General features: G+C 41.5%; 8 protein-coding genes across 22 annotated transcripts in view; 6 read left to right on the forward strand and 2 right to left on the reverse strand.

Moving 5' to 3' along the window:
* LOC127382866 (1-phosphatidylinositol 4,5-bisphosphate phosphodiesterase beta-4-like) overlaps positions 1–68795 on the forward strand; it is a 290239-nt gene extending 221444 nt beyond the window's left edge. Inside the window, 30 exon segments of the mRNA XM_051615011.1 lie at positions 1598–1706; positions 5096–5306; positions 5837–5930; positions 6560–6639; positions 7073–7157; positions 9630–9675; positions 9678–9719; positions 10621–10716; positions 13813–13912; positions 14969–14999; positions 15582–15617; positions 18305–18446; positions 19085–19169; positions 19388–19512; positions 20469–20520; positions 22796–22898; positions 24680–24844; positions 27461–27665; positions 32174–32262; positions 32696–32846; positions 35672–35721; positions 35838–35903; positions 42177–42292; positions 46628–46703; positions 51952–52127; positions 56782–56883; positions 58649–58706; positions 59127–59213; positions 61326–61362; positions 67013–68795. Of these exon segments, the coding sequence (XP_051470971.1) occupies positions 1598–1706; positions 5096–5306; positions 5837–5930; positions 6560–6639; positions 7073–7157; positions 9630–9675; positions 9678–9719; positions 10621–10716; positions 13813–13912; positions 14969–14999; positions 15582–15617; positions 18305–18446; positions 19085–19169; positions 19388–19512; positions 20469–20520; positions 22796–22898; positions 24680–24844; positions 27461–27665; positions 32174–32262; positions 32696–32846; positions 35672–35721; positions 35838–35903; positions 42177–42292; positions 46628–46703; positions 51952–52127; positions 56782–56883; positions 58649–58706; positions 59127–59213; positions 61326–61362; positions 67013–67101 (2904 nt within the window). The 3' untranslated portion in view covers positions 67102–68795.
* Positions 68796–73166: 4371 nt separating this feature from the next.
* Positions 73167–82769, forward strand: LAMP5 (lysosomal associated membrane protein family member 5). The gene is made up of 6 exons (XM_051615632.1): positions 73167–73325; positions 73576–73748; positions 73969–74100; positions 74187–74292; positions 75781–75969; positions 81856–82769. Exons 1-6 carry the CDS (start codon positions 73286–73288, stop codon positions 82032–82034), a joined length of 819 nt encoding a protein of 272 aa, XP_051471592.1. The 5' UTR covers positions 73167–73285; the 3' UTR covers positions 82035–82769.
* Positions 82770–88541: 5772 nt separating this feature from the next.
* Positions 88542–298556, reverse strand: PAK5 (p21 (RAC1) activated kinase 5). 9 transcript variants are annotated; one of them, XM_051614187.1, is made up of 9 exons: positions 298509–298556; positions 132202–132416; positions 109162–109959; positions 100841–101332; positions 98534–98667; positions 96445–96571; positions 93199–93324; positions 91028–91162; positions 88542–90410 (listed from the first exon to the last, which is right to left on the reverse strand). In XM_051614187.1, the coding sequence occupies exons 2-9, from the start codon at positions 132403–132405 to the stop codon at positions 90255–90257; spliced, it is 2172 nt and encodes a 723-aa protein (XP_051470147.1). In that variant the 5' UTR covers positions 132406–132416; positions 298509–298556; the 3' UTR covers positions 88542–90254. The 9 variants fall into 9 exon arrangements, with proteins under 9 accessions (XP_051470147.1, XP_051470146.1, XP_051470151.1 ...); XM_051614186.1 differs by lacking the exon at positions 298509–298556 and adding an exon at positions 212512–212634; XM_051614191.1 differs by lacking the exon at positions 298509–298556 and adding an exon at positions 203653–203662.
* Positions 243164–257784, forward strand: LOC127382868 (D-beta-hydroxybutyrate dehydrogenase, mitochondrial-like). Its single transcript, XM_051615012.1, has 4 exons — positions 243164–243494; positions 250796–250948; positions 253725–253855; positions 256933–257784. Exons 1-4 carry the CDS (start codon positions 243164–243166, stop codon positions 257278–257280), a joined length of 963 nt encoding a protein of 320 aa, XP_051470972.1. The 3' UTR covers positions 257281–257784.
* On the forward strand, positions 265880–332527 carry ANKEF1 (ankyrin repeat and EF-hand domain containing 1). 4 transcript variants are annotated; one of them, XM_051614180.1, is made up of 10 exons: positions 265880–265902; positions 270616–271003; positions 271449–271648; positions 273166–273315; positions 273988–274111; positions 275005–275818; positions 278621–278847; positions 280119–280285; positions 281480–281614; positions 332456–332527. In XM_051614180.1, the coding sequence occupies exons 2-10, from the start codon at positions 270658–270660 to the stop codon at positions 332516–332518; spliced, it is 2226 nt and encodes a 741-aa protein (XP_051470140.1). In that variant the 5' UTR covers positions 265880–265902; positions 270616–270657; the 3' UTR covers positions 332519–332527. The 4 variants fall into 4 exon arrangements, with proteins under 4 accessions (XP_051470140.1, XP_051470138.1, XP_051470139.1 ...); XM_051614178.1 differs by lacking the exon at positions 332456–332527 and adding an exon at positions 298517–298740; XM_051614179.1 differs by lacking the exon at positions 332456–332527 and adding an exon at positions 282639–283308.
* Positions 332528–334306: 1779 nt separating this feature from the next.
* On the forward strand, positions 334307–400289 carry SNAP25 (synaptosome associated protein 25). Its single transcript, XM_051614855.1, has 8 exons — positions 334307–334446; positions 367872–368006; positions 368681–368722; positions 376909–376957; positions 388580–388697; positions 392712–392837; positions 394975–395119; positions 398962–400289. Exons 2-8 carry the CDS (start codon positions 367935–367937, stop codon positions 399028–399030), a joined length of 621 nt encoding a protein of 206 aa, XP_051470815.1. The 5' UTR covers positions 334307–334446; positions 367872–367934; the 3' UTR covers positions 399031–400289.
* A 30372-nt stretch (positions 400290–430661) lies between these two features.
* On the reverse strand, positions 430662–435755 carry MKKS (MKKS centrosomal shuttling protein). The gene is made up of 4 exons (XM_051614843.1): positions 434764–435755; positions 434075–434250; positions 433305–433415; positions 430662–432849 (listed from the first exon to the last, which is right to left on the reverse strand). The coding sequence occupies exons 1-4, from the start codon at positions 435752–435754 to the stop codon at positions 432409–432411; spliced, it is 1719 nt and encodes a 572-aa protein (XP_051470803.1). The 5' UTR covers position 435755; the 3' UTR covers positions 430662–432408.
* Positions 435756–438719: 2964 nt separating this feature from the next.
* Positions 438720–519020, forward strand: SLX4IP (SLX4 interacting protein). Of its 4 annotated transcripts, none has more exons than XM_051614852.1 (10): positions 438720–438798; positions 441745–441925; positions 442736–442845; positions 446445–446488; positions 480358–480447; positions 483766–483889; positions 500765–500842; positions 503456–503544; positions 516173–516282; positions 517229–519020. In XM_051614852.1, the coding sequence occupies exons 2-10, from the start codon at positions 441846–441848 to the stop codon at positions 518046–518048; spliced, it is 1545 nt and encodes a 514-aa protein (XP_051470812.1). In that variant the 5' UTR covers positions 438720–438798; positions 441745–441845; the 3' UTR covers positions 518049–519020. The 4 variants fall into 4 exon arrangements, with proteins under 4 accessions (XP_051470812.1, XP_051470813.1, XP_051470810.1 ...); XM_051614853.1 differs by lacking the exon at positions 438720–438798 and adding an exon at positions 438807–438862; XM_051614850.1 differs by lacking the exon at positions 438720–438798 and adding an exon at positions 439049–439306.
* The last annotated feature ends 4892 nt before the right edge of the window (positions 519021–523912 follow it).

Raw genomic sequence — 523912 nt, forward strand, 5'->3', positions numbered from 1 at the left:
CTTCTGTTTGATAAAGACTAACTGTAGAAGAAAGAGAGTGAGGAAGAGCACTTTTCTTGAGTCAAGAACCTTCCCTATAATTTCTTAAAATTTTTTGAAGTGGTGTATTGTCACTGATGATATAAAGCTTGTCATTTGCCACAAGTAGACTGTACTGTTGCATGCCAGTGTTGTGTTACTGTTGTGTGCTGCTTAGCAAGTTGTCCTGCATCCATCTGCTCTCATATCATATTTCATCTGAGTTTTACTTAGATATCCAGACAGCCAATCTGTAGTGAATGAAACTGCTGTATTTTAGATGCTGCAGACTGTCAGTAGCATTACTTGAAAGATCCCTCCTGAATTGCATGACTAAATTGGCATTGGTTGTAATTTCTTGAAATTAATTAAGCACATGCACCAGTGTACTGATTGTAAGAAAAGAGAGCAAGTGATTATTTTTGATTGGACATTCCTTTTTTTTTTTTCATGAAAAAAAATGTCAAAAAGTTTATACATAAGGAATTACAGCAAATGCTGATAATGCTGTGCCAAGCCATATCAACACCATCCTTCCCACTCCAAATTATTCACCACCAATATGGGGGATGGCCTGTTGCATTTCTAAATTCTGCTTCAACTAAAGCTTGAAAACTGTGCACCTAGTGGGGTAAAAGAGTGTTTTCACAGTCATGTTTATTTATTTGTTTTATTACATCTGCTTACATGCCACTACTCTGTTCAATTCTGTTTTAAATTTTCTTTTAATGGAGAATCAGGCACACAGTGTGCAGCTCTAATCCAGTATGGAGAAAAATGAAAGTTATGTAGCACACTACATAAGTGTAGTGAGTACTACACTTAGTACTAAGTGAAAACTTAAAAACTCAGAGTTTTAATAGTGTATTAGAAATCACTGCTAAATTGTATCCAAATATCTTGTGAAATCCTAATATTGTAAATTATGGTGAATTGAGAAGATGATACTGAAGCTCTTTGAAGTTTTACATATTTCTTCTAAGAACCTATGCTGGTTTTTTTGGGTAGTTATAAAACGATGTTTCTACAATTTTACAAATAACCATCAGTAGTTGCATGTTTTTAAATTTAAGTTTCAAATTCTGTATCTATAGTATAGCTTTATCATACTTCTAATTTTTACTTTACCTGTAGGTATTGCTGAAGACATGCATTTTTGCAGAGGTGATTACAGTGCCATCAAGTCTGTCAGTTTACATGGCCTATAAAAATAGGAAGAGAGAGAATTTACAAATAAGAGTTAGCTATTTATTTTCAACATTTCATTTGCATGTATGCCACATGTAGTCACTCTTTTCTTGAATAAGCAAGAGTAAGACTAGTTATACAATTTCACTGAACTGTTTTTTTGGAATATTTTTATAATCCAAACCACCTAGGTTTCTTATGAAAGATAAGGTTCATTTTCTGTCTAAAGCTAAAGTTACTGTTGAATAGTCTGTAAGTTGTAGGGCTCTTTTTTTTTTTTTTTTTTTTTAAATGTCCACTTCTTTCTTTCTCATCTGCAGTAATGAAATGCTTTTGGATGATAGCCATGCACTATATTGTTTTGCTGAATTCCATTGTTTTCTAACCTTAGCATCAACGAGATCCTCGCCTCAATGAAATTTTATTTCCCTTTTATGACACAAAAAGAGCAATGCAGATAATTGAGACCTATGAGCCAGATGAAGACTTGAAGAGTAAAGGTAAACGTGGGAGGGAATTCAGTATTCACTGGTTTTAGGCATTTGGGGAATTTGTTCCAAAGTATCCAAACTTTTTTAAAGGGAGCTTGCAGTCCTTGTGGTCAAGGGGCAAGCATTTGTGTGGCCACCCAGTGAGCTAGATGAGGAAACTGATCTGCTGAAAAATATCTCCCTCTCAAAATCAGTGATTTTTATAAGGATTATTTTGTTGACCCAGGTTACAGTGCGGCTACAAAGGCAGACATCCTGATACAAAATGGGAGAGGGTAGGATGGAGTATGTAGGGAACAACATGGAGGTTCCTTCTAGAAACAAGACAACAGGCTTGTGGCTATGGCCAAGGTCTCAAGAGAGACTGCAAAGCTGAACAGATGTTGTGTAAAAATAAAACATTTTTTAAAATTAACATGTATACTGTATGCATCCACCTTCTTGTAATATAATGTCTGGTGCTTGAGGGCAGCAGCCTAGCTTAGAACAGGGTGTTCTGTGTGAGTGCATTGAGAACTGTTCTCTCTGAGCAAGACAATTGCAGGAAGTGTCTCCCAGTCATTCTAGGACTGCTCATTTCCTGAGCTCCTGTGGTGTGTTGGAGGTGTCAGTGGTTAAACTTATCTTTGTGGGATCACCCACAGCAATTAAAAATGTTGCTTTCTTCATCTGTCCTCCCTGCCCTTTTTCTGGAAGATACCATCAGCGGTAGCACACAGAGGAAAGCCCACAGACCTTCAGGAACTGATAGGTAGCCACTTTGACTAAACATTTAGGTTAATGTATCAAGCTAGCACTGAAGAAGCTGAGTAGCTTTTCCGTATCCACTAGTGCTGCCCCTGCTGATGAAAGATGTTCAAAGCAGACAACAGGAGGAGGCAGGTATATGTAACTGCTTTAGAGCTGTAAGCTTGTTGGGTTCCCTTTGTGCCTGAAAGGGGCATGTGCTGACAGCACTGATGCCTGCCTCAGCAACACCTGCCCCTTTCACTTTCTCTGAACCTATGTTTGAGTAGAGTTAACAGTTGTCCTTCTCAGTCATTAACTTAAGGAATCCTTCTGTAGCTGGATGATGGCTTTCACTATCCCTTATCATAGTTTAGTCCTTGTCACCAGACTGCTAGAGGCAGAACTTGTGCTGTATGTTCTACTCCAGACACTGCGTTGTACCCTGGGTTAGTAGATTGCTTTTACTTCTGTGAAAACATGGACTTTGCAGCAATAACCTGGGAGAAAGGGAGATATTTCTCTTGTCTAGGAGTAATTTGTAAACATTACGAAGCTTTGCCACTCACAAGCAGTGTAGCTTATTTCTCTTCCTCTCTACATTAATTAGAATTCTTCCAGTATTAATGACTTGGTTATACTCAACTCTATCCTTTTTTTTTTTTAAGGCATTAAAAAATTCCTCTTGATGCCAGTGGATTTTACATATTTTCCAATTATATTGGCTTGTTGTTTTAGCTAATAGTTGGATATCGGCTAATTATTTAAATTTTTTCTCTTGGATTTATTTTTCTAACAGGACTTAAATAAATAAGGTAAACCTCCTGTAAGGATGGGGTTATGGAGAGTAACAACAGAACAAAACCAGTGTCCTCTTGCAGTGTTCCTCCATTGATTGTATTCACCAATGGAGATTTTATCCCAATGCAATCAGGACAGAGAGATGGTTTCAATTAACATATTAAACGTCATCATGTAAAGAAAGGAAGAATTTATCTCAGCAGTGGCTATTGTCTTCAGTCTCTTTTCCCTTCTTAGATATATGTAACTGCTGTTGAGCAAAATAATTAAGGTCAACACCCTTTTGTGCTAGTTTATTTTAAGAAACCAGGCTGATGTACAGCAAGGCAGTAGCAATAAGCAATGGACTATTCCTTAATGCTGTGCAGTTTAGTAACCAGAATCTTCTCAACAACACTGCAAGAGCAGATTCTTCCACCTGATCAGCACATGTCAAAAATTGAAAGACCAGTCTGTTGAGCACCTAGAGCTCTGTTAAGGCTGGACCAGATGATCCTTGAGGTCCTTTCCAACCTGGCTTTCTATGATTCTGTGAAGTTGCTGATGACTCAACCATTGTTCGTCTAGAAAGCCTGGTCAGCTGTGACTTTTTTCCACCAGATAATGCACTGGAAGTGTATGTCATCTGAGATATTTTATGCTGCTGCTTAAAAGTTCTCACTGATGAAAAAAAAATAATAATTCTTGAAGTTGAATATTCCATTTTGTCTCCTTTTTTTCCCTTCCAAAACACAGAATCAGCTGAGAGGGTTTGAATCAGATGTTCCAGAACAGTTCACCTCTGGCTGACACCAAGCACAAAAAATTAAAGCTCCAGTAGAGGTTTTTTCCAGAAAGCTAGGTGCAGAATGAAAAGCAGAATGTTGGAGTTGTTTAAGAGAAAAGTTGTCTTAAAATAAAAATGGGACTGCTGCAACCTGGTGTTTAACAATAGCTGAGTGTTCATACATGACTTTAGGGAATGTGATCTCCAAATTAACGCCAGATAACTATTTTCTGCAATGGACTCCTTGTGAGTTATTCCTTCTTGCCTACCCCAGATCATTTTTCAGTCTCTTGGCCACGTTAAAACTGTTAACGCAATGCTGATTATTCTTACCTTATTTTCATTAAAATTTATCCCTTGATGTATGTTTTTATACTCTATGAAGCATGTAACAACAGAGAAATGCAACAAAAGTATTATTAATTCTGTCCTCTGATCTACTATATATCCCGTGTTCATTGTAGAAAATGGCTTGCTTTTCATTCTACAGGATAAACCCCTGTATCAGTAAACCTGTATATCGGTAAACTTGAAGGTATCTTAGATTTTCCTAATGCTTTGCAAGTGAACACATGCAGATGTTTATCAGGTACACCTCCACTTGTTTTTTGTTAGCAGACAACAGCCTCTGCACATGCTGTAGGCTTATTTACAGTGATGTAGCATGATCAGGCCCGGACTAAATACAAAAGGGGAAGAAAAGGACCATAGAAGACTGGCACATGCAAACTCATAATTTCTGGCTCTTAAAGTCCCAGACCTCAACATTGTTGGGAGAGTTCTGAGGATGTGTCACTACTTATTTACCTTCTTCACATACCCTTGGTGCCTTAGGTCTACTGTGGTGAGTGCTGGCCATAGCATAGTGAGCTAGATGGACACCTGATTTTTTCTGTTACCACCTGGGGACACAGTAGCAGATTTTGTACCAGGAACACAGTTGCTAGTCAGTGTAGAGCACTGGAAGGAGAAGAGCTTCTGTTTGCTTGCAGAGGCCTGTATAAACATAACTTTTGTGCTTGGGTTCTTGCTCTGTGAGACAGTTTGATTCCTGCCCACTATCAATTTCTAGTAGTAATTTGCCATGCTTTCTTCTTCCTTCTAGGTGTCATATCAAGTGATGGGTTTTGCAGATACTTGATGTCAGATGAAAATGCCCCAGTTTTCCTAGACCGTTTGGAATTGTATCAAGAAATGGACCATCCTTTGGCTCATTATTTCATCAGTTCCTCTCACAATACATATTTAACAGGCAGGCAGTTTGGTGGCAAGTCTTCGGTGGAGATGTACAGACAAGTGCTTTTGGCTGGATGCAGGTCGGAAGCAGGACATAACAGCCTTTAATATTTGTGAATCTAATACTTTAAACCTACATAATATACTTTGGTGGTGCAGTCAATGTTGGAATTGATGTCAGGAGACAGATTGTGAAAAAGATAACCTAAGTTTGATCTCAGAAGGGCAACTGAAGAATTCAGAGGGCTGTCTGCTTTGTAATAAATAAGTTTGTATGTAAATGAGAATCAGTTTATGATTTGCTGCTTAAGTTCTTGACTCATTGGAATGTGCCACTGTTAACTAAGAAGAAATTTGAACTGTGTTACAATGCTGAACACGTAATTGTTCAGGTGTAAATATATTGACCCACACATTCTATATTTAAGGTAATATACCAAGAGTTATAAAAGCAGTCTGATTACAGATATGCAGCTTAAAAGGAATTTTATAATGCCCAAAACTGCTTTGTCACTTACAGCTCTAAACATCACTGCTCTGAACTTGTCCCAAGTAGCTCACCTGTACTGAACCACTGCAGAAGCTGACTTTGTTTTTCTTGGGTCCTTAGGTGTGTTGAGCTGGACTGTTGGGATGGCAAAGGTGAAGACCAAGAACCAATTATAACACATGGAAAAGCAATGTGTACAGACATTCTTTTCAAGGTAAATGTCTGACCTTTACACCTGGCAGAAAGCCCCAGTAAAACCCCAGGAAAAGAATCTGTGCAGGGCACCCGTCCCCTCCTCAGCACCCTAAATGCTGCTCCCTGGTGACAGACTAACAAATTGCATAGGCAGTTTCTTGTCCCCAGTCCTCAGGGCTCATTACTGATTTACATCATATACCCCTGTGTTACATCTGCCTTTCCACGGAAACTGCAAGTGGCAAGGTTACTGGTTTTGCCCCATGTTTTCACATCCTGTGGCTCTTTGCCCTGCAACATAAATAACTTCTCAGTTGTCTGAGAAGTTCCTTAGCTGTAGAAACAGCCTGAAGATGCAGAGCTTATTGTGGAAGTTAAAGATGGCAGTAGATCTAGGGGTAGCATTGATGGGTTCGGGGTGAAGGTGCCATCACTGCTACAGGTGCAGTGAGGTGCCTTGTTGGGTGCTGAGTCTGAGTTGCTGCAGAGAAACAGAGAACGAACCCAGTTTGTCCTAGCACTGCCTTCACATGACACATTTGAGACTCAGCTCTGTGTTTCACAAGGTGGGGTGGAAAACAAAATTCTCTTTCATCATTATTGTAATTTGATCTGTTCTAATTTAAATCCTATTATTGTATTTTAAAGGATGTAATTCAAGCCATTAAGGAAACAGCATTTGTTACATCAGAGTATCCTGTCATTCTTTCATTTGAAAATCACTGCAGGTATATAGTGCCCTTCTTGGGTTTTTTATAATGCAATATATGATAGAGATGCTCAAAAATACTATAATTTAACTGTACTTGAAAATTGTGTAGAGATATGCAGGTAAACTGAATGTCACTTGGAAGAAACAATACTTTAATACCATAGTCAGTGTTTATCTAGCTTAATAATGGCAATATTTTTAACTGTGGTAAAAAAATCTATTTGGATGTTCCATTAGTTGTGTGGGATTCAGTTAATCTACTTCTTTTGGTCTTAGTAAATTCATCTATGTCAGTTAATAGACTTTTATTGACACTTTAATTATAACAAAGTAATACTTCTCAGTTGGAAGCATATAATTTGGGATGTCTACATTAGTATTATTCTGTTTTGCTGAGTAATAATGATTTTTTGTTTTCATATTTTAAAATTAACCAACATCTTTTCCAGCAAGTATCAACAGTACAAGATGTCAAAATACTGTGAAGACCTTTTTGGAGATCTCCTGTTGAAGCAGCCACTAGAAACACATCCAGTATGTTATATTCTTCCAGTTTTTGTTGTGGTTTTTTTTTAATATTAGCTGTATTTAATAGAGATTATAAACTGAGATTGTATCACCTATGGTGCTGTTCACTGCCAGTCCTGTGCTTTCAAAATGACTAGTGATTTTGGTTGTCTACTCTTTTTAGTACAAACTTGTCTTTATCTGATTTGTTTAATCTCTTCTGTACAGGGCTCTGGCAAGCAGCTGGGGGAAATCCATCCCCCTTGATGTGTGACGTAATATCAGCACCTACATAAAACATACCACATACATTGTATTTTGCAGGTCATACATAACTCTGAAATTGCCAGGCACTGTTGAAAACAAATCAATTTTAAATTGCATGGTCTCATCTGACAAAGCCTCTTCTTTTCAGCTGCACTTTGCATTGTTTCATGCTTCAGATCAGGTCCTGCAGTCTAGGTGGCCCCCACTACTGCATTAAGAATTAAATTAAGCACGAATTGTTCCCTGCTGTTTTGTTTGGACCAACAATGTGCACAGTAATCTGCATGTGCTTCACTCTCCTTGTGTGACAGGAGATAGTAACAGCCACTTCTTCACAAACACACTATTTGAGACTTTAATAGCTTTTTTGCCCAGTGCTTGCAGCTAGTCCTCCAGGTGTTCCTTACTCTCCTGAGCCACATGCTCTCCATTTGCCAGCCACCACTCAAAACCTGCAGATGTTATTTAGTGCTGTGTGGGACCATGGCAGAGGACTCTGCCTTACCTTCCAGCTCCTGTCCTGGCAATATCATCTGTGAAGCTGTGCTTTCTTAGCTTTCCTTGCATGGTGCAGGGACAGCAACACACAAGGTTCAGCGAATATCAGGTAGTTTGCCGTGAAAAGTGCATTCACAGAACTAAATCTGAAGTGTAGGATAGCACCTTTCCACTTTCCTCACAATGGGCAGCTTCCAGCAGCTTTCAGGCAAGACTAAAGCAGAGCTGGCCAAAGGCTGCCATGCTGCTGCCCCAGGGCCCAGTATTAAGCTTCAGGTGCCTGCTGCATTTTGTGTCCATTCCCTCTTGTGGATTAATTCAGTCCCCAGCTGCTCACAAAGCAAATGTTGCAGAGATTGCAGGAGAGCTTGAAATGTGTACTTTGAGTGCTTGGTTTCTGATGCCTCGACAGATGGAGGAGGGCAGCCTTAAGAGAGACATGGCACTGCCTGAAGCAGGTTTGGTTTTAAGTAAAAGGAAGTATTTGTCCATATGGGCCCCCAGCTATGCCCTGTGCTTGGGGATGCAGACTGGGATCCTGGAAGCCTTGGAACAAATGAGCTCTGCGGCACTGACATCTAGTGGAATTACAACCCCAAGTGTTCTCAGGAACATTGTTTTTTCTTCATTCAACATGTTGAAACTCCCACGACTGAGCTAGCCTGGTGGTTGTGGATAATTACCCTCCATGCAAGGAGGTTTGAACCTGTTCTTGTCAGGTTGGATTGATTTGGGGTTTTTTTGCTGGGTTGTTACTTGTCACCTCTGCTGCTTTTATGTGTTTCAAGTCATAGTGTTTTGTTCTGTTTCTCCATCTAGCAAGCTGCTTCTGCATAGCTCAGGGTTGGATTTAAGATTAAGAATGTCTGAATATTTCCTCCAGTAATTTTTACTAGTCCTGAAATACCTCTACTTCTAGATCACTTACGGGCTCACTGGAAAATCACAGTCGATTATAGCAGCAACTCCCTGCATATATTCTTAGCAAGCCTTAGGTGGAGGGCATGCTCATTACCATACCAAATCTCTGTTTCTTAGTCTCAGTGAAGTGATGGAGCTTAAATCAGAGGTTTTTGTACTCTTTCTCTCAATAATGTTTTTTTCTCCTTCTCCAAACTGGAACAAACCCTTAGTAGTGTTTCTTTGTGTATGTGGAAATTGCCATTAGCTTTTCACAAATACTGAAGATGTGACTCTGTAGCCCTACTATGTAAAAATATTCCTCATTAACTAGCTAAGAATAGGGTAGTTTTCCATTCACCAGTTCCAGCCCATTTCTACTCCGTAAGTGCGTGTGGGCTGCCTCACTTGCGCTATTACAGCTTGAAGGGACCATAAAGGGTGACTTATTGAGAGAAAAATGATAATAGGCTAAACTGTGTCTTGAACTGTGTGTGAACCACGGGGAGAGAGGGAAGCCCTGTGATGAAGAGTTGCAGGTTACATCCATGCCCAGTGCTAGGCAGGAGAGAGCAGGAGCTGTTTTGATCAGTGCAGCTGAGGATGGCAAGGTTGGAGAGCAGTGTGCTGGCTTGAGCCAGCATCATTTACCTGAGTACAGCTTTGCCATGGGGTAGGGAAGAAGCAGAGAAGACAGTCACGGTACCTCCCAGGGCTGTGCCTGAGGTGGCACTGCTTTTTCACTGCCCCTTACCATTGACTAAGTCAGATCCTTAGCAGGAATATAAGAGGCCAAGTAGCTGTATTAAGGCTTTTCTTTAAATTATTTTACAGCTTGATCAAGGTAAAGCTTTACCTTCTCCTAATGACCTCAAAAGAAAATTCTCATAAAGAATAAAAGACTGAAACCTGAAGTAGAAAAAAGTAAGTAAAAAGCTTGTCAAGTGTTAAATTAAACAGAAGTCCAGATAGATACAAATAGGCTTTGTTACTAAGGTTTCCAAATTGCTTTTACTTCAGTGTTGGTAGATTATAAATTATATGTAAATGACACTTTGTTTGCCCTTGTGTGTCACATAAGTGCCAGAGTGTAGGACTTGATACCAGCATAGGCATAGATAGGCCTAGGAATGTAATCCTGGAAACTTCCATCAGATTGCTGGTTGAGCTAAAATATAACACAGATAAAATCTCTTGTAAATTCTGCCTTTACTGGTGTGTTTGCATTTCTGTGTTTTTCCGTGATAACCATAAAACTAAATGGAATTTAAACTACTCATCTTGCTGTTATTGCCCATTCTGATATTTATCTTCTTTCAGTAAGAATAATAATTAGTATATTCATTTCCAGTATAGCTGTAGTGATAAACCTGGTCCTTCTCCATTCAAACATAAGCATGCAGACCTCCCACTGGCTTAGTCATACATGATTGTGTACATACCTGTGTTAACTGAAATGCACATGGGAACGTAACCAAAAATCAAGCACTTTGCCTCTATTTGCAAAGATCAAGCACCAAAGACATAGCAATCTAGTTATTCTTTGAAGAAGTAATATGCTTGCTCCAAAGACCTCTTAAGTCTTTGGAAGTATTTTTGTTAACTTCAGTGAGCTTTAGACACAGCCCCCACTTTTCAGATCTAGCAACAGTATATGTCTATTGATGCACTTACTCTGTAAAGTTTTATTGCTAACTGCAGTAATAGAGAACCTATTAAATGAAAGTAGCTCTCAGGATCAGTGAGTAATTTATTATTGTTCTAATGTATTTATTTGTGCTACAAACTGTTTGTGTAGTGACTAATTTATTTTTATTTTTAACAGAACAGCTTGATGCTCTGAAAAAGATGATGGAGGCTGGGGAAACTGCTGCTCCTGTAAATATCCTGGAGGATGATAATGAAGAAGAAATAGAAAGTGGTGAGGATTTCATAGAGAAGGGCTCTCAAACATTGCCTGTAGTAAATCAGTAGTTCTTCATGAGCAGCTAGTATGCATGTTACCCACATGTCCACAGCCTGTGGCAGCAGCATTAAGTCTGAGCTCAGTGCAGGACCATTTATACTCATCTCCAGCCTTACCCTGTCATCTCAGATACATACCACAGCTGCTGCTGGCTCCTTGGTGGGCTGTGATAAGAATAGGAGCTCTGTTGGTGGTACTGGTAGTGATTTTTAACTTCCACTTACTGTTCAGAAGTTGTATTGGAGCAGCAACCAAGTCTGATTTTCACCGTGTGTGTATGTGTCTGTGTGAGAGAGACTGAGAAGCTGTCATCTTTGCTTTAAAACAGATTTGTCCAGATTAAAACCAGTTTGTTTTTAATACTTATGTTAGCATCAGATTGGATTATTACATTATGCTTTATAAGGATAACACGAGGGTAAGATTTTCGTGCCAAACTTCAGATGTCTTCAGTGTAATGTCTAGATCTGAGCCAGTGATGTGGAATGTGTTTATGGCCAACAGAGAAAAAGACGTATCTAGGGTGTGATTCACCTTTTCTGTTTGTCATGGTTTAACACCAGCCAGCAATTAGCCCCACACGGCCGCTTGCTCCTCCCCTCTGTGGGGTGGGGGGAGGAGAATCAAAAGAGTAAAAGTGATAAAACTTGTGGGTTGAGATAAAGACAGTTTTAACAGGCAAAGCAAAAGCCACATGCAACAAGCAAAGCAAAACAAGAAATTAGTTTGCTACTTCCCATCAGTAGGCGGGTGTTCAGCTGTCTCCAAGCAAGCAGCATCATGCAGAATGGTTACTTAGGCAGACAAACACTGTCACTGCAAATGTCCTCCCCTTTCTTCTCCTTCCCCCAGATTTATAGGCTGAGCATGACATCGCTGTGGTGTGGAATGTACCTCCTTCTCAGTGAGGTCAGCTGTCCCAGCTGTGTCCCACAACTTCTTCTGCACCCCTAGCCTACTGCTGGTGGGGTGAGAAGCAGAAAGGCCTTGGACTGTGTGTATAACCTGCTCAGCAGTAACAAAAGCATCTCTGTTATCAGCACTGTTTCCAACACAAATACAAACCATAGCCCATACTAGCTGCTATAAAGAAAATTATCTCCATCCCAGTCAAAACCAGCACACTGATGTAAATGGCCACCTTCATAAGAGGTAGATCATGCACTGCTGCAAGTGTCTGTACCAAGGTACTGGCTTGTTACACCTGTCATACTGAATGTCCAGCTTTAGCCTACCCCTCGCTCCTCTCCTTGACTTTTTATTATTTTTTTTTTTTTACTAGCACAAAGCCACTTCTATTGCAGGTCAGTAGAGCTGCTCATGTAAGATATTCTTTGTGATCTAGATCTGGTGCCTGTGGTTTGCCATACTGAAAAAGACAGAAGTACAGCAAATTTTTTGAGGTCTCTCAGTATCTTTCTTCAGGTGATTCAAGGAATACGGAGGAGATTCTGTTGTTTTGCAGGGCTCATTTTCATTGGAATGCTCATTTCTAATAGTGCTCCTACTGTGCTGTGATATTATGTGCTAGACTGCCAAGAGGCTTACATAAGTATTTTCTAAAATATTGCTTAAGCCATATGAATAATACGATTAACAATCTTGTCTTGTAAGAGAACTTTTTTAGATTCTTTGACTACACTAATGGAAAATCACCTTTAGAAGCAAATGAAAATTATTCCTATTATAGGTATGACTGTAAGGAGACTAATGGTGAGCATGAGAAGCTTGTACACCAGCAACTCTTCACATCTTTATTTAAAGAAATGTCTTCATTTATTGATATTTCCCAAAACCTCTTCTTTCTTTCTTTCTTTCTTTCTTTCTTCTTTCTTTCTTTTCTTTTCTTTCTTTCTTTCTTTCTTTCTTTCTTTCTTTCTTTCTTTTCTTTCTTTCTTTCTTCTTCTTTTTCTCTTTTTCTTTCTTTCTTTCTTTCTTCTTTCTTTCTTTCTTTCTTTTTTCTTTCTTTCTTCTTTCTTTCTTTTCTTTCTTTCTTCTTTCTTTTCTCTTCTCTCTTCTCTCCTCTCTTTCTCTCTCTCTTTCTCTCTCTTTCTCTCTCTTTCTCTCTCTCTTTCTCTCTCTCTTCTCTTTCTCTCTCTTTCTCTCTCTCTCTCTTTCTCTCTCTCTTTCTCTCTCTCTCTTTCTCTCTTTCTCTTTCTCTCTTTCTCTTTCTCTCTTTCTTTCTCTCTTTCTTTCTCTCTTTCTCTCTTTCTCTCTTTCTCTCTTTCTCTCTTTCTTTCTTTCTTTCTTTCTTTCTTTCTTTCTTTCTTTCTTCTTTCTCTCTTTCTTTCTCTCTCTTCTTTCTCTCTTTCTTCTTTCTTTCTCTCTTTCTCTTCTTTTCTTTTCTCTCTTTCTTCTTTCTTCTCTCTTTCCTCTTTCTCTCTCTCTTTCTCTCTCTTTTCTCTCTTTCTTTTCTCTCTTTCTCTCTCTTCTTTCTCTCTTTCTCTTTCTTTCTCTCTTTCTTTCTCTCTTTCTCTCTTCTCTCTCTTTTCTCTCTTTCTCTCTTTCTCTCTTTCTCTCTTTCTTTCTTTCTTTCTTTCTTTCTTTCTTTCTTTCTTTCTTTCTTTCTTCTTTCTTTCTTCTTTCTTTCTTTCTTCTTCCTTCCTTCCTTCTTCCTTCCTCCTTCCTTCCTCCTCCTTCCTTCCTTCCTTCCTTCTTCCTTCCTTCCTTCCTTCCTTCCTTCCTTCCTTCCTTCCTTCCTTCCTTCCTTCCTTCCTTCCTTCCTTCCTTCCTTCCTTCCTTCCTTCCTTCCTTCCTTCTTCCTTCCTTCCTTCCTTCCTTCCTCCTTCTTCCTTTTTTCAATTTTACTAAACAAATTACTGATTCCTTCAAAAATACACTAAACAGAATTTATCTTTCTAGCTGTGTCAAAGCTGGAAAAATCTTGTGCCTTAACTGTAATTTATTACTAATGCTTAGAAGTCTAAAGCCCTGGATTTTATTTCTGTTTTTAGAAAATAACCAAACCTATAGTCAGCTGTCATTTGTTTTACCTCTCACAAAACACAGTTGCTGTGTTTATTGCACTGATCCTTTTTCTTTTCTGTGCAGCTGACCAGGAAGAAGAAGCTCACCCAGAGTACAAATTTGGAAGTGACCTTACTGTAGATGACTACAGTCAAAAAGAAGCAGTTGCCATCAGTGTCAAAAGGTGGGATTGCTTCTTACATTTCTTTGGAAGTGTGTGGAAAAGACACACTGTTTTGTGGAAGCATCATGGCACATGTTGTCAGAAGAGTCAAACCTGAGATCTTCACCAGATTCCTAACCTTTAGGTTCATGAGAAGACAAAATTCTGTAGCCAAAAATGCTCTCTGCTTGTTCAGGTAGAATACTCATTGAGGAAACAGTATCAGTATTTAGGGTAATGTGTGGAGGATTTGATAAAAAATATTAATTAAAGGCGGCAGTTTCCTGCCTCTGATATTTTACTTTGCACCTCACTTATGGTGCCCTAATATCAGGTGGAGCATCAGCTTCCTCACTCAGCCTTCTGCAAGACTGCATCCTGTGTCTTCATCATAGGGATTCCAAGGGTCATTTTTATTGTTAACTCTTAGGGTTAGATTCTCCCTTCTACCTGCAGCAGTGAAGGCAAAATAGGACGCTCAGTTCCACAGTGGGATGGTAGGACAGTAGGGCTGCACAGAGACCCAGTTGGCAAATAGGGTAAGAGCCCACTTTATTCCACTAATACCTGATTAATACAGTTTATCAGTCTGTGCTCAGTAACTTGAATATTACTTGACAGTGCTTAGATACAGAATATTGGAATTAAAAACTAAGGCTTCTTTAGCACTGAACATGTTATTGCTGCTGGCTGCAGGAAAAAAAACAACAACCAACAAAAACACGTGAGTGCTAAGGTACCTTATCAGATTGTGCTCCTCTCACTCAAGTATTTTGGCCACTTCTGCTCTCATGCCTTGCTGCCTTTGGATCTTACTCCAGATAGAACTATAGGTATGGAGAATCTTTCATAGCACAGAGTGCCCTTGGCAGTATGTCTCTAGCAGTATCACTGAGACCTCTGACCTGCCTTCTTAGTATCTCTGAAAGTCACTATCTTTGCTTCTTTAGGACTTTTATGAATCCTCCCACTGAAGTATTTTTTAAGTTATTTGCTCTAGGGTGGGTTTTACTTACTAAGTCAGCTGGTCCTTAACTACCTGAATGTTTTGAGGTTTGTTTTTGTTTTGTTTTTTAGATTAGTCACTCATCTTCATGAGTGCCCTTGGGTAACTTCTCTCCTTCTTTGCGGATCAGTGACTCGATCCTTATTCTTGAGGAATGTAGATTCAGTGCCAAATCAACATTTATCTGTCTAAGATTCTTGGTAGTGGCAGCTTGTAATTGAAGATAGACAGCAGACTGTCCCAGCGTAAATTATGTCTATAGATAGTCCTTTTTTAAATTGTGGGCGTTTAAAGCACAGTTTACAGCAGTCTTAACTCCTAAGTTTTCAGAGCCTGGACAGTTTGCATATCCAGATCAGATGATCTTTTGTGTTGTCTGGGTGTGTCATTCTTTCGTTCTTCTCTGAAACTTCCTGTCCCCAGCATCTAATGGTAGCACTGGTTTGGGCTTCAGTGTCTGGCACCCTCCTTTCTATTCCCGTTGCTAGCCAGCTGATGGATTTCCTATCTTCTATATCCAGATTTGAAAGAAACCAAAAATTTTTCTACCTTCTGCACAGAAAGGTGGAAAAGGGTTTGCTGTTTGCTAAATGCGTTAACTTTTTGAAGATTTTTTTTTTTCTTACTTTGAGTGTTTCCAATTGCTTTTTCTTTGGGTAATGTATATATATTTTTTTCCCATAGGCTGTTGAAGATTCTGAGCAAGAAAACAATAAAAAGGTGACACATAGGATGTGATGTAGTTTGTTTTACTGCTTTATATATAACATACATTTTACTTACCATGCATTTTTAGTGATTTAACAATTTCATGCACAGTTTTCACTGCACTACAGAGTAGTTTTGAAAGTGACTATACCTTCATTTCTCCTCTAGGGTTTCTTCTGCTGTACTTTTATATTGGGGTCAGGGCTGTCAGAAAATTTCGGGGCAGACAGGAGTGCATGACATATACCTGCTTAGAAATGTGACCTTGGTCTCAAATGTCATGCACTGGGAAACTGCAGTTCTTTGAATGGTGTTGAGATGTATCATCCCTGCTTCTTCTTTTTCCTCTTCCCTTACCCTGACCGCACTTTTTTCCCCTCTCTCTTTTACCTCCTTTTGCTTTCCCTTGGGACTTCTACATTTATCTTCTCCCAGGAATCCCTTCTGTAAGACTCTTCCCACCTCCTTCTGCTCTTCTCCTTTCTTCTCATCTCTCATTAAAGCTGCTCCTTTTCCTAACCACACTTTGTTTCAACCTGTATTGATTTCTAAGTGGGTTCTTCATCTTTTCTTGAGGGGTAGGGAGAAGTAACTACCCTAGAGAGATCAACTTTTCTCCAGTGTGCTCTCAAGCCCCTGAAAGGGTCATGTGCTGTTGTAACCATTTCTTTATTCCCGTAGGCTTTAAGAAACGTTCCATCCTTAGTCTTTACTATTTTTCATAGTTTTAAAGTTATGAACACTGCAAAGAATATAGCCCATTTTCTTGAAAAATTATGCATCTGCAAGTAAATAACATAAAATCAATGACCACTAGATTGTCTTAGAACATTATCTTAGAGCTAGTGTCAGCAATGTAGTCATACAGCTATCATCTGCAAGGAACTATTGCCTTGGCACTAAGGTGTGCAGAATCCCCTTTGACTACCTTTTCACTGTGTTTCATTACTTAGCTGTTTGTGGAGCAAGATAGTAAAATATAACTAACAATTCTGAGCAATCAGCAAAAGGCACATAGAAGGAGCATGATTTATAGAAGATGGGTGGTCAGTTCTTCCTCAGTTAGGACTAGTTCCTTAGAAGAAATTTGACCTTAATTTGATCTAAGCTCTATTAACAAATACTGATGCAGTGACAAAAAAATGCCTGTTTTCTACTAATAAAGGGATGTACCACTTGGCATATTTAGGGAACAGAGCTGTGAAGCCTCAACATGTGTATTCCTCAAAAGCAGTTGGGTTGAGCCCTTGTGATCAGCATTAAAATATGGTATCATTTTGATTTCATGGGCTACTGCAAGTTTAATTCAGTCTAAAATGCTCATAAAAAGATGTGCACTTGGACTCATTCTGATAACTCAGCTATTCTATGCAGTCAAAAAAGGATGCTCCTTGTGGCTGTAATTGTCTTAAATCACGGCCTAGATTGTTTCATTTCACATGGAGTTCATTTTTTGAAATGTGTCTGCACTAAATAGCAGGTACAGGTACATGCCTATGATACTGGCAAATAATTTTGTATTTCTACTCTCCCATCTCCTAAATAAATGAGTTGCAGTAATGTAGGCACTGTAAACTGCATTCTCCTTCCATGATCTGGTACTGATAGACATGCTGAGACTTAGTGCTCGAGAAAGGACTTTGCAGCCCTTCCTGTTATTCATTATATTCTGATACAGAATTGGAGGAGAACTTTCTGAGAAACATGGGTTGCATTCTGAAAATAAAAAGCTGTACTGTAAGAATTTTTTAATATACTTAGTACTTCCCTGCAGAACTTCACTGTCAGCCTCTACAGTAAGTTAGATTATTTTTTTTTTTGGTAACTAGTTCACTGGTAGGAGAACAAACAAAAATGTTTTGGGGAAAAATGCCATGAATGGGAAGCCTTGGGGAGTTTTCTTAGATAGACAGCGGTCTACCTTATTCTTTCCTTTCTTTCAGGGAAAACAATGTGTTTCAAACTAGTTTAGGGGAAGGAGAAAGTTGGACAAGTAGAGCCACATGTGAAGCGCTTCCTATTGTGGTTTTCTAGCAGATAATGGTAGAAAACTTCTGAAGTTCTGTTATAAATGTAGTGCACCTTTATGTGACTGTTGGATTCAGAATTTTATAATGTTAAGTGACATAGGATATGAGTTCTGTCTGTCTTGTTGGTTTTGTGACATCTGCTTGTCCAATGAAGGTTGGAATCGCTATATTTTGGTCTGCTTTTATTAGGATTAGTAATTGAACCTATTTGTGTTTTGATGTTGAGAAAGTTCTACTCAGTACCAAGTATACGGAGTACACCAAGTACAACCCCACCATCCTTGCCATGAGAAAATGTATATTAAATCAGAATTCTTAGGAATTCATTTGACAAATATCATTATCTCCCACCATTGTTCAGTCTGTTGTAATATTTCTCTTTTATGCCAAAGTTATCTTACTAACATCATACAATATTTGCCTGCTGGTTAGGAGCTTTCTATCATCAGTCCTCTTGCATGCATCTGTAACGTTGGCAGTGTTTGATGCATATATCAGTAAGAAAAAAAATCTGAATTTGTCACATTAAATTCCCACTTTTATTGTATTAATTTGCACTTTCTTTAACTTTCTGCAGATTTGGTTATAATTTTGTATCACATTTGAAAATTCCAACGATAGTGTTTGTTCACACACGAGTAGTGATTATTCTTTTTAATGTGTTTTCAGGGTTTAGTAACTGTGGAAGATGAACAAGCATGGATGGCATCTTACAAATATGTAGGTGCCACAACCAATATACATCCATATTTATCAACAATGGTCAACTATGCTCAACCTGTAAAATTTCAAGGTTTCGATGTAGCAGAAGGTAACATAAAAGGTTGAATGAAATAAAAGTATTTGTCTGCTTATTCTAGGTACTTTTTAAATCTCTACAATTCCTGAGTTTAGAAACAGAGTAAGACACAATTTAATTATGTTCATCAGTATATTTTTAGATCTTTGTCTGTAGATCTCTCAAATGTAAAGTTAGCATGTTATTCCATTGGTCATCCACACGGAGTCACTAAATTACTGGGAGAATAGGAAGTTGTTGAGGTTGAGAGTATTCTATAGGCCTTTCCAACTAAACAGCCTTTTTTAGTTCATCTTTCAGTCAAGTAAGGTGGGCATGATTCTCACAGTGGTCAGCAGTTAACTGATGCTTTTTGTTTTACACACTAGACTATCGTGTTGTTTTGCCTTAACTAGCCACACAGCACAGGCCCTGAATAACAATTTTGTTGTAATCAAAAAGAGTTTTGTTGACTTCCCAATAAGTAAAAGAAAATGGGAAGTCAGTATTATTATGAAATTTCTCTTCAGATTATTTTGGTTCTATGAGTTACAAAGAGTGGGAAAACAGACCAGAATTTGCTGTATCCTGATACTACATAAAGGGCATGATTTTGAATTGTAATTGATCGTTACAGAGGTGTTTTTAAATGTCTTGTCTTTTCTTTCTAGAACGCAATATTCATCATAATATGTCCTCTTTCAATGAATCAGTCGGACTAGGGTATTTGAAGACCCATGCCATTGAGTTTGTGAAGTATCCTTTCACCTCCTTATACCACTTCTCTACTAGTGCTACATATAAACAAGTGTACCTTTCTAGATTTACAGTGTTTCTTGTCTTTAAAGGAAAATGGAAAGTAGCTCATAGAATGAGGAATAGTAAGATTAATGTATGACAAATTTGAAGATACCAGGATATGACCATACATTTCTATGATATTTTTATTTCATTTTCCTTGATGAATTATACAGTTATAATAAACGACAAATGAGTCGGATATACCCAAAGGGAGGCCGAGTGGATTCCAGTAATTACATGCCTCAAATTTTCTGGAACGCTGGCTGCCAGATGGTCTCACTGAACTATCAGACCCCAGGTAGACAACAACGACCAGTGAACCTCAATCCTAAAGAATGGCCTGGGCAGTAACTCTCAAACAGATGCCATGGATTTGCTTCTGGCATTTTTGGAGGAAATAGACATATGGCTAAATAAAATGGTGGGGTGGAATTACGGAAGCGTAAGAAAAGGAGCAATACAAAAGTCCTACATAGAAGGAAAATTCAGTGGCCTTTCATGGAAAAATAATAGAGTATTGTAACTTCTCACATAAATTACAATGTTTTACTAATAAAAAGTATTAATTACAGGGAGATTATTTTTTCACAGCACACAGCTTTTGCACAGTTGGGTGCATGTCTCCAGAGTATAGATGAAGGAGCATACGAATTAAGATGGTAAAAAGTAGTGACTACTTGCCAAATGCATTTCTAGACCAGTCAAAAGAGTTGTGTTCAGCATCAGAGAATGGGGTCTGAGATCCCAGCTGAGAGAATGATGCCAGGGAATCTAAATGCCTCTCCATAGACTAAACTCAGAAGAGACGTATTGTTCCTGTTCAGTAAAGTTGTGAGTATAACTAATAGAGTAGGATTTTTTGTTGTTTTGTGGTTTGTTTGTTTTTTTTTAATTCATCTAGTAATGTCTTCAGGCAGATACATATACCAAATCCCATTCCAGGTGCTTAACATGTCCACAGTTTGATGCTTCTCTGCCTACTGTTTACATTTTAATTCAAAGAGAGACTGTTTTCTAAGCACAGCAAAGACTTCAACTTGGTTGACAAGAGTTGTCACTGCTGTGAAGAAATTTGAAGTTTTCCTATTGCTTTAGTTTGTTTCTTAGCTGTGTGCATTTTATATGCATTAAATTAAATTTTCATTTAAACTAGTTATTGTGGACAAACAGTCTTTTGTTTTTAATAAAAAGAATTGTTCATGATCTGTATTATTCAGAAGGAAGGGCAGTAGTAATTCTTTTCTCTCCTGGCAGATTTAGCAATGCAGTTGAATCAAGGAAAATTTGAATATAACGGATCGTGCGGGTGAGTGATGGGATTTAAACTGTTGTCAGTGTGTATCAGAATCCTTTACTATGGTTTTAATAAAATTTTGTTGCTATTAATTATGTGTTACAAAAGAAAAATAGGGTACTAGGTGAAGAGTAGAGATTAGTATAATTCAGGGAGAATTATTCCCTGCAAGGAGGTATTGTGATGAGTATCTGTTTTAATTATGCCCAGTTTTTAAAGATGAGATAGAAGACGCTTTGTGTGCAAATTATGAAGATCATGAACACCATACACAGTTATTTAAATACATCTTCAGTCTCTGTTCTCTATCTTTCTTTGAAAATATGCCTCAGAATGGAGATTCATTGCATAGTTCACAGAATTGCCACATTTACCTGGACAGGTTGAGTCTTAATACATAGGAAACATTTTTTTAATCTGTGTACTTTAGTTGCAGAGCAGATTTCACAGAGAACACTGAAGTATTTAAGTTTTTGCTAATGACTTTTGCATGAAAAAAGATCCTCAAGTGATGTTGATAATTTTTTCTCAAATGCTGAGTTTATACCTTATTAGGATACGCTGATCATTAACATCAAGAGAAAGGAGAAGTTTGATGAATTATAGGAAATGACAGTCCAGAAACACATTAAAATCTGCAAACTCATCCTGGGAAGAAACAACTCTTTTACTAATGCAAATCTTATTCAGAATCTGAGTAGATGAAGCTTGGAGAAATTTCTCATCTGCAGAAAAGGCAACATTGCACTTTGCCACTCCATGCCTTAATTTCCGTTTTGAACTGTCTGGATAGAGACGTTGGGTTTGACAAAGGTGCAGTCTCTGGTCCCTTCAGTCAGAATAACAAAAACAGAAGAAAACCAAAGCTGGTTTTATGGCAGAGTATGATTCCTTTGTTGTTTGACCCAGGAGCCTAGTAAAAGAGCACATAGTCACTCTTGCCAAATGCTCTGAAGGACAGGCATAATTGTCAGCTAAATTACATTATTCTTATGTCAGTCTTCTGGTATTGCAGTAACACAGTGGAATATTTTCATATGAATTACAAATGTGGTGCTGTCTCAGTCACAGAAAACATGCAGGACAATGAAAATTTAAAAATACATTTCCTTCTGTCTGTACTCATTTTTCTCTGATTTAAAGTTTTTATGCTGGTGAAACAAGATTGAGTCTCTCTCCACTTCCGGCATTTTTATTTCAGCAGGCCTGAAACAGAGGCGAAGGATGTTTCTGATAGTTCCCTTCTGCCCATACCTACGTTAAATTAAAAAAGTATTATGAAATCACACACATTTATAATGTAAGAAAAATAGGGAATATTACTTTCCTAAGCAGAAGTCCTGTTATGAAAAAAAATGGGACAAAAGATTGACATTATTTCCACTGGAATTTTTCCAGCATTTTTTAATTATTTCTGAATTTTCTGTAGGTCTTTATAACATTATGTGCTAGTGATTCACTATAGAGACTAAGGGAGGATAAAAAATCATCTTCTAGCATCTGTTATGTGTCAGGGCTGCAGAATTAACAAGATGACTCCACTTACAAATTTCTTTCCACTAATGGAAGAGACCCCCTGTCATGTATAGCACAGTATTTCTGTGATCAACTGCTATTTCATTTTGATGGCAGAATCTTTGAATTTTGATTCATCAGAGCACGTATTGGCTTCATTGATATGTTGATTGCGTGTATAGTCCTCAGGGATGTATTGTAAGTGTTATTATGGTAGTGCCTTTCATGCTACTATAATTAACAAGCTGTCAGTATTGACATTATCAGCCATTTCCCCCAAAGTTTTATTACCAAGATGGAAAAATTAGCTTCCAGCTGAAATTTGTTGTATGAGTCTTGACTCTATGGAACTGCTTCATTTAAAAAAATAAAATTTAATATGTCCTGTGTATTTCTCCAAAGTGTTAAAGAATTAGAACAAATGAGAGCAACTAGTTTTTATTATATGATAACTTAATGAATTTTTAAGGTTTTTAAGTATTTTGAAATGTCCTTGATTATATAATTTTTATTTTATTCTTGAAATCCAGATTTTATTTCATCTCTCAGTAGCTGGTAATTCAAAATTAAGATTAACATTTATCTGTGTTCTAGACAAGCGTAATATTTCCTTTTACTTCCTCACACCTGCAGGTAGAATGGGAGTCTGTATTTTACAGTGCTGAAGGAGAGTTCATTGTTTAAAGCTAGAAACATCCATTTTATTTGTATTTCACAAAGTTTTATTTTCCACACAAAATAATTTTCTTCTTCTGTTTTTTTTTGAAATAAGGTATCTACTTAAACCAGATTTCATGCGAAGACCAGATCGAACATTTGACCCTTTCTCTGAAACTCCTGTAGATGGTGTAATTGCTGCGACATGTTCTGTACAGGTAAAACAGCAATAGACAATCTTCTGTCATTTTATCACATCCAAAATTGCATTTAAACATCAACAGAACTAGGATATCTACAGAAAACGTGTTGGGATTTCGTAGGTATCCTCAAATTGTTTCTCTGTTTTTTGTTTTTCTTACTGCTGTCTAAGACATCTATGTTTACTTGAGCTGAGTGGAACACAGAATAATGTAATTAATTAAAAAAACATAATTAATAGAATTAGAAATGGTTTGTTATTATACATTATCACTGAATTTTAAAACCCCTCATGCTCTTTTTGAATTACATCAGCCCACACAAATAATTTCTGTGGACAGTATGAAGTTATGCAAACATCACTTGTCACCACAAAGCAAGGAGGAATATAGGCACACATGACAAGATCTTTTCAAAATAAGTAGAGAAAAATAGTTTCTGTGTTGAAGGTCTTACTTTGGAATTACCTATGAGTGACAAAGTCCATAAAACTTCTGTTGCAGTTCTAAGGCATCGGTAGGTACCATGTTTTGGAAGGAGGGCTGACAATTGTGAAACCTGCTTTATGACTTAACACTACTCTCCTTGCTCAAATACCCAACATGCAGCTTAATAAGACTTAAACTTTCAGTTACCATTTTCTATGTGCAGCATGGAAATTTCAAACCCTCTCCAACCAAGGGTTCATTGTTTGTTCTAGACATTTAATTGAGTTTCATTTACACCCCCAGAAGAACAAGAACTTTTTAGTAATGTTGTTTTTCTTTAATCTCAATGACAGCACAATCCCTCCAAGAATAAAGAGGGATCTGGTGGTAAGAACATAAGTTCTAAGCATCACAAGATCATGTATTTCGCACTTGCACTTCTTGTGTGACTAAAACCAGTATAAAATTGCATATAAATTCTGTTAATAAGGAGTTGAGTGGACTGAAGCCAGTGATGGCACAGGGGTACCCTCAGACACATTACTTCTCAGATTTGTTATCTGGAGTATTCCCTGGAAGAATGTGAGATGGTGAAACAGGCGTGAAATGAGCTTAGCTCTCTGAAGACATGTTTCAGGTTTTTTGCTTCCTTTGTTGATCACAGTAGTGAAAATATTAGCTGTATTTTTAAATAGTAGATCATCTTTGTTGAATAAAAATTTTCCCTGAAGTAATCACCTGCTGTGGCTAGATTAATCTTGGAGTAAAATTGCAATAAATCTTCCTATACATAACATAACCATCTAGAGGAGTTGTGAGGGGTTTTTGTTTGTTTGCTTTTTAATCATCCTGCCATCCAGACACATAATATGGAGTTAGACTGGTGTATGATTAGTTTGAAACCTTTACCTAAGTGAAAGCAGAGCAATAGTTTTCCTTTCACCTCTTTGTAGTCAAGACATACGACAGATGGCAGTGCTTCTGAACAGAAAGTTTGAAGTTGCAGAATAGCAGTGCCCCATCAGGTTGCTTTGTTCAGTGTCCTTCAGTAACATAGTGAACACATCACTGAGACCTCAGCTAATTGAGCTGACTGACTTACAACTGTTAATACCATAGCACAATGAGCACAGTCATTTCAAATTAAGGATATATTTAAGGTCTTATTGCAAAAGCATTTCCAAAGCAATACAAATGAGCAATGCAAATTTAGAACTAAATATACCATTTTCAAGAGATAATAAATATATCTGTTCTGTATAAAGCATTTTTCAGGCTGCTGTCAATAGAAAAATACTGATATGTGCAGTATTTATAAAAAGCTGTGTATTTGTATTGCTTTTCCTCACTGCTGTGTTGCTGTGTTGCAGGTAATATCTGGTCAGTTCTTATCAGACAAAAAAATTGGTACGTATGTAGAAGTGGATATGTATGGTTTACCCACGGACACGATACGTAAAGAGTTTCGGACACGCATGGTGATGAACAATGGTCTGAACCCTGTTTACAATGAAGAATCATTTGTATTTCGAAAGGTAGGATATTTGGAAAGCACAGTTTGTGGTTGCCTCCTCTTTTGCATATGAGCATCCTTGCTCACTTGATCCTGCCTGCTTCAGTCTGACTGCTCACATGAATAAATACTGCTCCCATGAAAAAGGGTTTGTAGGATTCCTGTTTACTACGGTAAACAATCTGAAGCTGAAATAAGCTTTCGAGAGGTTGTTAGTGTTTTGGTTTAGTTTCTTTTTATTTTGCTTTGTTTTATTTTTGTAACTGATAACCTCTGTAGCTATCACATGATTTTTTTTGTTTGTTTGTTTCTGTTTGGCTTTTCCTTCCCCTTTGCTTCCTCCTCCCACTGGGAGGTAGCCACCTCCTCCGTGGCCATGCCAGTGTTCAAGGTATGCAGTCTGCTCAGAATGAGCCCCCGCTGGTGGACACCATCATTCCTTGGAGATTTCTTCCCTGCCCTGGCAGTGGCTGCTATCTTGCACTGTTCCTTCAGCCCAGAGGGCAGGTGAGATGCTGCATCCAAAGCTAAGGTCAATGTTATTACATGGAAAAGTTGGAAGGGTGCTGTGTTCCTCAGACGTGTTGCCAGCTCCCTCCTTCAGTAGTCCATGTGCATCATGTACCTTTTTCTTTATTTTTTTCTTTTAATAACAAAGAAAAACTTTTTTTCTTGGTATGGGGGATTTAAAGAGAGAGAGCAATCATCTGTGTTCAGTTTTTATCTCTCAGTCTTTATAGATATGATACACACTTTTTTTTTCTTTTTTTTTTTCTGTTGACTGGAATTTCATCCAGACTACATGTGTTAGCAGTGCTGTCTTTGATGACATCTGTTTTGCTTACACCTGTTTTGTTGTCGTGCAAAATTGTTGCTCTTTTATTCCAAAGTGACTGACTTTGCCAAGTGGTGATATAACGCTTCACACTGGGACATACTACACACATAATCTGTTTTTTAATAGTATAACCAGTTTTTAATAGAAATACGGTTAATGCAGGAGTTTTTTCTGGATTCGTATATATTCTGGAATGAATATGACTTCAAGGGCTTTTCTCTGTATATGAGGAAGCACAAGGAAGATGCTTGGGTGCAATGACAGGCTATCATGCTGCCCATGGCTTGCTGGCCATATGGCCAGTATCTGCTGCATTCTGATTTCTTAAATCAGAAGTCCCATAAACGACAGGGTGCACACAGCTTCGGTCTAAAAGGTGGTACCTGTGTATCATGGCATGGGTACAGTGGTTGAGGCCAGTGCTCCAATGAATTATTACACAGTTGTACATTCTCTTTAATATCTCATACTGTAAGTCAACCAAGGTCCTTATCATATCAGGCTTAGCATTGTAATCAAGACATGCATTGATGACCAAGCAGATGAATGACATAAACGCTGCAGGAGCAATTCCTCTAGTTGGAGGAAATCAGGGTGTGTGTTGCATAGTGCTAGAATGTCAAGAGGGTGAAAGTGCCTACCAGGATACCATAGAACAAATTAATGGAGAGGGAATTATAAACTTATTGGTCCCTGTTCCTGCTCCCTAGCAAATCTGGATCTGAGCACATCAGGTAATTAAAGATGTGCTGATTTGTGGCCTGTAGAGGAGAGATCTTACCTGTGCTATTTGGGTTACAGTGTTCTCTTCAATCTGATGTTTATCCCTACACATTGCTCTCAGGTAGTGTGTTTGATTGTTCTTCTGTCATGTTTTCTTGTTTTTATTTTAATTAAAATGAAGCTTCAGCCATTCTAACCCAAGTTCTGTGTTGTCACTCTGTTGTGTGAGGGGGAGGATGGGATGAGTGCTGGTGGTAACCTGTGCTGGGACTGTTAAGTTATAATCAAGTAGAGCAGCATATCAGTGAACGGCTTTGGTGGTTTCAGAAGCTAAAATCTTACTTTATTTTGTGCCCCCCAACAGTGGAAATGTGGGAGGAAAGTCTAAGTGAGAAAGTAGAAGCAGTTTTACTGAGTTCTTTCCTTTTGTCCTTTAAGCATCAATGAGTAGAGGGAAGTAGAGAAGTAATGGGAAGGCTTTCCCAAGCTGGCAGAAAGGGTGCACCTCTCGGTTAGGCTGTCTCTTCCTCCCTGTGCTGTGCACATGGGCAGCACCTTTGTTCAGGGAAGACAGGGTGGTTTTTTGCTTATTGTTTTGGTAAGTCCAGATGGGGGCTGACAGCTGCAGCTAGCTGGCAGCATCCCTGCCCACCATGTGTACCATGTACCCTCTGCTCTTTCTGTTCCTCATTGCCCTTCTGGATGCATCCCAAAATCCATCTTTCTGTCATAGTTCCTCCTGATTCAGCACTGCCTACCTTTCAAGTGTGACTGTATCTGTCACTTCCCAGGCAGTACTTACCTGCCTTACCCATGTCACATTTCAGCAATGAAAAAGAAATCTGCAAAATATTTAGTTAGTGTAAGTCTAAGCTTCAGGATTTGAAGGGTGAATTTAGGATTTAGGGTGAAAAAAGCTTTTCTAGGAAAGATTAATCTTAAAGTGTCCAGTTTGTAGGGAATGTTATTTTATGGTGATGATAGCCGGTTTCTGTGAGTGAATGGTTCTAACCCGGGAGGAGGAGAGGGTGCTATTGTATTTGAGTAATTAATTTTCTTCATTTTATGACTTCCTAGGTTATTCTTCCTGATCTTGCTGTCCTGCGAATAGCAGTGTATGATGACAATAATAAGTTGATTGGTCAAAGGATCCTGCCTCTGGATGGTCTGCAAGCAGGTTACAGACACATTTCCCTTCGGAATGAGGGCAATAAACCACTCTCTCTTCCAACGGTTTTCTGCAACATTGTGCTTAAAACATATGTGCCTGATGGTTTTGGAGGTGAGCTAAACCTGGTTCTCAGTTTGCTGTAGGTCTTTAGTGTTGGTGTGGAACTGGCAGGGGTTGTCTAGGGAGGTTGTGGATGCCTCATCCCTGGAAGTATTCAAGGCCAGGTTGGATGGGGCTTTTAGCAACCCTATTTAGCAGGAGGGTTGGAACCAGATGATCTTTAAGATCCCTTCCAACCCAAACTATTCTGTGATTCTGTGATTTTGAATTTTTTTTTTGTGACATAAGTATTTCTAAGGTTTTATTTTAGCTATATTGTTTGGCCTATAGGCGTAAACACTTGCTGCAGAATTTACGTGTGTTTTCAGTCAAAATTACTTTTGTATTGTTAAGAATATTGGCATATTGTTAAAAATGTGAAAGAAGTTAGCATTCAGAACCTTTCTGCATTTTTCTCTCCCAATTTTACTTAGGTTTGGTGTGTTTTTATTATTTTGGGGTTTTCAGGGAAGTTGTTGTAATGTGAGCCATGTCCATGATTGGGTTGGCAGGGCAATGGTCATTTATTCTGAGTGGTGGCAAATTGCCACATGTGGATAGGAAGAAACAGCTGAGAATAATCATTACACCACTTAAACCAGTGTGATGTGTAGGTTCACCCTGAGGGTGTACCCTTGGGAAATGTTTTCTTCACTGCAGAAGAAATTCACTCATACATTAGACAATACATAAACCATTTAAAACTCTAAAATAGAAATTGAGTTAAGTGTTAGTGCCCTGACTCTGCAGCAAAATGAAATTCAACTTATAGTTGATTGGTGAAGCATTGATAAAAATGTTTGGTCTTTGCAAAAAGTAATTTCAAACCTGGTGCCTAGGCACAGAATTCCTACAACTTCTCTGACTGTAATTTCCATAGTACAAACTGGAGAAAGAAAACTTTCTTAAATCTTAGATAATATATCTTCAAGACTCAGTTTGATGGTATTTATCCATACTTAAAAAAAAAAAAACAACAAACAGGCCTAGACTTCAGCAACAATATACCATGGAAAAGTTAAGCATTTGCAGAAACATCGGTGTTGTTCAGATTTGAAATCCTGATTGCTGGCAAGTCAGATGGAGTTTCATCACAGCACTACCATGCATCATGTTTCATCTGCAGTATTTAACTTTGTCTCTAGGCAAATGTAAACTTATGCTTAAGCTTGAGATTCTCGAGGCATTAATTGAACCATGAATCTAAGGGACACATTTCAGCATGTGCTTTAATTTTTTATTGCACTTAAGTTTTTCACTGTAAGTGACTCAGTTAATATATTTTTTTTAAACTAGAGGCATACTTCTGATTTGGGATTGATGTTTTTCTGAATGATAGTCCACTTTTTCTAACAGTAGAATTTAAACTTAGGTCAAGCTGCTGAATGCACTGGCCACATAGACAGAAAATATTTTTTATTTTCTTTTTTAAACTGCAGTATATAAATTCAGAACTGAAAGACTTGTTTTTCAAAGAGAATTTGAACACCAGTTTAGAATTTGCAAACTGTGTGCAGTTCAGTACTGTTTGATCTACTGCATTGTCAGCATTGGTAGAGATGGTTTATCTAGTAGAGGTGAGGACCTAGAAAAACATTACTACCCCTAAGTAACAGTATCATTACAGAAAATGCTACTACAATGAGAGAACTGATTGTCATAGTTTACTGCCAGTGTTGGGAAAAACAGACTCCATATTAACCTGAAATAAATAAGCTCAATTATTAGTTCTCTCCCTTCCAGATAGTTTTGATGTGTCTCCTATGTCTTCGATGTAGAACAACAGAATGATGAACAACTGGGGAATAACTTTTGACACTCAGGTGGAATCATTAGTATTCTCTTGGCATGTGTTTTTAAATTACTTACCATCTTCAGTGAACCTCTCACAGTTTTATGAGCTATCATTAGGATCTCCGTGGTTGTTTTAGCAAACCTGTGGGAAGGTATAGCTCAGTTCAGTAGTTGTGTATAGGTATAGCTCAATTGTAACCTGTATGAGTAAGATTTAAAAACTTGCACTGAATAATAACCAGAATGGGTGATGCATTGTAGGCCTGAAAATATGCATGATTTTATTTTTCATATAACTTAGTAATTTCTTATAGTTAATTTGCATCAGCCATGTTGCCCCAAATGCAACACAATACTGGCAGAAGTTAATGCCAATGAAATCACATTCTCCAAAGAGTAGCTTCTATTACAGAAGTCTTACGTAAGCAAGCGTAGCTACTTAGGTTAGTGGTTAGAGTCCTAAGTAATGTACTTGTCCAGTGATTTTCCTCATTTTATATTTAATTGCAGTTCTTCTACTAAATGCTATTCTTCACTCCCACCTTACCTCACTGGGGAGAAAGAAAAACGAAAGCAGAGCACAAATAACAATGTGAGAAGCAGTGATGAGTCACATCCCCCTTGTAGAATTGTTGAGCCTTTGGTGATGTGCCTGCATGATTAGTAATGCAGTTTACAAAGGTCTCACTCTCCCAAATATGTTAGTCATTTTTAGCTTGAAGCTCATGATAATCAGGTTCCATTTTCAAATGACACATCACATTAGCAGGGTAGTCCTGGATTGTCATTGATGAGAGCATGCCAAGGACAAAAAGACATGCTGCTGTGCACCCTCCTCGCTGCACTAAGGGTCTTGAATTAGTATTAGGAAGAAATTCTTTGCTGTCAGGGTGATGAAACACTGGAACAGGTTTTCCAGAGAAACTGTGGATGTCCTTTCCATGGAAGTGTTCAAGACCAGTCTGGATAGGGCTTGTAGCAACCTGGTCTAGTGGGAAGTGTCCCTGCCCATGTGAGAGGGGTTGGAACTAGATGAGCTTTAACGTCCCTTCCAACCCAAACCATTCTGTGATTCTATGATTACTAATTTAGGGAAAGAGAAAGGAGTCAGTGCTGAGATACAAGGCCATAATTAGGGCTGAAAATAAATTCTACATGTTTTTGTGTATATGAAGTAAGTTTCAGAATATGTCATTGAGTCACGACAGAGACAACCTATTTGTGTGGATAAAGAGAGCTGACAAGGGTAATGCCATGTATTTAATACAGCTTTTTTTAAATGGGAGCCCAGTCTGTGCTTTTTGTGTGAGAAGTGCCCTCAATGACTTTGGAGGAACATTTCATAGAACATCTTAAGTTGGAAAGGAGATTATATAGTCCAGCCTCTAGTTTGCACAAGGAGGATTGCAAGTTTCTTTCCAAGACTTTGATGGGATGGATATTTTTACAGACCTGATTCTCTGTCTTGCATCATTGTAACCTGACTTGGAAAATGGCTGAAGAGATTACATGAAATGTGGGCAAAATTCAAATGACAATGAAAACCATGAGTGTCAGGACTGTCATTGTAGAAGTAATGACCTTTTATGCCAGTAAGGCCATCTAGAATATAAGGGTACAAAAGCATTTATCTGCTACTCATAAGCAGCCAAAAATAAGGCTTTGCGGTATTCTGTAAAGAAACATCTTCCTTGTAAGTGAAGGCCTGTCTGTGGCCTTCCTAACAGTCTTGACAAAAAAACTCAGTAAATTACATGACAATATTTTGGAGTGAATTAGAAGTCAGTCAGACCCCAGTGTTCAAACTTCCTTTCTTAAGTTCCTGCTCTGACAAGAAAGACTTAATCACTGCAACCATTGACCGTTTTACCCGTAATACAGAAGTTACAGTTTCGGAGGGATCATCAGAACCTATCACTGCTCCTCTCTCTGAATGCATTATTATTGTAGACACTGAATCAGTTTAATTTGTAAAATAGTTTCGTGCTGTGGAGGGCCACCTGTGCCATTTGTGAATTCTTTGACTGTTGAAGTTAAGCATGGAAAGGAATTCTTCAATATAGAGGTAAAGACTCGTGTCTTTTTCTGTAAACCTGTGCTTGCACATTTATCACTGCATATGGAAAACAGATTCAATAGTCTATACAGTATCCAGTGCCACTAGTATTACTATGTCATGTGCAAGATTCAAATATTGGTCATTATGGTTCATAGAAAAGCTGTTTCACAGCCTGCCATGTTGCAGACATGGAGCATCACAAAGGCTAGTTAGGAACAGATTTTCCCCATCACTTTGATCACCCATCTGAAAGTCCTCTTTATCTAGGAAATACAACAGCATTTAATTCAGTTTCCTGCACCCCCTAAATAACCAAGAGACAAAGTTGTTAGTTCTTTGTGGCTCAAGAGATCCCATTCTGGTTTCAATTCTGGTGTCACCAACTGGAAGTAAGTTAAGGTAACTTCAATCTGACGGAGTCAGTTTTTCCCTAAATAAGGTACCTAGATTAGAATGACTCCCTTGGTGCATTATAAACTGATTCATGTTCCTAATGTGTAGGAGCCCTGTGGTGATGGGCACATTCAGTATTGCCAGTTCACTATGGATGGTTGGACTATGGTTGCAAGCCGTGGCTCATAACAAGGGTAGAATAAAGCTCTTGTACAAGAATCATTTCCAAATGCCTCTGAAGTTCATAACAAGTTGATTATGTTTTTTCTTATAGATATTGTGGATGCTTTATCAGATCCAAAGAAATTTTTGTCTATTACAGAAAAAAGAGCAGACCAAATGAGAGCTATGGGTATTGAAACTGTAAGTAGAACTTAACTGGCAAACACAGCCGCTTGATGTTAATTTTATGTTCTTTTTTTAAAGTAAACTGGTCTTGCTCCAGTTGATACTTGTTTACTTAAAATTTCTCAAATATAGGCCTCTTTGTCCTACTCTGAAATACATTGGCTTATGTTAGTTAACGTGCTGAAACACCACTCACTAACTGACTTTTCACAGATGATACCAACACTCCTTTAGAAGCAGACATTTTGGGCAATGAGGAAGAAGCCATGTTTTAGTAGGTAGCCATTTAAAATAGGTTACAAATACTTCACTGAGTATAGTGTTGTTTGAAAGTATATTGTAGCTTTCTTAACTATGTTTAAGGTAAGCAAGTTCAGAAATTTCCCATACCCTGACTTTTACACTACGGATAAAGTAACTGTTACCACAATATGAATGTTTCTTTCAGAGTGATATAGCTGATGTACCAAATGACATGTCAAAGAATGATAAAAAAGGAAAAGCCAATAATGCCAAAGCCAACGTAACACCCCAGAGTAGCTCTGAACTTCGACCAAGTACCACTGCAGGTTTTGGATCTGGGACCGACGCCAAGAAAGGTAGACAGACACTCCACAGTTCTGAAGTGATTCAGAAAGTTACAGAGAAGTACTCGTTACTCAGTTTTAGTTTTGTAGTTCTATTAATTCTTTACCTTTTCAGTACGTAACTTCTTTTGCCATTGAAAGTGGTCTTTAACTGAAAATAAATGTTGTGTATTACGAAAACAGCTGTATAAAGCCAACACAGCTTTGTTTTGCTATGTGACCTTTCATAGCTGTATACCTACTGCCAGTAGTAGTAACCTGCATTACTTTAGGAGTAGTTTACTAATGCTGGGGGAAGGCCAGCAGAAATTCCTGTATTCTGGTATACTCCACAAGAACTCTTCTGCTTTTTTTTCCTCTCTCCACAAATCCCTTCACGGCACTGCAGATTTAAGTAATTAAAGGTATTTAGGATTCATTGGATTTTGTAGAGATTTCCCAACAATTAGAAACGTTTTCAATGTGTGATTTTACTCAGAATAGTGATTATGTTAATGATATGTTTATTGTAAAAAATACCCATATCAAATGTGTTTGTAAGTTATTAAGTGTTTTTACCTCATTATTCACCGGTCACTCTGCAAAACTATCTTATGGAGTCAAGTGGTATTATTTGTTTCTCACATATCATTAACACCTAATGAAGATTAAGTGAGAAAACAAATTTGTACTGCTGAATTAAATACAATAAATATTTCTGTTAATGGGCCGCCAGAATTAAAATCTGGTTTGCTCTCTTTTCATCCATCTTGGCCCAAAGGGATAGTTTGATAGGAGTGAAAAGGAGCACTGACTGCTCTTGTTCTTAAACTTAAGCAGACATAGCTGAATACACACATGTGAAGGGATCTCCTGAGAAACAAGATGCCATTTGGAGTCACTTTTGGCAATAGAACAGGTTGTCTCTGGCACCTGAACTCTTTCAAGGCCAGGTAACATAGGGCTCTAAGCAAGCTGATATAGTGGGACATGTCCCTGCTGGTGCAGGAGGGTTGGATCTGCATGATCTCTAAGATCCCTACCAATCCTAACCTTTCTGTGAGTCTATGAAAGTTCTTACCTGGTGTAAAGCCCATATTATTTTACACAGTGAGATGCTTTATTTTATGAGGTGCTTTCATATTTCATGTATCATCACCAAGATACAAGTATTAGTTTTACTGTGCATTATTTAAGCATGAAATTTGCTGGGATGGGCAACTAATTCCTAGTTGCCATGGAGTCAGGTTGGTGAACAAAGTAAATGAGTCTGACTTTTAAAATAAATTCCTGAGGAAGTTTATTTAGAACACAGCATGCCTGATGCAACCCTGATCTTAAACTGAAATTTCAGTAGTTATATACTCTTCTGCAAATCTTCTGCATTCTTCTTCTGCAACCATTTTTATCCATATTCTTGCATTTTAAAATAGGGCTGTTGATTTTTATATCCCATGTAACGATGCCTATTTTGTGTTACTTATCTCTGTGATCTAAGATCTGAATAATTCTGCCATTGTTACAATATACAACTCACCTTACTATTAAAAATTATGTATCCAGCAAGCTAGGGTGTCTGGGGAAGGTTTTCAAATGCACAAAAATGTTGGGGGTTTTGATCTCTCAGTAATACCCAAGTGATTTGTGTATTGGAAAACTTCAGCCTAAATCTGTTCCAGTCTCATTTATTAAACAAATGTTAATACCATATAATTTAACTGAGCAGAATCTTATGAAAATAGAAAATGTATGTTCCCTAAGGAGATTGCCTACATTCCCTCCCCCCCCCCTTTATTTTTTTTTATAGCCTCTGAATATTTTCCAGTTAAATTCACCTTAAGAGGCAGAAAGTCCTTTTCAAGGCAGGGGGAATCTTACAGTCCACAGACACTATTCACAGCAGTTAACTAAATATATGTGCAGCGTATTTATGAACAGGCAAATATTTTTGTGTAAAAACTCAGAAAAAATATACACATTACAACTGTCATGGCATTGTATTGACATTTCAATTCATGACTACATGTAGGAGGTATTAAGCAGTTGAAAAAAATGGTGTCACAAAACATATCAAATCATAAACATGAAATGACATTGGCTTTTGTTTGCATTGCAGTTAACGTGATCAAAAATGTTTTCATTAATCCAGATAGTACTCTTAGCCTTCTGTGATAGATTTGCTTGTATTGAATTTTCATTAGATTTTTCACTTTTTACGGTTTTCTGTTTCTCCTCCATTTTTAATTCTTCTTTAGTCTTGGTGCATACTGTAGCTTCTTTTCTTATAACGTGATATTAAGCAAAATTCACATTTTACCTTCATTAACATACAGACTGCAGGTAAATTTTCACTCCTGTGATTTTAGTGTTTTAAACTGGGAGGAGTAGTATATCTAATCTCAGTTAACCCTTGCTGTAGTCACATAGAACCTTACCCAAGAAGCCTCTCCCATGAAGCCTTTGGTGCCAGAGCAATCTCCAGCTACGAACCAAAATTCAAAAGTTTGCCTGATTCAGTTTTAATGTACTTAAATGGTGTGCTGTGTTTGCAGAAAAGGAGCTTTTTTCAAGTTTTGACACTTCAGGATTGTAAGAGATGAAAATATGCTCATTAACCTGCAGTTTCTTTTGTCACAAGGCGGTTGATTGAGCAGTGCATTTGAAAAGCAAACTATATATCTTAGCTGTATCCTGATGAATAATTTTCTCATTAACCTGCAATTATTTTTAATGTGGTGAAAAGCATTAATTAATTGCTAACTTACATGTAGGTTTCTGTGGTAAAACTCAGATTTAAAAGTATGAGTATATACTAGGATGTATGAAAGTTTAGCTAAACTGTATCAATACCTTTCTAGGTATAGACCTTATTCCTCAAGTGAAGATAGAAGATTTAAAACAAATGAAGGTAAGTACGGACACAAGCTTTTCAATATGTGTTCCTGATTATTCAGGTAGCCAGGATTTTATCTGGTTACAGTCAATATGACCACAGAAAAATTGATCCAGATTCTTTTTTTGCAGGCTTATATAAAGCATTTAAAGAAACAGCAGAAAGAGCTGAATGCCTTAAAGAAGAAACATGCAAAGGTATGATCATTAAGAGCCCTCTGAGCAACACATTCAAACTGAAAAAAGTTGCAGCACCAACTAGCTCAGGCTGTTCCTACTTAAATTGTAGGAAAAAAAATAGGGAACAGTAGTGGGACCACCAAGAGAGGCATATGTGTTTTAAATGTACTGAAGCTCCAGTGAGTGAATTTTCCCTTTAGCAACCCTTTATATGTCTCCCTGAGTCTCAGTGAATGTTATTTTGACCCATATATGCATCCAAAGCTCACCTTTTTCAGGTAATGATTTTATCTAGCTCCCTCGTGCGTGACATATTGACAGACAGCTTGGAAAAAAAAGGCAGTAATGATGTGAAAGGGTGCTGCATTGAAGGTGGGCAGTGGAGAGACTGCAGAATTACCAGAATGAAAATGCATAACTGAAAAAATAAATGCCCTATTCCTCCTCACTTACATCTGTGTTAACCACTTTATCGTATGATTCTATGATTTATAGTCAGTTTTTTGCTTGGTACTGCTGGCAGTGATGTCCCAAATACATACAACACCATCAGAAATATACTTTACATTAGAAAAATCACAGCAAATTTTCTCTTGCCTTTTATAATTAGAAAACCATTATTCTTGTTACAGAAATAGGCATAAGTGAATATGGTGTCTTAAGTTCTGGATTTTGGCAATACAGACAAACTCATTCTGGGTTTTTGGGGCAGTTATTCTCTTGCTGTCTTTGATTGTAGATTTCATTGCTGATCTGGTGTAATGTAGTTCCATCGGCATTTTTAGTATCAGTCTTTGTGTTTATTTTCATGACTGTTGTTTGGGTATGGGACTCTATGTCTGCATAATGAAGTATGAAGAAATTACTTTCAATAATTGGGACTTTTGTGATGTTCTTAGTATAAGAAGTTTAAGAAAATTGAGTAGTTACATTTCAGGCTCCTTGCTGACTCAATGCCAAAGGGAAATGTGGAATTTCTCCATTTAAGTGTTGTATGCCAAGCCCGTGCTCAAGAAAAAGTGTGTCACCCACACTTCTGGACATGGACAGTTTCTAGACCTTCACAAGGTTCATCTTTTAGGGGACTTCATATTTTTAGACACTACTTTCTCATTCATTTGGACTACATCCAGCAGTTTGCTATAGCAGCTTTTTGCAAATGAAAATGGTACCATGGTTATGTAGAAAACAGCCATACTCAATGATACCTGATATATGTGACCCACATTAGTGTAAGGATATCTTAGCCAAGACTGCACTTGCTAATGTTAGAAGATTGATCTATCTGTTCAGGCTTGCACTTGCTTCCTCTAATGAGAGGAAAAAATTGTCAGCCACAATCTGAAAATGCTGTGCACTCAGAAGGGCTTTCAGTGTTAACTCAAGCACAACTATTTTAGGGCCGAGCCAGCCTGTGTCCTGCTGGTCTGAAGTACAGAGTGCAAGTCTGTCCTAGCAAGAAAGTGCCTGTCTTGAGTGTGCCTTGCTAAAGGTTCCAGGAAGGACAACTTCAGCTTGAAGAGGAGCAGAAAAGTGTGGCCATATTAGCTCACAGATGATGTTAGGGAGGTGCTTGGTGTACTCATCACTGGTTTTAATGCATTTTGTCAGCTGGGATGCAGCAGGAGAGCTCTGTGGTTAGTTATTTGTGATCAACGTGAGAAAACCTGTGTATTAAGCAGAGTGAACAGAAATAGGTTGGCTCTCATTTAGCCGGAGACACTCCAGAGATCTGGAGGAATAAGTAAATGAAAGATGATTGTTCATGTTGTTTAAGGAAAGAGGGGCACATACAAAGCTCTGCAAAGACAGAACAAGGCTTTTAAGGAAATCCTGAAGGACTGCAAGGGTATAATACAGCAAGTAGAAATCAAAAGCAGGACAAACTGTATTAAATACTGGAGAGTGTCAGTATTTCATGGCAAGTTCAGGTTCAGAGTCAGTGTGCAAGAATAGTTCTTCCACTCCTGAAGAACCTGTTCAGTTCTGCAACAGCTGTTGCCTCTATTTTTTGAACCAAACCTTATACTGAGTTTCTGGCCTGGCTAGGAAGGGAAGAGAGAGTTTAAAGGGAAGAGTGAATATTCTCGAGGTTGATTTAGTCTTTCAAAAGCTAAGTCTACAGGTGTGTGACTGAGGTAGCATTGTGCTGATGTTGGGATTGCTAAAGAGCAGATGATTGCTCTTATGGGCGAAGAACATGATTGTGAATTTGGAAAGAGACAGATCATTGTGAGAAAAAAGTGAAGCTAACACAGATTTCTTTGATGATGCCATGAGAAATACAGTATTTTTATGGGGGAACGTGTTGCAAAGATTATATGTCGGTGTTTGTAGTTAACTCCTAGGTCAAATTCTTTGTCAGCTGTTGGACAATAAGCAAAGCTAGTCCTATAGGATAGGTCAGGAAGTAAGTGTCCCTGTCAAGAAAAGGGTGAGCTTTCTTGAGAATCCTCACCTTAACAAATGGACTTTGGAAAAAAACATTACTTATATAGGATCAACTCTCAGCATTATCTTATTGCATGAGATTATTGAGGTGCCACAAGGACCAGTGGGATCTGAAGAGCTGATATCAGAAAGGCCAGGCCCCTGGGGTTCTGTCTCTGTGAAAAATGTCATCACAGGCATGTTCTGTCACTTTAAAGTAGATTAGCAGCTGCTGCAAGGAGTTTGAAACTGTTGGCCCATCTATGGATTGTGTTCTTTTATGTAATCGATAATACTGCCATTATTTAAGGGACAGTGTGCAGTAGTGGCAAGATCTTCAAAAGTACAGAAAACAACATCCTTCATGTGTCTGTTTAAAAACCAGGCATGTGAAATGCACCCTTTTGATACCAGTACACAGAAATGCCATCAAGCAAAACAGAATACTTTTGTAGTGGCAATTTTTTTTGCAAGTTATCAACCTTTCATGCCACAGTATTCCTTCTGCTTTTACTTTTGAAAAAGAGTGGGAAATTAATGAAATTATCACAATTAAAAAAAAAAAAAAGAATGTTAGGAATAACTTTCTCTTGAATCTTAGGTCTGGGAACCTGTGCTTTTGATGATTTGAAAATAATATGTCCAGCTACTTCTCTATATTGCTGAAATGTTTTTCTTTAAACAATGTATTAATAAAAACACCTACACTAGGCAGCTTTTGAAATAAAGTAATCCCTGCCCACATTCCCTGAAGTAACTTTAATTTGCCAGTATGAATATTAATGTGCAACTGCAGAATGGCTGATGTGTCTCAGTAACAAGCATTGATTTCTATCTTTTTTATCAAGTTAAATCTTGAGTACTGTTTAGGTAAAATATCTGTGTTTTGGACTTTTTTAATATTTTGCAGGGATGTCACATAGTTTTTGTGCTTCTTGGGTTACACACAAGAGGAAGCATAGTGAAGGATTATCTTGATATATTCTCTAACAGTAAACAGTACAACGGATGATTGTGGAATACATTTCTAGAGGTTTCAAGCAAGACAGTGGTAGCCACAGGTTGCCCTCTTAAGGAATTTAATATGTCTGTAGATAGTAACCAGAAATGTGTAATTACCACCCAAAATATGAGTCCCAGAATTCATCTCCTGCACATTTATATCAACATTGAATATATATACTGTTTGAATTAAAGCCTAATAAAAAAACTATATAATAAAGATCTCCATTTCACAATGCAAAAGTGACAGTACAAAAGACCATAGGACTCTAGATTAATAAAATCCTGAAAAAAATGTATTGTTGATTTGGAAATGCTAATTTCTTTTTTCTTATTGTCTCGTTTTTGTAATCTGTAGTGAGAGTCCTCCAGACATCAGTTTACAGTTATACACAGGATTATTTGTGTTGTTTTAGGAAGATACCAGGCAGGAATAACAGTTTGTGTCATAGGAACTCACTTCCTCTTCAATAGAATGAATTGTGATTTCTACCCCTCTGCCCCTATCCTCTCTGTAGCTTCAGTTTATAATGTAATAATTAAATTTAATTCCTTAATATTTTCATGTAAAAGGCGTGTGAATTCAAAATCTCTATTCAGCGGAATTGAGGAAATCATGAGAGAGTGTTTCAACTTGCTATGAAACCAGTCATATTACTTAGAATCTTGGCAGAATTTTGGGATGCAAAAGTTTGTGATTAGTTTTCCTTGGAGCATAGACAGAAAATCAAACTCACATCAACTAACTCATTTTAAATAGTATTAGATCATATAGTTCAAGGGACCTCTGGTAAGGAGTTGATTCCTAGTACTCCTTGTGCTCCAACCTCCTTGTGGAGGTTGTTAGTAGCACCTCTTCCTCTTCCAGCTCTTTTTCTATTGGGCAGAAACAAATGCATGTTCCATTATCTGGCTGGGAAGAAGGACCAAGGAAGGAAATTAGGGGTTATGGTCCACAATATATCTGTTTAAGATACAAGGTAAGAGTTGTGTTTGAGCAGTAAGTAACAGTAGAGGGGAGTCTGCAGAAGATTACAGTGCGTTTGTGATAAAGAGAGAGGGTTTAAACCATGGGTGTCCAGAGGGAAAAACAGGGGGTTTATTTCTATGCGATGTGTCCTCCCAGGTCATGTCTCAGGCTTTGCAGTGTTTGCACTTGGTCTTTTATAGGAAGAATTGTTCTGTTCATCTAGGGGAAGGTGGGTAGTTAGAGCAGTCAGATGCTGTCAGTCACTTCACCTGTGCCTGGCTGGTGCTGTCAAGCTTACCTCATTCTTCTCACTGCCCAGATTTTTTCCTGGTTAGTTAGTGTAAATTCTCTGGGGTTAAGTTGGCATGTTTTCATGTTGATGGAGTCTTATTTGTTTCCATTTAAATTTCTGTAAAACAGAAATTTCTGTAGAACAGAAATTTCAGTTCCCTGCTCTAAATACAAAATTTGGAAGCCATATGGGTTCCGCTGGGAAGTGCTTGGCAGATGTTGGAGTGGTAAGGTACAGCCCAGGGCTAGATTTCAAACGCACCACAGCATTTGTATTAATGTTTTGGTAAGAGCAAATGTAAAAGTATTTAATTCATATTTTTAGAGGAAGAAAAAGTGATAATGCAAACACAGATGTATAGAAAATAATAACAAGGAGCAGTAGAATAGCAATGTTAGAATAAATGCAAAATTAGCTATAAAACAAAATAGAGATCAAGTTGGGGAAGAGGCCATATTAATTAATGCAAGGCTTTTTGTCACAATTAGGTAAAATGTGGAGCAATTGGATATTAGTAGAATAACATAAATAAGGAAACAACAGTTTTTCCTATTGTAATGTACATTCAATATGCAGTGCTCTCCATGGAAGTTAAATATTTGCATCAATATGAGCAGCTGTTCTGATAAAAGAGAATAAGAAGGCAGGTTCAATAATGAAGCCTATGTCTAAGTACGAAGTGAAGTGTGCTGTTTCTGGTACAGTCATGTAATGGGAAGGAACTGGGAAGGAACTGTCTGTGTGGTAGGCCCGAGTCTGTAACATGCATTTAGTGATTCAGCTTTTCATCCTAGGAACAATTTTTTCATCCCCTTCCATAGGTAACTTCCTCTGCCACTTCACCAATGCAAGTCACATAACTACAGTAGTAACAGCAGGTTAGCACTGATGTGTCATACTTCACAGGTAGCCCTAAATGTGCTGCCCTGCTTGGGACCAGGGTGGGAAGCAGGCAGTGGTTATTAGCAGCAGTCTGCACGTGTAGCTGAAAGTCGTATTGCACAGCTTACTGTCATTTGCCAAGGGAAATGCTCTGCAACAAGATGGAATTTCTTAATTATAAGATTGCTGTGGTAATGAGGGGTCATGGGCCAGATCTTCAGAATGTCAGTTGTTAATAATTTGATTTTTAGCTATTGTTTGGACTTAGAGCTATTTGATTTGCAGTGGCCAAGGGGCTAGCACTGTATTCTGTGTGAGATATGAGAGGAAGAGGGGGCTGGGCTAAGTCTTGTTCTCCTCTGCTTTCAGAAACTTTGAATGATATGATTAGAGCTTTTAAATATGTTTTTTTTACATTGCATTTAAATGGACATTTATTTTAAAAGATTATGTATTTTCCTGTTGTTCTTTGGTTAATACGGTCACCATATACCATATTTTTAAGGTCTGCTATAGATTCTCATTTTTCAAGCAAAGAATAAATGTTTTAACGCTTACTGTAGAATATCTGGAACCTTTGATACCAAATGTCTAAACCAGATTAAATTCCATGTCTAAGTTATCTGTTTGTACACTGCGCTGATATTTTTACACTATAAGAAAGCTAAACATTAAACATCCAGCAACCTGATTGTAAGGTCCTACTGTTTTCCAGGAGCACAGCGCTATGCAGAAGTTGCACTGCACACAAATTGACAAAATAGTGGCACAATATGATAAAGAAAAGGGTTCATATGAGAAAATGTTAGAGAAGGCAATCAAGAAGAAAGGGTAAGATACTATTTTAAATACTTTTTTTTTTAGACTTAAATGTTATGCTTTTGTGGTCTGGAATAAAACATTTGCAAAAAGGTCATTCGTATGAATGAATTGCAGCTTGAACCAGTGTCCTACATCAAACTGACTATGAGCTGCTTGAAGGCTCTAACAATGGGCCATAATATTGTACTTATTGGCCTTTGTCTATTCTTCTACTACCAGAGTTTGAAAAGTAAAAGCAAAGAAGTTGTGTCAAATTTTTATTTCTGTGGTCTGATCTGGTCTCACTGCATTCCCCAGGAAATGTCACTGGGAAATGTTCAGTGAGAGCAGTCCAAGGACCTCGTTAGCTCTACTGACAAAATAGGAGCAATGAATTGACTTTGGGGAAAAGGGTGGCTTCTAAATCCTGTTTTAGAACAATGGGAGTTTTGCTGTGCTGTCAAGTTTAAGTTTCTTTTTACCAAAGACCCTTCAGAGTCTCAACTGGGATAAATCAGCATTCCTCCTTTGACTTGAGTGAAGCTGTTTTGGATTGCAGTAGTTGAGGGCTTGGGACATTATCTGTGTGAACCTCTTAATTGTACTTGAAAAGTTCCTGGAGTGTAGCGGTGACTTTAATAAAATCTCCCTCTTGTAGTCCCAGCTGCGATAAAGTAGCAGAAGCTGTCATTGCCTTGCTGCTTTTCTGTAATCTGGCAGCAGTTTCTTCTCTCCACCTTTCACCCTATGCTTGAGGTTTATTGTCTAACACTGACCTACAGCAGGAATTACTTTATTGAGTTCTGTATAAAGCTATGCTAATAGTTAGCCTAAATTTCCTATTGTTGTCATCTGGCAACAACAACTGGCAGCCAGCTCACTGAATGCTGAACACAGATGCCTGTTCGGCATTGGATTCTTCCACAAACACTTTTTGTTTTATAAATTATTTGAAATGGCAGTGGGTTTTGAGTGCGCATGTTACAAACTTGAAACAGAACAGACCTAGATCTGTCAAAAGTAAATAAGGTAAGGATAATTCTCCTCACTACATTATGAAGAGCTCAGAAACTCTTTCAAAAGCTCATGTTGGTTTCTTTTGTCCAAGAAAGAACTAAAAGCACCCAAATACTTTTAGTCAAAGTAATTCCTTCAAAAAAATCACTACTTCTCCAAACAGAGAGGAAACAATGACAGGACTAATTAATTAAGTGTGGGTTTGATTCCATTTCCATTGAATATAACACAGAAGAAGGTTATTGATGTAGCTGGATTAGTAAGTACAGTCAGGGCAGTACTGGACATTGCACCATAATTATCTCAAGGGGGGAAAGGCTTCCCAGTGTCCTGGTATTGATGAATCTCAAGAAGAGTCACGTATCAGTATGTTGTCCCGAGAAGAAGCCAGTGGCAAAAGAGCAAATGAAGGTATGTCAGAGAGTTAAATGTGGTGATGGCTGTCTGTGCAGTAAATAGTGGAAAATCCTGGGTAACAGTGGTGCCTGAGTAACCCAAATAGGACAAGTATAAAAGTAGTTGATAATTTGATGGCCAGTTTGACATAATTTCATTGGCTATTTGCAGTGTCTTTTCCTAATTCTATAAGACTTCTCCAACGGACATCAAAACCTTTATGATAGTTTTAAATTATCTGAAAAATTTTACATTAAAAAAAAAGAGTAAAAAATTACTATTCCAGAAGCAGATCCGATGCACAGCTAAACATTCCTTGCCATGACTCCATACTTCCCATGGACTCCAGAGTTCTCAGTCATCTGATGGCTTTTCAGTGTTACAAGAATAACTGTTGGTGTCTACTACACAGCTTAATAACATCTAACATCAGCACTGACTTTCTGTGAAAACAATGTTCTGTATTAAAGTATTTGAAGGACTTCCTTCAGGGTCATTGTGTATGCAGCCCTGAAAGCCCATTCAGCAAGGTACTTATGCACACACTTCTCTTCACCCCAGCTGTACATAGTATTTAATGACTTTTTTAGAAGTGAACACATTGGTTAAGACTTACAGACTTCATTTAACTGAAATGACCTGATGAATAAGGGGTCCTGGGCTCAGTGAGTACAGGACATGTTCCATTTCCATGGCTGTCTTTTTGAAACTTTTTACAAGCAATAAAAATTATAAAATAACATGGAAAATCTGTTTTCAAGGCATTAATATTGAAACTGTCAGATACTTCCTGAAAAAAAAGGCTTCTTGATGGGTGTATAGAAGACTTACTCTTCTGATTTTGTTGTGCAGTTTTTCATGGTCTGTTTCTGTCACATGTTGTGACAAATGTCAACTGCATACTGTTCAGCAAAGTAGAATCTTTTAATCACATGCTAATTCACAGACAGATGGACAGGATTTTTTGCTCCCTGTGCTACTTCTGTCATACACTTCAAATCTCGGAGAGGCTTATGGGGATACTTATGCTCATGTTCCCACTCTGAAATGGAGTTGAGGGCACATAACAACCCTTCTGATTTATTAGGACTGTCCAGAAATTCAAGTGTATGTGTGTGCCTGAGCACAGACAGGTGACATTGGGTTGGGCTGTCCTTGGGTATTTGTTCCCAACTATGACTTGATGGTTGAACCTTGGACTATGACACTGCAGCTGGGGACAATTCTTATTACATCCAGCCAGACTGGAAGTGGCCTTGAGATGTAATGAAAGCTACATTTTCAGATAAAGGATCAGTCAGTGGTTTTGATGACTGAAATTTTGAAAAGTCTAGTAATTGAACCAATAAGACTAATCTGAGATAAAATATGTTTGATTCACCTAAGGAACAATCTCTTCCATAGAGTATGACAAATAATCTGTGAATTATAGACAGTCTCTGATTACGGCTACCCACATAGATCATCAAAGACACTTTCTTTGCAGCTTTTTTTTTTTTTTTTTTCTGGCAGTGGTCAGAACATGTCTCTGTGGATTTTTTTACTTCCAACATGTCACACAAGTGTTACAAATCTCTGCAGAAAAGATTCTGTAGAGATTCTTCTGGTGGCCCTTGGGAACACAAGAAACGTCACACTACTGTTTTCAGTAAGGGCTTTCCTGGTGCTGTTTGATTAAGTTTTCTGCTCATTTCCATAAGTTTTGCAGTACTTTGATATTAAAATAGGATTTTAACTTGTTAAGAGTTTAAAACATCTTTTCTAGAGCACACATGGATTAATGTTACTGCAGTCAAGCAAAAGTCATTCTTATTATGGACAGCTTCAGATGATAAAATGAATGGCTCCATCCACTCAGTGCATGATCCCACACAGAAATATTGCAGTGATGTTACAATAGACTCCTCTCAATATATTGTATTATTCCAAACCAAAAAAACAGAGACTTCCAATGTGTGAATTTGTATTCTGTATTAAAAGCTCCTTGCTATAAAAAAGGAAACAATATTGGTAAAGGTGGAGCCTGGCAGCCTTCAAAAATGTATTGACGTTGGTGAGACAGTAATTGAAATTCCTCTTGCAACTGCAAAGGAATAGTTTTTCTGTGCATCAGTAGCCCAAGTTGTTTAACTTAGTGAAGGAAATTCTGTGGATGAGAGGTAGAAGTTATCCATCTCCTAACCCACAGGCAAATCAGGAACGCTTCAGCATGGCATTTTACCAGCCTGTTCCTTAGAATCATGGACTCCACCTGCATTAAATAAGTTTAGCAGCTTGCATTCAACCCCATTCAACACAAAGTCCAGGCTGTATTCAACTTGTTGCAGGAGTGAATCTTCAAGATTTTTTGCTTTCCAAGTTATGTAAGGACTGTCATGGCTTGCATTCATCTGTGTGGGTTGGTGTGGTCTGCAAGGGTGAAGATCCCCCCTTTGCAACTGTCTTTGCAACCCCCTCACAGGGAGCAATTAGACTTTCAATAGACCTTCAAATTCAGTATGCAGAAACTGTCCTTTAAGGTAGTTATTCAAATGACTTCTTTCTTTCTGCCTCAAATTAAAAAAAAATAGCAAAAATTACTTTTAAAACAGAGGATAGAATCATGCCAAAGCAATGAATGTGCCTGTAAATTTTCAGACAGAAGCTGCTTTCTCTTGGCAAGGTATTTTAAGCCTGGAAAAGGAACCAAGTGCCATAAAAGGAGATGCTTGACACATCCTCAGCAACAGATAATTGCAGGGCAAATCTAGAATTAATCATGTGGTGTTTGAATTGAATGATCATTAATCCAACAATATTTTGTAAGTTGTGAATAAATTGCCAGAAGAAGTAATTTCATTCCAATACGCCACAGCACTTCAACTTTGATTAACATTTTAATTAGTAAGAGCTGAATGAATGGGAAGATGTTTAACTTGTGGCACACATTTGCAATTTTCCTTCTTTTTTTAGAGGAAGTAATTGTCTTGAATTGAAGAAAGAAACAGAAATTAAAATTCAGACACTAACATCGGATCACAAATCTAAGGTAAGCAAACAGCCAATTTTAACATATGCAACATCTGAAAGGGAGATTTTGAGACCCATGTGGCAGTTAATTTTCTTGGAAGCATATAAATGATTTTTAGCAGTAATAACAAGTTGAAAAGAATGAGACTAATTGAGTGTCTAAAAGTATTCTTAAAAAAAATAGTAAAAGCAACATTAATTTCCTGCCATTTTAGAGATATTGAAGACAGTGCCATATTTTTTCCTCATGGAACTAAATTGGTCATTTTTGTCACTTCTAGCTAAAAAAAAAAAAAAGAGATTAATATATTCTGCATGAAATTTGGATGCTAAATACTTTCCCAAAATATATACATGAAGAAGTTTATTTTTCATTTTCCCTCATTGTCACCATGGACAACACTTACTAGTCTGTCTCAAACAGAAGAAGTCCAGGTTGCTCTTGAACCAAGTTCTTTCTTATTTCCAATATATTTTTTCTCCATTGCTTATTTGCATTTTCTTCTCCAAGGTGCTGGAGAATAAAAGTGCTCTGAGACTCAACCTCAATACATGTGAACAGGCTGTTCTCAAGCTGTGATTCATGGCTCACATTGAGTTGCTTAGAACTGCTTCCTCTATGCTTCCATACCACTACTTCCTGTTTCCTTTGAAAGTTTTGTCTACCACTTGTTGACATGCTTCCAAGTTTCTGAAAGATATCCAAACTAGAGGGTGACAGGTACACTAGAAAACACATCCATGTACAAAATTATCTGGATGGAGAGGAGTACAGGAGACTGACTGCAGTACAGGGGAGTTACTGTAAAAGCTGAAACCTGTGAAAAGAATCAAACAAGCACAGAAAAATGAAAACAAAAGCAGCCACATCTTTGAGACTAGAATAAGGTAATTTTCATCTTTTCTTCTCCTAATTTTATTATTTGGTATTACTGTTTCATGTGGAGAAGAGCCTGGTTTTCTAAACAAGGTTTCTTTCTTGTTGCTTCCTGCTCAGCCAAAGATGTAGGAAAATCCCCAGGAATCAAACCTAGTGTATTGTCTTGTTTCCCTCTCTCCTTCTCCTATGAGAAGTCCAGAACCTTTTTCTTTAACAAAAATGAAAACAAGTTCACAACTTAAAAAAACCCAACAGATAAATAGTGCATTTCTTATTCAAATAAACTCTCTGAGGAGCACTGTCTCCCTATCATCCAGAGCTGAGCTTCAAAATTAATTTGAAGTTACATTGTGTAGAAAATTCTTTGCTATGATGTCTGCTTCTCACCTGTGCCATTCACAGTCTGGAGTTAAGAGGTGTGATTCATACACAAGGGAAATCCGAGTTTTCATCAATCTTCCAAATCCAATGAATGTGACTCATGTTTTCACTTCCCAGAAGTGTGTGCAGTTTCTGAGCTCTATTCCTTTTAAGATTCTACTTTCAAGCTGGTTCCTGTCAATTTAATCTGTACCTGGAAAAGAGATTGCTTTTTGTCCACACCCACATAAGGTTTTAGGATGACATTGTCAAAGGAGACTTAAATGTAAGCTCCTTTGATATGTTAAACCTCTGTGTGTTGGCTAATTCCTGAAGAACTCCTCTGCAAGTCATCTGCCTCAGTGATTTGTTTTCTCTACGTTAGTCATTTCCAGTATCTTGCTCACTGTAGTTCCATCAAAATTGTCCACTTTTAACATTCTCACAGACTTCTTTTGCTTCGGTTGCTGTGTGTGAGCCCTTGAATTATTCCTGGAGATAATTCAAAGGTTTGCAACCAACAGGTTGGAAAACAGTGCTCAAGACCATAGGGAAATTAACTTTTATCCTAGACAAAGGTAGGTGCAATTAAATTAGATTAAATTCTGAGATGCTGAATGCATTACACTGATACAGTGGGAGTTTGATTAATTAACAGTTGTTCAGCATTTCTCAGCATTTGGCCCAGTAATTTTGATATTGAATAGTACCATAATTCAGCTTTAATTACAGCTCATGTCCTCCAGTGGAGCTCCATGTCACAATGGACATGTACACTTTTAGCACCGAAGAGACCTTTTCACCTAGAAAAGTCTTCCTGTCATGAGGAGACATCCAGCCCAAGTTTGGCATAAAATATTTAAATTAGATCTGAATGTCCCAGTGTGTACTTCACAATTAACCTAGCAGATGTAAATTACTCCTCTGCATTAGAAAAGTAGGTCCCAATATCAAGCAGGCAGAGGATGAAAAGAAAAAAAGGAAAGATTACTTCAAAGATTCCTCCTGCTTGAACTTAGTGACTCAATAAACATCTCGCATATATGCTGTGCAAAAGAAAGTCCCTTATCGAGATTTTAATTAGTCTCTTAGGCCCAACACAGGAACAGATGAAAGGACAGGATTGCAAACCCAGGCTGTGTAACAGGAAAGAGAGAAGTAGTTAATGGATATTTTTCCCATCCTTTTGGATAAGCAACAGTACCTTAATAGTGGAAAGTAGGGCAAGAGCACAGCCCTGTACAATGAAATGGTCTTTTTCACTATGATCTTAATAAATTGGAGAAAAGCAGGGATGTAGACTGAATTTACTGCATCGGAACTTTGAAGTGTATCACAGATCTGCAGCAAAATTGGGTTTCAGATTATTTAATGGTCTCGAGTTCTAAGGTCATCTGAATCTGAGTCAAACTGGGTATTTCAAGTCTTGTTCCTGTTATTTGATAAATCCCTTACATCCTTCTCCTCAGGTTGTATCTTGCTCTACCTGAAATGAGCTTTCTAGCTTGCATGATATTTAAGAAAAGGAATCTTCCCTTTCTCTCCCACCCTTAGATAAAAACTTGTTTTATGAGAAGCTGTGCCAGCTTATTAGACTGCATGCTGATTTTGAAATTAATAGCACATCACTAGCACATCTGTCCATGACAGAAGCAGTTTTTTTAATTATTCTTGTTTCCTATCTTCTTGGATTAAATGCTTAAAGAACTGCCACGTGTAAGTCTCCTCGCAGGTTTCTTCATGATCCTTATTTGTTCCTTCCAACTCTGAGTATTCTCTGGTTCTGTTGTTCCTTGGTATCAGTGTACTGGAGATACAGGGTTCCTGCCTTTTTGTTTCTCTGTAGTGTATTAAATTAGCCATTTAAAAACAATTACCACGTTACTCATTTGCAATGGGCCTATGAGTCTTTGTTTCTCTTCATTTGTTTCACTAAGTCATGACTCTTTGCTTATGCTTCCTGGGTCACATAATAGCATTTATCTTTTTATAATATAAATACTTTCTAACATTCTGATCATGGAAGTTTTCTGAGTGTGTGGACCCCTAATGCTGTGGTCCCAACCACACCCAGATACTCTGGACTTCAGATCTACACATATCTTTTTTTCTCCAACTCGTGGATGGAGGTGACTCCACCTGGAAATTCTACATTGAATATAAATAAATAAGGAATGGGTTTTCCCAAGAACTCCAGCCATGACTTAGTTTTAGCTCCCCTGAAGTCCACTCTTAAGTCTCCCTAAGGGTTGATGAGGGGTTGATAAGGGGTTGATGACACTATTGAGAGGAGATTCATTCAATCTTACTGAAGTGTCTGGTTGCTTGAGACCCTGCACATGTGAGAGGCATCTCCAGACAGTGTTTAGGTGTGATAAATCCTGCTTTGAAAGTGTTCACCTATTCTCATCAGTAGTACAAGGAGCTTGGACTGAACTTGGTCTTAAGTGTGTTAGGTGTGTGCCAGAGGTGAGCTTGAGTGTGCCACTCAACCTTGCAAAAATTCCATCTGAAAATTGAGTGTCTCCTTCTCATCAAGATCCACACGTTTATTCTGAGCCATTTGAAAACTGAATCATCATGTTTTTCTGGCTCTCAAGGCAGTACTGCCTTATGAACATCTTATTAAAGAGACTACTCACACTAACTGCTTTGCATCCTTCAATGTCTTTATCACTTCATAGTTGATAGGCTCTGCCTTAGTAGCACATTTACCCATGTGCACGAAAGAGGCATGGCTCATTTTCCTGGAGGTACACTCACTCTTAAGCACCCTAATGAATTAGGCCTACATTAGTCATCTGGATCTCCTGCCTCAAAATGCTTTTTTTTTTTTTCCTGACAGCTGCAGAAAACTCCAGGTAGCTCTCTGTCAGCACTTTCTGCCTCCGATCCTATCTGGTTTGATATGGGACCAGTATTTTAACTATACTTAAATGCAACTCTGACTTTCAGGTAGTGGTAGTCACCCTGATCTGTTACAAAATTACTGTTTCTGAAGGGAGACTGGGGTCTTTAAGGTCCCCTCTCCTTTCACCATCATCAGTGTGTGCAGGAGAGTCTGTTCTGCGTTGCACAGAGCCCTCGACATCTAAAATGCTAGCATGAGTTTCTGACTTTCTGAGGAATATGGTGGCAATTTTTTATTTGAAGAAAAACATTTCATTTTCATAGATGACCTAATTGCTATTAGTTACCATAGTAGCAGTTGAAATGACTACCTGAAAATAGGTTTATTGTGAGGCTTATTTTGTGTACCATTTACGGAAAAGACGGATAGCTTGTCAAAATACCAAAGATAATTACTAAATATAATAAAATATATATTTCTATTAGTTTCTCTTCTAAATCATTGAGTGCAATATATTATTATAATAATAAATTTGGTGGTTTAGACTTCTTCATATTGTTTCTTGGGAACTTTCCAAAACTTTAATCTCATTATCCTTGTGAGTCTTAGGAGATAAGTAAGAGAAGAATACTTGTCAGATTCCCAGCTGACTTAGTGAATATAAACCAAAGATACGTAGCTCATCTTCAGATACAGGTTGTCTTAAATACAGGATTCCTCTGTAAACTGACTGCGTCTTTAAAATTGCCCCCACAAAATCAAAGACTGTATTTAAGCCCTCAGTGAAATCCAGCTCACTAGATATTTTTTTCCACTGTTGATTTCAGTACTTTTAATTTATTTTTTTTCTTGGCAACTGAAACTGTAAAACTGTTTTATTATTAACTCACTGTTAGGGAAGGTTTTAAAATAACAGTAGTACAGTCAAGAGCATAAATGCAGCCAGTTTGTTCAGGGCATTTTAGATAACGGAATCCTAATAGTAAGGTTTTGGTTTACACCTGTTTTTATAATGCATGGTAGTGTCCTGAAGCAGCTTCATTTGTGTAACTTCATTTTTTGCATTCCTTATAGTGCTTTTGTGTGGTTGTCTTTATATCATCTTCAATAGCAGTAGTAGTTGATCTCCTAGCCTAGCTGAAAACCTCTTGCAAAGCTGCTGCTCCTTCTCTACAGGTCAAAGAGATTGTGGCACAGCACACTAAGGAGTGGTCTGAGATGATCAATACGCACAGTGCGGAAGAGCAGGAAATCCGGGATTTACACTTGAACCAACAGTGTGAACTACTGAAGAAACTGCTGATAAACGCTCACGAACAACAAACCCAGCAGCTAAAATTTTCACATGACAGGTGAGCAGGGCAGTGCTACCTGATAATGAGGTCTTGGTTTGTGTCTGCTTTGTAGAATGTTTTAGTTTCTTGTGTTAGTAGCTCTCAAGTGCTGTCAAAGGTGCTGGGCTGTTTGCATGATGGAAGTAAAAGAAGTGATAATACAAGGTTGAGATAGATGCAGGAATGGACTTCCTAGCTGGGTTAGAGTATATGAACTCCTTCAAGGCAGCAGATGTGATGAACCAGTGGTAGTTTTTATCGACTGTGGATGCTTAGACTTTACCCAGGAACTTCAATTCCTAAGTTGAAAACTGAGAAGTGTTGAATATAGAAATACTGTTTGTAGTTGATGACAGTTGCAGATGTGTGGGTGTCTAGCACTGGTGATTATAAGAAAGATCTATGAAAAGTATGATCATAAAAACAACGGGTAGCAGGATAAGCTACATTAGACTGATGCATTGTCTTTATACGATATCCTGTTGTAATCACTGAGAATACAGAAGACATTGCGTGACACCACTGTCTTGTTGCTTTTGCAATTAACCATCCTGACTATCCGAAAAAATAAAATTAAATATACATTGTATCCACAGTGGTAAAAATGCAGTAAGGAGAGGAATAATTTTTTATGCTATGATATATTATGGAAACAGCCTATAAGCGTATGAATGGAAAATGTGTATGTACATACATTCATATGTAATTGTCTTCAGCATGTTTCACATAAAAAGCATGGTGGATAAATAAATCACATTTGAAGAAGGAATTGAAATGATTTTTTAAATTCCTGAGTGAAAAAACAGCTTATCTTTGCATCAGACAGAACACATGCTGGGACCTGCAAGCTTTCCATCCAACAGAGAATTGTCCCAGCAAAAGGCTTTTAGTGAGCTCATCTTTATGTTAATCTCTGTGTTAACCCTTCTATTCGAGCTGTCCTGTAATACATACCTCATCAGAAATGAAGTCCAAAAATGGTTAAATTGTACTACAAATGCATCATTCAAAAGATAGTAGCTAGAGGAAGGTGCAGTCCTTGGTACTGTATCTCTAAATTGTACCTGGCTTCATCAGCCCAGAGAAATCTCATATTTTATTTTATTTTTTTAAGAGTCTTGCTTTCTGTCCTATTTGAAATTCACTACAATGCTTAGAAGATGATTTACTAATATATAACTTGTGAAAGAAAAGTTTTGGTTTCTGTACACATTTCATTATTCTAGCTTCAATAAAGGCTATTGTAGCCAGCTATTCTATCTACACTAGGGCAAGGTTTACATTTTTTAAAGCTTTTTTATCATAATTTTTGGCTTTAGCATTTCTGTATTTCTATGTTGTTTTAACAGCCCTATATTGTTTCTTGTAAACGGCTCTTATATTCTTAGTAATGGCTCTTGCTCTCTTACTAGAAGTCATTTGTGTTCAGTCCATGTATTGTTCTGCTTTCAGAGCTACTAAGAACCAGACCTCAAAATCTACATCCTGATAAAACACTGAGAAATTTTTCTTCACAGCTGTCCGAGGAGTCACAACCTTCAATTTTTTTTCTGCTTTATTCATTGCAAATCGTGTGTGTTTCTGCTTATTTGGGAATTTGTGTGTAATCCCTATATGTGCAGGCTGGGGACTTTCCTGTTTAAAACAAATTTAAGACTGTGGGAATCTATGAATGTTTCAGAAGAATTTGGAATGTGAAATACTGAAATGTTTATAATAATGCCCCGAAGAGACTTTGCACTTAACCATTTGTAAGATTCTGTAGGCATTTGTGTGTAGGCATACGTTTGCATGTATTTGTGTGGGTGTAGGCAATAATCAAGAGACAACTTGAGTAACTGTAGGGGAAAAAAGGCTGTATCTGTGAGCGGGGTGGGAGGTGGACCATGGTCTCAGCATGCTTGTTCTCTGTGAGCAGAGGTAATGAGTTAGCTGTCACAGCAGAGGACACAAGCTTAGTAGGAAAGATCAGGAATCTGAAATGATGTCGTTATCTGCTGTAGGGTAGATACTTTTCCCTCCATGTGCAGTACAAAAAGCAATTACAGTTTGTGCTTTGAACTAATTTAAAAACAAAGCAGAAGACAGCAGATACTACTAAAAATCTGAAGGTTATTCAACTCCAGGGTGCTGTGCCTCCTGCATTCCCAGACTGGGTTAGCTTGACTGACTGGGATGTAGTGAGCTTGCAGCAGTTCAGAAGTTGGGGACATGAAGCTGTTATTCACAAGTCTTATATACTCCAGATAAAATAACATAAGTTAGATGCATTTGTGGCTTGTTAGGGTTTTTTTGGGGGGGTTATTTCTTTATTTTATTGGGGTTTCTTTTTTTTGGTGGGGTTGTTGTTTGGGGGGTTTTGTGGGGTTTTTTTAATAGATGAGTTTTCTAGTCATTCAAACAATACTGGTGACATAAAATAACATGTTAATGCACTTTAATGTCATCTAAGTATATGCATAAATTCCAAGGATAGACTTACATGTTTAATGTATCCCTTTAAAAGGCATGTTTGTAGAGAATTCCAGAGTTGCAGTCAGTATGATACAGCAGGAATTCAGTAGTTAAATCTTGCTGTTCATATGCCATGTTTTTCAGAATCCTTGTTTTCTTTACCATCCTGGCTTATCTCCTTCGTCCAGTTATCTCAGGTGACAGGTGTCACCACCCCTGCTGGGTAGGAGGGAGTTCTCTGGTGGTGGTGGAGCACTGCCAAGCCACCACGGGCTAAACTTGAGACCCAGTGTGAAGCCCCCACACCAGGCAGTTGGGCAGTGAACTGGCACAAGAACTTTAGCCCCATCTTTGGGAAGCTCTGTTTTGAAGCAGGGAGTGCTGCCTGCAAGTGCTTCATTGTGATTTAAAAGGATGATAAGATATTTTCATTTCTTCTGTTAATAATACTTTTTAACCTCTTGTAAAAAGTGAAAACCTAACACACCCAAAAAGACCCAACAGAGCAACTCAGAGCTAGGTTATAGTTTGCAGAATGGAGACACAGTTGCATACAGATGTGTTGGCTCTTTCAGTCATATCCATGGCCAAAGCCTCATTTTGAAATCACCAGTGATGCACAGTAGTCCTCTAATCCTCTTAACTTCGTTCACTCTAAAATTGTATCTGATGCAAATAGGCTAAATCAATTTGAACACCTACACTCCACTTTTTTCATGCCTTTGAGCACAGTAATAAAATAAATAATTTCAGTACTGCTCTTAAGAGAGTGTCCCTGAAAATTACTTTAAATCCAGTATAGAAAATAGAAGATTTTATTTGGAGAAAGGAATGTTGGAATTAATTGTGATTTTGCCACAACATTTTTTTAGAACACAGTCTAATTTTTGCTGTGATACTATTGCTTTTAAATCTGTATTCAGGAAATGTTTCTCACCTTATGCATTCTTGGAGGAAAAAAAAATACACTGCATTTCTCAAATAAAAACATTAAGCTGTGGAAAATGTAAGTTGTGGAACAAAGTTTACTCATGCTACTTAATTATTAATGTAGTTTAGAGATGAAAGAAAGCTAAATAAGATTCAGTGACATTTCATTAATTTAAGCACTGTTCTGTGCCACACTCCTCCTATTCTGTGCATATAAAATACTTAGAATTTTGGCTTAATAAGCACAATGATTGTTTAACGCTCGACTTAAGATCATGGCCAGAAAAAGACACTAAGGCACTGCTTTGGTTTACAGCGTGTAACTTTTAGATGTTTATGCACTACTGGGGACTTGACAATTCATTATTTGCTGCCTGATTTCCATATATCATTCCTGTTTAAATAAGCGCTTGAGACCAGGAGCTGCAAATACTGGAATGCTAAGCAGGCAGAAAGCAAGAGCTGGCCTTTTGGGACAGCACTTTTGGAGTCTGACTGGCTTACCCTGAGTGACAAAAAGCCTTCTGCTCACCCACAGCTCATAAGCCATTTCTGTAAGTCATCATCTGTGGCATTGCTCCCAACAAAAAATCACAATCCCCTTTTCTTTTTAAAACAACAGGATATTTATTCACTTATTTTCTGTTTTCCTACTACACTGAAGAGGTTTTCCACCTCCTGAGTCAAACCCCAGCACTCAGGACATTACACCTGAAAAGTGATTGCCACCCTCCTGTTAAAGCTGTCTTGTGTCACACAAAAGGCTACAAGGTTCATGGGGCCAGAAGGAGAAACCAAACACAAGGCTGGCCATGCTTTTAATCACAGGGTTCTATTCAGGCCCAAAGCAGAAGTCTTAACAGGAAGTTGGGCAGTTCGTACCACAGCTAGCAAATATTCTGGGTACTCACATTGCAATCATGTTCTGAGTGCAGGATTTGTAAATTTTGTAGGCAGTTTTAAAAGACAAATTGCCTTTTCTTAATAGCTGATAGTACCTCAGACTTGGACAACTCATATGCTAGGGAGAAAATGAGTATTTTATACCCTTTTGTAAGATTCAAAGTATAAAAATGCTTCAAACTGATCTTTCAGATTATGTGCTCTGCAACAAATGCAGATTTCTGAATGCTTGCTCAAATTGTATACCATCTACCCAGAGGATTTGTTCTTTCCTCTTCCTTAATGCTTCAAGGACTAAATTAACCACAGTGTAGAGTAGTATTAGGAAGCCAACCTCAACAACAGTTGCATCTAGGCATTAATTACTTTGTTTGGTTTTACCTAGGGAAAGCAAGGAAATGCGTGCTAACCAGGCTAAAATATCTATGGAGAATAGCAAAGCCATAAGCCAAGACAAATCTATCAAAAATAAAGCTGAAAGAGAGAGGTAAGTACCAGATCTCCCTTCTTGAGATGGGAAGAATGCCATCAAAGGCTGACAGGTGAAGTCGTGGATTAATTCTATTAAAACCATGGTTTTATCTGTGGAAACAATGTTTAATGTTTGTGCTGAATGTATTTTTAGATGACCATTTTAGGAAAAATGTTGCTTGTCTTGTATTTAGCCATTTCATAAAAGTAATGCCGTGATCAGGGGAACAAAAAGGTTCTTCATACTCATCAGCTGTGACTGGCAGGTGTAGATCTACTCACACTATTAAATTGAAACACATGTAAGAGTTTTAATGATTGCAGTTAAAATGCTCTTGCTTTTTAAATGAAATGGGGGCCTTTTCGGACTCAGATGGAGTCTAAGGTTTGGTTCCAGTTGGAGTGAGAATAAATGGAGAGGCAGTATCACACACAATGTGGTGCCAAAGAAAGGCTTTCTCCCTCATCAGTTGCTAACATGGAGAGGTGGAACAGAGGAAGGATTGCTAAAAGTGATGATAGTCAGCAGAGAAGGGGGGTAGAAAATAGGAGTGAAGGAGCAGGAGATGTACTCCACAACATTGAGCACACATGTTGCTTCTCCACTCTTGAGCAGAACTGCAGCTCTGTCCCTTGTTTTGTGCTGTCATTGGAGGCCTGGCCAGCATCCAGGCTCTGCAAACCAAGGGCACCACTGCATTTGGGAAACTGGGTTATTCACAGCACGTTTGGGACTAACAGCATTAATTGACTTAGGAGACTAGAGAGACACTTGCCAGTACCAGCTACTGTGACTTTTTGGAGGATTGAGCTGCATTCTAAGTTTCTTCTATTTATCCTAAAACTCTCCAAATAGATAAAAGCAGACACTCCATGATGATGTCTCATAAGCCTTCTGGATTTCCACTTCACTTTGGGCTTGCCATCTGGCTCATTCTTTCCTCTTTTACATTCCTTCCTTGGCGCTGGGCTGTTTTGATCAAAAGGCTTGAACTTGTTCCTGCTGAACAAAGTCTCTTGAGTGTTACAGATTCCTGGCACATCAGGAAGATGAGTTATTGGAGCTATCGGAAACTGTGTGCTTAGTTAATGTTAATACCTCCACTAATGCCTCTGAGATAAATCTGTTCCCAGATTTGAAAGCAGGCTGAATGCAGTTCCGGTTTTCAGGCTTTGCAGCTGGTTGATTTGGCTCTTTGAACTGTTTTGGTGTATTTCATGACAGCAATTTTGGGAATAGACACTTTTCACTTAGGTATTTTATGTCAATTTTAATTGTATACTTAACCTTTTTGCTTAAATAACAGCTTTAAGAACCTTACAGCATTGGTAAGCTGTAACTTATGATCATCAGATGATATTTCTATTACCACTGTTAAGAGATGTCACACTTTTTGATATACCGAAATAAATTGAGAGCAGAGTGCAGTAGAGGATACACAAATTAATTAATTAATGTTCTACACAAATTAATTAATTAATGTTCTGTCCACCACTCTTGAGTAAGGGAAAAAGCAAACTTTCTTCATAACTTCATTTGCTGAACATCTAGTCATGGTCCTTTTTTTCAGGTCTTTGATTGTACTGTCAATGTACTTGGAAACCTTTAAGTGTAAAAGTGCATAGCCAGAGGAGTGTACAATTTGCCATTAGTCCCACATGGTACAGATAATCAGATACCAAAATATACCTTACAAGTTTGTGATGATTCTTTCTGTTCTTGCTTTTGAGTTTCTTTTTTTTCCAATGAGTCTTCATGGACAACGTTTGCATTTTTTTAGGCGAGTCAGAGAACTGAACAGCAGCAACACAAAAAAGTTCCTGGAAGAGAGAAAAAGGGTAACTATAACCTTGACAAAGTCACTGGGCACTGTTTCTGGATATTCCTTTTAATTTCCCTGTGTTGAGAATCCATCTCTAGTAAAGAAACATGTTTGTCCTTTCTTTGTTCCACATAATTGTAGTGTGAAAAATCTAACATCTACATAAAAGGAAGCTATTTAAAATTCACACTATTACTATTCATTGTTGTGTTTGCTGCTTTTATGTAATAAATATTTTATATGCAATGTATATAACAGAAATATATTATTAATAGCTCTTCTTAAGATTGGGTAATAAAATAGGCCTCCTGTTGATGTTTTGAACCATGAAATGGGGCAAGACTGTATGTATGTATGTAGATGTTTCAAAAAAATTTTTATTTTGCTTGTTAATAATATATTACATTTCCCCCCAATTATTTTCTCATGCTTGCAGCTGGCAATGAAGCAGTCAAAAGAAATGGATCAGTTGAAAAAAGTTCAGCTTGAGCATTTAGAAGTCTTGGAGAAACAAAATGAGCAGGTATCTTACTTTAAAGGCTTTAAAGAAAAGCAAGCTAGTGAAAACAGTAACCAAAATCAGGCTGAGTAGAATGCTGCTGGATGTAAGTCATTACCAGACTTGGGAAAATGACCTTGTTTGGGTCACTTACCTACTTTGGGAGTTAAAATGAAGAGGTGAGGTGACTTAAATAATGATACAGAACCAGATTTGTTTCAGATAAGCATGTGAAAGCTTGACTGCTTAGGCAGAGTCCATTCTTTCAGCTGTTCAGCCACACTGATACTCATTAGTCAGATATGACAGTCATAAAAGGCCCAGCATATCCATTTTAATTACTTCCAAAACGTACCTCAAGTAAATATCTTTCCTTCATTTGGGGACTTAAATTTATAGTGCTGATGGGAAAATAGAGGTGAAACGTGCACAGAGCATTTCAGAACTGAGACAGTATAGACTGAATTTTAGAGATGTAGTAGCATGGGGAGTTTTATCGGTACTAGTACACCCTTTCCTAATTAAAATACTTTATTATTTTCTGCTAGTTTATAAGCTTTTTTTTTTTTTTTTTTTAATTGAAAAACTACTTGGCAAGGAAGGGAGAATCCTCATCTTATTTCTGGTAGAAGCAATGCTGTGTTCTGCAGTTCCCTTCCTCAAAGCTTGAGCCAGCAGAGCTGTAATAATTGCAGAGACTTGGAATACTGCACTCACACAAATATAAACTGCAAGGGGAATATACCCAGCAGTTCAGTGAGCTGAGAGAGAAAGGGGTGCATTTCATACCCCTTGCTGTCAAGGGCAATGTACTTCTTTTTTAGCAAATGTTCAGAACTTGAACTCTCTGGCAGACATTACAATACAAATTGAAGCCATCTTGCAGGGCAAGAGGGAACAGTACACACAAGTCAAGTACTTCCACTGTCAGGAAAGAGTCCTGCAGCCCCAAAAGCTGCAGCCTGGGGAGCTTCTAGGGGAGTGACAGCATGTAGGATCCCAGGCAGCTGCTAGCACTGAGCCCCAGCCACCACACCTCTGTCTTCTGATGGCTCCACCTCCCTTCTAGACAACAGCTAAGGTTCCTGGTCTGTTCCCTCACAGGGTTTCTGTAGATGCCATCCCCAAGAATCAGCACAAATGGATGTGTTAGTCAGTCTGCTTCAAGCCTGACCTGCACCTAACCAAAAGGCAGGAGGGGCCAGTAACTGCGGGAGGCCGCTGGGCTGCTGCTGATCTGCAGAGAACAGGATGGAGAAATCCCTGTAAACTGTGCTAAATGAGAACAAATTATGGGTTTGATCCAGAGAGAGGTGTTATCAGCAGTTTCTTTTCATCGGCTTCAGAGGGCTTTGGATTCATTTAATAAAACACATAAGGACAAGAGGGAATGATTATAGTTGTGCTTTTTACTACAGCGCAATAAACAAGTTGTGCATGAGGGAGGGAGGTTGCTGGAAACTACATGTGAGTCAATTAAAGGAGTCACCTCTTTCAGCCATTAGAAAATTCCCTCACCTGGGGTTACAGCTGTCGCTGCTGAGAAATAGTAACAGCCTACATGAGCTTGCTCATACTCCGTTTCAGGCAGAGATGGAGGCAGCTTAAATAATCCGTGATTACATGGAATAAGGTCATCAGGAAGCTATCGCTTCTGTGTGAGCACATGGCAGCCTCCACCACAGGGGTAGTCCTTAACAGCTTTATAACTCAGTCTGATTTGATCCATCAGAGCATACATTTTCATACCTGCTGTTTTGACCACCTTCTTTTAGCCCCAGAAGTGCACTAGTGCAAACCCCCAGCTGGGTCTGGTTTTGTTGTTACACACATTGGTGTTTGAAAGCTGGTTGGATCAAAACAAAGGTGGTATTTGTTTAATGAGCATTTCAAAACATGATTATTTTTTTTCCTGATCAAACAGAAGAAAAAAATTTTTCATACAAATATACAGTGTGGAAAAGTAGAATTATGGGTGGAAACAGCCTTCAGTACAAACTGTTATGTATTTAAATTTGTTTTGTTTTATGTATGTTTTTCTTGCATTAATTTTTCAGTCTCACTTCAGTTTTCATTCATTTAATTTGCTTCTTGTTGTATTACTCAATTTTGACATTATTATTTTTGTACAAACAGCTTTTGAAATCCTGTCATGCAGTGTCTCAAACACAAGGTAGGATGGACGTATAATAAGCAAACTATTATTTCAGTGTGTTTTCCTTCTAAATTAAATCATTATCATTGGAGCCTTCCTTGTAAATGCAACCATTGGGAAGTACCATTGACATAGTGAACACAGTGTTAATCTTGTTTGCACACAGATATTTGAGCCTGACACAATATTAGCAGTATTTTGTGCTGTAGCATCTCAAATGCAGATGCATACGAACATTGATGCACAGAGGAGGTACTTAGAGATGAATTTGTATTGTACATTACCTGTCCTTACTGAAAGTTATGATTACAGTTCTAAACTGTGTCTGGGAGAAGGCCTATTGATCATAAAAAAACTATTTTAGTGTTAATATACCTATGATTAAGTGCTGATGCTGATAGTCAGACAAAGGGTATCCACATATATTAGTATGGTAATAAAATAAGTAATTCCACACTAAGAATAGCAAAATGTAGAGTAGATGGCTAGAAATAGCTTTATAGTGTCAAAAGAGGAGAGGCTTCCAGTGCTTTAAAATTCACTTAAAAATCCAACACACATTACTGCTGTATGGGCTGCTATATGAGACACCTGACCTGATGGTGGCAGGTGAGATGCACCTGTCACAGAGGGGGAAAAGGCTTTTGGGGCAGGACTTAGCAGGGCTCATTGAGAGAGCTTGAAACTAGATGTGAAGGGGGAAGGGGAGAAAACTGGGTCTGTTAGGGACAAGCCCAAGAGGAACATACCAGGGCCTGAAGGAGGTGGTCTAAGAAGGATTTGGTCCCACCAGTGTGCTCTGCTTGTTTCCTGAAATGCCTGTACACCGATGCACACAGCATGGGGAATAAACAGGAAGAGTTAGAGGTCTGTGTGCGGTCTAAGGATTATGATCTGGTAGCAATAACAGAGACATGGTGGGACAGCTCACACGACTGGAATGTGGCCATGGACGGCTATGGGCTTTTCAGGAAAGATTGGTCGGTGAAGCGAGGTGGTGGAGTTGCTCTTTATGTGAGAGAGCAACTAGAATGTATTGAGTTTTGTACAGGGGCTGATGAGGGGCAAGTTGAAAGTCTGTGGGTAAGAATTAAAGGGCAGGGTGGTATGGGTGATACAGTTGTGGGAGTCTACTACAGACCTCCTGATCAAGATGAGGAAATTGATGAGGCTTTCTACAGGCAGCTGAAAGCAGCCTCACAACTACAGTCCTTGGTCCTCATGGGAGATTTTAATTATCCCAATATCTGCTGGAAGACTTACACAGCCAGCCTTTCACAGTCTAGGAGGTTCCTCCAATGCATTGATGACAACTTCTTAATGCAAATGGTGGACAAGCCGACTAGAAGAGGAGCGCTGCTGGATCTTGTGCTCACCAACAAGGAGGGCCTTGTTGAAGCAGTGGTGGTCAATGGCAGACTTGGCTGCAGTGACCACGAGATGGTGGAGTTCAGGATCCTGTGTGGGAGGAACAGAATACCCAGCAGGACCAGAACCCTGGACTTCCACAGAGCAAACTTCGGCCTCCTCAATCAATTGTTAAGGGAAGTCCCATGGGACAGGGTGCTAGAAGGTAAAGGGGCTCAAGATAGCTGGTCAACATTCAAGGACCACTTCTTGCAAGCACAGGATCAGTGTGTCCCAATGGGTAGAAAATCTAGTAAGGGAGCTAGGAGACCAGCGTGGTTAAAAAAGGAACTGCTGGGCAAACTCAAGTGGAAAAGGAAAATCTATAGATTATGGAAGGAGGGGCTGGTTACTTGGGAGGAATATAGGACTGTTGTCAGAGAATGTAGGGAGGCAACTAGGAAAGCTAAGGCCTCCTTGGAACTTAACCTTGCAAGTCGGGTTAAGGACAATAGAAAGGGCTTTTTCAAATACATAGCCAACAAAACTAACACCAGAGGCAATATAGGCCCACTGCTGAATGAGGTGGGTGCCCTGGTGACAGAGGATTTAAAGAAGGCAGAGGTGCTGAATGCCTTCTTTGCCTCTGTCTTTACTCCTGCAGGCTTTCCCCATGAGCCCCAGTTTCATATAGCCCCAGTAGAAGTCAAGATAAAGGAGGAGTTTGCCCAGGTAGATGAGGATTGGGTTAGGGATCAGTTGCGTAATCTGGACATCCATAAATCGATGGGTCCGGGTGAAATGCATCCAAGGGTGCTGAGGGAGCTGGCGGAGGTCATTGCTAGGCCACTCTCCATCATCTTCGGTAAGTCATGGGTAACAGGAGAGGTGCCTGAGGACTGGAGGATAGCAAATGTCACTCCAGTCTACAAGAAGGGCAAGAAGGAGGACCCGGGTAACTATAGACCGGTCAGCCTCACCTCCATCCCTGGAAAGGTGATGGAACAACTTGTCCTTGGCACTATCTCTAGGCATATCAAGGACATGGGGGTCATCAAGAGCGGTCAACATGGTTTTACCAAGGGTAAGTCATGTTTGACTAACCTTATAGCCTTCTATGAGGAAATTACTAGGTGGATAGATGATGGTAGAGCGGTAGATGTGGTCTATCTTGATTTCAGTAAAGCATTTGACACCGTCTCCCACAGCATCCTTGTAGATAAGTTGATCAAGTATGGGTTTGATGATCAGGCAGTGAGGTGGATCAAGAACTGGTTGAAAGGTAGAAGTCAGAGAGTTGTAGTCAATGGGGCAGAATCTAGTTGGAGGCCTGTGACTAGTGGAGTCCCTCAGGGGTCAGTACTGGGACCGGTGTTGTTCAACATCTTCATCACCGACCTGGATGAGGGTACAGAATGTACCCTCAGCAAGTTTGCTGATGACACCAAGCTAGGAGGAGTGGCTGACACACCAGAAGGCTGTGCTGCCATTCAGAGAGACCTAGACAGGCTGGAGACTTGGGCGGGGAAAAACCTGATGAAGTTCAACAAGGGCAAGTGTAGAGTTTTGCCCCTCAGTTCAGGAAGGACAGGGAACTGCTTGAAAGAGTCCAACGCAGAGCCAGAAAGATGATTAAGGGAGTGGAACATCTCCCTTATGAGGAAAGGCTGAGAGAGCTGGGTCTCTTTAGTTTGGAGAAAAGGAGACTGAGGGGTGACCTCATCAATGTTTACAAATACGTAAAGGGTGAGTGTCAAGAAGATGGAGTTAAGCTTTTTTCAGTGATGACCCATGATAGGACAAGGAGTAATGGATACAAATTGGAGTATAGGAGGTTTAAGGTGAATATCAGAAAAAAATTTTTACTGTGAGAGTGACAGAGCACTGGAACAGGCTGGCCAGAGAGGTTGTGGAGTCTTCTTCACTGGAGACATTCAAGACCCGTCTGGACGCCTTCCTGTGTGATGTACTCTAGGTGACCCTGCTCTGGCAGGGGGGTTGGACTAGATGATCTTTCAAGGTCCCTTCCAACCCCTATGATTCTATGATTCTATGATTACAAGCTATGGAAATTATGTGGCTCTGCTTCTGAGACTTCCTAAATAATTGTTACCCACAAGAAATCTATTAACACCTGTCTTACCAAGGGAAATAGTTGTATTAGGCTTAAACATCCCAGTTGTACAGTATTGCCTGATCTGAATTATTTTCTTGAATTGATACCATGCTTGTATCTTACACCACCAAGTCTGACAGCACCTGCATTAACAACATTTATTTATAGACATATAATGAGGGAAAAAAAGCATTCATTAGGTTAGGAAAAAGGTTTTTTCTGCTTCTTTAACTGTATATGTTTGTTAGCCTGTCTTAGATCTCACTAGAGAGCAAGCATATTGACAGCAGGCTCCATGAGCTGCCACTCCATTAATTCACTGCAGCTTCAATGCTGCTCTCCAGAAGGCTCATCTTCAAGTATGGTGCTTGTGTGTTCAGGTCAGAATGCATTGGCTGAGCCAGCCTCAGAGTAGCAAAAAACCAGCACCCTGCTATTATGCTAATGTGTTTTTTGAAACCAAGTTATATATAATACAATTCCGTACACCATATATTGGCATGCAGAGTATTTCTTGGACACTCTGTGCCAGTTGTTAAGTCACAAGCTTAAAACATGAAAGGCATGAGTCACTAAGAAAGGAGCACAGGGTTTTGTTTTATCTGGAATTTCACTTCACATAATTTCAGAAGAGGTTGTACATATTGATTTATTTATTACGTTTCCATATTTTCATATTAAAATTATTTCTTCATTACTTTCAAGGTTTTAACTCATTTAAATTGAGAGTGTTGATTAATTTTTAATCATATTTATGACAGTTGCTTTGCTATTATCATAATTACTTTTTTCCCCCAAGATGATTATGATGATGATGATTATGAAAGTACAGGGCTAGACTTTTTCAAGGAGGAACATATATCACATCTGCACAAACCCACAGTTACCTTGCAATATAAATAGCCACATATCTCATTATTTAGATCTACATCTGCCTGTTTTTGCATATGCAAATATGTGTTTGCACATCCAGAATAGGTAACTCCTGAAGTAGGAGCTTCTGTAACAAAGTTCCCTGTCTAAGCAACATTTACAGCCCTTTGGGGAACATAGCTCACGTAACTCAAGTCCAGTAACCATTCTTCCCTGTGTGACAGACACAAAGCAGTCACACCAAAGAAAATATTAGCTTGCTTTGCCTCTTCCTAAACCTGTCCTAATCCCCAGGAGCTTGATTGTAAAGATGGATGGGTTAGCTTACTCAGAGTCCCTTGTGTTATCTGTTTAAATAACTTCCCAGCTTGAGAGCTCTCAGATAAAATGAAGAGGTGGCGACTCCCAGTTCTTTTAAACTGCAGAGTTTCAAACCAAAGGGCAACTTCTGATCTATAACTGAAACGCAGGAGAAGCAAGAATGTCTGTGAGTATGTGTCTGTGTGAGAGAGAGGGAGGGAATTAAAAAGGAGCTCTCTAAGTAGGGGATTCCCAGGCCAGTTACAATTCCCATACAGTGCTTTCCCTCTGCTTGCAAAGCCCAAGGCATTCTGAGTTTATAACGAGCTCTGGCACACGTTCATTACTGTGTTCTGCACAATGCATCTGGATACAGTGTCAAGTTGATTCAGTGTGTGTAATCCCATGGAGCAAATAGCAGGAGTGAGGTGAAACAATTCATCTGCAATCATAAGGATCTCCAGGCCAGATGGAGGGTGTTTTAAAATAAATATTATTTAGATTATTTTTTTAAATTCTTATTAAAAAATTATTACTTAAAAAAATTTCCCTACTGCAAGGAAGATGTTACACTGCCTAATTTTTGCCATTCATTGTCTTTATGAAAGAAACTAGCGTAGATCACAGATGAACTCTAAACATTTCAGGAAGTAGCACATTGCAGTACTCACCCAACAGTGGAGGAGAAACATACATTCCCAGAGACATTTCCTGCATATCCTATCAGTAGAAACAGTCAGATTGGCATATGCCTAATATCCTCAAAACTGAAGCTTCTTCATTGTAACATTGACTTCTTTAGAAAGTCAAGCCAGGAGTCTTGAAATAGGAGCAGAAATATTTCCCAAGAATTACATCTGATTTTGAAAACAGAATTACATGGGCAGGGAGGGGTGGGGGTAGACTTAGTGTTATTACGTGTATCTTCAGTGTGTTTTGCCTGTATTTCACTCAGACACTATCATATAAAATGTGCTTCATTTTGAACAAAAGGCCTAATGCAGTGCTTCATGCAGTTATTTTGGATTGCAGGCAAAGGAGATGCAGCAGATGGTGAAGCTGGAAGCAGAGATGGATCGCAGGCCAGCAACAGTGGTCTAAAGCCTCAACAAGCAAATTGAAGTTGGAGAAGGCAGCATCCTTAAAATGAGAGCAAAATTCAAAATAACATTGCTGAGGTTGAAAAGTGGGCTTTTTAATTTTGTTTGTTTGCAACATATTAAGTATAGCTACAGACCACCAAGTCTTAAGGTTTGCATTATTCCTTTTTTAACACTGGGCACTGAATTTCCTTTGTTGGGTTTCCATGATGAGATTCTCCTTTGTTGAGAAAAACACTACTCAGAAGATGAAGACAGTTTTTAAACCTAGTCCTGTATTCTTTTCTGTATCTCGCCAGGCAGCTTGCCTGCATCAGAATTACACAATCAGAGCCTTGAAACACAACAGATATTTTTAACATCATCTCAAATGGCAACAAAGCTGTAGTCCTGTTATTTACCGTTTGTGTTCTCACGTGTGATGTATCGTGTAGAAACCCCATGCTGCCAGATCCCAGCAAGCAGCAACTCCTCAGATGCTCAGCACCTGATGTCATCGAGCCCACTGAACTGCACCTGCTGCTGAGGCACCGTCATGATCAGTATAGTAAGGAGCTGAGTTGGGGCAATTTTAAATTATATTTCAGAGTATTTTTTGGGCAGCAGACGGTAGGCAGTTGAAAGCTAACTGCATTTACTCAAAAAGGACAATATGTACAAAGTCATCGGCCAAATTCATCAACTGTAACAGTAACTTGACAGGATATTTCTGCAGTCCAATGATGTCGTTCACAAGTGCCATATCAACTCTATCATGTCTGAAAGAAGCCGGTATCCTGTAATAGTTACTGCAATGGTTAACGTGAGGGAAATACAGTGTATTTGTGCCAAAACTGATCAGTGCTCTAAGGAATGTCGTATTAGGCACTTTAAGAAAAGTTTACATCCTACATTGCTTGTATAGAAATTGCATTTTGATCCTGTTGCTGCAGATCCCAGATACTACAGTTCATTGTAACTTAAAGATTGTTTAAATGGCTTTTGGCAAAAAGTTTGTTACTGTGAAAATGTAAAAAGTATTTATACACTTCAGAATCACAACATTGTAGAAAATCATATCCATGTTGCCACGTGATAAAATTAGTGAACAGAAATGCTAAGAGTATGTTTGCATGTGATACAAATGCTACTAAGACTGTAATGCCTACTATATGACCACAGTCATTCTACTAGCTGGTAAATACTGAATAAGTGTATGGCACAGAATATTGTTTGATTAATTACAAAGACTTTTAGCATAACAAGGTCTCTCTATATATATGTGTGTATATTAATTACGTGGGCATTCTTGATACTTGTAGTAAAATAAAAGTACATAACTAATTTAATTTTACACAAAATATTTATGCAGATTTTCAGAATTTCATATCAGGAATAACCTTTTTATGTCCATTAGGTATAAAACCAATTTGCTAATGTGATAATTTGCATGTTTCCAGTGCTTGCTGTAGTTATATTGCAAAACAATGCATGTAAGCCTTCCACTTGGAATTTGTCCATGCTGCCAATTCAAAGATGACTGCATGGAAAACTGGTAGTTTAGAACAAATCAGATTCCTGATTTCAATGTACTAAGCACCAATTACTTTGTTGTATATGCTTGTACAAACAAATTCTACATATTCCTATAAACAAAATAAAAAGAGATAATTATGTTATTGTCAGTCCTGAGATGAAACTTTCAACTTCTCTAATAAAAACCTTAAAAATTCAAAGCCTTAGTTTTGACTGTAGTGAATTTCAGGGTGGTGGTGGTGGTATTGCTGGCACATTTTTAGTAAGTTGTATTTCCTGTAAAAATGTGCGTAGTGTAAATATATTTATATCACAGCTTATTTAATCAAAGGACTCTTAAGTTATAGAAGAGTTGTGCAGCATTGGCCCTCGCATCACTACAGAACTACCTGAGTACAGTGGAGCAGAGAATGCAACTGAGACAGAGATCAGTGAAGTCTTTAGGTGATTAAGGCAGGATTTTAACTAACTTGAGATGCCTATTCGGAATTCCCATTCTGATGCCACTTAACCTACTGAGGCACCTCCTACTCCTTATGTTCCTAAATTTTTAAAAGACAAGTTCTCAACTGGGAGCAGCTCTTCCTGCTCTCTAAGTGTGCCTCAAAGTGCTAGAAGGAGGTGGGAGCAGCCGTCTTCAGAGCATGCTGGACAGGATTCTGCATTTCCAAAAAAAGCAGATTATTTATTTATTGGTTAAATTAGAAATATCTTCTGAAACACAGCTGGTGGCGACAGTGCTGTGAGCTGGGATTTTACACTGTTACCTGCTGCAATGGTTTTTAGCCAGTAAGGAGAAGCAAATGACAGACTAGGTATGAAGGGAAGTGGATGGTGAAGCGCTAAATGTTGTAAGTTTTCTTAGGCTCACTGGAAACCACTGCCCTACATGTTAACATATTAACTGGAAATGAGGGACTTGGGGTCAGCTCATGTCCCTCTCCAAAGAAAATCAAACCTGCTTGTCATAAGTCCCCGGTGAGTATCCTAGACATCAGGGAATACGTTGGTTTTGGAGGGCTAGAAGATGCTGTCCCCAGCCTCCTTTTGAGCCTGTGCCCACCGCTCAGCCAGTAGCGAGACATTGATGAAGCCAGAGAGAAAACGTGCTGCTGTGAAACAGCCAAGCTGGGTAGCCTCAGCTTCCAGGCTCAGCTGCCAGAACTGTTAACAGATTTCATCCACTGGCAATTTAGCATAAAATGCAGACAGTAATTTGAAATTAAGTGATTAATTTTGTCACCTAGGTATTTTGAAATACTGCTTAAGTAGTATTTGATTCAAAAATTATTTGAAGTTTGGCCGCTAATGTAATGAGGTGAGAATTTCCATTGAGATGAAATAGGCCAATCAATTTGAACATTGATACTGAGTTAAAGCAGTTTAAAATGTCATTCTCTGCTGGGGTGATGGATTCCACTTCACTGAAATTTCATCAGAGGAAGCAGGAGATTCTCCCTCTCTGAATCTCTTCAGATAAATTCAGCACAGCTGCAGTGGGGAGGGTCAGGACACCCTGGCCTCACACACAGCCTTATATTCTTTCACTTCCAGTAATTTGAGGGTTGGTCCTTAACTTGACTCTTTCCAAGTGAGGGTCTGTTTAACCCCCACCCCACTCAAGTACAGTCAAACTGTGTTGCTGGAGACCCAAAATAGCCCTCCAGGGGATTATTTCATTGCTAACTCCACATGCCATTGCCCACAGGCTGTCTGTGAAACCAGTTTTCAGTGGCAGACACATCCCAGAGCCTCTTGGCTGGAAAACCCTGCTGTCAGGGATGCACCGGCCGTGATCCCAGCACTGCAGGCTTGCTCTCACTGCCCTGTGTGCTCCCTGAGAGGAGGCTGGTAAGAATTATTTCTGTTTGGTAGTCTGGGGGTAGCAAGGGGGAGTCAGCCTGCAGAGATACACAGGCAATGTCCACAGCTGGGAATAAGGGTGGGTTGCAATGCTGGATCCAGGTATTCAAATCTGCAGCCATAAATTGGCCCTGGTCACAGTAGTTCAGATCTGCTAATGCTGTAGTAGCTTTCTCAGGTGAGACCTTTCTGCCCTGGTGATTTGTTGGGGGTTACTTGGTGTTAGGAAATCTTAGGCCTTTCCCTTTTTTCTTGTTGTGGAGAGCAGGATAAGCATGGCTCTGCTGGCAGCGAGTGAGGATTGCCACTGAAGACGAAGGGGTTTTGCTGTGCTGTGCAGCTGGTGGGTGCCAGGAGAGCACGGCTGTGTGCCGTGGGGCTCAGGGATGTGGGTCAGCCTTGCCTGAGTGTCTAACACGGCCACTCTCTCCCAGCTGCTCCCTTTAGTACCCTCCTACACAAGCTGGATGCAGGGCCAGCTGCTCAGGATTGTGTATTTATCTGGAGGCTGAGAAGCTACCTGGAAACCTAAAAAAGTTGGAGATTAAATAGAGGGCTAGAGAAGGAAATAGAGACTAGTTAAATACTGAGGTCATGAGTGAAATAGCTCAGGAAACCAGGCATTGAAACCACCACAGAAATAGTTTGTTGCTGTCAAAGAGCCTCATATAGAATTAGAATTATTATTTTTTTCTCTTATATAGTCCTCTGAAATTATCTGCAGGTTAATCCTGTATCACAACTGATGCAGATCTGGCTCTCTTTTGGGGGGCAGGAATGACTCTTTATCATGAAACAGGAGAGAGAGAAAATGAAACAGGAGAGAGAGAAAATGCCAAAAATACATTTAATATAAGAAGGAGAAAAATAATTCCAACTGAATAGTTACAAAAATCAGTATGTTCCTTCAGTATCTGCTTTTATTTTTAAAGAGCTATTTCCTGGCAAGAAACCCCCTCTCTGCGGGTGAGCCCTGAGAGAAAGGGCAATCTAAACTCACCTTGTAATTCCTTGCTTTGACAACCCTGGACAGCTTCCTCCAGTCCTTTTCCTGAGCTAGAAATGCGAATTGCTAGTGAATCGGTGAAATGCCACACGCGCCAGTTAGTTGCTGTTCCTTTGGCTTATTTACGAAGTAAATAAATAACTTAAAACTTGAACCGAACGTCTGTGACAGGAGGTTCCTGTTCCCCGCTGCTCCTGGGACTCGTGGCTCTGAACGGTGCAAATATTCGGATGTGCTCTTCGCCCGGGTCGAGATGGGCTGCGCATTAAAGGACCGTAAAAACTCCTGATGGGAAGCGTAGAAAAAACTTAAGTAATATTTAAGGTCTCATCTGCTGGTAAAAGGGGAAGATGAAAGCCTGGAGCGGCGAGGGCCGAGGCGGAGCTCGGCGGGGGTGGCGGTGGGACCAGAGCCTTCTGCCCCACACGCCCGGGAGGGCTGGCAGCTTCCCCGGGCTGGGAACTCGCCTCCTCCTCCCCGAGACCCCCCGCTGCCCACAAGCCGGGGGGGCCCGTCTCACCCCCTCCGCTCCCAGGTTGAGAGGGAGGAAAAGCAGGCGCCGGTTTCAGCGGGGATGAAGGGGGTTGCCCAGCCCGGGGCGGGCAGGGTGCCGGCAGCCTTCCTTGCCTGCAGGGATGGGGTGTACCTTTCTCCCTGCCTTGCAGCCGCTTCTTTCCTCAAGGCCTAGCCGCAATTCCTGAGCTCCCCAGACCCTGGAGCCGGTCAGGACAAACTCTTCTCTGCTCCCCGGCACAGCTTGCCCGTTTCGCACCTCCGAGACGCACCCCGGCGTGTGCCCGCACCTCCCCCTCCCCAGTAACGCTCCCACAGACACGGCCCGAGTTGTTTTACCACACCTTCTGGGGGCTGTCGGGACCTTGCTACGTGTTGGTGTGTTTTTTTGTTTTATGGTATATCACAACATCTCGAGTGTGTTGAGGGCCGTTTACAAAAAGGTGCCGAGTTTGCTTCTGACCTTGCCACACAAAAACAGCTGCACGTTTCTTTCTAAATTAAAACACGAAGCAGCTGTTCGCCTTCACCGAAATTACTGACGCTCCGTGAGCAGCCGGCGCCGGACTAGATAACCAACCCCTCCTCCAGCTTCTCCGCTGTCCCGGTTTAGCCATACCTTTGCTAGCCCGGCCACAGCAGCTATCCTCCGGGGCCCCGACGCCTGGCGCAGCACCGAAAGGGAAGGGACAGTGGCAGGACTCCGGGGGAAGGGTAGACGTGGGACCCGAGACCCCCCGCCGTGCCCTGGGCCGGTGTAGGGTCCCCCCGGGGTGCGGCCCCGCTCCCACCCCCTGCCCTGCCCTGCCCTGCCCGGGGAGCGGCGCGGCTCAGCCCGGCCCCGGCAGCGCGTCCGGGTGGCACGGCTGGCCGGGGTCCCCCGGCTCCCTCCTCCCAGGTCTCTGCTCTTCGCCGGTATCCCCGAGAACCCCGCCACGGGTTTCGGCGGGGCTCCCAACGCCCGAGGAGGCCGGGGGGATGGGGTGTGGGGGGAATCCCCCCTCTCTGCGTACGCCCTGTCCCTCGGTGCGGGCTCCCCCAGCAGCTCCGCCGGCATCTTCCCTCCTCCTCTTCTCCTCCTCCCCACACACCCACACACTCTTCCCCGTCCCTCCTCCCCGCCACTCCGCAGCAGAGTGCTTTTGCAGTCTGTGCAGCTCCTGAGAAAGAAGATGTTCCAGCCTTTTTTTTTTTTGTCCTCCTTTTAAAACAAACAGCCTTTTTTATTTCCCCCCTCTTTTCTTCCCTCCGGAGCGGACCCTTTGGGAGGAGCGGCGGCGGCAGGCACACCGGGGGCGAGCAGGGAGGATGGCCGGGGGGCTCCTCCCGGGGCTGCTCTTCCTCTTGCGTGAGTAGCCACGGCGGTGAGTCGCGAGACGGAACCCTGTCGCGATGAGGCAGCTGAGACAGACCAGGCGCTGCTATAGCACCGGTCCTGCTTCACCACCACCCGCTGTCCCGTCTCCACTGCCCTATCGCGACAGGGAGCCACCGGGGAGCTTACTCCAGCGGGCTTGGGGGGGTGTGGAGGGTGTTCAGGTGAGCAGGCAGAGGTTTAGGCAAGAGGCCCCGGGCGCTCAGCGCTTCTCTGCCCGCAGACGCCGCGGCTCGCCTGGCTGCCGAGCAAGAAGTTGAAAATCTCTCTGGACTCTCCCCTAACCCCGAAAAGGACATTTTCGTGGTGCGGGAAAACCGGACGACATGTCTGATGGCAGAATTCGCGGCTAAGTTAATCGTCCCCTACGACGTGTGGGCCAGCAACTACGTGGATGTGAGTGGGGGCCGGGGGGCGGCCGGGGCTCGGGTTTGCAGCGCTGCAGCCGCGGAGCCGCCGCACGTTGTCGTGACGGGACCGCTGGTGGCGGGGGGGTGGGATAAATGGATAAACCCGGTGGTAGTTTTGCGAAGTCTTTTATTCCCTCTGAAGATACTCACCCGGGGCTGGGAGGGAATGTTGTGCAGCCCTCCTGAGCCCTACTCCCCGCTTGCAGATGATCACGGAGCAAGCCGACATCCCGCTGTCGCGGGGCGCCGAGGTGACGGGCAAGTGCGGTACCAACGAGTCGGAGCTGGAGATCTCCTGGCTGAAGCGAGCGTACACCCTCAAACTCTTCTTCCTGAAGGTACGGGGCTGCCCCCTCTCTCCCAGGAGCTGGGGAGGGGGTGCCTGGCGGTATTGCCGGGCTCCTGAGCGGCCGTGTCTCGGCAGGAGGGGCACAACACGTCCCGGGGGCAGGAGGCTTTCTGGAGGCTCAGCCAGGTCCAGTTCACCTACAACACCGCCGAGCCCACCTACTTCAAGGAGGCCGTCAACCGTAAGTGTCCCGGGGGGACGGGACTTGAAGGGGATCCCCCAGGTCTGGCGAGCTCCGAGCCGGGGCCTGCGGGCTATTCGGGTCAATGCAGTTTAACAGGGAAAAAAAAACAACATAACAAAGCCGGGAGCAGATGCCAGTTTTAAACCGTGTATTATTTCTCCCCAGCCCACCCTCCCCCCGCTCCCCCCCCCCCCCCCCCCTTTTTTTTTTTTTTTTTTTTTTAATTTTTGTTTCTTGTTTTTCATCACCGCAGTTGCCACGGGAGGGAGAGCCCAACCTGTAGCCAATTGTTGTGCTGTCCCAGGCCCTCCCGGGGGGACGTAGGGGCTTGAGGGGGTGGGCAGCAGGGCAGGTCCACCCGTCTGGAAAAAATCGTCTATTTTCCTGCGGGAGGTATTTTTAAAGGTTAATTATCTCCTCGGTTCTGATGATGGTTGAATAGGTGGGAAAGTGGTGGTTTCCCAAGATAATAATGGACACCAATATCCATTCCCCTCCCTACATGCCTCTGCAGCAGCTTCCTCTTTGCTTCCTGAGTTTCCTTTCTTTTGGCTCTCTCTTTGGTTTTATTTTGGTTCTACTCAGAAATGAGTTGTATTGCATTAAAAACTGAAATACTGTCATCTGCATATTGTTTTCCTGTGAGATTTTTCCAAGTCCAATGAATGATGTGTTAAGAGTTCATGGCGCAAGATGCACTGGACATGGAGCTATTTTTTCCACTGGTGTTTCTGCTGTTTGTGTCCCCACAGCACAGTGGTGGCCATGCCTCATCACTCTCTGCAAATGAGAAGCACTGATTTGCTTTCTGTGCTGCTGGAGGGGAACAAAGGGCTGCAGGAGAGTGGGAGGTGGAAGGCAGCCCTCATTCCACCTTGCTGAGCTGTATTCGGCCTTGGTTTATAAAACGGGAGTGATGTGATGGGAAACTATTTTCTCACGATCTATACTTGTATGAAACGATCAGGTTGTATTTTCAGGAGAGGTGATATGTCCCGTTGTGCTTTGTGGTGAGGTCCCTAAATTGCCTTGCTCCTTTCCACCTGAATTCAGAGCCCAAGTGCAGCTGCAGGAATTACTGTTTCCCAAGTGTAGGGAGTACAAGCACAGTTCAAGGCTGAAACCTGCAGATATACGAATAGAAACTGTTACTGTGACTTCAAGGACCTGTGAGATGAGCACGGCTGGTGGTGGCAGAGCCGGCTCTCCCCTTTGTGCCAGCAGGACCATGCGCTGCAGCCATCCATTCCCTCCCGTGGGCAGGCAGCCCTGGTGTGGAAGCTGCTCTGGCTGTGTAGGGGTATCATGCTGAAGGCACAGTCCCTCCCCAGGAGAAAATGCTGCTTTAAGAGCAGTGGAGTGTGTGGCCGCTGCATTGCACACCACCTGCATCCCTTTGGGTTCAGTTCATTAGCTTTGTTAATAAAGTCACATTGGTCCTTCAGAGACAGGACCTGACCTTTGCTGTCTCTGCCCCTTGGCCAGCTGCGAGGCACACGGTCACTTCGCATGAGCTCTCTGCCCTGGTCACCCCAGCTGGGAAGTCCTATGAGTGCCAGGCACAGCAGACCATCTCCCTCACCTCCAAATACCGCCAGAAGCCTGTGCAGCTCCTGCTGTCTGAAGTGCGTGTCCAACCCTTCGACATCGCCTCGGATTTTGTCTTCAGTGAAGGTAAGGTGTGGGGTGAAGGCATGGCCTACACCCTAGGGTGCTGATGCTGCCGTGGCCTTTGGGGGTGGTGTAGTGTACTTAAGGAATTTTGGTCACATCTTTCTCCAAATACCTTCCCCTGCTCCCTCCGGTGGGTTGCCAGTGTTCTCTGCAGTCCCTGCAACCCGTTCCCTGCCTCCGTGGCCCCCACCAAAGCCTGTACAAATTCAGCCCAGCTGCTATTTGGTCAAAACATGGCCTATTGTTGCATGTAGATTGGCTTGTGTAAGGACTTAGCTGGGTTGCCAGCAAGCTCCAGAATTTCCTGGTCACTGGGAAGCCCAGCAAGGCTTGCGTGTCTCCTTTGCAGCACAGAAGGCGCATTGGTAGAGCTCCAGGAGCTTTTTAGGGCCACTGCACATTGAGGGAAGCTTGCGGCTGTGGTGGAAGGAAATACTTGCAATGCACCTTGCTGGCTTGAATTTGAGGAATGTTCATTGCAAGAGTGAAGGAGGCACAACAGAGACTTCAGTCAGGCACCTTGTGCACCAAATACAGGGGGATGCTGTTCCTCTTCATAGGTTTCCTTAATGTTAATTAAAACATTAATTAAAAGAAAATGTGAGTTAGCGTGTGCTGTTCATATCAAAGGGTTGTACTAGTCGGCAGCAATACTCTACGGGGAAGAATTCATCCAGATTTTGCCTTCCTTTAACCTGAGGACCCCTGTAGTGCTCCTTCTTGATTTCCCCCTGCCTTTTCCATCAGGTTGAACAATGGAGTGTAAACGTGCTCACCTGAATTAGGGCTCATTCCCTCTTTTTACAGTGCCATCTTAGCAAATTGTTTAACTCCGTTATTGTAACAAGACACAAGTAAAATCTGTAGTAGCCAAACCTTTTTAAGAACAACCTAGAAAATGGTGGTGTCATTTTCAAGCCTAGCATTAAAAATGTGGGGCTTTAGTATTTTGCATGTGGGAAGTATTTTAGAACACAATAAAAAACCAGCACTGACTACAGAGCCGAGCACTTATGCTTGTGACTCACATTCCTCTAACAGCTGTAGTAAATACGTTCTATTATGTGTGCTGGCTCTGCATGACTGAATTACTCATGGCAGGGCCAGTGTAGTATGGAGTAGACTTTGCATTTTTATTTTTTTTTTTTGTCGAAGTAACACCATATTTTGCATAGGTGACGGGGAGAAAAGGGTAGGATTTAATAGTTTCCTATCATTTTTTGTTGGCATGTCTTCATCCTCTCCCTCCTTCTGTGGATCCACGCTTCCTGCATTCAGGGTTTGGCTGGGCAGACCCTGGAGGTTGAGAAAAGCAAATTTAAAATATGTAACTCCGGACTCGGTTTTAGCTGCCATGTCTCTGTGATGTCAAACTTGTCCAGTTTGAGAGCTCACAGTTAAAAGGGGCTACTTGCCTTTTTTTTCTTTTTTTTGTTATAAACTCTGTTATAGAGTAGTAAATGTGTTTTGTTTTCCTTTGTTGTAGTTTAGGTGTGTTTTTCTCCAGGACACAGAGAGGCCTTGGCTGGTTTAGCAATAAACACGTGTGGGGAATTCCTCCTCCTGAGGAAATAATGGGTTCTCTCTTTGTCAAGCTTTTTTGTTTTCAGTTGTTGCTCTCCTTAGTCAATGACGCTTCCTTTTGTTGAATTCCACTGGAAGTTAAATAGCAAAGAGCACCTGGAGAGGATGGCTGGAAATGCCTGGGAACTCATTTATCAATTAAGCTTCACATGAGGCTCTGCCGCTTCTCCCAGCGGCATGTCCCCACCAACCCTGCAGACTGGCGTGTCCTCGGCACATGCATGGCAAAACATGGTCCTTTGTGGGGTCCCAGAATCGCTGCCAAACTTAAATTACAGTCATTAGCCCTCTCCTTTTTGGTTCATTAATTTCCCATTAGGTAAAATTCCTATTAATTATGAACAAGCTACAGACCATTTTAGAATATTTTAGAATAGAGAAGGAGACCTGCTGGAGCAGAAGAGTTGTTGAGATGCAGGAGGGTCAGGGCTGTTTTACCACAAACAAGTGGGGGGAAAGGTTTTGTCATTAGTCCTGACAATGTGCTGTCTGGAATAGATTAAAAAGCTTGTAGGGAGTGATTGAATTATTTTTTGAACTCATGTGCTGGAACACTTTTTTTTTTTAGGACACTGCTTTCAACTCTTACAAATACCTACATATATATATAACTGTTCATAAATGTATTTACCTTTTTTGTTTGTTTCTCCATTCAGAGCCAGTTAAAAGAGAGCCAGAGCAAGAGGGTGTGAGGGGAATGTTAACATCGGCAAAAGAACCCCACAGAAATTCTCAGCTTTTTAATTATAATAATAATAATAATAATACAAATAAAGCAAAATACTAATAAAAAGGTCGAGAATGAGAGGCTGGGATGCTGGGGGGCCTCTTCTCCCTTTGAGCCACCCCAAGCAAGGGCCATATTTTCTGAAGGGTCCCTGGCACCTCTTTGCAAGGTATGGGACTGCATTTTAAAGAAGCACCCAGTCTGTCTTGTTGTTGTTTTTTTAACCTGATCTCTTATAAACACCCATCTCAAAAAAACCATCCCATAATGTCAGACACAACTGGGCTGTTTGCCCATCCCTTCCAACAGTCCCTGCACCATTCCTTGGTGGTGTCTGCGGGAAAGGGCCGATTTTCCTGCCGTGCTGCTGTTGGTTGTGCAGCAGGATGCTGACACAAGAAAAAAAGGGCCTGTCGGGTGGTTTCGCAGCCTAGTGCTGAAATTGGAGGAGCACTCGCCATAGAAACCGCGGCGGTAGGTGAGCCGGGGCGCCGCGATGCCGGAGGCGGCTCAGCGCGAAGGAACAATGAGGAAGGTGCTGAAATGCCTCCTTTGTATCCGCCCACCGGCTTTGTTCGACGGGGCCGGGTCTGTGGGGTGGCACAAGCCGCTCTCGGTTCCACTCCGGCACAGGGATAGCACCGCGGGGATCGGGATGCAGAATAACTACCGCCGTCACCCGAAGTTTTCCCATAGCTGAAACTTGCCAGGGACCTTTTTGCTTTCCTGGACTGAGAGTAGAACCCAGCCATCTGGTCAAATACTGAGATCCTTGTGTGCTGAAGCAAAATACTTGGGAAAAATCTGATGGGAAGGGCTGCTATCCTGCAGAAGGTGTCTGTTTGAAATATAGAGCACGTCTCTATGTGACAGTGTGTTGTGTCCATGCATCAAGCAGCTCACCTGCCCACACTGTGCTTGATAGGGTTGAGTGTCTCGGTTTGCATCTGCCTTGATGCAAACCCTTCTCCCCTCTTGCTCCCCCTTTGTATTCCTCTGGCTGATAGACCGGGAATGGTACTTGTTACCTGCTTCCCCGTGGGGCTGTGGACCTCCACACCTATGGAGTGCTTTGAGGTCTTGGGGAGAAAAATACCATATGAACGTTTAAGTACACTGTTTAAATGTGCGAATACTTCTACTTCTTGTAAAGTAATGTTTTTAACATATTAATGTTAAAATACAAAGTTCATCCCCCTAGCAGTCAGCGTCTGGAGAGCTTTAGTTCTGCTGCAAGTGTGTTTGTGCTCAGCACTTGCCCGTGCCTCTGTGCTGGGTCCCCCCAGCCCTGTTCCTGTTCTCCCTATGCTCTCCAAAGAGCCCAAACTTTGGCTATCTGTTCCAGAAAGAGAACATGGATGTGTCTAGCGGGTAGATGGTGTTGGTGAGCCAGGAGATGGCTGTCTGTAAGGCTGCAGAGTGCTGTCTGCCCCAGGAAGCGCGGCAGGGGAGAGCAGCATGGTTTGTGGATCTGCTGCTGGAGGCTGTGAGCTTTGCTGTAGGGGTTTCTTTTAATATTTTTTCTTTGTTATTTTTTTATTTTCCCCTTTTTAATCCTCTTTACAAAGTGTCAGGATAAAGACCTATCTTCCTTGGATGCTTGCATGAATTGACACCTTTTTGAGTTGTGACTCAGACACTTAAAATACAGCCATGGCTTTCCACGGCTGCTAGAGCTTTGGCCGTGTCCTCTGGCACATTCTGTGCTCTGCAGCCAGTTTGCTTTGGCAAATATGGGAATTTGAATATTACAAGGAGGTGTGTTAGAGTTGGGTTAGTCCTCTGCATCACAGCACTGGTGTTCTTGGCTTTTACTTCTTTAGTGCCTGAAGACCCCCATGTTCACCCCATTATTTCTGCAGTCAGGTTCTGGGGATGCCAGCCTGCTGCTCCATCTCTGCCTTGGCAAGTCTGGTCAGGCCTTAGCATACTAAACCAGGAAGAATTCAATAAAGTTCTAGAAACCCAGTTTTGGGAGCTAAATAATAATCAGAAATTTTTTCCCGTTCTCCTTAATACAAACAAACCAAACCCCTGCATTGCAGCAATTGCTGAATCGCCTGGAACACACAGTCCTGGTGATTAATCACTCCTCTGGTGAAGCAGTGAGCAACTGGAACCAAAAAGGACATACTTTATTTTGTGTGTGTGTATGTTAGGATGCATTTCATTTTTGCTTTTTTGTTTCAGCTAATTTGCAGCTCAAAATGTTTCCCGATGGCATCACTGGGAGCCTGGTGCTGGGAGGAGGACTCCGCACCGGGAGGCGACGGAGCTCCTGGAGGTGCTGGCACTGCTGGAGATGTGTCACTGCTGTCACCTCCTGCCTGGGCCTGGGGGGTCTTTCCTGCTCTTTGCCAAATGCAGTTAGATTTGCAGAGTGTTTGCTGTTCATGGTTATCACAGATCTCTGTGTCTAGCAATCAGCTGCCTGGGGAACCCATCTGGATGGTCTTTAGCGATGGGAGGAATTAGTGGTGCCCTTTGTATCTGCTCATCTAACATGCAGCAGTGGATTTTTTTTAACTAATAGCTGGTTTTACTGTTTTCATCACAGAGCACTGTCCCTCCTATACCCCATATCCTTTTTTTTTTTTTCTTTGGAGAGTTAACATTTTTCTTCTTTTTGGTCTGGCAGCCCCATCTCAGCAGCGTTGGCTGTGCCCATCCATCGACACGGATAAGCAAGAGTCCTACAGGGAAAAAAGTCAATTGTGATCTGTCATTCAGGCCTGCAGTAGATTGGAAGTGTAAGGGAGCTGAACTAGGATTACCAGCATAAATTGTTTCCTAACCTCGGTGGCTGTGCCTTTGCAAGCTGAATATAAGTGTTTTCTCACTGTAGCTGAGATTATTACTAATTTCTAGCAGTTTGTTAGACTATGATGGGGACTCGCAGGCCAGAGAGAAAATCACTGGGAAGGCTCAAGTTGCTTCTGCTCATATGTGACGAAAATGTGGGGTGCTAGGATGCTGTTTGACCACAAACACACTTGTGTTCTGCCAGTGCAGGTAAACTCCCCATGCAGAGCTGATGTATCGCTAGGATTGATCCTGTTAGATTACTGTCAGCTTGCAGATAGAGGGGGAAACCTTTTAATGAGCAGGGTAAGTCTGGTGCAGGAATAAGGACTTACTGATGCTGAGGTCTCGTGATACCGTATTTATAGACTCCATAACTGAGTAAACAAACCAGATCTTCAGCCACAGTCAGGAAACTTGTACTTTTGCTGTGCCATTCCCAGCAAGACTATTGCTGTACTGGTGTGACAGAGACCTGTAGAGGAGCTTATCAGCATGAAAGTGTTTCTTCCCAGTGTCAGCTGTTTTGATAGGTGTCCTTCCAGACCTTGTGTTGTGACACTTATTTCACTTTCCTCCAAAGCAAGTGATTTTTGCCCCGGGACTCCGGTGGTGGTTCCTGTCTCTTCTTGCTGCTGTAGCTGTTTTTTGCTGCACAGGGACCCCCAGTGTGGAGCCATGACTCTGGGGAAGGCGGTTTGCTACTGCAGCAGGAGTTCAGGTTTTCAATGTCTCATTCATTTCTCTCTTTCCTTTTCTTTCCTTCCCTGCAGAACACAAGTGCCCAGTGGACCAGAGGGAGCAATTAGAAGAAACCCTGCCTCTGATTTTGGGCCTGATCCTGGGGTTGGTTATCGTGATAACCCTCTGTGTTTACCATATCCATCACAAGCTGACAGCCAACCAAGTGCAAATTCCTCGGGACAGATCTCAGTACAAACACATGGGATAGGAGACAGGATCGAGCAGCCCACATATTTATCAGGTAGAAAAAGCAAAAGCACTTTTTTTTTGAGAGTGAGGAAAGGTTATGGGGAAGGGGCGAGAGCGGGTATTCACAACACCTAATCCTGGGTATGTCCTGGGGGTGCACACATTAATGTTGGGCTTTAATATAGTGGGTGCAGGTAATATTATAATATTAAAGACTGTCTCTGCAAGGAGACTCAGAGCATCTGATCTTAGGAGTCTGTCTGTGGCAGTAGGTGATATGAATACCTTCTTAAGAGGCTGGGCTGATCATTTGGAAACAGAAATGCTTCACATGTCAAAGTTTAACACCTGGGGCAAACCCAGCTTTTTTCCTTTCTGTTGTTTTTTATTTCCACCCCTCCCTTTTTTCTCTCTTTAAGGGACTCCTCCCTCGTCAGTGCCCTGCTCTGGGCAGCATTCAGCCCTTTCTGTTCCCATCTGTGCAGGGAGCAGGGCTGTGGGCACAGAGCCAGCACACATTAAGATCCTCTAATGAAGGGGCTATGACCATGTTCCTGGGGGTTGCACTCATGTTAAGGCAAGCATGAAGGCAATAGAGGTGTGTTTTGAAATAAATAAATAAAGGCCATTACTTCAAGCTGGTATAAACTGGAGTAACTTCAGTGCAGCAGATCACAGCCAGCTGAGGTGACCCCACACTTGAGGCTGAGCAAGAAAAGTTTGTTTTTGCTTCTTGAGCCACATCTGAATTAAACTTAAAGAAAAAAAAAAAGTATTGATACATAAATTATAAAGTGCCATGCTACTGCAAGTCAACTGAGAAATGCTTCTGGCTGGACATCCTGCACGTATTGTGATTGTCGTTGAGATGTTACATTGCTGCCTGCAACTGGTATTTTCACAATGAAACAAGCAAACAAAAAGAGAACAGAAATGTTAAGGTTACTATGCAGATTATTCAGGTGTAATCTAATGTAACAGAACAACAATATAAGGAAATTATTGAAATCTATCCTTAAATGTAGACCATTTTTAAAATTAATTAAAACATGTACATATATAATACATTATTTGCCTTCTTATTTTGAAATGATATAGTGCTTTCTACTAACCCCATGATATCTAATGGACTCAGTGCAAAAATACCCAGTCAGAATGGATGTCAAAGGTAGGAATTCTTCTAGCAGTATTTTGGTGCAGGTGGTTTGGTGAAGACATGGTGGTGGCTCAGTATTCTGTGATTTTTTTTTTCTTATTTATAATCTTCTAATCTCTTGGTTGTTTCTTTCTTACTGTATTGTGGGCAATGGGGAGTTTCACACTGATCCCATCCAGTTTGCACTGAAACTTTTGGCTTCTCTTGGCTTTGTTATTACTGTAGCAAGAGTTAGTCTAGATCTTGTGTTAGTTTAGGGTATGGAAAATCCTTTGCTGTTCTAAAACTGATTTGATCCAAATAAGAACTCATACAAACTGTCCTACTTCAGTTTAAAACTGAGTAAGAGGCCAAGGAAAATATGAATTTTAATGCTGAGAAGTGCAAGAAGAGGAATTTAACTGCTTTTTAATGCTTTAGCCTCCTCTAAAACTTACGAGATGCTTTTTTGTTGAAAGCAAAACCAAAGGGAGATGCAGCAAGAGCCTTCCTTTAGTTCTGTCTTATTCCTGGACTCATTTCTATGTTATGCTCACCTTTTTATTTTCTCATTTGGATGTAAGGAGCAAAATTATGGCACTAATGATGCTTGTGACTTTGCCCTTTTCTTTTAAAATGCCAGTGAAAGTGTTCTGGGTGAGCTTAGGCTGGCAAAGGGCCACTGTCTACAATGAATTGATTATTATTAAAAAAAAAAATAATAAAATTCTTTTAGAGGTAGCCAGAAAAAGCCATAGGTAGCAGGAGGGTGAATAAAAGGATTAAAGGCTTCTCCTTAATGGAGAGGGGCTGTAGTTATCAGCTTTGTCCTGCCTTGCTCTTTGTCTGCCCTCCAGCCAGGAAGACTCTCCCAGCCAGCTCCCTCCATCAGTCTGGAGCATCTGCTCCTGAATTTGACATCCAAAAATAGAGGGGGAAAAAAAGGAAGGTAACAGCTGCGCCACAGATGTCAGAGGAGCCCCTCTGTTGTCATTTGTTGTCTCCCTAAGCACGTTTCAGCACGGGGGCTGCAGGAACGAGCTGTTGGGATGGCAGGGTTATGTTGGTGAGCGACAGTGGGGGGGCAGGACATGGTGGCAGAATGGGGATGGGAATTGCACCAAACTGGAGAAATCCCAGGCAATAAGAAGCAGCTCCCCACCCAGCTGGTTTCCTCCCAAGGAGCTGCAGGTCTTTGGTGTCAGCAGGAGTGATTTCTGCTGGTTGAGCATAGAGATACAAAAGAGTTAGGATGTTTTCTATGAAAAATGGGGGAAGAGAAGGACTTGGTGACTGGAAACCAAAATTTCAAATGGGTGACCTAAAAAAACTCCGTCCTTTCCACTTGCCTTTAGAAGGAGCTTTACAGGGATAAGGAAATCCACATCACAGCATTTTTGTGTTTGATTTCAGATCTTCCCAAAATTTTTAACCCAGTGAAGGCGGATGACTATACCGTTAGCAGCTGGTGATGGAGCTGTTGGCTGAACATATGTCCAAGCTGGTTTTTAGAGCAGCTGGGTTTTGTTGTGTCTTGTTCAAATAAAGCTGCTGACAGGTTTTGGCCCCTTTTAGGTCATGTTGTTGCTTCCCTATTTTCAGAAAGTGAGCAAGACCCTCCTGGTATAACAGGGAGACTCTCTTCAACATCTAGACATATTTGAGATGGAAAAAAAATGTTAATTTATGGTTGACTTTGCAAACTAGTTTTGCTTCAACCTGTAGTGGCCCTACATGGGCAGTCATAGCAGAGCAGCCCTAGGAAAATGCTGTCTTCCCCACTCATAGGAAACCATCCTTGACTGATCCCACTGCCTGAGCATTGGCCGGTGCATCAAAGTGGTGGCATTAGCCACCTGATTAGAGGACAACCCTTAAAAGCTGATGCAGCTTTTTCAGCCCTGTGCTCATCTACCTTAAGAATTTTGCTGCTTTTCATGTCAGGTGATAGAGGTTTTCCTTAGCTAGTGCTCGGCATCACTGTCAGGTTTGAAGTGTCTGTAAGCTATCAGGTTGCATGAATACAGCCATTAATTTCTTGGTTTTATAAATTAAGATAGAAAATAATTTCTTTTTGGACTGCAGTGGCTTTCCTCTTTTTTTTAGGAAGAAAGGAAATAGAAGCAATAATTTCAGCTCTGTGACAGTTTGCATTCTGCCCCAGTTGGACACATCTTGTTTAAAAATTAAATGTTGATTTAAATAAAATTTTAAATTTAAAATTAAAGTTTTATTTAAGATGTTGAAGGAAAACCCTTTGAATCTTTTAATTCTTTCCATCCTTTTGCTAGCAATGACTTACTGAATTTTACCTGAATTTTCCATTGATTTAAGCTTTCTAAGCCTGTTTTTGAAAAATGATTTATGAGAGAGGTGAAAAAAGCCACCGAACTTCCCTCCTACCTGTCAAACCACAGCAGCATGGATGGTGGCATTTTTTTTGGTGGTCTCATTTTATATTTAGGTTTCACTCAGTGGTGGCTTATTGTGAAGTAGCAGCAACGTTGAACATTTTGTTTTAGAGATGTTTATGGACACACTAGTAGAAGGTGGATAAATAAGACTTATCACTCTACTGAGCTCTACAAGGACCTGGAATAATTAAGCGCTTACTAAAGCAGCCGTAAATGACTTACAAAGTACTTATGATTAGAACTTTAATTATAAGTTATTGATGTCTTGCTGAGGAGGGGAGTTACCTAGCCAGTAAATGCCCTCGCCTCTCCTACCAAAATTATGAGTGTTTGTGAAAACTTTTAGAACTGGTGAGCTCAGAAAAAGCCATCGTTCCTTAGTGACAGAGGATAAATACATTGGAGTAACTGGCCATACATGGAGGTTACCCTCAGCTGGTGCAGCAGCTGAAGACATCTTCTGGGTGAATGGATGCTCCCAGCATCTGGTATCTAAAAAACCCCAAACAACTAGAGAGCCTGTTATTTTGCTGAGACACCCAACATGGGCAAGAGTGTGCAGCTCACAAGGTGATGTGATGGAGGAGATGGCTTCTGCAGCATAGACACTGCAGGGACCAGGATAAGGGCTTGAGAGCCATTGGATTGCTGGAGATGGGACCTGGGAATGATCCTACTGAGGTTACCTAAGGAATGAATTTGGAGAATGGGTGATGAGCATAGCTCAGGCAACTGGGTAGCCCAAGGTAACAGGCCATGGTTACTCCTTGCCTTTTTGCCTGGCTTTGGGTCCATTTGAAGTGCTGTGGTTGAAATAGCCAAAACCAAGCAAGTTAAGAATTTAATTATTTAGAGTGATGGCAAATGCATTTTGAAACATTTACTTGACGTCAGCAACCAGAAGTAATAGAAAACCCAATTTATAGGACCTGAAGATGCTCAGGAGAACAAATACTATTGTAGCTTCATTTTAGCTGATAGATGCTAGTGCAGAGTGTGGGAGGAACAGCTTCAGTAGGTATGGGAGCATTGTCATGAGCCACAAACTAAGGATGTCTGAGGGGAAAAAAAAAAGAAGTATTATTTAGGGGACAAGGAAAGGAAGGTAGAAATGTCTGAAGAGATATGGGCTTTCTGGAGTACTTACTTTGTGGAGCTGTATGGGTGTGCTAATAGCTTCTGAAAATTACCTGTACTCTATGAGTGACTACAACGGGATGCCTGGGTGTTTCTTCATTGCTGACTCATGCTGAGCCATTAAATTTTTCTGTGTGTGGAGAAGCTGTGTGTGTGTTTGTGCATGGGTATGTGACTGGGGGGGGGGGGTGGGGAGGAGGTCTCTCAGAATGGTTAAATCATGGTATCTTGACTTGACATGAATATTTCTTCTATGATCCTCTGCATCATTTGTGCCAGCCTGACAAACCCACTGGTGAGTCCTGTCCTGGGAAAGCTTCTTTCTGTGCAAGAAGGGGGAGGCTGGTGTGTGACAAACCAGTGCTCCGGGTCTGAGCAGGACTGGCCTCTCTGGGGGAGGGTGGGAAGGTCCCAGGGGGAAACACAGTATGGCTTCCTCATCTAAGTTTTTGCATAGGCTGATGAGCCAGGTTTAAACTATTATTTACCCCTCCCTCCACCCATTTTGGATTGTGGTGTTTTGTTTTTTTTTTTTTTTTTTGTGTGTGTGTGACATAGTGTATTTAGCTCACAGGCTGCATTGTGTTGCCACACCCTGTTGTGCTACAAACCAAGTGCACGAGCCGTTGCCAAGCCTTGGCATTTTGCTCCTTATGACAAATTAAAGATGGATTTTATTGTAGTTTATTGTTTCAGCCATACGGAGGTTCATTTGCCTCTTCTAACCTTCTGGTCTTTGTTAAGTCTGATATGCTTGGGACCATGGTGAAATTCCCTCCTTCCCCTTATTTTGGGTAGAGGCACAGTCAGAATCTCAATAATCCTTACGTCCTGTAATACATCATAGGTGTTTATGTAGTGATAGTGCCATCAATCAGCAACCAAAAAATTTGACACTGAGCTGTTCTTTCTTTTTTGGAGTCTTATTCCTACCTTTTTAATTTGGAAAGTTACAGCCAGACAGCACCATTTCACTCTTCAAGTATCTTAAACGAATAAATATAATTAAAACCCCCTACAAACTGAACTATTTTTTTTCAGCCACTGACCCGACTGTCAGACTGTGGCTGGTGGGTACAGGTTTTCTTTTTGATCCAGTGACTTTCCTAACCCTGAGTCCTCATGGAACTTGAGCTCAACCCCAGTGACCTTCACTAAGGGTGGGCTTTCCCAGCAACTCCCCATGCAGGAGTCAGGATGTGGCTCCAGTGAGAAACAAGGGCCTAAGGCTAAGCAGCTGCTTTCAACACAGACACAGCCACTGCTGCTTTAAAGTTATGGGGGGGCAGCTCTATAAATCACTATATATTTGTGTGTGTGTGTGTACATCTCACATATATCTAGTTCAGGACCCTCTCTATTTTTTTTCTTGTTATCTGGTTGGTCCAGTGACTGAGTGAAATTTAGGCAACAGAAACACAAGGTATGGGGAAAGAAAGCACACTGGAAATGAAAGTGTTTATCAATTAATTTATTTAACTTGCATGTGCATTTGTCTCACCAGTAGTTGGTGTTGACAAAAAACCCAAAACAACCACTTTTGAAAAACGACAAAACTTCAGTAAACTTGATGAATACTGTTAAAGTATCTAATAATAAGAAAGTTGCAGAAAATTCTTTACTCGTACAGCCTAAAATGTGCTGAATGTTGAAGAAAACCCCCCAACAACCCCTTTTTTTTTTTTTAATTCAAAGATGGTTAAAAAACATTGACTTTTGTGGCTAGTAGCTGTAGTACAGGTTTGCCTGTATGTTGTTGCCTTCCCTGGTGCAGTCTGTTTTCCTGAGTTGTCAAGACTACAAAAGAGAACCACCTTGGCATGCCGTGGGTGTCTGCAGGTGGGTCCTGGAGTGTCTCTGCGGTGGGGTGGCCTGAGCCAAACACATTGTCTTGAGTGTCTTCTTCAAATGTGCAAACAGGGATAAGAAGAGAGAGACAGCAGTGGGGCATAAGACACGCATCTATCTGTAAGAACATTTATTCAATGTTCAAGTTCATGTTTAGCTCCTTTTATTGTTTTGTTGTTGTTTGTTTTTTTGTTTTTGTTTCTTTTTTTAAAAATGTTTCTCTCCCTTCAAATATTTTTTAACTTTTTAAGGGCAGTATTCAAGGAGCTTCTTCACTTTTGGCAACTCTTAATCCTGGAGGAAGACTTTTAATAAACAGCTCCTGCCAGGTTTAGATGTTTGGTTATACTTTACTACAATAAATAACAGTTAATTTATTCACTATGAAATTCCCTAATAAGAAAGAAACTGTGTTTTCACAAAATTGGCTTTGTGTTCTGTAATGATATCATAAAATGAGGTCAGTAAGAAAAAAAAAACCAAACAAACCCTTGAAAAAACATGGCTTTTGTATTATACATAATTAAAAAGAACTAATCATTAATAAATAAAAGTCATTTATCATTGAAAGAATTATGAAGCACTTCTAAAAATTTTAAAGGCAAATCTATTTAGGCCTACAGTTAACATGCAAAGTCATCCAACAAATAACACAAAATTGTACTGTAGTAGTCAACTGGTTGCATCAACATTCAAAAAGGTCTAGACAGCAGCACAACTTCTATATGGCAAACATCTCGTAACGCATCACAAGGGTCTGGCTGCGCTCTGGAGGACGCCCAGAGAACGGACTCCTGCCCTTTCTGTCCACCTCCAGAGCGCCACAGAAGCAACAGATTTTTGTGATAACAAAACTGGCCTCGTGGTGATAGATGATGAAGGGATGGCCCCAGCGTGAGAAGATGACCCTCCAGTAAAGGTAGGCCAGGTGCCTTAGCTCCCCCTGAGAGAAGCAGGGAAGGAGAGCACCCAAAGGGGCAGCTGGCTCTTCAGGCTGCCAGGATGAGTGCTCTCCTCACCCTGATGCAAAAATCTGCAAGACCTTCTACCTTCCCGAAGGTGGTTGGGTGGTGTGTGTGTTTTTTGTGTGTTGTTTTTTTTTTTCCCTGTTTTCAAAAGGGTTAAAAAAGTAGGAAAACTTTATCTTCTCAAATTCTTGCTAAGTTACACTTAAGACTTCAACTCACACAACAGTTACGTGACAAAGTACTGCAAATTATCAAAATGTACTGTACAGAAAATTACAAAGTTGTTGCAAAATACATTGCGCTGCTGTGTCTGAGAGAAAAAGTGCTTTTATTTTTTTGTTTTATTTTTTTGTCAGAAAAAAAGTTCTTCTCAAATAGAAGGGCCGGAGCCTGCAATAAAACTCTGGTGTTTCACTCTGGTTGTGCTATCCTCTACTAATTATCTTCCCGGCCTTGTTTGCACTTGGTGCCTTCTGCCAAGATGGCTGAGGAGATACCAGTACTGGGGAGCGACGGTCCATGGTGGAGTGGCCACCTAGCTGGGGGCCAGGATGGCTTCCCGGTCTCTCACAGCCCCACAGAGCACCTCCTCAGGTTCTTGTACACCACGTTACTGCAGGGCTAGTGTTCCTCTGCCAGGCTTCCCTCATCCCTGCCTGCGGTTCCCGCGCAACTGCTGGAATTCCCGTGTGGCTGCTATCCGGGCTCTCCACCGACCTCCGGAAGGGTTGCCAGCTTCAGCGATGCCTGTGCTGCCTCATGAGAGGCACAATGCATGACGGGGGGCCAGCCAGTTTGAGAAAGGGGTGTCTCAGCAGTTCCTGGGCTGTGGCTCTCTGCGAGGGCTCCCGCACCAGCATTGTGTCCAAGAAGCCCCGGAGGACTGAGGAGACCTGCAAGATCACACAGGTGTTAGGGGTAGACAGACACTGCTTTTCTTGGGAAGACAAGGGACACAATGAGCTTCCCTATGGAAACAGATGCACTGAGCTGAGGGGCCGTGCATCTATGTGCTGTTAATGTTGGGCAGATTTGGGTATCAGTGGGGCACAGAACTGCACGCACTGGAGAGCTTTGTGTGTGGTGGGTGAGAAAAGCATCACCCTACACTGAAGGCTCAGGTCTGACCTCTAGCAGCAAACCCAAAATGGGTTGGTACCCAAAGGCCTTGGTACAGGGCATGCATGCATCAGCCTACCTGCAGCAGGGCTGATGTGCCACCTTGCAGAGTGGTGGGGTGGGAAGCTCAGGGAGTATGAGGCTCTGCCCAGCTCCCTTCACTGGCACTTGCTGCAAAAGCAAAGCCAGAGCCTGGCACAAAATGTCCATGGGCTGCTGATGGCTTTGGCCTCACATCCTCCCCATGAGAACTATGCAGGACCCACTTCTCCAGGTGGTACATTAAAGAGGCAATTTATTCTTCAGGCATGGAAGTGTGTGGCTATGGTCTTGTTAAATGTTTATATATGCAGGACTTAAGGGAAGTCTTATCACCTATGGGATGTCTGACCTTGTGCATGTCCTTCACCCGGGGTGGTAAGTTATCCCGGATGCGGCGCATGGCCTGCAGTGGTGGCTCATTGAAGTAGGGAGGTTCTCCATCTATCATCTCGATCACCATGATGCCCAGGGACCAGATGTCCACCTGCAACACACAGAGCTGGGCTGTAAATCCTGCAGGCAGTGCAGAGAAGGGGTAACAGGCTCATGCACACCTCTGAGCTGGCTCCTGCTCTTGTACGCGCTGTCTGCAGCCAGGCTGACCCACCAGTCTGGTGAGCCGTCACCAAACATCTTTCTTTTTTAACCAGCCCACAGGATTTTTTTCTCTTGAGCAGCAAGTGCATTGAAAAAAAAACCAGATCAGAAATAGATTACAAACCTGATGTCCACTGGAAGCAGTGCTAAGGCAGGATCATGTGGGAAGCTGGCTGCACTCTCCTGCACTGCATTTCAGGCACTGATTTGCACCCACTGAATATTGTTTCCCTCAGTGGGCTCTGCAACACTGCAGGAAGGTGCAGCTGGCAGAGAGCAGCTCACAGCTCAGCTGCTGTAAACTCAGTTACGCTCTTTCCCTGAATCCTAAAGGCTACAGGAACTGTCTGAGACCCCAGAGAAAACACAAGCTCTTACTACACCTGGGCCCATTTCCAGTGAGCACAGGGTCTACGGTATATAAAACACAGTCTATAATCCCTTCGGGCAGTGATTCAGCTCCAGATTAATTTTTTTTTTTTTGGTCCTGGCCTGCTGCAGAGCTGCTCCAGAGCTGCTCCAGAATCCCATCCTCTGATAACTGACATTCCTGTCATTTGCCAGCCCAAATACCACCAAGGCCTTTTCATACTGATTTTTGTTCTTTTACCAACACTACCCTTCAGCTTAAACTTTTTTTTTTTTCCCCCCTTCTAGTGAGGAAACCTAATGTATCTGTAACTTCAGCTCCCTTCAGTGTAATTAATGGACTAACAATAGCTGATGTTATTATCCCTGAAATGTCTTCTACAATGCCAGGCATCCTGGGTGAAAGGCAGTTCCCACAGGGTGCTCTCACTATGGGGTGTGTTCTCTCCCAGATCAATCTCTGCTGAGCAATGTGATGTTACAGCAACACCCATCTCAGGTCTCAGATAATCCCCCCCCACCCCCCGTGTGTGTGTGTGCATGTGTGTATCGTTGTGTAAATATATCTATATGTATTCTTCTGGTAGGTTTTCTCTCTGCAGCTGTTCCTACAGGCCCTATCAAGCAGAAGATGCCTCCCCTCACCAGGCAGAGGAGCAAACACAGCCACGTCCCTTGCTGGGAGGGGTGAGTCACTGTCACGGCTGAGCGCAGGATTGAGGATTGCTCTTCCCAGGCTGGCACTGCAGAACTGCTGTGACTCAGAGTTTCCTAACGGATGGGGTATGGCACTGCAGAGCTGCCAGGTCCCCACCTTTCTGGGCTCATCTGAAGGGCTCCAATAAAACGTCAGAATTGCCTTTCTGAGACCATTTGGCAGTGCTTAAAATAGCTCCCACAGGTAGGCTCTTCCCCCTCCCCGCCTCTGTCTCTCAACTAATGATAGCAATGACTGCAAGGAATAAGCTGATGTGGAGACGAATGCCACAACAGAGGGTGGCAAGTCACACAGCTGGCTCCTGTGTTTGGGCCCCTACACACCTGTGCCTTTGCTGGCACTCCTCCCTGGAGGCAGGGGATACTGGGCTTTAGCTGGATGAAAACAGAGTGGATCTCTGCCTGCAGGTCTCTGCAAATACTGCTGTGACCTGGCTGTGCAGCACAGGCATGTGATTTGCCTGCTGGTTTGGCATATGCAGGTGTAGACACCTGTAACTGCAGCTCCACCTTGCAGGCTTGACATTAGAGATGATCAAAGGGTCTTCTGTGATATGAAAATGATGGCAGCTCCTTGTACTGCAGCACCTCAAGCTAAGCTATGTAAAGGCATTACATTGCTTAGTGCACTAAATGGAGTTGTTATTGAATGACTTTGTCTTGGAGAAATACTTCAGAATAAGGAACCACATAGCACTCTGGGGCAAACATAATTGCGGCTGTTTAGCATATCTGCCTAAGTGCATTAGAGCTGCAAGGTTCAGACAGGGCTCAGGCAGGGGAGTGGCCAAGAGAAAGGAGCTGCTCTGGGTGGGTGCTGTGCCCCACTGTACTCACCTCAGTTCCATAGGGCAGGCGGGATATCACCTCTGGAGCCATCCAGTACGGTGTCCCAACCAGAGACTTCCTCCTGGGGACCTCCTTGGACACTTGGGCACAGAACCCAAAGTCAGACAGTTTTATCTGAGAAGCAGATGAAAAGTTCCTCTTCAATAACCAGGCAGATTCCTCCAAGACATACATGCCTCTGACAGACATATCTCCAGCTGCAGCTTGGGAGGACAGGGACAGGGCTGCAACATTTGCCTGGGATATGACAGCAGTACTATTTTGGAAGCGTGGCTGGAGACAGCAATACAGACTGGGAAACACACGGCTAATCAAAACCAAGGAAGACGTAGGAGACAGTGTCAGTGGTGCTCATTACTAAGATGGCCTGTCATGCCTCATTACCTTGCCACCAGGAAAAGATGTGGAGGTGATAAGAAGTTTCTTACAATATTTTAAAAATAGGCAAGCAAAAAACTCTGAAGTAACATTTATGATAATGAATGCATTATCACATATATATATAACCCATGTTTGTAGTCTATGCATGTATACTGATATTCAATAATATATACTGTAAGTGCTACACATCACTCCTACTTTTTATATCAGTATAGGATTGGTGGGTTTGCCAGAAAACAGATGAAACAAGTGTTATTCACCCCTTTTTCTTTTACCATACAGAGCATGATCACAGAAAGCAATACCCCCTGCCAAGGAGTTTTCAAGGCAAAGACCTCCTACTGTGAACTAGCACTAAAGAAACAATCTCCTTTATGTAGCAGGGGAGCTAATTTGGGGAGAGGCAGGAAAGACTCTTCCAAAATGGTTTTAAGAGATAAAGGGACCTGCTCCCTTTGGCTGGGAACTCAGGAAGTAAAGACGGTACTGTCCTTGAGTGGCTGTGGCAGTGACCTGGAATAGAAATAATGGGATACGCAAGCACTCCAGAGAGCAGCTCTTCCTGCGTCATGTGCCTGCTCATACTTTTATGCCAGGTCTCTTTTTTTCTTTCCTTTTCTTTTTTTTTTTTTTCAACAACAAAAATTACGGAAAATTATTGCCTTTCCCCTCCCCTTTGCTGTACAATGCCAAGGTGCAAAGTCCTCCAGCCTCCAACCAAAACAAGCTGGTCTGAGTGTTGCTGGCATCACCCTCTTCCAGAAACAGCTTGTTCCTCAAGGCTGGAATTTTTTTTTTTAAATTTATTTTCCCCCCAACTATTTATTTGGAGGCCTGGAAGCTACTGTAAGGGTTTCCCCGGACACTAGGCTAACCCCCTTCACCCTCAGCTATACACCCCACAGTGCAACAGGGACACAAGCTCAATGTCCATAAGCTGTGTATCCAATGATGTACTTGGTGCCTGGGGATATGAAATGAGCCCAAACAGCCCCAGCACAACGAAAGTGGCAAGTTTCATAAATCCCTGCATTGTGTAGAGCAGCATTTTATGATCAGCACTGATTTGTTTTCTTTTGGATTCAGTACAGACACTACTTTTTTAAAAACTGAGGGTATTATTTTTAACAGAATTGCAAAATGATTGTTGGTATTCCTAAAACAAAGCCAATAATAGCCAAGTTTTCTGTGCTAAATTTATTTTTCCAGTTTACAGGCTGAAGAATGGAAGAAATAATGTATATTTTGGAAGCAGAGCCCAATCTTCTTTTGTAGGAGCACAAGAGATTTTGCATATCTATTGCTCATTTGAGTACATAAAAGAAGACGATTTTCTAAAAAAAGATAATTGCACAACACAGCCATGAAGAAATCTGCAATGCAGATAATAAGTACTGGAGTAATGAGTATAATGAGGCACTGTATGCAGATCCTGAGAGTAGATCAGATGCTATTTCAGCAACAGGGATTAAAAAAACTCCTACACACGTGGAATTTTCTTTCCCTGACAGGATTAACGGGAGCAGCCTACGACTGCTGCGGGAAGAAGATTCCTCTCCCTTGGTGACATGGGAATCAAATTATAAAGTTGAGCCTTTGCTTAGGGAATTAGCCCAGGCCTGGGCAGCCAGGAGTTTTACCTTGTGGAGGAGAAGATTGAGGTGTGACTCCAGACCAACCTGCTATGTCTTGCTTTGACCAGGTGTGTAAGGCCAGTGGAGCAACCGCTAAAGCCCTGCTTACATGCCTCACTGGCCAGGAGTGCATTAATTTCTACTCAAATTATCCCAATGGGGGCTACAGGAGGAGATCAAAGTAGTGCCTAACTCTAGCAGAAATCAGGGTCTTCTACTGAGTGACGTGCCTCCCTCCACCCAAGCCTTTGGGTGTCTCAAGCTTTAGGTGTCTCATGTTTTACTGCTGTGTATGCCCAGAAATCCCACTGCCCAAACCTGCTGTTCTCCTTGCAAGGAAATAATAGTTTCTTTAGGTCCAAACACTGCTGACACAATATTCTTTCTGTGTGCAAACTTTACTTTGCTTACTGAGCAGGTCATGCCCAGCATTTTCTCTCCCTCTCCCCCCACTCACTGACAACACAAAGAAAGACCAATTCACTCTCATCAGCATCCCATCCAATTAAATGGAAGTGTAGGACAGGTATTACTGAGCATCTTGTAAGTGTACCTATGGTTAAAAAAAAGCTACTCTCACCATCAGAGAAGGTTTTCAGCAGTAATGCAAAATATTTTCTAGCCGCATAGATGGATGTTGCTTGGGAAAAAAGAGCAAATGTCTAGAAGCTTGCTGACTAAGGGATAACTAAATAAATATAGTAAAAATAAAATTTCTTTGATAGGCAACAGAGTAGGAGTGGTGCAGCAAAAAGGTCTCCTGTCACCCAACCAACACCCACATGGCACAGTTTCTTCTGCCACTGCCTTTTAGAATCATAGGGGTTGGAAGGGACCTCGAAAGATCATCTAGTCCAACCCCCCTGCCAGAGCAGGGTCACCTAGAGTACATCACACAGGAAGGCGTCCAGGTGGGTTTTGAATGTCTCCAGAGAAGGAGACTCCACAACCTCTCTGGGCAGCCTGTTCCAGTTTTTGACAGCTTCCATTCCCCCAGTGAACTCTGCATGCAATGCAGATGTCAATCACCAGCCAGCCCAGGCCAGTGTTCTTCTGATTGAGCTCTCTAACAAGTTACTCACAGGTCATATCCCTTGGTGTCACACAACTGGCTTATTATTATTTTTTTTATTTTTTCTTCTAAGTTACTGTCACTTCAGATGTACACACCTATTTTCATGCCTGCCCCAAGAGAAGCAGGGAAACTTTGTGTGCTCACCCTGCCGTCGCTCGTGAGAAGGATGGAGTCACTTTTGATGTCGCGGTGGATGACACCTTGGTTGTGCAGGTAGGAGAGGGCTCTCAGGACAGACAGACAGACGGTTGCTATCTGCTCCTCGTTCATCCTGAAAGAGCAAGGTGGAAAAACGAGCTAAGCATTAACAAAGACGGCGGGCAAGGGGAGCGAGGAGGCACAAGTGCCCCTTCACCCCAGTACACAGAGAGCCCTGAGATCTTTTAAGCAACAGCTCTGTGGAGTGACTCTCTGGTCATATTTCTGTTGAAAAAATGGGAGATGAGGTGTGAGGAATAACTCTGCAATGAGGTCTGGATAAGCCTTCCTGCAGCACTAAAAAAGCAGAGTACGCTGTGTGATGTGGTGTGTTACAGTGAGCCTGTTTCCTTCTGGGAAAATACTGAAATGCCTATTTACAGTAAACTTACTGCTTGCCAAAGAGGGTAAATCACCACTGGGATAGAAACAGGCTTGGAATAAATATAAGGAAAAATACTCTTAATTGTGCAGACAAAACATCAGGCCCTGGGTGTAGCTGTTGAAGACCGTTTCCTTTGCTTTTATGCTGTATATAGGAAACATCCAGGGTATTGCAGTAGAAAAATAAATAGCAGGAATCCTAATTTGTCCATCCTGGAGATGGCTGGGATGGGTGACGTATCCTGACCCATTGCTGGATGTCCCCAGCATCTTTATTATGTGAGCAGAAAAACACCTGTGGAGATTTCTGCTTGAATTTCGTGTGCAATATTTTAGCAAAGCATTAGAGGAAAGGTCATGCACTATAAAAACAACACAACCCAGAAGATTTAGGCAAGACTATACAGAGTAAAAAAAAAATAGATGACAGCCCTTAAGAAGTGGTGTTGTGGGAACCTCTGTTTGCCATTAAATGCCTGTCTATCCAAGACAGAGCGTTTAATGTTTTGGGGAGTTAACAAACAACTTGCGATGTTGTGATTTATTTCAGCACATCAGCTAAGGCAATATTAAAAAATAAAATATTTGTGTTACAACTCTGCTTTTGTTAAGATCTAAGAGTATCATTAAACGGTGAGAGAAGATAACTATTCTAATCTACTATTCCTTGCTTTTCTTCTTGCTCACCTAAATAAACCCTCACTGGAATGGTGTGGGAAATGATTTTTTTTTTCATTCAAGAGGAAGAAATTAAATAAAGACTTCCTCTTGTCTATCTCATTTTATCCTGCTAATCAGGAAAAGATGAGCGAAGAGCAGATGTGAAGAGGGTTGTAAAATCCAATGTCTCTACTCAGAAAAGGAAGAGCAGTTCCATACACTGTGATGTTTATGCTGAAATATGGGAACAAGCTCAACCATAAGCACAAATATTCTGATACAAAAATATTTTCCCCATTTTGCCTTTGGCTTGGTTTGCAGTTAACAACACAGTTACATGGGTTATGAGTGTGGACAGTAAGTACTTTTAAAACTGATGAAGTTACGACAGCAAAAACAAAATATGGATCACCTAACAGAGAAAAGTGATTTTTTAAATTTTTTTTATTTTTTTTTGCCATTTGAGGAATTGATGGATAAAAGCAATCTCACTCCTAAATTGTCTTTTAAAGCACTGGCAAATACCCATCTACCAGCAAGGCCTTTCAGATATTTCTTTTCCCTTTTATTTAAAAAAATCCAGTACTGACAGGCATTCACCTGCAGTGGCTTATTTATGCTGATAAAGTGAGCATGCTACAGTATATTTTTAAGTGTGTGTGTATATATATAAAATTATATGCATACACATACACACATGCATATACATAGCTATATACACATGCATGCATATTTATATTTATGTCTATATTTCTTCCATAAGGGTATATTCTATGCATGTATGTGTTTTAATGTCTGTATATATGTACTTTGTCTGTATATACAAATATACAGTAATAAATATTTATAAAAATAGGTATATAGAGCCTGGAGGTACCCAGACTCCCTCAGGAGAAAGTGAGGCATGGTCCGAATGTATCTGTGAAGAAAAGCTGCAGCATCTCCCTCCTCCCTGGCTCATGCTGTGGGGGCTCAGCACCCCTGAACCCACCTCGTGTGAGTCACAATATCGGTCAAAGCACCGCCCTCCAGAAACTCCATCACTACCCAGAGCTCATCGCCAACCAGGTAACTGTTGTACATGTCAACCACGTTCTCATGATGGTAATCTCTCATGATTACAACCTGTGAGGAAGAAAGAGACGATATGTGAACTGCTACAAGCCGTATCTGACACTTGTTTTGACCTTCCCTTTCACTGTACTCTTCTTTTTGCGATTAGTAAAGGTTCTGCTATGAATCACACCCTCCCTAATACTTATGCCAAGCCATAAACAAAATCAATATATTTACATAAAAATAACAGTCATCATAAACGCATTAAGAAGAAGGAAGAATCTTTAGTTGCTGTAAGTGGTGGATAACTGGGATGTTTTTCAGACTGCAGGAACAGGCTTGTTTATTTAATTGCTTTTTTTTGTTGCCAGTTGCTTTCAGCACAACAGAGATTTATTTTCTTTTTGACCTGACCAATTGATCAACCTGTCAAAGTCTTCTTCATCACATATCAAATGGTACTTTGCACACAATTTTCACAGAATACAGGAAAAGTAGGGGATATTCCGAAGAAAACTCAAATCCCACAGCTCAATGGGGCTATAAAGAATTGGGACCACAGCAACAGCCCAGCCAAGGTGGAAACTATGACCACATGTTACTGAGGGACATTGGAGAGGTGACCAGGAGAGAAAACAACAGTCAGAGAAGGCTTCATTATAGACAGAGGAATTTCAGCACTGCTGAAAAGAAATTCTGGGATGATACGAGTGACTGGAGCGTGTCAGGGAAGCAGCTTGGTCCTGCACAGCATGCAGGACCTGCTTCAAGATGTTGCCATTCAAGAGATGCTTGGTTAGCGTGACCACAACACAGTTCAGTGCAGTCTTCCAGCACAGCCAAAACAAAGCCACAATATCCAGTACAGTCACAGACTGTGCAAAGGAGAACTGTGTGAAGTTTCTTAAAAACTAATATTTTAGTTTAAAACGTTACATTTTTAAGGCTTTAAAGAAACCAGTCTGTCATGTGCTGAGGAAGACCCTCTTAAAATACAGGAAACAAATGACAGAAGCAAACTGTTTTTTCTCACAAGAGGTCTCCCTGGGAATCTGCCATGTTTTTGGCATTAATCAGCATATTCACGTAGTGATCTCAAAAAGGGAGTGGAGAACACACACCACTGGCTTCTTTAAGGGAAGAAAAAATGGAGAAACTCTTTGAGTTGCAGAAGGAAGAGAAAGCACCAAAAACAACTGGGTGAAAAAATGGCAAATGAGAACCAGTGTTCTTAAATCTAAAATTACGTACACGGGGAAAGCATCCATAAGCAGTTGTGGGCTCTGAACTGGCTGCAGTCACTCAGGAAAGGAGATATGGGAATTAGCACAGACGGTCTCATGGAAAAGGGACCATCAGCTCTTTGCTAGGTAACCATCAAGAAAGCAAAGGGACTGCTAATGGTTAGGAGAGGAAGGAGCGGGGAAACAAAAAGCATGGATATGCCAGATTATGGTGCATGTGCTTCTTGAATAGTCAGGTGAGTTTGGATCCTCCATCTCAGAAGAATGAACTATACAATAAAACAGTAAGAAAAAGGCAGCTGGGCTATGTCTGTGCACCTGACAACCTGCATGGACCAGCCAATAGATATCACAGCTGTTTACTCTAACTTTTGATTGTGTTATAGGTTTAAAGTCAGGAGGAGACATATTCCATTTGAAACTGGTCTGGTTATACAATATTTATACAGCATAGATGTGCACGGGACTCATCAGCTCTTTTAGAAAAACACTAATTTGGCTCTTCAGGTTGCCATTTGACCCACATGTCCTGTTGAGCCTACTGCCTGCAAAACCCATCGCACCATCCAAAACAATGTACCTATGAAAACAGGCTAAGAGAGTTGGGGCTGTTCAGCCTGGAGAAGTGAAGGCTCTGGTGAGACCTTACAGTGTTCTTCCAGTACCTGAAGGGGCTACAGGAAAGATGGGGAGTGACTTTTTGTAAGGGCATGGAGTGACGGGACAAGGGCAATGGCTTTAAAATGGAAGAGGGAAGATATATACTAGACATTAGGAAGAAATTATTTACTGGGAGAGTGGTAAGACACTAGCTCAGGTTGCTCAGGGAAGCTGTGGATGTCCCATCCCTGGAAATGTTCAAGGCCAGCTTGGATGAGGCTTGGAGCAACCCGGTCTAGTGTGAGGTGTCCCTGCCCATGCAGGGGGGCTTGGAACTAGATGATCTTTAAGGTCCCTTCCAATCCAAACCTTTCTGTGATTCTAAGATTCCATGGTACCTCATTAAAGAGCAGCTCCCTCCTCTGCTGTTTCCTGAGATCCATCTTCTTCACAGCAACTTGCTTTCCCGTGTGCTTCTCAGTGGCGATGCAGACAATCCCTGTGGAGCCCTCCCCAATCTTGATGAAGTTGTCCAAGTACTCCCGGGGGTCTCCAGGGCTGACCACAAGTTGCAGAGCAGCTCTGAACTGTTCGTGAGACACCCTGGAAGGCTGCTGGTCTGAAGAGGATCCCCAGCTAGGTGGAGGATAAGCACCTGACGTGATACTTGGGGAGCTGGGGTAGGAGGCGGTGGAAATATAGGGAGAGCTGGGCTGGAGAGATGGCTGGTGATAGTGGGATGCTTTGTGATAGACCAGTGGGTAGTGGTAGCTGCTGCTTGAATAGCTGACTTTGCTCTGACTTTGAGGTAGCTTCACTGGGCCCCTAGGGTACGTGTCCGAGCCAGAGAGTGGAGGGCTCACGACCAGCTGTGCTCGTTCATAATCCACCTGCAACACAAAAGCAGAGGAGTGAATGTGGGTGAACAGACAGATTTCATGCTGGCCATCCAGCCCCCACCACTCGGCTCAGCTTGTGTGCCCCTGGAGTTCCTCAGCACAGTGCCAGCACAACATGTACCTGTTCTTCTCAATGCGATGCTGCTGCCCTGCATCTGAAAAGAGATTTTTAGACCATTGAGTTTTGTGCTCTCGTCAGCACTAAAAGGAGGCCAGGAAAGACCATGAAATCTTTTATGCATCTCAGGTCCGTTTTCCTGCCCAGGTACCTGTTTGTAGATACAATAACCTTTGTTTAATGGAAATACATGATCCAAGAAGCACACATGATCTGTACCTCCATTGCCCTCTCTGGGCCATTTCCTCCAAGAATTCATCCCTTCCACAACCAGCAGCCCTTTGGCAAATTCCAGTCAGTGTCTTCCTTTCAAATACCAGTTCCTGGGTTTTGACTCTCAGCCCTTAATCCCTCCTTATGCTTTTCACCAGTGATTAAAAAATGACCCAACCTCTTCTTGCAGAGGTGGTGGTACCCTGAAGTCTCCATCATCTCCTGACTTGTTCTGCTATTGGCTGCTGAGTGATTGCATACATGAGCATAACGAGGAGCCTAATTCAATTTACCATTTCTTAAATTATTTTCCAGGGTGACACGCTGCTTAACTGCAGTGTCACAAAACCCACTCATCTGAAATTAGAGACAATCACAGATAAAATTATGCCAACGAGAGGCCTTGTTCATTTGCAGGTTCCTTTCTTCCTTTTTCTTTTCCAGGCTTTTCCAAGCTTCTTGAACTGAAAGCAAACAAATCCTTCACATTTGCAAATGTAAATTTGCTTCTTTCCAAACTAAAAAAAAAAAAAAGGAAGAAGAAAAAAAAAAAAAGAAAGAAAAAAAGGCAAGACAAAAAACCCGACCCAAATAAAAAATACCTTTTTTTTTTCCCCTCCAGAAAAGAGCATCTCCATCTCCACATACAATACAACATATGTGACTCCTGACGACGCACAGAGCACCTCGGGGCAGGGGGGTGGTTTGACACAGGCTCATGATGTAGCACAATTACAAATAATTATGGCAATGAATTCATTTAATCAATCAATTTTGGTGGCAGTGCACAGGGGTGGACAGAGCAGCAAACTCGACACAGCTCAGGGTTGCTACTATTACTGCTGGCTGCTGGCCAGGAGTCCCTGATCCATGTTAGTTAAATGCACATTAATCTGAATTTGGCAGTGTAATCAAGGACCCAACTGAACTGTGAAATTGAATTCTGCGGTGGAACATCATTTGACCGTTTTATGCTAAGACTGCAAAAAAAAAAAAAAAAAGAGGAAAAAAAAAAAGGAGGAAAAAAAAAATCTGCCGCAGCATCAATTTATCACTGTAGGCGGCTGCACAGTGAGGAGGAGTTTCCAGCTGGAGTCACAGGGAGAAAAGCCTCCGAGTGCAATATTATATCAGTGCTTTTCCCACCTCATGCGTGAGCGAGATGTGCTCATTGTTACATCTGGCGTGAGGTCTCGCAGGGGAAGACGGGATGCCTCTCCAGAGGGGCTGCTTTGAGATTTCCCTGGGAAAAGTGAAGCTGGAATCTGCATGCATCTGAGACAGCCTCCATCGAGCATGTAACTGTGTTATACAGCCACATCTGAGGATGGTGGTTTTGTTTAAGCAAAACTGCTGGATCTTGTGCTCACCAACAAGGAGGGCCTTGCTGAAGCAGTGGTGGTCAATGGCAGACTTGGCTGCAGTGACCACGAGATGGTGGAGTTCAGGATCCTGTGTGGGAGGAACAGAATACCCAGCAGGACCAGAACCCTGGACTTCCACAGAGCAAACTTCAGCCTCCTCCATCAATTGTTAAGGGAAGTCCCATGGGACAGGGTGCTAGAAGGTAAAGGGGCTCAAGATAGCTGGACAACATTCAAGGACCACTTCTTGCAAGCACAGGATCAGTGTGTCCCAATGGGTAGAAAATCTAGTAAGGGAGCTAGGAGACCAGCGTGGTTAAAAAAGGAACTGCTGGGCAAACTCAAATGGAAAAGGAAAATCTATAGATCATGGAAGGAGGGGCTGGTTACTTGGGAGGAATATAGGACTGTTGTTAGAGAATGTAGGGAGGCAACTAGGAAAGCTAAGGCCTCCTTGGAACTTAACCTTGCAAGTCGGGTTAAGGACAATAGAAAGGGCTTTTTCAAATACATAGCCAACAAAACTAATACCAGAGGCAATATAGGCCCACTGCTGAATGAGGTGGGTGCCCTGGTGACAGAGGATATGAAGAAGGCAGAGGTGCTGAACGCCTTCTTTGCCTCTGTCTTTACTCCTGCAGGCTTTCCCCATGAGCCCCAGTTTCATATAGCCCCAGTAGAAGTCAAGATAAAGGAGGAGTTTGCCCAGGTAGATGAGGATTGGGTTAGGGATCAGTTGCGTAATCTGGACATCCATAAATCGATGGGTCCGGATGAAATGCATCCAAGGGTGCTGAGGGAGCTGGCGGAGGTCATTGCTAGGCCACTCTCCATCATCTTTGGTAAGTCATGGGTAACAGGAGAGGTGCCTGAGGACTGGAGGATAGCAAATGTCACTCCAGTCTACAAGAAGGGCAAGAAGGAGGACCCGGGTAACTATAGACCGGTCAGCCTCACCTCCATCCCTGGAAAGGTAATGGAACAACTTGTCCTTGGCACTATCTCTAGACATATCAAGGAGATGGGGGTCATCAAGAGCAGTCAACATGGTTTTACCAAGGGTAAGTCATGTTTGACTAACCTCATAGCCTTCTATGAGGAAATTACTAGGTGGATAGATGATGGTAGAGCGGTGGATGTGGTCTATCTTGATTTCAGTAAAGCATTTGACACCGTCTCCCACAGCATCCTTGTAGATAAGTTGATCAAGTATGGGTTTGATGATCAGGCAGTGAGGTGGATCAAGAACTGGTTGAAAGGTAGAAGTCAGAGAGTTGTAGTCAATGGGGCAGAATCTAGTTGGAGGCCTGTGACTAGTGGAGTCCCTCAGGGGTCGGTACTGGGACCGGTGTTGTTCAACATCTTCATCACCGACCTGGATGAGGGTACAGAATGTACCCTCAGCAAGTTTGTTGATGACACCAAGCTGGGAGGAGTGGCTGACACACCAGAAGGCTGTGCTGCCATTCATAGAGACTTAGACAGGCTGGAGACTTGGGCGGGGAAAAACCTGATGAAGTTTAACAAGAGCAAGTGTGGGTGAAAGGGATCTGGGGGTCCTGGTAGACAAGAGGATGACCATGAGCCAGCAATGTGCCCTTGTGGCTAAGAAGGCCAATGGCATCCTGGGGTGTATTAGAAAGGGTGTGGTTAGTAGGTCAAGAGAGGTTCTCCTCCCCCTCTATTCTGCCCTGGTGAGGCCGCATCTGGAGTATTGTGTCCAGTTCTGGGCCCCTCAGTTCAGGAAGGACAGGGAACTGCTGGAAAGAGTCCAGCGCAGAGCCACAAGGATAATTAAGGGAGTGGAACATCTCCCTTACGAGGAAAGGCTGAGGGAGCTGGGTCTCTTTAGTTTGGAGAAAAGGAGACTGAGGGGTGACCTCATCAATGTTTACAAATACGTAAAGGGTGAGTGTCAAGAAGATGGAGTTAAGCTTTTTTCAGTGATGACCAGTGATAGGACAAGGAGTAATGGATACAAATTGGAGTATAGGAGGTTTAAGGTGAATATCAGAAAAAACTTTTTACTGTGAGAGTGACAGAGCACTGGAACAGGCTGCCCAGAGAGGTTGTGGAGTCTCCTTCTCTGGAGACATTCAAAACCCGCCTGGACGCCTTCCTGTGTGATGTACTCTAGGTGACCCTGCTCTGCGGGGGAGTTGGACTAGATGATCTTTCGAGGTCCCTTCCAACCCCTAGGATTCTATGATTCTATGAAAACATACTCATGATTAAACCATAAATTCTCTTACTCTGTTAGGCAGGGGGTAGCCATAAAACAGAAAAGGGTCAGAGACACCATGAATTTTGTGAAGGACATTACATCTGCCAAACTAATTAACACAGAGAAGTGCTCAGATGGTTTGGTAGAGGGAGGGGAACTCAAGCTAGCCCTGTCCTATATATCTGTGTATGCAGGGACATAAATTATTGCTTTTTCTGTAAATACACTTTTTTTAAAGTACTGAGATGGGGAAAGCCTTGTGCAGAGATTTAGGTTGGATAAATCTACATTAATGAATTAATTGAGGCTTCACCCATGCCTGTTATTTCTAAGTACATCCTAAACTTGAGACACTGGCAAAAGCAAATTCCCCGGTGAAATTTTAAAATGAAAATTCAGGGGTTTGGTGTGCTTGCTACGGATTTTTAAAAGCCTTTTTAAGTTAGCATTGCAGTACAATGTAAACCCATTCAGGTTCTGAATCCCGTGACTTCTTACAAAAATCCAGGAGCTAAAAGGAGTAAATCAGCTCAATGTCTCCTCCAAGGCTGTGTCCTGACGCAGTGCTTCCCATCATGGCAAAATCGAACCCACTTTATTTCACTAATAATTCTATTCCTGCTTCTGAATGCAATTACCTCCCAAAAGGAAACTATTTAAAATTACAAAGGAAAGAATAAACCATCCCTGCTCTCATTCAGGATCAGGTCAAAGGAGCAGCCAGAGCTCTGACATGACATCCATCAGGGTGCAGCGGAGAGAGGAGACATCCGCTGCTGCTGCTGCCGGGCTCCGCTTCCTGGCTCCCAGCACCCTGCATCCGCACGCAGCCACATCAGCAGTTGGCTCTGCTCATTTTTAAAAGGTGGCCCTAACTCCGTGTCTAGACTAATTTAAACTCTGCTCTCTGGAGACCTCACCTGGAGTACTGTATCCAACTCTGGAGTCCCCAGCACAGGAATGACATGGAGGTGTTGGAGCAAGTCCAGAGGAAAGCTATGAAGGGATGCCACATCCCTGGAAGTGTTCAAGGCCAGGCTGGATGGGTCTTGGAGTGACCTGGTCTAGGTGTCCCTGCCCATGCAGGGGGGTTGGAACTAGATGATCTTTAAGGTCCCTTCCAACTCAAACCACTCTGTGATGATTCTATGATTTCGGTTTCCACTCTGATGACTGCAATGCCCAGTTTGTATCACAGGCAGTGGCAACACCTGTGTGCTGGTCAGGGGGATGTACCCTCCTGGCCAGGTGAGCTGCTGGGCAGCCCTTCAACCTCTGCAGTCGGAATGTGGCAGGGATGGCAGCTGCAGCCCAGACCCTCCTGGGGGACTGGGAAGCCCCTGGTGAGCCCAGCTCGCCTTTCAGCATAGGTAAAACACATTTGGGTTTGATTAGGTTTCAGTTTCATGGGGTCATGGAGAAACACTACTGAAAAACAACAAGGAAAGGAGCTTTGGAATAACAGGATTTGCTGCAAAAAGTGACAAGGGCTGACTGGGATGAAAAGGAGAGTGAAAGGAAAAGATGCAGTATCAAAAGCATCCAAAAATAGGATAAAACCTTTATATAATAAGCAGACTTGGTGAGATGGGTTTGATGTTGTGTGACACTATTCAGAAGACTCTGCTGAACAAAGTGGGACGCTATCTCTGTCAAGAGGCTGTCACAGCAAATGCTGTGACCCAATGCAAGTGCTACTGCAGTTATTCTGGAGGAACAGGAGAGCAGGCAGGTAATAGAGGCGGTGGATTGGAGGGAACCAAATCTGAGCCTCTGGTTTGCTACACCTCCATGGTCCCATGCACGGCAATCAGAAGTCACTGAAATCACTGATGAAATCACAGGGCAGGCAGTTGATTTATCTGGCACCCATCGCAGGCAAATGATGCTGAAGTAAGTCTGCTTTTCATATTTACAAGCCAAAATGAACATCTTTACAAAATACACTTTGAAGCCATACATTTGTGCCTGCTGAGTTTTTTACTGCCTAGTTTTTTCTCCCTTTTTAATTATACTTCAAAAGCCAATCTCATTTGTAAAATATCTGTTTCGAGACCTGGTTCTCATTTAGTAAATCCATTTGATGAACCATTATCTTACTAATAACTCCTTGAAAAGAAGGCTCCTCAGCAATCATCCAAGACAAGAAACTGCTATTCACTTTCAGGAGCTGGGGATGGGTTTGGGAATTGAAACTGCTGCATTTAACAGTGAATCATCAAGTTTCAATACACCAAGGCTGTAGAAGTGTTTTTGATGCTTTGAGAAGAGGAACAGCTCACAATGAATCTTGCATGGAGGCTTTAAAAAAAAAATAAAAAAATTGTTACTGCATTTTAATGGGATATTTTTCAAACTGTCTGAAGAGCTTTGAGTCCTGTAAAACATACCTCTGTCTTCTGTCCTACTGAATGCTGTAAAGCTGACAGCAGCAGGTGCAAGAGAGTCTATGAATTAATGGATTTGTCCTCCTCCTTTCTAAACTCTGATAAAATGATTGTTTGAAATGAAAGAAATGGCAGGTAGCCTATTCCAGGCTTTCCTCACAACTTCCAGAATCCATATTTAATGCCACATTTCACTACTCACATACATCCCTTCCACCACAGCCCCAGCTAAGGAAAACCATGCAAAGAGACCTGGTAACTTTTCCACTCCCCCTCCATTTATCCTCAACTCTCAAAGCCCAGCCCTGTGCTTTAATGCAATGTGGAATAAAAATGCATTGCCCTCCCCATACCGTGGTTATAAATCTGCACCCCAGGATCAGCAAATCAGCCCAAACCTGAGCAAGCAAGACACAGGCATGGAGCTATTGTGGATTTGCAGAAACCTGGGATGTCTTCAGGGTCTGCAGATGGAGAGGATCATGTTCTCAGCAAAAAATGCACCATTCAGATCATTACTGAAGAGCAGAGTGGATCTCAGCAACTAACAAGCTACCTACCTCAGCACATTTGGTAAGCCACAGCAACCCAAGTCTGTTTCAGCCCTGGAAAAATGAGCAATCATCTCGGCACCCCCTGGTAGGGGAACTTTGTAATGTTCAATGCAATCTATACTGAAGGAAAAATACCTCTTGCAGAATATTAGATGTTTAAGCAAGCCACCATCATAAGCTATGTGACTACACATGTAAGAAAAGCATTATTCTCTTAAGTGAATAAACAGTTACAGCAAACTGTTGCACATCGGGTAGGGTAGCTTGTATGGGTCATATTCCTCATATGACTTAAAAAAGGCAGAGCAGGTTCAGATTTTTGCAAAGGAGCTGCCTGTAGATATCATGATTGAAATGCTTTTTTGTACCTTAACCCTTCTTTTTTTTAACTACATCTAAAACATCTTGGGAGAGAGAGAAGCTGCTTTGGTTTAATTTCAGTGCTTAAAAACAAAGGTGAGAGGGGTAAACCCTTACTCACATTAGCACAAAGGGTTGATAAATCTTGTAATGTAAGTACAGCATAAATGTAATATAAATATTAAAACACAGAGGTTTGAGCCTTGCACAGTAACAATTCAAACACATAAGTATCTGATAACAAACCAGACCAGCTCCTCACCTCCAGCTGACACCTGCACAGGCGTACAACCTCCTAACACTACATTAACTGCCAAAGAACTTGAGGGTTATTGGAGACCCCAAGTAAAAACCCCAGAAACAGGACAGCTCCAAACCTGCCTTGTAATAAGTATCTTCAACCCAATGGTCCCTGACATCCATTTTCAAACATCTGAGTAAAGCGGGTGGGTTTTCAACACCTGCTGAGCAGCAGCCACACAGCTCCCAGGACAATACCATCCACTTTTGGCATTGCCTGCCCTTAATTTTTTGTATGCACTTAATTTTTCACACTCCCATTTTAGGTAGGTAGCAGTGTCACCAGGGATGCCACGTTACCTTGGGAATGCCTGCTGCTGTTTCGGACAAGCGGGGATAGGTGTAGGAGCTGTAGGAATGTCCTTGCTGGTGTGCTTTAAAAGCACTTGCTCCATAGGGCATGGCTGGTTCCTGCAGACCAGAGCCTGACCTGGACCTCTGCCTCATTGCTGGCTGAGGGCTCGCTGGATCCACGTAGGATGACTTTGGCCTCTTGTCATAATCATCCTTGCCCAGGCCATGTCCCCAGTCACTGACACTGTACTCCAGTCTCTCCTTGGGGCACTCACTCTGCACTGATGCTCGGGATGACATGTGAGGAAAGGGATCTCGATAGTCCAGGGAGGATCCGCTGGGGATCCGCTGATACTCCAGCTTTAGGCCACCGTATTCCAGTGGTTTGGGCTTTGTCTCCAGGTGAGGGTGGTAATCTGGGAGAAACCTGGAGAGGTCTGACTGCAGGGGCATCACTTCTGAGTAATAGATGTCCCGAGAAGCCACCTTCATCATGTGCCCGTTCTGCTTGGGGGCATAGCTCCCTTTGTAGTACCTGTCGAACTCTTCCCCGTAGGGAGTCTTGTCCCGATACTTTTCCACGACATAGTCTGTTGTAGTGTCTGACTCGCTGGAGTACTGGGAATACGTGATATAACCATTTTCCTCCTGGTGCCTCGGCACATGGTTTGCATTTCCTTGGTGGTGGGTGGGAGGACTTTCCTTCCGCAGGGAATTGGATCGTGTCACTGAGATATTGTCGAACTCTTCTAGAAGGCCGTTGATTGAAGTATCCTTTCGAGGCTTATTTCCTCTAACAATAGTCTAGGAATAAAAAATTGCTTTGATTAAATACTGATTTTTGTTTCATATCTGACCAAGAAACCCACCAAAAATACAAAAAAGTCCACAATCCACCCAAAAATGCTGGTAATGATGTCACATCAGAATAATCCATTGCTAAAAAAAATTTCTCAATAAATTCTTAAAATAGGACATGCAGAAATTAATAAAGAGGGGTTAAATTCAGTGTACATCATATGCTGAGATTTGGCGTGCAACTCCAAGACACTCTTAAAAAGCCCGATTTAAGAGGTGGGTGCTCAGCAGCCAACAGCAAAAGCATTTAAAATCACTCATTTTTTATTTGTTATTATTCAGTTATTTATATCAAGCCAAACTGGTGGGTTGCATCTGACTTACAGGAAGGATAAGCTAAATTAAAATTGTTCAGCAGTCACTTCTATGTGCGATTTTAACAAACTGTTGGAATGGAAGGTAGCACATAGTTTAGTAGGTATTGGATTTTTTCACAAAACAGTATGTTCCTGGGTAGCAGAGTTATCACTGGGTATCACCTCTTGGTTGCCTTAGCATTAGAGACATTTGGGGAAGAGGGAAAAATAATATTTGACTACATCTCCTTCTTACAATACACAGCATCCAGCAAACCACTGTACACAAGCATGGCTTTCGGACACAGATGCCAGTGGTGGTGGCCCTGTTTGAGTCCTTATGTTGCAAAGTCCTCTAGAGATCCACCAGCCATAGACGCTGAGCATGCAGAAGCTTTGCAGACATGAACTTGCTCTCACTGACTGCCCACAATCCCCTGCCCATCCCTACTCCATTCCGCCTGCAACTCCGGTGCTCCTGGTAGGATGGGAGGTAAGCAGAGCTTCATTACAGCTCTACTTCCAGAAAGACTATTTTTAGCTAGTTCCATCTGAAGGCTGTAAGCCATGGCTGCATCCATTTTTCAGCAGTTGACTCCCATTGAGCTCCACTTCACATTTATAAACATACCACAATACTAAGATGTTGAGATTAAGGGCCAGGGCCATAAATCAGCACGGCTCTACTGGAAACACATTTGCTTCAGCTCAGTATCTATGGCTGTATCTTATTTACCTTGCTGAGTTTTTCAACAGTCCCTGCAGTCACCCCAAGGAGATGTCCTTCTGCATGCTGTGGCCTATGTTGCATGCTGACCATGGCATCCAAATGCCAACTGTGGCAAACTGAACACTGACCGTGGCATATCAGATGCTGACTGTGCCTCACTGGACACCAAACATGGCATACTGGACACTAACCATGGCATTATCAGGCACCAAGCACAACATATCGGACAACGAACATGGCATATTGAACTCAAACTGTGGTGCATGGGATACCAGCCATGGTGTATCAGGAACCAACCATGGCATATCGGATGCTGACCATGGTGTCTAGCCTGGCCCCTGGCCCTCCCTTCATTGCAACACTGACAGAGGAGGCACAGTGAGGCTGCTCAACCACCGCTCGCAAGCACGCAGGGGCTCAAACTTCACCAAAATATGCATTTCATCACTAACAAACACCCCTTTTCACAAGATGAAAGCAATGTGCTCCTCTTGTTATTCAGCAAACGGCAGCTGGGTTACAAGCAAAGTAGCCCTGACCTCACACTGATCCCTGCTCTGATTTATGTCTGTAATTACTTGCCTACTTTGCTATGTTTAAACTAGTAGGGATGCCAAAACAATAGGACAGCAAAAAAAACAAAAGGGAGAGCAAATAGATCACTCCTTTCACCTCTGAAACCATGCAGCAAGAATGGAATTGGTTTCAACTGGCTACAGCCGCTTTGGCAGGATGACTGGCTGATCACTCGTATTTAATTATCACATAATAAACCAATAACATTTGACAATGAAATGCTTGTAATTGAAAACAAGATTGAAATACCCAACTGCCACCCTGCTTCCTCAGCACAAATGGATGCCAAGGAGTACAATGCCAATTTAATCCTCTCAGCAGGACTGGCCTTCACAAAGGAGAGGTTTCCTGGAGCAATCCTGCACAAAAGGACCTCAGAGCCGGAGGGAGCCCTGAGCACAGAGGGGCCTCTTCAGTTACAGGAATGAGGAGTTTTCCCTCTGTTCCTCCAAGCAGATACTCTCTGGAAGTAGGATTTTTAGCTACCTTCAGAAGGAAGATTTAGAAGAATGTGGCTGAGTTTAAGTGTTAGGGAATTCACTGATGACAAACCCCTGCAGTTCAGGGATTTTCTAAACACACATGCATGCCTGGGAGCCACCTTTTTGATTATGAGGATTTAAAAAAAGTACCATTCATAAAATGGTCTTGGGGGAAACTCTGGATTTTCCAAGAAAAGCACTTGCCACTGAAGCCTCAGTCTGATGAAGCAGTGTTGGTCAGCTCTGGGACCTCAGTGCTGTCTCATCCTGATGAAGTTAAGGGGATTAAGTACTAGAGCCCTTTTCTCCCAGCACTATAAGGATGACCACTGGCAAACACCAACTTGCAGGGGAGGTGGCTGAAATTCCTGTTATGTTCAGGCTCCTATCTATGAGTAAATTAAGAGGGGCAGTGCAAAGAGATGGTAAAACTTTCCTATCCTAGAGGCACATTTTCTACAGAATAGTAAGTGCCTTATTACTATTAATAAAAATTATTAATATTATAAATTCTATTATGTCACTTTTACTATTAATATGATAATTACTTAGTGCGAACGACAACCATATTTCTATTTGCTTTTTAAAATGTAGCACTTCTCTTATGTGGAAGGACATACATCTTGTGAGATGCCCCTCTGGCTAAATCAGACAGCCTACACAAGATTGATTTTTTTTTTCCAATGAAACATCTAGCATTATTCCTATCAAGAGATAGGAATAATGCCCCATAGTAGTGTCCATAGAGTGTATAAATTAGGAAGTGTTCCATGGAGACCCTGTGAAATACACTATATTGTCAAGTGTTTTGCTATCTGAATAGAACTGAAGATGTTTATACATAAATCTGAAATACAGTGGGTGCCTCCTTGGTGGGCAGAACAATTTACCAGGCTTAAAAATCAAATTAATATCCCAAAGCAGGTATCATTTTATATGAGTAATAAAAGTAATTGCTCTGTCAGGATGCCCACAGAGCATAAAAAATAAAATAGGATGTTATAAAGACTGAAATGTACGTTGTGCCATGTTAACCCAACCTAAAGTTATTTACTACAAAGAAAAGGTATGCCGGGGGCTTCCACAGCATCTGCAGGAAGAAGCCAAAGATTGAGAACTGCCACAGCCATGGCCCAAATTCAAAGGCCAAATATTAGCAGCAGGGCCAAAAGTATTCAGGTTCAAAGGTATGATTTCACTTTCAGGTTGGAAATCTGCATCACCAGGCTGTGTGCTGCATCAGCAGGAACCCGATGAATCCCAGATCCACCTGAGACTGAAATACACAGGCAGGAATCACAAGAGATGGTAAACTCTAGCTCTAACTTCGAAAGCAAAACAAAAACCTTGAAAAGAAAATGTAACAGAAAAAGGCTACATTGAATGTGATATAAACACAGTTATCCTGGTAATTAGTTTCACAGGAACTAGACGAGTTCTTGCAATTTTAAAAGCTTTATAAAATGAAAAAAAACACCCAACTTGTGCTTCTAAATAAGGAGGAATTCTATTTTTATACATATTCTATATCTACTTTTTTTTTCTTTTCTGATTTTTTTTAACGACTTACTGGTCTCAACATTTTTCAACAAAGGATTTTCAAAGTTGATGCAGGTAAAGCAGATAGTTAAAAGCAAAATAAGATTATTATAAGCAAAGCATTATTTGTGAAGGTTGATGAACTAAGATTTATGAGGGTTATGTTTCTGTCTATTGAGGTCACGTAAGGGAAACCTGTACAACATCCCAGCACACATGAAAACCAGAGACCGAGCCCCACTGCAGGAACAGCTTGTAATGCGTTGACCAGGGAAAGATGGGATTTGCTACAGTCGATACCCCATCTTTATTAAACAACGTTTTTTCAGAACATTGTGCAATTTAGGAGGGATCAATGTTACAAGAGATGAAGGAGCGCTGGAGAATTTTATGCTGCCATTAGCAGCATACATTAAAATCGATGGTGCGCAATCTCTGCGCATTCAAGCGGGGTCCTCTGAAGCTGCAGCTCTCCCTTCATTTCCAATGCTCTCTGGACAGGCTGGCGTTTGCTCTGGAGCCTGGTGACAGTAGCCATCCTTCATGGTGCTTCTGCAGCGGTCTGTCCTCTGGTGATAAGCTATAATGGATCTGTCTGTAAGAAACGCTGTCCTGTCTTGTTTCCAAAAGGAGATGAAAAACAGCTTCTATGCTCAGATACTGTATTAACCTTGACAATAATGAAGTGGGTAATTAACTGTTTTGCCCTAATACGACCTTGCATTTATTGTCTTTTAAACTACTATACTTTACACACTCGTTCAGAATATATCATCCTTTGTCCTCTGGGAGCTGTGTTTTCAGAAGTCGATGAGGATTTAAAATCTCAGTAATGTACAGTGTGAAAAAAAAAAAAAAAGTAGTCTTCTAAGGAAATGTCACCTTATAAACAGCCAATCTAAACCCTGATTTTCCTTCTATCTTGCTTATTCCGTCATTTGCACTATGAATAAACTAAAAGCACAACCTATGCCTATCTGAAAATCAATTTTGTCTTAAGAAACAGGACATAAAGTACAGCTGGTCAAAGTAATCTAAGTATAAGCGATGAAGTGTCAGTAATTTATCTTCTCGTGTTGCAAGACATTCAAGTATTTGAAGCTGTGTTCATGACATCCCATCTTACTCCTGGACCATGGAAGCCAGTGTGAACAGCTTTACCGTGGGGAGAAAAACTGATCCTTGTAATTACATCAGAAGGAAAACTGGCTTTCTCTGGAAGTAACAAAGTTTTATAGCTGCAGCCAAGGATCTAAGATGTGTCAGGGGTCTGCATTTCCTCTATTCTCACCAGGAAAAAGGCTGTAGAATCTCAGACCAAGCACAGTCCTTAGAGGAGCTCAAAATAGCTGGAGACCCTCAAAACTCCTGTAGATGAACACAAGCATGCAGCAAAAACCTGCTCTTTCCAGCAGCCTGGGGCCAACATGAGGTGGGCTCTTTTCTGTTATTCGTGAGGCCAAATTTTAAGTAGCTGCCATCCTGAGGGCTCACCCAAGGACCAAGGGGACAATGGGAGCTGAGAAACAAAGACCTGCCCACAGTTTCTAACGGGTAAACAACATGCTGCCAGGGAAAAAAAGCAACAGCGTCTGAAAGCCCATTGACCAGGGAGCTCAGGTGGAATCCAGGACAGCTGTTTTCAAGCAAGCCACCCCACTGTTCTACTTAAGGTTTTTCTCCATTCAATATTTACTTGAGGATGAGTTCTAACCTCTAAAGTCACCTTTCCAAATGATGGTGTTGGAGCCATCCTTGTGATCCTACTATGCTCCAGTGAATGCTTAATTAGACCGTAATGGGGAAACTTCATGAGAAAGACTGAAAAACATTTCTGTACTTCCAACACCTCCTCCCTCACCTGATGGTGGCATCATGGCAGGTTGTGCTTGCCATGCTCGTGGTAGTGCTAGACGAATGCTGCATTGCCACCTGCAGGAGATGAGCTTGCATGTCAGCCTTGAGCATTTCATCAAAGGTTTTGTGTAAAAGAAAATGCACAAGTCCTGCCTATTTTTTGGACAAAAGGGGTTTGCAAACAGAATTAAGGATTTGGTCTGTGCTGAAGTCACATTTCTCTCCTCTGCATTTACACCCACCTAATTTATGTGCAAGTGTCCTGAGGAACTCAGTCATACACCACATTTGCCAGAAGTCCCAGGGTTAGGAAGTTGGTGACTTGTCTCCTAGGCTGTGGCACAGTGGCCTTAGCACTGGGAGACCTCTCCAAGCAGCTGGCAGACCTACTCCTCACCGGTGGCCACCCAAGGGCTCTCTCCCACCACTGGTGCAGGGTCCTCTTCATATGCCTCTGCCATGCCTTTATAGTCATACCAAGAGGCAGGTAACTGCATGTATTGGCTGCTTTGAACTCTTGAGACCTGACTCGTGCCAAAACCCACCTTCTGGCTGTGGGACCACCCAACTTCATCCTGAGTTAGAACTGGAGATGGCATGAATTACAGGAGTGAAAAACAAGTCCTGTAATTGAACAGCTGCCTCCTGACCTCAGCAGGCAATGAGCAGATACAGACAGACAAATGGACAAGCCAGCGTGACATCCACACCAACCAAATAACTCATTTCCCCCAGAAATACAACACTTCAGCCGAAGTGGGAAATCTAGGGTTCTTGAGCCATACAGCATTACCTTGGTAACATGACTTTTGCCGCAAAAGCTCATCAGACACGTGGTGAGAAACAGTGCTGAATGGGAAGAGATGTCACTTTTCCCTCTGCACCCTTCAGTAGTGTTCTATGGCATCTGCTCCAATTTTGATCTACAGCCTGTCTACAAAACGGCAGTTACTCGAAGTTAGTTTCCTGTCCGTTGTATACTCTTTGTGACTATGTCAGAACAATTCTTCCTGAAGCCTGTGATTTAGAGCTTAGTCTACACCTGAAAGCCTCAGAGTTTATAATAAATTCTGTTATTAATTCCTTCCCAATTAATCCTCATCCTCCCCACAAATATCAATTAAAAAAACCCAAAAACAACCAACAAAAGAACAAGTTCCTGATACTCCACAGATCCCTCCTGGGAGGAGTTCTGCAAGTTTCACCATTGTTGGATGACTCAGCTGGGAGAGGAGGAGCAGGTCTCTTCTCCCTGGATCAAACATGATCTTTACACCATTGAGTCATCCAGCAAAACCAGGAGCAGAAGACCACGTCACCTTCCCCTCACCATTATATACCTAAGCACAGGAGCCATAGAATCACAGAATCACCAAGGCTGGAAAAGATCTTTAAGATCATCAAGTCCAGCCTAAGACCAGCATCACCACATCAACTAGACCATGGCGCTAAGTGCCACATCCAGCCTTCCCTCTAACACATCCAAGGACAGTGCCTCCACCACTTCTCTGGGAAGTCCATTCCAATGTCTAATCACCCTCCCTGTGAGGAAGTACTTCCTAATATCCAACCTAAACCTCCCCTGGAGCAGCTTGAGGCCATGCCCTCTTGTCTTGTTGCTAGTTGCCTGGAAAAAAAGCCCAGCCCCCACCTGACTGCAACCTCCCTTCAGGTAGTTGAAGAGAGTGATAAGGTCCCCCCTGAGTCTCCTCTTCTCCAGGCTAAACAACCCTAGCTCCCTCAGCCTATCCCTGTAAAACTTTCCCTCTAGTCCCTTCACCAGCCTTGTTGCTCTCCTCTGGACCTGCTCCAGCACCTCAATATCCTTCTTGAAGTGAGGGGCCCAGAGCTGCTCACAGTACTCCAGGTGAGGCCTCACCAGTGCTGTGTACAGGGGGAGAATTACATCCCTACTCCTGCTGGCCACACTATTCCAGGTACAAGCCAGAGTGCCACTGGCCTTCCAGGCCACCTGGGCACACTGCTGGCTCATGCTCAACCAGTTGTCAACCAGCACTCCCAGGTGCCTCCCTGCTGGGCAGCTCTCCAGCCACTCCTCCCCCAGCCTGTAGCGCTGCCTGGGGTTATTGTGGCCAAAGTGCAGGACCCTGCACTTGATATTGCTGAATTTCATGCCCTTGGCCTCAGCCCATCTGTCCAGGTCCTCTTGCAGTTTCTTCCTACCCTCTGGCAGATCAACCCTCCACCCCAGCACGGTGTCATCTGCAAACTTACTGAGGGTGGACTCCATCCCCACATTCAGGTCATCAATAAAGATGTTGAATAGGACTGGGCCCAGTACTGATCCCTGGGAGACACCGCTGGTCACCAGACACCAGCTGAACACAGCTCCATTCACCATCACTCTGGGCCTGGTCATCCAACCAGTTTTCAACCCAGCGAAGGGTGCACCTGTCAAAGCCATGGATTGCTGGCTTCTCCAGGAGGATGCTGTGGGAGACTGTGTCAAAGGCCTTGCTGAAGTTGAGGTAGACCACATCCACAGTTTTCCTCTCATCCACTAGGCAAGTCACGCAGTCACAGAAGGAGATAAGATTGGCCAGGCAGGACCATGATCCTGTCTCATTAATTTCTCTAATCCTGTTCTAGGAGATGTAGAAATTCCCATGCACAGGAGAATATAAATGAAAATCCCCAAAGGAAAATTCAGCCAAATCCAGCTTTGTGATTTCAGCAGATGGGAGGGCAAAAGTCCCCAAACAAGAGCCCAGGGATTCTGCAGGATATGCCGTGTCTAGAATGTGCTTGTAACCAGAGCTGACTCAACATCATTGGATATGGAAAAGCAGGTTTTACTCTGTCCAATACCACTCTTTCGCTGGTGGGGAAATGCTGGCATGGACACATGTTAATTTTTAAAAATGTAGATTAGTATGTTCATCTATTATTGATGATGTGGAAATGAAATTTACTCAGCCTGAAAAATATATATTACTCAATGGATCAAAGTAGATAAAGGTATAGCTAAGGGTTTGAGAGGAGTGTAATATGCTTAACAACAATACTAGTGTCAGCTGCTTAAAATTCTTCAAAAGTAAAACAATGGAAAACTACAAAAAAGGGCATTGTATAACTTGTCACCCTTCAAAGCAGTTTTAAAAGTTAGTTGCCATAACAACAAAAGCAACATTTCATTATAATCACACTCAGCAGTAATTCAACTGACAATTTAAAAATATAGTAACCTTAACAAAACATTTAGTTTTAAATTTCTACTGAAATATCTACATTCTAGTAACTTTTCCTTCTTCTTATTATTATTTTTTTAATACACAAACATGGTTTTTATATGTAATTTGAAATGTTATTAAGAGAATATTAAACGTAAAAAAAAATAATTCTGGGTCTACTTAAACACCATCAGGTACTTGTGATTGTTTAAGTTAATATGTATACACAACTCTCTCAGACACAAAACAAGTGAGAGAGAAATGTAACTTAGAAGCTTCAGTTTAGTAAGAAAGTTAGTGTGCTTCTTACAGATGAGTTATACAAGCACTTCACAGAGAGAGGAATGGAGACATCCCAAAATCACAGATTTTCTATTTCATAGGACTTAGGACTATTCAATATTTTCTTTTATCCCAAGACAGAATGAAAAAGCAAAATGTCCCACAAGACAGAATTCCTCAAAACTATGAACTGCAGGAACTTTAACTGCCCTCCTAGTGGTGCTGCACTTCCCTAAGGCTGATGGCAACCGCTGCAGCACAACAGCGCACAGAGTGCACCAGCAAAAAGCCACATCAAAACACACCAAATACTCGATTTTTGGCCACGTTTTATATAAAAACCACCCATGAATGTCAAACTTCCCTGTTTTGCCAGAAAAAGATCACTGACTCAGAAAGCCCATGGCCGGCTCTGCTGATGAAAACCAGCAGGATCAGGTATCTCATTCTCTGCTTTTCAAAACTGCATCATCTGCCAGTGGAATTTCCCCCTACCTCCAGAGGAAGTTGTAAAGCAAACTCAGTAAGATTTCCTGAGGTAAAGCTGTGGTCCAGTGACCACTGGTGTGGTTTCTGCACCAGGCAGCTTCCCGGGGAAGCTCTGGGGGACTCTGCAGTGGTGGCATCCCAAAGCTTTCCAACAGGGCTGACTTCAGAGGCACCTAAAACCACAAAACAAAGTTGGGGATGTTCGGGCCAGATGATAGAAATCATTCCTCCCAAGAAACACAAATCCAGTTTTTTAGTCTTATAACACCAAGACAGGAGCAGACTGGAAACTCATGATATGTCACAGCTCCAGGACCAACATTTGCTGCAGGAAGGGCTGTGTGTGACCTGAACAGGTTTACGTTCAAATAAAAAATGACAGAATTAAGGTAATTAATATAAAGCAATAAAGCACCAGTGTCTCTAACTGCTACATCAGAAATCTGGGCTTGCAAGCTGGTTTGTGCCTGGAATATTTATGTGCCATGGGACAGAGGTGGGAATGATGTCTTCTACACTGCAGCTCTTTTTCCTCAGCCACATTTGTGGCTGAGGTTCAGGGAAGAGGAAATGAAGAAAGAAGTGGCAGCAATCCTGATGCCTCTTTCCATTCTGTCATCAATACTTTCTAAGCAAAAGCCTTGCAAAAATGCACCCTAAATCAGGTGTGAACTGACCTCCCCCCAACTGCACTAACTCTGCTGCCCATTGCTTTGAGCCTGGTGCAACCATCTACATCAGGATAGAAGCTGAAGGGAGGTGAGGTAACAAAAGTACCCTGGAGGGGTTTGGGGTTAGCCCAATGGCTGCACAGTTTTCTGAAGCCTCCTCTGCAGTCACAAAGTAATAATCACCATCCTTAACACTGTACCTGCCAGTTGTCCTTAAATCTAATATTTGCAGCCTAGACTGTTATTCTTCCAGGTTTTTATGTGCGGGAGGTGAGGAGAAAATGAAACCTGCTTTTACCAAGAAAGGCACAATGAATGGCAAGAATTAAGTAAACACTCAACCCCCACCTCCCCAGATGCTTCAGCTTTGATAACCCACCATTATGTTTCAGAGGAGCTGTGAAAGCACGCAGGCATCCACTGACACCCCTTCCATGATACAGGGTCAGTATTTATCATGGATATGTGATCAGGGCTGGGAACTGGAGGGCTCAAAACTGTCCGAGTCTTCCCAGGGCTGATAGGCATTTAAAAAAAAGCCAAACCTTTCTACAATCAAGGTGCGTGACACCATGGCAGATTTTATCCTAGGGGCCAGAAAGGTGTTGGTATGGGATTTCACTGGGGAGAGGAGCCCTGCAGCAGGATGGGGGGTGCAAAAGACAGTGCCCCATCATTTTGGTCTTGCTCACCACCCCATACATGTATTGTAACAACCAACACTGTGATTGTCACCATGGAGAAAGCAGTTAAATGTAACTTAAAAAAGCCTGAAGAGAGGTACCCCACTGCAGCATAAACCATAAACCAGCTCAGGTGACACTTCCCTGGGTCAGGTTCCCCTCATGCCCTAAACATGCCCATTAACAAACGCAAGGTTGATGGAGCATTAACCCAATTAATGATCCCAGCACTTTTTTCTGCGAAAGATTTCTGGCCGCAGTTTGATGGAGCTTTCTGAAATATTTAAGTAAATTCCACTGTGATAAAATGTTACTCTGGGGAAGTAATTGCCTTCATCTGACAGCACTGGCAGGCGGGACCTTGCTCAGGAGGGCAGAAGCTCTTCAGTCACCCTGCTATGGTCACGGTCGTCTCCCTGCTTTTAATTACAATGAGGATTTTGACAGTCTGATAATTTAGAAGCAGCAATTTAAATTGTAACTACTTTTTATTGTGATTTACCACACAAAGGAGGCTCTATGTGCAGCAGATGGTTGAAGAAAAAGTCAACATTTCTGTTTCAGTGCTCAGGGAGGTCAGCTCCAGCAGCTCCACAAGCCATGGTGCAGGGCTGGGAATTGCCTTCCCACTTCATACACCATCATCTCCCATTCAGGGTCAAGACAGTCACTGCAATCACAACCTGGCAGGTTTGAGATGAAGGCATTGAGGAAGGGTAGGATGATGTGTGAAGTGTAAATGAGAACTGCAAATCACACACCTTCTTGATGGGAACAAACCAAGGCAGAAGATGTCAGAGGATGCTTGGCAGCAGAGGAACTTGCAGGGGTGATGCCTGGCACAGCACCACTATAACTCATTTACAAGAAACCGCTGAAACATTTTGAGGGTAATCTCAAGTTGATTCCATTTGCTAGGTTGCACTGCTGCCAAGTGCACTCTGTCCCCAACGGCAGATTGGTCCTGACATGCTTAATAAATTAATCTGCCTGACATAGTGCTGCTCCCTCCCACCCCTCCCAGGCAGCATGGAAAATCAGGAAGGAGGACCCTGTAGCCACTGCTGATGAGAGAAAAATGGGGCTGCTACCCCCGCCCTAGGGTGTGGGATGGGACTCAGACCAGATCTCCTGGCCCAGAGTGGTTCATAAAAGCCAGTATGTATAAACCTGTTTTCTATGACTACATATTCCAGTGCTCCTAGAAAGTGCTACTTCATACAGAAGCATAAGTCTCCGCAGTAGGCATCTTCACTTGCACTGTGCTTGGTGGAAATTATGAAATGCAAGCTAGGCCACAGACAGCAATTACTGCTCTGCTCAAACTACAAAACTGTAAAATTCAATCTCTTGCTATTCTTTTAACCATGTGATCCTCAAAGCTAAGTAAAGCTCATTGGATCCAATCTTGGCAACTAAAAAGCAGAAATGCTCATCCTAAATACTTCTCTCTTTTCAAAGTCCTCTATCTGAAATGCCTTTTTGGTTTTTTTCCTGGCCTGCACAGTTCCATCCCACAGACAACAGAAGAGGCATTTAAAAGTCTCTGCAGGCAAGTCAGTGTTGTTCTCCTCTAATACACAGCACTTGTCTAGTGTAATTGAATTCTGCGTGAAGGGGAAGAGAAGAAAGAGTGAGCAGCAAAGCACTTTCAAATTCCTAGAGAGCCACCAAAGCCCAGATCTAATCATGAAAGAGAAGGTGATAGAAAAAAACCACATTTACACCTGGATCTGTGGCTCCACAGGAAAGTGAGCTGCTGGGCAACGTTATTTCCCCCCTGATCCTGCTACTCTTTTTGAGGTAAACTGCTGGGATTGAGTAAATTTTGGTTACAGCACATAATTTAATGGGATTATAACCAGTACAGTTTCTGTTCTGGATTACAATGGACCAAAACAAGTTAATTAGTTAACCTAGGAAAAATATATTATGGAGATGAACAGAATGAGTAGTTACTGAATTATTATGGTCACTGCATGGTTAAATAGAAATGGTAGCAAACACTGCCCTAGTGCTGACGTGGAGTGCAAATGCTGTGTGACCAATTTTATACGGAAATCCTCTCCACAGACCTGTTATGAAGTGGGCTAAAATGTCTACCTTAAACAAACGCCATCAGAATGCCCAAGAAGATTTCTTCTTACTTCTGCTGTCTGGGTCCGCTTTTGACAGATGAATTTCCAGAGATTTCTTGCTGCCACCTAGTGTATCCCACAGCCAGCCACCAATGAAATTCCAACATCAATGCAACTTGGTATCTGAGGGACTTCAGCAGCACTATTACAGGTTTGGCCAGTCCATGGAAATAACCCCTGGGTGTTTTATTCCATCAGCTTCCTCAGCTGAGGCCAGCAAGAGCTCTCTGGACTATCTGACTGAAGCTTGGTAAAACACAATCAGCCTCTCCACAGGCTTAATGGGGAAAGCATTCGCTCCTTACACCTCACCGTTAATTTTCCATGCTTTTCTCTGGGGAATCACTGTCATGGTACAGGATCCACCAGAGCAGCTGCCCCAAAGCACCATCTTCACCTGTCCAAAGTCCTGCTTCTGGCCTCAGAGAACTTACAGGTCAGTGCATGGAAAGTCTGAGAGGCAAAAAGTTTGGCTAAAGAAATAGGAAGGAGACAACATCCATTTTAGATGCAATCTATCCATAGCCCTCCACCTCCCAGCAGCAAGCTGGAAATGTAGCTCATTTATCAGGGCAGGCCAGAAACCAAGAGGAGCTACTGGAACCTGTTTCCTACACATTTGCCTTCAAGGAATAACTTCCACATTAAAAAAAGAACCTGATTACCAGTGTCCTTGCTCAGGATCTAATTCCTGGCTCACTTCAGGTTATACAGAGCTACCTGGAAAGTAGTCCCAGGGTGGTATTCCCAGAGGAGACCAGATAAAATTTCTGAAATGCTGGCACTGAGTTTGCCCTTTTTATGTGTAGACCTACAGGTTAACATGTTTCTTGAGCTCTAAAACAGATGCAGACTATGAACTTTACATCCACTTTCAATCTTTACTTAGCGTATTGCAAAGTTCTGCTCGCCCATATAAGCTCTCATTAATGAAACGAACGCTTGTCATTAACACTAATATTACTCCAACACTACTATTACTTAATATCACAATGCAAACAGCATTTAAAAACATTCTTTTACTAATTACATTACAGAAAACTGCTTTTACCCACAGAAGTCTGTAATCTATATTATTGCCTATTATTGCTGCAGGCTCAGGTGAAGTAAATCCTCTCTCATGGGAGCAGACCAATTCAAATCAAAGTCAACTGTTGCACAAACAAAGCTTACTCGGATGCCAAAGGATTTCTGAAAAACACCCTTAAATCTCCACCCTGCAAGCTCCCAACACTACTCTAGGGAAGAGCTCCATGAACTCAGCAGGACTGTGCAGGTGCAAGCCCACCTCCAAGTATCTGCAGGACTAGAGTATTGGTAGCACAAGCTCCTTTGGGATGTCAAGGACCTTTTAAATGAGGGACACGATCAGCAGGTAACTGATTACCACCCCTCCAAGGCAGAGAAGGAAATTGATGCACTTAAAGCCTTAGCACACAGCTGAACTTGTCTACATGGTCCAACATGGACCAAAACATCATTCCCTACCCAGTGCTACTTGTGTTACCTAAAGGGACCACCTCTGAAAACCACATTTCTGCAGGCATTACTCCATTACATTTTGTTTTTTGAGTCAATCTGAAATGATGATGCTGGGTTTTCTTCTCTGAATGAGGCTCCAGAAAAAAAATTTCAAGTCAGGCTGGATGAAGTGCTTCAATAGGGTGAAACACAGTGGTAGGAAAATGAAGGAGCTTCTGCTAAAAAGCTGATCAGGAACTTTGCTGTTCAGAAAGCCAGAAACTCAAACTATAAAGAAGAACTGAGAATGCATCAGTTAAAAGCACCATGGGAAGAGGTTTTAGAATAGAATAGAATAGAATAGAACTATTTCAGTTGAAAGGGACCTACAACGATCATCTAGTCCAACTACCTGACCAGTTCAGGGCTGACCAAGTCAAAGCATGTCATTAAGGACATTGTCCAAATGTCTCTTCAATACTGGTAAGCTTGGCTTAATTTTATGATGACTCTAGGTTGCCAGTGTGACACTTCAGTAAAAATAAAACAACTGTGCATCAATTAATATACTTTTGACAGAAATCAAGACATATTAACGTCACTGAAAGTATTAGGATATGGGTATAGAGAAGACCTAAGGAGGGTGAAAGGAAAGAAGAAACTAGTATTACTGGAGCAACAGTACTCCCCTCTCTTAAATTTGTCTTCACCTGGCCTTGTTATATGGACCTCACCTGACCTCCCTGCCCAGAGTCCATCAATGGAGAGGGACAGGCAGCTCCCACCACAGTGGCATCAGAAGACAAGTCACTGTAACAACCCTGCTCCGGGCTGCTTCCCAGGGCACTTCACATCTAATATTCTTTTGATCTTTGAAACAAAATATTCCAATATTTTCACAGAACACCCCAAAACAATTCTTGATCTGCAAAATACATCCTCTTCCAGCAGACTTCTTTGAAGTGAAACTGTACTTTCCATAAAACGAACTCCTCATCTGAAACATTTCTTCCTATTTTTTTATTCAGGTATTTTCTCTCTTGTTGAACTCAACTTCACAGGCAGCAGTAATCAATACTCTTCTAAAGGACTTATGTAAAAACCTATAATTTTCTGAAATCAGAAATAAAAGCAAAAGTTTCCTCTGTACAATGGAGTACATATGAGAACATCTTAACCCAGTGATATAGATTGTAAAAGACTTCTGAGCTGTGTAGTTCTTGCATTTATTCATACTGTGGCTGAATTTTACTTGTACAGTGATAGATTTCCTGCAAGACTACATAAATTTGGCAACTTGGCTCTTCTCACACCAAGCAAATGTCACAGTAACACACATACAAGGACACTAGGTGGCATATTAGTATTATGTCTGTAAGGGGGGTACTGAGATTAACTGAAGTACTGTTGTCACTTAAAAATGTGGTAAATCAAATAGCCTTCAAAAGAGAAGCATTATCTCTTTGAAAGAAAAAGCTTCTACTTAAATACGTTGCCATAGTTTCTTCTGGTACTGTGTAGCACCAAACACATTCCCGTTTGTTGATCAAAATAAGCTGAAAGTGGGTTTGTCTTACAGGACAATAATCACTGGTAGATTAAGATAATACTGGAAGGACTGAGGCTGGGAGGGACCTCAGAGGGTGTCATCCAGTTCAACCTCCTGCTCAGAGCAGGGCTAATGTAAAGTCCAGTCAGGCTGTTTAGGGCACTGTCCATCACATTTTGCCCTCTCCAAAGGCTGAGAGATCCCAAAGCTCCTCTGAGCTGCTGCCCCACGCTTGCTGGCAAAACATTCTCCTTTCATCCAGAATTTCCTATGCTCCTGTCCTTTTTGGAAATGCCCCCTCCACCTTCTCTCCTCCCAGCTGAGCATGTCCCAGGCCCAAGGAGCAATTGCAAAGCATGTAGTTAGGAAATGTGAGTTATTAAGGATGAATTTTCATGATGTGGTTACAAGGAAGGCCACAAGATGTCAGCAGCCTTCCGGGTCCTGTCCCAGCAAGTACTGTGGGTCCATAGCATCCTGGTGGCACAGAAGTCAACATTCTTCAAGCAAGAACTTCAGATAGTCCCATCTAAAGTGTTACCACAGGAGGAATAAACAAAAAAGGAGTGGTAAAAATTTGGGAGGGTGAGGAACAGACATCAGGACAAGAACCGCTCTATCCATCTGCCCCCAAGTAGTGGGCAAAGCCTTTTACAGCTCTTTATTTCTAAATCCCCCTTTTCTTGGTCAGGTATTTCCCCTGTGCAATTCCAGTGAGAGGAGAGGGCTGGGAGCTATCTAATGAGACATGTATATTTCTGACTGCTCAAGCCCAGACAAGGACCCTGGGGCTCACCTCCCCTCCTCTGGCCACTCAGCAGTGCTGTGCAAACACTCCATGTGCTCCATCTAAGCAAGGAAAGCATGTAAATGTAAGGGAAAAAAACAAACCTTACATGAGGCTTGAATTTCATTGCTGGAAATACTTCAAGAGGCCAGACAGGATGGGGAAAAGAAAGATCTGCTTTTCTTTCTGTCACCAGACAGTAAACAGAAGCTTTAATTTTCATGTCACAGCTATTAAAAGGGCCATGATCAGTAACTCATTTTCTGATTATTTTTTACCTGTGTAGTAAAGAGGCTGAAATACAGCAGTAGAAATTTGGAAAAGTTTTAAAAATTACAGTTAACTTGCCAGGATTGGGATCAAGGTCTGAGAGGCAGAAACAAGACAAATAAACAAAACTAGTAAGACAAACCATACAGATCAGACCACTGAAACATGAGGATGAAAGAGAGAGAGAAAAGGCAGCGAGCCAGTGGTCAGTCCCTGACAGAAAGGCTCTACCCTGCAACACCCACACACTGTAGGACACCAAGTAAATTACACAATTAATATGCATCTCAAATTATGAGCATCTCAGCCCAGCTGTGGGGCATTTCAGTGCATTTTGGTGAAGTGATGGAAAGGATGATGTTTTCTCTACTCTTAAGGCAGCTCAATCCACATGTCACAGCAGACATTCCTGTCATTTTGCTGACAATACAGCACTGATGTCAAGCTGAGGATCTCGTTTGCCTTTGCTGGCTGAACCGCTCTGCATGGCCAAACTGTGCTAATGCTCATTTCAGAGCATGTCAAATATCACAGCGCTACAGAAGTTCTCATCCCCTTACAACCTGTGTTTTCAAGGGAAGAAAACAGGGGAGAAAATTCAGGAAACATGGAATTCCACCAGATGGGAATGGCTGGATTTACTGTAGTGTGCTCAGGGGAGAAGGACATGTGGCAGTCCCAGAAGGAAGGTTTCAGTCCTCTTGATGTCTCTGTGTTTGGCCACCCAAAAACTCACAGTCACCTCCCTCTTACTCAAGGAAAAGCCCACCTCCAGCTGGGCACCTTGATCTTGCTGCTGATGTGGATGGGTGAGATTACCTATCACAGAATCATAGAATCATAGAATAATAGGGGTTGGAAGGGACCTCAAAAGATCATCTAGTCCAAACCCCTGCCAGAGCAGGGTCATCTAGAGCACATCACACAGGAATGCGTCCAGGTGGGTTTTGAATGTCTCAGAGAAGGAGACTCCACAACCTCTCTGGGCAGCCTGTTCCAGTGCTCTGTCACTCTCACAGTAAAAAAATTTTTCCGAATATTCACCTTGAACCTCCTATGGTCCAATTTGATCCCATTACCCCTTGTCCTATCACTGGTCAACACTGAGAAAAGCCGAACTCCATCTCCCTGACACTCACCCCTTACATATTTGTAAACATTGATGAGGTCACCCCTCAGTCTCCTTTTCTCCAATCTAAAGAGACCCAGCTCCCTCAACCTTTCCTCATAAGGGAGATGATCCACTCCCTTAATCATCTTTGTAGCTCTGCGCTGGACTCTTTCAAGCAGTTCCCTGTCCTTCTTGAACTGAGGGGCCAAACCTAAACTATCAAGAAAAGCAAAGTGATGGAGGCTTCACCCATGTACCAGCACAGACAACTGAAGAATAACCCGTGTACTGTTTTTTTCAGAAACAAATGGCATCTTTTCCTCCAGTAACTTGACAGAAGTGAGGACACTCAGTTGTTCACAGTCCAGGGAAACACAAAGAGGGATTTTAACAAGCCTTCAGACCCATCCTGCTCCCACTGACAGCAGCAGACATCCAAGCATCTTAACAGACCACCTTTAAAAAGCCACTGCTAATCTCTTTTGGCAAAAATCCCCCAAATTAAGGGCTCTGGTGTTTGTTTTCGTAATGTTTTGAGAAGAGTGGAGAAACCATGAAGTGTGAGCTTTGCTGCCTCAGGATAATGCATCTGCTTACTTATCGATTCTGAAGCTTTCAAAAAATCAAAGGGTGGCAACAAACTGAAGCTCCAGTGTAGCATAACGGTGATGACAGGCCAAGCACGTTGTTTGCTGAGGGCAAACACGCAAACCATGAGGTCCAGGTACACACGGGACACCTATAAAGTCCTCAAGCAAAAGGAATGAGAAGCCTGGCATCAGGATCTCAGACTTCATAAAGCCTATTTTAAGTACAGGAAGACACAGACAGTTCACATTTTTCATGCAGAGATGTTTTCAGTGAAAAATCAGCCTTTTTTCAACCCCCTTTGTCTCCACACCCCAAACCGATCAAGATCACCATCACCTTCTATTTTTCATGACATTTTCTGCTGCATTTTACTGACTGCTGTTAGCATCTGAAACACACAATACTCAGCTGGTATCTGGGTCACTCACACCGAGACGGGGAATCCCATTATTGTCTCTTCCCACACTTGAAATGAATGAATTTGCACCGTCAGCTCAGGTCTGGATTCCAACGCTGATATCACCATGGTAAGCCACTGTCACCCTTGTACAAAAGCACCAGGAGCCTTTCATGCCAGCCAAGGGAGAGGCAGGGCACTAACATCCCCCCGGATATTTTGGAGCCCAGGGCGCTGCCTTTTCATCATCACTGCTGTTGCCTTTGAATATAGATGGAGCAGTGACAATATTTTTCATTTATTGTTTCTTCCCAAAGGGATACACTACACATCATCAGATCCTGTCTGCTTTGTAGACTCGAGAAACAAGCAAACGCCACTAAACAAGAAAGCTACAAAACTTAAAGGAGTCAAGAACAAAATCTTTCTTTTCCTCTCCTTCAGCTTGAGTGAAGCCCAAAGCAAGCAAACACCAGCTCTGCCTCAAAAACAATAACTTGTGCTCTCAAAGTCTATCTCTACTATCTGTGCTACTCTTTAGTCACCAAGGAGCACCTATTAGCAGGAACACTTCTGCCTCACACCGTACAGGTAGTAAATACTGCAGTAATTAAACAGAGAATACATACAGGAGTGCAGGAGCAGAGCTGCTGTTAAGACCTGAAACCACAGCATGAACTAACTGGCCAAATGCCTCAGCCCAACTTAATACTGTGACTCAGGACAGAATTACAAATCTTCTGCTACACCTCAGAGCATTCACAGGTGTATTAATTAAACTATCAATTGTTGGGTGCAAAAGAGAAAAGTTGTAAACAATACTGAAATCCCAGAGTCTTTGGTTCCTATCTTCATGAAATGCAAGCATACTTCCAATCTATAATACTCACTCTGTGCCTATATAACCTTTCAACATAACCAAAAGTGCTGCATGTGCACACGTAAAAAATTTGTCGAAATGAAATGACTATGCTGAATTAGTTTAGCAACATGAAATATTCTTAGTTTTAAAGTGCCCAAAACTCAGTTTCTCTTCAGTTACATCAAAACAAGGCATGTTAATTCTTATTAAATGTACAATAAAATGGTATCTTGCAATAGAGTCAAAAGCAAATTCTCAAGATGACAGTCAATGCCTCCTAACTGCTACTAAAATTAACCTGTTTTCTCTAGAACTGTTACGGAGGATGATTTCAATAGGCTGTAATTTAGTGTCTAATAGGGAAAGAAACTGAAGGGTGAAGGGGCAACTTCTTGAACCCTTCAGTCTTAATCCCATTTCCAACTACCCCTTTGGAGTGGTGGCATGCAATTAACTGCAGTTTGGGTAATCTGCTTCCAAATTCACATCCTCCCCTCAAGCAGAAAACCTTCTCTGCAGATCCCTCTGCAGATGGGCTTGTTCCTGCTCAGTCCCATGGCCACTGATGAAATGAGGACCTGGTTGAAGACACCCTGTCCCCAGGACACACATCCTGGGAAGGTGCTGTGGAACACACCGCTGCATCAAGGACCACCAAAGCTACACTGGAAGAATGAGCTCAGCTTGGGAGCTGCATTTTGGCTCCTGGCCCCAGCCTTTTCCTGGCACATGATGTTTTAGTTCAAAAGTGCATCCCTGGTATATGCACATATAGACCTCTGATACATAGATATATGCAGACTTCTGATACATGAATAGAAAAGCAAGAATTGACAATTTCTTGGAAACAACTGATAGTGATTTTCTCCACTTCAAAATGAGGCAATTGCTCATTTGGGGACTGATCCTTTACCCTCTGAAGTATGTATTGCTCCAATGGGAGTCTGCACATGAACCAAGCTATGCTCATGTCCATCTGCAGACTTAGAACTTTTTAGGCTTATAGATTTATGACTCCAGAACTGCAGAAAAGAGATGGCACTGCTGTAAGACAGGAAGCAGATTTTTCTTTTTAAAACATCTTTATGCATACATGTCAAAACATCCAGGGATATTTTTGGTGTTAAGAAGGGCTGTTGAACAAAGCTGATCTCCTCCCCTAGCAGGAAACAGCTTGCCTACTTTTTTCCCTCATTATTCTGGGCCTCTGCTATACACAAACATATTTTATTACAGCAAAAAATCAAGACTTTTGTTTTACCCTCCTTGTCCTGTAGCAACACCCAGCAATCCTGATCAACAAGCAACGAGTGTCCTTCAGGAGCAGGCGGTAAATGTATATTTAGCAAAGAGCACTTATCAAATATAAATACAGGGCCTGTGCTCTCTGGATTATCTGATTTTCTTTTGCTGCAGAAAAATCCACATGAAAATGAAATTCTAAATTCACTTTGTAGCTGCAAGATATACATGGCAAGCGGGGTATAGGCTACCACCAGCACACAGGTGCTGTTTGCTGGGTGAAAGGATGTGCAATCCCAGAAATGCTGCTAAATCAGGGAAAATCTGTCTGCTGGAATCCTGAGCCTCCAAGGATGGGGATGCCAGAACTGCTGTGGTGCCTTGTCCAGTGCTGCTCTACCCTCTGAGCCAAGTTTTCTCCCCAGCTGTCCAGCCTGAACCTTCCAGGACAACTTGGGGCTGTTTCGCCACCTGGTGAGAAGCTCAGCTCCATCACCTGTGTTGTCCCCTCCAGGCAGTGGTGGGTGGCAATGAGATCCCTCCCTGTGCTCCTTGCTCAGCTGAACAAGCAATTTAATTTTCTTCCTTTGATGTACTTTTCCCTCTCTCCCTTGCTCCTAACTGCCTTTGCCTAAAGCAACATTCTTAAATTAATTATCGAGGAGCTTTATGCTGCAGAAGAGCATCATTTTGTGCCTCCACTGGGACTTGTGGCTTTTTCTTCTGCAGCCCGGGAGCCTCAAGGTACGGTCCCTGCAAGACCTGTGACTCACACTCTTCTGGGACATTCATCCAAGTTTTATACATACAACTCTTTTTCCTTGCAGCTTGACTATTAAATATTTGGATTTTCAGCTCCTTCTGCACTTGCACGCTCCCCAGCCATGCCGGTCTCCCGGGACAGCCACTTACTGGTACTACTTCATTAACATTACACACAATTAATGGCAGGTGAGGAAATTCCAAGGTGACTCTGCACGATACCTTCATAGGCGCCAGCTGGATAGGAGTGATGCATGAGGGATCCACCATAGGCTTTGGCCTGTTTGCTGTGTCTGCAAGCAAGCTGTGCCACTGCTGAGGCAGTCCCGTGAACTTCTGCTCCCGGTGGTCAAAGCCAGTGTGAACCCGATGCTCGAAGTTCGAGGGCCCAGAAATTTCAAGCCTTTTCTTCTTCTTTCCGAACATGGTGAAAAAATCTGGAGAAGTCACAGGGAAACAAAAGAGGAAAAATTAAATCCTTACGCTTTGTTGCAACCTGCAGCTATTGTTTCTGCTGCATAATTTTTTATCTTAGTAGCCAAATACCTGTTTGAACTTCACACATACTGCCTTTGAGATCTATGCAAGGAAAGCATTTATCTGACCTTCTCTCACAGGATCTGAGATTTAAGAAATCAACCCAGTCTCTAATCTATACATGTCCATAATACTTTAAGAAACAAGGAAATGCTTGTAGTCCCAGGACAGAAAGCCCCAGGTCCTACTTCCTGCTCCTCTTTCTGCCATCTGCTTGTGCTGCAAGCTGCATCCCATGGAAGCTCCCAGCCCTGAGCAGCACCAGGGGGATTTATTCCCATGCTATTTCAGTCATGCAAATAGACAGAGAGCTCAGATCTAATTCCAATCTGGTCTAAAGGCCTTCATCGGCATTCCTAATTCCAACCTGGTCTAAGGGCCTTCATCTGCATTCCTAAAGGGTCCTGCTTAAAACCAGTATCAGGTAGCAGCTTCTATAATCCCCCTATTTACATGGTGTGACTTCTCCCTCAAAGAGCAATGTTTTGCTGTGAAAGCCACATGCCCAAAGAAGATGGGTTATGGCTGGATGGGTGCTGTTTGCTGGCTCCCAGACAGCAGACTCAGGTGGGATTCATGACACCTGCTCCTTTAAAGGTCCAGGAGGAAGGATCAGCTCCTTCAGTCTTTGTGCAGGCAGTGTGCAGAAGACAGAGGAGTCCCTCCAACACTGTACAAGCAAGGAACCGGAGGCTGGTAGAGGAAACCTGAACTTCCCAGCAAATGTATCACTGGAGAGACCTGCGTTGTCCTGGCTGGTAATGCTAATTGTTACAGCACTTACTCTACAGAAAGTGAGCATTTGTATTAACTATTTAGTTATTCTTTCCTGACAAGAGTGGGTTTGTTTGCCTTCCTCCCATCTGCTTTGCCTCTCCTGAGGAGCCTGGAGAAGGCAGCAGGAGGGTTTGTAGGGCACACAGGGAGCACAGGCAGATAGCTGGGGCAAGAAAGGTTTCAGAGACAAAGTGGAAGGAGGCATGAAATGCAAACCAGAAGAAATGAAGGTATTTGCTCACTCTGTTGGCATAGGAAATAGCCAATGCACTCACAATCTGGATTAATTCTTGGGTTTGGTTGGTCCCATCTTACAACAAAGTGGAGCCTAATGGTTCTACTAAGGCCAGTTCAGAACTGACTTTCTGAAGGACTCCAGAAACCTGCTGCATAAGGCAAGGAGAAATTCCTGGCCCCACAGAAAGAGACACTGGTCCTGTTGTTTTTCACTGAAATACTGTCCTGTCCCAATAAAGTCCTCTGCCTGCTATCTGCTGTCTCAAAATAGCCCTCAGCCTTGATCTCGTGGCCATTTCAAGCAGGGATTGGTAAGTCCTTGAGCAGCATTTGCCTTCTACAGCAGCTGGGTGAGGAGGCCTACAGCTCTACAAAATCTCTTGTATCATGGGGGAGTCTCAGCTGTAAATGTGCTGCCCTGACTTTCTGATTCAGGAGGTGGAGGGGCAAAGTTCAGGGAAGAAAAATACAGCTGCATTGCTGCTGCTGCAGAAAAAGATGGGATGATAAATCTGGTATTTATTCCACCCTCATTCCGTTTTACTAGTTTATTTAAAGATCAGGTCCATTATTTGAAAATTGATTGCTGGCTGCTTTGTAAGTCCCTCCTGTGTGTTTGTAGGTGATTATGTCTCCCTTGTGTGTATTTTCTTTAGATGGAGCAGACATGCTCCTGCTGGCCTTTCTTCACAGGTCTCATCTTCCACATCTCCCTCTGACTTTGCTCCCATTCTCTGAACTCCTTTCAAATCTCCTGCCTTTTGACAGCCTCTCCCACCTCTGTTAACTCTGGGATTTTACTCTCCTGAAACCTCTTACCATCGCCTTGCCATCTAGCCCTTTTCCCACTCACAACAGTGTGAGCTTTTTAATGTCAGTGGCATGTCGGGTACCTTGTGACGCTTGTCAAGGTGTTTCCAGCCTGACCCAATGCCCTCGACGTTGGTCTCTGGGCAAAGATTATTTAATTTCAAGCCTCAAACAGAAACAACCAACAGCTCAGGTAGTGTCTCATATTCACTGCTCATCCGCAGGACTCCACAAATCGCAGCAGGCTGCAGATCAATGGCACGGGATTGATTTCACTCACCCTCTGGGATGTGAATCTATGAGGCCTGTTTGAGCCACATTTTAAACTGTCAGCTCTAGACATGTACTTCTTCATCTGATCAATGCCAGTACTTGCAGGGTTTCCCACAGGACTTGCACCCTAATGCAGCTGTTGGAGGCTTGAAGTCCTCTGGAGTCCCCACCAACATCAGACAAACCAAAGCACATGATCCAGAATACTGTATAGTGCCTTTGTAAAAACACACAGGAGATTCAGTCAACATATTATTATTCTTTTGGTTTTAAATTGCTCCCTGATACATTGCACTTTCTTGTTTTAATATGAATGCAGCTAGAAGTAAATGTGAAATTTGGCCCAAGGGACCTTCCCAGGAGAATGTTTTAATCTCAAGCCTGGTGCCAAGGCCACGTTTTCGCATGGGGATGGTGTCTGAGGCCTGGGCAGTGGCACTTGCTCCCCTCTTTTGACTGCAGCTCATGCTTAGATCAGCTTAAATCGACCGTGAAGGTATAGCAGGAGAGACAGGGAGTAATACTGGCAGCTCACACAGCAAAGGTTGGATGGGTTCAGCCATGCGGGCAAATGCACAAATGCTACACATCTTGGTGGCTGGAGAACATCCCTTGTGGGGCTGTGCCTGTGAAAGGTGAGTAAGAAACCTGGCTGATGGTGACAGTCCCATGGGAGTGGGGCAGGACTCGCCCCATGGCCACCTGGCTCAGGCTCTGCAAACAGCTTCTTGGTGCTACCAAAAAGAGAAAAGCCTTGACCAGCCCTTAGGGGTATTAAGAACAAATGCTGTGCACTGCTGCTTTATTTCATCAGCCAACTATGTCTCCATTTCACTGCAAAGCAAAGCTGACCTCTCTCCCTGTTGTGGTCCCTCAAAATAACTGTAATTAGTATGCACAGCAACCACAAGGAAACTTCATTTTCCCTGATGTCTCCCAAAGAATGGGAATGATACTACTTGTTTTTCATAGCTGCCTGAGGATGTGGGCTTAGGGCCACCAAGTCATGAAACCACCTGCTCCTGGCTTCTAAAGAGCCCTGGTTCAGTCCCTAAAAAGGTGCTGCTCCCTAGACTTCAAGAAAGAGACTATTTAATCTCTGTGCCATAACTTTATTGATAAGATTAAAAAAAAAAAAAAAAAAGCTCATAAAAAGCTCATTTAATCAGGTGTGGAAGTAGAAAATATCCTAGACAAATCAATAAATGAGAAAGGTAGCTCTTATTCCTGAAACAAATTGATAAGCCTTGGAGAGCTAAGCCTTTTGAAAGAGAAAGGCTGGACCTCTCTGGTTCCCCAGGACACCAGCTGGTCTGTATACAATATGGAGGTTAGGAAATTTCTAACAAGAGCACAAAATGCATTTTACTAAAAAAAAAAAAAAAAAAAAAGTTCATTCAGGCACCTGTCCATTCTCTGTCATGCAGAACAGCAAGCCTCCTGATGTCATTAAGGAATCATAATTTCCTAATGGGATTAATTAGAAACACATCCTACAGACAAATGGGGAATTGCTTGCATTTAGCAAAGGGAGGTAAGAGGCTGCAGGGCTGCTGTCCCTGGGGCATCCTCACCCCATCCTCCCCATGCCAGGGTGCTCACCCTCAACTTAATTCCTCCTGACAGCCTCCAACACACCCCTGATGGTGCCAGGTCTGTCAGCAAATGCCACTTCTCAGTCCAGCTCCTCCTGCACTCGCCTTCACAGAATGAAAGGAAATGAGTTGTGTTCAGAATTTGTTGCTATTTTCGTGGGGATGAGCACAACCAGGAGGATGTCTGTCTTCTGCTTACATGTGCTCTGCCTGTCCCTTCCAACCCAAACCATTCTATGATCTCAACACCGCATACGTGGCACCAGGTGATACTCAACATGAGGTGGGCTGGAGGAGCTTGTCCTAGCAACAGCTCCTGTTGAGAGCAGCAAGCTTGAGCTAGCTCTGGGGGAAAGGAAAAGTAAGATTCATCATTATGTAGCTTAAATTGTTTTTGCTTATTGTTGTTTTTTTGTTTGTTTGTTTGTTTGTTTTCTGAGGAAAGACTTCACTTATCCTTCTGCTGAAATGATGGAGCACATTCATTTTGCAGTTATAAATGGGAGGTTTGAAGGAAGTAGCCTTTCAGTTGCAACAAAGAATTTAACAAGTGTAATGGCATGACACCAAAAGCAAGTCTACTCTTAACCAGGAAAGAAGTCTTTATTCAGCTGAGGGCTGCAATGCTCAGGGGCTCCTCCAACCCACTGGTCCAACTGTGGCACAAAAATAAAGGACTTTGTTACTAAAGCCACATGGAAAAAAAAAAAATGGACATGATATTTACTGGAGGAAAACACAACATTGGTGGGGAAAATCAGATTATTGTACCACCTCTCCTACCAGCAATGGCTGAGTAACCCACAGCAGTGCTGGTCCCAGCTGTGCTATTGGGGAACGGGGAAGCAGTCAGGATAGCGGAGAAATCTGTGAGCGATGGTCTGTAGATAAATCCAGTCAAAACCCTTTATAATGGCAAGATCTGTGTTATTCAAGCTTCTGCCCAAGAAAGGTGGCTGCTGAAAAGTCACAACACAGCTCCCTCAGGAACAGACGTAAGGCTGAAAGGGTGCTACCAGAACAATCACTGCATCTTCCACTTAATGCTGTTTACTCTAGAGCCTAACAAATGGAATTACAGGCTAATCAGCACACCCTGCCTGTTAGGTCTATGCCAGACTTGGCTCCTTTTCATTTCACTCCTTTCTACACACAGAAATAATTCAGTGCCGTGGACTCCTGGACTGGTCCACATTTCATGCATGACCTCCCACAACAGACCAGATCCCCACATGCAGAGAAAATTCCCTGCATCCAAGATACTGCCTGTGCAAGGTGTGAGACACAGACCAGCAAAGCAAATCTGCTCTATCAGATACAGCACCATTGTTGAGCTGCCTCCTGGTCACAAATGAAAGTATTCTTCCAGCAAGAGGAATCCTACAGCTCTATCCTGGAGTGAGAGGGTGGCAGTACTATTATGGGATCCCATTCAGGTCCTCCCATGAGGGTGTCGGTGCTCGGGGTAGGATTTCCAGCAATAGCCCTCAAACAAAAAGTTAAAGCCTTGCCCAGCTCCCCCTCCTGAAGTCATGTTCGGAGGTGACAGGTTGCTCTTCTGCTCAAACACTTGGCCCATTCCTGGGGTTTTGGTGGGTTGTTCCTCCCCTCTACGTGCGATCAGGGTACACTCAGGGGGACTGATGAACTGAAAAGCTGGAAGTCCAAATTTATCCAATTAGCCTCAAAGAACAAATTTTTGCACTTACAGCATGCAATATCAAAGGCAGTTGGAACAAAAGGAAAAAAGGACACCTTCAATCCTAAAGTTAATTCTATTCCATGTCTTAACATATCTAAATAAGAGTAATCCAGTCAACCCACCAGATAAGAGAGAAGTCTGCTCATGCTTGACTTACAGAGAGCCAGACCTTTCTGCTCCCAGTGAAAACGTCAGAGCTACTTTTTTCTTCTCATCCCATTAGCTATTCTTTTAGTTTACAAACAAGGGAATTTTTGTCTTGTAATCTTGGAAACTACACAGACCAACACTGAGCAAAGGTCTGCAGCATTTTGTCATGCATAAGAACATGCAATAACCTTATACATTTAGTAGGTTGAATAAATGCAGTAAGATGACTATTTTTACTTAAAAATGGAGTTTTTAATGATTGTGTACCATAGCTACATAAGCCTTATTTTTTTTACTTAGAGTATTTCAGCAGCCAGATGCTGTCTCCCACTAACCCAAGGAAATCACCTGTGTCCAGCAGCAGCATGAACCACCCTGGGAAGCCTGCAAGTATTTCTACTGCAAACCTTGCTGCTGCTCAAGCCCGGGGCTGGGCTGTAAATATTCCATCAGGAGGGGCTCAGTGTTAATCATCTGCCTCAGCCCAGCAATGTGTTTACTTTTTAAACAATCAGCAATTAGTTAATTTTCAATTAGGAAGTGCAAACCACGTGAAGTCCATCAGCCTGTATTTTTTTCTGCAGGGATTCCCCGTGGTTCCTTGGCTGAGCAAGAAGCAGCAGAGCCCTTTCCCCTCAGGGATGGACATGCTATTAGCATTAGCATCTGGAAGAGGCCTTCGTGCACACTGAGTATCATCTGCCAGCCTCGAGTGGAGGGTTTGAACCCCTCAATGCTCAATGAAAACAGATTTTCCCCCAGGACAGCCACACAACCAAAAAAAAGTTGATAAAACGCTTCTTTTTTAAGAACCCTTAAGAAAACTGTTAGAAAGACAGACTGCAAAATCGGAGAAGAGTGTGGGTTGCTTTCCTTTGATAATTTTTACTTACTAATAATAGTTTTCTGAAGCACAAGGACCTCAATTATTCCCCTCCAGAGCAAACAAAACTCAGTAATACATCATTAGCCTTGCCAGCTTCTCTTCCCGTGCCCTGATTAATTGTAACCTTTCCCGATATTTGATTGTAAAAGAAAGAGTATGAATCGAGAAGCACAAATTAAATTAACGTGTCAAACCAGCCTGCATAGCCAGTACTTCAGATAAATGTGAGCTGGGCTGATACTCAATCTTAAGGAGAAAGCAAATGTCTGGTATGGACTAATGGCAGCATAAATCGCTAAGAAATACTCTGTAAGAGAGAGGTAAAAATTATGTTGGTTCTCCTTCAGCTCACACAGGTGCAACACCCCACTGCTAAGGCAAGCAGGAGACCGACATATCTGTGCATCTGTACAGCAATAAAAATAAGGAAAATGCTTAATTATTATTTTTAATAAGGAACAGCACAACAATAGTTTTGCATTTCTTTTGTGTTTGCTTTACAGATGGTTCTAAGGCTCTCAGTGGGGACCCTGTTGCTGGCTGCAATCAGAATTTCCTTTGCAACTACTGCGTGCTGATTGTCGGCATACATTTTTTAGAAGAATTTACCTCCATTTTTCTATTTTAAACTGAAAATACAGAGAACAGTACCCTATTTTTCAGGAGATGAAACAAGCAGCAAAACCTGGAAAAGCAGAGCAGCCTAAACAAGAAGAAGACAGTAAAGGCAATGGACTTTGGCAATGGAAATGGACCAAAGGCAATGGAAAGGGTCTAAAAAACGGCACTGGTCTCAGGTCAGGCCTGACACACCACTGTGACTCTGGGACAGAGAAGAAATTCCATTTGACTTCCCAGATAAGATACTCCTAAATACTTCCAAACTCCCACAGGGTCTTTCTGGATGTGCAGGATGGAGATGAATAGGAGGCGGCCAGAAACAGGGTGGCAACTGCCTGCAGGACAAACCCAAACCCCAGGCAGGTGAGTCCTGTGGTCATGTCTTGCATTTATTTATTAATTTACTGGTCTTATCTAGAGGGAGATCTTGTTACTACTTTAGAGACAAGGTAGTTTCAGACCCCAAGAAAGGATATTGATTGTTTTGTCATGTGGATGGACAACACCCTTTGCAGGAGAATAGCAGGCCGGTTCATCTATTAGAGATCCCATTTCCCATGATCCCTGCTTAGCCCTCTGCTCCTCTCAATTATGATTTGAGCATTTCAACTTGGGAACAATAAAGTAAACCCTTAGAATATGTTCTGACATACCCTGACTCATCAATCAAGATAATGATTTTAAACATCAGATCTCTGGCAGTCAACAAAAAGGAGCTAAAAATCCTGAATTAACTAAGTCAGCCCATACAGCCCAAATTCAAATTTTGAGAGTCTTCCACCACTCTGCTAAGCTCTTCTGCACAGTGTCACTGATGAAAAATCAGTCACCTCTAACCATACAGTTTTTCCACACTAACTCTTACCTTTTTTAATTCAAAGAAAGTATAGAAACACCAGGAACAAAAAAGCTTGACAGTCAACAGGATTCAACTTATTCCCATGGAATTTTAAGGTCCTTTCTATTCTTTAACACAGGACAGACTCAAAGTCATTCAAACACTTCTAAAATACATGTTTTAATTATGCAAAAATATATACTGATGGACTAGACCACACCTGACAAGTAGACAAATGCCATAATTCCCAAAGTCCCTCATTTACTCTACAGCATTCTGCTCATTTCAACCTTAGGTCAAATCAGCTCATTTTTCTGAGTTCCAGTGTCACTACACATAATAAACACATATAATATATATGTATATGCATATAATAAAAATATAATACTAATAATATGATAATGTATATATTCACATATAATAAAAATAAATTTAAACCATTACAAGCTGTCCAGAACTCATTATTGTCCATGTTTCTTTTCAATTCCACAATACTTTGTTTACGGTTGAAAATGCTTTCATTTGTCACAGCACAGCAGGATGTCTGTTGGTAGCTGGCCCATGAGACATACATAACTGCACAATGCAACAAAAGAGAGGAAAAAAAGAAATAACAAAAGGCAATGCTTGCTTCTAGAGAAATAGTCAAAGCTGATACAGAGTGGCCAAACTAGGACTGATGCACTCAAGGGACCAATACTCATCCTTCTTATTGAAAGCTACTCTTGTACAAGGACTCATTTCCACACCCTGACTGACATGTGCTTTCCTAATTTAGAAGTCTTGCTATTCCCAGTGGATTTTAATGCTCAGTAATTTTCAGCTGAGTAGCTTAAACACACGTATTGTAGTCAGTCACTCTCTATTATCTTATACACATGCACACATACATACAGCAATGTACAGGCAGAAGTTCCTACAGTGGCTTAGCCTGCAACAACTCTGGGCATATTAAAGAGGAAAAAAGCCCCACCAAAACCCCAGCAACTCTTGGAAGTAACTCAATTTCGACCTCCAGGCAATTGAAAAGATTCCAGGTTTGCAGAAGAAAATAGTCCTTTGGGTGCTCAGCTTGAGGTAATTAATGGTATTAACTCTGGAGGAAATGCTGGACAATCACAGGGAGGGCATATGAAATAAGGTACCCATTAAATGAGACACCCAAATCTCAAGCTACTTCTGAAACTTAAAAGCACTTGTAGTATTTTTTCTGATTTGATATTATTAATATTTTCAAATATAGTTTTATACTGTAAAGGATATAGATACTCAATTTCTGTGTCTGAAAGCTACTCTATTTCTACATTTTTAATTAGGAAAAACTAATCAGTAAAAGGAAATGGTGTCAATAATGAAAGTGATGATATATTGGTCGAGAAGGCAGAGTGAGCAGAGAGATCAGGAAAACCCACAGGAATTCTCAAAGCCAGAGTTGTGAAACAATATTACTTAATTATGAATATTAGTAAATATCTAAGCCTCTATATAGGTTGGGGTGACTGTAGGATAAGAGGTGCAGGGATTCAAAATCCTGTATCTGTCAAGAGAAAGGACTGAGAAAAGTGGTTAAAAAGCCCTTGAAAATTGCTCTAATTGATCATGCACCAAGTTACATGGTCTCTGCATTTGTGGCCATATCCTCAGTGGGGTCCCCACAAAGCGGGGACTTGGGCGTTAAAGTTTTGGGGTTTGTTTTTAGATGTGAAGTTTGAGTTTTAATCCTCAGAAACAGCATTTCCTCCCCAGCACTTGACAGGAGTTGAAAACCTGGCATTACAAACATGCCAATGGCCAAAGCACAGCAGGCTTTTGTAGGGCTTTTTTACAGTTCCCAGGAAAGACTCACCACAAGATCACCCTTCTCCTCACAAGTGCCCTGTATTTACTCCTGATGTATCCTGATCATTTGTAAAAAACTGCTTTTACTTTAAAATGAGGATGCAAACCAGTGTCTAGGTCTCAAAACAGATTTATTTTGTGCTGACTGCATCCATGAATATACCAAAAGTGCCTGAAGGAGGGGTTCGGGAGGGGTGCTTGCCCCAGCACAGGTTATTTTGCAGCACCCAGCGACTGCTACTGGGCAGGCAGAGACAAGCATGGATGGGACACAAAGGGGACACACACCTGTAACAGCATCATGTGCCATTGAGACACATTCCTGAGATGGGGGCTCTGGAGCTAATGATCTGCCATAAATCCTCACTGGTATGTTCACATCCAACACATTGCTTTTTTTCTACAATAGTATTAATGGCATTTCTTACTTCTCAACTAACACAGGCTGTGCTGGCTCCCAGGAACTGCTCTATTATCACAATGTTTGTAATAAAGATTGCTTTCCAATGAATGATCAACAGAAACAAATGCTTCTTAATGCATTATTAATGGCAACCCTCTGACCAGAATACACAAACATCAGAATATGGAACACATCTCTGACCTGTTTACCACAATGTTTACCAAGAAATGGAACAAAATCAGATTATTTGATATGTCAAAATATCTCTAAAATGCAAACAAACACATCTATAGATCAATGTATCCAGAGCAAGTGCCAGGAAGATTAAAATCATGACTGTTGTTATCACTGTGGATTTACTATGTTAGTATCAGGTTTTGCTCTGTATCATTAATATTCAACGGAAGGAAAAAAAAAATTTTGCAGTCTACAATAAACTGCAAATGTACAGATCTTAATTTAAATTTTTATTTCTTACATATTTTCTTGACTTTTCCTCACTCTGCATTGTGCTGAGAAAACTCGTTTGAAAGTCAATTCTTATCCTATTATCTACTGAGTTACTGTCATGCAATACTCAGTTTCCGTATTAAAAAAGAGAACTGATCCCTGGAAGGGTTTTTGCGAGAGCTTACTATCAATTACCTCCTTCAGAAAGTTTACCATAAGCAGTTTACACAGAATATTGAATGTGTAGAAAGCAAGGCCCCCTCAGTTCTCCTCACTTTGGATCATCCACAACAATCAATAATTGTAACTGAGGAATTCCTCAATGCTGATTTTTTCAGAGCTAAGCAACTTTGCCATGCAGATTCTGTATTCTGTCATCAGACACCACGTTGGAATGATGGGTCTCACTTGTTCTCTCTTTAAATGGGAGATAAAAGCTGTGGGGAGAAATGGAGATCCTTTATGCTGAAACCAGTGTGGAAGTTCTGAGACCAGCCACAGAAGAGCAAAGACAAGCCATAATACAATATAAACTGAATGAAAAAACCCACACATTTTTATCTGTGGACAATCAGTGCAAATTCAGAAATATGAATGCTGCTGTGAGGTTTTTATTGCTTTCCAGCTTTTAAATTACTAAAATATGTTTTTTGACTGCAGGTAGGTTTGGAGCAACTGTGTCTCAGATGGCCACCACTGCCACCTCCCAAGAGATGATGCTGCAAGAGAAAGCAGATCAGATTCCTTCCTTCAGAGGAAGAATCACTGCATTTGCTGGGTCCATTCACATGGTGTTTCTGGGAAGGGTCTGTTTTGCCTCTCTGGGATTAAGGTTTTATTCTGAAATGGTCCAAAAGGACACTTCCAGCCTCCAAAAAAAACAAGGAAAGGACAAGCCCAGTGACTATGTGATCAGCTGAGATGACTCCCAGAAACCTTGGCCTGGAAATACCAAGTGAAGCTGCCAGGTAATTGCATGTGTGTTGGTTCAGCTTTCAAACTTTTTGACAATTACATCAAAATGCCACTTCCTTCCCTGAATAACTGCTCCTTCTTAAATAACACAGCATCATCCCTCCCCAGCCTGCAGCCCAGACCAACTCATTCTGGAAGCAGCTTCAAAAGAGGCTGCTTCACTGAGAAAACACCATCGTAACAAGGAGTTTGCAAGAGAAAGCAACATCTTCTCCACTGATTTTTCTGAGAAATCTGATTTTCCGCAGAGGAGAAGATGCTGAGTCTGCACAGAGTGAAGAACTTGGCCATCATCTCTCAGGAATCAAAGGCCCATGGCTCCCATCCTGCCCAGGGAAATGGGCTGACAGTGGCCTGTCAGACCCTGAGTCCTCTTTTTATATGCCAGGAAAACATAAATGTAGTACATTTGTAGCTGGGATTACAGGTCCTTCTTGAAGTCTCAGCAGCAAAAACACACCATCAATTTTTATAATCATCATAATAATTATTATATTACTCATTAAATAATAACAACAATAATAATTATAGTAATAATAATAATCTTTGCATGCTGACTCCGGTTGCATTCACTGCTGTTTCCAGGAGCAGGGAGGTTTGTTCATTTGTTCATTCCCTGCCTTGTTAAGGAACAAGTCCAACATAGCTGCTCATGCAAGCAGGAAATCAGAATATGAGTGGGGAAAGTGACTGCAAAAAAATGCATTAAGGAAACATGAAGTTATGCTGGGTGGTGAGGGGTAGAATTAGCACCTAGTGAAAAAAGGGTAAAAGGGAAATAAGGTCAAATGAAATACATCAAACCCTTCCTACCCTGTCTTCCCTTGCCCTGCCAAACCTTTCATTTAATTTTCAACATTTTCCTTTCGTTCTTAAATACGAAATAACATAAACGCAAAAGCTATTTAAGTTAAAAACCTCCAAATGTCAACTTAGGTTTTTCCTCAAATTTTTGGACATACGATTCAACAACTTCCCTGGTATTTTGTTTCAGCTGATCTAAAAATTATCTGTGCTCTGGGTGGACATCTGAGATTACTACTTATTGTGTGCTTCAGAGGGCAACGTACAGGGTGTAGAAAGATTATTTTAAGATGGCCATGACACTCAAATCACTGGAGACACTGCAAACAAATGACAACAACATCTTTACAGCACACCCCTGTAAGTTATTCTCTGCACTTCATGCACTGACTTGGCCTTTGGCTCCACCTCATGCGCCCACCCCAGCGTAATTTTGTGCAGCACCCAGCCTTGATTTCATATATCATACCATAGTATCCTATCATAGAATGGCTTCAGTTGGAAAGGAACTTAAAGACCATCTGTTTCCAACCCCCATGCATGGGCAGGGACACCTCCCACTATAACAGGTTGTTCAGAGCCCCATCCAACCTGGCCTTGAACACTTCCAGGGAGGGGGCATCCACAACCTCCCTGGGCAACCTGTTCCAGTGTCTCACTGCCCTTACAATAAATAATTTCTTCCTAACATCTAACCTAAATCTACATTCTTCCAGCTTAAAAGTGTTCTTCCTCATCCTGTCACTACAAACCATGGCAAAAAGTCTCTCCCTCATTTTTCTGTAGCCCTCCCCACTTCAGGTATTGGAAGGCCACTATAAGGTCTCCTCAGAGCTTTCTCTTTTCCAGGCTGAACAGCCCCAACTCTCTCAGCCTGTCTCCATAGCAGAGGTGCTCCAGCCCTCTAATCATCTTCGTGGCCCTCCTCTGTACTCACTCTAAGAGCTCTGTGTCCTTCCCGTGTTTCAGCCATACTGACTATCCAGGTTTTTTAAAATTATTTCCAGCTTCTTCAGGATAAATGCAGGAAGATGTCCTGAACAGCTTTTAAAATGATTATGCAAAGCACATTATGCTGAATAATACTTTTTCCAGAAAAACTCCCTTTTAGTACTCTGACAGTAATCAACCATGTTATTGTAACTATTCTTTCTCCTTATTACTTATGGGCTGAATGTTTTGAATGGAAATAAGATCATATTGTCCTCCCATGTTTCTTACTTGTGGCTTGTCCTTGAAAGTAACCAATGCCAAAAGCTGAAGGTTCAGCTCGCCCACATATGAGATGTGATATAAATAAATCAATGTAAAGTCCACGTGAGCTTCTTCTCTCCCACTAGCAGAGGCTCAGGCTGGAAAAGCTCTATCTGCAGTGGAGCTGCCACGCAGCCTTTATCTACCCATGGTGCCATTTAAAAACATCAGTTCATTCAGTGTATCAATTCATTTTTTTAGATACCAAATATGCACTTGGCTGTTTACAGATAAATGAAAAAAAAGTGTATTTACTAAGGTGGCATGACTGTTTCTTTTACAGGGTTTGACTTACTGGGAAGGAGTCTTAGAACTCAAAGGAAACTCAAAATGTCAAAGAGCTTCAGACTTCATCCTAAGTGTCACTGTCAGACATGTTAGGGCGAATCTTGTATGTGCTGAAAACAGAGCTGGGCACCTGCTGCTGTGTGTTTTGTACCTCCCTGAAAGTGATCTTCAAATGCCATTTATCTGTACTCCACCATAGAGTTGTCTCATGGCAGTCTTGGGATTTCTGGAGCACCATTTGGGTTGCAATCCAATTGCTGTTGGCTTCAGTGGGAGGACTCTGACCCTAGAAATAGCCACTTTGTTCTCCATTTCCCTCTAGTGATGGCAGGATGGGAAAAATAACCCTACATGGTGACAGCACAGTCAGTAGCAGGGTAGAGAGGGAGAGCAATCAACTTTGAGAAAGACAACTTCCTAGTCCCTTTCTTTGTGACACACGCTGCAGATGTTGTTTCCCTTCCTCCCTTTTGCTGCCACTATATCCCACAACTCAATGGAAACCAAAGCCTCAGCAACTTAAACTGTACCCCTTCATCAATGTTTTCTGAGTCAACATGTCATAAAGCTGGACAAAGACTGACTTGCAGATTATCTGCTCTGAATCCAGCAAAATTTATGCTCATCAGAAAAGGAAAGATAGAAATTTCCAACATGGAAAAAATCACTGAACTAATATTTGTAAATAAAGTTAAATTTAATTACCAATATATGTATTTTTTCAGTACCCAACCTTGAAAGAGTACACTCCCACTGGGATGAAGCACTCACACTATTTAACATGCAGAATCACTACTTGCCTATCAGCTTATTAATAGGTAGGTTTTGAATTCAGAGGAAAAGGAAAATTACAGGCAAAGCAGATGAGCAGTAATATGAATGTGAGCTCCACTGAAATGCTCCACTGAACTCTACTCCAGGAAACATAAGATTTTTTTTCCTCCTTTTTCCCCTCCCGATGACAGCTTTCCAGTGCTGCTGGCATCCATCACATGTGCAGAGGCAAATGCTTCTGCACTTGGTAATAATCAGAGCAAAGAAATTACAGATTGGGGGGAGGAGGAACTATGTGTTTTTTTTTCCTCTTGGCTAGAGGCACATTTAAATCTGAAGAGCTCGTGAAGGATCTCAGTAGTAGCTTCTTCCTCAATTTCCAGTTTCTGAGCAGAGCCAGGACTCCCTGCAGCTCTTCCACGTCACCCATTTTGCCTGGGCTCTCAGATTTGCCGAGCTCCTGCCCCCCACACTGATCGAGGTCTGGATCCCGATGGACTACCTCCATCAGTTCCTACCCATCCTTCTCCACACCACTTCTCCATCACCTGTTCCTGCAAAATAATCTTCAAAACTCTCTCCAAACTGGAGTCTCTCCTAATTCTCCCAAACCCCACATCATCACCAACTATTACTCTGTCCCCATCCTCACTGTCATCTCAGCTTATCAAGAGCAAAGTTACTCCCCTCTCACTTTTTTACTCCCAATGTTTGCTGAAAAATAATACAAGACCAAAGAACTGCCTTTGGCAGAACAGCTTCTTATGGTGGCAGATAAAAAGGATTTTCTCTAATGTCAACATGGACTGAAATCAATAAATAAACAACAAGGCAATGCAGAGGCAAACTCAGGCACTAGGTAGGAAATAATATACAAATTTTTGTTACAAGGACCCAGAGCAAAAGCAAAAGACACTACCAAACACTTGAAATCAGGACAGAATATTAATAAATTATTAACATGGCAGGTTTCAAGAGAGGTGTTACACATTCTGTATCTCTACAAAATCAGCCTTCAGAAGTCTGAGACTTTAAGACATTGTTTTAATAGACAAGATACCACCAGTCAGTTAAACTGCAGGAATAAAAGCAGGGGCTAATTCAAGCTTCTCTATGAACAAGATCTGCTTGAAAGTGGTAAAAATTAAGCCTTCCACTCAAGTTAATCTCCCCTGTTTATTTAAAAAAAATCTGGAATTAGTTAAAAATAAGGATAGGCCAGCAAAGCAAAATTTTCCTAGGTATGCAGCAGAGCAAAAATCTGCAGGTCAGCTTGCTTTCAGTGGGGAGAACCATGGGCAGAAATAGCAATCAGTCTGCAATTCATACGGATGAATCACATAGAGATGATTCAGAGAATCCCAGAACAGTTTGAGTTGGAAAGGACCTTAAAGTTCACCCTGGAGTTCAACCCTCCTTCATAGGCAGAGACACCTCTCACTAGACGAGCTTACTCAAAACCCCATCCCTTGAGGAAGGTAGCAGTACCTGATTGTTTTTTGGCACAAGCTAGTATTTTAACTTAAAAGTTTGGCTGGAAAGAGTCCCTGCGGTCAGGGCAGAAGAGAGTGGACAATTAAAATAAAAATATCTACTAGTTTGCATTTTCCTCCAGGAGCGGGTAGCTGCCCAACTCTGCCTTCACAGCCCCCTTTACCCTCCACATCTCATGTTGCTCAGAGCACCATCATCATTTGCATATATTGCCTTTAAGCTTTTGAGTTACCAATGGTTATTTAGGTCAATACATTTGTTTCTTCTGCTCTTCTGCATATTGATGGGTTTCAGTGTGGGTTTTGGTGGTTTTTTTTCTTCTTTCTTTGGTCCCACTGTAACTCATTCCTGAGCTTCCTACAGCAAAGCAGCAAATGCCAGGCAAACCACACACTGTGCTACCCATCTGCTTCCCAGGGACATCTTCCTCCTCACCCCATGCTGCATCCGCTCGGCTGATCTGGGTCTGTGAGCTTTGTGCCAGGATTTGCTGTGTGTTACCACTACCCATCCTGCTGAGTCAGGGAACGGGAAGAGCAGCATTATCCCTCAGCAGTGCCATCACTGTATCATTTCCTTTCAGCCCTAAAAGGCACTAAGCTCTTTTCCCCCAAAACAAAACACTAGAAAAAAATGCAGAAAATTTTCAGTGTGCAACCTTTCATCGGGCAGGTGAGGAACTGCCGTGACACAGTGACATCCCCAACCACCAAAGCATCACTTTGCAGTTATTTATTATTTATATATGGAAGGGCAAATCCAGCTGAGCAGCTCTCAGGGGCAGGGAGGAGGATTTGATCTGCCACGGCGAGAAGGGACAGTAACAGAATTAACTTGGCATCAGGTGGCAGCTGCTGCAGGTCCCCTCTGCTGGGTCTGCCCTGCATATTTCTCCCAGCACCCTGATCACTCAGAACTGAGTTAATTAGACATAGACCCAGCCTTGACAACTCCCTTCCTCCAGCAAGGAGGGCTTCACGAATGCATAAAATTCCTTTTGTCTCAGCTCTTTAGCCCTCTCTCTTTCCTGGAAGTGAGAATTTCTGACACCAGGAACACCTCTGGCCTCAGGAACATCAGAAGCCATGCTACACATGTGGGTCATCCTCGTCTCTGGAAAAACATGCTTGCAGTTGGTTTCTAGGAAATTCATTTCTGTAGGAGCAGCTAAAGGGGGCTCACTTTCTGCACAGATTTATCAGCAGCAGTGCATTTCTGCCAGGGTTTGCTGAAGAACTTCCATCCATTTGGAGTACATGTGCTTTGTCCCAGCTCTGCCTTTCTTTAAAGGAAAAAAATCTGCTTTCACAGCTGCCTCCATGGAAATAGCAACTCTGTGTTGCTGGCAATGCTCCAGGATGGATGGGCTTGGTTCAAACATGGAAACCTGCATTTCTTGATTGCAGTGCACTGAAACCTCAAGCCAAGGTCCCTGCACCCAGCCAGGTCTCTTCTGGCTCATTCATCACCACCAAAAAAGTTCCTGTGGGTCAAATCTCACACTTGGCAGCCTCTGTGCAAGCTGGCTGCTGAGGAATGGGCTGTGTCAGGCATTGGTGATGCTTGAAACAGTGGAAGGACTAGACGAAGCTTTTAACTCGCACACTTCGTTAACTCTGGCAGCTCTAATGAAGTTTCTGGATTACCAAAGTAGTTAATGGAGATGAAAGTTAAGTGTTCTGTTTCTCTCCTGTAATGAGCTTTGAGACCAAACATCCAGTACATTTAAATGACATTAAAAAACTTTTTCTCCAATTTTCATTCTGAAAAGCTTCCTTCCACTTGCACTCTGCTGGATTTGTCCCCCTATACGCTGCTGCATCCCTCAGCAAGGACACAGCTGGTGGGAAACTGCAGCAACACCTACACCATTCCTGGGCTCATCTTCCTTCAGCCCTTCAAAGCACCTCTTGATCTGCACCTTTCAGACCATCAAGAGAATGCATGACAGCTGCACAACCAGAATGCAGGTAGAGAAGAGGGGATGTGCCCTCTGGCTTGGGAAAATTGGTCCAAAGTAATAAAACACATAGCTCTTCTATAATCACTTGTTCAGCTCCATAAATCCCAGGGCATAAATCAGACTGTCAGGGAGAGCAGATGTAGGATTCTCTGCAGAAATGAGGAAAAATGCTGTGACCACCTACAGCATCAGGGCCTGTGCCAGGGAGACACACTGGGGGCCAGTCCCAGTGCTCCTCCGCTTTCATGTCCACTTACTGCTACTGACTTCCATGGAGCTGCTCAGTCATATGATAGGATTGTATCACAAACTGGTTTGGGTTGGAAACAACCTTAAAGACTGTCTAATTAAAATCCCCCTGCTTTGGCAGGAACACCCAACTAGACCAGGTTGCTCAAAGACCTAACCAACCTTGCCTTGAACACTTCCAGGGATGGAGCATTCACAACTTCTCCAGGCAACCTGTTCCAGTGTCTCATCACCCTCACACTAAAGAATTTCCTCCTAATGTCTAACCTGAACTTCCCATCTTCCAGTTTAAAACAATTACCCTTGCCCTATTGCTACATGCCCTTATAAAAAGTCCCTCCCAAACTTTTCAGTAGGCCCCTTTATAAATACTAGCAGAACGAGGCTCAGTGACAGCTTGTGGTGAGTATTATGGAAATGTATAATTCAGCAATCCCTAATTGTTCTTCAGTCAACAGTACCTGTTTAAATTACTGTTATTATGGCAAAGTTACTGAAATACAAACATAAACACAACCAAGGACTGCAGACACTGTAGCTTTCCCTGAGTAAAGGTTTTACTTGCCGCTAAGTGTTTTCCCTTTTGATACAGAAACACCACCTATGTTGGTAGATACCCAGGAATCAGGAGCTGCTGTGGGGTTTGCAGAAGGGCGCTCTGGAATGAGGGACAGAGCTGTCAAAGAAGTACAAGAAAAAGGCCCTGGGGAGCTCAGAAAGGAAAGGCTGAGCATGGACCCACCTCAGGTCTGAACCAAGAGGGAGGTCTCATCCCATGGCATGGACACTCGTGGGACTCTGGCATGACAGGGTTCATGGCTACTGCAGGCTGAAGAAAGGTCTCCTACCAGGGCATTCGCCCAACCCAGCTAGGAATGGAAAGCACTCATCCTGCTTGTAACAACTAAAAACAGTTATGGAAAAGATGTCAAGAGAGACCAACAGAAAAATCAGCTATGTGTCAGATAAAATTTGGAATAAGGTTTTTTTTCAAAAACAGACATGGCTGGTTTGTCAAAAATAATGTTTTGGAGGCTTTAAGTTACTTATGGGCTTGGGTCTGAAGCCAGCACACAGGTTCAGCTATCTTCTGCGTTAGAAATGCAGGCATTGATCATGAAACCACTGTGGAGGATGAAAGGTGACAACACTGCTCCTATCCCAAAAGGCTACCCATCGCTGTGGGGGTGGGTGAAGCAGGTCCAGATTTCTTCAAGGTCTTAGTCAAAGCAGGGGTTTAACAGAACTTCAGAAGGAGTCTCCTCACCACCATCTCTAAATGCTCTGCTATTGGTGTGTCTTGGCGTCTCCTCAAAATACTGAGATGTACACACAGACTGAGGATGGGACCTGGGTCAGCCATCTGCCAGCAGCGCAACTCAAGTGTTTATTTTTCCTCCTCTGCAGGAAAGCTGTCCATCCTTCCCAGGTTTGCTGCTCAGGATCCCAACCCAGGAACGGTGAAGCATGCTTCACAGCTGCCAAAGCCAAAAGAAACAAAAGGTATCTCTGGCACCATCCAATCCATCAGGTCCTATACTGTTGGCCAAGGTTCAAGACACATTTTCCAGAACCAGCCACTGCTGCTGGATACCAGGAGCCCTTGGCGCCCCACAGGATGAAGTCTCACTGCTTACAACTTGGCCTCCCACCTTGGTGAGTTACCCAGCTGACTCAATCATTAAGCAGGAAAAATAAACTCCATGAGCAATGATATTTCCATCCAAAAAAACTCTGAACGTTTCATAAAAACACTGCCTGTGCAGAAAGGGAAAAGATCTTGAGTCGATACAAGGCTTTGCACATCACTGAAGCCCAAGTAACTGCAAAATCTGGCCCAGAATACCTTTTACCTGGTGATGTGCTTGCATCACAGGGGATTTTTTTAAAAGTACATTTCTAACCCAGATGCCTTAGCACCAACGCCCCCAGCTCTGCCAAGAAATTATGCTGATTTAACTCTTCTAAGGGGCTTTGTCTGAGCTTAGCTTAATTGATGTCAAAGAGCCAAACTCATCCCAGTTACAATAAAGACTGTAGGAACTGCTCCTGGGTGAGAGATGCATCTGCTGCACACATGAAGCCCTCCCTACCCCAGAGGGCTTTCTGCCTACATGGAAAAGGCAGAGCAGTGGAAAAGTGAGTGGGATAAGCCCCATTTGACCACATAGTGAAGTGATTTGTTTCCATCACCTCGCGAGCCTGGGTTTGACTTCAGATCTTTGTCTCCACCTCTTCTCAGGTGAGATTTTCCCTGGGAAATCCCAAGCTCAGAGGCACAGATCAGGTGTGACGCTGACGGGGAGTTAAGCCCTGATCCTACCACACATAGACAATAGACAGAGCTTTATTCCTGCTGCTTGGTCTTATAAGGGTTAATGAGGCTATTCCTGTGCTCAAAGCCATCCAAGTATCAAAGCTCACAGCACCAAGGTCTGATTTTCTTCTCTGAGACAAGATGTAGCTTAATTTGCCATCAGTTTTCTTGGGAAGGTGTCTTTTTGGAGCTGCCCTTTGCCATAGGTTCTGATTATTCTGAATCTTTTCAAAATGCCACTGCTAAAGCCACTTTAAAAAAGCACCAATAAAGTGAATATTAAAAATTACTTAGTGCATAATTTCTTATTCGTCCGGCAAAGCAACCGGTCATGCATTTTACATTGCTTTCTCATTTTCTTAGAAGTGATGTGCTACTTTAGGAACAGCGTATCTGTGCTGCACGTGTAAGTCAGACAACACACAGCTCTCTAGCATACACCCCAATGGTGACATCAATGCAGCGTGATCACCCAGGATGCGAAGCAGCCCCTTGCTATCTCACATAGGAGGGAAATGGGAGAATTACAACAGATTCACAATCAGGCTGAATCAGATCAGAGGGGGACCTCTGTAATATCTGTGCAGGTAAAAAAATACTCTACTTAATCATAGAATTACAGGATGGTTTGGGTTCAAAGGGACCCTAAAGATCATCTAGTTCCAACCCCCCAGCATGGGCAGGGACAGCTCCCTTTAGACCAGGTTGCTCAAACCCCCATCCAAACTGGCCTTGAACACTTCCAGGGTTGGGGCATCCACAACCTTGCTGGACAACCTGTGCCAGTGTCCCACTGCCCTCATAGCAAATGACCATCCAAGTTTTTTATCTGCCAAGAGCAAAGTCACAACCTGAGCCAAAGGGCCCAAAACCCCCCAAGCCCTATAGCTTTACTCACTGGTTAACTGTTTCATCAAGGTAGATGAACTGCTGCACATTCCACCCAATAAAAGATGGATCATTGGATATTAGAAGAAATTTCTTAACTGAAAAAGTAATTAAACACTGGAATAGGCTACCCAGGGACATGGTTGAATCACCATCCCTGGAGCTGTTTAAGAGACATGTAGATGTGGTGCTTAGGAACATGGTTTATCATTGGACTTGGTAGAGTTAGGTTATGGTTGCACATGATGATCTTAAAGGTCTTTTCCAACCAGAACGATTGTGTGATTCGTTAAAGTAATTAAATTTTAGTACCAAAGAACTGAAGTATCTCGTAAGAACAGTCTACAATATGCCACATAGGAAGGTACCTAAATTAAATAAACAACATAAGAAAATCTAAGTATCGTAACTGTTCAATCCTTTCAAAATAAACCCAGGATGACATTATATTTTATACTTAAACATGTCTGAGTTGATATTTATTAATGGTCAGCTCTAAAGCCCCTGGTTAAAAGAAGATGGACTGTGATTTTAAAATACTGTTTTAGACAGCCTGTATTACCTAACAGAATTACCTAAACAGAATCCTGAACTCATAACTAGGACAGCTGTTCTGAAAAAAACAGAAAGAAGAAAAAAGAAGAAAAAAAACCCCACCTCATTTACAAGCTTTCATTATGGCAAAGCACAGCCCAGTGTTTAAGATGGTCCATGTCTCCACCACCTCAAGCTCAAATATCACTCCTTAGCAATATTTACCTCAAAAAAATCCATGTGATCTACCTCTCTTATGCAGTTTTTAAAAGTTTAGCTGATACTTCTAATGTAGGTTACACGGAAAAAGGAATATTATAACTCTTTCTCAAGAGATTTGAAGAATGGAGACCTGCAGTGGCTTAATTAAGGTTAAATAATCAAGTTCAACTTAATATAATTAAATCTAACCATCTATCAGAGTTAATAGGCCAAAAATAATAAACCATATGAGAAGAATGAGAAAGCCAGCCCAAAAGGTCCCAGAGTCAATAACATGGTCATTAAAGAACTGAAGTCTGGCATACATGTCACTAAGAAAACAGACTATTGGAAGACCCGAGTCCACCCAAACAAAACACTATCAGGAGACATGCAGGAAAATCAAGGCAGTGGGAATTCAAGCTTCAAAGATTTTCCAAGCAGAAAAACATCTAACTTGGGAAATTTTTATTTTTTAATTAGTTTTGTGAAGGTTGAAGAGTAAAGTCTGGAAATACGATTCATGCTGCAAGGAAGAAAATTTTTTGGAAGCCAAGGATACAGTATGATAGCACACAACAAAAGGCATTAAAAAAATAATAAAAAACTATAAAGGCTTTGCTGGAGAATCTTTTCAGCAGCCTTCCTCCTAAATGACATTCTGATGAGTCGTGCATGTCCTTGATGACTACTATGAAGACAGGTCACCTTAAAGAGGTAGGTCAAAATGTATCAGAGAAGCACACAAAAGGAGCCACATCTCTTTGCTCAAAGATCCCAAAGTATATAAAAGGCTAAAAATAAGAGGAGATTCAAAAGAATCAAGGCACTTCAGAGTTTTGCTTGTTGCCTTTTTGCTGATCTTAGATGTGATTTCTTTTAGGATATTCTAATTATTCCTAAGAAAAGTAGGTATTTAAATTGCCAGAAAACATTGCATTTATATGGGCTCATTGCCACGACCTAGAAATTAGGGATAAAAAATTTGAGCCCCACTGCCGCGAAACTTACTAAAGATTAATTGGCATTCTTTTCTGCAGTATCCTTACAATTAAGCACTGGAATTAGACAACCTTTGTCACATCAAATGCTGAAATGAAACAGAGCTTATTCTCATCAAAACCGTAAGACATGGGTATAAATTTAAGATAATAACTTAAGAAAAAAGGAAAAGAGAGTTTTTTGAGATTAGTGGATAAGCATTTTCAACTCCACCTTCTGGTCTCCAATGCAATAATTTTTTGAGTAGAAATGGATTTAGCATCCTCAGCAGCCTGCAGCACAATCTCGTCCTCTTAAATAACTGTGCCTCAAAACTCCATGCAGGAAGGCTGGGGGGTTCCTTCCCAGACTGAAGGAAAGCAAAGCCTAACTCCTTGTACCGAACAGGAGTAATTCTAAAACTAAGCTAAAATAAAAAATTAACAGTATGGTCATTCCCTATTCCCCTTGCCCTCATGGATGCAATCCTCTGCCCATTTGGTCCCTCCCCATGGGGTTATGGAGACGCTTCCCACCCTCTCTGCGGGGAGCTGACAGACACACAGCAGGGGGAAACTAAGCCTCTTTTTTAATTATCTCTCATCCCCTGAGAAGGATTTAATTTATTGAGGTTGTTGCTGAGAGACTTCAGTTCATGCACTGAATCACTCATTTGTCTGCAGGAAAAAGGTGCAAAGCCCAAACAAGCTCAGGGGTTTAGGATCTCAGTCAGGTCTAATTCACCTGTAGGGTTCTCCAAACTCACCTGCCTGCCCCCCAGGATGAAACTCCACAAAAGTTTTTTCCTACCACTGTATTCTCAAGCTAAAAAATAAAAATAACGAATCTCCATCTGCCATTAGAATGGCTCAAAATATACACTACTGCCCACCTATGTGTATATATATACACACACACAAGGGTATACATATATAAACATATAAATACACAGATATGTCTGCATACACAGTCATCCATGACTACATGCAGCTTTTATCAGGTTTCTCATCTCTGAACCTGGGGGGTCAGCTTCAACATTTCCTCTGGTGCCACACACAAGTGTGGGAAAATTATGGGGTAAACCAGAAACCTGAGATTCTGCATCACTTCATTTCAAGACACAGAGCTTTGAAGAAAAACAAATTACTGTGTCCCTCACCATCTTCCTTGTTTGTGTCCAATGCAAAAAATAGACTGCATGTTTTGCTCTGTTTCTTCTAAATATTGCTGATTTTTGTAACATTGCAGCAAGTCTGTTTGTTGTCACAATGTCTCTACTTGTAGTTGCAATTAGCAGTCAAACAGCCTCTTGCCAGGCCAAGCTCCACAAAAGCAGGACTAGGGAAGCACCAGGAGCCCCAGCAGTGCTGAGGCACCTCTGCAGAGACTGGCCCTGCATAAAAAGCAAATCCCAAGGCTAGTGCATGGCTGGGTGTCTGTAAGACTTCATATCTGATCAGCCAGGAGCTGACACAGCTGTCTTCAACTTCACCGCTTTGTCTAGTCCAAAAAACCACTTGCAGCCTTATTACCAGCAACACGTTCAGTTGATAAACTTGACTGATCCGGGCCCACAGGTTCAAAAGTTCTCCAAGGGAGGGATGAAGATATAAACAGAGCATGATCAGATAAACCTCCTTAGGAAGTCGGGCTAAAAAGAGGTTTGACTTTCTGAAGTGCCATGATATGGTATATTTAGATGGTTTCAAGACACACAAGCAGATAAGGGGATCACTGCCTCTGTTTGTGCAATAACAAATAAACTCAGGAAAAAATAAAGCAAAAATTAAAATAAATAAGACAGACAGCTTTAATGGGAACACAAATATTGTACAATTTAAGCTGTGGGTTAAGGTGTTGGCCTCAGCTGGTGGAGATCTCATCAGCTCACGTGCTCCCAATCAAGCAGGTTTAAAGCTGGTCAATGGTGGAAAAACTATTTTGAAAAATTGTGAAACGTGACTCTGTAGTCAAGAAGATCCTATGGGTTGACAGAAGGCTCAAAAGGACACTCAACATGTTGGAGATGCTGAGACCCCACCTTGAGTACTGTGTCCAGTTTTGGATCCCCAACCAGGAAGGACACGGAGCTCCTGAAGTGTGTACAGAGGGCCACAAAAGATGATCCAAAGGCTGGAGCACCTCTGCTCCAGAGACAGGCTGAGAGAGTTGGGGCTGTTCAACTTGGAGAGCAAAAAAGGCTCCAGCGACACCTTATAGCAGCCTTCCAGTACACAAAGGGGCTACAGGAAAGCTGGAGAAGGACTTTTTATAATGACATGGAGTGGTAGCAATGGCTTTAAACTCGAAGAGGTTAGATTTAAGCTAGAAGTTTCTTACTGTGAGGGTGGTGAGACAGGTTGCCCAGGGAAGTTGTGGATGTCCCTTCCCAGAAGTGTTCAAGGCCAGGTTGGATGGCACTTAGAGCAACCTGGTCTAGTGGGAGGTGTCCCTGTCTGTGCGGGTAAGTTGGAACTAGATGATCTTTAAGGTCCCTTCCAACACAAACCATTCTGTGATTCTATCATGTGTGCAGTGAAGAGAAAGGCACTCTGTCACACTGCCAGCACTATGCATCCTTCAGGCACTATAGGGGTATTGATTTAGTAGTACCAGAGAGATTTTAAAACACAGCATAATACAGACAAGCTCTGGGAAGTCAATGTACTGATGTGCACCATTTACCCCAGCCCATGTGGGTGGCAGAGTCCCTTCCACCAGACTCAGATCAGCTGTCCTGCGAGGACTCCCTATCTCTACAGTAGGTTTGGGTCTTCTCAGCAATGGACCATGAGAAGGCTCTCTGCTCTCTTCTTCCTTATGGCATGGAGGGAAGGAAATGAGAGCAATGGAATCAAATGAAGGTAAATAGAGGATCTTGCCCAGCATGGAGGCTGCTCCTGCTGAGGACCAAAGCAGGGATCTGGGAGATGTATCCCAGAGGCAGCGCCTGATGAGCCCTGGAAGGTCTTTCTCAAAGCCTTCAATGATTTCCCAGCCACTTTAAACAGGCAATAAACTTCAGATTTCCACTGGGAGAACTGGGACTGCTGCACTGTGCTTGACGATGAAAATACCAAGTCTCCACCTGTACTCAAAGCAAGCCACGATAACCATCCATGCCAGCTCTGGGATGCAGCAGCATTGACATCCTCTCTTCACCTCCCCTTTTGCTTTTAGTTTGTTTTTAAAAACAACGTTGCACTCTCTGGTGCTATTTTTATACTGCATTACGACTCCTTCCCACCCGGTTATTCACATAGCTACAACCACCCCAAGATTATGTTAATAGTTTAAGTACCACATTTAACTACAGAGATTACCAACTCGCACTGGAAGCTGGGCACTGAGCATTGTCTCTGTTCCCCAAATTAGAGAACAATTCTCTACAATTACAATGTCCCTAACCTTGCTGTAATTAACAGAGTGCAGTCAAAACCAATTAATAAGAATGGTATTAAAAAGATCTAATTTGTCTAAACAGGATAGTCTATTAGTGCACAAATCATGTTTTGCTCCTAGGAAACAAGACAGCACAACTCCACGTAACAGAGAAAGTCAATATCTAAGCATTTACTGAAGACTTCAGCAGTCACCAGCCCCAGCATCAGCTCTGATACAGAGATGGGGGATGGGTCTATATTGTCTATTCTGTCTATTGACAGAACCAATGCAAATTCTGCCAAAAAATTCTATTTTGAAGCTTCCCTCTGGGAAAAACAAAACAAATCCAAACCAAAGATATTAAGTTGGGAAAAAGTTTAGTAGATGCCAGGTCAAGTGAGCACTCCTCATGAGCTCTGTGTGCCTTTGGGCTGCCAAGGAAGACACTGCTTAGGAAAAAGAACTATTTTCAGAGTTTTTTGCTTTTGGGGAAAGCTGGACTCCAAGCAAGTCCCTTTTCCTTGCTGGTACATACTTGAAATAGGGATAACACTTCCACAAAGGCACATATAAGCTCATCTCAATGGAACTTATTTTTTACTACCTGAGTCAGTGAGGCCATAATTATTACAGCCCTCCTGGGCTGATAGTTACCAGACATTAACAGGACAGTAGGAAGATAAATACAGCAGTTACATGTATGTATAACTTTATTTCTGTATTAATTATTCATTTCCAAAGGGTTTCCCAGCAAGTACAGGGTTTGCAGGATCACTGTGCAGCACCCACTTGGCCACCGACTCAGATGGCTCTGGGATACCTGTGGTGCCTTTGGCTTCATCCAGCCCTTCACATTCTCCCTGCTGCTGCCTCATTAGCCTTCAAAAAAAAATTTTTTTTATTCTTATTAACCTATTCTTCTCCTACCTGCACAGCATTCCCATTGGTGCTGCTGTTTTGCATTTCTGCATCCTAAATATAAAAAAAGCTGTATTTTGTTTGCAGCGCTTGCATCCCCATGTTTTTTGGCAGTTGCCTTCCCAAGGCCTCTCAGGATCAGTGACAGATGCCTAAAAGACTACTGTTGCTCACTTTAATGACCACATTTGTGCTTTTATGGGGAAACCAGAGTATGGCATCACATCCACACCAGTCAGGAACAGCCTTTAGTTCCTCAAATGCCACTGGATGCCAGTAGATGTCCTATAGTGAAATATCTTAAAAACCACATTTTGCCCCAAAATTGCTCTGATCCTTTTTTTTTTTTTCTGAGGAAGGAATACAAACTTGTAGCTGTACCTTACATAATTACTTTGGCCTAAATTAGCAAAGCAGGAGTTATAAACAACCTCAAGAACGAATATCAATTTGGAAAACACCGCTAGGCCAAATGGAGGGGCATTATTATTACAATAATAAGCTTCTCCAAAGCACAAGAGTCGACACAATTCTCACCCCAGTGTTTCACAGCAGCTGGTTTTGCAGGGATAAATATGGCCTCGTGGGCAGTTCCATCTGCTGGTCCACTAGAAATGGCAACATTGGGAAAAAAAAACACATGAAAACTCCCCAAATACATATTTTACTCCAGTAATGACAAATTCATCCTCCCAGCTGGCTTCTAAGTCCCTCAGCCTCCCAGATTTATGTTTAAAGGTACTTAAAAATACCTTTTACTGTTAGCTGGAGGGAAAGAGGGGATGAGACAGCAAGAGAAGAGCATCTGCTCTGAGACTAATGAAAAGCTCAAAGTTTACTGCAAAGGGTTGTAAGGAATCACAACCAGGTTATCTAGCAGAAAATGTGACAGCCTGAGAACATTTTATGCAAGAAGTCTCCTTCTGTGAAGCCAGGCACAAGACGTGCAGCAGGTCAACACATGTCCTAGCCCCTGGCTGGGAAGTGACTTCACAGAATCTTAGGGGTAGGAAGGCACCTCGAAAGATCATCTAGTCCAACCCCCCTGCCAGAGCAGGATCACCCAGAGCACATCACACAGGAATGTGTCCAGGAGGGTTTTGAATGTCTCCAATGAAGGAGACTCCATAACTTCTCTGGGCAGCCTTCAGCTGACTTCAAGCAACATTTGTTACTTAGTTTGCACATGACTGACGTGCTGATCCCAATGCCTGTTTGGTGTACTTTTATGGGACCCATGGGACTAAAACACCTCACAGCCTCTATGCATGAAGTCCTTTGATGTATGAATGCCAAACAGGCCCTTTTTTTTTTTCCCCACCTCCTAGAGACAGGAAAACAATGACAAATGAGATTTTGAAGGAGTGTTGTTTCTGGGTTGTAGTGAAATTAAAACACACAAAACTAACTCCCAAACCCCACCTGCATGTTTGGGTTCCCTGGAAAGGTTGTGCTTTTTTCCATGGCTTTGGGGCAAGGCAGTTTGTGCAAACTAAAGTTTCTGCAGGCTGCCTAGAAAGCAAGTTTCCAGCACTGCTCAGGTGGAAGATGTTCAGTTCTGTCCTCCAGGTTTGCAGCTTGGCTGCAAAGTGTAAAAACATGACCACTTAACTCCCCATATGTTAAGATGAGCAAATACCTCTTTGCAGTTACTGCCAAAACCACTGAAGACATCCTGCTGAAAACACAAAATCCCTCATCAGACAGCTCAGGTCGCTGGGTTTTCTATAGCTGCTGCCCTTTTCCAATGAAAGCATAAACTTGCCCTTAATTGAATCTGACAATTGAAAAGTAAAATAACAAATGGCTGCAGCAAGGGAAGAGACACTTAATTGAACTTTAGCTTAGCTGCCAAACCAGAAAACCAGCAAATAAGAAAGCGTTGGGAATACCTGCATTTATTAAGTTAGTAACTCATCTTTCTATGGAACAGTTCTGCACTGTCCAACTTTTTTCTTCTTTTAATCACTGAAAAAGCAATGAAAAGAGTCAACTACTGGGTATCACAAGGAGGTACCTACAGAACTGGCCACAGTAGTTGGTAACAAAATGACTGTAAAAATATTCAAGGGACCAGAGCAATCTCCCCATGTTACAGGGCATATTCCACCAAAGTCATGTTGATATTAAATGGAAATGCAAGATGTCCAAGCTGGGAGGCAAATTCTCCCCCTCCCCTCCCATGTTGCAGTTGATGAGATGGATCCTTGATCAGCTTTGGGGTCAAACCTGGCAAGAGGACATTGAAAAACTGGACAGAAGATGGAAGACAGCTGTAAAAATTACTGGATGGGAGAAAAATGTCTTAAAACGAGAAACTTGAAGCACAATCCAGTGCTTCAAGCACTTGATGTTGAGCTCATCTTCATGTTCAGCTCATCTAAAGAAGACTGAAAGGTAACTTGATGAGAGCATAAAAATCCCTTCACAAAGAAAATACAGCATAAGAAAAGGGCTTTACCACCTCTGCAATAAGGAATAAAAGGAATCGCTTGCTGGAAGCTGAAGGCAAGAAAGAGCAAACAAGGAAAGCATTTTTATACTATGAATCATTAAACTCTCAAACATGTTATCAAATAGAGCAGCAAATGCTTAATTTCTTGAAGATACCATGTGAAGCCTGGACATCATGTGTCTGTAGTCAGTGTGCCCTGAGCTGAGATGAGCGGGTGGAACAGAGCAGCTCACAAAATGCCAGAGAAAGAAAATTATTCAAGAGTCCCTTGTGGATTGACTTTCTGACTCTACATGAAGTGATGAACCCAGCAACTCACATGGAAAGGGAGGAGCATGATATGCACTGTAACATGCTCAGCTGTATAAAACTGGAATAAAGCTTCCTTTCAAAAGTAAGTTTCTAAGTAATTTGAAAATATTGGTAGCATCATTATGTTTCGATTTTGAGTCTTTCAACAGTTGAAATTATAATAAACAAATATGTGTTCTTAATTGTCTTAATGTAGCACTAAGCATGGCTGGAGAGGTACAGGGTGTTGCTTTTGGTGCCACCAGAATCCTGGCAGCCCTGAATGTTCCTTTGGACAGACATGGGGCAGACCCAAGTGCACCCCCACAAACCTCTTTGCTGCTGTTAGGAACCAGCTTGTGCTTTGTTAGCTTGGCTGGGCTTTTGTCAAGGCAACGTCATGGGCAGTTGATTACAGCAATTTCCCTTCTTTGCTTTCCCACTTGCAAAATAAGTGTTGAGGGATATTAAAACACATGAGGCAAAAAACATTTTCGCTACCTTTTTTTCTCCTGCAAGAAACAGACAATGTTTTCCCAACACAGAGTCAAAGAGAGCATCTCTTAGGCTACTTATTAATCTTTAAACATGTTTATTTCAAGCAATAGCCATGCTCTTTGATAAGTACCAATTCAGGTAAAATAAAAATAGCTACCAAAGGAAAACAGAACTGCATAGCAGCTCTTCTGTCAAGCTGTTCTCAGAATTCCAACAGTTAAAGGAGAATGTACTTATGCTGCAAAAGCTCAGTAAAGCACGAGGAATAATAGTTATGAGTTAAACACTTGGATCTCCATCCTCCCCTGACCTGGATACACGTTGCTTGGTACTTTGGTAAAAAAAACCCAGACCACCGGCCCAGTGAGCCTTGCTTGAGAAGGGCAGGGATACACTTTGCATTCTGTTTCAGCAGTGCAGCACCAGGATCTGTGTTTAGAGATTAATTTTAAGAGCTCATTTAGCCAAATACTTGGCTCATTATCACTAACTGGTGACTAAATAATCACATGCTTTAATCTCAGATACTAGACAGCTTCCCCTACCTGGTTTCTGAATGAAAGAGAGAATCTTTCCCATGTTGGGCAGCAGCTCTACAAGGACCAAGAAATCACATCAGTTTTCTGGCGAGCTCTCCCAACGCACTGAAATGTACTTCTCTCCTTCCCCAGTAAATCTCAACTTTAAAAGGTAGGTGGCTATCAGCTAACAGTAAAACAGTTTACCCAGTGTAGTCGATGCAAATTTTATTACAGAGATACAGAGCAGTTTGCAGAGGTGGTTTAAAGCTATGGATGCTTGTACTGAACTCCTGCAATGTTCGCAATGATTCAAAATGATGTAATGACACATCTGCTTTGGGTTTATATTTTTCTGAGCAGCGGGATGCTGGAGAAGTGAGTGTATCCTCTTCTATTCCAAGCCTCATTCTGTAACTTGTATGTCGAAAGCATGCTCCACCCTACAGAGGCATGGGAGGGATGTATGGTCTCCAACTCATTCAGTGCAAAAGGCTTTGTGGGAGCCCTAACAATGCAAACATGCATTGCTGATGACAACCAGTAAAGAGGCAAAGAAAATAATATATCAATGTGGGGAGTTCCAGAGAGCCCTACAGGAACCAGACCAACCTGAACTGACTTTCGATAGGAGTTTAAAGTCCCTGCCTACCAGTACATAAATGGTGACTTACAAGAAGATGGAGATTCCCTTTTTACAAGAAGACACATGGAAAAGACAAGGGGTAATGGGTGCAAGCTACACCTGGGGAGAGCTCAAAGAAAATTTTTTGCTGTAAGAACATTTAGCTGGTGGAATAATCTCTCCAAGGAAGTGGTGGATTCCCCTACATTGGACAATTTTAGGACTCAGCTTGACAGGGTGCTGGGCATCTCATTGAACTATATTATTACCTAGAAAGGCTGGACTAGATGATCGTTAAGGTCCCTTCCAATGTGGCATTCTATGATTTTGCCAGCACCATGTCAGTTCCCTTATGGCTGTGAAACAGAGACCTGATCCCTCTCCCAGCAAAGGCAGGGATTCCAGCAGTGGGGCAAAGAGTTAGGAACAGGATTATAGGAAGACACTGTCTGCAGCTACTAAGCCCAGTGCCAAGAGACCCAGGAAGGTTTTGTGGAGCACTGTCTTCTCTCCTGGCTATTAAGGGAACATGCGTCCTAACACAGCCCCTCTGACACACATTTAAGGTTGGTGTCCAAAGTGAGGCCGTGTTACTCCTACCTTTTGTAGAGGTCTGTGCTTTGTCTAAGGCTCATTTAAGGCCCCACTAAAACCCTCAAACAAGGCTTGAAATGCCATTGCTGCAGTGCACAGGATTAATGCTGGTCCTTCTGCAGAGGGGTGAATGTCATTTGCAGAACTATGTTAATTCCTGATTTGAATTTAGATGACGTTTTTAAGTAAGAAACAAGCTCAGAACATCCGCTGGGAATCTGCGACTTGGACAAACCTTAATAAGTCACTAAAAGTGAGTTACTATTGGAAAATAAGTTACTCAGACTGCAGTGCTGGCTGTATAAAAATAATAATAATTAAAAAAGGAACATCACTTATAGAGAATAATCGCTTCAGATTGCTTATTATGGGCACAGCTGATGTATTCAGAATGGTAAGAGGGCATTAATGAGCTTAAGATCAGCCAACTCAATCTACAAAATATACTCTCATGAAGGAAGAGGAACAGGAAAGAAGGCTGTTCCCAGGGCTTTCCTTAGAAAAGCACTTCTCTCAAAGGACAGCAGGAAGAAATGGGAGAAGGAAGTCCCTTAAGCAGATTGGATCAGGACAAGAAGGGTGATGAGACAACAAAATCCTGCAGCTATTCCAGCCAAACTATCCCAGTGCCGATACTTGCTGTTTCAGGCCTTCAGTAATTCCTCCTGTGGTCTGTGGGTGGTAAGAAGGCTCATGCAACAGTAGACTCCCTAGATTTTTGGTGTACATGACTTAACAGCACCTTCAGATTAACCCATCCTGCAGGTTGGTTTTCCAGTCCTAAATACATGGTAGCTGTAGCACTATCTCCAACAACTACCCATCCGTGATGAGCAGCTAAGAGGGCGTTGCCCTGTCAACACCACTCCAGGGTGCTCCAGCAGCACCATCAGTGCCACAAGCCTCTTTCACAGGTCCTACTTTGTTTTGGCTCATTTTTAAATGTAGGCACTACTAAATACTTGTACTGTAGGAGAAAAAAAGAAATCCACTCATTCCATGCCATCTTACATTGATATAACTATTCTAAAATAAGACAAAACCTTCACATTCATACTTTTCCCTGCACAAGTAATTGTTAAGATGATGCATCTCCAACAGATCTCCCCAAACCAGTGGTATGTTGAAATAAAATGGTCCTACATTTCTCTAGAAGGTGCTAGTGAGGGAAAAAACCCATGAAGGGAAAGGAAGTTTGGCACCTTAAACTGGATTAGGACACAGCCCACATCTTTACACTGCTCAAAGCATGAGAAAGGCTTTCCAGAGAGAGAAAGCAGCAGCTGCACAGAAGAATTAAATTTAAAATACATTTACTTTCAAAGTGGGCGAAAAATGTCTCTTAACTCCTAATCTTTTGTGTTGTAGACTTGAGTAAAAATGGATGTTCTTTTCTTTTAAAAAGCCATGCAATTGAATGTGATGCTTCCTAGCAGGCTGCATCTCTTTTAAATGTTCGCATTCAAAATGTGCAACCACTCCCTCCTCCCCCTTAATTTTATGTAGAATTCTGAATACTCCATTTGCTTAAATGTATCCTGAACAGATGATCCTCAGAAAACCACAACCTTAATACTTGCAGAACTTAACATGAAAATATAAAACCTGCAAATTAGGTTGTTTTTTTTCTTTTTTTTTGTTTGTTTGCTTTCTTTTTGTGTTTTTGTTAAGAAAGTTCTCCCCTTCTTTCTTAACTTTTGGATCAGGATACATCAATACCTCCATGCCAGTAAACCAAGATACCTGCAAATGAGCACCAGAACAGCAACTATAGAGACTTCCTTTTATTTCGAAGCAGAACACAAATCTCATTCCATGCAGCTCACTTTCATTGGTCACAGGAGGATAAAACCAGCAGTGAGTGCAGGAAGAGCCCCAGAGACAAAGGACAAAATAATTTCTGAGCTGCCAAACCATCACTGCGACAGAGAGCAATCAGGGATGAGAAGCAGGCTGACAGCATACCCAAAATGAAGTTATTTGGCAGGAATATATTTGCAATAGCACTCAAAGACTGAAACTGTGAGATTAGTAAGCTATTTTATGTAAGAAAGATGCTTGAATAATCAGTTTTTCTGATGTTGCCATATCTTTTCATTTGTTAGTGCAGAGCATAATTGCTTCTTGTGAAGTTGAATGACTTTAAATTAGATGGAAAGATGGTCATTGCAAAGATAATTCTGAACATTCCCATTCAAAGTCGTAGGTTTATAAATATGAGTTGAAATAAGATGTAATAATTAGTCTGGCAGCAGCCATTTAATTTGTCCCCTTTCTTTTGTTTCTTCCTTGCTACATGCTTTTAAGCTACTCCAGTATGTATGAACACTGGAAACGGGAAGCAGGAAAACAAATGCATTCATCTAGATCAACTCCCTTGCTGGAGCGGGAAGCCTTCAGTAGAGTCAACATCATGATTAAGCCCTTATCACATTAAAACAAATTTGCCGTATCACTCCTAGTGTCTCTATTTGGAATTGCCTCAAATATTTTTGTTTTTAACCCTCCCTCTAAACACTAACCAATGCCACAGACTCACCCTGACTGGAGTGGCCCCCACACCCCTCATTTGGAGCAGGACCAGGGCAGCTTGCTCAGGGCTTTGTCCAGATGTGGCTTGAAAACCTCCAGGATCTCACTTGCAAACTTTCTCTATGAAAGAGCTGTTCATAATACTCCCGAAACTCATGACTAAAAATTACTATTTCTCACCAGCCGATTCAGCTGGGTTTTGTTACCATGCATTTTTCCTCCTCCTGTTTCACCTATCTTTCCAAAATTCCTTGCTCTCATATTTCTTTCCTCCCTTCCAAAGTGCTTCCAGTATTCCTGAAGGCACCTTCCACCCTGCCTACAGGAATTTCGCAGCTGGTATTTATCCACCAGGGTACTCAGTGGTGCAGATAAAGGATGGAGGAAAAAAAGAGCAGAAGAGACTCTGGCACATCAGCTTTGATTGGCAAATGACTTCTAGCCACTTGAAAACTTAAGGAGGGTTTGGGGTTGGTTTTGCTTCTTTGAGCAAGCTCTGCTCTGCTTTCAGCCTGTGGATGATGAGAGCATGGCTGATGAAGATGATGCATCAGGGAGAGGAGATTTTAGTAACTGGAGCAGAGGAGAAGAGGCAGCGAGTGGTGAAGGGGGGAGGACCAAGAGCCTATATAAAGCAGCAAAATTCAGAAACAGTCCATGCTTTCTTAGAAAAGAGAAATGTAAGAGGGAGAGCAAAGCTTAGGGAATTCCGCAACTGACAGCTTCTGCTTTTCAGACTGCACCAAATGAACTAAAACATCACCAGGTCTTCCAGCACAACTTCCAGAAATGTGAAATTAGGGAAAGACTGAACTGTCAGAGCTGACAGTCCACAAAGTCCACCTGGCTAACTATCTCATCCCATAGGATCCCATGCTTCTCTGTGTGGCTGGGGACTCCTGCTCCTCTCAGCCAAGGAGCTGGAAGTTTCCACCAGTGGGTACCAAGATATAATAAACAAAGAAAAAATTGCTGCACTGTGCTCAATCTTGTGTATGAAACAGCACTCATAATTAGAGCTGCCTGTATATGCAAAGGCTCAAAATTAAAAGTCAGCAACTTCTACTGCTACCTCTCAATTTTGGCAGGTCTTGCTTTCCCACTTGGCATCTTCACAATGTCTTTGGTAACGACCAAGACAACAGTCTTGCTCATCAAGCAACTGCTTTTGTAAACATGCATGCGTGTACATCAGATAAATCATCCGGTACCAGCTGTACATTTAATCTCTCCGTGACTGTGCCAAAAATTTACCCAAGTCCTGCATAGCCCTCAAGCCCTGCACTTTGACCAGCATCTCACCCGGCCTCAGAGCCTCTAACACATTGGCTCATCCTTCATGCTAGCGACTCATTTTCTCATTTGTTCACACGTTGTGCTTCCAAGGCTGGGTTTTATTGGCATAGATCCCCAAATGCCTTCCCAAGCACACACAGTGCTGCTAGAAAAGCCATCATGACAGATCACAGCGCTCTTATGCCAAGTACAAATCAGCTTTAACTTAACTTTCTCTTTCGTTTTTTTCCTGCAATTTTGAAGTATAACTAACCACAGGTTTCCAACATCTGCCTCTTAAGAGGTGGTGTCTGTCTCTAGTGAATCTCCTTGACTCATTAAGGCACTAATGCACACACCTCGGTTTCAGTGCAGAAGTCTCATTTAATTCAATTTGACTATTTATGCTAAAACAGCTCAAGGAACTAATGGCCCCCTTAGTCACTGGACTGAGATCTTTTCCATATAATTGGAAAACCAGCATATTCTCCTGCTGACTTCTTACTTGTCCCAAAGTCAACTCTACATTAGCTTTCTGTTTTCAGCAGTAATTTTGCAGTAATTGCTCCCAGAAGCTAAGACACCTATCCCAAACTTCAGTTCCAGTCAGATATCTTCAGTCCAGGCACAAGTGATTTTGCACATAATTTCCTAAGAATTCCCTTCTCTGGAGCAGTACAGTACAAACTGTAATCACTACACTATGACTCTTAAAAAAAAAAAACAACAAGCTACTTTGAACTGTTAATTAACCCAAGAGACTCATGGTTCAAATCCCCTCCTCCCAGGCTTGCTATCCATTCTCCTGCACACTTGCAAAATATAGAGCCATCACCTTTTACAGGATTATGACTTCAACCAAAGCCTTGCCTGCGTAAGAGACAAATAATTTTTTAAAAACATGTGTTTACACACAGCAGTAAACAGCTAATTCCCATTTCCCATAGAGTAACAAGGAAAGGGGAGGCATGGCCTTTACATGGCCTTGTTATGGATGATAGCAAAGATTTACTAGCAAAGGGCAGCAGTGAAGTCCCCTACTTCTAAAAATGTTATTACCATTACATAATATGCTATCATGCATTTACTAGCACACTGTGAAGTGCTGTCATAAGTATTTAAAGTACAATGACAAAGTAAGCAAGCTGTCGGTCGCTTCAGCGTTTCTAGTTTTTGCTGCTTTCCTTTCTGGGGCCCACGAAGAAAGCATTGCTGTGCAGAAAATCAAAGTGTTACATGTGAACCAAACTGGACATGTACACCGGACTTCCACTAAAGGAAAAGTGACTTCAACTTGTTCTTAAAAAGTCTTTCTAAACCAAGGCCTCTTGTGGCCATTACTGGCAAGCTTGCTGTCAGCGAGGCTCCCACCCAAACACTTGTCTGAATGCATTAGTTATTACATTTGATAGCTTTATAGTATTATTTGAAGCTTGCTATTTACCAAGTTACAAATGACCCAGAGGCTTAGAGCCTTCTCTCGGCCTGGGCTGCAAATCTCTGCAACTACCACCAAAATAGCCCAGATTTTAAGACTCCTTAAGCTGAATGATAAAACCGTGGATTTATGTTCTGGGCTAGTGAGCAATGTAAGATCAAGGGCTATGCTTTGATTTATCTGTGGGCCAAGGGAGGTTCTTGTTTCACTATTCTTATTTTTCTCATCTTTTGCCGTTATGATTGCAGTGCTTTGCTATGACTTCATGGAAACTTTTAGCATTATTTACATCAAAATCAATACCCCACTTGGCCCTTTCTCAGTGCTGGCACTGGCATTTCCTCTTACAGCAGAATGGGGACATTACTGGAGTGGTTTTCTATCCTCTGCCCAGCCTAAGCAGTGGATCCTGCCACAGACATGCTGACTCCAGATCTTGGTGACATAGGAGCCGATGGTTTTCAACCTATAAGTAATGGAGGAGGTGGGGGAATGGTCTGGGAAGGAAGGCTGTTCTGCTTTGCACCAGTTTTGTGCATTTGTTGTGCTTTACATGCAAAGCCAGCGGTGCCTGGAGTTGAGATAAATTCTGTTTCATGGTGCCTTCAATCCAGAACTATGAAAAGAGCAAGCAGTACTATGGAGAGATGGTGCTCAGTCTAGCTCAGTCTCTGTTTTTATTATAAATCTCACTGTTTTAACAGTTCCTCTGAAAACTCCATGCCTCTGGAATCAAGGGATTGCAAGGATATCTTCAATTTGCGCTCCAAATTTACTTTAAAAGGAAATAAAGAGAAAATTAAATGCCCTATGTTATAGGCAAAAGTCTTGAGAAACAGCCCATAAAGGCCACAAATGTTTGTGCAATTGGGAGTTTCACACTTGCCTGGCTTTAACACGCTCGCCAGAAAGCCAGACTGTGCACATTTTACAGCTTGACCCAAGGCTGGTTTTTGGCTTCAGCATGGGCAGGTGGGCACATCATGGAGCCATAGTGTGAAAGACCAGAAAAAAGCTAAAAAATACCATGATATTACAAAGCTAATAATACCTTAAAGTTATTTTCTTCAAAGATTATTACATCTAGTTGACTACGCCGCACATATACTAATACTACTTAAGCAATACTAAGAAAAGATGGAAAAAGTAAACACTAGAGGGAAAATTTTGAGTAGCTCAAATTTACAGAGTGAAGTAGATGCCTAATATAATAAAGGGAGCTTGTCAAGGGAATGTTGCATTATCCCACCTTTGTCTTAACTGACAGCTTGACATTTGAAAAAAAAAAAAAGTCTTTAAAAAGCATCAGTTAGCAATTATTGTAAATCTTCCCATTACATCAATTAAAAAAAAAGTTGTAATTTATTTTCTAGCTAAATCAGGACAGTTATCTATTTTTCTTTCTTACACAGATTGGAAATTGAAGAGAAACAGCAAGATGCTGTTCCATCAGTACGAGAGGGATACCAAAGGGCAAAGTTAACAGGAAGAGAGGTTGTGTTAGACTAAATATGACAAAACTAATGTAACAAAATCACCCCAAAACTCTTTGACCCTCAGTTAAAGGTCTCTCACAAGTAGCAGCATCGGGTTGTTGCACAAAAAAATGCAACAGGAAAACACTGTGGACCAAGTCCTACCAGAAGATGGGGAAAAAGTCAAAATGCTTCTTCAAGTGTAAATTTGTAATAAATTTGAACCACAAACATATCGGGTTTTTAATGTTACATGCAGTCCCAGGGATCTGTGGCACTGGTGATGTCCAAATTCAGACTGGATAGCCCAAGAAAAAAGAAGCCTTGGCTTTAACTTGAGTTCATTACAGCAAAACTTTCTCTTGTTAGAAAGCAGCCCTGCTGATTGGTAGCACATTCCATACTCCTCTCCCCCAAAACAGGAAAAAAAAATCCACTCTTTGTTAGCCTGTTAGGTGATTTTAAGTCACTTTTCAGCCAGCAATGCTCTGCATCAGTGTTTAAATTATTTATCTCATGCCTTGTACTTCATAAGCACTTGAAAAAAGCCCTGCATCTTCTCCATGTGAATTCTGACAGTGCTGAGAGCTGATCCTCAAGGAGACTGTGTAGGGAAAGCACAGATGTGGAATGGATGTTGCATTTTCACTAATTTTGGCATTCCATCTGTAGCACAACAAAAAAATGAGGGACACACTTGTGTCCTTAACAAAAGCTTTCCCTCAGTAAAGCATTTCTCTTGCTTCCTAGGAAGAGGACTTGACTCTCATCTCCATCTAAGTGAAGATGTCTCCCGTCTCACTTCTAGGAATAAATCCTCCGTGGCATACAAGGAAAGTGGTTTTGCATGTGTTTCCCCAGAGTGGTCTTTAAGGCATGTTTTAGACGTTCTGCTTTAAGCTGAGCCCTCTCATCTATACTCAATTTTGGCTTGAGGGCCATTGGCAATAACTGCTTTTACTCCTTGCCGACCCCTCCCTGGCTTCCAGTAGGGCGATGCTCTTTCCACCGAGCCACACAAATGCAATTACAGACATCCACACATGGGATTTTTTTTCTAATTTGTTTGCTTTCCTACTTCTCATCCTTCATTTACTGTCCTAAAAACGTCAGAACAGAGAGCAAGAACTTAAAAGGTAATCACCACCTGCAACTACTGTAGCAACACTAAACTATTTTGGCAGCCAGGCCTCTCTCAACACATGCTTACAGGGCCGATATCACTCATGCCAGGAAGATCCAATATATTCCCTGGACTTAGGCTGCATCACTTCAAGCTCCTGCATAATACATGGGAGCACCCAGAGATTTCCTAGAGCAGCCAAGATTTCCTAGAGCAGCCGATGGCTTAGATTACAGCCGTGGCCTTGGCACTGGAACACGTTCCAGTAACACACTAAACTTATGTTTCCAATATAAAATCCCTGGTAATGTTGCTTGCCCAAACCCTGCTGGAACACCCATGACACAGATTGTGACTCTGAACCAGCCACTGCACTAACACCACCGTGCTCCAAAGATACGTTTTCATTAACACTTTGATCTCAGTTGCAGTTCAGCCACGGAGTTTTCTGCCCTTTCATTATTTTTTCCCTGTGACACAAAGCATAAATAGAAGTTTTGCTATCTGGAAAAGTTCAGTGCATGTAATAGAGACACAAATTAATGTACCATTATTCTTTCCTGCGTGCTTCAAAATCGGGGACAGAGGCACAGCTCAGGGCACATTTACTTTGTGCTCACCTTGCTCTCAGGAAAATCTTCCTACACCTTCAGCCTAGAAAATCAACCCTTTCTGTAAAACATAGAACCAAGTAACTTCCAAAGACTATGAGAAATGCAGCAAGTCCCTTGCTTTTAGGGTACATATACTCCAGGTAGAGACAAGTTTAGTAGATGCAAACCCAGGTTTCTGTGGCGAAGGCAGGATTTGGTTGAAACAATTAACTACTTAAGGATTCTGACATTTTACTGACATTTCATAAAGAGTTCAGTAACAGTACTTTTGAGCTATATCCCATTTCTATGTCCTTCGGTTGTATCTTAAGAGCCCTTCTGTGAGTAGTGTGTAGAAGACCCATGAAAAAGCTTTTAAATGTATTTATTTATGTGGTCCAAACAGCCCAATGAGGCATTAAGCACTGTTTTCATAATCCTGTAAAGTACTAAAAGCCTCTTCAGCTCAGACAGTTCCTCACCTTTGGAAAAAAAATAAAACTAGACACCTGAAAGTGCTTTTCAAAAGCAATTACCATAATCCCTCCTGCTACCCAGAGGGAAGCAGTGGCACACAGAGGTTAAATAACTTCTTGGAGGTGGCTCAGCGAGAAGCACAGCCCGGATTAGAGCCACGGTGCCTCCTGACTTCCAGCTCCACGCTCAGCCCAGAGCCTTAAATAGCTGCACTGCAAGTAATCAGCTCTGCCCCCCGTGTGTGCATCGAATGGGAAAGCTGGAGTTCAACTTAACGGCATGAAAATTTCTATGGAGAATCCCAGGAGAGAAATCTGAAGTTTTAACAAGTGTCACTTCAACAACCTGTACGAAGGCAGAGGGGAAAGCTGCTGCACAGATTTTACTGCCACCAGTCTGGGCAGAGTGAATTACTCACACGCAGCAGAGCATGTCGCAGCAAAAGGTTAACAGGGGCTATCTCCAGCATCACTCTTGTGGCTTTTATTTGTTCCAGTTTTCGTTGGTTGGCATTTCTTTTGTCCTCTCCTTTGTCACCAGGGATCTCTCCATTCTTTCCTTCCTGGGGTACCTTAACTGCCAGAAAAACAGTGAATCTTTTGCTAGGGAAAAGTTTTAGTGACGTACATTTTAACTTACAAGGTTATTTTGCATGACTGTGCATTTCTACAGAGATACCCATGATTTTCCTCCATCAGAGGTGACTGTGTATGTCTACTTCCACTATTCCCTCGCCTACAGCTGCAGTATCTGTTCCTACTTTTTCAGCTGCCTCCAGCAGTCAACAACAAATCTAAAACACAGTCGGAAAAAAGAAAATCTCTATTGCTATTTTTGGCACTCAAGTTCTTCAGCTTAACCTATTTTGGGAAGAGCATCTTTGTTCAGCAAAATCAAATCTCCCAGCCCTGTGACCCCAGAGTGGCGTGTCCCGCTGCAGGCAGAGCCCTTCACCAGCGGCAAACTCTTCACAGCAGAGCCAGTGCACAGAGCAAAGCCAGGATGACCCAGAAGGAAAATTACGGGAGCTGGGATTTCACTTTCACTCTCCATCACCAAATACCCCGAGCAAGTCACGCCACTGCTCCCCTGCATGCTTGGCTATCTATCCTCACCCTAGCACATGGCATATGCACCAACAGGATGGGTGCACCTTATGCCATAAGCTTCTCAGGGTGAAAATGTCCTACTTCATGTCCTCACAGCCTCCAGCTCTACTAGGACCCCTGTTTTGGTAGCTCATGAGATATAAAAATGTAGATACACAGCTCATGTTTTAATAAAAGCTTTGCTTAGGGGAGAAGAAAGGTCAGAAATAGGAAATGGCAGCCCAGCCTGTAGGAGAGCTAAACTTGATTCATACATTTTTGTTTTGTTGATTTGATTACAAAAGACATTGAAAGCTCTCTCTGCTCTGAAACGTAAACCTTTGTACTTTCATCAGATGCCGCCTTCCAGAAGCAGTAGCACTCCTACATGGCCCAGAGAAATTCTTGGAAACAGTGCAAAATAGCTGACTTCATATGTGACAGGAGCATGCACTGCTCACATCCCAGCACTCACAGGCTCTACTCAGAAAGGGATAATCCTTCAACCTTTAAGGTACTAGACTTGGCTCAAAGTCAACACTTCGTGCCAGGGCTGCAAGACAGCCACTATCAACAGGCTCAGCCAGACCACGCGAGGACCACATGCTGGCACAGGTCTCTGACCCAAAGTCCTCATCACACTCCTGCCCTCTGAGTTGCTTCTCCCCAGGAAAAAGCAACAACAAACCAAACCAAAGCTAAATGTTCATTGTGGTAGAAAATATTATGCTTTCTTGGTTGTGGGGACAGCCCACCCAAGGCACTACCAAGCCAAGTTCAGCCAACCATGCTGAAACACCAGCACTAACAGCAAGTCCCAAGTGAATCTTCATGGCCTAACGGATTAAAGGCTTAATTAGTTACCTGAACATTAAATATCACTAGAGTACACTAAAATTTTCTCTATTTTTTTTTCCCCTTTAAATGGCCTCATAACTAACTGCTTTTTGGTGCACAGTTGCTTTCCACTTTTTCAGATCTCTTCCCTTGAGAACAATGCCAGTGCAGTTGTGCTCCGACATACTTCACTGCCAGCTGAAGCTGAGTTTAATGGGGGGAAGCTGTCTCAAAAACATCAAGTTTTGTATCTGGAGTGAACACAGAAACACTATGAAGCTCCGACTGAGCAACAGACAAACTCTTATCAGGCACCTGAGAACATCTGAGGGAGGCAGCTGCCATAGGAATTGAGACCCTGTTGGCTGTGCCATCCATTTTTTGAGAGAACAGCTGTATAAAACACCTTTCGTGCTTCAAAATGCTATTGAGAACTGTAATATCAAATGGAATTGTTTGATAGACTAGAATTGATGAGGGGAAAAAAGTACAACTGGAAGATGATAAAAAGTGCATGTCCTCCAAGCGTGAGGTGTATCAACCACATTAAGTTTCCACCACAGTGTTTCTGGTTTTACTTGGCTACAGTCACCGACCATCCCACCCTGATGGCAGCAGGTTCACTTGGCTTTCACCCAAACCTGGGGAAACTGGGCCAGACCCTGCAGCAGACCCAAACAGACCAACTCCACTGACTTCAGCAAGAAACAAAGCAAGAGACAGCCCCAGAAGCACCTCCAGGGTGGCCAAACAGCACCAGGAGTCAGAGGCACCAATGCAAGCAGCCCAGTATCCCAAGGAGGTATTTTAGCACTAGAGCTTTTTGTTTGAGGTTTATGCATACGCCAGAAACCCGTCAGCTGCTGGTACCCACAAGCACCCATCAGCAGTTTCAACACATGCCACACGACAGACTTGTTTGTTGCTTTTGCAAAATAAACCGGTAAAACCGGAGTGAATTTATGCATTTGAACAAGTAGACACCAAGCACTTCAGATTCTTAATTGGAGCAGCTTCAAAGCAATAACTGGATTTAAGCATCAAATGAGAGGGTGATCAGAGAAGAGGAGCAGAGCTGCAGGTGCTCTTCTGCTCCGTTTCTTCTATGTCTCCCTGAAAAAGCACAGAACCCTTGACAGATCTGTGCCAGTGTCACCTCTTGAGCTTCAGCCACATGAGGCGGAGTCCTCCTTGAACCCAGCTTTAAAGTCAAATGACAGGCCCCAACTGATGTTGAAAGGAACAGTCTGCCTCCCCTACTTCAGGAGAGAATCTGGGGTGAGAGGTGACCCCCAAAGAGGGAAGGCAAAACTCATTGCTGTTGTTAACCAGCACCATAAGAAGTTTGTTCTCGCTGATCGACAGTGGGAGTTGACACCATTGAGCAGGTTTCTTGCAAAGCATTTTATTTGCCAAATATTAGTTTTTAAAGTAATAGTTGCCAAAATAACTGTCACTTGGACAAATAATAGTTGGGAAATTAAATGCTTCCCAAGCACCTTCCTTACTCATTACGCATTTGCATTTTAGAATCAGCCATCAGGATGCTGAGATTTCAACAAGAGCCAAATATTCACCTACTGTGAGTATTCATGATTGATGACATCTAGAAAAAAAAAGGAAAAGATGCTGAGAAGCAAATAGGGGTGCCAAAGTAAGAAGGAATCCAACGAGCAATGGGATTTACTAGGTCTGGCTCTGTGGGAGGTTGCCAAAGGGGTTCACTGTAATGGGGTTCTTCACAACAGGACTACCTTGGTCTCCTCCTTGTGCCACCAGTTCCCTGCACAGAAATGATTCCTCTGAGCTCCTCTAAGTACAGTTCAACAGTAGCTACAGCTGTACAACAAGCACACACACACACTGACTGGTTAACTCTTGCTTCCTTAGGATAAGGTTAAAAACCTACAAAAGTCAGTAACAGTGCTCTGAGCTTCTGCACTAAAGGGAGTCTGAACTATGGCAGACTGGTCTAAATTCTTATGATAAAAATAACATCTTCCAGAAAGCACAACTTCACCTGGATCAAAACCATTAGTAAAAATTCATGAAGCAGGAGAAAGCAGAAAGTTCAGCTTCAGCATGCTCGAAACAAGAGCGAGTCCTTCCCACAATTCAAACCACGTTTTTACTCAGTCCAGCTCCAATTAATACATTTGATATCACAAAATGTAACTGCATGCTGAACAAAGACTTCCCATCAACCTGAAGTGAGCTACAACCCCAAAATCCTAACAAAACCAAGGAAACAGCCAGTAAGGCACACCACAGTGAGGAACTCCCAAAGCTTTACCCAGCACAGCAGCAGCTTGGAAGCCGAAGCCCTGCCCCGCACTGCTTGGGTCCCTCCATCCCCACCTGCAAACCTCAAACCTGGAGCGCAGCTGCTTGCCATGAGGGAATCAGCATCTCGGGAACTGCTGTGCAGCACCAACAGCAACACATCAGCTGGAAGAAACGAGCAACGTGAAGGGCCATTTTGTGAGCCTCAAATTGAAAGCGAAAAGCTCCTACAGCTGCTGCTGCAGCTTGCTCCTGGGGTGTGGAGGGCCAGGGAGCCCTGTGAGCCACACCAAACCCACCCTCTGTGTCAAAACCATTATCCCCAGCAGACAGCCAGAGCCGTCCCTTTACCCCTCCAGATGCATCCTCCAGGCAACAAGGGGTCTGTCCCCAGCAGCAACGCTCAGAGCCATCGGCGCGGGCTCTCACACAGGGCAGGGGAGCACAACTCCCTGCTTCACTCCTAAGCAGCATTATTTAAAGTTTCACAGTACAATAAAGGCCATAAATTGGGAGCAGTGATTCCTTCGGTGATGTCTGGGCAGCAGAGACCACTGACATCCATCTCAACACACATACCAAGCCTCTCCCCTCAATCTGCAAATGCTAAAGCATACAAAAGAAATTACAAGATTAAGGGAGAGGCTACCAGCAGCGTGGTCCCACTGCTCACCCCTCTGCAGTTGGTGGGAATTTGATCCTTACTGACAATGACAGCCCATTGGGTCTAACACTGAATACTTCGGTAGGGGAAAAAAATAATAATAAAAAAAAGAGCCATTGTTTCTTTACGTTAAGAGAGAGCTGGTGTGTAACAAAGAAGAAGAAGAAAGGCAGCTTGCGTGCTGCTGGCGGGTTGGTACGAAATTCCCAAGGTCTGATCGATCAAGAGAATAAAAGCACCTCTCCTGGTCTGCGGGTTATTCCGGCACGGCATCACTCGGCAGCTCCTTTGCTTTAGCTACAAGGATCCGAGCTTCATGCACTCAGAAATAAGAGCGGAATCCATTGCAGGCGTTTCTAACCCTTTACATGCAAACATCAGAAAAAAAAGGCAGAGAAAAAGGAAGGAGCGAGCAGAGGTGCACCGGCGCCTGTGGGAGCATTCCCAGGAGCGGCTGCACGTTCCTCCGGGCACCTGCTTCGGGATGAAACCCAAAGGCACAGGATATCGACCGAAAGTTGGCAGCAACTTCGTACGGAAAAAAACAAAACAAACCAACAAAACGGACAAAATTCAAAATGCCTTGGGGGAAAAAAAAAAAAAAAAAAAAGGAAACGGGCACCGCTGTGGGAAACCCCGGCCAGGTATTCAGAGCAAACTCACCCACGCCGGGCAGGAGCTCCGGGAGCGGAGCCCGGCCGCCCCGGCTCCGCGCAGCCCCCGCGCCCCTGCCCGCTCCGCACAGCCCGGGACGGGGATGCCCGGGCCCTGCCTTTGTCTCCCGGCCGCCGCGGGATCGCTCCAGCCCCGCCGAGGCGGCACCAGCTGCCAGGGCAGGGCACGGCAGGACAGGCGGGCAGCACCGCGGCCGCCGCGCAGCGCCGCTCCCGCCGCCCCGCAAGGTCGAGCCTCCGCCCGGGCGGGCGGCAGCCGCCCCGCGCCCCCAGCGCCGCGCCCCGCTCCGCCGCCCCTACCTCGGCCGCCGTCACGCCGCCGCCCCCAGCGCCATGTTCCCGCGGCTACATCCGGGCCGCGGCCCCGCTCGGCCCGGCCCGAACCGCAGGTGCCGCCGCCGCTCCCCGCCTTTCTGCCCCCCCCCTCCCCCGCCGCCTCCCGCGCTCCGCCGCCTCGCGCCCAGCCGGGGCGGGGCCCGGCACCGCACCGCCCACTCCCGGCGCGTGCCGCTGGGCGCGGGGCGGCGCGCGCGGCGCGGGCGGGTTGCGTGCCGGCGCGGGAGGGGAGAGCTCCGCGCGCGCCCGGGGCGTCCGGCCCGCCGCCTGCGCTGCCTGCCTGCCTGTCCGTCCGTCTGTCTGTCTGTGTGTCTGTCTGCCTGTCCGTCCGTCCGTCTGTCTGTGTGTCTGTCTGCCTCTCTGTCCGTCTGTCTGTCCGTCCGCCCGCCCGCAGCATCCGCCACGCCGCGCGCACTCCCGTGCCTGCGCCAGCCCACGCACCCCTGTACACACCCACCCATCCACCCGCGGGTGCCGCCGCCAGGGCAGCCAGCCGGCCACGCAGCACCTGGCGCCCCCGCCAGGCACCAGCCCGCCCCGCCGCGCGCACCCACGTATCGCCCACCCGTCCGTGCACCAAGCAGCTCCCGCACCTCCAGCCGCCCGCACATCCACCCGCCCATGCGCCAACCCACGCTCCCGTCCCCGTCTGTCCATCCACGCCCCAACTCATGCAACCATCCACCCGCGTGCCCACCCACATCTCCATCCATCCATCCATCCATCCATCCATCCATCCATCCATTCATCCATCCATCCATCCTTGCACACACCCATCCACCCTCCCACTTCCTTCTGCACCCAGACCTCAGTCATTACATATATATGCACATATATATATATATACACACACATTACAGAAATGACTGTGCTGACAGGTTTTGTTACCCCTCAGCTCTCTCCCCAAGCAATGGCCAAGTGCTGGGAACAAATCCGGCGAAGGCACGCGATGAACGGAGGCAATCAGAGAAGTACAACAGCCAAATCCCATCTATCCTGTGTAATTTAGGTGTATTACCGCCAGCAATTTGTGCCTGCCCCTGAAAGCTGCTTTAAGCCCACATTTTTATACCATGTTCCATAAGAAAGATTAAGATGGCCTTCAATAAAGAGGCATATCGGTCCCTCCACATGCTAAGTCAGGGGTGAGATGATGGTGTGTGCTGATGGATGGCCCTAAACCATCCCTGCCAGGAAACAGCCAAGCGCTTTTCCGAGGCAGCTGCAGCAGAAGATCCCTGGGAAGAAAAGACCTGAAACTGGCTTGACGGATACAGCCCTGCATGGGAGAGGAGTGATCTCATACTTAATAATGTTGAATTAAACATCATTTCCAGTTTCTTTGGTGCATGTTTGCAGTCAAATGCACTCTGGATAGTGGGGGCAGAGAGGATACGACAGGAATGGCTTGAAGATAAGGGTCTGCGTTGGAACCACGTGGGAAACAGGTAGAGGGAGGTGCAAAGGCTGAGGCTCTCATGGCACTCAGCCGCTCACCTGAGGTCTAAACAGGTTTCTGCGTGTATAAAAAAACCCTACATTAATGACAACAACAAAAGAAATCCATCCAAATGTGCTCTTCCATTACCCATAATGTTCTACCTTTTTTTCTTTTCCCTCAATCATGGCTCCACCTAACACTGCAAGATGAAAGGAGCTCCCTTTCAGCCTGGAGAAGAGAAGGCTCCGGGGGGACCTTATACAGGCCTTCCAGTACCTGGAGGGCGCCTACAGGAAAGTAGGGGAGGGACTTTTTACCAGGGCATGGAGTGAGAGGACAAGGGGTAATGGATCAAAACTGGAAGAGGGGAGATTTAGGTTAGACATTAGGAGGAAATTCTTTAGTGTGAAGGTGGTGAGACACTGGAACATGTTGCCCAGTTAAGTTGCATTGCCCCATCCCTGGAAGTGTTCAAGGCCAGGTTGGATGGGGCTTTGGTGTCCCCCCTGCACATGCAGGGGGGTTGGAACTAGGTGATCTTAAAGGTCTCTTCCAACCTAAACCATTCTGTGATTCTATGAAAGTACCTGCTCCAGCCTCAAAAACATCTGCACAGGAGCAGCAGACAGACAGCAGCGGTGGGAGGAGGAGCCCTCTCCTTGCTGGGAAGGAGGCTGGACACAGACAAATGCAGTTAAAAATAAAGCACCAAGCAATTCAGAAACACTGGACCATAATTTTGACTGCCTAAAAGTGAAATTCCAATTCAGGGTGGTTAGGGCCACCCTCAGCTGGTGGCTGTGCTGAAGTTGCTCTATTGCTCCCCATTTCCATTGGTTTGCAGTGGGTTTTGTGGCCACAAACACCTCTTGAAATCAGTAACCACTGAAGGACCTTCAGGCCCAGAAAAAGGCCAAAAAAAACAGAAAAAAACATGAAGCCAGGCTACAACTTTAAGAAAGAAAACCAAACAATTTGGACTTCAACCTCCCTGCAAAATGGAAGCCTTTCCCTAGTGCCTCAGACTACAAATAACGTGGGATGAGGCAGTGAAGTTTTCCCTGCTCTGAGTCAGCATGAGTGACGTGTGTCTGTAAGGCAAGGTGTTTTTTGTCACATCTTGGCATGGTACATACAGCTTCTGGCAGGGGAAAAAACAGAAATCAAGCCTTTGCTGATTTGTCTTTAGTCTCAAGTGTGATTTGGAGGAAATTGTCTCTGAATTGCCAGAATGGGCTGACAGCTGCCACACTGCAGCGCTGGGGGAGAGGCATCGTGCCACTGCAGGAGCACTGAGGGAGGGGGGTGGCAATAATCCTCCCCCCTGCATCCCGCCTGGTGCTGGAAGAAGGGGTGGCAGGGAGGTTCAGGAGTGTGAGCCTCTGGAGACTCACACTGACAGGAGTTGGACACATCCATCAGTGTTGGAAAATCCCATCCAGATTCCCTGAGCTCTGAACACGCTATCATTATGGTTGAAGCCCACAAGAAACCAGTTATCTAATTTGGACATTAATCTCTCCAATATAGTCAACTGAACTACCCAAAGGATGAACTTGACTATTTAATCCCTTCTATTGAAAATTAGATGTATATATGCATGCATATACCCCAAACCTTTTCAAGAAAAGGTCCATTTTGCCTTTGGCTTATTCTTGCACTCAATGGTATGAATCAGAAATCTGACCCCTCAAATCACTGCAGCTGCACTGAGCTAGAGTTGATGCAAAATAAAGGAGGATGAAAATGCAAAACGCCCCATTCCTAGAAAAATCAGAGCATAGGATTATTAATTTCCTTTAACTTATCAACATTTTTTGTTTAAAATTCAATAATTCTAAATTAAAACTGAATCAATGCACTGAACATTATGGCCTAAGTTTCACTGTACTATAATAATAAATAGAAATAAACCACTACAAATTTTAGATTAAGTCAAACTACTGCAGTGACTGAAGTGTTTGCTGAACCACATGGAACAAGAGGTTCTGGAGACTTTAAGTCAATTACATAAAGACCCATTTCCTCTCAGGATGCATAGGAAGTTGTTCTTCAGTTGGCTCAAATTTGAGAAAACCTTTGGGGATTGAAACCAAAGAGAGAACACATGATTTCCATTTCCCACATCTTTATAAGGATTTGGTGGTTAGAAATAGCCCAGCCTGCTGTCAAGGGGTATTATTTCCCGTGTTCAAAATCTCCATTTTAAATGCAGAATAAGTTTTGATAACTTTATTCTTCCCCTTACATCATATGATGGATATCATGTGATTTAAATTGCAGCACAGTAACTAATGTATGTCTCTTACTCTGCAGTGCACCTTGATGCAAATTAACATTAAAATTAGTCATGTAGTAGAGGTGTCAGTCATCAATTTGGCATATAAAATTAAAAATGTGAAGTAACTTCATACTTAACATGTAGATTCTTAAATAAATATGGTAATAGCATATCCTGATCATAAGTGAAAAAAAAGAGCACTAGGCTCCAGAAAGGAAATAGCAGTTGTTCCTTAGGAAAATAATTAAAAAGTAAAATCGAAGAACAAGGTTAATTTACATAATCAATTTTGTGTTTCCTGCTAGTTGATTTAAATCAGGATGAAAATTGTTGATTAAAGCCCCTCATTTAAATAAGTGCCCCTTAATGAGAGTGCAAGCTTGTGAACATAAGCCCATGATAGTAATAAAAGACTCCTCAGAGAAGAAATAGCTTTCCCAAGAATACATAGTCCTTCCTTCACAAAAAGAAATAAATCTCACCAAGTGACACAGTTTTCTCCCCTTAGCTCTTAACCCTTTAAAAATAGCAGGATTAGGGCAATAAGTCATAGGATATTCACAGTCACTTTATGTAAGTATGGCTGAACTTGTGATCCTTTTTACTAACTGTTGGAGAGAAAGATGAAGTATTGCTGCAATAATTTAAAAGATGGGTTTGAATTCCCTAAACATTGCAGATGGAAGTCCTGTCCAGCTATTAATTTTGTTGGCCAGCAGCCTTTGGAGAGCTGCAAGCTGTTGCACATGGAGGATGGCCAGAGGATGCTGGGTGGAGTGGGACCATGCCACCACAGTGCTCCCATGAAGCCACTGGACACCTTCCAAAATGCTGTTTAAGGGTCACATCTCTGATACCAGAGCAGTTATTCTCATAGCTACACCTCAAACATCCTCTAAATTTAAGATGTCTTTGTTTTCCTTATCAGTCAAAATTTTGTGCACAAAAACATTCCTAATGAATTTATAGCAAATGTAGAGAAAACTGCTTTTCAATGAGTGCTGTACATGAATCATCAGCCTGAACAGGTATTTACACATTCATTGTCCACCCAAATGGGCTCTTCCCTGTCGTCCTATGATCCACATTGCTTCCTACTCCTCTTGACTTCAGGGAATTTGGGATTGCTCCCTGCAGAGTGCACCCATCGAACCCCATGGCCTCTCCATTTGCAATGGTGGCAGTAATCTCCACTTCTGCACTGCCGAGTGCTCCTCCTGCACTCCCAGCTCCTGAGCTCAAGTGGTGGGTCTCCACACAGAGAATTCTGCCATTTCTGGAAGTGTACTATGGGATGAAAGCTTGAAGGCATGACCTCCGCAGCACCAAGATCAGTCACCAGAAGGCAGACAAAGAGAGCAGATATTAAACCTCATAAAGGTAGTTTCAAAGCCATTATATGTTTCTGGGGGTTGATTTCTGGAACGCCTGGTGTTGCTACTGCAATATCTTTATTGTTCAAAGATATGCAAAGATCTATAACTAGGGATATTTCTTGTAGATTTACACAGATTTATCCTGACACACCTACAACTCTTCCCCTTCACTTTGTACTTCTGAGGGCGGCAATGGCCCCTGACCCTGCAATGCAAAACACGAGACACCCCGTGGCTTGCCTCCTCCCAGGATACTGGTTGCAGGGCATCACTGCTCTGATGCCAAGGACAACCCTGGGATGTGCAGGGGCTTCAGTCCTGCAACATGCCTCGAGCATGGTCCTATCCTGACCAAAATGATGGTGGTGGCAGGGCTGTATCAGGCTCCAATCCCAGTTACCACCCGCTGGGGCACTGAGCCCCCATGTCCCAGCATCTGCAGGCAGGAGCCATGCTGTGTCTTACCAGTGGGTGCTGAGCAGATACTGTTACAGGGACTTCTTGGCCTCTATGATAAAGCTACAGGGATCCAAGAACATGTTTATTTGCTCATTTTCTTACCCCAGCATTTTCCAAAAGCGGTATTACACACTTTTACGTCACGCTGGCCTGCAAACTGCTTCCAAAAGGCTGTCTCATTTCTTCAAAGAGCATTTCCAATGCTTAGCAAGATCTTTCAGAGCTCTTGACTTTGCAGCTGGCAAAGTTTACAACATGTTTACAATACCCTGCATAATTTGGCTATGAGATAATGTACAGTATAGTCCTTCAGTGGTGCACAGTGGGAGAAGAACAAGTGAAAAAAAAAAAAAAGGTGATGGAAAGCCAAGAAAAACAGATGGTAGCGGGCTCTCCAAGGGGCAAGAATGAATAAATAACTGCAGATTTTTTTTTTTTTCTTGAGGAAAAATATATTGTCAAACCAATAACACAGTTTTTAGGGAATGCAAGCTAGATCCAGTGTGCATTATCTCAGTGTTAAACAATGGCACTTCATCAGGACCTATGGTCTGCACTGCACGTGTTTGCCTAAATGAAAGTGAGAGAAGTAAAAATAGCATTGCTCTGAAAAGCTCTTGTTGGACCTCAAGGTTAAGTTTCACACTTCCTGGGAAGTTTTGCTGAAGGTAATGGGCCAAATCTTTCAGATGTAAATCAGAGTGCCCCAGCAGTTACCCTACTGTTTAACAACATTGTATCTTTGCCAGTCTAAGTCAGGGATGCGATTCTTGGGGAGCAGAACATCTCGATTTTACTGAGAACTTTCCTGTGCCTGCTATTAGGCCCACATGAAACTGTATTTACTTAACACATCTGTGCATGCTTCTAAAATGATTAATCAATGCCCTTTTTCTTTTCTGACCACATCAAATCAAGCTAGAGGGGTAGAACAAGATGCTTAAAAATAGCCAAGTGTACAAATACTCTCACTTTCTTCCAGCAAAAGATTTTTTTTCCCCCCTCTTTTTAAGTCACCCTGAGGAAGCCAGGCAACATATGGGATCCATGAAAGTTGCTCTCTGCTCATCTCCCAATCCATTTTAGCAACACTGTGCATCAACCCTGATTCTGCTGTTAGATCAGGCCTCCCCATGCAGGGGCTGCCAACTGGCCTGTGGCCAGCTCCTCACCCTGAGACAAACCATCTCCTGCTACACTCACCTCCAGCCTGAAGAGCGAAAAGCTGCAAGGCGTCGCATCTCATGTGCTCTCCCTCTGTAGCCATGGTGCAAAACCAATCTCTGCTTGTGTGGTTGACTGTCTGCTGGCAGTGCAATAACCTCTTGACCTAAGGGCCCTGGAATAGGGCCGTGTGCTTCAGCTTTCCACTTTGGGGTCCTCTGGGCCACTCCTGGGGATGGTGGGTTTGGGGTCTAATACAGATGGAGCCCTGTGGTTGTGGAGATGCCCCACAACTGCTTGAGGAGTTGGATCTCCTTCAGCCCTTTGGGTAGAGACAGTCACAACCCCAAAGCACACAATGTGCCACCGTCAGATCTGAAATCCCAGATCACCATCACACAACAGTGCTTTGAAAATATCAGTTGTTCCTCACACCCATGAAATGGGGAGGCTCCCTTTTAATTTCTGTTTCAGAAGATCTAGACTCACAGGGCTGGCTGACTGTAAAACTTAACTGCCTTTTCCCAGCACATCAATAAATCAAAGTGCTCAGGGTATTTCTTGGAAGCCAGAAGCCAGCAGAGGCAGTGGGAAGGAAGAGTCACCTATTCATTTTCCTGCTTTTCTGGAGACAGCAAATGCTCAGTTATCATGTCCACAACACTGATGATAATATTTTCATCCAAGCTCCATTTTCTCTTATTCCCATGCGAATTTGAAGAGCAAAGTCACTGCTGTTGCCTTAGTTCTTATCTCTTTCTGCTGAGAGCAGAACCTGAGCTCCCCAAAACCATGTACTCCTAGGTTCTGGCACCCATTGCTTTTGCTGTGTAAAGGGAACCCTCCCTCTGAAAATCAAAGTCTTTCATATGGAGCAATGAGCCTGCAGGCAAGCCTCCCAGCAGGTACCAAGTACCCCTCCCTCCAACAGCAACTCCGAAAGAAAACCAGACCCCAGGGATGTCCAGGGAGTGACCCAGAATTTACAGTGGCATGGTTGGGTTCATACATCCATGCGAGCTGCTGTGAAGTCGGCAGGGTCAGAGGTGGCTCATTTCAAAACTGGCCAGGTTTCAAATGGACGTGAGCTACCAGAAGAGGTAATCACTGGGAACACCTCCAGCTCCAGCCCCGAGCTGCAAACCAGAGTATTTCCTTTTGTTAGAGCCCACAGCCAAACCCTGCGGCCTACACATGTTTTAATGCCAAGAATGACTATTAGTTTGGCATCCTACATGGCAAAGAAGCAGCAGGAGTTTTGCCCAGTGGAGAGGAGGGGTGAAAGCAGGTGGTTTATCCCACTGCCATTTTGGCTTGTTCTATGTCTCCTGGCCACCACTGTGTCCCTGAATTAGTCCAGCTCTTGCCATTCTTTGCTCTCACTAGTCCTTTCATCTGAGAGAACACATTTCTGTACTTCACCCTTCTATTGTAGGCTACAAGAGACTGCATTAAAAGTACTTTGTAACCCAAAGCATTCTTCTGGTTACAAACAATTATTTGCAGCAAAGTCTAGGTTGGCTGGTATTATAATGTAATTACAAGCTCCTGGTAAAATATTTTTCTATAGTTCCTTTTCCAGTATTAGTACCCAGCCTATATTCTCTCCCTCTCATGCTTAAGCCTCCAAAATTAAACTGATCAAAGCAACCTGCATTCATATACCGATGTTCTCCTGCATTTGAGAGAATTGCCAAGTGCTAAATATAAGGTTGTTCACTACAGTAAAAATCAAATTCAAATTCCAGCTGCCTTTCTGCTAATATGCAGCAAAGGTTTAGCAGCACAATGCTGTGTCTGTAGAATCAGGCAGCGAAGATGATTAAATTAAACTAAAAGGGGAATTGGTACAAGCCTGAAATTAGTTTGCTGAAGAGTCCAGCATTCATTTCCTTCCTCTGACAGATGGAGCCACCTTGTGACCTTTAGCGATCAGAACAAACAGGATTGTGGCTTTGCCAGGGCTGCCCTCCCCTCCACCCCCAGCAGTGTGCTGGCTTAAAAATCAGTTTCAGCCTGAGCTGACCAGAGTGAGGGACTGCAGGATGCTCAAACCAGCACTGCAGGTTCTGAGAGACTCCCCACGTGGCTGTGATCCATCTCCTCCCTCTTAGCAGGATGCTCTCCAGCCAACCAGGCACCCATGAGGACCTGAAGAACAGCTCATGGATTTATCTTGGTGGTCTGTTTTCAAAGCAAAGGATTGTCTGCTTTCTGGGACAAGATACTAATTTGATCAAGATGGGAAAACCAGGAAGGTGCCTGCAGTTGGCAGGGTGCATTGAAGAGATCTTGAGTGCAGGCAGGAGCAGGAAGACATCCCAGGGATGGGCAGGTGGTCACTTCCTTGGCATTGCTAATCTGGCTCTTTCAAAGCAGCACTAAAATTCCCAGTGTAAAAAAAATTCCTCACTATGACTATAGCAAGAGAGAGGAAGAGATCTAAAGCAGAAATAAAAAGTTGTTCATCTTCTCTCTCCCACTCTTCCCCATTAGCTGTTATTCTTGGGCATTATCTCCTCTGAGTACCCTGTATGCTACAGTTATGCTGACGGCCACATGTGAGAGATGAAAAACAACCTGCTGCAAACAGGGATTTCTCTTGGCTTTTACACACACAAGCACAGGTTTGCCAAGACACCTTGTTCTTTCCCTGCAGCCCTTCTGGTGATACTGGTCTGGGTCTCCTCTGAGCACAGATGGAGAAGAGCACCAGGTTGTTTGCCATTTCTTGTCTTGCTAAAACATCAGCTGACCTGATTTAGGAACCAGTCTGAAACCACTGCTCCTGTTTAGTATCTGGTACAAACCAGTCCTGGTCCTCAGAGACTTGCACGCAGTCAGTTTTCAGTGGCAGAAAGGATTTTTACCTTTAAGAGGCTAGGGTTAACACAGCTCCTTGATAACATTTAAATTGGATGGAAAAATTTTAGGAGCAGGCATCCCAGAGCAGTGGCACAGTCTCTAGCAAAAAACCCCACTATTTAAATCCTATTCAATATCACACAGTCCAAGAGGGGGAAAAGAGGCCAACAACCCCACAGTCCTGCAGGTCTGCTGCTGGACCACCCTCTGTCAGATGGTACCCAGGGTGTTCCTCTGCTGTGCTCCATGGGTAGATGTGCCCACACTGTTTCAGCAGAGCAGAGTCCCCTGAGACTGGGTGCTGAACTGAGCAAGGAGTTTTCTCCTCTCCCTCCAGTGCCTTAAAGAGGATCTGGGATTAAACAGTTTGTCCAGTGCACAGTCACACTGGAAATTATTAGCAAACCAGGCTAACTCCCTATCCTTCTGCAGCCTATTTTGGTAACTTAAGCAAAAAGGCACCCAGCTCTTGGTAGCTCTGATATTACACAGCTTTCCTTTCCACTCTGCTGTCTATGTGTGCCTCATCAGGGATGTCTCTCTCAGAGGATGGATTAATACAAAAGTAGGAGAGAGCTTTAAACTGAACCATCCCCAGCCAGGAGAGCATCACAGGGATGACAAAGACCTGCAAGAAGAGGATCCAGAGGGTCTGAAAACCGAAAGCAAAGGCCTACACATAGGGGATTGATTTAACTGTAGGAGCTGATTAGATTAGACTTGAAAGCCAAGATGACTGAATGAGCTACACTTGCAAGTGAGGGTGGAGCAGCACCAGCCCTGACACAAGGCAGCATGCAGAGAGGCGACTCAATAATGCCCAGAGGGAACTTTTAAAGACTGCAAGCCAGAAGGCAATGTGTAGCAGGGCCCAAAGCTCCAGTTCCCAAGCCAAATGTAGGTCAACCACCACTTGCCTGTCTCTGCTTACCATACCACCCAGCTCGGCTGAGCCCAGCCATCGCCTCCGGGCACAGGGCACTCTCTGGAGAGCATGGAGCATGCCACCATACTTCCCCTTTACTACAGAGAGTGCCAAAAAGGATGCAAGGTTTGCTGCCAGAAAATCCTGTCTGAATAAACAACCCTCTTTTAAATTTGAAATGGTGAACCTATCAGGGACCTGATCCTCACTTGGCTCAAGGTCTCCTGGCAAGTAAGCACACACACGACTGAGTTCATATGCTGGTGCAGCAGTATCTGAAGCCAGTTGGAAAAAACAGTATGGTCCCTTTCTCCTGCAGGATCTTCCATCAGGAATATGCCTTGGCCAAGACAAATGCTTCACTTGTATTATACCTATACAGAAATCCTATGGTTTAGGGATGTCATTTAAAATACATAAACAAGAAAGAAGCTTCACCTTGCTGAAAAGGCTGGGTTTGGCATAAAAGGCAAAGCAGAGCATGGTCCTGCTCACTGACAGCACAAGCCACAGTAAGTAAAAGATAAAGGACAAGCTGCTACAAACTCTGGTTTCAAGGCCTCTTGCACACCCAAAGCAGTAACTTCAGGTTTCCTCACATGCCTCCAGGCATCCTGGGGATGGCCCTACACCAGCTGCTTTCTGCTGATGAGCATCTATCTCCCTCTTTCCTTCTTCCGGCTAAAGGATGACTCAGTTTGCCACAGCAGGAGCCTTACAAGAGCAATATTAGAGACACTTGTAAAAAACCAAACCAAAACAAAACCCTCACAATTTGTCATCTCTCCCAGTGGTGTTTTATATGTTTCTCACTTGTGGGAAACCACCCATGACTTGAATAAGTAAACGCCCTTTTTAATGTCTTGTTTTCTGTGGATTTAATGTTTTCAAGTGCCTGAGTACACCTAAGACACAGGCCTGCAAAAAGGACGTGCAAGCATGGGTGACGACCAACCTCAGGGTTGGCAGTGCCATGCTGCCCTCTCCTGCCAGGCTCCCCAGCAGATGCTAATCCAGCTGGCTGTGATTACTCTCTCCAGGATCTTTAAATCCAGGCTTTGGGGATTAAGGAGTCCCTCTTTCCCAAATGAGGGAATCCTCCCTTAATCCACTCCTGCTGGCACAAAAATGCAAGGGAAAAACCAGCATTTTCTGGGGTCTGTGATCCCGGCTCTTAGTATTTCAAGGCCTTTTGGGAACTTCACATTCAGTTGTCTATGGCTTGAGAGTCCTTCAGCTTCACATCAGGCTCTGGTTACAGATCACATCTTTTAGCCAAGACTCATCTTCATCCTCGGCGCTGTCACAGGGTTATCCTGGGTCTCCCACTCCAGGTGGGAGAAGTAGAAGCCTTTCTGAGCCTCACTGCCCCAGGTGCTCTGGGTACACCCCTCCACAAAGGATAGATCCTTTTTGGGTTTATCATCACTGCTCAGCACCCGATGGTTGAAGCAAATAGAAACAAGAACTGAGAAAAAGCACCAAAACACAGTTAATCTTTAACCAGTACAAGAAAGATAGTCTTACTTGTCCTTATTCTGTCTTCACCTCTTGGAGGTTTTCACCAGTTTTAACCCATATTGCAACTGCAGCCAAGCCCTGCACAAAGAAAGGATGTCTGCTTCCATGTTTTTAATTCCCCCTGCCCAGTTCTCCAGTGCCCTGTTGCTTTTTTGCCCATGCTTGCAAACCCCTGCTTCATTCTGTGGTACTTTTGCTGGGTGACCTATGGATGCTGACACCAACTGCACTTTGAGCACCATCCACAAACAAGGAGCATCTCCTGCTGCCTAGTGCTCACCTTGGCTTATCTGCATGGTCTTTCCCACTCAACCAAACATTTCACTCTATTTTTTGACAGGGCTGGCTGAAAGGGCCTCCCCCTCCACTGTTCCTGTTCACTGTGCCAGGCTGTTCACGGGACAGCTGACGGGCAAAAGGATAACAGAGTGCAAAGCTGTGTAACCCTCAACCTGGGACTTCACTCACCCAAATCCCAGGGTTGTGTGGCTCCAAGTCACACTCTGTATGTAAAAAGTTAAAAAAACCCAATGTGTGAGACCTACGTAAGATCACTCACAACATACATAAGACTTATTTACACACGGGAAAAAACCTAACTCTTTGTAGATCTAAAACTTAAAAAGAAACAATCTGTCTTCCAACATGAACTATTAAGAACATCCTGAAACATAAACTGCTTTCATAGTTTTGGGGTCTGATTTGTGAGGGCTGGACCGCGATGCAGCCGTTTTGCCGTCTCAGGAGCTCCCTCCAGCGTGGCGAGAGGCAGCTCTGGCTTGTACCACACTCCTAGGCTCTCACACCCGCGGCAGGCTTGGCCACTGCCCTCCTCAGCCTGTTGGTGTTAGGGGTGCAGAAGGCAGAGAAAGGCTGAGCAGATACCCCCGGTCTCCCAGCAGTATTGATTCAAGCCCTTCACTAACAGCGGCGTGCACCAGCCCTAGGGCAGAGCACCCTCCATCTCCCTGATTTGTTCCCTCTTCATCTGCTGCCACAAGGATGATTTTTCTTTTTAATCCATTTCTGGTCTGGTGTGCTCCATCTTAGGGCGAGCTTTGCAGGAGGAAGGGAGCCTTGATGTGATTTGTGCTGGAGCTGGGAACAAAGAGGCAGAAAGCAATCAGTCTCCCCTCTGCTCAAAGCCCAAGCAGGAAAAGATCACAGAAACCAGCTTTCCTCTCCCTGCCCCTTCATTTTCCCAAGGCTTTGCCCAGCTCTGTCTGCACGTGGCACTAAGAAGCACCCAGAGGAAGCAGCATTGCTTGGAGCTTTTAATCGCGGCTTGCAGCAAGAAGTGTTCATCCCAACAGGCTCATTGTCATGGCAACAAGAGATTCCTCTCTTAGAAGGGTGCTGCTGCTGGAGAGGTGCTGGGCGATGTGCCTTGTCCCAGGGGATTTAGCCGCACTGATGGCAGATATGCTGGCAGCCTGCAGGGGGAGGAGGCAACGGGAGAAGCACGTTCTCCAAGGAGCGCCTCTAGGGCAGAGATCTCCATTGTACCACAGATTCCAAAACAAACGGGGAGGGCTGAAGTTTTCTTAGCTCTGACATCAGAACATGGTAAAGAGAGGATGATGGCAGTTACACCTTTGGATAATCCTAGGTAACACCCGCTAACTTTAAAGAGTTACTTCGATGGATCATATTTTTCTCGGGATTACATTCCTGTCTAGCCCATGCTGGCCAGGTACAGTCATGCTGCATCACTTGCACACTCTGACACAAGGTAAACCCTGTGCTAGGAGATCTTAGCAGTAACATAAAATAAACACATTTCTGCTTCCGGTCAACAGTGCAGAACCAAGGCAGGACCAGTTTGGTTATGTAGCTTGCACAGAAAGTCTCTGATGCCCTGTAGAGGTTGCAGGCTGAAAAGGTACAATTTTACAAGGGTAAAATTTCAGAGAGTTCAGACATTTCTGACTAAGAGGCTATTTCCTAGGACTTTTTCCCCCTGCTACATCAGGAATAAGCAAGCAAACAGGAGCCTCACCTTCTACAGCAAGTGCTTTGCCCTCTACCACATGCTGAGACATTCATCAGAGCAACCTGGACCTCAGCAGTCATGAGGTGGGAGTGTGAAAAGCATTACAGAAGAGTTTGAGCATTGTGGCTGCCACCACCAATGCCACTCACTGCTCTCAGGCAATGCTCAAGAGAACCCCAAAGTGCATCTTTGAAGGATGCTGGTGGCATTAAAGCTTCAGTACCTGAAGGACTTGTCTCTCCAGAGCACAGGGTGACATGGGCACGATTTTGCTGATTTACAGTGGCATGTAGGTGTCCTTGAGAAACTCATGCACAGGAAAGCCATCACGCATAGAATGTGCAGAGAGCAATCCTTGCTCAAAATTTAGGTCATTTACATGAGTAAGCCACACAACAACCTACATGCAAGTTGGAAGCAAATGCTACAGCAATATTCTGCCTGGAAAATACTATTAATACTGGAAAACACACAAATAACTCTGATAATACAAAACATAAAATGGAATCAGTCACTATTTAAAGTCTAGCGTGGCCAGCTCTAAATGAACCCCTTAGAGAACATAAAGCAAGAAGCATCTGCTTCCCACATCTAGTCTTCTTGGCAATGACAGCCAATTTTTCTTGGCCACCAGCTTTCAGCTGGAGCAAGATCCCCCCTTCCCAGTGCTGCTCAGGCTTGGCAGTCAGCAGGGAAGAGCCAAGGTGACAAATTCTGGATGAATTACAATAATTTTGCCACAGGTGCTGCATTGATTTTGGATGGCAGAAACTCACATGACCTAATGCAGACCTAAAAAGTCCTTTTCTTTTGGGAAACCACTCAAAATTAGTATGTCCTCTTCTTTGGTGGACATGCTGCTATTGTCTGTTCTTCATTGTGAAGATCCTTGCAATGTCACTTCTATGCCAATAGTGGGAAAAACAGAGCCAGGTGTTCTGCTCTTGCCTTGTTTTCTATCACAACACATATCACATCAAATAAGTGCTGAAAATGCCCATTTCACACAGAATTATTGCCTGTAGTAAGATTTCAGTAATTGCAATTAAAAGCAGGTTTTGGCCCACACAGTAGAGCTAATAAATGGTTCCTACAATTAAAAATTAAGTGCACGTCCATTGGTTTACCCACAGTATTACAATACAATTGAGCTGGCACAATGTGTCTCAGTCTCTATGAATTTAATATCCCTGAAATAATTCAAAGGCTTTCTGGTTTTACCTGCTATGTGAAATGCAGTGATTCTCTTGCCATTCAGTGCTAATGCAATGGCAATTTAGCAAAATCCAGTGAGGTAGGCATTACGTGATAAAATACAGGGTTTTTTTTTGTTTTTTTTTGTTTCCCAGTTGAACAGTTTTCAGTTTTAGACCCGTTCTTTTTCCATACGGCTCCTCAGATCTACTTTGCTAAAGAATTTTTATCCATCTTTTGAAAAGGCATTAAGATGGCCATAAGCAGGAGGGGAAGCTTTCAGGGAGACCAAAGAGAAAGTTTTCAAGAACACTTAAAACACCACAGAAAGTGAACATGGATTTCTGTGGTCTCCATTCCAAGGCTATTTATTAAATACAGTGCCACTGTGAATGGTTTTTTAAGTTCACCTTTACTGAATTGTATATGATTTCTAACTTTATAAAGCCAGCCTTTAAGAATCCTGCCTCAAGGAGGAAGAAAATAAAGGCGCATCTGGTAAGGCTGTAGCACTGGAGCTTGCTGAAGTACAAGGAACTTGCAGCAGACACAGAAGCTTCTTAACTTGGCTGGTTTAGCTTTGAATAGGTTAAATCTAGAGTTGGAAAAACAGGACACTTATTCCCAGTAAATAAAATGAGAGACAAGACGGAGAGCTGCTGGTTATAAAATCAGAAGACCACGGAGACCATAAAATGGTTCAATTTGCTGGCTTCAGGTAACATTTCCTTTACTTGATAAACCAGCACTGAATGCAAAAAGTGCTCTGATAAGCCTTTTTTTGCTTATGTATCCAGCACACTTAATATTATTTCAGTCAACTAAATTCTGCTTCTTTGCATGTTTAATTGCTTTCTTGTTTCTACCCAATAACTATTTGACTCAAGCTGCCATGAAAATAAAAGAAACCCAAAACACCTATCCAAGTAAATATTATCTTTAGAACACCAGACAATGAAAAGTAAACACAAATAAATACATACTCAGCTCTAATTCCTTACATGTATGTGGTCCTAGTATTTGATGGAGAGGCTACATTGAACTGCAGATGAACACATTTGACAGGTTAGCAAATGAAAAACAGCTTTTACATTAGAAAAATAGCAAATTCAGCTGAAGAATCTTGGTCTAATATCACCCACAAATGAGTAACCCCTGTGGAGACCACTTGCTTACAAATCCATTGATGAAACTAAGCCTCTTGCATCTAGGTCATTTTGCAAAACTCGCTGAGGCTGCTGGAGAGCTGTGTTCAAAATGAACAAATTCTTACATAGCAGAACGTGTCCACTGGTTACACCCAGGGCAAAGGGCCGGAAAATGCAGTGTAGTGATTTTGCCTCGTTTTCCAGTATAAATACTCATAAGAAATTTTGGATCAAACCTAAACAGTCTTTAGGGAATGTGAGAAGCGCTAGAAGAAGAGCCAAGAGAGCCTGGTCACTTCCGTGGCTCTGCTCACACTTTGTGCATGTTAGTCAAACCAGTCTTTACAAGTGTCCACTCATGCAATGTGTTAAGCCCCATCCAACCTGGCCTTAAACATTTCTGGGGATGGGGAATCCACAGCTTCCTGGGCAATGTGTTTTAGTTTTTCACCACCCTCACACTGAAGAATTCCTCCCTAATGTCTTAACCTAAATCTGCCCTCTTCCAGTTTAAAGCCATTACCCCTTGTTCTAGCACCACATGCCTCCATAAGAAGTCCCTCCACAGCTTTCCTGTAGCTCCTTCAGATATGGATCGGAAGGTCACCATAAGGTCTCCCTGGAGCCTTCTCTTCTCCAGGCTAAACTATTTCAACTCTCTCAGCCTGTCTCCACAGCAGAGGCGCTCCAGCCCTCTGATCATCTTTGTGGCCCTCCTCTGGACTGACTACTCCAGTGGCTCCATGTACTTCCTATGTTGGGTACTCCAGAACTGGACACAGTACTCCAAGGACTGAGATACATTGGCTTGTGGAGAGGCTTACCTTCTGTCACCTCTGTAGCATTACAAAGCACAGTCACAACCACGGTCTGGGCCACAGTACCTTGCTAAAGAAGAGCCTTGCTACAAGGTGGGGGTATATAGGAAGGTGGTGGAAGGACTCAGGTTCTCCTGGCTCTGTGATGCCAACAGCTCTGGCTGTCTCAGAGCCCTGAAGCTCATCCTTGCCCCGACACAGCTGCTGCAGCTTCTGCTACCATAAACCCAAGCTTCCTCCTGAATTGTTGCAGTTAAAGCAACTTGTTGAAGGCTCTAAGGGCTGCAGCACTTTGGGAGCCTCCACACTCAAGGCTGTTTGCTCCCAGCCCAGCTGAGTCAGTCCCCTCAGAAGCTGTGAAGTGGCTGGTGCTTTCTCTAAAACCCTTGGTGTGTGCCAGTCCAGTATCTTTTTATATCAATAGGAGCCTACTTGCTGACTTCTACATACTTCAAATTAAGCCCTGTGTCTCTAAGGGCAACTGAGGGGTTGGTATTCTGTGCTCATTAACACTGATGGGATTTGGGCACCCAGAGCATTCGGGTGGCTTTGCAAATATCATCCTTAAAGCGTGATATACTCGTGTGCAGCATATGTGTCCTTTTCTTTCCTGGGCTGTAGTAAGAGCTATTTCTGGCTATAAAAACCAGTTATCAGTAAAAACAGCTCGCACCCCAAAGCAATGATGAGACAGTGGAATTTATTCCATTGCATAGACCTGTTGATTAAAACCATTTCTCCTATCATTGAAAAATGAACTGCCATAGAGACAAACTACCCTGGAGCTTGTTCTTTCATTCTATAATAATCATTTCACATGACATAATTGTGCTGAAAAGTTGCTGATGACAAGGCTAAAATACATAATATTCAAGAGTCTCTCCATGAACAGTTTATTGATGTGCTTGCTAAATTTTCAGCACACACAGAGGTTGGGAGAGGTCTTTGTCTGCTTGTCTACATTAACATTTGCATTTGCTGTTCATAGAAAATATCGGCTTGCTCATGTTAATTGCAGCTCTTTCATGTTTCTGCTTCAAGCTGTATCATAACTGACCTAGCTTAAATATGCAGTGCTAAAGAGATCCAGAAACAGAGGGATACACATGCCATAATCCTGTCTACTATTTTCTGTGATGCTCCACAAGATACCCCCCCAACTTGGGCTGCAAGGCAGCTAAGACAATGGTGGCCAAGCTCTCCTATTTAAAGGCAGTGCTGGGTTAACTCTAGTAATCTGGGAAGAAAAGGGATGTGGGGACATATTTTAGTATAATTCTCCAGTGAATGGCACACTTTCACAGAGAAATCAAGGGTCATGATAGATTCTGGTGGCACTGGAAATGCCCAGGTACATTTGCACCACAGCTGCATGTTTGCAGCAGTTAAGGTCTGAATCACGAAGCACAGAGGCCGGGACTGTTGTTTACACTTAAGGGCTTAATATTGTGGGATAATGTCATGCACCGTGTGAACAGTCAGGGCAGGGAATGTTTGCTTTGAAGGAGAGTCAGGTAACAGTATAGTGAAAGACTTTCTGAGAATAACCCAGGTCAGTCTCACTTGGGCATAAGGTGCAAAAGTCCAAACAAACCTGTCACATGGTGTCTCAAAGTGCTGCTGAGCTTTGCAGTCCAGGTGGAAGGAGCCTTCTGTCCCTGTCTCTCCCTTGAAGAGAAGCAAACAGAATCTTTACCATTCCTACTGCTACCAACACTTTCATTCCTTGAAAATGCTTTCAGACTTAACGCACTGGTTGTGACAGAGGTTAATAAAGTGATGCAGCATGGGTGATAGCTAGGAAGGGTAGCTGGGTGGATTTGCTTGGGATGCTGCAGAACCGGAGGAACGGTAGCCCCTGATGGCCCAATCCTGGAACCAGCTACAGCTTCAGGCAGAAACACTGGTTGAGACAAGTCTCTTGGGGAGCAGATTCTCCTCTAGGAGCACGCTGAGCACTGCATCTTCCCAGGCAGTGGTATGAACTCTGAAAACATGTGGAGAGGTGGAATGGAGCAGACAAAAGGCTGACGAGAGCTGCATCCTTACAAAAATGTGAAGGACAGCTAGGGACAGCTTCAGCAACACTTTGCCTGGGAACAAAACTACAGAGGAGTGAAGGATGGCAGTGTGAGTGCCATTAAAGGCCTCTTGGTGTGCTTTGCTTTATACTTCACCCCTTCTCTCAAACAATACCAGCAAGAGAGGAAGACAGATAAAGAGGCCTTATTTCTGACAAGGGCTCCTGAAAGCCTGGTTTTGTGGCAGCTCAGGAGATGCACACCAGGCAGGAGTGGGATTTGTGCTCCCCACAAGAGGGAGGCAATGGAGTAATATGTTTTTAGACAGAAAGTATTAAACCAAAATGAAAATACACAAGTGTTTGTAACTTATCTGAGGCTCTGCACTGTATCTTGCAGATTCAGAAGGCAGCTTGGCTGGTCCCTCTGCAGGAGCCAAACCCTGACTGGGAGCTGGGCCAGAAAACTCAGCACTCAGGAAAACACTCCTGGAAGATCACAATTCATTCATGCAGGAGCAATTAGGATTTCTCAAGTGAAATAATTAAGTGCAGGCAAGTATATATGGAAAACAGCCAGTGCTCTGATGCCTTCTGGAGGTGGAGGAGGTTGACAAACTGGAGTAAGACCAGTGAAGGGCCACCAGGATGGCTGGGGGCACTGACCTGCTACACTCAGGCAGGAGCCCATAGGGATGGGAGAGTCTCCATCCTTGAGATTCTAGGAAAAGGATTTAAACTACAAGCAAGCCCCTACCCAAACACTATCTCTCCCAAACTCCGACCTGGCTCTGCCAGACTGGTTGCCAAAACCAACACCTTTGGTGCTGCTCAGTAACTTGCCTGTAAGGCTTTGGGAGGAGAGACAAGAAATGAAATTAATTTGACTAAAACATTGGATCATCACAGGTGAAAGGCATACCTAACACACACTTGGCTGTTTCTATACAAGAGGGATTATGTATGGAAGAATCCTTTGTGCCAGCTTATCCAAAGCAGAGTGTTTATTTTACCTGCTCAGTTCACTGCAGCGTGCTTCCTTTGTTGCCCTGCACGGACAACCCCTGTAACAGAGCCCACTAAATATTTCTGATATATACTGCTACATATAACTAGAGAATGTGTTGACAGGCAGAAGCAATTTAATTTCAGTCAGGTTCCATTTTTAAATCCTCAGCCCCTGACCTTCAAGAAAAGCTTGGCTATGGTAAATGCAGAAAGCACATCTGTAATCATGCTGGGGAAAGAAATGGGAAGCCAAAATCCAGTGCGTGTCCATTTTAAAAATCAGCTGTTTGTATGTTTTTGCTGTGCATTTAATAATTCTTCTGATTAATGATGATGTTCGGGGTTTCCCAAATATGATGACTTCTCCAGCTTAAGTCAACTTGACATCTGTACTTTCAAGAAAAGCCCATGTGTTTAAGTCAGAAAATCTGCATTAATATAGATGTTGAACAGGAGAGAAATTTGGGAGTTAGGCTATTTGGCACTTTTAAGAAATTTATCTAAAGATGTGTAGATGTGTTTAACCCAAGAGATAACCCATTATTGTAATTATCCAGCAGTTTCAAGTGACAAAAAGAAGAGATACTCCCGGCTTTTTGCAGTCTGGGAAAGGATGCAGCAAACGTTGGGACTGACTGATTACCCCGGGGCTCCCCCATCCTAATTGTCACTCTGACACAGAGTTCCCTGATGGCCTCTGTCAAGTAATTTCTCCTTGTTTTACCTAATTTTCTCTGCTGCAGAAGTGGGATAATACTGACTCACATAGGATTTATGATGGGAAAAGGATTTATTTTATCTTACAAAACATGACTTGGAGATGGTAGTTTCAGTGAGAAGCCCAGTGTGTATGGCAGTGGGGAAACGTGGCATCTCTTGTGTTAGGAGCCTGCATTTAGTCTGCTGAGTGAGTGAGGGAAAGCAGTTCTTGCATTTCTAAATGGTGAAGGGTTGTTCTGATTAATTATTCTGTACTTTTACTTAAACTTTTTCTATATGTTGAATGTTTTTCCATTCATCCAACTTAAAGCCCACTGAATGCTTTCTGTGTCTGTTAATGAATGTTTCATATGATTTTGTACTTTTTTTCCCTTATAAAGATACTAATTTTGTTTGTAAACTGGCAATTGCTGAAAGGGTTACATAAAACTTTGAAAACCTTTATGGCAAGGACTTATTCTACAGCTCAGGTTTTCCAAACAAGGCAGATATGCCAGGTACATAAGGTCACCTTAAAAATACCAAAGAACTTCTGCCTGTTGCACTCCTGCTGCTCACAAGACCTGTGCTGAGTCTTCTGGTTTTCTAGAGAGAATCATTAATGTTTTAATCTCAAGTGAAACTTGATAAATCTCCACTGGGCATCTTTGTTCTTCAAGATTTTCAGGTTTTAATGCCAACTCAATGTCCTGAGCCTGACTCGAGGTTCTTCAACAGGAGGGAGCCCTGAGAGCCTCGTTGAGGGCTGTAGATAAAACCTGACTACCCAAAGGGAGGTCCCAACTGACCATCCCAGTCAGGTGGTTTACAGAGAGCACTGGGAAATGCGTTTTCCAGCACTATGTAGTTTTCCCAAATAATCCCTCATTGGAGTATTTCCAGTAATCAAAAAGGACCTTTTACTCACATGCAGAGAATACTTAATAGCCATGAACATGATCCTTAAAGAATCACAGAATGTTGAGGTTGGAAAGTACCTCTTGACATTGTCTAATCCAATATACCTGGTCAAACAGGTTGCCCAGGTCTGTGTCCATTTGAGTTTTGAATGCATTTACAGATAGAGGCCTTCTAAGACCTATAGCATTGCCATTGTAGCAAGTTCATTGCAAAACTCCTGGTAATTGGACCAGCTCTGAGAAGGAGATTGGACTAGATGCCCACCAAAAGTTCCCTCTAACCCAAATTATTTTTCAATACCACAAGAGCTGGGATCATAATTCTGGCAAAATGCCTTCTGTTTTAGAAGAACTTTCACAAATATAAGGACACTGGACACATTGGGTCCTTGTCTCATGGATCAACCTAGAGTTGGAGTTCAGACAAAGGGAAAAGTGCAGATCTACAAGTCATCAGGAGCTGCAGAGAATGCTGCAGAGGAAGCAAGGGGTGGATGCCAGAACATCTGAAGCAAATTGAACCTGTGGGTAGAGGGAGTCCTCTGGTGCATGGATCAGCCTATGGTTCTGTCCTGAGGAGTTCTTCATCTAGAGAGGGCCTTGGAGATCAGCACAAACCTAGGCTAGGTATTCATGTCAGAGTATGGCTCAAGGCTGAGACTAAAAGAAAGGCCAGAGCTACAGCAGGTTGTGAGAATGCCAGGAACCAACAGAGACCATTTCTGTGAGCAATAATGTCTCATGAGTAGCCAAACATTTAAAGGATTTGAGATCCAATTTGGAGAAGCATTTAAGGAAAGGCACCAATGTGTGAGATCTATCCTTAAAATGTTACTAGAAGTCCTCCATGACTAGAAAACCCACTGCCAGAATCTGAGAGAAGACACAAGTTTTCTATTCCTGAGAACCTGTCAGTCAATTCAATTAACACAGGACTTTGTTTTAATTGAAGGATCCCAAACTGGCTGATAATGTTTGTGAAGGTTTCAAAAATTTCTACAGATTGTACTCTTTTTTTTTTTTTTTAACTTAAGAAATTACACGCATTTAAGACAGAAAAGAATATTTTAACTTAAAAGGTCAGTGCTTCCAAGTTAAAAAATTAATAATTTATTTTTGTCTGTGTAATAAGTTTGACTCTGTGATACATGTGTCTTATAATTATGTGCTCACAGAATGATTTTCAGACACTGAGGCCTGTGTCTTTAAACTTCTCTTGGGGCAGCTGTGTGTGTCACAGACACACTGTCCATACCTTACAGCTTGCTACTGCACCACTCTTTACTAAGTCACCTTCTTCATTTTCTCCTCTCTGCTTCCACCCAGCTCAATGATTTGGCTATAGCTGAACAATATTTAACAGCGAGCAAGAAGTCTTACATAAAATAAAGGAAATTTGCCTTTAAAAAAGAAAAAAATGGGAAGAGGACCAGAGCATCTAATGAGATATACAAAGAAATAGGTCAGTATTTTATTGAATTGCAATGGAACATCTCAGGCATTAGTATCTGCTCAAGCAAACAGCCTTCTTTAGATTCATGACCAGAATAGCAAAATGGTGTCAAACATCACAGGACACTTGGATGCCTCCATTATTAAAAACTGGGACCTTTTTTAGGAATCAGCTGAGACTGAGCTGCCAGATCAAAAGTGAAGGAATTATTTTCTTACCAGCAACTCTTTCTATTTGTACCAAATGTAAAGAAAATGCATTAGCTAGTCACTGTTTTCACTTCACTTTAGGAAGGATGGGATAAAAATCACATCAGAACACTGCAAGACATACAAGTATTTGCATACAGGTTCATTACTTTATGTACAAGTTCTCCAGACTAACTGAACAGTGATCAAAACAGCATCTCAACATTCCTAGCAGAAGTTTTCAAGAAAGGAACTGAAAGAAATAGCAGCTTTTATTCTCACCCTCCTTCTCATTTTTTTCCATCTTTCTTAAGTCTAGTTTTTCCTCTAGTTTTTCATGTTGCTACTGGAAAAGAAAGGAAGAAGGAAAAGCAAACATTAAGGGACTTAAGCAAACATTAAAGCCTGTTCCTGTGCTTGGGAAAAAAACAATAGTTTGTGGCTTGAAACAATAATTTTCATTCAGTGAGGAACTGAATTCAAGTTTAATCTGGTGAAAACTGAATTATCTTTTATGCACACATAATGCTTTGCAGTAAGGATTTCAATCAAACAGGAGGAAAAAAAACAGAAGCAGTTTCAATAGGAGTTGTTTCCTGAACAGCTCCCAAAGGCTGCTGGCGTGCCTGCAAAAAGCTGCTGAGCACCAAAGGGACTCTGATGGCTCTCAGTCTTATGTGAGGGGAGACGACAGGCCGTTCTCCACATCTGCACTTGCCTTTTAGCTCTCCTATCTCTGAAGGTCTCCTGAATGCAGTCCAAACCGGAAAAACTAAACTTGTACCTCCAGAAGTCACTGCTTCTCTGCATGGGCCTCCCTTTCCTTCTCAAGCAGCTTCCATTGAATTCATCCGACCCAAAGACCGATCGCTTGGCTGACTTCCTGCCTCTCATAACACAACTATTTGTGGAGGAAGCTGTCGTCAGACTGAAGCCCACTGTGACATCTCCAGCACAAAACCTCCTCTGCCCTGGTGGAAAGAAATTCCAAATCACGCTGCTGAAGGCAACCAGACACACCTTCTCCAAGAGGAAAAGCAAACCTAAGGGAACGACTCAATAGCTGAGCTCACATTACAGACCTATTAACTCAGTCCTCTTGCTTACCACGAGAAACAGCAAACCCTGTGCAGAAGTAGAGCATTAGTCAGTAATTTCTTGAACAGGCCCCAAAACAACAATCTGCTCAGTAAAACAACATTGCATCCCAAGAGTTAATGCCATTTAGGAAAGGATGCAATGGAAACCCTTGGAGGAGTTAGCTTAGTAATTATAGTGTAAAACCCAAGTTGGGTGCCAGCCAGCAGTGGAGCTAGTGGATATGTCACTGCTGCCCCGTGGGTCACCTACTGGCAAAGTATCTTTATGCTTATGACTATGGTAAGATAAACTCCATGGCAGGCCTGAGGTCTTAACTATTCCCAGACACTACAGTGGTGAGGGAAAAAAAAAATAAAATAAGCAAAATAACTACTTTTGAAATGTTTTATTGATCCACACTAGAGCCCCTCATTTTATTGTTTATTCATTGACTAGGAGGAACCAATGAACAGGGAAATTATTCCTTTAAAAAAATAAGAACAAATTAAAAAAAATTAAAGGGTTGTGTTGGTTTTGTTTGTTTGTTTGTTTGTTTTTTCAGAGGGTCTGGATTGCTGATGGTTTGCCTCTTTTAAAACCAGAGCATTGAATTTCTGGGTAGGATCTGAAGGGTTAAGCCCAGAAGAAGGATGGAAATATTCTCCCTTCCCCAGATGGGGGAGAGGGTACTTCCAGCAGCCACTGCTGGCTCAGGCGGGGTGACCCAGGGCGGGGGACAGGCCGGCTTTGCCAGCATCCCCAACACCCGCAGCACCCCCAGCTCCCAGCTCCCACCCCCCCAGCCCAGCAGGTGGCGCCATTGCTTCTAATTTTTTAATTTTTATTTATATTTTTAATGAACGAAACTGACGCTACTGACTTTAAATAAACTTCTTCTTCTTCTTTTAATTTATCTGAACAATTCTTCTAACTTTGATATTGTGTATTATAAGGTAGTTTACAAGAGAGTTTTAAGAATAAAAATCTTTTCCAAAGAGAAAAAGATGGGAGTGGTTTGGGGGTGGAAATGGACCAGATTACAGATCAGGATAACTCATCAGTAAGGTTTTCTAATATTAGCTTTAATTTCAGTCTCGATTAGCTATTTTCTTTGTCTGAAGTGATAAACCTCTCTTAACCTTACCTTGGTTCCACAAGGTTATGCATCTACAGGATTATTTCTTTTTCTTCATCCTGTACCACTGATACATGATTTTCAAATTTAATACCAAGTCATGTGAAGGTTGAGCTTGTATCTTTTTTTATTGAGTAGTATTTTTTATAGAAATATAGTTCACAAACACAAGAGGGATTCAGATACTAGTGTTCCATAATGTCCTGGTTACATTTCACTTGCTGCTATTGCTGAGAATGGTTTATGACTTCCCGTGCAACCTGCTCTAGGTGAACCGGCTCTGGCAGGACTAGATGATCTCCAGAAGTCCTTTCCAAGCCCTAACTTTCTGTGCTTCTGTGTGAATCTGTCTTGAATTGCAGCACGGAAACCTTCAAACCTGCCTCACTGGCAAGTGAGTGTTAAAATAATTTGAGGACAATGAAGGAGGATTGAAGCTCCTCTCCCAGGGCACAGAGCTCCCCTGTCCTGTTTTTTAGACTGACCTTGAGGCCTCTTCTGTCTAGAGCAGAGTGGAGGCTTCTTGTGCTCAACCTAGCAAATTCACGTTTTGCAAAGGCAATTTTTTTGATATTTCCTTTTTTTGGCAGCAAAAAGGTCCATAAAGTCTTTCCAGCCTAGAGCACAAGGATACAGGAGGCTGAGGCTGCTGACTGGAAGCCTGGCAGATACTATCCTGCTGAGTTGCAGACAGGAGCTTGCCCTACTCACACCTCAAGTGAGACACACACCAATTTGGCCAGGGCCAACCAGGTGTTCCTGCCAACCCACCTGGTTGGCACCGAGCACAGGCCTTTGCAGCCATGGCTCCTGTGTAAGAAATAGCGATGGCACTCAATCTCTGCTAAATAAGCTGTGAGAGTAGTCCTCTGCCACTACAGACTGTGTGCAGGCCGTGGTCTCCAGGCATGAAGGGCTTGAAGATTTTTAAAAGCACTTAGTGGGCAAGCTGAGCCCAATGGTATGCACAGCCCCAATGCCTCTCACTGCTTATGAATCCCTTCAAGGCAAACAGGATGCTTGCATCCCTTTGCCCACATCAAACAAAGCTCTGTGTGCCTATACACATTGTGGGCAGGGTGTCCAGGGTGATTTTGGGGTGCAGCTTGCAGCAACTCCATCCCAAAAGTGCCTGCAGCTGGATTGCTGTGATAGCACAATGCTTCTGATCCGTGAGATGGGACCTGCACGTTCGCAAGGAGGATGAACAAGAAGGACCAGTAAAACACATGTGGGTCATGCTGACAGCCTGTCCCACGCTCCCAGTACCTTTCCAGTTACAGTGGGGAATAAACATAACACCCACCTGCAACACAACAAACCCAGCAGCACACACCTTCTTGGAGAGGCCCTTTACATCAAACAGCATTAAAAATAAAGTACGATAAAATAAAGTTTTAAAAAGGAAATAGCATTTAAAGAGCAGCACCTCCACCCTGACCAAGAAGGGAAAGGCCTTGCCTCCAGCCTCAGTGGCTGCTTCAGGGAAAGCAGTGAGAGAGCTGGCAGCTCGTGACCCACAGCTGGAGGTTAGCTGAGCCTTCACACTGCAGCATTTACCTTTGCCAGCCTTATTCCTATGTCTACTAGGCTTTTCCCGATTCTGTAGGGGCTACAGCTGTAGCATGGAGCCCTGCTGTGCTCTGCATGCAGGGGGCATTGCTGCAGCCAGGGATAAATCCACCCTTTCCCATGGCACTGTACTGCTGGCCTGAGAAACTGCAGGACCCTCCCTAACATCTGTCCTCATAAGCTTCCTCTCCAGCACCCAGCTTGTTTCTTCAGTCTTGGAGGTGAATGAACACCCCCTGGGCTGGGCCAGTCCCTCCAGCAAGGTGCTCCCATGTGCCACGTTCTACAGAAGGACACAAACTGGTTGCATGGGGCAGGGTTCCCAGTTCTGTGCCTGATTGGGTCCCTTCCCAGACTTATCAAAACTTCACTGCAGTGGCAAGAGTGGTAAATTTAAGAGTTTCAGCATGACAAGATAAGGGGATTATTTCTTCTCTGTGGCTTCCCAATGCCAGGCACACACTACACTAAGAAATCACCTAAAAATGGCTGCTCCAAAATAACCTACATATGTTGCTGGCCCTAAAGACAACACATGATGAAATGTCCTTACAAAACGAACCCTCACATTTCAGCCCAGCAGGGCACTGAAGTGCACAGTAAAGCCAAAACAAACACAGCACTGGTCTCTTCTGGAAACATTTGTGGTTTGAAAATCTCCATTGTTGCTCTACCCCTGATGATGATTCATCCTCCCTGCGGGCTTCTGACTTGCCTCCACACATTTCGCAACACCTCCTGGCTATATAAGTGCCCCAGCTGCACACGGGGACTCCAGGCAGATTTCTCAGCTTGCTTGAGAGAGAGGAGGTGGCAGCTAATCCTTCTTATGATGATTTTCCTCTTGCAGAACTTGTTTTTGATGGCCGCAGACTTATTTCTCGCCATGACCCTTTCCTGCCTCATATATGCCTTCGCATGCATTTCCATCGTGTTTTTGACCTGCTTCATCATTATCTTCTCCTTTGGTGTTGTGGAGGGGAATACTGATGTGAAAGGGAGAGCAATTGTCGTTCTCATGTCCAACAGCTCCATTGGGAGGATGTTTGCAAGGAACCTGGATAAAGCAGGTTTCAGGGTATCTACTGCACACTGGCCTGCTCGAGAGGAGAAGACAGCTACGAAAGAAGAGCGCTCTGCAAGCACGGACGTAGCCCAGCTTCACATGACTGAAGATGTGTATCAGAAGACAATGAAAACCTTCATAGAACGCAACTTATCTCTGAAAGGTAATTTCCAGGGCAAATTTTTAGATTATACCTACAGTAGAAATCAAAATGCACAAGATTGTTTGATGGCTATAGTTTGTCAGCAAATGAGGGACGCAATAACACTTCAGGAAGTGGATTAATACACTCTAACTGCATTGCGTCTTGTTGTGCAAAACAGAAATTCTGCTTTTTCCAGGGGAAAGAGACTGCTCTGGTGGCTGTGAAAGGCCCCAGTAGAAGCCAGTCCCTGGAGGAAGGCAAGGCAGGCCAAGGAATGAGGGGGAGAAGCTTCTACCAAGGCACAGAGGGCTAGACTCACCCTAGAGATAAAACACAGGGATGAACAAGGGGGAGCAGAGACTTGGATGGTGACCCAAGATAAAGGAACGTGTCTGATTTTTAACCTTTTTTAGATTAAAAAACCTGAGGTCTCTCTTAGGCATGAGGCAAGTGTCCTGCTGGGGGGACAGCTGGGGAACTGCCCTGGTTCTTTCGAAGTGCGAGATAAGGGGTGCCAATGGGCAGGAGTCTTTGTTCTCGCAGACATAATTTTCCACCTCTTAGGGGTGACAGAAATTTCAGCCTCAGCCATCGGGGCTGTAATTTCATTGCCTGGAGGGCTGCAGGGTTACAAGAGAAGAGGCCAACCCTGTCTTCTGCTGAGAGCCTACCTAAGGCACCTCTGAGCAGTAAAGCTCTCTTACCACTTCCCTATACTGCCTCCTTTTCCATCCCTTTTTCTCCTTGCTCTTCTCTGCGGTTTCTCTGAGGCTCCCTTTGAGGTCTTCCAAGGGCAGCTTCTCTGCTTGCTGACACTGAGCTGGGATCACCAAGAGCATCCACTTCTCCCCATGACAAGTAATGAGACCCTTTACATTGCTGCCCACCACTGAAAGTTTTCCTTATGCTCCCAGACTCTGCAGAGGAATGACATTGTGGAAGTCAGAGCAATGATCATGAGGTCTCCTCTACTGCAGACACCCTTCAGAGAGGCAGTAGGGAACCCTAGCCAATGCCTGCTGCTAACTGCAGCTATTCCAGACGCAATAGCACAGGTTATCTCATGCTGCTTTTCTCATCAGAAGCATGCAGCAGACCAGAAGTGCCTGTGGTCAGATCCTGTGTGACTCTGCATGACCCAGGATACATCCTCTCCATTCAATAGCAGCCTGCAGGCTCCAAGGATGGGTGTCCTGCACATCAACAGAGAGTTTCAGACCAAACACTCAGCTACCTGCATGAGCTTTCAGGCTAATTTATGCTAGTAAAGTTATTCTGAAAAAATTTGCCTGCATGGACAATGCCTAAAAGCTCACAAAAATTAGTATTGGCATACTCCTGCTCTGGAAATGAACAACAGACTTTCTTAACCAGTCATGGCGATTTCTGTGGGCCTTTGTTTTTTAATTAAATTGTTATCTGGCCCAATGCTCTCTGTTGTTTTTGCTTTTGATTACTTGGTTCACTGTGCTAGTTACAGTCTTTTGCAAGTGTTGCTTTTTCTCTGTTTGGGTTTTTTGATTTTGTTTTTTCTACAGAGTAGTCTATTGTTGGAACCATAAGGCTTTACATTTAGGTTCTCCTGTATAGCATAAATATCACAGATAGGAATGTGAAAATGTATTTCCCAAGTGCTGACCCCATTGCATGGCAGATCAAAGCAGCATGTCAGAAGGGGGAAAACTGAAAAAAAAAAAACATCCAAAAAACAAACTCAGTTTTCTTGTATTTCTTTAACAGTTCTGAGTGAGTGCTGGTATTTATTCTGCAAGAGTTGCTGCAATATTTTTGTCACAAGTTGGCTGAATGTGAACTGATAAAACCCCTGCAACTTAAACCATACCAAAAGACTACATTGGTAGGTCCTCACTTGCAACATGAAATTTGGCCAACAGGATCTGGACAAGGAGAGAAGAGAGTTTGTGTTGTAGGTACAAAACATACCAAAACCATTATACAACATTCACCTTTTTGAGAATATCTCTTACAGACTTTGTGTGTATGCAATTTTTGCTTTCCAAAGAAAGGAACTTTTGTGTTTTGTCTGTTGGCTTTTTTTCCTACATTTTTTAAAATAACTTGTCCCCACAGAAAACTTTCACCACTGTAACTTTGCTAGTGTAAACAGAAAGACTCTTCAGTGCCTTCCAAAGTGACATAATGGAGTGTGAATCCCCTAAATGTGGTTCCTTCTAGAATTAAGAGTATGACAGCTAAAATAATCTATTTGTCACTCTAGTACAGGAGGCTAACACCTTTACTTTCTGGTGGCAGTATAAATAAATAGGGTGTTATTTGGTCTAAGGAGATCATAACACAAAGATACAGAGAAATGCAAGTCAGTCCCCTTCTAAATTGGTAATACATGTTCTGTGATAGCTTAACTTGATTTATTAAAAGTTTTGGGTTCTTCTGGCTTTTAGGTTTTAGTACCTTTAGATTTGATGTATATGTTTTCTCTTTGAGCAGAAGGTCAAAGAAATTGGGGGGGGGGCAGGGGGAAAGAGGGGAGAAGGAGTCTTAATTGCTCACCTCCAGGAGCTGAGCTTGTACTATCAAATATTGCAAGAGCTCTTGGCATCCTGTTCAAGTGCTCTGGGATCAAGCTGTTTGAGAAACTGCTGGGCTGTGTTGCTCTTTGGGCATGTTGCCTGGAAATGCTGACAATTGCTTCCTGACTTTCAGGACTGACTGAAGGGAGGGTGGGGCAAGTAAAGGAGGAAAAAAATGTGGAGATGTGTAAGATCCAACAGAGAGTACCTGACCTGATGCAAGAGGTGTTCAGACAGCCAGAGTGCTGGTCTGATTAATTGCTGTAGCCTCCACTGCTGCAGGACCTTGGAGTTCACCTAATCACAGACAGAAGCATGACAGACACAGGGCTAAGTGAAACCAATACTTATTGTGCCATGCCCAAAGACTGGCTGCCTCAGGCTTTGCCAAGAAGAGTAAGCCCCAAAAACCTGTCAGGTGACCCTGCCCTGCCAGCCTGTACGTAGTTCAGCTCCTTGAATTACACTGCCAGGATTAGACAGAATGGGGAAACCACTGTCTCGCATATAGTCTCGGCCTTTCTCAGTGTTTAGAGATGATTTGAACTGTGTTTTTTCTTTAGCTGCACTCAAAACTCTTCCAGTGTCTTGAGAGATCCTGTCTTTTCCTCATGGTGTCTCTGATGTCCCTCAGGTCTTTCTGCACTCCAGGCTGAGCTCTGCCAAACTTGAGAACTTCCGTGGGTCTCTAGATCACCACTGGAGCACACAGAGCAGGCATGATGGCAGAGCACATGGGGGACCTACCACCCTCCCTTCCTACCTTTACTCCAGGCATCACTCCAAGTTGGTTTCCTACTACCTTGCTGTCACTGTTTGACTCAGGTTTGACAACAATGCTCTCGATCCCCTCCCCCTCCCAAGCAGGAAGGGAAGGAGAGAGAGAAAAAGAGAGAGACTTGGCTGGATTGAAAACTAAACTACACAGCTTTAATTAAACACGAATGATATAGGAAATATCTATACAATTATATACAAATGTGTTCAGGTATGTACAAAACCTCTTGCCTCCCCCCACCCCCAGCAACTCCCGCAGCACTCTCCTTAGCTGTGAACAGTCCCAAAAAATCCCAGAGCTGCCGGAGACAGAGCAGAGTGATGAGGGTCAGGAGAGCTCGAGCCTAGGGGTTGACGGTGATGGTTGGACGGAGTCCTCCCTGGACACTGGCCATGGAAAGAAGAGAAGGGAAGAAGCAGGAAGGAAGTTGTCTTCTGTCATCTCTGACCTTCCTCTGAGCTTACCTAGAGATATGAAATGTAATATCTCTGGCCAATTTTGCTGTCTAACTCAGCCTCCTACAGGGGGGGTCATAGATCTCCCCATAGCGTCTGAGCCGGCAGAGTGAAGGTGTGACCTTGAAGACCCAGCAGTTAGAAAAACATTCCATCTGTTATAAGCCCAAGCTGGGACACTTTGCTACTAGTTAAAAGAAAGCTTACTGAAGGAAAAAAAAAATCAGTAAAAGGAAAAATGGCTTCATCCTGGCTCAAATGAGGACACTTGCCAACACTCTTCTCCATTCTTTCCCACTCCTTGCAGTATTTCAGACTGTGTTACCAACCATCACTCATCCCAGTTGTTTCCACCTACCTTCCCTCTCCTTGTTTTAGTTCCATTCCTCCATAATGCCTTGAGTTTCTGCAGGGCAGATGTTCCTCCATGTCAGCAGTGCTGCTGGCCTCCCTCTCTTCATTCAGATCTTTGCCACGCTGAAGTTGCTTGCAGTAGTTCTGCTGATTTTCAGAGGGTCAGGATTTCACTTCATGTACCTGTATCTCAGCTAAGACATGACTGCTGGTAGATTCTTTGATACTTCATCAGCTTCCCTCTGTTAAACAGGAAGGACAATATTTTTTTTCAGAACTACAGAAATAACTGATGCAAATTAATAATGTGAATTACTATATAATCTTAGGTCCCATATCTGAAAAACTCTCTCACCCTGTACTTCACCATGGTGTTTCAGACTGGTGGGAGGTGCTTGTTCTCAGAACTTTGTCCTGAGGACTTCAAAAGTTCTGTAGAAACCTCCATATGTGGACAGCTAGAGGAGTGGGAGATAATGGACTGTCAGCCTTGGTCATCTGTTCTTATCCTGATGCTGCTGGCAGAGTGGCTCTTATGATCTCTTCCTAAGTCTATCCAGAATCACTTAGATAATTTAATAAATTTAAATAGGGGGGCTTAGTTAATCCAGCTGATTACTTTCTTCTGTTCATCAAGGGACAGTTATGCAATCTCTTCTTTGAGCAGAGCTGGGAGGGCAGTAACAGCAGTGGTCACCAGCACAGCTAACCCTGGGCAAGGAGGAGTGTGCACAGTTGCAGTGGCTCGCCCAAGGCTGTATGCTGAGATGCTGGCAGAACTACAGAGTGTGCTGAAGCATCAAGGCTTTTAGCAGCCCCATGGCCTCTTAGAAAGTCTCCATCTCTTCTACAGGTCAAGCTGTTTTCCAGTTCAGTTCTGCAGTAGGTAACAGTTAACAGATGCTACCCTGGTGCTTTTATTTGCCTTGCACTTCTCCCTCAGCATCCACCTACTCTGGCTAGTCACACAGTTTGGTCCGTGGAGGTACTCCTGTGACTGAAATCCAGAAAGCAAGGCCTGTGGTGAGCCGGAACAGGAGACAAAGTGACATTTGAACCACTCCCTTGCGCAGTGGAAGCTCTGTAGAAGTTCTTACGCTTCCTAAGGATGCCAGTGTGGTCAATTAAATAATTTTATTAGAAGGTATCCCTTTGTTCTGGTTCGGTTTGGTGATTTTTTGGTAGAGGGGGAGGGTACCCAGGAGTGGCTCACGTAAGAAGCTGAGAAGCTCCCCCTGCTCCAAAACCAGCCAAGGAGCCATTACAGACACAACAGATGTGCCTCAGTGATTAACATATGAAAGAACCGATATAAAACCCAAGAAGAGGAGTACTGAAGGGAGAAGAGCTGTGCTGGGGAAGCAGAGCGGTGCTGGTGGTTGGTGAGGAACAGGAAGAAGGCGCCTGAGCAGAAGTTTTCCTGGAACCCATGGCGAGATGGCAGCTGTCCCCCTGCACTCATGGAGGAACATGGTGGAACATTCCCGGAAGGCGCCAGGAGGGCTGAACTTGGCCAGTGGATGTTTCAAGTATTCTTTAGTTAATGCTGTCTGGACCATGTATGTTGCTATTTTCTGCTGTACCAGTAGCTATCATATTGGGATATTTATTAACCGTGCTTCCCAGGCCAGACAGCTACACACCACAGGTTCCTAATTACGTTACCAGCTTCAGGCCCATTTACTGCCCTGCTAGCTGGGTCATATGTACCGGTGAGTTTTCCTCATTTGCGCCTCTGGTTCTTCAGGATCATAATGTGGTTATTCCTTTCACTTTTCTTTTCACGAGGCATTTGGTTCACTATATATATATGTATATATATATATATATGTATTCATCTCACCCGTGATCACAGCATCTGGATCACCTTGGCGCCTCTGGTTCTTCTTTTTTTTGGGGCTTCTTCACAGTGGATTTTGTGGACTCTGATTTGCTGCCAGTGGACTCTGATTGCGCAGCTGTGGAAGACCCCGGCGCCAGGGGAGGCGACTGTTCCTGCAGCAGCCCGTGACTCTGTGAGAAGCCCGCACTGGAGCAGCTCCGGACCTCGTGGGAAGGACTCATGAAGGAGAGGTTTGTGGAGGACTCTCTCCCATGGGAGGGACCCCATGAGGAAGCAGGGAAGGACTGTAAGGAATCCTTCTTCCTGAGGAGGAAGGAGCAGCAGGAACCACCAGCCTGTGACCTGACTCTAAACCCCATCCCCTGTCCTCCTGTGCTGCTGGGAGAAGGAGGGAGAGAAACCAGGAACAAAGTGATTTGGGCCCGGGAAGAAGGGAGGGGTGGGGTAACACATGCAAGCCCTGGTCTTTATGTTGTCTGTGTTCTGTGTGTGTTTGATCGGTGTGAGATTAAATTATTATTTTTCCCCAAGTTGAGTGTGTTCTGCCCAGGACCTTAATAGGTGAAGAACCCTCCTTGTCCTTTGTCTCAACCCATGAGCTTTGTCCTCCTCATCCCAGTGTGTGTGGGTGTGTGTGTGGGGGGGAGGGGGGCAGCTGAGTGAGCAGCCATGGGGCTGTTTCTTTGTTGTCGTCTTGGGCCCAAACCACAACACCCTTCCTCACTCACTTTACTGTTCCACAGTCACCTCCAGCTAAGGCCATACAGCCACTCCTAAACTCACAGCAGAGGGAAAGTTCAGCTTGTTTTCTCAATGGTATAACTTAGTGCGTGGCATGAACAAGGAAGAGTCACAACAACCTTTCATTCCTCCTCACTTCAGAGACGGATCGAATAACAGATGTGATAATCATTGACTGCAATAAACTACAAGGGAGCAGGAATTATGAATGAATGAATAAAGCAAACAAAATCATGTACTCATGCAATTTTAAAGAGTACTGCATTATTTAACGTCACTCAGCTACAAAAACTGCTGGCCACCTTGGATAAATCAGGACATTTTCCAGGCTGCAAATGAGTGTGCTTGGAGTTATGAGTCAAATGATTATTTTTTTGTAGCTATGCTTTTGTACCTTTAATACAGGTTATTCAGAAGTCTTTGAAAAACTGGCTTGCTACTGTATTGCCTTCCTATCTCTTGGGGATTTATCAAACCGAGAGAAGCACTTTGATACACCAGACATGATGGCTAGGGAAGAACCCGGAGAGAGAGAACAGATCTTGTTCTGAAACTAAAGTTTGGAAGGAGTTATTTGTTTTAGGATGAAGGCGTGCTTCCCATTGAAAACGTTTTTTAAAAATAAGAATCTATGCATCATCTATAGACAAATGTGCTTTTTTCTTTTTCCAAAAGAAGGATGCATCGACATCTCTGGACATTTTATGGGACTCTCTTTTTCACTTCCTTGAAGTGCTTTTGTAATTCTCGTTTCAACAGACAACTCTGCCAACAGTCAAGTGCCCTAGACGTGCAGAAAACCCACATGTTTAAAGAGTTACACAATCCAGAAAAGCTGCATCAACACTTCTGCTGCATCCCTTACTCGTTGCCAGTGGGCAGAGCCTGTTTGGGTTCAAAACCTCTGTCTGCCACATGACGTTGGTGCTGCCAACACTTGCCTGCTGCTGCGGGACTGAGGGGGAAGGCTGCATGCTGGCAGGTCCTATGCAGAGCCCTCAGGGCTCTGTGTGATGGTGGGTTTTAATCCTGGCAGGGATCAGTCCAGCCAGATAGCCTGACCTGTACTTTATAGGCCAGAGGATTTCATCAGGATTTTAAAGGAACAAACCAGGCAGCCAGTCATACAAAAATAGGTGGGCAGGAAAAGCAGGAGCTGACTTGTGAACAGTGAGTTTGGTTTGTTGGAAAATCCAGAAGGTACCTGTGAGCCTTGCCGTGCACATCAGCCTTTGCTGGCTGAAGAATTTCTGTTTGCAAACCAAGCTCTATAGGCAGGAATTAAAAATGCATATCGGTCTGCCATGTAGCTAAAGTGAATAATTTTATTTGCATGCATTCAGAACATGTTGCCAGGCTCATCACTAATACCAGCCAAGCATATAATAGTATAGAAAGAGAAGGAGGTGAAAGAGCCATATGCTGCCATGATCTTTTTTAGCTTTCTTCCAAATCTTGTTTGCAGATGACGTGAACAAAAATAGATAATTTCTTTAAAAAAACCCAAACAACCGCAAACCAAAAAGAAACAATCAAACAACAACAACAAAACAACCCAAAACCAAACCAAACAACCAAACAAACCCCCAAAACCCAAACAAAGCCCACATAATTGGACACTTACACTGGCTCCTAAATTCTGTCAGAAGCCACCGTTAGCATCCTAAAGCAACACCATCCTCACGCTGCCCCCACCTATCTCATATGAATTTTACTCCCATGGAGTGAATTTATCTTTAATTAACTAGCTTTATCTGTCATTAAAACATATAAGACTGAAGAGTATTTTTAGAGATGAGCAGAAAGATATCTGTATTTATGACTAGATGATCTTTCTTAGTCCCTTCCAACTCCTAGGATTCTATGATTCTATGATTCTGTGATGCGTCATTCTTGAAACAAACGATCAACACATTTTCATGCAATTGCAGTGGTAGGATTAGAGATGCAAGGTAAAATAAAAACAAAGTTATCTGGGAAAATTCATCACTTATGCATGATGTTAAACTAATCGTTGTTTCTGTAAGTCACTGGAAATATTCACAGATGCAAAGTGACCTTTGTGTTAATTTCAAAATGTCCCAAACAAGAGCTTAACTATGCACCAATTTAGAAACATTGTCTTTCATTAATCAGAGTTGGACAGCTTCTGACTGGAGAAATATTTTGGAAAAATACCAGGAAGGGAGCCTGAAGAGCTCTGGAGATCTGTTTCTCCCTTTGAAATAATGACATTTGTCAGAAAGAGTATTTTTGAGCTTGTTTACATGTGTATTTTTTAACTCCACCCCTCAAGCCTTCAGGAAAGATGACAGCTTTGACAGGCAATCAAGTGAAAGGGTTTCTGCAACTCTGGCTTCCCAGGTTACAGTGTTTGGAGACAGAAACCTTCAGTCCTAAGAGCAGTTCTGAGACATATGCTTAGAGACTTAAATTATGTATTTAAGACTGAGCATGAATACAAACTGAACACTTATGTATATGATAATTAAATAATCCTTGACACATACAAACAATCTATTTTGTTACAGAATTTATGAGCAGATTATGTATTTATTTTAAATCTACTCTCTTGAAACTCTCCATCCAACTGACAAACTGCTTTCCTGACACACAAGTAACACAAAAGTGTGGGATTTTCAGTAGGAAAAGGTGTGCAGGAACAAACTCGGTAAAAGAGTTCTTGCTACAGTACAGAGGACTTGACCAGACTTGGAGTCAGCCCAGCCCCACAAGCTTTGCTCTTGGCAGTAAATTGTTCCTCTGGTTCTCTGGGGAGGCTTAAGGAGAAAAATGTCTGGCAGGTATAACCTGTGGTACTGAAGCTCTTGGAAATCCCAGCACAGAGCTGAATTTCACTGAAGGTTAAATACTGTCTTCCAAAAAATAGCACCAGTATAGATCAGGCAACACCCTGCCACCAGAGGTTTTAAAAAAAATATAAAATCAACCTGGTTTTCAGGACTGTTAAATTATAAACATATATGGTGAAAACCTCTTAGGCTTGATGCTTTGCTATAGTTAGCTAAACAATTTGTTATGAAGAAATTGTCCAAAAAAACAGAGCCTTCCTTCTGTTCTTGGCTGGGTTTCCCTAGTTTGGGGGACTACATTTATTATTAAGTATCTACTGCACTGTTTCTGTGAAATATTTTGAAACTTATAAGCTGTCTAATATGAAATTATCCTGAGAAATAGCTGCACCAGGTAGCATTCATTTCTAACGCCAGACTAGACAATGGACTGATAAATTGCAAACAGTTGTTTTTAATAATGAATAGTAATTTAATTTCCTCCTGTAAAAAGTTTGTTATCAGAGAACTATTCATAGTGGTTAAAACAGACTTCTGTGCCTAACTGCTTTCCCCATAGGCTTTTCCCTGTAGGTCCCAGAACTGTTTAAGTTCCATTTTCCTTGTCCTGAAGGTGGAAACACAACATACACATCACACAAGTCCACTCAAGTCTTGGTGCTGTGTCCAAATATAATAGCCCAGAAAGTTTTGATTTTTCTAGCTCATCCAAATGCGAATTTTGTATTTGAATTGCCCTTTTACTGTAAAAGCCTAAGTGCTTGTTCTCCATTAAAACTTTGTTTTCCTCACTTCCATTTTAAGAGGTCATCATTAAATTAATTGACATATCCTCAAAATAAAGCTGAAGCTCAAGTTACTTGCCACTCCTTTCCTCTGTTCACCTTTGCAGTTTCATATTTACATATATTAAAAATGCTTTTTGTCTCTTTCTTTCTCCCCTAGACTTGTACAGAATAGGAAAAGCTTTCAGTCCTCATCAGAGATTTGAATTTCCATTCTGCTTTCAATCTATGGAACCCACATTTTCCAATGAGTAAATGGACTGATGGAAAATTCCTGAGCAGTTTCAGTAACTGTACAGACAGTGTTGACTAACTTACATGGTAGCAAACCATAAAGAGAGGGACCATTCCCTTCACGAAAAGCAAACTTCTGTGTTATTTATATAATGTGCAGAAAATAAAAAACACAGGCAGAAATATGAGAATAAGTTAAAACCTTTAAAAACAAAGATTTATAATAAAACCGAAGTGAAGCCCCCAGATTTTTGGATGCCACTAAGAGATGTGACAAGATGAATGCCAGTGTCATCCATTTGCTCTCTGTATCTCTCTTTAGACATCCCTAGCAGATTTTTTTTTAAAATTCATGCCACCAGCTCCAGGGTACAGGTCATTTCTGTCCATGTCAATGTTGTGGATTCACACTCTCTAATGGAAAAAATGGCAATGCATCAACTCTGCAACTAAAACATGGGAGCAAGTAAAAGAAGACTAAGTCTTACTGCAGTTTTCCAAGAAGGAGAAAGGCAAAGCACTGAAGCAGAGAAGACTGGGGACAAGCAAGGTGTTTTTCCCCACTCTAAGGGGGACATGCCATGAACCATGGTTAGCCCAAGCACAGTTACCATACATCTGGCATTGCACTTTATTAATCAGATATGGTAAATGAGATATGTGAATATCTGATATAGGCAAATGACATAATGATTTAGACCAGGGGAGAGACAGTTGGGTCTGGGATAGAGGCGAATCAGAGGTTCAGGCTAAGTTCCTTTTCTCAGGACCAGCATCTCAACTACAAACAAGACAGACAACAGGAGCCAAGCATCACCCACAGTGCCTTTGGTTCCAGCTTTCAGGTATCTTTTCAGCTCTCGGCAAACATGGCACAGAAATGGATGACTCTTGGCCAGAAAAACTAATCCAGAGCTTTCTTCGGGCTGTCCCTACAACACTGAGGAGGCACTTCCCTCAACATCTTATTCTGGCTCTCTTTCTCTAAAGCAAGGAAGATTACTTCTTCCCCTGAGTGACTCTCTCCACAACCAGCCATCAGCCTCTCTCCTTTCCCTCACATACACTCTCTGGAGACAACTTGGAGCAGCCACCAGGTTTAAAGGAAATACAGTCCCCTGACACTGCATTTTTATGGGTCAGAGCCCTTCAGCACTCTGTTCTGAAGCTCAGTAAGCAAACAGGTAGAAATCCTCTCTCAAAGATTATTCACTACACCACAGGCAAACAGGCCTCAGATCTGATTCATTTGCCCTAGAGAGTAGGAAAGTTTTAAACCTGAATTTGTCCCTGTATGATATTTGGATACCATTACAAAGGGAGTAAGTGCCTTAAAGAGAACAAGTCCCGGCAAGTGATGGTTTCTAATAAACAATATCTCATTTTTCTTCAAGAGTTTGTTCTTGGAAATGCTTTGTTTGCTTTGCTTCTAAGAAAAGTAATTTGCTAATGTTTGCCTGATCATAAAATTGATTTGACCCTCTACAAATAACCTGACATCATTGTGTACTGCTGAGCCTTCTGAAGTGCATTAGGTTGTTCATACAGCAGGGCTTTCTTCTATTTATTCTGTATGGTCTCTTTGTATAACTGATGGAAATGTTTCCAAAGCTTTCATAAAAAAACTTCAAGCAACCATGTCCTGGTTTGAGCCAGGATGAAGCCAATTTTCCTTTTACTGATTTTACCGAGGGAGTGGGGATTGAGAGCGTTGTTGTCTCTGGTTTAATTGCTGATCCTGAGTCAAGCTGTGACAAACTGATTAAAAAATATTAATATTTGAAATTCCAATGGAATATGTAATACAAATGTCAGTGGGCATGGGGAGAAATAAATCTTTCAACCAGCTCTACTTCTAATGCTACTAGTCTTGCAAAATATGGTCTCCTTCCTCCCCAGGTTGGAGGGCTTCTATAGAGCTTGTTATATTCAGTTTTTTAATTACAAGCAGTTGAAAGGAGAAATATTTCATCTGGACTTGTTATGTCTTCAAAGAAACATCATGATGTAATTCAAGAATGAGCTGTATGAGTTAACTTAACGCAACATCTTTTTCATTGGCAGGCATGTATGGGATGATGAAGAAGCCATCAATCCTGATATGGGAAGAAGAGGAACCAGACACACACAGGTTACCTGAGAGAAAAACCTCTTATAAATGGAAGAAGGTTTTCAAGGCTCCAGGTGGGAATCACTTATAGCAGTAAAGTACAATTTAATATATTGCATTCCTCTGACAATGTCTAGATGAGGAAAAAAATGTCTTTACAATGTTTTAGCCATTAAGGTTTTTTTTCCTTACCATGTTTATTAAAACTTTGAAAACAAAGTCCTTGTTCACAGCACAGTCCTCAGCAGGGTCAGCCATAGACAGCCTAAAGTATGTTCAAAGATGTTAGCTAGTATTCTAGAAAACTCTGGCTCTCCCAAGCTAGGCTTGTAATTGAGACTAACTGGGTAGGTCAGAGCGAACACATGTACAACCAGTTTTACAACATCATCACTTGCCCAGGGACCACCTGAGCTCTCTCCTCCTGGGAAGGAATAAACAAAACCCTGCAGCTCCCATCAACAAAATACAGCTCAGTAGCTGCAAGCACTGGGGCCTTTATAATGAGGCAAAAGTTGTCCTCCTGGTGAGCTCCTCACACAGAAGATAATGCTGCCTTACATTCACTATGAGAGGTTTGCTGTCAGGGCTAGCCATTTAGAGGAAGAAAGACTTCCAGATTCAAAATAACCTGCTAATTAAAAAGTGACTTAATTTATTTACAAATCATATTAATTTCTACTTACTTATGTTACAAATTTGTTTCTCACAAACACTATTATTTACTTGCATGCTAAGTCTCCTCTGCAAGACTTGTCACCATCTGAAGGTGTTCCTCAGGCTTGTACAAGCCTCAACAGAGAAAGCAATCTGGCCTTAGGGAGGGAATGACTGGCTGAAAAGCCCCTGTGCACCTTCTTCTCTTAGTAGTGCAAAGAATAATAAAAAAAGCCGTAAGAGCAGGCAGCTAAGCTCTCCTCCATGAAAGAGCAGAAAAAGTAGGCAGTAGGTGATAGGTATTAGATGTGGAGCATATCGCAAAAATAAATGGGCAAATAACCAAAAAATCTAACTTTCTGAATCACCAGCTCTACCATGACTTAGCTTGCAGTTGTGGGGTAGCAGTGCTCACTTGTGTGGTCTGGAGGGAGCCCAGCTTGCAGGCAGCCCTCTTCCCCACCCAAGCCCTACTCCTGTCCCCACAGCCCCCAGGAAAAGGGCACTGGAGTAGGAGCAGGATGGGAATCCAAAGCCTATAAAGGCTGTGCAGAAGATGCATTTTTAAAAATTATTTTTTTATTTTATTTTTTACACATTATCATTCCTTTGCTATTTGGTTAGTGGTTGAAACAGCATGACTTTTCTGTTTGCAGCCCTGTGTGTTGCAGTCCTCTTTTGCCCACTGAACTGTGCCCTGACTTTCCTGAAGAAGAGAAGCCTGCAGCTTCTGGGGCTTCTGCTGAAATCCAAAAACTGAGAGGTGAGGCAGCACACTCAGAGCTTGCTTATGCACACCCAGCAGAGCTCACCAGCGTCTCCTGTAATGGCAACTCCTCCCTCTGCTGAAACAAGGAAGGGTAGAGCCTGTAGAGCCTGCTGCTGTGTGAGCAGATCTTCCTCTGAGCTCTGCAGCCAGAGCTGTAGCAGATTGAGGTTGGGAGCAAACACAAGACCAGCCAGCACAGCTAGCTCTCTGGCATCTCACTGGAACTGAAGAGGCACCATAGTTGCCTTTACAGGGAAAACCCAGAAATATCCTGTGGCTTGTTCAGTGCTGGATCATCTCTCACCCATTCCTGTTTTCTCGCTGCTTCAGGCTGTGATGGCTCTTGAATTATATTTACTCCAGCACATGGCTGGAACAACTGAATTGGTGTATTCCCCAACATCCCTGCTCCAGACAAAGCACCCAGAGCCTACTGAGATTTACTGATCCAGGCTTTAGGACAAGGGGCTGGGAGGGAAGAGAGTAAGAGAGCAAATGAGATGGATCCCCAGGTGTATCCACTGGTTGGACTGATATTTTCTTGCTAAAGGGGAGAGAGTCCCTGGCTCAAATATTCTACTTTCAGGTGTCTAGTTCTCAGTAGCATCTTTGCTTTGACCTTTCTGAGTTTTGGATCAGGGTCATCACATATGCTGTAGGTGCTATGGTGAACATGGAGGTGGAAATACAGTCTGTTCCCCCACTGCCATGTGTTGACTGGTGGCTGCTGTAGCAGCAGTGACAGTGCAGGGAGGGAGTGCAGTAAAATGGCAGAGTCTGAATGAAGCCAGTTGACAAGACTGGACAACATCAAAGAGCTAAAACTCCTGATTTTGTCTTGTCCTCCTGGTCTTTCAGCCAGGAAGGTAACCCATGGAGCGCTACAGGGTGATACTGTCATGCCACAGTGAAAAGATGCTATGGGAAGGAGCATGGCCAGGATCAGAAATTACAGACCCCTGGCCGGGGAGGACCGTGAGGGGTGACTTCAATTGCAGGACAAGGAAAAACTGCCGATGAAGATAGAAAGCACCTCCTGAGCCATGAGTCAGGACTCCAGCTCCCTTGCAAGTCTAATCTACAAGGAAATGGACACCAAGTCACTGAAATGTTGTGCTGTGCGGTATAATGCTGTAATGTACACATGGGGATATATACATACAGAGAAAAAACATCTGAAGTGAAAGGAAATAAAGGAAGAACTCTGCTGAGAAGAATAACACTATGGCTTGGTTTTCACTATCTAAAGCCACAATTTGGAACTGTCTGACTGATGATAAGAGATGTCACCCACCCAGGGAGCTGGGTCCAAAGAGAAAAAGGAAAGCTTTCAAAACAGCTTCTATAAGACATTTAACCAGCTTAATATCAAGTCAGACTGAAAACAAACATTTTAATTTCAGAACATCAAAGCACTGGGAGAAAACATGCTAAAGCAGAAAAAAACTGAATGAAAAGCTTGGAGTTTTAGTCTTTATGTATTTGCCAAGTAACCCATTATATGTAAACGCCATATTCTGCAGAACATCCCATGAAAGGTTTCCTCTAGCCAGAATTCTGTTTTGAGCCAGACTTGTCAAGTCCCTTAGTGCACAATCCCATTCTGTGCACATAACCTTGTGCAATTTCAGCTGATCACCATAATTTTCTTCTCCAAACTATTGCAGGGAACGTGTGTAGGCTGCTACACAGATACTGCTTTTCCCCCAGAGTGACCTTCACTCAAAGGATGACTTTTGCTTATTACACTCAGCAGTATTCATGGTCTGAAGTTAGACACATTATGTGAGCAAAGCCTCTGAAGTCTTCAGTAGAAATTTTGCTTGCCTGAGGACTTGGGGATGGCCTACATTTGTTTATAAAGCTTTCCAGTCCATTGGGATATGGAGAACTACTGTGCACAAGCATAAAATTATGGCTGTAAGGCAATAACACCATGAGATAAATTATAATATAACAGCACTTAAAAGTGTGTTTTACACAAATTAGCTATATCGAAGTAACACTGAAGTTGTAGACTGCTGAAGCTGACTAAGGAATCTGAATGCCCAGTTGCTTTTAATTTGAGTGGGAATGAGGGATTTGAATTCCTTAAATAGTCTTGAATGTTTCATCACCAATGTATAACAAAATAAAAACAACAACAACAACTTGCTCTTAAAGCCTACAAACCTAGTCAAAATATTTTGCTGACATCCTTTGGGACATGCCTGTTCCCCCTCCTCCTGTACTGCCATTACAATCAGAGATTTTCTGAAATCCCTGACGATATTCCAACTTGTCCTGAATTTTCAGAAAAAAAAATATAAAAAAAAATCAACAAATGTTTTTCAGTAGATCCCTTTGAGTAATTTGAAAAAATGTAGTCGGGCAATAAGTCTATTTAAAAACCACAAACTTCAGCATCAAACCCTTTGCCCTACAGCTCAGAATAGAAACAACTGATCACCCATGACTGGCTCTTTCTCTCTGACTCCAGCTACAATTCATCCATATTTTTGAAAAAACATTATTAAGAAAGCACAGAATTGGACTTCAAATATCACAGTTTTGCTTGTGCAACACTGCATAACTATTTTCCAACAGAACTATACTGTTAGTGGCCATGGAGAAATGCTGATTACATGAACACATACTTTCACCTTTCAAATATATGTTAATAATTAATCCGTGAGCTGAAGCTGTTCCGTCCTGGATGTCTGTATGCCCATCAAAAGATACTAAGACAGCATGATGGAGCACTGGAACAGGCTGTGCAGGGAGGCTGTGGAGTCTCCATCTCTGGAGATATTAAAAACCTGCCTGGATGCATCTCTGTGTAAAGTGCTCTAGGTTATCCTGCTTCAGTGGGAGAGTTGGACTAGATGATCTCTAGAGGTCCCTTCCAACTCCAGCAATTCTGTGATTCTGTGAACCCCCTGGGTTAAACACTCCTCAGCACTGACACTCTTCCTAGGAAACTATCCCAATTTTTTGGGATGCTTTTCTCCAGACTTGGCTCTCCTGAGCAGGTGCTGGCCACTCACACAGCTCCACTGAAGCCAGAGCCCAGCATGGAGGTGCTATTCCCCTCCACAAAGAATGCCTGGGAGGTGTTTCAAGGCCCCTGAGGTGAGAAATTGCCCTATGTGCCTTTACTGTATTTTAGAAAATACATTCAAGGACAGAATCAGGAGAAGGCAGGGAAACAGCATAATAATTAGTGCAATGAGATTTGCCATTCTTGTTAATGGTTTAATCAACATAAATATTTACTGAACCCTCTTATGTGCTTGCCATGATTAACTTGGTTTATATTTAGTGTAACACACACAACTCCGGGTTAGCATAATCTACATCTCTACTACACACTTAGTTCTGTAACAAAAAATAATGAAGATGGGGGTGCCAGGACTGGGCGTTCCCAATGCCTAAAATACCAGCCATGCACAAGTGACTCCTCAGACACATGACACAGTGTGTTTCCTGCTGGTGCCAGGCATACCAGACACATGACATGGAGATGATGGATCGATCTCAAGATGTAGGACTTGCTCTATATAAGCAAGTTGATTGCATAGGTGTCATGCTTTGGGAAGCCACTTGCATCAGACTCACAACAGAGCCACACATGCTTCTTATCTGCACTGGAGACAGCCCAACACTTTTAAAGCTTGGCAGATCAGACGCAGCTGGATCCTGCACTCGTCACACAGTCTTTCTTTGAAGGAATGATGTATTTGCAGCCCGTGTTTTGAAAGCTCATTGATTAGATACTGAAGATATGTAAAAGATATAAAAGTATACATAGACAGAGGGACAAGGCACAACTAGTGGCAGGGTGAGACAGCACCAGTCTCACAGAGGTCACTGCAGTGAGATTGGTGGTGCTACAGTGGCTTTGCTGGGTTTTGCCCTAGAGCAGTTGTGTTTGCTATTTCATTCTGTGTAATTTATGATATATTATTGGTTCATATTGCAGGACATAGCAGATGTTCTAAGGAGCCACAGGCCTTTCTTACAATCCTAATTCTTTAGCTCGATTTCAGGCAGGGAGTGAGAAAGATTGCCTTAAGTTTTGCTTTCATCTCTCTAAACAGGTAGTGCTAAAAGCATGAAAAACATCCCATAAGTGTATCACGATAAAGCTAATTTAAAAGGCTTAACACTGGCTTTGAAATAAGCTGAGAGAATCTCCAAACTGACAAGTGCAAGCAGGGAGGGGGGAAGGAGGGGGAAATTAAAATAATCTACTAAAGGCAGATTTCTCTGTGGAACAGCCCTCCCTATTGTGGAGCTCGAGGGGAGGGGGACCACTTTCTTCACAGCAGGGGAAGTTGTGCCATTTCTAGATGATAGTCTGTGAGCAGACGTGCCTTGCTGTTACAGCAAATGCCATGGGCAGCATCTACCCAAGGAGCCCAGATACCATCAAAACAGGAACTCTGAAATGCTTAGCCCTATGGATTAGTCTGCTGTGATGCTTCTAATTTATTTTGGCATTTCCTAGGGACAAAATAAATAAATAAATAGCAAAAAAACCCCCACCTATGAGCAATGCTGTTTTATCAGCTCCGAGAAGCAAGAAAAAGCATAACTGCAAGAAACATGCCTTTTGGGTGGGTGGATTCTTCTGGCTTTTTAATTTTTTCTTTTTTTAGTAAGAAGAAACAACCCACAAGTTTCCACTGTGCCACTTGGATGCACTTTACACTGCACGACATCACAGGTCAACTTGTGCCCAAGGCAAAGCCTGAACTACTGTTTCCCATTGGAAGCTTCCAGAGTGTCACCACACCAACATATTTGAACAGACACAAATGCTGATTACTCTGCAATACAGAAAAAGCTATATGCTTCTAACTACAATTTAATAAGAACAATCCTATCCTGCCTAGGGCTACACTAGAGCTACAAACCTCAAACATTGATCAAAACCCTTAAATATCCACAGCTACAGCTGAATCTCTGTGTTAAGAGTAGAGGTTTCTCACTCCTTCGGCTCTTTTCCAACTGATGCAAGAACCTGCTCCCTGTATAGGCAGCACAGTTCAACTGAAGGAGCATTCCAGAGTGTGCCACAGGGAAAAGAGGAAGCTGAGGGGTCTGGAGTCCTGATCCAGTGTTCTGGAAGCCGTTTCTGTGCCAGACAATCTTTGGACAACACTGCTGACCCATCACCTCAGAACATTGGAACTGGAGTATCTCCACTAAGTCTTACATGCAAACCTAAACCTTTTCAAGAGTCTGGATTTAAGAAACTGAGGTCAAGCCCAGCAGATGTGGGTTATTTTATCAATTAGTCAGTTCTCCTAATGAGGACAATTCAAGGACAAATTCCTGTTCTCTCAGGAATCTGTCCATAAAGCAAGGCCAGAAGCTGAGCAGAGTCAGTTATCCTTGTTCTTCCGTATTTGTAGTACTCCTCTTTTTGAATGCAAGAATGTGTTTTCTTAGTTGAAAGACTAGTAAATGTTCTATGATGAATAACTAAATACATGAAACAATAACTAGGTGACTTATGGAAATCTACCAGCATGTTTATCACTTTTCTTAAAAATAAACAAGTGACTAGACAAAGAAAATTCCCAATTCCTGCAGGTAACAGGAATGGAGCGTTCAAAGAGAACACAATCACCGTGATTACAGTATCACATCTGAAGTGAAACATCACGTTCCAGTTTCCTACTTGCACATTTAATGGAGCTGTCATGTACAGACAGCTCTAAGGAAGAAATTACGCCAGTGTAAAAATGAACAGGGAGCTTGAGGATCCAGAAATTAACTACAGATTAAAAAAAAAATAAAACCACTAAGCAGACTCGGTGAAGAAGCATAGATGAAAAGAAGATGAGCCCAAATGCTAGCAACACTAATAGCATTCAGTGGACCACTAAATGCTGAAAATATCTGTATAGTTAATTTGTCTGCAGTATATAAGGCTGTCATCTTCTGCTGTTTGGAGGACTGTAAGAAGCCTGCTCTGCATTACTCCCCTTTATCAGACTCTGAAACCACTAACATTTAGGGGCTGAGGCAAAGTGGGATAAACCAACAACTTTTAGCTAACACACTAACTAACAAGCAAGTTTCAAGTTAAATATTAAGATTTTTTTAGTAGCTTTTTGCACCCTCCTATCCTGCTTCTCTCTGTGCTTACACCTTTAACATTGCTCAGTGCCAAAGTTGAAAGCCTCTGGATATCTACAGCTGTATTGCTGAGAAGATAATTCCCTTTCCATCAATACCACATATTGGCATTGACTTAAATTAACTTGGATTTATGCTGGCAGACTCATGTAAGACTCTAGCAGAACCAGAACTGTAGAAGGGATTTCCACAGATCATTTATTCCATCCATCTGTGTAAGGAAGGACTTGCATGGTCATTCCTGACTGAGTTCTAGCTTATTTTCAGTGTCAGAGACTCACCTCTCCCAGGGAATGTGCTCCAGTCCTTCACACTCCCTTAGTATCAAGTTAATTACTAAAAACGAAGTGCCCTAGTTATCCCTTGAAGTAGTTTAGCTCACATCTTGTCTTAACTGCCAGGGTGAGGAAAACCAAATAATTCTCCTTTTCCTTTGCGGCTGCTGACAATATTTTGGAAGAGATTTAGCTTCCCCTTCAGTCTCTCTCCTGAGAAGGAAACCCCCTCAGTCTTTCCTGACAGATCAAGTCTTCTAGAACTTTGCTCAGTCTTACTGCTTTCCTTTTCATGCTCAACTATTGTCCAGCCCAGTCTTGAAGTACCCTGGCCAAAACCAAGTGCTCTGCTCCTGCTTGCAAGCACAGAGCTGACTACAAAGGTTATGGCACTTGCCATAGGGGTAACAGTCCAACATAGTCTCTCTTCCATCAGCCAGATTGCATATGGAAACAGAAGACAAGCACACAAAATGGCACCCTCAGAACTTCCTTCAAATACATCCTTCCATCAGTTTGCCAACAGTTTTGCACCCAGGTATTTTCGTCCATGCCATCCTTTTAAGCATGCACGTGAAACAGCTCCAAAATTCAAACCAATCTCTGGGTGTTGCCCTGTTCTACTAGGAAATTAGATAGGTTTGAATCTTTTGTATCTCAAAAAAAATCTACACTCACCCCCTTGCTTTCTTGTAGGTGCTCACAAATTGTTTATTTGGTTACTTGTTCCAGTGTTTTTCCAGGAACTGAAGCTAAGCTGACAGGTCTATAATTCTAGACCTGGTTTTTAGCACCACTTTTGTACCTATGAGCTCAAACCTGCACACAGTACTACTGGGCTCTGCTCCAACAGACCACTTTAGCACATATTTAATTGCAAGAGTGAGAGACATCTGTGGCTGTAGACAGTATGAGTCACATGCCTTAACCTTACACATGTGCTTGGATGTTTTTCTAGTTCCTAAGAATGGATATTTTCAAAAAAAAAAAGAACACCAAGCCCAAGAAAAACAAATGCATGTTTTCATACAATGCTAGTGACTTTAAGGATGCAAATGCCAAAAGAGATTAAACATTGATCTCCATGGATAAACAAAAGGCAGAAATCATGCTCTGTTACCCTGTGATCACCTCCACTATGATGACTTCTTTTGCTGTTGTACTGCTTAATTATCTAGCTTTGTTTTATCTTTCTCAAACCTCCCACCTCTTCATACCTGTTAAATCATGCCTCCAGTAGTTTTTCAGCCTTACTAGTCTGTTCTTCAAAAGGATTAATTAATTGACCAGGTGTTACTTAGTCTGTCATGAACTGTGATTGATAGTTCTTGTAGCAGCTTTCTGTGTATTTCAAGTGTAACTTTATGCTTCTGAAAGACAGTGCTGACAGCTCTAAAGAACTTGACTAACTCACTCCTAGGTCAACTCTCTGCACATCAGTTCAAAGCACCAAAGCTATTAAATTCCACACTTCATCTCCCAAACTTAGGACTACCTGCAGCAATACCCCATGAGGAAGCAGCATTTTGAAAATGGTCAGACATACAATGGGTTCAGAACACAGTGGCAGAGCTCAACAGAAGTCCTCTACTGCTTTCCAGTCTCCAACTTCAGCCTTTTCTGGTCTCCCAGTCAGGCATTCAGCCTGGATCTGACTGATGTTCCTTTATCAAATGAACCGTTTACACCTGTTGAGCTGTCTGTGGGCTTGACTCTCCCCACTGGTGGCCCCTTGACCACTTCATGGAACTGCCACTCCAATGACTAATTGCCATTTGAACAGTCACCTGGAAAATCAGGTGCTGAGCCCCAGCACCTAAGTCTCCTCTGTGCTTCACTCTGCTCAGTTTCCCCTGTTCCTAATTGCGTGTGGCTTGCTTCTGAGCTCAGGATGGATATGGCCAGCCAGGCTTTCTTTCATACCTCTCCTAGGTAATTCCTTCATTCTGTCCATACAAACCATTTCCTTGGACCATCAACGAGACCTCCAAGCACACTGCTTATCCTAGACTAAATTTATCTTCTGCATGCAGAATTGGAGAGGAATTCCAGCTAGCAGAGCTCTCTTGAAAGCTAATTATTCTTCAAAGAAGTTTTAGGCAGTTCCAGTGAACATTTAACTATTTATTTTCTACTCTGTATAATTTCCCTGCAAAATGTAATAATTCTCCTCCTGTCTTGTGCTGTCACTTGTCTGTCAGAACAACCTGAACACAAGAAAAGAATGGAATAGAGGGCACCAAGAAGGGCACCATCAAAAAAAAAAAAATCTCTACAGAAGCAGAATTTGTAAAAAGCAAGCCCAGGAAATTTATGTAGACTTTGTTTAATATTTATCAGTCAGTGTACTGTATAACTGAAACTCAAATGTAACTGTAATGAAAATTCAGGCAAGAAGGAAATCAAATAGAGACAGTATTCTAAGAAGTCTGGCATTTCAGAGTTTCTCATTTCTGGATTTCCAGCAGAAATGTACCACAGAGGGAAATGCTACTGAATATGTTGGTTGGTTACAAATGGCTACATTTGTATATAAATTCACCTAAAAAAAAAAAAGAAAAAAAAAAAAGAAAAAGAAAAAAAGAAGTTAGCAGTAAGAGACTTCCATGGAATTGGCCTAGTATAAATCTCATTGCTAACACATTATTTTATGAAACAACAAAATAAAACTGGAATGGAGAGCAGCAAACCTAAAGACTATGTTGTACAATATGAAGCTGTTTTTTTATTTCCTCAGCTCCCTGTGCAATGAGTGCTTGATGAACAGGCTGCCCAGAGAAGCTGTGGAGTCTCCTTCGCTGGAGACATTCAAAACCTGCCTGGACGTGTTCCTGTGTGATGTGCTCTAGGTGACCCTGCTTTGGCAGGGGGGTTGGACTAGATGATCTTTCAAGGTCTCTTCCAGCCTCTAAGATTCTGTGATACTGTGATGCATTACTAACTTCCGAAACATTAAGAATGTCTTTTGACTTCATTTAAGTACATACTGACTTCTATACTGGTGCTTAATTCCTCTGTGTTTGCCATAAAATCCAGCCTACTTAAGGACACCATCAAATAAGTCTTTGATTCTGCCTCATGAATCTGCCTGGTGAGGGACAGACAGCCTCCAGAGAGGCCAGAACCACTTCTGTCACAATCACAACATACAGCAAAGATGAGAAGGGCTTGCTAGGAGAGACCAGGGAGAGCAGGCTGGGCACAGAGGGGTACTGCTTCATCCACATGCCTGCTGACAAACTCCATGATATAAGTTAAAGCTGCTTCCTGAGTGATTTTAATCAGGAGAGGAGCTGCACAAAGCCAGTTCAAAGAGCTGCATTTGGATCTCTTGACCTCTGCCAAGTCTCTGCTCTTCCCTCATAGTATGGCATGACAGCATGCTGATTTTTATTTCTTCCACATCTAGGAGTCAAACCCTGCAGGTCTAGGGATGAATGTTGGTTCTGAGGCTGTGCTGCCCAAACTTGAGCCTCGTTTAACCAGTTTTTTCCAGCCCCTTTCCTGTAGATGTCAAATGACAGTTCAGGAGGGGAAATTAAATGCTTTGGGAACTAGAACACACAAATACAATTAATGGTAGAGGTTTTTTTCCTCATTTTCTCCAGAAATTTTCAAGTTCTTCCTATTTCCCTTAGGAAAAAAAATTCTTATCAGAAGCTGTTTAATGAAGGAAAAGAAAAAGCTATTATCAACTTAAAGACAAAAAGGAGCTGAACAAATTTAGGTAAATTGTGTCCTGCTGCTGCTGCCAGGCAGAGATGTTGCTGCTCAGCAGACAGCTTCTTTTGCGTGTCAACACTGAGCTCTGCATCCTGGCATGCATTATTTAACAACCTGTGTGTGACATGGAGCATTCAGAAATACAATATTCTTTAGCAACCCAGATAAGAACTCAGCTTTGAAACATTCCAGTTGCTAGATGAGTTATGGCTTGGGTTCTCACTGGTCTGAAACATGACTGTGTGGACATCCCTGCGCACTGTCAGAGCAGTGGGCTTAGAAAGGAAGCTGTTTTCAGAGGTAGAAACATCACAGAACTGAGGCACTCTGTGGCACTTTGTCTGAATTTGACTCAAATTCCTGTTCCTGTCATGGAAATATGCCAAAAATAATAATAAAACCCCAAATGCCAGAAGAAGGGAATGGCCAAAATCCACATGCAAAGTTTATCATTAAAACCGAAATGCCAAACTTACAAATCCAAGTGCTTATGCTTGGCACCCCCTGTGAAGAGCACTAAAAATGACCTGGTTCAGAGTGACCCGGAGCAGATGGAATTCTGTCAGTAGGCTTTGAATGTTGACTAAGCTGCTCCAAAGTGGCTCACTTTCATTTGGGGGCCCTTTCAAAGAGTGGGCATTTGCAGGATGGCAAGAGCAAAGCAGAAGGACCTCAGCAAACCTCAGCCTTGCAGGATTTCAAATACACCTATTTCCACTTTCCCAGCAGTAACACTGGGAAACACCAGTGTTTCAACACCTTTGAGCACCTGCATGCCAAGAGACGAGGGCAAGATGCACAGATGCTGCAAGCCAAACAAGAGGACAAGCTAGGAAGAATCCAAGCTTCACCTGGGAGCAGAATGACATTTCAGTACATTATGCTTGGGAGGGTGCCAGTCCAAATGATCTCCTACATGCTGCCAAGCCTGGAAAAATGAGCCCCCATCTTTCTGTAATAGGGCAGTTGCAATTTCTTACTAGTGATGCTACTGTTAGAGGAAGCAAAGATCCTGAGTCAGGGAAACTGCTTGGGTGAAGGGTATGGCTAACCACACAGCTTCTGAAAAATGGGTCCTGTATTACCTCAAAAAAGTAGGACTATATGAGGAGGCAGGGAAAAGGAGTTATGAACCTGCCCTGAAGAATAATACTTCCATCCTGTTATCTACCTGGCCCTGCCAACCATGCCCTTCTGAACCTAGAAACTGGCCTCACTCACTGAAGGGACAAGAAGGTGACCCCAAACAGCTGCTCAGAGATGGCACGCTTGACAACACCTCTGGGAGCTAGAGATTGAACTATATCAGAGAAGCCAAGCCTCCTTTTCTGTGGGCTTCTACATTCCAAAAGGAAACCACAGCTATTGATTAATTCCTTCTGTGTAATGTAAATGAGGTTTGGGACCAGGTGCAGGTGGGTGAGTAGTAGCTTCTGTCTCTTGAATCATTCCCTGCAGGACTCAAATTGCAATGGTGGGCTTAACAGCAAATTCCAGTATCTCTGTTTCTTCTGTTAAAACCCCTCCACTGTCTACAACACCTCTCCTTCTCTGCCTGCTCCAACTCTTCTATGAGTTGACTTTTGACTTCTATTTTTTTCAGGGGGTGGGATCTGGGGAAGGCAGGGGACAGATTGTTCTGCACGTGGGGCAGCTCAGACTTGTTAGTCAGGAAACCAGGCTTCTCTGTCACACTTGGTCTGTAATTTGCCCTGTGCCCTTAGGCCACTTCTCCTTCACTTCCTTACGGATCCTTGTGCCCTCACTCCCACCTGGGATTCTGCTAAGGAAAGGCAAATAATACTCAAAAGAAAATGGCAGAGTAATTTCCATAGAGATATTTCTAGCAGACATCGGTTTCTAGATTCCTCCTGTTCAGACCACCTGGCAAATTATGTGACACATTCTGAGTCACCCTTAAATGACCAAGCCCTTAAACCACCAGCCCTCTGATATATGCCCCTAACTAGTAAGGGATGACGGTGAATTATCTTCACCCTCACCTGTACCAGCATTAAGTCCTTAGGACATCGTTTTGCAGGCTGCCAGAGCTGGGTGCTTTTTCGGCTGACTTATGGCTGTAGCTGGTCATCAACTAAAAGTACAATCTGCCTTTTGTGGGATTGTTACTTGACCTTAGGAAGATGTAACCATCTGGGGTTATATTCAGGTGCCAGCCTCACCTAGGTCTGTGTCCAGGATGAAAGAACATGCGTCCTGTGAAGCCTGTAAGCCGATGGCACTAAGGAGCAGAGAACTGAGATACTGTTTTATACAAAGACAGAGAAGGAGCAGCACCCTCCTGTGCTCATGTGTATTTACTGCACAATAAACTCTAAGATCTTTTGCTGCTGATAAGCAACAAGTATATTTTGGCCATGTGCCTCCTAGGTCTCTTTCATTGCATCCCCCCTCCAGACTTGTGTATTTTCAGGGTTGTAACTTTCCTGCTATCCTTCCAAAACATACCAGCTTGTCTGATTTCTCTGTGGTATTTCCATGCTTGTCAGCACATCTCACCTGCTTCCTACCCATCAGGTCCTGTGGCACAGGTGGGAGCTGGCACATCTGCTAGACATCATCCGAACTTTGAGGCCACTTTTACCTGCAGAGGGAAGCTGGTACACGTACAGGATAACCCCTCTTTTCTTACAGGCATAAACAGGGCCCATTTTTCTACTGCATAGGCTGCCATCTCGCGGTCATGGTCTGGCACAGGCATTTTCCCGGAAATCACAGCTACCAAGTGCAAATAACACGGCACTGTCACTGTTCTGCTCCGCTGATCTGAGCAAACCGGAGAGCTTCAGCTCTCTGGCTTCGGAAGATTATAGAGGAGCACAGATGATGAAGTTGTTCAGCGTGTAACATGGTTGGTGGGATAGATCTTCCATAAAAATAACAGCTTTAATGGGCAAATCTGTAGGTGCTGGTGTGGAATACCAAGGTCAGAAAGAGCAGGCTCAGCATACTTCTTACACGAAGGCTAAAACCCCACTGCCTCTGCTGCTGTATGAGCTCCAGGCTACTGCTGTTCGGTCACTGCATGGATACAGTGCCAGCAGGCATCCAAAAGTAACAGACATGTTTCTATTGACTTCAGAAAGCTTTGGCTCTGGTTCAGATGTGAGACAGAGCTGGCTTAAGAACTGCTAATGGACCCTGGTGCTTTCATGAGCACTCTGCCCTTACAGAGGTAAGATACGCTCTCAGAAAGGAGGGAAGGTCCTGGTAGTTTCTTACACTTCTTTTAGGATACAGCAGCTTGAGGCAGATTTCATGTTTTTACCTCCTGCTTTGTGAGAATTTGCAGTTAAATCAGTGTAAATACATACTCTGCTTTTTCAGGCACTTATACAGTATTATACAACATTACTGAAAGTTAATTCTGGGCAGATTTGGAGCGGGTTATTTAGGGCTTACTTAAAATTATTCTAAAATTTGCTAATGCTTATTCTGGATCAGTTTTGACCATTGAACTGATTCTGTATCTGCTCTGACACCACTGGAATTTCCCAACAGCGTAAGGGGTTTTCATCGTATGGATGTGCTCAGGAAGAGCCACAGTGTTCAAACACACACTCTTTCTCAAACTGAATTAACTTTTGACCAGAGATAAATCCTAGTATCAAAATGTTGTTCATTTTTTTCAGTAACCCTCAGGTTCAAAATGGTTTACCTGATGACTCAAACTATGTCTGCACTGCATAGCTAAGGTGAAAATATGTGCTGGAGGAAACCACTTTGATTTCAGCACTTTCTAGCTCTGGTCACCAGGAAGAGAAGGAAACTTGATCTTCTCTCATCCTTATGACAGAATCATAGAATGATTTGACTTGGAAGGGACCTTAAAGGTCATCTAGTTCCAACCCCCCTGCATGGGCAGGGACACCTTCCACTAGACCAGGTTGCTCAGGGCCCCATCCAACCTGGCCTCAAATGCCTCCAGGGATGGGGCTTCCACAACTTCCCAGGGCGATCTGTTCCAGTGTCTCACCACCCTCACACTGAAGAATTTCCTCTTAATGTCTAACCTAAATCTCCCCTCTTCCAGTTTTGATCCATTACCTCTTGACCTCTCACTACAAGCCTTTGTAAAAAGTCCCTCCCCCACTTTCTTGTAGGCCCCCTTCAGGTACTGGAAGGCTGCTACAAGGTTCCCCTGGAGCCTTCTCTTCTCCAGGCTGAACAGTCCCAATTCCCTCAGCCTGTCCTAGTATGAGAGGTGCTCCAGCCCTCTCATCATTTTCATGGCCCTCCTCTGGACTTTCTCCAGGAGATCCATATTATTTTTATGTTGGGGGCTCCATAACTGGACACAGTACTCCTGGTGGGGTCTCACGAGAGCTGAGTAGAGGGGCAGAATCACCTCCCCTGACCTACTGGCCATGCTTCTTTTGATGCAGCCCAGGACATAGTTGGCTTTCTGGGCTACAAGTACACATTGCTGGCTCATGTTGAGCTTCTCATCCACCATCACCCCCAAGTCCTTCTCCTCTGGACTCTTTTTGATCCATTCTCCATCTAGCCTGTATTTGTGCTTGGGAATGTCCCAACCCAGGGGCAGGACCTTGCACATGGCCTTGTTAAACTTCACACAGTTTGCATGAACCCACTTCTCAAGTCTGTCAAGGTCCCTCTGGATGGCATCCCATCCATCCAGCATGTTGACCTCACCACACACTTTGGTTAGAAATGAGACAAAATAGTGTTTAATTTTGTTGTTGTTGTTGTTCCAGGAATGTAATAATTGGAAGGTGTTAGGTATCTTTTCATTTTCCACACTACCCATGCACAAGGATACCCCAGCTGAATAAAGAATCATCGAATCACAGAATCACAGAATTTATGGGGTTGGAAGAGACCTTTAAAGGTCATCTAGTCCAGATCCCCTGCAGTGCACAAGGACCTTTTTGACTAGATCATGTTGCTCAGACCCTTGTCAAGCATGACCTTGAATGTTTCCAGGGATGGGGCTTCCACCACCTCTCTAGGCAACCTCTTCCAGTGCTTCACCACCCTCATATTAAAGAACTCACATTAAAGAACTTCTTCCTAATGTCTAATCTAAATCTACCCTACTCTAGTTTAAGACCATTCCCCCTCATCCTATTGCTACAGGCCCTTGTAAACAGTCCCTCCCCAGCCTTCCTGTGGGCCCCCTTCTTGTACTGGAAGACCGCTATGAGGTCACCGCAGAGTCTTTTGCCCTCCAGGGCGAACAAACCCAACTCTCTCAGGCTGTCTTTGTAGGAGAGCTGCTCCAGCCCTCTGATCATTTCTGTGGCCCGTCTCTGGACTCATTCCCATAGGTCCATGTCCCTCTTGTGTTGAGGGCTCTAGAACTGGATACAGTACTCCAAGTGGGGTCTTAAGAGAGTGGAGTAGAGCGTCAGAATCATCTCCCTTGACCTGCCAGCCACACTTATTTTGATGCAGTCCAGGATGCAGCTGGCCTTCTGGGCTGTGAGTGCACACTGTTTACTCATGTTCAACTTTTCATCCACTAGTACCCCCAAGTTCCTTTCTGCAGTGCCGCTGTCTATCGTATCATCCCCTAGCTTGTATTGATAATATGGATTGCTCCTACCCAGGTGCAGGACCTTGCAGTTGGCATTGTTGAACCTCAAAATGGTTCATCATAGAATCGAATCATAGAATCCTCATCACTTATCTAGCTTGTCCAGGTCCTTCTGGATAACATTGCATCCCTCTGGCATCTCAGCCACACCAGTCAGCTTGGTGTCATCTGCAGACTCACTGAGGATGCCCTCGATCCCACTGTCTGTATTGCTGATGTAGATATTAAACAGCACTGGTCCCAGTAGGGACCCCTGAGGGACACCACTTATCACCTCTCTCCATCTGGACATCAAGCCATTGACCACTACCTTGAGCCAGAGGTGCCAGTCTAAAGAGGATCAGTCACTTAGGTTAGAGGAGAAGGCAGATTTTCCTGCTTCTAAGAGAATTTCCCTCCTGTCTCCCTTTCCTTCTTTGCTACTACTCCAATACTGCTAGAAAGGACTTAATCCTAGGGACTCAACAAAATAACTTCTGACAAATGGAAGACTTCATCTCTGGAATAGACTGGATATTGTATGCAGTGACAGGTATTTATATGAAAATATGTCATGGGTAGAGATAGTCCTGCCTTGCCCTTTAAAAGGAAGCTGTCTCCCTTTCATGACACGCTGAGCAATACACGTGGCTTCCTAAATCTGTTTTGTCAATTGAAGTCCAGGTTTTTTTTAAGTACGCTATAAGATTTTAATAGAGCTCATCACATTATACAGAACCAGACACCCTGCTTAGTCTTCAGAGACTTGATATTTATTCCCATGCACAGCCCACATGCAACTGCTACTAATTACATGCTATGACAGCCTTCAGTTGGCTCTCTCCCTTTGACACCACAGCAGAGATTTCACTGGTTGAGTCCTGAACTAGGACACACAGCTTGCCAGCTCTAAAAACTGCAAGTGTTTCTGTTCACAATGTATTTGACTGTCTAAGTGCACCAAAATTACATGATTTTAATTTTCTTCCTGGAAAGCTAGTTTTCCCAGTCCTGAAACACTTGCCTGCAGAAGCAGGCTCAATTTCAGTTTTTTGGATAGCTGCAGCAAGCAGTGGTATTTGCATGTTATCATTAGAAGGTAGGAAGGTATTTTGCTAAAATTCTATCCAGCTGGGCTGGTCAAGATGAGTTTCAAGTTTCTTTCTGTTAGATAAGCACCATTTTCACTGTCCCAGTATGAAAAAGTCCCAGCTAAGATCAGCAGCATGCTATGGTATTCACTGTACGAAGCTGAAAGCTGAAAGATCTGGGATCTAAGCTGACAAGACACAAAGGATGGCAAAGAGAAGAGTTGCATCCATGGTGAGTTGGCTGGTGAGCCAGCTCCTACAGGTCTGAAACCCTGATCCTGCACCTTGAAATCATAAAACTGGCTTCAAAAATATACAAATGTTGAATTAAGTTGGGGTCCATATTTATAATTTCATAGGTTTGCTTGGTTATTTGGAGCTTTTAGGAGGCACTCTGTCATTTTTGCAGGATTTTTCTGAAGCTTTGACACTGCTTTTGCACCAAAAATTACTCCTGTGAAACCAAGGATGGCTCTACAGTTACCTGAAAAGGCAACAGAGTTTCATCTTAGCTTCAGAAAATAAAAATAATAATTACATCCACATGATGCTGGAGGGTGGAAGCTGTAAGAAAGACATCAAATATCACTACTCCTCCTGGAGTTTCTGCTGAGAGTGGGTATCACTGAGCATGACAGATGGCAAATTTTGAGACAGCTCCAATTTGTGATAAGACTGCCAGGAGGGGTAGAGGGCTGAGGGAACAGGAACAAGAGAATGGGTAAAACCAACAGAGGTGAGTAGACATGAGAAGAGGCAAAGAGATAAGAAAGAGATTAAGGGCAGAGAAAAGCTACACTGCCTTCACCCCTCCGTTGGATCTTGGTTTCTACTCAAGCTATGCTGGACAAAGATCTGTGCATATTATTTAAATGTCCCATAACAAGCTCTGCTCCTCACAGCCACTGATCCCTGCTCAGGAACTGGGTAAAAAGCCACTCCCCTACAGTCAGGCTGGAAGTCCTGGGGCACACTGAAGGAGCACAGCCTGTGCCAGCTCTCCTTATCAGGGTCCTCTCCAGCCATTGCCTGAGAACAAGGTGACAGTCTTTCAGAAATGCACTCTGTTTTGAGAGTAGGGACAACACCGCAACGACTTCGCTGCTCAACAAAAAGGTTATAGCATGTGTGTTTTTTTTCCCCATCTAATTTGCTTTGGAGCAATAACTAGTAGAGTTAGTAAGATCTGAGCAGTACTTTTTCCAAGAGGAGCCTAATCTTAACAACCTTATATCCATAGCTTGGCACTTCTGGAAATGACCTGGTTTTTCAAGGTGTGGATGAACTGCAGCTGCTGTGGTGCTCAGGAATGCAGCACTTCTGAGTATCTGCTTATCTAATGACCTAAGAAGAGCTTGTGATGCCTCTGGAAAGCTTGTTCAGTTTTTAACTATAGCAACATTTTTTTTTATTTTTTTTTTCCACACTGTGGAACTTACTCAGGAAAGCTTTCAGCATAAGCTCCACGGGTCACTGTTCCCATAAAGGTTCTCAGGAATGAGTGGAATATCCCTGGGTGTGTTCTAGGTGCAGACTTGTTCAGATCCTCATCAGCACCAGCCTCTAAGCATCTTCCATTTCCTCACCTCCTTCCTCAAAATCCAGACCTTTGCTTAAACTTGCTACAGGAAAACCACAACTGACTTGAATTACAGATTAAAATAAGATAAAAACCTAAAAGAGTTTTTATTTAAAATGAGTTCTAAAGAAGAAAAAGGCATTTCAGAAACCAGACAGAACATAGAGCAATAAATTCACTATAAATATTAACATGCATGCATGTGTGTGCACACATGTATATTTACATATTTGAGTTAGGAACAGAGGAAAATAATTCCAACATACAGAGAAATTCTACTGCAAATACTCTGCACTGTAGACCTCAGTGGCCTCATTTACTGGACTAGGTAGTCATGAAGTTCTTTCTAACTGTGAAGGACATGGTTCTAATCCATTACTTTCAGCCTAAATTACCCTGTTGCTCTGACAACATATTGCTCCTGTTCTCAGACGGGAGCACGTCACATTTGTGTGACATATTTTTAATATCTTTTGAAGTTTACTTGGAATAGAGACAACATAAGTCACAGAGGTTAGTTGGGTCGCCTGTTATTCTTCAGAAGAATGATTTTGTCACTGTCTGTGATCTTCGTGTAATAAACAGGATACGAAAGCTGAGAGGGTAGAGACTGGCAGACACAGGAGAGGTGGGTAGGAGGCATGGAGGAGGTGAATCTGGAATCACTCCCAATCTTTTTTATGCTGGAGGGAACCAGACCAGGAGGCTGGCTGGAGGTCAGACTGTTATCAACTCTCATGATTTTGAGGGTTGCGTAATATTTAAAAAATGTAAAGACAAAGCTTTGTGACTTATGCAGACTCATGAAGAAGACTGAAGGCTAAAAAGGGGCAGCCTCTCCCAGTGTGATGGAGCATGATCAGATAAAGCTACTGACAACAGGTATCTGGATATCTTCTACCAGGTTTCACCATTCCAATTCCTACTTTGCTTCCCAGCAGCAAAGAATAACCTCCTTTGCCAAGTCACTTTATTCCCATTATGCAATGCCTATAGGAGACCTGAACACTGCAGGAGAGAGAGCACTGACCAGTTTAAAGCTACAGTAAATCCAGACAGATGGGCAGCCATCAAGAGTAAAGACACATTAATGCCTCAGCCCATGGAAAAGAGAATTAAACAATAATTATTCCCTTTCTCCTTAGAACATAATTAAAAACACCCTGTGTCAGTGCAAAGGGATCCCAGTGCCATTTCTGGAGACTTGGGCACAGCAGGACACCTCCAGTTCTGAAACCCCTCTCCCACAACCAGATTCAGGGCGTAACTTAAGACAAACTAGTAAAAGGGAACAAGGCTGTCTGTGGAGCCAGAGTGATGCAAATCAGGCAAATATTTAGGACCATCCCTGTGCTTGTTAAGCACTGCTGCTTCCTCTGCTGCTGTGTGTATGTCAATGAATGACTCAGGCCCCTTTGCATTTTTCACAAGCCAACTTTAAATCACAATAAATAAAAGCATCTGGTTCTCCCAACCATTTCATTTTACTCAGAGGAGGCAGATATGACATAATACCCCTTCCCACCGCTGCTTGGAGAGCTCCTGTAATCTTACCTTCCAAGGTCTTTGTTCAGCAATGCAAAACTAGCATTTTAGCCTACAAGAAACAGGTATTTTCCACCATTGAGGACTGTTTACAGGCACCCTCGATAGCAGATGCAGATCTAGGCCATAAAGAACCCACATCAATCTAATAACATAACAGCTGTAACATAGTAATGCAGCTGTTTTGGACATCCTCATCTCATGGGTCTAGAAATCACAGAGTACTCATGGTGCTTTCATGCCCCGCCCTATGGCGAGTCTGTAGCGATGGGACTCTGGAAAACCCGGTCAAAGGGAGAGGTTAAAGTGTCACTTTGGCGCTGCATTTGGCACAACCCAGCTCCCTTTCTGCTGCACAGGCCAGCACGGCACCTCGGTCACAGCCGCCGCTACTCTTCTCCAAACAAGCCACGAGAAGCACGGAGGGAACCCAAGCATGAGTCTCCACTACGATGCCGGCCCCTTCCCGCCGCCGCTCGGGGGGGGGCTGTCCGACACCCCTAAAGCCCCCGGGCCCAGGACCGGTGCCTCAGCAGGGAGGGAGTGAACGGCGGGGCAGCCGGGAGTGGAGGGTGGGGGAGTGGGCAGGGAATGGCAGGGGGCGGGCAGGGAATGGCAGGGGAGGCGAGCAGGGGGCGGGGAGGGGTGGCAGGGGGCGGCGGAGGGGTGGCAGGGGGCGGGGAGGGGTGGCAGGGGGCGGGGAGGGGTGGCAGGGGGCGGGGAGGGGTGGCAGGGGGCGGGCAGGGCGGCCCCAGCCTCCTTGCCCCTCCACGGCGGGGCGGCGGGCGGGCGGGAAGGCGGCATGTGGGCGACGGGCTTTCTTCTCTTGCTGCTGCTGTCGTGGCTGTCGCGGCTGTCGCGACGCCGGGCGGCGCGGCTGGATCCGGCGGGCCGGGCCGTGCTTATCACCGGCTGCGACAGCGGCTTCGGGCACCTGCTGGCGCTGCGGCTCCACCGTCTCGGCTTCACCGTCTTCGCCGGCTGCCTCTGCCCCGGCGGGGACGGGGGGCGGCGGCTGCAGCGGGAGGCGGCTGCCGGTCCCGGCCGCCTGCGCGTCCTGCGGCTGGATGTCACCTGCCCCCGCGACGTGCTGGCCGCCAAGGAGCTGGTGCTGCGGCACCTGCCCCAGCCAGGTGAGGCGAGCGGGGCCGGCGGGGCCAGCCCCGAGCCCGGCTGCCGCAGCCAGAGCCCCGCGGGTGCCTCCCCCTCCCCTCGGCCCTGGCCCCGGCAGGATCGGCAGACACCAAGCCCCGGAGACGGCCCTTGGGGTTCGCCCGGGGCTGGGAGAGGCAGCCGGCGGGGAGCTGCTGTCACGGTGGGCTGCCAGGGCTGGGGACCGCGGTCACTCACAGGGCCTGCAGCAACCTAGTCTAGTGAGCCCGTGCAGGGGGGGTGGAACTAGATGATGTTCAAGGTCCCTTCCAGCCCAAACCAGTTCTATGGTGATTGCAATTACTGCTGTCGGTAGTAACGAGCGCTAAGCGGTACGCACACCTCTCCAAAGATGCCAAAAGGGAAGGTGGATGTCTCTTCCGTGCACCATGGGCAAATGTCAGCCTACCAGCAGAGGAGATCCCTGAGGGTGAGGGTCCCCAGGATCCTTCCCCAGCAATCCCACAGCAGGAAACCGCAGGAAAAGCGAAGAACGAGTGTGCACACGTAGGCAGTGGTGGGAGGGTGTTGTATTTCTGGGCATGACTTGTGAAAGTCATGAATAAGTAAGATAAACGCAGAGAAGGGAGGTGAGGGGCCAAACCAAACCAGCTGCTTCTCAGTATGACTGGAGGTTTGTCAGCCCTGAAGGGTTGCTTAGAAGGCAACCTGTCATACACTCTACAGGAGCATACACCCAGGCAAATGGATAGACTTGCAGAGTAATTGCAGACAGCCTAAATCCTGAGTTGTCCCCTCAGGACATGTGGCAGGGCACGGGCAGTACAGCCATAGTTCCCTTCTTTCCTAATTAGGGTGCAGGGCAAGAGTTGCCTGGTGTAACACTGGGGGGATGCACTCGGTGCAGAGCAGGGTCTTGCGGGCTCAGGGTTAGATTCCCTCAGGACAGACATTTCTTCTCATACAGGGAGTCCAAGCAAAGAATAAAGCACAGAGAATGATATTGAAATGCAAGGCCTCTGCCTGCGTGGTTCATTAGCATGTTGGGAAGGGGATGAAATGGGAGGTGAGGTACAAAAAGGCCTAGACACTGCTTATTAAGTACGTGTATTTATGGTTGATCTTGATCTTACCTGATTAAGAGGCAGAGCCTTACCCTCTCAGGCTCTTTCCCAAGCTGCAGAAACCCTGCAGATGACCCGTGAAAGCTGTGCTAGGCTCCATGGGGACTGGGTGACCTGAAACTCTGGGTTACAGCTAGTTTATCCTGTAACGACGTGCAATGGTCATGTTTATGCTGTCATGTAGGCCCTTGTGTCCACAGTTCAGCACTAATTTGCTGGTTGTCCTCGCTGCTCATAGGCAAGTGGACATGCCTTCAGATCAAGGGAAATCCTGCTAGAGACATCAGGGCTTGTGGAAGGGCCAGGAGAGACACCAGAGCACAGCTGGAGTGGGAAAGCCTTGTGCACAGAGACTGGTTGTCCTGGGCTGTCTGTCAGGCCCTTACAGCAGTGACACACGGCTGGACACATGCAAACAGAGCACTCATTTTGTGGAACCTTTTTCCAGTCTCTGACAGCACTTCTGCTGCAGCATTTTGAGGGTACTCTGCAAAGGCAGGAGAAGGTGTAGTTTTATAGGGAAAAGCCCCAATTATCAAGTAATCTTCATCTTAAGTTTATTAAATAAAAAGGAGAAAAAGAGTTCTTTTAATATCTAATATTAATGGAGTGAATGCCACAAGTCTTCTTCAAAATTTATAAAATATAGAGGCATAAATACTATTATCTCAAATGTAATGAAGCTGTGAGGATACTCTAATGCAGAATCTTTAAGCAAAAGACTTCAGTAGGAGTGTTCCTTCTTGGCACCTCTGAAAATAGGTGTGTTGTTTTCTTTGGTATCTTAACTTTATAAACAGAATTTCAATTTAAGACCTCAAATGAAGCTTAGCTCTCATATTAACCTGTGTATTTGTTAAAGATAGGAATTGTAATCTTTTGTGTATTTGGGTCAAAAGATTTCTTTTCTTAAATGAAATTCCTTTTCATTAGGAAAGAGAATTCTAAACCATCTGTAATTGCATTTATGTTCTGAGAAGATGAGGAAAGTATGTGACTGCATGAACATTTTATCTGCTATCCAAAGGATCACAGAATCATCTAGGTTGGAAAAGACCTTTAAGATAATCAAGTCCAACCTTTAACCCTACTCCACCATGTTCACCCCTAAAGCATATCGCCAAGCACCACATCTATGACTGATAATCAAGTAAATGTCAGACATTTGTATTAAGGAGAACAAAGAGCAGGTGGTGAGTCAAGTAGACTTTTAAATTTGTATTGAACAGATTAAAAAATCTTGGTTTTGTACAAACAATTCAAACTGGTGTAGGAATCTGGCATTGTGCTGAAAGGTTCTAATAGATCTTAGATCACCTTACTTATAAAACTGCAAAAACATCCTTTAAAATAGTTATTGGCAGTGTTCTCTATGTTGTTTTTAGCTGGTAAGTCCTGGTAGACAGCTCTGTCTGCCTGTTTCTTTGTCCTCTTCCCTCAGGACAGGATAAATCTATTCAGCAGCTCCCTGTAGAATCTGAAAAGAGGCATCTATCTCTAGGAATCACTAGGAATTTGCTTAGGGATCACTTCCTCTCTTTTACAATTTCTACTATAATCAGTATCACTCAGGTACCACACACCAGTGTGCTGGACTTACACATTCAGATAACTAAAACACTCCATATCCTTCCAAAACAGTCAAAACCAAATTACTTCAGCAAGCTCCAGCTTTAATGGTAAATATGCAAAGGCTAGAGATTCCAAAATAAAACTTCAGATGCACCAAAAGATTGAGAAAGCAGTTAATTGCTTTTTGCATGCAGTGTTTAAATAGCTCAGAGTAAATCCTTGGAAAAATTAAGTATTTATTTTTCAGGGTCACAGTATCATCCTTTCCATAGACTATGCATCTCAGACAGGTGTGACTCCAAGTCATCTTAATCTTACTGATAAGCTGAATTTTGTCCTTTATCTTAAATATTTTCTTGTAGTTGATGAAAATACATATCTTCTCACACTTATTATGTCTCTATACTTTTTATGCCTATACACAATTTCATAGAATCAACCTCACATACTTTTGTTTTAGAATTGATGTATGGACAAAGTAAGAAAGTCTGTGTTCTGAAGAGTGCACCATCTACAAGGGAGGGCTCTCCAGACAAGAAGCTGGCAATGAGAGAGCTCAAGTCCCTCCTGAATCTTGTTATTTGGCAGATTTTAGTTGCTTCAAACCTAGACCCAAGATGAAGAGGCTGCAATTCTACACTGTAAAGCCTGTATTTTTTTTTCTAGATTCCCAGTGAAAAACCTAACCACCTAATTGTGGACTCTACTGGATGTAAGAGTCACGCTGTTCCACTGACTCAGTTCACTGCATGGAAAGGCATGAGAAGTTTCTGGTTTTGGGGAGAGTCCACATAGCCTCACTCAGCAGATGCTTGTGGCAAGGGAGTCATCCAGGATGGAGGAATACTGTGCTCTGGGATTTTCCTGTGTCCAGGATAATTTCTGCTTTAAGTAGACTATTCAGTACAACTAACTCTCTGGAATAAAGTACAGTACTCCCTACACCTTCTACTTATGCCATAACCTCGAGATAAGTAATCCAAGTTCCACCTCATCTTCCCTCTCTCTCTAATGCTAGAGTAGAAATCCAAACTCCTGGCAGCACAGCTGGCTGGACATTCTGCCATGTCATTGTTTGTTTCCTTGTAACTATTTGTCCTATTCTAGACTGTGAAATTATGTCAGTCTGAAAAGGATGGCAAATCAATTTCCATGGTACGTAGCTCATTCTCTAGAGCTAAGTAATTGTCCCTCCATGAAAATCTGCTGGTCCTGATGCCTCTTACTTGTTTTTATGGCTTGTGCACCTGATAAGATTCTAAAATATTTAGAGTCCTTTCTTGCTTAGAAAGAAGAAACTTCTTGCACATGAAAGGCAACATGAACTAGACTGGGACTTTGGAGCACGTTGATTTGTACCTCTCATAGGCTCTACAAACCTCAGTATTTTCCTGATTTTCTTCAGTTTAAAACAGGAATTTCTCTTCCTTTCCTTGACTGTTGCGAGTGGGTGACATGTAGCTAGCTGGAAGGATATTTGCATTTCAGTCCTACTTCCTACTCTACTGAGTACTCTCCTCCACTTAATTAAGATTTCCTATTCACAGAATCCACCAAGTAGGCCCATGGTACCATATTTTAGTCCAAACTTCCAATACAAATAGACTCATCCTTGCAATGGATTATATGCACAGTATATGCACAGTGTCATATTCCAAGCAGAGGATGGTCTGGGAGTCTTAGATGGCCTGTTACCATGACCAACCTGCATTGCCACAGACAGATTGGTTTGTTCCCTCTCTTCATTTTTTTCAGTAGGAATATGGCAAACTGCACTTTCCTTCCTTTGGCTAGTTTCCTTTAGTATCAGATTGGAATCTTGCAGGAAAGAGCCAGTCATTTTTTGCATGGGCTCAGGTTTAGATGAGAAACTCCCAAAGATCAGTGATACCAAGAATTTATGTTCCAGTTCAGAAAACCTGGCCTTTTGGTCAACAGGTCTTGAAGAAGAAATTACCTGGGAGTTTATGGGAAAGCCAGTGTTCTTCTCCCGAAAGCCTCACTAATCTGAAGCTAGAATTGCTAAAGTGATTCTTTAGATCCTCTGCCGTATCTCTTAATCTTTGTCCTCAGGATGCGTTTTCCCAATACAGAGATCAGTGAAAATCTCTTTGACGTCGAGTTCTGCTTTCCAGTTGATTGATTCTCTGCCTGCTGTGACATAGTCTAACACTACTCTTCCTAAATTGTGCTATGACCGAGTTCTGACAGTCTGAGTAATTTTTCCCTTCCAGATCAGACATCAGCTGCTTTTTCCTAATGTGTCTGTGCATGGACATGCTAAGGAAATGCAACGTCTCTCTCTGTCAGCTGTTTGATTCTTACTTGTGCCTTGTTCTTCTAGATTTCCACCTAAGGACTGTATTTCTCAGGTTACCTGAGCTGCATTGGTCTAAGCAAACATACCAAATACTTTATGTGCAGGTTTATAGCATTAATTTTTACCATGAGCATTTCAGGAACAGAAGACCAAAGTTTACTCAAGTACCCTGAGTACATAGCTGAGCAGGTTGTTTCTCAGGGGGTAGAAAATTTTCTGAGAAAGTGCCATAAGGGAATAATGACCTGTTCAATATTTTGGTAGAATTTTGCAAATGTATTCAACTGGACAAAGTAGAAGGAACATTTGTGGAAAATACCAGAACATTTCTCATTCAGGAATGCCAAAATGTTCTGAGAAAAATATATTTTGCTTGAGGGCAAACAAAATATTTTGAGCTGACCCCGCGGAAAATCTCTTTTTGTGTTTTACTTAATTTTCTCTTCAGAAAAGCCTGTTTCAGTTTAACTCAAGCCAGTTTTTCTCCTCTTTAATTTTGATTTGGCCACTGCAGAGGAGAAATAAAGCCACAGAATGATGGGAAGGCTTGGAACAACAGGGCAATGGCAGGAGGAAGAAGGAAGTCTAGGATGCCAAATTGGCCTCACTACTAAACACCTGAAGTCTTTGAAGTGCATGAGAAAAAGCAAGCAAAGGGCTGAAGAGAAGACTTAAGCCCTGCAAGCTAAATTCTACACTTCACAGTTTAGAGAAAGAGGAAGAAAATCAATTTTGTAAAGTTTAGTGGCTGTATTTCTCAAACCCTAATGGATTCGGGGGCTATGGAGCAAGTGTTCTTCCTGTGCTGTGCAGGATGAGTGGCAGAAGCAAAATGACATATTTGTTTTTAATTAGGACAGGTAAAGCTGAGAAGATAAAGAAACAGCTTTTACAGTCATGCTAGGCTTTACTTTGTTTTGGGTTAGAGTTAGGTTATGTAAAAATAAACCTGAGTACAGAGACCTCCAGCCTTAAGTAGAAACAGTTGGGGTGGGGCTGCAGCTACTTAGTCCATCTGTAGGTCAGATTATGTGCAAATACAAAAATACTGATAATTAGCTTTTACAGAGGACTCTCTAATCCATTGATCTTTAAGTGTTTTACAAGGAGGTCAGTCCCATGGGGCTAGTTCGGTTTTAAAGGAGAAGAAATAAAGCCATAGAATCATGGAAAGGCCTGGAACAAGAAGGTAATGGCAGGAGGAAGAAGGAGGTCTAGGATGCCGAATTCCAGTGCCCAGTTTTTTGGCCCATTGCCTTGCCTTTGTCTGTTAACATTTTGGGCAGTGGAATAGAGGAAAATACACAGGAGACTGCTGCACTGCTAGGACAGTGGTCAGTCTGTATCTAAAGTTATGAGAGGTCCAGTGTCAAGGATTGTTGAGTGACAGACTGCTGAATAATGATTTATTCTCTTTGAAGGACAGAATTACCTAAGTTCTGCACAGTAAATTCCTGATTATGACTGTTTTGCTCTGCAAATGAGACATTCACTGGCAGAACTTTGTTTCTCTCTTTGTTTAACCACAGGTTTCATTACATAATACAAGTAGTGTTATATATGTTAGGAAAGCTTACAGAGGTCTGCTTTACAAAGGGTTTTGTGGCTCTGGGCAAAAGGACTTGCACTTTCTGGCACAGAGTTGTGTCAGAACAAGCTTTACTCCTGATAAACACTGGCATCTCCCTGCCTTTCAGAGGGCTGGCCTTCCTAGCACCAAAACCAAGTGTTGTGTGGGGAATAAGAGTTGTCCAAGAGTACAAAAGCAAAAAAATGCTGTAGCCACCCATCTTACTTTGCTACTTTACCCAATGTTGCACCATGTTCTTCATCCTGGCTGATTTCAGAAGGAATCAAAGCTCAAAATCCTGCAAAAGGAGCCAAGACTTGGACTCCTAAATTGGTCAGGCACTTTGAAAATATTACCCTTTAGCCTTTAGACTGCTTAATATAACTTTCACAAAGTTGCTCATAGCACACAGCGGGATTAAAGTAATTAAAGTATCATGGTACACCACATTGGCAGTAAGATGTAGTCTCCCAGATCATGTTATTCATAAATAACTTAAGATGACTATGAAGTCAGTGATTATTAAATAGCACTGAGATTTATATAGTCCAGATAATGCCCATAATGACATTCCTTCATTAAGCAAAACATGTCTGTAGTTACAAGTAGAAAAGACAAAAAGATAACAGAACTAAAAAGTTGTTTCCAAGGGTTCAAATCACTGGTGGTGTTTTGTCACTTAAAGCTGATTGTTTTGCAGTGAAAAAGGGTTGCTGAGACAATTCTCTTCCATAGGTTTCTGGGGACTTGTCAACAATGCGGGAGTATCAACATTTGGTGAGACAGGGTGGCTGTCTATGGAGAAATACGAAAAAATGGCAGATGTGAATCTCCTTGGGAGCATCAGGATGACCCTGGCATTTCTTCCCCTGCTAAGGAAATACAAGGGTAATACTAATCCACTGTTATTTAGAGTTGTAGAATAATTAGCTTACTCTAATCGGGGTAATGTAGCATCTCTAAAAGAAGCCTTAATTGTCTCTCATTGAGCTGAAATGACAGCCTCCTCTGTGGCCCAAAAGAGCAACTTGATCCCAAAATGAGGGTAAAGTCGTAAGGTAAAAAAATACCCTTAAGGATTCTGACTTTGCAGTGCATAGAAAGAAGTATTTACAAATAATGAATTATCTCAATGTTTGACTCAAGAGAAAAAAAAAATGTTTATAGTACCTCATTAAAGCCCAGGCAACACTTTGTAAGCACTGACAGTCAGAAAACACAAAGATCAAATAAACTCCTGCTTAAATTCTTATTTGGGGCTGTACTATTTTGCTGTTTGGCAATTAGGAGAGGAAGAATGATCGTACAGAGGTGAACTAGAAACATTCATCTTCCAGTTCCAGGCCCAGCAAGATCCTCTCTATGGCCCTGGGCAAGAAACTTCCAAGTATGTGAAAGAATGCTGTACAGAGATGCATGGGTATCCAAAGGGATAAATGCACTTCCTTGGGCCTGTACGTGTGGGCTGTATCCTTTCTTCTGAGAAGAAATGGTTCAAACAGTCCTCTGCAGCATTGCAGCATGTCTCAATTGCTTTGCAGTTTGTTCCCTACCTCACCCCATCTGTACTTGGGAAAGAAAGGTACCCTTTTTCCTTTCTCCCTCTTTTGCTTAACTTGTCAGTAAGCTCTTCAAGGTGAGGATTTGTTGTGTGTGTGTACAGCATCCAGCACAGTGAGGGCTAGGTTTCATCCGGAAGCCCCAGATGCCATTGGTAAGATGAAAGCATCCCCTTTTTGGCTACTCTGCTTCTTTCTGCTTGGTTGCCTTTGGCTGATATCCTGATGCAAGAAAAAAAGAAACTTTTAAATACTGCAAGCTGGATGTGTTTTTGTAAAAGAATGTGCTATTGCATGTACCCAGTGAGTGTGTTATGTGGCCATGATGTGGGAAGACATAACTTTTCTTCTGTGATACCCTACTTACAGCTAAAACTCTGATGCACTTAGAAGCCTTTGTCTGAGTTCGTGAACTGCTAGGGGTTGCTTGGAAGTAAAAGGGGCTGATTGTGTTTATGATACTAAGCACATGCACCAGCTTTTAGAAGAACTGAGTCTGGATGGCTGCACATACATAATACCTTATCTCAAAAGAGCACTCTGTATCTCACTCCTGCCTGCCTTTATTTTTTCCTGCACTCCATTTTCAAGTCTCTTCTATGTAGGAGAGGAGGCTAGGGCACTTCTAGGAATAATCCTGTTTTCTGTCTCCTTCCTTGAAGGAACAGCCAGGACAGCTAAAGCTCATGTTTTTTTTGGGGCAGCAAGTGACCTTTTCAAATGAAAAACTTGAATTATGGATGTTAGAGCATTGTCCTGGGAAATCTGGGTTTCAGTTGCCTTAAGCAAGGAGAGAAGTTAAATGTCAGATATCCTGAGTGTGTCCCCCAAGTCACTTAGCTACTGGATAAAGGAGGCAGAGGTCATTCTACTCTTATCTACCCAGTAGCTGTATCCTGAAGGGGCTGACTGACATTTTAGGATAAGCAGCTGTTCCAAGAAAAACTTCAAGATCATTAATACTTGTAAAGGGAGGTATTGCCTTCCAACCTAGAATTAAACATCCTACTCTGAGAGGAGCAATGTTTTCCCATAACTTTTCCAGATGGCCAGGCCAACTGATGTAGCATCTTGATCAGCAAGCTGGTAGTTGTTTTGTTACTCTATACAAGATTTATTCCAGACACTGTGTAGGAAGGCAGGGAGCCTAAGTCAGAATGACAAATTTCATAGCATTTCCACGATACCCTTTTGATATCCCACAAGCCTGCACCATTTGGTCAGATCTGGGGCCCAGATGTTACCTTCATCTCTGGCAGCAACAGGAATGCAACTATGCTCTCTGTATTCTTAGTGATGAAGCCCTCTTCTCTCTCACTTCTGGTATTTAAGCATCCCCACTCACACATTTCATAATATATGGTATGACAACATGATAGAAATTTACAATTAAATAATGGAAACAAACCACACCCCCAGTGCCCTATATCAGACATCTCTGCTATTTAAGGCATGCCTGCTCTTGGCAAGAGTTATAAAGGGCAAGAAAAGCAGCACAGGCCAGGGAAATCACAGCAAGGCAGTGTAAGGCTGTGCACATTGTGTCAGCATTGTGTAAGCTTTACCTTTCTCTGGTAAAGCTTATCACTGTATAGGCCGATTTAGACTTTATATGTGCAGTTGTAATCCAGGTCTCAGTGTGGAAACATCATTAGCACAGAAAAAAATATTGCATTAGTAGTCATTTATCCATCGCAGGGAAACTAATCTGCTTTTCTCCTCTGTATTCCTTCTATTACTAGCATAGTATTTTATTACTCTTTTCCCCTTGAAAGGTTTTAGGGGACTGCTTTGTTTCCATCTCTTTCATCCTGTCTCAGACTCCAAAGGAATAAGCAGCATGCTGGGAATGTGTTACTCTTAGTCTAGTCCAGCATGTGTCACTAGGTGGAACGAAGATTTTTGTATGATGTTCTCTGCTGAACCAAGCTGAGTGCACTTCTGTGCTGGGACTGCACACTAACACATCCCAGCTGTTGTATACTGTGTAGTAAAACAGCATCAGGCTAAACACCACCTTGTTAGCAGTTCAGTTACTCAAGTAAATCAATTCTATGTTAAAGACTGAGAGTGAAGGTATGTTGTTTGCACTATTTTCTTTCTAGGACGTATTGTTTTCATGTCCAGCATTGTTGCCTACTTTGCTCTGGGAAATGGCATTTATTCTATGACCAAGGCAGCTATTGAAAAATTTTGTGATGCTCTGAGACTGGAAATGAAAAAGTTTGGTGTCCAGGTGAGTGAGGTAACAAATAGTTGTCATGTGGAACTCCCTGCTATTTCTAACATTAATTTTTTTATGACAAAGAGAGGAGTTTCATTCCTCAAATTTCCTACAGAGCTGAAACGCATCTTTTTGTGGAGAGGGGAAAGCAAGCGACTTGCACAAAGAATACTAGACAAAGACATGAGACTGGAAATTTTGACCAAGGGAACAAGAACAAGCATGTGGAAAATAATATATAATGTGCAAAGTAAGCTCTGTGCATCTGAATGACAAAGGTAAAGATCAGAGCTGAACCCATGAATGCACCTTGGAAAGAGGTGGTTTCTCTATGGCTGCTAAAAATCACTGAGAACAGTGGATCTGGGTGATGTTTGCAGTTCTGAGCAGCTGTGGGATAGTGCTCTTCCTCTTTGTGCCAGCACTCAGGCTTCCTTTCTCCACATCCCCTACAGTGGAGAAACTTTCTGAGTCAGGCCTGCCTGAGCAGCATCCTGGCCTGAGAAGATCTCATCACAGTACCAGGTAACTAAAATTTCTCTGTGGTGGCTGTGGGAGCCAAGAGCCAAGACATGCAGTGAGAAGGAAGGCTTTTACCTACCTGGGGGGCTCTTTCTCTTCTCCTGCAACATCAGTGCTTAAAAGTTCTGTCCTCTTTGTGGGAACAGCCACACTGCAAGAGGCAGTATTGTGCAGAGTAATTATCCTAGAATCATATAATAAATTGCTTTGAGTTGGAAGGGACCTTAAAGGTCATCTAGTTCCAACTCCCCTGCATGGGCAGGGACACCTTCCACTAGACCAGGTTGCTCAGGGCCCCATCCAACCTGGCCTTGAACACCTCCAGGGATGGGACATACACAGCTTCCCTAAGCAACCTGTTCCAGTGTCTCACCACCCTCACACTAAAGAGTTTCCTCCTAATGTCTAACCTAAATCTCCCCTCTTCCAGTTTTGATCCATTACCTCTTGACCTCTCACTACAAGCCTTTGTAAAAAGTCCCTCCCCAGCTTTCCTGCAGGCCCCCTTCAGGTACTGGAAGGCAGCTACAAGGTCCCCCTGGAGCCTTGCCTTCTTTTCTCCAGTCTGAACAGCCCCAACTCTCTCAGCCTGTCATCATAAGAGAGGTGCTCATTCTCTTAACTTAAGAGGCTCTTATTGTCCTGTCTAAGCAACACTGTTAGTTAAACCTGAAGCTTAGATCACTAAGTAGATTCACTAGGCTTTTTCATTGGAGTAACTGAGGCACTCAAACACCAGAAATCTTCCCTAAATAATTTACATTGGTGTACTTTTTACATACACAGATTTATAGCATTGTTCATAAGCTTTGTGTTGGAAGAAATTACAGCTATGCATCTTTTAACTGCCCCTCTCAGATAAATATAAAATGCTATAAAATGCAAATGATTTTACACATCCTAATACCACACAGCAGGATGAGGATTTGAACCAATTAGCTGAGGATAATCTCAAATGTATGGAAGACCTTAGTTTAACAGGTAAGCTACTCTGGTAATTTTGGGATTTTTACTGTTTCCCTCCTCCCTGGAATAGCCCCAGCACACAGTACAATAAGGCAGACATTTCTGAAATATCTATGAGAGTTATTTTTCTGTTTCTCACTGTCTGCAAGACACTGGCTCGGCAACTGCCCTGCAGAGAGCCTGCAGGATACACAGTCCGTCTTCCCTGTGCTCCCCTCCCTTGCTCTACCATTCCCTTTGCCCTTTCAGAAGAAAGTCACTGAGAGGTGGCAAGGAACAGATGGAGCTGTGGCTCTGTCCCACTGAACTCTGGCCAGGCAAGCTGGCTGTCTGCAGGAGACAGAGTATGTGACTTCCATTAGAAAGAAAGATACAGAAAATCAAGAAAGGGAAAAAAAGCATCATCTTTTAGAAGTCTAGCCAACTCCAAAAAGCTCCAAAACATAGAGTTTTCAGACCTCCTTTGTTTAAAGTAAATGTGGAGAATTTACTATTGGCATTAGTTTGGCTAATACTAAACACTTTTAAAAACAGCACCCAAAGGGAGGGCTCCAAAAGATGCCCTGTGACAAATCTACCTGTGGGAGCATCAGATGCCCCCAGCTCTGCATGCTGTCTCTCTGCTGGACCTTACCCTGTTACAGCCTTTGGTAGATAGGCTGGGTGGCAGACTAAGGGCAATAAGGTTTTAAATTACCACAGACTTTCTAGAGAATGCCTGTCAGATCCTCAAGTCACAGCTCAGCAGGGGTTTTCCTCACCTTGTGTTGCAGACTTTAGAAATTTACATGCCATGGAGTTTTTCACGTTGCATATCTACAAATACTTTAAACAAGCCTGCTGCTGACTGAGGGAAAATAATCATGCTATGAGAGCTCAGTCTGCTCTCAAATTCCCCAGAAGCCTCACAAGTCCGCAGAACAGCAGCAACAACACATGCAAAGAAAACAGGTGGAGCAACAAAGTATTTGTGTGCTTTCAATTTAAATCTACGTGCACAGAAATCTACAGAAATTTGCTGATGACTTCAGTGAGAGCTAGACCAAGACTTCTGGTCTCCTTTGTACTTGGCTGACAATGCCTGTTTTCCTTTTAATTACATCTACTTCAGGAAAACTGCAGTTCTTTCCCCATGACCTTCGAATTTTGTTTGACATCTTTTGTCCCAAACTGGGGCAAAAAATTACCAATTGCAAGATTTGCCACTGAGTGAAAAATCCAAAGTATTCCACTCTGGAGACATCAAAGTCATACTGAAACACTTTGTCTCAGTATTGTCAAAACATTTATACCATTGAGTATTTAATAAAAATTAAATAAGCACTATTGCATTCTGGAGAGGTATGCTGAGTAGTCAAAACAAGAACATCAACATCAGAGTGAAACAAGGAAGTCAGAATAAAGCACCTCTGCAATCTTAAACGTTTCACTGGAATATATTTTATTTCAGATGAGTTTTCAAGGTTCAAATTTCAATAAATCAGCATTTTCTGAAAGAAATATATCTGCAGAAAGGTTTTGATCTGTTTTACTGACTATAGTATTTAATTGGATTCAGAATGACTGATTGCATCTTAATAAGTTATATGTCTTGCTTTTAGGTCTCTATTATTCAGCCTGGAAATTATGCACGCTCTACAAAAATTCAGCCACCAGTCAGTGCCGAAGAGATCTGGAATGAGCTCAGTGAAGAGGAAAAGGCAGTTTACAATAAGGAGTATGTTCAAGAGCGGGCAAACTTTTTCAACAGCATTCTCAGGGAAGGAAGCACTAACGGTGATGAGGTTGTAGATGCTATGGTAGATGCTTTAACATCTCCTGCACCCAAGGCACGTTACATGGTAGCAAAGCTGAAGGAGAAAGCACTGGTGTTTGTGTGTGCTTCATTTCCAACTGTTGTGATGGATTCTGTTTTGTCTTACGTCCTGAGTAAAGTAAAACTTGCATAGCCTACAGTGCTACACCCTTAGGTCTCCCTACTCAGAACTGTCACCTTTTCATAGGGAATAACAAAGCCTCATATAAAATTAACACATTTTTTCTAGGTAACTTTAATTCTCCCATGTGGAAAAAAAAAGTATGTCTACTTACACTGCTTTAGGTATTGCCTAGAAAAATGTAATGCTGCTTCTTCTAAAGCAATACAGGTTACTGTGTTACAGACATGGCAGATATAAAATGGAGCATATCCTACAGGGCAACTGCACACCTGAAATCATTACAGCAGACATGAAAATACCTTACTTGTAGGAACCCGAATAGTAATTTATTAGGGGTGATGGGAAGAGGTTAATGGAAAAGTTAGGAATCAGCAATAAACCTTGAAATACTTTGAATGGAATTAAGTGGCTATAGAAAGTTAGGAAGAGTCAAATAATAAAGTTGTAATGTGGAAACAATGTCGGAGCTAACTACAGGTGTTCTGAATAAATTTGTTACAAAGTGAGTATGTCATGGACTTTGGAAAATAAATAATATATTCCATTTACAAATGAATATTCAAGCCTAAATAAACTCTCTTTTATCTAATGTCTGAATTATCAATGCATTAACCTCAAGTGCAGTCAGAAAGCTAAACACCAAGGTGACAGGTATCAGCATGCAGTAGCAGCCTGTAACTTAGAAAGAATATATTCACCCTGAAGCTTTGGCTTTGCTACTACTATAGGAAATAAGGTCTGATGAAAAAAACATCTATTAACATGAACAGGAAAACTTTAGTAACATGTATCCATGAGAGTAGTTGAGCACAGTGGCTTTGTTAGCAGTTTCCTACTAACTTGTGGAAAAGACTGCTGGTTTACACATACAGTTTTAAATGTCATGGTTGTGGCATGACACAAAATCCAGGGACTCTGGGAACAAAAGATCCCTGAACAGCTGGGATCAGCTCTGGTGACACTGGTAGATACTGGGCAGCAGCATGGAACCTTAGTCTCCCCCATGCCAGTCTCCCTTGTCAAGCCAAAGACCCTGCTGTGAGTTGACCTGGTTAGGTTTTTGGTCTGAACCAGAAATTGCATCTTTACCTGGGAAGGCTTTCCTCATGTATTTAATTAATTATTGAGGAAAGTTACTCTCTCTCATGGTGGGTAATTTGGCAGACTGAGTCAGAAGCACAGGTGAGGTGAGCAAACAGACTGACTTTTCCAAGTTCTTTCCTGATACACCCAGCAGTGGAATAGCCCTTTTTGGCACCTGTTTTAGATTGTGGAACATCTTGTTTCTCTTTTCAAATGCTGGATCATCCCTAGAGCTGGCATTGGTACAAGGACAATCCAGGGCTCCCACCTGTTCCACAGCCAGTCAACAGCAAGATTGTCAGACTATTATCATCTACTCTCCTCATTTAACCACAACTGAGCAAGGCTAAGCAAGGAAACAGGAACAAGGCTTATTCCAACTGAACCAATGTATTTCTTGTAGAGGAATTCCCCCTGCTTGACCTCAGGGATTTCAGCAGCCTTAAATTCCTTTGGAAGAGTTGCTATCACGCTCTTAGTGGTTCTTTGTGCAGATTACCCTTCCTTATAGTAAGTAGCACAGAACTCAACAGTCAGCTTTGAAACCCAGATGTTTCTCCACTGGGGCCAGGATACACATATTTCCCTCTGCCTCAAAGACAACACTTTCCATTACATGGTCTTCCTTCTAAAAAGCTACAGCAGTAAGTTGTTGCTGAGAGCCAGCATCACCGGAAGAGCTGCCCCTCAGATAGGAATAACATGAAATAAATCCCAACAGAAAACTCCTCCTTTACTTACTTGCTGTGTATGTGGTGAAGCATGTGATCAATATTTCAGTAACCTCATGTAACATCAGATGAGCAACACTCCAGAACATTTATTCCTTCATATTGAAAACTAAGAACTTGTAGTGCACAATATCTCACAAGGGGTACAGTGACAGGCTGGATGAGAACAGATGGGACAAATGAAGGCGGTTTGTGTTTTCATTGCTGTCTAACCTTGTCAGTGGGGAAGATAACTGAAAAACAGCTACAAAATTATTATCCCTCAGCTTTTTAATATTGTGATCTGCATATAAAGAAATAATCAAGAGAGAGTCAGAGCTTCAGTTAGTAACAGGCCTGATGCCTCCCACTGAAAGTCATCTGGAATCCTCCCACTAAGATATATGTGTTCCAAGGCAGAGTATTAGACAAGTACATGTGAAAAAAGGTAGTGGGAATGATTGCAGAGTCCTTGGGCTTAACAGGAAAGAGACCCTCATAAGAAATGGTGATGAAAGGAGTGCAGCACTCCCTGCTCCACAGGTCTTGTAGGGTACAGAAGTTGTGGGATTAGTGACAGAAGCTTGTAGTGAACAAACATTGTTAACCATGACAATGATAAAACTCCAAGGACCCCCAGATCTGTTGCCTCTTCAGCCAAACTCTGGCCCACCTATGTGTCACTGGAGAAGCTTGCGCAACTTTAGGGTCCCAGCTCTCATCCTGGTCCACACGGTACCTGGGGAACATACACTGGGGACTGTGGAGTTGCTGGACTGCCCCACTTTAGTTTGCCACATCATCGGGTGAGGAATGCTTCCCTCTTTCCCAGTAAAACCATGAAATCACCTTTACCTCAGGTTCAAGTTAAAGTACAGACGCATACAAGCAGCATGTGTTTGCAACATCCAAATTGAACAACAGTTACAGTATTTTAGGAAAAACTTGGGTGACAAAAAAAAAAACCAAACAACTCTGTTGACACTACTCTGAAATCTGAACTTCTCCTCTCCTAATACCCAGCTAACCTGCTGCAGATGCTTTCCTGGGTTTGTTTCCTGCAGTCTGTTCATCTCAGACTGCATTCAACAGACAACCTCCTGGCAGAACACATTGTCTTTTATCACTACTTGCCTTTTATAAGCCCTACTGCGTGTTTGGGGAAAAAATTATTTTGAGAACAACCACCACAAAAGAGATGCAGCTTTCCTCCCAGATCTCATCTCCTGGGACACAGTATCAGGGATCTAACAATGTATGTACACAGACGTGATACCACCATGGGTTATGGAGTACTCTACTAGCTGTATTAACATGCACATGGATTTTACAGAAGTTTGGTCAGGAGGTAAATTCCAGCCATTGTTTGGCCTTCTTACTGAGCACTTACATCAGTGATTTACTGGATTTTCTCTTCTAAGGAGGGGCTTATTCCTAAGAAGACATACTGGTAGAAAGACTGAGCATTGTTTTTGACAGTAAGCAATTACAGAAGGAATAAAAGGAAGAGCAAAAAAGTTAAGCTAATTCAGTTTTGTAAGTTGTGCATTGATCTGTATGGTATTAAAAGCTTTATAGAGTGTCATAAAAAAAAGAAACAGAGTGGAGCTCAGGAAACACACAAGGAATAGCACAGTTTTGATATGGTGATGTTGCTGCATGAAACAAAGATCATCTCCTTAAGTTCCTTCCAGAAGATTATTCCCCTAACTTGAGAAGGTGCAGGGTGAGAAACACCCCCAGGGCAACCCCCCAGCCCAAGCTGCAAGCTATTCCAATGGGCAGAAAAGCTGTACCCCTCCATTCACCAGTGCTGCCATGGGCATCACCAACAGGAACACACACACGCCTGAGCAGCTGCAGCAGCGCTTCACTCCCACTGTGGTGAAAAGGTCGGGCTAGGCAGAGAGTTTTATTGATACTTAGTATTATGAATTCCCTGATTTGATCTTGTACTCCCTCAGTGTAACTCACAGGTAGCTGAAACAGTCCAGACAATCTTCAGAATAAGTCAAATGCATAAGTTTATGTCATTCTCCCAAGCTGGCAAATCATAACGAGAAGACACTGGGTGCAATGCACCATGCATCAGATTTTTTTCAGTAGCATCAGAATCCACAGAGATGAGAAACAGTAATAACTGTGCAGTAAAAGGCTTGAGTAAAAACCACGCAAACCCCAAGCACACCTTCCAGCTGAAGGCAAGTTATCACCTAGCCCAGCTCCCACTGATCATGGAATCATTAAGATTAGAAAAGACCTTTAAAATCATCAAGTCCAACCATCAACCCAACACCACCATGCCCACTAAACCATGTCTCAAAGTGCCACCTCTACACATTGATTTTTTTTAACACCTCGAGGGGTGACTCCTCCACTTCCCTGGGCAGCTTTTTCCAATGCTTGACCACTCTTTCAGTAAAGAAAATGTACCTAATATCCAATCTAAATCTCTCCTGGTGCAACTTGAGGCCATTTCCTCCTGTCCAATCATGGGAGAAGAGACCAACACCCACCTCACTACAACCTCTTTTCAGGTATCTGTAAGACGGTGAGAAGGTGATGTCAGCATGACTGGCATACCAAGCAATCTCTATGTGGCACAGCCTCCTTCCAGAGGTTGGCTGTGAAATTTTTGTAGCATCCTTGTGCTTTTACACCACCAGATAAAAACCAACACAATGCAAAGACAGCAAGTAATGCTGAGGATCAGAGCTATATTATTCCACTTGTTCCATGCAGGGACTGCGTAGTGCTGTCAGTCTGGTACCTTCTGCTAGCACCAACCAAAACTTCACAGCCTTTGTAGTTCAAACACATCGAAGCTGCTGTTCAGCAGTGAAGTTTTTTCATTGTAATTAGATTGTTTTGGAGCTGTTAAGTGGGCATATCAGCAACAGAGGTTTTACCGATCACGGTGAATCACGTACGTTTTAGGAGCAATTGAGGTTAATGTTTTAAGAGTGTATAAAACAAGGGGGGAAAGTATATGCTGCTCAGCAATAAGTGTTCTTTGGAATAGTCCTGGTTAGGAAATTATTTACTACTGATTATCTCATAATCAGATTCTGACATGGTGGGCAAAACCTGTCTGCTATGGGCTCCACAGATTGTGTTCATCTAGGTAACCATGAAGCTCTGGGATTTTCCCAGAAGCAGCCATTGCTCCTTCATGACTGAGCTGCTACCTGATCTAGTGGTAGGGTTCCGTGCTCATGGCAGGGGGGTTGGACAAGATGATCTTTTGAGGTCCCTTCCAATCCCTAAGATTCTGTGATTCTGTGATCCTAATACTGGAGCAGCAGCCAGCAAGGCAGAGGTGCTCTGCTCTTGAAGCCATATTGCTTTGAAACATTCAGTATGATGTTCAGCTGTTGAAAAAGGCTGGTTTGCCTCTTGAATCATGAGTCCTCATTATCACTCTCAAAAAGCTCATGGAAGGATGATCCCCATAAGAAAATAAATCAAGTGTAAAAATCTAAATATCCCCCCTAAACACACATGCTTTTATACACGTACCCACACTTGGGGTGAAATACCAGATACCCACACTTGTTATGGTCTGGTTCCAGAGTTGCCACAATTCCCAGAGTCAAGTCATGCAGGTGTTTCAGACAGGATCTTCAGGTTTTTTTCATATTGGACTACATTTCAAAATACATGTGCTAGCTTTTCTAATGTGCATTTCATTGAATCATAGAATCATAGAATCCTAGGGGTTGGAAGGGACCTTGAAAGATCATCTAGTCCAACCCCCCTGCCAGAGCAGGGTCACCTAGAGTACATCACACAGGAATGCGTCCAGGCATTTAATGTGTGCTACTCTGCAAAGTGAAAAAAGAAGTCACCTGGGCCTTAGGCCGAGATACAAGTGTCTCCTTAATGGCAAAAAATCTTACATAGAACAGGCAAGGAAACGGCTTCTGCTATGCCGTGTCTGCAGCATCTACTTAGTGTGACTGAGGAAAAAGAGGAAAGCCTGGATGACGTATTTTGCAAAGAGGAAAGCAATCCACCAAGACAAACAGTGTAAGACTAACAATCCAGCCAATTCACACTGCAAAGAGCTAGTACAAAACAGCTACTGTACAAATGGCACTCCTTGCAGAGGAAATAATTGAACACATTATGCTAAAATGATGTTAACTATTGTTGTGACTCACCACAAAGTCCCATGCCTGCCATCACCCAGCTTTCCACACTGTTGGACATGTATTCAGCTGTGTGTCACCATTTCCCTGGCAGAAAAGATTTCATATCAAACCCCAACCTTCTTGCTGAAGTTCCTAATGCTAGAGGTGTTTTGCAAATAATTCAACAGCCAATCTTGGCTAGGTACAGCACAAACAGTGTCACTGCCACCATCCCATACATAATTACTGAGCCCAACAGAAGCACCAAGGGCCTGTTAGTTTATGGCACTCAGTGGTTCAAATCAGACACTAAAGGGAATGGTCAGAAAGACTGAAGAGCTTGGGAAATCCCTCTGTTAGCAGCGTTTGCCTTCTAGAATTACTTATACTTCAACTCACATAAACAGTTTTGAGCTTTTTCTCTGACACTGACATTTTTCTCCTGTTAATAAATAGGTTTCTCCTTCCAGTCAGGTCTGTGAACAATTATGCTTCAAATCAAGTCTAACAGAGCTCATTTATATTACAGTGCTACTCAAACCCACTGGGGACAGCTATTAAGTTGGTTTATACACTGATCTTGTAATTCCATTCTGGTCGCCGGTGAAATAAATATACCGTACTGCTTTCCATGGGAAGGAAGTTTGGCAAGAAAATAAGTCAACAGTAAGAAACTGTCAAAGGCTGTGACATCCCACTCCCTCCTCACAGCACTATAGAAGGACACTGAAAACCCTTCCCCCTACAAAAAGGCAACATAGGGAAACTGGTGCACCCCACGTTGCCAACACAGCTCAGTGACCAGATGAGAGGTCCCACAGAAGGCCCAAAAAGATGACCAAAGGCCTGGGAAGCCTGCTGTGTGAGGAAAGGGAGAGACAACTGGGTGTGTTCAGCCAGGAGAAAACAAGGCTTAGGGGAGACCTCATTGTCATGTTCCAGTATTAAGGGGTGGCTGCCAAGAAGATGGAGACTCCCTTTTTAAAAGAAGTCAGATGGAAAAGACAGGAGGTGCAAGTTACTCTTGGGAAGATTCCAATTGGACACAAGAGGAAAATGTTTCACAATGAGAACAGTCAGATATTGGAATAATGTCCCCAGGGAAGTGGTGGGTTCCCCAACACTGGACACTTTGAAGACTCTGCTTGACAAGGTGCTGGGCCATCTAATCTAAACAGTGTTTCTACCTAGAAACGTTGGACCAGATGATCCTTGAGGTCCCTTCCAACCTGGCATTCTATGATTCTACGACTGACCTTCAGGGTTGGTCAGGCTCCCACATGCATGCGTGGCCTCTCCATGCCAAGCCCAGCAGCTGCTCTTTCCCTCCCCACTGACACTCCTCATCAACCTCCTCCCTAAACTTGCTGTGTGGCGGTGTCCCCCCGTCTTACCCTGCCATTCAGAGGGGCAAATCAAGCACTGGCTGGACAGTCAGGCCCAAAGAGTGGTGGCCAATGGAGCCAAATCCAGCTGGGTCCAGTCACAAGTGGTGTTCCTCAGGGCTCAGTGTTGGGACCGTTTCTGTTTAACATCTTTATTATCTCGATAAGGACATAGAGTGTATTAGCAGTAAGTTTGCAGATAACACCAAGCTAGGTGGGAGTGTTGATCTGCATGAGGATAGGGAGGCTCTACAGAGAGACTTGGATAAATTAGATCATTGGGCTAGTGTTAATGGTGTGGGGTTCAACAAGGCCAAGTGCCGGGTCCTGCACTTGGGCCACAACCCCCTGCAATGCTCCAGGCCTGGGGAAGAGTGGCTGGAAAGTGTCTGGCAGAAAAAGACCTGGGGATTCTAATTGATGAGCGGCTGAATTTGAGCCAGCAGTGTGCCCAGGTGGCCAAGAAAGCCAATGGCATCCTGTCTGGTATTAGAAATAGTGTGACCAGCAGAGTAGAGAGGTGATTATCCCCCTGTCCTCAGTACCGGTGAGGCCACACCGGGAGTATTGTGTCCAGTTTTGGGCACCTCAATTCAAGAGATATCTCGAGGTGCTGGAGCAAGTACAGAGGAGGGCAATGAAGCTGGTGAAGGGCCTAGAGAATAAATCTTGTGAAGAACACTTGAAGGAGCTGGGAATGTTTAGTTTGAGGAAGAGGAGGCTGAGGGGAGACCTCATCAGTCTCTACAACTACCTGAAAGGTCATTGTAGAGAGGCTGGTGCTGGTCTCTTCTCACAGGTAATTAGCGACAGCACAAGAGGGAATGGCTTCCAGCTGCAACAGGGGAGGTTTAGACTGAACATCAGGGAATTTTTTTTCACAGAAAGAGTGGTTAGACACTGGAATAGGCTGCCCAGGGAGGTGGTTGAGTCACCATCCCTGGACGTGTTTAAGGGTCGTTTGGATGTGGTGTGGGTGGATATTGCCCAGCCTGACAGGGGGCAGGGAGCGGCTGCCCGGCCTCCCGGGGCGCTGAGGGGAGCTGGGGGGCAGGGGAGCGGCTGCCCGGCCTCCCGGGGCGCTGAGGGGAGCTGGGGGGCAGGGAGCGGCCGCCCGGCCTCCCGGGGCGCTGGAGGAGCCGCCGCAGCCGCCGCTGTTGCCAGGCGAGGCGCGCGGCGCTGCCCGTTGCCAGGGAGGGGCGGGCGGCCATGGCGGGCCGGGGCTGCGCTGAGGCCGGGGCTGCGCTGAGGCCGGGGCTGCGCTGAGGCCGGGGAGCCCCGGCCGCTGCCGCCAGGCTCGGGGGGCCCGTGTATTTCCAGGTGAGTGCCCGCTGCGTGCCGCACCGGCGGCCCGGTGGTGCGAGAGAGGCCGGGGGAGGCGCGGAGGGGGAGGCGGCGCCTCCGCAGCTCCTTACGCGTGCCTGGGGGGGGAGGCCGAATCCAGCCCCTCAGCGCGCCTTTGCAAGAAACGCCGGCGTCGGGCTCTGCATGGGCTGCGAGCCCAGCCAAGAGCCGGGCCATCAGCAGCGCCCTGCGCCTGGGCCCTCCCTCTGAGGGGGGCAGAGTGCAAGTCAGCTCAGCCTGTCCTTCTGCACGGTTGGACGAGCAAGGCCTTCACACTTGGGCGCAGTGTGGGTCAGCGCCAGCTCGGCAGTGTATTCCCTTTCCAGCAGTTCCTCTCCCGTTCAAGCCAGTCTCCTCCAACACCACCCATCCCTCTGAGTTGCAACCCAAGGACAATCAGCTCACACCGGCTTCATCCCTTACCGGGTTTCCCCAGGGTCCTCAGCACCTCAGGCTCTGCGGGCGTGGTTGCACGCCCCGCTCCTCGCTCTCGGGCGCAGCAGCACCTCATTCCCAGCGGTCCAGAGGCTTTACAGGGAGCCCGGGCTCTCCTGCTAAGTGAGGAGCAGCCTCCTCCCAGCCCCCATCCCCAGCTGATACTGCTTGTACACCTGATTGCCAGGTGCTGGCAGGCCCCCAGGGCTGCCTGCTGCCAGCCCGTTGGGCTCTTCCGTTCCAGTTGGGACGAACGCTGAAGTTGCAAGATGAACTGAAGACACAAGAAGGTGCATCTTTTGATCTAATCCAGTCATAACCTCCGGACTGCCTCCACAGTGTTCAGGACTGTGCCCAGAGGGCTGTATTGGGGCTGAGATGTCAACATGAAATTAAAACCTGATCAGTTCGGACAAGAGGCACCAGGAAAGTGACCATGGCTCAGTACTAAGCTATTTCTCAGGCCGAGGCAGAGCATTTCTTGAGTTAACATCAAGATGGTCTCAAAGAAAAAAACCCATCATTATAGGCTATTCATTATCCTGGAATTCAGTTTTAGGAGTATTTTGCTGTATCACTCCCGTTAAACATCAGTCACAGCCAATAATTCAGTGCGGTTATTTGTGTAAAGCTATGAAAATAAAGTGGCACTGCTACCATATTGGTTTATTTTATGCTGACACACAGGGGTCATGCTTATCTTTATGGCCAGCCTGCAAATGGCTTAAATTTAGAAACTGCTACGCTGTTTTCTCGCACTAAAGATAAAACATCTGAAAATTTTGTGTAATGATTTGTGAATAGTGAAAGAGATGTTTTCAACTTGAAATATTGAAACTAAAAGATGTTGAAAACTTCAAAAAGGAGTCACAAGTGCTTCCAGCAGCAGTCAGGCACCAGGCTTTGACAGAGAGTCAGAGAGAATGCTGACCACCAGACCTCCCTCTCTATCAATGTTCCTCAATCACGGCTTGGAAAGCTTTGTGAGAAAACAAGAATCTGATTAAAACTATTTATTCGATATGAGGTGTACCAGGAAAAGGATGAATCTGAATTTGAAATGAGGTCATGCTCTCAACCAAAACGATGATACAAGCTGGCAGAATGAAGGTAGCAATTCTCTTGATGTTTGTCAACAGATAAAATTGCTGCTAAGTAGATGTTACAAGCTTGGGATTTATGATTACAGCTTCATGAAGCCCTCACCAGAGCATGACTTTCTCAAAGCCACATTAACAGCCCCTCATTTTCCATTAAAAAGTCTGTTACAGGTTAAGTGATAAAAATTCTATGACATATGTATGGTTGGTTGTATTTCTTTAATGAAAGTTTGCAAGGTGCTGTAGTTATATTTTCATTATACATAGAAGGCTGTTTTGCTTCCTCATATCTTTACCTGACTCTGGGTAGAGTATTCTATCCCACCTGTCTTACTTTGATTCTGTTACTGTGGAAACTTCTAATAAAACTTGATCAGTCACTCTCAAGAAGTACTGCAAAGAAATAGTAAATGTCAAAGTTAAAATTTTATGGTTTTTTTAATGTGAATTGTTGTTTCTTAATGCTTTGAAGCAAAGACTTTAAACTGGGTGGGATCTCACTGGTGGTTGAATTGTGATAACAATATACTTTACTGTTGTGATAAAAATAATTTCACTTATGTTTATGGAAATTATTCTGTTACTGTGTGAAATATTAAAAGAACACCATGATAAGAATCTCAAAAGCACCAGAAAAAACATCAGGCTGATCTGGGGCTGAAATTGTAATGAAGTGTAATACATTACCCTGTGAGCAAAACCAAAAGTGTGCAGTAAGTGTAAGGTGTGCTATCAGTCTCACATCCTGAATGGGACAAAGGAAGTAGGGAGCAAGTAATACCTATTTACATACTTTGTTTTCCTTCCTTCCTTCCTTCCTTCCTTCCTTCCTTCCTTCCTTCCTTCCTTCCTTCCTTCCTTCCTTCCTTCCTTCCTTCCTTCCTTCCTTCCTTCCTTCCTTCCTTCCTTCCTTCCTTCCTTCCTTCCTTCCTTCCTTCCTTCCTTCCTTCCTTCCTTCCTTCCTTCCTTCCTTCCTTCCTTCCTTCCTTCCTTCCTTCCTTCCTTCCTTCCTTCCTTCCTTCCTTCCCTCCTTCCCTCCTTCCTTTGCTGTCTGTGTAGCCCGCTCCTCCCTACAGAAGGGTTGCTCCTTTACTATCCTAAGCAGATGCAACAAGGAGAGCAAAGCATCCTTGATCTCTTGGCTATAACATAAACATTCCAGTGCTATCAGTTCACTAGCTGGAAAACTTGCTGCTAGTTAAAAGAGAGCTCACTGAAGAAAAAAATAAAATCAGCAGAAAGAAAATTGGCTTCATCCTGGTTCAAACCAGGACAGGGGAGACCTCATTGCCCTCTACAATAACCTGAAAGGAGGTTGTAGAGAGGTGGATGTTGGCCTCTTCTCCCAAGTAAGTAATGATAAGACTAGAGGAAATGGCCTGAAGTTGCAGCAGGGGAGGTTTAGACTGGATGTAGTTAGAATTTCTATACTCAAGAGTGGTCAGGCACTGAAACAGCCTGCTCAGAGAGGTGTTTGAGTCACCATCCCTGGAGGTACTAAAAAGCTGTGTAGATTAGGTACTTCAGGACATGCTCAAGTGGCTGAGGTTGTGGAGTTTTTTTGTGTTGATGGTTGGACTTGGTGATCTAGAGGTCCTTTCCAACCATAATGATTCTGTGATTCATTGAGCGTTACTAAAATATTTTTATCAATGCAATGCTGCTTGTGTTCTGTAGCACTAATAACCTATTTCCATGGAGAATGTAATTTCTTCAGTGTTTGCAGCTTCAGGGGGTAGAAAGAAGGGAAAGAATATTTTGATCCTAAGTGAGTTCCTGGAAAAGTGCTGTTCAAAATCCAGGTGCAAATAATGAGTTACAGTGGGAAGAAATGATCTCATTTTTAGGAGTGAACCCAAGTTTCTTACTGCTGCAGAGTGTTGGGAAATGGAACAGGAGTATTAAAGAACATTTGTCAGCTCCATCAAAGGTTCTTTAAAAACTTTTCTCTTGCTGAATTTCAGTCGTGTCAGTACTGTACAAGCCTTCCCTGAAGTACCTCCTTATTGCTCCTTGCCACAGCCCCTGCAGAGTTTACTCCACTGCCTTCCCTGTGTTCAGAAGCCAGGAAAAAGTTCTTGCATTGAGGATTTGCTCAGAAATTACTTTGTAAGGTTTTGGGCTTTAGACTCCATAGGGGATGCTAATTTTCACTTCTAGCAGGCCATTACCCATAAGAAGCCTTTTTCCTCAATTCTAAAGTTTAGGACAAGAGTGCTGCTATAGTTGTAACCCTTGTCAGTAGAAAAAAAACCAACCAACAAACAACAGTTTTAAGTTATATATAATATATACTGTATCTGATCTGAATGAGGGTTGTGTAAGACCTACACAGAAAATAATTTAGCATTTAAGCAACATCATTTTTACATGAGAGAAAGCCCCAAAACTGTGCGAGCAGGTGACCTATTCTGACCAGATTACACTACAAAGAGAAGAGTCTTTATGCTTTAGCTCCCATTAAACGCTTCTGGAAGTGAGCAGCTTCTAATAATAATTCAGATAAAACATTGTGTAGAGCTCGTCAAAACCGTTACAATGACAAACAGTTTTTCCAGCAAAACATGAACATTTTACAATATTTTTGCTATGCTCCATAGACTAGAAAGGGCAGCTTTTAAGTGGCTCCTGGTGTTGTATGTCCCTTCCCTACCTTTTCCTTACTCCTCTCTTGTAACACCTCTGCTATTTAAACTCTGTCACAAGGGAGGAAGTACTAAAGTGACAGATGATCAGCATCCCCTTAGGCTTCCAAGTAAATGTAGATTACAACAGTTCCTTGAATGGAAAGCCTTACAGTTTCTTAAGTTTCACCTCGAATTATACTGAACAGTTTGATGAATAGAAAGGAGAATTTTGCAAGGTGCTACATATGTTTATAGAATCTCTATATATGCTATATGTACTGAGATAAACTCTTGACAAGGTGCTGGGATATTTCATCTAAACAGTGTTCCTACCTAGAAAGGTTGGACCAGATGCTGCTTGAGGTCCCTTCCAACTTGGCATTCTATGATATTCATTCAAAGCTTAGAGCTCTGTCAAGTTGAAGTAGATATTTTCATGCCTTGAGCATAGTTTGACTCCTTTTCTTACTGGTGTGTAATTATAATCCCGTCTCTGTGCTTACATGTTTTCTTCTCTCCTCATGCAGACATTACTTCCTTGAAAGAAGCCATTTTTTTCTTATTCCAGGATGTTACCAGTGGACAGCAGACTTGTAAATTTACAGATCTACAGACTTCTTCAGTGTGTTCACCAAAAAGACAAGAAGCAAATAGAAAAACTGGTCCAGAATGGATTTCCAAACCTTATTAATTTCACCGAGCCTGTGGAAGGATATAGTGCCCTTCATTTGGCCTGCATGAAAAATGACACTGACATGTGCAGCTTCTTGCTGGAACAGGGAGCTCATCCAGATGTCCAGGACAAAATGGGACGTACTCCAGCAATGAAAGCAGCTGAGCTAGGCCATGAGTTGGTTTTGGAATTATTAGCAAAAGCTAAAGCAGACATGACTGCTGTGGATAATGAAGGGAAAGGTAAGTAAAAAGGAAACTTACCCAACAGAAATACCATAAAACAACCCCTTACAGTGTTACACACTTGCTAGGTGTGCTGTGTCCAGTCTGTAGAGAGAACCATGGTTGAGGGTAGTCCCTACAGCTCAACACAAGCTATTGGTCTGTGATGAACTGTGATGAAAATGAAAATTCTCCCTGAAAAAGTCTAGGCCTTTAAATCATAGGTCCATTCATTGCACAGCTGAAAGATAACTTGTGATTGAGAATCACATTCCTCCCAAGGCCTACCACACATTCCAGTTTTGTCCCCAAGTTCAAAGGCCTTAAACTAGAAGCTTTTTTGGATGTATATACCCTAAAAGAAGCTGATGGGTCCCTATTGAAGTTGTGAAGCTTCCAGCCTGAGTAATGTTCTTTCTTACCATTCAGCATTGTCCATAATTCCTACTGTTTTTCTTTGCAGGTGTTTTGTTTTACTGCATTTTACCTACAAAGCGTCACTACCACTGCACACAAATTGCCTTGGATTATGGTGCAGATGTTAACAACTGTACTACTAGGGGGAAGCCTTTACTTCTACAAGCCTGTGAGCAAGCTCATGATATCCAAGAAATATGTCTGAATTTTTTGGAAAGAGGAGTAAATCCCGATGCAAGGAACCCAGTATGAATATTTCTATAACTAAGAACGTTATATATACAGGGGTATAGAAAAGTTACCAGACAATTAGAATATATGACCTTAAACCCTCACATTAAAATAAGAAAGGAGTGGTGAGTACTTAATTCTGTGGCCATGCCTATTCCCTTTTTCTGTATCACCCTTTTTCTGCAGGAGCAGGAATTAAGGTCTCCTGCTTGAACCATGTATCCCGATTTAGATTTTTGTACATGAGAGTGCAGATTTTTTACAAAAATGAAATATAACTGGAGCAGTTCTTGTAAGGTGCAGCTTACTGTACTTCAGTGGAGTAATGCTGACTTGTACTTTGTCTCAATGTGCTCTAAGGTTTTCAGAGTTGAAATAATATTGATGATCTCCAGAGGTCCCTTCTGACCCCTAACTAACATTCTGTGATTCTGTAAAAGGTGGGTCCAGCATGAACAATCTGACAGGGAATCAAGGCAGGGAGAAGGCATAAGAAACTTTTCTCTCTTTTGTACATCTTAGTAATTTATTCATTTACTTTCTTGATTTAACAAAGACCTGAAGGGCTGAAGCTCTGTGCTGTTGTTGATCAATTTAAAGAGCTCAAGCTTTCCTTTAAAGCTACCTATGGCTTTTGCCTTGGTCCTAGTTTTGCCATATCCTTCCTGGCTTGGACTTAGAGCAAAATCAATGTTTGGACATCCTTATCCCATACTCTTCACACTTGTGTCTGTTTCATGCACTCGGGGTAACTGCAATATTAAAAAAACCTGATTTTTGGGGGGAGTAATATGATAGGAACATATCTGGTCATATAACGGGAATAGTTTCCTACGCCTAGAGAAACACAGATACCAGGGAAGAACACATGCTTCAGTGGAACCTCTCGACAGCTCATTGCCCTCTTTACCCCTCTGTAAAACAGCCAGTCAGATATTCTAAGTGTTGCTTTGGGCCAGGATATTAATAGCAGGTGATGCCTGATCCAAGATGTGCTGTGTTCTTGGGAAGATCTACCAAAGTCAGTCACTAAAAAACAAACAGGTACTGCTAATCACTAACATACACTATTAATCTAGAAAAAGAGACAGCACTATGAACTTTTCGTCTCAGAACAGTTGTGAAATTCCCAAGTTGCTCTGCCTTCCTCATAGCACTCCTCCAGCCATAGCTTCTTATGCTTTTTTTCAGGATAGAGGAGGTTTTTTTGTTAAATTCTACAAACATGTGTGACAGCATGCACACAGCATAAAGTACTCCTTAACTAAGGAACTGGTATTCATGGGGACCATTCAAGGGGCTCAAGCTACTAAAGTACTTGTGTGGCTGGGATTTGACTACACATATTTAGCAGCATTTCGTCTAGATTCTCAGAGTTTACCAAGTGTTTTAAAAACTATTAGACTTCTTTTTTTGCAATACCTAAAAGGAGAGCTTCAGTTTTATGACACCCTGCAACAATCAGATTGTACTGTTCCAGCCTGAAGTGGCATGTGAAACAAATTCTGAATGGTTTTCTTGCTGCCCTGCAGGCTACAGGTCGCACAGCCTTGATGGAAGCCGCAAGAGAAGGTGTTCTCGAGGTGGTGCGTGGTCTGCTTGAGAGAGGAGTTGATGTCAACCTGTTTGACCTTGAAAGACACAGCGCTGCACATTTTGCAGCCAAAGGTGGCTTTTTTGAGGTAGTATTGTTCTTGGTATTAAAGCATTGCTGCAAAGCCGAACCTGGGTTTTTTTTGAGGTTGTTTGGTTTGTGGTTTGTTTTTTTTCCTTTTTGAGTCCAGTATCTCAGCTAATCAAAGCATAATAATCAGTCAAGAACAGAGTCTTTTTAACCATCAAATGGAATCTGGCAGTGATAGAATCTCTCTCATAGTTGCAGAGCCTTTTTTGTCAAGGTACCTCTGAGTGTGTGTGTGCTAGTGGGCTGTCTGGAGCAAGCAGCTCCATTGCAGAGTTTGTTTCTCCCAAGATGTAGCATGTAATAGCTGTGTAACATGGATGAAGCATTACCCTTATAGGAAAGGCAGATGCAAACAGCAGCAGGTAGGCACTTTCTCCCCCTATATCATCCTCAAAGTACATAAGATCATGCCATTTTGATGGTGCATGCAATGGGCCTGCAGTGGGGTGGCAGGAGTGAAGATTGTTCTCAATGTTTACAGCTGAACAAGGTTTCTCTTTCCTCAGTTAAGCAAGCACAGTACTACAGAAAACTTGAACGTTACATGCACATTGATCAGTTGGGCATGGGAGAGACGCTCACTATACAGTCTAGGAATATGTGACTTTTCATTTATTTGTAAGTTGTTCTCACAGTTCGTCATCTTAAAAACTGTCATTGTTTTTTCTAGATTTTGAGGATTATTTCATCTTATAATGGAGACTTGGGCCTGATTGCTATGAACGGTAACACGCCACTTCATTATGCTGCAGAGGGAGGATTTGCAATTTGCTGCAAGTTTATAGGACAAAGAGGTACATTAAAAATAACTTTCTTTACAACAAAATGTGTATTCTTTTGTGCCCAAGGAAATATTTCACTCAGGCATTTATCAAAGATTTGTCTCTCTGAGATATATTAAGTGGCATATGCAATTCTCACCAAGCAGCACCTAACATAGGCTATTAGGAATTACTTCCACTAATATGGCTGAGATAAAACATTCCTTAAAGAAAGCAGAAGAAATATACTGGGTTTGGATAATATGAACTGGACTATATTAAGTAGCTCTGATTTAGGGTTGTTTTTAGAAGGATCATGTTGAATATTGTAATAGAAAAAAAAATTTTTGGTTGCTGATCATTAAAAAAACCCGATGTCAGTGTAGCCATGGAGAAAACTTGGCGCATTTAAACATACTCCAAAGAAGCGATGATAACTTTCTAACTTAACCAGATAATGATAGCACTTCAAGCTTTGATTTGAGAGCACCATGCAAAATTCTACATTCTGTCCTTCTGATTCAAACGCTTAACTAATGGAGTGGTCCATGGTCAAATTGCAAGGTTGGGGTATAGAGCAGTGAGTGACATTTTAATCTGAGTTTGTTTCTTCTTGAAGTTGCTCACTACTTTTAGTAAAAATGTAAAATTTTCACAGGATTTCTGCCTTTCTATACATATTCATGACTGGACAGGTTGCCCAAATAAATCTCCCTTTGGGAAACAAATGCGGGCAGCACATGGCAGACCTTCCAGTCTGAGGTCAATGATGCAGGTCCATGTATTACTGTTCTTTATAGTTCAGACAATATAAAATTGCAGACCTGTGGCAATTGGTTGCATGTATATTACAAGTCTCTTCTTACAAAATTAGTAATTGCTAATTCCAATGTATTATCAGCAAAATTGTGTCCATATTTTTTTAGGCTGTGATCCTACATGGAAAAACCTGTTGACAAAGACTCCAAGAGCTGTTGCCAAGGAAGGTGGTTTTAAAGCAGCAGCAAAAGAACTGCGTAAAATTGAACGCACTTTTAAAAAACAGTCCAAGCCTGGGGCTGAGGAGCTCAACCCCCGCTGGGCACTGAGGCTCTATGACTGGTCCTTAGAGCACCAGGCTGCCCTCTACAAGGCGTTTGAGGCAGTTGACCAAGGAGATGGAACAGTAGCTAAAGATGATTTTATATCAGTTATTCAGCAGCATTGTGCGTTTGTGGATGCTGAACAAATCAAAAGCATTGCTGAAATGCATGAAGGAGAACTGGGAATCAAGATAGAAGAATTCTTTAAAGGCTCTAAATACTTGCAGAAAAGCTATCTTATAACGGCCTTTGGACCCAAAAAGAAGGGCAAGAAAGGGAAGAAACGAAGAGGCAAAAAAGGTGTCCCAGTCCCTGTGCCGATTTGTGTTATTCCAGAGAACGAGTTTCCACATGGGGAAGATGGCTTCCCTGCCTACATGATTGAGGCTATTCAGGACATGGCTGATACCCACCATCATATCCGAGACCACCCATCTGCCCATCCTGTGCATGATGACCGTGCCTGGTATATAGATGAGCCAAGGAAAATGTACATGAACATTAACTACCTCGTCAAAGCAGGAGACATTCTGTCTCTACAGAAAGCATTTGAGGAGGGTGTGCCAGTAGACATAAAAGATAAATATTACAAAACACCTTTGATGACTGCATGTGCCAGTGGGAACACAGACATTGTGCAGTACCTTCTGGAAAAGGGGTAAGATAATTTCAGAGTTGTTTGGGTTTTTTTGTAATTGCTATTTTGGAAGGGCATTCGAAAGCATACATTTCCAGTAGACATCTGGTTGCAACAGACTATGGTTTGGTTTTTATTTACATATAGATTAATATTAAAGGTAATCTTGCATTACAGAGGGTTAGTTTATTAATTTTCAAACTTACAGTAACAGGGACGTAGAAATACCCAAGAGGTCAGTTCTCCAGATCTGAAAGTTTTGGTGTCTGGGCTGTCGACATTTTGGTCAGACAGAGTGCCTTAAAATCCAGTCTACTGGACCTTCAGTTAGTTCATACACACATCTCCAATAGTGCACCCTCAAAACTGAACTCTCAAAATCAAATAGCTGATTCTGGGGAAATCTGGCTTGAGTGACTTGTCTGAAACCATCAAAGTAATCTCGGGCTTCCCTGTTCCACATGCCAGGGCCTTTGCATGCAGATGTTTAAAGGGGATAAAGCCTTATGATCTCTTTCCTCTGCAGCCTCAGAGGGCTGATGCAGCAGGATTTATGCCAGATAGTCTGTTCCTCACTTTAGAAGTGCTTCATCAATTTTGTAGCCTACAGACACATTGAGATTTGTGAAAAATCTTAATGACAGCTTAAAAGTGAAAGCCATTTAAGAATGATCAGTCATGCTTGTGTAAAAGCTTAATCTCTTTTTTTTTTTCTTGTCAGACTGCTGTAGTCCTACAGTCATTCATATAAATGCTTAAATGAACGTTTTCCAAAGTTATTTACATTAGCTTTGTTCTCTACTTATTGCTAGAATTCATTTTAACATTCATTTCTAAGGAGAAGTGGCTTTAGCCATTACTCCAATTTGTGCAGAGACTTAACAGCTTTACAGACCCTGGTAATTACAGTGACATTCCTGAAGCATATGGAAAGCTGTGTAAATGTGTATATTCAGTTCTTCCAAAGATAAGGATGCAAATGCTAGCAAATTAAAATCTACTGCTTTTGTCAAGCCTCACTAGGTAGCCCTGAAGTCACATCTCATGATATCTAGCAGACCCAGAATGTAATAACTTAGTTTATACAAATAGTATCAATTTTGAGATTTTTAGATCAGCAGAAATCAGAAAATGGAGACAAAAGTTCTCAGTACAGTGTTTAGCTTTACATGTTTCGCCAGCATGCAGTTTCAGACACTTTCTGTTTGGCATGGGGGCTCAAATACTTTTTACAGTATAAACTTTTCAGTACAATACCACAAATCCATATCAAACAGAAAAAACATTTTTCCAGAGATATAAATAAGGCTGAGGTTTAAACATAAATTGGTATTATCTACTTTCTATCTCATTGCAGAAAGATTCAGAAATAAATTACATTTGGGCTAAAGGCAAATTCGATGCTTGATCAGGAGAAAATGTTGACAAATTTTTACATCTGTGCTGTGCTGTCCCTGCTCTCTTTGATCAGTTTGTTTTTATTAGAATTGAGTCAGCAAGAAGGATTCAGGGCCAGACAGAGTAATTGTTTTGGTATGGATGTTGGGTTGAGAAAGGAAGTGGAGTAACTGGGACTACTTATTTTAATGAGAAATATAAAGGAAATTAAAACTGCAAACTAATAAACCCTCATGGCTAAGCATCTGAAAGATAAGAAAGCTAAAAATGGTAGCTCAGGGGAATCTACTATGATAAGATGTCATCAAAGGTAGGATTCTGAATAAGATTAAAAATTTAAACAAGAAAATACCAGATTAATCTGTTCTTTTGATCTAGAGTTAAATACTAGCCATCTAACTCAAAAAGCAAAAAGCCATCCCTGGAAGCAGCTTACCTTCATAATTTTTCTTCCTTCTTCCTCCCTTCATGTTGTTTAGGAAGACGTCAGCTCCTTGTCCCTTGAGAAAACCGGACAGTGACTCTAATTCAGTTCAGGACCTCTAGCTGTCCTAAACAAAACAAAGTAACTCACTCTGCTCCAGTACTGGGGAATCCCCTCACGAGGTTTTGACCCTGCAGAGCCTGTATGTGGCACACATGGGAGATTGCAGATCTGGGCATGGTCATGGATTGTACTTTCTTCAAATGCTTTTGACACCATGAAGGGGCTCTAGTGGCTCTTGTTCCCCAAGCCTTGCTTTAGCATGCCCCAAAGGCAGACAGTTGCTAAAGGGCTGATAATGCTTTTCCCCTTAGCATCATCTGAAGGCAGCATATTGCAGATGTCTCCCTCAAACTATCACTGCATCCTCTAGAACATGCCAGTTTTAACCTGGTAGCAGAAACAGATCTAGTCCAGTAGCACAGTGGCTGAAAAAGTTTTAAATCCTCAGATTTTCTAAGATGGGCCTTCTGTGACTCATTTGTGAATTGGACAGTAGACAATTTTGCTGTGTGTTTCAGAGCACCTGTTCTTGGCCCAGTAGCATTATTTTTCAAGTCCCTAGTCTACTTTTTGCCATTCTCAGTGAAGCTGGAGTCCAAACACTAGCTGTTTAGAGGGCTGTTAAGCTGTTTCAATGCCTGTTTTTCTCTGTACCTGTGAAAACTTCTATGTAGAGGACATTCTGTTGGCTTAGAAGGGGATGTGATCTCCCCCCTGGCCCCAGCCATGCAGGCACACTCTTACAATTAATATTCCCTGCCAAGCTATAAATTGGATTCTAAAATGGTTTTAGAGTAGTGGTACTAATATGAAAATATTTGGTTACATTGAATATGCCATTGCAGTGGGCAGTGAACATTGCTTGTACTTGGAGCTGTGGGTGTTACTCTATCTAGTAGCCACCTTAATCTGCTGCAACTCCTCTTACCCTTTTGTAGGGCTGATATAAACACAACAGACAATTTCATGTGGACTCCCCTCCACCACGCTTGCTACCATGGGCACCTAGGTATTGCTGAGCTGCTGGTGAAGGCTGGAGCAGCAGTGGATGCACCTGCAATAGGGAATGCAACCCCCCTAATGAGAGCCATCGAGAGCTGCAGGCTGGATTTAGTTTACTTTTTGATCAAGGCAGGTGCTGACATCGAAGCTACAAACAGCAATGGTAAATATCAATCTCTCCCCCTAAAGGCCTGTTTCCTTAAGCGTATACATGTTTTATTAAAAAAAAGTAAGTTCTTGGGATGCTTTGAGAAGTGTTCTGAAATTACGATTGCTTTCAGGATCAGAATGAAGGTAGGAGTTACATTCAATTAGTTTTCAACAGTATGGGAGTCACTATTCTAAGTAGTCAGCTTTTATGGGTTTTATGCACCTAGAAAATAATGTAACATGATTAATTTCATGATTAAGGAGGCTATTGCTCCTCACAGGATATATACAGACTTATAAGTGGCTTTAGTTAAGAAAAATCTAACTAGCTATTAGTATTGTTTCATAGAAAATTAGATTTTAGTTGTGGCCAGTGTGTACTCTGCCACCCATTTAAATAATTTATTTTTAGGCACAGGCAGCACTGGTTAAAAAAATTTCTTGCTGCATAGCATGTACGTATTACTTCTTGAGAAAAAAAAAGACTTAACAGAAAACCAGATCTGAACTAGTACTGAAGTGTTACCTCCTCACAACAGATCCCTCATTCAGTATTATTTCCTCTATTTTGAGATTAAACAGTTGACATTTATCACATTTTAAGCCCATGCTCTGACACAGGAAGCAATATTGCTACATAATGAAACTTTGGTTGCCCAAATGCCTAGAAGGTGAAACCCTGCTCATAGAAGGGATGTGAATTCTCCATTTCTGCTACTGTCTGAAGTTTCAATTCACACGGCAGTTTAATCTTGCGACTACTTCACAGCCACAGGGTCTGAACTCATAAGATTCAGCAGAGCTTTTCCTTTGTTAACCATTGAAGGTGTTAAGCCTCATTTAAACCATGGGGCTTCCCTTGACTCCTTGCCAGCCACAGAGCAAGCACTGGATGAGGGAGACACCTACAATTACTTGGTCCACATTCCTGACCTTGCACTATGCTAGTCACCTCCTAGTGCTAAATGCTCTCAGCTCTCCACCATCAAAATTACAACCTGTAAGACCAGGATATTAAGCTGTAAATGTCAGGACATGAAGAACAAAGCAACCACTCCAAGAAGTTCTGTAATATTTGGTTTCAAAGGTCATTTCTGCAAGGCCTTTTTTCTGCAAGCAGTGCTGATGACAGCCAGTCCTCACACCAGTGTCAGGCTGGCACACTGAATGGTTAATAAAAGAGGCCTAATTAAATTCAGTTCACTGTAGTGTCATTATCCAGTTGCAATAATAACTGCCAAGGTTCATTTTCATGGCTTATACAGGTATTTTTTTTAAATACAGGAAAGAATGCTCTTGATATTGCTCAAGCATTTGCAGATTCTAGAATAATTGATCTACTCCAAAGTGAAATGGAAAATTTGCCAGAAGTGGCAGAAAGAAAAGAAGCAAAGAAAGAAAAAGTTGAGAAGCCAGTGTCACCTGCAGAACTACAAGCTGCGAAAAGTGAGGTATGAGAGGTGGCAACAAAGGACTGATCTGCTAATAGTAGAGTGCTTCTTTCTTTCATTTGCCATCCATGTGTCTCTACAGCTGTAAGTCAGGCAGTTGTCTTGAAGTGAGTATTTTCAGAAGCTAGTAGTTGTTCTGGCCACTAGTAGTACTTGTTCATTGGCTGAAATTTTGAATTGTTAATTATATGAACTGCATGCCTTCTCCAGTCTCACTTTAAAATCATGTCCTACTGACAGGACACAGAAAAATATTTCCTCTTCTTCTCCCCCTCCTCCTGAAGTTTATGATTATTCAGCTCTGTTGTAGTAAATACTGAACAACTGGTAACCTTAACTTAAAGAGAGCACCTGATTCTTCACAGGATAAGGCCAATGCCCTTCAAATTAGTAGAAACGTCTTCTTATTCTGCTACTCAAACTCACTGAGGCACTATCAGGCTTGCTGACTTCTCATTTCCTGCCTTGTCTCATATCCTTCCTCTTCTACTGCTGACTCAAGTTCTGTTTCTCAAATCCCACATTTGATGTTTGGCTGCTGTTCTTCCGAATGCCTTTCCTGCAGCCCAGGAGCCTCGAGTACCTTACCAATCATCTGGTTCCCAAGCTGACATCAGCCTCTGTGACCACAGCATGGTTGTATTAATGGGGCTGAGATTTTCCTGATTTACCAGTGGTCCTTGTTAGTCAGACCTGGGATGCTATTTAAGAGAAAATGCAATTGCATCTGCACTGCTGGAAACATCTTTTAGCAGTCCTGCCCTGGACAGTATTGTAAATATGTTCCAGTAGCCATATATTGGTTGTCCCCTTTCAAAAATGTTTTGAATTTGTCAGGGATGGTATAGGACTTTCACAGGCAGAAGGACAACAGTCTTAGGTGTTTGTTCATTTATTTATCACCTGGCACAGGATGGGATCAGCAGTGGTATAGGGTGATTGTCCTGTGTGTCTTAAAGAGCCATGAATGTTTTAGTTTTCAAGAAGGAGAGTCATCACCTACCTTTTAAAAGGCTTCCCTCTCAAGTTTTTAGTTGTAAAAATAGTTAGCTTTAAGAAAAACAGCTTCTGAACAGATTAAGTAAAATGCACTCATAGTAAATAGCAAAAGACAGGTCAGAAAATGCAGGATGTGTCTTGCTTCTGAATGCCTTGTGTTTGTCTAACTGATAACTTCTCTTCCGGACTTAACAGATGTCTTGGGCAGCCATAGAAGAACCCATACTTGAAGGGTCACCGCGTTCTCCTAAGGACAGTGTTATTTATCTGAATGCTTTGATAACCAGTGGTGCTACTAAAACAGAAGACATCTCATTCAAACCCAGAAAGGTAGGTACAGTAGCAAAACATGAGCACAGCTTCACATTAATTTAAAGGTAGACCTTGTAGATCAAAAACCAGAACAATCTGATTAAATGACTTCATAATTCAACTAGCTTGTAGATGATGTGACACGGGCTAGAGAGATTGCCACAAACCAGCAGTAAACTAAAGGGTCCATATATATGTGTCTGGTTTATATACATACACACATAATTATATAAATCAAATTATAATGGAAATCAGATCTCATCAGGTTTTAAAACAGGATTAAAGAGGATCCACAGTTGAAATACAAATGCAACTACATTAATGGGACGGATTTTTACATTTTGACACCTAAAGGGTAGGAGTTCTTCCACATGGGCCTGGCACAAACTTCTAACTTGCCTTCTCAATTAGTTATCACATGATTATTTTTGTTGATGACAGTTATCGAGCTAAATGGAACACAGTACACCAAATATTTACTTCCTAAAGTTAGAATATTGGAAATACAATTTTTGTACTGGGCACTTGTTAATACTCATTTGCAAATAATCAAGAAACAGAAAAAGATTAGAGAGAAGTGGTTTTTTAGTTGTTGGTTTGTTTGTTTGTTTGTTTGTTTCCCTTAAAAAGGAAAAGAATACCATTGCTGACTGAGAGGTTTTGTTTGGAGTTTGTTTACCATTTTCCTTATCCTAATCTCTGCTAGTTTCTGCAATGGTCTCAGGGGAATAAGGCTACATTGTCAGTGATTCTACAGCTAATTACTATTTTCCACTCTGAGGATCCTGGGCCTGAGTCAGTCATTTTAAACAATTAGCTTTGGATCTGAGCCCATGGTATATCAGTTGGAAGCAACAAGAAGAGACTGTGACTTACACACAAATGGCTATGGTAACATCCACTGGGAGGCTGCACTAGTTTTCTTCTGTCTTAGGATAGAAAGGAGTGCTAGAACAAGGCTCTTTTTGGCCAACAGTATCTTCTTAATGCTTCAATCGCAGAAGTTATGTCCAAATTAACTACAAATACCTTTATTTTCTAGATTTGGACCCCTGATGAGGCAACACTGGAGCTAGTAAGAAAGCAAGAATTGCTCCGTGAACGCTTTGAACTGGGTGGCCATTCAGAAAGCTCCACAAACCCTTTTAATAGAACCTTTACAGAATATGCCAGCTAGAAAAAGCTACTTCAGCATGTATTTTGAGGGGAAAACTCTAAAAGGCTGCTCCTTGGTAAGGAAGCAATCATGCAGTGCTCAGTAAATGTATCTCAGTTATGGTTAAAAAATGTAGCAAGTTTTTCCTCTGTAGATTATGTTGCTTACACACAATCTTTTGTTAAGGGCTTAGTCTGGGAAAAGGTTTATCCTCATGTGATTCCAATCTCTGGAGCTGGCTCAATGTAGTTCATGGAGTGGCCACTGTTGTGACACACATGTCCTTCTTCTTCGTAAAGGTATGGCTTTATGAGGCTATTTTTCACCCCAACATAAAGTTTTTTCCTGGAATATGCAAGTGGCACCCTTTCTACTAAAAAGGTTATTAAATATAATGATATGAAGATGCTTCTTATTAGCATGAAGAAAAAGTGCTGAAAATTCATTATAGAAAGTAGCCAAAATTTGTGTGGTAGGATCAGGCCAAACCAGCCTGTGTTCTGCAGAAAGACTCACCGCCCCTTAAATTCTGTTGATTATCTCTGCAAAATGGTTGGCAGCAGAGAAAAGAGCCCAATTTGGAGCTTCAAAAAGGCAGCAGCAGGTGATGAGCTTTGGGTAAGCAGAGGCTGGAAATACTGGGAATGTTTAGCTTAGTGAGGAAAGAAGTGGGAGGGAATGCCATAAAAGATATCTAAAGAAGCAAAAAGTGTGAAGTTAACAGAAATCTATCCTTCAACAGAACATTCAGACTACAGAAAAACAGAGAAAGCAGCACCCATATTAAACACTCTACAATGTGCAAATAGCCTGTGGAGCCGTCTAGCCCAACTATCCTTGGAAGGTTAAATATATATATATATACATACATATATGTATATATATATATTTAAATAGATTGTGGAAAGAATCTATTTAGCTAACACATAAGGGATAAAAATCTCTTGTGTTTCAGGACCTCAGCTAATTACTGTTGGCACATGATAGACAGTTTTCTAACAATGCAGTTCACTCCCTGGTTGTCCAGTGAGGTGATGTGTGTGTCCCTTAGGAGAGAAGATGGCACTGGCCTAGACAAACACTGTAAATAAAATCAGCTGCTGGTTTGATGGTACCCATTCTTCAAATTTATTTTAACACTGTGAGACTTAAAAAGCTGTCTGGCGCAAGAGTACAGCTAATTTTTGAAAATTTGTTTTCAAATACACAATTTTTACCTTTGAGTCTTGAACTCTGGAATCTGAGCTTCAGACGGGGTTCTTTCACACAATCACCACAGAATCACTAGGGTTAGAAGGGACCTTAAAGATCATCAGGTTCCAACCCCCCTACATGGGCAGGGACACCTCCCACTAGACCAGGTTGCTCAAAGCCCCATCCAAGCTGCCCTTGAACGCTTCCAGGGAGGGGGCAGCCACAACCTCCCTGGGCAACTTGTTCCAGTGTCTCACCACCCTCACACTAAATAATTTCATGCTAATGTCTAATCTAAACATCCCCTCTTCCAGCTTAAAACAGTTACCCCTTGTCCTATCACTACACACCCTGGTAAAAAGTCCCTCCCCAGCTCTCCTGTAGGCTCCCTTCAGGTGCTGGAAAGCTGCTATAATGTCTTCTCAGAGTCTTCTCTTCTCCAGACTGAACAGCCCCAACTCTCTCAGCCTGTCTTCATAGGAGAGATCCTCCAGCCCTATCATCATCTTCGTGGCCCTCCTCTGGGCTTTCACAAGGAGATCCATATCCTTTTTATGTTGGGGGCTCCAGAACTGGACACAGTACTCCAGGTGGAGTCTGAGGAGTGTGGAGTAGAGGGGGAGAATCACCTCCCTTGACCTGTTGGCCATGCTTCTTTTGATGCAACTCAGGACACAGCTGGCTTTCTGGGCTGCAGGTGCACATTGCCAGCTCATGTTGAGCTTTTGATCAACCAAAACCCCCAGGTGCTTCTTCTCAAGGCTGTTCTCAATCCATTCTCTGCCCAACCTGTATTTGTGCTTGGGATTGCCACAACCCAGGGGCAGGATCTTGCACTTGGCCTGTTGAACTTCATGAGGTTGGCATAGGACCACCTCTTGAGCCTGTAAAGGTCCCTCTGGATGGCAGCCCTCCCCTCCAACATGTCAACCACGGTGTTGGTGTCATCAGCAAACTTGCTGAGGGTGCATTCAATTCCACTGTCCATGTCACTGACAAAGATGTTTAACAGCACTGGTCCCAGTAATGACCCCTAAGGAAATCCACTTGTCACTGGTCTCCATCTGGATATCGAGCCATTGATCGTGACTCTCTGAGTGTGACCATTCAGTCAATTCCTTAACCACCGAGTGGTCCATCCGTCAAATCCATACCCTTCCAATTTTGAGACCAGGATATCATGCAGGACAGTGTCAAAGGCCTTGCACAGGTCCAGGTAGATTACGCCAGTTGCACTTCCCTTGTCTACCGATGCTGTGACCCCATCATAAAAGGCCACCAAATTTGTCAGGCATGATTTGCCCTTGGTGAAGCCATGTTGGTTGCCACCAGCATCTCCACATTTTCCATGTGCCTTAGCAGAGCCTTCAGGAGGATCTGCTCCATGATCTTGCAAGGCACAGAGGTGAGACTCACTGGTCAGTCATTCCCTGGGTTTTCTTTCCTTCCCTTTTTGAAAATGGGGTTATGTTTTCCCTTTTCCAGTCAGTGGGAACTTCACCAGACTGCTATAATTTCTCAAATATGACGTAAAGCAGTGTTGCAACTTCATCTGCCAGCTCACTTAGGAGCCATGAATGGATTTTGTCAGGTTCCATGGACTTGTGCACTTTCAGGTTCTTTAGATGGTCTCAAACTTGCTCTTCTACAGTGGGGAGTCTTTGTTTTCCCAGTCTCTGCCTTTGCATTCTATGACTTGGACAGTGTGGTCAGAGCCCTTGCCAGTGAAGACTGAAGCAAAAAAGTCCTTCAGTACCTCAGCTTTCTCCATATCCTGCATGGCAAGGTCTCTTGTTTCCTTCAGCAGACGACCCACGTTTTCTCTATTCTGCCTCTTTTCACTGATGTACCTGTAGAAACCTTTCTTATTACTCTTAATGTCCCTGGCCAGGTGTAACTCTATCTGGACTTTAGCTTTCCTAACCTGATCCCTGGCTTCTTAGACAACTTGTCTCATGGTTCATCCTTTCTTGCAATAAAAACAAAGTTTTGCCTGTGTTTTTGTGTGTGATACAGCATTTCTATGCTTGGATTTGCCTAAGTATGAAGAGAGCAGAGTGGAAAATTGTTGGCGAAAGTCTTCAAGACACTATCACCACCACTGGCGTGACAGTGTGTGCAGAGATCCCTTTTAAACTCTTAGCTGCACATCAAAATGCGAAGCTGATATTTAGTATAAAACAGAGACAAATGCAAAGCAAGTAGTTATATCTAGCCAGAGACTGTTCTCAAATACCACTACTGAACATATTATTTGCGTGAACATGGTTGTGCACATTTATGCCAAGTTACTTACATTGAGAAAATACCTTGATGTGCCTAGCACTTTAATAGTTCAGTGTAAAGAAGGACTTTACAGGCAAGCAAGATGCCATTTCAAATTTTAGCCTTCTTGGAATTCTTAACAGCAGCATATTATATTTGCCTGTCTACATGAAACTTCTGCTGGCTGCAGATGATTGTAAATCACAATATGAACAGTGTTAAACCTAGTCATAGAGGGCAGTGCAGGCAAGGAGCAGGATGCCCTTAAACAATTGTAAATAAAATGGATTCTCTAGAAGAAGGAGAGGTGTAGGCTCAATTTGCTATACAGTAGCCATCAAAATAAAACCAAGCAGCACAGTCAGAAATTCCTAATTCATCCTGTAAGAGAAAACAGTGCTTTTGGCAGAATTAGGTCATGGAGATTAGCTGTGAGAGTTCTCCACTGTTAGAGCTCAACTTTCCTCTCTGGAGGAAAGTGTCACTGCCACAGTAAGGTATGGACCATTTTCTGCTGGCTGCGTTGGTTAGGGTTACTGTGAGCAAATTGACAAGAACACAAATGCAAAGGGAAGAAGCTCAGCTGGCCAGCAGAAGGGGCTGTCTCCTGCATCAGTTTGGATCACATTGTAGAATTAGGCTTGTTGGCAAGTAGCCTCTGAAAAGAGAAGAGAATGCTGAGAGGGGACATTTTCTGTTCCCATAGGAAATCTTTATGAGCACCATCCTTGTGCTTTTTCAACTCAGCCAGAATGGGCCACAGACTCTCACAGTCTTCATGTGCTGTCCCACAAAAGGAAAGGTGAAAGAGCTGCATGTCAGCTGTGCACAACATGATGCCTGAGCAGAATAAATCTTTGTGCTCCTTGGGCCTGCTGGCTTCTCCATAGCTCCCTGGTCTTCTCCATAGCAGGCAGCCCAAAGAGCTGGCAGACTTGGGTGGCCTCAGTGCTGTCTATTGCAGGTATCAAACAATAAATGGTGTCACTTTTCCATGTCTGAGCCTTCCCTACAGTTCCTGTAGTCATTTTAATGAGAAAAAGGCAATAGCGTTTGTGTGGTTTTTTACCTATTGAAAAAATAACTACCTTGTAGCACTTTCAGAGAATTGAGTATACATAAGCACCTAACACTGACTTTAATGTTTTGCTATCTAACACCCTGTCAAAACATCCAGCGCTCAGGAAACATTTTTGCACAAATAGTCAACTCATTCAGGTCCCAGCGGCAGAGAGGCTGATGGCAGAAGAACAAACTGAATGGTTTGGCTGGAGTCAAGAAGCACCTCTCAAAATTGTGCTCTGTAAGTGTAGCAATGGGGATGTGTTCAGAGACTCCCCGCTTGTCCACCAGAAGCAGAGTAGGACAATTTGTTGCATGAAGCAGCAATAGCAGTATAGGAAATTTTTAGGGACGTGAAAGCAGATGTCAAAAGGGGAGTCAAAGGGTAGAGCTCCAGAGTTTAAAATTGACATCGGCAGAAGGAAAGGTGTTGAGTAAAGAGACAGGAGCAAGCTGTGGGGGAGGGAGTGAGTCTGTGCTATGGACTAGTCATGGAAAACTGAGTGATATTCAGTGGCTAGTGTTAAAGGGTACCAAGTGATGGTCAAGGAGTGAGACCTCGGTACTGGGGAGCAAAGCACCACTCTCCCAAGTGAGAGAGCCTTCTGGAAAGCTGCATCAGCTGCACGTCAGAAAACGTACAGAGAGCAGGGAAATTTGCAGGTGGGAGTTCAAGCAGATTATGACTGTGACTCAGTCTCTTGAGACAGGTAGCACAAGTGAAAAATAAATCAAAGGGGAGAAAAACAATGCAGAAAAATGAAGCAGTCAGAAGGCAGCAACACTGAAAGGAAAAGGAAGTTAAAGACACTTGTGAGATCTTCAAGTATTGTTTCAAACTAATGCAGGTACCTCAGGTTAGCTGCCTTTGACACCCAAAAGTGCTTCACATACCATTCCAGTGCAGAACTCAGGCAATTACATTTCTCATCCCCTAATTTCAAACGTGGTATTTTAAGTTCACTTGCAAACACATTAAATCAGTTAGGGCTGGATATTGCTGTTGCAGATACCATTGGCACACATTTATGAGCTCAAAACTCAGTTTTAAACTCCAGAAGTGTCTTTCCCCATTATGCAGGAAACCTCAGTGCTGAATAACAGACTCATTATTCATCAAATATTAGAGGACAGGATAGTAACTGTACACCAAGAGATATTTGATGGGAAAAGACCCCTGTGAATGATCAATTGTGTCATGCCTATATTGAACTGATTTTATTTTCTATTTTTTTTAAAAGCACCTCACCATTGGGCTCCTTTTCTGCTCACATACAGGGACAGCTGGATTCTCACATACCTAATTCCCTGTTTTGTCCACATACCCCACCCCAGCAACCCACACATTCCTTCCTAAAATGCAAACATGCACAATGTGTCCCTTTGCACAGTTCCTCTGTCCCTGAGACTTCTCTAAGCCACTAAACAGTTTCACCAGCTTGCCTCTACTATTACTGTAAATCTAGGAGGAAGATAGGATCAGAGTTAACTTACGCTAAGCAAACAGTAAAAAAAAAAATCACACTTTGATATGACAACATTATATAACTTCAGTAAAGGTGCAAAAGAAGATATGTTCAACAAGAAGTCCTCTCACCTCTTCTTCTCAGGTTATTCTACAGGCTTCCTACATCCAGTACACGTATTCATCTTTTTTCCCCAATTTAACCTGTTTCATGAAATATATATCTATGAACTGAGATAGAGGAAGAGATTTTTCCTCCTAATTTTTAATGTATTTACCATTCACACTTGGGTTTTTTTGTGGAAGATAAATTGCAACACAAATACTGCTCTAGTCACAGCGATCTATGCTCATGCAAAACAGGCAATAAAAAGTGGACTAGAATAAGGCTAAGTCACAGTATATTGTCATAAGCCTTGGAGACACTCCAGAAGAAAAAGAAAAAACAAATAAATAAAATGAGAGAATGGCTGAGTGTGATTTTACAGAAAGGGTGAGATGAGTAAGTCCTCTCCTACTACCAGCAGGGCTTGTACAACCCAACAGCTCTTCTGTAGCACAGGGCTTGCATGGCAATTGAATACTATGGAGCTACATCATCTATCCGGTTATTACAGCTTATGTCACACTACTTACAGAAGAAAGGGAGCTCAAGTACCCCAAAAGAAAAAGACAGGAAAGATGCAGAAAAGCAAAAAGAAGACTATAAAAATGGGAACCTGTGAAATTTATGCAATCCAGTTCCTACTTGGTGACTAGAGAAGACGAAGCTTAGCACATCACAGGGAATTGCTGTTGAGCTGTACAAACATTATATAGGGACAGCCAGAAACATTCACATGAGCCAAAAGGAGCTTCAAATTGCCTATTCATTCCAAATGTCCATCAGCAGTTATTATCTGATGGGCCAGAGGGACTCGGCATCTAGTAAAGCAAAAAAGAAGAAATCAAATATAACTATTACTTAAAAGAATTATCTAAAGAATAATTTCATTGTGACTTTCATCCTTCCAAGCCTTTTAGCCCCCCTGCACAACACCTTATATTCCTCTTGGCAGCACTTCCCTCTCAGCTTTTTGGAGCCACTTGGCCCATTGCTTCCCCCACCAATTCTCCTGTCTCAAGTCTGGAGATCATGTTTATAAAGGTGCAGGACCTCCCTCTCCCAGCCGACTTGAACTGGCTGCTCATAGCCAACAGCCAGGGTTTTCCTGTACCAGTCAGGTAGTTCAATGGTTTCTTGTAGTAGACTCTTAAAGCCTACCTGGGCCTACAGATTTTAATTTCTTAGTAAAGAAGGAATATCCACCTTCCAACAGTCAAACCTCTGTATACCAAAAGGCACCATCTGCATTTGAAACACTGATTTGTGTCTTTTTTAAATAAATTTGTTGAGGGCAGGCTGCTGACCTTGTGCAGTGTGTTTTTGGTGAAGAACTGCAGAAGGGAACTTTTCCAGAATATAAAAAATCTTCAGTGAAAATGAATTTCAGAGATGCATGTTGCTTTGCTTACAGAAACCAATTTTTAAATGAGCCTTGAGCATTCACAGCAAGATCTGCTGGGGAGATATTGAAAAATGTTGAAATATTTTCCTCTTAAAAACAAAACAAACAAACAACAAACAAACAAATAACCCATGAGCTTTGGACAGTTCTGTTTACTTTACTCTATTTGCATGCTTATCCAGTCAGGGCAGACGACTGCTCATAACACACCTGACCCATCACCATCCAATGCCTCAGTTGCAAAGCTGCATGTTAACTACTGGCTGTTTACAGGGAATGTTTGCAGCAGTCTCAGGCACGTGGAGAGGCTGGATCACTCCAAGTGATGACTGAGTCCTGGGCAGAAGAGCAGCTTAGTGTGTAACCCTGCACTGCTGAGCTCTGTTGGTTTTGATCCTGGTGCTAGCCGAGGAGCTCTGGTGTATAGTTACACCATTCTCATGTGCTGGAAGAGCTGTAAAACAAGATCCTTGCTAGACTCCTAGATTTAAAAACCTGCCCCAAACCTTCAGAAAATTTTCTAAGTTATCAGCAAGCACCATTCAACGTCATGTGGTTCCCTGTCCAGCAAAGCAGGTCTTTCATCTCATATGCTGCACCTTGGGTCCCAGCTTTGTACCACGCACAGAACATGTCTGAGAAACTGCCTAGCACCCCTGTCTTTAGTATATCTTCAGCCACCAGGATTTTTAATCTCAGCCTCAGCTGCAGCAAGAAACTGTGGCAAAGATGGTCCTGAGCCCACTCTTTGTGTTGAGGGATCTTGCATTAAAGAGGCACTAGGGGAAAAAAAAGAGCTTAATAATCTTGCAGGTAAGGATTTAGTCCTTGCCAGCATGCATTAACATCCACTTTCCTTCCTGTTTTGTTGGGCTGCCTGTTCCCTCACCACCTAAAGTATTTTTTCATCTAATCAGGACCAATGCATAACCTGGTGAGCATGGGGGGAGGAGGAAGAGGAGGAGGAAGGATGCTACCCTGGCATACACCATCACAGCACAGCCAGGCCAGAAACACCCTGCTCCTTCCTTTTGTTGTAAATAATGCCTTAGAATTTAAAAAGGCTTATGCTGCAGCAGCTGAGATCTCAGTACTTTTGCACTGGGTTTTCTGCCTGGGAAGCAGACAACAGTCAGAAATGTGCCTAGAAGCAATAAACTAAGCCAAAAAAATAAAGCTCAAGTGAAAGGCACAATTGAAAGTCACATCTGAAGAGGCAAGACACCGTGCCAAAGCAGTCAGCAGCCTGGTGGATATTTTAGACTGTTTAATCCCTCAAAGATATGCCAAATATGTATCTGCAAGTCCTCAGCAGGCAGCTTTGCTTCAGTGAGAGGTTCACTCCAAAGAAAAGCGAATGTTGGTGCCTTCCTTCTGCTGGAGCTTCTAATAATGGCAATACAACACAAATCATTGGATCCCTAATAATCCTGTTTTGGAGAGCTATGGTCCAGCAAGTAGCTTTCTCCATCAGTAAAGTTGAATTACTTTTTGGGGAAATCCCTCTTGTTTGCAGGCAATCAGCAGAGTGGAGCTGGGGGCAATCTCTCCCCAGCCCCTTCATTTTGGTTTCTGGTAAAACCAGGCTGTTCTGCTGGGTGATGCCCCCTGGGAACAATGCTCAGAGTCTGCTTCTCCACAATGTTATGACAAATGGGCTGATGGTGAGGGGCTTTGGCATTCACAGTTGCTACATGTGAAACCCTGCTGTGAAAAACTCATCCCCTCGTTGCAAATACGCCCAAGATCAATCTAAGGAGGCATAGAGAAGCTTCCTGGCACCATCTTGGTCAGGCACTTGCTGCTGGTGGTGATCCCTGGGCAGGCAGGAGGGCACAGGACCAGGGTTTGTCAGGAGCCTCGTGCATGAGTGGGCTCACACCATCCTTTCGCTGGTTTTATAACCCACAGGCCTTAATCACAGAGGAGAAGGCATGAAGAGAGAGGAGAGAAAGCTGCTGGTAATGTCAGAGGCAGAAAGACACTTCTGCTGGTGTACAGGAAGCACAGGTCTGCTCCTGGGGCTGAGGGTAAGGCAGTGGCTGTGGCAGAAGGAGGGAAAGGGGCAGCTTGCCAAGATGCCACGAATAAGACACTGTCAGGAAAAAGTCCCTTCAGGAGGCTTTTGCCTCGGCTCAGCAGGAGGGGCTGTGCATTCTGCATGCTCTATTTTCTCTGCAGCCCACAGCAAGGCCTGGAGCTCAGATGTCATTCTGAATTGCTCTCCCCCTTCCTTGCAAATATTTAGCCGCTAGATTCTCCCTCTGCCAGCCAGAGGACAGGAGCAAGATCCTGGTGCAAAGCATAGGCCAGAAGGACAGAACTGCATTTGAATTCCTTCAAAGTGCAGCAGCCAAGCCCTTGCCTGTGCTCCTTATCTGGCAAAGGACCAGGGGACTCGGCACCCACCTCCACCTCGCACACTCAGGTTGCTCATGTCAATGTATAGGACGAATATTTTTTCCTCCCTTCTGGCCACTGCTGTAGGCTCGTCACAGCACTGTTTTCTTCCAATCTCTGCTGCCCTCTGCTGATGCAAAGCCCAGGCAGAGAGGCGAGCTCTCGCGAGGAGCCAAAGCCTCAGTTTTTTGCTGCAAAACTCACCCTCTTTAAAACACCAGCATAGTAACAGGCAGTGTTTTTTGCTTGTCCCAGTCACAAACGCTGAGGCCATAAGACATTAACTCACATCAGGTTATTACTAGTTTATTCAATTTACAGACTCCAACACTGAAACAAACAAAAAGAAAAAAAACCAAATAAAGATGAAAGTTAAAGGCTCTGGCTTGAAACTGGTTCTCTACACCTAGGATTTTCCACTCGAATTTATCCCTGCTTTAGGAGTCCTTCTGAGAAACTTAGCCCTGATCCATGCACTGCTGCTTACAATCCCATGTTTACATCAGGCATCTGTTTCCTATCAGTGACCCAGGGAAGAAACTGCCTCTTGCAGGGACTCATCCAGACTCTGCATAGAAGAGTGGAGGGAGGATAGTCTCTAATCCCTGCCCCATGTGCTTTTAAAATAAGACAAAATCCGCCTTTTTTTATTGAGATAAACCGTGTCAAGTGAGGAGGGACCTTGTCAGACTGCTGCATGTGTGTAATGAGTGTCCTGTTTTCCTGAGTTTTGCTCTTGCTATCACCTGCTGCAAAACACATCTTTAAACCGTACATAGGCTGTTCTGCTTCTTCTGCATGCACAGAGACCAGTTTAGAGGAGGCAAAACACATTAGGCATGCTCCTGGCTGAAGAGGCAGCCTGTGAGCCCTGTGTCAAACCTGCTCCTCGGATGCTGCCCAGCATCATCCTGGCTGGCTTCCTTGGCCCAGCGCTGCTCAGCAGGGTCCAGGGAGAAATGCCTCCCTAAAGCACCCACCAGAAAGCCAAAAACTGCCAGCAGGCAATTCCCCCACACTGATTCACTTGGTCAGGAATGCAGCCCTATAGAGAACACACCAATCCAGAAGTCCAGACCCTCTTTTCTCTCCTACATCTCCAGGAATGATTGCTTCATTCCTCAATGCTTGAATTTCCGCCTCTTCAAAGAAAAGACATCATTTTCACCATAAAGCAGACCAAGAGCTGTTGGTAACAAGATTTATGATTATTGAAAACTTATTTAGTGTAGCTTTTAGACCCTACTCCATTGATTTTACTTGGCAGACTCTGTGGCTCCTGCCACTATTACCGGTTAACTAAAACTGGCCCTTTGTTAGCTTCTAGACATTGTGTTTCTGGAGGGGGACCCTGGTTCCTAGAGTTGAACAGAGAAAGGAGCATCAGCCATGGTTACCAGAGGAGATCAGTCTAAACTAGATCTTGAATATAAGCTTGTTTCTTTCTTTTTGTAATATCTCCTTGGACTAGTGCTTGCAACAACTGAAAATGTGACCACCAATGCCGTATTTACCTCATGCAATACTTAAAAAGGATGAACTATCATTCTTTTATGAGCTCTGTGAAAAGTGACAGGTGATGATAGCCCCTAAAGCAGATCACTCTTCATCAGTCCGGTTGCTTATAAGACTGTTATAAGTTATAAGACTGTGTTATAAGTTCAACACCCTGTGCTGAGTCCCACTGCCCAGAGCTTCTCCACTCTGCTGTCCCCAGAGGAGGGCTTATGGATTGTACAGCGGAGGGTTTCTTCAAGCTGTTGCAAGTTTTGATCTTTAAGAAGGAGTTGTTTTAATCATTTGGCATGCAAGGCAAAGAGAGGTGTCTTGTTTTGGTTATGGTGTTTGGTTTTAGGTGAGGAGGTAGGTTAATAGCTGGTTAATACACCTTCTGACTCAGAGACTTTATTAGGTTGCATTATTGGGATAGCAACAAGCAATTTTTCCCTGTCAGTAGAATCCATACCATTTGGCTTACTGAGATTAATTAAAACAAAAAAAGAAGAAAGCTAATTTCTCACAAGCAGATTGCCTGAACATCCTTTGTATGCGCCTGTTTCTGAGTGTGTGAAGGGCAAGAGCCTGAGTCACTGAAGAGAAAGGTCTCAGGAAGCACAGATACACCATCAAACCACTCAACAGCTTTTCTGCTTTGTTTATGCAGTTGCTGTTTTGCCACAGTTACAAAACTAAGTCTCCCTTCAAGTAGCCAAGCTGCCAGTTCATGGTCTGCTATGAAACAGCACAAGTTCAGCACTGCTTGTGCTTTGCCTCACTGGTTCCCCATATCTGAATTAAACTGGTTAGACTAGGAAGCAATCCTGCAGGAGTGTCCATTTCCTAACACCAGCAGAGCTACCAAGCCAACACCAAACATATCATCATACTCTACAGCTGCTTTTAAACTAAAATAAAATCCCAAACAGGAGCTCAGGGCTCCACCTCCTGACCCAAAAGCTGGGTTTTTATTCAAGCACAATTGTTTTAGTCCCAATCCCATTTGAAAATTGACATTGGACAGAGGGCATTTTCGTGCCCTCACTGTGATGGGACTTTGTATACACTGGAGCATCTTGGCAGCAGTGCTAGGCTCTTTGCTCTTCAGGACACAAGAAACAGTCATCGAACTGCACTGCCGTACTGGGAGAGAATAGTCAATTCTTAATGAGGTTATTAAAGTTACTCTTTAATAAACCAGCACAAAACATTTTATGGCTCCTGGCTAGTGCCCATTGTAACTGAAGTTCAGATAAACACATTGCCAAAGAAACATCCATTTCATCTAATGCTTATTGACCAGATTTAAAAAGCAGGCAGCTGCTGCAGGAATGCTCCAGAGAGCTTGCTGCTGCTGCTGCTCTGCTGGGGGGTGTCTCCATGTTTTGGCTCGCGCTGCTTTACTGGCATGCAGGGAGCACCTTTACAGACTCCCATCTCAGCTCTGAGGGATCAGAGCTGCTCGTTTTCCACCATCCACTGCCATTCTTTATTGTGACAGTGGCTGAAAGCTCAGGATGAGGCAGCCTGCCTTGAAACAAACAGGACAGTTTGGCTTATCGCCATTGAAACACAACTCCCTGAGCTCTTCGTTAGGGTGTCGTGCTAATTAATATTTTGGAAGTGGCTGTCGGGAGCACATGCTGATTTACCCTGAGTCCAGAGGAGAGGGGCTGGGTGGAAATGTGGTGCTGGAGCTGGTTTCTTTATTTAACTCCAGATTTCTTTGCCTCCCTCCAGCAGCAGCTTTCTGCCTGCTCTTCTCTAACACTCCCTCTGTCACAGCCCCAGGCATCAAAACAACTTTGATTTCTTAAAGACAGACAACTATATTAGCACTGAATTATTTTTACTCATAGATATCACAGATGTGAAGACAGTACAAGAAGTGAGAGAGTCTTAACAAAACCAACACCCCATGCTCAGGACCAGCACATCAAGGTGCTTGTGAATAATATGGACATTTCAGGACAACCAGGAGGCTGCTAAATTCCACCCCTGAGAATATCTGAATTTCCTAGTGTAGCTGTATGGGAAATGTTGTGATTTTTGATGGAGAACAGATTTTCTAAATTTCTGCTGCCTGCTTTTATCCTTCCTTTGGCATTGCTTTATCCCTCATGCCCTCAACACAACAGCTGAAACCCATTGGGGCTGCCTTATTTCATCTCTCTATTCCTCCAAGGCTGCACCTCGTGCTGGCTTTGTGCTCCCTTCCTGGGACAGGCATCATTCTGGATTTCTCCTCCTCTCTCAGCAGTGTTTCTGCTATATCAATTCCAGTGCTGTATGGTTCTCCTTCTTGCATCTGCCTCTTCCTCCCCAGGGTTGTCTTCTTTCTTTGGCCCTCCTTTCACTAAAACAGACAGCCAGCTGGTGTTCCCACACTGGAGGAAAAACGCTCAGTGCAGTTCTTGGGGATGGTTTTGAATTCCCACTGCTAACAGCCAGTCTCCTTCAGTTACCCAAAAGGGAGTTCAGCAGACAAGGTTTCAGCTGCCAGCTAGCAAGCATCCTCAGGAGTATTCTCTTTTTCCATCAATAGCTCCTCCATTACTACCACCACGTACTGAGATCATCTTAGTATTTTTCCATTGGAAAAGAAAAATTGGCCAGAATTCTTGTGACTTTCAAAAAGCAGTCGATTATCTCACAGTTGCAACCAGGAATGTCTCGAGGAAACTTGTAGTGTTGAATGTACCAGGGCACATGCAAAGATTTATCTCGTTGGCAGGATTACAATTTGCATTTGTGCTGCCAAAATGCAAATGCTGCTGTGGGCCAGCTGACAACATATTGGGAACTCCATCTCTTTAAGTAATTCAGACATGTGATCAGCTGGTGTTGCCCACCTTGTATATTGTAAGAGGAGTTTTTTGGGTTTACATCTTTGGATCAGACTGGCAGGATGTGCCTGGAGGTTGTGTCAACACCAACCAACCCAAAGCAACCAAATTCCCTTGGACTGGTTTCAGGGAATTCTGCCTGGGTTGGCCAATGCTCTGCCAGGGAGGTGAGGGCAGATAATGGGGGGGACAGGAAGAACAAGAGACCCTGCAGACAGATCCCTATCAGAGCTGTCACCCCTTCTCACTCCCCTTTTCCTCCCTACGTGCAGACACCCCAGTACCCCACCCACATGCTCTGCCCCAAGGTTGCAGGACAGCCCTGGCTGCTCATCTCCAGCTCTGCAGAGATGAGACCACAGCACTAGGGCTGCAGCATTCAGCTGCTCTCCAGCACTTGCATTCTGCTTCACCACCTGCTTCTAGAGATATTCTCTTAACACATTATTTTGCAGGGGCTGTTGGTGCATGAAAGGAAGCGGGCCTTAAAATTGCTACCATGCTGTATTTCTGAAAAGTCAAATATTACATGCCCCGTTTCCTTTGGTGAGTTCAGGTGCTCCAGCCTTTACAACCCAACAAAGTGTTGGGAGGCAGGGAAGGGAAAGCATGGGGAGCAACAAAACCACCTCTCACTGCTTGAACTGCTGCTCCATCCATTTTCTTCTGGGCAGGTCCTTTCTCCTGCTCTGGGTTTGACCATGCTCTGCAGACATGTCCCATGCACCAAGGTCAAACTCCAAGGCTGTACCCTCAGAGGTAGTGAAGAAATCAGTACAGGAGGAGTAAGATGATCACAGTCTTCTACTTCCAAAGAAATTCAATACCTGGTGGGGGTGGTGGGTCCCCAAGGCCCATAGTCCCCAGGGCCAGGCCAACTCCTTTGTGGGGCTCAAAGCTCCTGCTTGCACCTGGTGGCATAGCCAAGACCTGTCTCCACTCTGTCCCCACTACCAGAGGAGACACAACTCTGGGTGCTCAGGTGACCTACACAGCCAGCACGATGCAGCAGAGAAGCCAGGGTGGACATATCCCTTTGCCATGTAGCACTGAGAAAGATAACAGACATCTCAAAACTGCCTGGGTTTGATCAGGCCCTGTTTGCCCAGCTACATACCATAAAATGGTAAAAAGAAAATCCCTTCTCAAGATTGGATGTAAACTGCCATATACATAAATCACATTTACATATATGCTTGCAAGCTTTATATATATGTAAACTATGTTTACATACATACATATGTCAAAGCCTTTGGTAGGGTTGAATGATCCCTACAGGATGAGTTAATTGAATTTCTCAAGATGAGACTTAGACACCTAATTCTTTTGCTGCACTGGGGACATTAATCTAAGATATTTATATGAAAAAAACCTCATCTTTTAAAAGAATTGAAATTCTTAAGGCTTTAATCAGGTTACAGGGATTTGGAAGCTAGATTGAGATCTGCATCACATGGGAAATGGAATTGCTTTTTTCTAACTGCCTACAATAGTGATTTTAAAAGAAAGAAAATCCTACCATTTCAGCAGACCTCTCCGAGTCCACACCAGACACTCTTCAGCAGCGGCTGTCACCCTTCTGTTTTCCAGGAGCTCCGCAGCATCTCAAGGCATTCCTGCAGAAAACAGATGTATTTTTATGGTAATCATTTTAACACCTTTGACATTGTTTTGTAACTACCTTGGATCCTGTTACGCTTCACAAAGCTGCAGAGAGAGATGAGGGATGACAAGTCTAAATTTAAGGAGCAGAGGAGACCTGACTCACTTTCTGGCACTGTCACCAGCTCCTGGCATGAGTGGGTAAATCACCCGGTGTCTGTGCAACACCTCAGCCTCACCCAGAGCTCTTCTTGCTTCAGCTGTGGGTTTTGGGAGGAATTTTCAGAGTGCAGGGGAGGATGAGGAAGTCGGTGGCATCCAGACACATCTCCATCTCACACTGCAGCCCGGCTTTGAGTCTGCACTCACCTTCTGTGGCCACAAGAGAGGCTACGGGTGCTCAGGGCTAGTAGCAGATCAGCATGGTAACACGGTATGTGGGCAGGCCAAGCCTAAACTTTGTGCTTTGGGCAGCTGCTTCTAAATAATAATGAAAAGTAACCCTTCCAACCAAATAAATGGCCTTTTCAACCAAAATTCAAAATCTAGTGGTATTTTTAGCTTCTGTCCCAAGTATTCTGCATTTCCAATGGGAAAGTGGGAAAGGGGGGGAGATTATAAAGATATCTAGAGTTTGATTAAAAAAATAATTTTATTTTCAGAGACCCACATATTGTTTGGTGAGCTCTGAGAATCTGTTGCTGTAGAAAAAAATTGATGACTGTATTTTGTAGAAAAAAAATCAATTTAAAAGACCTTAATGAATCTCAAGAGAGGCCCCCTCCTCTGGTTCTCCCCTCAGCTGGGGCAATCCCCCAGTTGTCTTTAACCACCTGCAGCTCTGTGCTGGCCCACAAGAGCTGTGAACCATCACTGCAATCAGCCACAAAAGCCTCTGGGTTAACGTGTCCTTCGATGGCAGTGTTTGTATTTGACAAATTCTCTGCTTATGAGATCCAAGAATTACAGTTTCTCTTTCTTGTGTGACAATCATTAATCAGGGAGGCCTTTCTGGAGGCAGGAAATTGATGGTGAGTTGAGGATAACATCTACAATGTGATTTTGCTGCTAGTATTTCTGCACTGTGACTTCTGCCACACCTGATGTCAGCAGTGCCCCTTGGAGACAGTCTCCTCCAAAGCCATCTGCTTGTGTGGGTGATACCCCATGTACCTTGAAGAAAATGAGCAGAAATCTGCTACCACTCCCCTTCTCCCCTGTCCAACAAACTAGATCCAATAAAAGATAAGCCAAGCTAAGGAAATAAATATCATGCTGGAATACCAAAGCCCTCAGTCCCCTGAAACAGAAGGTAAATATCTGTGCTATTTACAGTACCAAAGTTAAATTGGAGAATGCTCCCACAGAGACACTGACTCAAAGGGAAGAGTTATTGGGGTTTCAGCTGGCACATGGATTTAAGTCCCAGCTACAAAGCCTGCTGTCACCTCCTAAGGATTGGGGGGCTGGTACAGTCAGGGTCATGCAGCCTCTGGCCACCCGGGTGAGAAGCAGCAAAGCATGGAGAAAAGAACAAAAGATAAAAATAATCAACCTCCATTTTGTCCTTAATATAACTAAGGACAAGGTTATAATTCAGGGGTAGACACCTGCTCCATTGACCCCATCTCTGCTGCTCATCACGTTGCCAAATCCTTCATACTGCTGTAGCCCTGAGGCATGTGGCCATCCAGCCCTGGCACAGGGATTTCCCTGGGACCATCAGCAGCCTTGCTGCAGGCATAGGGTGAAGATTCTCACTTCCCTTGCTGCAGGGGAAGGTTTGGGCTTGGCTGAATGTAGGACCTGGGAGCAGGAAAAATCTGAGGCTGAAGAACTGGTGCTACTGGAAGGAGAGGGGAAGACAAGGATTTACTACTCACGAGCTACAGCCTCAGTCCTCTGCTACCATGTTCTGCCACTGCTTCAGACCTTCTGATGGCTTAAATCCCTGCAGGCTACCATGGAGCTGCGGACTCTGGCCACAGCATCAGATCAGCATTTCCCAGTGTGCTCCTGACTCGATCTCAGGATGCAGCATGTAGCAGACAGACACCGGCATGCCTGGCTCTGCAAGCTGCTTTCCCTGGAAAGCTTTTCCTAAACTACATGATTCCTGAATCCCTTCAAATAGTCATGTTTCAGGAGGAAAGCAAGGAAAATAAAAGCCTTACAGGATTCATTTTGTTTCTGGGGAAATCAAAGATGGCAAGGCACCATGAAAATAAATATCCTTAGTGTTAGTACAGAGCAGCTGCCTGACATGTGGCACCCTTTCCATAACACTGCTTATCCTCAGGGAATTGCACTGAGCAACTGAGGATGTGCAACCCTGTCCTGAGAGTCTAATCTCTCTCACACAGAGAAAGCATCCTGCCCTCCCCAACATCTCTGTCTCAGCCCTTTCTTTCACTCTCTTCCAATGTACCCCAATGTTTACAGTTGCCTGTTTCACTGCAATCCTCCAAAATGCTCCTTCTTCAGATCTCGACAGGTCCATCATCCTCTAGGTAGAAACTGCCTAAAATCGCCAGCACCATATCTGCATTTTCTGGATCTTTGCCTTGGAAGGTACACATGGCAGTCTGAGCAGTGACCAAGGGGAGTACCCCACCAAAAACTGGGAACAGCAGCAAACCCCAAACCCTGTCTGTAACCCCAGTTCCCACCTCTGGAGCAGGGAGCTTGGAGAGCCAGCCCTTCTCCATCCTGTTTTGATCTGGGTGATGCTGGCCAGGGGAGCAGGGCTGCAGGGTGGCAGTGAAGTAACATGGGGAGTGAAAATCCTCAAGTCAGTCACCAGAGCAGCATTCCCACCAATGCAGGCAGAGAAAGGAAAAGCGTCTATTTTAATAGTCAGGTAAGAACAGCACCTTCCTAGAGTTGAAGCTTCTTGAATCATTTCACTCCTCAGATCCACTCCAGCATTTTCATCCTGCCTTTGAGAGCTGGATTCAGCTCAGCACCTCTTATTTTTCTGGCTTCTAATCATGTCCCAGATACCAGTTCATCCTACATTGGATAGAAATCCATGGATTGCTCAACATACTCCCCCTGCTCTGTCTTTCCCTTCTGCCACTCAGCACATCTGCAGAGGAGCCCTTTGAGTTTCCCTCCTTAGTGAGAAAGCATTTGAGTTGTCTCATTTTGCTGCAGAACTCAGCGTAGGTGTTTTCTCATTGCCAGTTTCCACCTCAGCCCTCCTGAGGGGACAGTCGTGTCTCCTGAGCTCGCTCTGTGCAATGAATCCTCAGATGCTGCCAGCAGACTGAGCTTTTATCACTAATAACAATTTCCTGGGAAGTGGAGAGGGAAGGTAGCCCAGACCACTGTATGAATAAACACAGATCTGAAATGATGAATCAGAAAAAACACGTGCTCATGAAATACATCAGATTTCACGGTAACCATCTCCTTTAAAACAAAAAAAATACCCACATTCTGGGAGTCTCTGCCTGGGATTCCTCTCCATCCACAGAGAGCAGAAGAGCCTGCAAGTACTGATGAGGGCTGGATTCTGAGAAAGTATAGGATTTGTTCTAAAAGGGGCAGATTTTATGGTCTTCATTTATATTTTAGCCTACAGTATTTTTGGCCTGGAGCTGGCTGCCTGCCAAGACTTCTGCAGTGTCTGAATGTGAGCTCCCTTCAGCTGGAGATGCTGATGGGACAGCAGCTGCAGCAGAAGCAAAAAGGTTGCAATGCTTAAACTCATTTGACTTACAAAAACTCACTTACCAAAAGCATCCAAACAGCAGCTAAAAAAGTTAATCCAATTTATTCTTCCATAAGTGCAACAGCTAATAACTGTATTTGATTTTTTAAAAATTGCTTCCAATCTGAAACTCCCACTTTCCAAATTCCAGTCCAGAACTTCCACTGCTAAGTTACAAACCCTGAAACTGCACAGAGACACACGTGACTGCAATAGAAATGATGGCACTGCCTTGACTCAAAAGGGACAGGATCACAGCTTATAAATATCTTCAAGGTGATGGTACATGAGAAGGCTAGAAATTATTAATAAATTTAACAGAGAGTTGGAGACAGAGCATTCATTTACAGGTAGTCTTGGAGGAAAATAATTGGGGCTTTGAGCAGCCTGAGCTAGTGGGAGGAGTCCTTGCCCATGCAAGGGATTGGAACTAGGTGATCTTTAAGGTCCCTTCCAACCCAAACAGCATGATGGGCCTGTTTCCCTTCACTCAGCTGACATAAAGGATGCCCATGGGCAATAAGGTCAGATCCCTCACAGACACACCACAGCTCAGACTTACAACCCAAGAGGGTTCAAGTACAAAAGAAGAGCATGACACAACCTGCCAAAGGGTTAGCACAAATACCATTAACTTTGTTCAGCTTCTGGCAAAAGGTAGCTAATACTTGTGACCAGTAAAAGCTCAGTTTTTCTCCTCCGTATAGAGTAGCAAAACACATCTCCAGCTATTTGCAACACATAAAGAAACTGAAGGTGCATGTCTGCTGCTAAAATATTAAATCAGTCAAGTAAACAGCATCCTGAATTTACCTACCATTGCATCTTCAGCCTCATGAAAGAATTAAAAAATAAGGGACTGACTTTGGGGTGATGGGTATCAAACATCTCCTTGATAAGCTCCACAATGCCTCACTGCTGCTGTTGGACATTTTGACCTATGCAAGTCTTCTGCAACATATTTGCCTTTCGGGGCATCCTCATACTTAGACATACTTAGACAGGTGACCCACACTTCAGTGTGTTGCATAGGTTGCAACCAAGCCTCTAGTAAAACATTCCAAAAGATCACATTTTCTTTTAGTGACTTAACAGGTTCCCTGTATCTCTTTGCAGCTTTCCCAGCTCACAACTGCAACACAACAGCCTCCAGGCCCTGTTCAAATTCCCTTCAAAATTTTCCATGGCAATGCTTCACGCTGTCACTTTACGTCTGCGTCCCCATCCTGATGCCATGGGCAGGAGGGAATGGCTGAGGCAATATTTCTAGCTACCCTTGACTCTCCAGGCAGCTTTGAGACAGCGTATTTCACTAAGGCTTCAATGATTCCCTCCTGTTTGAGAGTCTCAGCCCATGATGCTCTACTTTGGCTAATTAATTTTTAAAGAAGCTGTGTATATTAATGCAAATTCTATTAGCGCTGCCTCTTGGCAGCCCATATATTAAATACAATGCCAGTAGCATGACAACACTTGACAGACTCCACAGTGGTAAGTTACATATATTATTATTTTATGCCCCTTTTAATGCACCGAAGACACAGCCTTAAAATAAGAATTGTTAGCATGCCTGTACTGAAGTACAAAAATATTCCTTCTTAATTTAGCAAAGCGTATGTTCCTATTAGAGCTAGAGATGCCAGATAGACTGGCACACACCATGTGTGGTGTGAAATGGCATCACTGTGCTGTCTTCAGTGGGACTGCAGAGCCTCATATCAACGGAGGCTCTGACTTGCTATTCCTTTGCAACCACAACTTGACATTCCACATTGGATGATCATCATCAAGGGGCAATCACAACATTTGATAGCATGCCCAACTGCTCTGCAAACTGTTTTGGTGATAAAGTTCATCAATCTTTGCTCTTGTACCAGCAACTAGAGAGGGACCAAGGGAGAAACTTTGCAAGTGCAAATCACTGCTTGGGAGAGTTTACAGCTCAAATTTTAGTGGCAGTACTGTCTGCTTTAGATGCAGCCTTTCCATGTTAAAGGAGAAAAATATGCTGACAAGTAATAAATTAGCAAATACACAGCAGATAAATTGTGCTGACTGCCTGTGATCCAGCAGGAGCTGGACATGGGAAAGGCACTGTTAAAGATCCAAGCATAGATGCTCAGAACTATCAAGTATTGCAGAGAGAAAATTAAACAAGGCCAAACCATAAATTAAGGGAAGTTTTTCAGGGCCACCTTTGAGAGACCAGAAGGACTGAAAGCTTGAGATGGGACCAGCAGCAAGGGGGAGAAAAGAGGGGGAGAAGGGGAGGGAAGGGAAAAGAAGCAGTCCTGGGACAGAGAGGGACAGCTGGCCCCAGAGGTATCGGATATGGAAGACACTTTGACTTGCAGGACCACATGAGAATCCTGGAGCAGAATCAGAGTCTGGCAAAAATGACCCTGTAGCTAGAAAACCATTGATAAAGACTCTGCCCTTGCTTGCCTGTTCCAGGTATTCCATAGCTTTCTGCTCCCCTAGTCCGTAAAAACAAGAAAAAGCCCATAAAAATTTCTCAGCTCCCATGGGTGTTAAATACAATGCCATACATTGAGGCTTGTTGCTTTCTAGTTCCTCCCATTCTTCCTTCCCTGCCCCCCACCCCCTTTATATTTTTTAAAGAAGCACACAGAAAATACATGGAAATCTATCAGTTAAGCTCTTGGAAGTTGGGATATGCCAGAAGCAAGGCTCCTCTTAACTCAGCCCTCTTAACATTGTTACAAAACCTTGAGTTTAAAGTTGTACCCGTATCTTAGTCGGGGCTCCCTGCTTCACTACACTGTGCAGTAGGAGGAGCAATGTGGCAGAAGCTGATGTTCTCCTCCGGCAAATGCCATCTGCCATCTCCTACTTTTGACTCAGTAACCTTAGCATCCTTCAAATAAAAGGGGCAGATCCACTGATAAGGTCAGGCTGCTCTCTACCCTGAGGTATTTACTGCTGCTTAGGTTAGCTCACCTGGGTAGCTCATGTAGCAGAAAGGGAATAAGGGCTGGCTGACAAAACCCAGTCAAAAGGCACTGAGTGTCCTCGTGAAAATAATTTGTGGCTGGATAGGATTTTGACTGTGTTGGGAACCAGCAAGTTAAAATAGGTCAGTTCAGCTTTATGGCTGAGTCCTGCTATAGATGGAACCTTCTGAAGATGTTGCTGCCTGCAGACATCTTGGGTTTTTGCACATATCTTTGCTTCTCTCTGCAGAGCATCAGCTGCAACAAGTAACGTTTGCAAACACCTCAATGCTCCAGCTATACTGTGCTACCACAGAGGCAGCTGATCCTGCAGCGGGTAAGCTGCTAGGAAGAGCAACTTCTGTCCATGTTCACCTGCACTTTCTCCATTTTCTTCTTCATTAAGAAAGTAAACCAAAACATCCTTTGACATGTAATTACACCGTGACACAGCATGCCCTTCTCTCATGTTGACTTACAGAAGGTGGGCACCAAGAGGCCTAGTCACTGCTTGGTGGATCCCATCCTTGACAAGTCCTAACGTTGCCTAGAAGTTACGCCAGTGACTCCTCTTGTATGAGCCATGCAAGAAGCACCGTGCATTTGTTGGAGTAAATCAAACAGCAGCACCAGCACTGGAGTGGTGCTGGAAGAGGCCCATAGCCTCAGGTAGCTGTCTCTGCTCCCCTTACATAAGGGTCTTTTCAGACCCTTATTTTCATGAACTAAAGACTCAAAGCAGCTTGAGGTAAGTGGCAGCTAAGGAAAGAGTGGATAAGGTGCAGGGAAGCCAGTCATCACTTAGGGCTTGTGCATGGGTCATAGAATCACAGAATCCTTAAGGTTGGAAAAGACCTCTAAGATCACCAACTCCACACCACCGTGCCCACTAAACCACGCCCCAAAGTGCCACCTGTACACTTTTTTGAACAGTTCCAGGGATGGTGATTCAACCACTTCACTAGGCAGCCTGTTCCAGTGCCTGACAACCTTTTTGGTGAATAATTTTTTTCCTAATATACAATCTAAACCTCCTCTGGCACAATTTGTGGCCATTTTGTCTTGTCCTATCACTTGTTACTTGGGAGAAGAGACCAACCCACACCTTGTTCCAACCTCCTTTCAGGTAGTTGAAGAGAGCGAGAAGGTCTCCCCTCAGCCTTCTTGTCTCCAGACTATACAACCCCAGTTCCCTCAGCTGCTCCTCAAAGACTTGTTCTCCAGACCCTTCAAGAGCTTCATTGCCCTTCTCTGGACATGCTTCAGGACGTCAATGGGTCTCCCAATTTTTTTTTAATTCCTCATTTGATAAATGCAGATACTTTATTTCAGGTCAGATTGTAGAGAATGATAGAATCATTCTCGCTTGAAAAAGAACTTTGAGATCATCAAGTCCAGCTGTTAACCCAGCACTGCCCTCTGTCCTGTTCAATCGCAAACAGCTTTCCACAAGTCCTCCCTCATCCATGCCTTCATTCATCCAGAAAACAGAAGGAATGCATTGGCACAGTTCTGCCTCGGACTACCATATGCTACTCTGAATCTCCCCTCTTGTCCTCTGAATAACCAAATTCTGTTCTCTGCTCTCTCACATGCAGTGATCAAAATATACTGGAGGAAAACAATCACACTTTTCTCACCTATAACATCCAACATTTCAAAAAACATCACTCTTCCCTTCCCTTATGGTGCCAGTTTTGAAGCTGACCAGGTTTCTTTCCCCACTCACTTGGGGTAGGATTGGTGATGAGAAAGACTGGCAAAACACCCTACTCTGAAATGCACAGCGCATGAGATACCAATGGCAATCGTCCTATCCATGATGTCAAACCCTAAAGAAAGATTCAATCCTATGATATTTAAAGCCTTCACAAGAACAAGCTTCCTTTTTTTTTTTTTTTTGTTTTTTGTTTGACTTTGGGATTTCCTGTAACTGAAATAACAATCTTCAAATTATCCTTTCCTAGTGGAAGGAAAATTTTGCTGTGCAAAATACACAGTGATGCCTCAAAGTAGTGCTTACCTACCTCCTAGGAACAAAAGGTCACCAAAAGAATAAGCATAGGAAGCAGAACTTGATTGTTTCAAGGATCAAATGTAGGTCAGACCTCATGTCCTTTATATTTTTTCCTCTGCACTGAACAAAGAGTTTAATTCCACCCCAAGCCAGACCACTGGGAGGGAGAGTGGTTCACCTGCACCTTCCTAGGCTGCAGTTCAAACAAGTTTCAAGAACCTGCAGTCAGCAATGTAACACAAGTATTAAAAAGATCTCAGCATAAACTGGCTTTTCCTTATCTGAGGGAGTGGTTTGGCATTGTTTTCTTTCTTGTTTTGATTTGGGGTTTTTTGTTTCTTGTTTTGTTTGTTTGTTTTGCTGGGGTTTTAAAAATTGTTTTGTGTTTTTTTGTTTGTTTTGGGGGGGTTGGATTGTTTTTTGTTTGTTTTGTGTTTTGTTTTTTTTTTTTTAGGATACAGGGTTTGCATCTCACAGATTATGCTGCAAGATGCTGCAGGTATTGATTCCCCATGGGTCTCAGCAAAGGCAGTTCTAACATCTGTTCAGTGAACTCTCCTTCTTCAGACCCTACTCCATTCCCACAAGGAACTAATATTTTGACAGTGCAACAATGGACTTCAGGGACTCACTAAAGGCTATTTCTGCATCTCCATACAGAAAGAGGTTAAGGCTTTAGCAGCTGCAGTAAGGAACACTTGCCAACAGCTTATTCACAAAGACCAATAAGTAGAAGAAAGCATCTATCAGCATTGAAGTAAGCTGGTGTCAACTCTGACTTGCTAAAAAAAGCAGGTGAGCCTTGGAGCCTTGAAAGTGGTGTGTGAGGGAAAGGCTTCAAAAGGTCTGATGAAATCCTCCATCCTCTGAAAGCATCTAATCCAAAGAGAGCACAGCAACCAGCAGCTCTAATGTCACACAGGAAAGCAATTTGTTCTTTAGCAGAAAAAGAAAAGGATCCTGTGAAATATTGGAGGGATAAAGAAAAAACAGAAAGACTTAAATAAAACTCGATTTTAAATCCCAAGAAAGTTACAGGAAACTGCTTGGAAACAAAAGTAAAGGAAACAAACCCAAACTTTCCTGGATGCCAGCTGTGACTTTAGGGCCAGAGGGCTCATGATTTTCCAGGAAGGAGTTTTGCCGAGGAAGGACAGATCTAAGACAGACCAAACCAGCTTAATGTGGAAGCTCATCTGGACATTGGTTTTATCTTGTAGGTGTCTGACATGGTCTGTGCAGTTAACGTTGGTGCCAGGTCACTCCAGAGGGATGAGCCTGTTGCTGACCCCATTGTCATCAGCTGGTGCAACAGTCTCCACACACAGTGTTCATCACTAGAGATTACAGGGGAGGCAGAGAGGAAGCAACTTCAGGTCATACTTTGAGTACATTAAAGCAAAATTATCTCCTTGTTAAATAAGGAAAGTGGCCTACAGGAAAGCTAGAGAGGGAATTTTACAAGGGCATGTAGTGATAGGACAAGGGAAATGGCTTTAAACTGGAAGAGAGTAAATTTAGGTTAGGCATTAGGAAGGAATTCTTCAGTGTGAGGATGGTGAGAAACTGGCAGAGGTTGCCCAGGGAAGTTGTGCATGGCCCATCCCTGAAGTGTTCAAGGCCAGGTTGGATGGGGCTTGGAACAACCTGGTCTAGTGGGAGGTGCCCCTGCCCATGACAGGGTGTTGGAACTAGGTGATCTTTAAGGTCCCTTTCAACCCAAACCATTTTATGTTTCTAAGAAATTTGAAACAGGACTCACCAAAGACCAAGTGAAGATGGGGCAGTCCATATCAGCAAGTTATTTTTCTAGGTACCACCCTCTGACATTTTATTTCATGCGCTTCAGCCAGACATCGTGCAAGGCCATTGCCTTTACCTGCTCCTCTTGCTCTCACTTCCTTGTAGCTCACACACTGAATATGAATCACATACAGCAGTGGCTCAATACAGCAGCAGAATTGTCAAAGTGCTGATGGCCAGACAGGGAAAATCCATTGCCATTGCACCCCTCCTCCAGTTGCTTTGAACTTAATTCATCAAGGAAGATGAGGCATATTTCCCATCCTGCCAGTGCCTTCTTTGTTCAAGCCTTCTTGAGTGTCTGTCAGCAGCTGAGGAAATGTTTCTTGAAGTGCAGCTTACAGATTGCTGCACAAAAATCGTTTATTTGCTCATAGTGCTAGGGGTGCAGCATTACAGATGCTTTCAAGTCACCCAAAGTATAGTACAACTATAATATGAGGTACCAGAGTAGAAAGCCTGAAAGGAGGAAAGGAGACAATGGAAAAATAAAATAAAATTAGGCAGTCTTTAAAGCTGTAAGCTTTGGTGTTTTTTTTGTTTCCTAATGTGACACAGTAAGCTGCTTGGGAGCACAGAGCAACAAATGCATATTGAGTAACACTTCATTAATGAAGTATTGATAAAGCCAAAATTAAAACTGCATTGGTAATGCCCAGATAATAGTTTGCACTTGCAGAGCAACCTTAAGCCTAACGGTATGACGTAGTCACTTGCAAAATGGCTTTTGAGGAAGGTTCTGGATACTCAGTGAAACCCCAGAAGATCACAAATTAGGGCTGCCTACATTACAATATTTTACTCATCAACTGAGTCAGCACTGGAGCAAGATTCGTATTAGCAAGACTTGATAGACAATAACAAGACAAATTTAAGGTTCCACAAAAAGTGTATTATAGTGCAGGTGTACTATGCAACTGTTGTCACTAGAAAGATTACTATAGCGTGTAGTTGATAGTTAATTTTCAAAAACATGTTTTGCAGCAACTTTGAACACTCAAATGAACAGTGGGTGTTGCAAAACTGAAAGGGTTCTGAGCCAAATTTTGCTCTCAGCTATATGTGCTGTTATTGCAGCTCCTAATGAAATTTGGTCTTATAGCTGAGAATCTAAGCAGTAACATCCAATTACTTTTTTTAACTGAAATGTTGATGCTGAGCTTGATGCTGAGGAGTCTAGTTATATAATGGATTCTACACATTTTGTATTTTCTTACACCTGTATCTTTGCAGATGGCAGACTTCCATAAGAAAACCTCAGCAGTCAAATTCAGCAGAACCTGCTTCCTGAAGTGACTCACTGCCTTGCTCCTTCCCTCACCTGCAATTCAGCCTCCTTTCTCCAAAGCTGTTCCATGCTTTGCTAAGTGTGTTACTCCAATTTTATCCATATATGTGGCCACTGAGAATCAATTCCCCAGATTTCCCCTGGCAGAGCTAAATATGTTGGTGCTATAGGAAGAACAGCTCCATACAGCAGTTGTTTGATCTCTAAGCAGAAGCTACAGTTTTTTGAAAGCTGATGAGCTCTACCTGTATAGAAAGTTTCCTTCTACATTACACGTGTCCCAAAGGTCCAGGATAAGGAAACTTTGGAGATTTGTTGTAGACTGTAAATAACTCCTGACCCATTACCCAGAATCTGCAATGTCACTGTTGTTCTTAAGGATGATCAGGGATTGAGTTTTCCCCACCAGGAACATTACTGATCTTTGATGCTCCTGGGGTATTGACCCCAACTTCAGCCCCCATATTTGTGCAAATCTACATTAAAATCACTTAAGATAAGGGTTCAGCCTTTCATGGGACACACCATCTGCAGTAGGGTGCCAACAGGAGACCAGCTGACACCTAGTTTGCCATGGTCCGTGCATAGCACTATGATGTGGGCTGGATGCATCTGCAGCAAGAAAAGGACTAGAAGAGAGGCACAAGGAGGAGAGTAAGCATAACTTCACTGTGCAAGATGCTGGCTCTGCTTTCTTCAGGCTGTGGAACTTTGTGCTGAAGGAAATAATTTCACCAAGATGCTCCTCTTCCTTTGTGAAATTACTCTTTAAATGTTGATTCTCCATCTGATGCACAGCTCCAGATTTTGAAAGATATTTAGGGACTTCTCTCCCAGTTTCAAATAGATGTCTGACATGTTTTAAAAATTAAATTCCTATCTTTACATGTAAAACCCCATTAATTTAGCCCTGGACTTTTAGGCTGGGTGTAAAGCTTTATAAGAGTAATCAGTGATTTAAGAACAGAACTGTCACTGTTTGACTCAGGTCTGACAACAATGCTCTCAATCCCCTCCCCCTCCCACCCAGGAAAGGAAGGAGAGAGAGAAAAAGAGAGAGACTTGGCTGGATTGAAAACTAAACTACACAGCTTTAATTAAACACTAATGACATAAGAAAATAGATATAATTATATACAAATATGTTCAGGTAAGTGCAAAAGCCTCTCGCCTCCCCCCATCCCCAGCAACTCCCCCAGCACTATCCTTAGCTGTGAACAGTCCCGAAAAATCCTGGAGCTGCTGGAGAAAGCACAGAGTGATGAGGGTCAGGAGAGCTTGAGCCTGGGGGTTGATGGTGATGGACACCGGCCATGGATGGGAGAGAAGGGAAGAAGAAGCAGGAAGGAAGTTGTCTTCTGTGATCTCTGACCTTCCTCTGAGCTTACGTAGAGATATGGAATGGAATATCTCTGGCCAATTTTGCTGTCTAATTCATCCTCCTACAGGGGGGGTCATAGATCTCCCCGCAGTGGCTGAGCTGGCAGAGTGAAGGTGTGACCTTGAAGACCCAGCAGTTAGAAAAACATTCCACTCTTATCAGTCATGATTGGAACACACTGGTGCTAGTTAAAAGAAAGCTTACTGAAGGGAAAAAAAAAAAAAAAATCAGTAAAAGGAAAATTGGCTTCATCCTGGCTCAAACCAGGCCAAGACTTGACTTCAGAAGATACACACCTTGATGTGAAAGGAAGGTTACTGACAACATTTATGTCTCACATATGACAGTAACAACCATGTGCTACACCAAAGAGTTTCCTGGTTTGTGATAGGCTCTTGAGTGGGAAAGCAAGCAAAAGTGAAAGTTTCTTCACATCACATGTGAAAAGCTTCAGTAAAGAGCTTACTTCAGATAAACTCACTTGTCACTAATATGTGGCTTCCAAGAGGCTTGGCAAGGAGCCATAAAAGTGCCAACTTCCACACCATCTAACCAGTGCTCACTTTATTGAGTAGAAATGGAAAACAGCCTCAGTCATTTTTTCCTATAGGAAACTGCCTGTCAAAGCTCCAGAGACAGAGTTTTCACATTGGGGAGATCAGGCATAGCATCATGAAAGGTGCTGTACAAACACACACAGGTAACACTCTGATGCTCTCCAAGGCTCCTAGAACTCCAGCACTCATCATCTTCACTTCAGTGCCCTGAGAAGTCTGCAAGTCACAGATTAGAAAGATACCTTGACAATAAATAGTTGCCTTGATAAAGCTGAGCTAGTGGCTGCTTGCACACTTTCTCCTTGTTGATAACTTGAAATTACTGCAGCTTTGCTATGGGAACTCCGAGTTTCATCTTCCTGGACTTAATTTTTAAATTGGTCTTATCCACACACTTTCATGCTCACCATATTTATACACATATTTGTGTTTTTATAGACTTCTCCAGATTCTATACTTTGAAGGAAGTGATTTTAAAGACACTTTAAAAGGAAACACTTCTTGAGTAATTTATCTGTAAAGCCAAGTGCTTTCACTATCATGAGTCTATCCACTGAGACGACACCAAACCCAAAATGAACAGCTATCCTACTAACTTTTTGAGATAAGCAGTAATTGAACACAAACATGTAAGACTCTTTCAGGGCTAGAAAGAAATGCTGTATGACTTATCTGAAATGTAAACCAGTCTCTCGATAGACAAAGGTCCAAAAGAGCTTTCTTGTTTTTTAAATAAAGCCTAAACTCAGACACCTGAGCAAAGATAATGCATGTAATGCAAAACATGTAACAAATCACTCCAAGTCAGTCATATATTCAACTTTTCTGTCACCATGGGATCCCCCAGAAAACTGGAATCTTCCTGCAAAACCTTGCTTCATCTTTCATTTCTCATTGCAGTTCCAACAGATTGCCATGGAGCTGATACATGGCCATTACAATTTCTGTTGAAGTCAGTGGCATCACACCAACTCAAAGCAATTGTAATTCAAGTCCATATTTCATCCTCTGTTTAAAAATTAAGGTTCAGCACACTGCCAAGTTTTCTTCTTGGACAGGTGAAGGTCTAAAAAGTTTACTTCAAAAAACTATTAGCTCTTCCATTCATCCTGTGATCTGTTAATTCAGAAACCAAATTACTGTTCTCCTTCATATTGCCCAAGCATTCATGCTCTCTCATATCTCAGGATAGCACTCTGTAGCAGACTGAAGAAACACTTAAAATGATGTATTCATTATTCATTTCCAGAGCTCATTAAATAAGAATTTTTCAGGTTATTTTCCTACATAACTTTGTATTTTTGCCACAACTGGATGCAAATAAGCTATCTGCTGGGTCTCATTGTAGAAGGTTAAGGATGCTGATTACTTCAACATACAGCTTATGTCCTGCTGAAGTTCATACAACAGTGTTTCTGTTCCTCAAAGCCCCACAAAACTCTATAAGCAGCAGTCACTGCCTCCAGTCCATAGCAGCAGACAGTTTGGGAAGGAATCTGTGACAGGCCTTCACCAGGGCTTTAGCAAGACTGGAGCATAACCCAGCTTTTCCCCTTGGAAACAGGCATTCAGGGAAGAAAAGCAGCAAGCAAAGGCCATCCTTATGAAAGCAAATATTCCACCCAGGGGAAACCATCCCCAGAAAGCAAAGAGTACAGCTTCCTTCCCAAGCACCAGGAAGAGGAAGGCTTCTTCCTGAAGACAAAGTTCCAGTAGAGAATTGATTGATGGAGAAAACCTTGTAAGGAAGAACCACTGCTGTGGGGAATAGCCAGAGACTTAGATTAAAACTGTATCCTTGTTTTTGTTGATTTTTGGTCAGAAAAATATTCTGGTCTTTTCCTCATGTCCATTTCTTTCACAAGACAGATGTGTTTCTCTTGACCTTTCCTGGTTTGCAACATTCATGTCCCCTACACTTGTATCCGATGCAGGACCCAGCGGTTTCCAACCAAACTGAAGCCTGTCAGCCACTGCATGCACTGCTTTAACACTGTTGCCCCCTCAGAGTCCTTTGTATAGCTACTGCCTCTGCTCCCTTAGACCCTGGGGGAGGAATAAGCAGCATAGGTGGCCTCAGGGACTACCACAGTTGTTTTGCAGCAGCTCAGACTGTAATTAAAGTACCACATCCTCATATTACAGACTTTGGTTATCTCAAGCAGTACAGATTCATGGGAAAAGCAGCCTGGACTTTGACAGAGTGGAAGGGGAGGGAGAGAGGGCTGAGTCTCTGGTGAGCCTTGCTGGCCTCAAACACACATCAGTGCCTCAGTAGCCCTTGATGTCTGCCAGGATTAGCTCCTTCCTGAGAAAGTGCTGGCACTTTGGAGAGAATGAGAAAAGCCATAAGGACAGGCAGCAAGCTTCTGGGGCCTCTTGCAGAAATGCCACAATTGTCCCCATATCTGGTGTCTAAGGTAAGCTCTTCCTCCCCTTCTTGATCTCCTCTTTCAGTTGCAACTTATTTTCTTTAGCCCTAGGAAAATAAAATGAAACAAGTTCCTGCTGCTGAACACTGCACTGGAACAAAGGAATGATAGTGCCAAGGAGCACTGGTACAGGTACTGAGCCAGGGCTGCAGCAAACATGTACTGGTTTAAGCCACAATGAAGCCAGTTTTCCTTTTACCCATTTATTTTTCCTTTAGAGAACTCTCTTAACTAGCAACAAGTTTCTCAGCTAGTGGACTGATAGCACTGAAATGTTAGTTACTGCTGAAATGCCAAGGTCTCTTTGCTCTACTTGTTGAATCTGTAGCTCAGATGCTAAAGGAGCAGAAGAGTCCTATCTGCAATCCTCCTGTAGGGAGGAGTGGACTAGATGGACAGCAAAATTGACCAAAGTATTCCATTCCATGTATCTATGTAAGCTCAATGTAAAGTTGGGGATAACAGAATTCAAGCCCGTCTCCCTTTTCCTTTTCTCTTCCATTCATGGCTGGCATCCAGGGAGGACTCCATCTATCCCTCACCATTGATCCCTAGGCCCGTGCATTCCTGACCCTCATAACTCTCCCCTCAGCTCCTGTCTGCTCTGCCACTCTCTCCGGCAGCGCACCAGGACACTTTGGAACTTCTCAGAGCTCAGGAGATGCCCCGGGAGTTGCTGGGGATGGGGGAAGGCAATTGGGCTTTGCACTTTCCTGAACATACTTGTATATAATTGTACGTATATTCTTATTAGTATTTAGTTAAAGCTGTCTAGTTTAATTTTCAGTCTGGAAAGTCTCTCTCCTTATTCTCTCTCTCCTTCCCCACCTGGTTGGGAGGGGGAAGGGATCAAGAGCATCATTGTCACTGGTTAAATTGCTGATCCTGAGTCAAACCATGACAAAACCCATGCTGCCACCTGGCAGCGATGTGTTGATTCCAGTGCTGTGTGGGTTTCCCATCCATAACAACACCAGCTCTGCTGATCTGTATCTTGTTTTTACATGGGAGTCTGGTTAGTACAGCTTTAAATGTTTTCCTTCCTTTATAACATGGCTGCCCAGAATGGGACAGGTGAAAGGAAACACAAAAGTCCAGGATGTACTGATTCAGGCAAATTATTTTGTTAGCAGGGTACATTGCTCCCCTCATCAGCTGCCTCCCACCTGCTTTTCCTTCCCCCACACAACATTCCCCATTGTTCAGGCTCTAATGAAAACAGCAAAATGGTTATAGGACTCTGGGGATCACTTATCAGAGATTCTGTATGTACTTTAAAGACCTGTTTCATTCACAAATGTAAGGATTTCTCTCCTAAGGATACTCCTTAGAAACAAATTCATTTGAGGGAAGGGATGCAATTCAGAGGAGAAGTAGAGAAATGTCTCTCTGCTGAATTACCACAAAATTATCAATATTTACCTGCATACTTTCTCACCACCCTAGAGGACAGCTGCTACAACACACGGGAAGAGATGAGTAAAGGGACAAAAGAAAGAAAAAAATACTATCTGCTTCCACTCCTTTTAAAGGACAAATACAACTATTAAAAACAGTACTGTTAGATAAGTGTAATTGTAGCCTGGTGTTTTCACCTACCATACTCATGATTTACCTGTGCCCAGGTGAGCAGTAAATGGAACTGCTGAGCTTCACCCTGATGCCTGCACTTGAAGCAGGATGAGGTTGCTTTTGGTAATGCATCTTGCAGCCCATTTAAGGAATTTGTTATCAGGGTAGCCTTTGGTACTCTGCTTTCTATAGGAGAGTCACAGACATCCAGTATTTGGCTGACTTTAGATGAGAAGACAACAGTTACCTTCACATACACACAGCAACACTGAGATCCTCTACCAGCCTAGACCCAGGAACAGATTCAGCCAACTTGAAGATTTAAACCTCCTGGCTAGTTGGAAAGCTCAGCCTCACTGGCCTGCTATGCCCAGGGATTTGGGTTGCCTCAGGTCTAGGCTAGTTCCAGCTTTGTCAATCTTGTCCTCTCAAAGGGACGAATGTCAAGCTTTGATACTATCACTCTGCTGGTAGCCAAGACTGGTTTTGGTCTACCTAATGATCTGGCTCATCAACAAGAGACTGGGCCAGTTTAGCTCATCTGTGTGTAAGCAAATACACAGTCCTGTTCCCCTACACAGCACCAGGGTTTAAATATTTCTTCTGATGATGAGCCAATCCAAGTCCCTTCCCCCAGAGGGCACCATAGAGTCCACCTCTAATACCACCTGCACAGAGCTCCTCTTAAGCCAGCAGAGAAACTACCCTAGCATCTTCATTCTTCTTGTTCAGTGGGACAATAATGTCGTATATAGTTGTAATATTGGGTGTCCTGCAAAGGAAACAAGTGTTGAAGGAAGTTGGTAATAGGACTAGACACATTCACCTATGACAACATTTCAAGCTGTTCAAGGTCATTGATGTCCATTCAGTAACTGATGCAGTCCTGTGTCATGTGCTCTAGGCAATCCTGCTTTTGTGGGGGTGTTGGATTAGATGATCTCTAGAGGTCCCTTCAAACTCTGCCAGCTCCGTGATTCCGTTATCTGGAGATAGTTGAGAGTAAAGACATAGACATCACTGAAACATTCATTTCCAGCCTTGGCCACCTCCTTTGCTGTCTATGGGAGAGGCCAAATACTAAATGAATGTACAAAGTGAACTCTCCTCACTTTACAGCATGAGGAGAACAAGGATAAGACATGAAGAGAATTATGACAGAGGAACTAACATCACATCCCTCGCTTCAAAGGGAGATTATGCCCTTCCTGGGCATATTTTTCCCAGACTATCTGTATACCATCCCTCATCAGTTTTATGTGCTTTGGAGCATCTGAAGGATTGAAGGACTTTTTGTGCCCTAAGAGGGGACAAAGCAAACTATGCTGCTTTTGAGGACTCTGCAAGCGATCTGTGCAATCTGCTTTGCTGAATCACAGGGACCACAAAGGCACTTGTTACCTAGACTGAGAGCACTTCAGAGATTAACATAAACAAATAGAAAACTGCCAAAAACAAGGGTCACAGAAGCAGGTGCTGTCACGATGGATTTTCCCCACAAAGTGAGCTAAACAATCCTGCCATTGGGTTTTCTTGAAAGCTCATTTAAGCTCTATTTGTAGCAGATCTTCACACAAACCTATTGTGGGTACAGGGAGAGCATGAAGAACTTCCCTGCCCTCTCTCCCCCCCACTTCGCATCATCCTCCTACAGCTCATGTGGGATTAAAACTAGGAGCTTAAGAGCCCTTAAAAAAAGGGACAGAAGACAAATATACATATGCAGGATCCCATATAGTCTACTACACCCAGCCCAGCCAATGCAGTCTGGTTTGCACACAGCAAGCAGCCACCCGCCCCTCATTAGAAGTCTTGCTGTCGCCCACTCTTCCTGGGAAAGCTAGCTGCTGTCACCATTGCAAAGAAATGACATTACAAGCTGGTGCTTTTCCCTTCCTGGCCAAATAAATAATGACAGCAGTTGCCCTCATACTAGATTGAAACCTGTAATTAAAAATTTAGTCAGGGTCCGATCTCTAATTGGCTTCTCCCGGAGGAAGAAGAGCAATATGTTGTGTACTCAGAGAACCAAAGAGGACTCCAGAAAAATTATGGTGTAAGAATTGTCTTGGTCTTTTCCTTTGGGGCAGGAAGTGCAAGGGAAGAGAAAGAGGAAAAATAAATGCTTAAAGGCTTTTCACCTTGTATTGACTGGTTTCACTTTGGAAATGTTGTCTTTTCCTCTGAATACTTGCAAGACTTAATAAAAATAGGCTTTCTGAAGCAGCCAGCTGCTGCCTGCCATCTCTCCCACAACCATACAAACGCAATAGAGAGAGTGGGCTAAGTGACTGCAGCATCTTCCCTTGCTTTGTTTTTTCTTTGTTTTATTTTTATCTGTGTCTTCCTCCAGTTCTCAGAACAACTCCTGCACACCCATGTGATTTCAAACTCATTTCCCTCAGTGGATTTCAGATTCTTGTAATATTTCAAGTATCCCTAGATGAAAATGTCAGGACAGATTATTTTATTTTTCTTGATCTCAGTAGCCCTTTTTATTATTTATTTTCACCAGGCTTCTGAAAAGTACTTTCTTCTGAACAAAATGACAAGGACAGCAGCATCATGTTGTACACAGAGTCCTTTTTCTTCTTACCAGAGTTTTTGATGCTGGTTAGGCCATGTTGCAACAGCATGAGTTGTGCTAAAATCAACTCCTTCCCTCAGCACTAGTTAGCATACCAGTCTTGGATCATGTGCTCTGGGACTTTCTCCATAAGATAAATTATGCCTTGAACAGAAAGAGGGAATCACTGGGCAAGTTAAGATTTTATTTAGCTCATTTCCACCTATGATTTTTATCCTATTATCTACTATTGATACAATTTCTCATTAGACCACCCTTGTATCTTATGAAGTCCACATATTTCCTCCAACAGGCTTAAAGGTATTTTCAATCTAATATTTCTAGTTGGTTTTGAGTCATGGAAGAGCAAGCTACACCACGTGAAAACAAGAAACCAGCTACCAAGCAATCTCTGGTCTTGCAGCCACCACTGTTGACTCACACTTTTGACTGAAGCACTGTAGGAAATATGCTCAGTCCCTATCAAACACCATGCATCAAAGCCTTCTGCATGGCAAGACAAAAGCAGAACCCACAAGTATTAGGCTATGCAGTATTTTGATATTCAACCATACCGTGCTTCACAGTAGAGGAGTAGCTGTAACAACTCACCACAAACAACATCCTTGTGATTCCTTCCAGCCAGCCACCCAAGTGAGCCAAGATCATTATCCTACAACTTCTCCCTTGTGAGGGGTACATTGCAACCTCTGCCCAAGCAGTACAGTCCCCATCACTGTGTGGTCTGATTGGGCAGCTGAGCCAACTCCCAGGTCTCTTATTGGCTTCTCTGGAAGAGAAGCTTCTTATTGGCTTCTCTGCTGGAGAGCAGTGTAGGTGAAAGGGACCTGGGGGTCATGGTAGACAGGAGGATGACCATGAGTCAGCAGTGTGCCCTTGTGGCTAAGAAGGCCAATGGCATCCTGGGGTGTATTAGAAAGGGTGTGGTTAGTAGGTCAAGAGAGGTTCTCCTCCCCCTCTATTCTGCATTGGTGAGGCCACATCTGGAATATTGTGTCCAGTTCTGGGCCCCTCAGTTCAAGAAGGACAGGGAAGTACTTGAAAGAGTCCAGCGCAGAGCCACAAGGATGATTAAGGGAGTGGAACATCTCCCTTATGAGGAAAGGCTGAGGGAGCTGGGTCTCTTTAGTTTGGAGAAAAGGAGACTGAGGGGGGACCTCATCAATGTTTACAAATATGTAAAGGGTGAGTGTCAAGACGATGGAGTTAAGCTTTTTTCAGTGAAGACCAGTGATAGGACAAGGAGTAATGGATACAAGTTGGAGCATAGGAGGTTTAAGATGAATATCAGGAAAAATTTTTTTACTGTAAGAGTGACAGAGCACTGGAACAGGCTGCCCAGAGAGGTTGTGGAGTCTCCTTCGCTGGAGACATTCAAAACCCGCCTGGACGCCTTCCTGTGTGATGTACTCTAGGTGACCCTGCTCTGGCAGGGGGGTTGGACTAGATGATCTTTCGAGGTCCCTTCCAACCCCTAGGATTCTATGATTCTATGATTCTCTTGGTCTCAGAAGTTTGTTAAACAGGCAGAGGATGAAGGCTCAAGTTAATCCCAGGTTGCATTCAAAATAAATAGCTAGTTCAGATGGTAAAACAACCCCAGAATGGGTTGCTGCCTTCCTCTAGGGGCCAAAGCTGTTTATTTGACCTACTTTCTAAAGCACCACTGTATTACCAAGCAAAGCCAAGAGCCATTTGTCCTAGCTGAGCTATGTCTCCACCTTTGAAGCATAACATGAATAATTCCCCAGCCCCAAAATCTATGCGTCCATACACACCTCCTTCATGCTGTGCTTTAGTTGTTTGTTTGGTTTTTTTTAGATCTACAGATAATTCCACAATATGATGGTACTTTTTATTGACTTCTGATCAAGCCCAAGCAGAAAAAAAATCAAGCCTGTTCCTGTTTCGCCTGTTCCTGTTTCTCCTGTTCTCTCTCCCCTACCTCATATTGTCCTGTACAAAAATAACCATTGAGGTTAATATCCAGCTTCATACCCAGAGAAACTAGGGGATACTCTATCACAAACATTACTAGTTCTTCCCACCCAAAAATTCACTTAACATTTCAACTGCTATGACACTTCTGTTCTCCACCTTGCTTTACCCTGCCTAATACCTTGGGATATTCTCAAGAGCCCTTACCTTTCACTGCAAAATTGGAAACTGAACAAGTAAAGAAACTAGCTCAATCCTTTTAAAAATTAAAGGCAAACTAATTGCTCCAGCTACTGAATCAGAACCTGTAGTCCTGGGAGAACAAAACTGGGAAGGTCGCAGTACATGGGTGGATTCCCCAAAACAGAACTCTGAATTTCTCTTGCACATACTGATCAGGTTTTCATCTACTAGCCAAGATGTGCAGCAGGATGAAACCAAAGACTCTGGATCTCAAGAGATATCTAATCCTTATTCCTCAGATGACAAAAGGTAACTCACAGGCAGACAGATCTATCTGCAAAGCTTATTGCAACAGAACAGGAATATAATTAATTCCTTCCTCCCATTTCCTCACAGTTTCCATAGGGAATTAAAGTAGTTGTGAGCTTGTGCTTAACTTGACACAATGCCCCAAGAACAGAGCCATCAGAAAGAGAATGCTCTCTCTACAGTTTGTGTACAGCAGCATGCGTGGACAGGGAAGCTTTCCTGTGCCACACTGGCAGCAGTCCAGTCTAACACACCAGGTAGGAACTGTAATGAGGAGACATGGTGAACTGGTTTATCTTTCCATCATCTCTCCAATTAAACAGCTACAAGTCTATCGCTAAAAAAACCCAACACAAACAACAACAAATCAAGATCAGGAAACAATTTCTTCCTCAGAGAGAGGTTGAGTTATGACCTGAAGCATATCAGCTGAAATACCTCCCAGGTCTCTCAGGTTAAAAATAACAACCATTACCTTGTACAGCCTTGGACTTCCAGACATACAGGGGAAATATAGTGAAAGCAGGAAAGCATAGACCAGAAACAGCTATTTTCTACTGCCTTTTGCCAGTCTCACCTATTTCAAACTGCAAACTCACTGAGGTCTGGAGTATTTCAGTGGTTTTATTTGCATACGGTATAAGAGAAGCTATGCTCAGTCTCGTTTTAGGCACTACTGCCATGGTAATTATTTATAATGCCAGTGTTATTCAAAACATGATGCACCCATCCCTCCCAAAAGCCCCAGCACTACTCCTCTTGAAAAGTGCTATAAACTAGGAAAGAAAAACACAGGATTTCTACAGAGTGCTTAAAAAAATCAACTTATAAAACTCAACAGCTGAACTATAAGAGATTTGGATTATGGTCTGCTGAACACTCCTACATTGAATGACAGGGACAACTGCTTCACACACTGTTTTTCTGTTATTCTTCAGATGCTGCCCCATAAACACTTACTGCTGGAAAACTACAGTTTAGCTCTATGGAAAGGTTTGCAACAACAAAGAAATAACTCCCCTGGAAGCCTTAATTCTTTCCTGCATTCTGATTTTCAGTGCAGGCAGGTGGAGCCTAGGGCTCCAGCCAGAACACAGTGTTTTGCTGGCTAGGGATGCAGCAGTCTGCACAGTGATTGCTCAGAGTACTGAGAAGGTTGCTAGTAGATTGGTTTTCAAAGATCTTTAATATAACTAAAATAATAGAATTCATTTACCCAGAAAAGGTAGAAAAGACCTTTTGCAATAATATCAATAAAACCCCTTTCCATCTCTACCCCCTAGATCCCCACTGCAAATTTAGCAGTGATTTATTAGCTGGCTGAGATAAGCAAATAAAATACAACATTACAAGATACTTAAGTGAATTCAGCACCTTGTGTGGATATGTGGCAATAAATCTGTTCTCTGGCAGTGTGTGGGAGAATTCCTCCCTACTGTGGATTCATATCTAGTACCAGGCAAAGCTCCTCCAGCTTATTGCCAAATAAGCAGTGGGACTGGTGCATAGGATGGCAGCAGTCCCAGTCTCTATGCAGAGAGAAAACAGTGTCAGTGCTAATTCTCCACACAGGTAAACCAGAAACATCTCCTTTTCTACAAGGAAATGTCATGCCAGAAATTAATATACAGACTGCTGCTCCCTTCAGCCTATGCTACCTTCTTGTCTCTTATGGGGGAAGATAAAACCCACATATCGTACAGAGTCTTGACCCTCCCCCCACTCCCCCAAGAAAACCAATCAGATCAATTTAAAACATCATATTCCAATACCTTTGCTCATACCCAGAAGCTTCTCCAACTTTTAAGATGAATACAGCTGTGCAAGAAACACTGACCTAAGCAATAAAGTGGTAAAAGTTGGACTTCTTAGACAGCCCTTGTGCCAACACAAGAGGGCACAGCAATGCTGCCCCACCCATGCAGGGTTGAAACTGACTCCTGTCAGAAACATAGTTATGTGGGGAGTAAGGAAAGAAATAAAGAAGCCAAGAAAAATTCCTGAGAGGAGCCCACCAAGCTAATCAGACAGAAAGCTGAGGATATGATCCAGCTCCCCTGACACCAAGTAGGGCAGCTTCTACTCTGGCAAGCTCTGTGCTGTTGCAATCTTTGGTCCATTTTCCACCCCCTGCAGCTGGAGGTGTAAGTACTGGAAGCACAGCTTTTAAATAGCTGAAAGCTAGAAAGCAAATAGACTGAGCTCCAAAGGGATCATGTTTAATTTCTTTTAGTACAGTGTGTTTGGGGCTGGACTCCCAAAGAATTCACATAGCTGAGATGACTAACAAGCCCAGTGCTGCTAAAATCTCCCAAATGAATGATTCCTGCCTTGAAAGGACCTTGGCTCCAGTGCAAAGCTATTTCTGCCATGGCATGATCAATTCTGCTGTGGTTTTTTTTTTTGTGCAGATCATCACAGATAGGCTGAAGGGTACATTCTGCAGAGAGACTCCAGCACCGAGACAGTAAGCAATGCACACAGCAAAGCACCAGGGCCACATGCCAGGTGACTCACAGGAATGAAGGGACATTCAGAAACCAAATAAAAGAGCTTAACTATTCTGTCTGGGCCTTCCCTGTAGACATTCCATAACTCAATGAAGGCTCACTGCCTTTGAAGGATCCTGCCCGCTGGGAACAAGAGCAGCTCTGCTACAGTGCAACAGCCACAGTCCTACTGGCCCCAGGGGCTTTGCACCACATTGGGGCATGGCTGAACAGGCAAAAGGAACACCCAGGAGCCAGAGGGGAAGACAACAAGCTACAACAAGGACATTTTAATGTCCAGACTCTTCTTGCAGACATGTGACTTCAGGCACTACTTAGCTGAATGTCTCACCTGCTTTGGGCACAGGCACAAAGCTTTTCCAGTTCTCCCCCTTGAACCATTACAAACAAGAGCCAGATATAAACCTCATCATATCTTAAACTTGTTTGTTCGGGTGCAGTGTGATGGAGAACACTACAGGAATAAATAATTCCCATAAACTAACCAGAAACTTGCTCAGTCACATGATGGCTTGTAGGCAGTGCTGAGAAGTGGAGGTAGCATTAGCACTCCAGGGTTAAGCTCATGAGCAGAAAATTCCCCCTGCAACCATTTTGCCTTTAAAAAGACCAAAGCAATTAGTTAGAACTTTGGCTGTTCTTTTACAATCAGATCCCACAGCTTCAATTCATAGTTGCTTTTTCAGGACTCTTTTCCATCCTTTATTCTACACCTCATCTTGCCTCTTCTTTGAATCCCCTCTGCACACCAGATCTCACCCTCAGCCTGTTAAGCTGAGTAGACAAGTCACAGACAACAGCAGAGAGTCAGTCTACGCACCACAGCCTTAATTTTGGGCCTTCCTTTAGGAAGAGGTAAATAACTGGTCAGCAGGCATACTGAAAAGCCTCCATCCTCCTGATGTAGAAAAAGACAAAAAGGAAACCATAAATCTAGATACTGACCAGGTTAGATATTGGAAAGAGATAGCTCTGCAGCTTGCTGTTCCTTGGAGGTGGTTCCAAGGCCTGCACCACCCTTTTCACTTCCCAGGTGACAAGCAGAGGGCCACAGTCCCTTGGCCAAGCTACCACAGAGGAGACATCAGATCCATTTCCCTCATGCCTTTTCTTCCACCAAGTCTCACATTGCCTGCAGAGAGGCACATGAAAAGCCCGTCTCCTCCACCCAGGCAGACCAGCCTGTTTTGATCATCCTGTTAGCTGGATCATCCTGATCATGAGAATCATTACTCATGAGCCATGGTTTAGAAGCCATTGCTCCACCTGTAGTAGCAATGCTAAAGTAACAAGGCAAGGACATATTTAAAATACATTGTTTCTCTAATTACCTTTTAACTCCAGCCATTTGCTTCAGACTTTCACAAGCACTTTTGACACAAGTCAGAGTTTGAACTGCCCCAGGCCTGCTCCAAGACCAACAGCACAAGAGGCAACACTGGTGGCAGCAGCATAGGCAGCTGAGCCTGATAATAAGGGACACAATGAGCTCAATAGGGGTTACACGGTGGGCACCACATTCATCTGGGAGTCTGTGCAGGCTGTAAGAGATTCCTTTTAATAAAGGGTCTCTTTTTTTGGCAAGTGAGAGCTGCATTCTGACTTGTGAGCAGTTGCTCAAACAGCTTTCAAGGAGGATTTTTCCTACTCAGGAAACAGCCTGTAAAGAACTACATTACTACATCTGAGACCAATCCATACCATCCCTCAGTACAAAGCTGTCCACATCCCCACATTGAGGTCCACAGAAAAGCTCCTTTGGATTTTGGATCAGGCCTCCACTTTCTCCAGTCCTTTCTTCTTGTTTTCTTACTCTGCAAGAGCACACCTCAATTAGGCAACATGAAAGCTATCTCCTCAGTATGCCAACACACTCAGGCCTATCCTTGCACACCCCCTACCCAGCCAGGACTGGGCTTCACAGTAGTGCAAGTTGTCAAGTACCATCACACTCAAGTGTTTGGTACTTGCATGAGAAATGTAGATGAGGCAGTAAGCTGACATCCTGAGGTTCAGCTTCCTACTATTCATGTAGCTCATGTGAGAGCAAGCCTTACTTATTATTCAAGAGCAGTCTGTATTGTGCATGTTCTAGAAATAGGTAGGTTGAAGAACTCTCCTTAAAACATCTTAAAAACACCAGGAGCAAGAATTAGGCTGAGAAGCAGAGTTTTCCTCAGTTGAGCTCTCATTCCTCAAGTATTTTGAATGTTTACTAGTTTTCCAAGGGAGGAAAAATTATTCCAGAGGTTGGGGAGTTTTGGCAGATTAGCTTCCATCACTTGCAATTTTAAGCAAGTTTCTCCATTAAAAACCTACAATTCTTTGCAAAACACAAGAAGAGAGGAGGAGGAGAAATAATGCTCAGGAAGTTTCCAGTACACTTTTTAATCCCATTTGAGAGATATATTAAGACATTGACCCATAAATCCACAGAGACAGTCTTTCTGTTAGACTGACGATGTGTCACAGTCATTGGCCTCAAATCAGGCTGAGGAATACTGCCATTTTAAACCTACTACTACATATCTGGAAGCTTCACAAGAAGGTTAGCACCTTAGGCTAAATATCTATCTTAAAATTCAGTCCTTTTGTTGTACAGAGTAAGCCTGTCCTCCTTTGAGTCACCTGAATTATTCCAGATGCACATCCACGTGAGGGAAAGCTGACATCATGGCCTAGAGGAAGACTTGCCATTTCCCCTCAAGTAGGTTCCCTGTCTGATGTAGATCCCTTTTGGGCACAGATTAAACAGTCACATCAGGCTTTTCCGAGAGTCCTTAGTGGCAGAAACAAGGCTGCAAAAGGATCAGCAAGTTATGTCTTCCCTTCACGTAATAAACAGAAACCTCCTCTCTAGGTTGTTGCCTCGTTGGCTTTCTGAGCTCTCCTTGGAGAGGCAGCACCAAGTCTCACTGGGCAGATATACAGTAAACAATAGGAGAGGATGAAAATATTTACAACCTTAATAAGGGAAAAAACCAAAACAAAACAGGAACAGAGGCTGAGACAGATTCAGACCCAGTTCAAAGAGGGGGAAGAGAAATGGGAACATGCAGCTGCACCATCAAGGTCTGTGCCAACCAGTGCTCACAGGGAGGGTGACACTTGCGCCTCAGCCTAGAATGCTAATTTTCAACGTGGAAGTAACTTTTTCCAGGGTGGAAGCCCTCCTTCTGGAGCTTGGTGCTTTCCACCAGTCTGCACAGCAAGTAGCAAGAGAATTTGCCAAGGAGAAAGAACCATTTCTTGCACAGGACAGAGAAAACTGGAGCAAGAGGTGTTATCCAAAAGTCCCAACTGAGTATGTACAGTAACCTTGTTTGGAAGGGCAGTAAACACTGTGGGTTCTATAAAGATCAGTAAACCAGCCTGTCTGAAATATATAGCAGAGTGAATGAATCTGGAGTAACAACTGATGGTGAGCACATAGTTCTAGGGTCTGTAAAGCCTGAATATACCCTCCCCCCAAAAAAAAGAAAATATTGTGTCCATCTATCAAAGCCATGATGCTCAGCTTTTTCATCGCTTAAGCCTGGAAGTCCTCCAACATCACACCTGAAGACAAACTCCAACTCTCTCCTCAGAGAAGGACTCAGCTTAACATCAAGTTTTTCACTGAAAAGCAGCAGGTAATGGCTGAGATAACCCTGATGTAGCAAGGCCTCAGGGGCAAAAGCATCCCTGGGACCATGCCTGCATTAAAAAGAACACATGCCTGTGCACTCGGCTGGGCAGCACATTTCTCCTGTTTAGTCTGAGAATGATCTAACTTCTGTTGTGTGGCAAACAGCTCCCATATAAAGATTGCTATTAAGTGAGGAAATGTTTCCTTCTTCGGGTCATTTCTGTAGGTGCCTGAGGTGATTGCAAGCTATTGCTTCAACATTGAATCACTCAGTGATTTGGATATCTAACTACAACCCTTTGCAAAATTTTGTCATTTTGTTGAACGAAAAAGTATAAAGAGGAAAAAATCCAATAACCTTACTTTCAGCTTCTCAAGTCACATAGCCTCCATTTGAATTTTAACTACACAATCAGACAGCAGCACTAACTGTTACATCAGGGGATTGGAAACAAAGGGAAAGGAGGAGGTGAAGCAAGCCCAGGAGACAGCCAAGAAGAAAACATCTTTAAAGCTCCCCTGAATTGGTGACGCTTACCTATTTGTTCTGTCTTATGTCTCTGGATTTCTCTGAAATAAAGAAGAGCAATTGCGAAGTGACCCACTTTCCTCCTGTTTAGTGTAAGGAGGAAACAGGGGGAAAAGGAAGAAAGGGAGGAGGGAGAGAGTTGCAGAAGAATAACATGAAAGGGGAGAACGAAGGAAAAAAAACCCCAAAACCTTAAAGAAGGTAGGAGGGTAAATTGTGATGACCCAGTTTAAAGGAAGAGCAGGAACTAGACCTACTAACAGTTAACACCTTCCCACACACAAAAGGATGTACCTCTCCCATAAGCCCTTTTACTTGTGTAGGGGAGGGGTGGAGCAAGCAGAATGCATCCAGATCAGGGTGGAGCAGACCAGGGCCAGGTGCTAAAAATGAAGGTCAAAATAGCTGAGCCAGTTTGCACTAGCTGAGGCTCCCTCACAGGTGACAGTGGGAGACATCCTGAGACCCCAGGGAAATGGTCAGTCATTCTCCTTGTGAAAGACACAACAAGTGTCATTAGATGTGCTAGTGGCAGAGGAAATCTCTTGATCTGATGGCATGATCTGCTGTTGCAGCTTTAGCCTTCATACTGGTTTGGGACAGCATCTTCAGGAGATCTTAATCTACTGTGACTTTCACCATTTGCTGTGACAACTGCTGGTCCTGAACTGATAACTCTGTAGGGGAGCCCAAGAGCTGTCTATCTTCTGATTAAAAACAAGTCTTTGGGAGGAGAAGGAGTGTCCTGGTTTGCTTTCCATTTTTGTCTTTTGCATCAGGATTTGTGAGTTTTCTTTTTCCTCCCTTAAGTCATATTTACCTCAACTTGAATGAGGTAACTACTCCTGCACCACTTCACACCACCCAAAAAATGTTGAAATAAGTACAGGTATGATGCCAGTGGCAATTATAACCATAAAGGAAGGACTATCTGTCCCTTCATCTCCAAGTGGACCATTTAAAATCACAAGCTAGTTTGTTGAACTCATCACAGCCACATTGATTTCAAAGCCTGCAAACACAGAGAAGTGCACTTCTCAGCTTTGAACGTCTGCTGGCAGTTTTAAATAGCTTGTGTTTCCTGTAAATGAGCAATATGCCCCAAAAGCAAACCCTCACTCTAAGCTTTGATTAAACCAAGATTAATTTGCTCTCGCTTGAAGCTTAGTGGTCAAACACAGTATATGGCCAAAATTAAATGGGGAACTGCAAATTTGTTACATTGTGTGATAATATATTGTTGTGTTCTACTGTGTTTTTTGTGCTCACAGAAAAGGTAGGTAAAAGAAACAAGTGGAGATAGCAGCACCAAACAGCAGTCCATTTTACACAGTACACTGTAAAATTGAACAGTTGTATTTTTCCAACTGTTATCCCACATCTTTGGTTTTACTGTTTCTACCAGCAGAATATGCCTGCAACAATCCTTCCCAGAGCACCACGTGTACATGAGACACAGGAGGTCCCTGCTCCAGTTGCTGGCCTGGTGGCAGTGTAGCTTGCTGAGTTTTGAGAGTCTGGCTCTGCAGCCCATGGCCTGAGGCAGTCTGAGCTGGGCTCCAAGAGCCCAGCATCTCCCTGTTTTTCCCAGGTTGGAATGTAATTCCTATTTGGCAACAGATTTTCCCAAATGGGCCTTACCCAGCCAATGCCAGCAATGCCCAGAAATGCAATGGAAGGAGCATTGGGTATTTTGAGCAGAAATGGCTGATACCTTCAGGTGCCTTTAGGTTTGCACAGCGGTCAGGAGAGATTTTACCCATAGTTTGATGTTCACATTTCTCAGTTCAGCCTCTGTCTTGTTTTGTGGGAGTTCTATCCTTTCTTCAATTCAGCTTTTAGAGAAGTTTTTGAAATATTTCCCAAGTTAAGGTCACATGTGCAGGAGGAAAATGCAAATCTGATGATTTTGTTTGTTTGATTGGTGCTTTTTTGTTTTGTTTGGTTTGTTTGTTTGTTTTAATTAAAACAGATATTTTTTCAATGAAAAATGGAGTTTAATCCTTACCTGCAGCCTCTGTCATAGGCACATAGACATGCCTGTGTCTATACCCCCTTTCCTCCATAAAATATAGACCAAATGGTCCTAGTTCTCGTTCTTCTGTGTCCAGTATCTTGTGACTCTGTGCCTAATGGGACTTATGCAGAGCCTTCTTCTCATGGCAGTTGAGCTTGGCCAAAACCTCCCATTGACAACACTCCTGGAGACCTCCAGTCACACCTCCATGCCAGATTATGACCCCTAGATATTCGATTATGTTGTGACTATTTCTCCTATACACACTGGGTAATAGATGTTAAAGTCTGGTGTTGCTGGAAATTATACTGTCAAGCAGGAGCACGTAGCTGTGGGAGAGCACCCAGCCAAGGCAGGGGGAGGTGGGCTCAGCAGTGGAGACCTACATGAGCTGAATTTTTAAGTCCTAGTTGCTCTTTAAGCAGCTAGTTTGGAATCAGGTACCAAAACACCTTTAGCTATCAGGTTCTGCACATCTAAGAGAGCAATCAGGAAATAGGTGGGGACTCATCTCAGAGGATTTATGTTAAAATTGCATATTTAATCTCTCTAGTTTTGAACATAAAACTCAGAGAAATCTTGGCTTGGCTTGAATTGGAGCACCCTATCACGTGCAGGTCCTCACAAAAGCCCAAGGCTTAACTGTTTATCTAGGGATCCTGAAAATGCAGTGAAAAAAGAAACTTAAGTCTAGCTATTCTCTCAAATTTAATCAGATGCAGTCAGGGGCACATTGATGCAAGTGCCACTGAATGGTCAAAACTCAGTAGTTACATAAACAGCAGTAAAGGACACAAAATAATTAGCAGTTTGGCATAAAGGACTCAATCCTCAAAATATTCTTATTGCACAGCACTTAACAGACTGGGGGATGCCTTGACACCTAAGCCTGGGAAAATGCAGAAATCACAGAGGCTGTGAAACATTCAGTGCCAAAGCAGGTACATTTTTCCTCTCCCTTTTTGCTCCCTCTGCCCTAATTCAATTTATTTCCCAGCCACATACTTGAAGCACAGATGAGCAGCACTTGGATAAATGAGGCATTTTCCTTTTTGCAGGAAAAAAAAAAAAAAATTGCACATGGAAATGTTTGAGAAATGTGCAGGGAATTGAGATGGTCTTTGTGTTAGGACCGACATCAGGAGAGCCCAGGCATTAACATCCAGGAGTTGGTGGCACTGCTCAGCATTTTGGTGTTCCACTCGCTCAGCTGCCTCACAGCTCAGCTTTGCAGCACACATGCATGAGTATTGGAGGCTGAAGGTGATCCTGTGAGCAGTCAGAAAGCTTCCACTCTCTGTGATCAGACCTCGAGCTGTGGCCAAAATAAGGGTTGTCATTTCCTCTCTGCTAACCTGCTGCAAGCTCTGCCTGCTCTGCCCTTTGCTGGCTCCTGGCCGGTGACATGGGAGCCACATCATGCCACTCACATACAGGAACGTGTGTTCCCTGTCTCATTATTCATGGGCTGTTCCCACAGGTAATGGTTGTTCAGCTCACTGAATATTTGCCTGAATAAATAGGAGGGAGCTGAATCATTCTTAGACCAAATTCTGGTTTTCTCTCTTCTCCTGCTTAATTTTTAAGCTTCACTTTCCACAGCTCTCCTGTACACAGTGTAAAATGAGCATTTAAATGATATCAGAGAGAGTCAATAAATTCATCGTGCACTTTGTTTTGTGGGGGGTTTTTGTTGTTTTGTTTTATTTTTTTAATCACCCTCAAAAGATGCTACAAAATCAGCTGAAAGTGCCTAGTAGCACTTATTGCGACAGAAATCTTAGTGCTGTGGTGCAAAAGGCTGCCCCCCCTCTGCAACTGCTGGGATAGAGACATCGGCATTCCTGAACAACACAGACTGTAGCCCTTGCCTTGCTCATGTGAAGACCAGCTGTAGGAAAAGTAGTTGCTCCAACTAAGTTTAAGGGGAAATTTGTGATCTGTTTAATGAATCTGCTCTATGTTGTTTTAGTAAAATACATTATTTCTGTCGCAGCAGAGCTTGGAAATTCATCTTAAATTGAACCCAGTTTTCTCACTGGAAGCCTACCATTCTTCCTCCTCCCACCCCCTCCCTCCTCACTCTTTCTTTTACCATCCTTTATTCCTCTTTCCCAAAGTTATGCTGCATCTTATTTTGCCTTCACTGCATTCTCCTCCCTGGCTTTCGATACAAGGAGCCAAATTCATGCCTGCTGGTATCCAATGGACTGAAATTCTCCTCAAAGGCATTGTTGGGCTGAATCCAAACCCAGCCAGCATTTTGCAGTGCTGGTGGCTTAGTCAAAACAACAGCTTATAATTTTGCTTCCCTTATCTACCGTAAATATGAATTATTAATAAGCACTAGTATTGCTCTCTTGAAACTCGTACTTCATTTCAAAACCAACTATCAGACAAGCTGTCTGACTGAAAATTTCTTTTTAACTTTCTCTGTGTGCTAGGAACTTGCAAAGCACGATGCGTGTGCACGGACAGCCTGGATTTCAGACCAAGACTCACTCTAGGATTCCTCTTGCCAGCCGCAGTGCACGTCTACAACCGAAGGGCTGGGCACTATTAACCCATGAGCTGGTTGGAAAAGGTCTGCTTTCCCAAACTGCCATTTATGGCACCGAATCTGCTCCCTAACCAGGCTGGCGTTTCCAGACCCCTCACCTGGGGGGTGGGGGCGTGTGCACAGTGTTCATCTTTTACTGCTAGTCTGTATTTATAGCCCTTAAACCGGAGAGGTTCTCTCCTTCCCTGCGGTTTTGATGTGCACAGCGCATAAGATACTCTAATGCAGCAGGCAGCCCCCCCTTGCCTTGAGAATTCCTTCGTCGTATATTTAGCAAACTTTTGACTGCTTCCTTCCAAATGAGACTGAAGGACGTATTTTCCGTAGGAGAGAGTGAGAATCGCAAAGCACGATCTACAGTCACGTTTTTCTGTGGGGAACTACAGAGCAGAGGAGGAGGAATCACCCGCAGTCCTCTTTCCTTCTCCCCCGCCCTTTCCCTCCCTCCCTCCCCCACCCCCATACAACCATAACACGAGATGAACGCGCTCCAAAATGCAGCTGCAGATCCTTCCCTCTCTTTCGGTTTTCCCTGCCGTGGAAAAAGAGGGGGGGGAGGGGTTGGGGAGGGGGGAACGGGCGGGGGGAGGGGGAAATGAGAATGGAATTATCGCTAATGTGGGACGGATGTTTTGACGCTGTGTCATCTGCAGACTATTTAGAAAAGCCTGTGTGCCTGGTCGGAGCTCCACACAGCCAGCGCTTGGGTGTTGCTCAGGAGAGGGGCTCAGCCAGGGAAGAGGGAAGCACCGCCGCTCTTCTGTAGGTCTGGGTGGATCCATAACTGAACGCAGGAAGGCTTGTGGAAGGAGGAGATGACTGAGGTTACGAAAGAGGGCGTCACACTTCAGATGCAACCCCCATCCTTCATTAAACTCCTCATTAAGAGATAAATTACGCAAAAATAGGCTTTGCATTAAATGAAAGTATTTCCTCCCCATTAGGAATCACGCTAGAGACAACTCCATTTGCTTCAAATTAGGTATGCTCTGAATGAATATTTTAATTAATCCATGATAAATAAACCAGGCTCTTTCCTGGAACAGAGTTACCATCTTCCTCCTCGGCAGCAGTGGGATGTACTCACTCTGCTGTGTGTATGCACGTACGTGCCCGAGCTTTTCTTTTCGATTTCTCTCTCTGTTTTTTGAACCCATCTCTCAAACGATCACTTATAACCCAGGTCCTTAACCACGAACATCCTTGTGTTTGGCTGCTCTTAGTTAGGGAGGAGAGGGGCAGCAACCAGAATAACACACCCAGACCCCTAGGAGGACGTTGTGAGAAGTAAAAAGAGGGAGAGAAGTAAGAATTCACGCATGAAAATAGGAGTCCACGTAGATCTGCCATATATGGAGTACCGGGGACTTCAGAGGGATACCCTCTTCGGACCACCCCTTTGGCGGAGGAAACCGCTGCTGCAGGACGCCCCTTCCCCCCTCCCCGGGCTGTTCACCCGCAGCAGCGCTCAGCCCCCAGCCCCGGCCTCGGCCCCGACCCGTGGGCGCTGGGCTCCGCACCCCCCCGCGCTGGGGGAGGCCGCGGAGGGGCAGTTGCGGGGCCGCGCGGCCGGGTGGCTCGGTGCGGGGCGCGGGGCGGTGCGGGGCGCGGTGCGGGGCGGCGGCGATGACTCAAAGCCCGCCCGGCCCGCTCTGCCCCCCTCCCGCTCCCGCCCCCCCCCCGCCCCCCCGCCGGGGACGGCTATTAAAAGCTGCTGACGTAGGAGCGGACGGCCATCTTTGATGAGGGCACGGCTCCCGGTCCATTGAAGAAGGAGACCCGAGGAGGTCAGCAGCGGCTGTCCTTGCCTCCCAGCTGCCGCACCGACCCGCCGGCCCCGCCGCCGCGGCCCCGCGCAGGGCTCCAGAAGCCGAGGTACGGGGCGGGAGACCACCGGGGGGGACCGGCTGCGCGGGGGGGAGGAGGCGGTTATTAGTGAAAAGGAAACGAAAACAAGGATACATTTAAAGAGGGATCTGCTCGGCTTTTTGTCTCCAGCCTCGGGGGATGCTGCGGGGACGGAGGAAGGCAGGGAGAGGGGCGTAATTTCGCCGCCAGCCTCATCGCCGGCTGGAGTCATAGGAGCGAGCGGGGCTCTGCCTCTCCGCCGTGCCAGGCTTGCGGGCGGCAGGAGGCCGGAGGAGGAGAGAAGCCCGGCGGAGCTCAGAGCAGAAGGGAAAAGCGGGGCCAGCCTTCCCCCCGGAGCGGGCAGCAGGGTCTGCGGGCGCTCTGCCCTGCTCGGCCGGCCGGAGGTGCAGCCTCCCCGGGCACCGCAGCGCGCGGGGCTGCGGGGGCGCTTCAGCACCGCGGACAGCGGTTGCGGCGGGTGTGTGTGGGGGGTGCGGATCAGCACCGCGGACAGCGGCCGTGCCCGCCGCCGGCCCCGCAGCGCCCCGCCGTCCGTCCCGCGCGGCGGGCAGGGCTGCGCGGCTGCGGAGGCGGGCGTGCTGCAGCGCCCTGCGGCTCCGCACCGCCCCAGCACCCCCCCCGGGCTGCCCTCACCGGCCAGACCCCGCCATGGCGCACGGGAAGCGCTTTCCCCCTTTGGAAAGCGGCGGTGCTCGCTCGGTCGCGGACAGGAAACAGTTGTGGTGGTACCGGGTATCCCGGCAGGTCAGAATGGGGAGGGGGAGAAATTAAAAAAAAAAGAAAGAAAAAAAAAAAGAAAAAAAATATGAATAGCTACAGTTCCTGAAATTAGTCGGCGTTTGGTACTTCGGCCTTTGGCGGGTGGAGCGGTATGTGTGTAAGGGAAAGGGGGGTTACGCAACGCCCAGCCCTCGGAGTCCCTCCGGGACCGGGCACTGCCCGCCGGGACCAGCCGTAGCCCCCCCGGGGGTTTCCCGGCGCCTTCGAAGGCTCCGCGCTCCGCACACTCGGCGCCCGCCCCTTTGCGCCGAGCAGCGCCGCTGCACCCCCGGCATTGCGTGCCGCGGGCTCCGGTACCGGGGCGCTGGGTGGTCCCCGAGCCGTGAGTTGGAGGTGGCTTCGCTCTGTACTGCCCCCTCACCCCCCCCTCCTCCCCCCCCGCGTCCTACCCCTCCGCCCTCCGTGGCCGCGGTGCGGAGCCCGCCGCCTTATGTAACGCGCAGCCCGGGCTGCCCCGTCACGGCCGGGCAAAGCCGCACTGTGCGCCTGCCTGGCCCCGGCGCCCCGGCCCTGGCTCTGCGCCGCCCCTCCACTCATCCTCTCCACTCCCTGGCCCCCCTGTCTCCTCAAGCCCCCCTCGGTGTGGCTCGTTTCTGGCAAAGTTGGTAACTCGGCTGCTTTCTGCAGGGTAAATAAACAAGGGGAGAAGGGGGGATCGGGGTGCGGGTCCAGCCACTGCTCTGCGTAGCTGCGTCAAACCAGGGCCACGGGATCTGCCAGATTTACGTGCATGGCTTGAATAATTGCTGCTGGTTTCATTCCCAGCTGGAAAGAGGGGGGAAGGGGAGGACTGGTCTGCGGAACAGCTCCGGGGGTGGTGGAGCAGCCCCAACAACCTATATCTGGCTGCTGCCAGCCCTGGCCACAGCATCCACAAGGACATACCTGACCCACACCACCCACCCCAACCTCGCTCTAGGCACGAAGCAGCAATCTCATTGACCACGGCAACACAAGACAGTGTGGGGCAGCCATCCCTGTGGGATGCAAAGGGTAGGCATGGGACCATCTGGGAGATGAGTGCTCCAGGGAGTACAGCTGGTGAAGTGACTCTCTCCTGGGCCCTCATTTCTCTGCCTGTCCCTGCATCATGGCAAAGATGCCAGTCTAGGGAAAAGAAGCAGTGGTTTTCCATTGCTTCTGCATGGTGCAGAAGGGATCAGCCAGGCAGTGACCACTGAACAGTTTGCTACCTAGGATGAGTGCCAAAAACACAAAAGAGATGACCAAACCAAAGGTGCAATCAGGCTGGATTTGCAAAAGCAGGAGCTTGAGGCTCCCACTGAAGCCAGGAAGAGCTGCAGAAACTCAGCGTGTTATGAAACAAAATGCAGCTAAATTGCAACCCCCAAATCCATACAGCTTAACTTTCTTTCTACAACTAACTAGAAAATTATTCAAGGGCACTCAGGACCAGGCTCTGTGTCCACTGAACTCATAGGGACACTGAAAGGAAGAACAGCAGAATCCAGCCAGTACCCAACCCTCAAAATACATCTAATGAGGTGCAAGCTCCAGTTTGCAGATTTATTGTACTGGAGCAGGGAGCTTCTTTTCAGGTCAACGGAGAGCTTTTAATTTGTCTCTGTATACTTTAGGTATGGCAAAAAATAGCAACATTAAAGAGGAAAGGTAAATAAAGCATGCTCTTTACCTAATGCTTGCACTGCTTTAACAGAGCAAGGTAACAAAACAAAATACTTTCCCGTCAGTATGAACCACTTCAGCAGTTTTTGTGCCTGTGTGTCACAAGGCTGCAGTTTCTGCACATGTAGCAACTCTCAGGGAAAAACAGAAAGTACACGGCACAGTGTAGGGCTCACTTTCTTAATTATTTCTTCTCTCAGAAATGTAGGGAATTTTAGGAAGAGAAAAATCTGATTTTTCCTTTGCCTTTGCTTGTCACACAAGTACTCTTTTTCCAGTATTTTTTCTCGGCCATTACTCTTTCTAAGCACATTGCTTCCATCTGTACATATTTATACACAGACACGTACGCATTTCAGAGATTTCTAGGGTTATAAACTGAGTAAAACCACAACAAATGTGGACAGACTTTGCAGCCTTCATTGGGAAGTGTGAGTTTTTCTGTCTGTGAAGTTTCATCCGCCACTACTGATGCAGTCACCTTTGGGCTGGGCGAGTGCCAGGCAAACTGTAACAATAGACTTGTTCAAGCATTTTAGAGCATCTGTGGGAGAGAAGAATACTGTGTTGCTTTAGAGCTGCAGCAGGATGCAGGTGTCAGGCAGACCACCATTACCTCTAGGAAACTGGACTTTGGAGTGGGCACCAGGGCTCACATATCTGCTTCTGGGGATGTTGGATATAGTTTGGCAAGGATATCAGTTGTCAAATAAGGCTTTACTTCTTTTTAGCCTATTATTTTTGAGCCTGAAATGATATCTTCGCCCTTAGCTTCAATAAACTCTGGCTTTCTTTCCTAGTGACCTTGCAGATTTAGCTTGCTGCATTATATTCCAATGAGCACTTCTCCAAAACACCCAAGTTAGCTTCCTAGTCCTTGTCTGTCACTCATTTGTTATTCTCTCCACAAATACTCAGATTCACACTCCCATCAGCAAAATCTGCCTCTCATCAGATGATAATTTTCAAGATGCTGTCCCACATCTTACTGAATTTTCTAGGACTTTCCACCGAGTACAAAAACAAGTCAACTTCATAGGCTCAAAACTGGGTTTTTTTTCCTGCTTTATGATGGCTCTATGTCTGATGTTGCAAGACTCAAAAAAGTGTTTGAACCTCTTGCTCTGTTATTTTAGAATGAAATTTTGCTTGTCTTTATATATCTGTCATTGAGTTCACTTGCTATTTCCTCATCACTTACCTCATCTTCACGCTCATCTACAATCCTCTTTTGACTACTGCTAAAGAGCACCATGATGAAAGAAACACAAACTTGGGCAAAGCATTAGGACCCTGATGTGAAGGGAGATGACTGTGGACTTCTGATTTTGGTTATTACAAGGACACTAATCCAAAGTCAGTTGAAATAAAATTCTTCCCCTGGTGAGGTAGAGTGCATGAGGCTTTGAACAAGCTTGCCAGTCCGGCTGTGTGCTGCTAGAGGTGAATGCAGGGTATGGAAAGCTCTCCATTCACAGCTATGGGTGTGTATAGATCAGCCCTGCAGCTCAGAATGAAACCATGCACATCATTTTGTGGGACTTGTAACAAAAGAACATTTAGCATTTCTGTTTTTTTCAAAGGGAAAAAAAGGATGAATATGTATCCCCTTTGAAATACACTAGCATGAATATACTGGCATGCTCTAATTCTAGAATTTCATCATTGCTTTACAACATTTTTTAAATTTTTTATTTATTTTTTTTTTTTAATAATAATGAGAGATCTGGTATGTTACCCACTGGAGAAAGCTGAATTCTAATACAAGCACAGGAAGGAGAAGAAGGAAATGCTAAGTAATTAATCATGTTTTTTCCTGGCATTTGAAAGCTGGAAGCTAATGCTGACCAATCTGTGTTCTGTCTGTGATTTTTTATTATTATTTTTTTTTTATTATTTTCTCCAGAGCTAACAATGCTTCAATTCACTTTTTAAATGGGATTTAACTTATCATTTGACCACACTGTCAACTGGTGTGAATTAGCACAGCTGAGTGCTGTGCTACAGCACAGGCTGCTGAGCGCCTGAGCTGGGGCTCATCATTCATGTTTTTAAAACAGACATGGCCATACTTGCTGCAGGAGCCGGTTTTTTCTTCTAGAAACGGAAGTAGCTTGAAACGCCATCCCCTCCAAATCCTATTTTTTACCAGCCTGGTTTCATTGTCACAGATTCTCACAGACAAGGTTCTCGCCGTTAGTCTGCACCGCTCGGAGATGGTGACAGTGAGCAATGATGAAGCAGCGGAGGAGGATCCCGGCACGGCGGGGTTGTGTTTCAGGTTGGGTTCTGCTGCACTCTGCTGGTACGGAACACCAGCAGAAGTTTTTCGCTGGTGTAAAACCCAGAAACACAGCTGACTTTTTCCCAGAGGCACATCTGTGTGTAAGAAAAGTCAGAACTGTATAAAAGGATGTTTAACAAAATGAAACCTGCGCTTCCAGGAGTAGTTTGATTTTGCAGACTGTGCATCCCAGCAGTCGCCATTCACATCTCTTCCAAACAGGGGAGTAGCAGGAAATTTTCCTACATTCCAATAAATACACAGGAAAAATATGCCTCTTCCACCAAGTTTTTTAAGGCAATATTTTTAATATTTGTTTACCCAGCCACATTATTGGTAGAGTAGAAGTATAAAAGAACAAAGGCAAAGTCAACTCTCACTTTTCACATTTCTAAAACAGAGAGGAACTGTTCTTATACATTTTTCCTGTAATTATAGTTTTTCTTGTGCTTTTAATAAGAAAAAGTTATTGTACCAGAATTTACTGGTAGAATCTATGAGCAAAATGATAGCCTTTGTCACTGCTAATAAATAAAATGTATATCCTAGACATGACAAAAGGCTGCTTCATGTAGGTGTTTTTTGAAATTAATACAAGATTTGCTATTTCTTACTCAAAACCTACCAATTAACAGGGAGGGACACATACAAAGACACTGCAGAGTGCTTTGTAGGGCTAATTTGTTATTTTACATGGTTTGCTTCCATCTCCCACATCTTCTCACTAGCGTATCCTCACTAAAAATCCCAGGTAGCAAATTTCCAAAGGCTTTTACAGTCACTAGCCTGCTGGAGAGATTAGAAGACTAGTGTGGAGTGGGTTGAAAACTAAAAACTCTGATCACATTACAGCTATAGGATTTGTCATGATGTCATTATTTGTTGTAATCACTCTCCATGCAAAGAAGAGGAATTCTGTTTCTGGGTTGCAATGCAATTGCATCAGAAAAAGTAATTTTTTTTTAATATATATATTTTTTTTTAATAAGCCAGTTACTTGGAAGATGTTCTAGATGTTCCTTTGGTTTCCTCCCCTCTCCTAGAAATTATACCTCACTGTGGAACTGTGCAGATGCCAGTTCATTGAGCTGCCCTATAGAGAGAAATATATTTCCTCCAGCTACTCTAAAAAATGTCATGAAACAAAAGAAGACTTCTTCAGAAGAGCTGATCTGTCAAAACAGTGTTACCATTCACTGATTTTTTTAAACAGGAACAGAAGTCTTCCATGCATATTTAAGAATCTTTTAAAATAAAAGGTACTAAAATTAGCTTCACTGTGCTCTACATGTAAATTAAAGCTTTCCTCCTCCCCTCTACGTCAGTATTTTTTGGTTCAGTCTGGTCTTCATTCACATCCTCACCTCACCAACTGCCTCCAAAAGATTTAGACAAGCTTACGTTTCTGCAGGCATCAGGGAACTGCTGGTTTGTTCAGCCCAGTGCAGATCCTGCTTGCAATGCCTCTGCTCCACGACGGACACACACCTCTCTGAGCTCAGGGCTGAGCAGCCCTGACCCCACAGGTGACTAACATTGTTAGGAGACAAATGTGTCTTCTCTGTTTATTAGGCACAGGCATCTCTTTCGGAATAATTTGTTCTTGCAGGAAGCAGTAAGAGAGCTATTGCAATTTATTGGACTAGAGATGTTCAATTACAGTCACTTTAAAATAACTTTTGGTTTCCATTCCTCAGCTTCACATGTAGGACAAGGATCCCTTACCTTTTGGAAGGTATTTATATATATATTAGCACATTGCAGACCCCATTGCCTGGGGTCAGTGACCTAAAAATTGATATCCATAAAATGGAGCATCCTCCCAATGTAAGTGATTATCACTTACTTAGCATTCAAGGGGTGTTACACATGATTGTCTCCTTCAGGTTTGTAAAAGGCTTGGCTGCAAGGTGTCATATAAACCCAGATTATTGATATTACATTCATGAAAACAAGAGAAGAAAGTGATCTCAGACCAGAAGGTAGATGAAACATTCACACATCAGACTGTGCTCTCATGGCCAGGCATAACACAGACAATGAGTTGGCCAGAGCCACGTGTGTTTTGCCAGAGCTGCATTAGGCTGCAGGGGAACAGAAGGACTGAGCCCTCTCCCTTCAACAGCATGTCTTCCAAACTGGTAACGTGACAGCTGAATATACAAACTGGATACCTTTGGTGAATATTTGAGTATTTCAGCCAAACATTTGTTTTCCAGAGAGTATTCACCTAAGTGACATTCAAGTATGTGAAAAGCCCTCAAGAAACAAAGTAAGGTATGCAGGCCCAATTAAACTGGAATTCACCGCTGACTTCTAACAGCTGTTCTCCTCAGAGAAGCATTTGGCTTGTTTACTCAGCTGTATGGAGACCTGTTGCCTAGCCTTTTGAAGGATTTCCTACTGGGCTTTTGCCATTAAAAACATGTTCTTGGGACATGGTACCTGTTTTTGCAATTTCTGAAAACATATGGTTTTTATTACACCAACAAGGGGAGCAAGAGACAGGAAGGCCAATAGCAGAGAAGGGTTTTAAGATGGTGCTTGATGAAGGGGCTTCATGAAGGGGATTAGATGATGTAGCTGTTGGTGGTCACAAGAGACTAGACTTGGTAAGGTGGCAAGTCTCTTAATGTCTGGTTTTCCTAAGAGGTTTTTCTTATTAAAAAAAAAAAAGAAGGAGCACAAAAAAGTAGCACAAAAAAGGCCTGGATGGCCTCTGCTGTGGTGGAGGCCTGTCAGTTTAGTTCATTTTAGAGATGAATACATCAAGAAAGAGACAGTCAAAAAAACCCTCGAGGCACCAGGAATGCACTAAGTATAATTGAGAAGGCTCCAGACCACTTCTGTAATGCAACAGTAGGGCCATCTGCAAGCCTTGAGTTTTCAATAGTACTAAGCCATCTTCAAATCATCGCACTGGCTTGTTCCTTTTCTTAATTAACTTTTCTAAATGATACAATATAGCTGCTCCTGGAGCAACTTTTAGGCTCTGAAGATAATTTTCTTAGCCTGGTACACAAGAACTGGTGTTCATTTCTAACTGGCTGACAAGTAAGAATGCAAGAGAGCTGCAGACACCACAAAACCAGTGTAAGCTACTGCAGACCCAAGCAGTGTAGTCCCTAACAGCGCCATTCAGGACAGGGGTCTTGGTGTGCTGGTATGGACAGAGAAGGCACGACATGCCACCCAGAACACAAAGGTACAAACGAGGAAAGAGTAGGAAGACAGGAACACAGTGCAGAGGGAGGTGAAGAGCTAACTCTTAGCTGCTGGTTACACAAGGACCCTCAGCTACAAGGACCCCAGTGTTTCTCTCTCCTGGGAATGGTTCGTTGAGGCCAGAAGATGCTACCCATCAGCAAGCTCATGGCCCTATAAAACAGAACATCCCACTGGCTATAGGCCTTTTCCATATTAACTGCTTCTCCAGCAGTACAAGTATCTGCTGTTGATTTAAAAAATTGCCCATGGTGAAGAATGTGAAAATATATGGGTTTTAATTGAACAGCGAAATTCAGTAAGTTTTTCACTGTCGATGAAACCCTTTATCTGCAAAGTTATTAAACTGCTGCTTAGATTGAAGAGCAGCTCTGCTGCTGTCCTATTGTGATTTTTCCATGGTCACTGCCATTACTTTATGGAGTAACACTTGCTTTCCTCTTTAACGTTCATATTCTTGAGAGCTCCATTCTTTCCCAGTCAGGATACCATTATATTTCTGTTCCTTCCTGGCCCCTAGAAAGCCTTTTCTTGCACTGAGGAGATTATGCACCAAGCTTTTAAAAGATTCCCCCCTGGCACGTGAAGAGATAAGACACTGACCCAATGTCCAGGACACATTCTGTGATGCTGGAGATCAGACCTTCAAGTACAGAATGTGGGACTCCAGAGGTGTTTACAGATTTCAGTTTCTTCACCTTCTTTTTTGTGGTCTAGCCTGCTTTCGTGGTGACATTTCCAAGAAATGTGTTGTACACCCAGCTGTTCTCCAGACAAACAGCTTTTCCCTTTATCCCTTCAAAATTTAGCCAAGCTTTCCAGTATTGTCAAACATGGTAGGCTAAATCCTGGGCTTAGAAGTTTCACTTGTATTAAAACCAAACAAAAATTCCCTGTACCAAAAAGGCTGAAGAAGGGGACAAGAAAGTAAAAAAGAGAATAATATGTCTAGGGGAATTAAAAATAAAAAGAAGAAAAAAAATACAAAAGCCAGGGAGATTAAGAAGAAAGGATAGCATGTACTTTTTGATTAATTCTCTTTCCTGATGGTCAATCCCTATCAGCATGCCAACGACAATTAACTAGACTTAAAAAGTGAACGTCAATACTAAGGTTTTTGGCAGCAGCACCTTAAAAGTGCCCCGAAGTATCTGGTTATAAAATATTCTCACTCTTGGTATCAAGCCTTCATCCTTTCAGAGGACAGAGCCTCTGTTCAATATTTGCATTTTAAACAGCAAAGGGTGTGCAGAGGTACACCCTAAGTCCTAACCTCGTGAAGACTTGAATTAGTTCAACTTCTCCTTCTTTTGCAAAGAGAAGAAAATTCATACCCATTGGTAGGCAACAACCCTAAAGGACAGCTTTGCAACCCATTGCTGCAGACTGAGAAAGAGGTCTGACTAGCAGGCAGCACACCCCAAGCTCACACTGTGGTGTGTGCCTTTACCTTTAACTTTTCTGCTGCCTACTTTCTTAAAGTGCCAATCTTTCTGCAACAGATTTTCTCACAAGAAAGACAGGCCAATGGGAAAACAAAGCCACTTTAGCTGCTTAATAACCCCAAGTCTGGCCGTGTCCAGTTCAATAGCCCTCAACACAGGAAGAACATGGAGCTCTTGGAGCGAGTCCAGAGGAGGGCCCTGAAGATGATGGGAGGCTGGAGCACCTCTGCTATGGAGACAGGCTGAGGGAGTTGGGGCTGTTCAGCCTGGAGAAGAGAGGGCATCAGGGAGACCTTACAGCATCCTTCCAGTACCTGAAGGGGCTACAGGAAAGCTGGGGAGGAGCTTTTTACAAGAGTGTGTAGTGATAGGAAGAGGGGTAATGGTTTTAAGCTGGAAGAGGGTATATTTAGGTTAGACATAAGGAAGAAATTCTTAAGGGTGGTGAGTGGTGAGACACTGGAACAGGTTGCCCAGGGAGGTTGTGGATGCCCTGTCCCTGGAAGTTGGAAGGCCAAGGCCAAGTTGGACAGGTATTTGAGCAACCTGGTCTAGAGCAAAGTGTCCCTGCCCATGCAGAGGAGTTGAAACTAGATGATCTTTTAGGTCTCTTCCGATCCAAATCATTCTATGATTCTGTGATTCTATGATTCAGGAGTCAAGCTCTCTGCACTGCCAACTGTGGGAAAGATGGGGAGAGGAAAGGCCTGGCTGCAGGGTGTTCTCTTCCTCCTCTGTTCTTCTGCCAGGCAGAGGAAGAATAGACCCTGGGGAGGGAAGCAGAGGGGTGAATTTGCCCTTCAGGCCTACAACTTGACATGATATCTAAGTGTAGAACAGAGACATCACAACATCATTTTGTGCAGGCAATACATACTCTTCATGTACTCAGCTATGCTGCTGTCAAGGGCTGCAACATGGTATTGCCTGCTAGGAAAAAGGGAAATTAAGAATCAGCAAGAGTTTAGCTACACTGAAGTCTTACAGATGCACACACAGTCAGCAGGATGGCAGTGTCTGTGAGAACTGTGGGTACTGTTTTCACTTAGTTATTGTTTCAGAGACAAATAGCTGAGCCAAACTTTAACAATTTCTATCTACTCACTGCAGTATTGGAGACACACATTCACTCTGCAGCACTCACACTGAAAATAAAAGCAAACTCATGTTTGTGATATCATAAGGTAGAGCCTTGACTTTTTTCTTTTGGCTAGAAAGCCTAAAAAAGGCACTCCTTTCAAGTGTGTTAGAAATAGAAACCTATTTTAGAAGAGATGTGAAGTTATCAGTGCAAATTAATAGCGCCAGAAGGGGGGTTAAATTACTGCCTCACAGCTGAAGACATCAGACAGAATGAAAGTGGTAGACTATAAAAAGGGCATTGCCAGAAGTGATGAGATCCCACCGCGAGGTGGGATTTGTGAACACTGCGCTTATGCTTGTAAGTGGTTGATCAGATTAATGGTTTTATGGGCCAGACAGAAGGAGAGAAAGGAAAAAAGTCCCAGTCATTTTGAAGATCATGTCTCACAGTTTACTGCTTTGCTCAGGACAAGCTGTCCAGCAGCACAACCTACAATTAAATATCACAGAGCTCTGTCTCCTGGGCTGCCTCAAACCCACCAGGACATGGGAATTTTCCAGAGCAAATAAATGTGGCTGTTGAGCTGGGACAGCATTGAGTTGGGTTCCAGAGCAACAGGGAGTTTAATCAGAAAAATACCAGGTTTAAGGGTGTTGTCACTGAAATGTGACAGTTCTTACATTAAGAAAGCAGTCCTTTCATATAGATATTTCTGAAAGTACTTCAGTTATGTTTCACTTGGGTAGGAAGAATGTTTCTTCCTCTCTTATCCCCACTTTCAGCAGCTAAAGAGAAAAGAAAAACCCACTTTTGCTAATTATGAATAGGGCAAGGAAAAAATGAGAAAGGATTACAGAAAAATGTTCAAATACCAAGTCCTCAGCAAAAATGGGACATCCCAAAAAATCAAGTAAGAACATTCTTACAAAGACATTTAGAGCAGCACTTGGACTAGGGGTGTCCTGAAAAATAGATACAAGAAAAAGACATTGTTTCAGTGGCAGGATGCTTGGTATTTCGACTGAGTATTTAGCCCCAGATGCCTAGCTGGGGTAAATCAGTACAGCACCACCGCATTCAGAAGAGCAAACCTTATCAGCACCATGTGGAGATCCTAACAACTGACATAAAAACACACTTTAAGGGGAAGAGGAAGGTCTTTTTGGCAGTAATTAAGTCCTTTTTAACTCTCTCGACAAAATAACAGAGGACCCTATACAAAAAAGTAAATGTCTTAAGTGCAAACACTTTAATAATGCATAGCTGCGTTACACAGGAGACTGTGGAGCTGCTGCTCCTTTCCAAGGGAAGTGAAGCATGCAACTGGAGTGCATGGTGCTGGACAGAGGCACAGGAAGCATCGAACGCCATTCCTCATGTACCCTATCAAACCAGGGGTTACACCTGGGGTATTCTGCACACCACAAAGAACTAACAGCACAACCCCTGCCTAAATCGCAGATATATAATTATTTAAATCACTGACAGAGAAACTAGGCAGCAAATTACATATACACAAATGTCCAGTGGTTTCTTCAAGCCAGGAACACAGCCTAATCTATAAAACTCTTAATCAGTTGAACAAAATAGGAATTTTGCTATGAATCATGCTATGTCTAAAGGAGGACTTGGTCAAGTTCATTGGCAGAGCAGAACTGACTCACCTCTGTCAAATCAGTTTTTTAAGTCCAAAGCAGGGTTGGGGCTGAGAAAAGTGGCTCATCAGCACCTCAGTAATCACATGGCTGAGGTACTTCAAGGTATGACTTGGTTGCAGAAGTAAGAGAAAAATTTTCAGCAAATCAGTTATATAGTGAAATCGTCCCCATTCTCTTATGTTTTGGGAATGCTCACTGCAAATTTTGATTTTTCTTGACTTCATCTGAAGTGATTTTATGCAACTTTTCTGAGAAACTACTATCTATCTTCAGACTGCTTATTGAACACATTTAAAGTTCCATTATGTACAGTGAGCTTTCTGCTCCCTCACTGAGTGTGCAAGTGCTACAGATGTGGGCAGAGTGAAAAGCTGCTGTTTCAAATCCAGAATTTGCTCTCCATGAATATTCTTAACTAAACATTTCAAAAAGTGGTGATTTGGCAGGCTTTAGTTTCAGTAATTTTGTCCAAAAGATTCTTTATCTGAATCTCAACAAAGGCATGTGGAATAATATTAATTTGAGGCACCAGGAGGATGCTTTTAAAAATGCAGAATTGCAGCTGGATGTATGTTGTTCACATTTCCTCAGCTGAGCTCTCTGGTTCACCTCCACAGAAATAGCAACTATCACCGGCAACAGTCACAAGAGATGCAGACCCCAGAGAATCAGATTGAGCAAAGAAGAATATCTAGGACAGTGATTTAGCTTGTCTGGATTATAATGTTCCTCACAGATGCTTTAAATTTATTATAAAAGGCTTCCTAAAGGGAAATGACAGGCTATTCTGGTCTGCCATGATAAAATAGAGGAACAAATAGCAACTGCCAGAATGGTAATATTGTATGATACAGTTATACGAAAAACTCTAAGCAAGCTGCTGGGAATGCTGTAACAAGAGCATGTAACCTGAATTACAGAAAATCCTGTCTCTGCTGCCTGTTGTAATCCAGGGAAAAGCCACAAAACTGGCTTTGAACTGGTGGAGTGTAAAAAGTTTTTGTTGCCTGGGTGACAGTCCCATTTTCACAAACTCATGCCCAGTGCTGGCTCCGAGATGGGACACAGCAAATGAGATCCATGAGATGAAAAAAGTGTCCATCTCAAGCTAGGGTTGGTTTACTTGGACCTGAGACAGAGACATGTGATCCACTATTTAAGATTTCTTAACAGAACTGCCAGAACCTGTCTCCAATGGATGTCTGTGGACTTGTAAGGGTGTGAAGCAATCTGGCATCCTTTGGGCAAACTATACACACTGCAGGACTGCCAAACACAGACGGACCAAAGAGAAATGTCCAGATGTAACTACAGATGTCATAGGAAATTAAGCCATTCACTTGTACTTGCAATTTAAGAAATTCCATTTCTAGGTCAGATGACAGCTCAGTTGGCTATTACTGCAAACATTTCTGACTTTTCTTGAAGTTCTCTGCCTAGAATTCATAAAAAAAGCAAGGGATAAGAGCCATTTTTATGGGAAGCATACTGTAAAACCATGTGAAGAATTAACTATACAGAGGTGAATAATGTATGAAGGAAGTAAGTTGTAAAAGGCTGAGGTTTTCTAGTACTCAATAAAATAAGATAAATTGAAGAATTGAGTTGCAAATATTTGTTGCCACTGTGAAAACAAATACGTCCAGTTTCACATACATAAAAATGTAAGTATTTTTCCTAGTAGATACAATTGTTATTGTTGGGGATGAATTAGATTTTTGAGTAAACTACCAGTAAAGTTTATTCATCTACACTATTGCTCTATCCTGTTGAATTATATGTTGGTATAGGTGTTATCTATGGATCACTGAGAGACAAACTGCTTAATAATCTCCATTACTGCTTTATCTACTTAATATTTCTCACATGAGGACATTGCAATTATATGGTAAATTTGGAAATCTCAGAATGTAAAATATTGAGGGAAACTGAGGAAATTCAGAATTTTAAACAAGAAATGTTATAAATTTTTTACCTATTCCAATACCAAAGAGAACAGTACTTCCCTCCAGAAGTAACATAACCTATTGCATTTATGCTAGCAGCTGGTTACCAAGCCTGGGTACAGAATGTGTGATAATGTAGTCAGATCTCGAGGCAGGGAAAATGGACCTTTGATTTGCTAGCAGAAAGAAACAGAATATTTTTTGTCAAAGCTTTGAAAAGGATAAGAGTAATTTTTAGAAATAAATATTTGCACTTGTTTTCTTTTTCATTTCCTGCAAAGCTTCCATTTATAAGAAATAAAGTTTTAATTTCCTTATTAAGTTTTTTGATCATTATTTGATTAGTTTATAAAATCAGTATATTGCACATTTCTAATTAAATGGCAAAGTTTTTTATGTTTCTTTGCTTATTTGTGTCTGTGGGTCTTTCATGAGTCTAGTTTAATTCCTGCCAAGGAGTCTATACTGGTGAATAACATTTGTACTGTTGTTTAGTCCAAACCCCCCTACAGTATTTAGACTGATGGTGGATTTCAGAGACAAGAAATACTGACATACAATCAGAACTGGAGACAGAACGGGACAAAGTTTCATTGCATGTGCTCTGGAGATGTTAGAAAAGCTTTTCTAGCCTCACAACTTTGGCAACAGATATGTAATGAAAGTGGGAAATGTTTGCATCTCATTTTTGGATGAGATGAAGCAGATGAAGACTGATTGGACTTCCCATGGCTGAGCCATTTCTGGAGATGTTGCATCAGATGTCTGGGATAATATGGACGCTGTGGTTGGCAGCCTCTAATGCAGGTTCCTGTTTCTTCTGAAAATAGCATTAAGTATAAAACGTATGGCCTTGAAACTTGTATTATCTGAAATAGAAAATGCTGTGCCATTTTTCAGAAAAAAATAGATAATTTTTTTTAAAAAAAACAACAAATAGCTGGATAAAGAATATTTTAATGCTGGCGTCCTTCTGGATTCTGGACTTTTGTACCACAGCATATCCTCATAACTGATCGCTTATGGTGCCTCTGGACACCTATCTGCTCAAGCCTTAGGCTCTCACATGACAAAAGCACCCACCACAACAGCTGGAAAATCTTAACACAGCTCTCTTTCCCTGGCTTTCCACATGCTCCGTGCCTCTGCTGCTTGTTGACGTCAGGGTGTCTCAAAAGAAAACAAGTTAATAGGCACTGCTATTCCTGGATGGGGTCACCAAAGGTCTGAGGCTATGTGTCAGTCAGGGAATATTGCCAAAGCATTTGCTGGAAGGTGTTTTGGAGGTGCCTGAAAGGCTCATATTTTGGGATGTCCTTCTGTCTAGATTTTGAATTAGTCATGATTAGAGGTTACCCTTACCCTGGTGGATAACTCCCAAGGGTCAGAAAACAGACACCCACTTTCATTCCTGGGCTTCTGCAAGCAGCTGCTCACACCATGAACTGCTGGGGATTTGCTCATAGACCTTTAGTGGGTGGCAGACACTGCTACCTGGTGGTTACGGTCTTCATGTCTGGAAGAGCTAAGGCTGGTGGTCAGGTATCTACTCCAAGGCAGGGGGAAGCAGAGAGTAGTATGGTTAACAACTCATTGCTTTTTCTCTTTAAGTCACATGGCACTGATTTTGGATTTTGTCCTGGATTCAGTAACCTGCTGGGCAGGGACCCCTACAGGCTTTCTTATCAATTTAATGTGCTGACTGTAGTGGCAGACTGTTCTGATAGGCAATCTTCACATCTTACCATTACTACATCTGCTAACCAAGAGCGAGTGTTAATCAGCAGTGGAACAAAGGAAACTTCTCAGCAGCCTAGACATAGCACATGCCTAACCAAGTCAAGCTTCACTGGCTCAAAAAATATGAACTTGCTCCTGACCTAATGCTCCCAGTGCTGCAGTTTGATGTGTTTATTAATTCTAGGAACGAGCTTTCACATGAATTTTGTTGTTGCACTGAGACACAAGGAGGTGAAGATTTGTGGCTTCTATTCTGTTCTCCATATCTGTGCCATAAAACATAGCATTTGCTGTGCCTGTATTATTTGTGAGCTTGTATTAGTGCTTAGCTTAAGGCCTATTGAAATGTCCTGGAAATAAAATAGTCTCATTAAGCTCTGGGGTAGATTTTTTAATGCTTGTTCCTCCTTTAAGATGGAGGAGGTTTGAAGCAGAAAGTCTTGCCAGAGAACTAAGTCACAAGAAATTTCACTAATCTGGCTCAGGCATATAGAATAACTGGGAGAAATTTCCTAGTGGGTGATCAGTCCTGACATTAATCAGCTTCTAAATGAGGTCTGATGGGTTGGTCTGTTGTTTTCCATCTCAGGGAATGTTTATACATTCCTCTGAAGAAGATAGCACAGGTTATGGATGCAGGTGACTGCATTGAGTGGACTCATATTGTGATGCACCATAGGAAATGCCAAGTTGCAGTAGCAGAGAACTTTCTTTTGCCAAAGGGGAATATTACTTGAGAGTCATGAACAGGGGGAAGATCTACTTTCAAAGAATAAGTATTAAATATTAATACATATTGACATTTTCATTATTAATAGATATATATGGTTAGACATAGTAATCAACATGAGCTACCATGACATTAGCCTTATGAGCTAAAATTTGCTACCACTGGGTTCATAAGGAAGACTTTCACTGCTTCTGTAGAAGTGAGATGAATTCTTCTGAGAAAAGTAGTGTGGGCATTTCATTGTCACCTTAGCCTGACAGGGGGAAGGATAGTGTTTCATTACGAAGACAGTAATGTGTTCCAGGCTCTTAGGTCAAGTCCTCAGAAGAGAGAGATTCTAAATCTTTCCTTCAATGAAGTCAGTGGTAGTTTAGTTTGATCAGCCCAAAGCACTTAACTGCTATCCAGCAGTGAAGAAAAAGAGGTGTGCAGAGTCCTTCCCCACAACGTGGCATTTTTTTTCTTAAATACAGAATTAATCTAAAGTTAATTTTTCACATTTTCTGGTTTCAGCCACAGTTATTTCCATATATCAGGTCAACATTTTAAACCATGGCCTGTATTTTTGGGTTGTCTCAAATTCATACTGAAGCTGAGTTCGCTTCACAAGCTGCTGTCAGCTGCCTAGTGGGCATTGATGATGGTTCATGTTCATCCAAGGCCTGTCTGAAGTTTTAGACAGTGATTACCCTCCACGTCTAATGAAACCTGAGAAAGTAATTAGTCTTTTTTGTCTCCACTGTCCTGTGCGACTTAATCTGGATTCTAAGCAGCCTCATGGAAGGGAACAGGGAATGTAGGGAAAAGAGGAGAAAAGAAATAATGTGTCAGCTTGTCGCTGTGCCTCGCTTCATTTGGGGTTTGAAGAAAAGCAGGACAGAGCACAAAGTCTCGCTAACAGCTGTATGGCTCCCTCTGCCCAAGGGGAGGGGGCTGCTGAACCTCACCCCTCTCCTTGCCCACAACCTCCTGCACCCTCTGCCCTGGGGACACATGCTGGGGTATGGTTCCCAAAGGGCTCCAGCTACCGATCCTTCAGCAAACAGTGCATGCTGCAGCAGCAGAAAGCAAATCCTCAAGGCAAAGGGCTTCCTTGCATCAAATATTAAAATGGATATTGCAGTATGCCCTCCCTGCTTTATCCCTGGCTCAGATTTAACACCCAGGAAACCTTCTTAGCCTTTTCACTGCAACCTTGGAAGCAGCGCTTGCAGCAGAATCACTCACTGCAGAGACTGCAGTGCCCTCTGGTTTGCAGGAGCCAGGGAATGTGGCCAAGGGCTGGGAGGTGATTCCTTGGGAAAGAAGGATTTGTGTGTCCAGATGTGAGTGGTGGGATAAGGGAAATGTGACAGGCAGGTGCTGCAGAAAACATGAAGGTTCACAATGGGTTTGCAGAACATCCCCCTGAGGAGCAGGGTGCCGCTGCTTCTCTGGCAGCCACCCAGGTCCAATAGTGTAAGAAACCCTCAAAATTGATAATTTGTCTTTAAAAATAGATTATGCCCCTCCCACAGGCTCCTAAAATAAATCTCTTGCCCCTGTTCTCTCCAGCTCAAGGTCACCTGGGAGTGCAGCTTTTTCACTAGCGCGTCAGTATCTCAGCACACGAGGGAGGAGGTCGGAGCACCTGAGGGCTGTGACCATGGGCCTGCTTGCTGTCTTTGCTCATTGCTCCTCATATCTGGGCTAAGCCAGGGGCATTTCAGACAACTGTTTAGCTGTCAGTCACAGGGCTGCCTGCTTGCAGGGGCTGAAATACAGTTTACACAGCTCTCCTAGGCCATTAACTGATTTAAGTGACATAAATATTCCCTTTTTTCCTCAGCAGTGGCTTTTCATTTTATTTGTTTGAACAAGGGGCTTTTACTCTACCAGATGGATCCAGCATGTATGTCCTTGAGATGTGCTCTTTAGATGTGTTTTCAAAGCCTAAGAGGGTAACCTCATTTAAATCTGTGGTTTTCAGTTTACCCTTGAGTTAAGTGTGAAGGCAGCAGCTGCACTACAAGTTCTCTCACACAGCACGGATTTTTTGCTGTATGTGTCATTGGGATTTCAGGAAGGAAGGAATCACCTCCCTCTTTTTATTCACTTACTGAGAAATAAGTGCCAGCAAGGTGAAAGCAGTTTGATCTGAAATAAGAGAGCAATGCTGCTTACGGAAAACGAACTTTGTATCCAACACAGAGTTGTTCCCACATTCTTCTTAGCTTAAGAATAAAGACTCTCTGGGTGCTCATCCAGGAATTTAGATTACATAAAATATGCAAGAAAACGATGATTGCTTGAGATTTAACATGGATTACATTCAAGTGAAGTTCATGCCCTATCCTGCTGACTTTATTTACAGGAGTAGTATCTATATATATGTAGTAAAACATGTCAATATTTTTGATTGGAACTTATTTTAATGATGAATGACTTAATTAACAAGCATTGTTCTTGCCTTCAAAAAATAACCCCATTTCTAAAAAAAAAAATCTAAACATACATTTGCAGAAGGAATAGGAGGGAGAGATCTCCAAAACGAAAACAAACTGAAAAAATAAAGGGGTTTTGGCTGATACTGGAAGACCAGAGCATTTCTACCAAGACCTGAAAAGATGGTTCTCCACTGGTGGATCTCAGAGGAGAGGCACATTTACAGTTTCCTGAACATCTTCAGCAAAACCCTTGGGTCCACCATCTGCTTGAGACACCTAGCCTTCAACATTGACTGCCTGGCCACTTTTAAGTGTAAAAGCACCCTGTGGGGTAGAATTTCCTTTTTTTTTTTTACGATGCCTGATCTCACAGGCTTCACAGTGTACCAACTCCTAACTCCCTGTTTGGGGACATGACCAGAAGCCACCTTCCACTGCTGAATATGCCTTTTGGGAGGACATCTGCTGCCTTCTGTGCTATTCAGGTGTTTCCTCTTGTGTCACAGACCATGCTTAGCCAGATGTGATCAACTTTATGGGTTGTGCACCCTCAGCCTGAGCTCATCATGGGCTTTGCCCTGTGGTCCTTGTCATGCTGCAGCTTTGTGAGTAACAATGCCCCTTGCTCCTGGGATGCTGGGTCTTTGTCTGGGTGAATCATCCCTGCTGTGCTCTGGAAGGCAGCCCTGCTGATTGTCACCTGTCCTTGAGACAACCTATGCTCTCATTTAGAGGGCAGAGCATCTCAGCTGAGACCCAGAATTTCCCTGGATTTATGCTCAAGTGAATGAACACAGATGTGCCTAAATAAACAAAGGTCTTATGAAGGTAGAAGTTGGAAAGAAAATCCCATTTTTCTGATGCAGAACAACTACTGTTTAAACGTTTAGAAGAATCAGATTAGCTGTCACTATTCATCCACTTCAAAGAATATTTTATTCCTTCACTTTAGTATGGCCCTTTACAAAGCCTCTGGTCTTAAAGGCCCGAAGTCACCTCATGCAGCTCCCAGAAAAAGGTTTAGGGATTAAAATGAAAAAATAATCGGAGCTTTCATTGCCAGGCAATGAGGCAAAATCCCTCCACCCTCAGTTGTGTAGCACACACTCTGCTCCCCAGATTGAAACCTGGAGCTGCAGGACATTGACAGTGAGACTGTGGGAATATCCAAGTAGGATTCCAGGGAGATCCTCTATTTGCCAAATTATGTGACTTGTTCATGACCAGACCATGATTGCTCTCAAATGTCAGCTATTATTGGGTTTTTTGCTGAGTTTATTGCCATTATTTTAGGTAATATGTGAACTGCTGTTGTCCCAGCTCACTGCTGTGATTCATTGTCGAGCAGCTGAGTGAGTGGGTTAGTTGTGTTCCAACACATGCTGGAGCCAAAGAAACCTCTTGGACATGCTTTCTGTAAACCTTCACATATGATTCTCAACCTATGTAGCTCCAGATGTGCTTCTGTGCCTTAGATTAATGTAAGGCAATCTGTTTTTCTGCTTTTATTTCATTGGGGTTTGTTTGGTTTTATTGGTGTTTTGTTTGTTTGTTTGGGGTTTTGTTTATTTGTTTTTCTGTTTGTTTATTTGGTTTTTTGGTTGGGTTTGGTTTTTTTGAGTCCTGTTTTCTCCAGGAAAAGTAGTCCTGTGCTAGAACACTGAATTTACCCTCTTGCTATTAGCAGTAGCTGTTCCTGCATAGTTCAGAGATCTGTTCTTGGAATAGAAAGGGTTTCAGTGGGAATCCCCACACACCTCTATGCTGCAAAGTAGTTAGCACACCAGATTCCCAGTAGCCAGGCTGCTGGGGGCCCAGAGTCAGTCAATTTTATTTACATGACTAAATTTAATCTCATGTTTTATTGTGCAGTAGAGCTCTGTAAATCTCACGTAACCCCATAGGACCCACCCAGCTCACATTTTTCCCAAGCTTTTCTGCTACAGATTGTATCACAGCGTATTTCAATACATCCATCTCCCTCAACAAGAACACGAACTTCAGCAGGGAAAAGGGGGAGCTTTTGCCAAATGTTTCAAGTTCTGACCTTTCAGGGCCATCATCTGTGCATTGATGAAATTCAATCCATAACAATGAAATTGTAAGAGCCAGGACAGGGGCAACATTCCCACAAGGAACTGGAAAACTTTCTACTCCCCAACATAAAGCGAATGGAGAAAAATTAGAAACCAAACAAGACCATCTTACATGCCCTTGCAGGTCTTTATTCCTTTGCTAACATGTGCAACTGGAATAAAAAAGAGCTAGCTAAATAAAAATCCCCATGCAGAGAGAAAGATTTTGATCCTCTGTTAAAACAGTTTGAGTGGAAAGGATTTTGCAGCCTCTCTGTTAATCTGCTGATCATGTGGTTGAAAGCGATGCCCTCAAAGCCCTATCTAGCCTGCTGTCAAATTGATTGGTCAATAAAAAAAGAAAGGAGAAGAAAAAAGAATAGAAGTTGTGCTCTTTTATTGGTACAGCTAAATCCTCACCTGCAAGTCAGGGTAATCTTCACTGGAGGAACATGCTGGGGTTTTTTTCATCACTCTGTGAAGGCCTAAATGGACTTCAGAGGACAGAGAGGTTTCAAAATCAGCCTCGTGAGCCTGTAATAAATATTTTGGAGTTTTTGTACCGTGTTCCAGGGAAAGCCAGCACATGTTTGTGCCCTTGGCCTCTTCAGATTTATATTACTGATTCCTGGGAAATGAGTAGCAGGCAGGAATTAGTTGTAGGTGTGAATCAGAGAGCAGCAGGGCCTTTGAAAATGAGTGAATAAGTTTTGCATATCTATGGGGTGCTATTATGCATTCCTGTGGCTAATGCAATTTGTTACTTAGCCTAGAAATGTCACAAGCTTTCAGTATTTGACTTGTACAACTGTAAAAGCATTGTAAGTATACATTTTAAACAGTCATCCCCAGTTTATTGTTCCTGGTATAAATAGTCACAGGCAATGAACAGTGGATATGACACGACAATCTTCCCATTTAAACTGCTAGTCATGCCCAGGGAGAGGAGCATCCAGATTCTCTCCCTTCTGAAAGGCATCTGCAAAATTGCATGTTCTCATGAGCAGGGCTGGGCTGGTCAAGGGTCCAGCTTCATTTCAGAGAGATGAGCTGTTAAATCCAGCACATTTTTTCATCCTTGTGACTTTATAAAAGAGCCTTGAAATATTAAAATTTGGATTTGTAAAAGATTTTTTCATTTAAAATCATGTTCCCAGGCCGTTTTGCCACACAAAGTACATTTTAAAAAGATACTCTCCTGTGTTCTTATATTGTGCCAGCTGCATTTTCAGTACTCACGTGTATCTGTGAATCATCTATATATAACCAGAGAATAAGGGTAGTTGAAAATTAAGAAGGGTCCCCTTTTTTTGTTTTTAATAATCTGGCCATAATTTTTCCTTTTTATTTCCTGAAGGGAAGTAAGTTTTTTCAAAGCTTTCCTCAGCTTTAAATCCTACTTCCATAGTTTAAGTTCCCAGTGGAGACAATGGCACAATGTAGAGGAAAGTGGAGCAGGGACTAGGTCTGGACTGCCATGGATGTGATGAGAAGTGAGGCCTGAGCCAAGAGCATGGCTGTTGGTCTGCAAAACAGAAGACATCCTTGGGATAACTCAGAGCAGTCCTGAGAAGGTCAACATCCTTTATATCTTTTTTTGTTTCTGTTCTTGGTTTTAGTTTCCATTTTGTTTGTTTATTTGGGGTTTTGGGGTTTTTTGTGTGTGTCCATTATTAAAGCTCCATTGTTCTAGTGAAAATCCATTGACAGTAGTGAAAGGTGCAGATGGTCTCCTGAACTCCTTTAGGAATTATTTTGGATAGCAGTTCTTTGAGGTGATAGTGTTTTGACTCAGATTATAAACCCTCCTGCCTTTGCTATTTTACTTACAGTGTTGCATTTCCACATTTCCACTTCCCCACGAATAGCTGAACACACAGGGGAAAAACCTCAGCTTCGCAAGTTCCCTTCCTTCTTGCTCTGTGCTTCAGATGCTGGATGATATAATGAACAGACAGATGGACAGACAGACAGAGAGACTGATATGTGGATAATGAAATTGTTTTTTTAAAGATACGGCCCTGTCTCTTTAATTTGAAAATGGAAAGCACACCAATCACCAGTGATAACCAAAACACTCAAAGACAATGAGATTTTTCCTTTAACATCTTGTTTGCTGTCCCTGAAAAAAAAAAGCCCTTATTTTGTTAAAAATCCCATTCTACAAATAACATCATCAGCCCAGTTTCATAATGTTTATGTTTTGTCAGCTGCTGATTTGACTTTGGCAACTTAATTAAAAAAAATTCTGCTAAAAATATTTGAGTCCACTGGTTGAAATATGGCCACACTTTTGCCATCAGGTGGAATGAAAGAAAAATATTATTATTATAAACATACTTAATTGTTTTGTTTACCACAAGTATGAATCAATAAGGGAAAGTTGTCTATATACATTCCTAACACCCTCACAATCTCAGTGTACAGAATTTTACTTCTCTATTAAGATGTTTATATGTAGCAATAACTACATTGTCTTCCCTTCGTTCTTGTTGTCTGCCTGAATCCCCTGATACCCTGTAACAAAAATGATCAGGGGAGAATCTTATTCCTGTCTATCACTTTGAAATCAAAGCCATGAAAACATTGATGCTGATGGTGTTAACTATGTCACTGCCAGTCTTTTAAAATAAAATGTTGAGTTATTGCTCTTAAGCCATGATATAATTTTCCTCATTTTCCCAGCTTCCAAAATAATCAGGCATTCCATACTAAGCTTTTAAAAGTGCTAGTTACTCTCACAGCTTGTCTCACCCACTCCTGAAAGCAGCAGGATTAGTAAAGAAGGGATAGCATCAATTTTTAACATACAACTGAAGAATTTTGCAGCTGTTTTAATGACTGAGTTATTAATTGCTCCATTCAATTAATAATAATTAAAAAATCACTTCCAAATTAAGCAAAGTTACCACAAAATTTCCCCCTGACTTGTAGACATCTACAAAATTCAGCTGAAATTAACTCTACTTGGTGACAGAGACCAATGCAAATGTGCTCTCCTTTCTTTCTGTAATAGTTGTGGGTTTCCTTTCTAATATTCATTTATCCTAAAAAAAATCTTTCTCCAGTTTGTGGGTTTCCTTTTCATCATTTATTTAGCCTAAAAAAGTCTTTCTTCTTGTCTTCTTTCTTGGATTATTATAAGAAATTTGAGGATGATCTCTACTGGCTTGCATTTTCTGCCATTGATGTGGTCTGCATGTAGTATAACTGTATGTAACTCTTTTGATATGGTGGCATTTTGCACTGACTTTGCAAAGGCAGAGAAGACTTAGAAAAGGTTGAAACGTTGTGAAATGAGGCCTTTTGAACAGCTGCTCGTGTTTAATGCTGTCCTGCAGAAGCTCAGCTCTCTCTGTTGCCACCAGGCCTGCTCCTCTTGATTAATGAAGGCAAAGGGAGATTCCTCACTCATGAACACAAACCAACAGCAGCTGATTGGTTGCCACCCCACTGATGCATTAGGCATCTCCACTGGCAGGATTAAGAGCAAAAGAATGAGCAGACAGGGCTGAGTTACTGTAATTTTCTCATGCTGCATTACCTGATATGTAGCTGAAGAGCTCTTGACTCACAGACACTAACTGCAGCATGGGAGGTAGTTAATAGGCACAAGTACAGTTCATCTTCTGTAATCCAGTCACTTGAAAAGGTTGAATCAGATTGATCGAGCCCCTGTGAGAAAGATGTGAACAAACAGGCTGTTGCTCACTGCCCGCTGGCTTCTCAGGTTATGACTGACCACTATCCTGGAGTCCGCTGAAAGCAGGTCTCATATCACCTGCACAACCTCTGCACTTTGTGGTTGTCTTCTGTAAGCAACTTCTAAACAGTGGGGAAAAGGAGTAATAACACTTTGGTGGAGACAGGTGCTGAACACCTTTGGTGCTACAAACCAAGGGTGGATGAAGGTCCCACTTGGTTTCCCAGGAAATCTGTACCTGCCTTTGTCCCACCCTGGTTTCCCCATCACTGTCCAGTTTTGACTCCTGCCCTTACCCTGAAAGTTCATTTTGGCTTGGGACACTCATCATTTAACTTAAGTCAGGAGATGTGAAAGAGGCTTGGATGTGTATATGGAGGCAGGGGGCTGGACCAGGAGCTCTTGGCACTCTTGAGAAGGCTGTGCAGAGGGGAACAGTCTCTCTCTTTCCACAAACCTAGCAAAAGCAAATACAACAGCCCTCATGCAGCCTGGTGGGAACTCCCTTTATGCTCCCCAGAATAATCTACCACAGAGTTTTCCTCCTCCTTGCTGTCTCCTGAATCCCTCAACAAATGTCTTGTGATAATTCCATTATATATATATATATAATGTGTGTGTGTAATTATATGTGTGTGTATATCTGTATTCCATCTATCCATCTTTTCATGTATGAGAAACAGAAAAGGGTGGGTAGAGCCCCAAGAACATCTGGCACAGAAGCATTTAAGACAATGAGCACTCCTGGTTTATGTTTGCACACAGACTCACACACACACGCTCCACTGTTCACCCTCCACATGCTGCCTCTACCAACATGGTGCTGGCTAGTAGCTCCACCTACAAGCCTGATCCCACCAATGGCAGTGGTGAAACTTCCTCCAACTTGAAATGGGCTGTGACTTTCACCCCTAGCTTCTAAAATTGGCCTTTAATCAGATTTAGTAGATTAGAAGGAGCATAAAGAAACTCAGGTTGGAATATAATCAATGAGAAGAGAGACTGACTGCTTGTTGTTGCTGCACTTATGGTGAGTGAATATTTTGAGGAAGACCTGAAAAAATTTAGGGTGTGATTTTCACTGAAAATAGTGACATCGTCAAAAATCTCATCCTCCAGCTAAGCAGATGTCTTCTGTTTTCCTGCCAGGTTCTGGCCACAAAATGTAAATAGCTTTGGCAGAAGTCAAGACATTTTCTTTAATCCTCTCTACTAATACCTGGATTTCTTGCCCTGAGCCACCAAGAGCCTGCTATGCAAATGGCAAGTGAGGTTGTATGATATTTTGGAGTAGTTATCTCCTGGAGGGATGGGGAAGCACTAAGCCCTTCAAGCAAAACCTATATTCTCATTTAAAACACCCTGTGAAATGCCAGCCACCCTTTTCCAGAGAAGAGTGATTCAAGCTAGAACCAGCATAACCAACAGCTGCTAGGATGATCAGGGCAACAAACATCCCATCCACCAAGGAAGCACTAAGCCAGTCTGATCTTTCCTGTCATAAACACTGAGAAAGGTTATGACTGCTGTTTGGACACCTCAGAGAGAGAGAATGAAAGAGCAGGGAAGGAGAGAAACTATTTAAGCTGCAGGACAATACTGGGACAGAAACAAGCTGGAATTTTCTGGCTGTTAATTAATTTGTGCTGGAAATAAAACATTTTCTAGATCCTGGAGAAGTGAGGGTTTGGACTCAGAACTAGTGGGAACACAACAAACTTAGAGAATCATAGGACATTGCTTGCAAAATAATTAATGCCTGTATGAGGCTGGTACCTGTGACAGCTGGGAATTCAACTTTCAGCAGGCAGCTCCCTCCAGACAATGTGCCCACTCCTGGTATGAGGGTGTCTTTCTCCACCCTTCACTACTTTGGCTGGTTACTCTCCCATACAGAAAAATACAAACATTTTTCCCTGCAATGCTTTTCTGTTGCTATCAGAAAGAAAAAAAAAGAGGGGGGATGGGAATAAGGGATAACGTGTGGGTACATACCTGTAGACATGACTGCAAAAAGGTAACACATTGAAAGGTTTATTTTCTAAAGCAGTTTAGTTAGCATTATAATGGATAGAAAATCAAGTTGTTATTACTCAGAAGTGAAATTGTTACAAAATGGCTGCTCTGTGCTTTTTTTCTTTTCTTTTCTTTCTTTTTTTTTTTTAAATGCGGGAGCCTGATAAAGCCACATGCACATACTGGAGCCTCATAAAACAGCAGTGTTGTCTGACAGGACAACAACGACTTGCTTTGTACTGGGATGGGGTGGCTCCAGGCATTTCTTTTATGACTGCCTGTTATTCTCCAAGATCTCAACGGCAACTTTTCCCACCTGCTATTGCCCCTGGCTGTGGATCCTGGAGGGAAGCGTGGGATGTATTATTGCTCATAACCTCCTTATTTGCAGAAACCGGAGGCACGGAGCGGTTGTGTCAACACAACTTGTCTGCTGCACTGCAACTGTGTGTACACACAATCACCCTCATTTACCTGCTAATGATCAGGGGCTTGCCAGGGGGAGAAGTGCCACGTTTAACAAGAAGCAGTTCCCCTGGTAGCACATTTATGTTGCGTAATTGCATTCACACAAATAAATAATTTTATTAAGCTTTTTGTCATTATAGCAACACAAGCTCGTAGGAAAACTGCTTTCTAATTATTTTCTCCAACGCATTCAGCAAATAGTCAGGAGTCATAATTTTGTCTAATTACACTTCAACGTCTTCATTTTGTCCTCTGACTGGAGGGTTTTTGTTCCAGCTAGATATGGGTTCTGACACAGCATGAGAATACAACGTCATGATTATTAGCATTTATCCAAAAACCCCACTTGTCCTGCAGCACATAGATCCCCAAACTGAGTGCCAGTCCATGTCCTGAAACACTTGCAATTTAAGTAGGGGGGTGGGAAAAAGGACAACATAGGAAAGAAAAGAAGAATTTTATGCATAGTGTGTAGACGGGAGACAGATTCAATAGTTATACAAGGACAAGCAGTCCCATCAGAGAATATCCAAAAGATCCGCATGATGCTGACAGATACAGCCAGCAGCAAGAAACCAAACACCTACAAGCATCTCATGTAGCTCCAGAGACCTATCTTCAGGCAATGCAAGCAAGCCCTGAGAGGAAAATAAGTTGTCTAAGGTGATGCAGGAAGACAGTGACAAACTAGAAATTGCCTGCTTCTCCTGAATTCAGATTTGCAAGATCTCAGTGCCTGTCTTTTCCCAACTCACTCCCTGACAAGCCCTCACCAGTAGGTATTATTCTTTTCTGAATATCAAGCAAAAACCGGAGTGAAATTGGTTATCACTGTACTCTGTCAGCCAGGACCCAAAGGCTTTCAAGCAACCCACTGCAGGACAGGAACAGAGAGAGACGAGGTGCCTGTGCCACAGGCTGACATTAACATACCCTACAGAAACACAGAGGTGGCTTTTTGGCTTCATCAGTAACACAAACATAGCAAAGGTGTTTCTTTGGAAATGAGAACTTTGCTGAAAGTCTTGTGAATAAATTATATCCAGGCAATAGGCTGAGCTGCAGAATTTATATAAAAAGCAGGATATCCTCAATATTTTATTTCAGAGATATTTAAAATTTAAATCTAAATTTTAAAAAGGTGTATTTTTTCATGTTTACATTTTATGCAACAGCGTAAAATCTTTAAATAGGATTTTTCGTTACAAAATGAGCCGATTTGTGCTTTCAAGTGCTTTCAGATCAATTAAAATACAGTAAGAGCAAAAGCAGGAAATGCTTGTGTTATAGACAGTATTCATTGTGGTGAGCGCGGTGGAATGGAAATGACATAAGTCGAAGCCCAGAAGAGCTAGAGCTTGTGAGAGCCCACAATCTAAAAGCTGTGCTCCCACCCGCCCTAAATAATGTACCACCAGCTGTTGTCTGTGGCACCAAATGTGGGCAGCACACAAATGCCTTTCTTGGCTTTCTGTTGGGACCTACCTTTGAACACTACTTCCTCAACACAGTTTCAGGGGGAACCTGCTGGTGTCAGCAACACACGCAGGTATTGGTATCTAGATATCCTTTTGCAGCACGTTCTCACTTGTGATGCAGTATCATTCCCTGCTGGTGTTAGTAGGCAGTTTCTGGTCTAGTCTGAGCTTTGAGGTTAATGCCAGTGCATTTCTTATAACCTGGCTGCAGAAAGTACACTGAGGGAAGGCTGGTGAAGGCACTGAAAGACAGGGCCATTGTGCTGTGTTAAGCTGAGCTCTAGATAGCTCCCCGCAGGGCAGCGATAGCTGTTGGGGAGGTGCGGCAGGGAAAAGCACGTTACAAAACTTCATCTCCCCCTTTGACAGAGCGTGTTCCTTCTTCTACTAACAACCAGATTAAAAATGAAAGGAAAATAGCTGCAACCCAACATCCAGCTTTAAATGGCTCAACATCCACCCTGAGATGCTTGATCCAAAATTTTTCTTTGGGTTTTCTGCAGCTCTACTAATGCCACAGCACTGCGGTAAAACACTTTCAGTCCTAAAGAAAGGAGCATATTGTGTGGTTTTGACTTGCTCTGACTTTTTTAGTAGAATATGCCAATGCAATCATCCTCTGACTACAAATATCCGTGAGAAGAATAGATGTGTCCTTTAATAACAGGAAGAGTGCTTTAAAAAGAACATTTTATTGCAGTGTTGCCCTCACCACAGTAGATTGCAGCATTTTCATTTTCCTGTATTTCTTGCTCTGAAGTGTTTATATCACTGTGAAACAAATATTTGCTTTCAAAGGTCACTCATATCTCTCTTCCTCTGGGGATATATGTAGGTCTCTCTTAGACTTCAGTACAACTCCATGAGGATGTATAATGTTCTCACTATGAGATTCTTTATTGCAGTTGAGCACTACTAAAATAGCAGATTCAGAATTCAAAGAAAAACAGGCAATGTGCTTCCATTACCCAGTCTCTCCTTGTATTTTTATTTAACCCTTAGTCTGTTGTGCTTCTGTACCAGCACTGGCATAATAAGACTCATAAGACTGAGGCACTGGGAATTAGATGCAAATCACCCAAGCCCCTGAAGCTACTTGCATTGTCTAGAAGACACAGAGAACTGCTTGGGACATGATGTACACAGGATTTTTAGAAACATTTGAACTTTTGTCTCCTTTAAGAGAGCATTGTGTATGTCTGTGTGTGAACCCAGAGGATTTCCTTTCTCTTTTCTGAAATGGAAAAACCAAGACCCTCGTGAAATTTTGTGCTTGCATTTGTGTGTACAATTGTGGCAAGTATAAGCACAAATTCACGGAGAGCGTGCAAGTGGCTGTAATTTCTGTAGCAGCTTCTTCCTCACAAGTATTTTTGCCCTGCTCCCTTTCTACTAACACAAAATCAGGTTTCAGTGGGCCCAAGACAGACTATTACTTTCTGCTTTTAAAAGTCTCTCCAGTGATCAAAGAGAGCAAATCCATTATGGTCTACCTGTTCTTGACCATTCAGTTTCAATTTTTAAGACATAAAGAAGACTACATATAGATGTTCCTGAGAAACACCATTGAGGGAAAACAGTTGATTTGTACTGCAGAGAAAGAATTTCCTTAAAAACAAACTTGCTCTCTACAGGATTTTATTGATAACAGGGTTTGTTTTTGGAAATTCATTACATTGGAATGAAATCTCAGCCTAAATAGGGCTTTGCAAGAAAAACTCTATCTCTAATCTGTCCTATTCCCCGTTTTAAACTGCAAAATCTGAAAAAAAAATTAAATAACAATAATAACAATTCTCAGCTATCTGCAAAGTATATGGAGTTTATCATACTGTGTGCAAATCAGTAACCTTTATTGATTCCTTTGCAAGGTTTTCTATTAAATAAAGTTGAATCAGTACTGCTGCAGGGCACTTTTGTTTATGACTAAAACTTGATGTAAAATGACTTGTCTGGAAAAATGCTTTTTGCTGCTTCTCAATCCACTCTACGTGCTTTACAAATACCAAACAATTTCAATAAACCTGTCAAGTTCAATCACTTCCTACAAAACATCTCTCTGGTTACAACCTCTGACATTTTTTTTAGCTTGATGCAAAATAGGATGTGTCTGTCACTCAGATGCCAACTGATGATTCTAACTAATTGAGAAGCATAACTCTAAAGAAAATCACAAATTTCTCCACTTTGTTTCTTCTTTTTTGTACCACCCAACACCACTGCTGGCCAGTTGAAGCACTCACGTCGCCTTCACTTGCTTACAGGTCTGTAATCATTCAGCACACACTGAATATGCTGAGACTGAACCCAGTCCCTGTTAGCATCCTGTTCTCTCGCTGATGCATCATCTCTCACTTTTACTACTAGTAAGATGCCACCGGATAGACATAAGGCAGAACCAGCTTCCTGACCCTCACAGCTAGATGTAGATATCAATTAGATGAGTCTCAAAGTCATGTCTAAATTGTCCTGATTTTTTCTAAAGCTCAGTGCTTTTATTCTTCCAGCACAAGTGTAGTGAGAGATCCATGCAGAGGAGGATATTTTACCTAAATATTCTAAAACTAGGTCCACAGACTTAATCCTGTTATTCTGTTGCAGAGGCGGTATCAGAAATATTTAAATTCTGAGTTCTGCCTAGATATGGGGAAAAGCACAGTTTGTGATGCAGTGACCAGCACTAGTGCCAGACTGTGCCAAGTGGGACAGGAGTTTGGAGAGTGTTTCTTTACCAAAATAACTTATTTTTAACCCATCTGAACTTGCTGCATTTACTGCTGAGGATCAGTGTCTTTCTGGAGCTGTGTGATGTGCCACAAAAGGCAACGCAAGTACAGCAGCAGGGTGGGAAGGCTGGCGTGGCCTTGAGAGTGTCCCCACACTTCCACATGCCCTTCAGAAGGAGGTCAAATCCTGGTTCATCTTTTCCTCCTAATCCTCAGAGTAAGCCTTTTTTTTTTTTTTTTTTTTTTTTTGGTAAAGCTTATTTACTGCTGTTTGTGAACATCCTTGAAGTGTCTGATATCAGCTTGAAATTAAGCTCTGCATTTGCATCAGCTGAGGCTGCAGATGAGTTGCGTAAGGCTTGGTCCTTCACACCGCTGTGACCATGCAGCTGGCAGAAGTGGGTGGGTTTCTTCTCCAGCATACATCTGTGCTCCTAAATATCGTGTGACCATAAAATGTCAGTCTACTCTGACACAGATGTGACAATGAGCTCCTTGATGCAAGTAAGATGCCATGCCAGTAGCTGCAGGGCTAACTCTTCAAGATGGATTTCTTCCTGCTCCAGCCTCAAAGAGGAAAAGCAATCACAAGCAAGGGCACAGCTAATGTGAAAACACGAAGGTCACATATTCCCTCTTAGATAAGAAAAACAGAAGCTGGGGAGGAAATGCAAGGAGCTGCCTGCTTTCCTTATATGCTTCTAAGCAAACAGGGCATGATCCAGGAAATCTCCCTGTCTCTCAGGTGTACCTGTGCAGCCCATCTTGTCCTGACAATGAGCACTGTCAAAGTGAGGAAAAGATTCATCTCCAATAGATAACAACTTCCATTTAAACAGCTATTATTGTTAAAATTTTAGAGCCAAGCTCTTATCTTGTTTCATAACGGTTGCACATATTGCAAAGACAGGACAGAAAATAGCCCCTGGGTTTTGTCTTCTTAGAGAAGCTTTGCTGAAAGAGGCCGCTTTTGTCCTCTTTCTGTAATTGAGCATGATGGCATGTGCTTTACGGCTGTTTATTTGCAGTCCTCCACAATTTCCCTACCTCCTCTGCACCTGGGATTAGGTTTTCCTGCAATGAACAAATCTCACATTCAGTGAGCAGTAATTTGCAATGTGCCATGCTTGAACCAAGCAGAGAAATAAGCCAGTGTTGTTATAAAGACCTGACAGATGGTCAGAGGACCTGCCTTTCTTAATCAAGTCATGTTCAGTAGTAAAACCTAGCTCAAATTTATAACAAAAGAGAAACTCTCCTCAAATGGTGATTAATGTGCATCCTGATGTCTGGTTAGGATGAGCTCAGTGGTGTCACTGTATATTGAGAGGGATAACCAAGATCAGAATGTGACCTACATTGGGGAAAAGTTGAAAATAGCAGTTAGGACCTGCCATCACTTCCCCTGAAATGAAGGATTCTCCCAGGTAGAGAAATTCTCCCAGTCTAGCTGATCATATTATTTCAAAGTCTGAACTGCAGCATTAGAAATCATTAGCTGGTTAAAATCTTCAAATTTTCATTGTTGTTAATTTCATTGCAGATGTATTAGCTGAGCATCCCACTCTCCAAGCTGAAATATAGGACATAAGGGGCATGAGCTTGACCTTGATCTCCTTCATGTTAAGGCTTTTATTTCTAGAGAGGAATGAATGGGTCTCAAGACTGTTTCTGGTAGCAAATAACACTTCCTGACTCTCCAGCTTCAATATGAATAGCCTTTGAAAGGTTTAGAAAAACAGGAAGGATTTTCCTCAAAGAACATGACAAGGATAAATCCTTGTTCTTCAAGAGTGATTAATAATCCAGCAGTAAAGCACCATTGTGAACAATCCTGTGTGCTCTCTACTATACAGGAATTGCTATCCATAACGAAAGAGTTTGGGCAAGGGCACTAACGTGATAAAAGCACTTTTGTGGGGCTGACATTTAGGTACAATTCCGTAAGTGGGGGAGCCTAACCACACTGTTCACTTCTTTCCCTTTTTGCTGTCTTCCAGGCTCACGAGCAGCCGAGGGCAAATCCTTGATCTGCAGCTTCCACAAACACACCCGCAGCTAAAATGGCGGAAGACGCTGACATGCGCAATGAGTTGGAAGAAATGCAGCGGCGTGCCGACCAGCTCGCTGATGAAGTGAGACCAGTAGCTACACCAGAAACCTGGGGCTAGGGCTGGTGTGAGAGGCACATCCCGAAGCAGGAGCTTGATCCGGCAAAGGATTTCTGAGGCTCGTTCTGCTTTCTGTCAGCTTTACACTGAAAGCAGAATTGGAAATTAAATGAGCCGGGGTAAAATTTAATGTCATGTTTAGTCTAGATTAAGATATTTATAGATCCAGAGTTTGATTTAGGCATTAGAGTCTGCATCCATTTGACTGAACTCAGAGCAAAAAGCAGCAATTTAATATTTTCTGAGGATTTCTTCAATTTGCCAAACCTATTAAATGTTAAAAGTCACCAATTAGGTCCCTGAAAGGTCTTAGCTGGAAACCACAGATTTCACATTTAAAGTGGAACACCAGCTGTTCCCAGCACCGGTGCTGCACTGCACAGGCAACGGGAGAGCAAACCTTGGAGACTGCAGCTGCCCTGAGGTGCGGCAGGAATTAGTGAGGAAATGCGGCGCTGCATCAGCGAGCCCTAACAGAGAGCTGAAGATGAAGGGATCACCAGGGCCCCCCTGACAGCCTTATTTTGAGGGAAGGCAAAGAGCACAGGAAAAACATACTGCCAGCATGAAGCTGCACATTACTGTTGGAAACTGTATCTGGCCAAATCTAAGTGGGTTTTCTTCTGTTTCTTTTTCAGTCCCTTGAGAGCACCCGTCGAATGCTGCAGCTCGTTGAAGAGGTAAGGACTTGCATGTTATTTGCCCTTCTGTTGTGAACAAAAGTGATGGAGACACTGGAAGCGTGTGGGGTTTTTAACTCACATTGCTAAGGCATGGCTGTGGTTTTGTGTGCTGCTCCATCCCTCCTTATCCTTACAAGGGTCATTCAAGATGCTGTGCCCTACTTGCCAAGTGTCACACTGCAGACCAGCTGCTGCGGCACTGTTTTGCCCATACCTGAGTATCCATTGAGACAGGATACTCAAGATGAACCAAGCAGACAGCCTCTGAAGGTGACCTGGAGTCAGGGACAAAGTGGCTGAGTTTGCTGCAGAGCTCCTGGAGCCTCGTGCCAGCACCATTCTGATGTCCTTGCCGTAACACTGCAAGTAAGGAAGGTGAGAAAGGCCCTCGGTCTGTTTGCCCTGTGGTCTCTAAATACCTCCCTCTCCATAAACACCTGGAGCTGTTTTTAGAGCATCAGGCACCACAGCATGTAAGTGCCACTTCCTTTTGTGTCTCTGAAACATTCGTGAGATGTCCTAGATTGACAGCTTTGGAAAAGGAAGTTCTCTGATTTTCCACAGTGCTAAGGAAGGGGATGCAGGTTCAGTCCTCTCAGCTACTACAGATTATACCAGCTTGGAGGTGTTGCTCCCAGAAGGCAAAAAAAAACAATTCAGTCAGGTTTCATTTCACCCTTTCCATATAAGAAAGTGTTTTTAAAAGTCAGAGATTCCCAAACTCAGTTTGGTTTAAAGTGTTCAGCCATCAGGTGGTGGAAAACTTTGTTCCTGCCTGACAGGACATATTATTTTCAGACACCATGCAAGCCTTGGCTCTGGAGCTGGTGACATTTTTAATCATGGTCATCAGCACTGTCAGTCCCAGCACTCCTGACAACTGGAGGAGTCTCCAGCAGAGAGAGAGGAAAGAAAATTACATCAGGACCCACGTTCAGGAACAAGCACAAACCCAGCCGTAGGCTTCATGGCCTTGAAATCAATCACAGCTGTGAAGATCAATGCAGTCCAGTGGAGTCAAAATTAAATTTCCGTGTCCAGATAGACAGCCAGATGGGTCACTGAGCATAGTCAGCATTGCTTCTCCTCCACAAACACTTCATATCTGGGCCCCTTACAGCAGAAACATGCTCGTGAGCAATCTGTCCCTTTTTGCTGCTCAGTTCCCTGGACATGCCACTTCTAACCATCACTTTATGCCAAATCTATGGTGGGTGTAGCTCCTACTAAAATAATTTCAACAACATGGGAGCAAGTCTCATATGGGCACTTCCACAGATGCAAAGCTGGAGAGTCTGCTGCCCCAAAGTGCCTGTGATCTAAATAGATGTGGCAGATGACGAGTGGGAGAAGGAGGCGCATGAAAGGGAAGTGATTTGCTCAGGTCCAAGCCATCAGTAAATACCAGCCCCATCTCTCCTGAGCCATATTTGTGTGACCTATGCACTGCTTGAGTCTTCCTAACATATTGAACCAGCATATTGTGAATGCCACTGGGATTGCAGTATTAAATCACAGCAAATGGCAAAGTGGGAGGAGAAGTGGGACTGCTGAATTTACCAATTAATTCACATAGGACCCTAGTGCTTCTTGGAAGATCTTGGCATCTCTCAGGACCTGGCTTTTATTCAGGTGCTACAATATCCTCCCGTCCAAATAGAGAAGTTTCTAAAATTAGCACTGAGTTGTCAAAGGAATTCTTCTACAATGAGCTGAATATTCTTTTCACTAATGTGGCTACAAAAGACCTTTACAATTTTTCTGTGGTCTAAACAGTTGGTTGATTACTCCAAATCCATTTCCCAGGTACTTTTAAAAGAATGCAGCATCTAGGGAGTGAGAGATTTTGTACTGAAAAGACAAATGGTGAGCATCTTCAAAATCAAACTTGCACTACTGTGAATTAATAGACCAAATAATCCAATTAGAATTCCTTGCTTAGCAGAACCTGTCTAGTGGGCAGAAATAGAAAATGTTCTTTCTCAGTGAAAGAATGCTTTTTAATCTATTATCTTGATACAGCAAATCTGTCATTCTTGACTCAGGAAAAGGATGCCTCCATGTTTAATCATAATTTCTATATGCACATGTATGGATTCCTGTCATGGTTGGCTCTGCTATGTTAGATACTAGGAAAATACAGAATAAACAGACTGACTTGGCTCCATGCTAGAGACAGAGCAGTGCTGTCTACTCAGGGAAGCCCTATAGCAGTACAAGACATCCTTAATTCTGAAATGTAGGTCATAGCCTGGGGGACAAAACCAATGTCTCTGAAGGACTCTGCCCTCCTTGCACAAGACAACAGAGTTTGGAGACTAAGCCCCGGTGTTGTTCTCAGGGAAGGTCGGCAAAGAAACTAAAATATGTTACTGCTTCTTATTTTTATAACTCAGCTTTGCGAGAAGATTTTGTTTCAATCGTAGCATATCAGGGGAAGCAAGAAGTGGTGAATGGCTTTTGCAGAGTAGTCAGTGCTTTGCCCCAAGACAGCTACGTCCTGAGATAGCAGATTACAAAAATCAGTTTGCTCTGTGGTGCCCAGCATAGCCATGCAGCACTATTTCATATACACTGAGCAATGCTCAGTTGAGCTACTAAGCTACCCAGTGCTATAAATATCTGACTTTTATGATGATGCTGTGCAATGTTTGGGCCAAAACATAAAGTAAAAATGAACTGACACAGAAGAAGTGAGACTAACTACACAGTTTGCTGCTGACCTTCTTATTTTCTTGTTCAAGCTTTTTACCTCTTAGCTAACTTTCTGAAATGTGGAATAGCACAAGCAAGGGCAAAACCCATGAATTAACCACCATCTTCCAGCAGAACCACCACAGCCTTCAAAGAAAATCATTCATTGTAGGGTGGGGGGAAAAAGGTGGTTTCTAGCTATGATGCAGCAAGGGAAAAAAATATTAACAAGATCAGTACTGCAGAAAGCCCAGAAAGAAAGCACTCAGCAATATCTACAGACAAATTGTTTTATACATTTAAATCCAGACAAGATTATCTTGACTAGAGTCATGTTTACAAATATATCAAAGCTGCAATGGTTAGCTATAAATGTTTGATAACCTTATGATGCTGCTCTACACAGGACACTGAACACACAGTATGCCATTTTAATAACTTCTTTAATTTGCGATACAGAAGTGATCTTCCCATGACATTATTATTGTAGTCAAATGTTCCTTAGTCTGAAGAATAAAAAGAAAAATATTCTATTAATTTAGAGTTTAGTCAAAAGCTTGGCAGAGCTAATTCGAAAAATCTCTTTGACATCATTAGCTATTGGAACAGTTCTACACAGAACAGCATTTTAATTTGTGTAATTTCAGAGAAATACATACCTGGTACAGGGGAAGGTGATTAATAATTCTGGTTTCCATTTTTTTGTACACAGGATTAGACTCCTTTTTCTGTCTAAACCAGGGGAAGCACTGGACCCAGGGTCATTACAATAAATGAAAACAAGGCCCATGGGATTTTAGTGGGGGTTCACAGAATCATAGGGACTGAAGATCTGAACCATAGGGTGAATTAACAGGCTGAAAATTATCAGGGCTCTTTAATCAGACACGGAGAGACACTTCAGTGTTAACAGGGTGACAGTAAACCTGGAGAAGGAGCTAACAAAATGCATTACTAGGGATGACTAAACAGTGTTTCTTGGACCATGGTTTTGTCTTTAGGGTGTTGACATTTCAGTGCCTCAGGTAACTGCTAGGAATGTCAGTCTGTCCTGGTATATAATTGTCTGTGTGAATTTATTCAAAACAAACTCAATAATTCATATTGATTTAAGAAAAAAATCTTAATGTGTTTTTCACATAACTGAGAATGTATATCTATTTTTCAGGGTAACTCCTGAAATTCAAAGGAAGTGATTTCTATAATTTGGATTCTCTGTCTGATACATCATGCCCTTCTACTGCTATGAAAATCACCCCTGAGGCTAAAGCAAAGTTGGAGTAACTGCTTTTTGTGGCAGGCATAGATAGGATGCAACATATTGTGTTCCTGGAGGGACTAATGGGTCCTCTGAGAAGTCATCCCAGTTCTCTTCCTAGTTTTATTCCCACCTTGGGAAATTAAGTGACATAACAGCAATAACAAGAAATGATACAGCAATACATTTCCTTTCCAAAGTGCTGGGCAAATTTCAGAGGATGTGTTGTTGCTGACTTGCTCTGAGTGAAAATTTCATTAAAAACCAAGAAGTTTTAAAAAGCTGTTACAGAAGATTGAGGATAATATATACTAAAGGCTCCAGCAAGGCTGCAAGTTATGCTGTTGAACTGGCTTCACTGAAGCATCGACAGGCTTAGAATGATGTATTTAAAAGCTGATATAAGCTCAGGGTTTTACAATTGTGTATTATTGCTTTTTGATCAGTAGCTTAGCTTGTGGTGCCATGGAGAATCTGGGCACGCACTTCATAGAAAGCATGGTGAACCCAAACCAGTTGGTTTGCAGTTATCTAAACTATAGAGCTTAGTGCTACTGAAAGGTTGAAGGACATTGACTTTCATGAACTTTATGAGCTCTGTATTCAGTTTAATGCCTCTATAAAACTAACTCATGTTATGCCATTTTCTTCTAAAAGTACAGGAGTGTGAGAGGTTTGCTGTACCATTGCAAAATCCAGCAGTCCAAATTCTCCTCTCAAGTGCAACAAGAAGACAAGGAGAGTTAGGAGTAACTCTGAACAGAGAAGGCTGTTACAGATTTAAGAGTTGGATTAAAATGGCATGTACTCAATGAACACTGTGGAGTCCTGTGAAAGATGCTTTGGTCTGAACTACTGTAAGCAAACAAATTTTTTTAGAATCCTTTTGCCACAAACTAAAGAGAGGGTTGCTGCTGTAAGGACTGGAGAGCCTTAAGATAATCCTCCCATTCATGGCTTCCCATGTAGGATCTCATTGATGTTGTTGAGCACTGGATGTGGGTAGGAACCCTTCCTGAGCCCTCAGAACCAGACAAATAATGGTCACCAGGCCCCTGCCATGGCCATGGCTCTTCTGTTACCAAGATTTGATGATCAGTTGTCATAAAATATATTCTTCTGGGCTGGCACTGCACAAACACAACTTTCCTCACTTTCCATTACACATTCACTAAGCAACCAGTTTGACTGTGTCTGTGACACTTGTCCCCACTGAGATCAAGGGGAGTTTCTACGATACTTGTAGTGCAGAGAACCCCAACATTGTCTGTTTGGGCCACAAACACACTTGTGTGGCACATTTCTTCCTCTGCTTTCCTTCAAAGGCAGATGTCTTGTAGTTTCCAGAGACGCCTCAGTCTGTTGTCCCTCAGGGCCAGTTACTGAATGTTTCTCTCCTGCTCAGTCATCTGAATGATAAGCATATTTTTAGAACAATTCTGTCTTACAGAGATGTTTGATTTTGAGCTATCTAAAAGATCAGTCACAATTGAAATACTGAACTTTTGGGAAAGTCTGATTCTGTTTTAAATGCACAAATTTGTTTTTTTATTTTGAACTGGCTTTACACAGTTAATTTTTTGTGAAAAAATGAAAAATAATGCTTAATAGAAGCTTGGAACAGGAGGAGATTGTCACTTGATGTCTGAATCACCTCTCATCTTTGCCAGTGAGCATCTTTTTCTTAGCTTCATATTCTTTGGATTAGACCTCAGATACAGGGAAGTAAATTCAGTGCACACCCCTTAATATTTTCACTTTAGTATTAATGCTGTGGCAGGCTGCTCTTAAGAGATAGAGTATTGCTAGATAAAATTAAATGGCACTGATGGTCAGGTAAGTAAAAGAAAATTGCAGCTGTTTTGCTCAGTGCAAGGATTTAATATGAAATACAAACTAGAAGGACTAATTGCTGAATTCACCTTTCAACATAGCTCTTATTCAGGTCACAGAACATCTTAGCTGCATGAGGCAGTTTGCTCAGATGTTAAAAACTGCAGGAAACTAAGGTCAGAGGGTTAAGGAGCAGCCAACATTTCTCAGTCTGACCATGCCTGACTCACTGAAAGCCAACAACAATAATGCCATCAATTGCAGGTTTTCTGAGTCCAATATTTAGAAGGGTTCCATGTCAGACTGCACCATATTTTCTTAAACACAAGATGACTCAGGACCTAAGCAGTCTCCTTGTGTTGGCATGAGGCATGTTTTTTAAAATACATGTAAATCTTTTGGGGTAAGACATCCTTGAGCACCAAGAGCATAGAGAGAGCACAGTAGAAAGATATTGCACATTCATGGCTTAGCAAATCTGATGCCTGCCCTACAGAATACGTAAGGTCACTAAAGGTTGTTTCTTTACTATAAATAGGCAAATGTAGGATGGACCTTGGATCCTATGTTTCCCAAGCTTGCAAAAATAAAAGCTGGCTTGGATTCAAGTAAATACAGTATGAATTTGAAAGGAGAGAGAGCAGCAGTGGGTACCTCGTAGATAGCTGACAGGGGGCCAGTAGGACACAGCAGAGAGTGAGGAGGGGCAGGAGGGTTTTTCTCTCCACATGACAACTCACAGAAGAATTTTGGAAAAAAAAACAAATTAAAGGTGGGGGGTAGAATGAACTAGGCTGCACATATCTGATGTTTTTCCCCCAGTTTTCCCAGACAAGAATGGGAGTGCAGAGAGAGGCAGATGAGTGCACAACAAGAGGCAACTCACATCCCTCTTGAAACTGAGCAGGATCCTCTTGAAGCAAAGCAGAGAAACACCAGCTGCACTAGCCAGCCAGCCCTTGAGTGTGACAGAGCCAGGCTTGCAGCTGATCCAGTGTGGGCAGTGCACTGCCTGCCTGCCAGCGCCTGCTCAGCACCCACCAGGCATTTGGCAGCCAGAGAGACTTCACCGCTCCCAGAAAAAGAGATGGGCAGTGAGTGAGGCAGCTGGGAGGAAGGACATTACAAACTCCTTAATTTTCCTCGTGGAGAGGGAGAATAGCCTGAAAAAGCAAAAAGGAAGGTCAGGACTCCATGTTTCTGCTCCTCAAGTCCTGTGCAACTGTGGGCATCTCCCCTGCCCTCTCTAAAATCGATTCCACCAACTTCATCTGCTTCACAAGAGTATGGGTGGCTTTATGTTCACAGAAGCAGCTATATTACTGCTGCATATGTCCAGGTAACTGTCCTGGCAAGCTGTCAGGCTACAGAGGACTTTGCTTCATCTGTTATTGAAATGCAACAGCCAGGAGATTGCTCAGGCCATTAATTATTCACAAACATTATCACTGCTCCCAGCAGAATGGAGCAAGTTTCCCCTTCGTAATTAAAAAGGAGCTAATCTGATCTGTGATATAGCTTAGTATGACAGCACTCAGAAACCTGAGACACCTCATCACATCCTACAGTGTTGGTAATGTATGCAAAAACTGTATTTGTGAAAGGTGGCCTGCTGCTGATTTAGGCAGGGGGGAGCTCTGAATTGCTCAGCTCTTGCTCAAGCCCCATGTCCTGCAAAGGTGATGATAAGACTGCCATTAACGTCCATGGAACAGAGGTAGGATCAGTACATAGGTGTTTTAAAAATACGGCCTTCAAGCTAGATCCAAAGTCTCTTGATGCTCAAGGTGTCACTTGGCTGAACCAAAAGTTGGCTCAAACCCATATCTATCAGATCTTTAAGCAAAAAAATATGGCTTAATGCTACTAAATATTAGCTTGCTTTAAAATGCATTTCCTAAGTAGGTAAGCTTTCCAATTTCTGTGTTGCAAGGGCTATGTACAAACCACTATGTCTCCTTACCAAAGATGTTTGTGCCAAATATATTTTCCTTGGGAATTTCTCCTGTGGGATGAACATACACCTGCAACGCCAACAGCCTCTTCATCCCTTCTCCTGCTTCAGAGAACTTGAAGATGTTACTCCTGTGTAAAGTGATTATTTTAATCCCAAAGTCCAGGACTTTGTGTTTTCTGCGGTAGTTCAGTATCCCAGTGAATCCTGAAGGACTGATGGTACAATTGAGAGTACACAGTTCCTTCTACAGTGTCCAGGCCCATAAGGTCTTTGGACTGTGCCACTAGCCCCTCATGACCTTGCCACTTCTTTCACTGTTTTTCTTTTGTCTTCCTATGTCCCGTACCTAGGGCTGAGTGTTCCCTCACTGATCTCTCTTTCTCTTTCTCTCTTTCTTCTCCCCCTCTCTCTCCTTACCTTGCTACCACTATTGGGATGTAGAGTAAAGATGCTGGTATCAGGACTTTGGTTATGTTGGATGAGCAAGGAGGTAAGTTCAGATTGCTTCAGTAAGGAAGTATATAACCATTCTCAAAGTACTGTACTAACTGTGTGCAATCCTGAAAATGAGGGCCATAAAATGCATGTGGTTGTGCATGAGAAAGCCGAAAACTCTTTGCTTTTAGCTTTGTTGTCAACAGAGGAAAGTACAACTGCGTAAGAGTCTGTACTACTTTTGATCTGTTTCCCATTAATGTCAAAGAGAGCTGCAGGCTGAACTCATTCAAGTCATTTTTTTCAGCAAGCTTTAGGTCAAGATCCAGCTACATGAGGAGAAGATTTGTCTCTGTAAGTGTAAAACCCAATATTATTTAAGCAGGCGCTATGTATTTTTGTCACTTGTTTTAGCCACGTGTGAAAGGCGTACAATAAATGCATTCAAGAGAAGGTAAAACAAGTGTAGTTTGTGCAAAAATAGTTGCTTTTTGTATATAAATGTCAGTGAGGGTAACAGGAATTTAAGTTTAAAAGCTACAACACAATCAGCTCATTACAATTGACCACAGAGGGGCTTTCAAGCTTCGACGAGTCCATGTCTGTGGATGACAGTGACAAAGACAGAGATAGATATATTCAATACATTCCAGGAAATTACTTTTTTGCTCTTCATAGTATTACAAATAACTAGGTAGCTCCCCTCTCCCCCCAAAACTAGTAAGTCTTGATTTGCTGCAGACCCACAGCACCAGCAAAACAGTGTCTCTGAAGATAAGTAAAATCAACAGAGTATAAATTTCTGCTACCCTATGTCAAACCAACCCCCCCAAAAGCCTTTGTTATTGCTTCCTATGTGGCATGATACAAAACTGTATTAGGAAATGTTTTCTACAGAGGTAATGTTATATTCCTCATCAAGCCCAGACAATTATTTTAGGCAATGGCACAGCACTGTTGAGAAATGGACTGCAGAACCTGACAGGCCCTTTTCATCTGTAATGATCTTGTCTCTCTGACACTAAAATGAATGAAAAGTAATAACAGGACATAAACAGAAAGCAGTTTATCCTATTTGCTTTTTTAAGTATGTCTCATTGCTTCCCTCCCCCCGCCATCTCCCCTTTAGGGAAAAGAATTTAACCTAACCAAATTTTGTTGCATCAATTTGTCTTGACAAGAAAAAAAATTAGAGAGAATATTTTGTTGCCTTCAAAATTTTTTATCTTAATAACAGCAGTGAAAGAGCCATCATTGAATACAGAAAAACAGAAATTGTGTTGAAACAGATATGGCACCTGTCTAAATACTGTGCTTTGTTTCAGAAGTGAATTATATAGATAAAATAAATCACAAATATTGTTAGAGAAAGTCTATAAATGGTATATCTTGCAGTGTAATCCACAAACAGTTCAGAGAAACTTTAGTGGTTCTTCCCTTATGTTTAATCTTGAAAAAGTATGGTTTTGTTCTTTAACTGTTATTTTTCCACAGATTGCTTATTTCATTTTTATCCCTGAATTTTGCTTTTTACTTTGGAGTTCTACTATTACTAAACCCCTGTATGCAAAAATTGTCCATCCAACTTTCTAGTTATGCTAGGAAGGATGGTCTGTGTGAGCCAAGGAGCTGAGCCTGGACCCACTGACCTTTTCAGAGACCAAAGAACTCAGTATTAAACTCTCACTGACAGTAAAATATTAAATGTATATGGTATGGCCAGAGATGCAGTTAGTCCATACTTACAGGAAAAAATCAGACAATTTAAAAGCCTCTTTAAATTGGTTATGATCATGCCGTAAAGCAGTTTAGTACATTTAGCTTGTGACTTTACACATTGTGGGTTTCTCAAGGAAAACAGCCTGACATTGGTACAAATCCTGGGAATGTTGTAACCACTGTGCTATGCTAAATGTTTAATTAAGTTTTGTCCATTTTAGCCATATATAGCTATAATGATTCCTGATTATTTTTTTTTTTTAGCAATAAAGGGCTTATATTATTGGGCAAAATACACTAATGATGACTTTGAACCCTCTGCAATTAGTGCAATGTGTGCAACTCATGGATGTCTCAGCAGATTATCAGATTAAGGAAATAATTTGCTAACACTGTCATGTGATCTTTTTTCAGCTGACTGCAGAAGTCACTTAAGATTATTAGGTGTTAAATATACAAAAAACATGACATTGATCTTTTCAGTGGGCGGCAAGTAGAATATCTTATCTCCGCAGTTGCTTGAAGCTCTAAGTTTCCTTACAAAATTGCTTGCTTTGTAGTCAAACAGACCTTATAAGGAAAACTTCTCTGAGCTGATCTCAATCTAAAAAATGCAAAGCAGGACTCGTTTTCTGACATCAATAAGCAGAAGTCTTTGGGATCAAAAATGAAAATAAGTTGATGTAATTTTACAATAGTAAGTATTTATAAAACAAAGCCAGTCTGGCCAGCTCCTGTTGCCTAAAGTTTAGTACAGCATGGAACAGACCACAGAGTCTCTTCTGACCCTGCAGAGATGTGGAGCTTCACAAGAGCTTTCATGACTCCTGTTTTCCAGAGGATGGGACTGTCATAAAAACTAGAGACCTCTTCCTGTGCCTTTTGAAGTCACTGGGAATCTGAGCGGGCTTTTGGAGCAGACCCTCTGCAATACCAAGAGTTATCATTTTTTAAGCCAGATATTGTCACCCAAACCAGTTCAGTTCTTCCCCCAAGGAGCCCACAGGAAGGAGCTAAGAGGTTAGATTCTCCTTGTTATGTTTTTTTCCATCAGTGAGAAAGACTTTCCCTATGTGCATCCATAAGGCTTACATTTTCTTAAACCTGGCCGTGAGTCAAGGTCTCTTAATTAATTATTTAAATATAAATATGTAGATAAAGTCTTGAATTATTAACATATTACACTAAGAATTCGTGCTGCAAAGGATTATTCAGCAGTGGTAAGAGCTATGCTTCATTAAAGATGTCTTTGAAACATGCTAGCTTAGAAATTTGGATGCATGTTAGTTAAAAGCAGACAGCAGAAATGAAACTGAGTACAAAGTGGTGATATGAAGATAAACCCAAATTGCAGACTTAGCAGGGATTCCAGAGTGGTAGCTCTCCTCCTCCAAAGGAAACTCCCATCACCTGGGAGTATCAGCAGGCAGACAGATTTGGACCTTCAAGGACCTTTTTTGTGTGATTATGTCCTCATGCAGTTTATTACAATGGAATTTTGTTCTTGCATTCAGAACTGTGTGGAGGGGATAAATGTCTCCATTAACAACATTAGCAGCACAGCTGTTTTTCATCAGAGGCAAAATAGAGGAATGTCCACAGTTTTGATAAGCCACAAACGAAAATTTCAATGCAATTGAAATTTTCTCCCTACGACATGGCAAGAACAAAGGCACAACTAGCAATGCCAATGATAACATGGAGCAGCTTAATCTACCCAGCAGATTTGTAGTCCAGATCAAGTTAAATCATGGAGATAAAACTTTGGTATAACTGGGCAAGCCCACAAGCGAAAGGGTTGACACCATGCAATGGTGCCCATGCTAGCTGACCTCTACTGGTTTTACAGGAGTTTCAATTTTAAACAGTTTTGTGTGAGTTATGGTTGACCTGTTTCTATGGCACTTGAGAAACCACTGCAGTAAACACAAATATAATTACCATTTTTTTCCTTGAGAGAGCAAAGCTATAGCTCCTTGAGCAGGCTCCTTCCCCAGTTTATCTCCTAGCCTACAGCTACAACAAAAATTGATAGGGAGCGAGAAGCCAAAGGCAGTGTTGCTAGAGACACTCCACCAACACCTATGAGCTGAGGTGATCACAGTCAGAAATGGTTTTCTAATTAGTGAAAAAAAAATAAATAGCATCAATTACATTGAAAGTGTACTGCAGAACAAAAGACAACCTCCCTCCCAAAAGGAGGTTGTGCCTGGTCTACTGATTTTTAGCACAGCTACATATGGGATCACAAGCATTCCCTGCCAGCTTTATTCTGCTCCTTTCTGTGCTCAGCAATGCCTCTCGGAGCAGGTCAAGACTCAGGGTGTCTGAAAAGGCTGTTCTAGAAATCACAGAATCTCAGAGAATTGTCATGGTTGGAAGGACCCCTGAGATTACAGTCCAACCATCAACACACACACAAAAAACCCAAAACAAACACAAGCGACCACACAAACCACCAAAAAACACCCACAAACACCCCTACAACCTCAGCCACTAGAGCATGCCCTGAAGTGCCACATCTACATCTTTCTTGAATACCTCCAAGGATGGTGAGTCCACCACCTCCTTGGGCAGGCTGTTCCAGTATAGAAAGTCTTTCTGTTATCCAGTCTAAACCACCACTGCTGCAACTTCAGGCCATTTCTTCTGGTCCTACCATTATCCACTTGGGAGAAGAGGCCAACACCCACCTCCCTACAACCTCCCTTCAGGTAGTTGTAGAGCATAATGAGGTCTCCCCTCAGCCTCCTCCAAACTAAACATCCCCAGTTCCCTCAGCCACTCCTCATATGACTTGTTCTCTAGACCCTTCACCAGCTTTGTTGCCCTTCTCTGGACATGCTCCAGCACCTCAATGTCCTTCTTATAGTGAGTGGCCCAAAACTGAATACAGCATTTGAAGTGCAGCCTCACCAGTGCCAAATTCAGGTGCACAATCCCCTCCCTACTCCTGGCGGCCACACTATTCCTGATGCAGACCAGGATGCTACTGGCCTTCTTGGCCACCTGGGCAAACTGCTGGCTCATATTCAGCCAGCTGTCAACACCCCCAGGTTCTTTTCTGCTGGGCAGCTTTCCAGCCAGTCTGCCCCAAGCATGTAGCGTTGCATGAGGTTGTTGTGATAAAAATGCAGGACCCAGCACTTGGCCTTATTGAACCTCATACAATTGGCCTTGGTCCATTAACCTAGCCTGTCCAGGTCCCTCTGCAGAGCCTTCCCACCCTCAAGCAGATCAACACTCTCACCCAATTTGCTGTCATCTGCAAACTTACTGAGGGTGCACTCAGTCCTCTCATCCAGATCATTGACAAAGGTATTGAAGAAGGCTGGCCCCAAAACTGAGCCCTGAGGGAACACAACTGGTGACTGGCCACCAACTAGATTTGACCCCATTTACCACAACTCTCTGGGCCCAGCTATCCAGCCAGTTTTTTACCCAGTGAAGAGTACACTTGTCTATGCCATGATCTGCCAGCTTCTCCAGGAGAACGCAGTGGCAGATGGTCTCAAAGACCTTACCAAAATCGAGGTAGAGAATGTCCACAGCCTTCCCCTCATCCAAAAGTCAAGTTACATGGTCATAGAAAGAGATCAAGTAGGCCAAGCAAGACCTCCTTTTCATAAACCCATGCTGTCTGGCCCAGAGCCTCTGGCTGCCCTGCACTTGCCATGTGAGCTCACTTGAGCCTCTCCATGATCTTTCTCAGTACTGAGGTCAGGCTGACAGTCCTGTAGTTCCCCAGATCCTCCTTCTGCCCCTTGTAGATGGGTGCCACATTAGCCAGCCTCCAGTCATCTGGGACCTTCCCTGCTGACCAGGATTATTGATAAATGATGAAGAGAGGCTTAGTGAGCTCCCCCACCAGCTCCCTCAGTGCTCTCGTATGGATCCCATCCAGCCCCATAGACTTTTGCATGTCTAGGTGCAGAATCAGATCATTAACTACTTTCTCCTGGATTATAGGGGGGATGTTTTTCTTTTTGTTGTTTGTTTTTATTTTTGTTTGTTTAGTTTTTGGTTTTGCTTTTCTTTAAGAAATAATGTAAGAATTGCTGGAGTTGGAAGGGACCTCTAAAGATCATCTAGTCCAACTCTCCCACTGAAACAGGATAACCTAGAGCACATTACACAGGACTGCATCCAGGTGGGTTTTGGATACCTCCAGCAAAGGGGACTCCACAACCTCCCTGGGCAGCTTGTTCCAGTGCTCCATCACCCTCATTGTAAAGACGTTTTTCCTCATATTTATATGGAACTTCCTATATTTCAACTTGTACCTGTTGCCCCTCATTCTGATACTGGGAACTAGTGAGAAGAGCCTGTCCCCATCTTCCTTGCACCCACCCTTTAGATACTTATATATATTGATAAGGTCTACCCTCAGCCTTCTCATCTTCAGGCTAATGAGTCCCAGCTCTTTCAGCCTTTCCTCGTAAGAAAGATGCTCCAATCCCCCTATCATCTTTGTCACCCTCCTCTGGACTCTCTCCAGTAACTCCCTGTCTCTCTTGAACTGTGGAGCCCAGAACTGGATGCAGTGGCCTCATCAGGGCAGAGTAGAGGGAGAGAATGACCTCCTCTGACCTACTGGCAACACTCTTCTTTATGCAACTAGGATTCCAATGGCCTTCTTGGCAGCAAGGGCACTTTTTCTGCACTCCATCCTTATCTTCCATCTCAGGAGACTGAACACCCTGTGGAGAGCTGGTCTGATTATTAAAGATGGAGGCAAAGAAGGTATTAAGCATCTCAGCCGTTTCCTCATCCTTGGTTGCAATGTTCCCCCCACATATAGTCAGGGATGGAAATTCTCCCTGATTCTTTTTTTATTTTTTATATATTTATAAAAGCTTTTTTGCTGTCCCTTATGTCAGAGGTCAAGCTGAGCTCCAGCTGGGCTTTTGTCTTCCTAATTTTCTCTCTGTATGACCTAACAAGATCACTTGAGTTGTCTCTCCCTTCTTCCCTGGCCAAAACCAGCCCTCCAGAAGTCCAAGGTGGAGGTTTTGCTAACCCCCTTCCTTACATGACTAAGAATTGAAAACTTCACCATTTTGTCATCGCTAAGCCCAAGATGGCCTCCAAGCACCACATCTCCCACTAGTCCTTCTCTATTTGTGAAGAGGAGGTTCAGTGAGACACCTCCCCTGGTAGCTGTGTGAGGAAGTTGTCTTCTACACGCTGAAGGAACCTCTCAGCTTGCCTGCTCTCTGCTGTGTTATATTTCCAGCAGATGTCTGGTAGGTTGAAGTCCCCCACCAGAACAAGGGCTGGTGATAGTGAGACTTCAGCCAGTCACTTATAGAACACTTCATCTGCCTCCTTGTCCTGGTTGGGTGGTCTATAAGAGACTCCCAGCACAATATCTGCCTTACTTGCCTTCCCCTTCCTCCCTACCCATAAATACTCAACTTTATCATCACTATAATCAAACTCTATACAATCAAAACACTCCCTAACAAGTGTAGTGTGCTCCGATATGTTTCTGCTTTATGGAAAATGGGATCACCAAGTATCATCGGAAACAGTTCTCAGCTGAATCTCTTTCAAATTCAGCCCTCCTGTAAGCAATTGTGATTAGAGTGTGTTCTTAGATATCTTTTTTTTTTTATTTCTCTCTAATTAAAATTGACCTTGATAGAAATTACTTCATTGCACAATATTCCAGGCAAAGGAGCAAGTTCTCTTCTCCACAGGCATTGAACTGACATTCAAGTACAGGCCCCACATCCTGGCAAGGAATATTTTTATAAATTACAGATGAGGTTGCAAAGGTGGAGGAACACCACAATTGTCCTGTCCTTGTCCTTAACACTGTGTTAAGATGCTTTTGCAGCTGTGTTTGCTGAAAAGACCACAGGAGCAGCTGGGGGAGGCCCTTGACTACAGCTTCCCTCTCCCAGTCACTTCCCCAAATCAGTCACAGAGTGGGGATTTGCCAAGCTCTAATGGAAGATCCTGGCAAAGACCCACAATGCTATGGTAAAACTAACAGGACTGGCCTATGGTCCCTCAGTTGCCTATGGTTTTAATACAGAAGTAATTAATCAGTATATTGATACAGGTAAAAAAAAATATTTGTTTGCATCCTAAGTTATGCCATTAGTTTGCTGTAGAAGATACACGGCCACTGTGTTTGAATCAGAGTGAGAGTCTCAGACATAAAAGGGTATCAATGTGCAAAGAGGGCTAATAATTAGCAGAACTTCCTGGGGAAAAAAAATTAAGGAAATCTCAATGAAATATACCTCTGATGTGCATTCTGCTTCCAGAAAATGCCAATTCTCTTATGTATCCTATATGGTTTTTAAACATATATTTAGATACAGTATATTAAAAAAAAAATACTGCAACGAACTATCAAAAGATGTTTAAACTCTGACCTTGAAGTGCTTCTCTAAATGGGAGATAAAGGACATGATCTTCTATAGGTGTGAATTTGCATAGGTTCATGGCAGTATACGCTAGCAGTCTGTCTTCCCTAAAACATTTAATACAATACACAATGTTGGAAGAGCAAAGATGAATGAGAACAGATGTTTAATTAACCTTTTGATGGCCATCTGATTTCTTATCAGCAGTGACTCATTCTCGGCCAGATTTTAATATCGGTTCTAACAAAACAAATCCAGAGTTACACCATTAAGTTAATTCCTCTACAATATTTACACCTCAGTAATTGTGGTTAGAATTGTGAACTTATCTCCTGGTCTATGGGAGCAGATATTTGACAAGTATAAATTGGTATTGCTCCATTAGTCCTGCAAAACTAGGCCAGCCCACTACATTAACAACTGGTAACTGGTTTTAGGAGCAGCAGCCAGCTGTCTAGACTTCAAGGCTATAAATATGACATTGACTTTTTACGTTGATAAGGTTTCCTTTAATGGAAGATAAATTAGTTGTGGGTCCCTTTTCTATTCAGAAACAGCATAGGGATCATACCCAAATCCTGAAGGAGGATGAATTAAGTCAGGCTCATGGAGAAAGCTGTAGTTTGAATGAAATCTTTGAGTCATGTCAAATGTACTCTTCAGTTAGCACCGTCAGAACAGGACACATGGAAAGAAAGTTCAGAAGGTCCTACTATACACCCAGCTTCAGAGACCATGCATCTGAGCGAGGAAACATGCTTAGACTCAAAGCCACCAGTGGTACCAGAGCTAGGACTGATGCCTGCAGTCATACCTAGTGGCCAGCCAAGGTTAGAGAAATACAGGCTGCAAAATCAGTGGAAGAAAGGTCACTATCTCTTGTCTCTTCTGGTGACACAATACATGTGTGACAACAACCTTCTTTTAACTGGGAGTCTTCAAAACCAGTCAGGCTCTGTGAACACCTCTCTCACAAGCAGGAGATGGGAATCTGCGACAGAAATGTAGCAATTCCCATTAGGGACCAGCATAAAAGCTGGCTCACACACCCACAGCTGCTTCCCAAACCAAGAGCAAGTGTTGGCAACTACTCAGGCAGGACTCTGAGTTCAGAAGGAGCAGGAGCACATAGAGGAATATCACCTTCTACCACATACTCACATTTCTGAAGAGACAGACAATCTGTGGCTATGAACATGAAACAAAGCTTCTGCTAAAGCCTCCCAAAATAAATGTAAAATTATAATGTGCATTAAAACAATTCAACCTTGTATTTCTGGTCCTTGGCTCAGCAGTTTATCTGGCAGAACTTGTGCACAAGATCTCTCAGGTTTCTTTATTAGTTGCTCAATCCTCTGCTGAGGTTCTATGTGCCCCTTGTAGAGGGCACTACCAGGTAACTCTGATCCTCTAAATGTATCCTTGGATTTGGCATCAGTAACTCCTGTGGTATCAAGAGACCAGCACATCCAGCTGAGGAGAGTAAGAACTGACAGCTGAAGAGCAGATGCAGCTGGCAATACTGACATGGCACTTCTCAAAGCCCAGCCTCATGCAAGAATTCAACAAAAAAAACAAGTTCAATATTTTAATTATTTCGGCTCAAGTTAGGCCAGGGCCTTTAATGCCCTCTAGGGCTGAGATACTCAATTCCCACTAAAATTAATTAAATAAAATTAATTTTAATGGGACTTGGATATCCAAATCTCCCAGAAAGCTTTAAAAATCAAAACCTCAATTGTTATTAGAAACCCAAGTAAGGAATTGGGCCTATTCATGTTCCCAAAAAGTCAAGAGTTTTGTATTGACATCAATATGCACATTTTTTTTCTTTTTTTCTTCTTCTTTTCTTTTTTCTTTTTTTTTCCTTTTTTTTTTTTTTTTTTTTTTTTAAGGCTAATTTAATATCAGGGATGACATTACATTTGTCCTATAACCAGTGCCATCTTAGTTCCTTCCCTCTCAGGTCTAATTCTGTGTTTATATTATTTTTTAATTCAATACAAGGAATAGGGATGTGTTTGGCTTTTGCCAGGATTGCTTTTCTTTGCCTTTTTAAGTGTAGTTACAATTTTTCTAGATTGAAATGCCACTACAAGTAGCTTTCTCATCCTATGTAATACTTACTTGGGTTTATCCTTCACAAAATAAATGATGAGACTTTTCACCCATGTAAAATGCCATTGCTACTGCAGGCTCCACATAAGACCCCTGACCCCTCTGGGTCTATATTTGTTTGCATCAGCAGAGGATCCATTCCTACAGTTTAAATTTTGGCATTCTGTTCCTATAGGCCATAATTACCAGCTTTAATACTGAAGACATTAACACATTCAATTTTTCTAAGCTACCAAGTCACTACAAAAACCCTAAACCATCATCAGCCTTAGGTGGAAATAAACCAAATTCTGTTTGATACCAGCAGAGAGACAGTGTCTATATATTGCTGGTTACTTGAAATGGTGCTTCACAACTTGTTCTGGAGCAAAGCAGAAGTGACCCTACTGAAAAGTCTTCACCCGATGCTTGTTTTCATAAGATTTCTTGCAGACAGAGACAATGAATGTCACAGCAGTGGTCCTCCTTCAGTGAGCATAGGGCTCCTGTGCTGGCTGCAATTCTTCAGCATTCACTGGGTTTACTCCTCATTTGCAGCATCCACCCAAGAAAGAAAACCAGCCCTGAGGCCATATTCAGATTAGAAATGAATATCCAATGTCAGTCAAAATGTCTGGTCTCAGTTTCCTCAGCCTCTGGAAAAAGGAGTACTTGGACATGGCTCTGTAACAGCTTGCTACATCTCTGGTACCATTACTACCAGCTGTCCCACTCAGTTACCCACTAATCAAAGCAATTACACTGCCCAAAATCACCTGGTTCCAAGGGATTTGTAAGTGTAAGTAACGGAATTATTTTCCATGGAAAGGCACCTTTTCTCTTGTATTAACATACATAAATGCAAAATAATAACACTTTATCTCTCTTTCTTTCGGATGTCATTGGTGTCTTAGTAAGTGGATGTATTGTATTGTTTCTGGACCTTAAACTTTATAACCCTTCCTTTCTACATCAATACATCTTGTTTAAATTACTATATTTCAAACATCTTCCACCTTTGTTTTACTCTTCCCATACTAGTAAAAAGCATCTTTGACATCCAGTGCAGCACGCAACCTTTCAACAATGCATCAGCTCAGATTAATGCATTGTAATGTCATTATTAATTCAGTTCTACATGGGCATTTTTCGTGTTCTGTTGAAGACAAAAGCAAACAAACAAAAATACAATTCATTCCACACTGTCATCCCTTTGTCCTGACCAGAACAACTCGATCGTGTTGAAGAAGGCATGAACCATATCAACCAAGACATGAAGGAGGCCGAGAAAAATTTAAAAGATTTAGGGAAATGCTGTGGCCTTTTCATATGTCCTTGTAACAAGTAGGTACTGGGTACCGGCTCTGCTATGTGGTGTCCAGTTTTTTGTCACAGTGAATGTCTGAAGTTTTTGTCTTTTTTTTCTTTGTCCTTTTCCATCTGCTTCATTCTGTGGGGATAAAATACTTGTGTTTAATCAGAACAACTGGAGCGCATCGAAGAGGGAATGGACCAAATCAATAAGGACATGAAAGAAGCAGAAAAGAATTTGACGGACCTAGGAAAATTCTGTGGTCTTTGTGTCTGTCCGTGTAACAAGTAGGTGCTGCCTGCCTCATCTCTTTGAGCACTTAAGGCTGATTCCAAAGGCCTTGTGAAGCTCATCCTTGCTAGGCACATGGACAGGATGAGCATGTGGCATGCAGAAAGAACGATTCTGGTTCAAATGCATTCATCTCATAGCATAGACAACTGACTGGGAATTCCTGTAGATGCATTAAAATCAGGCATACTGCAGTGAAAGCTTCACTGTTGACACCTTTTAATGGTAAAAGTTTCAACATTTTACAAAAAAAGTGTACTGAGTGGTTCCATTTTCCAGCAAACAAAAACACTTGGGCTACCTTGTTCATGGAGACCCTAAATTTTGAAACACATTTTCCCAAACATGTTCAATCAACAAAAAAAAAAGCGCTGAAAAAGAGCAGAAGAGGTCATAATAAACATTACTCAAAATTATGGACGAAAATCAGACACTGTTCAACAGAAACAGTCTGTGATGCGCTCTTGCAAGAGACATGATGCTTCACAATTGGAACCCAATTTGAAATTACTTCCATCCTGCCATAGCCAACAAATTGAACACACCAAATTTCTCTTGCTTGGGTAGCAGGTACACTAAGCAGAAATGTTGAAATGCATCTGATTTGCTTGCATGCCAATCACACTTGAACGAAACCGTCCTCCAAGTAATGCAAAGCTTGTTTTAAAAACGCCAGTTGACAATGTGATGTGTGGTTATGCGGGTGCAGGGAATCAGGGACAAAGTGGACCAACCAGAAGTCCTTGAGGAATGGCTAAGCCAGCATGCAGTGAGTAGGCATGCAACCAGGTCACAGAGAAAATAGTCACAAACACTTGGCCAGAGACTGCGCAGGAACCAAAGCAGAGTGCAGTGGTTCTGTAGCATGATAATCCCTTTCTGAGTGGCACAGATACTTTGTTCACAGCCAGGGCCTGATCCTACCATGATTATCAAAACCAAAGGAAAGAGAGCTGTCATAGAATTCAGTGAGTATTTTGCCAGAAATCAGAATGGTAGGACCAGGTTTCTGCCTTACCAGTCATGTTTATTTTGAAATTAATTCCCTTGGGACACAATGCAGATACCACCTCAGCTTTAAAAAAACCCAACAAAACAAAACATCAAAACCAACGAAACAAAAAAATAGTTTTTCTTCTATGTATCAAGCCACAAATACTTACCTGAGGCAGACATTTTACCCAGGATATGTGCCCTGTTGCCTTAGTGTACAGAATAAGAGAGAGGCAAGGAAGAATGGAGAGAATTGCACACACACATAGCCTTTGTCAGTGGAACTGCTTGCAACTGGTATCAGCTCTGATAAAGGCTTTAGCCCTGCTGTCCTGCACCAGAGGACCCAGTGCAGAAGAGCTGCAGGTACAAGGATATGCATCAGAAACTCCACATCTCCCACACTCTAAAAGCTTAAACAGGAACATTGTCTCGGCTTGCTCCTCCTGGAGAAACCCGGCATAATGCCTACATCAGAAGTTTGCCCTTGAAGTACAAAAAATTGCAATGTATTTTGCAGGAACAGTAATTTTTAAGAACAGCTTTAATATTCTGTACTGTAGGAAAGGCCAGACCTGTGTCATGGATGTGGTCAGGATCTGACACATGGCCTTAAAACATTTACTACTTCGTTATGATTGCAGTAGTATGAAGTGAATAGACACAAAACCAAAAAGATATTGCATGCATTTAATGTGGGAGACATGAATTTTTGAAGGTGTCTCTTCCCTACTTTAAGGCAGTATTCTGACCTTTGCAGTCGGCAGCCAGATTTTACAAACTAGCACTGCTAGTTAGTCATTATGTTTAGAAACAGTGCACAGATGAACAATACTTTTAGAGACTGTTCCTTGAATCACCATGCCAGGACTCAACTGGAACAAATAAGATAATATTCTGAGAAGTGGAGTGTAGGAGGGGGAGAAATGCATACAATTCCGGACATCAGTGTCACCATGATCCCCTAGTGCTCTGCTGGCTGGTGGTAAATTATTGGTGTATATTTCAAAGGATGAGCCATTTCATGCATAATTATACTCTGCTACTCATAAATTGAACTCTGTGAGCCTTACAAAAAAGTATGGCTTGAAACTATGTTCTTAGGAGACCCAAAATGCTCATGGCATGAACCAGGTGGCATTCAAAAGACAACTGCTATTAACTCTGAGCAGATCCAGGCTCCATCTGTTGACCTTAATGTGAAGTCCACAAGAAAACAGAGCTCAAGCTCTGGTTGTGTAAAATCATTAACCTCAAACATAGAGACTGTCTCACTCTTAAAGTTCCACAGGTCTAAAGAAGAGGCAAAAACCTGGAAATGTATATGCAGCAATTTACTTACTTTCACTCATTTCTAGAAATGCCAAAGCTGATGTATAGTTTTAGAGAACTTATTAAAAATAAAGAACAAATTAGCCAACCATCTTCTTTTTAAATCTGCACAAATTTAAATAGGAAATAAGCAGCAAAACAGATGAGTAGGAAAGATCCTCTTTTCACCTACCGTTTAATTCTATATTGGAGCATGCGACACATCATCAGGTTCAATAGATGCTGAGTTGCTTCAGGGGGCATAAAGAGAGCATAACATCAGAGATGGGTTTATTGTGTCCCTTTGCAAATCCCTCAGAAGCGTGTTAACTTTCTCCCCCAAAATCCAAGCCACAAGACTCTATATATGGCTGATTGGAGCTGACCAAAGAACAGGGAAACCACAGAGATTTGTAGTTCTCAACAGTTTTGCTGGAAACTGCTCCATTTCTGGAATAAAATCAAGAACGCAAACCTTCAGTCCCTACACACTCACAGTCTCCTGTTAAAGTGTTCAGCCTCATCTGACAATCCCAATGACAGCCACCCAAATATGCTGCACATGCTAATCTGCCACTGAAGGTATGCCTGGATTTTAATTTTCTATCCTGGCAGCTCAGTCAAAAATGGCTCTCTGAAAGCTGATGTAACTATCATAAACAACAAATACATCAAGTCACTAGGCTATTTTTAAAGTCCTGTGGTTTAAAGCTCCTGAAGGAAGTGATGATCCATTTTTGCCTGTGTCTTGCTTATTGTGAAGGCTGTTACTGCTGATGCATTAAGGGTATGATGAACTATTGGGGCAACTGTGCTTAGTGAGAATGCTTTACTTCTTATTCATGCCTGTAGCTGGTGCATGAAGAAAAGTGTAGAAAAATTTCCCTTTCTGATGCTAGATTGCTCTTATCTCTTCTTTTCTCCTGCATTCATTTCACTTCTGCCTATTTTACTTTTTGTCTCTGTGGAAAAAGGTTTGTACATCAACTGTCGATGTATGATTACTATTTTCAAGTACCGATATATTATTTGAAAAAATTAATGAACCCTATGAATCTTATAATAAAACCATTCCCTAATCACCTTGAGAAAGGTTAGTGGCTTTATATGCCTATTATGCCACATACATGTTAAAAATACCAACAGAAGCCCAGTCTTCTGCATGGTAAAATGTTTAAATCTAGCCACATCCATTTTTTTCTAACAGGGTGTGTTGCTGTGATGTGATGTACACACTATACTTGGCAGTTCTGTTTTTATGTCTGTCTGCCAGTATGTTCTCCATGTTTGATGTCAAAATATATGTGTCATTGAAATGAAACAATGTTTTCTATTTATCTGTATTTCTTCTCTTCTTTCTTCTTTTTTTTCTTCTTTTTTTTTTCTTTTTTCTTTTTTCTTTTTTTTTTAATTTTCCTTCTATCTGGAAACCAAGTCAATATCTAAAAACCTGTGTGCAGTGTTGTAGACTTGACATTTGCAATTCACCCTATTGAACACAAAACCTCTGACCATCACAGTTGTTGTGGCAGTAAAGTAAGAAACCAAAACCCCTCCTTTTATTCAGGATTATGATATATCGGTATACAATAAATGACCCTCTATCTGAAAACTCATTTGCTTGATTCAGCTTTTAGCTTGGAGGAGAGTTTTGCAGTTGTCCTTGTCCACTTGATGCTTTGTTACTCATTGTCTTTTTTGCATAGGCTTAAATCAAGTGATGCTTACAAAAAAGCCTGGGGCAATAATCAGGATGGTGTTGTAGCCAGCCAGCCTGCACGTGTTGTAGATGAACGGGAGCAGATGGCCATCAGTGGTGGTTTTATCCGCAGGTGAGCCTTTTTATTCACTGTTTTCTCTCTATTCTCCTCCTCACTAATATATTTAGATTTCTTCCATATGGTCATGAGTTCTGTGATGCTCATTAACTCCTTCGATGGTGCTGGGTAATGCAATGGAGCCAGTTTTCCACTGAGTGGTGGGTGCTGAGGTTTAGGTTGAGAGTGATTAAGACAGGTACTAAAGGATCACTGTATCCATTGACTTCCCCTGCCCTTGTAGGTGCTTGCCTGGGCTGGTGCAAAGGATGTTTATGTTGCTGTAACTCCTGGAAAGAAGTGTCTTGAAAATATGGCCCCAACACTTTCTCCTTGAGATTGCCCAGATTTGGGCAATAATAAAATAGAAATAATATCTCTGTATGTATTTACTTCAGAGCAGCAACCTGAGGTTGCAGACTGTCACATCTAGTCAGCACTGTCCCCTGCACTTGAGCTCCATGGTATGATCAATGTATTTTCCTGGGGGTTTTATTATGGAACTCATTAATGACAGCTGTCAAATGCCTCAGAAAGGAAGTGTCAGATAAATACTAGTTCATTATTCCTATGTCTCAAGATATGTCATGCTGATTATCCATCCTTGCCAGAAGATGTATCAAAGATCCAACACCCCTTCCTTTGTTTTCAAAAAGAAAAAACAGGCCTCACGCTCCCTTCCAAAGCACTCAGCCAAGAGTAGAACTTCAAACACACTTATAACTAGAGGTACACCCCTCTCTGCTCCTGACGAACCAGGAAACCTCACTGAAGTGGGAATGATGCCCCATTCCTCAGCTGCTGTAATGACACAACCACAGAGAAACATTGGTGCTTTGAGTGGCAACCCCTGTGCACTCAAATGAAAGACAGTTTGAAACACACAGCTATACTAATGGCAACCACACTGCAAACTTTCAGCAATACATAGAGATCCAGCAAAAAGTACATACTGATTACAGTGCTTACAGAGCATGCATTTAGATGACAATACTATCAGCTGAGTGGATATATGCATACCAGTAGGCAAAGCTTTGATCTCTGAAGATTAAGGATACTGGATTAATAAGTAATTATCTTTCCAAAAACTATTATCCACTTATTTTTTTGGCTGCTGTGATAAAGGGAAATCAGTGTGGTAGAAACAATGCTGTCATCCAATCTGGAGTGTGGGATGGAGTTGCCATTTAAGTTTGCTGCGTCTGCCATTCACTTTTCTTTTCTTTTTTTTTAATTTCTGGATTGCAGCCCCACCAGAAAGAAGGCTGGGATATGATAACAGAATAGCAGTGAAGGGAGTTAAGCTACACCATAGCTGTTCCTCAAAGAGCCTGTAGTGTCCTTCTGGCACCTACATGAACACAAATTGCACAAGAGACTCAGAGGAGTGATTTTCTGAGTGGGACCTACAGACCTTGCTTTTCCCACTGCCAGTCACCACATGCCTCTCCAGTCACTGGAAAGCTGAACTGGACCTTGGCTCAAGCACCACTTTTTTTCTTCTAAAAAACAAGGAACTGAAAAAAGATGGGCTAAGAATGAGAGACAAAGGATCTTTACTAAAGTCAGTAAATCTGAGAGAAGTTACTTCTGTCATTTACCAGAAATATGCTTAATTAAATAGGATGTTAGGTCAGGGTTTTAACAGCTGAAGCACTTCTTCCACGATTTTTCAGTGAGCCCCAAGTGTATAAGGACTGGACAGTACCCATTAGCTATGTTTAGTTCAACGAGGGGAGCTGTAATAGCTTCAATTCCACCACCCTCCAGCATTTTCCACCCACTCTAACCACACTGGGATCTAAAAGAAGGACCCTTTCATTTTTTGTTGGAGAAGGACCATTACTAGCAGAGAGGAGCAGTGTGTGGTACAGACAAGCTCAAACAGCAACACTTCTAGGAGCAGCAGACACAAGCAGTATAAATGGAGCAGTGATGAAACCAGGCAATTAAGCCAAAGATCCAAAAAATAAGCCTGTAATGTTGTTTTTCAGGCTAACTACTTATTAGTCCCTTTTCATCAAAGCTGAGCACAACAGCATGCTCCTCAGGTGACAAGTGAAGGAGGATGCAGGGGAGGTTTTGGGTGAATCAGAGTTTCAGGGGCAACCTCCTCTGTCACTGCTTCAAATAATTGATTTTCTGCTCCCAGGGTAACAAATGATGCCCGGGAAAATGAAATGGATGAGAACCTTGAGCAGGTCAGCGGCATAATTGGCAACTTACGTCACATGGCCCTGGACATGGGCAATGAGATCGACACACAGAATCGCCAGATTGACAGGATCATGGAGAAGGTAAGAGCTGACATTTCTAAGAGGACTGCAAAAGGGGCTGTGTTCTCCCTTCTGCAAGCAAAGGCTATGCATGCTGCAACTTCTCTTCAGCTCAAAAAAGGACAAGGGACAGAAACAGCTGGAGCTTTTCTCTCTTCTTCCTCCAAATACTTGGGCCAAAGCAGAGACCACTGCTGTGGATCTTCAGTAACCTCCAGTGCAGACTGGGTCAAACCCACACTGTTGGGTTCACCAGACTACAGCTGATGAGGAGACCTCTTAGCACAAATCAAGGCTCCTTTTGCAAAAAACATTTGTGAAAGGAGAAATGCTCTGATCTGTGCAGAACTGCAGGGCTTGGGTCTGAATGCCCTGGCACTTCCTGCTAAGTTTCAAGCTTTCCTGGGCTTTCCTTCCCTTGGAAATTCCGTGAGCAGTAGAGAATTGGATCACCTGTTTGGAGGACCAGTCCCAAAAAGAAGATGGGCATTTATTAAGCAAGGTTTTGCTGCATAGTAACAGTGCAGCCAGTCTTGGGCTGCCTGCTTATAACCACATTAGGACAGAAATCTACCAATTCTCTCAATGTGTTTGTGTGTTGGTGTGTATAAATAGGTATAAAAAATATATATCTAAAAATAACTAAGGCTCAGCATTACTATGGCAAAATCACCACCTAAAAAGGCAGAGAGCACAGTGCCAGTGCCAGACCTGCATTGCAGATTCCTGAAGCAGATAGCAGCACCCTCCAAACCTGGCTGGGAGCTCACTGCCATCCTCAGATCCCAAGATCTGTGAGCCATCTGCATTCACACTGGCAGAGCTCCAGGCACAGCCAGGCTGAAGAGACATAAGAGGCTAGATCTTCATCTGGTGTAAAATGAATACAACACTCGACTTCGGCTGAGATTTACACCACCTGAGGATCTAACCCAAGGACTTATATGTACTGCTTAAGAGTTAATGCTGACCTTAAGTGGTAGATCTTATACTCGTGAGCCTTTTTACACGTGCAGTCCTCCTCACATGAGCAGGGTGCCCCTGCCTACTTTTCATGTCAGTTAACTACAGCAAAGGCTAGTGAAAAAACTGAAGAAAATACTGCATTGAGGGATTCACCCAGATAGCTCTCCTTACTGGAGTCTGACTCCAGAGAGAACTGGGTGAAGTATATATTGCCTTAAAAGTAGGAAGCTCACCTCTGACAGAGTGTCACATAACATGGTAGCATTGGTCACATAACTTGGCTCAGCGTTGGTCAAAAGCTTTATTTTATAAAGCTGCACCTGTTAGTTTGACTGTATTGAGAAATGCACAGTATTGCTGTGATGCCACTCTGCAGCATTTCATATTTCTGGGGGAAAAAAGGAGTTGGGTGGAGGAGGATTTACTGCTGTTATTCATATGGAAAGCACTAGAAAGCAGCACAACTATCCAGATTGTGAGAAGGGACTGGAAGATTATATAGCCTACATCATAACTACCTCTGAATAAGAAGTGTAGAACATGCATTACTGCATACTAGCAGCTACCCTGCTCATGACATTACATAGTGGCAGGAGATACACCCTGTGGATGGAAATCAGCTGCCTCCTTTCTGTGCCTGAAGTATACTATCACAAACTACAGCAAGCCTAACAAGTTATTGCTATCCTATCAGTTCAGTGCTTTCAGACATCTGGATTTTTAAAACATTGACCAGATCCTTTGTGCATATGAAGCTCTTGGGCCAAATCCCTAGGCAGTGCATGCTGAAAGCAGTTAGCTGAGGGACTGGCCATCCACATCTATGCTTTCCTGTTACAGTGACATTTCATACAGCCATAAAAAACAACATTGCAAGCTGATGGGATTCATTAAATCCAGCCTCGAAGGCAGGTCTCATCAGATAGAGCCCTTGGCTAAAGAACTGTGAGTCATTTCTGAAAGAGGGACTTGCAGTGTACACAGAGGAGTTGTCGTGAAAGCAGCTCAAAAACAAGACAGTCTTCAGTCTTGGTGAAAATCTGTCACATTTTTCAGAGTAAGGATGCATAGTAATGAGATACTAGAAAAAGAAACACAATATATTAGGAACACCCTCCATAAAAGATGGAAGTGACTCAGCCAGATAATACTGAGCCCACAAATGCATATACCTCCATTTTGCAATGAAATATGCTGACAGACCATCATCCCCAGCTAGGGGTGGGCATACAGCATTGCTGGAGTTGTTCTCTTTTCCTGACCAGCTGGAGCACTGTGCTTTTGACCAGTTATGATCATTAGAATGACCCTTGGCTGGCACACTCCCATGGACTTCGATGCAACATCATTCATGAGTTAGAACTCAGTATGCCTATTTAGGAACATTATGTTTCATCAATATTCAATCAATATTTCTGTGTTTCATGACAAACATAGCTGTTTCCAAAATCATTAACTTGGTTTTTAAGTAGTCTTTTGGCAAAAGCACACAAAACTGTAGAGTGGCTGACAAGGTCAAACTCCTGGCTAAAATAAAGAGGTGTGGCTTATAATGAATAGTGATGTTGATTTATGTGTGTTGATGATCTGGCACATGCTACTGTACTAAAAATACACATCTACATAGCATTTGCCAAAATAATTATGGAGAAAAGCCCAAGGTATTTAAGAATGATTTATTGCTCATTAGTTTGATCCTTTTAAAAGGATTTAAAAATGTACGTAGGAAAGTTGCTTTGGCATTCTGTCTTTGCAAATTAGAGATTTAAAATAAATCTGTACAATTGGATACACCCCAGAGATGTGGAAACCATTACCAAATCTAACAAAATACAGCCATCAAGGCACAGAAGAATTTGCTATTGGAGTTCATGCTTTTAAAGCAGTAACACAATTCTCGCCTTCCCCACAGGTGTGATTTTAGAGATTGAAAACATTTTCTATCTGGTCTGCTAGCAAAAGTTGGCATAGCAACATAGGCTTGAATGGAGCTTTGCCAAGTTTTGTCAGCTAAAACAATGTCTTCAGTCTTCAAAACTAACTTCTGCAGAGCTACACAAAGCCATGATCAAAGTGTCTTCTCAGAGAGAACTCCTAAACCTCCCTAGTGGTGGTAGTTTACTTAAAGCATTTGATAAGCATGGCAAGTGTTACCCCATGGAAGACAGTGAAGTTAACAGTTCAGCCTATGCTGGACTAAATTCTAGTTTGATTGCTTCAAATAAGGCAGAAGCCCTGCCTTTTCTTAATTCCTGCTTCTGCTGCCCAACAATAGAGGTTACTCTATCTTGCAACTACACTGGTGAACTTTGTTGGGAGAAGGAAGACATCACTCACACCTATTCCCTTCCTTTCAACCGTAAAGCAAAAGCATCCAGACTGATGCATTTTCAAATAAATTTATCTTTGCTGGCATTCCCTGTATCAGATGATCTAAATTCCCCGCTTCAGCAATTCTCTACACTGACCAGAATTTTAGTTTTGACTGTGCCTTGTGATCTAAACTACAACTGAGTGCAGGTCCACTGAATCTCAGGGAGCACTGAACTTTTTCACCAGTGAAATCCACGTGCACATCAACAGTTATCATCCTGTTGTCCATATTGCTAGCACTACCAGTAGCACCAGCTACAGATCTGGCATAGCATTTACAAGAATTCAGTGAAGCTGAATATGAACTTAAAAGCTCTGCTCAAAGGCTACCTGAAGCTCCACAAAACCAGCAAATCTGTAATTTCCTTTTGGGTCCCTAAAGCCACTACAAAAAAAAAGGTCTTCATTATTTTCAAGCTGTTTTTTTTCCTGCTCTAGCCAAAATTGGGAAGCAAACATTGAGCATTGTAATTGTTCTCTTCCTGCCCTGTATTCACCTGTTTCTTTCCTTTGTGTTTCCCTAGGCTGATTCCAACAAAACTAGGATTGATGAAGCCAACCAGCGTGCAACAAAGATGCTGGGCAGTGGTTAAATGCAGCAAAGTGCATTTTCTTTTAGTGCTGCCCAACAGGGCAGTACCTTCATGCTTTGATCATGGTATTTACCTACTAGGTTTGCACACATGCACATATCAGCCCCATTGTAAATGTTGTCCTGTGTAGTTTGTCAGCTTTCCAAAAATGATACTTGTAATTATTTTTTTCTAGATATCTTTCTTTCCAAAGGTTGTACATAGTGCTGATTTGATGGCTATAGCTCACTATGATGTTTTTTGGGATTTTTCCTTTCCTTCTTTCCATTTTGGATTACTTTCCTTTTTTTCCCCTCTCCTTTTTTTTTTTTTTTTTTTTTTTTAATGATGTTTGCTGAATGACAACACTGTTGGAATGCTAAACGTGCTGTTAACCTTTAAATATACAGTATTGTTCTTGTAAAACTGTGACATTCCACAGAGCTACTGCCATGCTCCTGTCTTTGGGTATCATGATGTTTAAGCACTTAAACCTGCTGTCTTCAGTTCTTCATTGCCATTATCTGTCGTTACGATTTCATGATTAGACAATGTGAAATTATATTACTATAACAAGCATTGCACTAAAAAGTGATGTGATTTATGCATTTATGCATGAGGAATAAATAGACGTTTAGACTCCTACTTAAACAAGAATTTTCCCATGGCAGTAGCACACCAACAATGACAACAAAAGCATGCTCAGTATTCGGACTCTTTTGGGACTATGTTATACCAGCAAGTTTGCAGTCGTGCCACTTTTTTCTTGTTGATATATATATATAGTTATTAACCATGATCATTTTTTTTTTTATTATGAAAAAAGAGGGATTTGGCACTCACCATTTAGCCATTGCCAGCAAAATAAAAGCTTGGCTGAAAATATGTCAAAGACAAAAAGAAACAAGTGTAATATATTGGGTTTGTCTTGCTGCTTTTGAAGACTATCTTTTGGAGGAGACGACTACCATAAGAAATGGTGCAAAGAAACGTAATTTTTATAAGGCTCTCTCTTACTAGTCGCTATCCCCATGTGGTTTGTTATTGGTACAGTTCTCTGTTGCTTACCTAGAGCTATGCACACCAAATCGCTGAGATGTTTAGTAGCTGATTTAATTAAAAAATAATAAAAAACCTAAATGAATGAACTCTAGATAAACTGTGAGATAAATATAATTTACAGCATGTAATATGAAATTCCTTATGTCTCCTGTCAGTTTGTGAAGTGATTGACATTTTGTAGCTAGTTTAAAAATTATTAAAAATTATAGATCTCAGAATCCATGCTTGCTTTATCCATTTGTTGCCCTATGTTCCAGTGACACCTAGTTATTTGCCCCTTACCTGAGAAAAGGAGAAGTGCAGTCTAAAGACTCTTTACAAGCTGGATCTGTATTACATGGGAAATTAAGACTTCTGCTTGCAATACTGTGTAAAAGTAACTCCTCTAAAAATGGCATTTTTCACTCAGCACATTCCAAGTGAATATTATTTTAAATAACCTGGCTTGTATTGCCAAACACTGAATCAAAATAAATTATCTTTTTCAAGGTAAAGAAAAAAATGAAATAAATGTTATGGTGCAGAAGGATACAGTTCCTTAGTCAATAAATTCTCTTCCTGTAGTGGATCTAGCCATGTCCTAATACACCTCTTTTCAAGGGGACACTTTGAACTACAGACTTTGTATAGTCTGCTAAGAATAATTTTCTCAAATGACTAGCAACAGCTAGTGTTTACTGCCATTGAAAAATGTTATCATATTTCCCCAGGGGGTTTTTCCCTATATGGACAAATTAAAATTAATTCTGCATGAGTGACAGTTCACTCATGTGTCTCACATGGCCCTAAGTCAAAACACACAAAGAACATGAAGGCTTGCATAATTAAAATTGCGTGATAATGTAGACAAGCTGTATTTTCTTTAGCAGCTTTTTATTTTTAGTATCTATTAAAAATTCATTTATGCAAATATTTTTCCCCCACTACTTCAAACGAAAGAGCAAACTTGAAGCAAACATTTTAAAACAGCTGACCATTTCCAATGCTGTTTATTCAGGGATTCTAGTATTTCTGACAGCACTACCATTCTGCAATATCAAAGCCTACTGAAGGAGGGAAGTAATTGTACTGGGAAATATGTCAGTATGAGAACATACAAATACATGGGTATTTGAGAAGGGCAAGAAACACATGAGAAAGTAATGAAGACATTACTTGAGGTATTGTTCTCATCTGTTTGACAAGAATGCATCTTATCTGAAGATGACCATACTTCCAAAAGCCATCAAAGCTGATAAAAAAAATATAAGCTGCTGTTGTGAAGGAAATAATTATGTTTTGACATCTGTTTTTGTCTTGAACAAAGATCAAAAACCAAACTATTGGAACTTTTTTGCCAAATGGAAAGTTTAAAGGATAGAAATATTGAAATGTTTCACTGCATTTGTCTTTGTATCTTCCTCCACTGTATGCAGGGTCTCTTAGGAGCTGTCTGGAAATTACTTAAGTAAATAAGTATAATGTATTGCATTTCTCTGATGTTTTATGGAAACTGACTTCTCTAGTGCTAATTATTCTTGAAATAACTCAAAGAAAGGCTCAATCTCATACAAGTTTGTTATTAGAACAATCCACTTTTATTTGTTAAGTTTTGCATACACCAAATCCCTGTTGTAGTAGCTGACTCAACAGAAAAAAAGACATTTAAAACCAAACATTGTCTTTTTTCCCCTTTTGCCCCTCTGGTCAGCCCGTTTCCCATTATATGCTGCAGGCTTTCCCTGAGGCTGAACAAGCACAGTGCAAAATTACCTGCTGGAGGGACAAGGTTCACTAGAAGGAAAGAGACATAGCAAAAAGCTGGAACTACAATTCCCATAGAATAAAATGGTTACACTGATTGTGGAAACAGAAATGAGCTAGATTTTTCTGAAAGAAAACCTTTCTTTTCCTGGTAAGAAATTTCTGCTTGACCATATTTTATATTTTTATATTTTATTTTCTCTTTGTACCAGTGCCATCTGGAAATCCAGGTTTGAGAGGAAAAAAATAAATGAGGGAGATCAAAGAGACAAAGCTTCATAAAATATCACTTAAGTCTAGACTCTCAATTCAATTAAACCAGCAGCTTCTGTGCAACATAGCAAAACACTCATATTGGTGTTGGTTTGAGTAGTTAAAGGGAAAACATCTTTTCATATTCTCAAGTGCCAGAGCTGAATGAACTATCCAGCAGGATTACTTAAAATTCTGCTTCAAAACTGAAGTCCAGTTAAAAGGCAAATTTCTGTTAAACTCTAGTAATCCACAGTTTATGACCCCTTTCATGCCATCCTCCTAGTTTTCTAGTCTAGACTGAAAATGGAAATATCAAAATAATATCAAGGAATGATATTTGAATGTTATTCCTCAACAGAACAAAATAAATAGTACAATATAAAAAAAAAATAATAATATGAAAGACTAGCTGGAGTGCATGGAGCTCACCCTGAGACAATGAGGAGCCAACTGAGAGCTCATGAGTTAAGATTAAAGGGAAGGCAGGCAGAGGTGACATTATAGTGGGGGTCTGCTGCAGGTCACCTGACCAGGAGGACAGTATAGACAAGGCACTCTATAGACAGATAGGAGCAGCTTCATGTTCACAAGCCATAGTACTCATGGATGAACAAGCAGCTCCTAGAAACACTCAAACTTAAGAAGGAAGAACACAGAGGGTGGAAGGCAGGGCAGGTACCCTAGGAGGATTACAGAGAGGTTGTCCGAGCAGCTAAGGGTCAGGTAAGGAGAGCCAAATCTCAGATGGAATTAAATCTCATCAAGGATGTAAGGACTAATAGGAAAACCTTTTATAGGTATGTTGGGGATAAAAGAATAACCAAGGAAAATATAGCTACACAGGATATTGAGAAGGCTGAGGTCCTCAATGACTTCTTCGTATCAGTCCTCTCTGGCTTCAGCCTCATTGCTGAGGCCACAGCAGGTGCAAGCAGGGACTGGGAGAATGAAGCACCCCCCACTGTAGAAGAATAACAGGCTTATGACCACCTAAGAACATGAAGGTGCACAAGTCTATGGGACCTGATGGGGTCCATCCATAGGTACTGAGCGAGCTGGTGGATGCAACTGCTAAGCCTCTGTCCATCAAATTTGAGAGGTCATGGCGGTCTGATGTGGTTCCCACCATTTGGAAAAAAGGGACCATAGCCCCTATTTTTAAAAAGAGGAAGAAGGAAGGCCCAGGGAACTACAGACCAGTCAGTCTCACCTTTGTGCCAGCAAGACCATGGAGCAGATCCTCCTGGAAAATCTGCTAAGGCACATAAAAAATAAGGAGGTGATTTGTGAAAGCCAGCATGGCTTCACTGAGGACAAATCATGCCTGACCAATGTGGCGGCCTTCTATGGCAAAGCTACAGAAATGGTGGATAGTGAAAGAGCAACTGACGTCATCTACCTGGATTTGTGCAAAGGCATTTGACACTGTCCCACATGACATCCTGGTCTCCAAACTGACAAGACGTGGATTTGACAGATGGGCCACTTAGTGGATAAGTAATTGGCTGGATGGCCACACCCAGAGAGTTGTGGTCAATGGTTCAGTGTCCCAGTGGAGGCAGGTGACAAGTGGTGCTCCTCAGCAGTCAGTACTGGGACCAGTGCTGTTTAACATACTTGTTGGAGACATGGACAGTGGGATTGCGTGTATCCTCAGCAAGGCTGCTGTCAACACCCAGCTGTGTGGTGTTGCTGATACCCTAGAGGGAAGGGAGGTCATCCAGAGGGAACTTGACAGGCTGGAGAGGTGGGCGAGTGCCAACCTCATGAAGTTCAACAAGGCCAAGTCGTGAATACAAATACAGGCTAGGGGGAGAATGGCTAGAGAGCAGTGCTGAGGAAAAGGACTTGGGGTGGCAGTACATGAGAAGCTCGACATGAGCTGCCAGTGTGTGCTGGAGCCCAGAGAGTCAACTGCATCCTGGGCTGCATCAAAAGAAGTGTGGCCAGCAGGGCCAGGGAGGTGATTCTCCCCCTCTGATGAGACTGAACCTTGAGTACTGCCAACAGCTCTAGAGCCCTCAGCACAGGAAAGGCAGGGAGATGTTGGAGAGGGTCCAGAGAAAGGCCAGGAAGATGATCAAAGGGCTAGAGTACCACTGCTATGAAGACAGGCTGAGGGAGTTGGGCTGTTCAGCCTGCAGAAGAGAAGGCTCCGGGAAGACCTTTTAGCAGCCTTCCAGTACCTGAAGGGGCTACAGGAAAGCTGGGGAGGGGCTTTTCACCAGACAGGACAGTGATAGGACAAGGGGTAATGGTTTTGAACTGACAGAGGGGATATTTAGTTTAGACATCAGGAAGAAATTCTTCACCGTGAAGGTAGTAAGGCATGGGAATAGGTTGCCCAGGGAGGTTGTCAATGCCCCCTCCCTGGAGGCATTTAAGGCCAGGTTGAACGAGACTTTATGCAACCAGTGTGAGATGTCCCTGCTCAGAGCAGGGGGGTTTGAACCTGATGATCTTTCAGGTCCCTTCCAACTTTAAACATTCTGTGACACTATCTAAGCAAAAATCAAGGTGGCTTATCTCAAAGAAACCTTAAAACTTTTAGGACATTAATGATTCCCAACCTTAGCATAAAAACACAGGTTCTAAATTCAAAAGACACTGTTACAGCTTCCCAGATTGACACAAATGCAAGAAAAGGAACTATGAATTACACACAGTACCTTGGGGTTTGATAGGCCACATCTTATGAAAAGCAAGTAAACTTAATGTAGAGAGTGAAAAATAATTAATATTCCTTGAAGATTTGGTGGTATTACCATACATAACAGAAAATTATAACTAAAACCCAGTGATGACTATTTAAAATATTTTTTTTAAAGAAATGTAAATTGAATTGACTTACATGGGTTCATTACAAAGCACCCTTTATTTCTGAAGAACACTGAATACGACAGTTTGCATGGCAAACATTAAAGCACCCCCTTAGAGAGATGCTACATTACACACTTGGTAGAGATACATTTTAATTCTATAAATATAAGTGATGATTATTCTCCAAAAAATTCTGTGTACCACACTAATACCTTATTAACCTCCAGAGGCTATGGATTTGGACCTGAATCTGCAGAGATTGCTCAGTACATTTATTTGAGGGATCTAAAGGCAGACAAATAAATTTCCACTTTTTCCCCCCTCCCTCTTTCTTCTCCTGGGTATGCATGTATAAATCTTTTCCTTTAAAGACATCGGAAAGGGAAGAGATGAGTACTTAGTAATAAGGAAAATTATATGTTAGAGACAGCATAAGTATATGTACTGCTGCTGTGTGCGTCTGTGGGCGTAGGCGCGCAGGATGTGACTGCTGTCTTCTGAGCCATTTTGTTGCCTTTCTAGAAAGATATGAGGACAGTTTGTTTGGAAGTTAGTAGAATAGAGAGAGTATTTTTAAAGCTGCAAATAGCTACAAGAAATGCAGACATGGGAGGTGAACCCTGCTGAGAAGTTAGGGAGTTGGGCTGGTTCGGTGGGGGCAAGGGGGGACAGGTCCTAGCTGATTTAGTTTTGCAAAGCACTTGCCAAACAGAGTTGGATCATCTCTGTAACAGTATTCAGAGACATTATGTTTGTGCTGTAAAATGCCAAGCAGTTTTAATGTGTTTAATTTGGAATGTTATTTTGCAATTTAAAACAAAAACAAAACTCCTCCAAACCCCACACAAGATAGCAGTGAGGGAAATAAAAATAATACATTATGTAAATGACCATGCTGGTTCCCACCCATTTGCGATTTATTTCGAGGTCAATGCTGCCCATGCAAAAACTGCACATAATGGATAAACAATTTGGTCAAGCAATGGGTAGTAGAGGGAGGGGGTGTTCATTGGCCTGGTAGGTTTCACAGCTGCTTGCTGAAAGAAAAACACAGCAACCAAGGTATCAGGGCTCAGTTATTGCCTTGGTCAAACACAGAGCTGTGGGGGAGCCTTTATGGAGGAATCCCAGCCTTGAACTGCCTTTTCTCCTCACCTACCAGGGCATAGCTCCCTCCATGCTGCTCCTACTCCACTGCACACTGAACCATTCCAACTGTTCCATTCTCCCCTGGCTTCTCCCAGCTCTCCTCGCTCCTGCATCTCCCAGAACCTAGCCAGTTGCTTGTTCCCTTCTTGTTTTCCTTGTGCTAAATTAGCCTGCCTTCAGTCCTGTTCCTCATATCATACCATATCATATCCCTCCACCTGCATGTTTTTCACCCCAGGCTTTCACTTAGGCTCTGTCCTCCATTATTTTGGGAGGAGAAGCAGCAAAGAAAGTTTCCTGATTTCCAGTTTCTCAAGCTTTTAAAACCTGTGCTTTTACATAAGCAGTTAGAGGAAGTAGATTTCCCCTCACTCTACTTGGGGTAACATTCCAGTGCTGTATTATTTAATCAAAAATCCAGAACAGCGAAAGTTGGTATGACAGAAGTTAAAATCAAACACTGTATCAGACTGTATCGCTGAGTGTTAAATACAGGCAGCTCTAAGTTCCACTTAGAGCCCAGTAGGTTTTCCATCTAAATTACGATCAAAAGTTCATTAAAAGGAATAAATTACTCTTTTCCACATTCATGGGGGGTAGATTAGTCCTCCAAAGCATCAATATGAATAAATCCCACTGCACTAAGAATTTTCTTGGCTATCAAAATCAACAGTATGCAAACATGAACAAAAATATCTAAGAAATCTTACATTTCCTGACTTTGCTGTACAGTATTCCCAGCCTACTGTAGCAACAATAATATATCCAGCTGATAAAAATATTTTATTACCTATTTCTGATGCTCTGCAGGACATGTAAAACCTAGGTGGCTCTAGAGACAGTTTATAAACTCCATGAAAACACATGCTGAAAAGTTAATTTTTAAGAAACAGCAGCTATAATTCTGCAATTCAGCCCTAAGCTTATCTTAAAACATTTTCAGTGTCCACTGCACATTTTTGTTTCTTGGATTAAATTAGAATACAAGTGGAAACTAACCAGAAACATAAAATTTAATGAACTGCTGCTTCTTCTGGGCGATCCTTACAGCCTTACCCTCAGAAATCAACCCATATTCACTGACTCTTGTTGGACCTTGAGGTGAAAAAGTCAGAAAGTCTATTTGCCCTCAAACGTAAAGTATAATTGGGTTTTAAATCCCTAAGCGCACACCAGAAGCACTGGTAAGTCAGACAGCTGGAGGAGGAGAGAGGGCTGAGGCCAGAGGGGTGTGCAGAGGACAAAAAGTCAGAGCTGAAAACCATTACAATAAAACACATGCTGCTGCAGTGGATGTGAAGACATAGTGGGACATCCAGCCACAGCCTTGCAATAGCATTCTGCTCTGCAGTGACCTGATTTAAAGACACCAAAAGTGAACAGACAGTAAAGATTTGATGGTGGAGATGACTGTAAAGATGGACAGTTACTTGAGTGAGAAAAGACTCGAGTAAGATCAGGGGCTCAGTTGATAATAAGTTGGAAACCCATAGACTGCATATACTGTATTATGAAATTCCTCTAGAATAGTTCTGATTATGCTTGATAGTAAGTGTTAAACCAAGAAAAGCAATCTGGGGGAGCAAGAAAATTCTACCAAAGTATCTCAGTAACTTACTTGCTTACAATTTCTTTTACAAGGTTTCTGTTTAAAGCCAATCAGCAGAACTGAAAAAAACCACCCTAGTTCAACTTAAATCAATAGCAGTTTATTGCAGAAAAGAGTCTGACTTGTTACGTTCTAAGTGCCAGACAGATGTTCTCCCTGCCCATCAATCCTCTGCACCCACAGCTCTTATGCCACAGCAGCACCTCGAGGCTCCTCCTGAGGTCAGTGACCCTGTGGTACAGGCTCACACAGCCCATTGCTGTCCCAGTAAGCTCACAGCCTAAGCAGAAAAGACAGCCAAGGGTGTAGTTACAGAAAAGGAACAGTATGTAGACTGTTTGCTCAAAAGCCAAGATCCACATATCAAAGAGAGAAACTGCACCGGCACGGGGCTATTTTCTTGCAGTCATCTCTACTGATAAAGGTTCAGCTTTGTTGAGTCTGGCTGGCAAATGTGTTGACAGAGAAGAACATGGAGTGAACAGGTTTTTTTTTTTCATGGCTATCTAGAGACTGCAATTATGCAAGTCATCCTACGCTAATCAAAATCCAACTGCTATTCATGGCCCAACACACAGCATGTTTCTGCAGAGTTTTAAAAGTGAGAATAGCTGCTGAAAATTGAGTTCATTATTAAAGCAGTAACATAAATTAAAAAAATATCATCCATATGTACCAGCTTTGATTTTCACCTCTAACAGTTCAAAACAACTAAGCACATTATCAGCAATTTAGAGTGCAGGTCCAACAAAATATGAAAGAAAACCTGAAAAATAGTGAGTGGGGTTGCAGCCACTGCAGAGATCCTTAAGGCATCCTTCACCTCTTGCCAGCTCCTGTTCAGAACTGCCTGGAAATGCTCAGCTCAGTAGGCCTTGCCTAAGATAAACTCCTGAAGCTCTGAATGCCACAAGGTATAGGAAACATTTTAGCATAATTTCAAAATTATTTCTGCAAATCCTCTGAAATACAGAAAATCTTTTTCATGTACAGAAAGTGTAAAATGAGGGTGACAGGACTAGAGTTTTTATGGGTTTTATGAAACCGTGACAGAGATCTAAGCAGAACATTTGTTCTCCTTTATTTCCCTGAGTCCCTGAGACAGTGACTGCTAGCCAAGTATTTGATCCTGAGCCAACACAGCAAGCTAGCTAGTTTCAATATTAAGTCTGAAACTGGATTTCTCAATCCTATTTTATTTAAATGGAGGCTACAATGTGTGACTTCAGTCAATGAATTGACAAATGTAATTCTAAAATTAACCTGAAAACCAAAGATGGTGCAGGTCCACACCAGCTCTATAAGATGTGCATCTCCTCAAACAAAAATACTCTGAACAACTGTCACTGTTCAGTGAAAATTCTCTAGGATTAAAAATCCACTGCATGTATCATAAAACATGGTGATACAATGAGCTTTTTATGAAGTTAGTGACTCACAAAGCACCCAAAACCAACGTATCATAGAAATTACAAGAATTAAATATGATTAAAATATACTAGTAAATGGCTGCATGATACACAAGGACACTGACTAGCTGGCAGTGAGTCACACAAAAATAAGAAACGTTAATAACTGACGCAGGGGGGGGGAAAAAAATAGCAGAACGTAAGCTGAGGAAAGGACAGCTCTCTAAGCAAGCCCAGGCTATCCTTTCACTGAGTGGTGGCCGGCAGAACTTCAGTCTCAATTGAACACTTACCAGACAACACAAAGCCCCAAATCTCTCGGGTCTGGTATAGCACTTGGTTTTGGCCCATCTCAGAATATCCTTGAAGATATTTCCCCCCCATGGTTGGTACTTTCTGTAACATCTTTTTCTACTTACTTGAATGACCAGACATATTAAATCTATTTTTACATTAAAGAATTTAAGCCTTCTAAGCAATTTTTTGTTCTTTTAAGAAGTGTTTCCCCATGACAAGTTTTTCATAGTCCTGTTAAAAAAATACACCACAAACTCAAGCACTTTTTTTAGGTAAGCCTGAAACAAAGTCTAGTGATTTCAAAAGTTAAAAGTACCACCAATGGTTCTTGTTCTTTTGTCTGAGCTGAATTTGGGTGCTGACAGGTAACACAGTGGCAGTGCAATCACAAATTATAGGAAGTACTCTGGGACAGGGAAGATTATCCCTAGCAGGCAGAGATGGTGGTGGGAGGGTGGTGGTTGTGTGAAGAACAGAAAAGAACAAAGAAACAAACCCCAACAAACCCCCCAAACTGGAAAGTGTACAAAAGACCCAGACAGCAACTTCCACAGAACCAAATAGCTGCATTTCTGGATCAAATACTGTTGTGGGGTTGGGCTTTTTATCCCCTGTAAAATTTATCTTGGTTTCCTGGTGAATTACACTTTATTTTTCCTTTGTTGTTGTTTTTTTTTCAGTGTCCCTCCATTTTTCAACTACCCCTGTCTCTTTCAAGAAATGCCCAACACCTGCAAAGACATCCACTGCAGCATCTGATTTTCACAGCTCAGAGTAACTTTAGCAAAAAGATTATTTTGCAGCTCAAAGAAAATATGTTGTCAAGAAAACCTACAGCTATTTAAATCATCCCTATATGAAGCAGTGCTTTCCCACAGGGAGAAGTCCCAGAAGTGTATTTTTGCATCTGCAAATGCCTTAGCTGCTATTCTGCCCAGCACAGCTTGGAGAAAACTGAGAGGATAAGTCATGCTTCCATAGCCTGTGGTTTGGATGGTTTGTTTTTGCTGTTTTTTAACAAATACTTCAGAGGAGGACAAAGTTTCTCCCCTGCCTCTCCCCCTGTCAAGCAGTCCCACTATAATCTGCAGGGCTGTATGAGTGTTGCTGAGTGTTAAACAGAGCACTACTCTCTGGCCCTCAGTGGGTTTCCAATGTTGACTCCCACGTGCTACAGCACGTCACAACCATATGGATAAGCTCACAAAAGCTAAGAAAACACTTATGGATATTCCTTCTAGTTTTACTCCAAGGATAGGTGCCTGAATAGGGGACACCTTTGGGATAATTCCTAATGTTCTGGGCCAAGTGCCACTCAAAAATGCACCAAATTGACCTGGAGTTGCTGCTGACAGCAGATGGTGTACGGGCAGTGATTGCTTCTGCACATCCGTATTCACAGCACAGCTTTATGCCAGGCTGTGCTCCCTTAACTCTGGAGACATAAGGTTGTGACATCATCTCCACCACAGCAGTCTCAGGACAAAAATCAGACCTAAACATCTACACTTGCCAAAAAAAGAGAAATTAAAAGTAATAAGCTCCATGGAGCACCTCTCTTACGAAGACAGGCTGAGGGAGTTGGAGTTGTTCAACCTGAAGAACAGAAGACTCTGGAGGGGACCTTAGAGTGACTTCCCAATACCTGAAAGGGGCCTATAAGAAGGTAAGTGCTAACTAATGTAAAAATACATGAGGAATGATTTGTCTATGATTACTAGATAAAATAGCAAAGGCAGCTAGATACCCTGTCCAGTCCATGAAAGTAATGTGATTTAAGTATTCTGAGAAGAGCCCTTCCCTTCTACTGACAGCTGTGCTAGACAGATCAGTCACAGGGAACTCCCCAGTTGCTCATCAGTACCCAGATTCCCATTCCTGAGCAACCTATTAAAAGATCTTGCCAAACCACAGCCACCAATTCCTCTAAAGCTTATATGTTACAGCTGCAACTGTCTGGGTTGAGACATCAGTATCACTCATACATGATATGTTGCCAAAGGAGAAAATAAACACTGGTCTTCATCTTCTGTGATGCTGCTGCACCATTTGGCAGCAGGAAAAGTGAGAACCTGATTTGCCAGACCTAAGTGGCAGGGCCTTATGGGAATGTACTGAAATAGTTCTACAGTGCTTCTGGAGAGAGATCCCTCCATACAGAAAGGTTGCAAACCCTCCAATAAAAAATTCCCTTAATGATCACACCAGAATCAAACCTCTGCCTGCTCTTTCAGCATTTCTATTCAGCCACCAGATAAGATACACAGAGTGAGACTCCACTGCCAGCCACATGCACACATCATTCTTCTATTCCTTCACCTTATATGATTTACTACTAATGCTAGTGGTTGATGTAAGATCAATTCCTGGATGAAGAACAGCCAAAATGACGAATACAAAAATAAAAAGACTTGGTCCTTGCTCTGTTCAGTCTGTACCACAGTCAGTGGAGAATCCAGGAGAGGCTCTAGAGATTTCATCCCATCCCAGGTGATGATTTAACCTCAATCATGCACACTTTACAGTATGTTTATACACATTACCTGGCACAGGTAGATAGAAGCCTAACATGGCAGAAAGGAACTAATAGCTAATTAGCACTGGGAATAATGCCAGCATCAACACAGCAGTTGTTGACCAGCCAGGAGGCTGGTTAAACAGGAATAATCCTATAATCCTATATTACTATCTCACATCTGTGATAGTTTTTGCACATGCAAATCATTATAGAAAAAAAAGAAGAAAAAAGATATCAAAGGGAAAAGACAATGTTCAACAGTCTGAGGCAAAGTCTTCATATCTGTCTGTTAGTTACAATAAACTATTTTTTTCTACTCCTTCAAAACAATAGGCTTTTTATTTGGTTTTTGCCTTTTAAATTGACTGTTTTCAGAAGAATGTATTTTATATTTTCAAAGTAACAGTCATCCCCTGTAGGGTATGGGAGAGAAAATGGGGAGTATTATTAATGCTGCTCAATTCAGAATCTAGACATTTGACTGAAAAAAAATAATAGTACTTTGAGAAAAGACTTTTGAATAAGCAAATCAAATGGCACATAAGTTGCCTAGAAATGTATGCTGCAGCATTTTATATTGCAGCATTCTGAGCTGCCTATGAGCTCTGTACATTTGGATGACTTTCATTGAAATTCAGTGCACTATGTCGCAGGCAGGGAAGCCTGCCAACAATTTTATTTTTAAGATGCAACAGCTACATGACCCATTTATGCCTTCAACAACTAGCAAGTTCTCCCTCAAAAGGGAAAAAAAAAATAATAAAAAAGAGAAATAAAAACCAGTGTAGATATCAGTATCTGTCCTGTGTTTTGCTTTCAACTCTTGCTACACAGATGATATGAAAAAGCAGCAAGGACTGACAGTGGACAGCTATTGAGATCTGGCTGTTTTTCTTCTTCATTCTTACATTTATGATCTCCACACATGTAGAAGAAAAAGTGAAAGCCAGAGAATCTACTTTTTCAGCTGCCAAATAAATTAGCACGTGCTTATTATTTGAAGAGGCTGTTACAAAAAGGAGAGCTCTTGTGTGACAGCATCGGGACAACAACGGCATTCACCACCCCCTCTGAAACAGCAGGGTCCTTTTCTGGCCCTGTATCTCCCAGTTATTGCTTTGGCTGCATGTCAGTCAGCTGGTCCTCTCACTGCAGAGATGGCAGAGGTCTCGGGAGCCCATTACTTACATAACACTACAGTGGAAGAGAACAGGCTGCTCCTTAGGCATCCTATGGCTCACACTTCCAGGAAGAACTGCACTTACTACCCACGGGAAAGAAGAAAGGTGGCTCAGCCAATTCTTCCAGCTAGGATGGACATGGCAAAGTCAGAGAGCAAGAGGGGTGGGGATGGAAAGTAAATAAAGAAATAAAAAAAGAGATAATAGAGCAACAATAGAGATAATAAAAAAGACAAGCTGTGTTATTTGAGACTGTCTCACCATGCACATTGATGGGGAAAGTAAATGTGTCCCTTATACATTTCTGGGACAAAATACCCATATAGGGCAGTCTGACTCATCATGACTGCCCACTGGAGTCCTCTAGCACATACATTAACATAACTCACATTTTTAAAACCGATATTACTCATGGCAAACCTTTAAACCCACTCCAATAGACTCCCCTTTACAATAAAGTAGATGAAAGATTGTTTTTATAGTGGCAGTTTTTCACCTGCTTGGAAACTGTCAGATTTGCATTTCCATGCTTCAGTACATATGGATATATTTAATTTTAATTTTTTTAAACTGAAAACTAGGACTCTAAGTGTTTGTAACTGCAGGAAGAAGCCAAGTTCATGAAAGTTTTTGCAGAAATGCAGGTATGTCTATTTCCATTGCTCCAAGACAGAAATCTCAATATTTAAATTTTTTGCATCTGCCAAGCTAAATAATAATTTCTGATTATTTAGTACTATAATAGGAGTACTCCAGGCTTCCTAGACAAGAAGAGTGGATATTTGCTTTACGACTTACAAGGAATTAACCAGATACACAGTAAAACTCCTGCTGCCAAAGGGTAGAACATCCTGTGGCCATTTATGCACACTCTAAAACCCCAGAGGACATTCAAGATCAGTAAATGGGCATGAATGCAAGAGTATCTTCACAGAAATTGAGGATACAGATTATCACAAAACTAGGGATTTGGGACAGGTTTCTTGGATTTAACCTCTTTTGCACATACAATATCCTCACTTTAATTCTATTGGCTGCACAAACACACAAGCTAGGACTTACTTATAATTCAAATATGTCAAAAACTATATCAAATTGGTTTTGAGCAGATTAACAAAATGGTATTTATTTTATTTTACACTGCATTTCCATAGAGGTAATTTGGACTGAAATTGAGATTAACACTTTCTGATGGCTGCTTCTCTTTACTAGAGACTCCAAGCAAAAAAATGTTTATACACTAACACATACATACACATATATGAAAACATATTAACACAAAAATAAGGAAGACCATTGCAGTGGATAACTTCCCAGGAATGCACTTGGCTGATGTGAAAACTGGCAGGACAAGATAAAACAGGGCTAAAGTATTGCAGTCCAACTGAAACAGATGGAATCCTTTTAACTAAAACCAATCTGTATAAATTCACATATCGCTTCTTGAACATTGACTTGGATCTTTACCTTTAGTTCCTATAATTTAAGCAACCAGTCACTTTTTTTTTTTTTTTTAAATGCAGAATATAGCACCTATTATTTATTTATTTATTCCAAAAGGGAACTTTCTTAAAGATTTTATTTCTTAAAGAATACTAAAATCTCATCTAAGCTCTCAAATTTCCCAATATTCTCACACAGATCTCAGTGTTCATCCTCTATCCTAACTCTCAGGGCAGTTGTGAAAATGGTGCAAGGTATAAAATGAAAGCCATCTGCATGGTATTTCCCTTTCCATCAGACTTTTCCAGCAACTTTCTACTGTGTTTGCCACTCCAATGGCTAAGAGGTAGCCTTCCTAGCAGCAACAATGTTCACACATCATGATGGCTGTCTGGGAATACAGATAGGCTGAACATTATTTGAAGCAGTTCCCTAAAAATGATCAAGGGACATCAAGATCAGTACAACAGGGCATGGACTTAATAACAGCCAATTCACTACTGAAATGAAGTGAATCCGATCTTCAGAGAGCTCTAACAAATTTTTCAGGCTTTCTGTACTGCTGAATATGTTCACAAAGTCAGAATACTTCAAGAAGGAAAGGGAGGACACTGACTTTGGATTCCAGATAGGAACTACCAAAGTCCTTAAATACAGACAAAACACCTTAGTCACTTTAGAGAAGAAGCTGTAGCATTTAAAAATGTGTCTAGATTCACAGGGTCACTGACAAAGAGGAGTAGTTTGGAAAAGTTTACTTAAAAAGCTTAGTTTAATCTCACTAGAGAGTAGAAGCAACATAGGAAACCAGTTGTAAGAAATAAAGACTGAAGAATACGTAACAGCCATTTAAAAAAAAAAATCAGCCAGAAATCACAGAAATTTATTCTATGATTGCTCATAAGATTTTGTTTTCCTGGGGATGTGAGACAAAGAATTTTGGGGGTCTCTGAGCATAGCAGCCAGAACAAAAAAATCCCCTTTGTGTTTTTAAGACAGTATTTGTTCATTTTATTTGAAATGGAAGAACACAAAGAAAGCTAGTGACAGACTGTGGCACAAATTATTTTGGTAAATTGTCTTGAGCAAAAAAAAAAAAAAATAATCCTTGCTTTGCTAGATAAGCCTAGAAAACTCTTGATCAACTATTGGACCAAGCACACTAAGGAGCCCAGTGAACAGCAAAACTAAGACAAGTCCGTGTCTTGTCATCTCTGACTATCCCTTCTATCCCTGTACAGTTCTGTTACCCACAAGTTCCTTGCTTGAATTCTAAACAGAATTACAGCAAGATTTTCCATTAACTTCAAATATACCTATGAAATACCTTTTTTAAAAAAATAAACCCTTGTAATTGCTGTATAATAACTTAAGGCAGCCACTTAATATTCGCCCTTATCAAGTAACCCTTAATTTAATGATTTCATTTCAAGCATCTGAACACTCAAATCACAGAGCATCAGTTCTTTTCCTCAAAAAACTTGTAATAATCCTATTTTCATCATATCCTTTGGCGATCAAGTAACATTTTATTGTATTTTAACCTAAAACACACTCTGAAAAGAGATCACAAAGCAATCTCAAATGATTCAATCAAGTTCCTGCAGTGAAACCAATTTAGTTCATTATTAGTTTAATCTTATCCATATTTCCCTTCATGTTAAACATTTATTTGCTCTGTGCTACTAAAACAACAACAAAAAGGGCTTTAGCATTTTGTCTTACTTTTCTTTCCTTTTTTTGAGCAAAACTCCCATATTTTAATCACAAGAACTCTTCAGTAACAAAAATACATTTTATTCCTGAGAATGTTTCTTTTAGCAAGCAGATTATACACTAAAGCATTGAATTCTGAAAGCTGGTTGAACAGTTCACCTCTATCAATTCCACTCTTAAGATTCCCGCTTTCAATTAACCAAGCTGGTGGAATGAGATATTCAGGTGAAATGTTGAGGCACCTCCTTTATTTTTTTGTAGAGAAGTTCTAGTGACATAATACACAAGACATCCAAGCGCTGGATCAGCTACTGTGTTAAGATATCCTGGGACCACTGGCAAAGAAGAGCAGACAGGGAAAAATGCAAAATTGGAGAGTAAGAATGCTGTTGGTTTTTTTTGGGTTGGTTTTGGTTTTTTGTGGGTTTGTTTGTGGTTTTTTTTGTGTGTGGTTTTTGTTTTTGTTTTTTTCCCCCAAAGGAAAATATCTATTGTCTGGTATAACTACTTGTAAAAGAACTGACAAAAAGCAGCAGGGATAGCCTGTTGGCAAGCAAAGAGGCTGGCTTCTTTGTTCTTTCAAGTGAAGAGGATGGGAGTACACTAACCACTTAACAGCCAACACTTTCTTGTTCACAGTAAACTCAGGACAAGCCCTAGCCTGTACAGAGCTTGCATCAAGTAATCAAAACATATTAGAGCCAGGAGGACTGTGTAGATGTGGATTGGCAAAAAATACAATGACCAGTATAGCTCTAGGCCAGCCACAGAAGAGCAGAAACAATCCTGCTGCTGAGTCACAGCAACTGGGAGTTGTGAGTAGGTGTGAAGCAGTTAGACAACCACAAACCTGCCACAGGATGGTACTTTACAGAGCTTATTAGTGATTTTTGCTATAGAACAGTTTGTAAGTGACCAGTGCTGCCATTTCCTTCAAAATTATAGTTCTAGGAACCTTTTGGAGATCAGGTCCCTTTGACTATGGCAGATGACCAAAAAGTCACAGTCACTTTACCTGAGAAACACAAGAGGGCAAGACGACCCAACATGAGATGCCGTAACAGGACTTACAGCTACTTACTTTGTAGTAAATATGCAAAATTGAAGCACTGAGACACATTTACAAGTATCTATTGGAGAGATCCATTGTAAAACAGAGAACAAATAAATGGGTTACACAGAGGGGATTTGCTCCAGCCGTGACAATGCCCTGTAGCAGGACACTGCTTGTTGCGCGTTACACAGCACTGCTCAGAAACTACACGATTCTCTGTCACAAGACAGAGAACTTTGAACACCTGTGTAACTTAATATTCTGAATGCCCTGACTGTGCAATGAAAATAAATACCAACAGGGAAGCATGAAAAAAAGAGGTTTCTCAATTTCTCCAAGTACGCAAACAACCTCCCTGGCTTTTTGCTGCTAGAGTACACTCCCACTAATCTCATAGAAAAGAAAGTGATTCTCTCCACTCCCTGCCAAAATTAGCACAGACCAATAGATGATTCTAGCAAATTTATTAGAAAATAATTGCACCAGGACATTTTCAGACTTAGTCCAGGATTCATTTGTTTGTATAAGGAAAGTAAATTTAAAACTTTATCTTAAAAACAGAAATTCTGAGACACTGCCATGGCCAAATATGAAGGGGAAACTAATGGTTTTGGTGCGAGTTGCTTTATATATTGCATTCTAAAAAAAGAAGCCATTAGATACTAATTTTTAAAATAAAACATACTGTACAGGCACCCCAAAGCAATAGAGTGGCTTGACTTTATGACCAAAAAAAAAAAAGATTGAATTCATACCCCAACCAGTTATGGAAAGAACTATTCACATGCATCCTGGGCATACTGGTTAAGTGGAAAATTCAAACCCACCTGGATGTCTAGCTTTTCTGCTGTTAAAGCCACAGAAGAAAAATAGCTTTCTAGACAGATCTCAGAAGAACTGGATACACTGTGTATGACTTAATATATTGCTTTTACCCACTGAAAAAAAAAAACAAAACACCACAAACAACAAACCAACAAAAAACTAGATGTTTCATATAATGCCTTTCAGCCAACAGGACTTGTTTGAGACTATATCTGTTGTAACAGATGACATAATGATACCTCCTAAACAGAGGTATTTATTAAAGAAAACAGTTATAAATATAGATCCAAATAAACAGCTTTCAAAGCAAAAAATACTCTCCAGCTTTAGCTCCTCTGTTTACCTAGGCTAGCTCTTCCTCAGAGCACTGTACATCACAGAGAGAGCTAATGGCCAAATGCAGATCATTACAAAGCAGCATTATTCATAGAATCATAGAATATGCTGAGTTGGAAGGGATGATTGAGTCCAGGTCCTGTCCCTGTGTAGGGCACCCCAAGAATCACACTATGTGCCTGAAAGCATCATCCAAATGCTTCTTGAGCTCAGGCAGGCTTGGTGCTGTGACCACTTCCTTGGAGAGCTTGTTCCAGTGCTCAACCACCCTCTGGGTGAAAAACCTTTTCCTGATATCCAACCTAAATCTCCCCTGATTCAGACTCCTGCCACTTCCCCGAGTCCTGTCATTGGTCACAGGAGTGAAGAGATCTGTACCTGCCCCATCTCCTCCCTTCATGAGAAACCCATTAACTGCAATGAGGTCACACCTCTGCTTCCTCTTCTCCAAGCTGAATAATCCAAGTGACTTCAGCCACTCCTCATAAGTCATCCCTTCCAGACCCTTCACCACCGTTGTTTTTTTGTTGTTGTTGTTTCATGGTTTGGTTTTGGTTTGTTTGTTTGGGTTTTTTTTAACTGACTTTCGATGTTTCCCTGTTGCTATCTGCTTTGGTTCCCTTCTTCAAACATGGTACAGTGGCCAAGGTTAGCAGCTCCAACTGGTTAACCCACACCTATACAATAGAAAAAAACAGCTATGAATTAGGTGTTGAAATCCTCAGTGTATAGCACTGCATTGTTTTAGTGTCAGCCATCACTGCTTTGCGTTAAAAGGCAGTGGGTTAAACTGCTGCAGGCCAGAACGCTGGGGGGTTTGACCTCCCTGGTCTTGCTATTCCCATCCATCGGACAGAACCAAAACATTCAGAGAATCCAAGTTCAACAGCTTGTTCTTTACAAGATTTGCCATAAGTCTTGCACATTTCATTTGCCAGTTTTGTGAACCAACTAAGAAACACTGCAGTGTTTCACTGGTGTACTGGGGCTGGAGGACAAATACTAAGTCCTGAATTCTCTGGAAATAGGTAAGTCAAATATCAAAAGAAATGTAAAACCATGGAATTGTCAGAGTTGGAAGCGACCTCTAGAGATCATCTAGTCCAACTCCCCCACTAAAGCAGGATCCCCTAAAGCACATTACTCGGGACTGCACCCAGGTGGGTCTTAAATAACTCCAGAGGAGACTCCACAACCTTCCTGGGCAGCCTGTTCCAGGTCACCCTCACCATAAAGAATGTAAATTTGCAACACAACTTCATCACCATTCCAAATTTTACAATCATTCTGTGGAAATTAAAACAAATTATTTGGAGCGTCTGCCTTACCAGAGCAGCCTGACTGCAATGCCATGACAGTGTTGCAGCAAGAAAGAGTACTTGATGACTTAGTCTTATCATAGCTACAAATGTGTGTTTTGGGTTGTTTTGGTTTTTTTTTTGCTAAAATGGGATAGGGTTTGCATGGATCGGACACCTGCCACTTTCTCTGTCCTTCACTTATTACCCATCTGCAGCTGACTTAAGTGTCAAAATATACAAATAGCAGAGGGAAGAAAGGCAGCAAGAGCAGGGAAGCAGATCTTTCTTTGATTTGCATAGTTATTCCAGATAAAAATTCTGCACAGATTTCTTCTCTCTTATGCTTGTTTTGTGAGTCCAACAATTTGCCTAAAAGCTTCTTCTAGAAGAATGGAGCTTCTCATCCCTGATATCAAGGGCATCTCAAAGGTTTCAACTGTAAGTGCAACATGAACTTCAATATTAACTTCACACACAGGTTTAGGGGAAGGGATACATACAGAGCTGCAAAATTTCAGATGTCCAGATCAGACAAACACTCTTTAATTGATGAGGTTCTAAAGCAGAAAAATCTCAGTCCCTCTGTAGACAAGACATGAGTTTAGGACTCATGAGACAAAAGATTAAATACCACTTCTTCTCACTTAAGGTGTGGCCTACAGCATCTTAAACTGAGCCTCCTCTACTAATCCATCTGGAAGCTGCAACTCTCCACACTTGCTCTGTTCTAAGGATTATCTAACAGGAGAGCTTGACTCTGCCCTTTGTTTTACATGCAGACAATTCTGCCTGAATAACATTTTTTTTGTTTGCTTTTTCAAATAAAAACAGAAAATACACTCTTGCACCCCCGAAAAACAAGACTCCGCTTGTTAGTTAAGGCATTCCCATGAACTCTGGGATGCTACCACACAGCACAAGTGTTTCAACTAGATTCTGTGGTGAATGACTTTTCACTGGAATGCATCTCTCCTAAATGCTTTCTTCCCCACTAAAAAAAAAAAAATAACAAATAGGGCTTATTTTACTGTATTTATTATCACAACAGGAAAGACGTTCAAAGTTAAGTCCCCAGGTTGTGTTAAAAGATCTGTTAAATTCAGCTTGTGGTTTCTTACCACTAATACTTATATTATAAATAACTGAAGGCTGCTGCTGCCGCAGAGGACTGTACTCCAGTGTGGATGGTTTGTCCAGCCTACCTTGTGCTTTGCAGATGTATTTTTTAATCTGTATTTTGCATGCTTATAACAACTTAGTGCATTGATTTACTCAGAGCAATGTGACAATTTAGACATCAGGAACTTATACCACCTTAAATACTTGCTATTTAGCTAACTGGTCTGGAGTACATTTAGTAGGAACTGAGTTCCCTAGGCTACTTCACCTGTAAATCTTTTGCATTATGATTTTTATCATCTGATTCTGTGAGCTGTAGAAGAGATGGCATTCAGTATAGGTGCATAGAAGGGCAGGGACAACTAGATAATTAAATAATAGGGCACGCACATCTTTCAGAATTCTATCCCTGCTGCCACACAATAAGCCTGTTTGGATCCTAAGCTCAGCCTTCCTGCTCTGTCTCCAAAGCGGATAAAAGTGACCTCTGTAATCTCATGATTCTTGTGACTGAAGCAGAGCTTTAAAATCTCTCACTAAAGCATGACCCAGGGGCCTCAGAAGCAATTATACACATACATATATAAACACTTTTGTATCCTATCCTGTCTTTTCAGTATTTTCACTGTGGCTTTTAGGTACCAATGTTAGTCAGAACTAGCCCCAGCAGGGCTCAGCCCTAGACATAGTCCTGAAATCTCTGAAGATCTGAAATCTCAATAGAACACTTGCTTGCTTTTCCCCCTTGTTTTCTTTTGAGCCAGATTTGAATATTTGCTCTAACTATGGACACACATTTAGGGATAACAAAGAAATACCCTAACAGAGCCTGTTAAAACTAATAATTCAGATGGCACCTGACCCTGAAGTCCTTACATTGCTGACTGCTAGAATGTGAGCAGGCAGCCCAGGAGAGCTCTTGCTGTTCCTCCCTCAGGAGTTAAAGGCCACTGTAGAGAACAAAGATACTTGTTTCTCATGTGAAAGTGCACTTACTTTGTCTCATCATCAGTTATATGTTCAGAGGACAGGGACCATCCTTTTGGTCTGTACCTTGTTTTGTGCCTTCTGTAGACTAAATTCTCAACACTGTTGTGGGGAAATTACACTTTTCCATGCCCCTAGGACACAAAAGAGAAGAAAGTGCCCTTGATGTTCCTAAGATCTGGCCCAAATTTTTAATATTACCCTTTTAAAAACTTGGAATAAAATCAGATTTGCAGATTTTCTTACCATGCAGGTCACTGCAATCCCTCCATTTAAAAAAGAAGAAGAAAAAAAAAAGCTTAACACATCAGACAATCAGAACAAAAATAAATATGTTTGTTTTTTAAAAGGCCAGAATCCCATCAACTCCAGCTCTCGCAAACTAAGCTGAGTGCACAGCACTAGGACATCCTCCTGGCACATTGTCTAAGGTCAAAAGAAACCAGTGTTTATGCAAGCTCTGGGAATACAGCACTTCCAGCACCATGATGGCTGGCTGCAGATGAGAATCATTTTTGGAAGACACTTTTCCGTAGTGTTCTTGCCACACAAACTATTCTATGTTTTTATTACCTGGAAATACCAATCTGATTCTCTATTTAGAGAGCCTTTCTACTCAATTATGGTAATATTGAGTGCTCTCCTTCCCCCTTGTACAGAAATAATATTTTGGTCTGTGGCTCCAAATCCACTCACTCCTCTGCATTTCTTGGTTGTTTTTTAAATTGGATTTCTTACAGCTGTGGAATTAACTTTGTGCCTTACAACTGCCAATTGATTTGACACTCGCTATGCCAAGCCATCATTTAGGCTAGCAAATTTTCTCTATCTGGACCTACAAATATAGATACAAATAAGTAAGAAAGACTTCCAACTCTAGCAACGGCAATCCAGTGACCAATTGAAGGCAACACTCATAGTAAGGCAGGCAGCCTTGCCACAAAACCTTACAGCAGAAAAAAAAAATACATTCTTTCCAAAGCAGATTTGTATATCTATTTTTAATTGTTTAATATCACGTGCCTGGCACCTTGCGACAATTGCTATGTATGGCCAAAGAATCGTGGCAAATAAACCCCTATTTCCCAATATACAAATAGTCCTTCCAAGGCTGGTAGGAATAGTCAAGAGAGGTTAATGTTAACGTGTTAAAAGGGCAACATCTTTTACTATGCAAAACTTCAGGCAAAGTATCTGTCAGCAAAATGTAAACTCACCTCTACTTTATCTCAGAGATGGAACTATTCCTAGCAAAGCTCAATGAAATGTTGAGGCTTGTTGGGTGGGTTTTTTTTGTTCAGGTCACATAGACACCACTCTTGGAGACCAAGCACTCCATAGCTAACAATTATGTCCCTAAAATTGTCGGATACCTCTCACAGACAATTTAAGGAACTGTCAAGAACCACTGAAGGAATTTCACAACACAACCTGTTCCCCCCAAAAAATCATGTCTAACTCCCCAAAGTAATTATTTTGTAATTACTTTTTTAAAGTAGTAAATTCAGATTTTTTTCAATCACTTAATGGTGCTATGGATTTAAAAAAAGGAAACAAAAAAATGAAAGAGACAACTGAGTACCTCCCTTCCTGTCCTTTCAAAATATTACAAGATAGGAAAAAAACAGAGTTATTTTTTAATAAAATCAGTTATTTAAAATACCAAGAATTAGTAACAAAATTCAGATTGCGCACTTACTGGATCAGAGGCTGAAAAGCTTTTAAAACAGCAGAACCTTTAATACTACTAAGATCCAAGCCTCAGGAAAAAATTAATAATTGATGATTTAACTTACAGATAAACAAAAAATTTACATTTTGTGCAGTACCAAAGATATCTAGAATTCCAAAGCTTTTGTCCTCTGTAACAACATGGGCTCATTAAACGTAATTTTCTTAAAACAGAATGATGTGGTGCTATACTGTTATTTTAATAAAAAAAACCCAACAACCCAACACAATACTTTTGCTGCAATGCGCATTTTGATATTGTAAAACTTATTTTTTTTATTCCCACAGTGTAGGAACAATTCCATCTTCCTTCTCCCACAGGCCCTAGATGCAGACAGATGTAGTCTTGGCTGACTTTATCCCCATAAGTAAGAGTTTTAAACAACTAAAGTAATCTATAAGAAAGACATCTTGCTTTCTAGTCCACTGTCATTAGAACCCACAGCTAGGCAGGCTTTAGATCCCTACTGGTGTGCAAAACCAAGCAAAGCCAACTAACACATTGAAAACCACATTCTCAAGATTTTACTGAGTACTCAGAGTATCTACTATGGAGTTTGTGGATGCTTATGACTTTCTTTATGATGCAGGAAACTAACTTTGCCACCTTGCCATTAGATTTTTGGCCTGTATTTTTGCAGTACGCACGACATAAAAAGTCATACAAGATGCACATACTTAAATTAGCACAACTTCAAGAAACTCTAGACTTTCATTCCAGGCTCCTATGAATACAATAACTTGTAACTATGAATACAATAATTTGTAACTTTAAAAAAAGTAACAAATTAAAATAATAAAAAAAGAAATTTAGCAATTGCTATTATCAAACTATCCACACTGAAATGAACTGCTTTTTCAAATTATTTGCTGTAGTTTGCTTATCATGTTAACTTCATTCTTAAAAACTCTAATGCAATCTTAAATCAATTACTTAGAACAATTCAGTCATGCAACTGTATATTTTTCTCAGTTAATAAATAACCCTACTGTCTTATGCATATGCCATGCATTGGAGAAAGGAATGTGTTGCTACTCATTGTCCACATTCCCTCATGAATTGGTTCCACCCCATGCCAATGTACACAGATCCAAATGTCCACAAACAGGAGTGTTTCTCTAGCACATCAAAAAGGAAATCACGATTAACATTGGGAATACTGTAATGTATTGTATCTACTCCTTAACATGTACTATCTTAAACATAAGCAATAAAGTCATGCAGAAGTTATTCTTGCACAGGAGCAAATTCTGCTCTGGACCACACAAAGAAAGACCTGAAGGGACTTCTGCTGTTTTGCATACAGCTTTAGGAACAAGATTTTTTTCGTTTAGCTGCCAATTTGACAAGAAAGATGCAATGATCTTAAACACCTAAAACAGGACGTGTGCGCTCGCACTTCTCTCCAGAATGCTGCTATTCTGTTGGACACTGATATAAAAGGAATCCTTGAAGAGATGTTTCATTTGCAAAGACATCAAGTGCACACGGTTTTTCGTAGTTGACACTACAGTATTTCAATAGTCAAAGGAGGATTTTACACAACAATTCTCATTATTAAAGATCTAAACTAATTTCTCTGGTGCTTTGTTTTGGAGATGAATACTTTATTTGGAAAGGCCCACATCATACCAGTTAAAAAAATTACTGGATTATTCAGTGCAGGCTTTGATTATTCCAGTTTCTTAGTATTTTATATTATATTCTTCTAACCACGAACTATATAAGTCAGTTTATTTAGAGGGAAGAGGCAGCAGGGATTATTTAGAGGGAAGAGGCAGCAGGGACATCTTTGACTGTCATAGCTACTGCCTGATTAATCGTATTCCAGCTGAGAGCAACTTTCAATTAGAAATGTTCCCAGCTGCAGAACATTAATATATTTGAATGGCCAGGCCAAACACTTTGGTGCCCATGTATAATACTGAAAAAGCATAATTTATAGAAAAATTAATGTTTATAACTAAAACATCGTGACAGGACAGTTCAAGACCTGATTTTGGTGAAGATATCTGGGCCAAACACAAAGTATGGCAGTGAAACACTGGTCACAGAACTACAATATAGAGACAGTTTTAGGAGATACTTTCTGAAACTATTATTTTACATACTCAAAAAAACCTCCAGGTACAAATAAAAGTATTTGTTTCTTTTCTCACCTCTGATAGCTAACCCCAACAAAGAAAAAAAACACAACAGGAGGCTAGGACTGAGTCACATTAAAAAAGTGAAAAATTTGTCCTACATTTGTTAGTTACAGAAGAAGTATTTGCTTGCTTAAAAATGAAGCAATGGAAAGTAAAAAAGAAAGAAGGCTGGCATACATAGACAGCCATGCCACACACTCCTCTATTTAGTAGGCAAAGTAAATATAGAAAAACTCACTTTTTGGAGTGACTTCCAGGATTGCAACACTCGTAATGACAAAAGGGCTGTGGGTCAATTCTCAGTCTGTATCACACACGGGCTTTTATCCTCAGACCACACTTAAGGAGGCTTTTATAGGCGCAGAGACATGGTCTTCCCATCTGAACTCCAGCCAGGGAGCTCCACATGAAGCCACTCTTGGGCCATTCCCCTTCTCAAAGGTACTGGGAAGCCGTCTCAGCCTTCCCAGAAGGTGCCCATCTCAGGAAGCTCTTCACTCCCTAAGCACAGCTTTGAACACCTGTTTTTCCACAGCTAGGCTATGGCACCCTGTCACACCTGCCCTAGCTAGCAGCCATCAGCAACCACACCTCTACAGCATCCACATCCAAGAGAAGCTGGGTTTTAATTTGCCCCGGCTGCTTTTTGACGTCAGTCCTTTTTGCTGCTTGATCTCCTGAAGCACTCATCACACAAGCAAAATCTTTTTTTTCCCAGCACCTTCTCCGGGATTAAGCTTTGCTAACATCCCCGAGCCCGCTTCCTCGCCTCTCCCCAGCGCCAAGTTTCCTTAAAACCAGCCATTTTTCCGCACCTCCAAAGACAGCTGGCTGTTCCCAAGGCGGCCGCTGGACGGGGGGGAGGCCGGTGCCAGCCGGTTCCAGCCCCTGCACCACAGGCGCAGCCCCTGGGCCACACTGGCAGCACCTCTGCGTAAGCAGGTTTAGGGAAAGCAAAATTCCACTCATCAGAGAGGAGTGAGGGGGAAAGCGAGAGGAACGCAGGGCGGGGGGAGGTTTATCTCGACCCAGGAGGTTTTTCATCCTGTTGTCTTCCTCTGCCCTGTTGAGGTGGGAACTGAGCAAAGGGCAGGTGGGCACACGGCAGCTCACCACGGACGAGCCATGGAGATTCACCTGCTGAAACGCACTCGTGATCCAATCCCACGAACCAGAAATCCCCAAGACAAACCCTGCTAGAGCTTTAAGGTCCTGCTGGCACATGAACAAGGCATAATAAATAAGGGTGTAATCGGGTTTTTTTTCTGCCTCTCAAGGTCAGTCTATCAAGAACTGGAACTACCACAGTTCCTACAATTCCCTGAAAATCAGTCATCATGCGCAAGTACACCATACATCAGCAGAGGATCCTGCACAGCCCCCCACACAACTGATGACTCAGAGGCTTTCTGAGTCATTACTACAGGCCAGGGAACAAGTTTTCTCCCCAAACTTCCTTTTTTTTTTTTTTTTTTTTTTTTAACCCAGTACTCACCAGGTGTAACACAGACTAACAGCACTGTAAGGGAGAAGATTTTAAGGATGGCTTCTGAAGATTAAAGAGAGGTGATTCAGGTTTTCTATTTGTTGAAAAAAGGAAGTTATTGAGAAGGAATAGCTGTTGATGTTGTGGTATCCTGCCACACAAATGCTTACCAGGCAACATGCAATAGTGTTATAATAATAAGCAGCTAGTATTTACTTTGTGTTTGGTGTGTACCTGAAGTCAGGAGAAAAAATAACAGAGACACTAGTAATCATTTTGGAGAAGCCAGACAGTGCACAGCTGTGGCCTTCAAGGCACATGGTAAAAGCTCAAAAAAAAAAGGTTTTCCTGTGCAAGCAGACTTGAAAGTTCAAGTTTATAAAGATGTTTACAGTAAGGTGTAAAAAAAAAAATTCTGCAGAAGGTGTGTTTACAAGATATTGAATATAAATGTAGGTCAAGAATAATGGAAGCCAGCACAGATGAAGATACAAAGGGCCCAGCCCAATTCTGGAACCTATCCTGCAATTAATTTTGTGTCTGGACTAATGACATGGTGGCTTTATCTACATATGCTGTGACTATACTTTTGCTTCTAGCATAAAGCATAAATCAGTGTTTAGTTTTGAGTTTATAATATGCAAGACTATTTTACACAGTGCAATGTATAAAGACAAAAAGTAAAGATATTTCTTAACTGAGAGTTTAAGATGAATGTTACTTGGCCAAAAAGTCATTAGTACTGTGCAGCTTGTCTCTGCTGACAACCAGGTAGAAATAATGCGTATTTACATTACTGAATAAAAGCTACCAAAACATGACTAGCAACTGATTTCTGAAAAACCTTGTCTGTACAGATGATGCCACACTGGAGGCAGTTTCTTTGCAATAAAACCAGACTGTTTCTGCATCTTCAGAACAGTAGTAAATGCAAATCCAGTTAAAAGTTCCTCCTACGACATTGACTGACTCATGGATATTGATTTTTCTGAGACTGAAGAGCGTAGTACTTACATGACTCAGTTCACATGGCAGTGCTGAAAACATGACAAATACTACATTTTGCTACTCAGCAAAGCAAAATAAGGGCTCAAGTAAAATCCAAAAGCTCAGGTTTGGGGCAAGATTTGACAACAATAAATACTATCTTCCCTTACTGGGACAGGTCTAACAGCATAACCAGCTGGTTAGCCTACAAATGCCAAATACTTCTGGAAAAAAAAAAGTTTTATGCTATCAATACAGTAAGGTTAGGTTTCCCAAAATCATAAATCTGTTTCTACCCTGTCTACAAGGACCAGCATTGTATGAACATCAGGCCTGGAACACAAGCAGAGCACAGACTTTGAGGGCATACATGATACAGTAGGGATTGTTGAGATGTCTGACAATGCTCGTCTTGAACTTCAGCCATTCCTGCACAGGGCTTTAAAGTCACATTTCTCTTGATGTGCATACCAAAGAGGTAAGGCAATAAATTAGATCACCATTAGCAACAATTAACACACTGTTGCTGAAATTTCAGAGAAAAAAAAAATGCATCCAGATTCAATATACAGGGAGAATAGGGGAGTTTTCCCTAGCACACTAATTTTGAGAGGCTACAGAAATCCTGGCCAAAGTCTAAGCCAGCAGTGTGCCCAGATGGCCAAGGCCAACACCATCCTGGCCTGCATCAGGAATAGTGTGACCAGCAGGACCAGGGAGGTGATCCTGCCCCAATACTCAGCCTTGATGAAGCTGCCTCTGGAGCACTGTGTGCAGTTCTGGGCACTGCAGTATAGAAAGGACAGTGAGGTGTTGGAGAGGGTGCAGAGAAGGGCAGCTAGGCTGATTAGGGGGCTGGAGAACAGGTCATATGAGGAGAGGCTGAGGGAGCTGGGGCTGTTCAGTCTGGAGAAGAGGAAACTGAGAGGAGACCTCATTGCTCTCTACAACTACCTGAAGGGAGGTTGTGGTGAGACAGGTGTTTGGCCTCTTGTGCCTGGTGACTAGTGATAGGACAACAGGAAACAAGATCAAACTGCACCAGGGGAAGTTCAGATTGGATATTAGGAAAAATTTCTTCACAGAGAGTGGTGAGGCATTGGAACAGGCTGCCCAGGGAAGTGGTGGAGGCACTGTCCCAGGAGGAGTAAAAAAAAAAAAGTAGACATGGTGCTTCAGGTTTAGTGGTCACAGGGGTGTTCATCTGACAGTTGGAGTTGATGATCTTGAAGGTCTTTTCCAACCTTAGTGGTTCTGATTCCCTTAATGAAATGACTATATTTTAGCAAGGATGTGAGTTGGCTTTGAATGATCTATTTCTTTCTTCACATGCAGCAAGTAGTTCTTCATTTTACATCTGGAGCTTAGAACTCTTCACCCACAAATCTCTGTGCCTGACTAGTTATCTTTTTTGTCATTTTCTAGACAGAAAGACTCCACATATGGATCAGAGTGACTCTACAAATTCACAAATCAGTAGCAGAATCAGAGAGAAGCACGTATTCTGAATTTTTTGCCAATGCCAAAATAGTTAGGTTTAATGGATGATGGTATGTCCACTTGAAATAGGACACAATAATAGAAGTACCAAAGATCCCAAAATTAATCAGCATTTTTGTGCCTTCCTTCCCTTTGAGGTTTTAAATAGCAAATGGGAACTGAAATACCAAATGAAAACAGAAATTCTGAACTGAGGAGTGACTATGTTAAACTGACATCGTACTTAAATATGCTGACCTGAATGATATCAGCACTTTTTTGCTCCTGCTAGGCCTGAAGCACTAATACAGCAGAAAAGCTGGAGATGAACGTTCTTACTTCTTATGCATTACCAGTAAAATTATTAAAATGTAAATTAACAGCCTCTGAGCAATCTGTGGAAGTGAACACACATGAATGAAGTTATGATCAGAAAACACTTGTCTCCTATTAATACTTGTGTAATGCTAAGTTCTGCCACTGAAAAAACTTTTAATTCCAAGGGGAGCAGGAATAAACCAACAGTGGCTTCTCAGAGGACTTACAACTCAAAACAGGGGGGAAAAGCCACCATTTTTCCACCTAATTTTTTATCAGGAAACATGAGTTCAGCAAAGTTGTTTTAATGTTGCTCTTGGATTGAGACCCAAAATTCTATTTACTTGCATTTTAAGCACTATGCTAAGTGTTATTCCTCTGTTACCCAAATGTAGGGTAACACAAACCACCAAATGTTCAGGAAGATTGTAGCACAACTGAGAACTGAATCTGAACTGCTCTTAAAGCAGCAGTGCCAGCTGCTTATTTATACTTTTCAGTCACACTGGGAGATGAAAATTCATTTTTATTACATCTATACATGAAACCATGTTTGGTTGAGGTATAAATTAATTTTTATCTACTTACAAAAAAAATATATTTTTTTTCTCCCCACAATATTCTCATGTGTGATTTTCTTAAAACTGGGAGGGAAGGGGAAGAACACAACCACAGCTAATAACATTTTAGAGCTAATAACATTTTTATAGGAGCTACGAACCGACCTTCAGATACCAAGACAAAAGAACACCAGCAACTTAAACATTGTTTAAATTTTCACTGCACAGCTGTAGTCACTAAACTCAGCATTTTTTTGCACTGCACAACAATCAAAATATTCTAATTCAATACCCTGAGATAGAGACTCGTAAGTAGATGAAATATTACCAAGAGTCTTCTGTGCTTTAAGATACACACCATGGCTGGACTTCATTATTCCTGGTTTTCATACAGTTCATCATAGACAGGAGAATCAAGATTATGAAAGCAGCCTTTTTAGTAACCAACTTTGAACAGCCTCCATCTCAACCCTTGTAACATTATTCCACAAATGCCTTACACCTCTGAAGCAATCATTTCAGGTCACAGGAAAATAAAACTTCAAATAACTTTTAACTCTTTCCAGTGAGAAAATGATCATTTCTGCTCTTAAAATGAAAAGGACTTTGTACAAAAGGTCTGGAGAGATCCGTTTTTAATTACATATTTGAAAACTGAGTTACACAAAACAATTCTACTGCTTATACTCAGTAAATATATTAAAATCTTGAGACACCAGGAAAGAAATAAGCAGAATATTCTACAAGTAATTTGGATGCTTTCTGGAAAAGCATGTCATGAGTGATTTGTCCCTTGTGACTGAAAACAAAGAGGGAGAAGGGGCAAAGAAAATGAGTTCAAGAAAGAAACTGTAACACCCTTTTTGATCTTGCATGCTAGCTGAAAATGAGAAAACGTTTCAATCACTTAGTCTACAACCTTAAAGATCAAAAGCCTGAGAAGCTTAAAGCCTTACTTTGTTAAAAGAAAAAGAAGCTGTGCACAGTCAGAGTTAACTGAATGGTGAGTGGGATATTCTTTCTTGCAGCTTTACCTAAATGAAAGATCGTTATTTATAAACTGCCCTGTATTCCACAAAAGACAATCAAGGTAAACTTTAGAATTTTTCAACAGTCTGCCATTTCTTTTCAAGTCTTCCATTACCTACCTGCTACCTTAAGATCTCCAGGTTGAGATTTAATCATTTGCTAAATAAATCACATAGAAAGTAAAATCATCCAGTCATTTAGAAGCAAGTGCATATATTTTATGGTGACAAGATTTTAAAAACAAAATTTGAGAAGTGGCTCAAGTGGCCTTTTTTACTTACAACACTAAAAATAGCAATGATAAGATTTTGCTGCAATACAAAAGTCTGTTTGAAGGTGTAAAACTTTTGCTGAGCCTACATACATTCTAATCCTTAACATATGTTTTCTCAACAAGAGAATCCATTTTCCCCTTCCTTTTAAGATGCCACAGAGCTAACAAACATGCAAAACTTTGCTTAATGCAGAGGAAGTATCATCCAGTGTTCCTTAAATTCAGCACTTGTTTGCTGAAGGAAAACATTCAAAACTCCCAGAAAGAATACAGAAACTCAAATTTTGAAGTGTCATTCACTCTTTTGAATGCACTAATTTCCATACTTGTCATATGTTACTAAGATTCACCGTATATTTGGCCAATTATTTAACTATCCTAACCAAAAGTTAAACACTTGAAAATTATTGAGGGAACAGTAGATTAACAATCAGAAGAGTACTTAATGGCCAACTGCTTAAAATTTCTATTTTCCACATTCTAGCCATTTAAAATACCATAACACATTACCCTCATCTGAATTAAGTATCTTGCTGTGCAACACAATTCACATAAGATCAGAGCTAATTCTGATCTTCAATTACATATGAGAGATCCAAAATCAGGTTGGCTGTCTCCAGAGCTACTTGTAGACCACTACACTTTGCAGCAAAGCAGTCCAGTGCCAGAAAGTCAGCAACCTTTACTGAGGGCTTTTCAGGGCAGCCCTGTGTAAAAGGAGAGCCAAACTGGCCTTGTGAAAGCCTCCAGCCAAGATTCTCATTGTTATCATTAATCCCACAGCCACATTTTGAAACTAAATCTGACCAATTAGAGACAGAGGGAAAACCTGATGGAACAAACCAACAGTGTCCATAAACCATGTCTGTAAGAATGTCTCCACCATCATGATTCAGAGAGCAAGCTACAGACTCCAGGGAACGGCAAAAGCCATCAGCGACTAATTGATACTGTGTCCAAGAACAATTCATATCTTTAAAACCGCTGGTGGACAGACTACAACTCTAAAAAAAAAACAACAAAACAATCAGAAAATTAGAACCCCTGCAGAAATAATTTCAAATAAACATATATAGTACAGTTGCTTTTTTAAACAGATGGTTCAGTCTTAACTTTAAACATTGTTCATGTGATGATTATTCCACAATAGAAAAGATTTCTAGTCAAGTCAAAGCTGAGTTCTGTATTAACTTACAATATAAAAACTATACATCTTTATTTTAGCACTGTAATACCTAAAGATGGGCACGTACAAATACAGTATTAACAGATGTCTGAAAAAGATGTCATTAGCATGAAGTGCTTCAAAAAGACCTCTTTGTTTTTACATTAGACAGCAAAAAATGCGACATTTATTAATCTAGAAAAGACAAGTATTTTAACTGTAGCAGTGATCAAACTTAATTTTTTTCTTAAGTACATTATGCATCTTTAAAAAAAACAAACCTGTCTTACATACCTTGTGTCTTATGTATGAAGCCAAGTGAGTTTCTGTACAGCCACCTCCTAATAATGCCCAAGGTTCCTTGATTGTTAACTGTAACACATGCTCTGCAGTTTCACAGGCACGCTGCAAACAATATGCATTTGTCATTACATATACCATGATTAATAGAATTTGACCCCACTGAAAAAAACTACTAGGACATACTTCATAAACTTGAATTATATGCAGATAAAAAGCTGCTGAGTTATTTCCACAATCACGCTTATTTAATGAGAAACTGTCTTTATTTGTACTGAAAAACAGAAATTAAAAACACTATTTTATTCCTTCTCTTTTGCAAAACAGGGGTACATATAAAAAGGTCATCAATGTCAATGGCATTTCTGGAGCAACCATTCAATGCAAAACCATGCTTGACTACCACTGCAGGTATTGCTGGCCTTTTTACTTGGCATTTTTTTTCTTTATGCTTCCAGAGACCAAGTAACAACAATGAAAATGTTTATCCAACACTGGCCTCAAGAACAGGTGAAAAATGCTTCTGTCTCTAAACAACTTTCCGTATTAAAATAGAGGCATTAAATGAACATGAGCACTTCAAGGATTTTGAAATTCTGGGAATGAGGGTGTTTCTGAATTGCTTTCTCGACTGTATTCCTAAACTCTAACTAAACTCCATTAATGCAGTGTAAAATCATGTTTCTAAACTCACTGTACCTATATTTCTCATTTTTTCTCCTTTAAATACATGAATTTTCAAGAAAGATTTCAAGAAAACCTACCTTCAATTCATCCCATGCTGTTTCATTTCTGTTGCACAGTATCAAACTGCAGACAACTGTGTCCTTAGGAATTAGATGTACAAAATGTTTGGACCCAACACACTCAAGGCGCACATCCTCCAAACTGCCATAACAACTGGGAGACAACAAATGTATAGAAGCTATAGGCTTTGAACCTGTCCAATTAAGAAAATCAGAGAATGGCATGTATTACTGTCATCTAATGAGTTATCTGTTGCATTTCATAAAGCGTGAACTTTTTTCCACTTGGCTTTTAAAATTACACATATTCTTCAATATTTCACATTTTTGCTACACAGGGAATCACAAATAGAAACCAGTATGTTTCCAAAGTGTAAAAATCTAGTGACAGTTTAAGACAAAAAGGTCATTACTTTATTCTCACCAAATAAGAATTTGAAAATCATCTACATTTGCAAACAGTTACTATAATTGGATATTCCTCATGCAGTAATCACATGGGAATTATGTCATCATTAGAGCCTGCAAAAGATAAATATCACCTTTAAAAAAATGGTTTTCAGACTAGAAATGAACAACTCTTATTCAGCTGCTAAAGTTGGATACAGACAAGAGAATCCTTACTCTGCAATGACACCAACCTAGGTAAGTTTTAATTACAAGATTAATGTTAAGGACAAATTTAGAGTAGACAACTTCCTTTTTACCTGTCATCCGACTCAGGGGTTCCATCAGAGATAGCCCCGCTCTGTCCACAGCAATGACCCCGTTCTCTTTCAGATACTGTTTCAAGGATGGATGGATAACTTTCTGGCACACTACAAGGCCAACCTCATCATCAACCAGCTGCTTTCCTGCATTAAGCAACAGATTCAGCTCTGACATTTCTAGAGAAACTCCACAATGGACTGTTACTGTTCCTTCTTCAGGGCTGAAGCTGTCTCCTGACATGGACACACAGAAAACTGCTATCTTGATTGTGTTTGAACAAGTTCTTTTGACAGTAAGTGGTTTAGCCAATTGAATTTCTGGTGTTTCTATCAGTAGTCCAGGAAGAACTGTAGAATCCAAAACTCTTCTACATTTCACAGGCACTATTATACACTTTCCTAAAACAGCACAAGTCTCAACATGACATGGAACAGTAAACATAAAAGCCTTTAAAATCAGCGTGCTGAGATGATCAACTTCTGCTTTATTAAGCATGCAAGCAGGTTTGCTTGTTAATATGCTACGTACCAAACAAAGAAGAGTCTCAACACTGCCAAAATCCACAGACACTCGGCAACCACAGGCCTCAGATTTGAGGTAGTCCATACATAAACTCAAAAGGTGTTTGCTTATTTTAATGACAGTGCAAGATGCAACATTCAGGCTTTTAAAGTTTTCAATCAAACTACAGCAAAGAATGGCAGTAAATAAGCCACAGTCACTGAAGCGGGATACATGGTTCTGGACAGAGGCTGTCAAAACCCTTAGGACATGATGGCTGACAGGCAGACGACTGAGGATGGCTGCAGACTGTGAAGTTGTACAAACACAGCCTCCCACACCATTGTGGAGCTGCTTGAGCCTACCAGCAGGACCATAGCAAGATTTCAATATTCCACTCAGCAGCGACAGTGACTGACTAACTGCATCTTTACTTAAAGGTTCATTAATAAATACAGGAGGCTTTTTTGCTTCAAGACGAGACATTTTCAAAGTAAGATTTTAATTCTGGCAAGCAAAATAGATTTCATTTTTACTTGGATCTATAATTCATAGCACTTTTAAAATCTAAAGCAGTAAATTTCACTTCTTCGCAGCCAAGGTTTTATTATTTTAAATGGGAAACAGTACATAAGGAACAACATTCCTGGGACTGCTCATCATTCATCTCTCAAAATGAGGCTTTGTGAGGCATTGTGAAATTGACACAATGATGACATCAGTAAGCCATTTCATTCATGACTATCTTGTTTTTTAGCTTCTGAATGTGATCGAACAGACTTTTTTGCAATGTAGTTTACAAGCATGCTTCCAAAATGGACACCTATAAGTGACAGTCCTGCTACAAGCAGAAAGTTCTTTCTATTCCAGCTAGCTTTCTTCATCTCTTCTTCTGGCAACACTAACAGATGAAAAGCTTCAAAACTAGTTACACCTACAATAAAAAACAGAAAGGTATTAAGATAATCTTATGACATTGCACAGCTTGAACTGCTATTTAATTATTCATGATAAATTCACATAAGGATGTATACCAATTGTTTTTAATTGACAAAGCCTATTAATATTATATATGCTACAAGCATATAATACACAAATTATCCACGCTTGTTAACCTCAATTCTGACCATCAGTCTGTATACTGTTTTACCTGTAAGTCTGTAAATAACAGGCCACTATAAACTGCACTGAGTTACATGAATTGTGTCAAAATGATAGTGATGTTCACCTTTTTTAACTTGAGAACATAAGAACTGAACTACTCAGCACTGCTTCTCAGGCAAGCACTTCAAAACCAAAAGCTTTCCATGTCCAAACAACTTTTAAGAAAATTCTGCCTCTGAAAGAAACAGTTATTTCAAGATGCCTAACATATGATATTTTTTCAATTCTTAAACATTTCAAAACTTAAGTGGGCATTTATTTACATTTCTATGTAATCCCTATGGTATGTAGACTTCTCTCATACCCAATTTTGCTTGTTTTCTATTTTAACTGCCATTCCTACTAACAATACAGAATATATTACTATGCTAAGTCACAATTATTTCTGGGTAGTTCTGAACCTTAAAAGACACTTCTGCAGACCCAGTCACAAGAGTTTGACTGTTGCCTTGAAGATACTGCAGTTTATTTTTAAGTGTCTTTAAGACTTACAATACCATAATGTAATTGATCTCATCACGTGGGATTTAGCAGTAGCTTTTGAGATGTATGATGCATTTTTGAAGCCCTTGTAGCTACCAGATTAACTTGGTTGCAAAAAAGAATAAAATTCTGGAAGGTTACAGTTAGAGCAGCAAGACTGCATCTGTTACAAAATTCTATTTAATTGACTCATCTGCCTCAAAGATACAGATACAACTAATTAGGCAACTTACCCTCAATATATAGCACTAAGCTATTTTTCTTTATTTTTGTGATTGCTTTGCAACACGAATGCCACAATCCCAGGTTCTGGAACAGTCTCCTCTGTCTTCACTTGGAAAATAGGACTGGACTTGACGAAAAACCACCCCCAGTGCACCAGCCCAAGGCTAGTTCCCATAACAATCAGAACTTTGTAGTCCTTCCAGATGCTTTTAAGACCCATTGCAAGCTGGCATCTACCTAGGCAAAGATAATTTTTTAAAAAATACATTCTAGAAAGCTTTTTTTTTTTACTTTACCATAATAGCAAGAACAGATGAACCTGAATGTTAATATATTTAATTACAGCGTAGCAGATGATTAGAACACAAAAAGACACCAGAAAGTCTTACTCTGTGAACTTAAAAAAAAGGTTATAAAAATAACCTCAATTCAGACATCTTGAAATGTTAATTGCTGCATTTACTTCAAGCTTTGGCATGCTAAATTGTAAAGCTTTGTTTAGTTCGTTATGTTTATCTAATTACAAGTGTTACTGCTTCAAATGGTAAATATTTGAAGTCCAAAACAAAGCCGTTTCAAAATACACGGGCTTTTTTCCACCACAGTTAATGAAATGTACTGACTAACTGAGCACTTAACAGCATGGAACTTTTAACCTTGAAGGCCAAACTAGCTGCAATGCTTCTGACATCACCTTAGATTGCCCAGAGTAGCAGCTGTGCCTCACTACCTCTGCCCTCTTTGTCCTTGCCCTTTGATCTTCGGGAACCACAACATGTTGGTACAAACGTAAAAAATACACCCCTGTCTAAAAAGAATTAGTAAGCCTCTACTTTCTACGGGGTTTCATTGAGAACTACAGGCATGTATACTCAGGTTCCATACAGAAACATTTTTTGTTTTAAGCAGCTGCACAGCATAACTCAAAGAGCAAACGTTCCTGCACCCTTCATCCACCTGTCGGGACTAAGGCGTCCTACTCAAGCCCCCTCCACCACGCCGTGGAGACTTGACGGCTTCACCCCACCCGGCACACGGAGCACGGCAGGGCCTGCGGGTGGCAGAGCCGGCCGGTGCGGGAAGCGGCCACGCTGACAAGACGCTACAGCCCAGGCAGCCGCAACTCGGGCGGCCCGGCCGGCGGCGGGGACCCCCCGCCCTCCGTCAGGCCGCGACCCGTCCCCAGCCGGCCCCTCCTCTGCCCTGCGGGGCGAGCGGCTCCTTCCAGGCCAGACACGGCCGGGGGGGCCCGGCGCAGCGGGAGGGACGTGCCACCCGGGGCCTCTCCCACCCTCTCCTCACGCCACAAGAGCCCGCAGGCGGGGAAGGCAGGCAGGCAGGCAGGCAGGCGCTGCCCCCGCCGGCCGCCCCCCGCAGCCCGGCCCGCCGCTCACCTCGGCCGGGGCCCGGGCAGGCGAGAGGGCCGCCCCGCCGCGCTCACACCCCCGCCGGCCGGAAGCGGCCTACGCGCCGCCGGAAGTGCGCCTGGCGCCCCGCCCGCCCGGCTCCGGGCGGAAGCGGCGCACGCGGCCTTCCTCCCCCGCGCCCGCCCGCCCGCTATTGGCCCGGCCCGCAGTCACGCGGGGCGGCTGCGCCGGCGGCCATTTTGCGTTCGGGCAGGTTGGGCGGGCAGCGGCTACAGCCGGCGGCCATGTCGGGTAGGGGAGCAGAAGCTGGGGCGCGGCAGCCATCTTGCTTGGGGGCAGCGGAGCCGTTGGAGCGGTGGGCGCGCGGGGCGGCGGCGCGGGGCGGCGGGAGCGCGCGGGGCCGGGGCCCGGGCCCGGCGCGGGGGGGCCCGGCCTGGGGGGGTCCGGGGGCCCTGCGGGGTGATGCCCCGGGAAAGCCGCCGTCTCTGGGGGCCTCCCGAGCGGGCGCCCTCCTGCGCCTCCCCTGCTGTGTCGCCCCTCCCGGCGGGTTTGAAAGGAGTTGCCGCTTTCCGTTTTCCCTTCCTGCCTCACTCCTCTCGCAGTCACGGCGCGTTACTTCTTTATGCTCCGGTCTGAGCCTTCCTGCAGCTTGTCCTGTCCGAGCCGAGTTCAAGGAAACTTGCCGGACCTCAATTTTTTTCTTAGCTCTGCTGTTCTGCACCGTTTCTGTATTCACTCTTCTCTCCCCTGCTCCTCCAGTCGCCGTCGAGAATATCTTGTATAATACGAGCGTGTTAATGTATGGGCATATTTTTAATTTTGTCTTTATGCAAATGGACGCAGCATGGGGAATAAACAGGCTGAGTTAGAGATGCGTGCGTGCCTGCAGGGCTATGATCTTACTGGCATCGTGGAGAGCTGGTGGGATGGCTCCTACAGCTGCAGCGTCAGAGTGGAGGGTCGTGAACTCTTTAGGAAGGAGAGGCAGGGAAGACAAGGTGGGGGTGTTGCCCTCTTTATCAAAAACCAGCTGGAGGAGCGCATGGAGCTCTCCCTGGGGATGGGCGAGGAGCCAACTGAGAGCTTATGGGTTAAGATTAAGGGGAAGGCAGGCAGAGGTGACATTACAGTGGGGGTCTCCTGCAGGTTGCCTGACCAGGACAGTATAGACAAGGCACTCTATAGACAGATAGAAGCAGCTTCATGTTCATAAGCCATGGGGTATTCATGGAGCAGATCCTCCTGGAAAACCTGCTAAGGAACATGGAAAATAGAGAGGTGATTTGTGACAGCCAATATAGCTTCACTAAGGGCAAATCATGCCTGACCAATTTCGTGGCCTTCTATGGCAAAGCTACAAGAGCAACTGGCATCATCTACCTGGTTTTGTGCAAAGACATTTGATGCTGTCCCACATGACATCCTGGTCTCCAAACTGACAAGACATGGATTTGACAGATGGGCCACTTAGTGGATAAGTAATTGGCTGGATGGCCACACCCAGAGAGTTGTGGTCAATGGTTCAGTGTCCCAGTGGAGGCAGGTGACAAGTGGTGCTCCTCAGCAGTCAATACTGGGACCAGTGCTGTTTAACATACTTGTTGGAGACATGGACAGTGGGATTGCGTGTATCCTCAGCGAGGTTGCTGTCAACACCCAGCTGTGTGGTGTTGCTGATACCCTAGAGGGAAGGGAGGCCATCCAGAGGGACCTTGACAGGCTGGAGAGGTGGGCCAGTGCCAACCTCATGAAGTTCAACAAGGCCAAATGCAAGGTCCTGCACCTGGGTCAGCACAACCCCAGGCACACAAATACAGGCTGGGGGGAGAATGGCTGGAGAGCAGTCCTGAGAAAAGGACTTGGGGTGGCAGTAGATGAGAAGCTTGACATGAGCTGCCAACACGCACTCGCAGCCCAGAGAGTCAACTGCATCCTGGGCTGCATCAAAGAAGTGTGGCCAGCAGGACCAGGGAGATGATTCTCCCCCTCTACTCTGCTCTGATGAGACTGCACCTGCAGTACTGTGTACAGGTCTGGAGTCCTCATCACAGGAAGGATAAAGACCTGTTGGAGAGGGTCAAGAGAAGCGCCATGAAGGCGATTAAAGGGCTGGAGCACCTCTGCTGTAAAGACAGGCTGAGAGAGTTGGGACTGTTCAGCCTGTAGAAGAGGAGGCTCTGGGGAGACCTTTTAGCAGCCTTCCAGTACCTGAAGGGGCCTACAAAAAAGCTGGGGAGGGGCTTTTCACCAGAGAAGACAGTGACAGGACAGGGGGTAATGGTTTTAAACTGAAAGAGTAATTTTAGGTTAGATATCAGGAGGAAATACTTCACCATAAAGGGTGTAAGGCATGGGAATATGTTGCCTAGGAGGTCGTGAATCCCTGGAGGTGTTTAAGACCAGGCTGGATGAGGCTTTGTACAGCCTGGTCTTCTCTGAGGTGTCCCTGCTCATAGCAGGGACGTTGAAGCCTTATGATCTTTAAGGTCCCTTCCAACCTTAACCCTTTTATGATTCTATAATTGCATATAATCACAGAGTTTACAACTGTAGCCCAAACCCAAGTTTCTAATGCCTAATCTTCATTCAGAAAGGAGTATAACAGTTTTTTTTAAAGTTTTGTGGAACAGCTGAATGCAATGAGCATTGCAAAGAAGTTAGGAAAAAAAAAAAGTGGCATTAAGCCATGCAAGAAGATAATGGCTAGTACCTGTTTGTAGTAAACACACTGATGTTCCTCAGAGCCTCTTATTTCTCTAACTCTATGCAGTTTTGTGGTGAAAGGGTAACTATTTTTGAAAGCGAATTGTTGAAATTCAAAGGTGAACTGGAAGTCATGAATGAATGACTGTAGGTAGCAATGAGCTAAAAATAGGTCACCTTGTTGGAAGTCTAGTTTTGAAAGGTTATGTGGAGAAGTTGGCAACAGTGAGCCTAAAAATCCTGATGCTGCAAAATTCTGGTATGTAATTTCAGAAGCAGAAATCCTTTGCTAAATATGTGAGTAGCTGAGTATTACAATACTCATCCCAAGTTTAGGACCTGCTCTCAGAAACTGACTAAGAGCACAGGATCTGAGCTGAACAGCATTTGGCTCTAATACCTATGGAGTGGAAAGTTCAGACAAATTCACTTTTATGTTGTGATATTAATTCTGAACTACAAATCTAGTTAATATTGACTTATTCTAGAATGTTCCTTAATTAGGATTTGCATGTTTGTTTCTCACTTTTTCAGGTGTCCACCTCTCCCCATGCATCGTAAAGGCACCCAAAAATGGGCAGGGTGTGAACAGGTTCCAGCTGTTAAGTTAGAAGTTGCTGTATTTTCCAGTGGGCATGTGTAGAAGGAGTTTTCCATTCCTTATTCCTGCTGAATTCCAAATTCCTTCACCACAAGAAGCTGCTTCTTTCCTAAGGTAAGATGCTGTTCATCAGTTGGCAGAAAATACATTACCTTGCTCTCTAGGAGACTGTGTTTCCTGCTTCTCCTGTTCACCATTCCACTTAATATCAAATTTAGGAAAGAAAGATATTCTGCCATTATAATTTGAAGTGTCTCACTCTAGCTATGGGAGCATATGTGTTTGATTCTAGATTATATTTTCTGATACAGGCTATAAAAATATCTAGATGTTAAAATACTAGAAATACCATCTCAAGACATATAATTTCTGAGATTAATTTTTCTTCCTTATTATCTTCATATTTAGATACATACAGTTTCCTTTTGAGGTTCACATTAGTTTGCAACAAATCTGGTATTCCATGAAACATAGTCTTTATACCATATAGTAGCAATTGTAATACGTATGTGTTTCTTGTGAGGTTTTTTCAACATAGAAAATGACAAAGTATTTTGCAGTTTGCTAGCTTTTTTCCTTCTACAATTGATGGGAGTTTTTCCTTATTTTCCGATGTTGTAGTGCTGGGTATTTTTTCATGTGGCAGTTCAGTGACTTTCCTGATGGCTCATGAAACAAATGTATTATTTTTGTGTTTTTTAAGTTTTTGCTTAGATTTATTCTGTTTGCTTTATTTTCTTCATCTTATCTATATGGTGAATGCAAAGAATGGGGTGGTTGGCAAACTCCCAAAGTCAGCTTACTCCTATGAAGAGCAAATTGAACTGAAGTTAACTTTACTTGCACTTTTTATATATATGTATATATATATAATTTTTTTCCCCCCCTTCCCTTCTTCTATTATTTTATAAAATGGATTTGGAGAGGATTTCTGCCTCCCAGCAGTCCTTCTTCCATCAATTGTAGCAGACTTGTTGCAACAGTAGTATTCTGGATGGCAAATTGTTACAAAAAGGAGATTGGTGATGCCACAGGTAAATTCAGCTAGTTCATCCTAGTGCTTTCTCAAGCAGGACGTGAGTATTTGGAAAAGAGACCATGCTCTGGCTTGTTTTACTGTAACTCTTCTTCATATTATTGCTGCTGTAAGGATTAATAATAAAACATTAGTGGTCCAAATACAGTTCTTAAGATCACAGGCCTGCATCACTGTCATAAATTGTATGCCATATGCAGCTCAAAAATTGTCTGCTATCTAGGTGAACTATGTTCCTAGAAGCATGAGGCAAAGTACCTTGCGTTCTACCGTATCTCAAGGTACAGGTAATGCTGTATAAGTGTTAGATTTGTTCAATATTGGCATTGCTGTTGTATGAGCTCTTAGTTGATGGTGCAGTCCACAGAAAATAGTGTTATTACAGAGTTCCTAATTTCAGGTTATGCTTCTAGCTGCTTGGAGTAGAGACATTTAACATTCTCATACTTTTTGCTGCTTCTTGCCTACTGCTTTTTCTATTTTTAAATTTTTTATTTTTTGTTTAGGAGGAGTAGGTGGGGATCATTAGTAAAGCTCTAGATACTAGCTAAAATTCAAAATCCATTCCTGAAATGATCCTGAAACTTTTTTTTCTAAGATTATCTGATGAGTTGTATGTGCCCAGGTTTTTCGAAAGGACTGTGATATATCTTATTCTTTGCTTTTTGCTTTTGCATTACGGGGTGGGTAGTCCTTTCTTGGAGTTCTTGATCACCAAGAATACAATATTGTACACTGTTAATAAGAGACGAAGGAGCACAGCTGGTTTTCATTTGGTGGCTGCCATTTCCCTTTAGCATCTCCTCTGAGTTAGTTCTAGCAGCTGCTGCTTCAAGAATTTCTGAGTTTTATCTCCTAAGCTGCTGCTAATAGTTGTTCTACTATGTTGACTTCCTTGGAGTAGCACCTTACTCCCTGACTGAATTGAAATATGATCTCCCAAGTGTTCCAGGGTACTGTTCCTTACATTGTGTTTCTCAAAATTGCTATTGGTGAAGTTGACAGACTTTGATCCAATAAGATAGAAACGTTTCTAGGCCTGGATTCAAGGGAGAATTATAGTTGTGTAGTACTAGCCATGGTTTTCCAGCTTCTGTCTGCATGACCCCTATTTGAAAATTCAGTTTGCTCTGTATAACTTACTGCTTACTATTACTGTGCAGCTGATAAAAGCTGTAACTTTGAGATTTTTCAGAACATGGTTGAACCATTTTTTAAACTATGTTATAGTTAATTTTCTGTGGTTATTTGCAGAATGGTTCTCAGTTCAAATGAATTTTAAGCTGGTTACAGTAACGGTCAGTTTACTTCTTACAATTGACAATCCTTTTACTATTTCTGTTTCTTACTGCTTGGATATTGTGATAATATATAGAAAAAAAAATAATTGGGAGTTTTCCTCGAGCCAGTATATGGACTTGTGCTCTTGTTACTTTCGCATTTTCTCACAGTTCTTTTGAAATCTCAGGTCTCAGCATTTGAATGTTTGGAATGGAAGTGTTGCACAGAAGTGTTTATTTAGTTTAACATTATTATTGCTGAATCTTAAGATCAAAATTTTCTGTGCTATGCTATGTAGTTGCAAAGTGGGTCTTTATCTTGTTTTGCACTTTTTTGAAGTTAAATAAGGTTACTAACTGCATTTTGAAATGTGTAAGTGTAGCGCCTGACAGAGACACATATCACCAACCTGACTTGTATCCTGAAATTCTGACAGCTCTATTGCAGTACTTCGCAATAATTTCAAGAGTACAGCGAGAAATGGGTGTGTCTTCCTGCATTCTTACTATTTTCCTATACTATCTCTTACAAAATTAACCAGAATTGTCTATCTTAAGAGACTGATCCTTTAGGTAACTTTAGAGTGTAAAAGGAAGCTCTATTGACAGTATCGTCTTTGCTCTAGTTTATCTATTGCAGGCAGTAACTACTGACACTTGTTTTCTCTCTTGATTTTGAAGCTTGAACTGTATAGTTTGGTTACTCTTATCTTCTGCCCTGGGTATACCGAGACCCTTGTTCACCTGGTTTTCTGTCCAATCCAAGTCTCTTCCTTGTCTGTTACTTCTGCTCCTATCCTGTGTGAAAACAAATTGTATCTTTATTTTTTTTTTATTCCTGGGTTTTTGTAGATAACTAATTTGGCACGATAGGGCCCATTCCATGTCTCTTCTGAATCCAAACATTGTCAGGTTAGCTGGAAAGACTTTCATGTTTAGCTCCCACTTATGTCGAGAATTATGAACTTCACTGAGAGTTTCTGTACTGTGACTAACTTTTCTAAGATTAAAAAAAAACCCAAACAAAAACTTTTAAAAACTGAAATCAGTATGGAAGGTGACAGGACTTGTGGTTTGGCTTGCAAGCCAACTTGAAGCTTATAGTCATTTGAGCGAGATACAGTGTTCTTCAAAGGAGAAAATAAAAAAATAATCTTAGCAATTAATTGAAGGTTTCTTCTTGCATGCGAGGGAGAGTGTGTATAACTTGCAGCATGAATTTGTGCTTCCAGAGCTACTTGGAATGGTCTGAGGCAAGGTCAGGGTCTGTGTGGCTAAATGTACCTTACTAAATATTCCAAATTAAGCAAAACAAATCCTATTTGGGGGTAAGCAAGAGAAGAGGATGTCTAAAGTTCACTTTACTTTTGTGCAACCACAATAGTGTTTAGGTCACATTGCTTTATGCATGTAGTAGTTTACAATTTCAAATATACATAATGTGTTTATATGTGTGTGTATATATATATGCGTGTTAGGTGCACCAGAAACCATAATTTCTTATTTAATAACAAACAAGTGGCTATGCTTTATTCTTCAACTGGTTTAAACTCTGATACTGCTGATTACCAGAACTGCAGGTAGTGAATGGATGTCTCAGTTCCAAAGTTTGCTTACTGCTGCTTGGTCTGAAAGCAAATTTTGAAATTTGCTCAGTGTTGCTGAGCCTCTGAGAATATGATGGATGATATTATTGCTGTAGGGCCATTGTTGTATGCAGGCTGTCGAGGGCTCCCTAGCAAAGTAGAAATTGAGTCTTCACAAGATATGAAGAGATAAACTTTATGCAGAGAGGTTTGAAGACTCTGTTGAGGCTGTTTTTTCTTGAAAAAAATACTTTTAAATTTTTTGTGTTTTTTTCCCTTGTCTTCATTCTTTCTTTAAGCTATATGAAGGGATTCTATGTGACGCTGTTATTTTAAAAGAGAAACTAGGCCAGGGGCTATATACATAGGGACTAGTGGGTGAGACAGCAGTAAAGCAATATTCCAGGTTTAGTCTTCTGTTATCTGAAGGCTTCTTGAGAGTTAGGTGGGTTTGTTTCTGACTTCATACTGCCTGAAAAATAGTTCTAATTTTTGTATTTCATGTGTTGCATGCTAAGTGCCTAAATAGTTTTGAGGCTCACCAAAATAAAATAGCTAAGAGATTTTCCTTTAAATAGCAATTTTCCTTGGTTTTCTTAAATCAGAGTATAGAGTTTTAAGAACAGCTAATGAAAAAAAAGAGTAGTAGATTTTTAGAATGCTCATCAGTTGGTGTAGAGATCTGAGATTTTCTCTAGTGCTGATCATTTTTTAATTTGATATTTTTATAGGACCAGCTTACACTGACATGGCATCCAACAAATTTGTCATTAAGGTAGGTAGAATGTCATAGCTTTCATTTTAAAAAAAATCTGATACTGCTTAGAATGTATGTTGATTTTAAAAGTTAACAATGAAAAGGTGTATCTTTCAGACATAGTAGCCTGATATTTTTGTATCAGCTTTTCTCTCTAAAAGCAAACTTCTTGAATTGCTTCTGTATCATGGCAGAGTGCATCTGAGGTCAGCTGAAGATTAAACTCGTGTAACTGAAAGTGATTAGTTGCGTAGTTAGAATTAGAAACTGCATGCATTCCCACACAGTATTTGCTACCCAAAATAAAATTTAGAGTTGATTCTTCTCTTACACAAATAATATTGCAAGATTACAGTATATATTAGGTCCTGGTTTAAGGCATAGCAATGTCCTTAAACTGCTTATCATACTTGACTCTTTACTTACATATATTTTTCTTCTTTTCCCAATTTCAGGGATCAGTTGTCTTACATCCAGCAAAATGTCTTTGCAGTTTATTTTGCAAACAGTCTCTGACTTTTGGTTACGTATGTGGAGAACAATGCTTTTCAAAACATTATGTAATAAATGTAGCACTTCATAATTCTTCTATTGTAACTATATCAGCTTATCAAAACTACTTGTTCAGTAAAAATTGTGAAACCTTCTCTTTTGGACCTTCTTTCTTGTTTCTGTAATCCTGTATGTCTAGGGTAGTTTAGGTAACACATTCATTTTGAAGTGATTAGCGCAATGTATTGTTCTCTTGGAAATGTTTTTTTCCAGGAATTTTCGTAACAGAACAGACTTTCCCCTGTGGATAAAATTGGGTTTTTTGGAGGGCAGCTACAAAAACCTTTCTGACTGATCAGCTGATGAAGCTTGGTTTTGTGGGTAACCTGTTCAACAAACAGACCAAACAATTTCTGTGTGGCTATGTGTTCTCTCCTCGGGGAAACTGCTGTCATTTAGTGGGATGTTTGCTTTATTTTTCTTACTGTTAAGATGACTGTAAATCTTAAATTGGCCGTATAATGTCTGTACTACTCACTGCTTCTAAATTGGTACAGGCGTTAGAAGAAATACCTTTCATTTTGAGCACACTTCAGATGATTCTGAGTCTGTATCCTGCTAATGTGATTAACAGGAGCTGAGGCTGAAGGCATTTTCTCAGCTGAGAGCTGTTGATATAATGAATGGTCATATAAGTGGCCAAGAAAACAAGGGGTGTGAGTTGAAATATCTTCCATAGACCAAAAGCCATAAGATACTCGATTACAGACTTGAATTATTATAGCTTGCTCATTCATCACAGACACTTTACTGGTACTTAGCATGTACCCTGGCAATCACAAAGTAGTTTAACATCACTAACTATCTGAACAAATGGTTAGGTTCTCATTGAGCATGCATTTGTAGGTAAGCAATATCATGGATGCAACTTTTATTTTCTTTCTGGTAGTGTTTTGTTTTTTTGCATATGCTGTATGCTGAAAATTAACTTGCATTGACTTTGTCTTGACTAAGCTGTAATATATTTATAATGTGAATATGTGAAAAGCTGATTGGAATTCACTGTGTGCATAGATGCATAACATTTTAACTGGTTACATCAGGGATTCTCTGTGTGAAGTTTTGCTTCTTTACATTCTCTGCATTTATATTGAATGTGGATATTCCCTTTTTAAAGACTGTTCTACTTTCATATAATTTTTGCAAGGAAGATCTCTGAGCAGGAGATTCTCCATTAAATGGCAGAAAATACTCTCACTCCTCTCTTCATGGAGCATATAGAAAATACTATATTCCTACTTTAAGGATCCCTGTGTTTGAAATTGGTAGGGGTGTTTTACTGAGTGGGAACATTTCATGCATGCCTTGTCTTCTAAACTATCTACTTGTAAGTTTTTAGGTTTTGTAAGCATGTGCATACTTTTGGTAAGAGAGAAAAAAGTACAGCTTATCAGTCTTTCAAGTCTTAGCTGACTAGAACATAATTAAGAGGAAAATACCTATGATGTGCTTAATGTCTTAGCTTCTTAACACGTTTTATATCTCTGTACCGCCAGTGTAATGGTAATTTATTTTCAGTAGAGGGCGTAGTTGGTCTATTTTTGAAAGGTGATCTCCTAAGCTTGGTTTTATGGGCAATTAAGAGTGATTGAAATAAAATAATTGATGTAGTAAAATAGCTTTGAACCTTAATACAAAAAAATACAGCTAGGTCCTAAACATACTTTCTTCACTTGCCAAGTGGCTTGATGCCATAATGTTGTGATGTGCAAGAGATGTTTTTTGCCAGTTAATTTAACTTGCCATTTTCAGTTTTAGGAAACACTGGTACTTCATAAAGCACTGCATGGTAAAATACCACCAAATCTGGAAAATAAGACTTATGAATTTAATTAAGCTTTCTCTGTGTGTTGCTGAAGTATTTTACTGTTGTTCTGAGAAATAAATGTTAACTTTAATTGATGAGGCTTAAGGCAAATCATGAACTCTATATGGATTTGAAAAAATATCACTAAGGCCTTGTTTAAAACTTTGGACAAACTAGAAAGAATTACTCTTCCAGAATTGTGTAAATTAACTTTATTCATGCCAAACTGTAAAACTAAATATAGTAATTTTTATGGCTGTAATAGAAAAATTTCATTTACTGTTTTCTGCAATTTGTTCATTTGCCAAACACTGAAGACTTAAAGTTTTTACTACATTTCAATAGCTCAATTCAAAAGGAAGCTTTTTTTACTTTGCCATTTCCTACTTTGAAAAATTAAGAGCCCTGTTTTGTCTCAGATTTGTAGGCTTTTGCTAGCACGTATCTTAGATTAAGATAATTATAGTTTCAATGCTCCCTCTGGTCACCAGCACACTCTGCAATCTATTTTTCAGCAGTGCTCCATGGTATCAATTTAAATTATGTGCTGGAAGTGTGTATGAAAGTTTTGGTCCTTCCTACTTGAAACTTTTTTGCTTGCTTTAAATTGCAAGGGCTTTTGAAGCAGCAAGCATATTTTTTTGTTTTATATTCGGAACAAAGATGGAAGTACTGGAAATGATTGGATAGAAAAAATGACAGTATGACTATGATGTGGTTAATTTTCCCCTTAATTTTGCTGGTGTATGTATCCTTTACTTTTTTGATGTTGATCTATCTTAATGTAATAATTAAGGTACTGTTTTATAATCAAAGACATCTTAACATCTGTCTTTGCATGTTTTAGAAATGCTCTATGAAAAGAAAGTGTGTGTAGAAAGAATATTGATAATAGTCCCTGTAACAGTAAGGAGAAGGAAGTTGAAATATACCTTCCTGTAAGACAATTTGTTAGCATTTACTTACAGCATTGTACAGGTCATTTTAGGGTCCACTCACAGACCTGTAGAAGGTATTATTGTCTTTGGTTTGGAATTAGAAAAATAACAGGCCTTTTTTAATTATTCTGTGTGTGTTTAAATATATTAATAGAATTCTAATGCTTAAGCTTCACCATATCTTTGGGCTTCCCAGTGCTTTCTTTTTTTAGCTCCCAGTTGAAGTGTAATAGAGCGATAGTATGCTGACAGAGTTCGGAATCAAATATGTCTGTTTCCATGATTCTTAAGTGACATCTAAGTGAGCTAGACAGGCTAAAGGTCACATTTTTGTGAAATTTGTCCATTAAATTAGTTTATCAGTGTTAGTGTAAATATTTTGCCCTGTGAGAAAGTGGCATGTTTGGGTTTTTTTGAGTTTGGAGAGAAAAAATGAGAGAGACGAGTAGGTTTTCTTACCTTTTTAATTTTCTCTGATCCCATGTAATGAGTAGTGAAGGGTAATGAATGAATTTTCCTGCTATATTAAGTCCATAGACATATGAATGCAGTGATGTCAAATGCAGAGTGAGAATAAGGAATGTCATTTGTATTAAAAATATTTTTTTCACATTTTGTGGCTACTCAGAGTTACTAGTCTGATACTACAGATTTTTTTTTTTACATTTTCAGTTTTGAACTGTTTAGCGTACTGATTTCTAGTCTGAGAGCCTGTTTTTTTAAAGTGCTCAGTAAAAATGTCTAAAAAACAATATATTTTGATGTCTGTTCCTTTTTCCTGTTGCAAAACTAAGAAATGTGAAATTTATGTAGTTGGAGTACTTACAAATGTTTCAATAGAAATATACTAAGGTTCAGATTTTTACAATCAGTTAAATTTGTTAAAGTTTGGTCTTTAAAAATAAGAATTAGCTATATTACATATTTAATGGAGGTTTTCTAGGAATAGTGTTCTCCTCAAGCAACTTTATTCACAACTATATAATACCTATGGTTGAAATTGTTGTTATCAAGTAAGTATCATTCACTTCACTCAGCTGTGATGTTTCTTTCTCCGTCAATGGATAAAATATGATACTTGTCTAAAAAGGCTTAAATGTCTTAAGAAGAGAACAGGGAACCTTGGAGAAAAATATTATTTAAAATGGGAAGCAGAAAACAATAATAAATGGATGGAAGGATATCTATTTAGTTCTCTTAGCTCTGCATTTAATTCCCAATTTCATGGGACCAAATATGGAATGACTAAAGTGATGAGTAAATAAGTTCCAGAAGAAAGAAAAGAGGAAGTTGAGAGCTGGAGGGAGAAGGAAAATTAAGTGTATGGTCTCATTCTAAACCTCCTGGAGTCAATGGACGTTTCCTCACTGACCTTGGAGGATTAATTTTCAAGCCTAGGGAAATGATGAGTGAATGAAGAGTTGAGAGATTAAAGTGTTAGCAGAAGGAGAAAGGAATAGGAAGCCAGAGGGATAAACATCAGTAGTGGAAACACTACTTTCATGGGGATCACTTCAAATAAGGAATAAAGAAGTGGTTCAACTTGCATTACATTGTTTTGGTAATACAAATAAATTAATCTGATTAGTTTTAAAAGTTGCAATTGTGGCAGAAAATGAGACTTTTGCTAATTGAGAGCATTGTACTGCTGTGACAGTGGTATGGGATTCTAAATATATGCCATACCTAGTGATACTGGGGTTTTTTAGACATAATTTAAAGGTATAATCCCTCTGATAATTGCCGTGTGCCAGACTTCCGATCAGGACTGCCTTATCTTACACCTCCACTGGTCTGCTTCTTGGAGATCTTGGTGCTACTGCCTGCTTCACCCCAGAGTCCAGCCAGGCAAGGAGGAAGGGATGGGAAACTTAGGAGCAGACTTCAATATCTCAGAGTCCAGCAAAAACATCAGGGCTTAGCAGAAATGCTGCACAGGGTCACTGAATGTCTTTAGGTCCTGGGAGAGGCTTCATCTTGAGCTGTAGGTGAAATTCTTCAATTCTTTCCACTGAGTTCAGATGGAGGTTAGTAGGCTAGGAGGTAAAGGGATCCACATTTCATATGGTAACAGGTAATGTCATATAGAAGTAATTTCATGTTCATGATGCAGTGATGCAGTTTTTCTCTTCATGTTAGTATCATGAAAATGTAATATAAAAAATGTCGTATTGTTTCATGTGCCTTTTCCCTACCCTGAACAACATAGATGGATTGTGATATGTGGAAGTTATCTGAGTGTTTGGTATATGAGTGTGTTCTGACTGGACTATGGAGTTTAAGGGACAGATGACACATTTTTATTCTTTCTTTATGTTTCATCTATGTGGTTCAGAACTTCCTTAAAACAAGTCTATTTTTAAAAGTAGAATTATTGCTTAGTTTCAATTCTCAAATAAAAGCTTAGATTTTGGACATTGTGTGTTCATTGCAGTACCATGCAAACCATGACTTAGCAGTTTTTTCTTGACTCAATAGCCAAACTTGTCCTTAAATGATGGTACCACAGGCCATGGCACCCTATTTCAGTATTCTCCTGCAGTGATTGCTAAGCATAAGCACTGATGACATGCAACTATTGTGAAAACCCTTTAAACTGCTGATAAAATGATGACTCATGGTCACCTGATGAAAACAGATTCATTACCATGACTCCAGAAACTTTAGATCCTGTCTAAGTGTTTCACTTCCCACACTGGTTCTTCTAAAAGGGATGATGATGCAGTTATTTTCTAACAGTTGACAGCTGCTCAATTAAGCTGTGACAATGTGGTTGGCAAAAACTATAAATTTCAAACTTTTAAAATAATAGTTTAGGGAACTAAAAATCTGTATGAGCTGTGAAGAAGTCACCATTATTTGGAGTGTTACTTGGAGTGTTTTGTAATAAAATTATACATCTAAGATTTCATTTACCACTACTGAATTAAGTTATTTTTATAGTGGATCTGACCCAAACCTCACTGAAGTCAATAGGTTTTGGATCAGAGCCTGTAGGAATACATTGGCAGCACACTGTAGCCTAACTAAGGACATACTATTTTTCAATCAACAGCCTTCCTCAGTTAAATTTATCTGTCTTTTTAAAATGCAGTCTGTGTAAAATGTCAATATTTAGAGGAGTTAGGTTGGAAAAGTATTGAAAAATGATACAGCCAAAAAAAAAAATATAAATCTGTTTTAATTTCAATATGAAAAGAATAAAAAGAAAACACCTGTGTTGCCAACTTGTGGTTAACCAGGTTACCCAGGCAGGGTGAAAAGATGGATAAAATGAAAATAGAATTATGAAAAAAAATGAAATTAACTTTAGGTGTATGTATAAAGCAGAGAAAGTTTCTTAACAAGTGAGTGTAAGTTAGTATGGAATGGTACATTCACTCTTAAATGATTGGGATTTCCACTGGTGATTTTTGTTTTACAGTGGTTTCCCTCTTTTGACTGGAAATATTTCTAACTTAAATGTTGTGAGACACAATGCTTAAGAAAATAAAAAGTATTGACATAAAATGCGTACGATAGAAACTTTTGCCGAAATGGATGATATTGGTGTGTGTATGGGACCAACATGAAAAATATTATTTTTTTAAAAAAAGATACTAAGTAAAAGCTAAGCTTTACAATGTAACGTACAGACCCCTAGCTTTTTAAAAAATTATATCTCAATTTCTATTTGTCTTTTTCCATTTATTTGCCAGCTGACTAATTAAAACTTAGATGATGAGCATTATGTATTTATTCTATGCTAAAATCTGGGACTTGTCTGGTTTGAAAAATAATGGTCTGATCAGAATTGAGTATTAACTTCAGATATTTTAAAAAAGGAATAAAAAAGATTAATCTCCTAGATGCTGTAGTATCAGTCATAGAAACTATGTCAACAAATTCCATATGGGAATGTCATGGCTTATTTGTTGATTTTATTTATTTATTTAAACCCTATATCTTTTTCCACCATTTTCATTATCATAAGCAGTGGGATAATGGAGATGCAAAAATGTGTAGGTTTAATAAAGAAATTTAGTAATAATGTCAGAAATACATTTGAAAAATGAACTATAGTATGGAGTGGAGGGGTATCTTAATTGACAAAAAAGAAGTACTACAGAGGACAGGTTCTGTAGTGTTGTCTTCTGCTGTTGTGTATTTTTCTATCCTGTTGTGGTTTTTTGTTTAGTGGAGTTTGTCTGCTTTTGCCATTGTTTGGTGGTGTTTGGTCAAATGAACAGCAAGAATAGACACCTTTATATAGTGACAAAAAATCAGATTAGCTGTATAGGTTCATTTAGGCATACAAATAAATGGTAAATGAAGTTTGGTTTTGCCAAGCCATGGTGTTTGTATCTTTGCATATCAAGCTATCTTATTTTTTATTTCCCTGCTTCACAGAATTTTGTCTTTGTATTGAGGCCTATACAAAATACAACACCACCTTCTTACTATGAAATAGTATTTGTAGCAGAGAGATTTTCACTTGAGGAAGTGGGAAAATAATAGTTTGTGGTCTTGCTTACGTGCAGATGATTTTCAACTAAAGTTTTCACTTCAGTGATTTAAGTGCTTCACGATGGTCTTTTCCTGTTGACTGTGTACACTTTGCTAGGGAAGTAAGGTCCATTTACAATCGCAAACGTCATCCTACTTGGTTTTTGTACTTCCTTGTCTTTGTAACTGCTTTCATGGAAGATTCTTTGCTTTTTCTTCTATCTGTGTGTTTTACAGACAGATCCTTTTACATGAAATCCTGAATCTACAAGCTTCGGCAAAACAAAGATTTTATTCCTTTTTCTGCGTCTCTTTCCATGTACCTATTAAATATAATTCAACTGGAGACACTATAAAGATGTTACATCGAATGCACATTAAGGAATTGTTAGCTGTTAGTCTTGAGGGGGAGTGAGGAAAAGAACAGAGGTAAGGAAGAATGCCACATGACTAGTTTCCATGCGACACAGCCACAGAACATTTTCTCAGCGTTTTCATATTGTTGGTGATCTGTCCTCATTTTGCTTTAAAAGCTTGTGCAGTGACTAAACTTAGTTCTATCCCATGTGCACGTTCACTTTGCACTGCTCTGTTTAGTTTCCAGGAAGTTGCAAGGTGCCTGGTATATCTGACACCACTCAGCTGGTGAAATAATGGTTTATAGAAGATACAGCTAAATACAGCCTTTCAAGTTCAAGCCAATATTCTCCTATTTTAAACTCAGAAGGTCATCTTTGTTTCTTGAGTATACCAGTGATTTAATAGCACTCATAATTAACCAAATATACATGGTTGTGGTTTATTCTGCTTTGTATCATACAGATAAAGGTTGATAGAAGAGTATAGCTCTGAACATAAAATATTTGCTGAACTAAAGAGTTGGGAAAGAGCTAAGTCTTAAGCCATTAAAGAGGATCTGTTCAATGCCAAGATCCTAGGATTTGACAGTTGGCAGGGTCATGCAGTATATAACTTTCCCGTATTTATTTTGACATTCCTATAGTACAAAAATAGGAAGGAGACTAATGTAAGTAGCACTACTATAGTGTGTTGCCTTGCCATTGTAAGGTGATCTTCAGTAGTGGGAAACAAGGTTTTAAGGAGTTATTCCCTTTATGGGATTGCCTGTAAGCCTCCAGTTCTTATTTTGTTGGGTGTTAAAGTGTGACATAGTTGCAATCTGTGTCACAGAGGATTTACAGTTTAGATTATAGAAGTAGGTCTGACACATGAAAAGTTGCAAATGAAGTCTACATGTTTAAGAAACAATCAAACAGAAGCATATTTTTACCTCAAGGGCTGAGTACTGAGTGTTTGTAGTATAATATGAAATAGAGTACAGTGACTGGTGATTAAATCATCATTGGTTGCCATGGACATCCTAGGGGAGATAAAAGATGAAGATTGGTTTCTAGATTTTTTCAGAAAATTGTTAGAATTTGTCATTATTTTAAAATATTTATATGTAAATGCATACGTTTCAGAAAATTGAGTATTTTATTTTGCTTTTATTGTTTGGTGAAAGCACAGGGTGTTGTGGAGAAATGACCTTAAAAGACTTTAAAAAAATGTTAAGGAAAATGTTTCTTTGTCCATATCCCTTCTTCAACCTGATAATTGGCAGGAACGGTGATTTCATTTGCTGAATGTTTAGAGGATACAACTAGGGGTACTTGCTGATTATTAACTGAAAATAGATTTAATTACAGATGCTCAGCATATTCTACATAGTTCAGAAAACTCTTGGCAGTTTTAAGCCATTTTCATATGGCGATTAGAGTTGGTTCATATGTATTTTGAGAGGCCTACATTATTGAACATGTAGTAACTGTTGAGATTTAATCTGTTTTTATAAATTCCTATTTGAACTATGATACAAATTTGGAAAAGGAAAATCCAATTATGAAGAATATGATGAAAAATATTGTAAACTCAGAAGTTAAATGACATTTAGATATTGTTAGAACCTACCTATTTGTTACAGTATCTTTTGCAAGCATCAAGACATCTCACAGGATTTCAAGCTGTACACCTAGAAAATAACTTAAAGCTCTGTTGTTGGTAGCCACTGTTGTGACCAGGTGAGGCAAGTGCTACCACATACTGTTGTGAGACAGCATTCCCTCTCCAAGCAGTGAAAATGAAGGTGGGAAAATACAATTTCCAGATCTCAAAGTTAACCAGGCCATTGGATCTGTGACAAAGTGGTATGGACACCATGGATGGTCACAGTGTGTTAAAACATAATAAAAAGTTTGAGTGTCACAGTGGATTACAAATTCAAAACTAGTTTAGCAGGTGAAAATACACTGGAATTACCAGCAGGGTTGCTTATCTTGTTTCTTGGAGACACATGGGTAAGCAGAGGCTCCCTTCACATTCTATTGCTCTGATCATTTAGTATTCCTCCTCTACGTGGAGATATTAGGAATACTAGATTGTCAAACACTTTAGTTGTGGGGTTTTTTTAGAAGCAAGAAGTGAAGAACTTCAGTATCACCATTAACTCTCATGAGCTGTGAAGCTTTCTGAAATTATGTCTAAATAATAACATAGAGCTGTCCTTACTCTTCAGAGACTACAGATCTTTCTGGAATTACCTCAGTTTATGCCCTCCTTCAGAGGTTATGTCCTTAATACCAGACTTCATCTACAGAGATACTAGTGACTTTAAAATGATGCAAATGGTAGTTTCAGAATAGGCAATGTGATTGTGTTTAAGAGAATAAACTCATTCCCCATGAACATCTACTTCATAGTAATGCCCACATCAAAATCTTTTCTGCTGTTGACAGCTATCGTCATAGTGGTACTTGATTTTGAAATACTACTTCTTTCTCTTTGGCTTGCCACACAGATTTAGTGCATAGACCTTGATCAGCAAGTGGCATGCTCGTTTTTCTAATTAGACCATCTGTAAATCAGTTCAGTGATCCTCACAATGTTTAGATTAGTTCCCTTGTCTTTTTAGTAATGGTTTGGATCTCTTCAAAAAGGCAGTACGCTGCGTGTTCAAATGTAAAAGTAGTGAGACAGTCCAAATCTATTAAAATGTGGTTTAAATGTGATACTATCTAATATCTTCCTGGTGTAGTGAAAAACAGCACTTTTTTTTTTCGAATGGTAGCTCTGCCATGGGCTGCGTGGTGGAGGTTCCCATGTAGTTAAGGTGAAGAGTCCAAACTTTTCCACAAAGTGAAAAGACTGAAAATTCTGTTTTGTGAGAGAGCTCATTCTCAGCAGCCAACATCTCCCTTGCTTTTATTTTCATATTTATTACAGCAGCTTATAAGGACCTACAAATTTGACCTAACTAGAGAAAGAAAGGAAAAGGTTAATTATGGAGCAAGCTGTGGAAGGTCAGTGTTCTGGGGGGGGGGGGGGAGCGATTTTGAATAAGCTTTCACTTGCATAACTGCTGCAGAATAGTAGGGGTGTATATTTAACTATTAAAACTGCAGATAAACTGTAGGTTATAAGCATGAACATGCAATAATGTACCGTTAATGTTCTAAGGGGCGGATTGCATGTGAACAGGTAATGGGATTGGAGTGATTATGCTGCTACCCAAAAGGAAAGAAAATCTGTCACTAAATACTTATGTCCTCTTGAATTTACATCTGTGACTTCCATGGGAAGCTTCTGCAATCTGACATAATACAAAATAGATTCTTAGGCTTTTCTCTTTTGCTTGCAGCCGTCCTCAGCCAATCCATTAATGTTTCTGCACTAGAGCAGAAGCTGAATGTCTACAAGTAATTGTGCAGTGAAGAAATGCATAGCATAAAGCTTTACTTAGGAAAAAAACCAAACAAAAAACCCAATAAATCAAACAAACAAAACCCCACCACCAAACCACCTCTCTGTTAAGAGTCCAGTCATGGTGGGATAGAATTTTTGCGTTCGTCCTTGGACACAGGATGAACTTTGGTCTGAGGAGGCTTGCCAGGAGCTGACCTGTGGTATAAAAGCAGCAGACAGTAAAGATAAGGTGATGACAACGTTAGCGCTGAAGGAAGGTGCTCTCGGGCTGTAAGAGAAGCCGCTGGTGACCCCGCCGGGGCGGGGCGGGCCCGGGGTGGGGGAGGCTTCAGCACCAGCCCCGGGCCGGACAGCGCCGTCCCGGCTCCGCGGGGCGGGCAGCTCCTCCGCGGGGCGGCTGCGCGCTGGGCCGCGCCTCCTGGCCCTGGCCCTGGCCCTGGCCCTGGCCTGGCGGGCAGGGGGGCCGGGCGTGGGACCGAGTGATGCTGCTTGGTGCCTGGTACAGTTCGGGGAAACTCGGAAGAACCCCTTTCAAGGGTCATTTACTATTTGTTTTTATAGTGAATTGCTCTTCATATATATTTCTTTTCTAATGACTTCTTGATCATTTCTCTAGTTTGGGAAGTAGACTTTTTAAAGACTTTTGGTGACATGTTTGTTTTTCTTAAATGCATATGGGACAAAAATACAACCTGATGAGCTGGGTGTGTCACAAATGGAATACGACCAGTGCCACAGTGCTAATTCTGTTCATCCATTCTAACTCTGAATTTTTCTCTTTTAACTTTAATTCTGTAATTTTAGAGAAGAAATTATTTTGAAAAACCTTCTTTTCCATGCAAACAACAAAAATATTAATAAGCTTTAAGCATATGGAAAAATTAATAATGAAAACTGAATTTTTCCTTCCCTCTTCACCTTCTCACAAATGCAAATGAACATTAGGGGGGAAAAAGAGGCAAACAGAACCAGAAATCAGCAACTCTTCTACACCCACATTCTCAATAACAACCTTGCAATTTCAATCTGTTTTTTGTTTGTTTGTTTTTTGTTTGTGTGGGTTTTTTTCTTTCTTTCTTTCCATGAGATCTTAGAAATTTCAGCCATAGGTAGTGAGGTTCACTTACAGATGCTGGAAGGATGGTGGCCTCTGCTTTTTATTGCTGGCAGTGGGAGGAAATCTCAACTTGTGTGAAAAACATTGAGAATTCTTGTGCTGATTGATTGAAAAAAAAAAAAAAGATATTTATACTGCATATTTGTCTTTTAAAATTGTGTATTTTGTTGCTAGACATAGAATGAGAAGATGGGACAGCTTGATATGCTTTAGCTGTGGCAGTCTTCAGATATAAGTGTGTGAGTGATAAAGCTACTCATTGATCTCCCTGTGTTGCAGATACCTTGCGTCTTTTTTTCCCTGGTGGTTTCACAGTGCTCTCCTCAGTAAACCATGAGAGCTGTAGAGCTTTTGTTTTTATTTTAAAAAACAGAAAAGAATTACCAGCAGTTGCAGAAGACTTTCCAGTGATTTCTAAGTAAATTAGCAACATAATTTTACAACAAATATGTTTATTTTTTGCAGTGAAAATGTGCTAAAAATCAGCAGTTTAGAGATCTAAGGCATTCATGTGCTAAAGATGATAACTTCTTGATACAAATGGCAGACAGATCAACTAGGAGAGGAGTGCTGCTGGATCTTATACTCACCAGCAAGGAGGGTCTGGCTGAAATGGTGACGGTCAATGGCAGCCTTGGCTGCAGTGATCATGAGATGGTGGAGTGTAGGATCCTGTGTGAGAGGAACAGAATACCTAGCAGGACCAGAACCCTGGACTTCCACAAAGCCAACTTTGGCCTCTTCAATCAATTATTAAGATAAGTCCCATGGGACAGGGTTCTAGACGGTAAAGGGGCTCAAGATAGTTGGTCAACATGCAAGGACCACTTCTTGCAAGCTCAGAGTCAGAGCATCCCAATGGGTAGGAAATCAAGTAAGGGAGCCAAGACACCCACATGGTTAAACAAGGAACTGCTGGGCAAACTCAAGTGGAAAAAGTGAATCTATGGATCATGGAAGGAGGGGCTGGCCACTTGGGAGGAATATAGGACTGTTGTCAGAGGATGTAGGGAGGCAATAAGGAAAGCTGAGGCCTCCTTGGAACTAAACCTTGCTAAGGAGGTCAAAGACAATAAAAAAGGTACAGTACAGGCTGGGGGCTGACCTGCTGGAGAGCAGTGTAGGAGAAAGGGACCTGGGGGTCCTGGTGGACAGGAGGATGACCATGAGCCAGCCATGTGCCCTTGTAGCCAAGAAGGCCAATGGCATCGTGGGGTATATTAGAAAGAGTGTGGTTAGTATGTCAAGAGATGTTCTCCTCCCCCTCTATTCTGCCTTGGTGAGGCCACATCTGGAATATTGTGTCCAGGTCTGGGCCCCGCAGTTCTGGAAGGACAGGGAAGTGCTTGAGAGAGTCCAGCGCAGAGCCACAAAAATTATTAAGGGAGTGGAACATCTCCCTTATGAGGAAAGGCTGAGGGAGCTGGATCTCTCTAGCTTGGAGAAGAGGAGACTGAGGGGTGACCTCATCAATGTTTGCAAATAAGTTAAGGGTGAGTGTCAGGAGGACAGAGCCAGGCTTTTTTCAGTGGTGTCCAGTGATAGGACAAGGGGCAATGGGTGCAAACTGGAGCATAGGAAGTTCCACGTAACATCAGAAAAAACTCCTTTACTGTGAGAGTGACAGGGCACTGGAACAGGCTGCCCAGAGAGGTTGTGGAGTCTCCTTCACTGGAGACATTCAAAACCTGCCTGGATGCGTTCCTGTGTGATGTGCTCTGGGTGATCCTGCTCTGGCAGGGGGGTTGGACTAGATGATCTTTCGAGGTCCCTTCCAAACCCCTAAGATTCTGTAAAGATGTGATATAATAGTTACCATTGTAATAATTTTTACATGCTAAGAGAATACGAGTGAACTTACCATAGTTTCAGAATGCCTTGGCATTGGTGATGTTTATTTTAATTTTATTTATTTATTTATTTATTCCCAAAATTCTTTTTCTTTCCAAACAATATAAAAGGAAGAAGAATCAACTTTGGTGAACATGAGTCTTCGGTTTACTTTTAAAAAGGCTTTGTTTCAACTAATTTATCTATCCCTTTTATAAAAAGGGGTGAAGACTTTGGTAAATGTATGTTGTACTGCTCATTTTAAGAAACTTAAATCTCAATGCTTCTAATATTGGCAGTCTGGCATTCATTGTAAGTATAATAGGTTATTTCATTCTGCTTCTCTTTATATGCATGGCTATGATACTGAAATGTTAAGACCACACACAGACAACAAGGTCTCTAGCCACTTACGCATGTAAACAGTCTGGCTTTTTACAAAGTGGAAAAATATTTCTTGTGCAGTATTTTAACATGATCAGCATGTTAAGGCTCAATCTGCAACTGTGTCAACATTTCTTTGGCTGTAACCATTAATTCTGTAGCCTCTTGATAATATTTAAAATGTGAAACTGGTTTGTTTACTACTGGGATTTGTCAGCAATTACTGTCTGCATTTAGCTTGGTGCTTTCAAATAGATAATTGATCAAAGAATTGTTTTGCATCATCACTCTGGTTTTAGTAAAACAAAGGATTTTTTTTCAGCTCACTTTTGGCTCTTAAAAGGGCCATTGAAGCAGTACATTTTATAAATATTGTTCTTATACCTGTTTGAAATTGGTAGGCACAGGTACAATACATTAAATAAGATTCTGCAACTACTGTTTGACATGAATTTAGCTATAGAGATGTGCATCTCTTCCAGTCCTCTTTTGTCTTGAAACCTGGCATGGCTTCAACAAACTAGAAATTTTAAAAAAATTTTATTGTGGTTGTTTTTTTGTTATTAATGCATGTTTTCAGCATTCTTATGACCGTTAGGAACTCCCAAGTGCAGTAGTCATGCAGTATTATCTAAGCAACATATCATCTTCATCACAAAACTTGTGAAGATTATAAGTTTTGACAGACTTCTTCATTTGTTTACAGTATGGAGCTAATAAGAGTAAGATGGGATAGAAGCATTTTCATGGACATAATTTCTAGTCATAGCAAATGTTTTGTGTAGTGCCTTTTATGTCTGTTTTCAAAGTCTTTATAAATGTATTTATGCATTTAGTTTCAGCATATCTTTGGGGTTTTACAGTTAACAACAAAAACCTAAGAAACCCCAGAACTTACTAGTCATATGTACAGAACTTTGGAAAGTATTTTTTTTGTTTACTCTAGAAGTAAATCTGTATCATCACTAACTAAAACTTGCCACTGCTCCTGAGAATGTTGCCACTAATTAATCCCATGATCTCACAGGAACTTTGTTGAAGTATTTCACCTGAGCTTTTCTTATAAATTTGTAAAAATCTAAAATATTTGTTTTCCTAAGAGTATTTTATTTAAAAGATAAAAAATCCAGCATAGTATTGAATGCACACCAATCCATAAAAAGTAGCCACTTCAAAAATCTCAAAATACACACAGAATTGCAATATGGATGAGCAAAAGTATTGGGAAATTCAGTTTTTGGAATAGTCAGCTGATAGAATAAGCTATTATATAAAAGTCTTAAAAGGCAAACCTGTACTTTTAAAGTCGCTATTAGAGAATATATTAGGAATGTGTCACTTTTACTATGGAGGTTAGTAAAGCTTTCAGTTTGTAGATCACTGTCTTTTCATTTTTAAGGCTTCCATGCTTTTTGTTGCCTAAATTCTGTTACCATTACTGAATACCAGTCAGACCAGATGCTTTATAAGTCTGGAAATTTGCATGAAACGTTTGCCCAGTAAAAACCGGACATACCATTCTCCCAAATACCACATGAACAAAGAGAATAAATGTTTCATCATTGCTGTTCTGTTGTCTGGCCCAGCTTTGTTTCCTTTGATGGAAAAATGATAAGTACAAAGTGAGCCAGCAAATGATCTTATCTGTTAGTCAAAATGGAATTCTAGATACGAGTTTTGTTTTTCAAGATTTTAAACTTTTAACTTAAAATTGTGAATTTTGTGTAAAGCATTTTTTTAGAACAGTAATTAGAACAGATTTTTTATTATTTTTTTTCCAGAACCAGTAGGTCTTATTCTAGTGGTATGTTTTGGCATAGTAAAGGAGCCCCTTTAATACTGTTCCTTACTATTTCTGGGGTTTTTTTTCCTCAATGAAAACTGACAACATGTTTGGCCTCTTTGACATGTGTGCATACTGTATAGTGTTTGTATGTTTCTATATTAATGTATATATTTATATCTATTAAAAATATGTTAATATTTTACTTTTTTTCCGCTGCAAATGGTTAATTTTGGCATACCTACCCGCTATATATTGTAGTAAATACAAATCATGGGCTTTAAGAAGCGACAGTAATTTTAAGTTGAGTTTTGTGATGGGCCCTTTGCCCTTGGTTTGGAAATCTCCCCACCAAGTTAAACAGGCCTGTGAAAATCAGTTTACATTAGTTCAGTAGATTCAAGTGTTATTTAAGAAAACCCTCTACTGAAAGTGATTCTCCTGTGATTATAGTGGAACCTGCTGGACTGGAGCATTAGAGGATTGAAGATGGAGCCTGACTAGTTTGAAAGTAAAGAAGGGAAACGGTGGGATCACTTACTTATAACAAAAAAACACAAACCCAACAACATCAAAAGCCAAACAAACCTGAAACTACTGAAAATCCTTGTTATTCATGGGGCAGAGACTGGGGGGGCTGGCATGAGAATGGGCTACAGGGATTCACTAGTTTGTGTGAGGAACAGAGACTGTTACGAGAGCAGTGGAGCAGGAAGAAGGAGAAGATTGATGATGAATGTCACCACTGGAGCAAGGATGTGCAGGTAGTGTCAAACTAAAAGGCTGAATGGAGAGAAGGTTGGGAAAAGAGCAGTAATCTGCTTACTCTTTCTTTTTCCAAAGTATAGAGTAGGGGGAGTAAACCAGGAATTGGTAATGGCTCAATAATGAGATGAGTATTGGGAGTAGTAAAGGATGTTCAAACTGATGGAAAATATTGAGTGGCGAGGCTTTTTCAAAGTATGGTTTTGGCAGCTTGAAATAGGGGAGACATTAGGAATATCCAGACTCTGGAAAGTATCATTTGCAGGACACAGTTGTCTGCTTTATAGTCTGTGCTCTCCTTTGCACACTGAAAGGAGAGCCTAAGGCACCTGAAGTGAAACAAAGTTGCAAAATGTATTATCCTTCTCCAGTACTAATCCAAAGAAAGGATTGTGGTTCACTGTGGGTTAATTGTATTGTTTCAGTTGTTGGAGACTTCAGTGGTGCTTCCAATCCTGCTAATTTCCCTGTGGGAGTCAATGTTGTCACCATATGGTAGATTTTCCTTAATCAGTTTTCTGCCTGCCCTTACCAAGGTCATATTGAGAAACTGTTTACCTTAACAAATCTACTTGCATCATCTAGGAGAATGTGTGATGTCCTTGGCCTTTTTAAAAGTCTTTCTTTGGTATATTGTGATTGTGGGTTTAGTATATCATGTCTCCACTCTTTGTGAAGTGGAGTGGAGTGGTACCTGTGTAAGTCTGGAAAAAAATAAAGTTATTTCAGTGAACTTCAGTGCAGTATTCTTACAGGAGCAAGTCTTTAAAGGTGTACTTAGCTGGAATATAGGTAAATTATTCCCAGAGTCCATTTTTCAAGACATAGCTAGAAAAGTCTGTTCTTGAATATTTATCTCCTAGCTGTTCTTACTTTGAATCAATTAATGGAGGATAAAATAGTTTTGGACACTGTTGACATCCTCAGTAGAAGGACATGGCTTCTTTAAAAAACTAATCAAACCCCTTTAAAATCAGATAATCTGTAATAGATTTTTTAAATTTTGATTTTAGTATATTTTTTGTCAATTACAGTAATATAAAAGCTAACAATTTATCAAAAAACTGTATTTCTCTTAATGGCTTTTGAACACTTGCATATTTGGCTGGATGTTTTAAAAATGCTTGGTTGATAAAATTCCAGATTTTCTGTAGGTTATTTTTCATTTTTTATTGAAGCATTGAATGTAAAAATTTGGTCTGTGAAGACTTTCCACTGAATACCATAAATTAATAGCTTTTTTGCTAGTCATGCTTATTCATATATTTGTGAGTTATTGTATAATTTCAAGAAGATGTAACTTCAGTTAAGCTCAGGATGACTTGTCATCTATTAGTTTTTAGTGTAACTATTTCAGCTTAATGAATGAAGGTTGAGGACCATATTTAAAAAGTTTTAACGCAGCAAGATTTGCGGCATCTGCTGTTTTTATCATGTGATAATCGTGAACATGAATAAATTAAGATTTTTACACACAGTGGTCTCTAGTGTTGTCTTTGATGTTAATTACATACATTCATCCTTGGTGTCAGACAAGTAAGGAAATATTTCCCCTTCATTTAACTGTATCTCTTAGCAACATGGTAGGTCTTATTAGATGATTAATAACATGCATTTTTGCCAAGTTTACTATAGACAAATACTTGTTCTGTCTTTTAAAAAGCTCTGAGTGGACCTTTGTTACTAAGTTCAAGCAAAAATTATATAAATACATGGTTATATGCAAGTATAGTGAAGCTTAACAACATTGTGGACGTGTTGAAATGAAGCTCTTATCATTGTCTTATAATGTGAATGAGATAAAATGGGCAGTGCATTCACTTGTTCCTGCCTCCGTGGTACTCTGTGTTCCTGACATCTAGGAACTGTTATCTGTCACGTGCTGACATCTTATTTTCTTCATTCCTTTTAACAATGACAGCTGTGAGGCTAGCATGCGATCAATTTTATTAATTAAAAAAATGTGCTGTTGATTTCCAAGGAATAGTTTCCTCTTAATCTGTAATGCAGGGCTTTTGTCTGTTGAAATCCATGGAAAAAATTTATGTATTTTTACTTAATTTACAAAATGTTTACTCTTCCTGCATTGGCCCATTAAAAAGATGCAGACATGTACAAAGTGAAAACTCAGGCATAGCAGTCTGGCTTTGCAGATGTTGAAGATCTTTGGTTGGCATAGTCTTATCAGCCATTGTCTTTGGTAGGTGATTTTTTTGCAGCGTGTGAGAGCTCATCCTTTGGTTTTGCTCCACTGATTTTCACATGTACAGTTGTATGACAGCTGTGGCTTTTTTTTTTTTAAACCAATGCAAATACGTTTTATTAATAGCATCTATCATAATGTATTTTAAGATAAAATTTCTGACTGCTGGTAGGCATTTCTTATGCTCTATCAGTGAAGTTATTGCTGTATACAAAGAGGCCTTTCCATCTTGTCCACCTACCTTTTTGAACTTTGTTGGTTTCCAATAAAACTGGTAGAGGTGAATATTGTAACAGGAAGAAAAGAAGCTTTCTGACCTGTAATATGATCTGTCTATTGAAAGAATGCTTCATAGATCTGTTTACCTACTGCCTGCAGAGGGTAAAATCTTTACATGGGATGCTACTGTTGCACTGTCTTTAGAAGAAACGGGAAGTGTAGTCCCTAAAAATTACTCTGAAAATCATGGCTGAATGTCTTAAGCAAAACAACAGCGAATTTATGCTACTGAAACTGATTGCAAAGCTTTAAAATATTAGAGTTGAATGTTTTCTGGGAATATTTATAATCTTATTCAACTGTTTAAAAAATTTAATCAGGAATGCTGGATCTGCTTGTTTTTATATATTGTCAAGTTCAAAGATCTCATGTCCTCAAGTACAACAATTTGTCTGTAAGTGTGTCTCTGTAAACCTTTTATGCATCTATGCAGAGATGTTACAATGGCAGAATTTGACCTTGTCTTTAAAAATCTATTCTTTTCCATTGCTGCTACTCTTGTTGGTGTCCTTTGTTTCTGCAGCTGAGATGGATTTTTAATATTGTTTTTTAAAAAATATTTTTTTCTCAATCAGCTGTTACCTGAAATACATATAGGAATCTTCATTTCTTCAAAGGGATTGTGAAAATGAGATAATTAAACATAATGCAGCATTATAAGGACTGTAGTCTTTAAAAACTGCCAAATTGACGTTTAGTTCTCCGGTTTCTATATGAGTAAAAGTGCTTTTGACAGGTATGGTTTACATATATAGATTCATGAAGTATTTTCTTCTAAAATCTCCAACACTGTCTTGTAAATACTAAACTGTCAGGATATCTAAAGCAGTTATTATTTAATTTCCCATGCGTATTGAGTGAGAGTGCTTTGCAAAAATTCCTGGAAAGGAGACCTAAATACAAATCTTGTAACATTAAAACTTCAATGGAAAAGTCTCTGGCAGGTTATGTTTCTTTCATACTTCTGTGTGTCCTTTGAAAGAAAAATTTCCCATATGGTCATTGGAGGGTACTGAATGTGACCAGTAATTTTATGTAAGCATTTAAGTTCATAGCCCCTGTCAGTATCTCTTATTTGGGTATATTGGATTCTTTGCAAAGGATTTTTCATTTTTCACCACTATCTTTACGCTATTAAATGAATGCAAGTTGAGGGTAAAATTATCTACAAGGTCATAGTGAAACTTCAAGCATGATGGACAAAGTATGCTTACCAAGGTTGGAGTTAGAAATAAACACACTAAGGAAAGTATATGGTCATACTGATAGTTATAAATTAAGTGTCAAGATTTCAAATCTGGGAAAGTATCATCAGAATTTATAAAGTTCTACTTTAATAGTCCGTTCTCCTCACTTCAGACATCTGTTACTGGTTATTGTTTGAGTGACCACCATGTACATTATACAAAAAGGAATGTGTGTTTTGTAAGATCTCTGCTAATGTGGCAGATAAAATCCGAGTGTTTGATAGCAGTGCCAAAGGGCAAAGAGGTGCTGAACAGTATTCCTCATCTTTGCCATAACTTTCCTTCCTGGAAAAACAGGCTTTGACAGTGGGAAAATGAAGACTGAGATAAGGAGAGGTGGAAAGAGGCTTGGGAACTGAGAGTGATATAGACCAGAACTGTACTTTAGCAAGCAGGGGAAAAACTCTTCTCTATTGCTGATGCACCAATAATTTTTTGTTGTTGTTGTTGATTACAAATTTGAGTTATATCTCCTTGATACAGTAATAAATTAAAAGGACTAGCAAATTAGGAAACAGTTGTTTTTGTTGGCATGCAGTGTAAACTGGGCCAAGTTTTTACAGCTCTAGCAACTGATACTTGATTTTTTAAAAAGAAAAAGACATAGTGCTTATTAGTGCACTATGGGAAGTGTGGTTGCTAATAACCCATTTAGGTTTTCCAAAAGTGGTTGACTAGGTTCCTCACCAAAGCTGCTTTAAAAGCTGAAAAAGAAGGTCCTTACGTAGATTACCTGACTAAAGGATAAAGAGAGATGGAGGCAATACTGGAGTCAAACAATGTACTCTGGGGCAGGCACCATTTGTATTTGTAAATGATGTGAGAAGAGAGCTGAGTAGCAAGGGCTAACAATGAAGTATTACAAACAATCTCAGACCATTGAGTGTTCAGTAAAATGACATGTGAATAGGTAAATATGGATTTGGGGATAAGGAAGAACAGTTCCAAGCTTACGGATACAGGTGACACAGAGGAATGACTTGTTAAAGTTTATAGTATTTTCTGAAAGCATCAGCTCAAGTCACAGCAGTTTTTTAAAAAGCAAAGCAAGTTTGGAGAATTAGTAGGAACAGAATGAAGAAAACATAAGTAATACCATCACTGCACCATGGTACACATTGAAGCCACATCTACCTTTTAAACACTTTGTAAGCTTATAGTTCTTCTTAGTGGAATTAGTGAAAGGTGTGGAACTTCTTAGAAATAAGGAACAATTTAATACTTTTCAGTTTGGAAGAGAGAAAGCTGGAGGTGGGTGGGGAATAATAGTGGTCTATTAAACTGTGGATGGTGGGAAGAGATAAATAAGAAATAATTACTATTCTAATTTGACAACCAAAGGTATTTATTTAAGCCAACGTGATAATTTGAAATTAACTAGAAGATACAATTACTCCTGTGTGTGTGACTGGTTTGTGGGAGTGTTTGCCACAGGATATTGTGGATGAAAAAATTCATGTGGTTTTATAAACCTGTTTGTTTAACAAATTATGGGAGAAAACAATCACTGTTGACTTCTAAATACAGATACAGCCTATGGGATAGAAAGTCCCAGAATGCTACAATGCCAAATATCTAATACATCTATTGAAGAAAGTATCATACTTTGTGTATCTTTTTTAACCTTTTCCTGTAGACATTTACCACTAGTTGCTGTCAGAGTATATGGGTCACTGTGGACCTTCGGATTGACACGATATAATTTTTTATGTATTTAAAGGGTACATTTTGTTACATAAAATCAACACTATTTATCATTTTAAGTGATTTTAATGTTTTCCACGTGTGTTAGGATTGCTGCTAGTTATCACTGAAACTTGACTTTTATAAACATAATTGTGGGAAATATTTCCCAAGTATTCCCAATTAGTAACATAATACACAGGAAATTTGAAAAAAAAAAAAATTGCTTTGAAATTGAAAGCTTCGAGTTTTAAAAAATGCATTCACAAGCATCAGTTAAAATCCTAGGTACTGGTAGTATTTTTTGACATTTCTAAAATTATGTCCTTTTTTTCCTGTGAGGCAACAGCTTTTTTGATCTCAGTGCAACAGGTAAATATTTATTGAGAATAATTCAGTCTTTCTTGCCATTCTCTCCCTTCCAGCTTTAAAATAGGACTTCTCTGAAATCTCAGGGGCATGTTGTTACTATTACACCTCATAATAGGTGAAAACGAACACTGTGTTACTCATACTGTCTGTACGTTCTATTAAAAACAAGTGGTTTCCCTTGGGTTTTATTACTTGATTGACCACTAGTGAATACAATACCTATCAATGCATTTAGTGTGAGAAAAGAATGATAGAAACTTGCAAACCCAGCTATAGATTGAACTATACGTGTGTAAAGTATATACAGTTTGTTAGTTTCTGTGTCCATTCAATGTTTGTTTTATGTTAATTGCACTCAGTTTGGTTTTTCTTTTTCCCTAGTGGAAGAAACTTGAGTTGATTAGCTCATTTTTACAAATCTTTAAAAGAAAAATGATAGGCAATCCCCCCCACCTGAGAAACTGAGTTGTAGAAAAAGGAGTATTTGCAGAAGGATTTACTTCTTTTTTTCACTACAATTTTTTGATGTGCCTGCTAGGTGCACACACGTAAATACTGATTAACATGTGTGTGTGATCTAGCGCCGTACACGCCTGCCTTCCCTATAGGTAGGTGATGTTACTGGTTGCCTCCTGAAGGCCTGACATGAGAACAGTTAGGTGTACTTTTTCAGCTGCATCTGGGTTGAGTTAAGGTTTAGTCTCCTGCTTTTTCACTGCCCTGTTCTCACAGAATCGCAGAATGGTTTGGGTTGGAAGGGACCTTAAAGATCATCTAGTTCCAACTCCCCTGCATGGGCAGGGACATCTCCCACTAGACTTCTTCTACCAGAGGTTGTAACTTGCTAAGTTTCCTAGGAGAGATATATGAATATTCACTCCCTGTTTATTTCCATCAAACTTGGTGGTTTTTTGGTTTTTAGTATGCATTTTAGAACAGGTGTTTTATCAGAACTGGTTTAGTTAGAGGACAGTTGTACCTGTTCAGCTCTGGAAGCAGTAATCTCTGGCAGAAGTACGATAGAGGCAGAATGGGCAAGGATGGAGAGATGGAGAAATAGCTTCTCTAGCAGGTTAAGTTTTGTCCAGGCAGCGTTTCTGGTGACAGATACCTTCACCAGGCATCAGTGGTACATTTCTCAACTCATTCTTGCTTGTCTTCAGTGTTCAACAATGTTAATGCTTTACGTATTTTTATAAATCAGTTGTTTCTCCTATGCCTTTTGTATCCCTTTTTATTTATGCACAAAGTCTATTTAATATATACTCTTTTCAATGTCAGATGAAAACATTTTTTCCCTTTCACATTATGGTAGTAACATATAAAAAAAAAAATAAATTGCTTTCCAGCTGGATAATTCCTTGAGGTTTTTGCTGATCTGTTTCCATTTTGAAATACGATGTATTCTCCATTCAATTGATCCTGCTTTTTCAGCAGTAAGATTTGGAGCATCACTTGCTCACTTGAAAAGGCTCATATTTTTTCCCTTCCACCTTTGTAGGTAAAGTATTGACTATTTTGTTGAGCTTTTCTCTGCTTTATGTTGACTAAATGCTCCCACATAATAGAAGGATTTTGTCCAAAGGGTGTAATTTTAATATGCTTTTTTCAGAAGTGGATCATTTTTTCTTACGTTATTTCTGAAAAAGCTTTCAGGCAGTTCTGAAACTTCCCTGGCTTAGCTTTGTTTCAAAGACAAACTAGTTCAAACACAGGAAAATAGAATATTTTAACCACTTAAGCAAATGTAACAATATTAAGAAACTTGCCTTACTAGTCCTTTTTTGCAAATAAAGAATACTTCTGCTTTATGTACTTGTCCTAAAGTCTGAACATGTGTAATCAATGTATCTTTAATCTGTTAAATTATTTTGGCATAAAGTTTTAACATCTGCAAATATTTTATATTGAAACATGAATTGCAGATGTTTGGTTTGGTTTTCTGTTGCCTCCTGCTTCCCACTTCAGTAGCTGCATGCTGCGGTAGGTAACATCTTCATGAGAGGGTAGGAAGGAAGTAAATTTTAAGGCAGGTGAAACCCTATCTTTTAGTATAAAAAAAAATAAAAATCAGAGGCTTTATGAAATAATTGCAAAGTTGGGGAACGTGGAACAATTTCCTGCGTGGGATCTGCCCTCAATTCTCCATTCTGTTTTTATGAGAGTGAAGTCGACCCATCCCTGCAGCTGTTGTACAATGAAATCAAGAAATATGTTACTAGCTACATCATATTCTTAAGAACTGCTGCTCCCTTTGTCTTAGTCATGTACAATTACCTTATGAAACAACCATTGTGGTTTATCTCTTCTTCACCTTATGAGAATTTTGTAAATTGTGTTTTCTGTGCTATCCAATGGCTGGTTTTATTTCCTTTGACAGAGTTTACATCAAAAGATACTGAATGTGGTGTCTTTTTACCTTAATTTTTATAGCAAATAATTTTCTAGTAATGACTGGCATATGCAGAAACACACAAACTCACGTGGGACGTTACTAAGCTCCTCAGCTGTCCTGTAGGGTTATTCTTTTTGTATCCTTAATGAATACATCAGTAGCTTGCCAATATATTCTTGGTGATCTTTTCTTTATATTTTAAAGTTTAGCTCATTAATATTAAAATATAGTGTGTGGAGCATGTATGTAAAAACCTGTGAAAATTATTTAACAAGTTACAAGTCTGAAAAATGCCCTCAAGCCTTTTTGTTACTGGCTATAATGTCTTCAGAAAATTACATTGTCGCTCTACTGTTTGTGATTTTTAGGTTTGTAAGCTTTAGTCATCCCCTCTCTTTCTTAGCAGGACTTCAAGCAAGCATTTTTTATGTATTATGAACCTCTAATAATTCTAGCTGTTTTAACCAATTGCTAAAACTGTCCTAGTTAGAAATAGCTAAATTTGAAATTCAGTTTAGTACTATGAGGAAGTATTGAAGAAGCTAATAGTGAACTAGGTACTTCTGTGATCTACGGTGCAGAAAGTAATAATCATTGTTAGGGTTACCAGTTCTCAATATTTAATGTGATGATGCCTATTACTGTAGTATCTGATGTTGATAAAATGAATGATTCAGACATGCAGAGCTCTTTGTATAGGATGCCTACTAGTTCTTTGTCTTTCCACATGGGTAAGAATCCAGATCTCAGTGCTGAATTTCCAGAGCCACAAAGGATATCCAAAATTCCAGTTCAGTATGGTAGTGACAAGACCATTCTATTAATCATAAATCACTTGTCATACCATACTTTTATTGTCAATAGCTTAGGGTGAGAGCTAGGTAAGGTAATTCTTATCTTTACCGGCACCCACTTACCAAAGGTGATACGCAATAAGATGTTATCCTGTGGCACTCTGTTGGTGTATCTAAGCTTGAAGAAATGTTCTTAAAATTTACAATTTAAAATTATTTGCATTTAGATAGATTGTGACTGTGTTCAGCTATCCAGTTAATATGGCCTCTCACCCTCTCCAACCCAAAGTGTCATAAATGTGGGTTGCTGCAGAGATTAGTATTTCTTCATGGCTTGCTAGCTATAATTTTAAAGATACCATACTTTTAATGTTCATATTTTACAGCAGAAGGTTGAAACTAGCTTGTTGGAATCTCAAATCATCTTTCTGTTATCTTGAGCAAATACTGTGTTGCTATTTCTGTTTTTCTGGATCAGTTCTAACACAGGCAGGGACATGGTATATATCCTTTCAAAACAATGTTGAGATTGCACTGTTACTTGGAAACTTTGCCCTAAGGAAAAACTTGCTTTTTGCAATTGTTTGAGCTCCAGCTACGTGGCTCCTTTCAATATGTAGGCTGCAAAACCTCCTACGGAATTGGGATCAGACCAGCACAGATCGACAACCTAAATTAAGCTTAATTCCCTCATGCAATTTAGGCCTCTTTTTCAACATTGTACCTGATAGAGCAGTTCTCCAAGACCAGTTCAGATGTTTAGATTAAGTAATTACTTCTTAGCCTGACTGTAGGTGATGAACTGAAAGGCTCTGTTTGCACTGAAGCATTCTTATGTTGCTAAAAACATGCAGATCCTTTACCTTGGCAGATACTTAGGGTGTTCTTGAAGGAGTTGTCTTGATTAACTTACGTTGTTTAATTTGTTGATTTGGGTGGATCTCTCACAATTACGTGCTTTAACAACAGCATACTTGTCCTTAATTTGAAAGTCTCCAGTATCGTACACAGCTTCATCAGATTTGAAACTACTTAAAATTTCTTTACATTTTCCTAAGGGTTGAATCATTTACAAGTATTTCTTGTTTACTTTTTTACATCATTAGTTAAGTTTACTATCCTGTCCATCTGCATCTTTTAAGAGTCCAAAATATTGCGTTGATGTTGCATACTAGTTTCTTGTTGTTCTCAGAGCACATTTCTCAAAAGTTTGTTCTAAAGGCTTGTTCTGTGCTTGCACCTCTTTGCTTGGCACAGGAAACTCTGTATGCGATCTTACTGCTCCTATAGCTCATTGATGGAATTTTCAGATAACTACTTCTTTTCTTTCACTAGAACACCAGAAAATTAAACACTCCTCCCTTTAGGAATTTCTCATACATAAACCATACTCCTAAAAAGGCAAGCCAATCACTTGCGAAAGATTACTTAGATATAATTCACATTCAGGTTATAAAAGGGGGAATTTTCTCCCGTATTTGCAAAGTCTGAATTCATTTTAAGCTGTCTAATTCTTGCTGAATCTGTGTATGATTTAGTACAGCTATCCTTAAGGACAGATATTCAAGTTGGACCCACTTATGCCATTACTATTGATCGGCTGCTCCCTTTTTAGCATTGCAGAGCGATCCCATAGATTTTTGAAAGCAGGAAACGAAAAAGATCTAGGCGATATTAGCCGATGGCTATAATCCTTCTTTGACAAGACCAGCTATTTGTCAAAACTGTTCTACAACTCTGGTAAATAAAATAGAATCCCGTTTGAGATTTCCAAAGGGCAGCCTGTTTTTTTTGCTGGGTACTCATGAAACTGCAATATACAACCCAGATGCTGTAAAGTTTTTCTGAAACACAGCAGAGCTCAGCCTGTGGGTAATGAATTTCTAGTTACTCTTCCAATTACGCACATCTTACATTTTTTCCAGTTTTTGTGATTTGAGATCCTGTAGTCCCATTTTGCACCTAGTACAAACAGCTGTGTATTTCCCAATAATACAGTGAAGGGCTCAGCATTGCAGATGGTTTTGGGTTGCAACTTGTCTCCTCAGGGCCTTGCAGTATTTATTACAAAACTACAAGCTGTGCAAAATTTCCAGAACCAAGCTATTCTTATCCAGAAAGAAGAAAAGGTCAAAAGTAGAATATAGTTGGGGTTTTCTTTCTGACATTTGCTTCTTATTTTTTGAGCCTTCTGAAGAATGGACTTCTATCAGAAATTGCATGAGGGTTCCTGCTTTTGGCTTCTTCCAGGGCCTTCCCTCTGGTCTGTTTTGCTGTCTTTCCAAATCAGCTGGTAAGAGATCCTTTTATAATCACCAGTTCTTCTTGCTAGGTCACCTTGTGATTAATCTCATTACAATAAAACAAATAATTGGTGACCTGTTGGTTTCTAAACACTCTCCTGAAATTCAGTGTTGAAAAATCACATTGCTTTTACCAGTAAGTAGAGAGGCACTATTTTGGTCCAACTTGGCTGTATGGTGGAAAAAGAATTCTGTTTCCACACCCCCTCCCCCCATTTCTATTTTTTTTTCCTAAAAGGAAAACTCAAAACCAAACTGAAGATTCTGGAGAAATATGTGGATAAGCTATGCACATACCTGATTGTAACTTTGTGTACCTTAAATAATGAGAAATGTGCAATGTTTGGTGTCACCAAACCTCGGTTGCCCCCATATACCCATCAGAAGTAGTGGTGGCATAAATAGCTACACCGAGCCATGTGTTTTGTGTAGATTGAGGCATTTGACTACTTGAAAAGTGTGTCCTACAGTGTGGGAAACTGTGCTGTTTTGTGTAATGACAAATACCTCTTCTGTGCTGTACACTCAAATGATTTTTGACTGTTGCTACTGCTTTGGAATAGAAAAAGTCAAAATACTGAAAATCATTGGTGCTAATGTATAAACAAAAGGAAGACATTATATTTCTTTGGGATCAGAAAGATAAAAGGGAACAAATTATTAGTTCTAAAAAGCCTGGAAAAAGTGAAGGTGGCATCTATATAGTGTCATAATGTAGTGTTAATTGGTGTTCAGGCCAATGACAATACATAATTGTATTTGATGGTGTAGGTGTTTGAACTTGCTTAACTGAATGCAGAACATTTACTGATTATTAGAAAGAACTTGGCAAGGATGGAATATATTAAAGATATTTTACATAAACTTCATATTTTATTATTTTTTTCCCCAAAAAAATCTCTTATCTCTGCTTTTGCCACAGTTACGTGCTTTTGCTCTAAATTATGTCTTTGGAAGCCCTTTTCAGCCTTGTGAGATTTTTTGAGTGGTCTAATTTTTTAAACTATCAATGTTACTGTAAGTAAATATCAAGGAAGAAGTCACATTAGAAAGAAACAATTCCTGCATGCTTAGTCTGGAGAGCTGAAGTTTTACAGTGTAGGTCATGCTTCTCTCCCAGTGGAACAGGAGAAAATATTTCAGAATCATCTTGAATTAAAATTGATTATAAAGAAAGCAAGGCTTATAGGGAAAGGTGTTGTCTTTCTGTAGACAAGTTAATGTAACAAACTCAGCAAGCTTTTGGTATTACAAAGATCATTTTGATCTGAAGCAGAGGCAGTAACTTCAACCTAACTACTGCTGTTATGCTGATGGTGTCACCTATGTTTACAGCCATCCTTCTGGTATGTAAAAATGTGTATTGCAGTTGCAGCTCACCTCCTTCACAACAGCGCTCCAAAAGCTAGCCAAGCTTTCATATGTTTTCAACTAAGCATCAAGTAATTCTGACCCTACAGCCTGCATCTGTAGAATAATCACAGAAATGGGGAACATTAGTATGTGTCCTGGGAGGCTGGCTCTCCAGTCCTGTCTGGTTTAATGATACAGCACACTTGGAAAAATGTAACCAAATACAAACTCACCATGCTTATACGCAGCATCTCAAGTATTTTAGTTTAAAATTACTGGCTTTATGTTATTTGAAGTGATGCAGTTTAAAGAAATGAGAGTACCCATGTAGGAGCCCCTTGACCGTAAAGATGAAAATAGAAATAAAAAAATTATTTGTTTGGTTTTACCTACTTATTGGATTTGAGGTAATAATCCACCTTCTGATATGTGCTTATCCTGGGCCAAGATTTTAACAGGTTATGAGCAGATGACTTTGCTTGGCTGACTTACTGCTTTGCATTGGTATTCCTTCTGTTTATGTTACTCGCTATGTTACATGTTTGGTTTCCATTTGTAGAATCTATGAAGTGTTTGATGTATTTGTATAAGCAATTTGATTCCTGGAAATATGTTCTCAATTAGATGCCATTACTGTACAACAGTACACTGGCAACATTCTGAGATAAAGCCCTTTGTTTAATAACACAGTGAATGTTATTAGTCTGTTACAGTAAGCAATTAAACATTAAACAACAGTTTGTAAAACTGAATAGTTTTTGAATTCTAGAATTCTGGAGCATGTCAAATTGGTGCATCTGTTTCTGTCTTTAATATTTCAATGAAATGTTTTTCTATTGATTCATGACAAAAACATTTCAAATCATGTGTTCAGGTTTCAATTTTGACATTCACACCTCTAAAAATAATTTCCAGTGCCAACTTCCAGATTGAGGTTGAAAACATAAAATTGAAAATTTCTGTTCTTTTTGCTTTTCAGTTACAGTTCTTAGGAATCACAAGTTGCTTCTTGCAGCCACAATGATTGGAAATGCTTAATTTCCTCTAAAGTAAAAGTTAGTATTTTCCTGGAATTATATGTCTTCATAAGAAAAGTAAAAAATATTTAGAAACTTTTATAAAATCATCAAATCTGTTAATATAAACTGCATACATTTTTCTTAGGCTTGCCTTAGTTCTCTACAATTATTAATGTTGGAATTTAATCCGTACACAGAACTCATCCTCTGCTGCTGGAGCAGCCAAAGCTGTGTTGACCTGCTTAGTGTAAATATCATACACAAAGCTCTGCCATGTGAAAGCATATAAAGTATAAATAAAGGTGAAAAGTATACACTATATTGTATAATTTGAGTGTGCAAAGGGGAGCCTTCATGGAAGCTGTTTCTTGTATCATGTTCAGGACTTCAGAAAAATAGAAAGTAGTGAGACCCAGCAAGATCATTTTTTTATATTCTCTTGCTCCACATATTCTTCTTTGTGGCAATTATGCTTCCTTGTGTCCTGTCCCAAGGCTATTCTAGTTGAGTAGCAAAACTGTTGGCTTTCAGATGTTGAAATAGTTCCAGGTGTGCTGTTTATAAGAGTGCTCCAAAACTCAGGATAGTAATCTCCCAGTGGGAAAGCTTGTCTATTACAAGGATTTACGCATTAGTCATACCTGTTTGTTTTCCTTTTAATGCTACAAATGTTTGCTTTGTAATATTTTAAGGTAAATTTAAACTGTTCCATTATATAGTTTCAAATATGGTTTGTTATTTTCTTTTTCCAGTTGTTTCAAGATTGGCAAATGAGACAAATATTGCCATTCAGAAAAAAATAATTACAAACAATGTCTCTCTTTGAAAAACAGGTCTATACTTTGCATCTGTATACATGTATAAAGTTTCTGTAGTATATAGAAAATGATACAAGTTAATATGTAGCATTTGATAATTTGAATTTTATTGATGTATACTCTTGTTGGTTGTTACAGGTGCTGAACCATTAATAATTTAGTGGCTTTGTCTTTACAATATGCAGTGTCTGCTAACTTTGAAGTTCAGTAGTCAACTCAAAAGTTTGCTGGAGCTGACTAATGATTCACCAGAGATTTCTGAGAGATATTTTGTCATCAATTTTAAACTTGGAGTGGTTTGCTGTTGCAGCCATCTGGTAATTCTTGGTTCTCTGGAGGAAAGAGGAGCCTTTTGATAAAATAGATCAAAGCATTCTGCTCTTTCAGTGACTGATACCTATAAGTAACTTAGAAGTTTCTCAAAACAGTTTCACAATGCCTGTCTCATTTGCCAAACTTTTGCATTCTAGTTACAATACAATATGGACTATGACTTGTATTTTAATTATATTCAATTAATTATTAAAATTATTTAAATTATAATTTTAATTGATAAGTTACCAGTCTAAGTGTTCTGTAAACCAAGAGATTTGTGATGTACTACTCTGTCATTATAAATAAAATCACTGTAGTGTACAGTTAATAATGTACACTCAAAGACTGTACTTCTGCTATGCTATCAGCGTGAGATATGGATATACCTCTTAAACTGTAGGTGATGTACAACTGTAGTGTAAAAACATGTATCATGCTATTTCTAGAACTCATTCTGTTAGTGACTGGAATTCTGGCATGGGGCTTGCAGATGTTTGGCAGTGAAGAACAAATATGAGTGAGTTTGGACAGGAAGTGTGTATTGCAACATCCACTTGAAATGAGATCGATCTACTGCTGGATTGTGCATACACATTTGAGATTTGTCTGGAATCAGGATGTTGTTTCTATTCTATCAGACATTCCGGATGTGCAGTTGCCATGACCGCACATGTCTAGTCTTCTCAAAGAGCGAGTTTATTGCATCACAAGTGTGGTACAAGTAGCCAAAAAGAATGCTGAAATTGTCTTTTACCTTGCAAGTTGTTCAGTTGAAGGATGTCTGAGTGAGATTTGGTGCTGTGTTACAGCAGAAGAAAAGGAAGCATTACTAGTAATGCACCATGCACTGTGCATAAAAAGAGGCTGTATATTCTTGCTAGGGGTGAGATTGTGCACAGTGGAACTAAGGAGGTGTGTTTGTGCCATTTACTCTTCCTTATGTTAGAAGATCACTGGAATGACTGATGTATTGACAAAAAGAAAATTGAGCCTTGTTTGTCACGCTGTCCTCAGTTAAAGCCTATCAGCCTATCAAGGAATTTCAGAAATAGTTGATGTCTTGGGCTGTACCTGTATAATGCTAACAACTATATATAGTATCTATTAATATGTTAGCCTTATTATCAGTTAACCATTCAAAGGATTGTATTGGCTCAGTGACAGATGTCAACAGATATTAAGTAGTTACCACAAGTTCTTCAAACTTGCTTTTCTTTACATTAGATAGTTTGGAGAGAGGAAAATACTTTAGAAGAGACTGAAATTTTAAGGACTTAACACATTTAAAATGCAAACTAGATAACTAGTATGATACTAAATTAGAGGAAAATAGAACGATGGGAGTTTGGTGAAGGAATAGCTTCTTCCATGTTAACATTTGCTTGAGCTCAGATTTGAAAGTGGAATACATCTAGCAGAAGAAAATTCCATGTACGTGTGCTGTTGTTATTGTTTAAACTTTTCAGTGAGCTATCCAAGATAGGTCTGGTGCTCTTGTTTCTCATTAAGCTCACAAACAATGGTAAATTTGTAGTTCCATAGTTTATAATCCTCCACAGCGTGTTGTATCTCTGAATCAGATGCATATGCTTACCTGATTGTTTATGTCCTTGTCTGCTCAACATGTGCTTCCTAACAGCTACAGTTTAACTTTTTTTTTTCCTCTTTGTGTTTTTTTTTCAGTGTGGGAACTTTGCTGTTTTGGTGGATGTTCATATTTTGCCTCAAGGCTCCAGTAAAGACACCAGCTGGTTTTCAGATCATGAGAAAGAGGTACAACAAATACCAATTCTACTTCAAAAGCATGTGGCTTCAGGGAAAAAGTTGGATTGCCTTGAACTGTTCAGAACTTTTCAGTGCTATGACAATATTGTTAGTTATACCAAACGGTCAGCGGTTGCTGTGGGACCCCTAAGCCAACCATATGTGCTTTTTGGGTCACTAATGACCACTTGCAATTTGCCTTTCCATTTTTTAACTCTCTGTATGTGTGTACATGTATGTGTGCATGTTGTTTTGATTTTTATAACTTAAATATGTTTTTAAAATTAAAAGTTCTCATGAACGTCTGTAAATTATCCCAAGTGATGTAAACCAGATTGTGACAGGTATCGTTTTTGCAGAGCTTGTTGGTGAAATATCTTTCTATAAATTGTTCTTTTTCCTCTCAAAAGCATGAATGATGTTGCTTTCAGAGAGTGCAAGAAAATATAAATATGCATGATAAACTATAACAGAACCATTGTATCTTATGAAAAGAAACTCCCAATCTTTAAGTGTAGCCCTTGTATATCCTGACAACAGATGAAATTTTGGAAAATCAGTGACCAGCAAAATTATGAATGTAACTTGTCAAGTTCTGTGTGATTTCTGCTACAGTCTTGTGATGAGTTACTGGTGGGAGTTTTCCCCTATTTGAGTCTGTGTGGGAACTTGAGAACTTCCCTATTGAAAATGAAGGCAGGACGTGTTTCAAATGCCTGTGGACTTTCCCGCAAGTCTCTGTTACGGTAATTTCCACCAGATAGCTTTCCTAATAATGGCATAATTAACTTGTCACTGCAGAGAATCCCCGTACATCTCAAAGTAAGACATGCAAATAAAATTGAAAGAAACAAATTAATATTCAGAGGGAGTGAAAGCCGAATGTGTAACAGCATGTGGTTCATCTGATTTGTGCTTTATTAAGTGTAAAAATAAGAAAATAGGGGAAATCTTACAGACTTCTTTTTTCTGAGTAAATGAATACTCATTACGCCTACTATTTATAACCGGTTTTACTATCCTGGTTATCTGACTTTTAAGTGTTTTCAGAATGTATTTTGTAAGACTGCCAAAACAAAAGATACGAATTTCAGGAAATTAGATCATGATTGATTTAATAAAGGGGCATGACAGGGCAGCATTCATTACATTTCTGTGACCACACGTTTTGAGTGAAGTACAAAGGTTGCATATTTTCGACAACCAAGAAGTGTGATTCCAATAGCTTTACAATTCACTTCCTGAAAGTCCCACACAGAATCTTTGTTAAAGTGGGAAGAAAAAGGTCAGTTAGATATTATAGGCAAATGATGTCTATGCATTTATTTATTTATTTTATGGAAGATTTTGCATATTCATCACAAGTAGTTGTCTACATTTTTGTTGTTTTCAAATTCTGGAAGATACTACTGGTTGCACAGCTCTCTTTGCTTGTCAGTGAGAAAAGCAGATGCCTCTTAGACCCTCTGTAACACAACCATGACTTCTGCTGATCCCTGGCTTACCCATGGATGAAAGTCAGCGGCTGCTGTTTGTAGGAGATGGAGCCTGGGGATCTGATCCCAGGCAGAAAGATAGAGCAGGGCTGGCCTGACAACTGCCAGCTCTTGGCTGTGGTGCAGGTCGTGTAGAGCAGGCTGGGACCTAAAAAAGTGCCCATTAGCATGAGGCTGGTGTAAGAAAATGCAGTGCACATTGTCTGACTGGGTGCTGTAAAGACCACAGTTTGCCCACTGATGACATGTGTCATCTGTGGAGTCATCTTGGGACTGCTGCAAGATGCAAATTAAGGCTTTTGGGGGAATTTTTCTACCCTTTAAATTTCCCTGCCCTTTCTGTCCTGTCTCTTTTGCTGGGATAGCAATGTCAAATTTTTGTACTTCCAGAAGCATTTGTTAAACTGATTTCTATTCACATAATTACTGTGATCTCTCCATCTGCATATAGAAGGTCTAGGTTACACTTTTTTTTTTAGCACTGCTAAGTATGTAGAGGCTACTCTCTTGAAGCCTGCTCTTGTTTATGCTTTCTTAAACATAGGTCTGTAAAGTTCTTTGTGGAGAACCATTTAAATAATATTTCCATAAGTTAAAATATTTTCTGTGTAAATTAAGGAAATGCATGCTAATCTTTATTGTTGCAGAAGGAACCAAATGCACACTATATTTCCATTGCTTTCTAGACCTTTTTGTTCTAACCTGAATGCATAGTCCTGTGTAGGAGTGTGCAATGAGATCACTTTAATGAGTTAAGCAGAAGAATAAGTAGATAAAATATTTTAGAATTGTATGCTTCAGGCAGAAAGGAAAATATATTTCTTACTGTAAGGAGAAAATATTATTTGTGGTTGACCAATATATGTGCATTGCTTTAATTGAGAGCAGTATCTTAAAACTTCGTTGCTCTGCATACTTTCTAGATTAATCAAAAGTAAATTTCAAACCAAGATGTTTTAGTTTAGATGGTAGTAATAGAATTTTGTTGATTGTCCAAACACTGTAAAAAAGTAAAATTATATTTTTATGTGCCACAAAGTATAGTTTCTGTGAGCACATAGTTATGCACAATGGAAAATTAGGATACTGAGGGCAAAGTCTCAAATACGTGTGTATGTATGAATCTGAAAACTTATTCTGGTATTCAACAGATTATTATTTTTTTTTCTTTTACTCCAAGTTTTTGTCTATGGTTATTCTGGCTGAATACTTTGTTCTTGAGTTGTATGTGGGTTTTATTGTGCTTTGCTGAAAGAAATATGAAAGATATGAACGGTTATGTGTAGGAGCAGAAAAATTAAAATGAGCTAGAGAAATTAGGTTGCTGTGACCTAATTAGTTCAGAGTTTTGCCCCCAAAATTACACTGAATTGAACCAAAGTATTTGTTGTGATTTGTAAGGATTAGTGCAGAGAAACAGTGTTTTGAGAATTCCTGAGAGGATTTTTACTAATATTTTTATTAATTATCTGATGTTATGATACATTTTTGACATGTATTTTTTCCTACTTTGTATGTAAATGAAAACAATTTGCTGTTCAAAATCATTAGTATTGTAATATAATGTATTTCATCTGTGAGGTAAGACTTGCTAAATGTACTTCCTCTCCTGTTTCATAGCAAAATTAATTGATTCCCCACCCCCCCATCTTGTTCCTGTTAATTTCTTCATTATGTGTGTCTCACCTCTATGTAATATCTCAGTATTTGATTGCATATAATGTTTTTCCTCTTCATGTGAAAAGGAGTGATTTTTCTATTGATTTCTGTTGTATGTCTGTGTGCATGTGTGTAACTTCAGATCTAAATAGGCCAATGGTTACTCTTTCAGGAGGTCTGCATGCTGTTAGAAGAAGTTGTTGCTTCAAGGGTCAAACATTACTTGGAAGCACCTAAACAGCGTGGTCAGTGGAAATCAATGGATCATGCACCATCTGGTCCTTTGTTTCTTACCGGTAAAAAAACCTATTTAACATTAAAAAGTAAAGTAAGATAAAGTATGGTGGAAACTGCTGTTCTTTATTTTTTCCATGAGAAATTTGCCATCAGGAAAGCCAGCAAGCCTGAAATAGGTGTTCTGAGATTTGGATCTGAGATTACTTCAGCTAAGTTCTTGAGAAAATGAAGTGGGTTTTCATTTTCTATGTCACTGAAAAATGAACATAATGCTTGTACTATTAGTATGAGAGCCTGTCATCAGAATGAAAAGAATAAATGGTATAATCCCAGGTCCTCCAAAATTAATGGAAATCTTGCTGGTTTTTTAAGTCTCATTTCCACTTGAACATTTAGTTTAGAAGTTTTTAGTTGAGAAATAATATCTTTGCTTATCCCTTTTCTGACAATCTGTTCATTCTTAAAAAGTTGCTATTATGTGATAAACGGCTTCTGTCATTTCACTGGCGTTACTGCAGGTTTGGCAGTAACGTCGATGACCTTGGTAGTGATTATTTTGCAGAAGAGAGCAGTAGTAAGAGCATTTACCCAAATGGAACGTTTATAATTGTTACTATTATTTTTGTGTGTGTGAGGGTGGTGAGACTAATAGGTGCAATTTCAGTACATGCATGTTTTAAACTGAAGATAATGATCACTATAGCTTGTGCTCTAATTTTGAATCCACTTTGGGGCTAAATGGCTTGCCAGTTTTTGTTCACTGTTATTTCACTTGCTGTTCTAGTCATTGTGGTGGGTTTTGCAGTCAATAGGCTTATCTGCTGGTATTATATCACACAAGCAATTTATTTTAAACCAGTTCTTAAGGAATAATGACTTTTTTTTTATTACCAGCCTAGAGTATGTTATAAACTTGTCACAGAAAAGAAGGGCTGCAGTTGTAAAGCCCTGTGTTGGCTATGGTTTCTCACATTTCCTTAAATGTATTGAAAAATACCTCTACTGAAATATGAATTCTGCAATGAAGGTAATTGTATATGTGCAATGTACAATCAGTATACTAATGCAAATTTTTTAATTTAAAGTATATTATATAAACAATGTCACTTCTGAACAAATTCTTTTCCTCTCAGTCTGTTCTCAGTCTGAAAAGTTAAATTCCTGTAGAATTCCAGTTGATGGTTGCAGTTTTAAACACTATTATCAATACTAATGAGTGTTTTTATTAAAGAAAGCACAGGTTAAATATTGTATGGTTTGCTTATTGTTGCAAAATTGTAGGCGTGTAGGGGAGACAGGTTATTATGGCATATAAAAGAGGGTTTTTTTCCACCCACAAGAATACAATACTGCATAAGGAAAAAGTGCTTCAGGACACTAAAGGATTTTCAAACACTTTTTTCCCTGCATGTTATAACTACGTTTTTTTCCTTTAAAATATTAGTGTTTATGAAACACGTGAACTTTCAGATTCTTGTACATTTCTGGTTTTGAGTGAACAGATTTTATTACAGTGGAGGCAGAAGGACCTTAGACAGTGGGATCATAATTTGAGATCTCTTGTGTTTTTTTCTGTTTTCTTTTACCAAGTGTTTTATTAATTATTTTTTTAAGTTTCCTGCCTCAGTTAAAAGTAGGTTTTCAAAAACAATTCTGTCAGATAAAACTGCCAAACACAATAATTGTTTTTATGTATGCAGACAGATTAAACACTAATTTGAGGGTGTTTGTGAGGTTTTAGGGTCTTACATTTTCTTTTATATCATGAACTTTTCAGTAAAAATACTGGTATGCTGTCCCAGGATTGTGAACTGATATTCTGTTTGACCCTTCCCCTTACATCCTGAAAACAAAAAACTTACATATATGAGGAGGTCATCAGTAATATATGTGATAATTTTAGATTTAAGAATATTTACTTTGAATGAGGCAGAATTACTGTTCCACCAGTTTTCCGCAGTTAATCTCACCATCATTAATTAATGCTAAAGAAAGAAAGGAAGAAAACAGTCTGTCATAATGAACATTCACGTTGAACTTCATTTCCAAATCCATCTCTTCCTCTTCTCTCAGCCTGCTTTGCTCAGGGCTGTAATTTGTAAGAAAGGAGTGCTTTGTTCAAGTCCAAGAATCAAGTTTATTCAAGTTACATTCAAGTCTGTTCTTACCTGAGAAGGAAATAAAAGAATAGGTGGGTGTTAACCAGAGAACTGCAGCCTACTTCCAAGGGACTGACCCTTTTAGGTGAGCCACAACTTTAACAGTCTTTAGCAGTTATCATCACTCAAACATGGCCCAAAACCTTGTATTTTTCATTCTTCTCTAGGATCACACCTTCTGATTGCAGAGTACAATAATTTGTTTCTGTGTTTTTTCACACACAGAGCTGGCCAGTGTTTGGCTGACAGTGTTTTGCAGTATACAAAGAAATGAACAACCTTGGTATGTGGCTAAATACGTACACATGCTGTAGGTGCTGCTGGTGAAATGTTTAAGCTTGCAGCTTTTGTTGTATTTGGAGGTTATTAAAAGTTTTTGAGCTCTTTAAAATGAATGTGTTTTGGTTGTTTTTTTTGCTCAAAGTTATGCAAGTCTGTATCTAGAGTTTCATTGCTGTAAAACCCCTACTATTTTAAGGAAGAGTGAAGCTATAGAAAAAAAATGTTAAGGTGCTTATTAGCTGGTTATTTAGTGCTTCAAGTATCCCAGGTCAGAATTTACACCTCTATTTGAACTCATGTCTTTTCAGGTCAACTTTAATTAATCAGCTCTCCACGTTGCGTGATATATTAAAATTTTATTAGAATCAGAACTGTTAGACTGGTATCAGTAAGATGTTAGACTACGTCTGATATTAAAGCTTATCTTACTAGGATTTTCTTCAGAAATAAGAAGCCAAGCTACCTTAGTTTGAGGAGATCTCATCCTGCTGTCTAGATTTGTTGAGCAGAGAAGACTGTTGCTAAGCTGGCTACCATGACTATTTTGAAGACAAAATGTTCACCTATTGCAATTTTTTTTTAGGATTAATGTTATATTAAGTTTAACATTGATATTATTTAATACCACCTTTCAGTTTTGTGGCACATAATATCCATGCATGTTACTTGTAAATTTACATTTCTTTTACATTTAAGTTACACCCACAGAGCAGTGTGTGGTGGGTCGCATACCATCTCATTAGGAAATCTGTGGGTGTTACACACAAGAGAAGAAAGAAAGAAAGAAAGAAAGAAAGAATGGAAAAATGAGAGAAAGTAGCCAAGACAAGCAAGTTCTTCCTATTCTTCCTTCTGTCTGAACAATTTCCCCGCCCCTCCCAAATGGCCAGTATGAACAGTTTGCCAAAGTAAGCTTTAATTTGGTCTTTGGACATAGGCTTTGGTATAAACTCTGTTTCCTGTGTTTAATTAATGTCCAAACATGATTGATTTTGGGTTTTTGTTATTTACCTTTTTTTAAGATAAAATTAAGATTGGTGGATTTTCAAATATTTTATTTTGCCTGCATCCAGTGTGCATGGCCAAAATCATGCAAGAAGGGCATAAATCAGGTATGGTTCTTTTGCATTATTTGAAGTTCAATGAATGTAAGCCATCCAATAACAAAACCCATGTAATTAGTGAATTTCTCTCATTAAAAAAAAAAACATGAAAAGCACTACACTTTATAAAGTGTATAATCTTTCAAGTTAGAGCTTATGTTTTTATATATATGCTCCATACGTTTTCACTTTACACCACATGCTGTTTTTAGTGCTGAAGTCAAGCATGTTTAGTGTGTCATAATGCTCACCTACTGTAGACTAAAGCTAAAAGCAGAGCGTTTTTTGTGTGTTCCACAGAGTGGCTGTTTTTGATTAAGAGCAATGAGAATTAAGTACAAGAGAATGACAAAGGGAGGACTGTAGAAAATTAAGGATGAAGGCAAAGTTTACATGGGCACGGAGGAAATAAAAAGGAGGATGCAGAAAGAAAATAGGGCAGCTAGAAATGTCCATGATAGAAATGGAAGGTAGGAAGAACATACCTTGTAAACTGACCTTCTGTCTCTTGAGGGAGGAAAAAGTTAACTATGTTTATCCTACAAGTAATTTTCAGATCTTTTCTCATTCCTTCCCTAGTATCCTTGTTGTTTTTATTGGCTTGAGGGTGGAACATTTTTGCTCTGGTTTCAGATCTTTTTATTGTACAGTCTCTTCTACATTGAAAATAAGTAGAGAGCATGCTATCACATGGCACAGTGAGCTCCCAGCTTGATTTTATCTGCTTTCTCTGGGATTGAGCATTAAAAAAAATATTTTTAACCTAGTGTCCTAAGGAAATGGAGCGTATTGTGATCATGTGTTTTCTGTATGTGTGTGTTTGTCCATCTATCTTTTCCCCAATTGCTTTTTGCAAATGAGATTGAACTTTATTAACAGGTCTTAGACATTAGTCTAAGTAGTTCAGACTTACAAAGATCTGGAATCAAATTCACGTCTTATTTAATATTGAAAAATGCGTAAGATGCCATTTTGTAAGATAATACATTTCTGTTCTGTTGCTTATGAAACTGTTTGGCTCCTGTAAGCACACAAAAATATATAATAAATCATGACAGTAAATATTCCAAACTGTTCTGGCCTTGCATTTCAGCTTAAACATGATGATGTTTTAAGGGAAACACCCTTTTCAGACCACCCTAGTTTGCTTTAGGAGTGTTCACTAGAAGTGTAGAATGGGAAATGTGTAAGATGTTTGTAGGCTATTTTCCACATTCCTGTCGCAGTAAAGCTGATATATTCCCACCTTCCCACCTGTTAACTCTCACTCCTCTGCTGTGAATCAATGTTTTGTTTGGTTTTAACTAAAATAATTTCACTAAACTTCCTTAAGAAGCAACTCCATAAAAATGTGAAGGGTGCAACTGGAGGAAAAGTAAGCTAGAGCAGATAAGGTACCCCAGGGAACTGAGGAGAACAGAAGTCTTTTAAATTAACTTTGATGTTTGCAGTTGCACATTGTAATTTCTGCCTCTCAAAAGAATTATATTGCAGCTTCTTTACAATGGACTTATGATTTGTGGCCCAGTCCTGCAGATCTTTGTGAACTTTAAACTTACATTCATCTGTCTGTGACAACAGGGCCTTGTGGCTCCCTGAAGTGTGCAATAACTTATGCAATAACTTAGAGAATATGTTTTGATCTGTATGTTGTACTTAATATTTTCTGTATTTGCTTTAGATTACTTTTTGCAATTTTTTACAACCAGCTAATGGGGAATAAAGGCCTATTTATTTAATTTTTTCACCAAAACCTTTCTCTTCTAGCAGATGAAGGTTATATATCTGATTTGTTGTTGTTGTTCTTGTTGTTATTATCTCAGAGTAGACGATATTTGCAAGAACAAAAAAACCAAACCTCTATACACCGGGTATTTTCTTCATAGTGATTTTTTTTTTCTTATCTTAGATTATAATACAATAGAATTGGGAAAAACTCCAAGAAGGGCAAAAAGATGATCCAAGATGAGGAAATGCAAAACAGGGAACAGTGAAATGTGCAAGGAGTGTTCAACCTGGAAAATATATGAATTATAGGAAATGCAACAGCTACAAAATAACTTCCAATTTGAGAACAAAAGGGCGTCAGATGAAGGTGTTGGAAGTGCCATGGTAGTTAGCAGAAATGTGGAACTCTTTGCCAGAGGATAATGGGTATGATAAAAGCTTTATGCTGAGTCCACACAACTGGACAAGAATATGGGACAGTAATTTAGGGAGGGTACAGAATTCCCAGAAACCTCCTTTGGTTCAATAAAGGCCTGAGCTTGGAGTCTGGGAGATTGTTGCGGAAATAACCACATGCACTTTGCTCTTGTATTTAGTCTCTCTTTGTAGCTATTTGTAGCAACATTTCCACGCAAGGCATTTAGCTGTATCAACCTTTGATCTTACTTAATATGGCCTTTCTTATTGTGCTTTTTTGGGCAAAAGCCTGCAATATAAATTGAAAACTCATTAGTATATCAGAGAAAGTTTGTGTGTTTCAAAGATTAGCAGAGAAAGTTGAAAGTTCTGCAATTTCTGTATTGAAGGATCTACCTTTTTCTTCCTGTTACTACGCTGGTATTTGCAGAGTCTGGAGCAATTGCTGTCCCTGTCCTACCTGGGACATTTTTACCTGCAGCACCAGGTGGACTGAATGCACTATTTTACTTCTTCCGTAGTTTCACCTCCCATGTGAAGTTTTTTATGGGCTTGGATAGGAAATGGTGTGGTTTTTTTAAAGATACCCTTAATAAAGTGTTTTATACAGTTAGTATTATAGTGAAAAGAGGTATTATTTATTTAAAAAAACAGGGGAGTTGTTTAATTTGGTGTATTTTTGTGAAAATGAAGAATTTAATGTTGGTTTTAGAAAAAGCCTTGACCTCTAAGCTTTAATCACTATCTGCCTTAATTCTGTTTCTTTCTCTTGTTTCCATCTTTTGTTTGTCTCTTGTTTCCTTATTTTGTTTTTTACTTTATGCAAAGAAAAAAATAAATATGAAAATTACTCCTAAGTATATGTGTGTGCAAAAAAGGTGTTTGCATGCACAAATGTTCACAGCTATTATCTTGTGTACCTATATAAGCTATAAAGGCCTTTCTTGTAGCATCCAAGTAGATCTGCATGGTTAGTACTTCAGTTTATGCAAAACCACATATGTTTATGCAAATGTAAACATTATCTTTGGAGATTTTCTTATATAGTTAGGCAAAAAGTCAGTATCTATTAATTATGTGTATTTACCAAGAGGAATTATGTCTCCTGTTTCAGCTTATCAAAGCTGGCTAGTAGTTAACAGACAATTAATTTCTATCAGCTAAAAATGAAGTTTAGGATACTAGTTTGATGCAGATGCTGCAAGTTAGAAAGATGAACCCCACCTTTAATTTCTGATTTAATATTCACTTGAGAATATCAAAGTGACTCATCTAGGCCAGGGAACATGCAGCTACCCTTTAAAAGAGCCCTTAGCATCTGTTTGTCCCAAGTGGGAATTCAGCATTTTTGCAATTCACATGGAGTGATTTTGCAAATCTGTTCCTTAAGCACTTGCCATGTCTTACTGGACTGCCTGATTCTATTTTATGTCATTACGTACTCCTTCTTGTGTACTCTGTATAGTTTTTTAAAGCTTCTATAGTTACTTGGTAGCAGGAGTACAGAGGATAGGGTATCAGTGTACAGCTTCTATGGACCTGTTTAAGCACTAGGCACAGGTGGAATAAATAGCAGATAGGTTTGGGAGGGTTTTTTTGAATGTTCACTGTTTCAGTTGAAAATTTCTGAAGAACAAGTTTGACTTTAAATTATATTCTCCCATCCTTTGTGAACATGGCAAATAGGATTTCTGCTGGGAGCAATTCATAGATTCTGTGGTCTGCATTTAACGGATGCTCAAATTCCTCATGTTGGAATGTCTAAAATACCAGAGAAGAATTATTTGGTCAGCACGATAGATTAGACTTTCTGTAGCTGTCTGACCTTTGCAAATATGTGTGTGGGGTAGCTGTAAGACTCTGCTGCCTGGAATATGCTACAGCTAAAGTACAGGAATCATCCTCTTTTAGTGAGGGCAATTTAACATAAAATATGCATTCTGCTGAAGTAATACATTTTTGCACATCATGTGTGAATCTGGCTGTATCTCTTATGTTTTGCTAAATGTATAGTGTAGTATGAATAAGCAGATGATGCTGTGTCTCTGCGTAGCCGTGGTGGCTGTGTGAGAGTACTGTAAAAAAAAAAAAAAACACCTCTGAAAATCTTTCTGTGTTACATGGGCAGAGATACTACTTTTTTTTAGACCTACGCAGTGTTGTTGGGCAGTCATGAGATTGCTGGTATGTTTTAGCAGTCACATTCATGTTTACATCTGGACCATTGTCAGCATCTTAGGTTTGAGGCTTTTTTGTATGGGAGGGGAATTGAGTAAAAGAACCCAGAAAACCCAAAGCCAAACCCTGCTATGAAAATACAGATGAACGAAAGTGGATGAAAAGGGAAATATGATTTATAAGGGGAAAAGAAAGACTGTATCATTTTTATAAATTAACTAGGTTTGATAGCTTCTTCTGCCTTTAAAAAAAATAATTAAACTGGGTATTAAATAAGATGGAAAAAGTAGGGATTTGATTTTTGTTTTGAGATAAAATGTCAGGTTCCTTTTAAATGAAAAGAGGAGTAAGTACTTGTTATTATATGTTTCTGAAGAGAGCAATATTGTTTTGGTTACAGTGTAAGTAAGAAAGAATAGGGATTTGAAATAAAACCTTAGAAGAAGTATGATTTCCCTGGAAATGGTTAGAGGAATTTACTTAATTGCAACCAGAAGTTTGACCTGGAAGTGTAACGTTTTGACCTTTTAGCTGTCTGGTTTCCTAAATGTGTTGTTTTGCTCTCTTTAAACTGTGAGAAAATCTGTTTTACACATCTTTAACCCTTGTGTTCCCTAACAGTCTCAATGTAAAAGTCCCCAAACTATCACCAGCAGCCAAAGAAAAAACAAAAATTACCATTACATTTTAAGAAGAAGAAAATCATTATAGAGGTGTTGAACATCGATGTCCTTTCTAATTTCATAACTGGAAGTAATTGTGGATGTAATTTAATGGTTAAATATGAATAGAAGTTTCTTTTAAACTTTGCATGTTACCATATTATACAATAATACTGTTCTTTTGTTTTTAAGTTTCATTATTATATGGCAAAGGCATAGAGAAAAGACAGCTTTTTAAATTGCAAACATTTTTTTGGGTTTATTTATATTTGGAAAGTTTTAATAAGGCTTTACAGAAATCTGTCCAGAAAGAGAGCTAGTTCCTGAAAGAAGCTGTGCATACTTACTTTTTGTAAGTAGTTCCCTGAGAGCACTTACATGCATTCAATTCACCATAGCAAATATGTTGTGTTTATTACACACTGAGTACTTCTGTTGACTACAAAGTTACAAATGACAGACCATAAGTTAAGCTACTCTAGCAAAGCTTTGCAGGGTCTTAATTTATTAAAAACTTAGAGAAGTAAATAAAAATAATAAAGACTTTTCCTTGAAAAGAGGAGAAAAAAAGGTTTAGTGCTATCTTGAATATGCCTTTGGGTGCAGTAACAGAACTTGATGTATTTCTTGAAATTCAAACAGGTAAGAGGTATTCTAATGCAGAATTATATTTATTCAGAGAGATATGCTACCTGTGAAATATTTACTGTTCCAATCTATGGAGAACAAAGTTGTTGAAACGGCAAAGCTTGCTTTAGAGATGATTGAAGGTGAGAGTCTTGTATTTGTTTACAGAGTATCTTATTTTTAATTGTGTGTGTGTGTTACAGGATATGGGCAATGCCTGCCCTTTTCTATTGCCTTCCAAAGGCACAAGGTTTTTGGTCTTTTGTATAAAAGACCTTAAATTCCCTGTTTAATATTGAGAAAGAGTATTTTCTGTGTACTTTTTTTTTGTACTTAGCATCTGTAACACTGATGCCAGAAGCTGCAAGATACTGAGCTTGGTAATTCAGGTGACTGAACACTGTGTTCTTGGCTAAAATGAGCAGCTTGTTACAAACCATTTTGCAGTTGGTCTCCAGTTCTTTGCACCACAACCAGCACCTGCTTCACTGCTAGAGCTGAATTGCAGTGGTTGGATTAACAGAGTCATGGGTTGTTCCTGGTCCTTTTGGTGATATCTCATTTGCATGAGAGTTTGTGAGAGCAGAAAGAGATTGAGACTTATTTGGAAATAAAGCCTTTCAGCAGCTGAGTTAATTATGGTTTATTTGCCAGCATTTAAAAAGAGAAAATACAGAAGGCTCCGTTGTGGTGACTTTCCACCTATTTGTGAAGCTCCAGAATGTCCTCATTTCTGAGTAGTTATAAACCTAACAAGAGTCTGTTGTGTGAAAAGACAAGAGCCTCTGGCACAACTTGATTTATTCAGACAACAGTGTGAAATGCATGCTGGTTCATGTCCACACGTCTCTGAGAACTCACTTCCTTTTGAAGTGTCCTCTAGATGGTAGGGTAGAAGAAAAGAGGAGTCATGACCATCAACATCTACCTCTTAGCTCAACTAGGCTATCCAAACAGGAATCCTCAAAAAGGAAGACAAGAACGTTTATTGGCTTCTATATATCAAGATGAGCTTTGAAGAAACTACCTTTTCATGTTCGTGCCATCTTTTTAAAGTTCTGCTGAAGATACCTGCTAATAAACTTTTCTTTCCCTCTCATTCTCTTCCATTACATCTCCAGTGGCAGACTGTTGGGCTTTTTTCACCAAACTCATAGGTTTTATAGCTGTGCAATGCAATATATTCCTGACATTTTTAGTGGCCCTTGCCTAGAGACCTTATTATCAGTAGAAAATTAGTCTTGTCAGCTGTGAGAGCCACAGGGTTAAAACTCTTTTGTCTTAGGGAAGATGTTTTGCAGAAGTTATTTCCTATTGCCAGGGGAAAAAAAATAGAGACTGGAGACCTGTGAAGGATTTGATTGTCTTTATTTGAAAATCTTTCAGCATCATAGTATTGGCACACACAATAATGTTGTTCCTATGATCAGTAAGGGAAACTCATAATATCTGTTAAATTCTAAAAAGCTTTTCCACATTTTGGTTGAGTTTTTGTGCTATGAGAGTCTCTGCTTTATGGAGATTCCTGATGTTTAAAATACAAAATCCTCTCAGGTATTTCATGGCATCAAAAAGTTTCATGAAGCTCATGGATATTCTCAAGAGAAAAAAACAAAACAAAACAAAACCAGAACAGACTGAAAGGACATTTTTCGAGAGGCATGTGCTTTAAAAGCAACAGCAGGCATTTGCCTAGTGCCCTAGAAGTCAAACTTCATCACCATTGCAGTGTCTGTGTTTCATTTCACCTAGAATCTGCCTTGCTTTTATCCCTATGAGGCATTCAGTGATGTAAGTATGTGACAGTGCTCCATTTGGATACAGTTGTTTCTGGCCAGTCTGGGGGAGGTGCTCAGCTTGATGTGCAAATGTGACAGATTTCAGTTTTTAACTAAGCTGCTGCTTCATGATGATAAAGTGCCTTTGAAGAGACTTCAGATTCTTCTGTGCTGCTGAGTTGTCAGACAGCATTTGCCACAGTTTGTTTTCCAATTCTCTCTGCCTTTTGCCTCGTAGACACAGATGCCTTTCTCAGCCTCTCAGTTGTTGGGATTGTTCCAGTGGTGAAAGAAGTCCAGTTACATGGCTTCCTCTGGAATACAGTTTATGTAATCAAAACAGTGAGGTTTCATAAATAGCTTTCAGTTCATGTGTTAAAGCTCATCACATGCAATTAATAATGTGGTCACTGAGTATGAGATCAACAAACGGGTGAAATCAAATCTTGTCTTCTATTATAAAACAGTTGTCTGTACTAATGGTACACTGACCGTCAACTACATTGTTCTACATGTACCTGTTTGAATGCATTAGCAGGTGGTGCCAGCTATTTTTGCTTAGACATTATGAATATTTATGGAAAGATTATATTAAGAGCTGCTTTCCAGGACTGGATCAGCCTGTCTCTTCATCTTAACTATTAGTGAGGGGAAGATGGTCTTTTTCTTTCAGAGCTGATGTGTTCTGAGGATGGTATGATAGTCTCATACATGCTTTCCTTCTCAGTTCTTTCCTCCAGAATACCCATGAAAATCAGGCTAAGAAATGCCTTATTCTGGATCCAGTGTGGCCAGTGCAGTGCTGATACTCTGAGGCTTATGGACAGTGTGCCATGTCCAGCTATCAGTGTTCTGATAGCAGAGAGGATTTTGCTAGGCATATCTCATCCTGTCTTAATCAAATTAATTTGAAGGTTGATGTCTTTCTTCCAGTCAGTGACCCTGTTCCCTGATAGGAGCTAAATCTTTTTCCCATATCCTTCATGGAACAGACCTCTCACCTGTTTGTGTTGACAACTGGCCTGTGTTCAGAAGATATATCAGATAGCAGAATAGCTCTAATATTAAAGGAATTGTGAAAGAGTAAGAAGAAAAAAAATGTTCAGTAATCTGTTTTGGTCTACAGTTGGTTTAAGCTGACTGTAAGGTACCCTGGAAAAAGACAGAGGCAAATTACATCACTGAATTTATTCACAGGTAGAAGAGTTTGCAAGATCATACCCTGCAGCAATACTCACTCAATACTGCACCCAAGGATTTTTTTCTTTTTGGTCTGTACTTTATGAATTCAATAACCTGAGTGTTTTTTCTTAGGTATCAAACATTTTTCTTACAGTTCATGGGCTTTATTTTACATTGATGAATACACATCTTCGAGCTGTTTAAGTTGTTCTAAAATATGCTATTTCATGTATAAAAATTTTCACTACGTGAAGATGCTTGTCATTAACTATGAAGATTTTTTTTTTTTTTTTTTTTTGAGGGGTGGTGTGGTGTGTGTCTGAGATGACAGAGAAATTCTGTACCCGTTCTGAATGCCAGAAAAGGCTCAGGAAGTCTCGAAACCTTTTTGTATCTGCAGTCTTGTGGCTGCTGTCCCTGGTCTATCCTAAACTTGAGCTTAAATGCCAATGTTAAGTTTGAATCTCTGCTAAATTAGAAATGGCAGCGTACTCTGGAGCACATGCTATGTACTCGAAGGCTTGTTTTGGGGAAGGAAAGCTGCACAATTAACAGTAGGTTTAGAATAAAAGGTTCCCTTTGTGTTTACAAACGATCAGGAGTTTGGATTTGTTGGTGAATAGTTTTAAGTGAAGAAATATGACTGCTAAAAAGCAGTGTAATAATATGTCTGTAAAGCACTTTGAAGATGAAAAGCTCTAAATACTGTAAACATTATTACTAGTATAGCTTAATCTGTATGGAATAATTAATGTAGCCTAAGCAAAATGTAGAATTTTTTTTACATGTACAATATAGCGTTTCTGAAAGACTAATGCATTTTTTCACACTATTTACTTTCACATTGTAACAAAAGTCATCCTCTTATTTTTTTTAATACCTGTGTGTTGCAAGTATTTACTTTGTTGTTAGTTTCCAAGTGTAGAGACAGTCCTAATCCAGAACAACCTGTGAGAAATGTGAAACATCTAGGCTGGGAGGAAAAATAGCTGTACTTCTTTTAAAAGAAGGTATAAAAATACTGTGCAATAAGAAATACATGCCTGTCAGATAGGGAAGTGGGGGGGCAGTTGGCCTTCTTAGGCTTGTACTGTGGCTTTGGAGAAGACTTGACTGAATTTAGTTTCAAAGCCATGCAGGTGCCAGATTGCGCTGGGAAGTGAACACCTGCCAGGCTGCTCCAGATAACTCAGCAGCTCAGAGGCATTTTCCCAGGCTCCCAGATGAATGGTCCGTAATAGCCGTGGGAGAGGGCTTCCCACTGCTCCATGCTGTACCTCAGCCTCTCCTTGGCAGGCTTCTGGAAGCTCAAGTCAGCTTGTCTGTGACTCCTTTGGAAAACAATTGTTGTTGGATTAGTTTTACACTACAGAGTCAGTGTCTGATACTTCTTGGTGTCGTGGGACTGTGAAATATAACAAGCAGGGCAAATTACCATTCCCTTAAAAGGCAGCACTCACTGATGGGTATTTCAGCTGAAACTGAACTGTGGTTTATCTAGAGCTACTTTTATTCTGTCCCATTTTGGGTTTCAGAGTTTGTTTGTTTTGTTGGGGTTTTTTCTCTCTCTCTTTTTTTTTTTTCTTTCTCCTTTTTTGTTCTTGGAACCTGAATCTGATGATTTAGGTGCACAGTTCTGAATTTCAAAAATACCCCAAACTTATAAATCACTAACAGCAATTTTATTTCCACTTCTGTGTTGGTAATCTACAAGTGGAGCTTTGTCTATGTTGCATGGTAAAGAGGAAACGAAGATTGGGCCGAGTGGGTTTGCTGAGCTGCAAAATGCTGTATGTAGCTTGAGATTAAAACTTCTATGGTGTGCTTAAAGGAGTTGGTGCTGGATCATTTGGTACATATCAGTTGGTCCATCCTTCTAGATATCATGAATAATAGCTTTTGGTCCTTGCTGAGTACACACTGGCCATCTTCCCTGGAGCATAATCCACAGTTTGCCTACAGACAACATTAGTATATGCTTGTATATATACAGTGTTGATGGCAGGCAAGTCCGGAATTGAGAACAGGCTTAAATTCATGCTGAGTAACTGTGTAGAAAGTTTTAAAAGCTGCAGGATGCATGAGGTTGCAGGATAAGAAGGTTTTCTTGCGGGGCTTGTTTTTTAGTTTCTTATTTCATTAAGCAGACTGGTTAATTGGATAATATTTCTCTTGAAGGAAGCAGAAAGAGGATATCACATTTCTTCTAGTTCTGCAGTAACTTGGGCAACTTTAAAACTAGGGAAATTTTGCACACTCCAGCTGACTATGGATTAGTTCAGATGTTACACACAAGAGGGTTTCAGAAAATTTGATGATCGTAGCTGTGTGATAATTCCAAAGTATAAGTATGTCTTGAATGTAATGCATTGTGAAATTTTCTCACAGTTAGTAGTAACTAATAGCAAATAATCTGTTCAGGCTTTTTCAGCAAAGTCAAGTAGTAAATAGTCATGGAAACTAAAATTATTTCTAGTGTTAGCCCCTCTGGGCTGAGCTTATTGACTGAGGTGCGACCCCCTGTGAAGGCTTTATAAGACTTTCAGATTTGAGCTGACACTGCAAAAATAGTTTAGAGATGTTTTGATTTCTTACTTAATTATTTATTTTATTAGATTTGAGGTAGTAGCTAGCTAAATCAAGGGCCTTTAAAAGGAATTGGAAGCTTTGTTCAAGCCATTAGTCAATAAAATATGATTAAACACTTAATGTCTCAGAGAATACCAGGATAGCAAGAAAAATAAACAGATGTACAGGTCACTGATTCACAAAAGAATTTTAGGAATGAAGGATTGTGCTTTTCTATATGGAAAGCAAAAATTCATACTTTTTCATTTTAAGATTTTCTCAAGAAAAATACATTTGGAATACTCCAGACACATGGAGGTGGAAAGACTTTTTCTATTAATATAAAATTCCAGCTCTTTGGTGAAAGATTTTTTTGCTAAGTTGTATGTTTGTAAGTGTTACATTTTCAGCATTACAGAGGTCACAGTGGAAGATGCTGTTATCACAACAGTAACTTATTTATATACAGGGAAAATTCTTTTATTTGGCTAACCCCACTAACAATGCTAGAGAATTGTTGATGCCAAACTGGAAATAGCTGAAAGTAATTTTCTTTAATTGTGCTCGTAAATATACATTTAATAAAGCTGGTGGATTACATCCAAATTTTTCTCTAGCACTCATCATTTTTAAGGGATGGTTTAACTTGTCACATCTTGACTTGATCTCTAAAGGGAAGTCAAATTTTAGGTATCTTCCTGAGGGGAAGGAAAAAGATGGCTGATAAATTTCAAAGGGATTGATTGTGATCAATAACTATAGTTCTTAATGAGAGGTGATGCTGAACAGCATTTGATGGTGAGCTCCAGGAGGTCTTGCACAAGTAGGAGGGTTGTAAACTGTGCAGAAGAGGACATGCATTTTGGGGCTCATACTTAGAAGTAAGGCATGCCTTGGCATTGGCTCAGGAGAGGTTGGGACCAGAGCAAACAATCTTTCCTTACTTCTTTTTAAATGGTTAGATTAGAACAAAAGCAAGAGCGCTTGATTCTCTTAAGTTTTTCGTAGTAATTGCCCCTAGAGTATCTGACTGTTTTGGAAGCAGCAATAATCTAAGTCTTGCAAAACCCATCAACATTTAGAGGGTATTTAAGGAAATACCCTCTTTTGCACCTTCGTTTTAGTGAGGTGTGGAGAAGAGGAGCCACAGATGCTAACTTCTTTCAATTTCAGTGGGGGTTAGGTTGCTAAATACCTTTTTGAATCAAGTCCTAATACTTACTCAGGGTCGTTTGGGAACTTAAGTAGTACAGAAGTAAAAGCTGATTTCCTTAGCCATAGTCTAATAGTCTCTTCGCTGTAATATAATCCATTCTGTTCTTAAGCTTCTAGTGCATAAGGATTTTTGTTGTTCTCAGGAGTAGTAACTGGAGAAGCCTCTGTGTGTGTTACAGGTATCTGCTGGGTCAGCCAGGCTAACTCCATCTACTTGTAGATTTTGAGGAGTTTAAATGTATGCATTTCTCACTTAGTTCAATTACATTGCAGATAATTAATACGTTTCGTGTTTGGTTGCGATCTTTTTAGCCAGCATTTTTTTCTGTCAGCTTCAAGTGAGTCACCTTTCTGTAGAAGACAGTGAAGTGACTGGTCATCTGTTGTGTTCTTGTAGAAATATGCATGAAAGCATCATAGTGGATAGGACTCTGGCCTATCACTCTAGTGATAGGACAAGGGGCAAAGGGTGCAAACTGGAGCATAGGAGGTTCCACGTAAACATCAGAAAAAACTTCTATACTGTGAGAGTGACAGAGCACTGGAACAGGCTGCCCAGAGAGGCTGTGGAGTCTCCTTTGCTGGAGACATTCAAAACCCGCCTGGATGCGTTCCTGTGTGATGTGCTCTGGGTGATCCTGCTCTGGCAGGGGGGTTGGACTAGGTGATCTTTCAAGTTCCCTTCCAAACCCTAAGATTCTGTGATTCTGTTGGACTGGTGACAGTGATACTAGGCTATTAAGCAGATGACATCTCTGGTTAATTCATTGATTTAAATTTATTTCTGTGGTTGGATGCCAAAACTTGATGGTCAGTAGTTTGTTCAGAATTTTCTTGTTTTAGATTGTTACTAATTCTTTGAGAATTCAGTATGAGCAGTTTCTTTCTAAAAATATTTCTTTAAAGTTATGTTTTCTTTTGTATTCTTGAGCTGCTGCTTTCTCTCAATCCTATCTTACAGATGCGCAATGCTTTGAGACCAGAGTGCCCAAGATACCCTTACACTTATTATTATCCCTTTGTTTTATGTTGCAGCCAACAGTTTTCACATTACTGCCTACTTTATGAAGAGATGGGTTAATCTTCGTTGTGCTCTAGGGAAACGTTATCGTGGTAAGAAATCAGTTACTTATAATGGGAGGAGAAAAGGGAACATAAACTAATGCTTTGTCAGATTTTGGTCTACCCAATACAAATTTCTTTCAGAGCTTGGTTTTGTTGTTTTTTTGTTAATTTTTCCAGAGGATGTTTCCTTGGAGAAAAATAAAATAAGGGTTTCCTAACATATGATGGATTTTTTTTTTTTACTTAATTTTTAATTTCTGTATGCCTTGCCCCAGGGTAATCAAACTAAGCCACACCAAATTCTGTAAGTATGATGAGACTCAGCATTTTACTGAGTCTCTGCAGGATGAATCAACCAGAGGTTGCAGTATGAATCACTTCATTATTGCTCGAGTGTCTTGTGACATCAACTGTACAGTACAAGTGTATGCAAGAAAAGGCTTCATTCACCTCAGTGCTATAAAATCTTTACGTAGGTGATGTCATTGGACCAGATCTTTTTTCATGTTTTCTCAAGTCAAGGTGCTTTTTAAGGAAGTGATACCAATCCTGTCCTGCCAACAGCAATGAAAAAGAGCTACAAAAATCACTGCCCTTTGTGTTGAGCTTTTCACATTCAAAAAGCAAAATAAATCAATTAAGCACCCTTAAAAATGTTGAATAATTGAATGGATATTTTATAAGCATTTCTTATTTTCATAGGAAGTAATTATATTTGTAAATGTTTAAATCTCTCTTCAAATACCAACTAGTTTTCTAAGTCCATTTTGGTTGAACACATTTGAGTGTTGATATTAAATATTTCATTGAACTTGTCCTTCCAGCTTTCTGGAAGAATAGTTTGAATAGAATAGCAGAATGTCTATGTTAGTATCACAACATTGGTTTCTGTTTATTAAATTTTAACTTTTTTAAGCATCAATGAATACCTAAAGATACTTTCATTTTGTTAGCCAACAAGTGAAAGTCTTATAAAATGTAACGATTAAAATACCGAACTGGAATGAACTTGCCCTACTAGTGCTGCCAAAAAGAGAGACTCTGATGCTGCAGTCAAAACTTTGCTTCCACATGAAGTTCCTAACAAGACAGGAACTTCATTTTGCTGAGTTTCACTTCCAATGAATAGCAAAATAAGCACATATCCTAAAAAAAATTGAATAATTTGGCAGCAGTGTTTCCTTTCTGTAAGGTGCACCTAATACCTCAGACAAAAAACAGATGTTGAGCCTGATAGAAGAATTTTACATAACTTAATTGGTGATATATACTCCATATCTAAAGTAAACTTACCTAAGAGGCTATTATTGGAACCCCACATGACATTCAACCCTTGCAACAGTTGTCCAGCATTTCTTTTGTAGTGCATTTGGAAGATGTCTGCTCCCAATTTGAAACCTATTGTACTAAATCTTTGCAGGTGGCTTTTCAGTTCCTGAGCATACAAGCAGATAAAGAATAGTCTGGACATAAAGCACAACATGAATACTTTCTTGGACACAGTTTTTTGAAAGGATTATGAAAGGCTCATATTAATTGTCAAGTCACAGTAGCTCAACAAGCTGTTATGCGAATACGGATGCATCTGAGCTCTCTATGTATGCTTTTTCAACCAATGGCAGATGCTCCCCAACTTTCATTATAATGACTCTAGAAAAGTCCCTGCTGGTACACACTCAGAGGGGTTTGGCAGACACTAATGGGATATGCTGTTGGTGAAGAAGCACCTTCTAGAGAGGCAGTCACCCATATAGGTGACCTTATTGTCACTGGAAAATCTTGCACGTTGTGTCTATAACCAATTCTTTGTGAGGAGATATTCTAAAAAAATAAATAAATAAGGTGTTATATCTTGGGTTTGAAGTATAACAAGTATTTAAAATTAGTAACTTTTTTTAAAATATAAAACCAAAACAGAAACCAACACGGAAAATCTTATCTGAAAATATCAAGAAAGTAATCTTAAAATAATCTGATGTATAAAATAACAAATTATCCAGCTATGCTCTTTTATAATGTTGCTAGGTACTGGATAAAGCTTTGTCTGGTCTATTCTAATATGAGAGCACTTCAAGTTTTAATCCTTTGTAAATAGAAACTTTGTTGTGTTCATAACAAACCTTGTGATCTTGAGTAAAATATGTAATTCAGTGGTAGTTAACCAATTTGTTTAGTGATTTTAAAAATCACTGTAGTCAGAGTTTGAAAGACTTAGCCTTCTGCTGAGTTTTTATGCCAAGTCCTGATTGAATACGTTGTGCTGTATTACCAACATAATTTACAGTTTTTGTGATGAAAAGACTCATTACCAGAATAGCACAAACAAAATCATCATTAAGCAGTTTGTCTGTTGATTCTGTCTGGTATATTTGTCCAGAGGTGCGGGTGGACTAATTTCCAACCATGACTATCCTCCTGGGAACTAAGCTTACTCTGACTTACTGATTTTTTTTTTTTGAATGGTTTAAAAAAGCAAAACCAAAACAGGGATGGGATGTTGAAGAGAGTAGTTAAGAAACTAGTGGGGTGCATGAAGTGAGTTTGCAATTTAACAAATAAATTACTTTGTTTACAAAAATAACACATATATATGTTGTCATTATGTGTGATTTGAATGTGGTTATAATTTTTGTAATCATCTTCTCAATTATTTTTGTGTAGAGCTACGTGTGTTTCCAGACAGATTTATAGTTTGTGTCAGTAAACTTGAATCTAATCCAAGTGCTTGGACATGTGAAAATGGTGTATTGGTACGTACAAAACAGTTCTATGAATTTTATGCTGTATTTTGTAGTAGTAAGATGAATGTTTATGTACAGGTGTAGTCATTCTCATATTTGTGACTGTCATCTTGGAACCAGAAAGTTGCATTAACAACTGGGCCAAAGTATTCATCCTGAAGTGAGTCTGAAGCATTAAAAAAAATGGCAATTTTTGGAAGCTCAGCATTTTCTGAGCAGTATGAGGCTGAGAGAAAAAGACCATTTGGAAAAGCTAGGTAAGGTTTTAGCACCTTGATTTAAGGATCTTTTTTCTCTTACTAGTTTGTCCTTGTAACATTTTACTTTCCAGAAATATAACGGACAGTTTTTAATGTCCGTGGGTTTCTTGTACGTTTTTTTAGCATTTGTTCTGCAAAACAGCTCAAACAGATCAGTGTGAGCCCTGCTGGGAAAAAAAAAAAATCCCCAAACATTTATGGAGAAAAAGACACTGGTGTATAGTTAAATACCATAAAAAATTCTACTTAAACATTTCATCCCAAAGGCTTTATCAGGGTCAAAGGCTTATGAATTTTATGCTGCAGTTAACTGCTGGTTGTCTCAGGAGTGCTCACATTGACCCAGGTGGCCTGTGGTATGGCAGGCAGTCTCTTCTCTGCTCACAGACTCAGAATTACATGCTGTAGTCTATGCATATTTTAGTAGTTTATCTTAGATGTATTAAAGTACATTTGACCCTTGAGAAAAAACACGAACATTTTTCTTCTACTCATTCACCTTAAAATGCAGGTTTTATTATCTTGATTCCTAGGTCGGTAAGTATCTTTAAATGTTGAAGAATAAAGCAAATGTTTTTCTCTCAGACAAAAATAATCTTGACTTCTTTAGCAGTACTTTGCTATTTTGAAAATTATTACTTTCCTGGTATTATCGTGAAAACTATTCAGATGATTTTAGTAGAAAAGCCTGTCTCTGCAGTTTGAGCATTTTTTTATTATTATTTTTTAATTTTTTTTAATCGTTGCTTAAGTATTTCTCAAGAGATACCCAATTCCCTTCTTTGGTATTTTTAGTCTTTCCGTAAAATAAAAGATGAGGAGTTTTCTTTCACATGATTCTATCTAGCAAAGAGAAAGCAAATGAAAAATACAATTTGATGGACTTCAGCTTGACTCTTGCAAAATTTGCTCTTGTTCTGTGAAAACTCCGTGTTGTTTAAAACAGGAGTTTAAACATTTTTATGTTAAAAAAAATAAAATCTCCTATTGGGATGAGAACCTAATCAGTAAAAAAGTCTTGGGATTTTGCTTTACTTACAGATGCAGTAATATGCATGTAGAACTGGCTGGAACAGCCAATGTAGTATGTTGCTAGGAGAGAATAAGATAAAATTTTCCATAAGCCATCTTTCCTGATGTGAAGAACTAGCAAGATACAAACAGACCCTCAGCAAGTTTCTCTTTAATTCTTGCCACTTCAACTTACAGTGTCCACTCAGACTGTTTTGTTGATGCAGAATTTCTACAGCTTGTTACTACTGAGTTTATCATACACTCCACTTAAGTACTTTGCTAAGCTGGGGGAGGGTTTGATTGCCACTGAGAGGTAATTCCAAGTTTTTGGCACTTAAGAAGTAAAGGATAAGGATCTGCATTTTGTGTGTGTACTTTTCTTTATGCAGTTTTCCTGTGAGTATATTTGAACTCTAAACTAGACTACAGAAGACCACCCAGAAGACCTTTCCATTGATATACTCCAGTGTATTCTGTCATGGGCTAAAAATGAGGCATGTGTTTTGTTTTCCTCTGTATGTTGTTTGGGATTGAATAATTTAATAACGTTGCGTGAGAGTTCTTTTAAACTTTTAATCAGCTCACACCCTTGGTTTTGAGGACCTATCTGTGTTTTATAAAAGTATTTGACTGAAGTTTAATGGAGACATTGTCACTTTTCAGTGTTGCTAAATGTCACTATGATTGACTTAATCAAGACTTAACAATTTTTATTTATTTTTTTTAAGCTGTTTTTATGCTGATTTATGGTTTGGGTCAAACTTTCATTCCTCTGCTTTGTCAAGACAAGTGAGGATCAATGTCCTGCTTTCCTATACCTTGGAACCCATTTTATGTCAGCCTCATACAGACAGATTTCTCTCATTCATTGCAACTCTCTCTCCACCTATATTCAGCACTTTATTCGTTGCCTTTTGACTGCCTTTTAGATTGTTCTCTATATCTCTGAAATAGACTGTGCTTAAACCATGAGTTTCAAAGGGTGTAGCCAGATATGAAAGATCATCATTAGCTTACTTATGAGATATAAGCACAAACCTTAGCATTAATTGCCAAGAGAAGCAACTTGAAGCTGCCTTTGATGCATCTTGTAAGACCAAGGAAAAGGTGGCTTAGGCAGTCTTTGTCAAATTAGCCTTAAGCTTAAATTATCAAAAGATTTGAGAGCACTTCTAAGGAGTAGAGCCCAAATAAAATCGAATAAAATCTATTGATATGCATTTTTTTATTTTCTAAAATCTGTTTAGAGGCGGGTGATCCTGTGATCTTACCTAAAAATAAGGTTGCAGGCACTAATAATAATTTTGGAAGAAGGGCAATCTGTATTAAAGAAACAATATAGAAAGTTATTGAAAATACACATTCAAATTGGAAGTTTCAAGGAACAGGTGAAAGAATAGCTTGGCAGATTAATGCAAAGTTTAAACATAAAACCATTGTTTCCTGTTTTGCCAAACTGTGTTTGTAATCTTGAATAGTTTTATCTTGAAAAAAACGACAGTTTTGGGAACATGGCAAAAGAGGAATCCCAGGGAAATATATAAGTGCTCTAGAGAGATTAGTCATCTTTGTCAATGACGACATTTTCTTGATGATTATTATGTAGAGAGCTAAAATGGAAAATTGGAAATGGGTTATCTGAAGAAACAGTGGAAATGGAAATGGGCGGAAGGCTTATTGGAGGCTTGTGAGCATTTGAAAATGTGCTAACAATGGAGTATTCATTGATAACCACATTGGCTTTATGCTAGAATCTATGAGAGGAAGCAGTTGTAGGGAAAGCCTGAAGTGAGGTTAAGCTAATGATGATATCAAAGTGGAAATTTGAAATTACTGGGTTCATGTGAAATCAGAAAAGAAAGTGGGGAGTAGGAGATCCTTTCTTGATTTAAAAGATCTGAGGGCTTCCAATGACTGACCCTTGCTACATTACAGCTGATAGTATAGAAAAGTAAAGATTATTTTCTAAACAGAATATTGCTTTAAACCAAACAAAGAAATGCACAGAGGTACACCGGGAGAAGAAAATAACTTAATATATGCCCAGCGCTTTTAAAATCCCTAGTACTGAAATAAAAGCAAACTTATTTCATCTTCTTCATACACTTCTGATTTTATAAGTTGTGTCATGGTAACATACTTTAGGTACATTAGAGAGTTATCTTTCTTAAAACTTATAAGAGCATAAATTACACAGTTTTCTTGGTTTTTGATTATGCTGGGAAAAGACTTCTGGTTCTTTTATTGGAATATGTGCACTTAGCTCTAAGTATCAGGAGACTTTTAACAGAGTATGTGCTGCTGGAATAGTGTGTTCGTTGGAAGGTAGAATGAAAACTTTTTTCAGATAGCAGCAATTTGTAAAGATTAGTTGAAGACTTTATGTGGAATTTAGTTATCTTAAATACTATAAAGACTATTTTATTGTTAAGTGGTATCAGATTGGGTAGGGGAAGAAGGAAATGCTGTGAAATACAATTGCACAATTCACACTGTGCGAGTGCTAATCTTGGCATGGAATTGTATGTGTGTATATGTATGTATAATACCACAGTTAAACTGCTGATGGACTACTACTGAAAAGGTCAGTTCACATCCCTCCTAGTCCTAGCTACATATTCCTTTCCTTTCTAATTACAATGGACCAAGTGATTCTTCTGTTGAGAATGAATTAGTTCATTGACTTTATCCTGCAAAAAATTATTTATTTGTGAAGTTTCTGTGTTTTTTATTGGAGGATTAGTTTTCCATCATGTCAGTTCACTGAACCAACTCATCCTGTACTCACACAGTGGCCAATTGTGACACAAAAACTTTGCAGGATCATGCAGCCAGGATTTGGATGAAGAGAGCAGAAGCACCCCTTTTGTAGTACCTGATTGTTACCCCGGTTTGGAAGTAATTAATGTTAAATTTTTTGTAATATTTGTCTTGTTGATGGTTATTTCATTATTCCTTTTTAAATGTCATAGAATATAGTTTCTGTGTGCTTTCAGATAATGTGTTTAATTCTTTTCAGTCATTGTGGGGAACATAGCTAGAGGAAAACAATATTTCTTAAGCTGCAGTTTGGGAGCTACATGAACAGTGTTTACTACATTTTTCAGAAAGGTAGAGAGGGGAAACTGCAGACTAATGAACCCTATTCCATATGCCACATGGTGGAACAGATCAAAGAACTGCTTTTCCCTTTGAGTTTTCACTCTCCACACTTCAAGCTTCTGTCACTTATTTCTGCTCATCCTTCATATTCTGCTCAAGCTGATGCAAGACTGATGACACTGAAACGTGCAGTCCCTCTTCTCTTGTCTTCTTTTCACCGTGCACGCCTCCCCTCCGTGTCTGTCAGTACTGGCTTACGTGGGGAGCTGGATTAATTCATGGATCCTTCTGAAAACAAGGGTTGTTGTTGGGTTTTTCTGAGTTGTTTTCTTGTTTGCATGGTTAGCTTTCAGCAGGGTCACTTTGGTCAGACTCTCACTGGCAGCATAAACTCTAGTGTTGATACAGAAACTTGGCAGGACCATGCATTGGGTAAGGGTAAGACTTCCCTTCAATGTCAAGATAGCTTTAAATTATTTGAATCGTAAGAGTGTACTCTGAGAAACTACATCACAAAGTAATGCTGCTAATGACTTTGTCTTGGTCATAAAAAAGAATGCCTCGGCAGTTTTATAGTTTTCCCTTTTGTCCCAGCTGTCTGCCTTTTCTCCTTGGAGATTACCACTCCTATAGCAGGGTTTGCCAAAACGGCTGTGTGCCTACATCTCATCTTGCTGCGTATCACAGCGTTGTGGATTCAGGCATACCAGACTGCCCTGGTTTTTAAGCTGGTGCATTGAATTGCAGGTGGGAGCAGTTGGGGTGTGTGTGCTTCCTTCTGCCAACCCTGCAGTAGAGGTGAGAACCTCCTGCAAAAGGGGAGGGAGGATACCTGAGAGCAGTAATGCTGTGAATTGCCTCAGTGAGGTTTGTCTGAACTTGTCTTAGTTCCTTCTTATAGCTTGCAAACTGATTTATTTTCTGCATGGTGAAAGTCTAATAGCTGTCTGCTGTTTGTTATATTAATGATCCAGAGAAGTGGACAAATGATGAAATGAAATCTGACACAATTATTTCAATTAGCTGAGACTAGAGAAGGCTGTGGAGAATTGCAGAGAAGCCTCACAAAGTTGGGTATAGGGGCATTAGAACTGTAAATGAAAATAATCTGTTGATAAATGCATAGTATTTTCACTGAAAAGATACTGTGTTCATGCATACTGCTGAGTGAATTAACTGTATGATCTCTGGAAAAAGGGCAAGTTATTGCTACACAGAACTGATTGTAAAATCTTTGTTCCATAGCATTATTTATCTGAAAAGCAGACTGAATATTAGAGTATGTATGGAATGAAATAAAAAACAGTACTTAATTGTCTGAAGGTCAGTAAGTTGAGTACATCTTCAAAAAAAGAAGATGTGCAAAAGGATAGCAAAAATGCAAAAGGTCCTGTAATGGCAGTATAAATTATTAAGCTCATGAAATTATTTCCATATGAAGCAAGCTTCAAAAAGTAGGAACAAATTGAGTAATCCTTTACTGATTTTCAGTAGTTGTTTCTTATATGAGTGCTCCAGTTGATTGAAATGTAAGTACTTAGCAGCATTCACAAGATCTCATTTGTCAAAGCCTTGTGGTTATTTAAGATTTTATCATCTGTCATCATCCTTTCACCTCCCTCATTTTCCTCTCTCCTCTCACTCTCTTGCTGTAACAGCTTATGCTGGTGGTTAATGGAGATTTGAACTAAGATTCTAGACTTCGCACTGAATGTGTTTTCTTTTTTTTCCTCTCTGCAGGCTTTGAGAGGATGGGCACCTTCAGCAAAGGTGCATGGTGGAAGGCTGACAGGGCTAGTGTTTAAAGGTTTGATTTAGCTGCTCTGCACCCATGAGATTTTGATGACTTGGACTTCAAAAGGTTTAAATTACCTCAGTTTTTGTAATAATTCTCCATATTACTGTTGGACAAAGAATATTTGATGGATTTTTTTAAAAATTGTTTTAAAGAGCAGTCCATTCCTCAGCCTTCAGCAGAGATCTGTTACATCTGATAGGAATTTCATAACTTGGCTGAACAGTAAGCTGAAGTATATGATGGTAAAGTTCGTGGAAGGATTTTTGAACAATTTGTAATGATTTGAAATTATTTGGAGAGACAGATCCCCAGTGTGAGCTCAGAAATCTTGAGAGGTTTGGAGGTGGTGGTGGGATTTTTTGGAAACTAAGCTAAAACACTGACTAAATTGTTGAACAGTAATTATCTTCTGTGCTGTGCAGTTCTGCCTATTTTACATATTTTACTTCTGTAAAACCATCAAGATTAAGAATATGAGTTATTCTTCCCAAGATCTCCTACAGTTATAAAAAAAACTATTGAATTGTATAAAGAAAACAGTTGTTTAAAGTTGATGTGTTATTTTCTAGATTTTTTTTCTGTGAGAATTGAAGTTTCAGGTGTATAAATCATGTTGGTTTATACATCATATTCTGTTATGCCATATAACCCATGCTATATCTAGAAATATAAATACAAGGTTTACTTCAGTATTATTGATCAGTGTTTAGACACCTGTACTCGATGACTCTGATCCCCATTTAGATTTGGTTGGCAGATAGAGAATCCTCATGTCAGACTGTTAGAGCTGTAATTCAGAATTACAGGATTGACTTGTTTTTTCAGATACTCATGTGACAATTCAGTAATAGATTCCTTCCCTTGTGGTTGGGGAAAGAGGTTGAGCTCCCCATAAAATTGCTATCTTATTCTATAAAAAAGTCTTAAAAGTAAAAAAAAAATAAAAATAAAAAAATCATGTTCTCTTGCATGTTCCTCCTTCCTGGAGGCAGGAACCTTAAAATTGATAGGAAAGGCTAGCTAAGGATGCAGGCTTTTAAGAAATTTATTTTCTTAACAAAATTAAAATTTTGCATTAATATACTGTAGATTTTTCTTCATTGTCATTGAGAGAAGTTATTTTGCTTGAAAAGCTATTGTCTTTGCCTCCATTTCTTATCAGTGGACACTTTCTCTGAAGATAGAATCTGAGTCTTGTAGCATCAGTATATAAAATCAGAATGATTAATAGCTCAATTATCTAACATTAATTTTAATGCCTTTTGCCATCAAGCAAATACACACAGCATGTCTCACATGCTTCTCAGTATGTAAATAAATTGTTTGTTTTAGGAGCACCCCCTGTGGCTTTAGAAAGCATTATGTATGTTCTTGCTGTCTATGCTACAGATGTGTATCAATTTTTTCAAAGCCCCCCCCCCCCCCGCTACTTCAGGTTTTTTATGAAGTATCACATTTTATTTGTTCTGTGCCATTTACAGCTTATTAGGAATCGATTTTCTATTATCTATTAAGCATTCCAATGCAAATCTAGAGAACTCTGAATTTCCTGCATTCACTATGTAAAATATGATTAAAATCCAAACAAAAGTATTCAAAAGCAAGAATACATTTTCCTCATAGAAGTCATATGCTTTAAACTCATCTGATTATGCTTTGGGGACCTTTGGAGTGTTTGGAATTGCCAGGATTTGTGTGTCAAGTGAGAAACACGGGTTCGCACGTTGTATTTTGAGAAAGTACAATGTGTATTGCAGGGACTTGTAACAGATTGGACCAACTCTTGGACTAAATACTGCAGACTGTAGAAGCCCCTGACAAGCAAAAAAATTGTAGTTAAGATCCATGGTGTCAAATAAAAATGAATTTTGGTAGTCAATAATGAAGACCATACTGATGCAGGAATTAGATTTTGCTTTCTGTGCTAGGCCACAGATAGGTTTCATAGTTCTGCTCCTCACCAGAGATGCAGTTTTCACTGTTGTTGCTCCAATTTCAATCTTGAAAAGAATGTATTTTTTTAAAAACCCTCAACATTCCTTAAAAATATCTACTTCAGTCCTCCTGTGTGTAACATGGAATGATACTTAATGTTTTTTACTGGAACTTACTGACTTACAGTAAATGTAATGCACTATTCCACAAGTCCAATCAAGGAACAGTATTTCAGTTTGAGAATAATATCCATTTCTGTACTTGGAAAACTTCTGTGAGTGTTTTATGACATGGTAGGAATTCATAATTAGAATGGGTAGGACAGATGCATCACTATATTGAAAACACTGAAAAAAGCTTTTCCTTCATGTGGGTTGGGAGAGGGCAGAGGACTAGACCCGAAGTCCTGTTTCTGTTGACTTGCTACCAGTTAGATTGTAGTATCTGATTCATCCTTCACTGACAAGCCTTCTCACTTGCTTTAGGAGCTCTTCTCTGTTTATCAGATTGGAAAGAGTCCTGTGTGACCTCTCTGATCTGCCAGTCATCTATTAGAACGGTTCTGAGACCTGCAGGTTATCTTAGATGGTTGAGCTCATGATACTGCTTAGAGTGACATCAAGAGAAATCACACAATTGCAAGCTCATGTAAAGCTCCCTTAAATAACTGTTTCTGTCTGATTCCTTTTACTAATTTTAATTGTATTCACTTGCGTGTGCCTGGGATAACACTTCATTTCATTGCTTTGTCTACATTATTATATTCAGAGTCACCTCCTGTATGGCACTCTGATACTAAATTTGATTTACTGGAATCCTTGATGTTTTCTGTTAAGTATTTTTTGATGAGCAAGTTGAGCCACACTGATAAATGCAATTCAGAAACAATGTGTGTTTTTTATTGTGCCTTTTTTTTTTTGTTGTTAACCAGACATGAAATTTGATTATCCTTTGGTGTCACTTTATTGGTTCATAAGCATGTGCAACTCTTACCCCGAGCATAGTAAGAGACAGCTGGAAAGTATGAAACTAAATAAGTGGGAAGGGGTGGGGGGTGACAGCATTGTTCACTTTGGAAATTTTTCCTTCAGCCCAGTATCCCAAACTCTAGACTGAAAAAAAGAATCAGCATTTGTACAAGTATTACTGTCAGGCTGAGAAGGCCAAACCTTTCACTCTTCTTCAGGATAATGAGTTGTAAGGATTCTTCACAACTGCACATCCATGAGTAGTTCTTTTACATGTATTTGTGCTGTGTTGCTGGATTCAGCTGTCCTGGAGAGAGCTGCAGATGGCAGTCACCACTTTTACATTTTTGAGGGGTTCTTTTTCGTTCTGAGTGTGATAGTAAGTTGAGTAATATAGTAAAAGAATGAATTTTCAGTTTGATAATCCTTAAAATAAGTATATTATGTGCCTAACTGTCATGTTTCTCTATAGGTCTTAACAGAGGTTTTTTTCCCAGGCATCCCTGAATAAGTACTAAGGATCTTAAAGTCAGGTTTTAAGATGCTAGTATTATGAGCAGGTAGGGCAGTAAGACTTTGTAAGCTTCATTTCTGCAGGCAAGTTTTAGTGACAAAAAGGGTTTTAAGAGCACATATTTCTAATAGAACTAGGCAGTTCAAGGGCTAAAGAAGCATTTTAATCTTTTGTGCCCACCCAGTCTCTATACAAATGTAAATATGTCTGTCTTTAACAATTTGCCAAGAAATGTGTTTTTAATTTGTTAGCAGCAATCCTGCTCCCTGCAGCTCTTTCAGAGTTAAGTCACAAGTCTGGCGGTGCTTTGACGTTTTCCTCTGTCATGGTGTCATTGTTTATATGATGTCTGCTTCTGCTGTCCTCCTTTTTATGCCTGGAATATTTTTCTTTAATTATTTCACTGCCTAAAAGGAATTTGGGATTACTAGACAGGATGAGAGCAGATTAGCTTTTTTTCTTTCTTTAGCAAGTCCTGAAGTTCCCATAGGAAATAAATAGTATTCCAAAAAACAGACAGTGTTTTTTATTTTTTTTTAATTAACTAAAATTATTAAGTCTAATAAAGAAAATAAAGGAAGTATCACCAATAATGGCTGAGTGTCTTAGTAGTATATGGAGTGCCCATTGTTGTTATTTATGACTCTCTGCCTTCTATTGTGGACTTATTCCAGCCTTAGGGAGTTTACATCACTCCTAATAGCAAAAGGCTCTCTGGTTCCCACAGAGTCTTTCAAAGACTGACTCATATGCCTTATGTTAATTGTTCAGCTCTCAAAATACAGCACTTACAGGGTGTGGTTCCGAGGGGAAAATCTACTGTACTTAGAGGGCATGTTCAGAAGTGTTTCACATATTAATCATTTTGATTTTTAATTTTTTTAAATGCCTTAACTCTTTTCTGTCACTGCTTTATGTGATAAGTTATTTGAAAACAAAATAGGTCAGCAAAGGCATAGTGAGGGATTGTTCTAGCCCCTTCCACTCTGGACCATTAACTCCCGTCTGACTGAACTCACAAGTGATATGGCTTCATCATCTTTGCCTCTCTCCAGGGTCTGCTCTTCACATCCTGGTGTGACAGTACACTCCAGGCAACAATCATGCAGTGCTCATAACGAGCTGCAGGTTAGAGCTGAGGTTTGGTGCTTATCTGCAGTAGTGAGTACGTGTGGACAGGAACCATCCCCAATCCTATGCTGGGTTTTGTACAAAGTCCTACTTTCCCCCTATTGTCTAGCACATCTACAACAACTGCCTTAATGGACCTGGCCATCTTGTCTCGATGTGCCATGCTGAAGAAGATTTAAGAGAAATTAACCTTTTCATAAAGCAGAATAAGACAAGTTCAAAAGCTTCTGCTTGCACTTCTGGTCTCTGGCTAAGTAAGAGTGCTTTCCAGCTGCTTTGATGCAGAGTGATTGTGCAAGATCCTTCAGTCCAAGTTGTGTGAATGTTACTGGAAATCAGACTAGTTTCTACAGACTTTACAGTTGAGAGTCTGTGTCTAAAGATTAGCAAAGCACTTGAATATCTTAAAAAATATTATCTTCTTTAATAGTTTACAAAACATGAAATGTATTTAGTTAAATTAGGAGATCCATACCTGTAACAAGAATAGAAACAGCAATTAATCCCTCAGATTAAACTAGTTAGGCTTGATTTCTGAGCTTGAAATCATGTTGCATGTATGTCCCATGTGGTTTCTGCCTGCTGTAAATGCACGTGTTGCACCATTAGTGGACAGAACTTCATGCATCTACCAGTACACACAAACATGTTTGCGTAATTTGTCTCTGAAAGGAAGGCCCCAAACAGCTGTACTTTTTTAAACTGTCAAAATAGCTTTATTTCTTTGCCTGACTATGCTCTTTCTGCTTACAAAACAGGAAGTTTTTTTCACTGGTTTATTCTTCTGGAAAGAGTGGTGAGGTTTACCCCCTCTCCTTTAAAACAGAAATAAAAATAGGCAGGGCTTAACCCCCCTGTAAGTGACAGGATCTTGTGGGGTGTTATAGGCAGCAGTCATGAACACACTTTGGCCTTGTGCCTCCACAGTCTGTCTTTGCTTTCTTCAGTTCTTTTGTACTGCCTGGCTCCAGTGTGCTGGCTTCACAGTACCGAGCAAGAAAGGGAATAAATAAGCACTCCCGACATTTCATGTGCCCCAAGCAGAAGCTGCAGCATGCAGACTGGTGAAGAAAAATGCTATTAAAAAAAAAAAAAAAAAAAGAGATGCACAAAGCCTCTTCTCTTCTTATTTGCCACATTATTTTTTTCTCTCCTCTCCATAGCCTCAGACATAATACTTTTTTGAAGTACGTAGTGAAGTCAGCAAATGGCCCTTCTCTCATTGAGATTGTTTCACTGTGAAAGGAAATGCTCACAGCTTGAAGAAAAAGAGCATTTTCCTTCCCTGCCTTTAGCCCCAAACTCATATTATATAAAACCATGGCGCTGCTGTTAGCTGAGACTAGAAAGAATTCCCATGTTGTCCTGTAGTAGCCAACCACTACAATCTGCAAGAATTTGAATGTTAGTCTTAAAAGTTTTAACCCTTGCGGCCTTAAATGAGCGAAGGATACTCTGTAGATTATTTGGAAGTATGGAAAATTACAGGTATTCTTCTGAGAATAAGTGTATAGCCCACTGCGCCAGTCAGTCTCTTCAGAGAAAAAAAACTGACAAACATCCCCCTGTCTGCAAGAGAGATTCCTGGCATTTGTCACAGTTTGAGCCACAATGATGTCAAATATTTGCCAGAAGTTTCCTCAGATGGTTTGGAAAGCTAAATCCTTTACATTACAGTCTTGTTTGTTTGTGGTATATTTTAGCATATGAAATATGTTCCTTGGGAGTCTGAAAGGGGAGGGAACTGACTAGACTCCCAAATATTAAAAGATTGAAAATAATTCTGTTTCTCTTAGACTGCTCAGATCAAAATAATAAAGAACACATGTAAGTCTTGGTATTAGAGCTGGAGTTTTATGTTGAATAATCATAGCTTGATGTGTCATGGTTTAAACCTGTATTTCTTTTGGAGCAGAAAGAAGAACTTTCCAATGGGACATCTGAATATTTTACTGAATCTGCTGAGAACAAGAAGCTTAAGATGAGTCTGAATGAACAAATAAAGCAAGACGTCTTGAAAGAAATGTATATCCTTATTCTTTCTAAGGGGTTAGATTTATAATCTGGTAAAATTTGGGTAAATATAATCTAGTTTATGTAATAGAACTTCAAATAATATAAAATTATTATTGTTGTTTTGTATGGTGTGAAAAAAGCTATTACAACCCACATAGATATCTCACTTAGTGCTGGGCAGAATCGAATCAGGGTGTTTTTTTCCTTGAATGAAGCTCTGAGCCGAAGTTCATCTCACAGCCTGTGTGAAGTCTAGATTTGTATGTGACACGCTGCTGAGGAGTGTTTACGTACTGACACTCCATCTGGTCCCTTGTGATCCCATTTTCCTATATAACTCCTATTAGAATATCATCTACTTGCATTACCTAAGTCCTTCTAAGATGAACGGGCTTGATACTAGATGAGTAGTGGTTAACTTTAAAGTAATGCTTTGAAACGTCCTGGGAAAAATTCCAGAGGAACATTCTAAAATAGAGATTAGGAACTCTCACACAGAGACGCACACGCGGCCTCTCCCCGCCTGCCCCCCTCTATTCTTTAGATGTGCATTATGCATGTGAATATATGGGAATGGTTTGAAATCATTTAGGCACTTATGAAATACTATTTTATTTAGCCAGTTTGGGAAGAAATTCAATATGCTTATGCCATGTTGACCTTTAACATCTGTAATGAATCCAGTTCTGCCTCTTGGAATAGAATGTGAACTCCTTCATGGCTTAGTCATTAATAAATAGGGTTCCCCTAGTGCAGCAGAAAATCAGACGGATAACGCTTGATATTATCCACAGCAGACAAGCATTACAGCTTGTCAAGATGATGTACACTTTTTTTTTTCCACATTCAAAAAAGGGGTTGCCCTAGTGGTGTTTCAGAGTTTATAAGAAGGGCAGATTGAGGCAGTGAAGTATCTTTTTTTAAATTTAAAACCAAAATTCGTTTTTTATTGCAGTGCGAAAAGGACAAAAGCAAGTAAAAGCAGCACAAGCAAACCTCAAATCAGCAAGGACTCCAAGGAAGTGGCTCTTGGCTCAGTGGACTCACAGACAGGGAACAGAAAGAAGGACTGTCAAACTGCTTTCAGTCCTCAATCTGAAGTGAAATGTAGGAGTATAGACCTGCTAAAGGACTGCATAAATACAGCTGAGAGCAACTTGGAGCTTCCTGGTTTAGCGCTGGAAAACTATGTTAATCAGAGACAGCCGGATAATGTTAGCAGCCAGCAAAAACCTCACTGTGTGGAGCAGTTGAAGATGAGTCTTCTAAGCGAGAACCCCCCTTGTAGCTCTGAGTCAGCACTGCTAGGTCCAAAACAAAGTCGGAAAGTGATGAAAACACAGGCTCAGCAAAAGAGCTGTGGTGCAGAAGAAAAGTCAGAGCATTTGAAAAAAATATCCTCTGAAGAAGGGACTTCTTCAATTTCTAGCAATACCAAAATGAGTAAGCTTGATGATGATTGTTCAGGTCTATTCCTGGAGAAGAAGACCCCACTTAATTCCAGGTTGTTTTCTAAACAAGACATGGTAAAGACTGTGTCTGATGAGGAGTCACTAACTTTGGGAAAACACCTCTCCCAGCCTCTTTCTGAGAGGAGCAACATAGTGCAGACAAGACAAAATGAGCCAAGCACAACTGCTGAGGAATTGCCTGTGATGCCATCATCTTGTTTAGAACTGCAGCCTATGTCTTCGGTGAAGCTTAGCCAAAAAAGAAAACAAGAAGCTGAAAATGGTCTCAGGAAATTAAAACTGCGAAGGCTTAAGAAGTCATAAAATCAAAAATACTATTGTGATGGCATGGCTGGACAGCCTCATTTGTCTTTGGAAAGCATATGCAAAAAGTAGGAAGCAATTAAAAATAATGAAAAAGTCAAAATTAGATAAAACTCTTTAAAGAAAATTCAGTTAACTAAGTTTCTAACTCATTTGGAAGTATAATAGAGATGATTCTGTTAAGTCTTTAGGAAGTAGACATTAATATTGTACAAACCAGTTGTAGTATTTGTAGAAAGAAGAATCTCTTATGAAATAATATTTACTAAGCAAAATTTTAGATCTGTGTATGTTTTATTGCTGTTAAAAAGTCATATTAGCTGATGACAGCAAAAGTTAAAACCACTTGATCTGTTAGCAGCTGCAGTTAGTGTTTTGCTTGTTTCAGAACAGAGTTTATTTTAGTAAAAATTAATCCTTTCTCTCTCTGTGTCAGGAAGTTTATGGTTTATTCACATGATCTTTACAACAATAAGGAGAATTGAGCTTATTTAAAATAGATCTTCATCCAGGATTTAATGATGCTGATAATTTCAGGCCCACCTTTTCACTTGTGTTTCAAAATAACTTCAATTTCTGCTTGCGCAGTTTTGGTACAAACATTTATTTCTTACCCATGTTGTGGATAGAAGTGATCAAGGTCTTTGGAAGAAGGAAGATTAGCTTTATACATGCAGTCACCTGGATGTGCAAATATGGATTACTATTGGGGAAAGTTCATACATAAACATACCTACACTTCTTTATGCATTCATGTTTCAAAATCAGGCCTTGTTTGCATGCAAGGACTGTTCTTCATGTGTTAGCAATACCCAAGTTCTTATTTTAAGACAGAGGTAATTTTTAATTACACAGGGCTTTTTAATACTGCTTTTGTAAATTGTATGATAATACTCTGAGGATATGCAACTTTTTATTCCATACTTATCTTTTTAAAATGTTTAAAATAAAATTATAAGAAATTTTCTTTCATCATTCTCTGCAAATCATTGTGACCACAGACATTTTATGTGAAGCGATTGAGAAAAATCTTACTTACGCGATATCCTCATGTAGGTACGGAGGAAGATTCACACCCATCAGCATTAGAGTTGGTAGTGCAATGCAGGTCCTTTTGAGAGTCAGTAATTTGGCAATTGACAGCAAGACACTATCAATTCAACAGGATCTTTCTGCTATAAATAGTTTCTACTTTTGCTATTAATGAGAAAGATTCTGCATGTACCAAGTGCCTGCTAGAAGACATTTTCTCTTTATTTCAGCCTGAGTGATTTTTGTCACAGTGTTTGCAATGAGATTGCTAATGCTTGCTAATCTTCATGCTCTGCAAAAAGGTCTTTCCAAGTGACAGCAAAACCAAGACTGCAAATGGACCCAAGCTTGGAGGAAGAATAGCCTGAGGTATGTTTAATGTTGTCTTTGTATGGACTTGAGATCCTGGGCCAGGAAGGGAGTAAAAACCACCTTTTTGATGAGCTTAAAGGAGGTTTGAAGAGATTTAATTAAATATTCAAATCAAAATTAATAAATATTATTTAAATATAAACATAGAATAAATATTTAGAAGTAATTAATATTATTATTTAATAATAAAAAGCATACTTTTTACAAGGATGGGTAGTGGTAGGTCAAGAAGTAATTGTTTTAAGCTGAAAGCAGATAGATTTAGGTGAGACATTAGGAATAAATTCTTTACTGTGGGGGTGGTGAGACACTGACACAGGTTGTCCAGGGGCTGCCCCGTCCCTGGAAGTATTCAAGGTGAGGTTAGATGGGGCCTGGAGCAACCTGGTCTAGCAGGAGATGTCCCTGCCCAAGACAGGGGGATTGGAAATAGATGATCTTTAAGGTCCCTTCCAGCCCAAACCAGTCTGTGATTTATCTGAAAAATAAAAGTAATTAAAGTGGAATAATTTTATCATTTATATTAAAGTCTTAGCATAGATTTTCTGGGTGGCTTCTCAAAGTTCTTACAGTAAATAAACTCATAAAGAATGGTATAAGCATATATTATAGACTGCAATTTTAGATTTCCATCATTTCTACTTTGCTTTTCCTTGGATCTTTGTGGCAGTGTTTCTGGTTCTGACAGATACCTATAGGAGAGGTTTAGAGGATTATGCATTAACAGACCCAGGTTGAGTTTATAAAATAATTGAATGTCCTTCATTTCCCTCTGGTTAGGAAAAAGACCTTATGCTTGATTTTGCAAACTGTTGAGCACACCAGTTATATCGATCGGTGAAAATTCTGGATGGCCTTGAGCAAGTACACTCCAAACTGTTTCTGCTAACAGTTTTGGATTCTGAAGCTTCCTTCCTTTTTGTCTCTTTTGTCTCCTATTCTGTTTAACTTAAGTATTAGAAACCAGAGGGCAAACCACATACAGTTTGTATCATCCTATTGGTTGTTATATATATTTCAACCTTATAATTACAATTAATATTTAACCTTAACTGAATAACATCCCTGCATGCACCATTACAAATGAATGTCATACATTTATAGGGAGCTTGGGTAGATTAAACCGTTGTCTGTGTAGCTATGGACACTTGGGTTGTCCTTTAGGATATTTTGTTATGTTACTTAAAATGCCTTTTTCCATCACCACACTGCTAGCATGGGAACAGAACAGTGATAGTGCAACAGTAAGAAGGGCTAGATCAGTTAAAGGTGCTAGAACCTACAGAGTCAGAAAAAATACAGGTGGACTTTCTCAAAGGTGTATATTTGTGTCGTTCTTACTGTAATTACTGACTTGTTATGTTCCTCATCTCTTTGTAGCTGCATATTTTGAGGTGCGTTATTCAAAAAAGTTGTTTCTTGGATCCTCTCAGAAATGCAGTTATTCAGGGGAAAAACTTTGAATTTGTGGTAATTTCTGGGTTTCTAGATGGAGTTGCTGCTCAAAGCTATTCTTGCTTTTGTCTGTGCAGCAGGACTATTGTGAAAGTTTCCCTTTTGGAAACCTTATGAGCACTTTACAGGGTGCAGTGACATCCAGGCTGTATGGTTATAATGTGTCTCTGCTAGCTCTGTGCCTTAAGCCCAAGGCTGTCTTCTCAGTCTTTGCGTTTTTCTTTATCTGCAATCCACCTGTACCCAGATGACTGGCAGAGGTGTGGGCTGACAGGCTCTTGAACCACAAACCTGATTTCCTAACTGAGGTTTAGGAATTTTAAAAAAACGTCATTTCAAAGACAAACAAAAACAACAACAACAAAAAAACCCAAAACCTGGAAACTGAGCTGGAGTAAAACTAGCAGTTTGCAAGTCTTGGCTATGGTTTTCTATTACCAGTTTGCTTCTGAGCAGCCCTGGCATATCTTTCTGTTAAAAGTAATAAATATTTAAGGCTCTTTTGTGTTCTGAAACTGCCACTGAAGCACAGAAACAATTTCTTTCATTAATTTTTTTTCTTTTGTGTTTGCCTTCTACTTTGGGTGTTGTTTTGTTTTTTTTTTAATTTTCAGAGCTTCTTTGAACTTACTGAAATATGTGTAGATCTGAGACTGGCTGAAGAGCTCACATTGAAAAATACTTTTGTCTGAAAGAGAAATAACTGTCTCACAGCTTTGGTGGTGGTGTTGTGTTTTTTTCTTTTAATGAATCATCTGGTTAATTTGGTCTGTGCTGTTTGCTGATAGTGAAGCAGTCCTTTCCTAGCCAAACACTTTCTAATGTGTGCAGACTATTGTTTCCATTATTCTTTACATCAAAGCATTTTAAAAATATTTGTTTAGTGGACCTTTGTGTTCAAACACACATCAAAAGCTAGACCAGCCTTTTGCATATTTATTTCTAGAGAGGAAGCAGGCTGATGGAAAATCTCTCTTGCCCAGTGTTGATTGGTGGGATGGTTTTAACTATCTCAGGATTTATTCTGGGTAATAAGCTTTGTGCTAGTTGTTATATCTGTCTGGTTGTAGTTCTGCATACCAGGGTCTAGAGTGAGTGTGTTATTAGCTGTGTGGTTGCATTTCTCTCTTAGACTTGATGTGCATCATTTCAAGAGCACCTGTTCTTTGGTTGTTTGTTGTGGTTTTTTTTCAAAAAAGGAAAATGTTAAGAACCAAAACTTTCCTGGCTACAGAAGGTTTTAGCCAAGTGAGGTGTTAAGTAGCCTTCTGAAAGGCATTTATTTTGTTAGTGTGAACTTCCTTCCCTCTCGCTGCTCTGAGCATGGGTCGCCTTGTCTGTTTTAATTGATATTTTTATAACATCATCTCATTGGCTTTTGACTGAAAAATGGATCCTTTTTAAGAAAGAAGATGGAGGAAATATTTTTTGTTTCAACTGGAATAAGAGAGATGTAAAATGTAGTTAAGCTCTCCCTGATGGCATGTTATGAGTAGTTATCTCCTTACTTTATCAGTATCTAATAAAAGGTTTAATACTGTGTTAAAGCACTCTAATGCAGCTTGAGCAAACAGAGTTGTTAATATTGAGAGTCTCTTAGTGAGCAGTGGGAAGTGTGGGTTGGCCTCAGAAATTAGCTTTAATAAAAGCCACTCCTTGCTTCTTTGCTTTCTGCTTTTTTCTTCTCTAATGAGCATTAACAAGCATCCAAACCTCTGTGCGAAAAAGATGTGGGATGGGGGAACAGCAGCACACCAAGCCTTTCATCAAAGGGATATCAAAGCATTCTGCAGCTGACCCTGGGAGGGATATGAATATGCATATTTTGACAGTTGGGGCAGCACTGAGGGTAAGCAATTTCTTCAAGGTGAAGCAAGCTGTTTAGGGAACTTGTACTGCAAATTCTTTCATCAGCTTGTTTCAAGTATTTTTGAACGCAGTTCTCCCATCTTCTTCACCTTTTATTTATATTATTTTTTAAAAAATACATTTTTAATTAAAATGAAACCCTGGTAGCTCAACCTTTCCACAGCAGCAGTAAGTTGACATTTTTATGCAGTTCCTGTTTGTTTGTGTGGTGTTGGTTACACTGAGAAATTGTAAAGGAGTTGTGAAAATGATGTAGTGTCACAAGGCATTTCAGCTGTAACCTGGAAATTGTCCCGGGAATTAACAGGCACCCTCCTACCACCTTAACTACCCATTTCAATTATTCCATGGCTGGGAATTGGTTCCTTTGAGAGCTGACGGTTCACCCTTTTTGAATGAGAATTTCACTGACTTGGTCCCATTCTGTCAAAGTTAGATCCTTTAGTACATCTGAGACATAGTAGTATCTCAGTGGTAGGAGCTGGTAATATCGAGCTCCATACCTGCTGTATTTGCTGCCAGAATAATTGTCTTTTTGATTTATGCATCAGATTTTTTTCTTTTTTAAAGTATCTTGAGCTCTGATTCTAGCAATGGGCATGCCCCTTTTTAGTATTAGTATTAATATTAATATGATCTCATAGTCCTAGAATGAAGAGAATAGAGATTTACTTCTCCACCCTGTAGAGAAACTGGTTGAAACAATTAGCACATCACAGAGAAGGTGCTCACTGGAAGATGTGGGCTGAGGCTCTGACGCCCTGTCTGATAGCACAAGGCTCCAGTGCTGCCCCAGTGCTAGGGAAGCCATCTGCTGAACCTCCAGCTGGTGGCCAACAGACGGTACAGAACCTTCACTGCTTTCCACCTCCTCGCTTCCAGAAACTGGAATTAATCATTGCTGTTTTACTAGTTTTTCCCTCTTTTAGGAACAATAGCTACCCTTTAAAAGCAAACTCTGGGTGCACTGGGAAGCACTAATCATGATGGCCACTGGTGTCAATACTGAAAAAGAAGAAGTTGAAAAATTCTTAAATATACTTGAATAGTCTTGCTCCATTTAGAAGAGGAGGGGGAGCTTACGCAATCACTTCCGTCTTCTGGGGAGGAAAAGGCTGAATTTGGTACTTCCCTTG

Source organism: Apus apus, chromosome 3 (assembly GCF_020740795.1).
Source record: "Apus apus isolate bApuApu2 chromosome 3, bApuApu2.pri.cur, whole genome shotgun sequence".
NCBI classification, from domain to species: Eukaryota; Metazoa; Chordata; class Aves; order Apodiformes; family Apodidae; genus Apus; species Apus apus.

What these genes read in the sequence shown, in the direction of transcription:
- ANKEF1 (XM_051614178.1), top strand. Translation starts at nt 270,658, where the DNA reads ATGTTACCAGTGGACAGCAGACTTGTAAATTTACAGATCTACAGACTT. An exon ending in ATCCCGATGCAAGGAACCCA is followed by an intron (nt 271,649 to 273,165) that starts GTATGAATATTT and finishes GCTGCCCTGCAG; the next exon opens with GCTACAGGTCGCACAGCCTT. An exon ending in CCAAAGGTGGCTTTTTTGAG is followed by an intron (nt 273,316 to 273,987) that starts GTAGTATTGTTC and finishes TGTTTTTTCTAG; the next exon opens with ATTTTGAGGATTATTTCATC.
- MKKS (XM_051614843.1), bottom strand. Translation starts at nt 435,754, where the DNA reads ATGTCTCGTCTTGAAGCAAAAAAGCCTCCTGTATTTATTAATGAACCT. An exon ending in CAGCATGGGATGAATTGAAG is followed by an intron (nt 433,416 to 434,074) that starts GTAGGTTTTCTT and finishes TATTGTTTGCAG; the next exon opens with CGTGCCTGTGAAACTGCAGA. An exon ending in CTTCATACATAAGACACAAG is followed by an intron (nt 432,850 to 433,304) that starts GTATGTAAGACA and finishes TTTTTTTTTTAG; the next exon opens with AGTTGTAGTCTGTCCACCAG.
- SNAP25 (XM_051614855.1), top strand. Translation starts at nt 367,935, where the DNA reads ATGGCGGAAGACGCTGACATGCGCAATGAGTTGGAAGAAATGCAGCGG. An exon ending in TATGTTGGATGAGCAAGGAG is followed by an intron (nt 376,958 to 388,579) that starts GTAAGTTCAGAT and finishes GTGTTTAATCAG; the next exon opens with AACAACTGGAGCGCATCGAA. An exon ending in AGTGGTGGTTTTATCCGCAG is followed by an intron (nt 392,838 to 394,974) that starts GTGAGCCTTTTT and finishes TTCTGCTCCCAG; the next exon opens with GGTAACAAATGATGCCCGGG.
- LAMP5 (XM_051615632.1), top strand. Translation starts at nt 73,286, where the DNA reads ATGGCCGGGGGGCTCCTCCCGGGGCTGCTCTTCCTCTTGC. An exon ending in GGGGCTGCTCTTCCTCTTGC is followed by an intron (nt 73,326 to 73,575) that starts GTGAGTAGCCAC and finishes CTCTGCCCGCAG; the next exon opens with ACGCCGCGGCTCGCCTGGCT. An exon ending in GGGCCAGCAACTACGTGGAT is followed by an intron (nt 73,749 to 73,968) that starts GTGAGTGGGGGC and finishes CCCCGCTTGCAG; the next exon opens with ATGATCACGGAGCAAGCCGA.
- SLX4IP (XM_051614852.1), top strand. Translation starts at nt 441,846, where the DNA reads ATGTGTAGAAGGAGTTTTCCATTCCTTATTCCTGCTGAATTCCAAATT. An exon ending in GGAGATTGGTGATGCCACAG is followed by an intron (nt 442,846 to 446,444) that starts GTAAATTCAGCT and finishes ATATTTTTATAG; the next exon opens with GACCAGCTTACACTGACATG. An exon ending in CAAGACGTCTTGAAAGAAAT is followed by an intron (nt 516,283 to 517,228) that starts GTATATCCTTAT and finishes TTTTTATTGCAG; the next exon opens with TGCGAAAAGGACAAAAGCAA.
- PAK5 (XM_051614182.1), bottom strand. Translation starts at nt 179,160, where the DNA reads ATGCCGTGCCGGAATAACCCGCAGACCAGGAGAG. An exon ending in GGGAGCTGCTCTTTAATGAG is followed by an intron (nt 98,668 to 100,840) that starts GTACCATGGAAT and finishes TCTTCCTCACAG; the next exon opens with GTTGTAATCATGAGAGATTA. An exon ending in GATATTGTGACTCACACGAG is followed by an intron (nt 96,572 to 98,533) that starts GTGGGTTCAGGG and finishes TTGCTCTTTCAG; the next exon opens with GATGAACGAGGAGCAGATAG.
- LOC127382868 (XM_051615012.1), top strand. Translation starts at nt 243,164, where the DNA reads ATGTGGGCGACGGGCTTTCTTCTCTTGCTGCTGCTGTCGTGGCTGTCG. An exon ending in GCGGCACCTGCCCCAGCCAG is followed by an intron (nt 243,495 to 250,795) that starts GTGAGGCGAGCG and finishes TCTCTTCCATAG; the next exon opens with GTTTCTGGGGACTTGTCAAC. An exon ending in TGAAAAAGTTTGGTGTCCAG is followed by an intron (nt 253,856 to 256,932) that starts GTGAGTGAGGTA and finishes TCTTGCTTTTAG; the next exon opens with GTCTCTATTATTCAGCCTGG.